General features: G+C 37.5%; 2 protein-coding genes and 1 non-coding gene across 7 annotated transcripts; 1 reads left to right on the top strand and 2 right to left on the bottom strand.

Moving 5' to 3' along the window:
• Positions 1-114,267: 114,267 nt before the first annotated feature.
• Positions 114,268-438,910, bottom strand: CNTN3 (contactin 3). 5 transcript variants are annotated; one of them, XM_070576766.1, is made up of 23 exons: positions 438,771-438,910; positions 358,974-359,108; positions 333,907-334,033; positions 320,365-320,540; positions 257,730-257,825; positions 209,578-209,781; positions 208,023-208,125; positions 207,326-207,510; positions 203,637-203,773; positions 202,562-202,691; positions 200,016-200,166; positions 177,369-177,496; positions 174,251-174,426; positions 151,178-151,295; positions 150,189-150,347; positions 149,940-150,089; positions 148,449-148,519; positions 147,238-147,472; positions 144,819-144,934; positions 132,289-132,475; positions 118,851-118,963; positions 118,055-118,223; positions 114,268-116,253 (listed from the first exon to the last, which is right to left on the bottom strand). In XM_070576766.1, the coding sequence occupies exons 2-23, from the start codon at positions 359,026-359,028 to the stop codon at positions 116,153-116,155; spliced, it is 3,087 nt and encodes a 1,028-aa protein (XP_070432867.1). In that variant the 5' UTR covers positions 359,029-359,108; positions 438,771-438,910; the 3' UTR covers positions 114,268-116,152. The 5 variants fall into 5 exon arrangements, with proteins under 5 accessions (XP_070432867.1, XP_070432868.1, XP_070432871.1 ...); XM_070576767.1 differs by lacking the exon at positions 438,771-438,910 and adding an exon at positions 437,712-438,202; XM_070576770.1 differs by lacking the exon at positions 149,940-150,089.
• Positions 419,081-549,265, top strand: LOC139076071 (uncharacterized). The gene is made up of 5 exons (XM_070576388.1): positions 419,081-419,148; positions 438,726-439,242; positions 445,552-445,666; positions 536,850-537,055; positions 549,137-549,265. Exons 1-5 carry the CDS (start codon positions 419,081-419,083, stop codon positions 549,263-549,265), a joined length of 1,035 nt encoding a protein of 344 aa, XP_070432489.1.
• On the bottom strand, positions 508,128-508,234 carry LOC139076276 (U6 spliceosomal RNA). Its single transcript, XR_011527688.1, has one exon. It is a non-coding gene; the product is annotated as a U6 spliceosomal RNA (small nuclear RNA).
• Positions 549,266-576,716: the final 27,451 nt, after the last annotated feature.

Genomic DNA, 576,716 nt, shown 5'->3' with positions numbered 1-576,716 from the left:
TGCCTTTGGTATACAGCCAGCTTAAATTTAAGTTTTTGGCATTTGACTAATATGTCTGACATTTAAACCTCATGAAGATTGTTGTTGTCATCAACTAGTTAGTATGAATAATGACACTTGACCCACTTGCATGAACATACAACTTCCAAATGCTGAAAAGAATGAACTGAAGATGCCAAGAAAAAGAGGGAAATTTTTAGGTTAGCTATGTAGGTAGGAACATCTATCCACAAAAACTCAAAAGAATGGATCTTATTTGAAGAGCTTTAACCTGTGACTGGAAAATGAAGATATTTCATTCACATTTTTCTTTTAGCTCACAGTTGCCATAGTTACCTTTCTCTATTAGCCGTTTTCATTCTCTACACTCATGTTTAATATGAGTGATTCAGGTTTGCAGTTGACATGTAGAGGTCACTGAATTGTTTGTTTAATTTCTTTTTTTTTGAGGAAGATTAGCCCTGAGCTAACTGCTGGCAATCCTCCTCTTTTTGCTGAGGAAGACTGGCCCTGAGCTAACATCCGTGCCCATCTTCCTCTACTTTCTATGCAGGACGCCTACCACAGCATGGCTTGACAAGCAGTGCCATGTCCGCACCCGGGATCCGAACCAGTGAACCCCGGGCTGCTGAGAAGCAGAACGTGTGCACTTAACTGCTGCGCCCCCGGCCGACCTCTGTTTGTTTTCTTTTATGAGCCTTCACAGACTTTCATTCCATTTTTTTTTCTTTCACTTTTTGCCTGTGTCTTAAGGGAGAGGAATTACTTTTGGAGCGCTCACTAAGGGTCACACACTTTATGTATGTCGTGTCACTTTGTACTCATAAAAAGCCTGAAAAGGTAAATTTATCCACTTTTTTTTTTTTTAAAGATTGGCACTTGAGCTAACAGTTGTTGCCAATCTTTTTTTTTCTGCTTTTTCTCCCCAAAGCCCCCAGAACATAGTTGTATATTTTAATTGTGGGTCCTTCTAGTTGTGGCATGTTAGACGCCACTTCAGTGTGGCCTGACAAATGGTGCCATGTCCAGGCCCAGGATCCGAACCATCAAAACCCTGGACCGCCGAAGTGGAGCACACGAACTTAACCACTCAGCTACAGGGCCAGCCTCAAATTTATCCACTTTTCAAAGCTTGCATAAGTGGAGACTGTGTCAAGTTTAAGCAACTTGCCCAAGGTCAAAGCACAGAAATATCGAAACGGAAATTGGAGCCCAGGTTTCCTGTGCTGGTAACTCATATTCATTTGCTAATAATAAAAATGATAATAAATAATAATAGAAACAGCAATTATAAAAACACTTAAACTTACTGTTTTAAGCACATGTTAGGTATGTAAACATAACCTAACAACCCTATGAGGTAGATACTATGTTTCTCTCTATTTTAAGGATGAGGCAACTATAGCACAGAGAGGTTAAGGCTCTTGCTCCAGATCACACAGTAAGTGATTCAGTTAGGAGTCCATTCCGGTCAGACGTCAGGAATTCTTTCTTTTAAATACTATGCTCTACTCCATGTAATTCAATGATTTTCCCGTTCTTCAGGCCAGGGCTGCGTTTCTCAAGCATACTTCAATTATCACCTCCCTAAGTTGCTCTTGGGGCTGGAATCCGTCCATTGAGAAGGCAAGCCCTAAAACATGTTTCTTTGGAGCACAGACTGTGTCTCCTTTGATGTGGATTAAGGCTGCCCCAGGTAGAGAAGCCCAAGGTGACCTGGGCCTACATGCCGATCTATATGACCCGGTGGATTATTATGGGATGAATTAGCGCTGCCCCAGGGAGAGAAGCCCAGGGCATCCTCTCCTACATGCCAATCTATATGACCAGATTCATGTCTAAAGTTATACAACTGCACAATAACCAGACCCCATCTGCTGTGAGATCATTTAATGACTTTTTACATCATCTTTCTTTTTCCAGTAAAAAAAAGTCACGTAATTTAGCCCTAACTCTCAACTCAGGGCAGCAGCAGGAGCTCTAACTGCCCATGGGTCCTGTCCCCATGCTATTCCACACTATTCTCTAAATAAAAGGGCACTACTGCCAGACCTTGAGAGTCCAAGAAATCTTTCTTTCGACTCTTCAGCTCGCCGTCCCCAAATCATCCTTCATCTCTGTCATTTCCACCGACCCAAATTAACCTCTTTTCTTCATGGCCTTCCTCTTCGTTCTGCGGAATTGTGTTTGGGGCCCTTGGATACGTTAATTGACTGGAATCAAGAGCATTCACCCCAAAGCAGAGTAAATTCCACAGCCTTCGGTCAAAAGCCCATTTTGAGCAGAGCTTGGATTAAAAACCTTCCCTCCGCTGGCCACTTTCCTTTCTGAAAGATGTAAGAAGACGGCATTTTGAATTCAGAGCTGCGATCTACAGAAAGATTTTCCAATGAAGACCTCTAAAAATTCCTTTTTGGGGACTTCTCATTCAATGATATTTTCTGAAAAATATATATATATTTCTATTTGTAACATTGAAATACTATCTAAAATCTAAAAATCTTCTAAAGAATTTGACATTTGGGCTTTCACAGATTGTGAGAGTGTTTTTTCCTCAGACTTGAGCAAATTGTCTTTTATTTCTCTAAGTAAAAGGAAACTGTTTGAGGGAAGAAGAAGAATTTTTTTCTTTTCGAGTTTTTTTCTACTGTGAAGTTACTTGAAACCCTATGCGAAAATAGCTGTTTCTGTCTTATTTCTACCTTTGCATCTTTTCTAAATTAATTTATGACCAATGCAGCCTTTGTTTTCTTTTATGACTACCATTAAAAGATGAATTATGAATTAATAGAGAATTTTTAATTTCAACTCAATCAATAACATCTTTAATAAGTGAGGATTGCCCATAAGGAACCAATAAATCCTTATGGTAAATATTAATAGCTTACACTAAACTCAATGTGACAAAAATATAAAAAATATGTTGGGAATTTATTACAAATATCTAGGAATCAACTTATGCTCACCTTAGATTTCAGTTATATTTGTTGACTTCAATCAATATGATAATGAAAGCTGTTTTGAAGGCCTTAGGAGCAGGTTTTTATGCCCAAGACCAGGGAGTAAATTTAATTGACATTCCCTGATATTCAGACTTGCCTCATCTGTATAGCCTCCACATGAATTTTCAATTCAATTTCAACCTCAAATGGGAGCTCCCACAAATCCAGACACCTTGTTGAAGCAGCAGAAAATGAATTATGTGGATAACAATATTTCATCAAGCTCAAAACTCAGCTGTGTTCTGTCCAAAGCAGTAAAACTGTGTAAATAAGTTGCTAAGTCACACTGAAATTGATGACTTGTATCTCATGTTTTAAAACCAGGATAACTAGTTAAAAAGAGAGAGAGACGAAAAATCATTCTTCTCACATGGCACACTTTATTGTTACTTTCAAGTTCAAATGAATGTTGAAGCAAAAAGCTACCCTATTAGGCTTAAATAACTTCAAACTGATATTAAGTTCTGTGACCGTTTGTATGTGTGCATGCGGATTCGGATTTTTTTTTTAAACTAAGATTTTACCACGCAAAGATTTTAAGAAAATCATTTTATGGTTGCAATTTCATTGTATTATAACGAGCACATAATTTTTAGCTGTAGAGGAGGAAAAAGTTTTCCTCGACCCCTCTTAAGTCCCTGGCTGGGTCTGAAAATTAAGGTGACAAAGATAGATTAGCAAGAGAGAAGCATACACATTTGGTTGAATTTTTACATGTCCATGGGAGCCTTCACAAACAGAATGAAGACCCCAAGAAGTGACTAGAGCAGGAAATTGTTTTTACCTTTTAGACAAGGAAACAATAAATTTGTGAAGAATTGACAAAACCAAGGGGTTTGGGCTAGGGGTAGAAAGTGGTGAGGAGGTAACTAGGAAGGTAAGGGTTAGATGCACAAGGTTGGTTTGTACAGATTTCTCAGCCCCAAATTCCCCATCTTTGTGTTAAGAACGTCTTCCTTCCTCCTGGTCTGGGGAGGGGAACTCTCACAAGGGAGTTTTACCACCTATTTCAGGGAAGAAGGACGAGGTGGAGGAGGTCACAGTGACCTTCCTGCATCTGCTGTTCTCTCAAACTCCTTCAGCTTAAGACATTGAATAGGCCAAGGTCCCATATTTTTGGGTAGCATGTCCTGAACCCCATTACAGCCAATTGTCAATAAAACTTTAAAAATTTTACGTGGCTAGAATATCCATTTGGGTACACAGGCTAACCCAGGCAAGTTAAGCTCTCTACCACCCGTCATACCTTCTTAAGCACCTCCCTGACCCACCCAAACTCGAATACCATGGTGAGGAGTTTCAAAAATGGCCAAAGCCAGAGACCCACTCACAGCTGCTGAAACAAACAAAAATAACGCTGAACAAGAGATAACAGCAGTCCTATCTCCTTCTTAAAGGACTGTTTCAAAATATTTCGGAACCCTGATCTGAGTCAGACCGATGAGAAGGGTCACCATTAGAAATGATCTACTCAGAAAAAACCACAATTCCTTAGGTAGATGGGAGCAGAAAAGAAAGAAAATGAACAGCTTGGAAATCACTGTAGAGGTAGGGAGAAACATAGTATTCGCCATCTATCTAGAATCCTCATTGAGTCTAGAGCTGTAAGGTTTGGGTCTCCATAATATCTCCCGCACCCAGAAACTAGATGAGTGCTGTTACGCACTGTAAAGTCTCATTAAGCTGCCCAAGGACTGCATTTTTAACGTTTCCCCTGCTACATTCAAACATTCCTAGAAAAGATAGTTTATCAAATACTCTCCCTTGAGGGCTACAAGGGGAGCTGGCCCGAGCGGGTAAGAGATTTCAGAAGGAATGCTGAGACCTGAAAGGTGTGGAAGAGTAACTTCTAGTGCAGAGAAGAGAAGGAGAAGCAGGCCTAGTGAGAGAGAAACAGCATAGAAATAATCATCATTTACTGAAAGGAGGCAAGACGAGCAACACCGGCAAGCTCCTTCTCTGAACTGGAGGGAGTTGTTTTCCATGTTGTTTTAGCAAATTCCATTGAAAGCAACATGACTGTTCTTGCTGGGAGGCTGGTCTTCATCTAGCCCAACATTCAGGGTGGGCTTCCTTGCCCTTAAGTAATGAGGAAGTGTTTCTACACTGGGTGGCGGGTGCTCGGTGTCTGATGCTTCCCACCAATTCTATGGACGACAACTACGCTAGCCCCTACACCTCTTATTTAGAGAGTGTCTCTGTAGTATTGCAATTGTATAGTCTTCCTTCTGGACACACTTTATTTAAAATGGATCAGCCCTTTCTTTGATGCTTTAACTTTGAGACAGGCCGTAAAACTGGAGGGATAGGCTGAAATCCCTTTACTTACTTTCTCTCGTCCTTTCTCTATTCTTTTAGCCCTTTCATTGAGAGCTTGAGATGGTGCCGAGAGAGAAAGAGTGGGTAGGAAAAGGTTTAAACTGCTGTGTTCATTTTACCATCTTTATCCAGAAATGCAGCTTATTTTGATTATTTGAAATTGATTCTGTTCTATTCATGTTTTATTCCTCTTTTAACTGTTAGACAGAAACTGGAAGGCAAGATAGTGTTTTCAGAGATTGTGAGCTGGTTCTACTTTCTTTGGGGATGTAATAATCATGGGTAATATTTATTGAGCGCTTATTTTGTGTCAGGCGTTGTTCCAAGGTCTATACCTGTGTTAGTGTAACTTAAAATAACTTTGTAAAGTAGGTATTATTATTATCCCAATTTTATAGCTGGAATACGCACCCAAGAAATTTGATTCTTGAGTCCTTGCTCTTGTCACTAAAATGTACTGCCTCCTATTATACTGGGGGAAGCCTAATCAGATCCTTTGTGCTAAAAATAAATTAATAATTCTTTGTTGTCTTTATTCTGTCCATTCGAATATCAAGTTAAATAAAAATAAAAGAAAAACTCCTCTAACCAATCTTCTCCCCAATGTTGCAGTTAAAGAGACTTCACGTTTCTGAATCATGCCTGCTGAGTGTCTTCTGCTTTGCACATCACAAGAATGAAATTTACAGTTGTGCATCATGAAATGAAACTTACAGATATGCAGTGCTTTGATATCTGCATATCAGTTATATTTAGGGAAGAGAAGGCTAGACCCAGGAGCTTTATCAGACAATATATAAAATTTCTACTCTAAAAATTAAATTTCTCATTTGGAGTGATTTCCCTTTCTTTAACCCAATAAAGAAATTCTCTTTCTTTAACTTCACTGGTTTAGAACCCAATAGTTTTCCTCTTCCAGAAAATCACAGCTAGCATCATAATGAGTGGAAATTGTCAGTCTTCGTGTTAAATTTCTTTTTAATACTTAGCAATTACGTGTACTGATTTTATATTTTAATTATATCCTTCTCCATGTGCTTATGCCTGGATTCCTTTCCCTGCCACGTGTGTGCTGTCAAAGTATTCAGTTCAAAGGGAAGAGAAAAGCATTTCATAAGTAGCTTAGTCAACATTCAAATCATAGAGACAAATCCTTAAATATCTTTTTGTTATTCCAGTTTGGTTCAATTGAAAGTATCTCTCTGTAAATTTATTTTCCCTGGTCTATAGAATGCTTCCAAAACCTTATCACTGCCACAGTTGTAACCATTTTAATGCATGTTGGCAACTCTTTGCTGCCACACGGCTGACATCCTATGTCATCTTTTGATGCCTTACTGATACTTTGTAGGATATTTTGTTGCTGTCATAAATCCCTTATTTTAAGAATCCTTTAGGTGATAATAGGATTGATAATCACATATTGCAAGAGTTTTTGCAGAGGATGCATTTTAAAGTCCTTTCACAATTCAAAACTCATATAATCCAAGTCACATTCGGACAACTGCTGGCTGGTTCTTGTGCCTCCCAGCTTAAGTGGTACTCCCACATGGCAATAACCCCGGTACAGTCAAGAGGTCGCTCAACATGGACATTCTGCAATTCCGAGAAATCTAAAAATGTTTAGCCTCACATTGATGGCATCATTTTTTAGAAGACGAACTTGATTAATGTTTTCATCTTGTACGCTTTTAAATTTTATAATCCAAATTAAAACAAATAAAACCATACTGTATTTTATTTTGTCACCTAAGTTTATGGAGACAAATAAATCTCAATAAAATCAAGTATAGTTCTTTGTTGTACTTACCACTACCGAGAAAGCAATAGTGAGGGGAGTGAGAAAACAAACTCGTTCCTAGCACAGGGCCTGGAATATAGCTGGGGCTAAATAAATACTTGTTGAAAAAAATGAATGAACGAATGAGCTCTTATTGTCCCACTAAACTATTTTCTTAACATGTAATCTCCCTGGCCATAGAACACATTTTTATATTTTTATCCTTTTAAACCTTCTATAGGCTTTTCTATTCATTTTCTTTGCATTGGTAATGCTTCACTGAGGACATGTTTCCTCCTTAGTATTATAGACTCCAAATGGAATGAGTGTGAGTTGACTGATGTGCATGCCAACAAGAACCCCCTTCCATCTGAGACTACACAGGGAAAACTACCATTTCCAGAACAAAGGGGGACAGCGCTGCTTTAGTTTTGCAGCACCCAGGCTGCCTCTGGCGGGCAGGGCTCCACAACCGCTGACTCACCCTTCCATGCCCCGTGCTAAGTGTGCTAAACACGTCGTCCACTTTATTCCCAGTGGCCCACATGGAATACCTTTCGTTAATATTATCCATTTTACATAGGGAGACACAGCCATTTAGAGAAGTTTATCCCAGGTTCACAGCTAATAAATACAGAGCTCAGACTGAAACCTGAGGTTAGACGGAGACCCCAGCTGCATCTTTAACCACCCTGCCTAGTGAGACAGTTTCCCAAAGAAATGATTGGGATGGGAGGGCAACCAAAACATCATTTTTGAGTAATCAATATTCCTCTGAGAAATTAGTTTGGATGATTAAAAACGTAAAAAGAAAGGATCACTATTTTCGACACTCTGAAAAGCTATCATGTAGTAAAAATTCCTTTAGATTTTTCTGTAGAACACCCAGTATTAGATGTTAGGATTAAGAATGGCAGTTTTAGGGTGAGCAATTCAATCTCAACATATGAGAAACACTGGTAATATCAAAACCGAATAGATTACAGGCTGTTTTTGCAGGAAATGAAAGCTTCAATCAGAGGCACAATGATTGCTTGCAAAGATGTAAAGAATAGATTTATAGGTGAATAGCAGCGCCAAATAGCATTAATGTACCTTTCAAACTAAAGATGTCACAATTCTCTGATTCAAGAGAAGCTGATAACAGAAGGAAGCAGAAGAAAGGGTGAGGAAACATTTATTGACCACCTACTTAAGTACACTATTTATGCATCATCTTACTTAATGCTCTCCATGAGGTCAAGGTTGTCCATGAGGTCAAAATCATTACTTCCATGTTACATACAAGAAAGAACTGAAATAATATGCCCATCTCACAGACATGAAAACTGAGGCTTAGAGTATATAAATAATATGTCCAACACCGCACAGCTCTATAATGACAAAGTCTGGATTGAACCTCTGATCTTTTTGATTCTAAGCAAATGTTCTGAGTAATTGAAAAAACAGTGAGCACAGAATTACTGGAAGAGAGACACAGAGACTGTTGGAGAAAAAATATAGTCAATGATATTTTTTACAGGTGGTAAAGCAGACTTTATTCAAGATCATTGTGATGGGTTTAGAGACCACTGCAGTGCGATCTTACAGTGGAGGAGAGAGATTGAGCTCAATACCGAATATAGCATGGGCAAGTGGGAATTTACAGCCAAGGAGCAAGTGTGGAGGTCAGTGGATGGAAACTTACTAAGAGGAAACACCAGGGGTAAAGGATCCCGGCTAAACTGACCTAAAAGGATCCGTGCTGATGACAGGCCAGGGTGATTAGACTGTGTCTGAGGATGGAGGACGAATGGTGGAGGATGAGGAACCTGATCAGATATCAAGTGTGGAGGGTTTTGATTAAACTGACTCATGAGGGTTATTCCTAAAACTGGATTTTATAAGAATTGCACAGATGGGCCTAAGAGAAAGTACAGGAATCTTACTAAAGTTAAGTCAAGCAAAGAATCTTTGTCAAGACCAAGTGTAGGACAAGTTCAAAGAAATAAGTAAAAGTCAGAACCCAGAGCAATCCTTGGCTGAGGAGACACTAGCTGCAAAGTGTGCCTTTGGGCAAGGGCTGGCAGTCAGTGGGAATGGGGGTTCAAGAGGGGGAGACATTAGGGAAGGTATTAACACAGCACAAACCCCTGCCAGGAGGGGTTCATGTTTGCTCTAAGGACTTAATGTTACTGCCTCAAGTATATCCAGTTTTAGGCTGGACTTCATCTTAGATGAATCAGACATCTAATTCGAGAAATTAGACGTCTCGAAAGAGATTAGAGCTGGAGTGGGGGGGTCACCGGGGAATAAGTCATGTATTTTCAATCAACTAAATTTGCTAGCCACTGGCCAGAAGCACTATGATGAGTAGTATCCAAATAATTTCATTGTGACTGACTTCTTATGGGCGACTTGGAAGTTTTAACGGGCATTTCTATATATCCATCTCTTCAATGAGTATGTTTTAGGTGCTGAATCCCCATCACTGAAAGAAAGACGTAAACCCCTATCCTCATGGAGCTTACACTTGGGAGTGGAGGAGAACAGTAATGTATAAATAAATTCTGCAGCATACTGAGAGAAATGCTATGGAAAAAAGAAACAGAGCGTGGCCAACAGGTTGGGAGGTTGTAAAGGAGCTTTCAACTTTAAATCTAGGGGCTGAGAAAGAGGCATTTGAGCAAAGGCTTGCAGCCTGAGGAGCAAGGAGCTGTGCAGCTATTTCAGGACAGATCATTCTAGAGAGAGAAATAGCCAAGGCAAAGACCACAAGGAAGGAAACATGGCCATATGTCCCAAGAACAGTGAGGTGTGGAAGGGAGGAAAAAGAGATGAGCTCAAGGAGAAGCAGGAAGCGAGCTCATGTAGAACCTTGTGGAGCGTTGTAAAGCCATTAGCTTTTACTCTGCATGCACTGGAGAACTACTAGAAACTTCTGAGTGTAGGAGTGGCATGATCTAACTACATTTTGAAATTATAAAATTGATACCAAAGAACCTCAATGCTGTCAACGAAAATAATCCATAACCAATCTATAAATGAAAATTTGGGTGAGTTCTGAGCTGAAATCTGAGGATTATAACCCAGGAGAGTCTTTCCACAAAGGAACAGAGCACCCCAAAGAAGTGGGGGTATACAGGGTGGTTATATACCCTCATAGAGGATGTTTCACATATGATTGAAATGTCCCTTTTACAATAGTCATGAGGTTGCTCTGTCGGTACAGCGATTGATGGAAACAGCAGATAGGTCTGCTGTCTCAGTGAACCCCGCAGGGTGGCAGGTCTGTTGCCTCGAGCTGGGCCGTCACAGATGAGCGCTGCAATCAGTTCCCAGCCTAAGGAAAGATGTTTAATCTTTAAGGAGATGCCAATGTTGGGAGGGGGAGGGAAGTTGCACCTTTATCTCAAAATGTCTAAGCAGATACACAATGCATGCTCAATGGCCACAGTCAGGCCTTTTTGAAAAAACAAAGTCAGGCCGAATTAGTTGTATACCAAATGGCTTCCTCATATACTCCAATATATCCTATTGCTTGCCATTTCAATTTGTCAACACGTTCATGAGAAATGGATAGTCTACTAGAGTTAGATTCCACAAGGAGACCATGAAGAGGATTCCTATTGTGTATCACGTTGAAGAAATGTATTAAAATTCCCTTCAGGTAGCTAATCTCCACTTGCCCTAAAAAAATTCTTCTCTCTGTTAGTAACACCATCTCTTGCCTGCCCCTCTTCCTGGCACAGCTGCCAAAACTCTTTTCTACTCTCCTCAGCTCATTTTCAATTTCTATAACTCACTTGGCAAAATAAATACTCTATTTAAGTCTAGAGCAAACTTCTATTTTTTTCTCAAGCATGCCCCTTGAAAGGCTCTACTCCTTACTCTACCCAAACTTATCAAAATATTCACTCAAGAAAACCAGGTCTTTCTTCAGGATAATTTTGCTGCTAAGAAAATTTTGTCCATAAGGTTACTCTTACACGAAGTGTTCTTTAAATACACTAAATGGGATTTGAAATTAGGCTTTTTGAAACTTAGAGATTGGGGTCTTTCTTGAAGATAGTTCCTTAGCACATGGACTATGATGTGTTTGCATTCATACTTTATTTCAGAAGAGGATGCCATTGTAGGAAGTGGTGAAATATCAGGAGGACACCGAACAGAAGGTGATGAAAAGGAGGTTTCATTTCCACTTCCAAAATGAAGATCATAACATTCCCGAATTATCCACAAACAGGCCTGCCAACCAAGGGTTAATTAGGAGGCTCACACTGGTGTGACTGGAAGGAGTAAGATGTTGAGACCCAATTTATTCAAAACTGTATTCTTCGTTAGTTAAAGCAAAGGCCACAGAAGTAAAGAGACAGCCTGTAAGGGGGAGGTTGGCTGGGCCAGCAGACCAGACCAGAAGGAGAGGGGAGGTGTTGAAAGAGTGGGTGGAGGTACAAAGTCAAGCTTTGCTATTTTGCCCAAGGCTTAATCATTTGAATAAAGCCAGAGGCTGTGAAAATCATCAGACTCAGTGGCACCCAGTTCTTCTTTCTCCCACTTTTTGCAGAGGTGGTACTCTCAGCAGGAATAACAAATCTCAACAAGGCTTTATTACAGTAGAATGTTCTCCACAGATCAAACTGGATCACCATAAACATCTACATTACAAGAGATTGCCAGTCTTAATTTGAGATGGCCAGTGGGTGACGCTAGAAAATTCTCTTATTTACATTTACTCCAAAAATACAATCAACACGTTAGAGCTCTGCTACTCAGTGTGGAATTCACGTAAGCAACATCAGCATCACCTGAAAAGTTCGAAGTACGGACTCTTGGCCTGCATCCCAAGCCTACTGACTCAGAATCTGATTTTAACACCATCCCCAGGTGACTTACATGAACATGATAATTATAGAAGTAGTGTCTTAGAGCAATTATTCTCAAACTTTGCACATTAGAATCATCTAGAGAAGTTTTCAAACATCCTTATGTGCAGGTGGTACCTAAATGTCACAAACTTCAATTATCAGTATTTTCTTTAAATGCCCGAGTGATTCCTATGTGCAGACGAGTTTGAGGATCAGTGCCTTAAAGATAACAGCACTTGTATTCAAATGGAAACGTGCCCCAAACTTTGTGTGACTGATTACCGCTTAGGTTTACTGGTGACTTGGATATTAAAAATATCAATACATCCTATCATATAAAATTAATCCTTAAATTTCCAAATTCTGATGATACGAAATTTCTAAAATTTTGCTAACGTTTATTTTAATTTGCAATAGATCCACAACTGACAAGTGGTCAGAGAGATCCAGAAAGACTGCTGAGTCTCTCCACCCAGAAATATTTACAATTCCTTGTTTTTAAATACTCTTTATAGTTTAAGGGTTTTTTTATTGGATGATTTCCTCTTCCTTATTTCTCAAATCATAACTTAGTAAAGAAGATAAAGAATCTTAACTATGAGCAATACTTCCAGACAAAATTATTACAAATGTTTTGCAAGTTAGCTTCAGGAGCTGAAAGATTTCTCAGTGACAGGTGACACTTTTGTTGAGTCAACAAGATTGACTGGTCTCACGGTTGGCATTTAGTGAGACAATCATTTTCACTACACAATGGATAACATTGAAAGATAACTTGCTCTCATTCATTGGAAGGCTATTTCGTGATATTAAGAACAAAGGAAATGAATTCTCCATGGAAACAAAGTCAATCTTCCAAAATGTAACACATCCATTAGGAGAATAAAGAGTGTTAGATGAGAAACAAATTGGCTAAATTGGTTGAAACATCTTTCTAAAATTAAGTTTAGATATTAAAGGGAAGATAAAAGGAATAAGTGCATCATTTTCTAAGATATAAATATTTTCTGATTTTCAGCTATTTCATATTTCAGTTTTTCTCCCTTCTTACGTTTTTAGCTCTCTTGGTTATGAGCAGCAGAAAATGAAATCAAATTAACTTAAAAAGAAAAGATGAATTTATTGGGGTATACAACAAAAATATTCAGGGGTATCAGGCTTCAGGCTGCTGGATCCAGGTGCTCAGATTATGCCAGAGTTGGTCTTCTTTTGCCTCCAGGCTGAGCTTTTTCTGTGTTGCCTTAATTTTTAACTAACTTTGCACTGTATACTGGACATTTATGTTCAATAAACTCCCAGTATATATTTCATTGGCTTGTCTTGTTTCAGTTGCCCATCACTGAATCTGATTCCTTGATGAAGGAGATACTTCTTGGCAATATCTAGATTCTGTGCTCATTCTATGGAGCTGAAGATAGGGCCAACCCTGTTTAAACTACATAAACTGAGAAGAGGGGAGTGGTAGCTCCCCAAAACATAATCAAAGGATTGATGTCAAAAAACGGAATATGGATGCCAGGGAGGCACAAATAACACTCTACAAAGGCTCCTACATTATTTGCCCTTAAAGCGGATGCATGATATAAGAATACCTTTGAGAAGTCAAGGAGAAATACGCTTAGAGAATAATCAGTTTATTCAGTTTTGTTTGTATCCTGTGGCATGGCTTTCAACACATAGATATTGTATGAACTCCATTTGAGGAAAGATATAGTGTCTTATGTTCCCAGTCAAGAATCCCAGAAGTACCACAGTCCACAGGGAGGGACAATCAGGCACACTGTGGCAAGCCTTACTGACTAGGTGTTTTGTTTAATTTTCTTCGGTGTGTTGCTGCCTTGTGAAATTCCTCTCTTCTGAGCATGTCCAAGTGCTACCATTTTACAGGTACTCTCTCCTTTATCCATCTGTTGTTGATATGAAAATGCTTACACTCAGGAATTTTAAGTAATTTGAACAAAGAAAATCAACTCTTCTGTGGACCAAGACTCTATCTTCCAAAATGCAATACATTCAGGAGTAGGCAGGCCAGGGTTCAAGGTGGATCCCTAAGAATTAACAGATATCTGCCCTTTATAAACATAAATACTAGATCCCAGAAATTCAAAGTGGATCCTAAGACAGTGAAACAGCAAAAAATCAGCCATTGATGATTAAGTAGCTAGGTACTAAAGTTTTTTCCTTTTTGCAATTACTGATTATAGCTTTTAGCTGTTTAACCCACCCGTTGTTAACCGTGCTGCTTAGCCAATATGCTATCTGACTCCCACTAGGTTCTATAGATAACAGCTCCCTGGAGCCTGGGTCACTATGGTAATGGGTGTGTGAGCTGTTTTTCAGGAATTAGAACTCCTTGTCCACTTCAGGCCAGTTGAGACCACCAAGTCATCAACCGGGCCGTGCAGATGTCTGATAAGCGACACTTTGAGATCAAGAAGCTAAAAACTCCACCCTCAGATCATGCTAAGGCTGCCATTTTGGGAACATGGGTCCTATGAAGGGGCCTGGAGTCTGACTACGCTTGCACAGATCATCAATTACCTTACCTCTCCTCACCTCCAATCACCTACTCTCCACATTTCAGACCACCTTGCCCCTATCCCATAAATATCCCTGAGCCCCTATTTTCTGGGAAGTGAATTTGAAGCTCATGCTCTTGCTTCCTCCCATGGCTGCCTTGTGAGTAAACTCTCTCTCTGCTGCAATCTACTCGTCTTGGTGTTTGGCTTTCTGGGCTGCGGGCAAAAACGAACCTGGTTCAGTAGCAACAGTTGTCCCATGACTGAAACTCAAATCTTATCTACTTCTCAGTCTTATATGGTGTGTGATTTTTTTTAAGACAGGCAAAGAAAGGAAAAGGTTTATAAGACTAAGTGAGTTATAGGAATAGGACTGATGAATTAAATAGTTAAGAAACACAGAAATATTTCTATGTGAAAACTAGGTCTGTCAATGATTTATGGGTGTACAGAGTAATATACTAGATAGATGTCTAAATATTTTGTCTTTCTTCTGCCCACTCCACACCAAGAATTAGAAGATCAGCCCTTATTAAGACTTGTCAAAGTGTCAACCTATGAGATTCACAGTCTAGTATCATTTTAAGGAACCACACTTGCTTTCAAGTAGGATCTCACAACCTCGGTACTGTCATCATTTTGAGCCAGGCAATTCCCTGTTATGGAGGATTCTTTTATGCACTGTAGGATGTTGAGTGATATTCCTAGTTTCTACCCACTAGATGCCAGTAGCAGCCCCCCATTTTTGCGAAAATCAAAAATGTCTCAGATATTGCCAAATGTCCCCTGGGGTGCGAGATTGTTTCGGGTTGAGAACCACTGCTTGAAAATCTAAAATGAAAACAGTGCAATACGTAGAGTACTTTTTATCAGTATAATGTGAAAGCTGTCATCCAGAATATAAATATCTTGTCTCTTTTTGCCCCTTAACTTCTGGCCTTGTTACAACTCTTTCTTTGGAATGAACCCTAAACCTATTTTTTAAAAGTTGTGAGAATAAAATCTGAAGCTGCAAAATCGGAGAGCTCCCTTTGCTCCATCAGCCTTCAAAGGTAAAAGAGACCCACTGCTTAAAGCCGTGCCAGATGGACGTGCTTGTTTAATTGAAGACTCCTCTTTCCACTTCCCTTCTGATTTCTGCTGGTCACTATGGCAACGAGAACAGGAAGGATTCAGAACCAGGACACATGCACTCCAGCACGATGACTTCAATTTAAATCTAGATCAGCAACACAACAAAAAAACCTCTGTGAAACCTAACAAGTACATGTACACCGTCAGAAGAACCACGTGCTTTGTGATCGCGTTCCAAAAGGGACACTCAGTTCAAAAAAACTCTTGGGATCGTCAAGAGAGGGAAAAATTCAAATATTTTCATTAAGGCATCACTTTGCCAATCCCTCCTGGGAATTTTGGATGTCTCGAATCTCAAGCAACTGAATATAGTGTCCTTTCTTAGCACTTGGAGATTTTTTCTGCCCATAAGGTAGAGTGATGAATGTCTCCAATGATCGTGAGCAGAATTTTGAATATTTAAATATAGGCTGGAATACTCATATGTTCCAAGTAAGCAATATACTTACTTCCAGCATAATATTACTGTTAAAAAAAAAAGAAAGAAAAAGGAAAAGATATCTGTATTCTCTAATGGGATATTTTTCTTTTTAACTTATCAAAGTTTTAAATATATAGTTAGAATTATGTTCCGAGCCAGAGATATATTTCAAAATTGAAATCACAAAGTACAAAACAGAAGCAACGAGTTGTTTCCTAGTGGGATTAAAAGTCATTATTTGGGATATATTATTTCCTGATTTTTATCATTGCAGACTATTAAAGAAAATGATGCCTACAGCTTTCTTTTCCTAGACTTTGCTATAGCTACACCTCAGTTTAAAGAGCTGGGGAATTGAATTTCTCACTTTCATAACTCAAAGGCCTAAAGGTGACTTCAATACATCTAACTATGGGTTAGTCTTTGTATAGGACCAAATTTAAGCTATTTTACACAAGTGACTCTACAATTTCAAAAATTCTTCTAGAAAAAAATAAGACAACATTTATAACTCACTCATTCCCTTCAAGAAGGAAGTTTATTTTTCTACCCAATTTAATCCCTCATAATGCATCTAAAGACCATTTTCACTTGAGCTCTTCCAAGCAAATGATGGAGTTTATAACTCTGACTGCCTGTGTGGTTACCCTTCAAACATTGCTGAGATATATTAGAGTTATATTTCTGTTTCCCCTTCTCCCGGTTAGTTCTTGTAATTCTAAGAGCATTACTTAGAATGGGTTTTAAGTTTTAATTTCTTAACCAATTTGAGATCTCTCTTTTGGTTCAGTGTAACTTTGTAAATGAGGATTACCAAAAATGAATACAGAGTTTAATAACATGCAAAGCAAATAGAACCTTTTAAATTCCTCTTCATGTAATCTTGATATTATGTTACTTAAAGATAAAAGATTAACCTGGGTCTAAGCAATGAGAGACCATGACTACTTCTTTAATGAGCTTAGATCCTCCGGAATCCTAACGTGTAATTTTACCCTAAACCGTCTCCATGTACACTCAGATAAATAGCAAGTTAGTTACCCTTTATATGTGATAAAAATGACAAGCCACTCTAGGCCCAAGACAAAAAATGAGGCAGGAAATTGGCTAGAGTCCAGATTCTTAGGTCTAAGTGTGATGATGAATAATTACATTGAACAATAAGATAGTAAAGAATGCTCTTTGATCGAAGAGTAACATAGCTTACGGCATGTACCACAGGACAGTGGATTTGAAGTTTTTCCCATGAGGGCCTTGTAAAGACAAATTTATAGGAATTTCAAATTAATTTCTCCCTTCATGTTCAGAATAAGAAAATTGAGAGAAATGGAAGAGTGCTTGAGTTTGCTAACATGTCCTCTTTTATATAAAATTCAGTCATGTGGACAATAAAAGTTTTGAACATTAAATTACATGGAAAATGATACTTTTTGTCAAATTACAGAGGACATATATTTAGATGAATTTTTAAAAATGTCTATTTGGGCCCCCATTAACTTTGGGTTAACTTTGGAAACTGCAATAAATCTAAAAGCTGACAACTGGCTTAGACGCATATCTCTGAAGGATTTAGCAGGTGTTCAACAGCTTAAAATGAAAAAGTAAGTAAATAAGTAAACCATAATAAAAAAAAAAATCCAGAGTCCTAAAAAGCATTTAAGGTTGAAACAAATTATTTTGAAAACAAGTGACATTAGTGTGCCAGTATATGCAGACAGACATTTATTTCATAAACAAAACTGAATGTCAGGCAAAAAAACCTCGTTGCAAAATTCCTGAGAGAAAACCATTGCATCATTTGTAGGAAAGATCTGTTTTCAACCAGAGATTAGCTAATTTATTTTCTCTGATAAAATGAAGAACCATTTTGATATTGATGTACAGGGTCTGGCATGATGCTCAGGTTGAAACTAATAGGCGAAAGGATATTTGATGTTTATCTGTAGATAAATGACTTTTGCTCATGGTGAAGTCAGGAAGTGTCCTCTTCTCTCCCACTCGTGGGGAGGCTAGTGAGGCGCTTACCTCAAGCAGAAAGTTTAAGGAGATGTCAAAATTATCAGTAATCAAGATAAATGAGGCTTTAATGCAATGTTTTTAAAAATCAAAATTAATACAAAAAATCCATGGCGGAGGCAATATCACATTTTTAAATAAAGCAAGAATCTGTATTGATTTCAGTTTATTGTTGGCAACAGCTGTTAACCATTTGCTACTTGAAAAGTTTTTAAATGATTTTTAGGGTCCACTCTTTTTCCACTCTATATTTTAAGAAAAGAAAAGACGAATGAGCATCACTTTTTTATTTGGTATTTGGATTATTGTTGCTGTGGTTAACTAAGAAATATTTCAATTTCAGTCTCATCATATAACAATATGTAATTGAGTGCATTGCCTTATAAATATATTGCTCCATGATAGTTCATTTTAGATGCCAGGAGTGGCAGTCCCCAGGAACAATATCCTGTTTGAAGATATGTTAAAGGAGAGTTAGGTTTTATTTTATTTATTTACTTATTTATTTTTTAAATGTATTCCCTTTTTTGGTGAGGAAGATTGGCCCTGAGCTAACATCTGTTGCCAATCTTCCTCTTTTTTATTTTTTTCTCCCCAAAGCCCCAGTATCTAGTTGTGTATCCCGGTTGTAAGTCCTTCTGGTTCGTCTATATGGGATGCCACCACAGCATGGCTTGATGAGTGGTGTGTAGGTCCATGCTCAGGATCCAAACTGGCAATCCCCAAGCCACTGAAGTGGAGCTTGAGAACACAAGCACTATACCACAGGGCCAGCCCTAGAGGGTTAGATTTTATTTTTTAATTTATTTTTTTTATTTTTGGAGGAAGATTAGCCCTGAGCTAACTACTGCCAGTCCTCTTTTTGCTGAGGAAGCCTGGCCCTGAGCTAACATCCGTGCCCACCTTCCTCTACTTTATATGTGGGACACCCACCACAGCATGGCGTGCCAAGCAGTGCCATGTCCGCGCCCTGGATCCGAACCGACCGAACCAGCGAACCCCGGGCTGCCGAGAAGCAGAACATGCGAACTTAACCACTGTGCCACCAGGCCGGCCCCAAGGGTTAGATTTTAAAAGCTCCTCTTATATTATGCTTCAATTATTTTTGTTTTTATATTAACATATAACATATGTTAGTACAATGGTTGTACATTAGTACAGTCTAGAAACCTTATTTAAATTTCACCAGTTTTTATATGCCCTTGTGTGTGTGTGTTTCTATGTTATTTTATCACAGGTATAGATCTGTGAACATCCTTGACTTTTCTTGCCCTCACCCTCATATTCTAAATTGTTACCAGTAATACCCATTTGACCTTTGGAAAAAAATTTTTTGTCACATCTGCCTTCTGTCTCTTCTCACTGCAGCCACTTCAAGTCTCCTCTCTGGTCTTTTTTTTCCCATCTTTCCCTGTTCCAGTCTATCCTCCCAGCTGTTAGACAGTGGTGTCTACGTTGGATGGCTCCTCTTGAAGCACATTCTATAGTTTCATACAGAATAGAACACAATTCCCCTATTGTTCACCTTCTATGAATTCTAGTCACCAGGCTTCTGGCTGCTCCTGCACCTTTGTCTCAGAGTTCTTAAAAAACATAGGTGACATTAGCATTTCTAAATATTCACAGCTGTCTCCTCAAGATTATAGTAAAATTGTACTTGCCCATCCTCTTGTATTAAGGTGAGCCCATGGGAGTTTTTGACCAATAAAATATCAGCAAAAGTGATGCATGGGATTTTGGGGAAAAGTCTTTAAGACCCAGGGCTGAATTTAGCATAAAGCCTTCTGCTGTTGCAGTGACAGGTTGTGTGTGTGGTGTGTAGACGTATTGACACACACATCACACTGTATTATAAATATTTGTTTACTTGACTATATCTCTTGCTAAATTGTGAGTGTGTGTTGAATTGACCTGGTTAAAAGAAAACTTTTCCATAAAGTTTGGTGACAATAACTCTAGACTCATGACAGTAATATAATACGGCTGGGCATTACATGAATGAGCATGGGTGTGTTTTTAATCCATATATGGTAAAATTTTAGAATTTGAGAAAGAATTCTTACCACCTACTCCTTGGAATATGCAGTTATTCAGTGCAAACAGGAGACAGGAAAGGACAAGTTCAAGTCCAAGCTCTACCCCTACTACCTATGTGTTTTGAATTGTCACAGGGATAGTCATTATCAACCTTTCTGGATTAGTGCCGGCGGAAGTGAGAGAACACAAAATACCTAACGAAAAGTAGGGGCTTCTTCAGAAGTCGCTGGAAACACTGTGGTTGTATTCAAGTTTGGCTGCTCTACCCCAAACAAGACAACAATCAAGTGTCATCACAGAAGTAATGGAGGGCTGCGGTGGGAGCTCTCTAGTGTTGAGGGTCCTATTGGCTTCTTTGTGTGCTGTCAGCCTCGACAGATGGCTTGTTTGTGCTCTGAAATGGCTGCCCCAGCTCCTATTGATTGCCATGTTCGCTTTTCCAGCAAGCAAAGAAGTGGTCATGTTTCTGTGCTTTAAGGTCATGACCCAGAAGTTGCACACATCACCTTCTGTCTTAGTCTATTCAGCCTGCTTTAACAAAATACCACAGACTGGGTAGCTTATAAACAATAGAAGTTTATTTCTCACAGTTCTGGAGGCTGGAAGTCCAAGATCCCTGAGCCAGTGTGGTTGTCTTCTGGTGAGAGCCCTCCTCCTGATTAAGAGCTGGATCCTTACATGGTGAAATGGATTTCTTCAGGGTCTCTTTCATGAGAGCACTAAGCTCATTCACGAAGCCTCCACCCTCGTGTTCTAATCACCTCCCAAAGGCTCTGCCTCCTAACACCATCATCTTTGGGTCTTAGGATTTCAACGTACACATTTTAGGGGCACACAAACATTCAGACCATAGCACTTTCCTTCGCACGCCATCACCAGCATTTCTTTGTACGGCTACATCTATTTGAAAGAGCAGCTAGCAAATATAATCTTTAACTGGGGGGCCATGTGTCCAACAACAATTTGGGAACACTATTTTAAAGAAGAAGGCAGAATGGATATGAGAGGTAACCAGCATTTTCTGCCACGAATATTAGCCTAAGTGAAAATGTGAATTTTGCACCAATTGACTGTTTGATATTTCTCCATTATCTTTCTTTCTAGATCACTGAGCCATAAAATTACATGCATATGCTGAGAACTGTATCACACATGAGATAGTTAAGATGTAAAATCCCCATGAGGACAGCCAAAGGCAGATGGACTCACCTTCTGAGGTATATGGCAAGGTTGCAATAAAAAAATTAACCATTGAATGGTTCCAATAGAAATTAGTGAATATGCAACAACTAAGCAGACGATTGTTGATTCAGGGAGTATGGGCAGAGTGAGCGAAACCCAGAATGAGAATATAGGATAGAGAATGTATACTCTTACAGTCACCCAGGGTGTGGAGCGCTGAAGAAGAAGGTAAGGGGGCATTCCCAAAAGAATGCCTTGAGCTGTGAGAACACAGCGCGGCCCTGGAAAACAGAGAAAACAGCAGATATTGGACGGACATCTTGGAAGATGCCAAGAAAAATATGTTTTCTGTTCTTAAAAAAATTACAGTCTCATTGGTGGTCACAGTGTTAATATAGGTGAAAGAATTAGACAATGTTGAGGGCACATGATTAAGTAATAAAATCAGCAATACTTATGAGATTTTTAAACAGTGCCTCTGGCTACTAGATTTTTTTAAAGTGTTCAGAGAAAACACCAATCAAATATATACTAATCCTTGTATTATGCACTGGATTAATGTGGTTATTTTAAAAGTCCATAACATTCTCCAAAATATGGATTCTGTGTTTCTGTCACAAAAGTCCTTAGTCTTACCTTTCACCAAAAATCAATTGGTGAAACATTTGCTGAATACTAAGTAATAAGATCTATTGTATAGTGTGACCAAGATAGAGCTGTGACATTTGAGATGTTTATGAAATAGGGTGGGAGGAGGAGCTAGGCTGGTACGCAGGTGACAATGCGACCCTGTAACATCATGCTCACACTGACAGGTAGCGAGAAGCGCAGCTCACTGGACTGACATCTTTCCAAATGAGAACGGATATCACGGGAAAGATGGCATTTAAAAAAATCTCTTGAAGGAAGCCAAGATTTTAAGAATCATTGTTGGTGGAAAGGAAAGGCAAGACTATGCGACAGCAACACTATATTTGAGAAAATATTGGGGAAACAGACACAGTTGTTGAGCTCTATACAAGGTCTGTCATATATTTATCCCACTAACAAATTCTGTTAATTATGCCCCCAAATTCTGTCTCTCTTCTGCCTCCTTCTCTATCGACAGTGCCAGCACCTCAAGCTAAGCATCCAAGACTGTCATCTTTTATCCAGTAACTGTCATGGCCTCCGGTTGGATTCCACTCTGATCCTTACAATCCATTTTCCACATGACAGCCAGACTTCGTTTTAAAATGCACACTCTATCTGATCTCTTTCTGGCTTAAAACCTTTCAACCGCTTCCTAACATGAATAGGAGAAAAATCTTCCATTTGTAACTCAACCTATGAGGCCTCCAAGACTTGGCCCTGTCTGTACTCCAATCAAATCCATCCCAATCTCACCTCTGCTCGTAATGCTCCATCTACACTGATCCACCTTCATTTCCTGCTGTAGAACCTCTGATCATTCTGTTCCCACCTCTAGAAACAATTTCATCGGGCAAATTCTCTCTCATCTGTTAGGTTCCATCTCAGGTGTCACTTCGTCAGAAAACAGTCCTCTCAAGTCTCGTTGGGTTACCTTGTTAAAACCTCTCACTCTTCCCTTACTCTTTCTTAAGATGTATCCAGTTTGTAACATGTGTGAGCATTGTCTAATGTTTGTGTCCAGTATGGCTGTTAAATTCCATGAGAGTAGAGATCACGCTAATCTTAAGTCCCTTGTCCTCAGTGACTGACACTCGAAAGATATTTATTGAATAAATGAATAAATACATGAATGAATGAGTAAATAATCAAGGACTTTCATCAAGCCTGCAACAGCGTTATTTTTAAAGCCTCCTGATGTTTTATCTTCACAATGTGTCAGAACACATTGAAACAACCACATTTGTGTTAACGGTTTATGAGGGAAAAAGTAAATGAAATTCAGAAAGGTAATTGAAAATGTGGATTTTTAAGATTGCCCTGCTGATAAAAAGATAAAAATATAATAATTATAGATAACAATCAAAGTACATATTTTAAGCATCGTCTAAATAAATTATATATTGACTAATTTATGCCCCACACAATGGTGACTATTACTATCCACATTTTGTAGACAGGGAGAGTGATGCACAGAGCCATGAGATGACTTCCTCCCGCTTGCCCAGCTGTTGAGATGGCAAAGACTGGAGTCCTCAGAGAGTGGTTCTTGGTCATACTGCTTCTTGGTTAGTTTGATTGCCCATTAACGTAATATGTTAAGTTGATAGCACTTCCTCTGAAATTTTAGATTTTTACTGCCGTAAGTAACGTTTCCTTTACTATAGTGAAAATATGATTAATTAATAGTAAGAAACAAAGTTATGGACTTTGAATAATATAAGAAATAAAATAAGGCCCACAAAGTATGGTTTACATGTAAAAACGTAAAATCTACCTATTGTGTTAATTCTTTGAGATCGCCAAGCATTGTTTTTTTTAAAAGCTCTCTTAGCGAATTTTGAACTTTTGAAAGCATTAATGTTTCTTGTAAAATTATATCATGTTTTTACCCTACGCAGCAGGATTGGGGACCCAAAACTGTGGCAGCACTTTAGAGGGGAAAATATCGATTGGTAGTTTAGTGACTACATCAGATGGATCTTGGTGTAAAATAAAGCTGCCTGAAATAGATTTAACTTTTTTTTAGTAAAGAGTATTACGGTAAGACACAATTTTATTTTTGATATAGTACCTTGGAATAACTTTTACTTTCTCAATTATGTTGATTTTTGCCAAATCTACGTAAACCTAGAATTTTGTAGATAGAATTACCCTCTACTAAATCTTCTTCTTACATTTATTTGGAGCAATACTTCCCATATTACTAGAGAATGAAGGCAAATATGTTTTTAGATTCAATTTGTGTCAAAATAATCTTAATTACTATCTTTTAGGTTTCTAAATAATAGTTAATTTTCAATAAAAGTACCTTGTCTCTCTTGAATGACATCATTTATACACCATTTTAAGTGACGTAAATGGCAATTAATTACTGTTTTGAACATTTCTCTAACTAATTATGCTTTTCAATAGATGCTAAGAGTGTCCCTAAGTTTGGTATATGTTCACACATACATACACATCTACGTGTGTAGATATGTATATGTATATTTCAATTAATGCAACATGTATTCCAACAAATATTCATTGGAAGTCATATAGCCTGATGATTAAGATCATGAGCTCTAAACGAAGATTATCTGTACTCCAATCCTGGTTCTACTACCTGTTAGCTATGTGGTTCTGTGATCTAGTAAATTCACTTGTGAAATGGGGATAATAAAATCACATATCTTACAAAGTTTCTGTAAAGGTTAAATGTGGTAAGACAAACTTTTAGCAGAGTATGTGCTTAATAAATATCAGCCGTTGCAATATAATCATAAAATATTTGGGCCTATTATCACAGAACTTTAGAAATAATTTTGATGAAAGGTGAAGATTTTCAACTCTGTTATTCTATAGCATTTGAAAAAATATTTATGTACTCATGAAGAGATTTTCTGATTCATACTGAGAGGTCCGTTTAAAGTGGCGCTATTTCCTGCATTCTACTGTATTTCTCATTCTGCTTCATTTTTATCTTGTGATGTAGAAGGAAAACAGTGGTAAATAACATTTCAACATTCAGTGAATCTGTCTAACTATGTAATCTCAATCCATCACTCACCACTCTTAGTTAAAAATCAAAAGCATTCTCAGAAAACAATACTTAACGATGAAGAGTGATACTTTAAGCCTTTAAGTAAGAAAGATTTAAGCAAAAATACAAATCAGTATGCAATGCAGGGTCTGAGGTTGGGTTTTACCAATTGGCACTCTTGAGCTGAGATTTTGGCATATGGAATTTTCATTTGAGCAACAAAATGCATCTAATTGTGTAATTTGCATTCCTTAATGAATGCATGTAGAAAGCAAAAGTAAATAGAGAACATTTTAATTTTTGATGTGAAAAATATGATTGGCTCTTGTGAGGTAATGTTTTCCAAGAATCTTCTTGGCTTAGAGTATATTAATGAGATTGTTAGGGGAAATGAGAAATTGGGGTCAATTGGCAACAGATTGTATAAGACAAACAACTCTGAGGTATTTATGCCTTCAATGAATATTTGTACATATGTTCTATAAAATAATGGGAGGCTGGCCCCATGGCATGGTGGTTAAGTTCAGCGCACTCTACTTTGGCAGCCCAGGTTCACAGGTTCGGATCCCGGGTGCAGACCTATGCCACTCATCAGCCATGCTGTAGCAGCATCCTACATACAAAAAATAGAGGAAGATTGGCACAAATGTTAGCTCAGAGCTACTCTCCCTCAAGCAAAAAAAGAGGAGATTGGCAACAGATATTAGCTCAGTGCAAATCTTCCTCAGCAAATAACCATAATAAGGACAAGGATTTTCAATTTTTATATCTAGCTTCCTCAAATTATCTTTTACTATTAGATTTAACTGTGTAATGTTGAATGAAAGAATAATGGGATCATAGAGCAATGCTAGAAGGTTTATTAATTTTTGCCACTCACTTAAATCAGGCAAACAATATTTACATTTGAAGAATGCAAATAATGTAAGAAGTTTGTTATTTTTTACCATCCCCCTTAAAGCAAAATGGAAAGTATATCTGAAAGCAACTTTCTGATATCTTCACTACAAGAATCTTTTGCAGATTCAGTCATTCATTTTGTTGCATATTTATTAAAATATTTATTGTATGTCAGGCATACGCAGAGACGTATTTAAGATATCAATATTTCCTCGCTTATTTTTCTGTGAAGCACAATGATGTAGAATAGATAGTTAGCTTTACAATACCAGTTTTTCCTTCTTCTTTGATTTAAGTGATATGCTCATCTTAAAAACTGCGTTGCCTTGCATCCATTGCACATAGGGGTGATCATGCAAATAGATTCTAGCCTATGACATGTACGTGGAAGTAATTGAATGGAGTTTCTAGAAAAGCTCTTTGTAAAGAGAGAAAGAATTCAGTAAGCAAGAGCCTTTGCCCCTTGTCCCACACAGTCTTGCTACCTACATTCCACAAGAATAACGAACACGGCTCTATCCTAAAGATACAGAACAGCAACTATCAAGAGCCTTGTCTCCTAATGCTTTGGTGGAACCACTGTATCAGACTTCAGCTTCTGGACTTTACACATAAGAAAAAATAAGCCTAAATCTTGTTTAAGCTATTCTTATTTGGGTTTTCTGTTATGAACACCTAAAGTCGTTCTATAACTGAGATTTGAGAACCTGCATTCACAACTTCACTTTATTAATTAATTGTACAAGTTATTTATGTTCTATAAATTCAGTAGGGAGTGTAAGATCTTAAAAACATGCTGCATATGTGAAAAATCCCAGAGCCAACATCATACTCGATAATGAAACACTAAAAGCTTTTCCCCTAAGATTAGGAACAGGACAAAGATGCTTGTTTTTGCCACTTCTATTCAACATAGTGTTGCAAGCTTTAGCTAGAGCATTTAGGCAAGAAGTAATAAAAGACATCTAAATTGAAAAGCAAAAGGTAAAATTATCTCTGTTCACAGATGGCATAATTTTGTTTGCAGAACACCCTAAAGACTATACACACACACATAATTAAACTCATAAACAAATTCAGCAAAGTAGCAGGGTAAAATATCAACACAAAAAAATCAGTTGCATTTTTATACACTAAAGGCGACCAATGCAAAAAGGAAATTAAGAAAATAACTCCATTTACATTAGCATCAAAAAGAATAAAAAGATTAGTAACAAATTTAACTACAGAGGTGAAAGACGTACAATGGAAACTATAAAACATTGCTAAAAGAAATTAAAGATACAAATAAATACAGATGTCTAGTGTTCATGAAGTAGAAGACTTAATATTGTTAAGATGGCTCTACAACCCCCCAAAATCTATAGATTCAATGCAATTCCTATCAAAATCCCAATCACACTTTTTTGCAGAAATAGAAAAAAAAATCCAAAAATTCTCATGGAAGCTTAAGAGATTGCATATAGCCAAATAGTCTTGGAAAGAAGCTGAAGGACTCACACTTCCTAACTTCAAAACTTACTACAAATCTACAGTAATCAAAACAGTGTGGTACTGGCATAAGGACAGACACATAAACCAAGGGACTAGAAAAGAGAGCCCAGAAATAAACTTCCACGTACATCGGCAATTTGATTTTCAACAACAGAGCCAAGAACATTCAATGGAAAAGACAGTCTTTTTTCAACAAATGGTACTGGGAAAAAATGAAGTTATATCCTTACCTTACACCATGCACAAAAACTAATTTAAAATGAATCAAGGACCTAAATTTAAGAGTTAAAACTATAGAACTCTTAGAAAAGCATATACGAGAAAGTGTTCATGAGATTGGATTGGCAATGATTGCTTGGATATGACACCAGAAGCACAGGCAACAAAAGAAAAAACTGATACATTGGACTTCATCAAAATTTAGAAACTTTTGCTCATCAAAGGAAACTATCAAGAGAGTGAAAAGACAACCCACAGAATTGGAGAAAATATTTGCAAATCATGTACCTGATAAGGGATTAATATCCAGAATATATATAGAACTCCTATATCTCAAGAACAGAAATAACCCAATTCAAAAATGGGCATAGGACTTGAATAGACATTTCTGCAAAGACATACAAATGACCAACAAGCACATGAAAAGATGCCTAATATCACTAGTCAGTAGAGAAACGTGAATCACGTGCACAATGAGGTACCACTTCACATCCATTAGGATAGTTATTATCACCAAAAGAGAAAACAGCAAATATTAGTGAGGATGTGGAGAAACTGGAACACTTGTAAGTTGCTGGCAGGGGTGTAAAATGGTGCAGCCTCTATGGAAACAGTTTGATGGTTCCCGAAACGGTTAAACAGAATTATCATATGATCTAGCAATTCCTCTTCTAGGTATATATCCTGAAACACTGAAACCAGGGACTCAAATTGATATTTGTATACCAGTGTCTAGCATCGTTCAAATAGTCAAAAGGTAGAAGTAACCCGAAAGTCTATCAACAGATGAATGAATAAACAAAATGCAAGATATGCATACAATGGAATATTATTCAACCTAAATGGAAAGGGAATTCTGACACATGCTACAATGTGGATGAACCTTGAAAATATGAAATAAACCAGACACAAAAGGACAAATATTATATGACTCCACCTATATTACGTATCTAGAAAAGGTAAATTCATAGAGACAGAAAGTAAAATAGAGGTTACTAGAGGCTGAGGGGGGAGAGAATGGGGAATTATAAAAATACAGTTTCTGTTTGGTATGATGAAAAAGTCCCAGAAATGAATAGTGGTGATGATTGCACAGAATTGTGAATATACTTAAGGCCTCTAATTTGTACACTTAAAAATCGTTAAAATGGTAAATTTTATGCTGTGTGTATTTTAACATAATTTTTAAAAAGGTACTGAAAGGATCCCATATATTACTTTTCATTGTGTAATTAATTTAAAATAAATTTAAAATAATTTTAAAAATTTAAATACATATTATTTCTTGTATTAATCAAGGAAAAGAAACTAAAATGTCATAAAATACTATAGTAATGTGTTACCAAGAATTAAAAAAGCAAGATTGTTATGAAAGAATATCAAATCTTATTATGTCATCTATCCTTATACATTTTTAATATGAAATAAAGACTCTAAAGCCGTAGATATTCTATAGTTAAACTAACTTGGGCAAATCTAATAATTGTAGATGAGAGATTTCAATCTAAAACAAATTAGTTTCTTGTCATCTGCCACAATTCCAAGTATGTAACACATAAAGATGGAAACATTAGATAAGAATTCTACATACCAATTATGATATTAGCCTTGTAATTGTGATTTAATACAAAATTTATTTTGAAAATAAAATAAAATAACCCATATCGGAATTTTTTTCTAAATTTAAAAGATTTGCTTGTTTTTGTTTATGAGTTTTACTTTACAAGAGAGAAAAAGCAGAGTAGCTTAGCTTAAAACACAAGCTTTAGCCACGTTATAAAGAATTCTAAAGAGCATTCGGTTTAATTCACTTTTTCTAATATTTGTAGGAGGAATATCAGTCATAGCATTTCCAGAACAAAGGAAGTGAAAATGTAGAGTGTGGCTAATTCTATGATGTGTATTGAAAATAATTCTTTTAAGATCAGGAATGCGCTCACTGTACTCTGACGCCTTTGAATGTTAAGCTTCTTTTGTTTAACGGAAATCCTGTAGTTTGTGAATATCAAAGCACATCTTGCTTTGGGACAAAAATGGATGACAAATGTTTTTAACAGTAACATATGATGAGACAGAAAATAAAACAAGACATTCAATCACAAAGTGCATAAAAATAAAAATAAGAATATACTCCCCAAATTATTTCAAGGTTCTAAATTCTCTTTATAATCGATATCAGTTCTGCCATTCTTAACACAAAGTTCCAAATATTAAAAACCGAGTCACTGGAAAATATATACAATGCTCCTTTCCCATCTGTCTCTTTATGACTGCAGCGCTCAAGACTAACCCATCTTAAGCAGCATCACCTTCAGCTGTTAGAGGACAAGTTAAAAGTGAAACTTTACATTTTACAAATTTGTGAACATAAAAACATGTCACTTTGGCCCTAGCATCTCTCTGCTTTTTGGATTAGAGAAAAATAGGAATCTTTTATTTTTTTATTTATTTATTTTTTAAGATTTTATTTTTTTTTTTGCTTTTTCTCCCCAAAGCCCCCTGGTACATAGCTGTATATTTTAGTTGTGGGTCCTTCTAGTTGTAGCATGTGGGATGCCGCCTCAGCGTGGCCTGACGAGCAGTGCCACGTCCCCGCCCAGGATTCGAACCAACGAAACACTGGGCCGCCTGCTGCGGAGCATGCGAACTTAACCACTCGGCCACAGGGCCGGCCCCAGGAATCTTTTATTTTTTGAAGAGTGTTGGACCACTGGCTTTGGGTACAATCAATATTTATCAGGGATTGTTTAGAATGCTCTGATAAAAACACATTTCATTCATTCTAGCTCTTGACTTTCAAAGGCAAGGCAATTACAAAAAAAGAAAGATTGGCAAAGAAATATTGCAACATTTTGGGATGGCTTATATTCTTTCAGTATGGATAGTCTTAAAATACACAATTACAAATTTTAAACTCCCAAACTACCACTGTATCCAATACATGCAATAGAAAGTTAAAAATGAATTCCCAGCACTAAGCCAATTGCGTTAGTCCCATATATTTGCTAATACAATGGATCAGACCAAATTTCTCAGCAAAGCAATTTCTTGGATGATAAGTAAATATCTTATACTGAAAATGTGTCCTATTGACTCACTCATCAATACTACCTTCAGAATTTCATCACTATATTTGAAGTTGAACCGTAGCTTCATGATTAGAGTATTAACATATCAGACACAATATAGTTCCCTGATTGACAACAAATATCTTAATATTTTGGCCAAAATATTTAGCTTATTGATATGAAAAATTGTTACCAATTGGAAATCCTGGGCTGACAGTTCACTCATTCACCATTTCAAAATCCTCTGAGGCTCCCACCTGGGAGAACTGGATGCCTAATTACCTGGAGTTAATGAAGCCATAATTGTTATGGCATAAGCTGGTCTGCTTAACTTTGCCAACTTTGGGACAATTAGGCAACATTAGTATTACCCACTGACTCACTGAACTATAAAATAAGATGTATCATTTCATTCTGAACAACCTTTAGGTATCCAAGAAGAAAATATGTCATGACTTATGACAACAATGACTTCTAGAAAAACTAAATAATGAGTAAATAAATAAGAATTCAGATGGCTTTTCAACTAAATAAAGCAATGTCCTGAATGTGAATTCTAAATAACATTAAATGATGTTAAGATTCAATAGTCAATAATCAATTTGCATGTGAAGACAATTTTTGTCAAAATTAAGACTAATTTTTTGGTCAAAATTAAGTAGCAGAATTAATAAGATGAATTATAGATTAGCGACTTCTACTCAAAAGTGGGATGGAATCATTGGCAGGATACCAGAGCTCCCACTGCAAACAACTAGAATCAGTAATGTCATAGAAGATCTGAACAACACGTTTAACCTAATCTGACATTTATAGACCCAACTGACATTCATAGAACACTGCACTCAGTGGCAAAAGAATATACGTTCTTTGTGAGTTCACAGAGAACATTGGCCAAAATAAACCACATGATAAGTCATCAAATAAACCTACACAAATTGCAAAGAATTTAATTTATTCAAATTATGGTTTTGGAACATGGGATAATTAATTAATTAGTCCAATAAAAAATAACTAGAATATTCCCCAACTTCTTGGAAATCAAACAATACATCTTTAAATAAAATGTGGGTCAAGAATTAAATCACAAAGAAACTTAGGAAATCTTTGAAACTAAATGATGATAAAGGTACAATTGATCAAATCTTCTAATATACTTTTGCTACAGTGCTTAAAGGCATTATCTGTAGCTTTAAAACGCATAAATTAGAAAATAACAAAGATTGAAAATGAACTAAGTATCCATCTTAAGAAATTAGAAAAAGTGCATATTAATCCCAAGAAAGTAAAGGAAGGAAATAAAAAAGAACAAAAGATGAATTTGACAATTTAGATGAAAAGTACATGTTTCTTGAAAACCACTGATTATCAAACGTGACACAAGAAACACTATGTCCAGATGGTTTCAGCAGTGAGCATTTCCAAACATTTTAGGAAGAAAATGTGAATTTCAGAAAAGAAGGGACACTTCTTCCCTTGTTTGATGAGACCAGCATAACCACGACACAAAACCTGATAAGGACATTACAAGAAAGAAAAATTATAGGCCAATCTTTTTCATCAAACTAGATGTAAAATCCCCAACAAAATATTCTGACATCAAATCCAGGGATATATAGAAAGGATAATACATCACAATTAAGTGAGTTTTATTCTGTGACTGCAAAGTTGGTTAACATTTGGAAGAAAACGTAATTTGACACACTAACCACAAAAAAAGAGGCAAATCATACCCATGGATGCAGATAAAGCTTGTCATAGAATTCAACACTCTTTACTAAAAAAACAAACAAACATGGGTCAGCCTTGTGGCGTAGTGGTTAAGTTTGGTATACTCCACCTCAGTGGTCCAGGTTCATGGGTTCAGATCCTGGGCACAGACCTACACTACTCCTCAGCAGCCATGCTGTGGCGGTGATCCACATACAAAATACGGGAAGATTGGCACAGATGTTAGCTCAGGGCAAATCTTCCTCAAGTGAAAAGAGGAAGATTGGCAATAGATGTCAGCTTAGGACAAATCTTCCTCAGCAAACAAAAGAATAAAAATTGTAAAAAGATAAAACAAAAATTCTCAGCCAAAGCAGAATAGACAGGAATTTTCTTAATCTGATAAAATCTTTTTCAAAATATAACAAAGATCATACATAATGATGAATTATTCAATGCTTTCCGCTTGAGATAGAGAATGAGACAAAGATGACTGCTATTACCATTTCTAGTCCACAGTGTTTTGGAAGTCCTAACCAATGCAATGAGGAAATAGGGAAAGAAGATAGACTGGAAAGGAAGAATACATCTTTATTCACAGACAACATGAGATCACCTGTGGACAATCTGAAAGAATCAATAGATGCAGCTCAAAATAAGCAAAATCCGTCTATGATGAAAGTAGATTAATGATTATTCATGAGTGGTGATGGGAATGGTTCCTGAAAGGAACATATAATAATGTCCCATTTCTTGATCTCAGCACTTTCTACACTGATGTGGTCACTTATTGAAAATTTACTGACTTATACGGTTAGGTTTTGTACACTTTTCTTTATGTATTTTAAACCACAAAAAATTTATATTATATATTATAGGCAATATTTATTGAGCTGCTGTGATAATCATCTTTCAAGGATTATGCCATTTAATATTGCAAACAATTTCAGGAGGCAGATCCTCTTTTTTAGCCTCCTTTTACAAGTAAAGAAATCAGTTCTTGAAGGTTGATTAACCTGTCCAAGTATATACAGCATAAAGAATCCAGAAGTTTGAACCAAGCTCCTTCTGATGTTAACTTCACATTCCCTATCACTAAATTTAATGTTTTCATTGCTTCGTAATTCAATGTTCTTTTCAAGCTCTCTTGACAGTTCTTTCTGTTCAAGATTTTGGGCAACAAGCACAGGTTAAACTATAATTCAAAATGACTGTGAATTCACAACAGCCATGACCTCAAATGATTACATGCCTGAAAAACTCACACTTAGGGAGATAATATTGAGGGCACACTGCATTTACTTACATTCATGCAAGATTGACTCAACCTGTCAAATGTTTAAAAATCAAAGCCAGACTTACGGCCCAAAGATATATTAAATCATGTGCACAAATGATTCATATCACAAGTCAGTCCACCTCCAGCCTGCTGGCAGCCATGAACCAATCACAGTGAGGGCTAATTCGGAAGAACTACTCTCCTCATAGATAGTTACCGATGAGATTACAAAAACAGCAAAGCACATGAGGTGAATGGGTGTCCATAAAACATAAGATGTATGCTCTAGTAAGACCCAAAGGAATTGAAAGAAATTAGATCGTGGTGCCACTTCTTTCTGTTCCATCTAGTTTTTCCCAACTCCCAGCAGAAGTTGATATGAGAAGAGAAAATATTTGCTGGTCAATACACAAGGCAGTGAAATCTTTCCACTTTTGTGCAGATGGAAGCTAACTTAATCTAGTTTGTATGTTCTAAGCACATCTTAAAATAAAAAGTGGAGGCTGATTTGCTCCCAGAAAAACTGTGCATAAAACTGCAGAAGTAGGCAGGCATTTTAAATTTCAAATATGTCATTGCAATTTTTCTTAGTTCCAAAGAGGTAATAATGCTACCATTTTCACTTCATCATTTGATGCCTTTTGAAACCCACACTTACATTTCGAATATTATGTCTAACCTAATTATTTCAAGAATGTTGAAGTTACTTCAAAAAATCAATTACAATACCCGGTATGTTTTGTTTCCACTTACAAATTCATTCCTGGAACTTGCTGTCAGAATTCATAGCAGTGGAGTTCCCAGTTATAATACATGTATGGCATCTCTTATTTTCTCTTGTGAGTGGAGTCGCGGAGTACTTTGGCAAACTTGGTTATGAAAATATACGGTAACCACTTTAGCATCATCTAACATAACTGGACAATGCTTATCTAGCAATTGCCTTTACATCTTTATTGAGTTTTAAAGTCACATGCTACCCTTAACAATATAATCAATTTTTTTTCCAGGGAAAACAGAAAGCCAAGTGCTGAATTTCAGTGAAGTGTTTTGTTAAAGGAGTGGCTCGTTTATTTACTGCTATATAACTAGTTGGCATGTTTTCCACATTAGCCAGACAAAAAAAGGCAAGGACATGCCAAAAATGTTTGTCTTTATCTTGGTCTATTATTTCAACCCCTGTTGAACCCAAGCTCAACGAAGACAAGTGCCATGTAGGTCTTATTCACAAATTTATTCCCAGATTCTAGCCCAGTGCTTATTGCATGATAGGTGCTCAGTAAATTTCCGTTGAATGGATGAATGAATTTGCCACACAATGCCATCTTTCAAAACTAGGAACAAAGAAATAGAAAATAATACTTAGGTCAAAGGTCCCCAAGCCCACCCCCAGTTTCAATGACTCACTAGGAGGACTTAAGGACTCAGCATACAGTCATACTGACAGCTATGATTTGTTGCAGTGAAAGGGTACAGAGAACAGCCAGCAAAGGGAAACACTCATGGGGTGAAGTCCTCAGGAAAGTGGGCACAAGCTTCTAAGAGCCTTCTCCCAGAGGAGCCCACACAGGACTTGCTTAGTTCCCCAGCAGCGAGCTGTGAGAACACATGTAAAAGGTTTCCACTAACGAAGCTCACCAGACTCACAGCCCAGAGTCTTTACTAGGGGCTGGTCACACAGGCCCCCTCTGCCTAGCATGTGCCCAAATTGTGGACTCCTTGAAGGGTAGTCAGTGTTCAGCATAAATCCCATTGTTTGCATAAAGAGTTTCGGCACGGTGAGACATTGTCATCAGCTCTAGGCAGGTGGGAACCCTTTCAATATCCCAGTCCTCAGATGCCGGCCAAGGGCCAACATTGCAAGCAGCCCTTTCTATGGAGAGTAGTCCCAGGACTGCCATGTTACTGTTTTCTACACAGAGCTCCTTTCAATTCATCAGGCAAATATAGCGCTTCTCAACTTTTTTATTGGATCCCCTCCTTCCATTTTAACAGAGTCCCGTGGGAAATCCCATATATATCTAATACCATTAATGGTTAGTAAATGTATTTTGACACTAAGTAACATAACTAGTAATATGCATCTCTCTTTGGTAGAATTTGCAATGAGAACCATATTAGATGGCGTAAAACAAATATAAAAAGTCCATTTCCTTATTGGACTTCTCTACTCTTATAAATTATTTTGGTGGAGGTCCTGGGAGGGGCCATTTTTCCAATTTTGACTCATTTTAAAAGGTAGAGACATTATCTTAATATTTTGTCCGTTGAAGCTTTTAGACTTTCTGTAAATTATCAATGCCCCAAATATTTTTTGAATGAATGAATAGATTTATGAACACATATTTACATACGCTCTTTGAAAGATAAATTTTGCCATTGGCTGAAATTTTAATACTCAAAATTCCTTTAAAAATATTGCTTTTCTGCCTTCTAGGTAACTTGTGATTAAAGACATAGATTTTTTTCTTAATGAAATAATAAAAATGAGTCAGCTTCAAATGGAAACTGTGTATGTTTAAGAAGGGAGCTTGAATTTGGGAATTACTGTCTTCTGATGGGAAGATAGGATGATTATGGTAAACTGCCTTAATGGTACAAATACTTCTCTTAGCCAAGGATATGACTTTGCCATGTAATTATGCCACTCTTCCCATCAAGAGGATGAATATATTGTTTCACCTCTGGAAACTAAGTTTGATCACATGACTTGCTTTGGTGAACAGGATGTCATCAGTCATGATGCAAGTAGAAGCTGGAAAATAATTTGTGAAATTGGGTTTATGCTCTCAGGCATCTGTCATTGCCAAGAGAAGGATGGGCCTGGACCAGCCTACTGCTCCCAGAAGGATGAGAGATATGTGGAGCAGAGCTGAGCATCCCCATCCAAGGCCTGTCTGGAGCAGCCGACCCCCTGCCAACTCCCACATGTCTGAGTGAGCCAAGCCAAGATTAGCAGGTCCTCCAAGCTGAGCCTGGCCTGGATCAGCTGAATTACACTGACACATGAGAAATAAATGTTTATTTTTGTATGCCACCTGACTGTTAATAAAAGTCGTGTAAAAGTCATGGAGGCAAATTATAGGGTACGTTTTGCCAAGTTGCAATGAGGAGAGTTTGTAATAATACTGAGCACTTACAGCTGACTGGAGGCAGACGCCAGGCATGTCCTGGAAACGGTACTTAGGTTTTAAAGGATTTTTATCAGATCAGTTAAAACTAAAACATACGAAATATTTTGCAAGGGCCATTTTAAGATAGGCCTTGCCATTCTATGTTGGGCATTTAAGTTAATTTGATGTCATTTTATATTCATACTTTACAGAAATCTTGACTTCCTGGTTATACTCTGTTCTTATCTTTAAATTTGTATTTAAATCTTGAACAAGTTTTAGTATACAAGACACCAGCATGGCAGAGTTAACAGAAACAGAAAGGGTGGTAAATAATGACATTACAGTGTGGTGAAGAATTCCCAAACTGGCCTTGAGTTTCACCAATAGGAGGGCAAGCAGTGGGAGCAGAAATAAAAGTGGAACGCCAGAATCCATACTTTCATCTCAGTTCATGTCTCTCTATCCAAGGGGAAGATGAAGGCAAGACATGGGAAAAAGGAAGCAAGAGCTTTCCTATTATGGCCATGCATTCTCAAATTCCCAAAAGGCTTGACCCCTCAGACATACCTACAGCTGAAAATAATAAGGCAACCTGCTGCAGTAGGCATTTGCTTATAGACTCTAAAGTCATGGAAGGCAAGTCCCATCTGACTCTTTTCGTTAGGAGTAGTATTGTCTACCATAACATAATAATCCCCAAATTTTAATGGCTTAAAACAGTAAATAGTTATTGTTTATATAACAGTCCAATGTGGGAAACTTTTGTCCTTGTCGTTCTTTAAGAATCCAGGCTTTATCCATCCTGTGATTCCACCCTTTCCTAGGTCCCGATGGCCCTCTGCAACCAGCCAATGCACAGGAAAGAAACAATGAAGAAAATACACTTGCTTCTTAGAAGGCCCAGCCCAGAAGTGCCACTTTCTCTGATATTCCATTGGCAAGAACTTGTCACACGGATGCATAGAGGTGCAAAGGAGGCTAGGATATGTAGTTCCAGGCCTACAGTAGCCTGTTAGTAACAACTTTGCTCAATGGAAGTAGGAGGATGAATTTTATGTGGATGACTAGCCATCCCTGCCATGCTGGTATAACTGTGCTTTGCCCAGGTTGACCTGCACTGATCTTTCATGTAGCAAGTGCTCAATGCATATATTAGTAGAATAATTGAAACAATGAACTATCTGGCCTCGTGTGCCCATCTTTGTCCTGAAGTGCTGATACAGCTATTATTATGTTTAATGGCTCTCATTGAATAATTGCTCCATGCCAATGGCTAAGCTCATTAACTAGTTCTGTGAGATAGGTACTAGTCTGTCTGACTCCACAACTGTTACTTTTAAAGGCATTTATGGCACCTTCACAGTTTTAGCCCAATTGCATGCTGATTTGCAACGTAAGATTCAACATGTATGGACTTCTCTTTGCTAGTTATTGCAAGTTAGTGGAGGAGATAATGTAAGTCTTTAATTATTTTTTCTTTCTTGCACTTCCCTCCTCCCTGAGAGCTAGCATAAATTTAGTCTTATAACAACCTATATTGAAACAGAAAAATAGAGTTGAACCATTCCTTCCATGTTACAAAATCAGTCTCTTTTAGTCTAACTGAAGTATATATAACAGTACAAATATGTATAACATATATATAAAATATATAACATATACATAATTTATGTATAACATATAACAGTATGTATGTATAATAGTATAAATAACAGTAAGTAAATTCTGTTAAAGCAAATCAAATTCTCACCCATTTTCCTGTTCTATAGTCTGGTTTCAAATTAGGGTTTAGAAAACAAAATAGAAAATGTAAATTGAGATAAGATTCCTGTTCTAATTTTCACAAAGAAACAGACCCAAGTGTTCCATGGCTCCAAGCTGAAAATGAACCATTAATATGGAGCAGGCTTAATTATAATCCGAAGATCTATCTTAAGCATCAAAACCCCAGGTACTGCTTGAATCCATCACCAATAAGCTGTGTGGGTAGTTCTGAGCCCCAGCAGTTGGTAGAGCAAACAGTGAGAGTTCAGCTACATCCTTAAGACATATATCTCTATATAAAAGGAAAATCTATGTGGTATTTTGATAAAAAAAGAAAAATAGTGCTAAGTTATTATCTGTATTGAGTTAAAAGCATTTATTACAAGCATCTAAATGCTTTCTATGTTGAAGGTAGCAATCGGATTTTCCCATCTTTCACCAAAAACTGAATAAATTGTGAAGGCCTCAAATTGTGGCTGGAGAAATCCAGAGTGAGTAACAAAATATTTATGAAAATGCAACGTTAAATTCTTTGTGAGATCAAGTTAGAGTAGATGTAATCCTTTAGCTATGACAGTTTAAATCAACTTATTCTACAGTTCTTGGGCTGGCAATTTAACATTCCGTTTTACCAGATATTTTCACAAGAATGATTGTGTTTTTGAGATAAAACAGGTAGTTTACCTTCATATAGAAATTGAATAAAAATAGAATCCATGATTTATGTTCACTGTATCAGTGGATAGTTAATGTTAGCTGCCACATCAGACAAAGACACCATAGTGGCTTCTAGATCCTTTCTCTCTTACATGAAGCCTAGTGAGCGTTGGGTGGCCCTCTTCCATCTTGTAGCTATGCTATCTGTGGCTTCTAAGGCTGCAAAGACGGAGAAAGAGAGATAGGCAGGAAGCACCTCCTCTTAACTGTCCTGGCCCCCAGCTGACACATCTCTTCTGCTTATAGTCCACTGGCCAGACTAGTCATGTGACCCCAACCTACCTACAAGGAAGACTGGAAAATGTAGGGGAGCACAGGACTATTTGATGAGCCCTGTTTCTGATTCATTCACAGCAAAAACAGGCAGCCAACTTTCCTGCGAGCTGGTCTAGAGACTTTTCCTTGGATCCTAATGCCCCTGCAAAGTGTACATATTGAACTTAAAATAAGTTATCTTTGGCCTTTCTCAGCTGTGTTCATCATGATTTTCACTGAAATAAAAAGACAATTCTGACAGCATTGTGGTGGCAGACATTATCATAACATCCTCAATCTCGTGACTCTGAGTTTGAATTTCTTGATGTTGACCCAGGAAATTTATTTTATAGGCTTCAAATGACTCACAGCTGAAACCGGGTTACCTGGAGCTTGTTGATTTAGTAGGCGTGTAGAGTGGTAGAAGTAGGCATGTATGTTAGGAGGAGCATGAATGATTTAGTAGGGTTCTTCTCATAAAGAATGATACTTTTTTCTCTTTGAATATGAATTCTGTTTCTCAGGTTCTACAACAAAACCAAAGCAGCTTGCCTCAAAAGCTTTCTGCCTGTATACACGGCAGGTTTGTTTTTTTTAAAACACTAACTGAAACCGATACACAACGAAAGTGATAACATAGCCACTTATTTTTCTTTTCTTTTCTTTGATAATATGGATCATAGAGAATGAATTATAATAAAATACCGAAGGGAAATTTTTCCATTTTTAAAAGTTTTTAAAATTAATAGCATGCAAGGTAGAATGGTATTTTCGGGTCATCTTCCTGAGAAAATTGAAATGGTATCCTATTTCATAATAATTCAGACTTATTATTCATCATTGATATCTAAATACTTTATAAGCAAATTACTATTTTTTTTTCTCCCAAGGCCCCCCAGTACATAGTTGTGTATTTTTAGTTGTGGGTCCTTCTAGTTGTGGCATGTGGGATGCCACTTCCGCATGGCCAGACCAGCAGTGCCATGTCTGCACCCAGGACTTGAACCAGCGAAACCCTGGGCCACCGAAGCAGAGCACGCGAACTCAGCCACTTGGCCACTGGGCCTGCCCGGCAAGTTACTATTTTTGCAAAGCAAATAGATTTCCTCAAACTCTGCTCGCATTGATGAGTAAAGATGTGCCTAAGGGAGTTTTGAAACTCTTCCAAATGCTCTCATACGTTAACCCCTTTTCATTACAATGAAATACAGTCTATTACTCATATGTACTAGCAGACAAGAGAAGTTATTTTAACTAGTCCTTGATCGTGGGTTCTGGAGAACCTATTGTAATCACTCACCTAGACCAAATTATTGCAAGCATTCCTTACTGTGAAATAATTTTATCAGGAATTTTATTAGAATGATTTTACCCTATGCCTTAACTAATGTTTGTTTTTCCTGACTTTCAAATACCAGATGATATTCACAGAATGATCTCAAAAATACTTCCATTTATATATTATTTGAAGACTGTATTCCCTAGAAACATTAAGGAGAGGTTTCAGGAATTTTTTTTTCTTGTGTTTTATTTACGTGTAAAGAGGACTCAGTCTGTTTGTTTGGAGCAAGCTAGAAAAATGAGCAGAATTCCACTGAAAAGATAAGTCTGTTCGAAGCAGTCCATGGCACGTAGCCTTTGGCATGGAAAACCCTCTCGACTTGAAGCCCTAAATGTTAGTAGGTAGACATTTAGTATTTATGGGCTGCAAAAATATATAATGGCAAATTTTTCAAATATGAAATATTATAAAAGAGAGTTGTCAGTAAAGTTGAATCCTAGGCACAGTTTACTAAGACAAATTGAAGAATTGAAAGCATGAGAAAGTAAAGGAGAAAAATAATTTTGCAGAATTGGCAATTCTTCTTGCTCTTCCCACTGAGTAAATCATGTCCCTAAATGATCCTGAGATTGAAGAAATGAAGATGCTCTTCCTTGGTCTCAGTTTCCAGTGGCCTCTCATAGTGTGAACATCGTGTCACCTCGACAATGATTCTAGCAAAGAAGGTTAAGTACTTACATACAACAAGTCTCCTGAGCACCTACCGACATCTTTCTCTCTTCCTCAACCAACACAAGAGCACTGGACCAAAAAACTCCCTCTGTTGGGCCTACTGAGGAATAACATGACCATACGCTAAACTTTATGGGAAATATAATGGATTTTCAAAGGTAATTTTATCGATGCATAATTTTCACTTTATTGTCTGATTTAAGAATTTTAGGATCTGAGAAGCTTTAGTTGATACCACGTAATTATCACAATAGGAACCGTATCCACATCGTTACTCACTCTCAGTGGGAAAAAGGGTGTGTGGACACCTTGCAGACCTTCTGAGAATTTCTCCGGAGGATGATGGCCAACAGTGTGAGAATTACTAATCTAGACATTAGCACTGAAAAGGCCCAAACCAACTGGCTGAGTGGGTTTAAACCCCATAATGGTCAAGATTCAGCCACCTTCCTAGCAAAGCAAGTCAGTAATCCACTTACAAGACACATTCCCCTCTACATGGACAGGGGTGCACAGATCAAAATGAGCATTATTCTTTGGTTCAGTCCATGTCAGCAAACAGCACACAGATTACCCACAACTAGTGTGCAAACCTCGGAATAAGAGGCATGGGGATCAAACACCTCACTTTATACTTACTTTTGAAAGTTAAATTTGACAAACTTTTTTTGTAGAGGGTCAGATAACCAGTATTTTAGGCTTTGCGGAGCAGATGTCTTCTGTTGCAACTCTGTTGTAGCACAAGGCGGCCACAGACAATGCGTAAATGGATTGCTGTGGCTGTATGCCAATAACACTTTAGTACAAAAATACAGCAGGCCAGATTTAGCCTGAGGGCTGCTGCTAGCCAACCCCTGGTAAAGGCAGGCTCTGGAAAGCATCTTCCACATCTCTGGAAAGCCACGCAAGTTCCCAGCAACTGCTGTCTCTGGGAAAGAGAAACTAGATGAGTGAAGGACAGGAGGCAGAGATTCACTTTTCATCATACACCTTTTTATAATCCTGATTTCTATACAGTGGACCACATTTAAATATTAAATGAAGTGACCTTTGAAAATAATGATCATTCCCATGTAGCAATTAACTTCCCGAGGCCTCCATTTTATCTTCTCTGCAAAGAGAATATAACATCTTCTCTCTTTCTTCCACTGGGCCATTGTGGAAACAAAATCAAGCAGAGGATATAAACGTGCTTTATGTAAACCTAAAGTACCAATTAAATGTGCACTGCTCTTTTCACTGTTTTCTAACTGTTGCTTTTGAGAAAGTATGACAGCTTAGCAACTAAGAGCACAGGCATCTGAGCCAGACGGTTGAAGTCCAACCAGAACATTTTCTGTCACCTTTCCTTCTTATCACCTGTGTGTTCAAATAGCAGCCAATTCCAAATCAATACTAGGCTCAATGTAATTTAGACAGCAAATCTGGCATATTGAACACTGGTAGGTAGAAATCAAAGTTCTAACTAGGATCCACACTTTTAATAATTCATAGCATTGTTTTCTTAAATCTATATAATTTACTAGAAAAAAACAAGTTAAGGAATGTGTTTTCCTTTTATCTTTTTTTTTACCTTTTAAGTCAATTCTGAAGTCCACTAACCTTCGACCCTGTCCTGTTGACATTTACAGTCTCTGTAAATGTTGTACAATTGGAATTGATCGGATCAGAACAATGACCTTAGGCAAGATGAAATCCTCAAACACTAAGTAAGATTTAATTAAATTATGTCAAATATGGTAAAGCAAGAAAATAGAAAAATGTATTTTAAAATCATTTTCAATAATAAATCTTAAAACTAAAAGAAATTTCAGGTTAAACGAATTAAACTAAACAATCTATTTTCATGAAACATGAATTTATTGAGATTTATTTCAGAGGCAAATATAAAAGATTTTTGGATTATATCGTCTCTAACCGTTGTCCACAATCACTGGAATGGATAAGTAAGAGATGCAAACATTTTAAAAGACATGAAGACAAATGAATCAACGTAATGAAATAAAGCACTCACTGTGTATAAAAAATAATAGTATAGCACTTTGGCAATGTGAAATATGAACAAACATTGATTAGAAATTGTTAAATTGCGTACTTTGTAATTACATTTGAACCATCTAGAAAGTATGAAAACATTCCTCACTCCGTTAAGGACACTTTAGTTATGGAATCCAAAAGTAATGAAAGCTGGAGATGAAATGGAGCCTTTTGGGTATTTTCGTCCAACAATGAATCCAATATTGAAGTGGAAGGTGCCATATATGTCATTGAGTCTTAGGCCCTGAGGTAAGCAGCTATGAGCAAAAATATAGGTATGTGCAATTCTCAACTTGAGAAATAATAAACTGGATGGGGAAATGGATTTTGAGTAGCAAATTCTCTGGGCAGCCAAAGATAAAAGACTTTTCCTGTTTACAAACAGAGGTACCATTGCAAAGAACTGCTTCACTGATGCGGGAGCTAATTAAATCTTTGGGAAATTGTTCCAAGGCATGGAAGATAGAGAGCAAATATCAAGGGGACTAGTTTAAGAGGAGTGCCCTAAGGAGGAAGGAAATAAACCAAAATGAAAACTTCTTGGGGAAAAAAAATGGAAAACAGCCATCACTGTGGGACGCATTGTTGCTGAAGTGAGTGGTGGTAGAAGTCGTGAGTAATGTGGGGCATTTCTGCTAATCACCAACGTAATGACTAAGCCATTTATACTCCAGAAATAAAATTTGTGAAACCAAATACAGTTACAAAACTTATCTCCTGAGGGACAGAGTCTGCTGAAGGGGTCTCACTAGTCCCAATTGTGGGGAAAGATGCAGCTAGTGCCTGAAGGTAGAATTGTAGGGCTCGAAGCACATACAGTGTGAAGCTTCTCACTAAGGAAAATTTTTAAAAAATTACGAATTCAAAACTAAGTATTAAGAGGGGATGCTTATTTGGAATGAGAAAAGAAATCACAACCAAATATAAGTGTTTAAAGGTGACAAATGACACAAACATCACACAATCCAGAAAAAAACTCACAATATTTAATTAATATTTTGACATAAGTCTGACTCTGCACCATTTTGTCAAGACGACAGGGAAATTGGCAGTAAAAAAAACCAGGGAGCCATTCCTAAGCCAAGATGGCTAGCCATAATTTCATAAGATGGATACACGGAAGTGACTTTGAGCCACATACACCCAAGCTAAGTGTAACCCCCAAATCTCCTTTAGCACATCCCACATACAGTCATGGCCAAAGTCACTCAACGAGGGAGAATGTGATAGAAGGCAAGTCAGACAGTGGTCTTAAATGATTAAAATCAAAATGTCTTATTTTTTCAAAGTTTTCAAAAATACGTTATGGCGGACACATTGTGAACACTTTGCTGAACTCCTCCCAGAAGCTCTCAAGGAGTCCACACAATCCAGGAGTCTTCCAGCTTAGCTCAGCTTCATCAGTTTCATAGCAAGTTTGCTTCTGCACATCCACTGGTCCTTCCACCGACAGGGGACAAAAATAGTGTGGACCAGTCTAGCGCAGGTGCCTGACCTAAAGCTTTCTCATTATAATGCAAATGAATGATATTAAGCTTTTGATTGCTGAGGCATCCATTTCAAAGCTATCCATCTTGAATGAATAAACGTATTGCCAGCTCTATGACACAGCTCCCAGTAAAACAACCAGACAAGGAACCAGGCCAGCCCCGCCCATGAAGTTCCCCAGGTAATCTAGATAGCTGACCACATGAGTGACCTGCTTTTTCCTTCCCATGCCCTCATTTCCTCTCTTTTGTTTTAAATTCACCAATAAAGAGTGAACCTGCAAAACCCTAGGGACCCCACCATTGGACCCCAATAAAGGCAGTTTCTTAGGTCTGCATTCCCTCTCTCTCTCTCGTCTGGGTGTGTGGCCCTCCTGCAGGCTGTGTATCCTCCAGGACCTGTGAGTAATAAATCTTGTTCCTCCAAGTTCCCTGATGGTTGTTGCTAGGTGAGTCTTGCACTCATAGTAAGAATCATAAGGGCCTGTCCAGCCACAACATTGGTTCTGGTGGAGGAAATATCTGTGGGGGGCTTTCACAAGTAGCATGGGCCCAGGTGAGTGTCTCAGGCATGCCTAGCCTACAGTGTCACTATCCATAGGCTGAGACTCACACAAAACAGCCAGACGACAGATTGTCATAAAAATTATTAGGAAGTTGCAATATAATTTACTTTCAACTACTCTGCTTCTACTTTATACCTGTAAAAACTTACCAAAAATGAGAAGAATAACAGATACTTAAAAATATTTAAGAGAAAATTTTGCTTGTTTATTTCTTTGAAGATCCCAGACTCTCTCATAGAAAGATTAATGGGACTTCACTTCCAAAGGATTTAGAATTTCTAGGCTCTCTGGTACCATCTGAAAGGTGATGTGGGAGGAGTCTCTGCTCAAGAAAAGTCTCCTCAGGAAGAGTATTAAACTTCTTTCCCAGGCACTCATCATTTTAGAATAAAAGATAATGATTCAAGGCCACTCCCCCATTAAAATTCAAATCCTTCTCTGGCAGAGACCAAGAAATTTGGCCACAGTATTATCAGTTAGAAAACTTGTGGAGAATCAACATATTAGATCAGAGAGTCACCAACCATATATCTGAGGGAATATCTGAGAAAGCTATGTTCTGAAGTTTTGAGGCAGAATAGAGGTAATGAATACAGATGGAAGAAAATGCTCTCTTCCAGGAAGGGGTTCTGCTTCTGGAGAACAAGCCACAACTGGTCTTTCAGTGAGGGTGGGCAAGTGAGGCACATGGACAGCTAGAATTCTGAAGAGATAAGAAAAATGAAGAAGGAGGAAGTAGAATGACACTACAGTTAAATAACTTTTTTATTGTATATTGTTGCCAAGGGCCTGCTTTGCCCTTAGCTCCTGACCATGACCAAAGCTGCGTCTATAATGCTAAGGGGTCAAAGCTGCGTGTGTAGCTGGAGAGGGGAATGGTAAATTCCAGTGAGTGAGCAGACGACCCTTTTCATGCCAGGCCCATCAGTTAGGGGACATTTGATAGTGTGGGGGACTGGTCTTGGCCACGCCAAGATATGTGTCTTTGGCATGAGGATTATTTGAGGCTGATTGTTTTTGATAAACTGGGACAGGGAAGGAGGCTCTGAGGGGTGGAACTTGCTTGCCCTTTGTTAGGAGACATTTACATTGTAAAGGAAATCTCTATCTGTAAAGGTGCCTCCCACTCTGTACCAGGAAGAAGAAAGGGGATGAACTTCTCTCTAGAAACTCTTAATCAATGCCAAAGCAAGGACTTAAATCTGCATAATAATCTTATTCCTGTTTCTGGTAATCTCCTGTAACTGACTCCCCCCACCCCCAACATCCTCCTTTGTCGTTAGCTGGATATGATTTAAGGTGGTGGTTTTGGCTATTTTGGCAAGTTGCTCAGCTTGTCTGAGCCTCTCCCATGTATACATGTTATAAAGCTTTGTTTAATTTTTCCTGCTATTCTGTCTCATGTGAATTTAATTCGTTCTCCAGCCAGACGAACCCAGAAAAGGTAGAGGAAATGTCTTCCTCCCCTACAATAGAATGCTCTTTCAGGTGACAATTTTATGCCTGTATTTCCCAAAAGGAAGTGCAAATACTACCACTGGTATGAGAGATGATATGAGTTGAGGGGCCATTTCTATTGAATGCTTTCATTTTGCATTTTATTTACCTTAATGCAGTAAAGAAGAAGTATATCTACTCAGTGAGTTTAGAGAAGCTACGCAGTTCCCTTTTAAAATTAATTACATAAAAAGAAAAGGTTGGGTCAATTTAGAAGAAAAGAATAATGAATATTATTTTGATTAGATAATACTTAGATGTGACAAGAATCATAAAGATGGAATGAGAATAATGAAGCCTGGAAAATAAAGTTATATATAAGCCTCTCCCTTCTTAGACTAGAGAAGAGGTCATTTTGCAAAAGATTACAAGAGATAGAACACATTTCACATCAGAGACCCATATCTCAAATTCCTAAAATATTATCAAATAGAAACGGAAATAGTTAGAAAACCCAAAAGGCAGATAAGTTCTTCACTTTTAAATTTGAGCAGGTGTCATGTCCCACTTTTACCTATGAGGAGCATGAGGTGTGGAGTAAGTGGTTAATTCCTCAGGAGGTGCAAGATGCCAAACTAAGATTTGAACAGAGGTCTAGCCTCTCCAAATTCCATGATAACCCTTACTCTAGCACTAGTTCAAGATGACGTTTTGGTAAAAATTGTTAAGGCAGAGAATCAGTATGGGCAGGAAGATGGTAAAAGTCTCAGGCACAACTGGAATATTTACTTTATTAGCTTTTCCTGGTTAGAACTTTACCAATTCCTAGAGGAGAGTTGTTAACAGCAAATCCATACAGTAGTCAGGATGTTCAACCAGAAAAATATGATAAGAATAATGCATGCAGAAATCATATATATACATATACATGTATACATTATGTATATGAATGCATACATACATAGGCTTTCATTATATGCATAAGTGACATGGGAGTTTGTCAATAAAAATCAATATTATATTATGCGGTAGTGGTTAAGGATGAGAAATCTGAAACTTCTGGATTCAAATCCCCTATCAGCTATGTGACTTTGGGCAAGTTTTTCAACTTCTTTAAGCTTCAGTTTACTCAAAACAGGAATAATAATTTCAGCTATCTTGTAGAGTTGCTGTGAGGATTAAATGAGGTAATATACAAAGCGTGCTAAAAGCTGCGCCTGAACATCATAAATAATAAATAACTATGACATTGTTATTAGTATCCATTTGATGGTACAATTTAAAATAAACACAGACACACAGAAGTTTCACTCTTATTTGACACAATAGTTAATCTGTTTCAATCATAGGTTTACATATTAAACAGAATACTAAAATTACTTTCACACCAGCATTTGATGCAAAAATTGAAATAGTTTTAATAATACAGGCACTTACTATCTAGAGGAGACCCTTGCCTGAAAACTTGCGGTGGTTAGAGGAGCTAAGGGAGTAAATGTTCTATTACGCTTGAGACCGCTCCAATATTTGCCCATGCTGATTCTCCAGTTCATTAACTTACACCAGGTTGGAAGCGCCACATAGGCATGAGGAGGGGGCACTGGATGTAGAAGGAAGGAGCGGCTAGCTCAGTCTTGGATGGAAGTGAGTCTGAATCCTAAAGGATGAGGAAGAGTCTACCAGGTGCAATGGCAAAGAGAGAGGCAGAGCTCGTCATGGCAGGTGCCCATTGTCTGAAAATGACCAGAGGTGAGAAAATGCTGCTCATTCGTGGAACTGCATATTGTCTAGTATGGTCTGAGCATAAGTACAAGATGGGGGAGCTTGAGAGACTGAACTCAATCAAGTTAGAATAGAGCCTGTGCGTCATGTTCAGGATTTCAGACTTTACCCTGAAGTTGGGAGCAAGAGGAGGGCTTTAAACTGGGGAATTACATGGTCCTCTCTGCTAAGAGGCTACCAGCATCTATGTGATAGGACTTCTTAATCTGGAGTCCATAGTTCAGTGAGTCTGTGAACTGGGACAGCAAAAGGAGAAAAAATAACATATTTACTTCTATTAAACAATGTAATGTGTTACTAAAGAAGCACATAATTCTATATCACAAATTTGTTTATAACATATTGAAACTTTCAATATAATTGGTTTTCTCTGTAATCATATGTATATTTTATTTTATTTTATTCTATGCTTTTAGAAACATTATTCTGAGAGGGGGTGCATAGGCTTCCTCAGACTGCCAAAGGGGTCTAGGGAACAGAAAAAGTTTAAGACCCCCAGAGGAAGGGTTACACACAGACATACACGGACTCTGCAAGGCTCTTCATGGCACGTGCAGGGGAATGGCCAAGAGCTCAAGAACAAATTTCAAATCCCAACAAGGTAATAATTAAACTGGCTTAATTAGAAGCTCCAAATACTGATAGCTCTGGTACTTTTCTTTACTGTGTTTTCCAGCAAGAAAGCTCAAAATATTAGATTCTCTCTTTCGACACCAGTCATCTGGCAACCTTGCAGGCACTAACCCTGACATTATTTCTGGTTGTTTCTGTAAGTACACAATATCATAGTGGATGTTTACTGGAGCTGTCTCCCCAGATCCATCCCCCCTTCTTCCGGGAAAAGCAAACAATGTCAACCAGTTGGGGGATGCACCCCTTACCCTCTCTCAGTAAGCATGGTCTTGGGGATTTTTACCCCCCAGCCCAATACATAGATCAAGGCTGAAGCAATCATCATACCACATTCTACCAATCACATCACCTAAGTCTGTCTAATCAGAGTAACTCTCAAGATTTTGCAGGAAGTCACTGACAAGATTCTAGTTGTTTCCACTGGATTTGAACAAGGGACTGAGACTAGAGCTCTTGCAATCACTTTTGCCACCAAAGTGGAGAGTCTGGCATCAGAAGAAGAAGTTAGCATGTAGACAGCAGAGACAAGAAATGGGAAGAAACAGTTCTGGTGACACCATTTGATCCCTGAAGATATAGCTAACACTGAACTTTAAATTCATAAGCCAAATGCTTTTCTTTTTTTATTAATAAAAATAAACTTACGGAGTGATTTAAAATTTTTATTACTAGAAAGAAAGGATCCTAACAAAAATACCCAATGCTCATGTACTTGTGAGAAAACTCTCTGTAGTTCACGGCATAAAGTGGATTCAATTTTTCTCAATTAATTTGTGATTGTACAAAGTTACAGCTGTTATGATCACATCTTTAGTGCCCATACTGTGCTGACGATATTCCTTAAGCAGAATTTTGTCAAGTGTACGCCACGAACCACATGCAGCAGGATCAAGGTGGGTGTAGGCTAACAGTAGCGATTTCTGGGTTCAAGGCCAAATGTATTAACTCCAAATCTGTATTTTGCTCAGACACCTGGTGATGTTCACGCACAGAGGGGTCTGAGAACCTTCTTCCTTGATGGTCACTAAGGTTGCAGAGAGTTATGTCATGAGGGTTTCTGGTACTGTACTGTGCTAATTCTTCACTAGATGATTTTGCACTTTTTACTTTAAAATTTTATATTAATGATTGGATGTTTTGCACTGTGACTTGTGTGCAAGCAGTACCATATGCCATAATTTCTGAAGACCTTGGTACAAAAATCCATCCCCAGGACTTATTCTGGACTCAGTTAAGAATGAATGGAGGGAGCCCTGAAAAAATCTGCCTTTTTTTTTAAAACCAAGTTTCCCAGGTAATTCTGATGCATCCTGTTGTTTAAGAACCATTGAACTGGGGAGATCAAGAAAAAGCTGAAGTCTAAGCAGAGTAGAAAGAATATTAAATCTGAAATCTTTGAATTCCCTTTTTTCTTGATCAATCCAGGAGACATCTTCAGTTTTCTCTAGTTGCTGTAGGCTTTTCCTCTTTTCAACACGCCACATCCTCACACCTATAGAGGTTTAGAATTCACTGTGCTCTTTATATAGAACAATTCAAGGCACTTGCAGGCATCAACCAGTTTTTCATTAGGAATATCCCTAAGGAAAAGACTCAGGTCCTCTTATGGGCACCGCTGTGCCCACATCTTGTCACTACCTAGCAGGGCTTAATGCTTGATGAATTTTAGGATATTTCTAAAGTAGGAAATTGAGCATACAATTGAAAATGCGAAAGTGCTACTGCATTCATCAAGTAAACTCACTGTGAGCTCCGAATGCCATGTGTGTCCCTCAGTCAAATTGAGTTTGAGTTATGCACACATTTCAGGAACAGGGAAACTATTATTTATCTCTTTTCAGATATGGGTTTTGGCATCTTTTTCAAACTAGCTGTAGAAATTGAGCTGCATGTGGGTGAGCAGAAATGTTGCAGTTTCTTATGAAATTTTTTACAATGGCTTCAGGTAGAAATGAGAACTTTTCCTACGTTGTAAACTGTCCGCTATTAGGAAGAGAGGGAACCGCACTTATGAAAAAATTTCATTCTACCAAATGGGCAGAATTGCCTTAAATTTGTTAATTCAAGGGCTTTCCCTTATTTTTCCCATGTAGAAGATACAGATGGATTAGAGAGTAGAGGGGAAGAGAGAGATTTGCTTAATCAGTTGCCTATATCTATTAGGAAACCATAAGAAAAATACACATTATATATTATAATGGTATCTATTTCTTTTAATGAATAAATCTGAAGAGAAAAATTTAATATAATGTTTCCATTTCTTTTCATGAAAGTTTTAAAAGTTACTACCTGTGCATTTCAAAAAAATTCTGACATGTAGCAACAAGACAAAAGGATTCGATCACTTTTTTCCCCAAAATAAAGTCATTTTATCTTAACACTACAAGGTACATACATTATCCTTAAAATGAATTTCCAAATCAGTCCTTGGAAATAGAGCTGCACAGAGCATTTCATTTCCACTTAATCCAATGAATAGCCACCCAGAACGTGTGAAGCGCAGTGTGGATATTTCCTGTTCCTAGCAACACAATAGTCATCTGCGTTAAGATTTGACTCAACATTTGACTGAAGCAAGAGCCTACAGAGGCCTTTGTGTTGCCTTAATGGTTTATTTGATGTACAAAACCATTACGTGTTTGTTCTCAATAAGGACTATTAGCAAATAGAAAATACTGTTCACTTTGTTCAACCTTTCACCTCTGTTCCCATCTCGTGCACAATTTTAATCAAGTTTATCAGTGAGGGTTTGATCAGAGTAGGACAACTGTGACTCATATATAAGGATAGGACTTTATGCAAATGTGGGAGCTGGGGGGAGGTCGATGCAAGGCTATGGTCTGCATCTGGTTTTGAGCCTCACTTGATGTAGGTCAGCCAGGCCCGCCTCTGGCAGGGAAAGCCGGATATAAAGTGGGGTGTCACGGGCAAACAGAAACCTGAAAGAACGAACTTAAAACCCACCAAGATGAATGACTCTTAATTTCATCAGGAATGTCTGCTATGTGACATGTGTATAACAAAGTGCAGGTCCTCTGTCAATGGTAGACAATGCTGATCATTGTACTTTTTTCCCAGTGATCATAGACTCTGCCTGAGAGTTCTTCTAAACACAAGATATCTAGGCAGTCATTTCCAATTAAATGGAGTTGGTTGAAGAGAAGCAAGCTATTTGCCATCTCTAGTGTCAACACAACATTTAAGAAAGGGGTACCCTTAAAATCTTAAAAAAAAAAAGTGGGAGGACTGGCCCCATGGCCGAGCAGTTAAGTTAGCATGCTCTGCCTCGGCAGCCCAGGGTTTCACCAGTTTGAATCCTGGGCACAGACATGGCACCACTCATCAAGCCATGCTGAGGCAGCATCCAACATGCCACAACTAAAAGGACCCACAACTGAAAATACGTACCTATATACCGGGGTGCTTTGGGAAAAAAAGGAAAAATAAAATCTTTAAAAAAGAAAGGGGTGCCCTTTCATAGGCCTCCCTTATTCTCCTGATCTCAATTGATTTCATGATTTAAAGAGGCTGTGGGGATAATTAATCAAGATTTAAGATATTGCTTTTTAAGGGAAAAATGAATTTCAAGGTTCACCAACCAACTTATGAATGCATGCTTGGTACATTCCCAAGAGAAAGTATTTTATTAGCAATAGTAATAATAAAACCTACTCTTTCACAGATTCTCTACCCTTATTTTTATTTGTTCTAAGCTTACATTCTTCAAGTCTATGTGAACTTGCTAAAAAAATATTAGCCATTTGATCTTGACAATGGGATAAATGTCAAAAGCGGCCATGCTTTCAAAAGAAAACAGACTGGGCGGGACCAGGACACTGCCTTCATCCAGCCTCCGTGGGAATTCTTCTATAGGGACTCAATTCATAAGTTTCACAAGTGCATGGACTTTATTTTCTTTCTGCTCATATTCACGTTTAGCTTAAATCTGCCTTTCTCTAGCTTTGCTCATTTGATCTGAATTCTGTGCAATTCCTCTCCTCCATGGGATCCTTCAGCTCTTATTTCTTCCTCAAATCTTCTCTGTGTCTCAGATCTAGAGTTTCTTCAAGAATTCCTCTTGCACCATATATTACTTTTCATACATTCACGTACTGATTGCTCTTCTCTAGAAGCATTCTTGCTTATTCATACTTTTTCCAGAGTTGTGACGCGTGATAGTATACTGAGTCAGAGAATCACGTCACTTGTTCTGGAATATATACTTCTACAGTAGCCTTAGAAGTAAAAAGAAATTGCGTCATTTTTTTTTGTATCCGTATCATACTATTTCCTCATATTTATCTTGTGGTCAGTTAGACTCCTTAAGACTCCCTACACAAGGTATTTTTAAGCCGCAGTGCTAGTCCTGTAACTGCACAGCTGGAATATTTAGACTTGAGAACAGGTTATTATATTTGTCAGTTTTATAGTTTACTGGCCTCAGAATATAACAGGAATGAGTTGAGGCTGCAGTGAAATTTTTTACTGAATCTACAGTCACTTTAAGCAATCACTATTACCGATTCTAGGTGCTTACAAGTCAACCTTAGACAGTATTATTTTGGATTTTACATGGCCTGATGGTGAGTTTACTTGGAGGCCCAGTGCTGTGGTTTCATGTTGTTAAGAGACTGGGAGCTGCACAAGAGTGGGAATTTCTGAGCTGCTGTGCTCTCTGATGTGTCTCTAGCATCAGCCACTCACCTGAACCTGTAGAATGACTGGATTAACGTGACAAGCACCTTCCATACACTAAAGTATTTAATCCGTTTAATAGCCCTAAGAGTTAAGTAACATTTTTCTTCTATTTTACAGATGGGGGAGTGATGCACTTGCTTTCAAACTACAGAGTGGATATCGACTGGTTACTAGAAATTAACTCTAACATATATATGGAAAACAAGAAACCATAGCCCAGGAAAGAGGGAGCCAAATTTCCTAAAACTGATTAGCTTTTCTTTATATACAAAGTGTAGCTCTTCATTTACTTAGATTTTGAGCACCTTTTGTGTACCAAGAACTGCGCTGGGAGCTGGGAGGAATTAAGAGATGAAGGACAGCCCCTGGCCTCAAACAGCTGTCAATCATGCTCAGAAGAACAGAAAAATTTGTAATAAAATAAGAAGAAACAGTACGGGGATGAAGGACCACTCATCTGCTCATGTAAGTGCCTTAGTGGACATGATCCAAAATTATAAACTGGCAATTATAAAAGAGAAAAGTGGGCCAAGGCCCAAATGGAGGTCACAATGTTGGAATCAGATTACAAAATGAAATGTGACAGACGCCCTTCTGAACTGCAGAACAGCTGAGAGGATGGCTGCCATTATGAGACCCAGATCAGGATTTATGAAAAAGACTTCATATTGATAAGACAACTATTGACGCTTTATTGCCTCATAAACAGAGTGTGGTTGACCATATATGTACAAAATGAAGGTTATTCCTCGCTCATGAGGATGGAATGAATTAATTCAAGTCAAGCAAGGTTTTCAATTGGTCTAGCTTGACTCATTGCAATTTACATTTATTCTCCATCCTTAACCTCAGAAAAGTTCTTTTGTCAAAGGACTTCCGAGGTTCTAAAGATCTTTTTTCCTTTTTTTTTTTTTTTGTGGTATTCAGGCTGTTCATTTTCTTTTGTCACTCATATCAACAATGTACTTGAACAAATTATCAATTAAAAGAATTTGGAGCCTGACAGTTCAATTACAAAACTTTATAGCTGTAATAATCTATAAAGCCTCTATCAAATGCTTAGTACACATATATTCCCACACAGTTGGCATCTGTCATTATATATTTGTAACCTATTTGTCTTAATTTGACTTGTTCCAGTAAGAGTAAGCATGTGATGTGAGAAATTAGGCTTAATTTCAATCTATAGAGACATGAAATGATAAAAGCCAGAAATGAAATATTCTCGTAGATCATTTTATTCTTTAGATGGTACATTAATCTCATTCTCATCGCTACTTGCAATTCCAATCAGAAGCTGATGGTGAAAGCCAATTCTTGTTCTCAATTTCAGCCAGAAACCTGACTTTACTCCCTTTTTATTTCCATACTTTTTAATGATAGAAGTTATTTTGGCTTCTTTGATTTCTGATGAGAAGTCCACTAGAAAACTTATTGAGAATTCCTTCTACTTCATGAGTCACTTCTCCTTGCTTTTGAAGACTCTCTCTTTGTTTTTTGTTTTGTTTTCTTTTAAAGACTATTTTTTAGAGCAGTTTTAGGTTCACAGCAGAATTAAGAGGAAGGTACAGAGATTTCCCATATATTTTTACACATGCATAGCCCCCCTCCTCCTTATCAACATCATCCCCCAGAGTGCTTTATTTGTTACAATTGATGAAACTACACTGACACATCATAATCACTGAAAGCCCATCGTTTACCTTAGCGTTCACTCTTGGTGTTGTACATTCGATGGATTTGGACAAGTGTATAATGACAGTACCTCTTATTACAATATCATCCAGAGTGTTTTCCCTGCCCTACATATCCTCTGTGCTCTGCATATTCAACCCTCCTCACACCCTCCACCCCTCACAGTCAGTGATCTTTTTACCATTGCCATAGTTTCCAGAATGTATTTTATAGTTAGAATCATACAGTGTGTAGCCTTTTCACATTGGCTCCTTTCACTTAGTTATGTGCACTGAAGGTTCCTTCATTTTTTTTATGGCTTGATAGCTCATTTCTCTTTTAGCGCTGAATAACAGTCCATTGTCTGGCTGTGCCACTGTTTATGTATCCATTCATCTACTGAAGGGCTTTTTGGTTGCTTACAATGTTGGCAATTATGAATAAAGCAGCTATAAACATTCATGTGTGGGTTTTTGCGTGGACTTTCTTTGCTTTTGACTTCTGACAGTTCAACTATGAAGTGTTTAGTTGTGGCTTTCTTTGAGTTTCTTCTACTTGGAATTTGTCGAGATTTACGTCTGAGTAGATTAATGTTTTTCATCAAATTTAGGATGTTTTGGCCATCATTTCTTCAAATATTTTTTCTGCTTCTTTCTCACTCTCTCATCTACTTCTGGAACTCCAATTACTCGTATGATGGACCACTTGGTGGTTTCCCACAGGTCTTTAAGACTCTGTTGATTTTTCTTCATTTCTGTTTCTTTTGTTTTCAGACTAGAGAATCTCAATTCATGTATCCTCAAGTTTGCTGATTCAGAACTTGCCAATTCAGATCTGCTGCTGAGCCTCTGCTGTGAATTTTTCATTTCAGTTATTGTAATTTTCAATTCTAGATATCCTATTTCTTTTTTTAATAATTTTAATCTCTTATTTGCTGAGACATTATACTTTGAAATCTTTACACATAGCTTCCTTTAGTTCTTTGAACATATTTGTAATAGCTGATTAATCTCTTTGACTAGTAAGGCCAATGTCTGCCCTTCCTTAGGGATATTTTCTATTGATGCTTTTTTTCCTGTTTATGGGGCATATTTTCCTGTTTATTTACATGGTTTGTAATATTTTATTGAACAATGGGCAATTTAAATAATTTAACGGGACACTCTGGAAATTATATCCAACTCTCCCTGTAGGGTTTCTTGTTGCTGTTACCATTACTGCAGGTCTTTTGTTCCCGTTGTTTAATGACTTCCCTGTACCAGGGATGTAAAGTCTGTATTCTTTATCATATGCCACTGAAGTGTCAGCTCAATTAGCTTTGTGATCAGCTAGTCATTAGACAGAGATTTTCTTAACTGCCTTACACAAATAAGTCTCCCATCCTCTGCTAAAGGACTCTGTGTGCTGGGACAAACCTTCCAAGCCTGTCAGTTCACAACTCTACCTTTGTGTTCACTTCCTCCCTGTGCAGAGCTTCAATGTCAGACAGAGGTGAGAGATCAGGGCCTTCTCTGGTTGTTCCTGGGCATGTGCACAGCCTTGCATCTGTGCATGGCCTGGATCATCCAGAATATGTCTGAGCTTTTCCAAGGCCCCTTTAACATCTCATTCCTCAGTTTTTCTTTTCTGGTTTTCTTAGCCAGCTTCTTATTTGCCCTAACTGGTATCACCGCCTCCAGAAGCTTTACAGTTAAACAATTCCTCCTGATTATTTTCAACAAACACCCTGCAGATAAGGATTTTCCCATTGAGTAAGCTCTGAGTCAGTTTAATAAAGACAGACACTGAAAATGGAGCTTTTCTATGGAGCTGTCAGACAGGTCAAATAGTGACAATTCTCTGGCTTTGTGATTTTGTGGAAAGCTCCAAACCCCATTCTGCCCCTCCAGTTACTGTTAAACCACTAATTTCTACATATGCTGTGTTTGTGAGGCTGCTGATTTTCAAGGCTACAACAGACCTGGGGAATGGGGGATATAAATAGAGCAGAAAGTGTGCTGCTCTTACCAAGCGTCAGTTATTTTTGTTGAATAAACATTTCTCCTATTGTTGCAAGGCTTTGATTAATTTCCTGATTCTGAAAAGGTCGGTCTTTACTATTTTTGCAAGTATTTTTATTGCACTTTTGGAGGAGCAGATTTTAGGAGGGCCTTACTGTGCCATTTCAAAGCACTTCTTCTGGTTTGCCTTTTCATTTTTGTATCAGATTAATCTTTTTCATTGCTTTCAGCATATGGCTTTCTTAAGCACCTTATTTAACTAATACTTTCACCATCACTAGATATAAAAGTTAATGAATTCAATCTAAAAAAAATTGCCTCGTATACGAATATCATGAGATTTTATACGACTCTAGTTGAGTTTATAATAAACAGATTTTTTACAGTGATGATACTAAAGATCCAAAAAAGAACTTCACAATAGAATAATGATAACAGGGTAAATAATTTGGAAATTTGCAAAATAAAGGTTAGGACATTCTGATCTATCCAAAATAGTAATATTCATTTTAATAGGAATATTTAGATACATAGAAAAATCACAAAAAGGTGAAATAATTACATGATTCATCATTTTTTCTTGGGGGAATACACATCAAATGCCATTTTAGTTAAATGGAATTAACCATGCGCCAAAGAGAGAGAAAAATAATAGTGCAGGCAATTCTGTTCTCATGCATGAGTTGGGGATATTAATGTGAGTTGGTTCAGGTCTTATAGCTACTAACAGTTTAAGTGTCTCATTATGCTACATCTGATTCTAGTGTTTAATGACAGTGCTGAAAACCTCCATTTTGCAAGATCATTTTTTTCTTTGTACACATTCTACATGTAACCATTCCTATTCCCATATAGAATTATATACATGATACCAGGTGTGGTGAGTTGAACAGGGTCCCCCCAAAAGTCATATCCATCAGAAACCTCAGAATGTGAACTTCTTCGGAAATAGAGTCTTTGCAGGTGTAATTAGTTAAGATGAAGTCATAGGAGATTAGGGTGGGCCCTACATCCAAGGACTGGTGGCCTCCTAGGAAGAGGAGAGCACTCACAGAGACACACACAGACGAGAAGGCCATATGAGGATGGAGGCAGATTTTGGAGTGCTGCAGCTACAAGCCAAGAAACGCCACAGATTGTTGGGAGCCACTAGAAATAAGTGAAAGGCAAGGAAAGATTCTACCCTGGAACATTCAGAGGGAACACGGTCCCAGAACATCTTGATTTTGGTCTTCTAGCCGCAGAACTCTGAAAAAATAAATTTATGGGGCCGGCTCCGTGGCCGAGTGGTTAAGTTCGCGCGCTCCTCTGCAGCGGCCCAGGGTTCGGATTCTGGGTGCGGACATGGCACCGCTCGTCAGGCCACGTTGAGGCGGCGTCCCACATCCCCCAACTAGACGGACCTGCAACTAAGATATACAACTATGTACAAGGAGGATATGGGGAGATAAAGCAGAAAAAAAAAGAAAAAGATTGGCAACAGTTGTTAGCCCAGGTGCCAATCTTTAAAAAAATTAAAAAAAAAAAAAAGAAAGAAAAATATAAATTTCTGTTGTTTTAAGCCAGCCAGTTTGTGGCACTTTGTTAAGCAGCCTTAAGGAAACTATGGCACCAAGTACCCCATGTTTTACGGGAAATATAAGAGTTTTCAAGGGTAAATTGAAGTAGACACAATTTGGCATTATTTTCACCTTAGACACCAACTTAAAACTACTCCTTCACAGCAGTTATAATATGACTCTACAATACAAAGAATTTCGTATTTCTACACGTACGATTTCTTTTAAAACTATTTAAAACGTAATACGTAAGTACTAAAATCTGATCTATATCATTGATGATATCATTCAAATGCTCCGGGATGTCATAGCCTAACTGGTTATAGCGATTTTTCTATATGTACACACAAGTTTATGCGAACTCCCCTTATGAAATTTATACTGTTGTTGAGTATGTAAAATCTTTAAGTCCAGGAAACTTATCTTATTATGTTTTATTTCACATAGAATAATATCTTTCCTTTGTTTCCCAAGCACCTCGACACTGCCAATATCATACTAGGCATTCAAAAATTTGTTGAAAGAATACTATCTTCTTAATACCAAAATAATTCAGTTTTAAAGCTGAAGGACTTACAAAGGCTAGTACAACTGGCAGAATCCAAATCTTTCCCCTTGAGAACTGAAGCTCAGAGAGATTATAATCACAGTGAAACTATAATCCAGATCCTCAGACTCCTCCTATGATAAGAATTGCTACTCTTGGGGCCAGCCCCGTGGCCGAGTGGTTAAGTTTGTGCGTTCCACTTCAGTGGCCCAGGGTTTCGCTGGTTCGGCTCCTGGCCGAGGACATGGTACCACTCCTCAGGCCACACTGAGGTGGCATCCCACATGCCACAACTAGAAGGACCCACAACTAAAATTACAACTATGTACTGGGGAGACTTGGGGAGAAAAAGCAGAAAAAGGTTGGCAACAGTTGTTAGCTCAGGTGCCAATCTTTAAAAAAAAATTGCTACTCTTATTAGAAGAGCTCCCAATAAGCTTTGCACAATTGGTATAATGGTTGGGACGGTAGGCTTTTGAGACTGATTTCCTGGGTTCAAATCCTAGCTCTACAACATGCTAACTTTGCAACTGCAGCAATTAGTACAATCTCCCTGGGATTCAGTTTCCTCATCTCTAGAATGGATCTAATAATCATACCCCCACATCATAGAGTTATACAGAGGATTAAGTGGGTTAAGACATATGGGCACATACTAAGGGCGCCAAGAACGTTAGTGGCTATGATGGTTACAAGCAAACATTGTACCTTTGTGGATAGCTGCTCTATAATGCACTTTGCAGCCTGATTCTGCAGATGTTTTCTTTATTGCTTCATTTGGCCGAGGGCTTCTCAACCTAGGCGCTATTGACATTTTGGGATGGATAATTTTCAGTTGTTGGGGACTGTCCTGTGCATTGTAGAATGTTTAGTGGCATCCCAAGTCACTATATGCCAGGAGCAGACATCCGCTCCCTCAGTGTGACAACCAAATGTCTCCAGCCATTGCCGAATACACCTCTGGAACATCACTTCAGATTAAGAACCACTGCCCTAGTCTTAAATTCTCTGAGGTCTGGGACTGGGTCTATGTCACTTTGTTAACTCCCAATTATCTGCCCTCATGCCCTTGTATAAAACTGTGTTTTATAATTTGCTATAGTATGCAATAATTGATGTACAGCCTAATTGGAATTAAAATATTAGAGTGTATAATAATGGAGAATATCCCACCACCACCATCCTGTCATGACTAATATCCGTGGGTGGCCTAAGAGAGATATTTCCTAAGTGATGGTTCAACGAATGAATGTTGGTGGGAGAAACTGTTCCCTTTATTGAGAAGGATGAAATGTCTCCTTTATGTATTAAATCTTTATCTCGTTCTAGGGCTGTGCTAGATGCCTTACATGTATTATAACAGTTAACCCTTAATTAACATATGGTGGCAGAATCCCATTTTGTAGATAAGAAGACTAAGATGCAGTTCAAAGTCGCACAACTGGTAACAGACAGAAGCAAGATTTCACTGCATATCTTCCTAAATCCTCACCTATACTTTCCCCCCCTTAGACATCATGGTGCTAAAATTAATAGCCTTAGAATGAATAGAATCATCTATTGCAGCACCAACCTTCTGTGTTTGTTCCCTAAGATTACACAGACACAGTAGAAAGCTTTTGATACAAATAAACGCAATAGAAATTAAGGAAAGCATCTGAGGATGGCTTTGAAAGACAATTTTACAGTGCAAGGTGGAAGGAAAGTAAGCAGATAACTTCCCCAAAGCTTTTATTTCATCAGTCATGAGCGCAGACCAACTTATCTTATTTGACATACATCTCATCACCTCTACTCATGCTTGTAGCTCTCATTTCAGGATGGTGTGTTTGCAGTGGAAAGTAAGTCTCAAAAAGATTTATGATGTCATTAATCAATACTCAGTGCCACAGAGCAAATAAACCACAAACACGCTGAATCTGCTAGTTCAGTTCAGTTGTCTTCAAAGGGACTGAGATCTGAGTGTGCTCATCCTAGGACTGAGTGTGTGTGTACAAATATGCATATGTCCATAGGGTCCAGTCTAGAAAAGTTAAATACTATTTAATAATAACTTACTGCTTTTCTCGGATATCTCAGATCACATCCTAACTTCAAGACACTAAAGTATATAAGTTTATTCTCCCAACTGCATTCAATTTAAGACTTTTTTCTATCAATTACAGTCAATTAGAACTTGCTTATAAATAAATTACATGCTAGATATTTGAAGTAAGACTATTATTTCTACATTAGAACATATTTCTTGCTTTATAGTTATAGGTCATTTCTGCAATTAATCTACACGACGTTATTTAACTCCATTTACCTAAAATATTATTATATTATTTAGTAGCATTATTTCAATTATAATCAACCACTAAATGTATCATTTTTATTGAAAAATACATTTTAAATTTCTGCAAAGCAGATTTCAGTTTCTTAGTGATGATGATTTAATGGCACTATTAAGACCAGGAATTCCACCAGTAATAATGTACAGCAAGATAATGCTACTGGATATTGGAAAGTTCTGTTATCTTTCTAATTCAATCCAAACTCATTAAATACCTATTCTATGTTAAACATATGGATCCTGCACTCTGAATGCTCATAGCTCAAAACAGGAAGCAAATACAATTATAAACAACTGCAATAAAATGAGATAAGAATAATAATCATAGATTCAGTGCAGTTAGAGAACATGTAGAGAGGAGGGAAGTAGGGCTGAGGGCAGGGGGTTTGAAAGGGCTCCACTGAGGAAGGGATCTCTCAGCAGCATATATGAGGTCACATCTGTAGGGCACGTTAAGGAGATTTGATCTAGGAAACAAAAGATGTGATTTTACTCACTGATAGGAAATTTGATTAACTTGCCTGTAATGCTAGCATTTCTCAAAGAATCTAGTAATTAGATAACATCACACCATAATTATGAGCTATAATATTATAACTAAATTCTCTTTGTTTTCTTTTGTTCCATTTGAGTCTGAAGGTCTGGGAAGTAATCTTTTGGAATTCACATTTATAACAGGAACGATGGCCAGCACTCGAGCACTTTCTATAGCCTGGGCATCACATGTGCATTATCTCATTCAATCCTCACAACATGCTTAGGAGTTGAACTCTATTGCCTCCATTTGGTAAATGAGGAAAACGAAGCACAGAGAGATTACTAACTGTCCTAAATTCACAGAGCCAAGATGTGAATCCAGTCTAATTCTAGATCTAGTTTTCACCACAATTCCATACTGTTTCCAGACAATTAAAATAATAATATAACTAACATCTAATTTGATGTCTTCCCCAGTTGTCATTTTATTTGAGCTCACACATCACATAGCCATTAAAGGGACTAAGCCCAGACACTTCTGTTAAAACTATCTCTACTTTTGTTCCTACCACCTAGCCCATGACCCAGCAATTCCACTTTTAGGACTGTATCCATTGTACTCACGTGCTGATACATTTAACAAAAGACACATACTTAAAGGTCCACAGCAGTGTTATTCGTGATACTCTCATACCGGAAAGGAGCAACATACCTTCCAAGGCTGGAATGGATATATAATCTGTGGTACACTCACATAATGGCATACTATACAGCAAGGGGAAGAAATGGTCTACAATCACGCACAACATGGATGAATCTCCCAACAGCGTTTGGGAAAATAAATCAGACACAAAATGAATGTACCATATGAATTCATGTATATAAAATAGAAAAAGAGACAAACCAATCTAAGCTAGTCAAAGTCAGAATAGGGGTTATCCTTGGTCTGTGGGGTGACTGGGACAGAGAATGGGAGGATTTCTAGGGACACTGATAGTCTACCTTTTTAAAGAAAACTATAGGTGCTGGTTACATGGATGTGTTTACTTGAGAAAACTCACTGTGTTCTTCATTTATGACACGTACTCTTGTCTGTATGTATATTATTCCTCAATAAACTTTTTAAAAAATCCGATGATATAATGCTTTGATCACTGAACAGAATAGCTATTCAACAAACATATCCTGAATGGAGGAAATACTACCAATTAAACATTGTCTTATTTCCTCAAAAACACTGCTTTGGATCTTATGTATTTAGCCTTCCAATCATGAGATTATTTAAGTAGACATTTTGTAATCTTTAAATGACCCGAGAATTTTACTTTTCTGGTTTTTATCTGGGCAGAGGACAGAAAGTATACATGAACCAGTCTCAGTGAAACTGGGCAAATGCTTTTGGGAAGGGAGCAGGGGGATGACCAGGAAACAAGAGCAGCAAATGAAAGTCTTTCAGAAAATTCTGGAGCCCATTGACTAATCGGGTTATATCATCAGAGTCTCTCTGGAAATAGAAAAGATGGCCTAGCCAGGCATGAGTCTATAAAGCAGTGAAGGAGGTTTTCTTTAGCTGTGACTGCAGGGTCAAATTTAAGTGTGAAGGGCAGGGATAAAAAGCGACAGTTGCAGTAAACAGTGGTTCCTGGCGCAAATCCACGGGAACCATCTTAAATTGTGCCCTGTTCCCCTGCTGGTCTTTTCAACTGCATAAACTATAATTGCCTTAAAGCCATTGCAAAATCTCCAAATATCAAAATTAGATATACAACTGTATCTAGAACCAAGCAGTTATACGGGCATTTACTTTGTTACTCTTCTGCACAAGAGCCTCAACAAAGTGAAAAAGCATATTAGTCCTTAGAATGTTAATGTAAAATATTTAGAGAGTTGGAATGTTTGCAACTTTTAAGCATGAAAATGTGAATACGTGTCTTGAAGCACATAAAACACATTACAAGTACGAAAATATTAATAAATTATTGGTTACTTAAATTATGCAGCCTCTCCTAGATGATGAGTCAAATGCCCCCCCCCTTTTTTTTTTTTGGTGAGGAAGATTGGCCCTGAACTAACATTCATTGCCAATCCTGCTTTTTTTGCTGGAGGAAGATTGTCATTGAGCTAACTCCTGTGCCAGTCTTCCTCTATTTTGTATGTGGGACACCACCACAGCATGGCTTGATGAGTGGTGTGTAGGTCTGTGCCCAGGATCGGACTCATGAACCCCGGGCCACTGAAGCACAGCACACAAACTTAACCACTACACCAGTGGGCTGGCCCCTCAAATCCTTTTTTTAAGTTTATTTTGGGATCTTCAGTCATCTACTCACTGGTAGAAGGTAAATAAGCGGATTCATCATTGTGTTAGTGCTATCTTATCTCTTTGTTAATCTGTAGTTAATTCAGGGAGCAGAACACATGATTTGGAGCTAGAATCAGCTTTATCTCCAACATTAGAATGGTAAATCCTTTCATCAGTAGAAACAGTACACAGAACAGTTATTAAACTTATTCTTATTGTGTTATATTGGATATTTGTTTCACATTGCAGTTATGCATGAATGGATATCATATGATGCTTTGATGACCTTTAGAAATTCTTCTGATTAAATGCTATTGTACTCTTCATTATGACATTTCTCTCCTTGTACTACCAGAGTTGATGTGTATGGCTTAATAATGCAAGTAGACACGAATGTTAATAACTTCACAATTCATTGCTTTGCTATTTTTTAATGCACATGAAATTTAGTACAAGTTTCGCTGGCTGGAGGCTTACATGAATCATATAAATTAGAGGGTAACAAAAGAACATATTAGCATTTGTTAGCCTAGATGCACGAATTTTGTACTAACCATTTTAATATGTACTACAACTTTTTCACCCTCAAGTTAAAAAGCCTTTCAATTTTTCAACCAACATCATAATTGAATTGGTTCTCTTTCTGCCTAGGGATAACAATTTTACACTAAAGGAATCTTTATTAGATTCTAAGGATTATACCGATGGTACTGGTTTTTAAAGTCAAACAACTCCACCCGGGAAAAGAGGTATTTCAACAAGATCATGAGCAAAAATAATGTTAAATCTGTCTTTCAGGGGGAAGGTGCTTGTTTAATTACTGCTGCAAAATAAGCTGAACAGGCATCTAATAATTGATTTTCAGGAGAAATGGTCACACACTGGGAAGGCTATAAAACCTAAAATTTCATAAAGCAAAACTGACCCCAAACCATCACTGTTTTTTCACACTAGGCAGTGTTTTGTTGATTTTCTGATGAATTAATTTTTTTTTTTTAGATTGGCACCTGAACTAACAACTGTTGCCAATCTTTTTTTTTTTTTTCTGCCTTTTCTTCCCCAAAGCCCCCTGGTACATAGTTGTGTATTTTTAGTTGTGGGTCCTTCTCGTTGTGGCATGTTGGATGCCACCCCTGGTACATAGTTGTGTATTGTTAGTTGTGGGTCCGTCCAGTTGTGGTATGTCGGATGCCGCCGCAGCGTGGCCTAATGAGCGATGCCATGTCCACGCCCAGGATCTGAACCGGTGAAACCCTGGGCTGCCGAAGCAGAGTGAGTGAACTTAACCACTCGGCCACGGAGCCAGCCCCCTGATGAATGCATTTTTCAGTTAGTGTTTGAAATCGAATTTTAGACGTTGTAAGACAAGACCTTTCTTTTTATAGCTGAGAATTTTGGTTTGTGTCACCTTATTTTTTTGAAATGAGATTTAAATCAACAACTTCTATCAAGTTTAAATTATGTCACACTTGACTTTCGAAGTCTGAATAGTATCCTGACAGTGGCCTAAAAGAAAAACTTCCCATCTAAAATTGAAAACTCTAAAGTTACACACAGGACCTTAGACATATGACAGCCCTTTGCATTTTTGAACAACGAAACTGCAATCTGGAAAAAAGGGCATATGTAGCACAATCAAGTAACTTTGGTTGGTTCTTGTGAATTTTACCAGATCTTTCTGTTGCCTTTGGTTTCTGGCTTAAATTTGGGAGAAGAGCAAAAGCAAGGGTTGTTGATCATAAAGGAAGAATTGAGGAATAAACAGACTATCTGGAGGGAAGCAAATCCATGTGACTTTCTTGACTGCAAGACAGAGAAAGAGACTCTAGCCAATAAGCGCATGCACATGTGCAAGTGTGCACAAATACTCATACACACACACACAAGTCAATTGGAAGGAAATAGGATAATTTGGAAAATTAAAAGAAAAATGACTTCCTCTCTAAACGGATGTGAATCAGAGCAACTCTGGGTTTCCAGGTAGCACTAATGGATATATGCTTTTCCTTTCCAGCATTAACCCAATTTTCTTCTGACTAGTGTACCTATATTTTTCTCCCAGTAACCAACTGTTTTCTCACTTAGCTCAAGAGGGAATTTGTGACCTTGGCCCCAGTCAATTACGTCATCACATTTTCTTAGCCTTGGCAATTGTCTAGGTACTCACATGTAATTCAATAAACAACATCATTCTGAGACTTCTGAGAAATACCTTTATACCTGCTACTCCAAATGTGAACCTTAGAGGTTGTATTTCGAGGTTATTATAATAATTTATTACCACTGAAAACAAATCCGTGAAAGTTAGTAAGGATTTTAGGGAAAAAAATATACACATACGGACAACGAAACTATTATGTGATAAAGTAACTAATGTAGCAAAACCAAGCCAGACACTTGCACATAAGTCTCATAACTAATGTAATTTTAATAGAGTGAATGCTCAGGAAATGATGCCTAACACTGTTCAGAGATTAAATGCACAAAAGGTCTTCACTTAAGACCAAACCCTAACCAGCTAACCGAAGGCCTCCACTTCTGTTAAGATCTTGGTGATTCTCTGGAGCTGGTCTCTACTAAGCCACTTAACTCTATCTTCTTAGCAAAATTGTTACGTTTAATTAAACGTAGGAACGATGAAATTAAACTAGAATCTAAGTAATCAGTTGAGTTCTAAAAGAGGAATTATTAAAGAAGATTTAGATCCCTAAATATCTACCAATAAAACATCCCAAAGTACCATTTTCTAAAGTTGAACTTTGACAGTGGGCCGGTCCCTGTACTAGGAATATTGCATCGTTTTCTCAGTCTCCACCATGACTTCCAGGTGTGCATAGTTAACCCTACTTTCAAGTCAAGAGACAGAGGCCGAGTGTTAACTTGCTGAGCCGGGATTCAAATCTGAGTGTATCTGCATTAAAATGACATCCTTTTTCTACTTCCAGCCCTTGTCCTATCTATAGATATTTTTTGATTATAGTCATGTTATCACAATTTTGATACTAAGTTTTTTTAAATCTTAAGCTCAAACTGAATCACCTTCACATATTTGGAGCTCAATTTATTACTGACCTCTCTCATGTGAGGCTCCCTCCCCAGCAAACAAAACTAATGCTGTTGGGATTGTGAATTACTACGTTTCTAAAGCATTTGGCAGCCAGTGGCAAAGGTTTAAAAGTCTTTGTACTGTTAGAATCAGTAAGGTTAATTCTAGGAATATTTCCTAAATGGTTGAATGCGATCAACTTGTTACATTTCAATGTAATTTAGAATAGTAAAAAGTTATAATGAGACTAAATGTCCAAAGGACAATTGAATAAATCAATTATTGCTTATTACACAATGGAATACTTTGAAGCCATTAAAAATGTTTTCATAGAATAATATATAATAACATGGAAAAATATTTGTGATATATGAAACAAATAAAGCAGGACACTAAACATGTGTGATATGACTCTGTAGTCCTATTTTCATACATACACATAGAGAAATCTTTTGAATAAAAGGATCCTGGAAATTCTTTGCAAAGACTGTTGTGATTGCAAGGAATAAAAGAAATCCACTGGAGCTAGCTTAAGCATATAAGGTAAATTTATCATAAGGATTCAGGGGTATCTCAATGAAGGCCAGGACAGAAGTCCAATAGAGCCTCAGGAGAGAAGGGAACTGGGCACTGGAAAGCTGTCGAGAAACAAGGCAGTTACATGCTCGAATCTCTCTCTTTCCTCGAGGCTCCCTAATCAGTCTCTACTGCTCCTCTGAACACCTGTTTTATTCTCCTTTCTAGACTGACTTTCTTTGCTCACATGTGCACGTGGCATAAGTTGAACACCCAACTATACCCAAGTTCACATATGCTCACTTATTCAGTTATGGAAGGCTGACGAGTATCTCTGAATTCAAAAACAATAGGAGTATCTCCTTAGTCTACCATGGGTCACAGGGTCACATATCAACCCTGGCTCAATAAATGGTGATGAAAGGGACCAGGTCACAGATTAGGAATCTGAGTGTCACTGCCAACTCTAGGGATTGGGAGCTGAAGGTCAGGAGGAAACCAGCCTAAAAGTTTTCTATAGGAGGAAAATTTTTTTTTGTTTTCACATTTTTATGCTTTTCTGAATTTCCAATGTGAATGCATGCCTCTTTTGTACTAATGGGAAAAAAATACAAAAAAGAAGATATCTACTAGGTTGAGAGGGGCAATGAACATACCAGGTCATCCTTCCCATGTGGTCATTCACACCCTGCTGAAGTTACCGTGAGGTGGGGGGTATAGTCTGGCTGGGAACTCGATACAAATCTCCCTTCATCTCTCTACTCTCTGCTCCTATAGGTGTCACTGAACACCCTGAAGTTCATAGTAAAATATCTAATGGCAGAGGAAAAGCTCAGAAGGGCGTTCAAGTGACCAAGAGGGTTGGAGGCCTCAGCTTCATTTGATGCCTAAGAGAAGATGGGTAAGGAAAACAGAAGGCACATGAAGTGATGTAATATTCCCTCCAGCTCAGGAGAGAGTTGTGTCGAGGGTGTGTCCCACCTTTAGGAAGTTACTCACACTCACTGATTTTTAATTTTGTAAAATGAATAGGCTAGAACCAGATAATTTATCGCTCTGAAAACAGGCAGTTCTAAATATTTGGTAAGAGTAATTCATAAAATAATGAGCTTCAGATATTCACTTGGTTGTTTATGACAGCTAAAGTATATCTTTAAGCTATTTTGGCCTGTATACTAGAAAGGAATTTTTGATATTTGGGGTCTTAGTCATTTATTACAGAATAAGCCTTGTCATTCAGGAATAATCAGGTATGCAAGGCACTGCTATATTAATGGATTTTTAAACCCTCCTTCATGGTTCATTAACATGGATGGACATAACTTCAGAGGTCATAAAGCACAATAGCTTTCCTAAACTTAGTTGATAAATAGGTCAATCAGCTTACTTCATAGAGTCAACAACATTCCTGGTAAGCACAAATTGAAACTCACACACAACTAATTGTATATGGGATGACCAAAGTGTCAACTCAAAAATAATGTCCATGCATTAAACTATTATCAGCTATATGAGACTGCCTTTCTTTCTTGGTTTACTCTGTCTATGTGCCACAATGCTCCCATTAAGAGAGCTTCAACACTTCTTTCATTTTGCGAGAGAGAAAGGGTAAGAAAACATAGTTTTGCATATCCAACAGGCTAAATCTTCACCCCCCAATTTTTTTTGTTATGGGAGCTAATTCTCAGTATGCAACACTCATTATTCTGTTCTGTTTTCCTACTGTCCACAATATTACTTTCCTTTCAGGTCAATATGGCTCTTTTCTTAAAAGATGTGCTACATACCATAAATGTACTTGAATTCCTTCCTTGATAATCAAAAGTCTGTCAAGAGGTTTGCTGGCATTCGATTCTGATACTATGCTGTTTGACATCATTCAATAACATGTTGCACACTGAACAAACAAGTGTTACTCTTTAGTCTCCAACATATGTCAAATAAATGGCTATTTCAGTTCCACTTTTCACTGAGTGACATTTCTGTGTGGTGTCATGCTTTTATCTATCGACCTTAGCTTCCTGGAATGATGAGCCTCCAGACCAAATATTAGCTCTATTGTTCCCCAGCCTATTTTTAACAAGTTGTCAAACTCAGAGATCCATTCCAAACAATCTCATGAAACAAATTGTCATGCCTCATCTACTAAATTGCTTTATAATCTTCTGCACCATTGGTACTAAGACCTGTCTTTAAGTTTCTGATTTCATCAACTTCAGCTTATATTTCTAGGTAACTTTTATTTCACCAGACCTACAGGCTTCTGGATTGTTAATGCACATTAACTAGATTATGTCTAGGGATCATTTTAAATAATTGGGATGATTTAAAAGTTATCTTTGTAAATTGCTTTACGGACATTGTGGAGGCTAACAAAGGAAGAGATTCAAAAACTGAATTAGATGGATCTATGCCAGGTACTGAACTTCAGTGCCAAAGTCTTGCAGTGGAAAATTCCAAACTGCTTCACCAATTTAGTCTGAATTTCTCTGTTCATTTGTTTCCTCTCAGTGCATTTTGTGATGGTTAATATGATGGATACTCAGTTATATCAATTTTTTCCCTTTTTCCCTTAAAGGTTTTATAGTCTCCCGTAGTAATGTGGAGTCTATTATATATTTCAAGTAATGTTTTTGCCTTCCTCATATTTCTTATGGAGTATTTTTGCAAGTGGGTTAAGGTGGTAAGAAGAGAAAAGGTGTATATTTGAATCCTGGAGAATGTTCTTAAACTAAAAAATAATGTCAAAACAACTCAGACTGTAAAGAAATCAGAGTACTAAAAATAAAGCAATCATGTCCAGCTCTATTGCAGTCCCCACTCTTTCTCCCATCTATGTAGAACAAACTGCTTTTAAATATTTTGATATTAGGTCTTTTAATGATTACTTCCAAATCCTAAATAGTGTACTTACACTGACATTCCTAGATTTATCGATGCTAGACAGTAGCAAATATCTAGTTAAAATACGAGGACTTAGCTCATGTATTCTGCCTTTCATCTCCTCACCAATATGTAATCAACACTGTAGTGGACATCTCTGAGCTCATCCTTATCATCAGTGCCCAATAAATTCATTGACTCATTCACAAGATAAACATGTATTGAATAACATCTATGTGACTAGATCTTTCGCAGGTGCTAGGAATATAGCAGTGTACACAACACAGAAAGCCCTGCCCTCACTGAACTTTCATTCTAACAGAAAGGAGGAGAAAAGAGACAATAGACAACAATATGCCAGGTGCTGATAATAGCAAAGAATAAAAAGTGAATGCAGTGTAAGGAGTTGAGAGAGAGTGAGACCTACTTAATATAGGATCATCCCAGAAGGCCTTTTTGACAACGTAACATTTCAGCAGAGACCAGAAGATAATGAAGTAAGCCATGTGAACATCAGAAAGAACATGAAGAACAATAGCGGAAGCGTAATTGTCTGAAAAGGACGGACGAGGAGCCCAGTGCGGATCAGGCACAGTGAGCACAAGGAGAGGAGCAGAAGATGAGAAGGTTTGGGACAGTCGTCAGGGAAGGGGGTGTGTTTCAGTTCACGGAGAACTTTGTCAGCACATGATAAAGAAATGTATGGTATAGGAGTACAATGGGGTCCCAGCAGCATCACGCATCATGATGAACAGAGACATATGGCATCTTCACCCACCATGTCGCAGGCCTAGGTGCCTCCATCACAAACTGTGTACAACATAAGCACCCCTAGATTCCTCTAATAACATAATACGATTCTTAACAATGTTATGGAAAACCCAATGGAGTAGAGGCAAAGCAATGGTAAGAATAAAAGATAATGAACTTGTGTAAATCTACGCAAGGTGGAACAAAGCCTTGAAGAGAGGCAGCAATATTAGGTACAGAGAACAGTGGACAGACTAAAAAGAAATTGGTGGCTATCTAAGTGTGAAGTTGAAAGGAGTAATAGAAGAGGAGACTGATTCCAAAGGGTCTATCTTAGGAAACACAGAGGTGTGGTTGAACAATTCAAGAGAGAAAGCAGGTTTGCTGAGGTTAAAAAAAATTTATTGCTGGACAATTTACGTTTTAAGCACCTGTTGGGTATTTGTCTTCACAACTATAATGTGAAAGGCATCATTTGAGAGAAGGTTTTTAAAATTCTTCTTCAGAATGTAGTGTGTACTCTTATTTGTTGGATTAAAAATTGTGATCCAGTCTTCCTGAATTAAGATTGCGTTGTGCATTTTGAAAAGGCGATAAGCTTAAAGCCAAAGGTTACACATCAGCGAGTGGATAGAAATCAGCAGGACTATTCTGGTCATTTAAAGACCTCTAACTAGTAGATAACTGATTGTAATTTTCCATATACTGTTGCTGCATCTCATTTTATTCAAAAAATTTTTGAGGGTCTACATTTTTCCAGATGCTACACCAGGTACTGGCACGAAAATGAATAAGATATAGTTTCTATCTCATTCTTTTATGGCAACATTTTTATTAATAAACTAAAATCACAGCTCTCCTGGCTGCTGAATAAGCGCTTTTTAAGGAGCATGAGGGAGAGCAACTTTAAAATCATCTCACTGAATATGCTTTCCTAAAAATTTTAAACAACCCCTCTATAGGAAGGTTTTAAAAAACTATCACTCTGTTTCTCTTCATTCTCTTTTATAATGATCCATATCAATTTTGGCAAATGCATAGCTTCTTCCCTCCCCCACCCATGGTAGAAATCACTAATTTATCATACACCTCTTTCCAAACGAACCCTGGTGTGATCTCAGAAATATTTTCTACAATAGGGCACAAGATAGTAGTAAACAATATTTTATTTTGAGTAGATGAGATGAAAACTCATTGCCATCCAAAACTTGAACGGACACTTCACAAAAAGATGGTATGAAAATAGCCTACAGACCTCTGCAAAAAGACTCAGCTCTATTAGTCATCAGGCAAATGCAGACTGAAACTACAATGAGAAACTAATGGCTAAAATAAAAATACTGACAATACCAAGGGCTGGTGAGGATGCAGAGCAACTGGATGTCTCACTGTAAATTGTTTAGTTGGGGAAACTGTTTGATAGCATCCATAAGAGCTGAACATATGCATTCCTTTCTACTTAGCAATCTGTCATTGTTAGTGCTGTTGACCCTGTGTACAGCAGAGTGGAACTTGGCCAGGTCTTTTTGCACCATTCTCTCACCTTCCAGCACTGTATCATACAATGCTCTACTATATTCATATGCTTTTCATGGCCATTTTTTTTCAGTGGGTGGCCAGGTCCTTCTTCCTAGTTTGTCTTAGTCTGGAAGCTCCACTGAAACCTGTCCACCATGGGTCACCATGCTGGTGTTTGAAATACTAGTGGCAGAGCTTTCAGCATCACAGCAACACACAGTCACCGTAGTATAACAACCGATGGATGGGTGACGTGGTTCCCTGACCAGCAAATAAACCTGGGCCATGGTCGTGAGAACACTGAATCTTAACCACTGGATCTTAACTAGGGCTGGCTAGTGACTGTATGTTCACCAAAAGGTATGTACAAGAATATTCATAGCAATACTACTCGAAACAGCCAAAAAACTGGAAATAACCCAAATGCCTCCCCATTGTTAAATGGATAAACAACATTTTTACACTATTATTATATATTATATTCATACAATACTATACAGTAATGAGAGCAAACTAAACTACTTGCAGCATGGATGAAACTCATGAACAGAATATTGAACAAAAGAAGCCAGAAATAAAGGAATATATAATATAAAATTTTGTCTGTGTAAAGTTCAAAATACAAATAAAGCTAAGCTGTGGTGTTAGAGTCTAAGATAGTAGTTGCTGTTGGGAGGTTGTGCCTGGAAGGGGTATCAAGGTCCCTGGGAGTTGATAACATTCTAGGTGATTGTTAGATGCTTGGGCTCATTTTGTAGAAAATGAATTGAGCTGTAGTCAGATCATTTGTACACTTTATCATGTGTATGTTACGGTACATAAAAAGTTCACTTAAAAAAATAAAAACTGTTGGTCATCCTTGAAATCCCAGCAATTTTGGAATTTCCACTACTTCCAATTTGAAAATCCACTAATTTTTGAATTTTCCCCACACACACACATCTATGCTACCATTATGAGACGTCACTATAATTAATTGCAATAAAGTTTAGAAATCTAATTTCAGCTCCTGAGAAATAACCTCAGGTTTCCTGTAAAATTAACTTCCTTTTTCCTCTAAATGGACTCTGTTTATACTTTTATTTCGCTTGATTTTATCTTTATGTCAAAAGTTTGCTGCAAATTTCTTTCAAAATAAGCTAAGTAAAATTTTGGAATAAAGCACTTTAAAAAAGAAAAAAATGTATTAAATTCTTAACATGTGAGTTTGAGCATTTATTAAAGCACTTTTTTCATGAATTGGGAAAAAAAGCAAACCAAAAAATAAAAAATATAGGATTCAAGTATATTTGTCTAGTACTTTTTATTCTTACTTCTTATATAACTGTTTCTTTTCCTACACTTTTCCTATGAGTCATCTGAAACAGTTGCTATTTTCTCTTGATCATTGTTTCTTTGGATGATAAATATAAACCATCTATTGCAAAATTTATTCTGTAAATTCTCAAATATTTTTCCATATGTAATTTTTTGTGTGTAATGCTGTCATTTCAATTCACGAGATTTATAACCACAAGTTAAAAGCTGCTAAAAAGAGAGAGTATGTCTGAGATGATTCGTTCAATGCGATTTTGGAAACTTCATTCTCTTTCTGACGGTTGATGTAGAGAAGGGTGTGTGATTCCACTCCTGATGGAGGTGACATGAGAGAAGGGGCTGTTGGGTCTTGGGGAAAGATGTTTTTCTTCTGAGAAAGAGACACTGAGAAAGGTGGAGTTTTTCTGCTTCTGCTACAGTCTCTGGGCAGCAGCAGCAAACATGAAATCAATCAATGAAAAGCCAAAACTCACAAGCTTAATCTTTATTTGACTGTGATAAATAAACTTATGACTGTCCGTGCTTTTGCAATAAAGCTAATCTGTATTACACAGCAGAATTTACAGAATTAGAATAATGAGCCATCGTGAAAGAAAAGAAAGATGAAACAACCTAGGACCTTGATGACGTTATTGATCTATTGAAATTTCCTGACCTGGAGCTGACATGTCACTGGACTTCTACAAGCAAGTGTGATAATAAACGTACTTATTTTTTAACCAATTTTTCATTCGCGTTATATAAGCAAAAATCAAAACATCCTAAGTACTTTAGGGGGATAGGTCTACTCTCTTTTAGACTTCCCCAGGTACTCAGCACAGTGCCCCAAACTTGACAGGTTCCTAACAAGTATTTCCTGAATTTGCAATTTGGGCTTTCAGTTCTTTATACCTATATAGGCCAAAGCAGTGTTTCTAAATCTTTTTTCACCATTGGCTCCCCCCATCTACTTCAGAAGAAAAGTTATATTTAAATTTATTTAAAATTGATTGATAAATTGATTCATTTAATTAATTTGACTTAAATTTAATTTTGCCCTAAGGAGAGTTTGCCTTTTTGAGTGCAATATCTCTACCCTCTCCATTAAGAAGACATATATTATTCCCCATGTTCACTGCAGCATTATTCAAAACAGCCAAGACATGGAAGCAACCTAAGTATCTATTGACAGATGAATGGATAAAGAGAATATCAGAAAAGGAATATTATTTGGCCATAAAAAGGAGGAAATCCTGCCATTTTCTACAGAAAGTAGAATAGGGGTTGCCAGGAGTGGGAGAGTAGGAGAAGTGGGGAAATGTCGGTCAGAGGTACAAACGACTGGTTTTAAGATGAATAAGTTCTGGGGATCTAACATATAGGACGGTGACTATGGTTAATGATACCATATTGCATACTCGAAAATTGCTAAGTAAACCTTAAATGTTCTCATCATACACATACAAAAAAATATGGTAATTATGTGAGGTGATGGAGATGTTAATTAAGCTTATTGTGGAAACCGTTTTGCAATACATACACGTATCAAATCATCATGCTGTTCACCTTAAACATTCACAATGTTACATGTCAATTATATCTCAACTAAGCCAGAAAAAGATAAATTAAGAAAAGAATATATGCGCTAAAGGATATGTAATTATGGCTAAATTTTTACTGAGCGCTGTGTGTGTGGTGGTAGTGGGATGTGTGTGTGTGTGACGTGGTGGAATATCTCATCTTAATTGCTAAGTAGCCTCCTGATACAAAAATGAGAATAAGGATGGCTCATCCTTCTATGTAAAGTACTCTTCTGCAATACATAGTAAATAAAAGTGCACAAATGCAAATATTTACAAGTTTATTTTATCATATACAAATAAATATTAAGCCCAGATTACAAGCTGTTTTTAAAAAATACTTTATTTGTGTGTTTAAAAGAACAAACATTTGTAGCATTCCTTCCTTGGATGAGTCATCTTTTCTGAAACTTGGTAGAAATGTTTTTATGAGACACATTCTACAATATATCAGCAACTAATGAAGAAGAAATAATGATGACTGGGCACTGTAAAATGTATTAGAACGCTAATTAGACTATCGCAGAAATGCTTACTGACATCTTTTAAACACCTGCTTGGTAATTTCTAAGCCCGGGTGTTACTTCATTTAACAATACACGCTTAATTAGGAGACAGAGGAAATATTAAATAATAAACCCAGGACAGCCCAGCATGCTCTATGCTTTTAGCTTTCCACCTCATCCACAAAATTTAAGGAATGATAATTTCATGTACAGGGGAGGCAATAGAATAGATTTATCTGTTCCCTCAAGGCAGATTCTAATCGCTATTATGAACTTCATTTCATAGCATGGCAGAGAAAATTTAGGGATGAGGGTGTGTATAGAGATATCGGGAAGATGTTAGATGGAGCTGAGAGCAAAAAACTGAAAATTTCAGCTGTGATTTCTCCAGAGGCCAGGTAGCCCTTTTCCCTGTGCTCAGTAGAAAGAAAATTTCCCAGGGGTTTTCATCTTGGGGTCCTGCCATGCGTACCTGTTGTTTTATGTGCTTGCCACCCAACTTGTACACATACGTTACTTCCTTCTATTTCCAGTAACATGAATACAACAGAAGCAACCATAACAAAAGTCACTCTTGAGTTGTTGTAACAAATACCTCCTTGCCCTTTGGCTAACCTCAGCGGGCTTCTTTTACTTGCTACTGGAAGACTCTAAATAGCCTCACTTTACCTATTCAATCAATTCTACCTTAAAAGAACATAAATTTTAATTTCCAAATAATTTCCTTCCCCAAAGTAGCATTAAAATAAATAAAGATTGAGGAATATTCACATTGGGGGACCTGAAATTAAGGGCTATTTGTTGTGGTGTAAAGGGTGATTCACGGCTCTTTAAGCACAGAATAACTACCCATATTCGATGGCTGAATTTACTTACCAGCAGGGCCTGTCACCATCTATAAAGGATGCTTTTAAGAATAATATTGTGCTGATAAACCGTAAGGAAAAAAAAAAAAGATGGGGAGAGGACCTATAGATTAAGAGAGACTTAAAAGATATTTCAGATTAAAATAGAGGGACAAGACCAAACTACAATGTCTAGAGATGCACATTTGGGTGACGAAAAAACACTAAAAAATGTTTACTATGGAGTCAAGACAATGGCTACTTATGGGAGAGGGAAGGGATTGTGACTGAGAAGGAGCACATGAAAGGGACTTTGGGGTAGGTGGCAAAGTTCTATTCCTTAGCCTGGTGGTGTTTACAGAACGTTTCCTGTGAAACAATTTATTAAAGTAAACAAGCATTCCTCAGAGATATTGTGGGTTAGGTTCCAGACCATCACAACAAAGCAAATATCACAATAAAGCAAATCACATGAGTTTTTGGTTTTCCAGTGCATATAAAAGTTATCTTTACACTGTACTGTAGTCTATTAAGTATGCAATAGCATTATGTCTGACAAAACAAAGTACATACCTTAATTAAAAAATACTTTATGCTAAAAAATGCTAACCATCGTGTGAACCTTCAGCAAGTTGTTATCTTTTTGCTGGTGGAGGATCCTGCCTCAATGTTGATGGCTGCTGACTGATCAGGGTGGTGGTTGCTGAAGGTTGGGGTGACTGGCAATTTCTTAAAACAAGACAAGAATGCAGTTTGCCCCATTGATCGACTCCTCCTTTCACAAACAATTTCTCTGTATCATGCGATGCCGTTTGATAGCATTTTACCCACAGTGGAACTTCTTTCTAAATTGGAGTCATTCCTCTCAAACCCTGCCGCTGCTTTCTCAACTAAGTTTATGTAATTCCAAGTCTTTTGTTGTCATTTCAACAATCTTCACAGCAACTTCACCAGGAGTAGATTCATCTCAAGAAACCACTTTGCTCATCCATAACAAGCAATCCCTCATCCGTGAAAGAATTATCATGAGATTGCAACAATTCAGTCACATCTTCAGGCTTCACTTTCAGTTCTAGTTCTCTTGCTATTTCCACTACATCTGCAGTTACTTGCTCCACTGAAGTCTTGAACCCCTCAATGTCATCCATGAGGGTTGGAATCAACTTCTTTCAAACTCCTGTTAATCTTGATATTTTGACCTCTTCCCATGAATCATGAATGTTCTTAATGGCATCTAGAGTGGTGAATCCTTTCCAGAAAGTTCTTAATTTTCTTTGCAAGTATCCATCAGAGGAATCACTGCCTATATCAGCCATAGCCTTACAAAATGTATTTCTTAAATAGTAAGACTTGAAAGTCTAAATGACTTCTTGATTCATGGGCTGCAGAATGTTAGCAGGCATGAAAACAACGTTAATCTCATTGTACATCTCCATCAGAGCTCTTGGGTGACCAGGTTCATTGTCAATGAGCAGTAATATTTTGAAAGGAATCTTTTTTTCTGAGCAGTAGGTCTCAACAGTGGGTTTAAAATATTCAGTTAACCATGTTATAAACAGATGTGCTATCATTCAGGCTTTGTTGTTCCATTTATAGAGCATAAGCAGAGTAGATTTAGCGTAATTCTTAAGGGACCTAGGGTTTTGGGAATGGTAAATGAGCATTGGCTTCAGGTTAAAGTCACCAGCTACGTTAGCCCCTAACAAGAGAGTCAGTCTTCCTCTGAAACTTGGAAGCCAGTCATTGACTTCTCCTCTCTTGCTATGAAAGTCCTAGATGGCATGTCCTTCCAACACAAGGTTGTTTCATCTTCATTACAAATCTGTTGTAGCCATCTTCATTAACTATCTTAGATCTTCTAGATAACTTGCTGCAGCTTCTACATCAGCACTTGTTGCTTTACTTGCACTTTCACGTTATGGAGAGGGCTTATTTCTTTAAACCTCATGAACCAACCTCTGCTAGCTTCAAACTTGGGTGCCCCAAAACAATTACAATAGTAGCATCAAAGATCACTGATCCCAGATCGCCATAACAAACGTAATAATAATGAAAATGTTTGAAATATTGCGAGAGTTACCCAAATGTGACACAGAGACACGAAGTGAGCAAATGCTGTTGGAAAAATGGTGCTGATAGATTTACTCAAATCAGGGTTACCACAAACCTTCAATTTTTTTAAAAAATGATATCTGTGAAATGCAATAAAACCAGGTATGCCTGTATTTGCTACCCACCCATTAGTCTCTTTGCCACGGTATGGCAGTGCCTGTGTTCAAGTAAACCTTATTTTACCTAACAGTGGCCCTGAAGCACAAGAATAGTGATGCTGGCAATTTGGTTATGCCAAAGAGAAGCCGTAAAGTGCTTCCTTTATGTGAAAAGGTGAAAGTTCCCTACTTAGTAAGGAAACAAAAAAACACTGTATGCTGAGGTTGCTAATATCTATGATAAGAATGAATCATCTGTTCACAAAATTCCAAAGAAGGAAAAAGGAATTCATGCTTGTTTTGCTGCCACACCTCAAATATGTGTGTACAGGAAAAAACAGAGAGTACATAGCGTTCAGTACTCTCTGAGGTTTCAGCATCCACTGTGGGTCTTAGAACATGTCTCCCATGGATAAGGGGGGGCTACTGTACATCATCTTTTTCTTTGGTTAAGCGCCAGATGAAAGAAAGGACTTGCCAATTCAATAGGTAAAAAATTGCATTTTTCTCTTTTAATTTGTATTTCTCCAAATACTAGTGAAGCTGGCCTTGTTACTTTTTACATTTATTAGTCCTTTGAATGTCTTCTATTCATATCTTTGGCTCATTTTTCCATAGGGCCATTCATCCTTTTATTATTACTCTCTAAGCATTCTTTATACATTACAGATACTAACTTTATTGTGTAATACATGTGCCAAAGTTTTCCTATTCTTGTCTAATTTTTTTATCATGTACAGAAGATATTAACTTTTATTCAGATGTCTATATATATAGTTTTTCCTTTATGCTTTCTTTCTTTGCCTTTCTACTTAAAAAAACTCTCCTTTTCCATGTATCTGTTACCTATTTACATAAATTTTTTTATTCTTATGATTCAATGAATTATACAACATTGAATATTGTAAATATTTTATGATTTAGTATTTTTCCACTTGGCGTATATTTAGATGCATTTTGTGAAGTAGGGATTCTAACTTAGTTTATCTCCTCAAGCAGCCAAGTATCATTTATCCTAAAAATCAATCCCTCTGTCCTAATGTACTTGAATTATTTCCTTCTTCATAGGCTAATAATCACAAAAACAGGATGCTTTGCGCATATGGAATCCCTTTGTCATAGGTGACCATTCAAAAGTTGACAACAGGCAGCTTTAAGTCTCCATAGCTGGAAATATTATACCTTTTTCAGAAAAAGATGTGCTTTGAGAAAATCAAAGAAAGAACATTTAAGGTCCCCATTTTTTTCACGGATGAGTAGGAAGGAGAGAGAAGCTAAGCTGTTCTATGGGCAATTCTCTTGGCCTTCTCTTGTGCCCAAAACATAAGTTTATGGCACTACCACAAAGTCAAAATAATGGTTTGTGTAATCTTGAAATAAGGTTGAAATTTTCATGAGAGGGGAAAAAAACTTTTTATTTTTTACTTTGAAGAGTTTACGTCTTGACCTCAGTGAGCATTAAGCATGACACTGGTAGGAGGCAACCCTGGGAACAGGTATTGACAGTTGATCAGGATCTTGTGCCTGATAACGCATGCTGGAGATGAAGAGAAGTAAAGAGAGAGTGTGAAAAATGGAGGCTTCCTTTTCACTAGTCTTGCTATATCCTCCATTTCTAAAAAGGCGATCATATCCTAAGTAGAACTAGCAATCGTTCTCTGGAAGATGGGTGAGTGAGTCCATCTAGAGAAAGCTAGGGAATTCGCTAGGTTGTACATTTCATTTGCCCCTTCTGTTGAAAATCGTAAATCATCGGTTGATGAGAAAGAGGAGATAAACAAGAAGAGTACTAACTCGAGATACAGCAAGGTACCACAAATACACATAAATCACACCTGTGCTCTATGGGAAGTAACCCAAATTCAAAAAGAGAAAAAGAAAAAGGAAAGGACTTGCATTATTCCTAGAATCAAAGTGGACAATGCTTATCATTTCAGGGAGGGCAGGGATGACATTTAGATGACTCGGGTGATAAGTTCTCCACCCCGAGGGATGCAGAGGTTCAGCACCCCAAGAACATTATAATTTTGCTGTGTATTGAGGAGCAGGAGATAAACCTTCCAAGGGACACATCGACGTGGACTGCTATAAGCTGAATCCGTCACTAATTTAACATACAGCAGAGGGGTTGAAACAACTTCAATGCAAAGAAATTATTTTATTGAAGGAAATACATGACAGTATGTTTATTCTTAAGCAACAGAATGGTCAAGGAAAGATGCTTTCTTTTACAAAAAGACAAAGAGTACTTCCTTTTCAATTCTATTTTTGCCCTCTTAATGAACTCCAAGCGTTCTCCATTGCAAAATATTCTCTCTTTTATAATAAGAAAGTGAAACACAGTCAGTCCAGAATGTAACCCCTTGCCTGTACTCCTCCCTATCTGATTGCGATTACTCCCAAATAAGATATTGTTTTCTCATTTATATTTCCTTCCATGGAAATTTACTCCCCTTTAGGTTATAACATCAAGTCAAATTTTCACACTGCTGAAAGCCAAAAACAGAAGTATATTTATGGTCTTAAACTAAGTACTGCTTTATAGGTTAAGTATTAGTGTGGAATTTCTACGAAATAGCATCTCTATGATATTCTCCATTATTATTAAATGAGACAGTCTTTTGCTTTTTATGTGAAGATTAAATTGGACTCCACATATATTTCCCTGTCAGTGATTTCATCTGTATTGTGTTTTTGTGGTTGTGGTTGTTTCATTGTGTGTATGTTTACCAATTTGATGATAATCATTATTTGGATGATTGTCCAAATGAACATCTCTGGACCTAGACTCTTCTTAATTTTTTTTTTCTTTTGAGGAAGATTAGCCTTGAGCTAACATCTGCAATCAATCCTTCCCTTTTTCTGAGGAAGACTGGCCCTGAGCTAACATCCGTGCCCATCTTCCTCCACTTTATTTTTTATTTTTTTTGAAGAAGATTAGCCCTGAGCTAACATCTGCTGCCAATCCTCCTCTTTTTGCTGAGGAAGACTGCCCCTGAGCTAACATCTGTGCCCATCTTCCTCCACTTTATATGTGGGATGCCTGCTACAGCATGGCTTGCCAAGTGGGGCCATGTCTGCACCCGGGATCTGAACCGGCGATCCCTGGGCCGCTGAAGCAGAATGTGCTCACTTAACCACTGTGCCACTGGGCCAGCTCCGTCTTCCTCTACTTCATATGTGGGACACCTGACACAGCATGGCTTGACAAGCAGTGTATGGGTCTGCACCTGGGATCTGAACCGGTGAACCCTGGGCCACCAAAGCAGAAGGTACAAACCTAAGTGCTGCACCACCAGTCCGGCCTCTCTCTTCTAAATTTTAATACACGCCTCCAACTGCCTGCTGGATATTTCCACTTCTCACCTTTTCCTAAAATTTAGCATGCTGAATGCCAGTCTCACAATCTCTATCTCCAGTCCACAAATGGCCTTCGTTTGCTCGTTTCCCTTTTGGACTATGCTAGACATAGCGACGATTGGCAGCAGAGTCAGAATTCAACGTTAACAGGATAAACACTTTCTAGTTAAAGATGAGGCTTGAAACCCTTCAGCATCTCTGCCTCCTTCCCCATCCCTTTTTCCCCTTACATCCAACTATCTACTTATTTGGTTTCCTTTCTGTAATTTCCCCCTTCATGTACAAAAGCGAGCAAGGACAATGGACAACGAAAGCCACGTCTTTGTCTTCTCCTTATGGCCAACACCATAAGGGGTTTCACCTCTTTCAGGGTCCTGAAGAAAGTTCTCATTCCCTCTCTGGGTTCCTAACTTACAGCACCGTTAATGACACATTTCTGTGTAGCTTAGTATTTCATATAGATTTCCTTTGCTTGCTCCTGGAATGTCAGGCACTTTTTTTTTTAATGGAAATCCTCTTTATTTAGGCCAAGAATTGTTTTCAGACCACACAATACAGGCCCAGCACTACCATAGAAATGGATGCCAACCTCCCACAGAGAGCCTGGAAAGAGCCTACCTCTCAAAAGGAAAGAGGAAAGGCAAGTTCCTGTGCTGGACACTGCAACACGACAGGTTTGTAGCGAGATTAATCTTACAAAACATCAGTGGTAGAGACCAGGAACATGACTAAGTACAGAAACCAACCAGATCAAAAAAGAGGTGATGTTTTGGGGCCAGCCCAGTGGCATAGTGGGTAAGTTTGCGCACTCCGCTTTGGTGGCCCAGGGTTCACGGGTTCAGATTCTGGGTGCAGACCTACACAACACTCATCAAGCCATGCTGTGGCAGCAAGCATTCTGCATACCAAATAGAGGAAGATTGGCACAGATGTTAGCTCAGGGCCAATCTTCCCCATCAAAAAAAAAGAGGTAATGTTTTGGTGATAATTGACAAACAAAAGCCATCCTCCCTTACTGAATGGTAAAGATTTCCTAAAGGGCAAATAAAATGAGGAAAAAAAATTAATTAAGGGGCTGGCCCAGTGGCAGACAGGTTAAGTTTGCACGTTCTGCTTCGGTGGCTTGGGGTTCACTGGTTTGGATACCAGGTGTAGACATGGCACCGCCTGGCAAACCATGCTGTGGTAGGCGTCCCACATATAGAGTAGAGGAAGATGAGCACGGATGTTAGCTCAGGGCCAGTCTTCCTCGACAAAAAGAGGAGGATTGTCAGCAGACGTTAGCTCAGGGCTGATCTTCCTCAAAAAAAAAAAAAAAAAGAAAAGAAAATTAATTAAGAAGAAAACTCACTAGGAAGTTGTACATCAGAGTACAGCTTTCAGTACATATGACTGAATGCTAAAGGGGAGGGAGAAGCTATAAGAAAACAAGGGTTAGTCAGGAGTCAGGCTCCTGGTTAAAGTCTTCTGTGTGATTCTTCAGGCCTGACCACAGGCAACGATTAAAAGTCTTCACCTGGCAGGCCTCAGGGAAGGCTGCCCTCCCCATACCAGACTTGGGGCACAGTCTGTGCATCACCATCTCTGAAGCAGGGTGCAGTCAAGGACTCAGATCCCCTGGCCATCATACTCTTCACATATTTACATTTCTAGCCCCAGAGTCTTCGTTCCTAGGTCTCTTCATCTGAGGCCTCCAGCAGAGGTCTTCCCAGGCGCCTCTGCTGAGGCCTCCTTATGCCGGGTGAGGGAGGGAGGGGGTAACCTTGAACATGCTTTGCTCTGCTCAGACTCAGGACCCAGCACTTTTCTACTCCTAGGCACCCCTTTCCCTTCCCCTCAACGTCAGGGTCCATAAAACTGCCAGAGCCTTCTGTTCTTGGCTCCCTCAGCAGTAAGACCACCCCTCTTTGCACTGACCCCCTGACCACATAGGGGTGTGAAGTCCCACGGAGAGAAATGAAGGGAGTGGTCAGGGCCTTCTCTGGTTCTAGACTCCTACTATTACCATCACAGAAAGTGATTAAAGGCTTACCTCTCATTTTTGGCTTGTCGCTTTAATTGGGAGCAAGGCTCTGCTAATTCCTTTGTGTAAATAATGAAAAGGCCCTCTCTATGGAACAGATAATTACAAGGAAGCATGTCCTCTGGGCAGATGCATTGAAAAGATTCCTCTTCCTCCAGGCCCGTAGGGCCAGGGCTTGGAGCAGGAGCTCAGCTTATATTTCACCCTTGTCTCTTCTCCAATCTACACAATCATGGGGGTTGGCTAGACCCTAGAGTGGACGTACTAGCAAAAATGTACTACGTGGAAGGAGGAAGTGTCAGTTTCCTACAGATAGTAAAACTCTCTGCAGACAACATACAGAGCCCACCTCAAGCACCGTGGGCTGAATGCAGCAGTGGCTGCAGGCAGAACTGGAATTGGGCCTTTAGTTATAAGCAAATAACGGAAGCAATGCAGAAGTGGAGAATGAAACACTCTGTTCCCTGTCAGAAGGCAAGGTGCAGATACAGGCACGGAGATAGAAATTCACCGAACCATAACACAACGGAGGTGGACATATTCCCCATAATTAAGAAGAAAATCACATAAAGGAACAAAGGCTCTTTAAACAAATACTCAAGAGTGTTCACATGCATCATGTAATTGGAACTGTGATGAATACCTCGAGGGGAGAATGTTTTTCTAGTACTATTTCAATGTTTGTGTTTCGTGAACCATGAAAGACTTGGATCTCTAGCCTTGAACTTGCTATTTCTATTGCTAAACTATGACTTCTATCCACAAACTAAAGAGCAGATGAAATATAATTAGAGTATACTTTTCAAGAAGAGAAGTGAATACATACTAAGAGCATTTCAAAACAAAATATGAGCTTGAACAAGGCTCAGTACCAAACACTCTGAACATTTCTCTGCTGCAGGTGGTGATGTTTGAATTGGGGGCCCTAATGGGATAGAGAGATGATTGAAGACTCACTGAATTCAAAAGTGACCTGAAAAACTATATTTTTCTTTGAAAAGGATTTGAAATCTAATCCCTCCCCTCTAAGTATAGCTTTTCAAGTAAGTGTTTTTTGAGGAAAATATAATGACCCTGGTTCTTTTTATAGATACTTCCTTCCTAGGTAGAATAATAATCTGATTTCTAAACTGCTTTTAAATAAACAGTACCATTTCACCTACTTAAAAAATTCAATATGGGGCCAGACTGGTGGCACAGCAGTTAAGTTCGCACGTCCCACTTCAGCAGCCCGAGAAGGTTCGCCAGTTCGAATCCCAGGTGCAGACCTATGCACCGCTTATTAAGCCATGCTGTGCCAGGCGTCCCACATATAAAGTAGAGGAATATGGGTACATGTGTTAGCCCAGGGCCAATCTTCCTCAGCAAAAAAGAAGAGGATTGGCGGTGGATGTTAGCTCAGGGCTAATCTTCCTCAAAAAAAAAAAAAATACAATATGAATGTAATCATAGATCCTATTAATTATTGCATCTTTCAAATCTATTTTTACCATCTTAAATTTAACACTTTTATAATGAATACAGTTGCCCACTGACATTCACAGGTTTATATTTTATGGTTTTGACAATTAGCAGCAACTATGAATGTTTATGACATGTAGTAATTTGTAATTTTCTGGAGACCTGAATTTGAATTGCCTGCTGGGAGGTGGATACTCAAGAATAAGCCACTTAGCTAATGATAAACGCCCTCATCATTCAGGAGCTGAATACCTCACAAAGACCTGTCTGTATTAATATAGGTCCAAACCAAGCTGCTTAAAATTGCTAGAGATGACTATGTTCTGACACACGTGGAGTGGGTTGATCAGCTAACAGAATGACTCTCAAACCTGAGGGTGCGTTAGAATCATCCAGAGGACTTTGTTAAAACACAAGTTGCTGGGCCCCACCACAATATGTCTGAATTAGAAATCGAAAATTTTCATTTCTAACACGTTCTATGAGTTCCAAGGTGATGCTTTGAGAACCAGTGATCTATATTATCCATTTGTCATTAAAAAAAATTTTCCAAGTAAAATTTCCTAAACAAATATCAGCAGTAGTTTTACCAATGCAATGTGACATATCAAACAATTACAAGGGATACTCTGGGTCAGAACTGATATTTTGCCAATAACACTATCTATTCTGGTTGGCAAAATATAAAAACACTTCTGTACAGGGTGTTAAATAGTCACTTCACTGAGACAGCTAAGTTCTTCCCCTCCAGAGTATCCATGTCACTCTCTTCAACCCACCCGTGAGCTTGGCAAGCAGATCTTAATATCCTGGCATAGTAGGAGACCTCCAGAACCTTTTCTATTGGTCATCACTTTTGGTTTTAGAAAGCAAAGCATAATAGAAACCAGAACCTTTCTTTTGTCCAAGACTAATCAGACCTCACCTTAGCAGGAGGTAGGTGGGGAAATGGGAGACACAATAAGGATTCTTTTTGATTAAAGAAAAGAGTTGGCAAGCCAGTAATGGCGACTTTCTACAATGGAGTAATTTCAAGTTTCCATAAATTCTTGAGGCTCTCAAATCAAATCCAGTCTTGTACATTTGGGTCAAAGATCAGAAAGGAATCTGAGAGGGAAACTTCACCATTAATTCGACTGTATCTGGTTCCGGGGTGCTCTCTGTACCTTTAGAGAGCTGGAGAGGTGACAGCCAGATTAGGCTTCTTAGATTTGGGAAGCAGCCATCTCAAAGATTCAACTACATAAAAATGTCAACAATATTTTGAAAGTTGTCTCATACATAAGCATACGACATAATAATGAATGCATAAGAATTTATCATCACCATATGTTTTTATATAGTCATGGGCTTTCAAGATGTTCTAAGGCAGCACTAATACAGATATCCAGGGGAATGTCTTAGTCAAGTCTTTGACAGATTTTCTTCCTGTCCCTGTTGGCTAAATTCTTCATGTGTAAATTAGTTTAAATTTAACCACTTTTCCCCATTTAGTCCTTAGAGAAACAATTGGTGTATGTCATAAAAAGCTCCCTAAATTTGAAGCTAACAATCTAAAAATCTCTAACACTTTCTCTTTCCTTTCTTTCTCATTTATTCAAATCATTAAACACCTATACGAGGTACTAGGCTAGGTACCAGGGCTATAGATGAACAAAATGGCACAAATAATATGAGGGAAAATTACAGGCTTCCAGGAGAGGGTAGAGGAGTGGGTCAAATTTGAATGGGGTAGTAATATAGGAAGAAGAAAAGTATGAGAGAAGGCTTTGACTTGGGAAGCTATTTCTTGTAGTGGAGAAAGAGGAGACCATGGCTGGAGCAGAGAGGGTAAGAGAGAGGGAGGAGGATAGAGGCCACAGCATTCATGACCTTGTTGAAGAATGGGACTTTATCTTAAGAAAAATAGAAAAGACTTGAAGAGTTGCAAGTTAGGTGTTGTATGAGCAGATGCAATGTTTAAAAAGATCTCTGGCCCCAGTGTGGAGGTTGGATCGGAGAGGACTGACATGGGACACAACCAACTATTGCAGCATTTCACGCCAGACGGGATGGTGGCTTGAACTAAAATGATGGCAGTCAACGTGGAAAAACAGGGGCAGTTTTGATATACATTCAGAAAGTAAAGTAATCAAGATAATTTTGTGGTGAAGTGAATGTGGGGAATTGAAGTAGAGGGAATTATCAAGGATAGAGTTGTGGTATCACTTCCTCCAAGTTCAGGGACAGGGGAGATCAAGAGTTCATTTTCTGTTGAGATACCTGTGAGCATTTACAAGGAGACCTCACAGGTGTGGAAGTCTCTCTGTACAAGTCTGGAGTCCAGAAAAAATGAACTTTTAATCATTTGGTCACTAATATCCATAGAAATGATATAGACTAGTGATTAATTTAGGCTTTAGATTCAAAGGCCTGAGTGTAGGGCCAAAGAGATCATGAATCCTCAGAGAAAGACTTTGATCCAGTCTAGGAACGGCTTTTATTTTTTTTAGTGGTTTTCTGGGGAAAGGGATCAATAATCAAAACAAACAGTAGCTCCATCTCGCTCTGAAGACTTCTTTATCTATACATGTATTATTTTTTTACTCTAATTGCTTGTCACTGTAGTTCATGATTTCTATGAGATTAAACCCTATGATAAATAGCTCTGATTCTAGCAGCAATCACCTCTGTAACAATGCCACGCCCTAAACACTTTGCTCAGATGTCAGCAGCCGAGCTAGTGAGTCCTGTGTATGATATCTGCATTTTCATTGCACTTTGAGGCAATAAGACAAATTCTCAGAATATTAACTCAGTAGCAAAAAGAATCTATTACATGCAAAAAAATCATTACATTTTTCATATTGCTACACAGACTTTGCTTTTCCCTGTACCAGCCTGGGAGATATTCTCTCCTTCAGCTGCAGTAGAGTACAACTTCATAGCAAAGTCACATTTGGAAAAAGAGTGTCTTAATGTAAATTACTAAACTGGCAATGATTAATAAAAGAATGTTTCTCTAACATAGAGGATAATTTTCCTTCTATTTTAAGATGATTGGAAGAACTCATTATGCCTTCTGCCTCTTCACACATAAGACCTATACTTTATTGAAAGTGTACTTTCAATACTTTATTGAAAAGCTACTATATAGTTACTATCCGTTATGGTAAATTCTTTGCAGTGCATTATAACTTAATCCTCAGCCACTTTAAGAGGCAAGATATACATAAGACTTTCATATTACATATAAATATATATTTTATGTTATAAATATAAATATATTCATTTACTTATTTTAACAGTCAAGGAAGTTGAAGCTTAATTTATGCTAAAGTGAAATGTCCCAGGTCATCCAGCTGGTAAGTAGCATTTCTAAGACTTCAACCTTAGAAGATGTGATCTTCAACCTGAGCTCTTGACTGCTAAAAACAGGATACTTTTGGAACCTTTCTTGCCTTTGTAAGATTTCACAATACTCATGGCATTGTTTGCCTCAATGAAATTAAAGATTCGAATGAAATACCAAAATTTGAAAGACCACCTTCATAAAGCTTTCATGTGTGATCTTTGGTATGTTGAGACAGATGTGGCTTGGTCTCCAAAGATGAATCATTTTCTCAGACTACATGCAACTACTGAGAATTACAGCAACTTGTTCAGCAGCAGCATCTACTTGCAGTGAAATACTTGTCTTTAAAAATGATCAGTTCTCCCAGATACTCAGTTGATTTTCCAACTGTAAATTATTTAGAACAGCTATCACCTATGCAGTTCAATAAATCCTATGGACTATTTCTCATGATATTATATTTATATGAGAATGTGAAAATCTCCATCTTTTCCATCAAAATGAAATGTAGCAAAGCTGCTGAAAACTTGTATTAAAGCACTGGAATTATGTTTCTCAAAATAATCAGGAAATAGTCAAATAGAGTCTCTTTGTATATGAATGAAACTGATTTAGAGTCTAACTTATATTTGCGAGCCACAAACCAACAGTATAACAGGTTACAAGATGTCTTCTTGTTTTAACGTGAAAACCATACCGCTCACTGTGTGCATGTTGTTTTAATGCACATCACTTCCTTAATGAGTTCTGAGTAATAAAAAGAGACTTATACTAGAAATTTCACATGGAATTATGCAATGTAATGAACAGAGTTTGCATAAGGTTTCTCTTCTATCCAGGAGATGAAGTGTGTAATTCACTAAAATCCTGGATATTAACAGCTCCTATATCTGGACTGAACAGACCTAGCTATAAATGAAAATTTCATATAGTCTAGTTTAAAACATTGTTCTCATAAGAACTTGGGAGAGGAAGAAGGTAATATTTTTACTTAGACTTGTGCTTTACCCTATGTAGACATGCTAAGGATGGTTGGACTTTTTCTTTTTTACATAAAACACAAGAAATAAGCCTAAAGGGCCTCGTTCATTTTACCTGACACACAGTGATTTGAGCCTCTTCTTAGGAGTCATCTCCCCCTTCGCTTAATCATGATCTTTATGTCCCAAAGCAAGCATGTTGAAATGTCTTAAAAGTCCTTCCTTATACCGCCTAAGAGAATATTGTCCAGTTAAGTTCTATAGAGCTTTGTCTTCGAAAGCACATTCTAGAAACACAGTTTAGCAAGGTCTTTATGAAGTACATAATCTTTAGATCTTTGGGTGTTTGACAAGCGAAGAAAGTTAAGAAGTAAATCATTTCTCAGATAAATCAGCCAGCAAATCTCAAATATCAGTTCCTGTTAAGTGAACCCTGTAATTCTATCTCATAGTTCTTGCTAATAAGAAATTGCATACATCATTGAAATGGAAATAACTTTTCAAAAATCTGGGGTTCTTTGAGATTGGTGTATATGTATGTTTTTGGAAATGAACTCTGTGCATTAATATTATATTCATTTTCTTAATTTCTGTTCTATACTAACACCCTTGAAGAGAAAGAAGACTTCAGTATTTGGGAGACTTAAACAAGTAGAAAATAGTATATTCTAGAACTCCAGATATAACGGTCCTTTCAGTTTGCTTCCAAGATCAACTAATTAGCCTCACTTTCCTGATGACTAAATTTACCATGGTATTCCCTTCTGAAACAACTCAGGCCTAAAGTCATCAGGTGGAGATGAGCAAGGTAGGTGTCCAGGTGGGGGTTCAGGGGCTGGGAAGCACAAGAGTGAGCAGAGATCAGATGATGAGAGATGAGGAGGAGTCTTCACGAGTATGGCACAGGGTGTCCAAGTCTAAGCAAGGTATGCAGGGCTACCTACTGTGGGGTGTGAGAGCCCAAGAGGGGTTGGGATAGTGTCCATGTGGGAGATGGTCTGTCACAGGGGTGTCTGAGCCGGAGCAGAGTGAAGTTGCCATCCACATGGGAAAGCAGCCTGGCTCAGGGTTTCAGGGCCTTTGGGGTGCGAGGAAGCCATCTGTGCAGGGATAGAATGTGGAGGGGTGGTGGTTGGGGGGTAGTGCTCAGTACAAGGTATGGGACGTAGACAGGAAGAGGAAATGTGGTGCGGGTGTTGGCAGGTGATGGTGGCAATTCTAACTTAGTCACACACAGGGAGATTGATTAAATAAGTAAACATCTTAAGGGACATGGGACATGGGTTTTTCATTGTCAGAGAAAGCAGTCACAAACCAAAATGCCGGAGACTAAGCAGGCATTCAGTGACCCTATTTTATGGAAGGGCAGTGCGGAGGCACTGGGATAGTTTTAATATCTGATTCCTCGAGTAAGTGAAACTATATTGCTGGCTGAGAGATGAGTCTCAGGTGAGTCCTTAGATTTTCTTGAGACCTGGTGCGTAATTATGCATCATAGGCTTGAAGACATGAATTAAAGGCCCAATTCACCCACATGGAGACTGAGAAGCCTTAAACCTATGAAGGGCTACTATGTGGGATAAACTGGACTAACTGATAATGGTGGGGACAGGGGATCCTTCTCCTCCATAAGACATAGATGACCAAGTTACCGTGCCTCATGGGACTAGCACCGGAAAAGGAAGAACGCGTGATACAGCTCACATGAACCCCAGATTATCAGATGTTGAACTATGATACATGCTTTACAAGTTTTGTCTCAGCTCTCACAGCAACCCATCACGGGTATTGGTAATAGGATATTATAAGACCGTTTTTCAAATAAGCAATGCAAAATTTAGAATTTAAGTACAGTACTAGTTGAGACCTTGGGCAAATATATTACAAGATTAAAGATCTTAGTCTGTCAGATTTTGAGCTCTTACTTTTAGCCTTTATACTCTCCCCCTAAAATGAAATAAAAGTAATCTAGATATGGTAGCTTCTCTGATGTTGCACCATTCCAAAACTTCAATGAGTATGTTACTATCTTATCAGTACACATTAGCATTGTCTCTTCTAAGAGAAAAATAGTGAGGAATTGCTTATGACTCTAAGATAACGAAGTGTTTTCTAAAGTGATGAGTTAGTCCTTTTATCCCAATGATGACAATTTATACATTTTATATGCAAAGTGAGTTTAATTCTTCTTTCTCTTGTTTCTGATAGCTTTTACTCATGGTGCCTTCTTCCCTTACGTGTTTATTGGTTTTTAATTGCCTGCTGCCATTTTGCTTGTAAACTTACATATGAAACTTCTTGAGGCATGGGATGAAATAGACATCTCTTGGGAGAATTTACCATCTGGTTCTGGCACAGATCTGGAATGTACTACTACATTGGAAACGCTTACATCTAAATTCCTGACTTGAAGTGTTTTTGGACTGGCCATATAGTGTGAATTTATGTTGCAAACTTGTGCAAATGTCAGCTTGTGCTTACATATTTTCAGGGGAGATATTTTACTCCTTCAGTCAGTAGCAAGATTGGAGATAGGCCATTTCCCTATTTTTACCTGGGTACACAGTTATTTCTAATTCATCCTTAAACATGAAGAGTATAGCACTTTTGAGTCCCAGCTATAAGAAGAAGATCTCTGCTTTGACTTTCCCATTTTGGCACAGCCTTAGGATTTTTTTCTTCTGTACCAGCACCCACTCCAGTCCTGTGAAATATCAAAAAATGATACACAGTAGAACTGTGATCCACACATGCCCTCAAGCTGAAGGCTGGCTTCAGTGTCCGATTACTCTAGGGTTCTTGCCTTCACTCAGCTATCGCTCTAAGTTCTTTATTTTCTTGCCAGACTACACGTGCATTTCTTTTCTTTTCCATTTTGTTTATTGTTTTCAGAAGAAAGGTCGGTCCTAGGTGCTCATCTGCCACATTGGTAGAAAGGGAACCTAGAGGATAAGTTCTTCATTATTCATTCAATTATTTAAACTTTAGAGTTTGGAGTTATGCATTGCTAAAATTCATTTGAGGGAAAAACTACTACAGATGACATGGATTATCTCATCACTTTAAATTTAAAGAGGAAATTGAACATAGTCTAATCTTTACCCATTAATGTATTTCTTTTCTTTTTATTGAGATCAATAATTTTCTTTCAGTATTTTAAGGGATAATGATTTACTGACAGGTCCACACGGAAATTTACATTCTATGCTAGTTTCAATACTAAAAAAGCTGTATCACCTGGTGAGTGACATAATCTCCCTGGACTACAGTTGCAAGAAGTTAGTGACCTCAAAAGGAAAGTTTTGTGTTTCTTATAACTACTTAATCATGGATAGGAACAATATATAGATGTAAAGATTAAGTCACAAAGAGGCTGTTCTGGGACTAAATCCCATTTGTAACCATAAGATCCTTGAGTGTGTTGATTTTAAATCAATGCATAATTTCATAGCAGACACTCTCTACTTGTAATTCTGGTGTCATTTAGTCTCACAAGACCTGATCTAAAGTTGATAATGCTTATTACATTAAAACTTACCAATGCCACTCGGAAAAATTAAACTATGTTAGTTAATTAAAATATGCAGCGTTTAATATGGTGCTTCAAATTATTACAGATACTTGACACGTATACACGGGATTCAACAACTTGTCTTTTGGAATTCAGTGAGTGGAGCGGCTTCTTCTAGTCTTATGTATCATCTTGAACTTCAGAAAGGAAATACATTGGAATGCAACCTGAGTAACCCCACAGTTTATTTTTACTTCTATTTATTTTGTATGAAATATAGGTTTTTAATAATCACAAAGTCAAATCCTCTCATTTTGGTCCTGATAAAAGCAGGAAACAAATTTCCTCTTGTTTAGCTAAGTCCTAATAAAAACTGGAAGGAGTGATGCTTAGCAAATGCACAAATATTTGCTTGTGAATTTTACATAAATGTTGCACTTGATTCAGTCAAGATCCTCCATTGATTGGTTATGACGAAGCTCACATATCCAGTAATCATATCAAAAAATTTGTTTTGAGATAATAGTGTTGCCTGGCACAGTGTCTAGCACGTAAGAGCATTAGCATTTAATCAAATATGTGTGGAATAAATCAATCACTGAATGAATAAACTGTATAAGGGGCTTATACATTTAAAATAGCTCAATAAATATCTAATAGCACATTATCGTTCATCCTATTAACTCATCAAAAATAGCTGGTGTAGGTCAGAGCTTTTACATCTGTGGATGGACTCAAGAGAGTTCTCATGCCCTGGGAAATTATGTGCAAAATTAGGATAGGGAAAGGATCATTGCTTCCAGAAGATTCTTAAATTGCCTGAGATGAATAAAGGTTAAATATCACTATCTTAAAAGTGGATTTATTATTTCAGATCAAGTTATTTCTCTAATCAACATGGTGGTCTTTTACTAGAACAACAAGAAAAAACACCCTGACATAGCCAAGATTTGGGATTTCAAGAGAACTAAAGCATTATTAGGCTCAGTCATTCACTTCCTAACGTAAGAAAACCTCACAAGAGCATAAACTCTACAAGGGCAGGAATTTCTTTTGCCTTGTTTACTGGCTATATTTCCTGGCACCTAGAGTGGCACCTGGCTTATAAAAGGTGGTCAACTTTGTTCAGTAAATGAGTTAAAATACCAATGAACATCACTTTAAAACAAAAAAAAGAAGAGGTAAACTGACTGGTTATATTATGACACTTCAGTGATCTATCATTACAAATACTTAATAAACTCAAAGTAAAGGATGCAAAATTCAATATCCTCAAAAATACCAAGTTATATATATTTTAAATTTTATGTGAGAGTTACTTTACAGCTCAGATTTTGGAGATGGCCTTAATAATTAACTTCAGAAATATCTGAAGCTATTTTTAAGATGGCCTATCATAATTTTTAAAGATCTTCTTGGTGTATGGTGAAAAATAGGACTTTCCCCAACTAAATCCCTATTTAGAATATCTCGGACGTTATATTCAGGTTTGAAATAAAAACTTGAGTCATTTTCTGGTTGCTCTATTGAATGGTCTCATGTGAGAGTCAAGCTAAGGGTCACACAATTTATTTTATTCATCCATCGAAAACCTAGTGTGCACTATGAGCACAATGTGTTAGTGAAAAAGACAGATACCAACAGAGCTTCCATTCTGCAAGGGAAAACAGAGAGATCCAGGCATTTCATTTGTGTTTCCTTCCAAAAGAATCAAATCACAAATTATTAGATAACGAGACAAAATGAACCAAAGCAAAAAAAAAAATCAACAACTAACAGTGAGTAATACATTACTCATTATATCTACATTTACGTGCTAATGAAAATTTAAACCTAAAAGAGCACTTAGGGATGATCTACTCCCACATTTATTTGACAGATGGGAAACCCAAGACCAAAGAAGTAAATTGGCTTGTCTTGAATAAAAGAGGTAAGCCAAAAAGTCAGACTTTAGGATGGACAGATATCCATGTTTTCTGACAACCATCTCAGAAGATATTTCTCAATAGAATGAGAACCCACTTGCTCCCCAACATAGTTAATGAATGAGTGCTTGTTGAATTCATTAATTAGCTCCATTTTATTTCACATATAAAGAAAAAGACATATCATAAGGCGCTAAAAATCTCAGAGTAGTTAAGAACTAAGATGTAGGTCCTGTGTGTACTGATAGGTGAATATTTGTTAGCCGGTATGCTAGTGGTTCTTTTATTAGAGAACTCCCTCAATAAAAATCAAACTGTAGGTAAATGGCTATCCCAGTAAAATGTTGATGGGAATATTTTTGTACATCATTTTGGAGGGTCATTTGACAATATCTATCTACATCAAATATGCTATATCTCTTGACCTTGCAATCTTATTTCTAGAACCCAAGCCTACAGATATGCACACAAATTGGCCAGGATACTTATAATAGAGATACTGTAATAGGGAGGAAAAAAGATAAATGGTTAACTTTACTCAATGTTTAGGATTATAGAAAAGTGATCATTTTAAAAGTTTCTGTATAAATTTTAGTTCCAGCATCTCGGATGCATATGATATATAGTAGGAACACAATAAAATTTAGTTTAATTTTCAAAAGCACAGAACCTGACATAACACTTTGTACATAGAATTTCAATACATGTTCTCAATCAATTCATTCTACCCTAAAAGTACTCAGTCAGCCTTTTGAGAGGCACCACAGTGTAATGGTTGAGGGCCAGTGTCAAACATTGGTGTCAAACATCTAGATACTTATCTAGGCTCTAACACTTAACCACTCAAAACCTGTCTTTCTTTTGTTTCTCTTTGTAAAGTTGGAATAATAGCACCAACCTCACTAGACTGGTTTCAGCCATTATCCTAACATCAGAGGCACATGGATGGCCATGACCACCATCATCTGTAGATGCACACAGGAGTTGTATACTCCAAGCATCATTTTTGTTGTCTAGGAAATAGTTAAAATACTGGCTCCATTTTATTGGGTTGTAATGGAGCTCAAGGGAAACATTGACTACAATAGTACTTTGGGTTTCATATATTATAAAGAAGTATTATTAAAAAACTGTATTTTAACAGAAATCCTGAAAATCCTTAATTGAAGTATATGTCTAATATGATAACTACAATGAATTGTGACAGGGCTATTGGAGAAAACAGTCTTTAGTAATAACAAATCTATTTAAAAGAAAAATATACTAATATATCATGTTCCTACTATAGAGAAATTCTAAAATTATAATAGTATGTAGAGTAAAAAGTCAACATTTCTTCCTTCCCTCGCCAAGTACAACCATTTATTATGTTTGGTGTAGTTTTTTAGGTAAATGCAAACATTGACTAATATTGGGCTTTATGTTTTAAAAAGGGACAATAGTTCGTGTTTTGCTTTGCAATTGTACCTTCTATAGCCCCTCAAATTACGTGACAAACATCTAGAATTTGACAATCTATAACGTGCCAACTAGTGTATATTCTTGTGACTGCACAGCTCCAAAAGGAAGCAGATTTAATTTTATTTAGACCAGGAATCAGCAGTTTTCTTTCCCTAAAGGGCCAGATAGTAAATGTTTTCGACTTTGAGGGCTGTGTGGTCTCTGCTGCAACTCCTCAACTCTGCCAGTGAAGCACGAAAGCCACCAAAGATAAGACGTAAACAAATAGGAATGGATGTGTTCCAATAAAACTTTATTTACAAAAACAGGCTGTGGGCCAGACTTCACCTAGGGGCCATCTTTGCAGAGCATTGCTTTAGATCACTTTTTAGCATCCAGCACCAGTGCTGTAGTCCTGTAAGCCAGACAGCATCTACAGGAATTTTATAGCCTTGTGTAAACTCACGCAAATGGGAGATTCCATGCGCGACCTTTAATTTTTAAAGGCACACAATTGTCAAATGGTGAGTTAACCACAGTCTCAGGGCAAATGAAAGGTATCTTGAATAAAACTGGTGTCCATGGATACAATCCTATCAGAGAAAGCGTTACTTTATAAAGAGAAAGTAGCACATTAGTTACTCCTCATTAAATGAAAAAAAAAAACCTACTCAGGAAATATTAAAAGTATGTGCAGACTGAGTGAAAAAGAGAAAGAGATGAGCTGTGGCAGCAAAAAGAACCATTTCAGTGCATTTTATTGATCATTAACCTTTTGCTTTAGGAGACATTTGAAAACAACAGAGAAGTGTGTTATTGGTTTGGCATGAAACCTCTAATGATGCATGAGAATACATGCTCCAAAATGTCAAAGGTCACTAGAGAAATCACGTATTGGTAACTAAAATGTTTTTGATATTGTGTTATACAGAAGTAAAAGGGCAATAAGCTGACTTCTCTTGTAATGCTGGCTTGGGGAACTTTTGTGATATTTAGTAAAGTTAAAACTGAATGTAGTTCAATATAATCTTGGCCTTCTCCTTGCTAGACACCATCAGGTAAAGCTGATTGATGAAATAGCAATGTCATGGACATATTTCTTATGTATGCATTAAAAATGTCAAGGATTAACCAAAATAGTTATATTAATGGTAGTTCAACAAGCTACCACTATGGACTGTCAAAAATTGGAGGACCCACTCATAGATACAGGCAATCTTAGATATATAAAGCATTCCCCGATTTTACTCATTCCGTAATTACAAACACCAAAAATATGTCCAGGAGTGGTATCTTGGCTACAAGAAATATTAGGATAAATTTGATTGAGCTTATTTTTTTTCCCAGAGCAAAAAAGTGTACAAATAAGCTTGAGAAGGATTTGAAAAATATGCAAAGTTTTGTAGGATTACTTACCTTTTATACATCACCAAATAAACATTGGTATGCTAAAAATATCCTACTACACTTAGAGCATTATACATTTAGGACCTCATCTTAATTTCTTAGGCTGCTGTATTTGGAAAATAATTCAACAATAGATTTTAAAATAAACTCAATTTGTAAAATTAAGCTCTGCAGGGGTATTAATTTGATGAAGATAAAAATGAACTTTAGATCAAAAATATTAACTTGTTATAAGGATAGATTTCTTGATTTTTATTGACAATGATATACAATCTACCTGAAGAGAAGACAACGTTTATAATGTGTGGTATAAATAAAAAGGCCAAATACACATTAGAAGAAGAAATCTTCATGCATTATCCCCAAGGGATAGTTGGAATGATCTAAAATGAGTTGGCCTGTGGTTTTAATTTAGGTGACCAAGCAAAAACAAAACAAAAACAAAGTAAGAAGTCATCCTTTGTTTCTAGTTTCCCAACTCCTCCCACATCGAATTCATCAATATGAATATTGATGCTACCTCCAAAATCTCAGGGGTGTTCCCATTCCTCTCTATCATACTTCCTCCACTCAGCCCACCCACTGGACATTCTCATTGGGACAATCAAACTAACCTCCAAACTGATCTCCCCACCTCAATTGATTTGACACACAGTGGCCATTAAATTGAAACAAACTGGTAATTCTTCTACTTAAACATTACATTGCTTCCCATTTTACTGCATATAAAATCAAACTTCCCTCTCACGACCTACAAGTCAACAAGATGTTGTCCACTTCATCTGATAACATTTTCTCTGATCCAGACTCTTCTTGCCTCAAAGCTTTTGATCTAATGATTTCTCTGTTTGGAAAGCTAGAGTCTTACCTACTTTTCTGGTTAGAAGTTCTCATCTTTTAACTCTTTGCTCAAATCTCCTACGTCCCCTAACTTTTCACTTGGTAAGTCTTCCTTTCCTCTCATTGTCATTATTAATCCACTCACTGTTTACTTCCTTCACAGTCTGTAGTTACTCAGTTCATTTTTTGATCACTTCCATTTTTTTTTTTTTTTGGAGGAAGATTAGCCCTGAGCTAACTGCTGCCAATCCTACTCTTTTTTGCTGAGGAAGACTGGCCCTGAGCTAACATCTGTGTCCATCTTCCTCTACTTTATATGTGGGACACCTATTACAGCATGGCTTGCCAAGCAGTGCCATGTCCACACCCGGGATCCAAACTGGCGAACTCCAGGCCACTGAAGTGGAACGTGCGAACTTAACTGCTGCGCCACCAGGCCGGCCCCTGATCACTTTCTTCTTTTTTTTTTGTAAGGATTGGCACCTGGCCTAACAACTGCTGCCAATCTTTTTTTTTTTTCTGCTTTATTTCCCAACCGCCCCCCCCCTGCCGGCAGGGAGATAGTTGTGTATCTTAGTTGCTGGTCCTTCTAGTTGTGGCATGATCACTTTCTTAATGCTTATTACTTCTTGTAGAATGGGAGATCCATGAGAAGACAGGTATTGCTTTTCTTGCTAACTGCTGTATTCCAGTGTGTAGCATGGAGATCCACCCAGAACAGATAATCAGATGTTAATTAATAAATGAGACATACATGAAGGATGAAAGTTCTGCAGATCAAGAATAAAATGACAACAATATAAGGTACACACCCAACTAGATGTTTTATAATTAAAGTCTCATGTCCTTTTAGGCATTTCTTGAAAATAACATAATTAGGAGGTTAAATATAGATATATGAGGTAGGGAAAATATTATAGTAATAAAAATTTGAAAAACCCCTTCTGTTTATGCTGAAAAAACACAAGACAGTTTAAGAACAGAATGACTTTATGTAACTGATTTCCTGTCCCCAAACTCAACAGGAGCCTGATCTGTAGCATTTCTCTATCAAATGTCAAGTCTCAGTTAACAACTATTTATTGAGCTCCTGTCTACACCAGACTATGCTATGTTCTTTCCATGTATTCTCTGTTAATCCTCACAACCATCTTGAGTTGCTAGACTATTACCCTCATTTTGAAGATTTGGGAATCTAGAATCTTTTATCTCAACAGGCCATAGAAATAAGATTATTTCAGCAAATCATCTGCTGGGCTGATGGAAAAAAGGCACTGCAGGTTTTACTGCTGTGCTTAATCATTTATGAATCTTAGTTTAACTTCTGTCTCTTGCTGGAGAACAGAGAGACTGTGGAGAGCTCCGTCAATTAAGAGGAAGGACATTTCACGTCTTTGCCCATGATTCATGCAGAAACGTCAGTTACTGGAGATGGGTATAGGAAGCAATAGGAATGAGAGGATTACATCTTACGGAAAGATGGGAGAGAATGATGCAGAACTCTCACTCATTAATTCATTTATTTATTCATTGCCTACCAATTACCAAGCAGGGTACCATATGCTAGAGATACAAAGATGAATAAAATGCCTTCCTTGCCTGAGACACAGTTACTGTCATTTGACTAGAGAGACAAGTAAACCAAAAAATATGCTCTGATATCTTCTTTAATAGATGGTATTTATAGAACATTTTTCAAGAGTTAAATATGCACCTAACTTCTGAGCAAATAGAACAGTGTGAAATAAATCAACATCAGATGCTTATATAAGACAGTGGAGAAACATTAAAAGCACAATTCATTAAACAAATAAGGACTACACATCTCAGTATATAGATATATAACAGAAAAAAATTTCAGAATGAAATAGAAAAATTCATGTTACTGTGAAACAAGAAAATGTATTTTCTTAAAGTTTGGCTGTTTTCAAACTTATCCCACACCCTCAAATCATATAATATTGTTATTTATTTTAGATATAAAGCTGTCAGATTAACGTGTGTTCTCATGTAAAACTTCATCTTTGATTGTCTGAAGTTAATTCCTAAGTGCCACTGCCTGACAGATGGTTTCAACTTTTACATCCTCACAATAAAGAGACAAGTCTACCCTTTTCAGGAAAACTAGGTAAATTAGATTTCCAATAATTCTCAACGATCAAATTAGCATCTAGACTAGATGGTTATCAAATGTCCAGCATATCTATGCAATATATCTGACAGTCATTTGTCTTGCAAATCAATTGACATTTTTACACTGACAAGTCAAATTTAAAGCATCTCTTCAAATTAACATTGCTGGGAGTATAAACATATAATTGTAAAGACAAATACATGACAAAAGCATTTCCATTGTGAAAATATTTTTTATTTAAGACTTTTACAGTCTATTTTTTATTACCCTTTATTCAAATAGATTGCTCTTCTTTGACTTTCGTATAACACCAATTATTATATACTCCCATACTTACGAACTTCATTTAAATTTCAGTATAATCTTTGTATTCAGTTTTCAATATTCTCCTTTCTTTTTCAGTTGTGTCTGTTTTTGTTATTCTAGATTTTCAGAGATTAAAGTTTAAAAAGTTAAAGATACATATATATTACACATATTAAATATAATTGTTTATAAATATATATTATTTATATATATTTATAAATATATATTAACACATAAATATAAATGTATATATAAAATATATATTAACAATGAAATATATTTTATATGTTATTTAAATATATAAAAGTTAAAGAATATATATGCATATATCCTTTAGAAAAAAGAAAAGGTAAATAGAACAGAAAGATATATACAACACTCAGATTTTGCATAACACAGCTTTCCCTCAGGTTCTATCTACTAACCTTAACTTGATTTCAGAGCCTCCTTGCAAGCAAGCATTTCAGAAACTCCCCTGGCCACTTCTGATTAATCTCCAAATGTCTCCATAAGGAACTCTTCCATTTAACCCCTTTACCTAGCAATGCAAATTCAGCTTGTGCTTTATTATTTTTCAGATTCTGAGCTCATCATTGTCCTATTTTATTTGGATCCAAAAATGATTTAATATTAGAAAAGGAAAACGTTCTGCTTACATCATCAAGCATTTGTCTGTGTGAATCAATGAGAAAAACCTGCATTTTAAATCTTAGCTTGGTTCACCTTGTTGCTCTAAGGACTGGGGAGGACAAAGTGATTTCTCCCTTAAGACTCTTGCCTGGATTAGCATTCTTTCACCCACTGCCCTGTGTAGGGGAGGAAGACATTTCCTCGACCTGCTGTGGGTTCTTCTGGCTGGAGAATGAATTAAATTCACACAAGACAGAGTAACAGGAGAAAATTAAACAAAGCTTTATAACATGTATACATGGGAGAGGCTCAGGCAACCTAAGCAACTTGCCAAAATGGCTGAAGCCACCACCTTAAATATCATCGTCAGCTAAAGACAGAGGAGGATGTTGGCAGAGGGGAAGTCAATCATGGGGGATTACCACACAAGTACAGTAAATAAGATGCAGATTTAAGTCCTTGCCTTTGGCATTGATTAAGAGTTTCTAGCAATAAGGTCAACCCCCTTCTTCCTGGTACAGAAAGGAAGACACCTTTACAGATGGGGATTTCCTTTACAAATGTAAACGTCTCTTAACAAAGGGTAAGTAAATTCCACTTTTCAGAGTCTCTTTCCTGTCTGCAGTTTTCAGAAGTAACCAGCCCAAAATAATCCTCATGCCAGAGACATATCTTGGGGTGGCCAATTCCAGTCCTCCACACATACCTACAGTCCCCAAACTGGAAACAGGCTCAAGCCACCCCTGGGAAGACAATGCTGTGGTAACAGAATCTGAAACATAAATCTGAGATGAGGCCTAAGGGATGCAGAGTCCACATTGTAGAGTGTGGAGCTCACCCACCAGATGAGACTTGCAAAGCAGAATGGGGCAAAACAAGTTTTGTGACACATGCTAAATAAGCATAAGAAGTTTAGGGGTGAGCAAATAGAGAAAGATTCTGGGGGAGGGTTTGGGGTCATAGCATTATAACCACTCACTCCCCTGAACTGGGAAGCAAATGGTTTCTTCCTCTATACCTCAATTTCAGAGAAAGGCTTCAAGGAGACCACTTTATTTGTCACCTGTATTTTGAGGACACAGTGGATTGGTATGTGTTTCCCACATGAAACTCTGGAGGACAAGTCACCCAGCCAGCCTTTCTGAGTTGGAATTAAAAGAGTTTGCTGCTGCACTGGGATAGCTTCTAAATCTAGAGTTTCTCAGGGCAATCAATGTCTAATGTTTTCAAATGTACTTGGATAAGTTGTGGACCATGTGAGAGAGCAGTTGGTGCCTTTAATTCTGTCCCCAAATGCCACCTGGGGAGCCAGCAAAGCTCAGTAAAAACAAGCTAGAAGAACAGATCCAAAATGCGTAGTGTGAGGAGAAGTATGAGACCATGGAGCTCCTTATTCAAGATATTCAGTAAGAATTCCCTAGGATGGGGTGCTAGGTGGGAAGAATGTCTCCAAAGAACCCATGAAAGTGACCTCAATGGCCCTCTCCTTGGACCTTGTAACCTCACAGCATTGAGGCTCTCAGGACAGTCATTTCTTACATGGCAGTTCAAAGGATGAGACTGTAAACTGGTCCAGCCACTATAGAAAACATTATAGGGCTTTCTCAAAAAAATTAAAAATAGAACTACCACATGACCCAGCAATGGCACTTTCAGGTATATATCCACAGAAAACTGACAAATAGAAATGGCAAGCAATAGGATATATTGTAGTATATGAGGAAGCTCTTTGGTGTAAACCTAATTCAGCCTGACTTTGTTTTTCCGAAAGGGGCTGACATGGCCATTGAGCATGCATTGTATATCTGCTTTAAACATTTACTATGGCAAGAACAAATGGCCTTAAGATAAAGGTGCAACTTCTCCCTACACTGGCATTTCCTTAAGGATAAACATCTTTCCTTAAGCTAGGAACCGATTGCTGTGCTCACCTTTGACCCCTCAGCTCACCAGTGACCACCTGGCTCGAGACAACAGACCTGCCACCCTGCTGTGTTCACTGAGACAGCCACCTACCTGCTGTGTCCATCAATTGCTGTGCCAACAGAGCAGTCTCAAGACTATTATAAAAGGGACATTTCAATCATATGTGAAGCATCCTCTTTGGGGGTATATAACCATTCTGTACATCCCACTTCTTTGGTGCCCTTTCTTCCTTCGGGAAGAAAAGCCCCAGGCCATGGTCCTCACATTTTAGCTCAGAATAAACTCACCCAAATTTTCATTTATAGACTGGTTATGGATTATTTTTGTCAACAAAACAAAAAGAGTATGTCGAAGAGATATCTGCAACCCCATGTTCATAGCAGAGTTATTTACAATAGCCAAGACATGGAAACAACCTAAGTATCCACTGATGGACAAATGGATAAAAATGTGGTGTTATATATATAATGGAATATTATTCAGTCATAAAAAACGAGGAAATCCTGCCATGGATGGACCTTGAGGGCATTGTGCTAAGTGAATTAAGTCAGGCAGAGAAAGACAAATACTGTATGATCTCACTTATATGTGGAATCTAAAACAAACAAACATCAAACAGAAAAAATGATCAGATTTGTAGGGGGTGGAGGGAGAGAAAATTAGATGAAGGTGGTCAAAAGGTACACATTTTGAGTTATAGATAAGTAAGTATTAGGGATGTAATGCACAACATGACAACTGTAGATAACACTGCTGTATGGTATATATGCAAGTTGTTTGGAGAGTAAATCTTAAGAGTTCTCATCACAAGGAAAAAGTATCTTTTTTCTTTTTCTTTTTTTTTCTGTGTATATGAGATGATGGATATTAACTAAACTTATTGTAGCAATCACTCCACAATATATTTAAGACAAATCATTATGCTGTAGACTTTAAACTTACACAGTGCTGTATGTAAATTATACCTCAATAAAGCTGGAAAAATTATAAAATAAAAGGATGATGGGACAAAAATAAGATGCTTTATAGTTATATCCCATGAGGCTTGCTTTTTCACCCTAACTTTATAACACAATTAACACCACTTTCTTTTTTATATATACCTAAGCAAATTATCAAGTCTACAATGCATTATTTTAATAAAGGCAAATATTTTAATAGAAATAGCATGGATAAGGCTAAATATATCCTTGACTACAGCCCCTATTCCCAGTACTACCATCTCATCCCAGAAGTAACCACTATTACTGATTTAATGCATTTTCTTCTAGATCTTTCTATGCTTTTATAAATGAATGTATACTTATGGGAAATATCACTTAGAGTTTTCACATACACAGAAAATCATTCCATTGTTCATCTTATATTTGCCTGTAACACCCAAAAACCTGTCTTACATATGTTTTTCCTTGAAGATTTCAACTACTGTATGCTAATCCACAGCACATATTTATCACACTGTATTTGATTTTTTCCCTTCTGGTGGACATTTAAATTGTTCTCAATATTTTTTTCTTTCACGGACAACAATGCAGTGAATATCCTCATCTTAGTTAGATGGTATTTTGATGTAAATCTCATGGTTTATAAATTCTTAAGTCTAAAAAGGAAGTGTTTTAATTAGATTCATTCTTTCATAGACCTTCATCATGATTTCTGAGTTTACTTTACACATTATTTGTCTTATTCAGAAACGTTTTTGTCCTGTCTCAGGTATTTTTTACTCATTTGTAATTTAGAATATTGGACACCAAATCTAACTGTTCATTTTAATCAGCTCATTAGAAAAAATCTATAGATTCCTTGCCTCATCCTGAGGGACTCTGAATCAAGACGGCTGGGGAGGAATCCAATTCTGATACTTGGGTTTGAAAAGGTCTAATACAGAGAGAAGACTTAAAAACAAACTCCTCCTTTTATTAAACTTCTCTTAAAGACACTTCTCAGGATAAGGTATTTCCATATACTCCAGTCTCTGCCATGGCAACAGCATCTACATGATAACCTCTGACAGCCTAATAGAGAAAGTTGTGGTGCATGCTGTTATTTCTAAACATTCTGTGATGTCAACATCATCTATATATCACAAACAGCTGTGCATAAGGTCTTTCTGTGGGCCTAGGAGACATGGGACGTTCAAAAAATAACCAAAAAAAGAATTTGTAGAAGATGCTGCTTGGAAGATCTTAAAGATTTTCTATCCCAAATTTTGTGGCTGAAAAGCTTCCTTGTTTTCTTCTGCTTGTGGGAAAGGGCTAATCTTTTAGGAAGTGACAAGGGTTCTGAAGGTTGTCCATGAAAAAGAAAAATATCCAGATCAATATGCTTAATTAAGGGACTTTTCTTCTTAAAATCACAACATCAAGATCAAACTCTCTTTATGGTTTTCAGGTTAGAGTTTAAGTCAAACTCTCAAAAGTATCCCACAAACATGAATGAGTCTGAAGATATGCCAAGATGTCATGCATGTTTCACTTACAAAAATGGGAAGATAGCTGAGTCAATTTTATCCTTTATCTGTACAGAAAAGCTTTAAAACAACTAAAACACTGAGATCTGAAAATGATATTAGAGATGGGGGAGAAAACTGTTTAATGTTTTTTGATGCAATTTTTTTCCTTTAAAACCATTTGTCTCAAGGAAGAATAATTGAAATCAAATGCTTAGGGACTCAGGGCCCTAAAATTAATTGCATATGACCATTTGGAGAAATTGTTCTGGACCAGCAAAGGGAAGAGGCTGTTCTTCCTTTCTGATCTCCCTTTTGAACTGGAGTAAAAACTGTGGGCATCTCCTTTCAATATGGCATTTGCTGTATCAGTTTCTACTCGAGCAGCAAGCAAGCGTACAAATGAGATCAATGAAACTGATATAAACTATGGAATAAAATGCACAAAGCATTTCAACTAGTAAGAAGTTAGCCCTAATCTCATTCCTACAATATTCTGGATGGGAGAAAAGCAGAAATCAGTTGTAAGTATGGAGTATTGAGGGCTTCCTTCCTCAGGTAGAGCGAATATCACAAATAACACGTTTTATGTATTATTTTAATTATCATACAATCAAGGCATGCCCTTCTCACCTCCATTACACAGGTGAGGAAAGGAAGTTACAGTGGTCAAAGAATTTGCTTGAAAGCACTAAGCAAGTGAGTGGCAGATTCAGGACTTTTAGGCTATCTGATTTCAAAGCACATAATGTTAATCGTTTCTCAAATCCTCCTCTGTCATCCTTTCTAAAATACAATTTAAGTGGACCTCCCAAGACGAGACAGCTCAGCTCACAGCTCCGCATAATTTCCTTCCCACCAGTGTGTTGTTCAGATCTGGAAACTTCCCCTGGGCAAGTTAGCATCTGCAGCAAGTCACTTCCAGTTGCTTAGGAGCATTCTCGTTCCCACATCTCTCTGGAGCAGCTGGGGCTCATCTACTGTCACAAACACCTGTAGCTGGCTAGCTGCCTTTTCAATGTCGTGGCTGCCGGAAGTAGAATGCTCTCCACAGGACTTCACAAGTCTCTGGGTAGAAGTATGGGTATGTGTGGTTTTAAAGAAAATTATCTTTCAAGGTATTGAATGACTTTTCAGTGAAAGGTGAATGTCTGTGAAAATAAGTGAAATATTTTCAATTATTATTATGTTGGAAAATATACCTCGCACTTATTCTCCCCTTTGCCTTTTCTTTAGATCTGAATTTTGACCTACGTCTGTTGTTCTCTCTTTCTCCAAGATTATTTCATTACTGTGAAATAAATTTCCTGAACGACATGTGGTATGAGGTAACTAGAAGTTTTTTTCACTGTTCTGCGTTCTTTAGCATCTTCTCTTACAGGAGTGGGGAAAGAGGAGACAATGGCTTTTTTTTCCTACAGAAAGGCCTGGGCAGGGGTTGCATAGAGACAAAATGATTAATTTCTGAAGCGAGAAAGCTTTTCTTTGTGTGATAACAGTAGCCACTCATCTCTCTTGGTGTTTCCAGTCCCAACAGGATTTATTTATTTACCTATTTTTCAATATATATACACACACCAAGGTAATCACAATAAACTATATTTTATACATTTTTAAATTATATTCATTATTTATGTAATATATATTACATATTTTACATATATAGTTTATTGTGGTCACAGTGGTTCATAAGACAAATTTCAGGTGTACATCATTGTATTTTGACTTCTGTATAGACTGCGTCATGTTCACCACCAAAAGTCTAGTTGCCATCTGACACATCATGCATGTGCCCCTTCACCCCTTTTGCCCCCTCCTCCCCCTTTCCCCTCTGGGAACCCAGTCCCAGTAGGATTTAGTCTGTCACTCATGGGTAGTGATCCTGGCAGTTGGAGGTAACTTCTCTAGAGAACGCAAAAATAGCACTGTTCTCAAAACGGGCTTCTCTCGGACACTCTTCACATGATTTCCTTTTACTCAACACATTCGTCTCTGCCAGGGCTCTCTAAAAAGTCTTCAGGCCCTCAGGCTTTTCCGACTGTTTAGAACTTTCTCTGCAGAGACAGAGACTGGATTGGTGGTTATGAGAGGGGAAGGAGGGAGGGAGGAGGGCAAAAGGGGTGATTAGGCACATGTGTGTAATGATGGATTGTAACTAGTCTTGGGCTAGTGAATGTGATGTAACCTATACAGAAATCGAAATATAAGGATGTACACCTGAAATTTAAATAACATTATAAACCAATGTTACCACAATTAAAAAAAGAAAGAAAAAGAACCTTGTCTGCAGTCCTGCCAGGTTAAGTGACTCTGGTTACCATAATTCATGAGGAACATGGCATGAGGTCATAAACAGGCCATATTTACTTAAAGGCAGAAGCAGTAAAGCTTTTAGTCTGAGATTTAACGTCTTTCTGAATAACATCCTCTGAAAAATACTACTGGCCTTGATTTGTGGCAACATTCTGAGCTATTTGCCATTTGGGTCCTATTTTGAGAGAATGAGGATTGCAGCCAGCAGAGGCTGAACCCCTAACACGTGCCCAGTTTTGTGCTGTGAGCTCTATAAACAGTATCTTAGTTCTCACAAGCACTTTGCATATAGTCTAAAGCATCTTTCTCATCCTCAGATTACTCTTGAATCCCTCCCCTGCTTTATTACTTGCACGTGAGCTCCCTGCGAGGAGGACTCGTGTCTCCTATCTCTCATCTCGAGACCAGCATCTGGAACTCTGCATGAATTAATGAACCAGCTTTGAGGTAGATACTGCTACTATGTGTATTTGACAAGTAAACCTTTAAGAATGATTCAGCATTTAAAACTCAACAATAACACCAATAATCTTACTAACTTATTAGACTCTGTTATTGCGCACTTATGAGCCAAACTAAGATAAAAGCTTTTTGTGATTAGATCATATCATCCACCAGCAGAATCCTCCAAGGCAAGTCCTTCCATTGGTGCCATTCTAGAGACAAGCATTTTGTCTAAGGGGATTAACCTGCTTGCCCAAGGTCACACAGTTATTTAGAGACATGGCTAGCATTCCAACCCAGCGCTATGACTGAGAACAAATGCTCGTAACCACTAGGCTTACTGCTTCTCCCTGCTTCCCAATTTGGTCAACTTTCCCAATACAGATGCTCTGCTGCTTATAATTATTTCAAATAAAATTTTGTAATACCTCTTCTCCTCCTAATTATCGTATCTTATTATGTCCAGGGGCAGCACAAGAGGAAAAATCAAGCATGCAAAACAGGAGAGGGTAAGATGAAATGGTGAAAATTCACTGATTTAACTCAATAAATATGTACTGAACAGATAAAGATGAGCCATGCACAATGAGGGTATTTACTGTGCTAGAGTTTATGATCCCAATGAGCATTTCAATGTGTGATCTTGAAATTTAGCTTTGAAAGGGCAGCCATTCTTGTCTGGATGCTTTGGAAAGGCCAAAACAACAATCACACTGAATGAGCATTTCACTTTCTCATTAGTCAGTCCAGACATACATTTTACATTAGCTTTATGTCTGTCACATGTTACTGTCTGATGACAAAATAAATCTGCTAATTTGCCATTCTTACCATTTGTCTCTGTTTTTTTTTTGAGTTTTCCTAGGTAACATCCAATTATACAGGATCTAATTCTTTCTCTTCCCCACAGGATTAACGATCAAAATAGAATCATCAGGCTCTAAGATAATTTCAATGGGCAGAGTTAAGAGCAAAGAATAAGAATGAAGACTGACAAATAACAGTAGCATCCTTCCTCACAAATTTAATTCTGTCTCAGTGTATTTATTTGGTGTACAAATTCAAGAGGTAATTATCACCTACATGGAAAGCAAGATATGTTAAATTAGGGCAGAGGGTTCAAATAAAAACAGTAGCAGAAAAGCCTAACAATTTAAATAACCATATTCCAGTCTGTTTACACATTTTCTTTCAAAAGAATGGTACAATTTACTAAATTGCTAATTTTGTAATTGCTGCTGTGGGTTGATTTTACCTCCAATATTTACCGAAGTGTATCCAAATTATAATGAATATCAGTACAATTTTCATTTTTAAAAAGGGTAAAATACTTCAGAAGAAAATAAACCCAATTAAGATTAATTTTAAATTTAAAAAATGATGGCATTCTAAGAATATGAAACAGCAGGGGGGATTTTAATTGGAAAAAAAGAACCTGTAATATCCTAATCATTTTGCATTTTCTTTATTTCATTGATTTCACTGTTAGGTTTTCATTGAAAATGGTAAAGTTATTGAAAATCAACAAGAACCACCTTCAAAAAGAATTAAAATGTATGGTGAAAATTAAACAGAAAGCCCAGAAAATGTTTTTAAAACAGACACCTATTTTTATAATTTTTACTTAAAGAATTCTGAGGTTGGGTCAGCTTTATCTTGGATAGCTCTCCATGTAAGAATTAGACAGTATCAAATTTACAAGAGTGAAAGCAAGGCTTCCCAAGTTTTCAGTTCCCCAATTTGAATTGTGATCAATAACAGAGGCAGAACAAAGTACACTACAAATGGGCCCTAGAGAAGCTTACTCAGAATCTCTAAATCTGATTTTTTTTTTTTTGCAGGGAAAGATTGGCCCTGAGCTAACATCTGTTGCCAATCTTCCTCTTTCTTTTTTCTTTCTTCCCCAAAACCCCAGTGCATGGTTATATATCCTGGTTGTAAGTCCTTTGAGTTCTCCTATGTGAGCTGCTGTCACAGCATGGCTACTGACTGACAAGTGGTGTGGTTCCATGACCAGGAAGCAAACTCGGGCCGCCAAAGCAGTGAGAGCGCTGAACTTTAACCACTAGGCCATCAGGGCTGGCTTGTGATGGATCTGATTTTGAGAGGGATTAAGAAACTGAGCATGCTTTAGAGTTCAGGGGTGGCAGCCAGATTTCCTGGGTTAGAATCCTATTTTACAATGCCCTTGCTGGGATGACCTTGTACAATTTACTTCATCTTTCTGAGCCTTGGTTTCTGTATCTGTAAAATGGGCTTGATAATAGTAACCAACTAACAAGACTGCTGTGAAGATTAACTTAGCAAAGGTAAAGTGCTTAACTCAGACTGGCACACAGAGAGTGAAAATAGGTTATTTAACATTATCAATGTTATATTCCTAAGCAAAAATAATCTGATCGGTTTCCCCTCTCTTCTAGGAACTCCGGGAATCACATACCTTTCTTTTCAGTAGAATGAGATCGAAGGAGAGCTTTAAACACATTAAAACAAGGCCACCTTCAAATGTTGTCTTTTGTCTTCCAGAGTCATACATTTCCCTACTGGTGGGAAGAATTATTAATGATAAGAGCAGACTCTAAGCTCTCACACACGTCACTTCATTTACCAACTCCCAGCCTTTTACGTGGGTAGCGCCAATAACCCCAATTCATAAAAGAGGAAATTTCAGCACAGAGGAGTTTCATATTCACTGAAGATCTGACAACTCTATGAGGACTCTACTATCATGGTCCCATTCTGCAGATAGAGATACTGAGGCTTTGGGAAGTTATGGAACTTGAGCAAGATCACATGGCTACTAATTGGTGAAGGCGTGGTTCAGATCAAGGCAGTGAGACTCAAAGCTGACCTCTGATTCTGCCAGGTCAAACAGCCATGGCTTCAGGAGAGAGGGCACTGGGACTGATTTTGGTCATAAAATCTGTTTCTGCATATTCCCCAGGTCTTTGCCCTTCATTAGGGTATGCTGATACACCTAGTACAACTGTACTTACATTTAAAATCACACCAACACACACACACTCACACCCTGGCACATCCCTCACACATACTTTTCCCACTTAATTCTCCTGCCTCTAAATATATCTTTGAATTTTCATCTAAGAAAATGATTGATATTATTTTAGTTGTAATTTTCCTTACCTCAAAAATAATATTTAAAACTATTTACTAATTAACAACTAATCTTTTTCTAGTATTTTTTTCAAATATTTAGAATATATTATACCATAAGGATTGTTTAAAAGCAAGTCTCTAACAAGGACAAAGTCTAGGGAGGACTTGATAAATTGCTATTAATCTTAAGAAAATACTTGCCAAAAATGTGGGAGTAGCCACCATCAACCAAATAAAGTCAGAAGAAACTAGATACCACAATTCTATAAAGTGAATTTTCAGCTTTTCCTTTCTTCCCTCTCTTCCCATAACTGAAATACCTATAATATAGAGGGCATGGTCTCAAACTGCCAATTTTACTCAGTCAGTGGGGTATAAAAATAATTTTTAAAATATCCCATTAAAAGATAGAAAGACTAAAAGTTGGCTGAAAAATATAAGAAATGACAGCATCAGCATAACTATTATGGTGCCCTCCTATTTCCCATCTTCAAATGTTCTTTTCGATCATACCACAATTAATCATGCATGGACATTCGATTGTTATAAATTTTATTAGAATAATAGAAAATAATACATACAGATAACCATAGGATACACACACAGGAATTTAAAGATAAATCTTATACTTTTCAATATGAAACAAAGTATACATCTCATGGAGATATATTGCTAGAAATGCCATGAAACAATAATCATCTTGAAAATGATAAGTATAGGAACATATTATAGGAATTACTAAATAATAAAAATGTACAACTCCATTACATGTAGCATAAAATACAGGTATTGGAGAAAGTGTTTCCCCACTTTTTGAGTGGAAATAACAATGTTCATATGAAATCTACTCATTATGCAGTTTTCTTCTAGATATATACAGTATATACAGACGTTGCAGAGAAAGTTACAAATAATTTTCTCCTTTGTTTATAATGACTTTATCTTAAATGTATCTCTAATTGTAAAGTAATTTATGGTGACAGCAGAATTTTGCTAATTTTTATTCTTTTTTTGATTATCTGAACTGTTGGTCTCAAATTCTGATATCTTTGCAAAGAAAAAAAGTTCCTGAAAAATGTGAAATTGGTAGGAAAGAGGTAAAAAATTGATTTTGCAATGTCTAACACTCAATCTGCTGATTTTCATATATTCTTTACATATTGCTAAGAAGTGACGTCTTCAACAACCCTTTGAAAACCACGTATTGAAAGATTGAGTCATACATATCAAAGTCAGCAGCACTGCCATGGTTCTATTACAAATTTATCTGAGGAACTAAAAAGCCTGCCAGACTTACTCAGACAGTCGAATTTCATCAAGAAACCAGCTCCCGCTTCCAAAAAAGAGAGAGTCCCTTAATGGACTCAGAAATTGGAAATGTAGGATCATGTGAATTTTGTTTAACATTTGGGTTGAGATTCAGGTCATTCCTTATATCCTCCACCATGTTTTAATAAAACCTAAAAGCTTGTTCATATGTGTGAAGGATACAATTGCTTTTTAATTTTTTCTTTTTAATGTTTGAGAACGGATAAGATGGGGTCATTTCAATTTCATAATATAAGTGAATGAAAAAGAAAGCATTACCTAGAATGGAATGCAAGCTTTAAAAATCTGGCTGGCCTCATGACTTTGATATGGTTAAATAAATTCATATGAACATTTCGCACCAGTCCAGCACGTTAGGGATAACAAAGCACATTCACATTTCCTTCTTTATCTTTTAAGAAGTACTTCATGGGGCAGAGGCAGATAAGATGGGTATTATTATCTCCACATTTTATAGGTGAGTAACTGAGAAGTAGAGAGAGCAAAGTGATTTGTAAAGAATCTCACAACCGTTTGTAGTATACCTGAACCAAACAGCACTCTGCCAACTTCTAGTGCAGCATTTTCCAACAACATGTTTTTTGAATCACATGCACCCTCTTTCAAACAAGGTAATTTTTAAAATGTGTCTTTCACCCTTGAGCATCTCAAATAAACACTTCAAAATAATACTGATTCAGTCTTCCAAACAATTCTGTTATGGTGGGAAAACAGCATTTGGATTCAATGAGTTTTTCTACATTAAAAAAAAACAAAGGGGTGTGTGTGTGTGTGTGTGTGTGTGTGCATGTGTACAAGAGGGAGCAGTGAGTATTTATCCATAGGCAGTGCTTAAAATCATAGCTTAAGAACATCTATATCAAAGTCTGAAGTATGTAATATGTAAATTCCTTTGGTTTATCAAGTAAATATTAAGGCATTTCAGATTCCTCTAGAAGGACTTACTGTTTTTCTTTATTAACTCATACTTTACCTATGTAGAAAGTTAAAAATACAGAGTTGAAAAAAAACATGCATAACCACCGCATTTCATGAAAGCACTTTTTTTGTAACCAATTAACTTTCCAGTAAATAATAAAAAAGAGTTAATATCACCACAGGGCATTTACAATAAAGAACAGTACTATAGGTATATAACTTGACACAGAGTGGACATTCGAGATGGCTGAAGTGGAACCTCTTGCATCCATATCTGTCAAAGGTGATAAAGAGCTCATTAATAAGGATTGTACCCATATAAGTAATCAGGGCAAAAGCAATGCCTCTTACCAAAACCAAATCATAGCATGAACTCAACCTAGGACCACAAGTTATTATCAGCCCTCATTTTATTTATCAATGTAGCATACAGGAGTTGCCAAGAGTATCTATAAAAACACTGATGTATGTTAAGTTTTCTTAAACAATTCTAGGCTTTGTTCATCTAGTATTATTTAACTTTAATTGGAATTGGAAAAACTACTTAATCATTTTGAAACAATTATACTTTATTACAGACAATTTTGAGATAATTCAATGGTTTAATTAAAGAAAGCTTCATTGGATAAGGGTTTGGAAAATCTGTTTCTATTTTATGCATTTCTAGATAAATTGTTATGCATAATATAAAACATCATCTAAAAAAAAGCAATCAATAAAACTTCCTTTTTCCTAGATATGGCCTTGTCTGCCCCAGTCTATGCAAGCTCAGCAAGACAGCAGATGTCAGATGAAAAGGCTACTCGACTCAGCAGCTCTAAAATGCTAAAATAGTGTCTGTTCCTGCAAAAGCATAGAACCTACTCCTTTTAGTTTCACTTTGGCCATACTGTAATGTTAACTCTATACCTTGTGCTAGTCTAGGAAAAAGAGAGCATGTCTTAGTTATTTTAAAACCCAAATAACAATAATAATAATTAGCTTAAACTAATTCCTGGTTTTGCTCTATTGAAGTGCATACAGTTTTAAAAATGTCTGCAGTTTTACAGATTTTTATGTTGCAGAACTCAGTTCTGAGATAAATATTACCTATTTTCTTAGTATAGTTTAGTTATTTGTTTTAGTCCAAGTATTGCAGTCTTTGTGATTTCATGAAAACATAAAATTCCTGTTTCCACATCTCCCTTTCTCTTTACTTGCTAATGATGTCACTCATTCTGTTTTCCAAGATTAAAGATAAAAGTTTTAATCTTGAATGCCCAATACTATAGACTAGGCCAAGCTCCAAGAAAGGAAACAGGGAACAAAGTTCTTTATGTCACTGAGAATTCGAGAATAGAAAATGAAGACAAGACGGCTTCCACAGTACTTCAACTGAGGCCTGAAAACTCCAGACTCGAGATTTAAAAGAAGAGACAAAATTTCTGCGACCATTGTCAGTGACAAAATACATATACAAGTCTGTTTCCCTTTACTCTAAAAGTGCAATTTCTATAATAAAGTAGGTTTCATTTGGATTTTAAAAGGAAAAGTTAATGTGAACCTCCTTTGAAATCAGAAACTAATTTTTTTTTAAAGATCTGTTTCGGTTTGGCCAAGTGGTTTCTGACTTTAACAATGTTAACTTTTTCTACTCTTCAAAGAATTGATAAGATTCATTTATAATTTCTAGGAGGCAAACAACTGGAATATTAAAACTCTTATAAACAAGTTTGTGGGTTCAACATTGCCCTTGAGAAATGCATGAGGAATTCTGTTTTTATAGGCAATCCAAAGGCAAATTTAGACATATCTCAGAAGAAGGGGAAAAAAAGTCAAATTAATAAAGTTTTGCTAAATATTTCTCGACATCTTTTCTGTCTTTCTGCTCTTCTCTTTTTCCTTATTTTGCACCACTTTCCTTATTTTGCACAGAATTCCCCCTGCCCTCATCTCTCATATCCCAAAACCTCAGCATTCAGATGAAAAACACGGTGGAAAAAAAGAAAGGACAGTGGGGCATGGACTGACTCCCTCTTGGGGGCTCATAACACTGACGAGGTAAATAAAAAAAGTGTGGACTTCGACCAACTTACTGGTTATTCTTGGAATCCTGATCTGTTCACTACTGGTGCCATCCCCTCCATCTGTTGTGGCCTTAACTTCAATAATGTAGTCCTCTTTAATGGGCAGCAAAAGTTCAGCAGAAGTTTTATTTGTGTTCAGCACTTGTACATTACTTTGACTGCTAGTCCTATAGAAAACCTAAAATGCATGAACAGAGCCGTTTACTTTTTATATTGCCTGCTTTTGTTTTTTTCATAGAACTTACAGTACTCTGTTACCTTATTTACTCTGTCCTTCTAGGCTCACTAGACTATAAGTTGCATTCACAGCTCTATCCACAGGTCTTAAACTAGGGCTAGGCACATGGTGGAATCATTAGGTTCTCAAAAACAAGGAGGTGGAGAAGAGTGAACTTCACCCACGGAAGAGCTGAGCTGGATGGGTATTTGTAAGGCCAGAGAGATGGGGCAAGGTCCTACAGTATTAATCTTGAATACCAGACCAAGCAATCATAGCCAATACTTTTTGCTTTTAAAGCAGCATACGAGTGAGATCAGAAGTAGCAAGCTAATTAACATAGCAAACAATTTAGAAATATTTTGTCCAAAATTCCCACATAAGCATAATTATTTCACTTTAATTTATATTAAAGACAGCAGACATTTTAGAAAAATACCATTTTTATAAAAAGCTTCATGTCTGCATGTCAAAATTCGATTAGAGAAACCATATCATCCACATTTAGCCAAATCATTTAAACCTAGCCTCCCTTGGAAAGTATTGCCAGAGGTAGAAAAAGAAAGCATTGCAAGTGATACAACTTACTTTATATCCTGTTACTTCTGATTCATTCTCCATTGCTTTAACTTGTTCCCAATTAAGTAACACTTTCGTGTCTGTAGCATTCCAAACAACATTTCCTGGAGGCTGACTGGGAGCTGGAAATGCAAAATGAGAAATTAAAACAGATCTGAGCATGGAGTGCTATTGTACGTAGAACAGATAAGTGACAGTCATAGGAGGCTGGCAGAAGCAGAGCAGAATCTCTTTGGTAATGCATAGTGCATAAGAAGAATCGGAGAAAATAGCTTAATTTCCTTTGAAAAAGACATTTTAATTAAATTGTAAGATACTTCACTTTATCATATTCATCATATACTTTAGGGCATTTCTCACTTGTTGCCATGCTCTCCTGGAAAACATGTTGAAAGCGGAGACAAGGAAGAGCCTCTCTCCACCACTAGATGGTTGCTAGTTGATGGCTCAGGAAAGGCAGGCAGTGTGACACATCTCAGAGGCTGAGAGAAATTGCCAATTGAGCAGATTAAAGTCGCAGGAAATGAAGTGTGGATGATTTTTAAGCCAGCCTTGTAGGATGAGATGGGCAAAATGGGAGGCAATCAAAAATAAGGATTACTTAGAGTTATTCCCATGAAGTAATAGCTACACACATGAAAAACTGCAGCAGAGTCTGTATTTTAGTCTTCATTTTCCAAGTTTAAATCAATTTTTGAGAAAAATAAGGCTAACCACTAAAACATTAATGAGAATTCCATTAGATAATTAATGAAACTCTCTGAGGTTTAAAAACTTATTTGTTCCTTCTCGTGAACACTAGAGAGTGAACTCATGCTGGGGCAGGGGGTTGAGCAGCATTGGCCAATAGCAACAGACAGGAGACTGAACACTCAGTTTCCGGTCAAATACGAAACAACAAACATAATATTATGCATTTGGCGACAGCATCAGAATTGCCCAGTGTTGAAATATGTTATACTTGTGGATGTAGCCACAGAATGTGATTTGGTTAACTGAGTTTGTAATGGGAAAATGATATAAAAGACTGGCTATGCTGAGAAATTTCTAAACATCATTGACTCATGCCACGAGGGAAAGATGGCTGGACTTACAGATGGGAAGATACATTTATGTGACTAATGACACTAAACAAGATTGTATTCCCTGCAGATTCTTTTGTTTATTGTCTGTTCTTTAACACTCTCCTATATTGCCTTTAAAATTTTGTGATCTGGAATTAACAATGAGTTTAGGTCAGCTCAGAGCATTCAAGTTGCAATGCTTTTATAACAAAAAACATATAACAAAACTTGCTTAGTGTTGAAATACTAACGACCGTGTTCTGGTAGCTCAATCTAAATGCTATGTATGCACAATTATTAGAACATCTTCCCAAAGTCTATGATTTCCTGTAGCTTGACAGCACTATAAAAGGACAGGTTCGATTTGACGCAGCTCAGATAACATACTTCAGCATGGTTTGTCCTGCCAAAAGATGGGCATTTGGAGACTATAGAAAATTTGAGTAATTTCGGTTGAATCATATATTCCAACACTAGTCTTGCAGAAGAAAAGACTGCAAGTATAACATTAGGGTTTATCTCATAGAAGTCCCAACATAGAGGAGTTGAATGTGTTCAGCCTGAATTGAATACTTTTCAAATGGACAAATAGAAAAAAAAAAGGAAAAGGAAACATGGAAGGTTTTTCCTGGGTCTGATTACTCTTATTTTGAATCACATTGGTGTTTCCTGAACAACATATAGTCATGTCCCATTTTCATCATTTTTGCTCTTTAAGAAAAACTGCATCAGTTTTTAAAAAGCATAAACATCTCTATTTTAGCCTTGCCTCAAACACTAATATTCACACAATCATGAGCTTAATATGCTAGGTACATTCTTAGGGTACTCTGTATAATAAAGGAAGCATTATTAAATTTTTAAAAATATTTGTGAACCACCCTAACGTCATCTCTCTTACCGCCACCAGTAAGAATAGCATCATCTGAGAAATTCTAGACCAGATAAACTTTCCTCCCATGTTCAAAATCCTATTATTGTTAGTAATAATGCTACTTAAACATCTATCATATGTTAGGCATGGTAGAATAGGCTTTCATATAATATAATTTACTTAATCTTCATTATGTTGCATTACAATAATGTTCATTTCAATATAGGGGTAATCTGGACTGAGAAAGTTGAAAAAAAAAGATTGTACACTCATGTTCATAGCAGCATTATTCACACCAGTCAAAAGGTGGAAGCACTCAAATTGTCCATCAACAGATGAATGGATAATCAAAATGTGTTATATACATAAAACGGATTATAAGTCAGTCTTAAATACAAAGGAAATTCTGACACACAGTACAACATGGATGAAGCTTGAGGACATAATGCAAAGAGAAATAAGCTAGTCACAAAAAGACAAGTTCTATAAGGTTCTACTTAGATGAGGTAGCTAGAGTATTCAAATTCATAAAGAGAATACAGAATGGTAGTTGCCAGAGGCTGGAGGAGAGGAAAATGGGGAGGTATTGTTTAATGGGTAAGAATTTCAGTTGTGTAAGATGAAGAGAGTTCTGGAGATCACGTGCACAATAACCAATCTTAACACTATTAAACTGTACGTTTAAGAACGCGTAAGATGGAAATTTTGTGTTATACATATTTTTACCACAATTAAAAATTAAAAGCAAAGAACTTGCTAAGAGGCACAACTGCTAAGAGGTATTATGTGGATTCAAACCAGCGCTGGTTAATTCCAAAGTCTATGCTTCCCATATTACATTTTACTAACTACCTGTGACCTTATTTAACTCCTGAAAGATTGACAATAGATTTGTAAATGATATAAAATGAATACTAAACATGTATGTCTCAAAAATATACTCAACTTTCACTTTCTTAGAAATGCTTTTCTGATTTCTCAGACTAAAGTAGGGCCTCCTTTCATATACTAGTTCCTCTTTCTTTATAATCTCATCAAAGGTACATTTTATATTTAATTGTGCTGTTATTTTTATTAATATCCAGATTTCCTGCTAACCCATATGTTCCTTGTGAGCAGAGACAACATCCAGTATGGTCTCTGACACAGATAAGCCCATATACTAGTTTTTATTCACCAGCCCAATGCCTTGCCAAAGGTAGACATCAAATTAGATTTTGTACCTAACTGATAGCTGTCTTAATGCAAGAAGCACAAACTCAAGGATTAAGGAAACACTTTTGTAGTGTTACCAAAAACAAGTTTGATTTACCCTCTAAGTGGCCTTAAGGAATGATTCATGCAATGACAGAGGAAGATTCTGAATAGGATAGAGATTGAGAACAAGTATTAGTGAAATGATTCACCATCATGGCAGTAGAGCAACATGTGGCTGGTCACATTTCTCAAACGTGGCATATCAGAATTCAGAATGAACTTTCTAGCTCCACGGTTGAAAGTTTTCCAAGACACATCCCAATAAATGCTGTAAATTTCAAAAAGACAAAACTGGGACATGTGACGCTGACCATCAGCCTTGAGAGCTGAGAGGGAATATGGCTGACCACATTGAGGTCAAGATGATAAGGAACATAACACAAGGGAAGAATAAGAAAAACAGCAAAACAATTGGCATATTAAATACTTAAATGCATTATTCAATAAATATCTGTGTGTTAAGGGTTACAGGAAAAATGAATAAGGAGGTGATAGCATCTAGAGTGGACTTTGAAAGATGAATATGAGTTTCACACATGTAGAGGCATGCAAAGGGGGTGGTATCCCAGGCAGAGGGGTAAAAACATGCCAAGGCACAAAGGCAGCAAATAGCATGGTGCAATGGGGAGCTCAGAAGTTCTGAGGGGTTATAAGGTAGGAGTGAGGGGAAGGGATCAGAGCAGATGCAGTTGGAGAGGCAGGTAGGAGCCAGATGCTAAAGGGTCTTGAAAAGGAATTTTTCTGCAGGCTCGGGAAGGCATTGAAGAAGCAAAAGGAGGAAAGTGATGGGATCAGATCAGTGATGCCATCAGGTCCATGTTTTCATAGACCTTTGTGGGAGCAGAGGGAGAAGGAGGAGAATCTTGGTGGGTGATCTGTAGGTAGTGTACTGTAGCACTTTGTGTTAAAGATTATAAAGAACCATATGAAGGTGATGGCAGTGGAGTTGGAGGGATGGAACAAATTAGAAATTTGTGTAAGGATCAACAGGTCATGATGATTGAGATCATATGGGTTGTGATAATAAGCAGCAAGGCTAATTCTGGCTTGACAGACTTGGCAAATGACATAGATGTTGGGGAACAATGCCTCTATCTGGAATTCCCTTCAGTCACTACATATTTAATAAGAATTTCTTACGTGTTAGGGATCCTCCTGAGTACAGGGAACACAAAGATAAACGTGTTCTCTGACTTCTAACCATAGGCCATATTAGTAGTTCCCAAAGATCAATCCTTGTACCACTAGAGATGACTTTAGGTGGATGACATTTTTAATTGTAAATATGTACATATTTTCATGTTAGGAAAATAACCATCACATCCAATTCTTGACTCATAGATAGACTTCTTTTGGATGAGGCCAATATTGATACATCTGTGGTAATCTACTTTACACAAAACACATAAATCATTAAAACTAGGGTCTGAATAATGACATAGACCAAAGGCCATCATGCAAACATGAATAACTTGGATGTTTTCAGTTGCACACAGATGTCTGGTAAGCACCCCAAAATACACAGTCATAAATCAAACTAACTCTGACCTAAGGAGATATGTACTACATATTACTCATCTTAAACTACGTGATCAAGAACAGAATATCACTCTATTAATAACAATCATAAACACTCTGATTAGCTCATTGCAAGACCTATTTTCAGGTATGCATTTCTGGCAAATCAATTAGGTTTGTTTACCTTTGCTTTTCACCGTATTTTTTAACTTTTACACTTTTCCTGTTTAAATAATTGCTTTGATTTCATTTTCATAGAAAAAAATTATGGCTACTATCTTGTTATGGAGAGTATTAGTGATTCTCTATAGCAATGATATAAAGTTGCCTTTAAAAGAAATATATTTATTAAAGTAAGTCTATTAGGAAAATAATAATACAGGTGTCGGAATATGTGGCTAAAATCATGCAAGGATCAGTGAAGGACTGGTGACTGCACAACACTGGGTAAGCTACGAATAAAGTCAAGTCTGTTATTGTATGCTGCAATCTTCTTTTCAGTGAATCTTCATCCCCACGTTTGGTTTCCATCCTCCCTGACATTTAGTTACCTGTATTAAGCCAGAAATGTCTTTCTTTTCCACCGTACTAGGGTCAAACCTCAAGTTTTAACCCCCTCCCTCCACAATCTCTAGAAAAGGCTACCTCCCTGTGTGTGCCAACAGAGAGTAATCTTGCAACACCACAGATAAGATCTACCTCATATACTTAAGACAAAGGCCTGGAAGCGATGTGGCCATCTACGAGTCACATGTCCTGAATTCACTCTCTTAACCTAACAGAAACCATAATATCTCAACTGTAAAAGAAGGAGAACAGCTGGCAGAGCTGTTGTTAGATTAAAAAACACAGGACAGTGAAACTGTTATTACCGTCAAGCTTCAAATCAGAGGTTGCAACCTGAAAGCATCAGCCAAATTCAGCTTGCATACGTTTTTTGTCTAAACCCAAACACTGTATTTTAATTTTGCTTCGTTGCCAACATTTAAAACTTGGGTGCTTTCATTTAAGTTCTTGATTTCTGGTCTTTTGTACAAACCAGAAGATCAGAAACATTGCTGCTAAACAGACAGACAGAGAGAGCTAAGAAGGGTTTGCTGCACCCATCCCCGCCCCCCCCCCCGCCCCCCCCCTCCCTGCTTATGTAAACCTGCTTGGTCACTGAAGGCATTTGACTTTTATCATTCCTCTTTTTGTTGAGGAAGACTGGCCCTGGGCTAACATCCATGCCCATCTTCCTGTCCTTTACATGTGGGACGCCTTCCACAGCGTAGTTGCCAAGCGGTGCCATGTCCGCACCCGGGATCTGAATCAGCCAACCCAGGGCCGAAGTGGCACATGCGAACTTCACCGCTGCGCCACCGGGCCGGCCCCTATCATTCCTCTTTTTAAATAAAGAGTAGTTTGGGGTAGTTTTTGTATATTTTGAGGATATTTTATTGACATATTTAGATAAGTAATCCATCTTGATGGAGTAAATTATCTTGTCATTTCTCTAAAGGCTTGAGGTTGTATATACTGAAGGAAGGAATATGAAGAAGGAAGGGTGCAGGCAGCGAAGGCAGATGAAAGGGCAATTTACGGATCTTTAGGGATTTCTCAGGTACCTGTGATTTATACTTAGATCCTCTAGAAACATTCTGTCTATATGGCAAAAGCTTTTATTATTATTCTTTAAGCACCTGTTATGATATCCTTTGTGTATATGATTATCAGACTCTTCAATATCAGCTTTAGAAATTTTACTGTGTTTGCAGGCACTTGCTCGCAAACAGGTGATTACTACAAGGTTGTTGACTGGATGAAGATGGGAATATAAGATATTTCTGCCAAGAGGAAAATGGCTAAATAAATCGTGGTACATTATGACAATGGAATATTATACATACACTAACATATTTATGAAAAATTATTAATGACGTGGGGAAATAGTTTTGATATTAGGTAACTAAATATATGGCATAACCTCCATAGTCTAAGAGATCATTCCACAGAACATGAGTCTGGAAAGAAAGACCAACAATATTAATGATGGTATCTCTGAGTGACAGGATTAAGGGTGATTTTCTTTTCTTCTCTATATTTTCTTGTTTCCAAAATTTTAACAATGAATATGTTTTCCTTTATATAATAAAAAGTAGAGGCTGTTAAAGAAATTACTGTCTAGAATTTTCAATGGTGCTATCTCCACAGTGGGAATAGTGAAGCTGGCATTTACTTTCAAAATATGGAATTTTAAGAACATATGCTTGCTGTGACTAATTATGTGAAACTCAGTAGATTCCTTAACATTTTCTTGACTACCTGACGGTAACGAGATGACTTGCACAATAAGCGGCTCTTGTCCCCAGAAACTTTAATGTATGCTTGCACATGGCCTTCACCTGAGTTGAACATCAGCAGTTGCCATTAAACTGCTTAAAAATGTGACATTGTGCAGAAATCAAGTCACCAAAGGCCACTTTCTCCCAAATAATGAGATATATTTGTCTTGGAATCATTGAAATCATTATAAATACACTAATGTCTTGTCATAGTATGCTGACTCAATTTTTAAAAACAGGACAAAAACATCTGGTTCTTAACTCACTTAAACTTAGAAAAGACTTTCCTTGGGTCTGATCTATAATGTCAGGAAAGAAGGTCTTTTTTTCTTTTAAATGACTGGGAACTTCCTTGACCAAAATCTCTCTTTCTTTGGATAATAAAAATATTAGAATTTGCAAATTATAAGCAGAACATTTACAATTTTCTAGAGAATTCATAGGCAAGTGGGACAGATTTTCAAAAAAGTGCCGAAGCTTCTACAAAGTGAAGTTCATAAGATTTATACATTTCGCCAGAGGAATTACTTGATTCTATATTAGCTGAAACTTCCTGATTGATTTCTGGCCAAGTTCAATATTGTATTGTTATCTGGCTTCAGAGCTTACAAATCAGGAATCACTTTGTTGAAGCCCATAGAACAGGAAAAAAACTCCTGAATGTGAGGAATGCACATTAATAAGCAGTGTATTCCACTGCTGTATGTGGGATTTGTGGTATATCACACACAAACATGAGTAGATCACATACATGTGTGGGATATGATACAGATAAGAGTCAACAAACAACATTCAGTCACCTAGAGAGAAATGCCCTTTTAGTCTTTCCATTAGTTTGAAGAGAGAGCTGGATTTGATGGCTAGGAGGTCTTTATACCCCTTAAGGCTAAAATCACAACCAAAGAGGGAGCAGGTTCAGATGTCTGAACAGGCAAGAGTATGTTGTTAGTATTTAAAATAGAGGGTGGCTTATTTTTTCATTATATTTATTATTATTGCCATTGCTACTGTTTAACTTATTACTTGGTTAACATGTATTTATGGCAATGGTACCCATTTTCCATACTCAGATAGAAGGTTCGTTTCTATTTTCTTTAAGTTTATTTAAGTAAAAATAGTAAGTTAATTTTTAAGAAAACATATTAGGTACATATCAGTAGAGGAGGCCCAGAGAAACGGCAAAAAATTAAGATGGCAAATCACATCTAGAATTTTTGAAACCTTGCACTGATATGTATTCTGAGTCATAACTTAGAGCGGATGATTATATAATTAAATTTTACACATGAAAACTCTAGAACTTCCAAATTACGTGTCTGAGGCAGGAATATTCATTTCATCAAAAACCTCTAAAATGTTCTGACTCATATTCTTTGTCTTATTCACATTTCCTTTTCATTTTCTGAGGACACACTTAAGCGGTTTCCTTAAAATCAGGCAATTGATTTCAGCTTAACTTACATGGATAAGCATCCCATTTGGAAAAGCAAAACTCAAGTGCAAAACTGATTGTACTGTTTAATATTATTATTTTCTCAAGTGGACACGCATGTATAATCATCAGGGAAGGCATGAGAAATAGGATCCCCTTGCTCCAGGGGAGGGTCCAGGCATGTGATTCAGGTCAGGCCAATCAAGGTTTTCCACCAACGGCCACAAAAATTGGTTCCGGATGAGCCAAGAAGCATGCTACTTAGCACTGAGTGGAATAATCAAGAAGGAGCTGCCCACTTTCCCCAGCATGTTTAATCGACAGAAATAGGACTTGAGGTGCAAATGACAATATTTCTACCCTGAAGAGGGAACCTGGTGAGACCGATGCCACCATGGAACAGAGTTAAGAGATGGAGAGAGTCTTGTTTGTTCAACAAATACTTATAGGGCACCAAGCATGATTACTTAGACACTGGAGCTAGAGCTCTAGGGATAGAGTAATGATCATGACAGGAAAAATCTCTGCCCTAAAGGAGTTTGCACTCTAGTAAAGGTAGGCTGGAAAGACAACAATCCAATAAATAAGTGCACGTTACAGCACGTGTGGTGACTCTAAGAGCAAAGCAGGGAAGGAGATAGTGGCAGGAGATGAGGGACCGCACTTTTAAAATGGTGGTCAGGTGGCCCTCAGATTACATTTTAGCAAAGATCTAAGGGATGGGGGAGCATGCCAGGTGGATATCTGGAGGAAGAGCTTTCCGGGCAGAGGAAACGACAAATGTAGAGGCCCTGAAGTGAAAGTGGAATGAGTGAGGCAGAAAATAGTAGGAAATGAGTTGGAGCAGGATTTGGAGGATGGATTGTACAAGGCCTTGTTGGGCATTTTAAGGATTTGGCATTTATCTGGAGTGGGATGGGAACTGACTGGAAAGTCCTGAGCAGGGAAGTGACATCATCAGCATCACTCTGGTCTAAGGGAGGAGAGGGTAAAAATGGGCCAACCAGTAAGGAGCCATTGCCTTGATCCATGTGAGAGATGCACCAGCTTGTACCAGGGTGACTGCAGTGAATACAATGAGAAGCGGTAGATTTGTACAGAAGTCAGATTCTGGATCCATTGTCAGGTATGAGAGAAAGAGAGCAGTTGAGGGCGACTCCATGATTTTGGGTCTGAGCAACTGAAATAATGGGATTGAATTTACTAAGATGGGAAATAACATAGAAGGGACAGGTTTTAAATGGGGTGGATGGGGCAATCAAGAACTTAGTTTTAGAAATATTCAGTTTGAGACATTATTAGATGATTCTTGAGCATGTCGTTTGAGTGCTAAATCCATCCATACTGAAAGCCAGAATTACCACTTGACTTTCCAGTTTTCTAAAGCAGAATATTTTCCCTACAAGATCCCTTGCAAGATCTCTTTCTTGCAATCTCCAGATATAAAACTCTCAATACGTTTTCTTTTAGAAGCTAACAAATTTCATCATTCATATGTCATATGCAATTTTTCATCAGTGCCTTTAGATAGAAGATGTTCTTAAGAGTTAGCTCTCTTTGGGTTGCAAGTAACAGAAATCCATCTTAAATTACTTAAAGAGGCTAATTAGTGTTTAATTTAGAAATGCTTTCCAAAAACACAAGTATTTAGATATCAAAAATTAAGTGTTTAATGGAAGCTACAGTGCCTAGCTTGAGAATCCTTGTATTATTTTACGTTAATCAAAAATATCACCCAAGATTTGTATCGATATAAAGCCTTGCATACAGAATTCCATGATTTTGAGTACATCAAACTTTTACATTTTAAGCAAGATGGTAAAGGACTATGGCAAGTGCTGTGAATTCACAATGCTCAGTCAAGAGGAAATACATTTGATTAATAATAGCACTTCAGGCTGGCCTGCTTCTTTAGATTTCATTCATCCATTTAGCCTTCCACTCAACATTTAATAAGTGGCTTCTGGTGCCGTGCTGGGCACTGGGCTGGGTGAAGAAGACACAGAAGGACTCTTTCTTCCACAAAGTTTACCCTCTAGAGGGGAAGACAGATAGCAAGCAAGTAATCCAAGACGCCATTTTACTTCTTCAAGCCCAAGGCATGACGACAATTCTCTTCATAATGATAATCACAAAAGCTTTACCGAAATTCTTAAATAGGATCTGAAGCTAAACCCACGTCAAAGGTTAGGATGAGTAGTAAGTGCGGCCAGTAACAATATTAGAAATAGCTTCAAAAGATTTTGTTTTACTTGTATTTTGGTACATTTGAAAAATTAACATAAAATTTAAAAATGAATGCATTTTTTTATATTCAATCTTAGGATGATTAGGGATTTTAGTTAACTGTATGAATTTCTCACCCAATGTAGGAAACATTTCCCCAATAACACCTACAGATCAACACACAGACTCCAGGTGAACTGCAGCAATAGGAGTGTATCACTCTCAGAGGGGCTTTATGCAGTTGTTGGAATTCCCAGCAGACCACAGCCTCATGAGCACAGGAGTCCTGTCTGTCATTGATCACCTTACCCAGTTCCTAAGCATGGAGTAAAATCCCAATAAATACTGCTGTTAAGTAAGACATGAACTGGCTAATTATATGGTGGAAAGAGAGGAGAGCACAGTGGTTAAGACTATGTCTGGATTTGCACACCTATCCTGCTGCTTGCCCTGTAACCGTAGGAAAGTTACTTGACCTCTATGTTCCTCAACATCCTCCTCTCTAAAGTGAGACTACTAATAGCTTCCACGTCATAGTGTCGGTGTGAGAATTAAGAATCAACACGTGGGGGCCAGCCCCATGACCGAGTGGTTAAGTTTGTGCGCTCGGCTTCAGTCGCCTGTGGTTTCACTAGTTTGGAACCTGGGTGTGGACATGGCACCGCTCATCAAGCCATGCTGAGGTGGCGTCCCAGAGGCACTCACAACTAGAATGTACAACTATGTATTGAGGGGCTTTGGGGAGAAGAAGAAATAAAAGAAGATTGGCAACAGTTGTTAGCTCAGGTGCCAATCCAAAAAAAAAAAGAATCAACATGTGAAATGTACTTAGAACAGTGACTGAAAATTGCTCAGTGTTAGTCATTAAAATCATAATCATCATCATTATTGTTGCAAATTTCTACTTTAGATTGGGTATTTATATGCTATCTTTAAATTACAAAGGGATTTTGCTACTTTTTAAATTGTATTTCACTTATTGTACATTATAATGGTATTCCTATTGATTCATAATCAGTTTCTTCCTTCTGCCTTACCAGTTCACTAACTTCTTCACTGATTCCATGATGATGTCACCCTGTCTTTTACAATCATAATTTCCTAGTGAGTAATCACATCAATTATTAAGCCAGAGGAAACAGCCAGATAAACTTATTTGCATATATTTTTGCAATCAGAATTTTTGATGGATACTGTGCTTTGAATATATAAATAATGATGTATATTTAAATCCTACTAATTCAGAATTGTTATTGGGAATACCAAACATATTTAGTGAGAAGTTCTAAATACAGAATATTTTCAGTTAAGTATTTCCAAACTGACATGCTCCTTGGTCTAACTTCAACTACACGTGTGTTATGAATAACACGTTGGGTCAGGTTTCTCTTAATAATTAGTAAAGGATAATATTTAATTATCATATTAGTTGGTCGCTTGTATGCTACTAAAGGGATTAAAATGGTTTGTTGCTAAAGTTTTGCTCTGCAATCTCATTATACTAGTAAGTTGGTAGCCAAACACCTTTTTCTATAGATAATGCTAAGATAAATATGTGAACTTCCTGGATCAAACTAATACTGCCTAATTAAAATCCAAAGTAGGAGAACTATGTTTTATATATAGGTTAACTGATGCACAACGTTAGCCAATGATATTCAATTTTATTTTACTGGTGTTAGCAATTTTAGTCAACAAATGTATCTTCTCATAAAAATTTGGGAATTACATATGGAAATAGAAATGCACTAATGAAATTTGCAATCCAGCAAAATAACTCATTCCCATATAAATCCAGTTAAACATTTTTACTGAAGTAATACATTTTGAAAATAAATTAAGAAGAAAAATAGTTTTCTGCAAATAAGCGTAATGTGTCATTGTGTTCAAGTTTCTAAATCCCTTCATGCTCCATTTTCCTCATCTTTAAAATGGAAATAGTCATGGTACCTACCTCATGTGGTAGTTATGAGGTTTAAATGTGGGACATTAAAATTTGCATAGAACATTCCAATCGCTATTAGCTGTGATGAGGACAATGACAATGGCAATTCAAATGGTTGCCTTGTGAGAAAGTAGCAATACAATGACTAAACATATACTTGTGCTATCAGTTTAACTGAAATACATGTGGGAGACTACAAAATTGCAAACCACTGATTTTCTTGTAAGCTAATTTAAAGCCAAGTTAGTGTATACCTTACAACTGGTGCTTATAAATTTACCTGTGAATACGTAACTAACAAAGACTCAGCTTTGAAGGCAACGCTGACGTCTCTGGTCAGATTTTTTAAAGACTCAATATATATTCACATGGACCAATATTCTCTAATGGTAACCTTTTATTGTACATTGCCATTTTTTGAATAACGTAGGAAAGAAAAGAAGAAAAAAAATCGCTCCCAATTCTTTGACGTGAACTTTAACTTATTCATGCTTATCGGAAATCCTCAAGCTTTGGGAAGCTAAAAATACATGAAAATAAACCAATTAAGTTGATTAAATTTTAAAAGCAAAGTGGATAGACTTGACTAAACCCATCACACTAAGAGTTTTCAAAAGGTGCACATTCATTTTCACGTGGGGTATCATGAAGACAATATGTGTGGCTATGAATTTACAAGGGTTTGGAGTTGGCTTTATGTCTTTCAGTGGGCTTACTGACTTGGGTTGTCCATTTCAAATGATAAAGAAGGCTACCATTTTAAACATAAATTATTTCCTTACTATTCAAAAATCAGAATATACGTACGAGTTTTCTTTGTGGTTGCATTAACTGTGTCGCTAAAAGGGCCTGCACCAGCACTGTTATAAGCCCGGACTGCAGTGTAATATGCCAGGTTGCTTTTCAAACCACGAAGTCTGGCTGATGTCTCATTTCCTGCCACTTTCACTTTGCTTGACAATTCCTCTTCTCCTCCATTATTCCAATACCGCACCTGGGGGACAGAAGACATAAAAGATGTAAAGGGATGACAAAATAGCATCCTTTACAGATAGTCATTCACTGCATAACGATGTTCTGGTTCAACCAGGAATTGCATACACAACAGACCACATATACTGTGGTAGTCCTATAAGATTATAAACAGAGATGAAAAATTCCTATCACCTAGTGACGTTGTAGTTGTTGTTACATTGTAGCACAATGCCTTACGCACATGTCTGTCGTGATGCTGGTGTAAACATACCTTCAGGTCCTTTAGAAGTATTCCAGAAGAAGGCATTGTTATCATAGGAGATGACAGCTCTATGCATGTCATTGCCCATGAAGACCTTCCAGTGGGCCAAGATGTGGAGGTGGAAACAGTGATATTAACGATCCTGGCCCTGTGTAGGCCTATACTAATGTGTGTGTTTGTGTCTTAGATTTTAACAAAAAAGTTTAAAAAGTAAAAAGAAAAACAAAAGATTTTAAAAATAGGCAAAGCTTACAGAATACAGATATAAAGAAAGAAAATATTTTTGTACAGTTGTACAATGTATGTTTTGACACACATTGTTAGTGTCATTACAGAACAGCCAAAAAATTAAAAAAATTTAAAATGTAAAAATGTTACGGTAAGCTAAGGGTAATTTATTATTGAAGAAAAATACTTTTTATAAATTTAGTGTAGCCTAAGTGTGCAACGTTTGTAATGTCCCAGGCCTTCACATTCACTCCCCACTCACTCAATGACTCACCAGAGCAACTTCCAGTCCTGCAAGCTTCATTCACGCTAAGTGCCCTAGACAGGGGTACCATTCTTTATCTTTTATGCCACATTTTTACTGTACCTTTTCTATGTTTAGATATGTTTAAATACACAAATACTTACCATTGTGTTACAATTGCCTACAGTTTTCAGTCCAGCAACGTGCTATACAGGTTTGTAGCCTAGGAGCAATAAGCTATACCATATGGCCTAGGTGTGTAACAGGCTACACCATCTAGATTTGCGTAAGTGCACGCTATGATGTTCACACAACAATGAAATCAACTGACAACGCATTTCTCAGGATGTATCCCCATTAAGTGATGCGTGACTGTACATTAAGTGATCTTCATTAAAATTGGCACTGCAATTTATTTATTTCATCATTTATTCAACAAATATTTATTAAGGCCCAACGATGGTGCAAGGTGCTGCATTAGGCTCTGTGCCACAGAGGTGAAAGAAAAGAGACTGTAGGAGGAGACAGATAATAAACAAGTACACAAATAAACCAGATAAATTCAAAGAGTAAGTGCTAAATACTATTAGACCATAGTCTTATACATGGGAAAATGAAGGACAAATCTGCATATCTAATAGAGTGCGCTGCTCCCCCTTCTCAGACCCTAATCAACCAGGCTGTGCTCAACTCCAGAATGCTAGCAGCCATGCGTAAGCTTCCTTGGATGGTGGAGATTCCTTCTGTGAAGAAAGTAAACTGTCAGGGAAAAGACCATCGAAAAGCCAGCTGGCCACTGGATTGGCCTACAGTGGTGGCCAAGTGTCAGTAAAGCCCACCTGTGCATGCAGAGCTGCCACAGAGAAAAGGAGGGCAGGCAACATAGTTAATAGAAGTATATATTAAAATGCTTCATTTGTATTTTACTACTGTCAATTGTGCAAATTGATCTGAGACTTCTTGCAAAGATATATCTGTATGCATAATATAAAAATATAAAAAGTTAATGAGAATATTTGATAAAAAAAGAAGCAAAGGTAGAAAAAATACCACAAAAAAATACTTGTTCCCTGACTACCTCCAATGTATGTTATAAAGGTCTGCTAAGCTTTGCTACAAAGTCTGGATTATTCATAAAGTAAAAACAGAAACCAGACCAACAATAGCAACAAAACAACCAAACAAATGGTTCATGAAAAGTACAACTATTCCTCGTGGTGAGACTGGATATTACCATTTGACCACTTAAAGAAGGGGCTGGACACTTAACATAAATAATTTGTAAAGCAGAGTACGTATTTTTTACTTTTGTAAAGACATATGTGCCCTCCTGTTTTTCTTATAATATGTGCCCTTTTTGTCTGACTTTTGCTTTTGTATTCTTGCCGTGATTGACTTGGGGAAGGTGGACCCAGTGTTTATAGGTCTGTTGGTTTTTTTAAAGAAAGCAGAAACCCTGATTTTAACGTGAAATACCCCAAATTTAGAGTTGGCTCCATTTCTTAAAGACAAAGTGTGGGCCAAACAAAATGTGCTTATGGGCTGCGTAGGGTAACCAGTCTCAGTCCTCTAAGACAAATACACTAGAAATTACTGTTTTCTTAAAAAAATGAGCAACTGTAATATTCTTTCTTTAAAAACTTAGTAGCAAAGTATAAAACTCAGGTTTTTCAATAATGATCACAAATTAGCACACTAATATTATATCACACCAGATCAACATTTTCCCTGTATATGTGCATGTATGTGTGTGTGTGTATATGTGGGAGAGTATTTATATATATATGTATATATGTGTGTGTGTGTACATATATTTATATTTATATATAGGCTCCCTTAAATTCACGTAAAATGCTGTGCTCATATATGTGAGTATGTGCATTTTTCTTGGAAAAGAGTTAACGGTTTTCATAAGAACCTCAAAAGGAGGAACCCAATGATGAACCCAAATGATCTGGACTAAATTGAACCCATAGCTTCTACAGCTTTAAAGCATTGAATTAACACTAAAACTTGATGGTGATATTTTAGCAAAAAAAAAAAAAAAAAAAAAAACCCAAATATCTGACTGGCTCCACTTACCATCGTAAAAGAAAACCACACAGGTTTTATTCATTAATTAAAGAAAACATGCCAAATTGTATTTTATATAGCCACGTAAATTGTTAATGGATACTAAAAGCTCGTATACATTCTAAATTCAGCAACTGTAAACACTGTAGGTATTGCTAAGTTTAGATGACTCCAAAATGATAAGACACTTTCCCTGCCCTTGAAAGCATTATTTCACTATTAACTAAGAATGACACATAATCAATAATTATAATAAAATGTTATAGACAGCCTGAAAACTTGTGGCCTTGGATATAGCATAGATTAGGAGGAAAATCACATAATTATGAGCTATAATAATCCTCACTTAACACATGGGAAAGCCGAGGCAGGGAGGAGTAAAGGAACTCAAGCAGGAGCATCCTGTTATGCAGGCTCATCTCTTCTTAGGTTTTAATCCATGGGCCATTCTTTTTCTATGTCAAATTACCTCAATATAAGTTGCCTAAGAAATTGTTGCTTAGGAGACTGATTTAAAGAATAAATAAAAATAATTTTCAATTTGCATAAGAAATATCTTTTATAAACCCATTTATAGAAAGTACTTGAAGGTTCTTGATAGCAGTATGTTACCAAAGTACTTTAACCAATCTCCATGTATCAGAATGAGAGATTTATTTTTAGATCTCAGTTGCTGACAGGTATTAGAAATACTTAAACATAAAGAAAATTTATGCCAGATTTGAACATATTAGAATTGATTCTATAATCTTCTTAAATAGCTTTACGTAAAAATTGAATAAATATGTATATAACTAAAGCATAAACAAAGCAGTGACATTAATATTCCCAATTTTCTATAAGTAGATAATCAATTTTGTTCTATAAAATTTAGCTCAAAAATATTTAAATAAGGATAATTTTTTTTTTTTAAAAAGAGAGAAAAGTCTCTTAAGAATGAAATAAAGACAAAGATCCCATTTTTCCTCTCTCTTGTGGCTTGGGTTTAAAGGTAAATGTTCCACACCTGAGAACAGAATATAACTCCATGCTAATCTGGATTTTATAGGCAAAACCACAATACAGGGATGAAGAAAGGAAAAGTGTCCAGGCTAAAGGAACAAACTCTGGAAGTATAATTGTGCAGAAGAGTATAACACTGACAGAACATGAAGGGAGCATCTACAAAAGATGAGCAGAGAGGCAAATAGTACAAAGCACATGAAGAACCCCGCCAACAAGAAAGTCAGTCAGCAGACTCGACCAGTGGGAGACTAGCTACAATACACTGATCTAAAGGGACCTTAAAATAAGCATGTTTAAAATGTCCAAATTTACCAAAGAAGGGGCTAAATTTATAACGCAATAATAGGAGATAAAGAAAAAAAGATTGGGCAAATCTGAAAAGTATCAAGGTGAAGTCCTACACCTGAAAAATACAATATTAAAAACTAAAATCAGTCATAGAATTAGCCTTCTACCTTCTGAAGACTAGAAAGTAGAAGAGAGAATTAATAAATCCAGAACATGGAGAAAGAAGTAAAAATTATGAAAGTGAAGTTAAAAGACACTGAGGACAGGGGCTGGCCCCGTGGCCGAGTGGTTAAGTTCACGCGCTCCGTTGCAGGGGGCCCAGTGTTTCGTTGGTTGGAATCCTGGGCGTAGACATGGCACTGCTCATCAAACCACGCTGAGGCAGTGTCCCACATGCCACAACTAGAAGGACCCACAATGAAGAATATACAACTATGTACTGGGGGGCTTTGGGGAGAAAGGAAAAAAATAAAAAATCTGAAAACAAAAAGACACTGAGGATAAAATGATGTTCCAACCAGATTTCCAGAAGGAGAGAGTAAGGAAAAGGCAACCAAAAAAGAGAAAATGTCTGAGAATTTTCCAGAAGTGAAGAAATATAGGAATTTTCACGCTGTAAATTTACTCAGAGTTTAGTGGGGTAAAATTAAAAGGCAAATCCACTCTAAAGGAGAGGGTGATTAAGACTGATTTTTTTGTTGTTTTTAGAGGAAGATTAGCTCCAAGCTAATGTCTGCTGCCAATCCTCCTCTTTTTTTGTTGAGGAAGATTGGTTTTGAGCTAACATCTGTGCCCATCTTCCTCTACTTTATATGTGGGATGCCTGCCACAGCATGGCTTGATAAGCAGTGTGTAGGTTTCCACCTGGGATCCAAACCAGTGAATCCTGGGCTGCCAAAGTGGAGTGTGCGAACTTAACCATGGACAATACCAAACCCTATATATGCTATGGTTTTTCCCATACATACATACCTATGAGAAAGTTTAATTTATAAATCAAGCATGGTAAGAAATTAACAATGATAACTAATAATAAAATAGAACAATTATAACAACATATTGTAATAAAAGTTATGGTAGATCTTAGCAACCAGAGAATACGGCTATTTTTCTTATTAACCGGAGAACTTTCACGTTTTCACTTAAAGAAAGCATGTTATGGCTTCTCCTGGGCAGGTCCTATTTGTCAGCATCACTACTCTTGGGCTTTGGGGCCATTATTAAGTAAAAGTGTGACTTGAACACAAGCACTGCCATACCGCAATCATTGATCTGATAACTAAGACAGCTACTAAGTGACTGATGGGGGTGCAGCTTATACAGCATGGATACACTGGACAAAGGGATGATTCACGTCCTGGGTGGGACTAAGTAGGACAGCATGAGATTTCATCATGCTACACAGAACTGTGTGCAATTTAACATTTATGAATTTTTTATTTCTGGGATTTTCCATGTAATATTTTCAGACCCCAGTTGACCTCCAGTAACTGAAATCTTGGAAAGCGAAACACTTAATAAGGGGGGACTACTGTATTTGGTCTCTGCCTCCTGTTTCCAGGCACACCGCTCCTAAAACCTTTGGAATCTCTTGAAGTAAGAAGTGTCTTTTTGTATGCTAATACGATTTCTGGTGGCTGCAGGCTCCCGGATAGCTTCAGGATGGGGGCTGATGGCTAGGGGAAGCAACCCTATGATTAGAGGGTTGGAACGTTCAGCACCACCTCCTGACAAGGGCTGGAGGGTGAGTTAGTTAGGTTAACTAAGGGCCAATGTTTAATCGACATGCCTATGCGATGAAGCCTCCATAAGAAACCATAACTGAAGGGATTAGGAGAGCTTCTGGGCTGGTGAACACAGAGAGGTGCCGGTAGGGTAAACTGCCTGGAAAGGGCAAGGAATCTCTGGGCCTCCTCCTGTATACTGGCCATGTGCATCTCTTCTATTGGACTATTCTTGAACTGTATGCTTTATAATAAATGGATAATAGTAAGCAAAGCGCTTTTCTGAGTTCTGTGAGCCATTCTAGCAAGTTGTTAAATCCGAGGAGGGGGTGGTGGGAACCACTGATTTATAACCAGTTGATCAGGAGTATGGGAGGCCAGGACTTGTGACTGGCATCTGAAGTGCGTGTGTGTGTGTGTGTGTGTGTGTGTGTGTGTGTGTGTGTGTATCGGGGAGGGGGGTGTTTCTCGTGGGACTGGGCCCTTAACTTCAGCTAACTCCAGATAGACAGTGTCAGAATTGAACTGAAGTGTAGGATACCCAGCAGGTGTTGGAGAATTGGGTGGTGTGGAGAAAAAACCCTACATATTTGGTGTCAGAAGTGTTCTGTGTATAGAGAGGAAGAAATTTTTTTCCCTTTTATTCACCAAGATAGGTACTTAAGTCCTGATATTCTGTGTCTATGAAACACCATAACTCCAATTTCTTGATGAGATAAGATAATTTTTTCTTTAGAACCATAAAAGCATTTCACAAGCAGAAATATTTTTATCTGGGTAAGTAAACAAAAACCAACTTGAGTAATGTCAGGATTTAAAATGCTAACTCTATTTCTACAAGTAATTTGGTTATTCCAAAAAGTAATGTCCCCGCTGTGAGGAGTCCTTAATATTACTGCATCAGAGATTTCACTTAATTTAAACTTGAAACTTAAAATGAAATGCAGCTTATAAAATTAATATATTGAAAAATGGCACCTTTCTTAGCCATTAAAGTACAGGTATTAAGCCAGAAATGCGATTTTAATAGACTAAAATAATTCTGTTTGTACGTATAGATTTTTAGAGAGACAAATATTTCAACTTAGCTGCTAGACCAAACACATTTCAATAAGGATGGGGCGGGCCAAACTGCATTCAGTGGTGTTTTTGAAACAAATCCAGATCTATCTTTAACTCTTCTTTACTCAGCTTTCAGTCTTGGGAGTGCTGACCCATATGAACTACATGGCAGGCTCCCTTGCCCTCTGGCTTCTCACTGAATTTGGTCAATAGGAGGCAGGAGATGGGAGGGTGGAAGGAGAAAGGCTGAGGTATTTACCCCCCGGATCCCTCAGTGCTGAGCCACAGTTTGGCAGGGACTATGTTTGCCTAATCAGGAACTCAGCTCCATTTGGGGAAACCTCACATACACAGTTACTGCTCTCTCCAGCATACCAAAACCTTCCACCAATTCCAAAAGTCTGCATTTTATTCACTCAAATTCATTTTTGCCTGCTCTCTATTTATTTAAATGTGTTTGACTTGTTTCTACCCAATTTTCCCGGTACATGCGACTCATTATAGAGTGAAGTTAATCCTTCGCCTGACAGTAGGGAATCAGACTCAGTGTATACGTCTGTTGTTCCAGGAAGAATTTTCAGATTCTCAAAAAAGTACTCAAATATTTGACATCTTTTTCCATTTTAATTAAAATGTTAGAAACTAAACACATTCTGTACAGCTGTTTAGAACAGGAGGCTAGAAGAAGATATCTGCGAAGTTTTAGTTGGGTATTCTGCACACATTTTTAGTTACATTCTTCTGCCAAAAATGTAAAAAAAATCTACTAAATTCCTCAAAAACATGCTACTCTGTATTATTTCACAAGAACAGACTTTTGTTTCAATCACTTATCAAGGTCAATCTCCAAGTTTTATTCTTTTAAGACACAAAATTACTTTAAAGAAATTGATTGTATATACCATGCTAGAACTTGGGAGCCGTTGTTCCTCAGGCACCCACTGCCCATGAACTTAAAGGCTTCTGCAACCTCTTATCATGTCTGCATCTCTTGTTCCTATCCAAAGGGTACAAGAAAAGATCTGAGCCCGGCTTAGCAGATGAAATAAATTGGAGCCCAGGGAAATGAGCTCCTCAACTGCTACTTGGTCAAATCAGAAAGAAAATTAGTCTAGATGCTAATGATGATGGGTGCTCAGCATGCCACATGGCACATGATCAACCCTTACTGAGATGAGAGGAAAGCAGGAGCTATTAACAATTTTCAAGCCATACTGGGAAAATTGCAACCCAGAAAGTTAGCCATATGACTGGTAATTGAATACTCTGCTAAGTCATTTATTTTTCCAGGTTAGTGTTTAAATTATGACTGAAACTATGAAAATACATATTTTCATCTTGGTATGATTATATAAATTATTTCTTAAAATTTCCCCAATTAGGACATCTTTCTCTTAGCTTGTTTTCTTTCTCTTCATATTACCAAGCAATCAGGAAAGAAATTTTCACTAGTTGTTTCCTTTCAATACTGTATTCGTGTTCCATCTGGATGGTAGGTTTGCTACTCTTTTTTTTTTTTTTTCCCGAGGAAGATTAGCCCTGAGCTAACTACTGCCAGTCCTCCTCTTTTTGCTGAGGAAGCCTGGCCCTGAGCTAACATCCGTGCCCATCTTCCTCTACGTTATATGTGGGATGGCTACCACAGCATGGCGTGCCAAGCAGTGCCATGTCCGCACCTGGAATCCAAACCAGCAAACCCCGGGCCGCTGAGAAGCGGAATGTGTGCATTTAACTGCTGTGCCACCGGGCTGGCCCCAGGTTTGCTACTCTTTACACAGATAGGCAAGATGCAATGCATTCCAACCTATAATCAATTTCAACAAAAGTCCCATTTGCTAATTGTCCCCTCATCTTTTTGCCTCGCACCCTAATGGCAACACCAGCAGCAACAGAAACAATAGCCATTGAGTTACACACTTGGATTGTCCTAAGTGTTTCTACACTACTCCACTGGTTTTAAAATTTTTCCTTCCAGTGAAATCTTATCCCAATGCCCAATATTCAAAACACAGAAAAGTGGAAGCCCTAAAAGTCTCTTTGGACCATTTTGACAATGGCTGCTTTATCTCATTTAATTCTCTAAAGATGCTGTGAGCTATTTACTGTTATCTTCATTGTAACTGAACCTTGGAGAGCTTCAGTAACTTGCCCAAGGCCACACATCAGTAAGACAGTGGAGCCAAAATTGCATTTATTCAATCAACACATATTTTTGCAGGCCTCTGGGGTGCCAGATAGGACTCTGGGCACTTGGCACACATCAGTGAACAAACGGGCAGGGTTCCCTGTCCCCTGTGAAGCTTATCTTCTATCCTAGAGGATCTGAATGCACGTTTGTCTAATTCTAAAATGGTGTGGACTTAACGAGGCACTCTGCTGCCTCTACTTGGATTCTTTGGTTTTCTCTCATTCAATCAACCTCTCTTTCCTGACATGGCCAATAGTGGCGTAATTCCACTTTCTGATGGAACAGCCTTATCTGGATGACTCCTTATCAGCTTAGATTTATATATTACAAAATCAACATCTACGTGCTCCCATGCTGTCAAACATTTGCCAGCGACTGCTAACATTCCTGTGGTGCTTGGAAGCCCACAAAGCCATTTATATATATTCTCCTGTTTATTTCTCTTAACTATTTCACAAGCTACAAGAGGTCAAGAATTATGATCCTGTCATGTGGTTGGTAAAGAGGAAAGTTATTACTGGGGATGTGCCTCTCCGTCTACTGTCTGAGGAATGCAAAATGTGTTCATTTATTTTCTTTAAGTAAATTTGATTTAATATTGAATTCCATATCCTGTTCAGCTAATGCAAAATTCAACCTCAGTCACTCCTGGGGCTCCCTTCCCAAAGCCTTGCCAAGATGGCTTACTATTATTACACTGATTTGATTTCTTTAGTCCAAGCATTTCTGGGCTATGCTTGGGGAATGGGAAATCATCGCTGAGTGTGGGAAACACACCTGTTCTCTTCTGTGGTCTTGCCACCAACCTGGGCACTGCCAGCTAGAAAGCTATGGGCCCCAAGAGCTTTTGTAAGCCTCAGACCTTTATTTCCTCCAAGGCCATCTTTTCTCCTGTATTTTTTTCTCAGTGACGTTTTTTCTCCGTTCACCCTCCAGAATACATGGAACCATCTCCTTAATGGCTTGGGCTTTGGAAACAAAGCTGGGAAGGAAAGGATCTTGCAGATAACTCCTCTTGATACCTGTCACAAACTCTCTTGAGGCAAAGGGGCTTAGAGCTGGGGAATTGCTTGAGAATATTTACTGGGCAGGAAACTATAAAGGCTCGCACTTAGTGATTGCTTATTAGGAGCCAGAAACTGTGAGAAGCACATTAAGTATCTAATCTCATTCAATCCTCTCAAAATCCTAATGACGTTAGGCCTATTACTGTCCCCATTCTGCAGGGGAGGAAAGGGGGCTCATAAAGTTTATGTAACTTTTCCAGGACACACAGTGAGTGGCAGACTTGAGATCTGGCACAGATTTGACCTCAGAGCTATGCTTCTTTAATCTCTGCTCCCCGTCCCACTTACCCTTCTAGTCAATGCCATTTCTCTAACCACTGGGGAGCTACTATTGGTTGCCCACTGTCTGTCTTTCATTGCTTACATTTACTGCCATGGAATTAAGAGAATTTTCCATCCAAATCTTGGGTTCTTTTGAGATGCTGATAAGTTGCTCTGCTGCATTTCTGTGGTGTTTTACTTCTTCAATCCTACTTTCTTTCCTTAAATCTTGACAGCTCTAGCTCTGATCAAGTCTCTGTGTGTCAAAACCAGTGTTTCCTATATTTAAGTGTGCAGGAAGATGTTTCTATACGGGTATTTACTGAAAATGTACATTAATAAGACCCACTCCTAGATATTTGGGTTCAGAGGGTCCAGGGAGGGTTCTGGTAATTCTGATGCAGGTGGTCCATGGCACATGCATCACCACTCTAGTTTATCCTTTCTCTACTTTATCATTAATATTTATTCACGAAAATGCTTGTTTGGTTACAAGGAACAGAAACTCTCTCAAGTTCAAATATAAAGAGAGTTTACTGAAAAGGAGGGCAAGGTGACAATCTGAGAAAGAATACAGCAAGGCCACTAGAAAACTGGACAGCTGTCAAAGAACTATTCTATTTTGTTCTCTTTAAGGCTCCATGGGTCGTTGTCGCCTCCATTCTTTAGGGTTGCATGGGAATATGTCTGCTCCATCTCATCTCTGCAGACCAGCTTTGTCCTGCTTGCCCAAGGCCTTAGCTTGAGAAGTCTGAACTGAGTCCTAAATGTGACATATCACTGCATTATACTCACGAATTATAATCTCTTTATGGTTTACTTCAGTATATCAAAGAACCTGACTAGCTCAGCTTAACTGTCCATGGGTCAGATGCCTTTGATCAAGTGGCCACGCTGCTGCACCTGAGATTATGCTGGGAAGTAGAGGGGTCCATGGCCCTGTTTTGCAAACATGTCCGTATAAGTCTACCGCTGAATCAGAAGTAATAAGCACGAGAGAAAAAGGTGCCGAAAAAGATAGCTGTGGTTGGGGATGAAATCACAACTATGACTACTACAAAATCATTGTCAGAGAATCTTCTTACGACTTACTTTTTATCTTGCAGTTCTAAGCTTAACTGCTCCCAGTCCTCACTAACTGCTCCCTACTAAATATGGGGCCCAGTCGGAATGGGTCTTTTTTAACATTCAAAGCGGTCTGAGACCTGGCCCTTCTGGACCTTTCTGCAGTCACCCCTCCTAAGGAACCTTCTTCTGCAGGTGGGCCTCTACTCCTTCTGCTCCTCCAAGGTGCCATGCTCACTCTGGAGTGTTTGCCACTTTTACTTACTTTTCCTTTAAAGTCTTGTTAAGCCTTACTACCCTTATGAAACCTCTCAAGAACGCTCATCCTTCTTAACCATTCAAACATTTTCTGTTTGACCTGTTCTGACCTTCATTACATTTAGTCTGATGTTATCCTCTGTTTCAGATCTTTCACCTGATTTTACCAGAGAGTTCTTTGAAGGCAAGAATTATATTACAGAAAGTTGTCTTCTCTAGAACCTAGAAGGGAATTACATAACGTAACAAGGCCACCAAGAAAGTACCAAAAGGGGTTGGAGGAAAGCAATTTCCTATTGGCATAAATATCCTAGTAACTTAAATACTGCAGTTCAATCTCACTCTTATTTTTTAGTCAATCCATCTAAAAGATTTGGCCCACAAGACACATGATTTCCTTTCAGATTATTATTTTTTCTTTTCTACACCAACTAAAGTTATTTTCATTCAACTTGTGGCATTAAATTCAATATCCATTGATAATCACATGGGACAAGGAGCTGGTGAAATTTCAACAAAAGTCACACTTGAGCTAAGATGTCACTGTTAAAATGAATTTAAAGGAAAGGAGACCAAGTACCATGGAAACATACATACATGAGCTATTTAATAACTAATTAATTTTACAAGAAATTACCTCATAGCCGAGTAAATGTCCATTGCTCAATTTCCAAGGAACGGCGTTCCATGACACTTCAATTTCTGAGGAAGACAGGCTATTTGCAGAAACCTGAGATGGAGCTACTGTAGGCTCTGTTTGGAAACAGAAAGTGAAATACAATTATCATTTTGGTAGTTAATTAAAAAACCTATTGAAGTTCTTATTTTAAAAAAGCACTTTAATGTATTTGAAAATATTATAAAATATTCTATAAAAATACTTGAAAACATGAAGCATGTTTTGGTCAGTTTCCATTTCTTAGGAATAGATGGCATCCACACGCTTTTCCTTGCTAAACAGCCACAGCAAACTGTCCTTTATTCCCTTGCACTTCTTCTTGGCATTTTACTTTTATTCCTTTCTTTCCCTTTGTTCTCTCTGCCTTTTCATTATTTCTCTCCTCTTCATCCCACAGCTCCTGTTTGGGAACTCCTATGCTCACAAATGCTATTTATTCATTTTTCTTGCCAAACAAAGTCAAGTTCTACAGAGTTCATTTATTCAATAAGCATTTATGAGTGCCTTTTCCAGCTCAGGCCCATTAAGAGGAGCACACTTAAATGAGACAGAGCAACTTTCAGGGGTCTACTCTTTTAAAGGAGCAGACAGACATGCACAAAGCTTATTACACAGTGAAAAGGTCCCTTTGTAACAGACAGCTCTTGGGGCTTTATGGGACTCACAGTGACTCTCCCTTCTCAGGGCGTAGTGCTGAGCTGGGACACCCCCTCCCCCAGTATCCATGTCTGTGTTCAGTGACCCTGCTCATGGCCATGGCTCACTGATACTGAGATAGAGTCTCAGTCCAAGGATAGACCTCTTAGATTTTCTCTCCTGAAAATCTGAAACTTGGTTTGGAAAGACGAGGAGTACTTGAGGCCAGTCTACCCAGCCCTGGTGCCCTAGAGAGGTAGACCAGTTTCTAAGGCCCCAGAGCTTCTCTGATTGAGGCTCTTCATGAGGTTTGCTGTTTAACCCTCCCTTGGATTCAAAGGGAGGTCCTAGAATATTTCCAATAAATCCTTTGCCTTCTTCATAGACGAGGTGAATCCATTCTGATGTTTGGAACAGAAGGATCTTTAATTAACTCATTAGCGGTGACAGAAATGGAAACAAGAGAAGGAAAGTGTAGGAGATAAGGAGGGTAAAAGGCTGTGGCTGTCCCTCCCTCCCAAAGGCCAGCTCTCCCGGTCCAAGATGCAGAGCGGTAGACAGTGCCCAAAAACTCCCTAGTTAATTGCCATCATTCCCCAGACCACTGACTTGCCCTTGTACTGAAAAGCCTTGGTATCTTGGAAATGGAGTCTGGCTAGGAATATTAAAAGCTCTTTCTTTTGCAAAGTCTTTTATAATACCTGTTTGGTTTTTTCTCAGAACTCAGTGAAAAAATAGAGGACAAGAATAGGAGATGAGGGTACCAAGAAAGATGGAGTCTATTTATTATTTTTAGGAATGACAACTGTGGGCCACCTTCTGCAATTTACTGCAAGGTCTGGGGGTAGAGGAGACGGTGTGAAGCCACATTTCACGAACTCAGAATGGTTAAGGGCAAAGGCCCTGGGTTAAAATACTAGCTCAGCATGGGTGTATGGATTTTGGCAAGTTTATTAATTTCTTTCATCAAACTTCCATTCTCTCATGTGTAAATGGGGAATAATAATATTACCTACATGTCATTCCTCCTTAGAAAATTCAAATTAGGTAATGTCTGGCAGCTAACAAGCATTTAGCACGTGTTGGCTCCTGTCATTCTTATTAGGAGGAACTATATAAGAAGCCAATAATTACCTGCTTTCAACCTATAAAACGGCAATTTCATATGATGCTCCTAACATTATTATTATTATTGTTTTCTAAAGAGGTGCGATATCTAGGGCAGGGAAAAAAGAAAGGCAGAGCAATGGAATGAATCCAGAGTGGAGTATGTCCGAATCTACAACTGGTGGAACATATCCTTCAAATCTGCACATGCCACACCTCTGGAATGTCATACTTCTGGTTCTCCTTCTCCACCTTGCTAATATCCTTTTCTCAGGCCATAAGACCATTCTAAAACTTGAGACTAGGGCACCTCCAGGAGAAGATCTTATTCTTACCCCAAGAAGAAGATAGCTATAGAAGGCTATGCTATTCCTGGCTTCACAAGCTATAACTTAGGATGTGTTCCTCATAAAAAGATTTTTAACCACTTGCTACACCCTCTAACTATCCTTGAGTCTCATACTTCAAGTAGGCATGGTTGATCTTTATTACCAGGACTGGGAATCCAACTACAACTTCAATCATTGTTCTTTAGAAGAAATATATCTGAAGTCACAAAGACCTTCCAAATCAGTCTTCGCAACACATTGGTTTATTAATTGGAACTGATACATAATCATAATGTTTTCCATACCTTCTTCTGCAGAGAACACTGTTGTCACTGGGCTAAATGGTCCTTCACCTTTGTTATTATAAACACCAACTTTAACTTCATACAGTGAAAATGGCATGATGCTTTCATTTCTAAAGACATATCTTGGGGTATCAGGAGATGTGACCACTGTCTGGATCCAGTTGGTAACTCCAAGAGGGCGGAAAGCGACAACATACCCAAAACCTTCACCATTCTGCAGTTCTTCAGGGACTGGCTACAAAGGAAAGACTTAGTAAATCACCTTTACACATAAAAGTAAGGCAAAAATAAATGGAGCTAAAATCCTTAATCTTTTATAAAAGCCATCAAATAATAATCTACATCATATTAAGCAGTCGGCTAAAAAAAGGAGAAAAAGGTCAGTGGGACAGTCAGCTACTTTTAAATAGACACATGCCACTCTTTCATAGCCATCCACACAATGAACTGGAATTTTCCGAAATTATTCCGACTTTTCAGCATCTCGTAGCCCCAATCTGAGTTTTGAATAATACGATATACTTTCAAGTTGAATATACCTCATCTCTTAAGTCAAATAAAAATCACCTAATCCCTAATGTTGACTTTATGGAAAGAAATTACACATTGATATGATAATTAAGTGCAAAGGAATAAAACTAAAAGAAACAAAAAGGAAGTAAAAACAACATTAAACTCAAAGCTGTATTTGGATCATGTCAAAAATTCCTATTGACACCCCATCAGATCTCTTGACTTTTTATTTTTTCATCAACATCTTCAAATAATAGATAATTCTAGCGCCTTCTGACTTTAAATGTGTTAATTAAAATTTTTCCTAATTATGACATAAAACAAGAGCTGAAAGAATGGCCAGGAAGCAAGTACTTGCTGGAATAAGTGATGTCATCAGTGGGTATGCAGCTGCAGGTAAAGCCCTGAGGGCAGCTTGACTGTAAACAGCCAGGACTTGACTCTCACTCCTATGCTTACCAGCCAGATGACCTTGGGCTAATTGTTTAATACCCCTATGCCTTAGTGTTTTTCTATAAAATGTTGCAAGGAGTAAACGAAAAAAATATGCAAAAATGCTAGGAACAGTGATTGGCACAGAGTGAGCATTCAAAAATATTAGCTCTTAGTACTACTACCACCACCAGCCCCACCCAGGAGACCATAAAGATGTGGGAATAGCATCACCCTGAGGGGAAAGCTGCTGCCCAGACACTTACATCCCAGGTTATCACCAGTTCAGACCGGCTTCCACCTCCTCCACTGACTTCTGAAGGAGGCACTTCTGGAACTGTGTAGGTCAGAGAGATAGAAATGAAACCCTATCTGCATTTGGCATATTAATCTGAAAGAAGACTCAATGTTGCTTATTTTTAATATTTGAAATAATTTGAGCATTGGCACATTATATGTATATGTGTGTGTTTGTGTGTGCATATATTGGGGAAATCATCAAATAATTTATATTTGCAAGAAATTATCAAAGATTCAAAATCTCTCAAACAGTAAGAAAAAAATGACTCAGTACAAAGATTAATAAAACGAGGAAAAGTGATTCACCAGGGATGACGGGAAATCAACCCAGCACGAGCATTTAACTTGTGACTATTCCAAGTGGAGATACAATTCTCAGAACGACACTGGTTTTACGTAAAAATGACCCAGACTCAAATTCTCTAATCCTGTTATGAGATATTCTTTCTAATCCTCACACAGGCATCAGATTGCTCACTTACGCTGAGAACTTTACGCTTAGTAAGTCGCATGACACAACTAAAATATAAGTTCCCTGAAGGCAGCTCTTTGTCTGTATCCACCATATCTAGAAAGTGCTTAGCACACAGTAGATACTCCAAAAATATATGTTGTGTGAATAAATGAACAGAGCACCAAGATAGACACAGTTCCTTGATTTCTCATAATACCTGGGATAAATATTATATGCATTGTTGAGTAAAATAGCATCATTAAAATTATTGAAACATATTCCATGACTCTTATCTCAGCCTAGCTCCTAAAATGATACGCTAGCTATATTTCAAACATCATTTTAGTAATATTAATTAACGTTATAGATTCTGAAAAGTCTTTAGATTCTCTCAGATGCCTGAATAATGTAATAGTATGTACACTTTCTAATTTTCAGTTTTAATGTTAGGATATTTTTAGAATTATGAAAATAGTCTTATGGTTAACATTAACTGTTGCCCCACATGGAAAATTTAACAATGATTCTCTCTTAATTTAATACTTGCGGAGCCAAAATATACCTATTTTTCAATCGCTTAAGCTCACTCACTGAGCTTGATGGCAGACGAGATTTCCTAGCAGCAGAACTCCCAAATGTCATTATCCTACCAATTTGTCAATGCTTGTTATAAATGAAAACAGCACTTCCCCTGTTAACAGGGTGTCTATGTCAGATAGTAATTATAACCTTAAGTGACAAAAACATATTCACTCTACATGCACTAATGAATGCTGACGATGGACTGAACTCTTAGAAAAGTCACACTACATCAGAGCCACTTAAACGTGTGTCTTTTGACAAATACCATATGGCCAGTCCTGCCATTAGATAGGTCAGATAATTGCAACAATGGATTATTGAGGCTGATCCCCTGCTGGCCTGGAGACCAAGCCAAGGGAAATGGAAATACACACCCAGGGCAAACCTATTAACCCATTACTCAGAAAACAAAAACACTAACCTGCCTCTTCAGTTCTTACTTTTTCTGAGGGTAAACTGGGTTCTCCACCTCCGATTTTGTTACTGGCTACAACCCGAAATTCATATTCCACCCACGGATTTAACTCGACTACAGTAGCTGTGTGTGTTTTCCCATCAATGACCTCAGGCACTACAAAGGAATATTTCAGAGAGGTAAGAGTCTGCACGTCTTAGCATTGACTTGAAATCCATTTATATGTACCAACGGTATTTGTCTCTCTTCCGTTACCTGTTGTGGCAGTTTGCCAACCCACGGAGAAAGGTGTCCTCGCCTGGACAGAATAGGATATAACTGGGCTATGGTTGTCTGTACCTTCTTTCCAAGAGAGTTGGGCTGTCGTATCTGTAATTTCATCTACCTTCACATTTTCTGGTGGTCCAGGTGAACCTAAGGTAGGCAATAATGCAAACAGTGGGCAGCAATTCCATAAATGTCATCCTCTTCTACCAAAGTGAAGAACATGTCACGTGACCACTTTAATACTTCCAAATGATCCCAATTTCAAAAGCACTTAGGGAAAAAGCCCATTTACCCTGCAATAAAACTGCCACTTTTTCCCCTCCACATTTCTGTTGTTAAAACTTAAATCTGGACAAGTATCAGTAACTCCAAAATCATAATAGTCCACGATTGCAAATGACACCGCTTTTTGATGCCTTTGTTCAGCAGGATTCCTGCACCTTTCCAGATTCAGCATCCTTTACTTTTTTGATGCCTTTTCCTTTAATCTCTTGGTACAGCTCTGTAGTTCCCAGTTTGTTATCTAGAGCTGTATTATTCTAACATGCACTCTGGTCATTTTTCAGCCCAGAAGCAAATCAGTACCTTGGACAGTAGCTCAGATTGGCATATTTTCTCAGGCATTGTGGATGATCCTGATTCTTTTAGAAGTAGTCACACACAGACACACACACAATCACTATTCTCTTTCCTATTAAACACTATCACTGAATTAATGACATGCTCAAAAACACATCAGCTTGGCAGAAGCTGTGGAATGCTTATTACAGTAAGAGCTATTTGAAGAGGAGACGAGATTTTTACTTCTTTGAATTAGCACCCATCCTTATTGTCACATCCTCTGGTCTATTGAGGGGGGATCAAATCAATATTATAACTCACAGGCTCATATACTATCTCATCATAATTTTTCCTCCTGTAAGGATTGCTCAGTTAAGATGTGGAATTATAAATCACACTGAGGCATTAATGTTTACCTCTTACTATGAGGTCAGCAGCAGATGAAACACTATCCACTCCTGTTTGTACCATGCACACATATTTTCCACTGTGTTTTAACTGAATGTTTCTGATCATTAAATCACCAGATGAACTCTGTTGGAAAAAACAGGTAATGAGCATATTGTTATTTTGAAAACACAAAGAATCTTGAAGGCTGTGGCCAACAACACCTTTGGGATGAAACCCGTATTTAGAGAGAAGACCAACGTGGTACAAGACCGAAGATTGCTACAGTGGAACCTATGGAAATAAAAACAAGTTAAAAACCATACATGACTGCAGACATAGATTTCTGTAGCTAAATAAACAATAAGCTTTCCCCTGGGCATTTATGGTTTCAAAAATAAATAAGAGCAGAGATTACAGTCTCAGAGTCTATTTATTTCCACTAGAATGACACCTCTTTTTATATCCACTGCTCAGCACCAGCTCAACTCATTTCTCTGGTTCCAACCTCTTTGCAATTATCTGCCTGAGAAGAAGAGGGAAGCATTTGGGTATCCGGTGGGAGATAAATGCAGCACGACAAGGGGATTACCATGGTTGAAACACTTTTCTGAACACACTGGAGCTTAAAAAGCCTAAAGCCTTTTAATTTCTTCACTACTGAATTTAAGGACAGTCAATACGAACCCCTCAATCAGAAGAAATTAAAACATTTTAAACCCTAAAAATAAAATAACAGTTGTCCCTAAAGACATTTGCTGACATCCCCCAGCACCAATTAATGGAGCAAATGTATTTCTAAAAGCTCAACTTCAAATGGGTCTCATTTTAAAAGAATGTAAAATCACGTTTATAAAATGACTAACTGCAGGCCAGTTTCACACATGAGTAAAAATACAGATTGAAATAAAATGATTTGGAAAGCAAAGCTCTTTGAAAATTATTACTTACTGAAAAATGTCTAAAATGATATAGAAGAAGAGGCAATAAGTGTTTATCTTATTAATTAAAAGGATAGTTTTACTCTTGGGGTTTCCTAGTATTTGTTGAAAGATGGATTCTACTATCCTGCTTTTAGGTAATTTCCTAAGATCTCTTACAGGGTAATTTCTTAAATATTGTTTGCCATCTGTAGGATTCCTAATGGGCTATTTTCTCTGTTGGTTGGATTGCATGGCTTCATCTTGAATTTCTTAAGTATTAGGAGAAGGCAGATGTGAGGTGATTGATGGCTGTAATTAAATGATAATCCAGAAACTGTTAAGTTTGCACATTTTACTTTCATCAAGTTGAACTTTTTTCTTTCTTTCCCTCTCTCTCTTTCTCCTCAGGGTTATTTAGAAATTTATCCCCAGGACAAAACCTTCAATGCTTGCTGACCTTTAGAAACTCTTCAGGTTTTATGAGGTTCATGTACTCACAGGAGGTTGATTATCATTTCTATAGAAATCCCTTATTTTCAGTGAAGTAAGAACTGTTACTGTTAAATTCCACCAAGGCATTGGCATGACTTCTTCTTCTTCTCTATGTTTATTTGCTTATTATTGAAAGCAGTTGGAAAAGAGAATTGGAACAGCACTTAATTTATGTCCTTAGACCCATGAACATAACTTCTAGCCACACTGGCTGGTTTTGATTCTTGAAGGAGTGAGGAAGAAATTGATGTTGGGCTTGTCATATCTGTTCACTTTTGGTACTGATCTGTTAAGAGAGAAATAACTTAGCTTGCTCATGTAAAAACCAAACCATCTTCCTGAAGAAATGGAGTTAGGGTCACCATCAGGTAAAATATAATTTTTAATTATCTTTATACACTGTAGATTGGAAAAAGGAAGCAATAAACTCAGGCATGTAGATAGTAGGAATCAGCTGGTTGTTTCAGGACCAACATGAAGTCGAGTAGATGAACACATAAATGGAAAATAAAATTTAATAAAAACTAAGAGGGATCCTCTCCGTAACTTTTGTCTCTTTCAATAATACACATTTCTATTGTTTCTCTTCTAGGGCTTTCTCTCTCTTGGACTATTTATTGTCTTTTAATGATGCAATATATAGAATCAAGATTCATCTTAACAAAAGTTCATTGTGAGTTTGCTGTATTAGATTCACTCAAGGGTAGGGAAGTATCTAAAGCATGGTCTCCGATCTTTAGGATATAAACCCAAGCCAAGGTAATATATATTCAAGTGAAACAAGTTTTGTTTTTCAACTTTAGAAAGTTTACTTAATTAAGGTTAAATCAAATCCCATGGCACATACTATGTGTAGACAGCTTCATTATAAAAGAGGTGATTTCAAATCCTACTGAGGATGTGGAGCAACTGGAACTACTATCACTAATGGGAGTGTAGACTGGTGCAACTACTCTGGAAAACTGTTTAGAAGTATCTACTAAGGCAGGACACATGCACAATCTACAACCCAGCAATTCCATTCCTAAGTATATACCCTACAGAGACGTGTGTGTATGTTTACTAAAGACATTCACAAGAATGTTTGTAGAAGCGCTATCCATAATGGCAAAAAAATGGTAATGACATAAAGTCTATTATAATAAAGTAGATAAATAAGTAGTAGAATGCCCATTTAAAGAAATACTATTAGGCTATGAAATAGATTGAATTATAACTACACAGATGAACACGGCTGAGACTCAACATAAAAGATATAAATAAAACAGATAAAAAAAGTACAGGATACTAATCTCTTGTATCACAAATCTAGATAGTGTTATCTTTGGAGTAGTTAGTACTATAATGAGGCACCCTGGGGACTTCTGGGTTGTGGGTTATGTTGTTTACTGATTTCAGTGCTCATTACTTGAGTGTGTTCATTTTGTGAAAATGCACTGGGCTATACATTTATGATTTGTGCATTTTTGGATAGAATATAATGGCTCTCAAATTGCAGTTTTTATTACATACAACTATCCCTCTAAATGCTCCACATTAAACAGCATCATAGAACATCCTATAATTTCTTATCAACACGCAGTTGAGTACTCCCAGAAATTAAAAAAAAAGATCAATAAGGAAAAGGAAATTCCAAAGGAAGTTTCATTTATATCAAACTAGTTCTTGTCCCCATCAATTTTTTACTGTTAATAGTTAGAATACAGTTAATTACTGATTAACTGTGATAAAGGGGATAGGAGAAGAATGTCCAGAAAAAATCACGTAAGATTAGTCAACTATATCTCAATAAATCTGAAAAAAAGTCAAAAGGTGGTAAAATAGTACTCAACAGATTATTTTTCAACATATTTATAAATAAAATGGCATCTAATATTTACATATATTTATAAACACGTTTGTCATTCTTTAGAGTATAAAAGTGATTCAAATAAAAAATTTAGGAACACCAATAATCTTTGAATACATTCTTAGGAACACTAAGAATTCTTTGAATAAAAAATAGCTTGTAGTTCATTTTCTGTTAAATTAGTCTTTGTATTGTTTTCCTAAACTCTACCTTTTCCCCTTCCCTCAATTAGAATGGACCAAAATTGGGAAGATGTAGAGTCAAAGTTTTTTTTCCCCTCCACATCCCTACTTCCTTTAAACCTTTCCCCTAAAATAGGCACAGTACTGTAATTCTCAGTCTTTCTAGAAGGCAAGTCGCTTTTCTACGCTGCTGACCACAGATTTACTTGGAAATGAAGCTTTGGGCAGTGGGAGACGCTTATTCCAATGGCTTACCTGGAGTTGAAGAAGTGGGAGACACTTCCCTAAGTCACACGAATTTTAGTTCTTTCTCAAATGCCCTATCTTTTTAAAATAAGATTATTCATTCAAAACTATTTATTAAGTAATTGCTGTACCTTAGTCACTGAGGATACGATAGTGAAAAACATACCACTCCTTATGTTCATGAAGCTTATAGTTGACAGTTACGAATCAAATGACAATAACAAATCAAAGTAAAACTACAATGTAATGCAAAGTACATAGAGGAATCTGTGATTTTCTGGAGTTTCAGTGAATTGATAGTTGAGCTGAGACTTGCAATATGAATACAAACTATGGTCTCCTCTAGGGCACTTAAACACACGCAGAGGCCTAAGGCAGGTGAGAACACAGTCTATTTGCGGGTGGGGGGAGTTGGCGATGTCAGGGGTATAGTTAATCCACAAATTGTTAATCTGTCCACAGAAACCTAAAACCTAAACCTAAAAGTTCACTGTAGCTGATTTCAGATTCATATTTGCACCTTAATGACAATAAACTTTTAATATTTTTATATTAAAATAAATTTTTAAGCTTTGCTAGAATTACTTGATTATCCAATTATTTGTTCCTCTAACCATGTAGATTTAGCCTAAAAAAGAAACTCATATTTCCAGAACATGTTACAGGTATAAACAGTCAATGGATTTGTAAGCCAAATCATCTTTGAAATAAATGCTAAGGGAAAATCCAGTGTGCATAAAATGAAATAGAAGAGGAGCTTATTAAGTTTTTCTTAGGTGATGACGCTAATGGAATTTTTGATGTAATTTAAAAACCTCTTTGCACTGAAAGAAAAACACTACATGATGTGATAACTCATGCCAGGTGAAAATGAATAAGCAGACAGATCATTACTAATTACAGGTGGGCTGAAAGTATATTGTGATATCTCCCATATGCTAAAAACCAGGGTATAAAATAAACCTCGGAGCTCGGGCAACTTCTTGAACAGTGCAAGTGTAGCATAAACTTTCAGTATACCAAATTATCAGCAAAAACTAATTCCCTAGTAAGCAATCTGCATGTAAATGCTGCTGTTGGACTGCCAAGAAGCATAATTTTCTAGTTTAAGGGGAACAAAACCCAAAACATTTGACTGCTGTTTGGAAGGCAAGGTTGAATAGGCGGTCCTCCTCCTTTCTATCACTTTACACAGCCTGTTATTGTATGGATTCCAACATTCATCATTCTTCCCATCACTGGATTGCCTTCCAAACCCTGACACTGCATGCAAATCATATCCAGGTGCCTTGAAAATACTAGAACCTGCTGGTTCCTTCTGGAACCTGGGTGCTGTTTTCCTCTGTGAAGGTCCGTGAAGGAACTGGTGGTACATAGGACTCGCCTCCGCATTTCTAACCAGCCAAATTAAACCTTGCCCCCCACCAAACCCAAATGGCTGCAACAAGGTGCCGTTCATTACAAATGTGTACTGCCCACCCAAGGAACGGAAATAATTAGCAGCCATTGAAACACGAAACAGGCTGACACTCTGAACAGTTTTAATTTTTCTGACTAATTAACAATTTCATCTGAGATTGTCTGAACAGGTGATATTTAAAGCAGGTCACATGCAATCAGTTAATATTAAAATTTGCTCGACTTTCTTTGGTACCAATAAACTGGAATAATCATCCCATTACAGGATTTAGAGTCCCAGCTTGTCCCATCATAACTGTTTTGAAAGAGTGACACATAACAGATAACAAAAACTCAGCCAAAGGTACTTCATTCATATCTTATCTTGTGTCAAATGCCCAAGTTGCTGTAAAAGTATCAGCTTTTCTATTTCAACATCAAGTTCACATTAACAAGTTAGGAAATTTATTTCCGGGTGGTGTGGCATGTTGACAGGATAACTAACTGGGCACTGGTGATTGCAGGATGCCTGGTGTTTGTTTCCACTCTGATTTTTAACTCAGTATTTTCTAAACTTCAGTCATTAGAGTTACACCTCCACAACTTTTTTCTTGCCATATCTAGTACCAAATGCCGTATTATTTACTTAGCTTTTTCTTAAACTGAATAATTTTCTTAAACTTAAACTTATATGGAAATCGATACGAAAAACGTATATTTTTATCTTAAATGGAACACTGCTGACTAAAATAATAGTTCACTGCCAAAATGCATACAGTGAGTAGAAAATACTGCAAATGGACACTGTCCAAAATAATGTACATGGACGCTAGCTGGACACTTTCAAAGTCTCTGAGACTGAGAACTTTGCTCTCTTAATTAAAAAGGGAGATTGGCAAGTATTAGAGAACCATTAGTGACAAACTTCACTCCATACTGAACCATTCTCCTTGATTTAACCTAAATGATTGGAATGAAATTGAAAATAGACCAGCCCTCTCATTCTATCTTATTTAATATTGCCTATTAGGCATTTTAACAACGGGGCTAGGTTTTGAGAAATGTGTCTTTAGGTGATTTCCTCATTGTGCAAACTTCATAGAGTGTACTCACACAAACCTAGATGGTGTAGCCTACCACACACCCATATGGTACTAATTTCATGGGATTACCGTCGTGTATGCAATCTGTTATTGACGAAACGTTGTTATGCAGCCCACAACTGTAGTTCTCAATGCTGGCTGTACAAGAAATTCACCTCAGAGTCTTTAAAAAAAATACCAGAGATGCCCCGGCCACATCCCAGAATAATTAAATCAGAATGGATTAGAAAGAGGAGACCCTCTAGCTGATTCTAACCAGCAGTTAGGGTCAAAAATCATCAAACCTGATGAGATTTTACATTCTTCATCTTCACTCTTCTTGGGAATAAAAAGGCTCAAGATAATCATTCAGGTCTTTCCTAACTCTAAAATTCTGCAATTAATAAACACATGAAGTAATCATTAAGTCAGGCTATTCACTGCTGGCTCCTAAGCTGAGAACAGCACCCCTATACAAATTTTCATCTTAGAAGATGAATGAGAAAACTAGTATTTGTGAAACAGGTACAGTGTGTCAAGCACAAGGCTCATTTCCTCAACATTAGACTGCCTTGATAAGCTCATTGTAATTTTTAAAACAATAGTTACTGAAATAATTCAACATGCTGATAGATTTCTATAGATTCATACAGACACTTGCTGTTAGTCAACCTGAATGACTCTAGGAGTACTCTGGATTGATGTGAAAATTCTCACGTACAATCAAAGTTATTTCAAGTCATGAGAGCCTACCCTGAACAACACTCTAACGCATGGATTAAATCTTGTTTTTTTGTTTTTGTTTTTACCCTCCTATCAGAGGTTTAAAATACAGTGAGAGTAGATTTGCCCCTTGTAGAATGATAATACTAGTATATAAGAAAAGGAATCCATTAATACAAAAGAATAAAAAGCAGTTGTTTCATGGAGCCTTGATCAAGTTGCATCAAATGTCATATTTACTTCTAGTTCCAATTACTATTGTTACACAATAAATTACCCAAAACTTAGTGCTTAAAAAGAAAACAGTGATCATCTATTCTGCTCAGGAATGTGTAATGTGAGCAGAGATCAGTGAGGACAGCTTATCTCCATTGTAAACCTCATCAGCTGGCATGGCTTGATTGGGGACTGGCAAGCCTATTTACATGACTGGCAAGTTGGTGTTGGCTGTTGGCTAGGAGTTCAGCCATACCTGTGGGCTCGGGACTTTAGTACCTCTTGAGGTAGACCTCTCCACAGTGTGCTTGGATTTCCTCATATTACAGCAGCTGAATTCCAAGAGAAATTGTGCCCATGGAAAATGCATGCATTTTTCTGGTCTAGCCCCAGCAATCACATAGCCTCACTCCTGCTGTTCTTTATTAGTCAAGACAGTCACAAAGGTCTACTCGGTTTCAAGGTGAGAGGCATAGATTTCACCACTTACTGGGGAAGAGTGTCGAAGTCATACTGAAAGAAGAGCACGTTGGACAAGAGATGTTATAGCCATCTTTGGAAAACACAATCTGTCACACCCCTCCAGATTCCTTCTGTATCTGCAGCACTGCCTCTTTTTTTGGCTGACCTATTTGCCTCTTTTTTTTTTGCTGACCTATTTGGCTTCTATATAAAATGGTTCCCTTACCCTCTGCCTTTTCCTTGGGTTTTTCCCATCAGGAGATCCGAGGGAGGGCAAATACTAAGTTTGGGGTATTTACTCACCAAAATTCATCCTGCATGGCTGTTTTGAGTGACTGTGCCAAGAACCCAAACTAGGTTTAAAAAAAACACAACAAACCCTGGTGTAGATACTTGTCCTTTCAAGTCAGTAGCCATGTGTGAGCCAGAGATAGGACTCCTAAGCGGTTAGAGAGAATAAAATTATACCCTCTGCCTGGAGAGTTGCTCCAAAAGAGGTCACACTATCAACAACAGAATGATGAATTCCAACAGTTTTCGTGATACTTCAGAAGTGTAGATTTTTCATCTCAAAGTCTTACTGAAGAAGATAAAGAAAGACTAGCTTTGATATCAAATATGACCATCCTTAGACATTTTCTAGTAGAGAGTATGATCTAAAATTTTAAAGCCAATGTAATAAAAACAATTTAAAAAATCAGTGTTTACTTTAATAAAAATACTCCACCTAAAATTTCTGAGTTTTGAGTCAAAAAACATTTAAATTGTCCCAAATTAGCCATTTGTTCTTCATCTTCTTATTCATGTTCAAATCAGTTAAATGGTATAATTAAATATTATGTCTTGCAAAGTAGAATGATTTTCTTTCTGAAATTGGAGCATAAAATCTAAGCCAGCATGAACAATTACCACTCAGTAATAAAAAGGCAAGTAACCTAATTAAAAAATGGGCCAGTCACCCTGACTTCCGGTTTTCGGTTAGCACATAAGCAGCCTAGCATCACCACTCCATCCTAACAGCAAGGAAAAAGCGAACAAAGTGAAAAATCAACAGCTCTTCTTAGATTTGGCAGAGAAGTGGAGTCACAGAGAAAACCACTGCCTTGAAAACTGGAGAAACCAACAGGTGAATAAAGAGAATCACAACTTACCAGAGCAGAAACCCACGAGCAAACACTTCCACAGGAGCCAGTATTGGGGTAGAGAAACCTGAACTGTGATTGATGAATTGCTGGAGGCTCCGTGTGGATAAGTCTGAGAGTTAAACTACAGGGAATTTTAGGTGGCTCCCCACTCTTTTATGAGTTTTGCCTCCAGGTCCTCACAGAGAACACAGAAGAAAAATGCCTGGTGTTTCTGGCAGGGTAAAGGAAAAGGAACCATTTTGAAATAAGCCAGAGGATTCTGTTCTTCTTCACAAAGTTTGTCTTCCGGAGAAGCTATTTTACCAGGGTCCAGTTGGCTGGGGTTTTATCAGCACCTAATACCTCATCCTGGGGGAAAGGAAATATCCAAATCCAGCTCGCTCTAGCCTTCCACAATGGGGAAGAGAAATACACAACTCCAGTCCCTCCAGCCATCTTGTCTCACCAAATGGGTGAGGAAAGACTAAGAAGCATTGGTGAAGTCCATAGTCCAGGGGCACAGGCTCACCGAAAGAACGAGATCTAATCATAGGACTACAGAATGCGTCCCCTCTCCACACACCCTACCACTGCCTTAGTAAAGGCCTATCTACTGCCGTTTCTTTCACCCAGCACACCACACCTGCCTTTCAGTGAAAAATAACAAGGCACATTAAAAGCCAAAAAATACAGTTTGAAGAGACTGAACAAGCATCAGAACAGGCATCAGATATGGCAGGAACGCTGGAATTCTCAGATCAGGAATTTAAAAGAACTATGATTAAGATGCTAAGGGATTTAATGGAAAAAGTAGACTATATGTAAAAATGGATGGATAATGTAAGCTGAGAGATGGAAATTCTAAGAAACAATGGAAAAGAAATACTAGAATTCAAAAACACTGTAACAGATATAAATAATGGCTTTGACGGGCTCGTTAATAGACTAGACTTGGCTGTGAAAACAATCTCTGAGCTTGAAGATGTAACAATCAAATCTTCTAAAACTGAAAAAGACTGAAGAAAAAAAGAGCCAAATGTTCAAGAACTATGGGACAATTGCAAAAGGTATAACATACATGTAATTGGGAATAGAAGTAATATTTGAAGCAATAATAATTGAGAATCACATCAAATTAACATCAGATACCAAACCACAGATCCAATAAACTCACAGAAAACCAAGCAGGATAAACACCATAGAAATTACACCTAGGCATATCATATTCAAACCTCAAAAAACAAAGATAAAATCTTGAAAGAAGCCAGAGGAAAACAACACTTTACCTACAAAGGAAGAAAGATAAGACTTACATCCTAACCTCCTTAGAAACCATGCAAGAAAGAAAAAAGTGGCATTAAATAATTAAAGTGTTGAGAAAAGAAATCCACCAAACTAGAATTCTGCAACTGAGAAATTATCCTTCAAAAGTGAAGGAGAAATATACTTTCTCGGACAAAAAAAATACTAAGGAAATTTGTTGCCAGTATACCTGCTTTGCAAGACATGTTAAAAGCAGTTCTCCAGAGAGAGGGAAATAAAACCTTAGATTTCTATAAAGAAAGGAATAGCATCAGAAAATAAATAAGTGAAAGCAAAATGAAACCTTTTATTTATCTTATTCTTAATTGATCCAATAGATAGTTTTTCCAAAATAATAATATCAACAATGAATTTGGTTATGCATATATTATACATAATATATATATACACTATATATATATATGCTTATATATGGATGTGTATAAGTAAAATGAAAGATAGCAATGATACAAGTGACAGGAGGAAGAAATTAGGAATTTTTTTTATTATAAGGTATTTTCTCTACCAGTAAAACAGTATAGGGTTACTTGAAAGTGAAACTTGATTAGTCGTGAAAGTATATTGCAAACTCTAGAGTAGCTACTAAACAAAAAGTAGTAAAAAATAAAGTATAATTGATATGCTAAGACAGGAAAGAATATGGAATCATATGAAATGCTCAAATAAAAGCACAGAAGACTGAAAAAATGTGGAAGACAAAAATAGGAACAACGAACAAGGGCAACAAATAGAAAACAAAAAATATGGGAGATATTAATCCAACTATAGCAGTAACCACCTTAATGTCAATGGCCTAATTACACCAATTAAAAGACAAAGATTGTCAGAGTGGATCAAAAACCAAGAACCAACTATACCTTGTCTATAAGAAATCTGCTTAAATATATAGACACATATAGATTAAAAGTAAATGGATAGAGAAAAATATACCATGCTAACATTAATCAAAAGAAAGTGGGAGTAGGTATATTAATTTCAAACAGAGTGACTTTAAGGAAAGTTATCAAGGATAAAGAGGGGAATTACATAACAACAAAGGGGCAATACTCCAAGAAGACATAACAATCCTTAATGTATATATGCCTAACAACAAAGCATCAAAATACACGAAGGAAAATCTAATAGAACTGCAAAGAGAAATAAATGAATCCATTATTTTAGTTGGAGAATTTAACACCCGTCTATCAAAATGGACAGATCCAACAGGTAAAAATACAGTAAAGACATAGTTGAATTGAACAGCATTATTCATCAACTGGATATACATTACTTCATCCAAAAACAGTAATGTATATCTAGTTGATTAATAATTAATAATATAAAATCAATAATCTAAGCTTGTACCTTAGGAAACTAGAAAAAAAAGAGCAAATTAAGTCAAAAGTAAGCAGATAAAAAGAAATAATAATAATAAGAGTAGAAATGAATGAAATTGAAAACAGAGAATCAATAGAGAAAATCAATGACACCAGAGTCTAGTTCTTTGAAAAGATCAATAAAATTGATCAGCCTGTAGTCAGGCTAATCAAGGAAAAAAGGAGAAAGAAAACACCAATTACTAATATCAGAAATGAAAAAAAGAAATCACTACAGATTTCACAGACGTTAGAAGGATAATAAAGGAATACTATGAACAATTCTATGCCCACAAATTTGATAACCTACATGAAGTGGACAAAATCCCTGAAAGTCAAAAACACATACAAGAAGAAAAAAGACAAGCTGAATAGACCTATACTATCAAAGATATTAAATCAATAATTAATAACTCTGCCAAACAGAAAGCAACAGGCCCAGATAGGTTCACTGGTGAATTCCACAAACCATTTAAGGAAGAAATTATAACAATTCTCTGCACTCTCTCACAGAGAATAGAAGTTAAGGGAATATGCCCTAACTCATTCTTTGAGGCCAGCGTTATCCTAACAATTGAAACCAGACAAAGACATTATAAGAATAAAAACCCTACAGACCAGTATCTCTCATGAACATACATGCAAAAATCCACAACAAAGTATTAGCAAATCGAATTCAATAATATATAAAAAATTATACAACACAAACATGTGGGATTTATCCCAGTTATGCAGGGATGGTTCAATATTTGAAAATAATTTAATGTAATCCATTATGTCAACAAGCTAAAAAAGAAAAATCACATTATCATATTAGTAGATGCAGAAAAGCATTTGACAAAAAACCCCCAACCTATTCATGATAAAAACTCTCAACAAACTAGGAATAGAGAAGAACTTCCACAATTTGATTAAAAACATCTACAAAATACCTACAGCTGACATCATTCTTCATGATAAGAAACTTGAAGCTTTGTTGCTAAGATCAGGAACAAGGCAAGAATGTCCATTCTCACCACTGCTTTTCAACATTGTACTGGAAATTCTAGTAACGCAATAAGACAAGACAAGAAAATAAAGGGTATACAGATTGGGAAGAAAGCAATAAAATTGTCTTTTTTTCTCTGATAATATGATGATCTATGTAGAAAATCTGAAAGAATAAACTAAAAACCCAAATCCCTGGAACTAATAAGCAACTATAGTAAGGTAGCAGGATAAAAATTAGTGTACAAAAGTCAACTACTCTCCTATATACCAGCAATGAACAAGTGAAATTTGAAATTAAGAACACATTACTATTTACATTAGCATCCAAAAAATGGAAATACTTAGGTATAAATCTAACAAAACACATACAAGAACTATATGAGGAAAACTCTAAAACTCTGATGAAAGATATCAAAGAAGAATTAAAAAAATGGACAGACATTCCATGTTCATGGATAGGAGGATTCAACATTGTCAAGATGTCAGCTTTTCCCAACTTGCTGTATAGAGTCAATGCAATCCCAATTAAAATCCCAGCCAATTAGTTTGTGGATATTAAACTGAATCTAAAGTTTACATGGAGAGAAAAAAGACCTAGACTAGCCAACTCAAAATTAAAAACATTGGGGCCAGCTCCATGGCCGAGTGGTTAAGTTAGCGTGCTCCGCTGTGGTGGCCCAGGATTTGGATCCTGGGCGCGAAAATGACACTGCTCATCAGGCCACATTGAGGCAGTGTCCCACATCCCACAACTAGAAGGACGTGCAACTAAGATATACAACTGTGTACAGGGGGGGTTTGGGGAGATAAAGCAGAAAAAAAAAAGATTGGCAACAGTTGTTAGCCCAGGTGCCAATCTTTGAAAAAAAAATTAAAAACATCTAGCTCCATGAAAAATAATGTCAAGAAAATAAGAACTCAAATCACAGGATAGGAGAAAATCTTATAGACACATCTGATAAAAGACAATCATCCAAAACATACAAAGAATTCTTAAAACTCAACAGTAAGAAAATAACCTGATTTAAAAATGAGCAAAATACCTGAACAGACACCTCATCAAAAAAATACACAGATGAAAAGTAAGCATATGAATATATATTCAATATCATATCCCATTAGGGAATTGCAAATTAAAATAATAATGAGATATTACCATACCTATTAGAAAGGCCAAAATCCAGAATACTGACAACACCAAGTATAAGGATGTGGATCATCAGGAATTCTCATTCATTGCTTGCGGGATTACAAAATGGTACAGCCACTTTGGAAGACAGTTTGGTGGTTTCTTACAAAACTAAACATACTCTTACCATATGATCCAGCAATCTTGCTCCTTGATATTTACCCAAAGGAACTGAAAACTTATGTCCACTCAAAAACCTGCACACAGATGTTTAGAGCAGCTTTATTCTTAATTGCCAAAACTTGGAAGTAACGAGGCTGTCCTTCAGTAGGTGAGGGGATAAACTGTATTCCACCCAGTCAATGGAATATTATTGAATGCCAAAAAGAAATAAGCTGTCAAGCCATTAAAAGACATTAAAGAAATGCAAATGTATATTACTAGGCGGAAGAAGCCAATCTGAAAAGGCTACCTACTATATAATTCCAACTATGGAACATTCTGGAAAAATATAAAACTACGGAGACAGTAAAAATCATTGGTTGCCAAGGGTTTGGAGGAGGGAGCAATGAATAGGTGGAGCACAGAGAATTTTTATGGCAGTGAAACTATTCTATATGATACTATAATGGTAGATACATGTCATTATACATTTGTCCGAACCCAAAGAAAGTACAATACCAAGAGTGAACTTTAACGTAAATTATGGGCTTTGGGTCATAATGATGTGTTAATGTAGGTTCACGGATTGTAACAAATATATCACCATGATACGGGATGTTGATAGTGGGGTAGACTGTGTCTGTGTGAGGACAGAGGCTATTGGGAACTCTGTACTTTGCACTCAATTTTGCTGTGAACCTAAAACTGCTCTAAAAAAATAACGGTTATTAATTTAAAAAATAGGCCAGTCATAAAGGACTACCTATTGTATGATGCAGTTATATGAAACGTCTAGAAGGGTAAATATATAGACAGAAAGTTGATTAGTGGTTGCCTAGTGCTGGTAGTGGGGAGGTGTGGGGGGGTTGGTTACAGTTAAGGTGCGTGAGGTCTCTTTTTAAAGTAATTAAAATATTCTAAAATTGATTTTGGGGATGGATGCACAACTCTGTGAATACACTAACAGCCATTCAATTGCAGACTTAAATGCTGGAATTGTATGATACGTGAATTATTTCTTAATACAGCTGTTAAAAATAACCTAAGCCAGCAAGAGTTAAAGATAATGCTATGATCAGCGGGCATCATTTTTCTTCTCAGTTTTATTTATTTGTTCATTTATTGGATTTATGAGAGTTATCCCTTTTTGTGACAAGTCCCCTTTCAAGATGTATTCATGAACTTTAGCCCCATCCCCTTTTGCAAACCAAACCAAAATTATAAACTGCTAGCTCTTTCCCCCAATAAACATTAGCTTCAGCTTCTAGAGATGAGATTTTTTTTAAATCTTCAAATCACAGATGCAGGTAAGTTATCTGTTACGGATATTTACAAGTTGATGGTTCTGAAGGAATTATAAGCAATATCAAATGAAGTATTACTGACTCTCTTAGAACTCCTAGAGATTTTTAAAAGTATTGTAGATAACTGTGCTTGGATTTTTACATGCTGGTGTATACACGATCATATTGACAGGTACACAAACAAACACATTAGTATTTCTTTGGTGGTAGTTTATGGTTTTCAATTGGCTAGTAGTAGAAGCGTTCCAATAGTGGAATCCCAGTATGTCCTAAGATCATCAACAAACAACTGATGCCTCTCCCGCCAGGAAAAAAGTCAACTCCTAAGAATTGGCAAGATGCAATTTTAGTGAAAGTTGTGGGGAATCAAGATGAAATTCACAGCAAAATCTCCCTGAAGTTTTCTTTAAATATCTGCATCTCCCCCACAGGTTCTCTCCCAGTGGCACTAGCCTCTCTAATATCCTCAAATTTTCTTCTGTAACCCTCTCTGAATGCTAGTTCTAAAATCTTCCCAGTATCCCTCTTCAAATTCCCACAGCTTATATATCCTATTCAACCCAAGGAAAGTTATGGAAATTCTTAGGAAAAGAAGAATATAGATTTTTTTTGACTGCACGAAAATGAAATCTTTTATTTTATGAATGACATAATAATAAACAAAGTTAAAAGAAAAGTGACATACTGAAAGAAATCTCCAGCAAATTAAACTAAGTTATAATTAGTAGCTTGAACACATAAGGACCTACTGCAAATCTGTAAAACAAAAGTTCTGATTCCAAGAGGAGAAATGAGCAAAAGAAATGAATTTGCAATTTATGGAAGAGGGAGCTTATATTGTGAGACAGGAAATGGCCAGTACATATTGTGAATTTGCATCTAAGTGAAGGATTTTCTGCTGTGATCTCAGGAGAACACAGTCTAATGGACACATGAAATAGATGATATGAAAATCTGATACATGCAAATGTCAGTTTCATTACTTTGTCTCTGGCAAAAATAAAATAGGTCTTATCTAGCTGATCATTGTCTTGAAACAGTTTGTATTTTGTTTTTGTAACTTCTGAAAGTCATTCTCTATTGCCAGATTAAAAAAAAAAAAAGTTTTTGAACATTCTTCCACATAGTGATCCAGGTAGCTGGGCTTTTGAGAATTTTTCTAGCTGGAAATAAAAAGGTAATTTTTTTCTCTCTCTTCTACAGAAGTAATCTTGTATTGCACAAGAGTCAGTATTAAGCCTGCAATTTCCCTGATTTGGAAGAGTCAGTTCTAATTCTAAATCTTTCTTTGGTACCCAAATTACTAATAAGCAAACGGAGAGATTCTCAATCTCATTATTAATCTTAGAAATGAGAAGTTGGTGATAATGAGGTATCACTTCTCAACCACCTGTTTGGCAGAAAATGTTTTAAAAATCAAGGGAAAAAAACATGTGTGTGGGGAAGGATTTGGGGCAATAGGCACCCGCATGTTCCGCTCATGGGAACATAAATTGCTGCAGCTTTCCTGGAAAACCATCTACAAACAATGCTACCTCCAGTGCTGATAGTAGTAAGAGTAATAATACTAACAACAACAAGATCTAACAAGTGTTGTTCTAAGTACTGTATACATACCTCTAAATAAGCTCATATTATCATCTCAGATGAGCAAACTGAGGCAAAGGAAGATAAAGATCGACAGTTCATAAGAGAATGAAATCGGTTTCAAAAGCCAGAATTCTGAGTTCAGACTATGTAATGATGAAACCATATGTTTATAATTCTAATTGGATCCAACAATTCCCTACCAGCAAACACCTTCAAAAAACTCTCTGGGAATTACTGACAAGGTGCCATTATTCTTCTTTCCAAATACTATTAACTACTCTTTTCCTTACCCGGTTTCTTACTCTAAACACTCTCAGAATTATTTAAACTGGAATCTGACTGTTAGTTATTTTTAAACCATGGAAAAATTTAAGAAAAATTACAAGCCTTACAATGCACGGCTGTTTTATTTCATCTAGAAGTCCTGACTTTTTATGATTCTTTCCCTTTCTCTATGTATCTATATATCCACCCACCCATCCATTCATCTACCATAAGAAAGTATCGTAGTTTTCTTTATTTAGTCCTTGCATGCTTCTGCAAATTATTAACACGTATTTTATCTTTTGAGGGAGTTTTCTGTCCCATTATGCTTTCTTATTGGTTATTGCTGATACATAAAAAAGCCATGACTTTTTGTAAATTTATTTTGTATCCAATTTTAGAGTTGATATTACTAGGTTTTGAGTACCTTGAATATCATTTTGTCCTCAAATAATGGTAATTTTATTTCCTGATTTCCAAAGTTAGACCATTTGTTCCTGTTCATATCTTATTGCTTTGGCTCAAAAATCTCCAAATATGGTCTTTTTCTTCTCCCCAAAACCCCCCAGTACATAGTAGTATATTGTAGTTGTGAGTGTCTCTGGTTGTGTCCAAACGTCCAAAAGTATAGTTGTCCCTCGGTATCCATGAGGGACTGGTTCCTGGAACGCCTGTGGATACCAAATCCGTGGATGCTCTAGTCCCTTATATAAAATGGTGTAGTATTTGCATATAACCTAGACACATCCTCCCATATACTTTAAATCATCTCCAGATTACTTATAATATCTAATACAATGTAAATTGTTGTTATACTGTCATGTTTAGGGAATGATGACAAGAAAAAGAGTCTGTGCATGTTCAGTACAGATGCAATCATCACAGACCTTTGGATCCATGGTTTGTTGACTCTGCAGATGCGGATCACACAGATATGGAGGGCCCACTCTAATGGTATTTGTGTGTATCCCTGCCTTGTTGCTGATTTAAATAAAATTATTCCTGGTATTTCCCTTTAAAGACATTTTTGGGATGGGGAGAAAGTATTTTACTGTTCCTATAATAGGTCATTAATTTTATTGAATGTCTTCTAAGTACCCATTGTGCACACTGTGGTCTATTTTATTAGATCTATTTATATGATACATGCACATTTGCTAGAATAGCCCCTAATAGTTTATGAAGGGCTTTTTTTAAATACAATGTTCAGTCTGGCTTGCTAAAATTTCATTTAGGTTTTCCTATCATATTCATGAAATTGATTTATATCTATTAATTATTTGCTATCTTGCCAGGTTTTGTTCTCAGGAATACGCTAGCCTTAAAAAATAAACTGAAAAGATTTTTAACTTTTCATGTTGTCAAATAGTTTGTATAATAGAATACTTCACTGTTTCTTGAAAACTTGAAAAAAATTTACCAGTAAAATAACCAACCCTGGAATCCTTTTTTTGGGGGGTGGGGGGAGGTTATTGATTTACATGTTTTCTTAATTATGGATCTAGTTAGGTTTTCTAATTCTTGTTAATTTTGATCATTTATATTTCCTCCCAAATTTTCCATTTAATTGGATTCCATTTACTATATATGACTCGAACATGGAATGCTCTGTTTTTTAATATTTCTTTCTTATCTGTTATATTCTTTCTCACTTCTGATCTTAGTCTTTTTATCTTTATTATTCATTGATATTGTCTAGAGTTTAACTGTTGCTTTTTGACATTCCATTCATTCCATTTGTTCTTCCCATCTCCTTTCTATGTACAGTCATACGTCATTTCACCACGGGGATGCGTTCTGAGAAATGCGTTGTTGGGTGATTTCATCCTTGTGCAAACATCCTAGAGTGTACTGACACAAACCTAGATGGCATAGCCTACTACACGCCTAGGCTGTATGGTACAAACCTTATGGGACCACTGCCATATATGCAGTCCATTGTTGACTAAAATGTTATTAACACATCAGTGTAATAGTTTTGTTATTTTTCTTTCCTAAATTTTACACGGGTGTGAAAAGAATGAAAAAGAATGTGTATTTTCTATTTGTAGGGTAAATTTTTTATATATATCTGGTACTTCTATTACAATATACAGTCATGTGCTGCATAAGGATGTTTGGTCAACTATGGACTTCATATAAAACTGTAGCCCCATAAGAATAGTATCACATAGGCTAGGTGTATAGCAGGTCATACCATCTAGGTTTGTGTAAGTACACTCTATATTTGCACAATTACAAAATTGCCTCACAACACATTTCTCAGAATGTATCCTTGTCGTTAAGTGACACATGACTATAGTATCAAAACTGTCTTTTTCTAATTTTTGGTAAATTGATCCATCAGTGGTTGAAAGAGAAGCTCTCAAAGACTACATGACAATTTTGTTTCTCATTCTCTTTGCTTTTGACTTGATATATTTTAATGGTACGTTATTTGGAGTATTATGATTTATGATTATTATACCTTCATAGCAGAGCAAAATTTTTCCAAAATAAATTTATCCTTTTTATTCTTAAGGTCTGCCTTGAATTGTTACTATTATTATTTTTTTTTTTTTTAAATGAACACTTGTCACTTTCTTTGTTTGTTACATTTGACTGGTAAATATTTGCATATCTTTTCATTCACATCCTTTTATTTATAGCCTTGTTTTTTGTTGTAACTGCTGTTTTTATGGCTTTTAGTTCAAATTATATGTTACTTGGTTTGACTTCTGCTAGTCTTCTTAGAAATTTAAATCTTACGGGGTTTCTACCAGAGGTGGATTTGGACCACTCATCTTAACAAACATTGTACTTGATAAGCAGCCCTGAGATACCAATAACACTTTAAGTAGGAACTGAGTCTCTACATGCCTGGGTGAGCAAATGAGGAGTTAGGGAATTAAACTCAACTTCAACTGTTTTGTGCATTTCCCTTTTTCCAACAGGCATAGGAGAATCTGTTTTTTCACCCCCAAATGGCACTGTGGGAGGAATGGGCTTCAGGGAAGTGTGTTCAAGATGAATAATAGTAATTCCTCTGGTCTAACCCACAATTTATGAGCTCATTACTGGGTATATTCTCTTGATTCTTCCACGACAGCTGATGTTTTGAATTTGGACAAGATATAAAATTTATAAGACATTCCAAGTGGGAGATGTTTAAAAACTCAGAATATCACCACAAGTAGTGTTTGGAATAAGTGCTTTGCCTCAGATTTGTATTTAAACTGCACATATAACCTTTTATATACTTTTATATTGTAAAAGAACTGTTATTTTCAGACTTTTAGTCATCATACCTAAATAATTCTATGAAACAAATCAAGTCAAAGGGACCATATTGTATTATTACACACAAAGGATTACTTTCAAAGATATTCTTTTCTACCTCCAAGAGCTGGGAAATACAGCAAGTCTCAGGCGCACAAGTAGCTGCTGTAACTAGAGTGAGATTGTGGCCCATGGGAGATAAATCATATTGAAGCCAGCCAGTTAAATGAATGGCAGATTGGTTGTCACTGCTAACCTTCTTATTGCTTCCAGTGACTTTTATCCACACACATTCTAATTCATCATAGATCCAATTCCACAAAATGCTTGTAAAGCTTACGGTGTGGCTCCATCTATTCTTCATTTCTCAAGTGCCTGCACCACGTCAAGTTTATCAAAGCATATTCATTTAAACATCCTTACAATACACAGTGAACTCTTGGTGTGTTTAGGTTCAAAAGTTTCTATCTACAGTGAACCCCTATCATATAATATTAGGTCTAAGTCCAAAAGTTAGCTTATGAGGCAAGTCAGAATTATCCTTGGATATTCTTCAAATCATACTTAAATTGCCAAGCTCTAGATCCTTAGGTAACAGCCAATAATGTTCTTTTGTTTATCTTGGACTTTGGACTATTATCTCCTTATTCCTGTCAGTGGAATCTAAGGTATATTTAAAAGTAGAGAAAGAAAAATATTATACTGGGGTGAATGATGGAATCTGTCTTCCTTTTCTCTCTCTCTCTCTTTTTTCAGCTGAGTTCATGGAGTGGAATTCTGTTGGTTAAATATGAGTATGACAGAATGCTACCGGGTTGGCTCTGTAGCTGAGTGGTCAAGTTCGAAGGCTTGGCTTCGGCGGCCCAGGGGTTTCACCAGTTCGGACCCTGGGCATGGACATGGTACCACTCATCAAGCCATGCTGAGGCAGCATCCCACATAGCACAACCAGAAGGACCTACAACTAGAATATACAACTATGTACTGCGGGGCTTTGGGGAGAAGAAGAAAAAGAAAGAAAAGAAGATTGGCAACAGATGTTAGCTCAGGTGACAATCTTTAAAAAAAAAAAAGAGTGCTACCGTATACATATTGCTGGCCTATGTCTCTTCTTATAACTACACATATGTGAAATAAAAAGTGTATACATGCGAGTACATACATTGTTACAACTATATGTACATACCCACAACTATATACAAAGATATCTACCCACAGGAAAAAGCAGAGAGAATAGTGTTCCAGGAAGAGAGACCAGTGTGTGCAAAATCTCGCAGCGGGAAGGAACATGGCAAATACTAAAAACTGATGTGCAAATAGACCAGAAAATAAAAAACAGAAAGTTAAGTGGCTCAATCACGGGCATCATATAGTAAGCAACAGAATCTAGAAATCATATGTATCTGAGCACAAATCCCCTCTTTTCTAATCACACCACACCATACCTAAAACTGAGATTTGCTTGGCAAACAGTGGACTTAAGTGGAATTCTTTTACTGCTGATTTATTTATGTGACTTTGATTTGTCCTATGGGCACAGACTGAAGCTTGTCTTGGGACTCACACTTTTCCTTTGTGATATGCCAATTTGCTTTAGACGCTTGGTTTAATATGCTTTTCTGAATATATAACTCTGTGCAGAAACCTGTGACCAGTGTCACCACACTCCTCTGGCATGATGTTCAAGTGTACACAATAGATCTGATTTAAGTTGTTGGCACTTTTTAAGCATACAGATTTTTCCCAAAAGGTGTGTGCGTGTTTTTTAAATAACAAATGAGTATTCAATACCCAGTATTGTCCCAATGACAATCAGCTGAATCAGTTGAAAGCTATGACTGGGATTTTCCATTTTCTAAACTAACCCTCCTCTTTTAAAAACATGGCTCTTACTATCCACCTTTCTAGGCAACTTTCCCATTTTCCAGCCTCCTTCCTCACATTTTTCTGCTTTTGAACACAGTTGCTACACCTATGAACATACTGGGATAAAATACAAGTAGACTTTATAGGTATTAATGGGAATGCTGCCATGAATACACAATCAGAGGAGAAGAGTTGTTATACGATTCCCTTCTCATGCAACAGAAAAGCAATTTACTTAATTGCCTGTGCTTAGGGTAATGTCGTCTTGTATGGCTTACTATTTTATACCGATGGGAGAATATTAAGTTACTAATGGCACAAGTCAATAAAAAAATTGATAGGCCATGAACTTGCATGTTAGAAGAAGAGAATTGGGAAGTGATAGGATTAACTTATGAATTTCATGTTTTACATATGTGACTCTTAGAGAGATGACTTTATACCTTCTGTAGAACCTATCAGTAAAGCAGTTACATTATACCTCACACATTCTTAACTCCAAGCCCCTCTTACAGAAAGCCGCAATCTAACTCAGTCTTAGTGAATGTTTCTTTGAGGATGTCCAACGCATATTAAAATCAAACTACTTTGTGTTTTTAGTCTTTCAACATACATTTCTTTAGCATTAGCTAAGACGAAGGGCATTATATTGGATAAATATTATCAACAATTTAGAGTCCAGCAAATAAATCACAAACACAATTATCTACATTAAGCAGCAAAGGTAACTAATGTTTCAAATCAAATTCTTTATCTAAGAATTAAAGTTGGGACCAGAGCTGGGTTAGAGAAGAAGCCTTTTCCAGAAGGAGTAAGGGGCTTTATGAAGGTAACCTAACCCTTTTCTCTTTTCCCTTGTCTTTTCTCCAAGGAAAATTTTCCCTTCTATGGGATATGAATGACAAAATTATCACAAATAACATTTAAAATTAATACAACAAATATCAATTTTAATTAAAATGAAAAGTTATAGGTTAAATTAAATGTGCTCACTTTCTGGTAATTACAAAAATAAAATCGGATCACAATAGAATAGAGAACCCAGATTCATTCATATAAGAAAGATTTGTCAAGCATCACCTATGTGCCAGATGTTAATCTTTAGGGACAGTGTGTCAGAGCCTCACATAATACAAAAAGCACGAGGAAAATGTCACAACTTACCCCACCGACTTTCTCAAAGTGAGATCCATCTTTCTTAAAATCTGTGAGGGCCCCATTGAAATACCACGTAAACATGATGTCTAACAGGGGGTCATGTTGCACCTGGCAGGGCAAAATGACACTTTCTCCAACCGAGACATCCATGTTGGAAGGTGCCAAAGTGATTCTCGTTGGTTCTATTTGAGAAATAATAAAGTTTTAAATAAAACTTTAGCATATTTACTTTGTTGAAAGCAATTTTCACAGCCAGATTGTTAATCTAACTTATAATGTGTATGTTTGTGTGCGTGTGCATGTATATATGTATACACCTATATTTAAATAATTAAAAGTCTTTAAGATTAAAGCAGACATTTTGATGCAGACCTATCAGGTATTTCATTAGATCTATAAATTCTTGTTAAAAGAATCAAGATATCTGAATTTATAGGATATATACGTTTAAAAAATTGAAGTCGCCTGTAAATAAGAGTTATACTACTACTACAAAATCAATTTCCACTTAGTTTTATTGCTTCATGAAATATAGGAGTAGAAATAGAAACCACTGTATTTTCACTAACTTTGAATGACTGGAAAGTACATTACTACCAAAATTTAGCTAGACAAAAACATTTGAAACACAAATGTTTAGAATACGTACAATGAGAGGGATACTCAGTTAAAATGTTAATTAATGTCTGTTTTTTCCCCAACGTAAATGTCCACATGTACATTGCTTTTTTTTTCTAAAGATTTTATTTGTTTCCTTTTTCTCCCCAAAGCCCCCCAGTACATAGTTGTATATTCTTCATTGTGGGTCCTTCTAGTTGTGGCATGTGGGATGCTGCCTCAGCGTGGTTTGATGAGCAGTGACATGTCCACGCCCAGGATTTGAACCAACGAAACACCGGGCCGCCTGCAGCGGAGCGCGCGAACTTAACCACTCGGCCATGGGGCCAGCCCCTCCACATGTACATTTCTTTCTCCCTGTCATCACCATAGTCCTTCTATCTGTTGTGAATTAAACTTCTCTTGACCCCATTTTCCCACTGCTACTCCCCATTTCTTTGCTCCATGTTGCAGCAAAAGTCTTTAAAAGAGTCATTTATATATGTTGTCTATAATTCCTCTGCCAAATTCTCTCTTTAACCCATTGTAGTCAGGAACCCATCTGCTTTCATCAAGGTCCTCAGTAATCACTGTGAAATCCAATGGTACATTTTTGTATCCACTCTTACTTGACCTGTTAGCAGCATCTGCTGCACTTGATCATTGTCTTCTCCTTGGTACACTTCCTTTGCTTGCTTTCTGGACACTGAACTCCTAGTTTTCTCCTACCATGCAGATCACTCCTTTTCTGAGCCTTTCATGGTCTCTCTTTTCCTAAATCTCTTCAGATTAGCCTGCCTCAACCTCAGTCCTTGGTTTTCCTATTCTCTGTCTTTACTCAATTTCTTGAGAATTTTACCTAGTCTCTTCTTTACAAGTATATATCTACAGGTTACCAACTCCAAAATGTATATCTCCATCCTAGATCTCAGATCTCTCTTCCTAACTCCAGGTTTATACATCCAACTACCTACTGGCATACCTACTTAGATGTTGTAATAGACATTATTGTTCACCCTTACTTCTTTCAGGGCACAGAGCAGAATTAAATTCTTAATGCCTTTGAATTCATGCATAGCTAAATGTATGGCACTGACAGACAGAAGCCTGGAAGAACTAATGGACAATTTTCCATGTCTTCTTTCCTCTTCCACCATGATGGGCAATGTGCCAGATGGGGACCCTTTTTTCTTGGATGAAGACTGCTTAGCTGACCCACCATGGACTTGCAGCATGAGCAAAAAGTAAACTGTTGCTATTTTAATCCACTGACATCTTGGATTTATTTGTTACTGCAGAATACTGTGATCTGCTTTACAGACAGAGAGCCTAATAAACATCTCATACTCAACATAGCCAAATTGAACTCCTGCTCTTCCTCCTCCTCAAACCTGTGTAATCTCAGCCTTTCCCATCTCAGTTGTTTTGACAGTCATTCTTTCTGCTGCTCCAAAGACCCTGTAGTCATCCTTGTCTCCTTTCTTTCTGTTGGACCTCACATTCAATTTGTCAGCAACTCCTACTGACTCTACATGCAGGCTATATGCAGAAGCAGATCCCTTCCCATCAACTCCTCTGCTGCTACCCACATTTGGGTCATTATCGGCTCCTGCCTAGATTGCAGCAATGGTCTCCTGAGCCCTCTCCTGCTTCCAGCCTTGATTTCTCCACAGTCTGTTCTCAACAGAGAAGCAAGAGTAACCCTTCAAAAATATATTTCACATCACGTCATTTCATCATGTCAACTTTGCACCAACTTCCACTTTTCACTCTAACTAACAGCTAAAATCCTAACAAGGTCTACAAAGCCCTCACATGACTGTCCCAAGGAATCTATTGGTTAACTGCCTTATCCAGGAAATCTTTGCCAAAATCTCTCCTTCTCAGTGAGACCTTCTCTGACCCCTCTCTTTCATTCTCCAGCTTACCTCTCCCATACATGCCTCTGTATTTTCTCAATTTTTTTTCCTCTAATAATTTCCTTGCTTTTTATTCCTAGTGCTTATTTTCTTTTTACCTTTGGTAGAAGGTAAGCTTCATGAGGGCAGCATCTTTGTCAGTTTGTTTATTGATATAACCCAAGCACCTGACACATGGTAGGTACTCAATTTGTTTCTTGAATGAATAAAAGAACTATATCCACAACTTGAAGCGACTCTTATTGATGTCAAGGATTATTCCGTGGACTTAAACATCTCCAGAAAATATCAAATATATTGAAAAAGAAAAAGTATAGCCAAAATATCTGACATAACCCAAGAATATAAAATAAAAGATCATTGGCACACACTATTTGTAATTCTATTGCCCATCATGCAAGTGCAGTAGTTAACGTGTTCCCTGATGCACAGTGTAATGTGTAAATAAATATTAAGAATTATTATCTTGATTTTCACTGGTTAAAATAACATAAGCTCTATATTCATAGTGCTCTGCAGATTGTGAAAAACATTTTTTTCTTTGATCTAAATAACATACCACACACAATGCATCCCTATGTAAAGGAATCTTTAAGAAATGCACCTACCTGTAACAACCAAGTATGTTGTGCCATTTGCTTTCCCAAACTGGTTTTCTGCTATGCAGGTGTAAGTTCCAACATCAGCTTTTGTTACATTGGCTATTTTGAGTCCTCCACCTTTTAAAAAAGAGATTCTAAAGGAAATACAAATTAGACAAATAAATGTATAATAGTCACTGTTTTCAAATAAATAGCAATGTTTTTACATAAGTATTGCCTTAAGCTAGTATTTTTAAGGCAAGATAAACCTGTGCTTAGCCTTTCTGGGAACAAGGAAAATTAAAAGAAAATTTATTCACACATATACAAGCAAAACAATGAGAAAAAATGCTCCACCAATTCAAGCTTTTCTTGATATTTTTACACAGTATTACTTATCAGTACACCTACTTTTGGGGATGTCTTCATCAAACAAGTGTGAAATGTTTAAAAAAAATATATGGTGTGGGGGGCCAGCCTGGTGGCGTAGGGGTTGAGTTCATGTGCTCTGCTTCGGCGGCCCAGGGTTTGGCCAGTTCAGATCCTGGGCGCAGACCTAGCACCACTCCTCAAGCCATGCTATGGCGGTATCCCACATAAAATAGAGGGAGATTGGTACAGATGTTAGCTCAGTGACAATCTTCCTCAAGCAAAAAGAGGAAGACTGGTAACAGACGTTAGCTCAGGGCCAATCTTCCTCACACACACATATATATATATATATGGTGTAGTAGATTACTCATGAGGTTAGCCTTATCAGTTCGGAGAAAATAAAAAGTAGACATGACACTATTTCCTTTAAATTTGAAACAGTACATAAGAAATAAGAAACTTGCTTGCCTTTCATTATGAACTTGGGAGAGTCACATTTACTCCAATATAAATCCAAATTTTGCAAAAGAACACCTGTGAGCTATTGCAAAGAATCTGGGTAATGCAAATGAACATTACATTAGAGTTTCTGAGAATAAGCTTAAAGCACTTAAAGCTTTTGCATGTAACTAAGGAAATATAAATGAGTCCCCTACGTGTGCTAGGCACTGTGAGAGTCTCTGGGATTACAGGGTGGGCAAGACAGAAATCCTCACCGTCATGGAAATAACAGTCTAGTGAAAGGCACAGACAAAATAATTAAATAAGCAAATATGATAAGTTCAGATTTTTGAGAAGTCCCCAGAAGGAGACTGACAGAGTGATACAATAGAGAGTAATTGATACAGGGAGTGTTTCCATAACAGGTTCTTAAGAAAAGCCTCTTAGAAAAGGTGTCATTTAAACTGAGAAAGAAGAAGGAGAAAGGGTTAACCTGTCATTAGTCCAATACATGAATCTTTATTGCCATCCTGTCTACCCATAATTATTTTCCCTTTCTTTGAATTCCTAAAATCTTTACTATCCATAGTGTGCATTTAATGTTTAGAATGCTTTTATGTTTTGTGGTTCATATCTTTGATATGAAAGTGTTGCATCTATCCAAAGGGATGGTAAACTTCTTTTTTTTTTAAAGATTTTATTTTTCCTATTTTTCCCAAAAGCTCCCCGGTACACAGCTGTATATTTTCAGTTGTGGGTCCTTCTAGTTGTGGCATGTGGGATGTCCCTTCAATGTGGCCTGATAAGCGGTGCCATGTCCGTGCCCAGGATCCGAACTGGCAAAACCCTGGGCTGCCGAAGTGGAGCGTGTGAATTTAACCACTCAGCCACGGGGCCAGCCCCTAGGATGGTAAACTTCTTAAAGAGGTTTCTAACCCCAGTGTCAGTGTGTCACAATATATGTAAACCATGGACAATAAATGCCTCCGACTTTGGGGCCATACAGTAGACAGGAAAGATGCTGAGGACATTACACTAGAGTGGGAAATCTCAACTCAATCTCTAAATATTATCTTGTTTGTTGAAAGATTTTTAGGTGTGTGTCAAAAATGTGGTAACTAGTATAAGTTTATGTATCAAAAATATACAAGATATGGGTTTTATGTTGTGTATATGTGTGTGTCTATGTACATATTCCTTTAATAGCCTGTTACTCACTTTCATTTGTATACTGGTTACATTTCCTTGTCTTTTCCTTTTACTTTATAAACTTTTTAATATTTTTTAATATATATATATTTTTTCTCATGAGGAAGATTTGCCTGGAGCTAACATCTGCTGCCAATCTTCCTCTTTTTTTTCACTTGAGGAAGATTAGCCCTGAGCTGATTTCTGTGCCAATCTTCCTCTACTTTGTATGTGGGTTGCTGCCACAGTGTGGCTGCCAAGAGGTGTAGGTCTGTGCCTGGGATCCAAACCGGTGAACCTGGTCGCCAAAGCAGACCATGTGGAACTTTAACCACTAGACCATGGGCCAGCTCCCAGTTACAATTTCTTGATTGAGAAAGTCATGGTAGAACGAGAGCTAGCACAACACAGTGACCTGTTTGATCCTGCATAGAGTTATCCACGAATGTTTGTTGCTCATGTGATTTTTTTTTTTAAATATGTCAAGTTATATTCAAAACCAAAGGGTTTGAGAATGGCCTAGAAAGCTAATCAGGGAACACACAGCATTGTATTTCAATTTAAGGAACTAAGTTGAAGGGTTAAAAATTCCAAGAATTTTCCTAGGAAGCTGTTAAAAAAGGTACTGTGTCTGATTACCCCATGGAACCCTGACCACTTTGTTGGGCATGATACATAAGCTCAACACTTTTCTCGGAGAGATGATCGAAGAAAAATCTCTTAATGTCTTAGCTTATCAGAGGACAAAGATTTTCTCAAATAGTGTTCAATATTAATGAGAAGAGGAAACGCTGCAGAAAGGTACAAATCAATGAAAACTTAGGACATGGAGACTGTTTTGAGAAACATAGGTAAATTTAAGGAAATATAAATTTGATCATGTAATCCTGCTATAGCCCCTCCTGCCCAGCCCTCGCTTAGACTCCTCCTCCGGCATCACGTTGCCTGTAGGAGAAAGGCTATAACCTAAGCCCAAGCCACAATCTCTCATCAAGATCCCGCCTCTCTCTGACTTCATAAGGGCTCTTGAATTCTACCTCAGTTGCCTTTCTCCAATCACAGAACTATTCCTGTACTTTCTTGTGCTTTTTCTTGTCTTGGGGCCTTTATAAAAATTGTTCCCGATGTCTCGTTAATGTGTATTCAAGCTTCAGATTTCAGTCACTTCCCTGATCCCACGGGTTTGGATTCAGTCTTCCTATAATTGATCATACATATTCTATGCTTTCTGAATAGCATTTGGGAACTGGCCAATTATTTATTTGCGTGCCTATTTGACTAATATTATTCTCCTATTGCCAACTGTAAACTCTCTGGAGGCAGGGATAGTATCTGGATTACTCACTGCTACGTTCCTAGTGCCTTTAACAGTTCCTGGCACAGAACTGATGCTCAAAAACAATACTTGTTGAATGAACAAATGACCGTATGCCTTTAGAGAGTCACTGTAGAAGAACTGGGACTGGTGAAGGCAGACTGCAAGGTGCTAAGGACTTTATGAATTATAAGGGAATAAATGCAGAAAGTGTGCAGACTATTATACGCACACATATATATATATTTATAGACATGTACGTCTATACATATACATATATATGGAACCATATACATGTATGTGCATAAATACATGGAACCCTATATATACGGAACCAAGAAAGACGAGGCAATAGAAGGCTGGATGGAAAGAATTATCTTCCTAGGATAAGAGGATTGAGCATATACTTGTACCACTAAGGAAGAAGTCAACAGAGAAGGAGAGACTGAAGGTGAGGGGAGGAGAGAGGGAAAGAGGAAAAGAAAGGGAGAGAGAGAACTGGTAGAGAAAAGTCCCAGAGGAGGAAGGACAGAGTACAAATGAGGGCATCCTCCCGACCCATTTTGATTGCTAAGCTCTTTTTCTAAAATTTTTCAGCCATGACTCCCAGAAAGACTGGTACTTGACCCACAGCATGGCTCAATAAATTTTACCTACCAATATCATTAATAAGAAAGTGAAGATTTGCTGGAGATTTTAATATGTGAAGAAAGCAAGCTGTAAGACGCTATCAGAAAATTTTGAAGACATTTAAATAGTGAGGCCAGCTCATCTGTCCTGAGGTAGAGGGAGAACTGGAATCTCCTGGAAGAAGTGGAAGCTCCTAGAAGAGCTGGAAGCTCCTGGAAGAACTGGAAGCTCCTGGAAGCTGGGCAGTCTACCGCTTCTGAGGTTAGTAAGCACTAAAACAAAGTAAAACGTCTCCTGTGGACTGAACAAATATTCAGCGTAAGCTTACTAGAGCTTCTGATTTGGGTATCACAGAACAGAGACAGGCAATTTCAGATCTCTGCCAATGCTATGAATTAGTGCCACGGCCAACTTTTCGGTACAAACACAGAACTGTTAGGAGTGTTGGAAGAACCAGACATCCTTTAGTGCGTAAGGTTTAAGAACTCTAAATGAGCAAAGCTATCCTTAGGACTACGTTGAGAGGAGGAGCAGTTTCAAAGGCAAAGCTAACACCTCAGGAATCACACAAAGACTCCAAAACAAACAAATTGACGCTCAAAGAATGCAAACTCTGTACATCGTAAAATTTTGAGCTAATTGGATATTTTATTCCTAAATTGGTTCTTCCAGTAAGTTTTAAGAGGCCCTCAGGGCATTTCACACAACACAAAAATAAACAATATTCAGTAAATGGATGGAGTAATTGTTTCTCAACTGAAAACCTTCAATAACCCAAGCTTCCCTACAGAGATCCGAAGTGAAAATTTTATACCACTTTGCTACAAATGAAATTGCTTTCTGAGCTTTCTGGGAACACGTTTTGCTGCAAATGGGTAGAGCTGAAAGGGTAGATAATAATGAGTGACTCTAGTCTTGGCACAAAAGTTAAATGAAGACTTATGAGATTAACATTCAGAAATATGGTATTCCCCTTTGCTTTGAGAAAAGCGCAATTTCAATCACTGTGGCATTTTAACTCCTTGATCAGTTTTATAATATACCTTTATATGTAGCCTTTTATTGGTCTTTCCTTTTGTAGTAAAAGAGGTTAATTATTTCACTTAACTTTGTGCAGTCTATGGTTAGTTTGGGATAAGTAAACTTAATTGCTCTAAGCTGCTCTAATGGTCCATGCTGTAATTCAGTGATGGCACTGAATTTATGACTGTTAACAAACCCTGTTTGTTCCGAAAGTAGACTGTTGTCTAGGCAACACTGACCTGTACTTTATGCTGACATTTAAGCATCTATAATAATACAGTATGTTTTTAGAATGGGCAAACTGAGGAGTATTATGCATGCCAGGCAGGATTTCTGAAAATACTGTTTTTCCCCTGCCTATGTTCTGAATATTACGGTAATTTATGCAACTTGAATTTTAACAAACACGCTGCAACTCTACATTTTCTCAGGAAGCACATCTCAGTGGAGATGAGATCACATGAGATGGTAATGATTAAACTGCTGTATAGAAAATAACAAGGCTATTTTGGATTTCACTTTCTGAGTATATACTCTAAGAGATGGATGCTTACAATTAGCCTTAAGAGAAAAGTACTCACAATGCATATATTACAGGATAAATTATGACAGTTAAGGAAAGCAAATATAAATTGATGAAAATGCATGAGAAAATAAATGTCAGAGAAAAAGAGCATATAGTGTATGTTTTCATTTACAACTCCTCTCATCCCCATACACTTGGTGAAATAACTTCTCCCTGTTGAGTTCACTGATAACCTACAAACAGAATTTAGGAAAATAACATTAGAATTCTCATTCTTTTAGCTATACCATTTTGGGCTTTCATCTTATAAATCCAACAGCATTAGTTTAGTGCTTTATCGGTTAGAAAATCTCCAAGGAAGAGAGGCAGAGCCAAGAAAATTCAGCAGTTAATTATCCTATCTTTGAGTAAACACAAGGCTAATAACATGCAGCTTTGTTATTTCATTGGCCGTACACATTACATGGAACAGGCACCGGAGCTCCTAGAGAAACAGAGCACGGCTCCACTCTACAGCCATGAGAAACGCACTTTTTTCATCTCAAGTAACATTTTTTCATATTCATAAGAAGAGAATCAACAATAAAGGAACATTTTCATTACTTTTACAAAAGCTTCCCCAATGCTTATCTATCATAACAAATATATTTGGAGCTAAATTGATCGTTACGACACTGACTCAGTAGGTTTTCCGTCTAAAATGGACCCAAATCTATAGAACAAAAGGCCCCAAAAGGAAATTTCTAGTTTGAATGATTATATAAAACTATTCATCTAAGTAATCATGAGGCCCAGGCAGTAATCCATTTGAAACATTTAAATCCTTATAGAATAGAGTATCTGCAAAAACAATAAACACTCAGATGTCTGAGATAGTAAAACAAACAAACACGACAAACAATTTGGCTCAAGAAGTCAAAGCAAACTTCGAATGGAATACTTATTAAGGTTCCAAGGGGCCCCATACTTGACACTATTCTTTGCTACCTGAGAGAGAGATTCATGAGCCAAATCAGTGAAAATCAGAATGTCAGCTTTATTACTTACCTTAGAGATAAAGCTGTTGCAAAACTGCTGAGGTGAGCAACAATGGTTTTCTGACACTTCATCCCAGAGTTAGACAGACCTAAGCTCCCTAGCACAGGTGGACCACCACAGGATCTCCCTGTACGGGCCAACTCCGTTACTGCATGGTACAGAGAACAGCAGAATATATTCATTCTCTATAGGCAGGCAGACACCAAAGAGAAAGAAGGCAGAGGGCTGAGCTACGACGTCAAGGTCTCCTACTCAAAATCAGGAGTCACGTACTTTCTCCGTGGAAGGGGTGAAGAGAGGCCCAAGTGTTACTCCAATGGGTGGCCTTCATCTTAGAGACTGGCAGCCCTGGAATGGACCTCACTTCCAACAGCAATGCTAAAGTACAAGATACTTACGTTGCATGCACAAGAGAAATTTCACCAACAAGGGATGTAGAAGGTGCTACAGGATATGTAGAAGGATATCTTTTGGCTGCTCAGGATCAATTCTCCTTTCTTTGGTAAACAACACTGAACTTCCTTTGGGGAATTCTCTTCCCCTATTGTATGCAGTCTTGGTAGAGCTGTAAATCAGGGTCCCCTGTGTGATCCTAGCTGAGGGGTAGATATGTGACACACTGGTAGTGTTTCTCAAACTTTACTGTGCACCAATCACCTGGAGGACTCCTTAATATGCCCAGTGCTGAGCTCACCACTAGATTAGGTCTGGGCTGGGGCCCAAAGATTTGCATTTCTAACAAGTTCTCAGGATTCTGGTGATGCTAATGTGGGCACCACACCTTGAGAAACAGTATTCTAAGCTATGTCCTTTGGACACTCCCTCCTCAAACTTTGATTTGTGACACAAAGAGAAAAATAATGGTTAGTTCATTCATTCCAGCACTTGCTGTGATAAGATGGTGCAACCCCTGCTGCCAGGATTCCGGGAGCCATCCACTTTCCTGTCCATTTCTAAGTCAGTTTCTGCAACTTACCTAATAATTCTGTGTAATATCCTTGAATTACTTCTCAGCTAATAGAAACTTCTAGAGTTCCTAAATCCCTAAAGGATACAAGTTATCAAAAGTTGGTGCCATGCACATAGTAGTTTTTCAACAAATATTTGTTGTCACAACCAGTATGAAGAGTTCAGAGACAATATTCGATATAGAGAGTATAAGGTTTTATCACATCTCAAGAGTATAATGTTTTATCATGTATCAAGACTGGCCCAAAATACATCAGTCCTCATGTTGAGTTCTTACAAGAGAGAATGGCTTTGGAATTGGTAGATTCCAATTCCCAGGTCATCTCTTTTATAGATAGCCATCAATATTTAAGTGGCTCATTTACAATATTATGCAGTATTCCTAACCTTTCTGGGACACAAAGTTCTTTGCTTATTTGAAAAGTCTGAGGATCCTCTCTACAGAACAAATGCATGTACATACACAACAATAACAACAAGAACAGATTTGATAACAATTCAAGATGAATTGTCTAAGGTTCTGTGGACATCAGGTTAGCAACTCCTGTTAGCAATTCAACTCATCCAACGACAGGAGTATGTCTGGAACCTCTTTGTCTTGGAGGCTTCAGTCTTAGCCTTTCTAGATACACCTTATTGAGCTAGTCTTTTATGACGACCATCTGCATTTGGTGGTTGGTTCCTTAAAAATTATCTCACACAAAAATAAAGTGGCAATGTTGTATAGCTCAAGAATGTAAGGTATTGGGTCACACATTCCTCCACACACTGGAGTGGGTCTCAAATTGTTTTTGGAGAAAAATTTCAGCCCTAATAACCTGAATTTTCTTGTCCTTCCTCCATGCAGAGTGGTGATCATTGTCTGTTCAGACACAGGTTCTGGTGAGCCACCACATCTTTAACAAGATGATACAAACTTTAATACCAGTTCAATTGATTCTTTCAGCATTTGACTCTTCATTTTCACAACGGCACCTTCTCTGTACCCCAGATACCTGATACTGAACAAAACCTTTAAATAATTTTTTGTTCAAGCTTATTAAAAACTTACTACATGCTTATTACATGTGAGAAGTCATATTCATGGATGATTGGCTAAAAGAAATGTGGTCTATCTATTCTTTGAGTCTTGATACTCAAAGTTACCCCTGGATTGTGAGAAAGAAAAAAACCCTTTAAAACTCATCATATTTTATTTTAAGGATGCTGACTCTTAATACTACATTACTCGGTGTTCTCTCCTTGACAATCCATTGGATTTGGACATACACATTTGCATGTTTTTGCCTACAAAGAATTGTCTATCTCCTTTTCAAACGGTTTCATTTCATCTTATGGACACTGTGTATTGTGCAATTAGCAGTATTTTTCTCTGCTCATTTGTTAGCAGAAAGCTCTGAGCCAAAACTGGATCTCAACTAAGCAAATGGATCTGTTGGCATGTTTTGTAAAACTAACCTCATTCATCCATTCTACAAGTATTTATTGAACATGTACTATCGACCAAGCTCTGTAATAAGCAATAAGGATTCACTGGGAAGAATATATGCTGACCTAATATAAGTTACATTTTAGGCAACTGGAACCCTGGCATATTTTTTTCTCCTCAATGTTCACGTTGTGTGTATTTTGAGACAAACTGTCTCAAGTTCTTTTCGGAATGAGACATGATGTAAGCAAATGAAATAAACTAGAAGACATAAAGTTATTAACATGAGGCTAGAGTAATAAAGAAATAAGAAATAATACAGTGAGGTGTAAAGTTTTCTAAGTACCTAAACTAGAAAAACACATGAACTTACATCAAGCTTTAAAATACTCTGATTTTCCCAATTAAGTTAATTAATAAATACTGTGGAAAATTAAGTGCTTAATAAAATCTTTAACAAGTTAAAGGTGCCTCTTTCTTTAGCATTTTAATGTAAAAGGTTAGAAAAGATTTATTTTTCCAAAATAAGGTAGATTTTTATGTTCAACCTCCATTATAGATTTTTTTCAGGATTATAGACTCACAAAGGGTCAAACACTCTTATCTTTCCAGAGAAACTGCTCTAGCAATAAAATCTGCATTAAGATAGAATTACAAAATATTACAAATAAGATCAGGAAGTGGAAAACAGGTGACGGTACAAAATGATTTTTTTTTAGTTTGTTAGGCAGTAAGAAATTTAACTTAGTGTACCTACTCATTAGAACTTATATAACAGATCATAAATTATGAATAACTCTTTTCTGGCATCAGAATGTGGGAGGCAGCAACCATCAGGACTGATCGGCGTATTTCTTCCTTTTTCATGGAAATGCAATGGCACCACACCTAATCATCCATTCAACCATCCACCCATCCCTCCACCCTTATTGTGGTTAAAGGCCTCAGGGAGGAGGAAGAATATACTGAAATATAGCACTTTTCATATTTTTAATGGGAAGCCTCAAATAGAAATCTATAAAAAAATCAGTTTTGCACATTTTTAAGAAGTAATTACAATAAATAAAATAAGAAAATTATAGCTACTTTTAAGACATGAGAAATCCAAAAAAGAATGAAATTCACTTCAACAAATATTTGTTGAGTACTCAGAAAGCACCAAGGGCTTTGGAAAATAAAAATATGAATGAGGGGGCTGGCCAGGTGGCACTGCGGGTAAGTTCGCACATTCTGCTTTGGTGGCCTGGGGTTCGCTGGTTCAGATCCCAGGTGTGGACCTACACACTGCTTATCAAGCCATGCCGTGGCAGGTGTCCCACATAGAAAGTAGAGGAAGATGGGCATGGATGTTAGCTCAGGGCCAGTCTTCCTCAGCAAAAAGAGGAGGATTGGTGGCAGATGTTAGCTCAGGGCTAATCTTCCTTGAAAAAAAAAGGAAAGAATAAGAACCAGCCCCATCCTTTAGAGACTTACAGTCTAACAGCCAATGGGGATACACATAGTTCAGGCACAACTAACCATAAAATGTGATCATTTGGTATGAAATTTTACATCTGAAGTACAAATTCATCCAGCTCAACCTCTAAAAGTACAGTAACCCTTTCTCCTTTCCCTCCACCGTTACTTTAAATCAAGCCTCCACTAAATCTTACCCTGCCAACTCCAAGTTGTCTCTCCTAACCCGATTCATTGCCTCTCTCCTTTCTCTCTTCGACCCACTCTCCACACTACAGCCAGAGCTATCTCTTAACCGGATCATGTCACACCCCTAGGTTAAAATCTCTAATGGCTTCTCATTCCATTGAAAATAAAATCCAACTTTTTTTCTTTTGGAGGGAGATTAGCCCTGAGCTAACATCTGCCACCAATCCTCCTCTTTTTGCTGAGGAAGACTGGCCCTGAGCTAACATCGGTGCCCATTTGCCTCTACTTTATATGTGGGATGCCTGCCACAGCATGGCTTGCCAAGCGGTGCATAGTCCACACCCGGGATCTGAACTGGTGAACCCCAGGCCACCGAAGTGAAACATACAAACTTAACCACTGCACCACGGGGGCAGCCCAAGTAACATTTTTATCACAGTCTTCAAGGACCCCATTTCTGGAGTCTGTCCATCTCTGGGACCTCATATTTTATTATTCTCCCCCTCCACGCATAACACTTCAGTCACACCGGCTTTCCTCTTGATTCTCAAGTAAGTCAATCTCCTTCCCATCTCCGGGCCTGTGTTCCTATTGGGGCCTATTCCTGGAAGGCACTTCTTCTAATTCTTGGGAAGACCCATTGCTTCTTACCATTTAGTTCTCTTTCCAAAACTTACTTCCTTAATGAAGCCTTTCTTAAAATACCCTATATAAGTATCTTTACTTTTTCCTTTATGGCAAGAGAAATTATGTTTTCAGTTTATTTGTGTTCTGTTCTCCTTTCTGCAAGTTCCACAAAGAAGGGACTGTATCTGTCTGGGTCACCATGGTTTCCTCAGAGGCCAGCCCAATGCATGGCACACGGTAGACGTGCCAGACTGCATTTCCCAAAGGTGGCCACAACAAGATTTCCCATCCCACGTGCTTTCCTAGAATCTTGCCACTCTCCCATTAAGAGGTAGAGTCAAACTGCCCTCCCTTTGAATCTGGTTAGCTTAGTGATTTCCCGGTAACCAATGGAAGGCAAGGAAAGTGAGGTTTTGTATCTTCCAGGCTAGGTGATTTCAGCTTCCACCCTGCTAGCTCGAATGTTCCCTCTTGAAGCTTCTAACTGTCACATAAGCATTTCGACTCTGCTGAGGCCACCATGTTTTGAGGAAACCCAAACTAGCTGACTGGAGATGTGCAGAGACCACACGGAAAGGCCTTGGACTGCCAAAGAGAAAGTACTATACAGCCGGCTCCCAGCGGCTCTAGTCCAGCCACGATCTGACTGCAGCCACGTGAGACACCCCGAAGAAACACTGCCTAGTCAAGCCTTTCCCCAATATCTGACCCACGGAAACTGTGGGAAATAAGAGAATGATTGTTGTCTAACACTATTAAGTTTTAGGGTGATTTGTTATGCAGCAATAGTTAATGGGAACAGTAGGTACTGAATAAATAGCTGATGCATAAACGGATGTTGAAATGAACAAAAATGTATGGAGCAGAGATCAAGGCAGCAGAGACAGATAAGGAAAAGGCTCTGTGAGAACTGAGTGAAACGGTCTTCTGCACAGTCAATACCCTGCGCTATGTGATACCATTGGACATAGAGAAACCATGAGAGCAAAAAAACCCGCAAATTAGTCTTGCCTGTTGGGCTTGGAGAAGTCTTTCCAGGGTGAGTAACAATACTTGGACCTTCAGTGATAAGTAGGGGTTTTCTAGGTTAAGAAAAAAAGATTCCAGCAAGAGGAAATCACAAGAGCAAAAATGCAGAATGCCATGAGAATTCCATTTCTTTCTCCTTTCTTTTAAAAATTATTCAAAAGGCAACAGTATACACTCTTGGACTCTATCTTGATAGTGTTAAAAACAGTCAATATTCATATTTTGAGAGAAAGCTCTTGTTTTTTTCTATCTTAAACATCTTAGCAGAAAAAGTAGTAGGTAGTAGGTAGTGATGGCACAGTTGTTCAGAATAGCAGTAATATTTTTTCTTTGAATTTTCAGGAAGAGCAAGGGATACAGAACACTGAGTGGGGCGGTAGGCAAAGGCATGTGGGACTTTCAGGCTTGAGTGAGAAATGCTATATGACCAGACGAAGATGGTACAGTTAGACACATCAGTAAATAAAGTGTTTATGCTGAGCATGGATATGAATTAATTTACCCAATTCTAACGAGAACTGGTTTGAAGTGGATTCCAATGCCCCATACCTTCAGCTTCATTAACCAGCTTTTCCTTACCAAAATCATAACACGGACAAAATATTTTTTAAAGTGGCCTTAACTTTTAAAATCCATAAAAATCAAATTTGAAATGTGGATTTAAGAACTGCATGGTCATCTGCGAAATTTAGTTGATACGAATTTAGAAACCATTGGAAAGTAGCAATTTCTTTAATAATATTTGGGTGAAATTTATTCATTTAAGAAGTTTTAAATAACATAAAACTCAATTGATTGTCATAAAAAAGAAAGGTCTTTTCTCACCTTTCTTTTTACTCCAGTCTTGTTACCCTTAAGTATCTGAGGAACAGGATGGAAAAAAGCTAATATTAAAAACAATATCAACGGGGGGCTGGCCCGGTGGCGCAGCAGTTAAGTTCACACGTTCCGTTTCAGCGGCCCGGGGTTCACTGGTTCGGATCCCAGGTGCGGAGATGGCACCGCTCATCAAGCCATGCTGTGGTAGGCGTCCCGCAGATAAAGCAGAGGAAGATGGGCACGGATGTTAGCTCAGGACCAGTCTTCCTCAGCAAAACAAGGAGGATTGGCAGATGTTAGCTCAGGGCTGAGCTTCTTCAAAAAAACCCCCAAAAACTCCACCAATATCAACGGTAGCGGGTGCCTATTTCTGAGAAGCTATATAGAAGCCACTATAGTAATGCTTTGCACACATTATTCTATTTTTATCTTTGCAACTAGAGTCCACTGAGATAAAGAAAGAAGTGCCCCAGAGTGTGAGAGAAATGGGGTAGGGAGAGAGTTGGAAGTAATTTGTCCCAAGGAAACCTTGTCCTTTCTCTACCTATCAGGGAAGACCAGTTTATCTAGCCAACCTCTTGCTAAGAGTGTGTGCCAAGCAAATACCACCTAATCGACTGACTAAGCTTGCAAGGTAAGAATTCTGATGCCATTTCACAAATAAGGAAACCAAGACTCAGGGGTTAAGTAACTTGTCTAACACCCGCTAGGTGGTCAGAGCCACGATTTGACCCATGTCTTTTTGACTTCAATGCTTTGCTCTTTCCACGTGCTACAATTAAATCAAGAAGCAAATAAAACTTACATTTAACTTCATCTACACAGCGAATAATGTGCCTAGTAATTAGTATACTGCATACCAATTAGGCATAAATAATTCATGTAAATAATGATACAAATACACATGCAGAAACTTAAGCTGTCTGTGGTTAATTGGGGAAGATCTGTAGGTCGGCGTTGATGGTTGGGGGGTGGGGTATGGAGGAGAGGAACTGATTGTGATGCTTTCTCACGAGCCCCATTCCAACCCAAAGTCGTGGATTGTGTTCACTCTTCTCTTGCTTATCTTCACGCTTCTCTTAAATACTAGCTTAATCTTCTCATAGGGTATGGGGCAAATGTATCCTTCCTCTTCTCTTTCCAGTTGGAATTATGAAAGAAATGGAGGTTCGGGTTGGGGAACCCAGATGTGGAAGGAGGTGTTCTCTATTCTCTGAAACTCTCGCATATTTACCCAGGTATCTCAAGCCCCTCTTTAAGAAAAATGCTCTTCCTCCAATGTTCACCTCCTTTGAGGGAGAGAAATGGTTGTCTATCTGGGAAAGAACTCAGGCCAGGCTTTCTGATTTTCCAGATCATATGTGAACTTCACCATGGGCACAATTGTAATGAATATCCAATTCTACCTTGTCATGCAGTCATTTTGTTCTGATGGCATTTTCCCCCCTCTTTTGCTTTGCTCGATTTTACAGAGCCTTCAAAACACCTCCAGTGTCACTTCCTTTGAGACACCTGTCCTTATGGAGCTGCTCTCCCACTCCCCAGGGCTGAGGCAGCCTCTCTTCTCTGTGCATCTTGCTGGCTTATATACTCCCCCATTACAGAGAGGGGGGCAATGCCCAGTTTCCTCAGGCCAGTCCAGGTTATGCATGTTGTCTTGGAGGTAATTACTAACAATGCCCTTTTTCTCTTTCAAAATATCCCAGTTTATAGAATTATATGGTCACCTTAATCATATAGTCTCTCAGTGTAGCTGATAGCTACGTTTTCCACAATCTAAAGAGACTGTGTGCAAGCTCCTTGAGGGCTCTATTTCTTATTCGTCTGTGTACTCCCAGTGCTAGCACAGTCCTCAGTGCAAAATAAAGATATGACAAACTAGCGGACAGCATGAGCACCTTCCTTGCATACAGGAAGCAGGGGCATCAGACTCTGTTCAACTAATATCCAGGTCCTGAAAGTGGCACCATGACATATATTAAACAAAATTCTCCCTTGTTCTTGAAAGTTCAACGGTTAGAGATTAATTGGAGTAAAGTGTACAGGAGTAAAGCATTAGCTGAAATCTCAGCTGCATGCCTCAGGGTAGATTAATTGAAACTCATTGAGCTTCCACATCTATCTGATCATTGTGAGGGGACAGCTGTTTAGGTGGGCAGACTGAGGATGAAGGAGACGGTAATGGAGTCCAGCTCTTTGGGTGAAAGGGGGCAATGGGAGGCAGACAGAGAAGGGAGCAGCACTTTGAACAGTATGAAGAAAAATAGACTCTACTGTGATAAGGGAAAGAGGAGCCAAGAAATGTGAGGGAATGGGAAAGGGAGGGCGACAGAAACTACTTGGCAGAGGAATCCTTGTTCTTCATCTAAGAGCTTGAGCCAAGGCGAAGTACTACCTAACAGATTTGCTGGATAGTAACGGAGTTCCCAGACACCTCTTTATAAAGCACAACTCTGGCTATGAGTCGTAGCAATGGTGGAAATGCCACGTTGTTCTTGCTCTGGCAGAATTATTGTGGTTCCTGCCAAACGTTTAGATTCTGCTCCTAAGTATTGTCATTGAATTACTCTATGTCACACCAAAGGTAAAAGAGACCTGTTGGGAGCATTTCTTGAGGTTTTAAACTCCTATATGAAGCTATTCATGAAATCAGGATGAGATGAATGTAAAATTGCATGTAAAATTTTGTTTAAAAAATTAAGGTATAATTTATATACAGTATAAATGCATCCTTTTTGAAAGATGCGCAGATTTGTGAATTTTAACAAATGATGTAGTTATGTAACCACTGTCACAATCAAGATCTAGAACAATTCCCTCTCCCCAAAAACTCCCCCAGGCCCTAAATAGTCAATCTCTCCACCCACTGCCAGCCTCCAGCAAGCAGTGATGACTTTTCTGTTTTGCCGTCCCTAAAGCTGTGCCTTTTTCTGGAATGTCATATAAATGGAATCATACAGCATATAATGCTTACTGCATTTTAAAAGCCAGTTTCTAACTATATGCAAAAAATACATTAAGAATTGGTTAATATATTTTAAAAACATTGTCTGGATTATGGCTATTAATATTTGGAGAAAATCTTTACTATTTCTTTAAAAAGCATTTAAATTTCTATAGTATTAAATGCTGCATAGAACATCTGAAACAATTTTAATGTGTTTAATTAGAAGTAATGGGCCATCCTTTGACTCTCTTCTGAACTGAGGTTATTGCAATAAAATATTTACTATTATAAGCAATAGCATTCAAGTGAAAGCCCCATTTTTTAAAATAATTGGCTAATGCGTTTTAAGCACTACTAAGTGATACAGAAAAGCTAAACATTCTTTAAAATATGCCAACTGGCTATTTCTTCTTGCATACCATGCCTGTTCGCATTCTCTAGGGTCTTTTTCAATTTTACTTTGCTTAAAGGAGACAAAACCTCTCAATTCAAGTCTTTTGAAAACATGTGGGCTTAAGTGAATGAATGAATGAATTCAACAGCACTAAAACATTGACACCTGGTGAAACTGGACGCTCAAAAGGGTAGAGCATTTGTTTGTTTGGAAAACCTGATTCTTGCAGGGGGAAAAAGCACAATAACTTTTCTCAATACTGCGATATAAACACAGAACAAGAAAAGCAAAAAAATAAAACTACCTTTACCCACTACTGATGCTAGTAATTTCAAAGTTTAGTATATTTGCGTACCAGGTGACTTAAGTTGACCTTTACTTAACATATCAATTACTTACAAATTGTGATTGTTAGTTATTTAAATGGAATTGTAAAAACAGGCATCCTCTACTCATAATTTGTTTCTATCAGCTTCAGTGGTCAGATGTAGACCCTCTGCCATTTAATACACATGTTCCCAGACAATTTTATCCACTGCCATGGTTTCAGTTACAATCTACATGCTTGTGACATCTAAATTTCTATTTGTAGCTCAGGCCTTTCTCCTGAGTTCCAGATTCATATAGTCAACCCCTACATGCCCATAGATATACCCAGTTGGTTTTTCAACTAGCACTTCAAACTCAACCAATCTCAAATTGAACTTATCATATTTGCCCTCACTCTTGCTCCTTCCATAATGTTTCCCATCTCACTGAATGGGTCTACCAGTCTCCCTGATGCCTAAGCTGGAAATTTAGGATTCATCCTTGACTGGTATCTTCTCCCCAAATCTTTAATCTGATCAACTCCTAGGTGGTGCTGACATACCATCTTTTCAACCCCCTCCACACTTCTCTCCATGCTCACTGCCATTTCTTGAGTTCAGGCAGCAATCCTCTCTTGTTTAGATGGGTGAATTGCTGCTAACTGGGGTTCTTGCTTCAAGTTTTCCCACCACTCCAATCCACGCTCTCCACTCCCACCACTGTGATTGTTTTTAAAAGTTGATTTCTTCTTACTCTGCTACCTTGACTTTATTCTGTTGCTTCTCAGTGCTTGTGGAATAAAGCCCAAACTCTTTAATTGAGCCTACCATGGCATTCACCATATTATCCCTGCTTACCTCTACAGCCTGACCCTCTCTGTATCTCCCTCTCCTAAGGCACTTTACACTTGAGGTGCACTGAACATTTAGTTACTTAAATACCTATGCTGTCCTTGTCTCTGTGCTTTTGCACAGGCTGTTCCTCCTGCCTTGAGCAGTCTTCTCCGGTGAACCCTAGTCATCTTTCAAGTCTTGGTGCAGACATTACATTCTCCAGAAAGCCGGCTCTGCTCCCTGCCTTGGAGATGGGGCCTTCTCAGGTAGTCACTGAATATCCTGTACTTTGCCAGTTCAGTTTTATTTTAACTGCCCTGTGTTACCTGTCCGCATGCCCTGAAAAGCTACAAATGATGGGAAGGACTTCTCTGATAAAAATTAAATACCTAGTGCCTAGCACATAGTAGGTTTTCAAAATATTTTCAAACAAATGAATGCGCACTTAATTTTAAGAGCTCAAGAATCACTACTTGCGTTATAACCCCTTATTATCTGTTGGAACAGCTTTTCTCAGACCTCTGTTGGGTCTCTATTGGGATGGAATCCCTTTATTACTTTAGCTTGAAATGCTCTCTCTACTTGAAAGCAACACACTGATTTCTCCAAAACTATTCTGTAATTTAGGTCTCGCACTGACTTAGATCCACATTACTATGGGTGGTGCATGATTACAAAGCTGCTATTGTACTGATATAAAAACTTACAAACCAGGTAGATTATAATTATTCAAATGTACTGTGTGATTTACATAGGGGACATAGTTATCAGTTTAAACAATTTTTAAAGACACATATTTAATCCTTGGATTTGTTTTTCTGATTTAGGCTTTGAATGATATACACATACACACACACATATATATTTACATATACATACATATATACATATACATACACATATATATATATACAAATATATAGTGATATATATATACCTACACATACATGTATATATATGCTTAATCTAAAGTATATTTGGCACCAAAAGCCTCTCCGCTAGGCTGGAGAGAGCTTTCCTATTTATCCTAAGTTTCATATTCACTGACAAACCCAAGTTCACCTACTAAAAAATAACTAACTAAAAAACGAATGGACTTAAAATCTTGCCATAAATACCCCATCAAAAATTTTTACCTTCTATTTTCAAATGCACCAATGAATGCACTTCTCCCCAAACTGAGATTTCAATCTGCATGTCTTAAGTTGGAACAGCCCATGACTGACCAACCACAATAAATGAATCATTTAAAGTGCTTCCCCGATTTGGCTGATTCCTGCAGACCACGTTGTCAAGAGGGAGAGACATGGGGCTTTTGTTGCCAATGGATGGCTCAGGTCCACTGTGATTTCACATGAACTTGGAGAAAATTCAAATCTGCAACTTGTTCAATAATTGCTTCTAGCAGCCTTTTCCCTAAGCAACAAGGCCCTGGCTCATCAGTGCTTTCTGCTGTCCAAACAGATGAAAGCAAAACCAGAACGGCCAGAGGTGGTGCTGGGTACTGAAGGGTTGAGCCCCCCCAGGGCACATGTGAAATCCTAATCCCTGATGTGATGGTATTTGAAGGTGGGCCTTTACCAGGTGATTAGGTCATGAGGGTGGAGCATTCCTGAATGGGATCAGAGTCCTTAAAAGAGACCCGGAGAGCTCTCTTGCTCTCTTTCTGCCATGGGAGGATACAAGAAGGTGGCTGCCTGCAACTGACAAGAAGGCCCTCACCAAAACTCAACCTTGCTGATACCCTGATCTTGGACTTCCACCCCACAGAACTCTGAGAAATAAATTTCTGTTTGTTCAGCCATCCAATTTATGGTATTTTGTTACAGAAACTAGAACTGACTGAGATACCTGGGAAGGATTATGGCACTACAGACCCTCTCCTTAAACATGTTTCTCTTTTTAACTTTATTTTTATACCCGAAAAGTTTCCTTATTCATAGGGAGATGTTAGAAACACTGATACGAAGCAGAGGGTCAGTAGGCTTGAAAGGGACAGAGAAGTAACACTTACGAAAGTGAGACATTGCTGGAGTAACAACCATTTTCCCCTTTCTTCTTAAAACATAATCCCAATTTCTCATTGGGCACATTCCCACCCAGGAAAAAAAAAAAAATCCATATTTCCTAGCCTCCATTGCAGCTAAGTCTAGCTAGGGAACTAATTTCTGATCAGTAAGATATAAAGGAAATTACTGTTTGGGACTTTTAGAAAGTTTATTTATTTTTTTTAAAGACTTTATTTTTCCTTTTTCTCCCAAAGCCCCCAGGTACATAGTTGTGTATTTTCAGTCGTGGGTCCTTCTAGTTGTGGTATGTGGGATGCCGCCTCAGCGTGGCCTGATGACCAACGCCATGTCCGCGCCCAGGATTCGAACCCTGGGCTGCAGAAGCAGAGCGCACAAACTTAACCACTTGGCCATGAGGCCAGCCCCTAGAAAGTTTCTTAAAAGGAAGGAAATGTACCCTGATTTCTACCTTCCTCCTTCCTGTCATTGGGAGCTGACAGTGGGATGACATTGGGAAGGATGTCATGGGGAGGCTGAAGCCCTAGCAGCCATTTTGGCTCATGACATGAAGACGGTAGAGCAGCAAGATAAAAGGGGCCTGCGTCCCTGATGACTGTGGACTCCAGGTAGCTTGACTGCCTGCCTTCAGAGATACCAACCCGCCAAGGAGCCACTCAACCAACAAACAAAAAGCTTCTATTTCTTTCAGCCACTTTACTTTCAACACTTTATTTGTAATATAACCTCATTCTTACTAATCAGTATATCTACAAATAGCAGACATTATGCTAAATGCTTATTTTATAGCAACTATGTAAGGGAAGCATTAGTCTATTTCATGGATGAGGAAATTAAGCTTCAGAGGTGTTACATAATTGACAATGACACCAAGGTAGAAGTGACCAACCAGAAATCCCAGGTGAGATTCTGAAATTTATATCCTTTTTTCTCTCATTATCCCATCACTCTATAATGTGGGAGTAAACTTCTAGTCATGTGCCTTTAGCTAAATCCCTTAATCTTTTTATTCCTTTTAAAAATTAAGATTAAAGACCTCTGCTTACAATAGGCACTACTGTGAGGACAAGTGGGTTTACTATATACAAGCATATACTTGTTATATACAAGCACTTGTTATATACAAGCATATACTTGTTTATAACGGCTTACAGATTTAAACTCCAAATCACTAAATTACTTCCTGTTCCAGAAATCTATTCTGTGCAGCCTAGCATTTGGCTGGATTGTGTTTAACCACTCTGCTCACAACTTTGCCCTGTCATCCTGCTGTGGTTGCCTTTTAATGGAGGTGTCTCCCATTAAATACTTGGAGCAATTGCAGATTGTGTCATCACAACCCACTCATAAAAATACCTTTTCATCTAAAAGCAGTTCAACCTGGTTATCCGCAACACATCTTGTAATTTTTGAAAAGTAAATCCACATTTCTTGGCCTAAGGTTTTATTGTCCCCACCACCCCATCTCCAAAAAGAATAATTTGGACTCCACGCCTTCAAAGGCTGAGATCACCTCTAAGATTCTCCCTTCACAAAATGTGGCATTGAAAAAGCTCAGTGGTTATGCCCTAGAGTCAAACAGACATGGATTCAAATCTTGGCTATGTGACTTTAGGAAAACTATATAATACCTCTAAGCCGTAGGTTTCTTACTAGTAAAATGGAGATAATAATATGATCTACACACCATAGAGTTGCAGAGATATTTAAAGGAGATAATGCGTGTAGAGCTTTGTATTATTTTCTTCTTTCTTCTATAATAAGTTACTATAAACTGAGTGGCCTAAAACAAGACACATTTATTGTCATACTCCTTGAGGTCAGAAGTCCAGTATGGGTCTCCCTGGGCTAAAATCAAAGTGTTGTAGGGCTGTGTTCCTTTGGAAGGCTCTAGAATCATTCTTGCTCCTTCAGGTTGTGGGTAAAATTCAGTTCATTGTGGTTAGGGGACAGATTTCCTTGCTGACTATCAGCTGAGGGCTATTCCTATCTTACATAGTAGTCTGAAATTCCTTTGCTCATTGGCCACCTTCCACCATCTTCAAAGTCAGCGATCCCAATGAGGGTCCCTCTCCTGCTCGGAATCTCTCCCGCCTCTTCTCTGATTATCATACATCTCTTTCAAATCCTTTTGCTTTCCTCTTCCCCTTTTAAATGCTCAGATGATTACTTGAGCCCATCCAGATAATCTAAGACAATCATCTTATTTTAAAGTCAACTAGTTAGCAATCTTAATTCCATCCTCAACTTCAATTATCTTTTGTCATATAATGTAACGTAATCATAGGATTCCAGGATAAGGACATGGACTTCTTTGGGGCCATTATTCTGCTTATCACAATCTCTGAGCATAGTACCTGGCATGCAGGAAATGCTCAATAAATAATAATAGTCAATACTTATATTTACTCTCTGCTAGGTATTTACCTAAGTGCTTTATGGATATTTATGTGTTTCATCCACATACTAACCCTCATAACGTGAAGTATGTAATAATATCACCATCCTCACTAACAAACGAGGACATGAGACACAGAGAGAGTCAGTCACTTCATTAAGCTAGTAAAAGACAGAATGAAGATTTGGACTCAGGCAGTCTGGCTCCGGAATCTGTGCTTTTAACTTGGCCCTGTTCTGTCTCTTCATTTTAAATGTTATTATAATAACCAGGAAACCAAGAAAGGCTTTGCTTAAACTAATATCAGTAATGCTAAGTTATTTCAATATAGCAATATTGGTATTTATTTGACATATGCTGTCATTACTTTTTGTCCTGGGATGTGGGGCCACCGGGATGCTGAGTGAGGGCCTGGGTCCAGGGCTGACATTCCTTTATCATTCCAGTTTGAGTGTCACCAGGCAATTGAGGAAGACATTCCTTTCTAAAATAAAGTACTCTTTGTGGGAAGAGGTGAGAAATCTCTCTATTTTTAGATTTCAAAAACTTATCACTATCATTGTGACAGTATTACAGAACAAAAATACTACCATCACGGTTCTTAAACATTTCACGTTTTATTGAAATGCTACAGCATTTCATTTCATATGGAAAACCTACTTTGGCATCACTAAGGAAAGTGAGAAGAAATCGGCACCTTTTGGACCACAGAATACCTTTCATTCTCCTGTACGATGGCATCTCCTTTCTTCCAGGAGGAGAGTGCCCTGGGGGAGGCTCTGGGTTTACAATCCAAGCTGACCACGCTGCCCACCTGCACCTGAATCAACTTTTTCATTGGAGTCTTTGAAAAATCTGGAGCAGCAGCTGAAAAGGAAAGAGGAAGAAAGAGAATGAGAATTTGAGGTTTGATTTACTGTTTTTTAATTCTCATACATTTCAAAGGTTGACTTTATAACCATTTTTAAAGTTTCTTGAACACAAGATCTCAAGACTTGATTTACCTGATTCACTGGGCGTGACATGTAGAATTTCAAACCTCAAAAATTAATTCTTACTATTGTGTTTCTGGCAAGTTCTAATTCTTGAGGTAATTTCTTTATATGAGAATTTTAAGTTTACTCTGAAGTTTTAAAATAGCTCAATCATGAGTTTATTAAAATTAAACACATTTTTCATAGAATGCTCTTGAAAGTTAGTTCCATGAAGACAACAAAGGGTTGGTTTCTCTTGTGACTTCTAGGACATAGACCTTGGCACCATCCCTGGCACTCAGTTAGTGTTCAGTAAACATTCTTAGAATGAAGACTTAGTATTGAATTATTATTCTCCTGCATAAAAATTATCAAGATCTTTTATAAAATTTTCATATGGTTAAACTTCCAAGTTGGAGAAATATAATATGCATTACTATATTAAGTTACAATATTACATTAAATATAATATGTAGAAAAGATTATGTTTGCTAACAATGCAAGAGATGCTGATGGTGGAACAACAGTTGAACATTCAAGATATGTAATAATATACCATTTGAATGAAATCATATTTAATCAGAAAACATTCTTCCTTTTACTGCAAATGTGGAAAAAAGTTAAGGACTAAAGTATTTCCCAAGTATCTAATGCTGTGTCTTATGGCAAATTCCAGTGAATGTAATTTTTTTTAGAAGTGGAGATGATACAGTGAATTATATTATATAGGGTTGTGGATAAAGAAGACACGTTGTCCAGAGGTTTTTGGCCTTGAAAATTAAGATTGTAAGAAAATAATTTTTACTAAAACAACCCCCTAAAAACTTCATATTTGAATAAAATCTTTTTTTAAAAACATATCTCATATTTTTTCACATACAAAAATGCCTTGCAGCATGTTGTTAGGGACCCATCCGTTTTAAAGATGAACCAATTATGGCTCATAAGGTTAATTTAAAGCAAAAGGATAGCAGTGCTTCAGCTGAAGACTTGTATGCCAATTCCACTCCCTTTTTGTCATAAAACCCTACTTCTCTGCCATGGATAAGAGGAGCCAGATTTTCAGTTGATGATCGGCCCTTCCCAGGCCTCAGTCTTCCTGATGCAGATGTGTTTCTAACCTCCAGGCACTAGGGATGAGAGATCTGCTTTTTTTAAACTAGGGTTTCTCAACATGACACGACATTTGGGGCTGGATAATTTTTTGTTGTGAGAGTCTGTCTTGTGCATTGTAGGATATTTAGCAGCTTCTCTGGCCTCTGCCCACAAGATGCCAGCAGCACTCCCTCCCCAAAAATTGTGACAACCAAAAATGTCTCCAGATATTTCCTAAGATGCCCTGGGGCAAAACTGTTCCCAGCTGAGGATCACTGAGTTAGATCAATCAGAACCTTCCAACCTTTTGGCCATATGGATTGGGCCAGCCATGGGTATGTGACCCAAATCAGGCTACATGGGGCCAATGACATGCAGGACTGTGACTTCCATTTGAGCAGTTAAGAAAGCCATCTTTCTTCCACTGGATTGACAGTGGTAATAGAAACTGAACATGTCGGGGATCATCATACAAAATCTGATAACAGTGATGATGTTCGAGCCCTGGATCAAGTTATGCTGAAATTCAAATCTATATTTTAATTACATGATCCCTCCCTTCCTTCCTTCTTTCTTATTTCTGCCATACTGTGCTATGTTCTCAGCTGTGGTTGGATTTTCAGTCAATTGCAATTTAAACTGTTTTTCTGGACAATTGCCCTAAAGATGATACAACAGACTCTTTCTTCTTCTTACCTAAAATACAAGAAGAAAGTAATTTAGAATTTCAAGTAGTTGCGTCTTGGTTAATTAAAGCTTCAGTATGCCTAATGACTGATGCTTCTATCAGGGTTACTAAAGACAAAGGCAACTACTTTCAGATCCATAAATGACTGATTTGAATTTGGTATTTACTTTTACGGGCCAGCCACAGAGAACACCAAAGTTATGTGTTCTCTTAAAAACCATTGCTTAGTTCGTAATATTGGAGGTGGATAAGGATGTCTTAGGTGAGCATCATCTCCCTACTATTGCTTTACTTCAGCCTTTGGTCCAACTCTGGCCATGAGTGCTGCTTTTCCTTCGAAATCACTAAAATGTATGCTTTGATTAGAAACCCTGAATGATTCTGCTGTAACACTGTAGCATGGTATTAAATATAGGAATCTACTATGAAAAGTAAATATTTCTGCTGCTGCCAAAAATGCAGGATTTAAGGAAAAAATAATATGACAAGAAAAAATTAGCCTTACCAACAACCTTGAGTTCAGCACTGGAATAGACGAGACCATGTTTGTTTTCTGCTATGCATTGGAACATGCCAGAATCAGTCACATTTAGGTTTGATATTGTAAGGGCACCGTTTTCTATCTGTATTCTCTCCTAGGTGATAACAAAAGTTTATCTTACATATAAACGTATATACCCTCTTGGAAGAAAAATGAAAACCACAGACTACTATTTCAATCATACACAAGTCTAGCTCATTTTCCTCAGAGGATGACGCAATCTGATCTGAAATTTAAACTTTTCCTTATTTGAAAATGTGAGACTGATTTAACAGAACCACCACACGTAGTAAGTGCTAATAAACATCCTTCAGTCCGAAAGTATATCAGTAAAATAAACAACAAAGCAAGAGGTAAAATATTGCAGCCACTTTATTTTCCCCTTTCTTTAAAGTTGCAGACTTCTAAAAATGCACCATGCTTTCCACCCCACCAACTGGAAAAGTTTTCACCATTTTTTTAAATCATGAAAATTAAAGACATTATAAATTCTGTGCATTAAAAAGGGTTCTGGGAAACACACATTTATTAAAGGTTTTTAGGTAGTATGAAAGGTTATGTATAGAAATTTGAAGGAACATAATTGACCTTGTACACAATTTTTAAAAAGAGCAAAAATTACATGGGTTCAGAAGAAAACTGATTGAGAAAATAAGTACTCATGTTACAAGGCAACCAAGCAATAGACACATTTATTCTCCAGAGGCCATGCCAAGTTGTCAAACAGGAAAAAGGAAATTACATTCTATATTTGATTAAGTAAGGCCTTCTCTAATTTCAAAATCAAAAAAATAGTATATCATTTTATAGATGAAATTCACAAAATCACCTTTTCCCAGTGAAATTCAACATTGAAAATACTCCTGCCCCGGTGGATTGGGTACTTGATTTTATGTATATTTTTTCCATCCTGTACTACTCCTTAGATGCAAAGGAACGTGTGCAAACTCAACAGTTTACTTTGGCACTAGGTCCTGGAGAAAGCATTTACTGAACACACAGCTGGGAGAGGGAGGAGTCGCCAGGCACATGACCTTACCTCGAGCACAAGGGCTTCTCCATTTTTCAACCATCGGTAGGAGGGTTTGGGCTTACCACTCGCCCGGCATTCCCAATAAAGATTATCCTCCACAGCGATTTCCACATCTTTTATGAGCTGAACCCAATGAGGCTTCGCTGCAGTGAAAAAAACAAAATTCAAACCACCCAGTAGATAAAACTTAAATACTTTATCCATGTAAATATAAATGGATTTAAGACTGTAAGCAATGGATTAATGTGAGCACGGCACCTACAGTTATATTTAACTCCCTAAGTTCTTAAAGTAGATATATGAAACATTTCTAGATTTGAGGATAGATTTTGCAATCTGTCATTTCCTAAGCCAAACTCATTATGCTTTCGCTGTTTTCAAAATTCTTGGATCTGTATTTTAGTTTTCAGATGTCTATTAGTTGATAATAATGCAGGTGCACAAAATAGAATTTTTTTTACAAGTGTATTTTTGATCATGAGATCACAATTGATGACAACTTAATATGTGGACAGCAGATACTAGTCTTAATTATACACAAAAATTAACATCCATAGAAGAGAAACTTCTAGATCTGAGGAAAAAAATATTTCCTTCAAGTTAGAAATAACTCAATTAAATACAAACCAGTGAGCATCTTATGAGCTTCTGTGTGTGAATTAAAATGAAAGCAGGGAAAGATGGATACATTAGTTCAATATGAATCATACGATTTTTTATGAAAAAGAAGTAATTCATGCAACTTTAAATTATGTATGTAAATCAGTTGCATCAAGTGGATTTACCACTTCCACTTACGTTTTAGAAGATATTTGGAAATACTCTTTACAGATAAAAGCAACATACCACTTACAATGAAAGTGACTCCATACACACAGTATATTCAGCCAAGTCTTAGCTTGCGTTTTAGATCCAAAACTGGGAGGTGAGATGTCTTACTGGTTTCACATTGCATTATGCATGCGATGTGTACTGTGGGACTCACATTTTCATCCTCCATATGGAGAAACAGTTTATCCATTTCTATTTAATCGCAACCCTGGGAAGATCTGTCTCTCCATTTCTATCTCATAAAATTGTTTTTTTAATAAATGAAATTGAAATGAAAGTACAGTTGTTTAGATTTCAGAGAAAACGTACTGGTCTAAGTTTTACCTTATTATTATTATTTTTACATAAAATGTTTGCCCAGTTTGAAGGGTAGTTCAGTCCAAAATCACTTCTCCCTACTCTATATTAAAACACATTTTCTTCTTTCAGGAATTACCAGCCTAGATGGAATGAGACTGCAAACAGACTCACACATGAGCCTGTGACTGAAACTCAAGTTTCCAGCAAAAATTTCCACTGCCTTCTCATACTACTATTTTTCTTCTCCAAGTGGGAGGATAATTTGCTGGATTAAGCCAATCCTGAGATTCCAGCTGCCATGTTAATTGTGATTTCCCCCCTTATTCATCACATGAGATCCAAATATTCTATCAGCTCATTTTTTTACATGAAATATTAAAGCAGATAATCAAAGAACTGCATGGCATTTATTGAATATACTAGGCTCAAGCCAGAATTATAGAGTAACTTTCATGAAATTCTTTATCTCATTAATTTCTAATTTATTTCTTAGGTACATATCATATTACCTACATAATGGACTAAAGCAACAGTCTATCTCCTTTACTAAGTAAGTGGATGATGTTGGTTGTCTACTGTGCATCCATTTCCTCTCTTCTTTACTCCTAAAATAACCCCAGATTTTCACTGAGCTATCCTCTCTTCCATCCCCTCATACTGTCCACAAAACCCAGGGAAACCTGACCTTACTCCCTGTTCCAAGCAGAGGCCCTTAAGTTGTCTAAACCAATTTTTCTTGCTAGTGATTAGTTTAGGAATAAACATGCAGCCAATGAGATTTGAGAAGGGAAATGCAAGATGTTTTGGAGAACGGAAGGATGAACAAGAATTAATGTGCTGGTCACTCTGGCAGCCATTCTGTGACCACAATGGAAACTAACATGCAGAGAAAGGGAAAAGATAGATAAGGGCCGAAAAAAAAAATCTGATTATAAGGCACTTGAACGCCAGCTTAGCTTTGGATTTCTTGTCATGCCATTATTTATCATTTATGCAGGGCTGCTGTTCCATACAGCTAAAAACATTCTTACTGAAACATCAGACAGTTGGAATATCTGTTTTCTTTTAATGGTCACTTCTTATACTAGGTCAGGCAATGGCTGCTTAGAAAGGAGGAACTAAGCTGGGGATGTGAGAAAATGTGACTTGCTTTAGGGTGGCCTTAGAGCTGTACAGACACATTGGTTAAGTGTTCCCAACCCATCTCTGTATCATCCAACCAAGAAGTAGACCTTGACACTTGGGTAACTCCAACTTGGTGCTGTGTATTCTAACCAAATCAAGCAACGAGATGGGAGAGTTGCAACAGAGAATGACTCATGCTATTAATCCATGCCTGCATTTTGTCCCTGACATCCTAAAATTGTACAATAACAAGGGTCAGTCTAATCACAGGTAAAGCACCTGCAGACTTCAAATTTTTTTGAGGGGAGTCATAATAAGCCCCACAACTTTAATATTAGTCTTTGCAAACGTTTCCCTCCCTGCAACATTTATGTATGATATATAAGTTTGTATTGCAAACTGATTCAATTTCCAGTTTCTAAAACAAATAGAATATAATGCAATTTGCCTTTCACAAAAATGGTCAATTCCCAGTAGTCTTACAATGTTTCCAAAGATTAACCTGCAAATATATATTCATTGAGCTTACATCTTCATGTATTTTAAGTTTTGTAAAATCATATATTTATACTTTCTAAATTATGCTCTCATCAAAAAACCTAGTATTTTTTAATAAAAGGGATTTGAAAACAAATTTTAAAAAAAAAGACAATTTAATTTTCCAACAAATAGACTCTAAATAAAGGTAACATTATTATCCTTTCCTTACCCAAATTGAACAATACACCAAATAATGTGATTACAAATTAAAAGCAGCCAACATGGTACAATTACATTATTAGAAGGTATAGAATAACACTGAAAAACTCGACAGAAGCTGACTTTACGTGGTTTGCCTAATGCAATAATTGCAAGTCTTGTCAGTAGACAATGTCTTTCTGCTTAGTGAAGAGAACAAAGAAAGATATAAACCACGTTTTCTTTCTTTTCTGTTTTTGAGGAAGATTAGCCCTGAGCTAACATCCATGCCCATCTTCCTCTACTTTATATGTGGGACAGCTGCCACAACATGGCTTGATGAGCCGTGCGTAGGTCTGTGCCCAGGATCCAATCCGGGGAACACTGGGCCGCTGAAGCAGAGTGTGTGAACTTAACTGCTATGGCACCGGGCTGGCCCCCTAAAAACACATTTTCTAAAGGAGAGGGGACTGAAAAGAGATCTCTCTTCGATATGGTTAAATGTGTAAAAGGTACTTCTTAGAAAAAAAGTTAAATACTTCATTATCATATGGATCATTTTAAAATATGCCTCCAACTTCATTGCAGAATTCTCTTTCTTTTTAATTCCTCCTATGATAAATATTTATCCTCATTTAACAACATTTAGAACAGAACAAGCTGACATTGGAATTCTGCCATAACCTTCCACCTCCCCAACAACAACATTTTATACAGAGAACAAAAGCTAAAAATCCAATTTGCCTCAAGTGGATGCTCACCATAGTAAGTGAGACGCCCTCTGGCGACATTTTTTCCTCGTGAATTCTCAGCAAGGCATTCATAGGAACCTGCATCTTCCTGCTGGAAGTTGGGGATTTCAAGCACACCATTGAATTTCCTCGACTTAATTTTACTGGAAAAAGGCAGTCCGTCACTTCTTCTCCAATTAATCTGAGGTATGGGACTAGGAAGAAAATTGTCAGGTTATTAGCTATTTTATACTGATGTCTGGAAGCCATTGACAAAATAAAGCTTTCATTAGGACAGAGCAAAAAGGCACAGGTTTTCAAATGCAGAACAACACCTCCAACTGTCAATTACATAAACATGATGCAAAGATTTACCCAAGTCATATTGTAATAAAATAAACTGTGCATTTTCTTGAGTTAATTCATGATTTAGAGAAAAGAGTCTAACACATACCCACTATTATAATACAACAAATGAACAAGCAAAAGAAAAATAGTACCAATTTAGTTTATGAAATTAGGCAGGCACAGTCATTTTCTGCAAATTGCCTTTAAAGCTTCAAACTAAATTATATATGTGCATTTTCCCTGTATTTTATTTTTCCCTTGCTTCTAAATGACAGAAAATTTTAGAAAATAAGGAAAAGAAGAGTCTGTCAAAAACTATCTTGCTCTCTTACAGCAACCTAATATTTCAGCACATCGGAGTCAATGTTATAAAACTTACTTTCCAAGGGCAAAACATTCCAGTTTCACAGTTGAACCTTTAGCTGCTGGAAGAGTTTCTGGAAACTGAACTTCTATTTTCGGTTCATATTCACCCATCACACCTGTAAATCCACAAAGTTAATAGTTTCAACGTTTCCTTTGGAATTGTCCCATTTTTCTTAAATAAAAATTTTCTTTTGCTTCATTTTGAATGGGTTTCTCCTAATGATTTACTCACTAGCCGTCTATGAAGCACTTTTAGAAGCAGTGCTAACTTGAGCCAAGCATGCAACACTAACAAACATTCAGGAGCTTTGGATTCCCTGACTTGTAAATGACTGCTTACAGAGCAGTTCCAAGAAAACTGCTATGCCTTTTACATTATATAAAATGGGAGGCTTTTTTATTCTGTATTCAATTTGGACATTTCTAGTCAACTGAAATATGCAATATATTATGACTGCTTGAAATATCCTAAAGAGCAAAAATTATGGGAGGGAATCTACTTAATGGTACCCTGGTAGCATCGACACCAATCTTAAATGTATTAAATGGCTCCTTGGAGAAAAGAAACAGTAACTTAATAAATGGGAAAGGTCAAACTCAGTTATAACTGATGGAAAGAAGCGCTTAGATAACTTGTGGTCATGGCATTGCCCTGTATCTGACATGGTTTTGTGTAAGTGGGACAATTACTCAGGTTTACAAGTCTGTTTCCTCTGCAGCTCATGGGCTCCCCTGAAACTACCATGAAGGGGTTGATGAAACAGATTTTTTTCTTTTTTTCTCAGCTTTATTGAGATATGATTGACAAATAAAAACCTGTATATTTAGGTTGTACAATGTGATTTCTTATGGTGTATAACGCAATGATTTAATATACAAATACACTGCAAAAAAATTACCTCAAACAAGTTAACACATCTAGCATCTCACATAGATAATCACTTATATTTTTTAAAATTTTTAAAGTTTTATGGTGAGAACACTTAAGATCCACTCTCTTAGCAAGTTTCAAGTATAAGCTACAGTATTATTAACTATAACCACCATACTGCTGGGAGTGGGGAAAATGCAGAGATGCTGGTCAAAAGGTACAAACTTTCAATTATAAGATGAATAAGTTGTGGGGATCTAATGGACACTTTTCTTAATTTAATTATTTTTTAGAAATACTTTTTTGCCTATAACAAAAATATCCAGAGCTTTAAGAATCTCAAGCTGGCAAAAGTCAGGACAGAGAACTTCATAGGAATGCTCCCTGGGCCCCAGGCTCAGAAGGGCCTCGTGCTTGTTTTAATGGTCTGTTGTCACCATCTTGAAATTCTTAATAGTTTTTGAACAAAGGGCTCCTCATTTTCATTTTTCCCTGGTCCTTGCAAATTGTGAAGATGGTCTTGGGTAAACACTACATATGGTGTCCTATGATTTACGGAATCATTTTAGTCATTGTACTCCTAAGTATTTTTCATTCTGAAAAAAATGAAATAATTCTTCAAGATATACTTTTCCCTTTTGTTTTTGCTTGTATTCACAATATTTCACTTAGAATTGCACCTTGAAACATTTCATACCATCAGAACGTAGCACCAAAGGAGTTGGAGATCCCAGCACTCTGGCATTCGTCACCGTACTTGTCACCACACATGTGTAATTTCCCACATCGGATGGCTCCACCTTGGCTATGTAGAGGTGGCCTGTCTCTTGAGAGACAAATCTCCGACTATCTTCTTCAACAAACGATGGATATTCATTGAAGATCCAAGCATATGACAGTTCTAATAAAAATTTTGGAGAGAAGTTCCATTATTAAGGAAAGTTTTCCATCATATATTAAAAATATATGAAACTACCTTTAATACAAGGTACTGCTGAGTGTTTCGGCTGCAGGTCATGAAGAGAAACAGTTATGTGAAATGATTCTGCATTCATTCTGTGTTATTACGGAGGATACTGCTGATTGGCATTTTTGTGGGAGCATTATTAGTACTGTCATCATCATCGATACTCCAGATACCTCCTAACAAGTCTCTCTGGCTTCCGTCTTGCTCCCTTTAATTTCTATCTCCATACTACCTGTTCTATGATCTTTCAAAATTACCAGTCTCATCATGTCAATTCCTGATGTAACACTTGTTGAAATTCTTTGGTATTCTCGGGAATAATGTGAAATTGCTTAACTTGAATATGAGACCCTGCATGGAGAAGGCCCTGCTCAAAGCCTCAGCACCTAAGAAGCCCCATACTCTCTCTTGCCCCTAGGTCTTTGTACATGCTGCTCTAGGAGGCTGCAATATCCTTTTTCTCTGTCTACTCTTTTGCTTTCTCCCCTTTCAACACCAAACGCTACTCTGCTGCAATATTTCCAGGTGGTTTTCAAAGCTTGGTTCCAACATCAGGAATCACCATCTCTGAGAAGTCTTCCTTACTCCTAGTCCTCTGGGTAGGTGCTTTTATATAGAGCAACTTTAAAGTTATTTCAATTAAAGCGCTTATCATTCTGTATGTAATGATCTTCTTACTTAATCATCCTCCACCACGTGGTAAACAAGTGATGTCAATTTTTGTCCTGCCTGTCCCTACTCTCCAATTAGCAAAATTCAAAAATATTCAAAATATTCAAAAATATTTAGTAGACCTCAATAAGCATTCATTAATTAAGGGTAAAATTATGCTTACTAATTATCTCCTATGTAAAGTCTAATACGAGAGTTTTCTTAAACTTGAGGGTCAAGGTAAACCAACTTTCTCCAAAGAGACTATTGTTCTTCTCCTCTGTGATAATGAAGAATAAATACTGTTATGCTGCTTTGTTCTAGATGCCCATATTTGTTAGAGCCAAGTTGATATTTAAGCACAGTTACTGTGGTTGGCTTATTTGATTCCTTCTTTCCATTGCCCTATTTTCTTTTACAATTTTATTAACCTTACTGTATTGGTTCATTACTGTAATGCTTTTCCAAAAGAATATTTGGAAAACATATGTAATCAAAATAAATTTAATGAATAATAAGTTCAAAAATATATTTAAGGCACAATTCCACTGGTGAAGGGTCTTTCCCTTTGGTAGAGGGGGACAGTGAGTGAGTACGCCAACAACAATGAGACTGTGTAAGGGCTGGGTGAGAGTGGCTATGGGTTTCAGAGGAAGGAGAGGTGACATTCTTTCATGATGGCAGAACGGGTGTTAAAGGACAGGAGAACATTGTGAAGGGCAGGGATAAAAACACTCCAGGTGGAGTGAAGGGCATGTGAGAAAAGCAAGTAGAGAAGAGAGGCTGGTAAGTCCCTGGAAGAAATGAAACCTGATGACAGACTCCCTTCTACCTTCAACGTAAATGTGAATGCTTGATTCACAGCACATTGTACAGATGTTCAGAAACACTGATTTTTAACCTTGAACTCACCTTTACATCATGTTATCTTATCAGTAGAGCATTTCATGAAATTCCAATTAGTCATGTGATAGGTTGTGAAATCTAAAGTTGTTTGTCAGATTGTTTGAAAAAAAGGTGTCTCAAACACCTACTCCACAGTTGGCCTCATGCTTACCCCAATGGTGTTTTTCTCTTACAATTGTACTAAATAACCCGCAGAGGAAAAGAATGCTGGTAAGGTATGCTGCATTTGTTCTGCAGTTGTTAAAACTGACAGCCGTTATAGCAATAGTCCTTTGGTGTCTTCCTGCTGCTCTAAGCAAATAGTCCCACCCCCAACGTTCCCCAACCCCCACAACCTCACCTTGCTTTAAAGGGGGAAGAGCAATCTTACCCTGCTTTCCAAAGTGTTCTATTCATGAGATTAATAAGAGTGTCCCTCCTCCTTTTATCCAACCAGAGTAAAACTTCCACTGCTATCCAATATAATAGATCTTAGTGAGGCATTAAGAATAAGAAGTCTATCTTACCAAACCACTTCACACTAAAATGAGAATGGCTGATGGAAAGAACTCAGATTCAGAGTCAGAAAACCTAAAATCTAATAAATTCATGTAAGAAAACATTACACAGCAAGGAGAATGTGCGAACAATAACAAATGTAACAGCTTGGGATAAATATTACACATGAAATTTTGATTGAAAATGTTCAACACAAAAATGTTATAAGACTCCATTTGTAGTATTTCTCTTAATCCTAAATTGATATTGTTAATACTTAAGTATTATACTATTATTACATTGTTATAGAGATATTGTGGTGGCTTTGCCTATGTTACCCAGTAACGACTGACTGTTAGAAGTGAGGGAAGGAAGTCAAAATTAAAATCATTTTAAGGCTGTTCCCAAGCATGAACATGAAGTGAATATGTATAAATAAAAAAGTGGACTGTGGTAGACATGGAAGTGTCCCACTTAGGTCTCGCTTCAAGAGAACCTACTGCATAGAATGAGGTTAACTGATGGCCTCCACCTGCTAGCCCTGTGGCCGCACTTTCCCGGGCTGCTCCTAGCTAACTAAACCCCACGGGGGTATTAATGTTGGCCATTCCTGCAGGAGTCCTCTCATGGGCAACTTCGGCTTAGAGACTCCCCATCATAACATCACAATATTCTCAGAACTGTGCTGCAGTCTGGCATTCTTCTTGTCTAAGTTTTCCTCCCCTCTGGTTGTTCACAGATGTCAGACCTGAATCTCAGTCTGAGGCTCCGTCTACCTATTTCTGCTCCCCCACAGGCACTTCATCCGGTAATTTTTTTATTTTTATTCTGATCCTCTAATCCCATCTTGAGGTCTGGTTCTCCGAGGACCTGAATTGACATAGGGTTGCTGAAACTGAGGAACAGATTCTCCTCTGTATTTAAAACTTCCCCTTCCCTCGGACCTGGAGGAAATGTCCTTTTTCACTGACTTCCTTTCAGATAACTATCCTTCTCCTCAACTTCCATCAAGATAATCCCCTCCCCTCACCCCTAGGATCTTCAAATATGCAAACTGATTCCTGATTGATTCTTAGTACCTGCCTTGCAGACAAGCCCAGACAAGTTAGTGTCCCAGAGCAAAACAGCATAAGCCTATCCTGAGACCCCAACCAACCAAAGAAGAAAAAATTTCACCATTTATGGAAACCTCATTTCCTTGGGCTAAGTTACTGAGCAGAACTCCTAAACCACCATACATAATTTCAAAACCAAACGGAGGGAAGCTGCTGTTTTATGGGTCAGGACTGCGTATTCTTCTTTTAAGAATTAGTGTAATCAGGCAGATTTAGAAGTCTATCTTAGACTAGTATACTGATACCCCTTGAATTACAAAGCGCTAACCTTCTTAAACAGTCACCCAAGGCAAAATTGCATATGTGTTCCTCACAAAATTACACAGAAAATACACATCCTGTATATTATATCTTAGTATAGAAAGACAGTTTATAGAGTTTCCATAAACGCTCTCTTTCTCTTCACATCTTCACAGTACAGTGTATAGTAATATTTTAAATTAAAAGCATAATAATATGGCCTGTGACCAGGGAACCAAGTAAATGAAAGGTTACTGAGGATCTGATCAACAACTAACATGGTCTGTCAAAGGTGTTCCAGACAAGAAATTATGCCTTCTATTTTGCAGAAATTGATGTCTCCATTTTGCCGATGTTGCTATCTTGCAGAGAAACTTACATGTTTGCAGCAAGAACCCTGAAAAACCTTCCAGCTCCAAGCACCTTAAAGTTACCTTAAAGTCATTAGTATCTTAAATTCTCCTCCTCTGGGAGGGTGCAAGCAGCCATTTTCAGATGATGCAATGTACGTAATAGCATGTTTGCCTGCTATGCATGCACCCAAAATGAAACAGTTGTTAAAAACAAACCTGTTATCTTCTGCTCTCTTGTCTACAGTTTCCACTGGCACCAAGCTCTCGGAGACACTGCATTGGGAGCTATCCCCAGTGTTCTCCATTGCATGTGAAGCAATAAACCTTTTCTTTACCTACTTCTGCCCTGGTTGTGCTTTCTGGTTCCCCAATCACCGAGAGATGAACCCATTGAGTTTGGTTACATAACTATCCAAATACGATGTAACTAGAATCATACAATGGTCTTCCTCCACTGCTTCTCCTAAATGCATCCTCAGAAAATCAGAATGAAGATCTTTGACTAACAACACAAAAAAATGAACTCTAAGGTTTTGAGCTGGGAAACCCAGAAGAAACAGGAAAAGCAGGAAGAAGAACCACTCTGGGCATGGAACAGGTTGTACTGAAATAGATTTTGTGACTTAGGCAGGTAATCTATAAATAGAGAATTTTAATTAGTTTTCTGGTGGTGAACATGATGTAATCTACACAAAATTTGAAATATATTATGATGTACATCTGAAAATAAACAAATAAATGAAAAAAAAGAAATTTAAATATAAGCTTAAGAGAGAGTTTGGGCTTAATAATAGCATGATAGGCAGAATAATGGCCCCCAAATGAAGTCTATACCCTAATCCTTGAAATCTGTGAATACTTACCTGTCATGACCAGACGGACTTTCCAGATGTGATTAAATTAATGATGTTGAGTTGAGAAGATGATCCTGGATTATCTGGGTGGGCCTAATGTAATCACAAGGGTCCTTATAAGAGGGAAGTAGGAGGGTCAGAGTCAGAAGAAAGAAAATGTGATGACAGAAGCAGAGGCCATAGTCAGAAAAAGATATGCCAAGATGCTATGCTCTTGGTTTGAAGATGGAGGAAGAAGCCATGAGTGGAGGGATGCGGGTGGCTTCTAGAATCTGGAAAAGGCAAGGAAACAGATTCTCCCCCTTTGAGCTTCCAGAATGAACGCAGGCCTGCCACCATCTTGATTTTTAGCCAAGTGAAATTGATTTTGGACTTTGGACCTCCAGAACTACAAAAGAATAAATTTGTGTGTTTAAAGCCACTAAATTTATGGTAATTTTTTACAGCAGCAATAGGGAAATAATATACATGGCAAAGGGACTTTGCAGGTGTGATTAAATTAAGGATCTTGCCATGGGAGGGTAAAATGTCATCACAAGGGTCCTTACAAGCAAAAAGGGGAGACAGGAGGGTCACAGAAGATGTAACTATGAAAGCAGAGATCTGAGTGATGTGATTGCTGGCTAGAGGCCAACAGCCAAGGTATGAGGGAAGCATCTAGAAGCCATAAAAGCAAAAGAATGGATTCTGTCCCAGAGCCTTCAGAAGGAACGCAGCCCTGCCCACAACTGGCACCTTGATTTTAGCCCAGTGAGACCTGTGTTGGACTTCTGACCTACAGAACTGTGAGATAATAAATTTGTGCTGTTTTAAGCCACTTAGTTTGTGGTAATTTGTCACAGCAGCAATAAGAAACTAATATAAATGATGGTAACAGCTAACAATCAGGTGTTGACTACGCCAGGTGCAGAGCTAAGCGCTGTAGATAAGATTTCCACAGAGAAAGAAATGACCAGAGACAAGAAAGTGGAGAAAGCTTAAGAAAGAATCGGATTTTATATAATAGGATTATGAGATCAATAGAACAGGGGCGGGGGTATTCCAAAAGAGACAGCAAAGTACAACTGGAAAGCAGATGAATTAGCGATTGATTGTTTTGTACAAACATTCAGTCTCTTAAAGACTTATGGAAAGAACTTGTATTTAACATGCTGTACACTGTCATGAGAGGTACACAGAAATTTGTAGCACCTACCTACTTTTCTTTACAGACCTTCTCATTGAAATGGAATGAGTCATAATTTTTATGTCTCAGAGAGAAGATCTGTACTATTTCATTTATTGCCTGAATGACTGTGTTAAAATATTACGCATCATTCTGATTGAAAACATTAGAGAATTATGTGATTTACTGCATTCTGAATAAAGCACAAAATACCTGCTGTAATACTATCAGAATTTACTTATCATAAAAATCTGCATTTGCAATAAATGTTAATTGTATTCTGCAATGTAAAATATATATCAAATCAGCATTCTTTGGAGATTTTTTTCAACATCATTTTATGTATGATGATAAATACAAAGCTATAATAAAAATGATAATTTTATATACTCAAACAAGCTAGACTTTACGAAATCTTTCACAACCTCTTGTGTAAATCACAAACACATTATACCAAAACTACTTGGCCACAGGGCTTTCTACGAACAATGCTATGTGAATATTAGAGATGTGAAATATTTTTTATTAGAGAGTAAAGAGGTTTTACCAATCAAAGCCATAAATTAAGAAAATGAAGTACTGAAATTCTGCTTTCTAAAAAGTACTTATGTGTAGAATGACATCACTCTTCCATCCACATTCCTGCCCGGGTCACTTAAGCATAAGGTCAGTCAATTTAACATGAAATATGTCACTCTGGTGTTTACCTGGAGATACATTAATACACACACTACTGACATTTAAGGGTTTATTTCCAGTTCCATTATAAAATTCTATTATGAGGGAGATTTAATCCTCCATATAGGCATTTTCTAGAAGAAATTCTGTCAAACAAAATTGCAGTTGGGCAAATTGTAAAAGTAACTTTGGCCATTTTCTGTGCTGCCAACTGGGAAGTTTGACCTACTTTAAAATAAGGTATATTTACAAGGGTGTGAGAGCTTGCTTGATGTTACTGCAGATTTTTATGACTGATTCACACAATTGGGAAGAGATTTTTGCTATGGAGACTACAGATGATACCACATTGGTAGAGGGTCTGGGACACAGGACATATTTAAAAATCTAAAACATTGTAGAAAGTTGAAAAGAATTTAAGGTTTCAAAGAACCAATGATCAATGGTTAGGATTGAGAAGTCTGTACTGCAAAGTAGAAGGCATCTATGGACACTTCTAACATTTCAGTGTGTTGTCTTTTAAAAGCTGTTTGTAAGTTGCTGCTTTGGGGCAGCATTACGACAGTTATGTGCTGCATAAGGATGTTTTGGTCAATGATGGGCGGTCCCAGAAGATTAGTACCATACAGCCTAGGTGTGCAGCAGGCTCGACCATCTAGATTTGCATGAGTACACTCTTCAATGTTGGCACAACGATGAAATTGCCTAATGATGCATTTCTCAGAACTTCTCCCAGTCGTTAAGTACCACATGACTGTATATATACTAGGTTTCCTTGTTTAGCCTATAAATGTCTACGTAATCCATTTTGATTTAGAGTACTAACAAATCTGACATTTGAGGGTCCTGAGACAAGGAGAACAATTACCAGGGAGGAAAAAAAACTGGAAATGACATTTCCTTCCTCTTTTCATACTTGAGGACTGATTCTAGGCCAGAGGTCAGCCAAGTATACCAGAGGGTCAAGCCCAGCCTGCTGCCTGCTTTATAAACTAAATATTTGGGAACATACTCACACTCATTCAATTGCTATTATCTGTGGCTGCTTTCACGCTACCCGAGCAGAGCTGAGTAGCTGCAAGAAAGACTAAATGGCCAGGAAAGCCTAAAACATTTATCTGATCTTTTAAGAAAAAGTTTGCTGAGCCTTGTTCTAAGTCAGTATTATCTGTAGATCAAGTAATGAGGTTGGCAGTCCCTTGCCTTTTTTTTTTCTTTTGAGGAAGATTAGCCCTAAGCTAACTGCTGCCAATCTCCCTCTTTTTTGCTGAGGAAGACTGGCCCTGAGCTAACAACCATGCCCATCTTCCTTTACTTTATATGTGGGATGCCTACCACAGCATGACCCACCAAGCGGTGCCATGTCCGCACCCAGTATCTGAACCAGCAAACCCCCGGGCCGCCAAAGTGTAACATGCGCACTTAACTGCTGTGCCACCGGGCCAGCCTCATCCCTTGCCTGTCTTACTTTACTTCTACTCCTACTCATCTCTTCTTTACAGGGCTGTCATGTTGTCTTAACCCCACATGAAGTGTCACAAAGCTGAGGCTAGTCCCCAAGCCTTCTGCACTCTACATTTCCTTGTTTCTCTCTCTTGCTTTAGTCGCTGCCTTTAGGGAGCACATATGAGCCATTTCCATTGTCTAATAAAAGCTTCCAAGAGATAATACAGTTTTCCGATATGCCCTGTGACCACCATTTTTGGTTCTACCATTTTCTTTTAGGAACCGGAGTATTTTCAGTGGGTACCTGCATCTTCCATCATATTCTGACTCAACAAGGACCTGCCATTCCTTGCCTTCATTTTTAATGCTTCTGCCAGGGAAGCTCCTTTCCTCTCAAGTGCCCTTATCTCTTTCCTGGTGCCATGGCTCCTAAAAGTGATGTGGTGCTGAAGCAAAGCTCATTCCTCCATATTTGTGGGGGCAGAAACGTGGAGAACCCTCTAAAGGCTAGTTTATGTTTTGGCTTGTGTACATGCACTCTTCCTTTTCCTCATTAAAAACATTTTTTTTCCAACGAACCTCCTCTCTCCCATCCTTAGTTGAAGTTGTTTTGGTGGGACTGAGCCCCACCATCATCCCCTTGCTCCAAGGGGATCTCAAGACGAGGAAGTGCAAGTGGCAGCCAAATTCAATGACACTCAAAACCCAGTGTCCAGCAATGATTTGGGGTAACTGAGGGGGAGGACTAGCAAAAACAAGGCAAGGCACGTACTGACATAATTCCTTTGGCAAGGGTACTAAAGAAGCATGAGACTGCTAACGAGAGTAGTTTAAATTTTCATAAAGGAAAATGAGACCTAACAAGGACTGGACAGAGTTACTGCGATGCTTTACAAAGACATGACAATTCCCGCATGCCACAGACCCAACTTGTAGTTACTGCAACCCCCAGCTTGTGTGTGGACTTGCTGGATAGTGATGAGACTCAGGAAGAGAATATAATGCTCTTCTTCTCTGCTTCCTTATTTTTACTATAAAAACATACTTTTCAAAGATATCAGAGACATTGAAAGCAATTTTAAGATTAGCTCAAAACCCAAACACTGCAGTGACTAGAAATTTCACTGCCAAGACCTGCTTGTGCAGCTAAAAGAAAGTGCTTTGTAAGAGCACATTTTGCACACTGCCACGCTTGGTACAACGTGCATTTTGGTGTGCAGCTCTTAAATAGATGGCAAATCCCTCTTGCCAGGTTTGCACTTTCCTCATCACTTAAACTGAATGGACATTTTTATGACTTCAGTGACAGTAAATAACATTTTCTTTTTAAGTGCAGTCCAGGAGAAAGTAAAGAATCTTACAGCTCATGGGAGTGCTAATTGGAGCCAATTATAATTTGATTGACCTGCCTTGCTATTCAAATGATATGCAAAATTTACACTGCCCTTGCAAAATGGAAATTTTCTTTAGTACAAGCTAACTACAGGAAGCCCATCCTTTAATGAATCCAAAGGTGGTGCTTTTGGGTTGTAATTCCCACATCAACTCTCAGAAGCTAATTCCAGTGAGGGGCTTCATAGGGTTGAAAGTGATACAAAAGAACTCTATAGATGGGGAAAATGTGCGATAAAATAAATAGAATAATTAAGGGCTAGTGAATAAAGGAGCAGCATCACAATAATTCCGTCCATTCCTCATTAGGTCTCATTTTCTTTTATAAAAATTAAAACTCCTTTCTTAAGGAATGTCAAGGGGATTTGATATTTCTCTTCTTGCCACATGGGTGATTTTTTTTTAAAGCAAAATAAAACGTCCATTTTCACTGGTAAATAGAAATGAGGTTATTAGCAGAAGATGAAGTCACCCTGCCAAATCACAAGGACCTTCTTACTAGGGACAATTAATGAGTTCCCAGGAAGCTGGAGAAATTAATGCTTTTCTCCGTCTCTCACACACACACACACGAAAAGTACAACTACTTACCATTAGCAGTACATCAAACCATCCACCAAAATAGAGTTAAATACCTCATAAAACTTATTCTAAAATGGTCTTTACCCTTTCTGATCTGTCTAACATTTTTGGATGATAGATTAAAAAAAAAAGTGGTGGCTTTAATATAAATTATACCATTAAAATAGTACAAAGCCACTTGATTTTTTAAATATGGCTATTTAAATATCTCATTATGCCAGGATATGCAATTATGCCTGAATATCTGAAATAAACATGATAACAAAAAGCGGTGCCTTAAGAAATCAATCATCAAAAGCAATTCCTATCCTTCGAATCTGTATGGCTCTATAAATGCCAATTTCTTTAGGTACTGAAGGATATGCTCTGGCGATTTCACAGCAGCCTCAGGTTCACATCAAATATAGATAAGAGTTTGCAGGCTTTGAGAAAAGTGATAGGACAGAGTCAGAAAAAGAGCATTTGCACTACCTCACGTTTCCTTGCTTGTTACACTAAATAACAAATATACATGTTTCCACATACATTTCTTCTCTGTCTCCATTATCTTTCTAGTCCTTGTCTACTTGGCTATGCAGACATGTCCAGGGAAGCAGCGACTACTCTATTACTCTGTAGAAATGTCTTTTAAACCCTGAAAAATAATTTCTATAGTCTTTTCTGTAATTTTAATAATCTAGCTAAAAAAAAATCCTGCTGATGTCAGAGAGAAATATACACAAAGAAATACAAGGTTACTACTCAAATGCAGGTTTCAGTTAAAATTTTGTTCATTTGATGTTTGTTGTTTGTAGAAATCGTCTACATTTCTGATCTCTCTCTCTCTTTTTTTTTTTAAGATTTAATTTTTTTCCTTTTTCTCCCCAAAGCCCCCCGGTACATAGTTGTATATTCTTCGGTGTGGGTCCTTCTAGTTGTGGCATGTGGGACGCTGCCTCAGCGTGGTTTGATGAGCAGTGCCATGTCTGCGCCCAGGATTTGAACCAACGAAATACTGGGCCGCCTGCAGCGGAGCGCGCGAACTTAACCACTCGGCCACGGGGCCAGCCCCTACGTTTCTGATCTTTGATTGTAAACATTTAATTGGCTTATTTATCATATCCTCCATAATGCTGTTACTTTATACTTGATCCCTCTCTCTTAATTGCTCTCTCTTTACAGAATATCCTAGTCAGTGCAAGGAATAACTTCTGGTCACTGAAAGATTCAGACTTAAGAAGTATCTGAATGTCCCCAATTCAGTGACTCTTTCACAACTTCTACTACCCAGGGATAACAAACAGTAAGAGGTAAAAGTTAGCAAGAAAATAATATATTGCTCTTATTCTATGCATATTCTGTCCTTATGAGCCGCTCAAAACAATGGCTGTTTATATCAAGTGAGAGTCTCTAAATTTTATAAAGAACTTTGGATCTAATATCAGTTTCTAATAGCTTTGTAGAACTTTGTAGAAGTAGCTTTGTTCTTGCTACGTAAGCGGGTTCTCCTTACCCCCTTATTTTTCAACATCCCAGCTATCTTTTTACCAACATACCATACTTAACTAATAGATGTGTCTTGTCTTGGTCAATAAAGGTAGATATGTAAGAACGAATGAAAAGCATCCTGATGTGCAGTATATCTAAGGCAGCATTTTCACCACGAAATCTGCAATATTTTATTTCAGTACTATGCAGCTGTCACAGTTGTGTATCTGGCTAACGGATTAATGACCCTTCTATTCATTCTTAAGGAGACCACTGTTCTAATCTGAATCTGGCTCTGACATAAAAACGTTGAATGAATATTGCCTTCACTGTGATTTTCAAAATTGTAGAAAAGGAGTCCAATGAGGCAGATGGAGTTAAAGAAAAAATAACTCACCCCAATTAAACTTCAAATCTGTAACTGAGCACTGATCGTGCAGAAAGATTTCTAAGCTCATGCCATAATCCTCAATTGGTAAAAGGGCATAGGCCTTTTAACTCAACTCAAACATTTAATATAATACAAGTCTGATGATTCTAAGTTGTCCTTAAAATGTAGTAAAGTCTATATTTACTACTTCAATTAATTTCTTTCCTTTTACATTCGTCAAATAAGAAACAGCTTACAATAGAAGTTATAATATAATATAATATAATATAATATAATACAATAGCACTGGCTCTTTCATTTTTTGTGTTTTTTGGCTTCAAATATATTTACCTGAAACAGTACAAAGAAATGCAAAGCAATCACCTGCTCCCTCTTTCAAACATTTCTGCACAAAGGTACTGCTAATAAAAGAGACAGGTTTCCTTGTGAAAAGAAAAAACAGCAATCATGTGAGTATTCTTCAGGCAACATGAAGCTTTTCTTTCCAAGAAGCAAATATGCAGATCTGTAGTATAAGAGCATTAGATTCTGCCTTGATCAAAGTCAAGAATAAACTTACCTAGGAATTTTAATCTATTTGGCATAAATGTTCATTGATCCTCTTTCAACTGGAGGGATACTGAACTTTATTCCTTCGACTTCTAACTCACCACTACATCTCCCATTTATTCTCCCTAACAATACCGTCCTTTTATTTTCCACATAAATTCATATTAAACAAGTCATCCTGCTGATTTACCCCGCTTGAGTCGTTTTCCATCATACTAACTGAGGTGATATAAAGATCTTCTTTTCTGTCAACTGCATTTCAGCAGTTAATATTCTGTGATAAGTGAAAGCAGTGTATCTATTTTAGTTACCCTGTGGGACGCTAATATCTGCTTCTAGATCCTTTTTCTGCCTTTTTGAGACCATATGTTGTATAAGGCTCTGGGAATTACTGAAACTGCTCATATTTGTTTTATACCACATTTTATTTCAACAACATAGCTTCTGGGAAATTTCTGAGCATGTTTATTTCTTTCATCCCTTTATTTTATGAATTCAATTAGTTGACCTTCAGCTGGTACGCAGTGAAGGACTTTTCCAGCTTCCGATCTGAATGTGTTAAATCAGAGTATTTAGTGTACCACATTGTTTGTAGATCAAGCAACTGCATAGCTATATTTCATTTCTGTAGCTCAAAGATACTTATATTTGGGCTCTAAGAAAAATAAGAAATTTTATCATTTCTCTTTAGAGAAAGATTTTCAAATTCTAGTTAGAGAATCTGTTTTTGCCCCATTTGTTCACCAGAGGAAATGTAAGAAGGTAATGAGATCAGTCTTAGCAATAAGGATTTGATCATCACCCCTAGAAAGCCAGACAACTTGTAATGGTGGCAGGTAGACAGAACATGGAACCTGTTCTGTCGCCTCTCCAAACTTCCTTTCGGCTTCTGACATATGAAGATACGAAGGGAAGCTTCGCTATTGCTTAGCAAGGAGAAACAGCAGATAACGTGGACAACAGAAATTCAGAAAGAATAAAGTACTGTTTCAGGACACAACAGTGTTTGATCAAGCTCTCTCTCTGATTATAAAAACAACCTGAAATAAGCTTTTTGGGGCGTCTTTGGAACAAAGAAGGATTTCTGTGTTGGAGTCATGGGAATTGAGGTTTAGACTTGACTTTGTCCCAGTCTAGGTATGTGCATTGGGAGATTCACTTAAACTCTCTGGTCTCAACTTCTCCTCTTATATGAAAAATGGGAGGGTTGCATAAGATCGCCCTGGTTGCCAACCTGGGGTTTATGAATTCTTGTGGGATTGTGGAATTCCCATAAGATTAGAGAATCCATACTCATGCTGTACTTGATGGAGAAACTGAACAAATTATATATTACTATATATCTATATATATATAGATATATATACAGGTCCTGCTATTTAAAACGTGTGAGCTATACTGGGATTAACAAAAATACGTATTCATTAAAAAGTGTTACTGAATTCATTGTGAATTTTTGGTATCGTGTATACATGTATCTAAAAATATAAAGCAATAAAAGAGGCTAAGTTGGGTACTTATTGTGAGCCAGATACTGATCTTAGCAACTTATACATACTAACTTATTTAATCCTCAAAAAGTTTATGAGGAAAGTACTATTATTCTCCTGTTTTACACAGATAAGGCATCTAAGACAATTAAGTTCTAAGAAATAAGTAAAGTTAGAGGGATTTGAATCCAGACAATGTGGAACAGACTTAAACCTCTACACAGGGCTGTCTTCTCTATGGAGCTTCTCAATTATATGAGTGATGGTAAAATTTTGACAGTTAAAATGAACTTACGAATTCAAAAGAGTTGGGGACCACTGGTGTTTAAGATCCTTTCTCTTCCTTAAAATACTGAATCTCCTTTACAGGTTTCACTTAACAAAAGACAGTCTAGGGGAGTTGTAAAAAACAAGAGTTATTGGCAAAAAACTAAAAAACAACCAACAATAACAAAAAACCATGACTAGGATCCCTCCCTGGTTCTGTTACCTATAGCTATGTAACTTGGGCAAGTTACTCTCCTCTCTTTGCCTCAGTTATCTTGTTTGAAAAACAAAATAATAACAGTACCTAGCCAATAGGTTTGGTGTGTGGATTAAATAAGAAAATACATGTGAAGTATTTACAGGCATGCATGACAAATCGTGAGTGTTCAGTAAACGTCCGGTTGTTGCTGTTGTTTCTGCTGTTGTTTTGGTCTTGTTTTTTTATCCTCCATGGGGATCCTATAAAGAAGTTACATGTGCAAAATGCAGGTTTTATTGGAGGACGCAGAGAGGTAGGATGCATAACACAGATGCTGCAGTGAACCAGCCCACCTTGATTCAAGTAGTTAAGACAGAATTTTCACTGGCAGATCACAGACAAAACCAACTGGAGGAGCTTAAGATGCCAGGAGGGCAAGGCAAACAGGTGCCAAACAAGTCTTCTATGCTGTGTTGAGAGTAAGAAGCTCTAAAAGGATGATGTGCATAGAGACATTTGACCCTTATAACCAACTTCGTTGAGAGGTGGGAGTTGCTTTTTAACATAGTTTTGGTGCACTTTTAGGAGACTCTGAGATATACCCTACTGGCTATATAATTACTATTACAAATAAAAAACAGAAGGGGAATATGGCAAGAAAAAACTTCCATTAAAACAACAGACAGAACTGAACAGTGCAGAATAAAATAATTAAAGTACAATCAGGATTAAAATTTTACTCTTAAGAGAAAATGTAAGCCAATGTAAATTTTCTGAAAAAAAAATCATCTGGTCTCACTTAAATAGAAAGTTACTAGGACTGAACTTTGATTCTGAGAAATAGTCAAAATTCAGGCATGACAAAATGTAACTTTTTTTTTTTTTGGCGAGGAAGACTGGCCCTGAGCTAAAATCTGTTGCCAATCTTTTTCTTTTTGCTTGAGGAACATTGTCCCTGAACTAACATCCATGCCAATCCACCTCTATTTTGTATATGGGATGCTGCCACAGCATGGTTTGATGAGCAGTGTGTAGATCCCTGCCCAGGATCCGAACCCGAGAATCCCAGGCCACCGAAGCAGACTGTGGGAACTTAACTGCTGTCCACTGGGCCAGTCTGTATCCTTTTTGCTAGATTAGTCAGACGAGCTAAGTCTGCAGCAAAAGCAGGGGTCCACAGTGTAGGTGGGGCTGAATGATCTGGGGAGTGCGTACGCTGCTCGGCATAGTGCTGAAAGCTAGCAATGATTTGGAGATCTATTTACAACTTGCTTTTGGAAATATTTCCAAATGGGAACACTCATTTCTAAATGTCAGCTGACTGTCTCTAATCTTAAGTCATGGAAATACCTCATGACATCCCTATGAGGATACTAAGAGCTGGCTTTGCCTTCCAAATCAGAAGAGCTGCTCATCTCCAACCACTGTTTTGGGTGTTATGCAGATATTAAATGAAAATGAGAAAAGGTTCCCATTCCACTTAACTTTTGAAACTTAATGATGACATAATGACACAGGTAGGAAAAGAAACAGTTAATATTTAACATTCTAACATCACACATATAAAATGGGACCCTGCTAATTAAAAATGTCCTCTCACTTTGTTTAGTTGATGAATTCCCATCCTAAACTTAAAGGGAGAATGTTTAAAGGTGAATGGTCGGTCCATAGTAGCTCTCCTGGCTGACAGGTGAGTGAGGATAGTCTACTGCAGGCTCTGAACAACCAGACACTAGCCCATCCCAGGGCCAGGATGGTTTCTGATAAAAATCCATTTCACTGAATTAAAATTAGTCGAGTGTTTCTCAAAAGATGGGCACCCAGCAGACAGTAAAAAACAAATAAGCTAATATTGACAAATTAAAAAGGGACACGAATTTAAATAAAAGCCTACACTGTAAATATTTATAAGAACCCAATATGTTAGAAGTTTATTGAGTATATAAAGCCTCTGGGAAATATAAATTACACAATTCTTATGATCAGATATACTCAAATTGTGTGGCTCTCAAATCACTGATTTTAGAATTTCAACTATTTTAAATATGACTCGATCTCAGTACAAGAAAAAGTATAACATATGAATACTTGGAGGTTTTTAAACTGTTTAAAAAAGAAAAGAAACAAAGATAGATAAAAAACAGCTTTTAAAATCCAATAATATATTTATTTTTATTAAAAACTTTCCTACAAAAAAAGTTGTAAAATTCACCCTAATAATTATATTTATTTTAACAAGTATTTCTTGATAAGTTATATTCTGAGGGGCAGTTAAAATAGTCTTTGAATACAATAGTCTTTGGATATTTTACCCATTTTTCTTCACAGGATATCTCACAAAATTGCCTCCAGGCACACAGGCAAGAGAAAATTGACTGGCCTTTGCAACCGCAACAAAGAAAGTACTCTTGTAGTCCACTTGGCAGGAAGTTGTAGATAAAATCAGGGAAATCAGATTTTATAAGGATTCAGCCTTTTCTTATACTTACTTAAGCACAAAGGACAGCTAGTCCACCAGACTTTCTTTTTTCATCTCTTATGTTAGTTACTAAGTTTTAATGTGATTATCGAAGCTAATTCCCACACTTTTCCATATTAGAGATCAATATGAGAACTCCTGGCATTTGTCCTACACAATTGATTAATTTTTCAGTTGGGATTCACAGTGTCAATATGCAGCTTCAACTGACTGTATGCAAGTTACTGACAGGAGAAATTAAGGCATTTAAAATATAATTGTAATTATTAACATTACTGACCCTTATCGCTCAAATATTGTATAATAGACCAGATATTTATAGATAAATGTTATGGAATTACTTTGGCTTTTATATTTGCAGAAAGACCAGATTAAATCAAATCATCCTGATATTGTCACTGAATTAATGAGTTGGATTAATTTGGGAAGTTACCTTAACACACTGCTTAATAAGTAAGAGAGTTCCAGTTACAGGAGAGAACACAGGTACCCTCCCTTTCTCATGGGAAGAATATGTCTGACTATGATAAATTCTATTTAAAATCCACTTTATACAAACAAACATGAAAAATAAAAATAATTCACAAGAGAACCATAACATTATTTTTGTGTCTTATTCTATGCTTCGCAAAGTGTCACATAGATGAGAAGAGTACCTTCTAATAATAAAAACAAAAATAATAATACCAGTTATAATTGTAAGAGCAACAGCTAATACTTAATGAGAACTGATTTCGTGCCACATATTTAGTTACTGCACAATGACATCTCCTTTAGTCTTCACACCATCCCATGAGGGCGGAGGTATGATTCCCCTTTTACTGATGGGGTTACTGAGGCCCATCAAGGTTAAATGAGATCTCTCCTATATTAAGGGAGGGAAGCAAAGTGTGAACCCACCCTGATTTTAAGTCCTTGCTCTGAATTTCTAAGCAGTTCTGCACCCACTAACTCAGACATGCCATCATTATCCTTTCTTCCTCTTTAATCCAAGCTCTCTTCCATATGCCAAGATAAAAGAGAGAAAGTGAGGGCCTAAAATTTAGATCCCAAGCCTAACGACTTGGAAGGGAGCCTTATTATTCTCTCCGAAATAAATAATGAGCTCCTGAAAGACATAATTAAGATTCTTGGGAAGAAGCCTGATAAAAACTTGTAGGAGTCAACGCTACACTTGCGCCTTCCTTCAGATCTCTGCCTTTAAACGGGCGCCCCAGTCCATGTCTCCTTCGTCTCTCGCTGCAGTTAGATGGTACAGGAATCATACACAACGATCTTCAAAAAGCACTCTATGATCTAAGGAGAACAAACATGTCATTTATTAGCCACGCCATCTCATTAAGGAGCATTACTTCAACAGCCGACTTCAAGCTCTACCAGAGCTGAATTCTCAAATCCCGTGGGATTTGACCTGGGTGGAACTGAGGCTCAGAGTGCCAGTTTTGTTAAAGGGTTTGACTAAACAGAAGAAAAATGTTAAACAGCCCTATGAGTTTGCCTTTCTATGCTTTATCTTTCTGCTGAGAGTGTGCTCTTTTTGCAAAGGCCATTTCGTGATGAATAATTGGCTCTGATTCCAGTGCTCTATGTTCTTCCTTCCATGAGACCCTAGGAAGCTTCAAGCTACATTAGGGGAAAAACATTTAAGAAACTGACTCAACCCATTTGGAAGCTCCACAACACAGTCTGAAAGTTAGGCACCAGAAAGCAACACAGAAGTCACAAAAGGAAAAGTGCCCTTCCTCAGAGAATTGCACACTGTCATTGTCATGGGCAAACCAGCCACAGCTTGCCAGGCAAACCGGGTCAGCCCGACACCTCTCCTAGTTAACAGTATCCACCCACCCACATGTTCTTCAAATGCCTACTTAACACCTAGCAGATGCTTTCCCAGCACAGATTACACCATTATGAAGGTGCTAGTGGAATAACAATAAAAGTCAGATCTAGCATTGTTCAGACAAATGGGTGAATGTAACTGGGCAATCAGTTACATCACACACTCTGCAAGTATTTTCCTTTACATTTATTAGTTTCTCCGCCACTACTGTTATTTATCAGGGTATAATAAGAACCCATTTGTGGTCATGAATTACTGGAGATGTGTCTTACCAGAGGAATTAAACACGTAACAGCCTGTAATATGAATGAAGGTGTTTTAATAACTTTGAATTTGGCAGCCCAATAAAACATTATGATCATCTTGAGATTTACGCTAAAGTTAGCAGCCTTGCTTAATGGAAACAGGCTCCACCTGAATAATCGATGACTTGCCCAACTACATGCTTCCTCCTTAAGATGATATGCTTTCAGATTAAAGAAGACATGAAGTACTATACTATCATAAAGACATAAAATTGCTAAGAGTGTGGACATTCTGTAAACAGGAAATATTTGGTTCCTGAGTTGGGAGATAGTATTAAGTAGCGCTTAAGGGCATGAATTCTGATCTGACTTTACCGCCAACCAACTTTGTGGCCTTAAGGAAGTTACTTAATAACTCTGAGCTTCAATGTCCCCATCTGCAAAATGGAGAAAATAATATCTTTGACCTCTATGTGGTTCTTGTGAAGATTAAATAACTTCAGACATCTCAGTGGCACATATTAAATGCTCAATAAATGTTAGCTTTTATCATATTTTATTATTATTATTTTGCACTCTCATACTTAGATTCTTAAGTAAAACATGGCCTTTTAATTTTTTGTTTTTTAAAGATTGGCACCTGAGCTGACATCTGTTGCCAATCTTCTTTTTTTTTTTCCTTCTTCTCCCCAAAGCCCCCAGTACATAGTTGTATATTTTAGTTGTGGGTGCTCTGGTTGTGCTATGTGGCACGCTGCCTCAACGTGGCCTGGTGAGCAGTGCCATGTCCGCACCCAGGATCCAAACTGGCAAAACCCCGGGCCGCCAAAGTGGAGCGCGTGACACACTTAACCACTTGGTCACGGGCCAGCCCCATTGCCTTTTAACTTTGATGAGAATTGTTATGTGCCTTTACTCATGTAAGAGGTAGACATAGGCCCTGGAATGACGAAGAAGGTAGAAGGAATGAAAACAAGAAGGAAGAGGGAAAAGAGGGAGAAAAAAAGGAAAGAGAAAAGGAAAGTCTACACCAGGGGCTAGGAATGCTGAGTATTTAATTCAGAGCATTAATTAAAGAGCATTCCTCCAACAGGGAGGGGCTGTGCTTAGGCAAAGGAGGGTTATTAATGGCGTAAATTAAAGGCAAGGGGAGAATGCCCTTGGCTCTACTTATACTTCCTCCCCCACTCCTCTCTCTTTCTCCTCCCCCTTCCCTCCTTCTTCCTTCCTTCCTTCCATTCACCCAACAAACACCTATTCAGCAATCACTAAACCCTCTGAACATCATAAAAGTGCATTCTACAAAAACCTCAATAACAAAAGCCACAAGATTAGATATTAGGTAGAGAAGATAACTGCATAGCTGAACAAGACCGAGAGAATTCAGTGCCAATACATGTGTGAGTATTTAGGAATGAACAAGCTAGAGGGGTTCTCTGTTCTCAAGGAGCTTACGTTCCAGTAGTGGGAGACAGTGCTTGAATAAACAGATACATAAATCTCTATCAGAAAAATACCAAAGGATGATAGTAGCCACGAAGAGAACGTTAGAAAGTGGATGCGACAAAAATGGACGTGGGAAAACTACTTTGGGCAGGGCAGGCAGGAACAGGGCTTATTTTTCTAATTTTTGAATTGAAGTTTAACATTCATGCATAGAGTGCACCATTTTAAGTGTACAGCTTGGTAAGTTTTTATTTATTTTTTTTTGAGGAAGATTAGCCCTGAGCTTACTACTGCCAATCCTCATCTTTTTGCTGAGGAAGACTGGCCCTGAGCTAACATCTGAGCCCATCCTCCTCTACTTTATATGTGGGATCCCTGCCACAGCATGGCTTTTGCCAAGTGATGCCATGTCCGCACCCGGGATCCTGGCCAGCGAACCCTGGGCCGCAGAAGTGGAACGTGCACACTTAACCACTGCGCAACCAGGCGGACCCCGGGTAAGTTTTTACCCATGTATATACCTTTGTGACTATCACCTAGATCAAAATTCAGAACATTCCCAGAGATCTGGTTCACATATTTTGGTTTTTCATGAATTATATTGTTACATCTCTTTCTCTTGATTTTATTCACCAGGTACTATTTTAAGATCTATCCATAACATCCCTTTCACCTGTGGTTTCTAACCTCTGTACATACTCCATGATGTACATTAACCACATTTTCAGTTATCCTCTATCCCAGTCATGGACTCCCAAGGTTGCTTCCAACACTCCAGCAGTCTGAATAATACTGAAAGGAGCATCCTTAAACATGAATCCTGATTAAGCTATATGAGAATTTTTTTTTAACATGAGTAGCAGCAGAAAGTCAGTGTCTGAAGTCTATGAGAAGAATAATTTGCCTGACCAAGGCGAGACTGCTTTCCAGACCATGCATTACTCTGTACTCCCACCAGCACTGCACAGCTGATCACTGTTTAAATTCACATGCTCTGACTTCTCATCGTTTTGATAATCTTTTCATACAATTCTAAAACATCTGAATTTCCTTCTCTTAAATTCACTGTTTCTTCCCTTGGCACATTTTTCAAAGTGTGTGGCTGGCCCTTTCTTCATGATTTCCGAGGAGAGTATTCTTAAGGAGGTAATAGTTAAGGTGAGACGTGATTAACAGGGAGAAGCAGACCTTGAAGAGGTCAGGGAGTACAAGGCAGAGGGAACACCCAAGACAATGGCCCTCAGGCAGGACTGAGGCTGCCTTGTAGAAGGAACAGGCAAGACTGGCACCAGTGTGGCTGGAACCCAGTGGGAATGGAGAGAAGGAGTATGGATGAGGTCAGAGAGTGAGGAAGGACCAGAAGCAGTCCCGTGATTCGAATCTGCCAGACAGTGCAGAGCTTTCCTGTTCCATTCACAGAATTTTTACTGTTGTACCTGACCTTTTACCAGCCATCAATGAATGGAGAGTGACAAGAACCATTGTAGCTGATGTACCTCTGAGAGTTTAATAGTAATAAAAGCAGATCAACAACTGTGATTCAAGCACTTAAAACATCATAAAAGCACATTCTACAAAAATCTCAATAACAAAAAGGCAAAGGATTACATATTAGGTAGAGGAGAATTTGTATAGCAGAATAACACACACCACTGAGAGAACTCAGAAAATTGCTTACTCCTCATGGGAAAAGCCAAAAAGAAGAAGAATAATACATTTATTTCATTAGACTAGTCTGTGAAGATGTTCATCTCAAATTAATGTAGAAATGAGTCTATACAAGGTAAGCGATTTTGAGATTTAAATTTAAGGACAAACTGTTCTTCTCACTTACTGAGTCAAAAACTCAAAGGGTAGTCAGTTAATAGCTGTAAAATAGAAAAATAGAAAAAAAAGCCTGCATCTGATTAGTTGGAACAATATATAGAGTCTCAATCAAATACGTAAACCTTCCAGATGTTAATTAAGCATACAGCAACAGAAAAATGTGATTTTGAAGCAATGTATTATAAGGCTCTTAGAGAAGAGAAATAGAAGATTCATTTTCAAATCCAGTATAGAGTAAAATGGCAAAGGATCTGTCATTTGAGTGACATCAAGTGACATTTTATTGGGACATATGACACCCAACCTAAATTTGTCTTCTGGCCAACAGTAAAAAGTCATTATGAAGATGATGGTAAATTTCCCATGATAAGAAGCAAAGAGCAGTAAACACTGAGGAAAGCGTGTTTATGTTTATCTAGAGATAAATGAAATTTTTCAAATGTTAAAAGGAAAGCTAATCTCTCTTTTTAAGTCTTTTGAATTGAAAAGATGGTGTGAAACTAACAAAGCTAGTTTCTAAGTGCTGTGATAAAGATAAAACGACCATCACACACAAGAAAATCTCTGGTTTCTTTCTGTTCTTTATCAGTGGCTTCTAATTTTAAAAGAAAATATGAATTTCATCACTCCTTGTTACTCTGCTGTGATGCTGTGATAAGTAATTTGATATGCATGGAAGTGCTTTGAACTCATAACAAAAAGAGTCAATAAATATAGAACTCTCATTATTTCAAACAAATATATGAAAATGTTTAATGTGGAATGAAAATGAAATATATGTTACCAAAGAAGATAAAATGCAAATAATATAAATTGATACAAGATCAAAACTACTGTAATTAACTGAGTAGGCTGAGAAGTTTAGATTAGATACTTGCTTGCACACACCTATGATGTTGATTCTGTTTCCCTGCAAACTGTTTATGTCTTTTTCTGTTTCTTCTACTAGACTCTAAGCATCTCAGAGCAGGAACATCATCCTCATCTCTGTGTCCCGAGTATGGGATGCTGGAAGAGGTCAGGAAATGTATGAATGCATGCAACTGAACCAAGTACTCCATGGGCAACTGAGTGCTACACATACGCTTTGGAGAACAAAATCAAGATTGGCTCAATTCAGCTAGTCTATAATCATCAGCATGCTAAGCATTCACCATTGCCTGCTATATGCTTACACACACACACACACATATTAATTGGAAAGACCCTGAAATTAGAGTAGGACAGTCTTGAGTCTGACTCCCAATAAATATATATTTGTAAAACATTTATGAAAAGTGCCTGGCATTTAGTAAGGGTTATATAAGTGCTTGATGAAAAGAAAAACAACAAAAAAATCAATCCAGGCCATGCCCATGCTGGCAATTACCTGGTCTACCCTTGGCAAGTTATTTCACTGCTCTGAGCCTGGGTTTTCTTTATCTGCAAAGTGGCATAATACTTCTTACTTCACAGGGTTTTTGTCAGGAGTAAAATGTGAAAACGAACAGAAAAGGATTTAGCATGCAGGTGTTCAAAAAACATTGCTTGTTTTTCCTTGCTGCTTTTGTCTACATTTTAAAAACTGATTTAGCTCAAGTGTTTTAATATGGGTCTCAAACTCTGATCTTAAATAATTTACTTTTGGTATAGTGAGTTTCAGAGATGAAGTCATACAGTAAGAAAGGTACTACAGATTGTTAGCTAAGGGTGAAACTTCAGTACTTTCCTTAACCTGTAGTTCCCACCTGTTTACCCCCAGGGCGATTTGAATAAGCCTCCATTTATTCCTTATCATATGGCTTATACGTGTCTTTATTATATGCCTCTCCCCCATTAGACGATGAGCCCGGTGAAGGCAACAATGACGTCTTATTTATTTTTGTATCCTTTGAGTCCAGCAGAGTGGGTGTAAAATAGATGCTTGCTGAATTAAATGAACTAGTTACATTGGAGGAATCTCAGAAACTCAGAATTAGTCTGCCTATGACTGGCTGTATCATATAAATAAAAAAGTTAGATTGTTTTGGATGGAGATTTATAACTGGCTCTTAAAATACATGAAAATAAGTTTCTAAATGATCCAGCTAATTAAAATTTGTCAGTAAATTTTCTACAAAGAAAAGATTCTCCAAATTAACATAAGGCTCTTTTTTTTTCCCTCCTTCAAAGATTCCATTACTTTTTCTTTTAACTTTCCTGTTTATCTTCAAACAGGAGGTGTCCTCAATAATCTCCATTTAACAGATGGGAACACTGAAGTTCAGAGCTGCTGTTAAATTGCTTTTTCAAACAAGAGCACCATCCCAGTCGGGGTCATGACAGAAGTCTTGTATCTTCCATTACTCTTTCAATTAGAATCTACTTCCTAGTAATTAACACATTTTCTTTAGCATGCAAAATAATCATTCTTTGTAGAGCTCCAGGGTGGAAAATTCCTATTTGAGAAAGACTTATTTTGGAAAGTTTTAGTGGGACTTGCAATTGCAGGCCATTGTGAAAATCATTGAGCCATTTTAGGTTTAAAAGTGTAATTGTCAATTCTCTGCAACCATGGCAACACAATGTGCCCCTTTCTAGGTGTTTACTCTTAAGGAATTAGAGGACTATTTAAGGATTAAGATTCTCACACGTGCTATACAAGGTGAACTTTACAAAGGGTAAAGTAAAAGCTCAGGGTACTCAGCTTTATAAATCAGCGTTGGTGATTACCATGGGCTTCACATGTATACGTGAACATTTCAGCTCTTGGGAACCATTTGTAAGAATCCAGCAATAACGATGATATTTTAAGGACTGATTTGCACACCAAAGGAAACTTTAATATAGTATTTATGTTTGCATAAATTTGTGGATCAGTGTTTAATATCAGTTATGAGATCAAAGCAAAGGATTCCTATATCTTGGATTTCCAAATGAGAAGACATTCATGATTTTCACTACTTCTATTAAAGACACATTAACATAAGAAGAGAAGGGAAGAAAAACTCAAGAGAGATAACCTTGTGACCCTGTAATAGAAAAATGCTTCTTAACTGACAGGTTATATACGGCTGGCTACTATAAGACCAACTCAGTTATTAATGAAAATATTGAAAAGAAGGCTTAATGTATTCTGGTTCCACTACTTAATAAGATCAGATTTAATTTACTCTTGAAGCTCAATCACTATACAAGATGAGTTTTTCTTTAGCCACAACGTTTTAACTGTTTATACTATAAAAGAGATTCAAACTGTCCTTATTGTAAGCAAATTAGTTTTCATAAAAACACATACTCAAGATAAAAAAGAGAATAGGAAGATAGAACTTACAGAAACATTTTTCACCAACTTAGCTCTAAACCACAGGTTTTTAATGCCTCTAGTTGAATGTGAACACTCTACTCATATTCTCATTCATTCTCTCTCCTCTCTTCACACAGTTATCTGAAACAAGCTGATTTAAGGGACCTAAGTAAACACTAAAAAACAGTATTTGTAAGAATGATACACTTCTTTCTCTTAGTAAATTGAGTCCGGGGAAGATAATTTAACTCTTAACGGCATAAGCATTAGGCAACATAACAGTAACGTGGTGTAATGAACTGATGCTAAGAGATGCTAAAGGGAGTCATGGTGATAAAGAGTTGAAAACACTTTAACAACTGCTCCCAAGTCCTCTCATTTCCCTCATTCTCTCACCTCCACACACCCTAGTTCTCTGCTACTCAGTGAGTCATTTTTCCAGAATAGCCCATTCTTCTAACCACTCTCATTTTTTTCCAATAAGTAAGCTTTTATATCAGCAAGCACGTTATATCTACTTTTAAGCAACAGGCTTTGGTTGGGAAGCGTTTATGAATAAAGCCCATCTTCTAAGAATAAACTTGGCAAAAGATACAGGTCTTTTATGTTCCTTAGACTGGAGGGTATGCTCCCCAGGAGCAGAAGCCTGGTTGCTGGGGATATGTGAGCCCCTGGGGTTCACACTGCGCATCTTCCTAGGGCATCAATTTTACCATATGGATGTATTATGGAGTAGAATGCAAAAACTGCATGAATTTTCAAAGTAAGATACGAGACTTCAAGGGATTCTTGGGCTGACGGTTGCTCTCACATGGCTGTGTCCCAGAACCCCTAAGGTCTGTGTTTTTTTTCTCTTCTTCCCAGTAACAAAATACAGAAGCACTGCTTAAGGTATAGGTAAGGAATTATGCCATGAACAGACGGGATTTCTAATAATCTAGCTGGCATACTTAATGATGGGTCTTTTTTTTTCCCCCTAATAACAGCTCACCAAATGAAACTTCATCTGAGCTCATAAAACTTCAAATCTTCAGTGGTCACCATTTTCTACTTTGTCTTATTTAGAGCCATGCCATTTTCACTTCTGTATCACAAACTATACCTGATAAATCGTTATGACAGAAACTTCCAACAGCATATTACCTTGAATAAAGCAGGCAGTAAACAACATTTTTAGCATTCCAGCAGGTACTGACACCTGTTTATTGAGTGTGTGCTATACACTAAGCATTATTCTTGGCTGTAAGGATACAAAGCTGAAAAATTTAGCAAAGTCCTAACTCATGCAGAGGTAGATTCTGTGTTAAGAAAATGATAAATGCTGTAAAGAAAATAAACCCGGATAATGGGATACAGAGTGACTAGGAGAGGAGGTTGCTTGATGCAATGGTCAGGAAAAAGGCCATCTCAGCTGAGCCCTCAATGGCAAGAAGTCAGCCATGCAGAGATTTGGGGACTGAACGTTTGAGGCAGATGCAACAGCCAGGGCAAAGGCTCCAAGTCCTGGGAGTTCTGGAAGGAGCAAGAGGACAGTGAGTCTGGGTAGAATGAAAGATTGGAAAAGTGAATGAGAGGATGTCCTGAAGAGGACTGAGACCAGGTGTTTCGGGCCTTGTGGGCAGGGTAAGGACCTTGGACTTGACTTTACCTGTGATAAGCAGCTGCTGAAGTGCTTTAAGCAAAGGAGTAATATGATTGACTTTACATTTCAAAGCCATAAGTGGCTATTGTGTGGACAACGATTATAGGGGTAGACTAGAGTGGAAACCGGAAATACAGAAGACTCATCCAGTGACAGAGGCTGGCAGTTCCAAGTGGACTTAGTGAACTGCAAAAAAATGCGCAAGATTTTGTTGAGTAGAATTTCTCATAGAGCGTAAGGTGTAAGGGAAAGAGAAGAATACGGCTCATATGTGATATTTACTGGCTATTTACTATGTGTCAAAGTGCTTCATATGCGTTCTCTCAGGAACTCCTCCTAACACCTTGTGAAGTTAGGAGGACAATTATGAACCCTTGTGCAAGGTCACAAGGTGCTTGGTGGCTCAGTCAGGATTGAAACCAGAATTTGGACTCTATCCACAAACTTTACGATGCAAACTTGTCAGTTCAGAAACTCTAGTTCTTCAGTCGGAAGGAAGGTGGAACAGTCAGAAAGAGGCTGAAGGTGTAATCCAATCACGGCTTCTGCAACATCCCCAATCTTTTAAAATTTTAGTTTTTTATTTTCAAAAGTATATACTCATAAAAATACTATAGAAAATAGGAGCCTGTTCAAGGTGATAATGAAACCAAAATGAACTTCCTGGACTTTTAGAAATATTCTGACCCCCTCATTCTTCTTGCTAGTCATTAAACTCACTGATACAGGGAGTGGAGTTAATTCTCCTGGTTCTCTTTCCTCTCCTCTCTCTAGGTTTATGGATACTTTGTGCCCTGCCTCCTTGGCGCTTCCTTTACCAGGAAACTCCTTCTTATCATGTAAAACAATCTTTCATAAGCCACCTTCTCCTTGATGACTTCCCTCTTTCAAGCTTATAATACCTTCATCCATTTGGCTCTTATGGGACTCACCATTCTCTGTCTTTTATTATTTAGACCCACGTCTATTCCTTCCTCTTACATCACAAACTCTTTCTGAGGGTTTTTTTTTGGTGAGGAAGATTTGCCCCGAGCTTACATCCCTTGCCAATCTTCCTCTTCTTTTTCACTTGAGGAGGATTAACCCTGAGCTAACATCTGTGCCAGTCTTCCTCTATTTTGTATGTGGGATGCCTCCACAGCATGGCTGATGAGTGGAATAGGTCCGCACTTGGGATAGGAACCTTCGAACCTGGGCAGCTGAAGTGGAGCACACGGAACTTTAACCATTCGGTCACAGTGCCAGCTCCTGACCTATTTTTTTGATAGACCCCCCCTCCCCTAGTACAGTACTTTGAAAACAATAAGCACAAAATGAATATATGAAAAATAAACAATTATCTAAACTGCTAGGCTAAATTTATCTCTATGAGGAGTCCATTCTATTTTAGAGAAGATACCAAAGGATTAGGAATTTTGTCTTACTTTAATTTGAGTGAAAATGAACTCACAAATATTTGTTAATTTAACAACTGTTTATTAAGCGCTTCCAATATGCTCGGGATGTTGTACACATTGGACAAATAAAAGAAAAGGAAGATGGCTATTAAGTCTTCTGAATGTCCATTACTCTGGTTTATCTAATTGTGGGACCATCAACATGATAAATCATTTCCACACATTTCTCTTTTTGACCACAACTCCCTTTCCTCCCAACCTAACCAGAAGTCTGTTTCCTTTTAAGCAAAACTTAAAAGAGAATTTTCCTTGTAGAACTCAACAGATTGTTAAATTAACCCGGGAGATAGCATGCCATAGTGGAAAGAAGGATTAGTTATCAGGGAACCTGAGTTCCAGCATGGCGCTGCCACATGCCAGGGGATTTCGATCAAATCAGTCAACCTATAGAGGTCTCAGTTTCCTCATCTGTAAATAAAGAAATTAAACTAGCTTTTTCTACTGTGTGTTTCATGCCTAGCACACTACTGCAAAATACCAAAGTGAATATAAAACAACGTAGTTTGCTCCCCAGCTATTGTTTTTTGGTTTTCCTTTGGTCTGTAGGGACATTTTTAGAGTAGAGAAAAAAAGTGAAAAAAAGCTGGATTAGACAAGAATGGTTCATATTCCAAATACAGAAATTGTATTACCAGTCCTCACTACTTGCGCTCTTGAAGGAGAAATCACACACACACACAAAATCTCTCAGAATAACCCAAAGTACAGACTGAACTTTACACTCAAAGACACTCATCATAGCATTATAACAGCAAAAGTCCAAACAATCTAAGTGACCAACAGCACAGTGAGGAATGAAGGGCTACTTCCTTAACATGATAAAGGGTATCTATCAGAACAAGAGAAAGCAGTATCTTTAGCCAAATAAGAGCAATGGAATGCTCCTCAGTATATTTCAAAAACGGCTCTTAGTGTATCTTCTGGGAACACATGAGCATCATTCAAGAATCCACTGACATTAATACAGTGTCCAGAAAATCTGCAAATAAATATGGAAAACTAGGCAGTCTTCTTATATACTAGTCACAATCTTGAGAAAAACAGTGCATAAATGGCTAGATAGACACATTTTTAAAAGATACGTGGTTTATTTTTGCAAAAAGAAACAGATTTACTGAAAAAAATTGTTATTTTAGTGCTGCAGCTACATACTATATTCATGAATGTGAAATCTCAATATTGTAAAGATATCAATTTTCCCAAAATAATATACAAATACCAGATAATTCCATTTAAATGTTAAAAAATTTTTTTTAGTGTTGTGATTCTGATGTTCATTTAGAAGAATGAATGTATTTGAAAGGCAACGTTTTTTTCTCTTTTGGCAAAGTAAGTCATATAACATGGGGATTTACCCCACAAATTATTAAATATTATGGAATTAAAATAGGTATAGCATTTAAAATATTATGGTTACGTTGTAAGAATAGAACAATAACACAGAATAAAGAGTTCAAAAACTGATCCATGCACATCTACAGTCATGTGTCACTTAATGATGGGCATACTTACTCAGAAAAGTATTGCTAGGTGATTTCATCACTGTGCAAACATCATAGAGTGTACTTCCACAAAGCCTCGATGGTATTGCCTACTACACAACTAGGCTACATGGTACTATTCTTATGGGATCACTGTCGCATATGCAGTCCATCATTAACCAAAACATCATATGTGGTGCATGACTGTAAATATATATATATACACATATATCAATCTATCTATATGATTTTTTTTATGATTGAGGTGGCATTTCAAAGAAGCAGGGAGAAAAGTAGATTATGCATTGAAGAGCGTTGGGATAGCTAGCTATCCATTTGACAAAAATGTTGTCAAATCCCGTTCTCACATATTACACCAAACAAACTCAAGATGGATTAAAATTAAAATTTTAAAATGTCATAAATTATTAAAAGAAAAATATGGATGAACATACTTATAATATGGGGACTTTATCAAGAATGACACCAAAGGCACAAGACCATATACAAAGAAGAGGCTTAACTATATAAAATTTTAATAATTTAATAAGGCAAAATAGTAAACAAAACTAAAGTCCACTAAATACAATGACCAAAGATGACAAATTAGAAAAAAGTGTGCCATAAATGACAAACAAAATGTTAATCATCCTAAAAGACAAGGAATGATTTAAAGGTGTTCTTTTTATAGTTACTTTTTACAAAAGAAGATTATTTCTAAGGTGTTTATACTAACATAGGAAAATGCTGAAGCTATAATATTAAGAGAAAAAAATACAAATTTGTCCATATATTAGTTCTCAATTATGGAGAAAAATATGTGTAAGAAAAAAATAAGAGGGTAAATAGACCAAAATGATGGCTATTTTGGCATTGTGCGAATATGGGTGATTGCACCTTTGTGATTTAAACCTGCTAAATTTTCTAAATGTTTTATAATAAGCATCATTGCTTTTATCACCTGAAAAAAAAACACCATGAACTATTTTTCTTAAAGTGTCTTGAAGAGAAGGGTTCACTTTGAAATTTTACTTTTTATATATTTTTTACTTTGCATGCAGCAGAAACTCTATGCCAGTAAATACCTCCTTTCTCCATGTGTGCAATTTTCCTTCATCCAGACAGTTTTCTTCCTTAGCAAATCTATAATTTGCCAAAAGGAAAAGAAACAACGTGTGCACACGTGTGCATGCTCAAAGGAAATAAACAGCTAAAATATAACAGCTACATTATTTCTCATTGCTAGTAATTATTTTGTTTCTGCCAGAGGAAGAAAGCAATAATGAAAAGATACATAGGAGAACTTCGGCAGTGAACAAGTACTTATTAATTCTTTTCAGGGCTAAAACGACAACTCCATTTTGTTTGTTACATGGTGTCTTGAAAATTATACAAAGAAATAAAATGAAAATAAAAGTTTTGGTGCTAAGCAGCATGTTCTCAGACCTGAGGAGTTACAGAATGATGTGGCAGAATTGACAGGGTCCCTCAGTCTCCCTTGCAATCAAACATTGAACTCTTCTATAAGTACTAACATATCTTTCTATGTAATGTTATATTTTTCTATGTAATGCCCAAGATAAAGCAACATGGATCTTCTGAAAAACAATGAACAGAAGAATAGATATACCCTGTGGGTAGCAGGAGAATCGTAACTGAGAAAATACGAAGGTGTGGATAAATACAGCCATACCAAATGTTCTTAGCAGAAGACCCTGAATTTTTTTCCCTACAGAAGCTTGTTAAATAGCAAGTTTGGAAAATAATGGTAAATAAATACTTGACAGTAAAATATAACATCACATTGCATGCATTCAAAGCTATCTCATTTTGATACGGTATAACATTGTTGACATTTAAAGGAATCGTATTTTCTCTCTGCCTGGAATAGGAAACACATCATAGAGGTCACATATATAGACAACAGGTTCTCCAGTGGTGGGTTGGTGGTTGTGAACAACATGATGAGTCGCTAGTTAACTTTTCTTTGACCTGATATTTTTCAACTTAGCCAGAATGGCCCAGGCAATCATTGGCCTCCTGCAGTCAGCTTATAACTTGGGGTGGGAACGGCCTAAGAGGTCATCAACAATGCTTGAACAAATTCTGCTCCACTGTGGGAGGCAGAAAACTTCAAACTTACGTGCTTCAGAGGAAATTAATTTCCCACTGGTCTTGCAACTTTGTGTTACATAAATCCCTGGATTTAAGACTAGGAATATTTCTGATGTGCTGTTGAAAATCTGATCTAACTAGTGTTTAAGGAAAGGGAAACAAAAATTCTCTAGAACACAATATAGGCCTTTAATAAAAGGTTTGCTTTGAATAAATCTTATCCCTGGATTATCTCCCTAGTACAGTAACAGTGGTTGGTTTTTAACAGGTGTCCCAGAAATAAGAAAGGCAAGTATAGGGCACGCTCAGGATGCAGTGCATGTTTTAATTCTTTCAACTGCACCTGGATTGGGAAGTTGTCCCTGTCCTTTGAGGGGACATGACTGAGGCCTGAAACTGACTTGCCATTTGGATCTCTCTTGATGCATTTCCAAATCAGGCCAGATTGCTGGAATCATCCTCAAACATATGCACTCAAACTCCATCCCCCAATTCTTGGCACGATGGTGCTGAAACTTTGTAAATTGACTTGGAATTCTCTGGAAAATGACCTCCATTTTCCATGGGGAATATCGTACGCAGCTTTGTTAAAGGATTTCTTTCCCTTTCCTAGGGCAATTATCCTGCAATGGAGACTCTTAGATCCTCTGATTCCAAAAGAATTTTCATAGAATTCATGTCAGCTTTTGTCTTCTAATGAAGTCTCCTCATTGTTCCAGAGAGACCATCTCAAGGTTGTCGTTTCCCTAAGTCTCAGTATTCTACTAGGTCTAAGATAGAGTATGATTGTACACTTACCAACTCTATTATATTTTTTCTATTCCAACTGTATTATATTTTTTCAATCCCAATTGCCAAAACACTACACATGGCTTAGAAGAAGCAATTTTCCATGACACAAATTGATCAAGCATTTTGGATATATATAAGTATGTTACGTCCCCTATCAGGATGTCTTATCACAGTCTTAATAAAACCATTGTTAGTTTTCCCAATTCCTATTAAAATTGATTCAAGAAATTTGTCCCTAATCACGTGCATAAGACCTTGGAAGTTGACAAATGTAACAAAACATATACACAGATACTATTTTTGGGTAGAATATTCTCATGTTTTTGGTTATAAATTTTCTCTACGTAACGCTTCCAACTGAAATTTCCAGGCTATCTGTTTAATGCTTGCTTCCTTTGACAAGGAAGTCAATTTTTGGCTTGTTTTCAAGTTCCCTCAATTCGGAGATATCTGGAAATCTACTGAGTTTTGGATTTCATCCACTCCTTTTACTTCTTGGAGAATTCCTTTGATCATAGTGACTTGGTTTTAGTAAACCAGCATTTCTCTCAGTTTAGTTGAGAATTCTTACTGATGCCTCATAGCTTGGAATTCATACCTCCAGTGTACTTCACCAAGAATCAGAAAGAAATTGGGGATGCTTTGATACCTCCCAATGCCCACTGGAGATAGGAAATTTTGCTTCTAAGCTACTTCACATATAAAGATTAATAATGCCTTCATTTTTCCTTCTGGATGTTACAATTTTCCTTATGTGTCTGTATCTTGCTCTAAGAGTCCTTTAACTCCCCTTATTCTGTACTCCAGCATCATAGAAAACAAAATCCTCTCATTGCATGGTGCAGGACTGTTTAACCTCTGCCTCCCACCTAATCTATGGTAATGAAGCCAAGACTCAGAAGCAGAGCTATGGAAAACCAAAAAATAACTTTCACTTTTAACTTCCAGCACTGGATTAAGAAAACTCATACCAACTTCATGTTTTAGCCACAGGAAAAACAAAACAGATCACATGAGTGTCTGTAAGAGGTTGGCAATATTACGTATGTGCCAAGAATTAACATTTCCTGTTTATACCAGATGTCAGGTATACCACTTCTCTCTCAGCTGTCAAAAGGCATAATACAGAGAGAAAAGGTCAAAGAATCCTGAGGGATGTTAGTGGTGTTTAAAGGTTATAATGATTGAAAAAGATTGCCTTAAGTCTACATATATCACCACTTCAGATGTCATTTCATATCTCAAGTGGAAAGAGAATAGGCCTTCTTAAGAGATTTGTGGAATACAATATGTTTTGGTGGTAATGTTGAAAACACAATACGGTTACTGTAAGCCAGCCAGAATGGGTCCCCTTATCTGAAGATCAATGATTATGGGTGATTGATGGACTAGCTTCCCCACCAGAAAATACCAGCCTGTTATTATTACTATAACAGATGCAATGTGATCCACACATAATTAACTGAATTTACGAAATGCCAGAAGTACATTAAGTAGTCAAAGTACTCCTTATGTTTCCGCCCCAGATTTCATAATGATAGAATGAAGAAAACCTGCCACTTACATATCAAGAATTCTACAGCCAACATGCATCTGAACAAATTCAGGCAACTGACTCCACTCGCTCACTGATAAAATAAGATATACACTACCTTTATTCCTCTTTCCCTTCCTCCCTCTCTTCCTTCCTCTTTCTTCATCATTGTCAGTACAGAATCCTATCTTCATAGACTATTCATATGGAACTGTAACATTTAAAATCAGCAAAAACAGAATTGTTCTATTTCAAGAGGAAGTTGGGGAAATTAGAGGTCTATACTTTCACAAACTTTAAGTATTTTCCCAAACCCTTAGAGCACTTGGCAGAAGATATTCGAAAATTCCTGGTGTGCACGATCCTCTGGCTAGGTGAGCACTTTCTGAAGTGTGCTCCTCAGAACATCTGGTCCTACAAGATGCTGCATAAACAAAGGGTTCTCTTGTCAAGAAACTTTGGGAAAAAGCTGTACATTAGAGGCTTCCTCTAGGATATGTAAAATTCATATTGTCCTCTTAAAAGCTCTGAGAAATAAAAGAAAAATGCTTTCTTTTGCTTTTCCCAGCACTTTTGAAAAAGTTATTTTTTAAAATTAAACTGTGTCACGCTTTTGCATGATACCTATTACTGTTCTACAGGCACACTGGAGAAAATGCTGCTCAATGTTTCACAGTCTCTGAAGATAACATATGCTGATAAAAGTATAAAACCACAAAGGAAACAAAGGAGTCTATGGTGGGAACACAGAATTTACCTTTACCAATTGTATTTAATATATCAACCCATTAATCAGATGGCCTTGTCAGGGAAGCAATGCATAGTAAGATTCTCCATCTGTGGAAGGTGATCAATAAAAGGAAGTACAGAGAGTATGTGGCATGTTGTATAAAAATCAAAGGGAGATTAAAAGCAGTAACAGGAATGAGTTGCACAATGAAGAATACTTCCAAATATAATAATGTCACTGAAAACATTGTTAGGAAAATGAGAAAAAAATTCTAAAATTTCTAGATTTACATAAAAGTTTAGATTAGAAAAAACAATTTACTGATAGCTACAAATAGAAGAATTAGTTATGTTTCTGCTTAGTCATTGTATTTATTCTTGGGAACATGACATGCTGCTTCACGGGAATGGGGCTTTAGCTGACATCAATCACTGATCTTCCCAATACACCTCTTTCCAGATAAAATCAAATTCAGACTAAAAAATTACAGAATTTGGGGGGCCAGCCCCGTGGCCAAGTGGTTAAAGTTGTGCATCAGCAGCCTGGGGTTTGCGGGTTCAGATCCTGGGTGCCGACCTACTCCACTCATCAGCCATGCTGTGGAGGCATCCCACATACAAAGTAGAGGAAGATTGGCACAGATGTTAGTTCAGGGCAAATCTTCCTCATACACACAGACACAAATACAGAATTTGTACTCATGTATAATAAAATCTCACACGTTAGATGACTTTGACAACACTGTTGTGTTTAGTTTGACTAATTTATTCTCACTTTGGGAGCATAAAACATTCACTAATAGGGTGGAAATTAATAAAAGAAACCTTAACTAAATTGGAGTTGGGAAAGCCTGTAGGGGGAGCTCTCATACCCACTCACACATCATCGGTTACATCAAACAGGAAGAGAGGAACACTTGCACCTTCAAAAGGAAGTAAAACTACTTTACTACTGAAGGAAAATTTCTCTCCCCAGCTGGCAAGAGCCCAGCCAATGCGAAATGCTGCAGCTCAGCCAATGAGAAGCCATTGTCACCCTGAACTGTTACTTTCTCCCAGTGGATTTTCCCTTAAGAACAGCCCCTCCCTCCTCGTCCTTTTTCTCTATAAAAGCAGCTCCCTTCCTTTGTTTTCTGGATTTGCCTATGGTTCACCACAGCATGCACATCCCAAACTCTTCGCTATTCCTGAATAACTCGTTTTAAGATAAAATAACAGGCGAATTTGCTTTTTAAGTTGACAAAAGTAATGACGTAAACTAGACTAGAAGGGGAGAACACATAATTACTTCAGCAAAAAGTATGTAAAACAATTTGCAAAAGGATTGACATGCTACTTTAAAATACTGCAGGCCTCCAAGAGCCCATAATTAGCTGTTTTAATTAGCCTTGTTCGGAATTATTTTATGTACTCTTGAATCTAATAAAACTGAATTTTTAAGGGCTATAAACCATACCCTTAACTGTCTCGCAGATCTGTATTCCCTCAGACTGTCAAATGAATGAGGCTTATTCTTTCTTAAAAATTAGCATTAATCGAGTGTCCTTGAGGAAGAGACTTCCAACTGTAGCCCACAAGCTGAAGGCATCTTCAAACCATGTATTGTTTGACCCACATTGTTTAAAACATTTTGGAAGATTTTGCCAACATACAGTTTCTAGATTTATTGAAAAATAGAAAGATCTACTTTCACCATGACATTAATCAGTTGGTGCTGAGCAGCATGTGAAACCTTTGGGTGGAGAATGTTCTCTTCAATTGACCACTCTCTCCCATACTGAGGTTGACGCCACTTTTCACCATGATATATTGTTGTTCTTATGTTTTCTTGTTGGTAGAGTTAGAATAACATAAACTGGTTATTCTATCTAGATCTCTATCAAATGTAGGGATATTGAAAGAAAGACTACAAAGGCCAAATAGCTAAAGTAAAAAATCAGAGAGCATTTGGTCGATTACATTATTATTAAGAATTATTTGCTGCTCCTCACTGTGACAGGGTAGTTTCTCACTCTTTCAATCAGCACTGACCATAGACTTGCTTTAGAAAATAAAACGAGAGCAGAAATGATGCGGATATCACTTGTATACAGACTAAATGGTTCTGATAATTTTCTCCGCTTTCTGACATTAAAATGCTGTATCTCAGATTGGGGCTGATTTTTCCCCAAATAAAGAAGTTACATGGGATGTAGCTGCAGCCAACCCACAGCCTAGAGCCTAAATAAACAGGAAATAAATTCATTATTATAAGGCACTGAGATTTTAGAGTTCTTTGTTAGTGCAACAGAACCTGACTGATACAGAGCAAATTTCATATAAACAGTGAAATATATCTCTATGTGTTTAACAGGCAAATTGTGTCTATGTCTAATGAATTTAACTCAAAGAGGACATTAAGAAAAAAGCCATGATAAGAACTGTCACCAGCATATGGAAAATACATATGACAAAAAAATTAATGAACTCATATAAGAACTGTACTTCCTACATTTTAAAAAATGCAAATAAAATAAATGATGCTGTTAAGAGATGTAGCTTTCTTACTGGAAAAAAATTGTCTGAGCCTCACAGCCTGGCCCTGCGCATCCATTTGAATCACTTGGCAGCCCCTGCAGACCTTGGAGAATACGGGAAGGTGAACGCTGTGGCGTTTCTACGAAGGAGTTTAGAAACCGACTCTTGTAATCTGACTAAAAACATCACACATGATTCATTTCACAATTTCTTAGTTTTAAATCCTGGTATAACTTCAAAGTTCAATTTGCTAAATTTAATAGGGAAAAATAGGTTTTAAACAAGAGCTAGGCCTAAAAGGGAAAGTGATCAATTTTGAAATTTCTTTCCTACAAGATCAATGTCGGTTTTACTCTAGACAGACAAAGCCATGAGATGAAACACTCACTCTCACTCACACACACACACACACACACCAATAACAATAAACAAATCAAACTACTCAGAGGTGAGATGCCAAGCAGGGCTCATAAGGATCAAAAGTGATGCAGTCTTAACCAATGCAGTCTTAACCAATTCCTGTGACCAGCAACAAGCACAGTTGACTGCTGGGTACCTACCAGCTACTCCACACCTGGGAAGGTGGAAGAAAGCCAGGGAATAGTCAGTTACACAACTAGGCACACCAGCAACCACTCTTTAAGGCAGCTAATGTCAATGAAGAAAAAATGCACCTGAGATAGCAACTGTCTAGCCTGTAAATCAATGAACATTAATGCTCTAAGCCAAGAATTCTGCTTCCTTTTTAGAGTTCAGAATGCCCTATTCAACAAAATTCAACCACTGAAATGCTCCAACTCTTGCACTTGCTCCATCATAAATGACACTTCTCTATTCCTTGAAACATTTCTTTAAAATACTTAAATTTGTATGACTTAAAGATGGTACGTCTCAAAGTGTGGCTCAAGGACTATCTGAATTAAAAAAAATCCCCTGGGTCATTTATAAAGAGTGCAGATGCCCAGGAAAGACCCACACTATGGGGTCAGAATCTCTGAGAGTGGGACTGTGGAATCCACATTTTAAACAGGCCCTCCAAATGAGCTTCTGTGCAGCCACTAGAGTTTGCAAAACACTGCCCTTAAAGCATAGGACTGTTTCCTCTGTGTCTTTGGTCCTAATGTGCTTATTTTCAAAAGCACAGGTCTACGGAAATGTGGCAGAGACTGGCTAGCTATACTCCCAACCCATTCCCACTTCTCCCTCAACACAGAGGGGACTACATTTTCTCACCTCCTTTGCTCCTGGTGTGGCCATGTGACTGGGGATCAGTCAACAGAATGTACACCTGGGTGACATGCGTCGTCCAGGCCTAGTCCATAAAAACCACCCACATGGCTTCTCTTGCCCTTTTCTCTCTGCCAATTTGATGGAGAGAGAAGCAGTGACCACGGATTTTAGATACCGAAATGAAGGGGCGTAAATGGATGAAGCCAGAGACATGATCAAAAACACCTGATTTGGACTTTATTTGAGCAAGAAATACAGTTCAGTTTGAGCTAATATCTTTTCACCTTTCTTTATTAAAGTAGCTCATGTAATCCTAATTAAAACACTAAATACATATAAATGCATTTTCATGGCAAAGTAACCAACATTTAGCTCTCTCTTTTGCTTGTGCACAGATTAATTCTTAGGTCTCACCTAGTGCTACTGTGGTGTTTTCTTTCTGACAAAAAGCACCAACTAATGATCATCCTCAATTTCTGCTTGGGATGTTGGGAAACAAAGCATTTACCATCCTTGATTTGCACTAAATTAATCTAATTTCTACTTAAAACAGAAAATATCAGTCAGAACTCTGCACCTTTTATGTAAGTTCTTGTTGAAGTGCTCTCTCTGTAACAGGGGATTTCAACTTCCAGTTTACACATGCAATTTTTTTGATGGGCTTAAGGCTCCTTCTGACTTCTGTCTGCAGGTGGATAGAACCAGAGCGAGGAGAACCCGACCATCTTTAGAGTGGGAGAAAATGACTTTCTCATCGTACCATGGCAGACCATTTAGGGTATCTGAGAATGGAAAGGGAGGGAAAGCATGAAGCCATGCTGCTGTAATAAAACAGATGAGGAATGGTCAGTGGCATCCCTGAAATTTGAGGAAACTCACAACTGAAAATGCAAGTAGTAATGAACGTAGTTTCTCCAAATTGTCTTCCTTGACCCTGTCCCTTCCAGGGCTATTGGTGATGGATTCAGTGCTGACTTCAATCATAAAAGGATGCTGGAAAAACCCAAGGACACTTGTTGAGACATGTAATTGCTGTTTATTTTTTATGTTCAATTTCCTATTTTCCTTGCATCAGTTTCATTACTCCCCTGCCCCTTCCACACACACACTAGTGTGGCCCTAACAACAATGTCCTTTGCATTAGCTATGAGCCTTTGGTTGTAAGGAATAGAAACCCACCAGAGTTGGCTTAAGTAAGAAAGGAGATGCAATCTATATCTCTATAGTGGGGCTGTTGCATGGCACCCAAGGAAAGACAGTAGCTGCCAAGGGGAGGAGGGCTGGAGACCTGTAGCCACGTAGTCCTTAGTCTTTACTCTCTGTCCCTTGTCTCTGTTTTTAGTCTCTGTGGGGCTGCATCTTCGCCCAGTGTGCATCAGCTTTCTTGGCTGCCTAATGTACATGATAGAAAGGGTCTGCCTCAAACTCCCAAATTCGAAATTGTAGCCCATCAGGTCAAATCCCAGATTTCCAGAAGAGGGAATGTGATTGGCCCAGCTTATATGTCAGGTGTCTTCCTCTGGGCCAATCAGCTGAGGCCAACTGGAACATGCTAGCTGTGGGTCCAGCCTGTGGAAGCTCTGGGAGGAATTCCCAGAGGGGAGAGGCAGTCTTTAATGCTTGTACAGGAGAGGTATCTCAAAGGCATCCCAATTCCTCCATGTCTAAGTGTAATTGTGTTGTTCAACAAAAGACAGTCAAATCTTCCATCCTCAACCACAGATAATCCAACCAGGAGGAAAACCCAAACATTTTCGAGAACCATGTTTCCCAAAGTGGGGTACAAATATTCCAGGCAAGACAATCCCCTCGGATATGGGAAGAAAATTTAATAAAACCCTCTTTATAGATTTACTTTTATTTAGATATTTTAAATTTTTGTATTTTCTCACATAGGAAACACATTAGGACTACAGTATATTTTTTGCCTATATAAATAAATGAGATATTTCAAGCAATTCACGGGTATCACCTTCTTAAATCCTCACAACCACCCTCTAATGATAAGTTCTGTGATTATACCCTTTTACAGGTAAAAAAAAAATAGAGATTTGGAGATTAGGCAACTTGCCCAAAGTTTGTAGTAATGTCAGAGTTAGAACTACAACTCAAGCAACCTACCCCATAGAAGCTGGCTTGTACCCATGATGCCGCGTGAGTACATCCAAGTGTGTGCATGTGTGTGTGTGGGGGGGGGTTGCTTAAACATTTTAATTATATCTTCTAATTACACCAGTGTATCAATCAAAAGGGTGTGACTGATCTATCAATCAATCAATCATTATCCTAGAATGCAGAAAATGCATAAATCAAAAAGTTGAAGCCAATAATTTTTGTGAGCATAGGACATTTTCCCTCCAGAAGCAATAAATCTAAGTCTGAAGCCCAAGTCTATTGCTGTGTGGCTTTGGACAAATCACCTAACTTCTCTAAGCCTCAGATTGTCAGTGTAGAATGGGAATGACTCTCCCTTCCTTGAAGCCCTGTTATCAGCAATAAACACAGTGTCTGGCTGAATAAAGGCCCCTATTATTGTCATTACAGGGTTAACCAGTCACCAGCAAACCCAGCTTTCTCACTTCCTGTGGGACCATAAACCTCAGAGGACAGGGGAATTTCTATTTATCTGTCTATTTCCTGCATACTGATCTTAGTGCTTTTCATTTGGTGAGTGGTTTGAGGTGGAATTCAACAAATATTCATTTGGATACATTCCTACTAAGTTTACCAGCAATGCTCTCAGTTTTTTCGCTATTTAATACTAAGCTTATTCAAGTAAAAGGCCTTATTTATTAGGATAAAATGGCATTGTAAGACATAAAACCTCTACACATCAAGTTATATTTGATGGATGCATGAATAAGTCAATGAAAGAATAAAGTGGATGGATGGATGGATGGAAGGAAAAAAGAAAGGAAAGAAGGAAGACTCAATGAATATTTCTAATTTACAGTTTCCACATTCAAGCACTTTGGAGAAACTCAGGATTTTTCATCTCCATTTCCAACTACAAAATGGATGTTCAGCAATTAAGACTATTCACTACAACAGATATTCTCTTTAGAGATCAAAATATACTGCCGTTATCCTTATAACAGCAGCTGAGGTTTATGTGTCATTTGATTCAGAACATACTTGTCTGAATGCTACTACGAATTTGTTGATATTTTGGATTCCTGTAAATGTCAACAGTCACATCAGCATTGACATGTATTCAAAAAATTGTTTCGCACTTGTGATATACTATTCATTTAGTCTACGGATGGATTCTCTAACTCTTTGCCATGACATGTTTATTTACTCCTCCTATCAGGGTTAGGAGCGAGAAATTAGGAGAGATATTCTATGGTGCAGATGCTAATTCCTCACTAACCCACCAATCATCTGCTTTATCTTGATTTCACAATTTGTGATTGAATAAATGCCAGCTACGCAGCAACTTTCAGATACACTGCTTTAGGGAAAGAGAAACCACTGGGTTCTCAGAGAAACATTTTACAGCATGACCAGTGACGCGAATGTGATGGGAGCCAGAAACATATTACATATTCTTTACTTCAAAGTTTTGTAAAAAGCTACTGTTTAAAGTTTGACTAAATTACAAACACAAACAGGAGAGAAGTATATTTCACGGAAAAACGAGCACCGAAGACAAGATGGCGTTAAGATTACAGATTAAGTTACTTTGAGTCATATGACATCCTGAAACACTAAGTATTGTCTTATCGCCTTGATGAAGGGTCTAGCAACTAGGCAAGTCTTTCCAGAAAATTTCTCCTTGGCATCTTTTCTTCAGGTTCCCCCATCTAAGCTACCTGAGACAACGGTTGTTTTTTGGTCTGTCCATCTCGGGGAAAGAAAATAAGACAAAGATGTTGACACAGAAGGTACAAATCCCATGCCGTCTGGTTATGTTGCTAAGAGTTCTCGCCTCTATCCCACCAGGATTTACAAAGCAGTTTTTAGCATAAAGTCACTTCAGCCTCTACTACCTGCTGTTTGCTATCTCACTTTCTCCTTTTTCCATCCCAAAGGCTGTGTTGTTGTCAGTGGATGACAGTGTGCAGGGCTGTCATTTCAAGAAGAAGAGGCACTGAGCACAGACAAAGGAAGCCGGATTAGAGACCAAAGCTATTTGCTGATGAAACACTGGGGCAGACTGAAGCCTATTCTCTACTCTGAATAAATCTGATCAGCCACCTTTTGACAAAAATCCACTCTTTATTAATGTGTGTACGCAATAACTTGATTCACCTATGAATTCCTGTCTAATTACTAATGATCATGAAGTGCTCATGGACTAGTCTTGTAACTTTATTTATATTAATTTTTCTTGTCCATTTGAATTCTTAATGATCTTGTAGTGACATCAGCAATTTTGTGGTAATTACACTAATCCCAGCTTTTCACACTATTGGTAACTAGAAGAATAATTAAGCTACAGATAATCCATATCCAGTACTTTATTTTTGGCTTGTCAGTTGTTAGTTTTCCAACTAACTTTCAAGAGGATCCTAATTCCTCTTGCCTTGGAGAGGTGCTGGATTGCTGTGCAGAGAAGACGAACAGGAAGTGGCAGAAAATGTCACAGATGAGTGGGAGATACAACCCCTCTCGAATGACAGCAATCTGTGCTGCTTAGAAGTTATAGGACTCCTAGTCCCTACATATATTCCTAATTGTCACTGACCATGAAACAATTTTTCCTTCTTATGGCATCAGATAAATGGTGACTCCTCTTAAGCAAAGCAGCCCCAGGGTGCTGCCACATTCCTATAAATTATCTGCATAGATGAATTAAGGGAGTATGAATAATATATGCAGTTTCCATACTTCAGGACCCTTACTTAGGCTCTTTCCACGTGTATCTCCCTAGTCTATTTGGGGAGAACATTTCTGATTTTTATCCCAAATAGACAAAAGAAAGTTAAAATTTACTTCACCAAGAGAGGAGATTTTAATACAGTTTTACTAGAGGCTAATAATTGAAGAACTGGAACCCAGGAAATTAAAAAAAAAGTGATATACACCTGAAATTTATATAATGTTATAAACCAATGTTACAGCAATAAAAATAAACAAATAAGTAAATAAATAAAAAGGTAAGAACAGCAAGTGTAACTCTTAATAAATAGCTGTGCAATAGTTCTTACAGGTCATGTTGCTGGCTACAGGAAAAAATAAAACCCAAACCCAAACCCAACACCTTTGGTATTAGTCCCAACTCCACAACCTCCCAATTACCAAATGAGGAATGCCTGTCTAGTGAAGGACTCTGTAGATTTCTGAATGATACCGCTGCAAGGAGAAGGCAGAAAGCAGTCTGGGAAAGAAACAGCTGTATGGGGGCTCATCACATCTGTCAATGATTAAACGGTGCAAGACATACTGTAACTTTGTGTCTTGCCTCATCCGCCATTTATAAACAAGAAGTTTGGGCTCAAGGCACTCAGGTATTAGCCAGCTGAGAGCTCAGCCTCTTGGAATCTCTGGGACCGAGCTTCCAGACTCTACCTTAGACTGTCACTCATTCAGTTCCTCTCTACACTTTTAATCAAAAGAATCTCCTAGCAGATGATTCCCACAAAGAGCCAGCACACTGCTTATCACTGAAGCAGCACTCAATAAATAGAGGTTTCTATTATTATTATCATTTGATTATTTTGCCTTTTGTGTCTACTCCATTAGGCTGTTACCCTGATAGGGAACATGATGGATGAATAAAATATGATAGTGTCTTCAGTAATCAGAAAATAACGACAGAATTAAACACTTCTGACTACTGAGAAGGGACCAGGTGGAAATGAAGAAAAGTGAAGTGAATAAAAGTCATATACAGTGGTGAATACAGAGAAGGGCAAGTGCATGTCCTGCAGGGACTGTGGGATTTTGTGGGAAGAGGACCAAACGGATCACAGCGTGGGCTGTGAGCGCCACACATCACATGTACTGATAAACCCAGGAGCCACAGCTTCAGCTGCTCTGTGACCAGCCTCACATCATCCACTGAATTAAAAGTCCCTAAGTCAAGAAGGAATGAAGCAGAGCTGATACCAGCTGCTGTGGTCAGAGTTCACTTTGATCTGTCAGAGCCTGCACTGTCTGCTTGGCATATTGGTTGTTAAATGCTTACACCTCTAGAAACAAAGTTTCCATTGAATTCTCAAAAAGCATTTATAACTGGCCAAATCTAAAAAAGGATTCCTTTATTCATTTCATGAATGTGTTCATTTGTTCAACCAATACTTAGTGACTGCCTGTTAGAAACCAACCTTGTGCTGTGCACTTGGGTGCAGAGCAAACACTGAAGTAGGTTCTGTCTTCCAGAGCTCACAAATCAATGCATCAGGACAGTGGATGTGAACTGTGAATATCTTAGCATTAGGTAGACTTGGACCAATGTGAATCATGTTTTCAGCAGCTAAGTCTGATGCTCTGGTCCTGAGCATTTTCCTCCACAATCTAGCACAGAGGAAGGTATGCTCTTGTTCAGTTATTTGCTCTCCCACAGATGCTCCAGGTTCTTAAGGGCTAATGTGCCATATCTGGGGCCATTTCTTTCCTTGTTCACCTACAATCCTAGTTGACTTCCAGAGTCACCCCAATTTATATGCTTTAAAAATGAAAGAGAACTATATGAAGTCACCAAAGGCAGAAGTAAATCAGGATCATTTACTTAGGATATTAGGTCATTACTTAGGTTAGCTGCGACTGGCCAACAGTTCTTCAATTTCATGACATTAGAAAAGATTCATCTTTTGGAACATGTTTCATCCAAAAGCTTATTAAGACATTCCCACCGTGTGCATGCCTAGTCAACTAAAAGGTAGCTCCTTTGTTATCAGCAAATATATCCAATCATAAAAACACTGAAAAAAGATCACTCAGTCAGAATCTTAAATTGGGTCAACATTTCTAACACTCATCACAGACAGGACTATCCAGCTATTATTTTATGTTGATTTATAAAATAAACTTTATTTTGACATCTCCTTACTAGATGTTCATTCTAGCCATTATTAATTTCTATCTAATATATCTCCTTCTTTTATCTCATAATAAAACCCTCCTTTTCTTTTGGAAACTACATCTTTCTCGTCCTTGTGCTTGTCAGTGGACGGAGCTGACTGCGGCCCTCTGCTGCAGGGATAATCTCATCAGCAAGCTTGATCCAAGTCAAATCAGGAGCCACTGAGCAACAGGTTGTCCGGTCCATTAAGATCTTTAGCATTAAGGACCATAAGAGCTTAGCGTTGCCAGGATCCACCTCTGCCACCACAATGAGTCTACGTGACAATGGAATCAATGGGAAGGGAAGCAGAGTCAAGAAACATAAAGAAAGACCAATTGTTTATAAAATTGGTTGTACTCCTGGGTCCAGCAGATTGGGTTTTCACGGAGCAGATGCTGAGATAGAGTTTGGGATAAAAGATTTTCATCAATGATCAAAACCTGTGAAAGCAAGGAGGCAGAAGCAGGATTAGGAAGAGAAAGAAGGCGAACTGTGATATGGTCCAACAAAGCCTTGGTCCCCTGGCAGGAAGCCCTGGAATGAGCACTGTCCATCAGAACCATCCAGTGTTGGGCAGAAATGGCTGATCCTTTATATCCTACCTTGTTCAGTCACCAGATGTGGGCAGCCCCTGGAAGAGTGAGACCGTGAGCAAGTGGCTCTTTACCGCCAAGGCAGATGGAGAAGGAGCTGAGAGCTACAGGCCATCTGCAGACCCCCACTACCCATAGCAAGGCAGAGAGTCCTTCTGGGTGGTACGTCTCTGTGTCAATCATACAGCTGTACTAGAAGCCACTTGATCATGCCAGTTATGTGAGCCCATAAACTTTCCTATTTTCTTCAATCCTGTTTGAGCTCAGTTACTTTTATTTCCAATCAAGAGACTCTATGATTCCCTTCATAGTTCAAGATCTTCTGGAACTTAAAGATTCCAGCAAAATATACAGCATTGGAGTAGAATGGTGAATCCAATTTAAACCCATACCAGCCAACATGATGGCAATCATATTTGCCAATCAAGCCTCAAATCTGGAGTCTCCAGATGCCTCAGACATTTTCAGCAATCAGATACTGAAGATGGAAACGCTTGTTTTATTGACAAGTCATTGAGGGTAAAGGACTTGAGTTTGTGTGTCACAGAACAAATAAAGTCCAGCATGTTTTCATTTGAATAAGCTTTACTATGATGGGAAGACACCTCAGTTTCGCCTCTGGTCAGAAAGATCCTCTCTAACCTGTTTATCTCTCAGTAATTCTCATCCTCTCAACAGCGGAATGTGTTTGTTTCTCTGAGAACAGTGATTTATACACTAATAATGCCCTCTTTGCTCCCACAAGTGACCAAGTTTGCAATAGTGAGCATGAGAGGAAAATCAAACCAGCACTCCAGGCTCATACTAGGGAGCAGTGCTTACGAAATTATTTTCATATGTGTTGAAGTTCCTCTTCACTCTGGATAGCTATTTTGTTAAGCTTCTGAATTTTTAGCAATATTTCAATTTATACCAATGTAGCATAAAATTTGCAATTCCAACAGCCCAATGAAAATGATGTGAATATACACACATATCATTTTCATGTATATATTATACATATATCAAGAGGTCCAACAGCATATATTAATAAGCATGTGTAAGTGTGCGTGTATGAGGGAGAAAGAGGCAGGGAGAGAGAGAGAGGAGGAGAGAGGCAGGGAGAGAAAAAGAAACCACAAAGACTCCAACGTATGTCATGGTCTAAAACTAAATAACAAATGATAATGGTGTAAGGATAAAGCATTGTTCGGCACCATTAAGTAACTGAAATGAACTTGATCTCATTTGCCTTCAGAACCCTTCTTGTTGGAATGAGTAAATTATGTTTATAAACTTCTCTGGATGAACTATCAGTTGTAGAGTTTCTCTTTTCCAACTCAGCTGACAGAATCTAATGCTTGGGTTATCAAGTTTCTCAGGGTAATTTACAAAAGCAATAATGGTACATACGCTGTGGGTCTTGCCCTGAAACTTATTCAATAAGTATAAAAAGAAAAAACAGAGCACGTCATACCTCCAGAGTGTGGCGGGGGGCCGCAGAGCAGGACAACTCCCTGGCCTTCACGCACTGACACTGTACTTCTCATTTTGGTTTTAAAATTTTCAAGATCTGATTTGAAAACAAAACAAAACAGAACTTCAGAAAGGACAACAAGTGTAAAATGTCGACACAGAGACATTCCTTTCTTTTGCAGGGTAATTTTAAAAATATCTTCTTAGGAACCTCAGGAGGAGAACATTTGCTTTGAGAAGGGAAAGCAGAATTCTGATTTCCTTATTAAGGCTTCTGGAAATTCGGCAATACAATAAAAATATATACCCAGTAACCCTGTGTTACTGCAATAGTGTCAAAAATGGCCTGGGCTATCCAAAAAGGCAAAGCATGTATTAGAATTAAATAACCAGACAACATGACTCAAAGGAGGAAATGAAATATCTTGAACCAGAAATATACATAACTGATATCCACATTTGCCACCGTGATTCACCAAATCATGAAGACTTTTAGCTTCATCTTATAATGGAAGCCAACTATTCACAAATTTCTCTCCTACAATATTTTATTGTAAGTACCCTAAATAAATTTTATTCTATCTATAATTATTGTTATTTACAAAAAGAGTTGAAAATATTCAGTTTCTGATTACAAGTCCTATTTGTTCCATGTCTTGAAGGGTTCTGTAGAAGATAAATATGACTGGAAATGACCAAGCAGGTAGAATTCAAAGGACAACAGTAAATTAAATGGCATATTCCTTTTTATTTGTAGCTGTGAAAAAAATACAAATTGTTTTTATTGCCCGAAGAATTCTTTTCAAGTGTTTAATAAAGCAATGAAGGCAAATACTAATTGATCACCAGTGGTTATTTAAAAAAAAAATTAATTCCTTCCAATAACAATCCAGGATAGCAAATTCCATTCATACTCTCTTTTTTTTGTTTAAATTACAGCATGGAGAAATTTCTGTTGGCTTCATTTTGAACAAAGCTTAAGCCTATGGGGGAAAAGGGACGAAAAATCTACTGTTTCTCTAAACTCTGATTAAAAAAAACAACAACAACTTGTGAATTCCACAATAATATACTCAATGGTGTTGCTTTCTGTATCAGAACAATTGCACTGTCAATTTGTAAAGGAATATACTCATTTCACAGCTATTAAGGATTGATGTAAATTGCCTATGTGGTGACTATACAAAACGAGGCAGGGTAGGTAATTTAGAAAACAACATGGAAAATTTCAACTCTATCTTGAAAAACGCAAAAATCAAAATAATTATCTTCAAATTGATAAAACTACAAACTGTAGACACTTATGAATATCCTAAGCACCATGAATCAGCACATTGGAGGGAAATAAGAAAGTCTATGTGCTTCATTTTATTGTTACTTGAAAACAGTAATAAATTGCTAGGTTATAAGCGCGGAGTAAAGCAATTCAGCAGAACTCACAAATATGTGTCTATAAAAGAAAAAAAAACTATGTTTATGGTCTTATTTTAGCCAGAGGTTCCTCTACAAAAATGATATGATAACATAGCATTATATCATCTTAAATGTGTAACTAAAATGCAACATTATCAAAACATTAAGGCTCTGGAAGTGTAACAGAGTTGGAATTGCAAAACCGTATCATCCAAACATTTCCCAGTGACTACATGGTGGAGTATATCATATCACAATGTACCCTATACATGGAAAATAGCTTCAAAAGATTATTTTTTAACAACCCAATATGTATCATCATTGCAGATTTCAACCCAATTCCTTGTTTTCTTCGGTTACATAACTTCACAGCATGGAAGTCGTTCAGCACTAATTTTACCTAGAATATGCAAAAAAGGATCAAATAGTTCTATGGAAACTAATAATGTCTCCTCTCCCTGAAAGGCAAAAATCTCTTTTGCCTAAGCACTAATCCTGCCTGGCACAGATTTGTCCATCGCTCCAGACACTTGCATTGATACATCTCCACAGTAGACCAGGGCAAGGAACATTATGTTGGGATACTTGATGTGGCCAGTTCAGGGAGCATATGCATCAGGGATAGCAAAGGAAAATAACTGTAGTGGTCTTGACAGGTTTTTCCAGGGCTTTGCTGTTGGCAGAGCACTGTAATTATAATGGACCTTTTTTTCCCTAAAAAGCAGAATCTCCTGAGAGCTTAGCTTATGTTACTCAAAGTGCAGTCCAGGACCACAAGCATCATTATCACCTAAGATTCTTATTCCAAATGCAGATCTCTGGGAATTACTTAAAACTACTGAGTTAGAATTAGATCTGCATTTTTAACAGGCTCACTAGATGAAGCTTATGCATGCCAAATAGAATTTTGTGGTTTTTCCATTAAGATGTATAAAGTTCAAGTTCAATCCAGATTAAGTATATTACAATACATCTCAAACTTTCTGGAAATTGAAAGCGTCTACGAGATAAAGAATCTATTAAATATCCATTTAGTACCAAGGATGGAAAAGGGAGCAGTCACTTACTAAACAAGTATTCACTGAGAGCCTACAGAACTTCAGCCTACTGTGTGCTAGGTTCTGAAGCCACTAATCACTTGGGGGGCCTCCTTTTGAGGGGAGCCCTGTCTGGTTAGAGTCAGACTCGAGATCAAAAGTGGAATTTAAATGGCCTTGCTCTAATGGTGGAAAGTGTGTAGAGGAAGGAAACTTAACCTAGAGACGTAAAAGATGCTTTGAAAGACCAGGGAAATAGAGAGCAGCGTACATGTGTGTGGGGATTCTTTGTAGACAGAGGGAGTAACAAAGGTAAAGCACGCATCACATTCAAGGTATAGCAAGATTCCCCTGACAAAAAGCACACACTTTTTTTTAATACTTGGGACTAGAGAGAGAAAAGCAGTATAAATATCTAAAAAGTTTCAGATTACTAAAATATCTTGGCAGATTATATATGTAACCCAAATCCAAGTCAAGGCTGCATGGGATGCAATCTTGGCAAGAACTGTATTAGAACAAGCCCTAGTTAGGAGTCAAAATGAATAAAAAGTAATTCCAGAAATTATTGGGTAGAAATTTCTCAGACTTTTCTCTTTGTCTCCTATCCAATTCTTGAAAACTCTGACATTATTCTGGAGCCTCTAATTACTCAGACTTTAAAAATAAACCAACGTGATAAAAAGCATCTACAAAGAACTACAACCGGCATTGTATTTGATGGTGAAAGACTGAATGCTTTACCCCTAACATCGGGACTACGACAAGGATGTTCATTCTCACCACTGGCAGCCAACATCATACTAGAAATTCTAACCGCTGCAATAATGAAAGGAAAAAATGAAAAACTTTCAGTTTGGAAAGGAAGAAACAAAACTACCCCTTTTGCAGATGATAGGACTGTCTAAATAGAAAATCAGAAGGCATCTACAAAACCAAAAAAACAAAACAAAACAAAACAAAACTCCCAGTTCAAAGTGAGTTAAATAGGTCAGAGGAAACAAGTTCTAAATACTAACAATGAACATGCAGAAACCAAAATTAAAAACACAAAACCACAGTCATTTCAAAGAAAAGGAAATACTTAGGTCTAGAGATAATAAAACACGCAAAGCTGAAAATTACAAGACACTGATAAAAAAAGAATCAAAACCTAAATAAATGGAGACACATACTATGTTCATGGATTGCAAGACTGATAGTGTCAATTCTCCCCAAATTGATACATAGGTTTAATGCAGCTCCTATCAAAATCTCAGCAAGGTTTTTGATTGTTCTCTTTTTATTTTTCGAAGTCACAAACAAGCTTATTCTAAAATTTCAATGTACTAGTACAGGCCCTGGAATAGCTCAGAGAATCTTGACTAAGAAGAATAAAGAGGGAAGAATCACTCTATTTAACATTAAGGCTTATTATATAGCTACAATGATGAAACAATGTGATATTGGCAGAGGAATAGACAGATCAATGAAAGAAAATACATAACCCAGAACTAGACTTAGTAAATATGCTCAATTGATTTTTGACAAAAGTGCAAAAGCAATTCAGAGGAAGAAGGATAACCTTTCAACAAATGGTGTTGGAACAACTGGACAACCATAGGCAAAAAAATGAACTTTGACTTCAACCTCATTCACATATAAAAATTAACTCAAAATGGGCCATGAATTTAAAGGTAAAACATTAAACTAGAAATTTTATAGAACTTTTAGAGAAAAACATAGGAGAATATCTTTGGGATCTAAGGTTAGCCAAAGAGTTTTTGAACTTGACAACAATAAACTGGACTTGACCAAATTAAAAACTTTTAGCTGGTGAAAATTAAAAACTTGGTATGCACTCTGCATCAGCAGCCCAGGTTCCATTCCTGGGCGCAGACCTATACAACTCATCTGTCAGTGGCCATGCTGTGGTGGCAGCTCACATACAAAAAGAGGAAGATTGGCAGTGGATGTGAGCTCAGGGCGAACCTTCCTCAGGGAAAAAAAGAAGCCATTCCCCCACCCTCTGAAAAAAAAACCATAAAAAAAAACTTTTGCCTCATGAAAGCCCATGTGAGGAGGATGAAAAGACAAGCTACAGACTGGGAAAAAATATTTGCAAACCACTTATCCTGTAAAGGAATAGTCTCGAGGATAACTCCTCTTAAACTCAATAGTGAAAAACAAAACTATCCAATCAGAAAATGGGAAAAAAACAGGAACAGCCATTTCATTGAAGAGGATACATAGATAGTAAACAGGGACATGAAAAGATCTTCAACACCATTAGCCATCAAGGAAATACAAATGAAAACCAAAATGACGTATCATTGTAAACCTATCAGAATGGCTAAGATAAAAAACAGTGATACCACCAACCTTGGAAAGGACGTGGAGAAACAGGATCACGTATACATTGCTGGTGGGAATGTAAAATGGTACAGCCACTCTGGAAAAGAGTGTGGCAATTTCTTATAAAACTAAACACACAACTACCGTATGCCTCAGTAACTGCACACTTTGGCATTTATCCCATAGAAATAAAAATGTACGTTCACACAAAAACCTGTACACAAAAGTTTACACAGCTTTATTTGTACTATCCCTGAACTGGAAACAACCCAGGTTTTCTTCAACGGATGAATGGTTAAACAAACAGTGGTACATATATATCGTGAAATACTATGCAGCAATAAAAAGCAAAGAACTATTGATATACCCCACAACTTGGAGCAATCCTGGAAAGTTATATGCTGTATGATTCCACTTAGGTAATATTTTAAAATTACAAAACTTTAGAAATAGAGGACAGATTAGTAGTTGCCAGTGTTTAGGGAAGGTAGGAGCAGAGATATGGGTGTGGTTACAAAAGGCACTGTGTGGGATTGTGACTGTGGTGGTGAATACACAAACTACATGCGACAAAATTGTATAAGATTAAATACACACACAGAAATGAGTATATATAAAACTGGGCAAATCTGAATTAAAAAACAAAGATAAAATCAGCTGTCCATATTTTTTTACTTTTTTTCGTCTTCCTCCACACCACGTACAGCCTGGAAGTGGTTCCCCTTGATTCCTCTTCTGTCCGTTAGCTGTGCTGCTCTAAGATATCCCAAAACCCCAGTCACCCCTTGGGGCCAGTATCTCCCTAGTCACCATCAAAGGGAGGGGTGTAGAGCCAGGAGAGAAGTACACTTTTTATTCTGACTGCTTTCCTTGTGAACATTCACATGGATCATTCCTGGTGTATGAAACACTCTACCCTGACATCTGTCTGTTAAGTTTCTATATTGGGCTGGGTTTTCTATTGGCTGCTCAAGCACTTCACTCTCAGGATGCTCTCCCCATCCCATGGAGAGGAAGACAAGACCACAAGAAATCAGCAATGCAAACGGAGAAAAGAGACTGGGGTAACAGATTTTCTATGACACTCACGTGCTCAGCTAGGAACCTGATTCCACTTGCTACATATTGCTGGTGTTGGTTTCTCCATGTGGATTAGTCCAGGTAGGCTATCAGGCAGAGTATGGGGAATGTCACTCCGTATAACTGCAGGGCTACAGTACACAAGTCTACCTCTGTAAGACTCAAAATCAGCCACAGAATGACTATCATTTCCCAAGTCAGTTTGAGAAACGCTGTATTACACCAAGTTAAATGAGTTTCTTTATGCAGAACAAGTCAGAGACCTTAATAGAAAATATGCACTGATAAAGTCTATGAAGGTGGGATGGATATTACAGAGTGTCCTGAACACGTTTGACCAAAGAATCTTGTGTAGAACATTTTATGAGAAATGCTGTGGAAATGGCCATATGTTGAATTGGGTACACAAATGTGCTATTGAGTATGTCATAAATTAAAAAAGATGACAATAAGAGACTGCAAAGTAAAACAAACCATTTTCCCCCTAAGAAGATTAAAATGGAAGGTAGAAATGGCAATAAGTCTGAAATTGTGGTCAGCTGATTAAATGGTCCTACAGTTTGAAAATTTAGAGCTCTGCCTCAAAAAAAACCTGTGATCACTTGCAATTAGAGCGTGAGGAGCTGATAAAAGTATCATCAGCGAAGATTGCATGTGAGCTTACTACTTGTGTAATACAATCCTATTTGATGCTATGAGGTGAAGTGCTACCTTTTCAATTAAAATGCGAAATATTACCCAGTAGTGATAGTTAAATAAATTGTAAAAGGAACACAGATACACGCAATGTAATAGTCTTCCACGCACAATGTCTTAAATGTCTTTAATGTTTAATGTTGAAATGCTTAGTGATTTGTAGTTACCAGATTAAATCATTATCAGAACAGTGTAAATGACAAGACTGCCTTTGAAAGAATCAGAGAGTTTTCAGTAAAAGAAAGTTGTCCAATTCTATACAAAAGCTAAGAAAAAACTCAGTGGACACACCTGAAAAGGCAACAAAAATCAAGACTGCACTTCGGTTAAAGTCTTCAGCTGCATCTCCACTGTCCAGGATGTTATAAAGAAAGCGGAATTCCATGCAATGATCCAGCTTCCATGATCAAGTGGTAAAATTTCAATCAGTTGAAAAATCTCATTAAAGCACTCCCCACTATGAAAAGATAACAAACCATGGCTCAGTGGATGACCATGACTTTTCTTCCTTTTTCCTGATGCATGCAGAAGCTTCTGGAAGATCTCCCAAATTTGAATATGAGACATAGCCAACTGACTCTTAATCATCTTCATTATCAGCAAGACCAAAACTTAATCATTATTTCCTGCTCTATATCCCAACTCCCCAATTCAAAGTGTCTCCTCTTGTTTTGTTACCTTACTTAACACATCAGTCAAATTCTCAAAACATTTAATCCATTGCAAAGTCCCTAAGGGAAAATTCTACCATGGCAGGAGATAGGTATATCTCAGGAAAATAAAAAATGCTTCCCTTTTGTAAAAACAGTGGCTTGGAGGGAAAAGGGGGGTGGGGGGAGGGCACAAAGGGGGAAAGGGTGTACCCACAACATGACTAACAATAATGTACAAGTGAAATCTCACAAGGTTGTAATCTATCATAATCTTAATAAAAAAATAAAGATATCTAGCTCAGAGGTGAACCATGATTAAACCCCCCACCAAAAAAAAAAATGGAGTTGGGAGGACAGAAGGCGGAGCTATCATGCCCTATGACCACTGCAGAGCCCAAGACGGAGAAGAAAGACGTTCTCTTCTTGCTCAGCAGCAGCTCAGCCAATGAGAGACTGTCACAACTCAGCCAATGAAAAGCCACTACACTTTGAACTCCCAGTCTCCTCTAATGGGCATTTTGTTTACAATTGCCCTCTCAACTTCCTCTTTCCCTCTATGAAAGAGTTTCTCATCCCCTTCTTGCTCCTCAGGAGTGCACATGGCTTGCCATAATTTTAGACCCTGGATTGCAATTCTTTGCTGATTCCAAATAAACCCATTTTTGCTGGAGGAAAAAAAAAAAACAGTGGCTTGGGCCAGCCCCACTGGCCTAGTGGTTAAGTTCAGCATGTTCCGCTTCAGTGGCCTGGGTTCAGATCCTTGGTGCGGACCCACCCGACTCATCTGTTAGCAGCCATGCTGTGGTGATAGCTCACATAAAAAAGAAAAAAGAGGAAGATTGGCAATGGATGTTAGCTCAGGGTGAATCTTCCTCAGGAAAAAAATCCACAAAAACCAAATCAAAACAAAAAAATGGTTTGCTCAACAAAGTTTGTAGTCTTATTTTTGTTTCCCCAAAAACAGAGCCTCAGAAAGGACTTGGGTGGCCTAGTTTACATGGGAGATGATCTCTAGAGGGAGGAGGAGGGAGTGGGGAGGGTGAAAGAAGGATTGAAGAGAAGCCACCATTTGGGTGCATTATAGACGCTACTACTGTAGTCAATGAGGGCTTGATTCTGCATGAATTTCTGACAAGTGTACAAGAATGCCTTCCAGAGCCATCACTTTGAAACATGGAGTTTGGGGCATTTATACACAGGTTCCCAACCCCAAGAGTGGAGGGTTTTCCCTGGAGGCAATAATTTCCCCATACCAGTCAGAGCTTTCACTGTGAACTTTCACCGAACTGTCTTAACTCCTGTTGCAAATGAATCAGAGGTGGGCAGACGGGATGTAATACCAGGTACTAAAAATGTCCAATGCAAACAGATTTCTTACTTAAAGTTCAGCCCATTTTAGGGGTTTAAAACAGGTCTGTCCTTTCAGTTTCCCAGCAGACTTAAGTATTTACTATTTTCTAAGCCTACTTAGGAAGCAGGGAAGCACTTAAGAAGATCTTAACATCTTCAGGAACTGTTTTTTGCTTTTTCTAAGAAAACACACTTGGCAAATGTTAGCATAAAGGGTGAACTCTAAGCACCTAAGCATACTCTACAAGACCCTTCCACATAGGAATTCCACAGCTCAGCTTCCTCTCTGTCTTCCATCACCCTACTGTTCAGGCACCCCCAACTCTCAGCCACATACACTGAAGCAATAACAAACTATTTGGATTTCCCCAAGCACAAAATGCTGGTCTAAGCATGAAAATGGTGTTTTCATACATTCACTGACATAGCACACTTTTATCCATCTTCAAAACAAGCTTCAGCCACATCCCTTTCCTGAAACTCTTAAAATTACCTCCATCCTTTTACCTCTGTATTTTCTATACTTTTATATTTTCCATTTATTCTCCTATTCTGGGAGCTCCACCAAGATTAGAGCTACAACATTTTCATCTTTACATCTCTAGACTATAGCATATTTCCTGGCATTGTGTGGGTCATCAATAGATGTTAGAAATGAGTTAAATTCTCTTTGTATCCATCATATCATTTTCCTTGACATCTCCATGGGGGGTCTCCCCACCAAAGTTAAATCCTTTGTGTCTGCTTTGCAGATTTTCTAACTTTCTACCAGCAAGATTTAGAAAAAGAACACACGAATGGGAACATTAGGAGTGTTGTCTTTGTTTTATCATAATCCAGATCCCCATGATTGGGGGAGTGGCACTTGATTGCACTGTGCCTCCAAGATTTTCATTTGTAAAGTGGGGACACCTGCCCTTTGAACCTCTCAGGGTTGTTTGAGAGAAGATCTCTAGCATCGCAGATCTGCAAGCCCTTTGAAAAATGAAAACCATTATAAAAGTGCAAAGTTTCATTATTCCTTTTGAGTCTCTGGTTTTACCACTATCTTTATTTCAGTCTCTCTCATCTCTCCTTTATGGTTAGAAACATGCACAGATCACCTCATCTAAAAAGCAAAACACATCTTCCAGTGACTCTCATGCCCGACTTTTCTTAAACAACACTCTCTCTCTGTCCAATGACCATCTTTCTGTTTCCTCTACTTTTTAACTTGCACCAAGTCCTTGTCCTCTGGAGTCAGACAAACCCAGGCACAAGTCCCTTTTCTGACACTAACTGTTTGATCTGGGGCAGATTACTTCACTTGTTAATAATACACAGTTTCATCATTTATAAACTGAGGATACTAATAGCAATTATCTCTTCTATTTTTGTGAGGAAGAAATAAGATAACTCACACCGATTACTTAAAAGAGTGTCTAGTTTACGTGTTCACTAAATGGCAGCTACCATTTTTCTTTACATTCTTTCAGAAACCTTGCCAAGTCTGAAGTGTACCACTATGTCTATATCAATGGTGTGTCCATCAAAAGTTTGATTTAAGACATGCATTTTCTGCATGCTTTCCAGACATATTTTGGAGGTCCACTTGGCATCTCATATTTGACACTTCATTTTCCTACGCTCATAGTACCCCCTAAAAAAACCAGTTTCTCTTCCAATTCCCGTCTTTCTGTTATTTGCTAAGACCTCATGTCCAATTTGTCACTTCTCTTTCTTACATTTTCTCAACGTATTCAATTTTATCATATTAATTGTTCTGCAAAGTGCAGCCTCTCCCCATTTCTCTTTAATTTCTTACTACCATCATTATAATTTTACTGGAACTATTTTATGGTGCAAATTCAGCTGGCATGTATTCAGCATATGGCCCCAGTATGCCTGTCTGTCTTTTATGCCTCAGCATCTTCTATGTCATAAGAATATACTTTATCAACACTGAATAAACTGATACAAGAAGAAATTAATGGATGAACAGATTTGCTAGTCTCTTTAAAAGAAATTTTCTCCTTTAATTTTCACAAAGCTCTATTATAAAAGTATTATTTTTCCATTTTCCAAAAAACACTGTAGTTCAAAGCAATTACGGACTCTGACAAAGTTAATGCAGTAAGTGGTAAAGCCAGTTCCATTGATTTTAAGTCCAGTTCTTTTTATCTTTATACTCTCAGTAATTCCATCCAAGATTTGTGCTGGTCTCTCCACCTGTGATCTCTTCCCTCCCATCCAATCCATTTACCCTGTACCCAACGAGTTGAATTCAGTTTTCTTCATAAAACACATCTACAGTTTTCAATACCTGCTCAAAAATCTACATGCATTTCTCACTTCCTACATGATAAAGTCTACATTCCTTGCCCTAACATTCATTCATTCATCAACAGATATGTACGTACTTGTACATGTATATGTATACATATGTGAAGTATGTACCCATGTTCCAGGTATTGGGGCAAGAGAGCATGGTCTGTCACTTTGAGTAATTCTGTTTCTAAAACTTTACTATGCCCCACCCTTCTCTTTTCAAGTTATATTAAGTTTAAATATCTCAAGGTCTAGTTAAAAATGTTCATCCTCTGTGATGGAAGCATTCTCTGCTAATTTCTGAACTATTAGGGTAATTGTGTTTTAGATTCATTGTCCCACAAGACTAACGCTGAGGGTGGGGTCCCCCTCCATCTCCTCTTTTTGCACCTACTCATTACAAATGGTTTCAACTTCAGCAGTGTGATCCATTTCTTCTATAAAAGATACTGTCAGCCTCCAGAGCACATGCAATGTTTGTGCCTAGTAACTACTTTCCAGTACATCCTTCTGCTTCATCAGTTGAATTAGTTGTATTTGTTAACAAAACTGATCACATTGGTCATATTGTTTTGCTGAGATTAAGTTAGTAGAGAAATACCAAAAAAGTTGATGAATAATGTGTATTAAAAGAAAGAGAGATGTTTATATAAAAATAAATTTAAAGACTTCTGAAAAACTCAATAAAGGAAATTCACCCTTTCCCAAAAATTGATGCCAAAATATGTGGAATACACAGGGTAAGATAACCATAAAAGCTTGCAAATACAAAATACAAGTCTTTAGACTATATCTGCATCCAAGTTGCTTCAGAAATATTTTTTAAATTATTACTCAAATTCAAAGAAAAACAACTGGAAATATCAGAAGATTCATAATGGGTGTGGTTTATACAAATAATATAATGAACTGCTAGCTCCAACCTTTAATCAAAGAAGAGTCCTTGGCACTAATTAAAAAACAAACAGAAACAAAACCCCCAAAATTAAACAGTTACATATTTGAAGCAAAACAAAATTTTTATGATATATATACCTTTGTTTAATGTTTACATGTTTTTAAAAAATTTTTTGATTTAACAGTCCAACTACTGGTCCCAATTATATCAAACGAGAGAGCCCTTTCTTTTTTAAGAAAAAAGTAAATATTGAACAATTAAAACAAACAGGGAAAATTAAGAACACTTCATTGTTTCTGCTATTGACAGTTTTGTTCTCTTAGTTTATTAAATCTTGGCAAAAGAAAGAAACAAACAAAAAAAACAAATCTCCCCATTTGATTATGGATGTTAATTTCACCTGTAACACTAAAGTTCAAAACAGTTAACGTAAAATGAGGAGTAAATCTTTACTTTCTGAAAAGTCTTTTCTTCTTACACTTTATGTACCTTAAAAAAAAACCTAACTTTGGGGCTGGCCCCGTGGCCGAGTGGTTAAGTTCGTGCGCTCCGCTGCAGGCGGCCCAGTGTTTCGTTGGTTCGAATCCTGGGCGCGGACATGGCACTGCTCATCAGACCACGCTGAGGCAGCGTCCCACATGCCACAACTAGAGGGATCCACAACGGAGAATATACAACTATGTACTGGGGGGCTTTGGGGAGAAAGAGGAAAAAATAAAATCTTTAAAAAAAAAAAAAAAAACCTAACTTTGTCATCAAAACTACATTGGTTTTTTAATTTATGTGGCAATACTATGAATCATTTTCTTTTTCTTTGAAACAAAGATCTTCAGGTATACCAGAGGTTTGAGATAATTCAGAAAATCTGTGAAAACCATAATTTAAAAGTCAATTTGATTTTAATAGGGACAGAGAAAAAGCCAGTGTTCTAATACAAAACATTACCAAATAAAGAAAAATGGATCTTCAAGTTTATTAAAGAATGTTATATTTCGGGGCCAGCTCCGTGGCTGAATGGTTAAGTTCGGTTTGGATCCTGGGTGCGGACATGGCACTGCTCGTCAGGCCACGTTGAGGCGGCGTCCCACATCCCACAACTAGAAGGACCTGCAACTAAGATATACAACTGTGTACTGGGGGGTTTGGGGAGATAAAGCAGAAAAAAAAAAAAAAAAGATTGGCAACAGTTGTTAGCCCAGGTGCCATCCTTAAAAAAACATAAAATAAAATAAAATAAAATAAAATAAAAAAGGGTTAAGCAAAAAAAAAAAAAGTATGTTATATTTCAAAAACTGACCACTGTGTTGGGTGTGCCACAGAGGAGTTCTAACAATCAGTTATACAACCATGTTCTTGGTCCTTTCACATAAAAACGTCTACTTGCCACGATAAAATGACAACATTCTGAGTATGGAAAAAAATCATACCACTTCAATGTAATTATCTTAACTCTGTTCCCAAACATTTTTTAAATCTTTTCAACAGTCTACACTAAAATGTCTCGGTGTCTTCTTCAGCAAAGAATTCAAAGTCAGACTTCAGCTGGAGTATTTGGTGCTAATACTGGCTTTGTGATTTGGTACAAATTTCTCAGACTCTTTGATATGCAGATTCTTCTGAAAAATGCGGAATATCTGGAAAATGCAGATAATATGGCCTGTGTTAGAAAACTGCTGAGAGTAACTGGTGAGAGAAGAGATCCAAAATTCTCGGAAGGCATGAGGTGCTCAATTAAGTACTAGCCTGCTGCTTCCTCTCCAGGCAAGGACAAGCTCCCTGTGTCCTTCTACCCTCTTCCATCCAGACCCATGCCATTCAAGCCCAGCTGAAATGTTTCCTTCTCCTTTGAAGCCTTCAGCAGCTACTCCAGTTAATCTCCATTTAGCTTCTTCTTTTTTTATATGCGTGTCTTTCTCCCCAGGAATGACATAATTTCTATTGTTTTCCCCCTGCCATAGTAGAGTAGTCACTAAGTAACATTTGCTGAATTCAACACATGAAATGAGTTTTAAAAGCTCCTGATATTTGCTATCTGTGGTTGGCTGAGTATATCAGTCCTGAGACTGTTTATAAATTTCATGGAATGGTTGCCTTTAAGAGACATGTGATTTTAGCAATGAATATATGGTGTTACTTTATATGCTTACTTCTATCCATTTCAGGAATGAGGAAAAACAAAAATAAATTAGCATAATACGGTAACTCTCCTAACTCTACAAGAAAAAATACCATATATGGAATCTTTACCCTTATTTAGAAATGGTTTTTTTTTTATTTTTATTTTTTGAGCTCACATCTGTGCCCATCTTCCTCTACTTTATATGTGGGACCTGCCACAACATGGCTTAATAAGTGGTGTGTAGGTCCATGCCCAGGATCTGAACCAGCGAACTCTGGGCTGCGAAAGCAGAGCACGAGAACTTAATCTCTATGCTACCAGGCCGACCCCACAAATAGACAGTTTATTTTTTAATGATTCACACAGCAGCACATTTCCAGACTAACAGCATGGCTCACAGGTGACGAGAACTCCTATGGTCTGGCATTCAAAAAGCAGCCTTGTTACACAGAAAGAAGATAATGAGGTTTATTTTTTCTTTAATTATATGATCGCTTCATATTGAAAATTTTCATCAAAATTGGAGAGAGACATCCAAGATTACTTAAAGATTGCCTGAAAAAAGATACTTACCTAATTCAAGTTAATGGAGATTACTTTTGAAAAGACTGCAACGACTCAAATGTGCACAAATCTCGAGAGCCCCAAGGATTTTATCTCACATGACTCTCAAAAAAAAAATATGTGAGAAGGGCAGTATATATTATCATTCCCTATTTTGACATGAGCAAACCAAGGCCATGAGAGGTTAGATTTTGCCCAAAGTCACACTGCTAATTAAGTGTCAGAGCCAGGCTGATGGCATATCCTCTGATTTCTAATTTGGGGAAAAAGGAGGAACATCACATCCAAATTAAAGTTTAAACTTCTGACTCCTTTTCAATCTTTCAAAGCTCTACCTTAGAAAATTGCAGTGAATAATACTTGTCCAATTTGAAAGTCATATTTAAAGTATGTCCATTCTTTCAATCATTCATTCAATTATTCAACAAATCTTATGACATGGCTATAAGTCTGAGTCAAAGAGGATGTGTTTGTCCTTCTGAAGCTCACCAACTGGTTCCTTGACCACAGGGCCTTGGTTTCTTCTTTCTCAACAAGGAGGTATATAACACCTGCCCAGGAATCCCTTGGAGTTTAATATGATGATCAAAGGCAATAATCAATGAAACAGAGCTTTCAAAATGTAAAGTACAACACCATATGTAGGTGTAAATGCTCCCCTTAGTCATCATTCTCTATAATTTTATGTAGCTTTATGTTTCTTCAAAGTCACCATATAATATTGTAGGGTGTATCTACTGTTCGTTTATTTAGTACCTACCTAACCCCATCCTGGCTCAAAAGTAAGCTTCACAAGACTAGAGACTTTTTTCTGCTTCATTCTTATATTCTGGGCACACAGTGTTTTGCATATATTATGTATTAGGTATATAAATAGATGTTATCAGATGATTTCAACAAGAGATCTCACTCTCTTAGACACCTACATTAACCCACACAAACAACTAATTTATATCCGTTAGTGGGAGATTGGTAATATCTTAGATCACTACCTTGCATAGATGATTTCTGTTCATTTGCTGCAGATCTCTGGAATTATTAATTTAAAGTTTACAAAGCAAATGGCTAGAAAGAAAATCTCCCACAAAATGTAATTGTAAAATTGAAAGAAGTGTGTGTATTTCCCTCTAACTTGAACACTGGGTCAGAATTACTGAGCTATGTACATCACTTTCAAATCATTTATGAACAAGCAAATGTATGCAATTTACAACTAGCAGGGAATAATAGAATGTTACATTTGTAATAATGACTTCTTGTTAATTTTTATGAGGTCTTTAAAAACATTTAACTCAGAAAAAAATCAACGTAATATAAAGTTATTTAAGAAAATAAAGACGCATATTACCTTGTCATTTTAACACCATACCCTAAAATAATCTAAAGTATAATAGAGCGATATAAATATTATGATATCCTGCTTATTGCCACGGAAACATCACTATCAGTATAGCTCTGAATACGCATTTGCCTGTTTCTCTAGTAGGCAAACAAAAACAAACTCTTACTACTTATTTTCCTTATAAGTTAATCCTGAAATCCAGAATAGGCAAAGAACAAGAGTGCAATTTTGTGCTACAGAAATGCATTACGCTTGATACTAGATGACACATGGATCCATTAGTCTAGTAGACTCCCCCCCTTTCGTACTTAAAAAGCCCTTTAAAAAGGTTTCTCAGTTTAAATTTTTAAAGGACAAAAATGTATACAAATTAGAAAGCAATTAGGGTAAATGTGCTGATACAGAGGATAAAGTAAAGTGAAAATAGGACAAATGTAAACATATTATTGCTAGAATAAATGTGGCAACTTATTAAATGGGTTCTATATTGTCCTCTGGACCGGTTTATTGAAAGTGCCAGAAATCATGAAGCTGATAGAAGAAATACACGCCATCAATCCTATGTATGATGTTCCTCCGTAACTAAATTCTCTTTTGCATTTAGCCAACACAATAAACTAGGCTACCATTCTCATACAAAGTATTTCCCCACAAGTATATATTCTGTAAGCTTGACTTTTTAAACCATGGGGTCTCTACGTGCCTGTTCTACTCAATTTCATTTTTGGTTTAATTATTACATAATCACATAGGAGGCTTTTACAGTAAGACAGATTAATGGGAAATGGGTCCAAATTAAGATTGTGGGAATAGGATAGAGCGGAAGAGAGGTATTTTAGGAATACCTCTGAGAGATGAAATTAGGTGATCAGGATTGTGTGGAAATATCAGTAAGGAAGAAAAGTGCTAGAGGAAAATCTAAATTCTTCTGCATGGCTTATGTGGTCCAGCGGGATCTGAAGCCTTTCCATCTCTTCTGTACCATCCCTCCATTGCTGTGGCCACTCTCCATTTCAGTCAGATGGAATTCCTTTCTCTCAACTGCATCCAGCACAACTTCGTCCCGTGTCTCAGGCCTTCCTTCTTCTACTCCTTCCACTTGGCTAACTACCTTTAACCCATCCAGTCCCAGCTTAGGTACTGCTCTCCACAGGAGGGCTTTGTTCGTAGGTTCCTTCCCATAGCATAGTGGTTTCATGTACTACCTGAGCTTCATGAGGGCAGGCATCTCTTGGTCAAGACTTGGCACTTAGTAGGTGCTGTACAAGTTTCCTAGGGCTGCTGTAACAAAGAACTAGAAACTGGGTGGCTTAAAACAACAGAAATTTATTGTGTCTCAGTTCTGGAGGCTGGGAGTCTGAAACCAAGGCGTCCAGAGGGCCATGCTCCCTCTGAGACCTGCAAGGAAATCCTTCCTTGCCTCTTCTTAGCTCGAGTGGCTGCTGGCCATCTTTGGCGTTCCTTGGCTTGTAGATGCTTCATGCCAATCTCTGCCTTCGTAGTAACATGCATTCTCCCTGTGTGTCTCTGTCTTTACATGGACATCTTCTTATAAGGATGCCAGTCACATTGCATTAGGGACTCACGCTACTCTAGCGTAACCTCATCTTAACAACTTACATCTCCAATGGCCCTATTTCCAAATAAGGGCACATTCCGAGTTAAAGGGTCAGGACCTTAACATATCTTTTTTGGGGAGACACAATTCAACCCATAACAGGTGGTGAACAATATCATGAATAAACATTAAAGCAAGTAAAAATGTTACATCTAGGGCAGAAGGGGCATTCAAGAATAGAGACTTGAGCACTTCTCCCACTACCTGTGCATGTTTCAGGATGCTGAGCAGCAGATACCCTACCGAAAGCCAGGCTTCCAGGTCTCATCTCAGAAGCTTTCACCTACCAGACAATGGACCATGTTTCACCACAAGCTTCAAGATTGTGACATATTCCTTAGACTCTTCTGTCCAACAGAGCCAACTTTCTGGTTTACAGCAAATCTTCTTTTTCTTGGTGTCCTCTACTCCCAACCAACTGGCATTTTAAACTAAATGTAGCATCGCTTCACTTAAAAACAAATTTTTTTAAATTATCACTTTAACAAAATTTTGATATACTTCTAAGAAAACCATTTTAATTGGGGCACTTTTAGCAAAAATGTGGTTCCTCAATTATAAACCTGCCAGAAACTAGCTGAATATGACCTGTTCCTTTACTGCTCAATTAAGGGACATTATCAACCATAAAGTTAATCTTAATTAAAATCCACAAATGGTTAATATTAGGTAATGTTAAACATAAATAATTCTGAGTTTTCTTTTGTTTTTGTGAGGAAGATTAGCCCTAAGCTAACATCGGCTGCCAATCTTCCTCTTTTTGCTGAGGAAGACTGGTCCTGAGCTAACATCCATGCCCATCTTCCTCTACTTTATATGTGGGATGCCTGCCACAGCATGGCTTGAGGAGTGGTGCCTAGGTCCGGGCCTTGGATCTGAACCGGTGAACCCCAGGCCACCAAAGCGGAGCGTGCCAAGTTAACCACTACACCACCGGGCCAGACCCTGATTCTGAGTATTTTTACACACCACCAAAATCTCTTTCTCATGCTAAGCTCACACCTGCTAATATAGAGAGATGAGAAAAAACCATACACTAGAAGGAACTAAATACCGCTAGGTTTCCTGAAGACAGCAAACAGACTAGCTTCAATAAAGTACACAGTGTCTACATGGCTATTGAATTATTACTCCATGATGAATAGTGCCTTTCAGTAGGCTTGATGCCACTAACGGTATTCATAATATCTAATGCACTAATGATATATTTTAGTTAGGAGGTTAACTGATGTTTGCAATGCAACACTTTCTAGAATGTCACAGTCTTCTGACAATAACATATGGAAACATTAAAAACTACTCTTGTTTTATGAATGCTTTCTACTAGAATCAATGAAATTAAAGAGAAATGCTTTAATAAGACATGTATTTAACTATGACAGTAAGCAAAAGTAGCGTGACTAAAGCATGAATTTGGAAAGCAACACATTTTATTCAGCTACTTAACGTGTATTGCCAAAGCAAGGATAACAAAAATGAAGAATGCTGCAGTAATGCTAGTAGAGAAAGATGTGCTCTATCAATAAGAATCATAGGCCAAGACAGGGCCTCTGCAACAGCATCAGCAAATACTCTTCATTTGTGTTTGAGAAAAACACAGGAAGACGGGAAAGTTTAGTAATTTGCCTATAATTACTAGTTCTGGGTACAAATGAACCTGAAGTCAGGGTTGCCACCTATGGTTGCACAGGTTGTGCACTGCATAACTCAAGCAGGCATCTTTCACATGGACTATGATGTGAATAGTGCCCTCAGGATTCGTGTAGTGCTCAATTGTCACAATCATACAAAGAAGTTTGGCTTAAATGCCCAGTCAGTCTTCACAGTCCCGGTCTTTACACTGTATCTCACTAACTCAGAATATTGTTGCCCAGGGTAAAGGCAAGTAAATGCCAGATCTGAATTTCTCTCACTCTCCCACTGTCAACCCCTGTTGGTCACATCTACCTGCCTCTAGTTGCATCTGTGGGACTCATACCTCTGACTTCTAGGGCAGTGGTTTTAGAGTCAGAAGAAGTGGGTATGAGTCCATGATCTGTTGCTTAATAGCCCTGCAACTCTGGGCTAGCCGCTATTCTCTTTGTGACTCACTTCCCTCATCTGTAGAATAAGAGTAATACTTATCTGGATTATCTTAGGAAGTTTTTAACAACAATAAACCACAAAAATAACATATGTGAAATTGTACCATGCACCAGGCACAGCTCTAAGTATTTGCAAGCATTACCTGCTGCAGAAAAGAAATTTACTCAGATTTGCAAATAGACAAGCCTTTTGAGGGTTTATATAAATTGGCAGGGGAATATCTTACTACTGTAAGGGGATCCTGTAAGAGTTGCTGTACATATGTGTGTATGTCTATAAATATATGTATATATAAATAAATACAAATATACATATATATACACATTAAGAGAGAGACTCTACACTAAATGTTGATATCATAAGCCTTAGAGCTGCACTGTCCAATATAGTAGCCACTAGCCACACGTGGTTATTGAGCCCCTGAAACATGACTGGTCTGGACAGAAATGTGCTGTAACTGGATTTCAAAGACTTAGTGTAAAATATCTCATTAATAATTTTTTATATTGAATACATGTTGAAATAAAATTTAGGATATATTTTGTTAAATAAAATATATTGTTAAAATTAATTTCGGGGCCGGCCTGGTGGCGCAGTGGTTAAGTGCGCACATTCCACTTTGGTGGCCCGGGGTTTGCAGGTTCAGATCCCGGGTGCGGACATGGCACTGCTTGGCAAACCATGCTGTGGCAGGTGTCCCACATATAAAGTAGAGGAAGATGGGCATGGACGTTAGCTCAGGGCCAATCTTCCTCAGCAAACAGGAGGATTGGGAGCAGATGTTAGCTCAGGGCTAATCTTCGTAAAAAAAAACAAAACATTAATTTCACCAATTTCTTTTTGCTTTTTAAAATGTGACTATTGGAAAATTTTAAATTACGTATGCGACTTGCATTATATTTTGATTGGACAGTGCTGCCTTACAGTATTTTGCTTCTGGAAGCCAAAATACTCACACATACATTTCCAGCAATTAGGGTCAGATGGTATGGTTTTGACTTTTAGACAGACAGATTTGCATGCCAGGGGAAGCCAAGAAATTTCACTCTAGTATCTTCCACACAAATATTCCATACTAGTTCTGATTATATGTGAACATAATACAAGTAGATTGAAAGTTCCAAAGGCATTTTTTCCTTTATTTATTCCATTTACAATTATTTCACAGATGTATATTCACCAACACTTAGGCCTGAAGGGTGAGAGGAAGGAAGGTTTCCAGAACCCAGAGAGAGCAGCTGTATGGATAGGGGCACTGTCAGGAGCCGTGGCCTCCAGTACTAGGACTTCTAGACAACAGACAGAGGCGATCTAACAGGGAGAGAGCTGGGTTAATAGATACCCTGACCTTTCCTCTTCCCACTCTCCACCTTCCTACCACTGCCTCCCACTAGCCAGAACCACCCAAAAGCCAGACGGCAAGGGAACCCTGTGATGTAGTCCATATGGCTCTCCCAGGGCATACAACAGGGTGGAAGGTGGATCTGGAAGGGGAGATGGAAAACAACTAGCACAACATGTATTTTTTTTTTTTTTTTTTTTTTATTAATGTTATGATAGATTACAACCTTGTGAGATTTCAGTTGTACATTTTTGTTAGTCATGTTGTGGGTACACCACTTCCCCCTCCGTACCCTCCCCCCACCCCCCCTTTTCCCTGGTAACCACCAATCAGATCTCCTTCTCAATATACTAATTTCCACCTATGAGTGGAGTCATGTAGAGTTCGTCTTTCTCTGACTGACTTATTTCGCTTAACATAATACCCTCGAGGTCCATCCACATTGTTGTGAATGGGCCAATTTCGTCTTTTTTTATGGCTGAGTAGTATTCCATTGTGTATATATACCACATCTTCTTTATCCAATCATTAGTTTCTGGGCATGTAGGCTGGTTCCACGTCTTGGCTATTGTAAATAATGCTGCAATGAACATAGGGGTGCAACGGACTCTTGAGATATCTGATATCAGGTTCTTAGGATAGATACCCAGTAATGGGATGGCTGGGTCATAGGGTATTTCTATTTTTAACTTTTTGAGAAATCTCCATACTGTTTTCCATAGTGGCTGTACCAGTTTGCATTCCCACCAACAGTGTATGAGGGTTCCTCTTTCTCCACAACCTCTCCAACATTTGTCGTTCTTGGTTTTGGATGTTTTTGCCAATCTAACGGGGGTAAGGTGATATCTTAGTGTAGTTTTGATTTGCATTTCCCTGATGATTAGCGATGATGAACATCTTTTCATGTGTCTATTGGCCATATTCATATCTTCTTTTGAGAAATGTCTGTTCATGTCCTCTGCCCATTTTTTGATCGGGTTGTTTGTTTTTTTGTTGTTAAGCAGTGTGAGTTCTTTGTATATTATGGAGATTAACCCTTTGTCGGATAAGTGGCTTGTAAATATTTTTTCCCAATTAGTGAGCTGTTTTTTTGTTTCAATCCTGTTTTCCCTTGCCTTGAAGAAGCTCTTTAGTCTGATGAAGTCCCATTTGTTTATTCTTTCTATTGTTTCCCTCAACTGAGGAGTTGCAGTGTCCGAAAAGATTCTTTTGAAACTGATGTCAAAGAGTGTACTGCCTATATTCTCTTCCAAAAGACTTATTGTCTCAGGCCTAATCTTTAGGTCTTTGATCCATTTTGAGTTTATTTTGGTGTGTGGTGAAAAAGAATGGTCAATTTTCAATCTTTTGCATGTGGCTGTCCAGTTTTCCCAGCACCATTTGTTGAAGAGACTTTCTTTTCTCCATTGTAGGCCCTCTGCTCCTTTGTCGAAGATTAGCTGTCCATAGATGTGTGGTTTTATCTCTGGGCTTTCAATTCTGTTCCATTGATCTGTGGACCTGTTTTTGTACCAGTACCATGCTGTTTTGATCACTGTAGCTTTGTAGTATGCTTTGAAATCGGGGATTGTGATTCCGCCGGCTTTGTTTTTCTTGCTCAGGATTGCTTTAGCAATTCGCGGTCTTTTGTTGCCCCATATGAATTTTAGGATTGTTTGTTCAATTTCTGTGAAAAATGTTCTTGGGATTCTGATTGGGATAGCATTGAATCTGTATATTGCTTTAGGTAGTATGGACATTTTAACTATGTTTATTCTTCCAATCCATGTGCAAGGGATGTCTTTCCATCTCTTTATGTCATCGCCTATTTCTTTCAAGAAAGTCTTGTAGTTTTCATTGTATAGATCCTTCACTTCCTTGGTTAAGTTTATCCCAAGGTATTTTATTCTTTTCGTTGCGATTGTGAATGGGATAGAGTTCTTGAGTTCTTTTTCTGTTAGTTTATTGTTAGTGTATAGAAATGCTACTGATTTATGCACGTTAATTTTATACCCTGCTACTTTGCTGTAGTTGTTGATTATTTCTAATAGTTTTTCTGTGGATTCTTTGGGGTTTTCTATGTATAAGATCATGTCGTCTGCAAACAACGAGAGTTTTACTTCTTCGTTACCTATTTGGATTCCTTTTATTTCTTTTTCCTGCCGAATTGCTCTGGCCAGCACCTCCAGAACTATGTTGAATAGGAGTGGTGAAAGTGGGCACCCTTGTCTTGTTCCTGTCCTCAGAGGGATGGCTTTCAGCTTTTGTCCATTGAGTATGATGTTGGCTGTGGGTCTATCATATATGGCCTTTATTATGTTGAGGTACTTTCCTTCTATACCCATTTTACTGAGGGTTTTTATCATAAATGGGTGTTGGATCTTGTCGAATGCTTTCTCTGCATCTATTGAGATGATCATGTGGTTTTTGGTTTTCGTTTTGTTAATGTAGTGTATCACGTTGATTGACTTGCGGATGTTGAACCATCCCTGTGTCCCTGGTATAAATCCCACTTGATCATGGTGTATAATCTTTTTGATGTATTGCTGTAATCGGTTTGCCAAAATTTTGTTGAGGATTTTTGCATCTATGTTCATCAGTGATATCGGCCTGTAGTTCTCCTTCTTTGTGTTGTCCTTGTCAGGTTTGGGGATCAGAGTGATGTTGGCTTCATAGAATGTGTTAGGGAGTTCTCCATCTTTCTCAATTTTCTGGAACAGTTTGAGGAGAATAGGTATTAAGTCTTCTTTGAATGTTTGGTAGAATTCTCCAGAGAAGCCGTCTGGTCCTGGACTCTTGTTTTTGGGGAGGTTTTTGATTACCGTTTCTATTTCCTTACTTGTGATTGGTCTATTCAGATTCTCCATTTCTTCCTGATTCAGTTTGGGGAGATTGTAGGAGTCTAGGAATTTGTCCATTTCTTCCAGGTTGTTCAATTTGTTGGCATATAGTTTTTCATAGTATTCTCTTATGATCTCTTGTATTTCATTGGTATCTGTTGTGATTTCTCCTCTGTCATTCCTGATTTTATTAATTTGCGATTTCTCTCTTCTTTTCTTGGTGAGTCTGGCTAGGGGTTTGTCAATTTTGTTAATTCTTTCGAAGAACCAACTCTTTGTTTCATTGATCCTTTCTATTGTCTTTTTTGTTTCAATATCGTTTATTTCTGCTCTTATTTTTATTATTTCCCTCCTTCTACTGACTCTGGGCCTTGTTTGTTCTTCTTTTTCTAGTTCTGTTAGGTGTCGTTTGAGGTTGCTTATGTGAGCTTTTTCTTGTTTAGTGAGGTGAGCCTGTATTGCGATGAATTTCCCTCTTAGGACTGCTTTTGCTGCATCCCAAATGATTTGGTATGTCGTGTTCTCATTTTCATTTGTCTCCAGATAATATTTGATTTCTTCTTTAATTTCTTCAATGATCCATTGTTTGTTGAGAAGCGTGTTGTTTAGTCTCCACATTTTTGCACCTTTCTCTGCTTTTTTCTTGTAGTTGATTTCTAGTTTAATAGCGTTATGATCAGAAAAGATGCTTGATATTATTTCAACTCTCTTGTATTTATTGATGTTTGCTTTGGTTCCCAAAATATGGTCAATCCTTGAGAATGTTCCATGTGCACTTGAGAATAATGTGTAACCTGCTGTTTTTGGATGAAGTGTTCTATATATATCTATTAAGTCCATCTGGTCTAATTTTTCATTTAATTCTATTATTTCCTTGTTGATTTTCTGTCTGGATGTTCTGTCCATTGGTGTTAATGGTGTGTTGAGGTCCCCTACTATTATTGTATTGTTGTTGATGTCTTCTTTTAGTTCTATTAAGAGTTGCTTTACAAATTTTGGTGCTCCTGTGTTGGGTGCGTATATATTTATAAGTGTTATGTCTTCTTGGTGGAGAGTCCCTTTTATCATTATATACTGTCCCTCTTTGTCTTTCTTTATCTGTTTTGCTTTGAAATCTACCTTGTCTGATATTAGTATAGCGACACCTGCTTTCTTTTGTTCATTATTAGCTTGGAGTATTGTTCTCCATCCCTTCACTCTGAGTCTGTGTTTGTCTTTGGGGCTGAGGTGTGTTTCCTGGAGGCAGCATATTGTTGGATCTTGTTCTTTGATCCATCCTGCCACTCTGTGTCTTTTGATTGGGGAGTTCAATCCGTTTACATTTAGAGTGATTATTGAAACGTGGGGGCCTACCACTACCATTTTGTGTCTTGTTTTCCGGTTTTCTTCAGTTTCCTTTGTTTCTCGTCCCATGGTTTAATCTGTTCTGATGTAGAGCTGCTACTCTCTGTTGTTGTCCTTCTACTTATCTCCTCTGCTCTTGGTTTTGTAGCCCCTTTCCTTTTTTGGATTTTTCAGGAATGAGGGTTTTCCTGAGGATTTCCTGAAGAGGAGGTTTTGTGGCAATGAACTCCCTTAATTTTTGTTTATCTGGGAAAGTTTTTATTTCTCCATCATATTTGAAGGATATTTTCGCTGGGTAGAGAATTCTCGGCTGTAGGTTTTTGTCCTTCAGATTTTTGAATATATCATTCCACTCTCTTCTAGCCTGTAAAGTTTCTGCTGAGAAATCTGCTGATAGCCTGATGGGGGTTCCTTTGTAGGTTAGTTTCTTTTGCCTGGCTGTCCTTAATATTTTCTCCTTGTCGTTGACTTTTGCTAGCTTCACTACTATATGCCGTGGAGTTGGTCTTCTTGCATTGATAAAGTTTGGAGATCTATTGGCTTCTGTCACCTGAAGATCCATCTCCCTCACCAGATTTGGGAAGTTCTCAGCCATTATTTCTTTGAATAGGTTTTCTGCCCCTTTCTCCTTCTCTTCTCCCTCTGGTATACCTATAATCCTTACGTTGCATCTCCTAATTGTGTCTGATAATTCTCGGAGAGTTTCTTCATTTCTTTTAAGTCTTGCTTCTCTCTCCTCCTCTGCCTGCAACAATTCTATATTGCCATCTTCCAAATTGCTAATTCTTTCCTCCATATTATCGGCCCTACTGTTCAGAGCATCTAGATTTTTCTTAATCTCCTCTATTGTGTTCTTCATTTCCAGTATTTCTGTTTGGTTCTTCTTTATCGTATCAAACTCTTTTGTGACATAGCTCCTGAACTCGTTGAGTTGTCGGTCAGAATTCTCTCTTAACTCAGTGAGTATTTTAATGATGGCTGTTTTGAAGTCATCATCATTTAGGTTATATATCTCATTTTCTTTGGGATTGATTTCTGTGTATTTGTTACTTTCTTTCTGTTCTGGAGATTTAATGTATTTTTTCATATTGCTTGATGATGTTGATTTGTGCCTCCGCATGGAGATAGAGTTTAGTTGCTCCTTTCACTTGTTTCAGCTGCTGCGGTGGGGGGAGCAGCTGTTTATACTTCACCAACCAGGAACCCTGTCCATAGTTGCTAACTGGGCCTGGGCCCCTCTTCGTAGCCACAGTGGCCCTTTGGATTCCCTCCTCTGCCGTGGGGGCCGTCACGGGGGGCTTCAGGCTGCAGGTGCCTACTGTTGTTGCCCACCTAGATGCGCTCTCTCCTTGGGGTCTGCAACGGTGTTATGGGCTTTTCCAGTGGCCAGGGGTGGGATCACTTTTATTTGTCGCTCGGTTGCTGTCGGCACCCACCAAATCTCACTTGTCCTCTATGGGTCGCAGGAGAGCTATTGGCATCTTCTACAGTCTGTGGTTAGTACACCTAGCTATGCTGCTTTTGCCCTGGGGTCTTCCAGCCTTGTGGCTGGCGGCTGGGTGCCTTCTACTGATGCTGTGCAGAGGCTTTCCCTAAGGCTTCTGTGAGCCTGTAGGGTTTCCCCCTAGGCTACTAAGCTGGGTCTCTGGAACTCTCTCCAGCCCCAGTCCTCTCTGAGATCTCCGGCAATCCCTAGCCTCACCGGGTGGGCAACGGCAGCTGGGGGTCGCCCCGCCCTCTGGGCTTCTCTCCGGGCCTCTGCCGGGAGCTCTGAATGCTCAGCGTGGCCCCTCTGCTACCGGCAGACAGAGAGTTTTGTCTGCTGCCTGGCGGAGCTCCGGCGCTTCCCCTCCGGGTCGCCGGACCCGCCTTTGAAAGTTCCCCCGCCCCGGTCCTCTCCAAGATCTCCGACAATCCCTAGTCCCACGGGGCGGGCAACGGCAGCTGGGGGTCGCCCCGCCCTCTGGGCTTCTCTCCGGGCCTCTGCCGGGAGCCCTGAGTGCTCAGCGTGGCCCCTCTGCTACCGGGAGACAGAGAGTTTTGTCTGCTGCCTGGGGGAGCTCCGGCACTTCCCCTCCGGGTCGCCGATCCGGCCTTTGAAAGTTCCCCCGCCCCGGTCCTCTCCGAGATCTCCGGCAATCCCTAGTCCCACGGGGCGGGCAACGGCAGCTGGGGGTCGCCCCGCCCTCTGGGCTTCTCTCCGGGCCTCTGCCGGGAGCCCTGAGTGCTCAGCGTGGCCCCTCTGCTACCGGCAGACAGAGAGTTTTGTCTGCTGCCTGGCGGAGCTCCGGCGCTTCCCCTCCGGGTCGCCGATCCGGCCTTTGAAAGTTCCCCCGCCCCGGTCCTCTCCGAGATCTCCGGCAATCCCTAGTCCCCCGGGGCGGGCAACGGCAGCTGGGGGACGCCCCGCCCTCTGGGCTTCTCTCCGGGCCTCTGCCGGGAGCCCTGAGTGCTCAGCGTGGCCCCTCTGCTACCGGCAGACAGAGAGTTTTGTCTGCTGCCCGGGCGGAGCTCCGGCGCTTCCCCACCGGGTCGCCGGACCCGCCTTTGAAAGTTCCCCCGCCCCGGTCCTCTCCGAGATCTCCGGCAATCCCTAGTCCCCCGGGGCGGGCGTCTCTCTGGGACCCTCCTGGCGCCCCGAGCACCAGGCCGGGTCTCCCCGCCAATGGCGGGGAGAGACTCTCCCCGCGGGCTCAGGTGTGCAACTCCAAAGTTTCCCTCTGCGTTTAGGAGTAATTGCGGGGGGTTTAAGTAGGGTTCTGGTCACCTGTTTCCACCGTCGCTCCTCTGTTGTGTTCTCGCTCCTGCCCTAGATGTGTGTGGATCCTCTGGGGGCGTCCGTTGGAAGAAAGCCGCTTGCGGGTACTAGGCTGCCCGTCGGGGTCGGAGAGTTTTCACCTATTTCCACATCCTCCCGGAGGAAAGTCCGTCCGCCTTCCGATGTATAGTCGCGTGGGTGTCTCAGACGTCCTGAGATGCTGTCTGGATATCCTTTGTCAAGCGATAAGTGTCCAAATAATTGTAGACTCGAAGGGCGAGAGACAAAGAGGACTACTCACGGCGCCATCTTGTAACTTGTCTAGCACAACATGTATTTTTCATTGTTCTGAAAAACCATTCTGGTCAATTAATTGAATAAAGGGGACCAACAATTACACAGAAAAGAAGACATACCAAGATGCTCCCCAAAACACATTGAATTGAATTTAGTTGAAGGATCTGGCATTTTTGTTTCCAGTAATGTCACAATAACACTCTCACCACCTGTCATATTTTCAAGTTCAAGATTTATCATCAATTTTCTGTCGGGATGAATGACCGAGTTTGCAGATGTTATAATCCCTTAGGTGAAGAGTTCATAAGGAGTTCCATTGCCCCAAGTTACTAACAGTAGGAGAAGGAATCTTCTGGACCCCAAATTAAGCTACTTTATTTGAAAAATATGAATCATTTTATAATGAAGAGATAAAAGCAATCTCAATAGGTCATTTTATTTTCAGCTACTTGGGGAATAACTCATTCTGGCAGACCCATCAGGATGCAGCGCAGCTTAAAATTGGATGATCCATGTAGCCCACTGCTTGATGTCATTTTATGGATGAGGCACTCAGCTGGGAACATCTGCTTTAAGATTTTCTAGGTTAAAGCTTTGTCTTCTATGCCACATGGGGAAGAACTCTAGGGTTTTTAACCAATTACTTACACACATACTCAACGTGATTCATGGATCTTCTGTGAACAGAGAACCTATTCATTCTACCTTCAGGAATTCCATAATTCACATCCACACTGAAGTGGGTAAGCCCTGTGTCTAGGTGAGAATAAGAAGGCAATTTCATCTTTCTTCCCTGTTGTTTATATTCATTCTAGACACATAGTTTATGCCGTGTACATTGCAAAATAAGACACATAAGTGGACAGGCTTCTTTGAACCAACAACACAGAACAACAACAAAACCACTAGATACTAGTTTCATCTCAGGGCACTAGAAAAAAAGACATTTGACTAAAAAAAAGACATTTGTTTTGGCCTAGAAAATGAAAGAGATCGTGATAATGTAAATACTAATTCTTATTTTCCAACGTGTGTTAATTATTTTATGGCATCAGGAACCAAACCACTTGGATGAATCTGACAAGCATGCAAAGCGTAGTGTAATCACAGTCTCTGAAATCAAGGCCACTTGGTAACCTGAGCAACTCATTACTTGGCCTCCCTATACAAGCCGAATATTTTCCAGCTCTACAGCAGGGAGAACAATATTACATACGTTTCTGGGGTTGTTGTGAATAGTGAATGAGGTATCATGGATAGGGACAGGATAAACGGTAAATATTAGCTATTATGATAAGGTACCAGTCCAACCAGAAATGTCTTTCATGGCTATATTTAATGAAAGACCCTCAGAGTCTTCCAAAACGGTGCCTTTCACAACTCTCTTTCTATGTCTTTTGCAAAACATTCCTTGTTTTCTCTGTTATACAATATCTATCAGTATATATCCCACATTCATCCTTGCTTAGTTCTATGAAAAAGTTAGACTCTTTTGACTATCGTATGTTTTCTATATCAAAAATGAAAAATTTACAGACCAATCCATTTCATTTTGGTTGGAGCTATCAGGATACTTCCCAGCTGTTAGAATTATCATCTCCCAGGTGTCTCTAAGTCTTTTAAATGGTCTCCTATTTTCATTCGTGCTTGTCCTATTTTATATTAATTTCCTTCTGTAAGCCAACTCGAGTCTTTTCAGAAGCCACTGAGTATAAATCATAAAGAAATATCTATGTATTACATAACAAAAACTAACATAGATTCTTTGTGGCTTCTTAATGTGCCTGCTCTGGGGCCATTTGATTGCCAACCCACATCCTGCCACAAGAAAGACAAAGTAAGAGAAAGGACTGAAAATTAAATTAATCATTTTTAGATGAGGTTCTGAGTCTTAAGTAAATCACACCATTGCAGTAAAGAGTTTAAATCTGAATTATTTATATACTCTTTTAGAACACTAATCACTTTAGTCATCTTTGCTCAATTAAAAAGGAAAGCAGCCATCATTTTTAATAGAGGGAAGAATAAAATCCATTTTGGTTTATAACAACCATCAGGAAAGCAAGTTCAAAGTGAAAATCCCCAGGCCCTGCCGCTAAAGGTTCTGATTCTGTGGGGGAGAACTTTGGCTTTATTAAATAGAAAATATATACAATATTAATATAAACATAAAAACATGTCTGGCTAGTGATCTGAGGGCCACACATTTTAAAATCTTGCATAAAGGGCAGTCTACCTGATAGGCAGAAAAACCCTCTGACATACTTTATCCTTCATCAAAATGTAAGCCTGGGTTGACTGAAGTCATTTCGATTCTGACATTTACCATTTGGCATTAATGGGTCTTCTTCCAAACATTCAGGAGAATAGCTAAAGATTCCATTACACAGTAAGCCAAAAACATGTACCCAGAATCCTAACATTCAGAAGAACATTCTTAGAACATCATCATTAAGCAAGAGAAGTGTTTGAAAATTCTGGACACATAAGAGGATTTAATCATACCTTTCTCAAAAAGAGCATTTAACATATATATCTTATTTTGACATACGATCATATGTACTCATACAACCATTTAATAGCAAGAGAATGAACCACATTGAGCCTGTCCCCCTCACCCCTTATCTAAAAAATGAAAACAGTGCTTTGCTTGCATGCTTATGGAAATTAAATGACTTAAGTTTCTAAAACATTGTAGGCTTTCAGTAAATGGTAGCTATAAGCATTTATTACTTTGGTAGAGAAGTTTTTATATTCTGTCTTGTAACTATTTGAAATACATTTTAAACATGTACAGTTTTTTTGATATACAATTTTAAAAAGTCTGAATCTTTCAGTTTTAAGAACATAGACACATACCAACTACCAAACTCCTGAGCACACCAGAGACTCAACATTTCAGACTAATTACACATCTGTGCAGTCTACAAATTATCCTCAATTTAAGGACTTGCTTGTTCCAAAAGTTCAGTTCCAAGGTGGTTGGACTGGAGAACTCAGAATACAAAGTACTTAAATGTGAGCCTATCACTCTACGTCCAACCACTGTAAGAGCAGGAGAAGCCTATTAGGTCATGGTGTAGATAAGAAGCTGATCAGCTCCTGTTCCAGTTATCTCTTGTTGCATACCAGCCACGTCAATAAATTAGTTGCTTAAAATAACAATAATCATTATTTTCTTCAGAAATCTGCCATTAAAATAACAATAATCATTATTTTCTTCACAAATCTGCCGCTCAGCGGGGGAATCTAGTCTCTGCTTCATGTTGGATCAGCTGGGGCAGCTCAACTTGAGGTTTGAAGATCTACTTCCAAGACAACAAGCTGCTATCAATGGAGTTCAGCCAGAGCTGAAAGCCAAGGGCCTTTTTTCTTTCAATGGGCTGCTTGGGCTTTCTCTCAGCACAGTTGCTGGGTTCCAAAAGGGATTATCAAATGAGTCCCAGGAGAATCGCCTTTTATGACCTAACCTTGGAAATCACACAGCATCACTTCTAGCCTAGTTAAAGGCCCGCCCAGATTCCAGAAGGGAGTATAGACCCCACCCTCTCTATAGGAGTGTCACCCTCATATGGAAGGATGGCAGCTCTTGCAGCCATCCTGCAAAATACAAGCTTTCACAGGCCTCTTTTTAATTTTCTCCTCCTGTTATCTCCTACCTATCTCTAGGATCACTTTTTCTCAGTCTCCTTTGAAGGCTTTTTCTCCCTGACAGATGCTCAGTCTAGTCCTCTTCTCAGTCCACTTATTACCAACACTAATTTTAAAAGGCTACAAAAAAAAAAAAAGAATATAGAAGAAAATCTCAAGAAAGACTGCCTCAGAAATACTAAAAAAAACCTCATACGTTATTGGTGAGAATGTAAATTGGTACAACTTCAGAAAGTAGTTTGATAAATTTCTATCTTCATAAAAGGTCCATATACAAAGATCTTCATTACAGTACTAGTTACAAAAGTCTAGAAAAAACCTAAATGATTCTTAATAGAAACCATTATAAAGAAAGTGGTTCATCTGAAGCCCTGGTTCTCAAGCTTTAGTGGGCATCAGAATCACCTTAGGTCTTAAAACACTGGTTCCTGGGTTCCATCCAAGAGTGTCTGATGCAGGGGCTCTGAAGTAGGGCCCGAGAATTTGCATTTGTAAGAAGTTCCCAGGTGAAGCTGATGTTGCTGGTCTGGGTAACCACACTTTGAACCTATTGGTCTACGCCATGGGCTATTACACAGCTGTGGGGGGGAAAAATCAGAGCCATATGTTCTGACATGGAACAATCTCCAGTATAGGTTGAATGAGAATTGTAAGGTGCTGGACAGCCTGTTTGGACTCACTACTTTAAAGGATCTATACCTATATATGCTTGAACAGGCATATAGGAGTTGTTGCCTGGTAACCAAGGATATGGGGTTCGGGAGGAGACATCTTGTTCATTGCATATCTTTCAATGTTGTACATATGCATATACTATTTTTTAAATACAGATCTATCTACTGAAAAAGATATTTAAAAAGTAATTTAAGACTATTCAACTTTAAGTACTTTTCAACTGTAACAAAACCTGTATGATCTTCTGGCTCACAAGTATCTGACATCAAAGATATTGTGGTAGCATAAAATTTGAAATCTGGAGAATCCTAAAGCTAGCTCCACTTATGCATATTCTTGGCAACATGTTAGGATCATGTTGCATTAATGGGCTCAGAATGGGGGGGATAGATATGAAAAATGACATGTTTCTTTTAGAGCAGTGAAGCATAGTACTGAAATAGTAACAATGTCAGCATGTAGGAACAGATGAAAACACAGGAGATAATCCGCTCATTTACCATTAGGTGGTAGGAGTTGGTGAAAGCACCTGATGTTCATACAGGTTTCAGAGGTGGAAAGTAAATTGTCTAAACCAGTGGGTTGTTGAGCATTTCCTTAAATACGAAGCCAACAACTGGTACGATGTTTCATTGTAGCTAATTCCCATTTTCAACTAAAAAAACACGAAACTTTATCAATTTTCCTAGTTATGACTTAGGTTCGAACTTTTTTGGCAGATGAACATGTGGTGTTCTTTTTATCTAGCTGAGAGTTTGAAATGTTCCTTTTATGTTGAAATAGCAAATTAGTAAGAATACACTCAAAGGAAAAATAAAATCTAATTACCAAGAAGTTTTTTTATATACACTCCACATACTATGAAAATAAAGCAAATAAAATAATTCTAAAGGCCAATAAACACAAGGGTTATAAACCTCCTTCCACAAATATGCTAATCTGTTAATAGCAGAGTTTATTTTAATATTTAAGACACTATTTTATAAGTTCTATGATAAAATTAATATTCCAGTAGTTAATAGTCTGTTTCATTTTACTATTAAAACTTGATATTTTATAGAATCCTGGGATAAACAAGATTATATAATTGATAAAAAAGTCATCATTTAGCATGAGTGTGAAAAATTAAAAAGCGTTTTGTTTGCAAAAGTTTAGTGTACTCCAAATGGCTAACAGTTTTCAGAAAATAACTTTGCATCAAGACAAAATTTCAGAAGACACACAGGCATAGCTGTTAACAGCCTTTGATTTACAGTCACGTGGCCAAGGTTTATGTTTACACCCTGTCATCAACCACGTGCCTAGGGCAAATTACCTCAACTCTCTGAGACTCACTGTTCTCATCACTAAAACAAGAATAACAGAATAATAATAATATCATTTACTTCAATCAGGATAAACAGCACCCCCCCCAAACTCTCTCCACCAAAACCCCACTATTGAAATTCAAAATACTATTTACAGTATAGCGGGAAGGAGAAGGAGATGTTATGGAACCATTCCTACCACCCTTTTAAAATAATCAGGGCAATAAAAAAATGTTCACTTCGATTCTTTATGTGTGTGCCATATGCACACTCACTCTTCAAAATAAGAAATCTTTCACATTTAACTTTTATAAAGATAGTCTGATAGAAGGCAAAATTCATTAAATTTTTAATGCCTTGCCTTGCTTAAGAAAAAAATTCACATGGCTCAGAATAGATAAATTAATGCATGACAACAAAAAAATTAGAAGGATCTAGGAAATTAAATTAAAAGCAGGGATATAAAATATATAGAGTCAGGAACTGTCAATAAAGTCCCATCTACTTATATACAGGTCACAAATTTCATTCTGAGTCTTTTTTTTTTTTTTCAATGCCACAGGTAAAACACAACCAACCTAATACCAAGATCAGATAAAAGGAGTCCTACAGGTTCCCATAAAGAGGATCCTGTTGGTATAAAGAGCAGCATCCTCCCCTGCATCTGTCCAGCGCACCCAATGGTGAGTATTTTAGGGCTGCTCCTCACAGCATCTTCCATGTTGGCTGATTAGCTTACTCTGGGTTGACCATATAACTTAACATCTACACAAAGACAATTGCGAGCATGGAAATAGGCATTAACTAGGCACGAAGCAGGGAAAACACATGTAAACTGAAAACAACCCAGGCAAATCGGGACAAATGGTCACCTTTGCTGAATCTATCAGCAAAAGTAATTCCATGGAGACTGGGGGAGGGAGTAGCTAGTAATTTGATGAAGTTCAGATACACAGCTCTCTCCTGGAGTAATACACTCTTTATCAATTTCTAATTAGCAATAGAAATTCGTAAAACTTATATAGTCATTAATAATAAACAGCAGCTTACATTTTTCAGGACTTACTGCGTGTTTTGGGCTAATAGTTTCAGGAGTTGGCACACTACGGCCTGAGGGCCAAATCCAGCCTCCATCCGATTTTGTTCAGCCTGCGAGCTAAGAATGAGTTTTATATTTAGTTGCAAATAATCAAAAGAAGAATATTATGTTATGACGTGAAAATTATATGAAATGAAAATTTTAGTGCCCAGGAATAACGTCTTTTTGGAACACAGCCACATCATTCATCCACAGATTGTCTAGGGCTGCTCTCGTACTACAAAGGGAGAACAGAGCAGTGGTGACAGAGACCACATGGCCCACAGAGAAGCCAGATTCAAAAGGCTATGCACTGTATGATCCTATGTATATGATCTTCCGGAAAAGGCATAACTATAGACACAGAGGAGAGATCAGTGGTTCCCAAAGGTGAGGGACTACAAAGGGGCAGATGAAAATATTCCTGATTTTGTCACTGGTGCAACTGTCAGCACCCATAGATTTAGACACCAAACGGTGAGGTTTTCATTGTATATAATTAAGAAAAATAGACAATCCTGATCTGTTTGGTTCCAAACCCCATTAGCCATACAGACTCAATAGAATGCAACTTTCTCTTTTCCCGGTTCTGTTCTCTTCTAGCTGGAAGCTACAGACCAAGTGTAAATCCCCAGTCTCAATTCACGTATCTTTAAATACAAGGCTATATTTTATTCAATTAAAGAATGCTAAACTATCTGCCTCCTGTGAAGATCAGAGAAAGCCTTTCTTCACTTGACTGACCAAGTGGTTCCACAACCACCCCACACTGACTGGACTCCTCAGGGCTTCTCGAATCCTCATCTCTCTGCCTTGTATTAGGGTGTTTCTGCAAAGTTTTCTCCATGGAGCTTGCTCTCTTTTCTCCATGTTGTCTCTGAATTCATAACCTGTATATCCTCCCAGATCCAGATGAATCTCGCTGTAATTCTTCATTCATTCTTGTTCCTAACACAGTCTATCAGCAAGTTCTGTTACTTATCTCTGCTATCCCATTTCTGATTACCTCTTGAACTCTTCCTCTTCATTTCCAGGACTAAGACCCTTATCCAGGCCAACATGATCAATCTATTCTATCAAACAGCCCCAACCATCTTGCAAGTATAAATCTCACTCTTCTACTGGCGTGTGTAAGCCCCGACCAATGGCTTCCCACTGACCTGACTTCTTAACATGGCTGGCAAGACCTCTGTCCTGCCTATTTCCTCTGCCTCATCTCTCTCTGCTAATCTCTGTAAATTCTAGGGTCCAACTTTCAAACTACTCTCAGGTCCTTGAATGTCCTTTACTTGCTGCTTTTTCCACCATTAAACCTTCACACATGCTGTTCTCTCTGCTAAGACTCTTCCTCTTCTACCTGCTGCTCATCTGTTAGTTATCAGTTAAAACCTGTCTTTAACCTTGAAGGGAGCTTGTCTAAATGCTCCCAAACAAGATCACGCCCTTCCTTTATTACCTCCCATCACACATTCAGTTAGATTTTATTAATTCTGGCTTTTATATTTTTCCTGGAGTACTTTAAAGCAAATCCAAACAGCTCATTATTTTACTTTAAATACTGTAGTATTATTTCTAACTACTATGACTTTTTTGCTTCAATTAACATAACAGCTTTGCCATTATCACGCATAGTGTTTACTACAGTTTCTCCCAGTCTGTAGGATATTTTGTTATCCTCTTCCCATGGTCTTTTGCAGAGCAAAGTTGTTTTAAAAATATTTTGATGGGGTCTAATTTATAAATTTTTCCTTTTATGGATTATTATGCTTCTGGTGTCGAGTCTAAGAACTCTTTAATCAGCCCTAGATCTCAAAGATTTTTATTTATTTTCTAAGTTTTACAGTTTCACATTTACATTTCAGTTCATAATTCATTTTGAGTCAATTTTTGTATAAAGTGTGAGGTTTAGGTGAAGGTTAATTGCTTTGCCTATGCATATCCAATTGCTCCAGTACTGTTTGTTGAAAGGACTATCCATCTTCCACTGAATCGTCTCTGCACCTTTGTGAAAAATCAGTTGAGATTATACATGTGGGTCTATTTTGAGATTCTATTCTGTTCCCTACTCTATGTGTCTAACCATCCACCAGTACAACACAGTCTTCATTACTATAGCTAAATAGTAATCCTCAATATCAGGTGGAGTGACTCCCCACACTTTATTCTTATATGCCAAGATTACTTTAACTATTTAAGGTCTGTGTTTTAGAATAACCTTTTCTATATCTACCAACAAAACAAAACAATCAAAAAAATTTTGCTGGGATTTTGATAGGAATTGCCTTAAACCTCCAGATCAATTTAGGGAGAACTGACATCTTCATGACGTTGAGTTTTCCAATTTATGAACAAGGTATGTCCCTCCATTTATTCAGGTATAGTTTGATTTCTTTCATCAGTATTATATAACTTTTAGCATAAAGAAGCTGTATATGTTTTGTACAGTGTACACATAGGTATTTCATTGTCTTTGGAGTAAGTGTAATTATTATTGTGTTTGTAATTTTGGTTTTGATCAGTTCAATCGTTATCAGGTAAAAACGCGATTTTCTTTTGTGTTGAACTTTATATACTTTGACCTTGCCAAACTCTCTTAGCTCTAGGAGATTTTTGTAGATTATTTGGGATTTTAGATGCATCATCTGTAAACAGAGAGAATTTTACTTCTTACTTTCCAATGTGTATGCCTTTTATTTCTTTTTCTTGCCTTGTTGCAGTGGCTACAATTTCTAGCACTGTGTTGAATAAGAGATGGGGGGAATGGACATCCTTGCCTTTTTTCTGATCTTATGGAGAAAACCACTCAGTCTTTCACCATTAAATATGATGTCAGCTGTAGGTTGGAAATGTGATTCAGCAAGTGGAAGTAACTACCTTATATTCCTAACTTGGTGAGAGATTTTATTGTGTATAGATGCTGAACTTGTTAAATGCTTTTTCTGTCAACTGACATAATCATATGATTTTTCTTCTGTAGCTTGTTGATATGGTGTAGTACACTGACTGATTTTCATCCCTTCCACTAGATGAGGATACAATGATAAGTCTGCAACGAGGAAGAGGCCCCTCATCTGACCATGCTGGCACTCTGATCTCAGACTTCCAGACTCCAGAACTGTGAGAAATAAATTTCTGTTGTTATAAGCTACCCAGTCTGTGGTATCTGCCACAGCAGCTTAAATGGACTAAGACAACAAGCTTTTTGTTTCATTGATTTTTCCTCCTCCTTTCTTTTTCTTTTTGCTTATGCCATTTATTTGTTGAAGAAAATCAGTCATTTTTGCTGTTGAATTGATTACAATATGGATTAGGTCAATTGCATCTATGTATTTCTTTTAACTTGAACTTGTATCCCCTAAACTGGTAGTTTGACTTGAAGGCTTGATTAGAATCAAATTATTATTTGTTAGTTTATTTTGGCCAACCATTATTCATAGGTGGTGCTGTGCACTTTCTATAGTATTCAATCAAGACACACCTAATTCTAGAGGCTCCTTTTTGGGGGATGTTAAAATTGACCAGTAGGTTCAGGTGTTATGTGTTTCCCAACCTAGATGCATTAGGCTCCATTCATCTGGACTCTTTGGTAAAACTTCAATTTCACTTTTCAATCTATTTGCATCTAATTTGAATCATATTGTTGGATACTTAAATTATCAGACAGTTCCTAAGATGGGTTGACAAAATAAACTTGAGGAGCGGGCATGGTAGATACTAGTGTTAAATAGTGAGGGACATTTCAATATGGAGGGAATTTATAAGTGGTCAATTCATCAATAAATATTTTCTTGTTAAAATCACTTTTTCTACTCAATTTTACTTCAAAACTATGAGGAATCAGACAATAACTACTTGTATATTAAGAAAGCATCCTATCCCTCAAATGAGCTGTAGCCTTCCACTATGATTTATCTTTCTAAATTAGAATATACAGGGGGAGAACAACAACAATGTGGCCTTCCCTTATATTACATATAAACTTGGAAGTCTCTCTTCTAAGTGCATATGACAACTAAAATATTGGGTGTTGAATACTATAATAAATATCTCAAAGAACAAAACCTTAGGGGCTTGCCCAATAGCCTTGTGGTTAAGTTCGGCATGCTCTGCTTCGGTAGCTGGGGTTCAGTTCCCAGGTATGGACCTACACTGCTTGTCAGCAGCCATGTTGTGGCAGCAACCCAGATACAAAAAATAGAGAAAGATTGGTGACAGTTGTTAGCTCACAGCAAACCTTCCTCAGCAAAAGAAAAAAAAGAAACAACTCCATGCCCCAAAAAACAAGACCCTATCTCACCCAGTCTTCTCCAGCTATCACAGCACTCTTCAATCTTCCTTTTATATGAACCCAAAAGCTAAGAATCATCCTCAGAGGCATCTTGCTTCTTTATTCCTTACCCAAGTCAGATCAAGTCTATCATGGACATGTTTATCACAGAAATAAACTTCACCTCTTTTCTTATTGCCTCTACCTATACTTCCTAATTAGCCTTTCTTCTTCTAACCTCTTGACCTCCAAACCATTGTATGATTCTGCCAGATTAAACATCCTAAAGCACAAATCTGGTCTTGTCAACTCTGACATTCAACATTCTCCGTTACCTAGAAATTAAGTCTCAAACTCCATACACTGGCAAACAAGACCTACGTCATCTAATCTTATTTCTCATTATTCTCCTTTGTGTACAATTTACTCAGAAAAAAATGATTCCCCTGTGTCCATATAGCCATATGTCTATACCTTTGTTTATAAAAGGACTACTGCCTAGAATACCACCTCCAAAAATCTAATGTAGTGTCAGTATTCAAAGTTTTTAATGACTTGTGTGACATGGGCACCAACAAATTAGATAGACTATCAGCCAGTAAATCCCACTGGTGGGTACCAGCTTTAGAGCAGTCCTGTGACAAAGCCTCCACGTTCTTTAGGAAACTATGTACTGGGCCACTTCTTCTACAATATCTCTGTTGATTCCCCCAGATTCTCATAGTCCTTTATAGACATAAAGTGAAGATCACATCATTTCCCTTCAATAGTTACACCATACATAATTTCTCCTTCTAGTCTGTAAACTTACTGACGTTAAGAGCTCTCTGACTCATCTTTGATTCCCTTATTATCCCTAGGATAAAGCCTGTCCTCTATTTATTTAAGAAAGACCTACAAGTTTTTGACGTCCAAGAAGAATTGGCATCTGAAAAGTACAACTTCTCATAATCTTCCTGTCCTTGTTAATCTCTCCCTAGTCAGTCATTCAATAACTTCTTCAAATTGTTACCTGTATATCAGTCTGTATTTCCTGTTAAGCGAGGGGTCATTAAGAACATGGGAGCATATCCTTATATCTGTCATTTTTAGCATAGTAACTGCCACGTACAACTTGTTCAATAAAGGATTACTAATTTAAATAAAGCATCAAATGAGCTCAGTGAGCTCAGTAATCACTGGTTCAATGAAGATCTGTAACAACTCCAATCCATTAAGTATTTGATTTTTACAATGTTTACACTTAGCTAATTTGCATTTTGTGTGTCTTTTCTGCAATAAGACTGGAAACATCATGAGTCTGTGCCATATCCCTTTTGTCTCTCCCAGACAGCTCAATATCTATAAATATCTGAAAATGATTGATAGATAACATCAATATGAACAGACATGAATTGAAATTAGTAAGCAAATGTGGAAGATTAAAAGCTGGCTATGTAGGTAACAGGCTTCTGGGCAGCTGGGAAAAGGAGTGAGGCATACCTGCCTGAGACTCCTGCTGGTAGAATCCATGGTTCTTTCTCTCATAATGAAGCCGACTCCCTTCGTGAATGCCACTATAAGCAACTAATTGGTTTTCTGGATTCTAGATTTCCTACACAAGATGTCAAATGAGTTTGCACCTCATGCAGACATATCTCACAGCAGGGACAAGACTATCTTAGAAACGTTACATGTTTCTAGCTTAACACTGCTCTGCCTGGTTTCATGGTCAGTCATTTAAGGAATCCTGGAAAACATGTCTTACGTTGTTGTTGTTTTGTTCTCAGGTCAACATCTCCTGGAGAGCCAGCATGTCTTATTCACACCCTTCACTTTCTCTCTAATGAAAAGATGCTGTTGTCTAAATAATCTTCTGTCTTGTATACTAGTATCTTTAAATCAAGCCATATCACACAACTATTGAATTTGAAAACAAGAATTCACAGGAAAATGAAATGGTGGTCTCTAGCCAAGAGTATATGAACATGGTTTTATTATTTTTATTACATTTGATCTAGCTGAGATTTGTAAAGGACATTCCGTAAAAACCCCTTGACAATGTCAGTTTCCTATTAAACCTAGCTGGGACTTTAATGCTTTCCATAGTTCTTTTTCCCTAGAGTCAAAATCTATGTAGCGGTTAAAGTATGGACTTTGGACGAAAAATACTAGGCTTCAGAATATGGCTTTCCTCTTGCTAGCTGTGTGACCTCACAGAGTTATGAGGATTAAATGAGATGACCATGTAAATGACTTTGTTAGCACTGTCAGTGGTCCATAAGAAATGCTCAACAGACATTATTTATCATTAGTTTATCTCAAATATACACATATGCAAAAAAATCACAAAATCTGTGCTTTTATAAGCAGCTCTTAAAATTCTCAATTGAATGTATTATTTATTAGCCCCCGAATAAAGTTGGTTATGAGACCCAAGCTAATGTATTCTGATTTCTTCTTTGCTGAAATACTTAATGATATATACAGATGTAAGAGCAGGAATGTAGCAAAATAGTGCTAAGGCATCACATAAGGAGAGGGGTTTACACGAAAGAACGACAGTGGAAGAACATGCTGACAGCTTAAAACCCAGCTGCCAAGGCACCTACACCTCAGGCCAGCAGGGGCCAATCAAAAACATTTACTGAAGAGCTACTGGACCCAGAGGACGGTATGTGAAAAGTGCTTACTCTGGAAAAAAAAAAAAATCCCCTTTATATAGTAAATATATTATCACACAACTGTTGAATTTGAAAACAAAAATCCACAGGGAAAAGAAATGGTGGTTTCCAGACAAGGGTATATGTACCACATTTTACTGTTTCTATTACATTTGATGCTGGGGAAATTTGTAAATAGACATTTCCTAAGAACCCTCTGACAACCTCAGTTTCCTAGCAAACCTAGCTGAGCCTTACATGCTTCCCACAGTACTTAGGAAAGTGGTTTGTCCACAGCAGGCCCTCAGTAACCGTTAGCTAGCTTCCAAAATTATTCACCCCACCACCACCCACCAGGCACTGTGCACCATCTGGGGATAGGAAGTATATAAAATGATATCAGAGTACTAAGTACTGCATATAGCCAGGAGGAACAAAAAATAAATAAAAGTCCTTAACATTACCGTTACATTCACACGTCAGTTGAGGAGTGTGGGGTTAGGTACATTATTTAAGGAAAAAAAACAGTAAAAATTCATAAAAGAAAAAAAAAGTGAACGATTGGACTACAGCCTCAATTAACCAAACACCTCTGAAACAGTTTTTCCTTGCTGCTCTAAAAGTAAGAATCTGGAAAGCACTGCAAAGTGATGATTGTTTCCAAGGGCATTAAGTTCCTTCTCATTCCTGTCCAGAAGCCATCTTTGCACACAAAAAAAGTACATTTCTCCATCCGAGAAAAAGGTGATAGTGGAATACTCATCTTTGCCTATGCAGCATCCATCGCTCTGTCTGGTAACAGCACCTCTAATTTCCTTTCAGGATACTCCTCCCCTTCCCCTAGTGAGGCTTGACCATTTGGTGTATTCCACCCACCTGGTCAGAGAGCTGGGTCAGGATGGGCAAATCTCCTCCTCCAGGTGGGTAAGGCTTACCCCTGGCATTCATGTGTGAACCCTGAAGGAGATGCAAGTTCCCTTCTCCTGACATGGCTAAACGCGGTTTGCTGGCAGCGATCCTGACATGGAGTAGAGAGATAGAGGCTGCCCCAGAATGAGGCCAACAGAGAGCAAAGTACAGATCAAAGGCATCAAGGCCTGAAGGCATCATCGGAACCCTGGGATCCATCCAGGACTACAGCCAATTTACCCAGACTTTTCAGCCGCAGGAGCCAAAAATTCCCTTTGTGGCTTAAGCCAGTTCTGATTTGAGTTTCTATCACTTGTCACAAAAACAGTACAAACTAAAACAAGGGAGGCATGAACAGACACAGAGAGACACTGCCAAAAAAAGAAAAAAAGATGGAGAAAACAAGCGAGCCTGGCGAGAGGGCAAGTGAGTCACAGCAGGAACAGGAAAGTTAGGAGGCAGTAACAGACGAAGGGAGAAGATAAACATGTTAAGCAGCATAAGATGAGTCTTACTAGACACTAAATTCCTTACAGAGGGACTCAGGGCCTACTTGAGACAAAAGGATTTTGAATTGCTGACACCACTGACACATGGTGTTAGAAAAATCATGATTAAAATATTAATAACAAAGATAGTGACAGTCAAGAGAGGCTGTAAAGAGGGGCTGGCCCCGTGGCCGAGTGGTTATGTTCATGCACTCTGCTTTGGTGGCCTGGGGTTTGCAAGTTTGGATCCTGGGCGCAGACCTACATACCACTCATCAAGCCATGCTGTGGGGGTGTCCCACAGAGAAGAACTAGAACAACTTACAACTAGGATATATAACTATGCACTGGGGCTTTGGGGAGAAAAAAAAGAAAAAGAGGAAGATTGGAAATAGACGTTAGCTCAGGGCCCATCTTCCTCACCAAAAACAGCATACCTTAAAAAAAAATACAGTAAAATATAAAAACAGAAAGAAAGATAAATATGATAATGAACTTGAGATCAACTTTCAAAATTTATGTAGAAACTATCATTGTGCATTAGGACACATAAATATTTTGATGGGAAAAATCAGAATATGTATAGTTTTCCGTCTTATCATTAATATCTATTCTAATAGGAGCTTGACGCCTAGCTGAGTTGTCACAGAGAAAAATTTATCTAAAGATCATGGGTTGATGAGACATTTTATTAACAAGTTGTCTACTGGACAACCTGGAGCTAAACAGAGCTTTTTAGGAAATATTTTCAGCGTAAGCATTAAAACAAATTTAATAATTTGAGAAGGTAATTATCATAAAAAATTTGAACCTGATAATCAAGAAGCCATAATCAAGATATTAGATATTAGGAAGATATTAGGAAGAAAAAATGTAAAATAAATGAATATATCCATTGACTTTAACTCATTATATATTAGTGTTCTTGAGTAGAAAGGAATAAAAATTTAGTGGGAATGTGACAGACAGCATTGTTAATCATAGTCTGCCCATATAGGAAAGAAAAATTGATTACTGTTCACAGTAGGAAATTTTTATCAATAACTTTACCAAATCAAATAAGTGAAGTGATGAAATATTCTATTTTATAAAACACTATCCTCTGAGATTTTGAAATTAAAGTTCTGAAGTATAATTTATAGCAAACAGAATTTTTTTAAAAGATGTACAATACTCTTGCGTGGCATATTCTTTGCTTTATGACAGAAGAATGAGGGCAGACATTTCACAAAAGAGAAAAAAACAAAACAAGTGATATTAGTATGTCTTTTGCAAATCAAATCACTCTAAAACTGACAAACGAGATGCTTTACCAAAAGTAGAATTATGAAAAGATGTACAGTGAAATATTATATGCTTATAAAAGCTATTCTGATTTTTAAAGACCTAACCCCAACAAACGCAACAAAAATAAGGGAGAGGGAGGAGAAGAGAAAGAAAAAGAAATCCTTCAAAAGAGACCATTACTCTGAAAATCACAGGATTTCAGGTATGATTTTAAAAATATTTTCCAACAACTGCAAAACAGAATCACAGCTGTATAATGGATAAGCATTAAACCAGTACTCAATTAAATAAATGCTCCCATAGAAGAAGAAATGCCTGAATATTTTTAGCATGCTACAGCAGAACACAAGAGCCTAAAAATTCTGGTACATGATACGCTACAAAACACCATACACATATAATAGTGCCTTATCTGAACTTAAAGGGTTGAGTTCAATTCTAGCCTTTTCACAAGGCATTTGGTTTTAAGTTTAAATATATCACCCAAGCAGCTGGTACCTTCACCAGGCAACACTTTCTTTCACAGACAAACCATAACAGTTCTGCTATGGACAAGAAATTGCTTTCAGAGTTCTTAAGAAGTGATAAAAAAAAAAAAAAAAATCCCAATAGAGCAGCAATAAATGAACATTCCTACAGAGACCAAAGAGGGAAAGGAAAACAAAACAACAGGCAGATGATTTCTAAGCAAGAACTTATCTGAGGTTCGAGGAAATAAAACTGATCTGTCCTGAGACGCATTCAATCTATTTCTACTGTAATGGCATTATATTGGAACAGAAGAAAACCCATATGGAAGAACGCCAGTTAATCAAAGGACCAAATGAGCTGATGATGCTGCCAGCCTTGAGAAATTTACAAGTCTCTGGGATACTGGACTTTACTAAGACAAGATTTCATGAGAATCACTTCTTATATAATTGCAATCAATTTGAAAGGAATCAAAATCAGCTCCATAGAAAGCTAAGCAGCACTTTTTCTTTGATCTCTACAATGATACATACAACATGTTATGTATTCAAAAATATTTATAAGAAGTTAAAATAAAGTGCTATTGATATCTCAAGCAAAATCTTGACTCTACAAGTTTTCCATGACTGGTAACTGATAGAAAAGGGAAGGGAGCTGAAATCTAGCCAAGGCTTAATATCAAAGAAGATCTAAATTTTTTTGCAATGAAATGAAATAAACACTAAAATGTATGTCATTAAAAGATCAGAAATCATTTAGAAGCTCAAACCTGAGACCAAAGAGTCCAATAATGAATTTCATATAATATTCAGCTCAGTGATTAGCCCATATTGATGGAGACGGCTCCATTCTAATACGAACACCTCTGAGATAAACGCCCTATTCGAATTCTTACAATTAATTGATCAAATTTTTAATGATGACATCAGCTAAAACCAATTGGATAAGGAAAAACTATAGCTCGGAAAAAAAACAAAAAAACACATTAAAAGATCAACTGGATTTCCATGAATGCTATCACACTTCAACATAAGAATAGAGAGGTTTCTAGACTCTCTGGAGTAACAACCCTGTGGTTAGAGCAAACAAGGGCCACTTCCAATGATCAACATCCAAAGACACATGATAGATGAGTCTCCTTCAGATGACAGATTTTTGAAGCGTTTAAACGTTACTTTCCAAACTGTGAATTACATCGTCTTACAGCAACAGTTTTCAAACCTTTCATTTAGTTGTTAGTTTCAACAAGTACTCCTTGGAAGGGAAAAAGGCAAGAGGATTCTAAAGGCCATTTTTAGACTGATATTTTGAAAATTCTCAATAAAAAAGAAGGAAAAAAAAGGTATTTCATCCAAGGCTCTCAGTTATCACAAAACATAGAAGTTAGTATCTTTGCCTTGAAAGGAAAACTAGCTTCATTCTCAGTTTAACTTCTAATCTTAGAAGCATATGATGGCAGAACAGGAGAGTATTTTAGGTACCCAATTCTTCCTCACAAATAAAGCAATGGAGGCCAAGGGAGGCAAAGTGTCTCCCATTTATTGACTGAGCCAGGGCCAGAACCAAGGTCTTCAACATCTAACCTTGGATTCATTTCACTCCATCACATTGACGTGATTAGTACAGTATCTATAGTATTTTATTTTAACCTGGTTGGATGACTCTCAAATTGAAGGTACTCCTTTTCAACCTGGTAATCCAAGAAGATTGCTACAACTGACCCCAGAGATTTAAAGAAGTGACTCAAAAACTCAGGTGACCCACAGAGTGGTAGGTAACATTTGTATTTATCTAACAAAGGACATGTACATAGAATGCATAAAGAATTCTTACAGCTCAATAAGACAAATAACCCAATTAAAAGATGGGCAAGGGATATGAATAGATGTTTCTCCAAAGCAGATATACAAATGAACAACAAACACATAAAAATATGTTCAACGTCACTAGTCCTCAGAGAGATGCAAATCAAAACTACAATGAAATACCACTTCACACTCACTAGGATGGTTACAATCAAAAAGACAAATAATAACAAATGTTAGCTAAGATGGGAGAAACTGGAACGCTCATACACTGCTGGTTGGACTGTAAACTGGAGCAGTGACTTTGTAAAATAGTATGGCCCTTCCTCAAAAGGTTAAGTATAGACATCATATAATCCAGCAATCCCAGTCTTGCGTATAAACCCAAGAGAAATGAAAACTTACGTCTACACAAACTCTTGTATCAAATATTTACAGCAGCATTATTCATAATAGTCAAAAAGTGATAACGACCATCAACTAATAAACAGATAAACAGTATGCAGTATATCCATACAATGGAATATTATTCAGCAATAAAAACAAATGAAATACTGATATATAATATGGATGAATCTCCAAACCATTATGCTAAGTGAAAGAAGCCAATCAAAAAAAGACCACATACTGTGTGATCAAATTTATATGAAATGTCCAGAATAGGCAAATCCATAGAGATAGAAAGTAGATTAGTGATTTCCAGGAGGGAAATGAAATGGCGGGAACACTTGGAAGGAAATAGAGAGTGACTGCTAATGGGGTGCAGAGTTTCTTTTGGGGATGAAGAAAATGTTCTAAAATTGATTGTGGTGATGGTGAACTTGTATATTGTACACAATATTGCACACATATTGTACACAACCCTGTGAATATACTATAAATCACTCAATTATACACTTAAAATGGGGAATTATATGGCAGGCGAATTATAACTCAATCAAGCTGTTAGAAAAAAATATCATCTTTATCTGCCCAGAAAAAAATATCATCTTTATCTGCCCCCTATCCTGACTCACCACTCCCCCAGCTATTGGCAGGACTATTGTTAGCACATACAGTGCCTGTGAAAGAACTATAAAAAGCTGCCTTCTCTGGACAAGACAGTTAAAAAGTCCCCTTCCTCCACGATGACGCAGCCAGACCTGGGACAGGCTGCCTCACTGGAAAGAGAAGCCTTAGGTGGACTTCATTCACGGGCAGCGCATGGCCTACATAAACATACATGGCAATGCCGGTTGTTATTACTACCAAACCAGGTGGAAGAGATACTTTGTAGATTACTTAGAGATGATGGTATCAAATCAGTATGCTTAATAACAAACACATCATCTTCATGGAGCAGTCACACCTCCTCATCCCACCACCTAAACCCCTAAAATGTCCTTGTCTCCTAGTGTTGTCTATCTTCGGTGAACTGTGCCACCATCCATTCAAATCTAAAATAAAAATTTCCCGCACATCCAATCTGTTACCAAGTTATCTCATTTTTATCTTAAGCTTCCTAAATGCCAGCTCCCCTTCAACAATCATCTGCTGTGCAAACACAGGCACTCATTTCCTATTGGTCTCCTTATTTGCATTCTTGATTCCCTTAGATCTAATTGCTACAGAGCAGCCAGTCATTTGATCTTTATAAATCAAAACATGTCCTCCTGTTTTTTGGCCTCTAAAATGCTTGGAATAAGATGGCTTTTGTGAACTTAAATGATGAATATTTCTGCCAAACCATCTCATGCCATTCTTCCCTTCAGTGGCTTCACTGAATGGACTTTCATGCAGGTCTAGATCATACTGAGTTCTTTCTTACCTCACTTAAGACTAAAGAATGAAGACTGAACTGGAGAATTGCAGGTGTCAAAGACAGATTATGGGAAAAAGTGAGGCTGTTGTTTTCCTTTATAGTATCTGCCACAGTTTGTTTATATTTTTGTACTAATTTAATGAAATCCTATTCTCCACTAGACCCTCAGGTCCATGAAACTAAGATCCTTCTCAGAATGCCCAGCTTTCTGTAAAATGCCTAATAATAGCAAATAATCAATAAACACTGATTGAATAAATAAATGAATGCTAGTCACGGAGTCTCAGGAGCCTCTCTTGGTGACTCACTCTCACCACTGTAGCTCCACAGTGAAAATGCTTTCCTTACTTAGATGTGCTGTCATGACTGGGCCACTTGACTGAATCATGAACCATGTTATGGACATGTCATGAGGATCTCAGTGATTATGAGGCCAAGTCCAACTCAACCTCACTGGTGCAGATAATGTTCTACTGTTCAACATTTCAACACATGAGTGTCCTTGGATGGAAATTCATATCAATAAGCTTTTAAGAGAAAATGGATTGGGAAAGAATCTGATTAATTTGGGGATGTTGGCCATAGGTGGTATGCCTACTCCATCCCACTCATTCACATATATGAACCTCAAAGACATGAGAATTAGGGGCTAAGCTCAGCAAACCCAGTGGCAATTTAGATTAAGATATTTGTCAATGGAATCTTTTCAATCAGCTTTTCCCCCAAAATGTAGATCCTGAAATAATATTGCATATAACGAATATCCTAAGATATCTGCAGTTATTTCACAAACTAAAACATTTTTATGATTCAAAAGGCAAACAAAAAATAAATTCCATTTATACGGAAAAGCATAAAACACATAGACTGATAAGTTACTGAAAAGATGTTGACTTCTACAGAATTTAAATTTTAAAAATCACAGTGTTCCTAGGAATTCACTTTCCTAGAAAAGTGAATTTTCTTTTCAACTTGGGTGGAAAAGTATTGTGTTTGATTAGAAAGTTTTCTTTTGTTTTTTAAATTAATAGAGCATGTATGGCATACTAATAAAGTTATAGCCTTGTTTTAAATTTAACTTGCTTTTAGACCATCAGAGCAAAGCAGCTTTGAACTTCATCAAAGTCATTATGTTCAAAGATGAAACTTGTGTTGTTAGTTGCACTATTTAATTCTGAGAAATAGCACTGTCTGTAACTCACAGCAAACGAGGCTTCTACTAATTATAACACAACAATTTTAGCTAATTAGTCTTTGGTAATTTTTCTTCTCAGATACAGCCAACTACTCTGGGATTTATACTTAAAATTTCCTGCATTTCTTTAATCTTTCTTCAAACTTGTTTTTTCCAAGTCTCAATGTTCTTTTAAAGATTATAATCTAAGAAAAGTGAATCATGTGGTATCCCCCTGCTGGTAGAGGGAGGCCTAACCTTTGTCAGGGCAATATGCTCAATTTCTGTTTTACACAAAAAGATTGTGTGGGGGATTAGAATTGGCCACCCCAAGATATGCTTCTTTGGCATGAGGATTATTTTGGGCTGCTTACTTTAAAAACTGCAAACATGAGCAAAACTCTGAAAAGTAGAAGTTAAACTTTGTAAGAGACATTTACATTTGTAAGGGAAACCTCCATCTGAAAAGATGTCTCCCTCTCTGTACCAGGAAGAAGGGAGGATGACCTTATCTCTAGAAACTCTTATCAGTGCAGAAGGCAAAGACTTAAATCTGCATAATGACCTTACTCTTGTTTACTGTGCTTTTCTGGTAATCTCCCACATCTGACTCCCCACACCCCCCAACATTCTCCTTTGTAACCAAAGATGGTATTTAAGATGAGAACCTCTGCCATTTTGGTGAGCTACTCAGTTTTTCTGGGTCTCTCCCATGTATACATGTTATAAAGCTTTGTTTAATTTTCTCCTGTTATTCTGTCTCATGTGAATTTAATTTGTAGTCCAGCCAGAAGGACCTAGAGTGGGTAGAGGAAACAACTTCCTCCCCCATAATTGAAAAATGGACAGCAGCAAAAAAGGAAGGGAAAAAAAGGTAAAAGCAACTCTGGGCTTAGTAGACACTGTGTTACTTATCTTTTGAAGAGAAAGGGATAGGATATTCATAATCCAGTATAATCCTTTTCATTTCACAGTGTATCTGCTCTCAACATCTAGGTCAGAGGTTACTAACTGGTGCCCCCTGGGCTGTATCTGGCCTTCAGATTTGTTTTGTTTGATGCAGACAGTGTTGGCCCGGGCAGTGTTCCCATAAAAATTAAATTTGATCTCTAATGTTTAAAAAGTCAAGAAATTTCATGTAAAGAATGGATTCTGGCTTATCTTGAAAAGGATTAGCTTTGGTAACACTGTTCCTCATTTTCTCATTCATTATTTCATTCATTGAACAAATATTGAATGAACATCTACTAAATTTCAGGCACTCTACCAGGCTCTTGATATGGCAGCGAACAACATAACCTTTCAATGTAGTAAGGGATACAAAAACAAACAAATAAAAAGACGTAAAACGTCAGGTAAGGATCAAGGCTATGATGAAAATAGAGAGAAGAGAAAGTGATTTGCTTCTCACTTGTCTTTTTAGGAAGTGATGTTGAAGTAGTGACCTGGATGAAGTGAGCAAGCCTTACAGATCTGGGGGAGGGCATTCTCAGCACATTAAGGAAAGGGAGGATTAGAGGGGTTGGCTGCACAGAAAGAGTGAGGGGAAGTGGTAGGAGATCACGTATGGGAAGCAGGACATGGCCTTGGGAGCCAAGGTAATGAGTGAGATTTATTCTTATTCTTATGGGAAACCATTGGAAGATTTGACCAGGAAGGGACTGACTTGACAAGTGTGAAATTAAAGGAATCACTGTGGTTGTTGGGTGGAGAGCAGAACATTGTGGGCAGTGGGGAAGGGGAGTAGTACTAGAAAGAGGTATGAATTAGAAAGCTAGGTAGAAGGATATTGACGAACATAAGTTTGAGAAGGAAGCTGGACTCCCACTCAAGTGGCATCAGTGGAGGGAGTGAGAAGTGCTAAGGTTCTGAGTATATTTTGAAGGTAGAACCAATGGGATTTATTGATGAATAGATGTGAAGTGAGAGTATAAGAGAAAGACAGCTCAAGGATAACTCAGCTTTGGGGCCTGAACAACGCAACAAATGTGGCTTTTACCAGGGCAGAGAACACTGGAGAGGAGCAGGGTTCTGGGGAAAATCAAGATTATGGTTTGGAAATCTAAGTGTGAGGTGTCTACTGATACCCAGAGTAGAACTGACAGATGGTTATTCGAGCCTGAAGTTCAAAGGAGAGGTCACAGCCAGAAGTATGAACTTAGGAGTAATTAACTGACAAAAATTGGGCAGCTGAGTAATGAGTGCCCCTTTATAAAGAGCAGAGCATGCCATCATCTCTGGTCAATGCCAGACCTTACTACTCCTTATTGCTTACACAAAGTTTGCTTCTCTAACTAACATTATCTTCTATGTAACCAAATTGAATAGAAATAGAAAAAAGCTCAAGAAACCGTAGGAAACTTCCAGTTCCATAAACTGCCTTGCAGTGTTGCTTAAAATACAACAAATTTAAGCTGAATCCATAGCTGAGCAAAAAATTAAGCTGCAAAGCCGAGTAATTAATTCTAGAGTTTATGCTGTGGTTGCTGGGGTAGTGGAATAAGGGTATGGAAAATTAGAGTATCAGTTTTGAAAATCTGGTAGTTTAGGCTCAACTGCCTATGAAGAAATTGGAGATGAGGTCTTGGGCCTAGGAAATGGCCATTTGGAAATAAGCCCTTTGGCACAGAGCTGCCAGCTTGAAGGGCTGCACTCATGGTTAAACTCACCCATGGACCCAGAGAGAGGACTAGGGAGTTGATTTGTCCATCTCTTTCTTGTTGGAGTGAGGTTGTAGCAAGGGTGACAGGTTGAAGAGGGGGTAAACATTTCAATGAAGAATTCACTATGTTGGGCTTATACCCCACATGGTTTGGGGTTTCATATGTATTTACCATACTGTCAACCCTCATCATTTGCGGATTTTCTATTTGTAAATTGACCTACTCCCTAAAATTTATTTGTAAATCCCAAATCAATATTTGCGGCACTTTCACGGTCACTTGTGGAAAGAGTGCACAAAGGAAATAGTAAACATATGGGTAAATCTAAAAAAGACCATTGATTATGTGAAATGACAATAAGACTTCTGGGGAAACACACACATCTAAGTTCTCCCTTCCCGCTGAGATAAACTACGACTAACTTGCAGTAAAGAGATACATTTTGAAGACACAAACCCACAAAGACAGGAAAATACAGGAGCAAAGTATAAGACAATTTTGGAACCTAGAAAACAGAAGTGATGGCTTTTATTGGTTTGGCATTATGGAGAAAGACGACTTTTAAGCTCATAGTGAAGAAAGTCTAGAAATGAGTAGATCTATGGGCAGAATCCTTAAAATGCTTAGGATTGGAGGTAGCAGGCACATCTGGAAAAGGAAATGAAGTGGAGGAGGTGGCAAAGCAAGAATTTTAAGCAGCAGTTGGATACCAGATCCCGTATCCAGTTCATATAAGCGAAGGAGAGCCTCTCCATACCAGAACAGAAGAGGCTTATTCTCTGAGGAGGGTAAAACACAGGATGTCGGGACTCGAGGTTACCAGGCAGATTTTGTGAAGGGTCTTGTGAGAAAACAGGTGGATTAAATAAATATATGCACACCGGATGCTGTACTCCCTTGGGCTTCTTCTCCCTTCAGGCTCCCAGAATGCTAGTGGCAGCTTTTGCCATCCTGGAAGAAGAATGGATTCTTTTCCCCACTGGAGAATCTGACCTATCCCAAAGGAAAGAACTGAAAATACGGGTATCAAGGAACCCCCAAGGGGATGAGCTACAACGTAAGGAACCTCCTGGTGACAAGCTTGACAATGTAAATGAAGATTTCAATTAGGTTGTTCGTTCCCCACTCTTACATCTGTGCCAACAACGAGGGAGTACCAGATATGCGCAAAAAAATTCTCATTTGAAAAATAGAAATCAAGCAGCATAAAATAGACATGAAGCTACTTGGAAAAAACAGGTTGTATGGGGGAATAAAATGACGTAAAGGAAAAACACCCATGATTCCTATCTTCATGTGGTATGAAAAGATATTGCAACTATTTAGAATACGATATAAAGAGGAAATATAGAGTACAAAAGTCTCCTAAATTATAAAAACACAACAGAAGTGTTCAAAGAAAGGGCTGAAGTAATTTACCCAGTGAAAGAGATAAAAATCAAAAGATGGAAATTTGGATAGAATGCATGTGTGTGGGCGGGTGGGGGGTGAGGATCACCAATTGAGGTAATCTACAATGCAAATAATGATTTACGTGAAACAGAAAATAGAGAAAACTAAGGAGAGGAAATCATAAAATCTCTCATAACGGAAGGACTCATGTTCTGAAACATTAAGAACACAGAGTATCTAGGATGTTAGACAAAATTTGACTCATGCCAAATCAAATCACTGTCAAACTTCAGAACACTGAGGACAAAGAGAAAATCCCCCAGCCTTCCTCTAGAGAAAAACATGTCTCTCTATAGAAGGAATCAATGGCATCGGACTTCTCAACAGCAACACTGGATGCCAGATAACAAGGAGAAATATCTTCAGATTTCTGAAAGAGAATGATTTCTAACATCGTATTCGTACAAGGCCAAGTCTCTCCATGAAGTATGCCCGCAGAGTAACTTTTAGAACACGTGGTCTAGAACGATCATAGATATCATTCATGCTTTCTTAGGACATTTGAGGACATGAGGCTCTAAAACAACGAGCACCAAGAAAAAGGAACACGTGGACTATAGTTGAAGATCTATATTCTTCAGAGATCCCAGGAAGACAGTTCTACCCCTGATGTGCAGGGAAACCAGATTAAAGGAGCACTCTCAAAACTCTAGAACAGATTTCTCCAAGAATATAAAACTGATTATCTGATGCACCTTAATATCTGAGAAGATATGCAGAAAACCAGCCAAAATTTTGATTGACATAAGACCATAGAAAACTCAGAAATTTAAAAAACCCAAGATTACTAATTTGAGGGAAAAGAAAAATTATACTTGAAAGGGAAAATAATCATAATTAAAGTTTGCTACAAAACTCATCTCTGAATGTCAATTACAAAGTTATTATAAAGTAAACACTGAATATTAACCTAATTCAAATTATGACCCAATAAAATCTTGTAATAACATGCCCTGAGATAATGCAAATTCAAATAGTAATCAGCAACAACTGACAACGGGCATCTCCCCAGCACCCCCAGTCTCAAACAGAGGTAGGTGAACATGTTTATCCTCTGGGGAGTTTGGATGGGGGCTGGGTTGGGAAACTGACTGGCTTGTGATCATTTGGGACTCTATCCAGGCAGAGTTCAGTAAGTGGAATATAGTGTGGATTCACCTATTTTGAATTCTGTGCTTTTGTAAGAGTTATGATTTAAAAAATGCTGTTTCTTCATAGACCTCATGAAAAGGCAGTATCACACTGCTGTGGTGGCAAGGTGACGGTATGAGAGTGTTATAGTATCTGTTGCCAGATTTAATGGTCAATAGCAATGCTTAAAACTAAAAAATCAAGGGGCAGGCCTGGTGGCTTAGTGGTTAAGTTTGCGTGCTCTGATCCCAGGCACAGACCTACACACCACTCATCAATCCATACTGTGGTGGTGTCCCACATACAGAACGGAGAAGAGTGGCACAGATGTTAGCTCAGGGCCAATCTTCCTCAAGCAAAAACAGGAAAATTGGCAACAGATGTTAGCTCAGGGACAGTCTTCTTCACACACACACAAAAAAAACCCCCAAAAACCAAAAAAGTCACGAAGTAGTAATATAAGCAAGTTATTCAGAAAAATTGAAGTAAACATCAAAAGAGTCAGTTGAAAAGTTGAAAGTAGTTTCCCTCAGGAAAGGAGGATATGTGCAGAAGCCTGAATGTTTTACCTAAGTAATAATAAAAAAAAAACTACACAGAAGTTTGTACATACTTACATTATTTCTGATATAAAGGAAAAACTAGAAAATAAAAGAAACAGTAGCAATACTGTCTAATTCACAGCATTAAAAATTTTAACAAAAATACTGAACAACAATGGTACAGTATTGAGGAGGGCAATACAGTTTAAAATATTGCAAAGTCCTCTATTCTTGGAAATATTAACTTTAGAGTTTGTCAAATATGCATACTAATATTTCTAGGGCAATTGCTATAATAAAGTAAATAGAGTTTATGACTTCTGATATTACTGAGGCAGAAAGAAGTTCTCAATTCAAACAAAGAGAAGAACATGAAAAATCAGAATATATTAAAAGAGCAATATTAATACATTAACATCTAAACTATAAGGCGAAATGATTTATTAAGAGGGTCACCTCAAGTTGACCAAAAATACGTCCATTCTAAATTTTTATACATCGATAACTTAATAAATAAAGCAAAAATGGACAGAAATACAAAGATAAACTGAGAAATCCAGCATCACTGTGAGAGAAATATAAAGAATCAGTAAGGATATATACGATATGAGCAACACGATTAACAAGTTTACTCTGGTCAACAGGCCACTAGGTTAGAAACTAGTAACAAAAGAGCAATAGGAAAACACCATATGTTTGGAAATTTAAAAACACATGTCTGATAACCCATGGATCCAAGAGAAAATCATAATAAAATTATAACGTTTATAGAACTGAGCCCTAATAAATATGCTATATGTCAAAACCTTGGTATATAGCTAAAACTGTACACTTTCAGGGAAATTTAAAGCCATATATATTTACATTAGAACAGAAGAAAGGTGGGAAAGTAATGAGTTAACCATACACAACTTAAGTGATTAGAAAAAGAACAATAAAATGATCCAGGAACTTGGAAAGAACAATAAAGAGCAGAGTAAAATGAATGAAATAGAATATAAAGATTTAAAAGTGAGAAGCAATAACATCAAATTCTGACTAGTTGGATTAAAAAGAGTACTAAAATAATATTTAGAATGAAATAGGGACTGTACTTACAGATAAAACACACATAAGAACAATAATAAAAGAAAATGTTTTGAAACAACTTTTTGCCAAAGCATAAGAAAACATAAACAAAATGGACAAAATTCCTAGAAAAAACACAACTTATCACCAAGAAATAGTATGATTAGTTTTATTACTATTTAAGATATTCAATCAATAGTTAAAATATTTTCTCAATGAAAACTCCAGGCCCAGATGGTTTTATTTGCAACTTATACCTCTTAAAAATGAACAGATAATTCCAATATTTCTTAAAATGTTCTAGGGAATATAAAAACAAGGAGTACTCTCCAGCTTACTTTAGAAGTGAATATAACTTTGATACGAAAGCCGAAAAAGGATAGTAGAAGAGAAAATAAAAAGAAAATCTCCTACATGATTAGGTACACAAAAACAGTAAACAAAATATTAGGAAATAGATAACATCCAAGTATTAAAAAGAATTTACATAAAAGCCAAGTTGAAACTAACCTTCTAGGACTAGAAGGTTGGTTAATACTAAAATAATTGTTCATTATATTACAAGGTTAAAGGAGAAAAATAAGCATGAATATCCCAGTAAAATGAAGACAAGCATTTAAAAGAATAAAGCATCCATGATAAAAACAAACCTAGAGAGAAATGGCCTTAATTTTATGAAGAACATCTATAAAACTATAGTTAACATCATATCAAATGGTGAAATGTCACTGGTATTAATATTTGATAATGGTATTAATGGTACTAATTCTCTTTAAGATCAGGAACAAGACAGGGATATCCACAATCAAAACATCTATTCAACATTATATTTAGGCCAGAGAAAGTGCAGTCATATAAAAAGATATAAAAGGAGGAAGGGTGGATAAGGTACCAAAAACTCTCCTTATTTGCAGATAATATGACTTTCCAAACACAAAAGCCCAAAGAAACCAGAGACAATGACCACACATCACATTTTGGTTGGTTAAGAATGGACTCCTCAACCAGCTGGCTGGTGAAGATGACTTGCCACATTGGAATAACATAAATGGGTAGCTCAACCTCACATGATATACAAAAACAATTCCAGATTATTAAAGACTTAAACGTACAAAGCAGAACATTAAAATTTTGTAAGTACATTTAGGTGACTGTCTTTACCAGTTCAAGATAAAGAAGAAAATTTTTAAAAGTTCAGAAGAGAACATAAGCTATATAAAGAAAAAGATTGATACTTTAAACAAATTTAAAATTAGGTACATCTGTTCATCTTTCGACAGCACCAAGGGAAAAAAACAGTAACATGTAAAGAGGAGAAGATATTTGCAGCATACATAACTGACAAAGGATTAACCCAGAGCATACAAAGAATACTTGTAGTTAAAGAAAAAGACTACCATCTAGTGAAGAAGTATCTAGATAACAGAAACATAAACGGTTAACATATATAGGAAAAGGAGCTTACTTTGTAATTATAGAAATGCAAATTAAAAACAGTGAAATCCAATTTTATATTCACCATATTTACAAAAATTAAAAAATAGAACACTAACAAGTGTTGGCAAGGTTGCAGATCAACAGATACGAACATAATGTTGAAGAAGAAAATGTTTTAGATGTATGTATAATTGTATGATGTCACTATATAAAAACTTAAGAAATTAAAAATGTAAAACAATTTTACATGTTGTTTAGAAGCACATATATATGTATTCAAATAATTTTAAAAACACATGTAATTAAAAATAGTGAATAACTTTTGAAAGGAGGAAGGGAGAGATGGAGATGTCATCGAGGTGAATTACCAGGTAGGTTTAATTGTACTTCAAATGCTTCAAGTCTTAAGTGGTGGCTACACAGACATTCTTTACGCTTTTCTCCATACCATCTGTAAATCTACTATAATTCATTATTAAAAAGACAATACATCTCAAAAATGGTTAAAATAAAAACATTTTAATCAAGACATAAGAGATTCAACAATAAGACAATTAAAAGTAATTATTAACAAAGCAAAGATACTTGGGGTTTTGGAGGTACCTTTCTAACTTTCTACGGTTGAAATTAAAGACGACAACAACATCTCCGAATATATTAAGCAAGCACCCAAATTACACACATGTAACATAACAGCAAATAATTGAGAAAATATCTACAATTCAAACACTCCATCATTTTACTTATTTATTCCTCCATAGATTTTGTTACTGTTCCACAAAGAATCCATTAGAAGGGATAGAGAATGCCTATAGAAAGCAGGCTTCCTAAAATATGAATGGCCTTCCTCATTCATTTTATTTCAAATACCATTTTCAAGCAACCTGAAACTTAAGATAAAATTTCTTTTCATTTTCACATGTTAAAAGTGGTGCATTAACTGTACTTTTATTTCCTCATTTATCCATGAAGCGCATTTTAAGTACTTTCTCCATGGCCAACAGAAACAATTATTACTAAGCATGCAAACATATAATACAGTCAAGAGAGGTGACATCGTTATAGTGAACAATTAGAACACTTCTCAGTGGCAACATTTTATCATCCATTTGCCTGCAGCAAAAATACTCGAGTCCTCTCAACTGGAGTCATGAGCATGGTACTAATACAAAGGTCTCCATCTGAATCCCTTCTTTCAGTTAATGTATTACATCCTTTCAACGTTGCTCAGTTAAAGCAATGCTCTCTTATAACTGGTAATTTGTAATCTCTGATGCTTCCACTCCCTTTGCCAACTTCTTTGATTTCTTTACCAGAAACTATAACCCAACCATATGAATTCAAACATTTTTTACCTTTCCAGTCCAATGTGGCATCGGGCTTAGAATACCCAGTGTTGCTTCTTGTAACTTGCAAAAAATATTTAGGAAGACATCAAAAAAAAGCACAAAACAAAAGAATCTCACTATACACCAAGTCTGCTAAGCAATCTAACACCAAGCATAGGAGTAAACACAACTTGTGAAACAGATGAGGATAGACTGTGGGGAAACTCAAGGGACTAAATGGTACATCCTGGATTGGCATTTTCAAAGAGGGAATTCATAACAAACGTCAGAAGATACTTTGTACATTACTGACAACACATATCCTGACAGGATGCACCCCAACTCAGAAATTCAAGGACAGTACCAAACAAAGAAAATGAACTTTTGTTGGGAGAGGCAATGCACTATATGCTCTTAGCTTCTCAGCAAGTTTTTGCAAAGGATGCCAAAAATCAAAGTCCGAATCACTCTTGCCCAGGCCCCCATCTCAGGGATTTGTTCGCAGAGAGCAATCTGGAGGGAGAAGGTAATGTTTCTGTCTAGGACGAAGAGCAGGCTTGCTTTAAGAGAGCTGGATTCTCTAACCTCATTGTTCCTCATCTGTGGGTGCAGCATCTCTCCTAGCCATATCATATCACTTCCATGGGACTTGGGGACAAGGGTAACTGAAGGATGTTGCTGGTTGTGCTGTGATTAATGGTTGTTTGTCATGGACCCAGGAATATCATGTCTTCTGTTAGCATCCACAAAACAGCAGCAGGGTGGCTTATTAGTGTTAAGTAGGATAAAATAAGATGCCAGACTCAATAACTTTATCCCACTCTGCCCACTAAGTACTGGCCAGGAACTAGGGGCAAACGGGGAGAGGCACAATGTAATTTTAGAGATATTTCCCAACAAGTCATCCTCTTCAGGAGGGACTGACTGAGGAAAAACATGTAAGTTGATTATACTTCACATATTACAGGGTATCAAGAATCTACAGTAGAAAAATATCACTACATAAGAGGAATAATGTACTTGGTAAAAGAGTCTGAGAAACAGGGAACTAGATGGGAATTGCACATTCTACTATAGATCAGGGAAGAGAACAGTGATCTGCGCGCGTGGACAAGGAGGCAGAGCCATGGCGGTCCATCGACACCATCTGTTGGCAAAGGCTGAGTTTGGACAAAATTTGCTTTAGAACTTTTTGAAAATACTGAAACATAAAAATGGAAACACCAAATGGAGATAGTGGAGGAATGCCTGCCTCTAGATCTAAAACAACATTTCAGAAAATTGACTGTATCTTCAAAACAATACAAACAAATAGATGTGGCTTCAATAAATCAGGAACAGAAATTCATAAGAAATAACAGCCTGAGAGAAAAGCATTTCAAGAAATGGGCCAAAAAAAAATCCAAATTATAGACTATCAGTTCCTTTTTAAAATATAAATAAATCAAACATGAAGCTACAAGATATATAAGAAGGAAAATTTTGTGAACTGTGTACAAAATGCCTATGTATGATAGAAGAATTTTTCAACTTCTAAGCCAAGTAAGTTAAAAGATCTAAACCTAGCCATATGCTGGAAATATACATGTTTTCAACTAAAAGGAGGAAGAAAAAATAATCCCATATTCAGCCAACTCAAAGAAGTAATAAAAAAAAAAGGAGGTCGTGGTGAGCTCCCAAGAAACAGAAATTAGTCTGATCCCAAATTTCTGTTAACACTAATTCCAGAAGACAAACGGAGCAACATACTTGAAATTCTTTGATAAACAGTTCTGGGATCCAACATTTGCACAAACCAAAAGGTATCTTCACATTTAAGGCAAAATAATGACAATGTTTAAAATGCAAGAGGACGAAACATAGCTATATTTTTAAATGTAACTTATTAAATGTTACAAATATTTAAAAATTGAGAAATTAAAAAAAGAAAGAATGTAAGAATGGGAAGAAGTCTTGTGGCTGACATTACAGCCAGGTAAAACAAGGATACAGCATTGATTTTGGCAAAATTCTGATTAAAAACAATATGCACATATAAAATTATTCATGAGGAGATTATATAAATACATATTTACTATATATATACACACACATGCATATATACATAGTACCTAATAAATATACATGTACACATAATATATATAGTAAAATGACATAGTAACAATTTTAATCAATAACTGTGGAAATCATCAAGACTGCAAAGTATACAGTAAGGGGAAAAAGGAACTAAACTTCTGTTTAAAATAGAGAGATTCAAAAAATAATTTAGATTAAAAATTCTGGCTACTAGAGAAATAAACCTTTAGTAAACTTAAAGGTTACCACTTGTATAATATAAACATGACAGACTGCTTTCAAAATACCCAGGAAAGATAAAAGTTAAAAAAACAAAACACTGTCCACAGAGCAGGAAAAAGAGAAAATAAAAGAAAGAGCAAGTATGAAAAACAAAACACACAGAATACAATAGCAGGAGCGAAACCAACCATCGTCATTACAAAAACGGAAAGCAATAGAATAAGCTATGCGTTAAATGACACATCATCAATTTATTAATGGCTTATGGCGGTGGGGGGAGAATACCAGCACATTATAAGAACACAGGCTTTCAAATTTCAGAATTATTGAGGTGTAAAGAACTAAAAGAAATCCTAGAACCAAGGCAATCCTGCTATACATTATATACAAAATATACAACCAAAACCAAGGAAGAGAGACTAGTGAGAAGAAATAAAAAGCAGAAGATAGTCAAAAGAGATACTGGGAAGATAAAAACTAAATTGGGTCCCTGGTCCCAATTCTCAACTCCCTGGAGAAAGAATGTGATTTTCAAAGGTTGGGCCATGTGCGCACCCAGGTCCAATTAACATGGCACAAACTCGGCTGCCAAAGCCAGGCCTCAATAGGGGCTGTGCTGGAGGTCACTGTCAGCTGGGCAAAACCGCAAAGGAGGTCAACAACATGTCACATTCTTTTCTTTCGTCTCACTGTCTTTGTGCCTTAATATTTTCAGATTAGTTGAATATAATTCTGTAATTTAAATGTTCTTCCAGAGCCATGATTACATCTGACAATTCTTTCATTCTTTTCGTTCTAGCTCAGTACAAAGCATCTGCTCAATAACACATATCCTTAACTGGATTCTTTTTCCTCCTAAACAGAACCCTTACAAAATAGTAAAACAAAATATACACACACACACACACACACATACACAAACATACATACTTTAAACTCTGATTTGTACGGAGAATAGAGATCCAAAAACTCATATTGTGTTGTTTTCTCAACCTATTTATTGAATTAATAAAATCCATGTAGTTTCTGAAATCCAAAATGAGCAAACAAATTCAGCTACATATTCTTAAATGTTGGACTTGCTAGATGTGTGAATGTAAACTTACAGGCAAACTGGAGTTTGGCTTCTCTGCTGACAATTGTTCCAAGCGAATTTGTTGCAAAACATTGGTAACTTCCTGTGTCCCAATTTCTGTTGGGGTTAAGTACCACGAGATTTCCTCCATTCAATTTATAACGATATTCCATACTCAGATTAATGTCACTTCCATTCAGCTGCCATCTGTAAAACAAACGTCAAGATTTTTTCCCCTCTTAGTATATATTTTTTAAAAGTCTACATTATAAAATCTACTTTAAACGTCATCTCTCTTATAATGAAAGGCACTGAATACATTACACAATTGTTACATAACTGAAGATTAAATATGCCTCAGTCATTTATCAGAAATAAAAGGTAAAGTAGAGTAGAAAGTACAACAGAGTAGCATCTAGAAGTTAAAGATTTTTCAAGACTTTCTGAAGAGGTGAGAATAATTTAGTTTGTTCACTAGGGGAAAGATTAGGCTACGTCTATATAGGCAAAGATGAAGTAGAAAGTTGAGATAATTATCTCATACTCTTCAGGCCAACCTCATGCTGCCCATGAAGGAGGAAAAGAGCACATTTCTTTGATTTATCCAGACTGACTGAGCACATTTAGCAAATTAATTGGGTAAGTGCTCAACTATCCATTTCAATTTGTCTGGGTAAATACCTGTCCCCGAGGCCCTCTCCACTCTCCTAAGCCATCACAGTGCTATTTACTAAATGGTACACTGTGGTAAGAGACCCTAAATGTCACCTAGGGGCTCTGAAACAGTAAAGGCTCTAACCCAAGAGCCATAATTATCAATGAGAAGCCAAAAGAAAAAAAGAAAAAAAGCTAGTTTTTAAAGAAGCTTTCAACAGAAAAAAAACAAGTTTTTAAACAGTAAGTATACTTGACACATCAAAATAGATTTCAACTTTAAAACCTCATTCATATCCCACAATTTCAAGACTACATTCATTGTATAACTTGCACCATCCACCTCCTAGAAGCCTTAATTCTTATAATAAAATTGCACTGCTATCAGTTCTATAAGTTTTAGCGTACTATAACAATCATCTCGATTGCTCTTTATAATAATTTTGAGAAAATGTGTAATATGATGCCTGTTTTACAGATGAGGATTTCAACAAAACAGCTGAGTGAACTGTCAACTGTCCCCAAACTCTTAACTGGCTGGTTCAGGAGTAGGACCCATTTGAATTCTAGCCCAGAGTTCTTCAATCATGTTATGGGCCATCTAAAAATTGTATTAATATATAAAATATTTAACCTGGACATATTATACACATATTATATACTGTGAAAGCATATAAAGAGATAAAATGTGAACATTATCACAATTGAAAGTACATAAAATTTAATGAAATATTATGCTGTGAAAATGGATGAACTTTTATAAACATGGAAAAGTTTCACCAACAATGGTGTAAAATGAATTTTAAAATGCAGCTTGATACCATTTTCATAAAATCTTAAAAACACATAATGTAATATTAGGAATTAATATATTTTAAAATGTATAAAATTATAAATCTCAACTCTAACGTATTTTAGAGCTCTCATGAAGAGAAAGTGGGATGTATTTTGGGTACAAGCACTAGGAAATTTAGTTTTGGTTTTATTTCTTAAACTGAGTAATGGTTATATGGATGTTGATCAATATATCTGATTGCATGTCTATATCATTTTCTATATCTGAAATATAATGCATAATAAAATTTTAATAATAGAGGTATAGGAAATGGGTAAGTTTATAAATTTGGTCCCTACTGCTCAAAGTAATATTTTATCACTTGCTCATTTTTTAAATCAAGACTTTCTTGATTTTTCTTTCTTTATTCTCACAAAAGTCTCCCAAGTTTAAAGCAGTATTTCTCCTGAGAGACCAAAATGAAATTAAGAGGAAAAACTGGAGACCCCAACTTTTCTCTTTGGAACTTAAAAAGAACAAAATTAGAAAGAAATAGAAAAAGCTGTCATCTCTTTCTCCTTTGTGGCAGATTTCTGCCAGTGGTTTTTGTTTTGCTTTGTTTGTAGATTAACTCTCCTATGATCTTTCCCAGAGTAAGTCCATATTTACATGTACATTTCGAGTCTCTTTCTTCTATTTTCACTTTAATTCTGCCTTTAGAGTTTTCCATTCGAACCATAAACACTGATTAACTCTCCCTCATCTTATTCCTCCCCAAATCCTAGAACTACAGAAACTCAGAAAAGGAAATGAAATAAAGGAAAATTGTCCATCCATGTTCTGAATACTCTGTACTCCTGCACACAATGTGGTGTGCAGACCAGCATCATCATCATCCTCATCATCATCTGAGAGTTTGTTGGAAACACAGAACCTTGGGCTCTATCCTAGATCTACTGAATCAGAATCAGCATCTTAATGAGACCTCCAAGTGTTTAACAAAGACATTCACGTGTCAGAAGAACTGGTCTACACTATCCCCAGGAAGCAACCATGGAATGCCCATGGGGGACAGAACCAGATAAGAACTCCTCACTCTTGAGTTAGCCTATTTCATACTCAAGAACTATAATCAGAAAGCCGACCCGCCATCCTTTCGTTTCTTCTTACCTTCCTTCCTTCCTCCCTGCCACCCACCCTTGTGAAAAGACATTTACTGATGCATATATGTCAGGCGGTTTTCTAAGTTCTGAGGATGTGGTGAAGAATGCCCTGGCCTTCACAGAGCTCACAATTTCATGGAGATTTTTTTCCTGTTTCCTAGTTTCTGCCCCCACACCCTGTCTAGTCCCCAAGCCTTAGCTATTCCTATCATGTAACAGCATAATGAAAAGAAATGGGACTCAGAACCAAGTGTACCTTAGTTTACAGGTTGGATGCACCCCTCACCAGCTGTGTGACCATGGAAATTAACTCCCTGTGAGGAAACAGAAAATTTATACTGGTCTCTGCCCCCAGCTTCTGACACAGGGCTCCTGAAACCCTTGTAATTTCCTGGCTGAGAAGAGCAGGAGGAGCATCTTTGGTTCTAATATTTGGTCTTTGACACTGCTTCTGACACAGGGCTCCTGAAACCCTTGTGATTCCCTGGGTGATAGGAGCATCTTTTGTTCTAATGAGGTGACTCTGGGTGGGCTCCTAGATGGCTCCTGGATGAGGACTGGTGACAAGAAAGATCAAGCCATGATTAGGAGCTTGAGATTTTCAGCTTTCCTCCTGTTCTCTTGAGAAGGGAGAAAGGCTGGAAATGGAGTTAATGATGGATTATGCCTATGTGACGAACCCTTCATAAAACCCCAAACGACTGTGTTTGGAGAGCTTCCAGGTTGGTGAACACGTAGAGGTGCTGGGAGGGTGGCGCCTGGGACAGAGCACGGGAGCTCTGAGCCCCTTCTCACATATCTTGCCCTAGGCATCACTTCCATCTGGATGTTCATCTGTATCTTTCATCATATCCTTTTATAATAAACTAGTGATTGTAAGGAAATGTTTCCCTGAATTCTACGAGCAGCTCTAGCAAATTCATCAAACTTGATGAGAGGGTCCTGGGAGCCCCCGATTTGCAGCCAGGTTGGACAGCAGTTGTGAGTAACCTGGGTCTTACTACCAGCGGTTGGCATCTGAAGTGGTGGTGGAAGCAGTCTTACAGGACTGAGCCTTAACCTCTGGGATCTGACACTGTCTCCAGCTAAAGTGTCAGAATTGAGTCAAATTGTAGGACACCTAGCTGGTGTCACAGAGATTTTCTTGACATGGGGAAGAAAAGCCACACGTTTGGTGACTAGAAGTGAAATGTTTTGTCTGAGCAGTAAACGAGACTCACAGGGAAGAAACACACAGCAGGGACGAACTGGGCTTTTCCCTACAAACAAGATGGAAAACTAAGGTTTTTCATTTATACTCACCTAAACCTAAGTTTTTAACATGTAACATGAAGAGAAAGCCATCTTTCACATAGGGTTGTCCTATAAATTTATGTAGACAATATATGCAAAGCTTGTAGCTCAAGGTAGTCACTCAGAATGGGTGGGCACCACTGCTAATGTGGGAGGAGGCTCTGCCAAAGGCTGCAAACCTGTCTGCTCATTTTGTTTTTCTTTTATTCCATCCCCATTGAGTACATGTCGATTATATGTAACCTGATAGATTCAATGCTTTTGGTCATCTCCTCTCATGTGGAACAAACTGCCTTCTATATATGGTTTGTCTGCATTTATACCTGCCTGAGAAGTCAGCAAAAGACGGGACGAGACACATGCTGTGCTTGACCTTCATAGAATAAATCTGACAGTAAATCCTAAACGGATGGGTTGAATTTTTAAGCTGTAAACGGTCTGTTAGTTACTAAGTAACTTAATGCTTGCAGTGGGGAAAATTCCTCTAAACTCAAATTGGGAAAGATGTAGTTAATTTCACACACTTTTGAATGGAAGACTCTTATGACAAAGGGTCATTGTGTTTTGTTTATCTACAAAGTACAGTCTGTATGGGGGAAAAAAAGATTTTGGCTGTAGAGTTAAAATGTTTGCGGCCTGACTAAGCATGCTTGATGGCTTCATTTGAAAATTGTGTTTTTGTGTTTAGCCGATAAATAATAAAGGTGCAGTGGCTATGTGGAAAACTGTAAAGATATTAAAATATGGAGAAGCACTTCTTCTTTCCTATTTAATAGTGGAAAGATTTAAGAGATCATATAGTATGTGGGAAAATACTTTATTTCAGTAAGCACCTAAGATCTAAAAGTAAGCTATCATCCTAAAGTTTTGACTAAAGAACCCAAATGGAAAAGATTTGTTCTATCATGCATAAATGTTTCTTAATTCCTTTAGCTCAGTCTTACTCACACAGGCACACTCCCTAGATTATCTCACTTTGTGAAAAGGCAAAAACTACTCTTTTAAATGTTTCTGTTATACTAAAAGTGCATTTGTTTTAGCAAACTCCTCAGAGCTAAGATATACTTGAGATACCCAGGGGAATGTTAATTTTCTTTTAACAAAGCAATATATTTTTCTCCTTTCTAAGACTATTTATCATTAAATGGAACTCACCCCAGATGATATAAAATTTCTCAATGTTATTAAACATTGTTTTTCCTCTTGCTGAAAATACATGAATTCAAAAGGGTAGTCTTTATTTCCATTCTAAAATGTGTAAGCAACCTCTGGGGCCTGGGAGTCCAAACATTAATTTATCCTGAGAAAAGAGTGCACTTAAGTTCCTAATGCAAAATATTCATATTTCAGCCTGCTTTCTAAATACTCCTGATATTTTCATCTGTATAAGAAACATTCAGAAAAACGGAAGGCATACACACATACTCCTTCTTTCACAAAGTATGTATCCAATAAATCTATAAATTAGGCTAGTTTGCTTTGCAGTACATTATAATCCAACTACTCAGAGTTCATACCTCACCTGGTAGTAAAGTGCGACAGGTAAATGGCACATTCAGGACACAAATTTGGGAGGCTTTAGAGGTAGATATTGCCTTTTAGTTTTGCACATTTGCAATCCAATGTCTACTTTTATGAAGGAATTTTCAAGTTGCTGATTAACTCAAAGTCTCAGAAGGAAATTTTTTTTGAAACATGGAAATTGTTTAAAACTTGAGAAAAGTAATATTTGCATACCCAAATTCTCTTCCAAAAGGCTTAATGCAGTGATCTGGAGCAAAAGAAGACAGCCCCACAGCTCTTCAGGCTACATACACCAGCATTTCAATCATATAACATTTACATTGTGCTCCAGTAACAGACTAACCTTGTAGCTTTAGCGTGGTGGTAAATGTCACAAGATTAAGCACCTCTGCATAATCATCACGTTGTTAACACTCTTGAATGATCTCATAAGTTCACTGTCAACCTTCAGTGTTCAAAGACTCATTCTACATGAATTAAGGTTTGCTTTTCAAATCCACAAGTGAGGAACAGTTTATTATTCATGTTCCACACATCTACTGGTTCTCAGTCAATGAGCTCTCATCCTATTTATCTGCTTAGTGTGCAAATTTTATGTGAATTTGATTCTGGGCCAATAGCTGGAGGTGAATACTTGCAGTGCTGGAATGAGAAGTCCTGGGCTGCTTACTGTGCCAGTCTACCTGAGCCAGCATGCATTGGATCAATCCACTTCTTCTAAATCTCAGTTAAATCCTTTATACAACAGGACCCTGGAAGTATTGACCTCACTGGCCAAAGGCTTGACAGGTAAAGTGAGCCAGAAAACTGGGCCAAGCCCACTACAACCGAATGGTGGAGTCTATAGCAAATCCCCTGCCCCCTACCACACAAAAAATTCTAACACAACTTCTTTAAAACATTGTGCACGCCCATGGGCCAACAGTTTTGGAATCTTGATTTTAAAGCATAAGGTGTCTAACACAGGAGATATTTCAAAACTGGTAGTTATTACTTTGAAATGATGAAAACTGTAATTGTTACTTCCAGGAAAAAAAACTAAAACAACAATGGCTGAGAGTATATGAATCACTGACTTCCAATACAAAGAACAAACTACGTATAAAAGTGTGTGTGAGTATGTGTGTGTGTGCAAACACAAATCAATATAATAATGACTTAAATCAGTATAAAAAGTCTAAATTCTTAAGATTAAAAGGTGCTTTTCAGAGTGTATAAGCTCCATTGGATGACGACTATTTCAGACACAGTTGAATTCCCACCATCAGTTATAATAGGAGGTACATGGTAGGTACTCAAAGACATTTCCTTAATGGAGTAATCTAATTGTACCCTCTAACCATAACGTAGCCATAACTAGCCTCCATATAGTCATCCCTAACAGTAGTCATCCATATTATCAATAAACATCTGGAAGATGGGGAATTAATACATAATTATTTCTATTTTCTTTACTAGTTGGTATTTATTTACCATACTAGTTATTATTGGATATGGCAACCTTTTACAGAAAACCACACTAGTATGGAATAACAATAATGAATATAAACATGGATATGTATTCTTGTTAGTATAATTTAAGGCACCAAGCCCTGAATTGGGTTTTCCGCTAGAATCTGATAACAAGCTTAGGGTATGTCACCCTTTGAAACTGAACGTAACAAAACTGAAAACAAATTGAATGACTTCAGGTAGTTTCAGAATAATTCAAGGATATAATTCACCTCACAGCTGATTGTATCAAGTTATTGTCCTTCAGGATATCTACACTACCACACAAAATCTGCTTAGGACAATGGAAATATAAGGAATGTTCTGGCGAGAAAGAAAAAGAAATGTCATATGTTAGACTTCAGCAGAAAACAAAGCTAAAAGAACAAAATAATTTACTAAAATTTTTAGGGTGCTGGGGTTGGGCTTGGGAAATATGACCACACTAAACACTTGTTAAATCAACAGGCAATACTTTATTTGGGGTTTGACAGGAAAATTAGGAATTTAATCACAGAAGCAATTTGTGGTTTTAGATGCGGCTCTCAAGTTAATAAGCAAATGCATTTGTGTTCAAATGCAATGTTTGTTAATATGTTTACTGAAGTGATGAGAATAATTGCAGCCCTTGAAAGAATGAATATCTGAATTTGCATATTCAATACTTTATCCAAAAATAACTAGTTAGGCTTCAGCAATAATTGCTGAAGATATAAATGAGTTAAATTGCAATGCTATATTTTCAAAAATTGAGTTTTTAAAATGTGTTTTATGACACAGATTCCCATTTCTCATTCACTGATACATTTTAAACATATACATTAAAGAAAACAAACTGAGTAGAGTTACACTGCGATTAAAAACAATTGTTCAGTTTACATAGTTATAGCCTAGTTCAAATTGATCAGTGATTGTCTTAAAATTATTCTGAGGAGAACTGTAGATGTTTGCTATTTCTGCCTTCGCTGCAACCATTTTAGCTTTTCTGGCAGCAGCTCTCTCGTTCTCCTTTGAAAAGGCCACACCTCACATGACCCAGGCCTGGCCACTCAGAACACTCCATGTCTTGGACCCCAGAGTGTGAATGTGACCCAACTGATTTAACTTGTGTTTGATCAGCACGTGTTAGCTTTCCTCCTCAATCCTCAACCCACTGCAAAAGCATAAGAAAGAAGAACAAAAAAGATGTAAATTAGTTTTTTATACTGCCACCTTTAATATCTAAAATCTAACCTCTACATTCCTCCTGGGTATTGACTGCTGACAGTATTAGCTATGTTTTTATTCTCATGTTTTTCTGACACCATTTGGAGCGTTTGATGACACTAACAGGAAAGCTGCCCTTTTCTTCCAGTTGACACTATGGGGAGGATATAAGTAAATCTGGAATTTCAGGCAGCCATCTTTGAGACCTCAAGAGCAGTCTGTCTTAAAAAGGAGCCAAAAAGGGGGGATCAATCCAAACGTAAGAATATTCTGTGGAATAAACTATTGACCGCTTCTGATGCTGCAACCCTTCATGACATTCTTGACTTCTGAGAAGTGTTCTAATCCCAAATTCCTCTTGTTTGTTTTCCCCTCACTAAATCATTCCTTTTTTTTTCTTCATGCCACCCATGGAGCATTCACTATCTGCCAGGCATTTGGAATGTAAGGATGAAGGACACAGTGTGTTCACCTTTAAGGGAGTTACATCCTACCAAAGCAATCACATTTTATTTTGATAAGCTTGATAATAAAGGCAGGCACTGGGTGCCACGGGCAGTGCATTGGCGGAGCACGGAATCCAGTGCTGGGAGAGATGGCAGGACAGCCAAGTTTCAAACGTCCTGTAAGAGATGCAGTCTATCTCTCTTTGCCTCAGGTACTATAGATATTCTTTATTTTTTACGGTTTTCAACCATTCCAACCATATGAACATTTCATTGCTCTTAGTGGCTGATTGTGGGTATGGGGACCACAGCTCATCTTTGAAGACAGGATGCTAAAAGGAGTTGAGTTTGAGGATAAATATAGAGAACTGGGTCTAGTGATGTAGCAGAAAAGATTATATTTCCTTAGGGGCCAAGAGAATTTAGAGAAACAATAACTCTTATTTGCTTTGGGGCATAAAAGTAAAATAACTGTCACATTGGATCTTACATGGTGACAGGATATATGTAAGGGACAAATTGCATATAATCAGAATTATGCTTAAAATGTGTCATATGTTATTATATGTAATATACAGTATATTATATATAGCACATATATGCTATATTCTATACATAGAATATATATGACACATATATAAAATTTATAGCACATATATAGGACATACATTCAGCAAAATATAGTACTCTACGTCATACCATGTATAGCATTATGCAGTGTGTATGTTTGTGTGTGTGTGTGCGTGTAGAGACAACAAACAAACTTAAATTTCTCTTCCTTACAATCACTCCTTGAATAAACGGTGAGCAGAAATTAGTCTATTACTTTATTTTCCTTTCCTTTCTTATACTGAATGCATTTAGTTGACTTTCAGTAAATTAAGTATGTGTCAAATGTGACTCCATTATGAGGAACCTAACAGGGTGAAACTGTGGCCAGGGAAGACCTGCACTTTGCAATGGTATTTAGTCGTTACAATGTGTATATCCAAGATTCCTTACACTGCACTTTATTAAAACAGTTTGCTTGTTTCATAGAGCTGGAAGAGAATGACGTTCTGGTCGCTTCTTTGTGAAGAGAAAAAAATGGAAGAGAATTTACAGAAAAGAGCTGTGGATCCAAGGGTCGGTCTAGAGCAGTGTCATCCAACAGAACTTTGTGCAAGCAAAGAAATGTTCCTCTGTTCTAACCAACACAGTAGCTATTAGCTACATGTGGCTGCTGAGCACTTGAAATGGGGCTGCTTTGACTGAGGAACTGAATTTTTAATTTAAATGATTTAAATTTACAGGGCCACATTTGGCTACTGGCTACCATACTGAACAGCACAGCTCTTAAGTCTTGAGCTAGACTAAACATTGAAAATGCAAAGTCTATGTGACCCACATTTAGCTTTAAGACTTATTTTCTTTGGCTTACATTATGTTTAAAAAGAAAAGCAGAGGAGTTAACACTACAAGTAGAGAGATTCCAAAAAAGAAAATATCTGAATTTTAAACATCTCTTGAAAAGCTTTTGTAATATTACACCAAGATTCTCCAATAGTAACAAGTGGCCAGTGCTGAGAAGCAGTCATGGCCACGTGCTGGGCTTGTGGCTGAGTGGTAGATAGTTTCCAGTCATTATTCAATGTGTCTATATATTCTTAAGGCAGACTCATCTCTTTTAGTTTTGTTATTTGCCTGGTCCCTACTGGCACTGTTATATTTTACCCGAGTCTGGCCCAAACATGTGGTCCTTTTAAATGCTAAATGGCATCAGTACAAGTGACCAAAGATCCTTCTACTTGAGTTCTTTCATATTAGCAAATTGTGGGCATTTCTAACCCTATGAAAAGTCAGAGAAAATCCTTCCTATCTAAAAAAGGTATTAATACTTCCTCAGGGTAACCTCTTTCAGCATCATCAGCAATTACAATGAGACTGAATACTAATTAACCTTTAAATGCAGGCTTTGGGGCTCAGGCGGGGAGATGCAAAAGAAAGAAGAAAATTCTCAATTAAACCCTAAGACAAGTAATTTCTCTTGAGAATTTCTGAACTTTTGGATTTCTAATATGGCCAATTAAGAATTCTTTTTACCCAATGGGATAATAACACAGACAAAATCTCTCATTAGATGATTTTGCTTCAGTCTCCAAGACAGGCTCTGGGCTTTCAAAGGACATTCATTTATAAGATGCTTAAACTTTATTCTGAATTTGGGGAACATGTTTGTATTCTCTTTAACTTGTGGTTTCACATGGGCCCCTAATTTTCCTCCTTAGCTGACCATCCATCTGTCCATCCGTCCATCCATCCACCTATCTATGTACCTACCTATCTACCTTCCCTCCTACCTATCTACCTACCTTCTTATCTATTTGCTTATATTTATAAATACTTACAAAAACATATCCTTTCTCTGACTTCATGTAAAGAAATCCTCATATCCTTTCTTTATGTCCTCAATGTTATTACATATTCATACTATTTATCTGTAATTTTTAAAGGATAGTAAAAAAAAAAAAGAATAAGCAAACATATTTTCTTCTGAATCATTTAAAGAATAACATAGAATAGTACCTGGTTAACTGTTAAAGTTAAAAGCTATGGGAAAAAAAAAATCAGGCCATAAATGAAGGTGCTCTCTAAGTAGATAAAGTTATAATTAGAACCCACATTATTTTATATTCCTATTTACTCCATTGGCACAACTTATTTCTTATGCAGATAACATGAGTAACAGGGAGCTATTGCTTGTTATAGGAAAGCCTAACATTTTCACAATGAAACGAGGTTCCTTGTGCTTTTTTAAGATCTTGATTTCTAGGGACTATAAACCTTCAATTTAAGTGAAATTTTATATTGGTTCAAAGTCTTAACTTCAGACAATCTTTACAGTTATCATGAAAGTGTCTGCTTTTTTTGGCTACAAAAAAATATTTTAAAACAATACCTAGCATGCTAAATGTCTTTATTCATCAGACTTAAAACTGATAAATCAATTTAAGTCACACATCTCCTAGTCTCAGTTACAGATTTTGTTTAAATTTTAAAATATAACATCCCGGGACATATAGTAAGACATAAGAAGTACTGTGCAAATGACAGCACTTTTTCATCAACATTTCATACATGTTATCAATATGTTTAAATACAGGCTCTTTGGCATTACAATAAATACCTGGTATACAACGAAATAATTACGACAAAAGGCTATTTCTGGATTTCTAAACTCAATACTTCTTGATATTTGATGAAACTTTACAAACATAATTAATCTATTCACTTAGAAGTACACGTTAGTATGACTAAATCTTGTATCTTGACAATTTTTCAGCTGAACACATTTATCATCAAATTATTCCTAAGATAAATGCCAGGAAATACAACTTTACTGACAACAGAAAAACAGCCCACACATGAGTCATTCACATGGATTCTTTATGATATTTACAGTCATGTCTAAAGGATAATCTTCCATTTCAGGGAGAAACAAACAGATGCTAATTTAAAAAGTATTAGAATGTCCTAAGAAAATGCTGGAAAAAAATATTTCCAAGATAATGTCTTGTTAAGTTGATCTGCTCATCTTTCCCCAAAAGAAGAAAATATTTCCAGATGTTACATGTGCTTAAGTCTGATTAATTGAATATATGATTGAAAATACAAAAAGTGGAATTTTATGAGCTAGTTCATAAAGTACTCATAAAATATAGTTCATAAAATACAGGTTTTTGTATTTTCAATCATATATTATACTTTTCTAATTTCTGTAGGGAGAGGAAGAGGCAGAGAAAACTTTTTATCGTCTCTGCCGATTCTGAGCAGTAATCTGGAATCATGTTTATTTTGCTGAAAGTACACCATACGTGCTCAAAACACATGCTGACGAATATTGCTGAAAGAGACTGACCTTGATTACTTCCAGATGCAAAAATACAAAGGTCTACCTTCAAACCCAATGCTGACCCAATTTAACAACGACTGTTGGCCTCTATTATTTACATGGGTTAAGAGAACAATACAAGTTGAAAAAGATCTACATTACTATTGCAAACATTTAGAATTTTATTAATATAGGCTAAAGTCTGCTTGCTCTGCAGGTTATAAAAAAGGTTTTACCAAGCAAACCAATATTGTAAACAGTTTTTGAGACAAATGTTCACAGTACTTAAAAGAACACGTTGTTTTCAAGGTGCCTCCAGCACCTTCTCACAGCCACTTTTATGAAAGTAGGATACGCTATTCATAAATAATTCATTTCTTCGTTAAAGTGTGTCTCCTAACACACACAAGAATAAAAACTGTTAATTTTGTGTTATTTAATAAAACTGTTAATTTTGTGTTTTAATAAATATCCATCTCATCCAAACAATCCACCATCATCCCCAAAATAGTAATATCTTTATCCTAAGGTGACGAGAGTTTAGATTTTTTTTCTATTTCTTTATACCTTTCTGTGATGTTTGAAGGTTTTCAGGGAACAAATATTATTCATATAATCTGGAAAATATACACTGTTACATGAAAAAATCTAATAAATATATTTTTCTTTTCAAGAAAAATTAAAATGACTTTAGACAGAAAGTATTTTATTCTTCTATCTTTAATGAACCTTCAAACTCACACCCAGTAAAAACAGGAAAGGAAGTGTAATAGATGCTGAAACATCTTCTTTAAAACTATGATTTGTAAATACCTTTAGAACACATTTAATTTTATCCCCCCATGAGTACATGTTTATATATTAAAAGCCAAGTTATAAATTAAATCGCACTATAAATCAATGAAAGACATTGCTTAAGAGATTCTACTGTGTTTATCTTTAATCATGAAATCTTACTGTAAAGTAAATAATCAAGCCAATATATATGGTCTGGATCCAAATGTTTATGTATTGGATCTGCTGAATATAGCATAGGACTATAGATTCATGAATTATTTCTTACTGCTGGCATAACTATATTGAAGAAAAAAAAATTCACAATTGTCTCATCGTTTTTTCTTCATTTGGATTTTCAGACTTTCCACTGTACCTGTAATGAGGTGAAGGGTTGCCTCTTGCTTCACAATTTAAAGTTACTTTTTTATCCTCTGAGCCAACAGGAAAAATGCTGTTGCTGGGCTCTCTGATAAACACAGGGCCTTGTAAGAGAAGCTCACCTATATGGGTGGGAGACATCCAAAAAATAATCATAATAAGTAAAAGGTACTGTAAAGGCTGCATTCTAGAATCAAGGAAGAAAAACAAGCAACTAGTATCTGCTCTTTAAAAAAAAGGAAGAAAAACCAGGCATTGCTTCCCTTGTCCACAAAGCAGAACGCTCTGTAGGCACTGCTTTGTTTATGAGCATCAGTTAAACTGTTCTTAACAGCTACTATCACTTCTAAGAGAATGTAAGTTGGTATAAAAAGCATTTGCATGTTAATAAGATTACTTAAAACTACAAATAAGGCTGCTGTAATTACTTTCTATAACATATACCAGACTTAAGTTTTCATGGGTGAATAATCTATTACAGGAAATCTTTCTGTCAGAAGCCTCTTTGCAAAACTAAGGCTGAATACAAGACCAGATGAATACCTGAGTATTACCTTTTTCATAAAACCTGCCAGCCATGCAAATCTGAAGGTTGGCAATGTAATTTTGCCATTTTGAACTAAAAACATTTACTACGTGGTGAGACGTCTATTTCATTACTAGCAAATTGAAGAGAAGAATACAGCATTGAACAAGTGTCCTTTAAAAAGTGTTTTTACTTTGGTTAAGAGAACTTGAACATTCTCTGAGAAGAATTTCCATATACACACAAAAAACCCCCCAAATCTCTCTCTTTGTACTATGAATTCAAAAGGGAATGAGATAATGTCATCACCAAATGTTTATGCTACCGCGGTTGCATAATCACTGCCAGAGCATTTCTAAAAACAAACAAAAACATAGGGGGAAAAAAGCTCTTTACTCTTGGAATTCTCAGTAAAATTGCAGAGGAGTTCCTATGGAAGCGGAGAAAGAAGAAACAGACTAAGTGACGAAGAGAGTCCATGAATAGTCAGACAAAGCAAACGAGATGGGAAAGTACCCAAAAAGGCCCAGAAACCATGAACTTACACCTTGGCTACTTCAAGTAGTGATAACATTAATAAAAATACTTACCATAACAAGAATAATAACACAATATTGAAAATAATCCTTGAAATGATGAAAACAGCAGCAGCTAAAGCTACCATGGGAATCCTACGTGCCCCTATCTTTTAATCTTCAGAAAGCTCGTTGAGACAATACTGTAATTATTCCCAGCGTACACAAGAGAAGTGCTGAGTCTAAGAGGGGTTAGGTGACGTGAGCAAGTTCACGCGGCAACACCCTCTAGAATATCTGATTCCAGAATCTATGCAGTGACACCCTCTTCTCTTTTGCACTAAGAATTTGGCCTTGTCCTTGATCTGGCTTTTGCCCTCAGCCTCTGCGTGGTAATCTGTCACACTGCTAGAATATCTTTGTTTAGGGTGGGGACTGGCCATACTGGACCAGCCACAACTAATAGTCTTGGACGGGAGCTGGCCATATCAGAAAGACCAACCATGTGACTGAAAGTGAGAGATTTGGGTCACATGATATCAGTTGACATGGAGATGGAGCTCAACCTGGTGTGCAATCAGTCACTCATGACCAGGTAATGAAGCCTCAATAAAAACTCTGGACACTGAGGCTTAGCAAGCTTCCCTGGTTGGCAGTACTCCTGGTGTATGGCTACACCTCAAAGCCAAGAAGGTAACACATCCTGAGGACACAAAAAGCTTAGCATTTTGGACCTCTCCAGATTGTGCCCTATGTGTCTCTTCCTTTGGCTGATTTTAGCAGATATCTTTTCCCTATAATAAACCACAAACATGAGTATAATAGCTTTCAGGGACTCCTGTCAGTTCTTCTAGCAAATTATCAAGCCAGAATTTGCAAATGGTGTTAGAAATGCAGGGAGTCTGGGAACTGTGTGCTCAAACCATGAAGTCTAGGGAATTCCAGGCATCTTACCACTGCAACATCATCAAACAGCCAACCCTTACTATTGCCTACCAGGTTTTAAGAAAGCAGCTTGCTATTCTCCCTTGTCTTTTATTTACCTCTAAGAAGAAAATGCCACAAGAAAAAGACTTCTCCTTCCTTTGTGGAAAAAGGACAACCTCAAGCAGAAACGGATTTTGAAGTAGCGACTAACACCCTTAATCAAAAAGAAACAATGTTGTCACTTGTTGATGTTTTTCTCCCTCAATAAAATTTTTTAAAAAACAATAGTAAGTTTCACTAATTTGAATTTATTATCTGACAAGGTTGAAAATACTTCTGATGTCTGTTTGTAAATATTTGCAAATATGGTGGATTTTTCATAGCATTTTTCTAGTATAATAGCTTTTAATTTACTTTGGGTGACGTATATTTTAATGACAGATGAGATGGTATAGTATCATTTTTCTGAAAAACTCTGATGTATATAAAGCTTCAAAGCAATAGTATATTAACACAATGTATACATGTGAAAATGACAGATACATTGGGGAGGGAAATGGATAGAAGGAAAATTAGGTCAAGAAAAGAAGGGGGTGATTCTAATGAAAGGGACCAAAGAGATGTTTTTAGAAATCTCTTACAAGTGACCACAATGAAAACTCAAATATCCATTGCATCATAATCTAACGAAAGTCAAATCCCAAATGATGCTCTTCTCTAGGGACCGCTATTAATTTTACATAAAGGTGTTCAAGAACTAGCAGCATTTTTTTCGTGAGACCCTTTTGAGAGAACAATAATAATAGCTAATTTGCTAACATTTATGTGCAGGCACCATATTAAGCCATTCACATCCCTCACCTTTATTCCCAGGCTTCCTTCAACCCCATCCCCTAATCTCTGACATCCAGCCATGCCACTGTCCTTGTCTTTGCCCCTCTGAAGAGCTGAACTTCTTGTCACCTTTGGGCTCACCTCCTTATTCTTGCACTCCAGTTTCTTTTTGTCATTCAGAATGCAGCATAAATGTTATCTGCTCAGCTTAAATGTGCCTGCCCTTTCCACCCTCTAAGTTATTACTCACCCCTCACTTCCATCAGTCACAGACATACCAAAGCACATCTCACTGTATCTCACTATATATAAACATTATACATGTTTATATGTGTTTGTTATTTATTTGTTTCTAATTCATTGCTGTATTCCCAACTCCTAGAATGTGGGAGAAAATCAATATTTGTCTGGTGAATGAATGATTAAGAGGAATGAAGGAATTCTCACCATAACTCTGTATAAGGCAGATACTATTATACAGCTGGTGATTGATAAAGCTAAGACTTTCACTCCAGAGCTTATGTTCTCACCTTGTACACTGTTTGGCCTCCCCAGCAGAAATGAAGCACAGATAGGTTAAATAACCGAACCATGGAAACACAGCATTTTGGTGAGAGACCTGGGATCAGACCCCAGGGCTCACATTCTTGGTTTGTTTCCCTTTCCATTAAACTACACTGTTCTAAATACGGTCAAAGGCGAAAATTCACCATCAGCTTGCTTTTTCAACTTCAATATTTCCTGATGACACTGGAGTTAACAGCCTGTGAGGCATATACCCACCATTTCTGAAATTTAGGGCTCCTAAAGGCTTTTCAGACCCACAGCAGCCATTCGGGAGCCTCCAATGACTCTTAAAATGTAAGTACAAATTAATAATCAAACATGACAGGTCGATCCAAGCTTCACACTCAGAAAAGAGACAAAGGCCACTCAATCTTGCTTCACCAGAATGAAACAGGTGATGAGAGGTGCTGGGGTATAATGTTCTAGTCTCTTGCTAGCAATATAAACTTAAAAGGAATAGATTCGGAAGTCTTTGCTAATCTAAAAGAAATTATCCAACATTTTCTTCAAAACAAAGTTTGGTCCTCAGAAACACAGAACCTTAACTATTCACACAGACATTCATAAACAGCAAAAAGTAGCTTGACTGAAATGAAAAGGAGACCTCTGGCCTAACTAAATGGATTCAATGTAACATTTAGATTGATGCTAAACTTTACTTTTTGTGACAGGGGCATTTTTTCGATATGCTAGCCCAGTTCCAAAGCTCCGTTTTAAGTTTACAACCTAAAATAAAGGGCATATAACATTTCCGAAGAGAACTAATAAGTCCAAACCTCCAATCCTGAGGTGGTGTTTTTCTCCCCCCTGAACACCCACAGGCTACTAGGAATAACTGCCTTTGGATGTAAGTACAAGCTTTATGAGCTCCTAAGGTAATGTCACGCAAAAGATCAAACCGTGGCCAATCAATTCTAACAGTCATACTATTTACAACCTTTATGAAGACGGACAAAGAGAAATAGACAAAGGATTCCAGGCAGCTGCATTACTTTTACTAAAAGAAATGAAATTCCTAAAAGACTAGGATGTTCTCTCTGAAATTCCTACAGAGGAGAAAAGCATACCCTATTTTCCCTTGCTGATTTACATGGCATAAAACTGGAGGATATTCTGAAATGAGGAGGGTAAATCCAAAAAGGGAGCTGGGGTGGGAAGCGCTATTTAAGGCAGAGTTTAAGAGCAGGGGGACCTAGAAAGGAAGAGTCAACATTCTTATAAGGTGTCATGCTCAAACAGAAGGAGCTCTACCCTGGGTCAGAGAAAGTAAGAGAATATGCCACCGATGAGATCTTTTTCTAGGTCCTACTATTCTACAGGGAGAACAAAAAATTAAAGATGAAAACATTTTGTAGCAGTGGGGTATCATCGTTTTTTTTTTGGCATTGGTGGTTTAAAGCTAAAAAATGCAAAAACACAATAAGGAATGACCAAAACAAAATTCCATTTATACTTTTCCAAAGTCAAGGAAGGATAAAGAATTCAATTTTAAGATAATGCATTTATTTAACAAATATTTGAATGCCAGACCCATGCAGCATGTGAAAGACAAGCTGTGGCACACATTGTCAGCTGTCTATCCACCAGCGCATGCCCATTCTTCTTCTTGCCTTCAGAGTCTGTCTTTCACCAGAGATACAGAAATCACCAGATATATTACCTTCCCCGAACTCTTTGTAGTTCTTGACTGAGGAGCAGGGGAGACTGGGTTATGAGACCAGTAACAGCCAAAGAGGGGTGTGTTAGTTCGTTAGGTTTGCCATAACATAACAACTGGGTTGTTTAATCAACAGAGTTATTGTCTCACAGTTCTGGAGGCTGGAAGTCTCAAATCAAGGTGTGGGTAGGGTTGGTTTCTTCCGAGAGTTGTGAGGTGAAGGATCTGCTCCAGGCCTGTCTCCTTGGCCATCTTCTCCCTGTGTCTCTTCACGTCATCTTACTTTTATGCATGTCTCTGTGTCCAAATTTCCCCGTTTTAGAAGGATACCGGTCATAAAGGACTGGGTCCCACCTTAATAACGTCATCTTAACTACTCACATCTGCAAGGACCCTATGGCCAAATAAGGTCACATTCTGAGGTCCTGGGGATTAGGACATCAACACACAAATTTTGAGGGGACACAATTCAACCCATAACAAGAGGTAAGGGGAAATCTGCTAGGAGCTTGTAGGAAAGAGTCTCTACCTTGATTTGAAAAGAAAAAAAGAAGACGAAAATGCTGACATTGCTTCTCTTCCTTTTTGACATGGAAATTGTCAGGTGAGGAAGAATGAATGCTGGGAGCTATGTGGCTGTCTACACACCATGAGGTAGTGTCTCATAAGTTACAGACATAACTCAAAACATCATGTGTTAGAAAATAAACCTCTACTGCATTTTTGCCACCTGCAGGGGAATGTACTATAACCAACATGCTGGAAAAAAGGGAAAAGACAATATAGCTTACTTAAGATGAGAAAGGAAAATAAAACGCTTACCAGGAATAACTAATTTATCTGTTCCACACATCTGGAAAGGTCATAAAACAATTTGCTTAAAGGAAAAAGTGCTGAGGTGTGGCACACACCTGCAGTGTGATGGTTAGCATAAGAGAGACCTATATGATGAGATAAAAATCCTTTAAATTGTGAAATTAATAGTTTACTACATGATTTGTTCAATTTTTATTTCATGTTTTGTCCATAAACAGAAATAGAGAAACTGCATGGGAAGCAGTATTCAATAATTAGGAAATAAGGATTGAAAGGGGCTGTTTAAGCTTTACAGGTGTGAGAAATAAATGTTCGAGTAAAAAAATACTCCTCCCCTGGGGTGGCAGAGTCTTTTCAAAGCATGACAATTTTTTACCAAGAATTTCATTTTTCCTTTCATTGCAACCTGACTGAAGGAAGACAAAAATGCTCACACCCATACGCAGAGATGGACATGATGCTCACGCTTAATGTTAAATATCTTAATGTCAGCACTTTACTGTAGTAAACTAATCACAAATTTTGATGCAAGCTATGATCTATGTGTACTATAGTTGAGTAAGAGCAGGGAACTCGGAAGTACTTATGAGGATGCCCAATATTTTATCTTGACACTTTCAATCCAATGGCTGTATTTCTGATTTTTGAAATATTCTTTACAATTGAATGAAACGGTTAACCAATTTACAGTTATATTGCAGGAAACAATGTGTTTTGGGGGAAAAAATGCTTAGAGGAGATGAGTTGAAGTCTTTGTAGATTAAAATGTTTTCATAATACTTTATGGCCTTATTTATTTTAATTTGTGTTATTGTCTTTCTATGAATGTGAGTTCTAGTATTTTGAACCTCCCTGACATCTTTCCATTATTCTCAGTCCATAATTATACCTTTCTTGCTAGATAGTTTAATAGCAATTCCGCATGATAAAAAGAAGTTACAATGCTATTGTTAGAGGCAGTGTGCAATGTGTACAATACACCCAGGAGTACACAATCCATGGCTCATTTATTTGAAAAGAAAAAACACTTACATCTCCACATTCTATTATACCAACTTTCATTGAACATCTTTGAAATGTGCAAATCTGCAAGGTTCTCACAAATCATATTGAATTGAAAACACTTCATTAATCAAGTCTTTTAAAAACATTTCTTCAGCACACTTCTTGCAAAGGATTTAATAGAGATTATTATATTTGTGGTTTCTATTTTTTAACAAGGAGATTGGGTCAAGGCTTTTTAGGGCCCAGGCATGATTCCCTTCATGTATTTCAGAAAGAATGTTTCGTATCAAACTCTAGTTCAAGGCCATTGTTTCTATGAAAAAAATAATTATACAATAAAGAATCTGTATTTTAAATTCGTTGTAATGGAGAAGCTATTAAGAAGTCACACTAGCTGGTGACTGCATTTTGTAGTATTTTTGCAGCTGTAATTGCATAAAGTAGAAAAGGGCATAATCTTCTCCTGCCCACACCTCAATAAGCAGAAGCAAGCATTGTGTTTGTAAATGTCCCAGGACATAAAATACCATCTCATGGGGGCTGGCCCCGTGGCCGAGTGGTTAAGTTCGCGCGCTCCGCTGCAGGCAGCCCAGTGTTTCGTCGGTTCGAATCCTGGGCGCGGACATGGCACTGCTCGTCAGACCACGCTGAGGCAGCGTCCCACATGCCACAACTACAGGAACCCACAACGAAGAATACACAACTATGTACTGGGGGGCTTTGGGGAGAAAAAGGAAAAAATAAAAATCTTTAAAATACCATCTCATTCCCTCTTCCCACTTCTTTCTGCAGTCAAAGATCCTGCTTCTATGTTTCTAGACCACTGAGGGGAATGAAGCTGGGTTGTGGGGTAGGTTCGGAGACCCAGGGAGGCAGGACAGAGGATGACCATTCCCAAAACTGTGTCTGGAACTATGGCATGGGAGTGGGGGGAGCCTCAGAGTTGCCTAAACTGAATAATTAAATAATTTCTCAAATTATTTTTCATTTGACTCAAGATTAGAAATTCATGTTTTACCATGATTTACCGTAGACACAGTGTGTGCATGTACACATTCACATACAACTGATAAAAAGTTTCGTGAAATAATATTAATCCTTATACAGGCTGAATCATAATATTCTTTTCTATTCTAGTCTACTCCATCCAATTCGCTTTATCCTCTTCTATTTTTTAAATGCTAGATATAAACTACTATATTAATATCATCACCCATCAATGAATTCCTATCCCCGATTTGATAATCACTGTGCTAGCAGCATGCCTCTCTTGCCTGCAATGTCCTAGATTATGATTTTGGGGGGAACCTGTGATGACTGCAAGGTATTTCTTTAATTTCCTTCACTTAGGAATAAAACCAAACTTGGCGATGAAGGAAAAGAGCCAACCACTTTCAAATGGATGAGTTTGTGGTCCCAAAACATAGTAATGACAAGAAGACTTTCCCCAAATCTGATGAAATGCTATCTCCTCTGTAGTCTTGGGGAGGACAGCAAATAATACTGTGCACTGCTGGCAACCTTGGCAAATAAGGAAACATATTTCATCTTGAGAAACATTGTTTCTTAGTTTTGTATAATATGCAGCAAAATCCCTCATTATATATACCTAGTTCTAAACACATGCACAGTCTCAAATGTCAACATATGAAGGGAAAGTAGACATTGCTTATCAGGCCGCGTACTAGACACGTCATATCTAAAGTCACCTAATTCTAAGTGAATATTAGACACTCTGAATAAAAAATGGTACTCATTTTAACGGTACTGCTTTCCTTAATATTGGCACAGATTACAAATAAGTAATCCTCAGGGCTGTTGAAGATGAGTTAAATTGGATGGTCTATATACATTTTTGATATAACCATTCTGGTCAACCATTTGGTGGTACATATGAGAAGCTACGGTCATGTAGGAGGTCTAAAGAAACTCTGCTCTCAATTCTTCCATTAATCTTTCCTCAGTATCAGCACTTAGTAATAATCTTTCCCCATTCTAAACTCTTAGGAAAATTTTTGTGTATTTTTTTCATCACAACATCCTTCTCCTATTATATATTACCTTTATTGTTCACTCATATCTTCTTCACCCCTAGTCTTTAAACTTTTGGAAGATAGTGACTAAATTTAACACACATTTCTACTCCCTAAGCATTACTAACATATTGTATATATTGGAAAACTTGATAAACTAGTGTTAGAATGGAAATTGTTGTGTGTGGTTTCTGCTTCACTGCAAACAGTTTTAATTCACAAAATGTTATACTTGATCAAAAGAAAGAATTTGGCCATTCTCAGGATAACCCAAAGTGAATAGCCTATCTCCAACTGGAATATGTGTGTCCAACTACAAAATAATTAATTATATGAAAACATGAACTTGTACAAGCTAACTGAATGTCTGCAGCTATGACTCTTAAAAAATAGCCCTGCGGTCTTCTTACAGGCATCTACTATCGTTAGGTGGCTATTTCTGTTTGGGCAACTGGCAGGATCTTGGTCATCTACATCTCACCCACTCCCTTCTGAGTACTAAAAGTACAAGTACTCCACAGGAGCAGCTTTACTAAAACCATATATAAATAGCACTTTTAAAAGCACTCTACTAGTCACCTCGTATAACTTCTGAGTGCTGAAGCAAAGCTCCATTTCAGGATTTTAATGACGCGTTTGAGTGTAACAGCTGTCCTAGCCATTAAAAATATTAAAAATTGAGCTTTTGGTGGTCTGTTTCATTATTCACATCTCTGAGAAAGTTGACTGGGCCTAAAGTTACTTTCAAGAGGGCATAGCATTTACACAGGTTTCACTGTCCCAGGGATGGATCTCTGCAAAATATGCCCAACTTCATGATAAACCATTTATGTGAACCATGAATTTAGTTAACACATAAATAACATGCAATTCTTACCTGAGTCTAAATCTTCCAAGGTTAGGATGTAATGTTAGGATTCAAATCAATCACCTCCTGGCTACCTGAACACACTCCACATTTCTGTCTCTTCATCTCAGAATTTGAACCTTACTTAAAAAGCCATGTTTGCTTTTCAGATAGGACCTGAGCTAGACTGCCTTTTCACATTTTTGCAAATCTGAGATTCTTTAATGACGTGAAATGTATACGATGTGGCCCATCATGCATATTTGGAAATTTTAGTTTGCAAGGCTGCACACTGGTGGCTCCTGGGCCAAATCTATCTTGCAGCATTGTTAGATTTGGATCAGAAAATGTTTCGGGGGAAAAAACACTTCTCTTAAATTAAATGGCCACATTTAAAAATCCAATAGTTTCAGGCATGAAGCAAAATTTCACCTTATTTTTAAAAAAACAAAGGTCTAGCCGTTCTGGGCCCTCTGTCTCCCATGGCAATCCTCAATTGGGCACTGTCATAAGGATAGAGCACATTTGCTGTTTTCCCAAAGGCATCCTACAGGCAGTAAGACATCCAGGGCTGTTAGCAAGAAATTCACTTATAATTACGTGCGAAATAACTTTGTTTACAAAACAACTATCTTGAATTGACTTATGCCATTCTTCTTCCTGGAAAGCTTTCCCCCTCTATCCTTCCAGACATCAAGCCTCTTGATAGGCCAGTGAAAATTAATCCCACTTTATCAGAAATTTGATTTACTACATTGGATTATACCTCTCCCCAAGCATCTGTATTTTAGCAATTTGTGTGCAGGTTGCCTCCTTTTTCCTCAATTTATTTCCTTTTTTATTCTTTCACAGCACATTGCGAAATATCATACACATGATAACATAAGTGCTTGATAAGAAATGATGTCGATGTTAAAAAACCTACATTTATGCTTTAGAACAGGGGTTGGAAAACTATGGTCCATGGGCCAAAGTCAAGCGTCATCTGCTTTTGTATGATCATGAATCAAAAAAATAATATTTCATGACACACGAAAATTACATGAAATTCAAACTTCAGTGTCCATAAATAAAGTTTTATTGGAACACAGCCATGCTCACTGCTTATGTATTGTCTACGGCTGCTTTCCCATGACAATGGCAGAGTTGAGTAGTTACGACAGAGACCAAATGGCCTGCAAAGCCAAAAATATTTACTATCAGAACACTTTATGAAAAGTTTGCTGACTGCTTTAGGACATGCCCCTGCTTTAGGAAAGAGCATGTCTACTAGGAGGAACGAGGACTTTGTGTTGAGATAGACATGATTTTTTTTCCCGATACTAACATCTAACTTTAGGCAAATCATTTAAGCTCTCTGAGCCGCTGAGTTCTCTATTTTTTATGGGAATAATATCAATATTACAAGGTTTTTGATACAAGGATAAGCAATATTTTTTAATGGAGCAACAATGCAATAAACAGTATTTGATATTATTATTGCACATTTTTGCTAAGCCCTTGCATCAAACTTTTAATTACATCTGACTGGGGGATAGTAATTTATGAGAAGGTAGTCTAATAAATGACTTCATTCATTAGAGCCCCATATCTACATGGCATGAAAAATAGGATGGGATTGTCCTTATCTTCACGGTGGTTGTGAACACTGGCACCTGTGTTCAGTTATCTGGTTGAACAAATAATTGCAAGTATTATGTCTAAGACAAAAGGATCCTATTAATCTGTGGAGGGTGGTAACTTCAAAAAAAGAAAAACCTTTATAATGCCCACTGCATCAGTTCTCATTGAGAGACAATTCTCCTACAAGTATTTACTTTTCACTGTCTTCAAATAATTACTCACCAAAGTTGTATCAATGGGAAATTCAAAAAAATAAGCAGCAAAGAGCTTTCAAAAACTCCATGAGGCAGAAAAAAAGCATTGGATTGTTTTATATTGTTGTTAACTGAGTGTTATTTTATCTATTCTCCCATGATAGGAATAGTGGCCACAGCACTGAGTATTCTCAATTTCCTTTGCTGTGTAATCAAGCAAAAAAGAAAAAAAGGCATCTGTGGCATTGTATATGCTGCAGTAAATATTATTCCTTCACTAACAAATAGATGGTGACTCAGAAACCCACGAAGTACATTGTTCAACAGCCAATAACTCCTAATTATCCACAGAATTAAGATCCGCATATGACTACTTCTCTTTAATTTTTTGTACCTATGTTTGAGCTTAAATATTACTCGCATGTGTGTATGCACACACTCACATACACACTTAGGGGATCAGAATAAAAAGCTCTGTTATTCTATACAGTCAAAAAGCCAGACAAGATAGTTTAAAATCCTATAACACTTAGTAATGAAAAACTTAATTGGAGACTAAACAGGAGCTCTGCTTCAAAGTCTTAAGGCTAATCGAAAAAGACACACAAATTGCCATCTGCCTTTAAAATTCTGTGGGTGGTGCATCAGACTGCCCCTTGTATTGCACAAGTTCTCAGAACAAGAGTGTGTGATACCATTACGAACAATGCAAAACAGGGAAATACTATCCCCAGTATTCATGTGTTCTTTGAATAACAGTTGAAACTCACTAATGCCCCATGTCCACAGGCAACACCAATCAACGTCACAATGGCAGCAATGGATCCCAGAGTTGCCTGGATGTATTAAGTCCAGCCAATAGTAGTCTTCATGACCCTCCTTGCTTATAGCATTGGAGGAGCAAATAATGTTCACACTCTTGGAATAAACAGTGAATAATTCACCAGAGCCATTCAAAATGGCAGCCTACACACTTCACTCAGTGTCTCAGGAAACTATAAAGCTGGCCAGTGAAGAAAATGAATAGAGTCACAAGTTCAGAGAACACAGGTTCATGAGTCACCACTCTATCACACACCATCATATACCTCTGCAACCAGCCCTTGAGTTTTTCTTGACTTCCTTCCACAAATAGATGCTGGGCCTTTGACAATTATGCATTAAGTCCAAGAAAAGAGCAGCTTCTTCCTTGAAACAGTCTCCCAAGGTCACTCATCACGAGCTGAGGTTCAGGTCCACCTGAGTGATTAGACAGTACTCCTTTTTTTTTAAAAAAAGAAACTGATCTTTTAGTTAAAAGGAACAAATTGCCTCCTGTATAATTGACAGTTGGGAATAATACCTTTGTCTCCAGCAGTCCCATAAATAAGAAAAGTAAACCCAGATGGTATAAAGAGAAAGTAATGAGTCAAATACCAAGGGAAGAGCTTAATTCCTCAGCTGCCAGGCAGAAGCTGGAAGAGGAAGCACACTAGAAAATCTAATGCCTAGGGAGGGTGGCAGTAGTATTTTGTCTTTTCTTTTTTTTTTTGCCAACATCGTTTGTTGTTGTCCTTCTTTTTAAGCAATAAGTACTAACAATGTAGTAAGACCAAAAAGCACAGTGTTTTACATTCAATAGATGCTTTGAAAAATGAATAGAACACTGAGAAAACATTTCATTATCACCAATATTTTAATATTAACCATCTAACATGGAATTTTATGAGTAGTAGCATCTCAATGATGCCAAATTGCACAATTGGATTTTTAATCTGAAGGCAGTTATTTTAGGCTTCAATTATTATGTCAATGATTTGACAGACCAAAAATTTAATAAATAAAAAGGATGTCAAATAATTTTTACTTATATATTTATCTACTGATGGAAAAATGAATTCTAACATTTTGTCCATTTCTAGAAGTCATTTGCTTTCTCATTTTCACTGACATTCTTCAAAGAAATTAATATGGTGTTCCTTATCGGCATTATTAGTTGGACTTACATAAAAACAAAAGAAAATTGGTAATCACTGAACAATTAGCAACCATCCTAAAATATCTGAGCTAAACCTCTCCTTGTCACACTTGGCAAATAAAAACTCCAAGTTGTTTAATAATGTAATACTGCTTTAAAACTATGGAAAGTCATATCACAAAAGATAAAATGACTATGTTCTCTCACAGTTTCTTCAAATTATACACAGAGATACTTATATATGTAAAGATGCATACATAATTTAATTGTTCCCTACTGTATATTGTTCTCATAAAATAATTTTAAATTTAAAATATCTCTATCTGAAATAGCATCCAGTGTTGCATATCTAATCACAGAGTTCTGTCACTTGACATTGTCTCAAACTTCAAGTGTTGGTTGATGTTCAAAGGAAGCAACATGCAGAAGTGAACATAAATTGCATCTGCATATCGCAGTCATGGGGAACAAAAGACACATGGCAACTTAGTGCTAACAAAACAAAATGTGCCACTTGTCAAAATACGTTGCAGTTTTTGAGTTAGAGTTTTGCTTTGGAAGTAATACGGATGCAGAAGTGGTTCCTATGAACGGACACTTTCTTATGTCCAAGCTCTGAATTTACAGAATTGTGGGGGGCGTTGGGATGTGGGTGAGGCTTGAAAGGGATGATGAAAGGCCAATGGCAGGTCAGCCTGGGAAGCGGGGAAAGAGATCCTTAAGGAATACACCCACAGGCGTCTTTACTGCCAGAGGGTCTGAATGGTAAGCAAAAAGAAAAGTTTTACAACTCAGAGGAAACAGAAGATAGAAAGTATGTGGGAGTGACACTACACAGTTAACATGAGGATGACAGAAAAACAGATGTAAAACACTCTGCACAGTGCCTACCACAGAGGACAGCCAAACGATGGTGGGCATTATTTTTATACAAGCTTAGAGACACTGAGTGGCAACTGATAATAGTGAGGAAATGGCCTATTTCCAAACTAGTGAGCATTTTCATAAAGTCAAACTCATGTAATGATTAGCAAGATGGCACAGACATAGTATAAAGGAAACACACACAATATTTAAGGATCTAATCTCCCAAACATTCAGCAGTGGGTAAGATGAATCAGCAAGACTTACTTAAGCAATAAACATTAGGATGTTTTCAATACACGACTCCTTCCACTGCAGACCTAGGCTGTCATGTACATACACACTTGTCTCCCAAACTCTGGTAAGTATCAACACTCTCCCTTGACCAGCAACAAGGAAGAACAATTTGGTTCTTTTCTGTAAAAGGATCTAAACACACCACGCGCAGAAAAGGCTTTAGTGCAAATTCAGACAATCTAGACCAAGTCCCCACTGGGCCCATAACTAGCCATGTGACAGTGAGCAAGTCCCCCTAACGCTCTAAACCGTACTGTTCTCATTTACAACACAGACAAGGCCTGAAATACACAAGCATAGGTAGAAAAATATGTGTGTATGTGTGTAAATATACACATACAATTCAGTTTTATCAAAGATTACTGTTATCAATGCATCTTCTTCCTTTGTTACCAAATATTTCTTCATTAAATGTTTGCACTCTAATTCAGGGCTTCCTGTTCAAAGTCTCAGCAGCTTTTTCTCATATTTGAGCTTCTTCCAACTTTCCTTTTTCCTGAAACAGTTCTTCAACTTCCACCTTATCCTGCAGACTCAGAGATCCTTCCACATCTCTGCTCTGTCTTTACCTCTCACTCCCCACGCCTGGGTTCTGATCTGCCTCCTTTCATTGAACTCTCCATACATCATCCTTAAACACTTATCAGTTGCTATCAGTAGGAAAGCACCTCCCCATCTTGATCTCCTGGAGTGATACCCCACCCCCTCCCAGACACACACACTGGCTTCTAATCTTCTGGTCTCAACAGACTTGCAGCTCATACCAATACCACCCAGGTAGTCTTCAAGCAGCTCAAAATTCAGTATGCCCAGAACACACCCAAATCCCTCCCTCCTTCTGTGTTTCTTATTTCTGTTAATTGCCTCACTATCTTCCCACTCAATTTCAAAACCTGATAAGTCCCGTTCAACCATCTTTTCTTCCTTATCAGGCACAATCACCCAATTGTTTGTCATATCCTTTCAAGTCTGACTCTCTAATTTCTCTTATTTCCAATCTTATCTTTTTGACTTCAACTGCCCTAGTTTGGGCATAAGTTATCCCTCACTGGATATGTTACACTAACCCCCAAGCAGGTCTTCTTTTAGTTTTTCTTCCTTCTAATTTATCTTACAAACATCCTGTTGGGGCTATGGTTTTACAGCAAAGCTAAGATACTAACATTCCTTGCTTAACAATCTCTAGGCCCCACTTTTTTTTTTTTTTCTAACCTTCTCTCCAACACTGTCCTTCAAGTGTACTAAGAGCATAGAGTCTATACCTGTAATTTCCAATGGAAATATAATAACAGTTGATAACACTGGATTATATAATTGAAATTTGCTAAGAGAGTAGAACTATAATGTTTTCACCAAAAAAAAAGGCATATGATACATGACACACCTATAAGTTTACATTCTGTACTAATAAAAAGGAAAAGTGAAACAAGTGAAATTAATTTTAATCATAAATTGTATATAATCCAATATGTCAAAATATTATCATTTCAATATGCAATCAATATAATTATTAATGGGACATTTTCTGACCTTTTTCACAATACGTCTTTGAAATTCACTTTGTATTTTACACTTATAACAAATCCCAAGTTGAATTAGCCACACTTCAAATGCTCAATAGCCTGTGCAAATAGCTAGCATATTGGACAGAGCAGATCAAGAGAAATACAGGCTGGGTTTGAAATCTGGTTCCACTTACTAATTGCACGTGACTTAAGTAAGGTACAAATCTCTTTGTACCTCAGTTTCCTCATGTAAAGTAATGATAATACCTATCCAATAGAGTCACTGTGAAAATTAAATAAATTAACACAAATTGCTTAAGGTTGAGTTGACATGCGATAAAGTTTCAGTATATATTACCTGTCATTATCAAAGCTACTCCATACTTGCCATACAGGAGTAGGAGCGAACTCTATATTATATCTTTCTCTAAACTAAATGATCTTTCCTGCCTGTTACGGACTGAATATTTGTGTCCTCTCCGGCCCTAATAAAAATTCATATGTTGAAGCCCTGTCTCGCAATGTGATAGTATTAGGAGGTGGAGACTCTGGGAGGTAATTAGGCTTAAATGAAATCATGAGGGTGGGGTCCTCACAATGGGATTAGTGACCTTACAAGAGGAGATCAGAGAGCTTGCTCTCTCCCCACCACATGAAGACACAGCAAGAAGCCAGCCTTCTGCAAACCATGAACAATGTCCTCACCAGGAATGGAATCAGCCAGCATCTTGACCTTGGACCTCCCAGTCTCCAAAATTATGAGAAAGAGATGTCCGTTGTTTAAGCCACCAGTCTATGGTACTCTTTTACAGCAGTCTGAGCAGACAAAGACATTGCTCCATCTCTTAAGATTATGTCCAAGGGCTGTGGAGTAAGGCTATCTTATGGATTTATTTCTGAATTCTAGCTCAAATCCTTATTAGCTACATGAATTTTAGGAAATTTCTTAACTTGTCAGAGCCTCAGGCCCTCATTTGTAAAATAAGAATAACAATAATGAAGGCTCAGAAAATTGCCAAAGGAATTAAATGATATAATTCAGGAAAGGCCCTTAGCTCAGTGGTTGGTTCAAAGCAAGCACTCAATACACGTTGACTACAATTATTATTTTAAGATCCAGCTCAAATGTTGTTTTCTGCATGAATATTTTTCTATCTTCATTTCTCTAAGTTCTCTTTTCTTAGAACTTCCATGTCAGTCTTTTTTGTATTTTTCTTAAATAGGATCTGAAATCTTAACATTTTTCTCCTCTCGTTGCTTACGTGTGCTTTCTTTCCTTCCTAGACCGACAGCAACCTGATTTTCATCCATCGTGGATTCCTCTATACCCCTTATCACAATGCCTCACACAAACCACACAGTAGATGCCTGCCGAATGGATCTTCAAAGAGATAAACTTTAAGTGAGAGATAAAGACATAAGCTGCCTATGGAAAGGTGTCCTGGAAGTGGGAACAGGGATGGGGTAAGGTAGGAGAGAATGATAAGGAGTATAATTTAGGGGCACTCTCTAACACAGCATAAACACTGTCTTTTCTTCACTTACAGGCATATTAGTAAGATATGTTTTACTGACCAGAATCAAGATTCCTTTTGTTGTGACTCATATAGACGCATGCATGCATATGTATGTGTGTGTGTTTATCTTATTCTCAAAGTTCACCGCTAGTCATGAGTTAATGCTTAAGACTGAGCCCTTACATAGCGGGAATCCAATCCATTAAGCTCTAATACAATTCATGGAAAGACATAATATGCACAGGGGTACTTCCAAACACTTTCATGTGATGAGTACTTTAAGTCAGCTGAACACTTAAGCAATAGTCAATTAAATTGGTTTGAATGAACACTTTATTTGCAGGAGTCAGTGAACTAATAAACAGATACTTTCGAGACAATGGCTACTTTAAGAGCCAAATAAAACTATTTAACTTTACGTGCTTGTATAACTCTAATAGTATTTCCAATACACATTATTTGTAAGTCCCCCAAACACCTTCTTAGTCACCATAAGGCTTACAGAAATCCAATACGTGGAGCTGTCAATGATCAAGGTTATACAAACAAAATACACCAACAATGCTTGCTTTTTTTCCCCCGATTTTCACATGCATACTCTAATAAACTGTCAAGATTTAAATGGGATACATGAAAAGCAATTCCAGATTTAGGGTGCTACAATTGAGGGGATGATTTGAAATAAGTTTATTGGTAAAAACATGGAGGATGTCAAGATTTATAAGCAGAGATCAGTGACATCTCCATTTCACCAGTATCTATGCTATTGAATCATATTATACTGCACACAAATACCACAGAATAAATGACAGTCATTTGAGTTCATGGCAACAGTTTACTTGAAGTGACACATTAATGCCACAAAGTCATTTTCTCAATAATTACAAGGATGGTGGTATTGAAACCAATTGAAAAATATTCCTCCATTATTTCAGGGGGAACTTGAAAAGCTTATTTTGCTTTCAAAGCTTTCTTTAATCACTATTTGGATGAAAGACTAACCCAGAAAGTTATTCACATTAAAATCATAAAGAGGGGCTGGCCCCGTGGCCGAGTGGTTAAGTTCGTGCACTCTGCTGCAGGTGGCCCAGTGTTTCATTGGTTCGAATCCTGGGCGCGGACATGGCACTGCTCATCAAACTATGCTGAGGCAGCGTCCCACATGCCACAACTAGAAGGACCCACAACGAAGAATATACAACTATGTACCGGGGGGCTTTGGGGAGAAAAAGGAAAAAAGAAAATCTTTAAAAAAAATTTTTTAAAAATTACAAAGAGCAGGACGGAATCTATGATTGAGGGTCCTCAAAGGTGTGTGTCAGGAGGCTTGGTTGGTATTTGCATTCAAACTACTGGCTCTAAAACAAGCAGAGGTTATGATTTTCAAGTGCAGCCCAAACATGTGAATGTTGTTTGTACATGTTGCCCTTTACTAAATCTACACTGTTAAAGGAAGCCAAGGCTCATGTTTGGTGACCATGCATTTTATCCTTAATGACAATATCAACAATTTATTTAAAATTATTTAATCAAGGTGATCTAAGTCATCTCATAAAGCTGATCTATGGTCTCAGTTATAACAGATTTAGGGACACGTATGAATGGACATAGGCCTTCATGCCTTTGTAACTCCCGAAAGGAAAAGTTCATGGGTCAATGCAGCTCTGCAGATCAAGGATTATGACAGGTCATGGGGGTGGGGCTGGGGGAGCACTTACTGCTTTTTATGCTATTTAAGTCACATAGTGTCTTGGAGGAGCTGGTTTTTTCTGAACTCTCTCATCTGAATGCACAGAATCAGCTTCTCCCCTAGGCTGGCTTCCATGGTGACTGCAGGCTGACCACCTGCAGCAACCAGGGTTTCAGGATTCCTCCTTCAGATACACTGAGAGAGACACGGCACTTTCCACAAAGTTTGTACAGAAAGACCTTGAACCAATCAAACCTAGTGGCCAAAAAATGCAATGAGCTCTCTGGCTTAGGCCAATCACTGGGGCAAATGAGACAGGTCGATCACTAGCATTCTGCATGGGTCAGTCTCTTCCCAATCCTTCACGATTGCAGAAGAGGGCAGATGATGGAGATGCTACCACAATAGCCACGAAAACAATGTAAATGACAACTGAAAATCATCTTCCTTTCTAGGATTACTCCCTTCTAGAATTAATGGCTTACTTTTTTTTTTCTTTTTTTTGAGGAAGATTAGCCCTGAGCTAACTACTGCCAGTCCTCCTCTTTTTGCTGAGGAAGCCTGGCCCTCAGCTAACATCCGTGCCCATCTTCCACTACTTTACATGTGGGATGCCTACCACAGCAGGGCATGCCAAGCGGTGCCATGTCCGCACCCGGGATTCAAACCAGCAAACCCCAGGCCACCAGAAGAGGTATGTGTGAACTGAACCACTGAGCTACCAGGCCGGCCCCAATGACTACTTACTTTGACAAGTAATTTCCAGGTACTACCAAAATATTAGTAGATTTCAACATGTTGATTGTTCACTACAATATTTAAGACAGGAATGTGATGAAATAATTCTTTTTTAAATTTTGATGAAATAAGAGTACTTTAGAACTTTTACAGAAATATGGTATTTTCCATAATGGTGTTTTTAACTAGGCATCAACAATAACTTTAGCTATCCGAGGAAATTTCTCATTCCAAAAGACTTATATTTATCTAAGCTAGTCCCACTGTAAGATTAAAACAAAACAAATATACTCTGTGAAGTGTAGAATTTCTGCATACACTGATTAAGGACTTGTTTACATTCATCAAACAGTGACGACAACTGAAATCTGAACTCATCTGACAAAGGTTTCAGTATTTGCAGGTAATGGACACTCAGGAACTATTTACAACTTTCCATGTGAAATCAAAAAGTCCCCATTATCTTACTTCATATGGGCTCCCTTTGGGCTAGGAGGTATTATAAAACCTTTGCAAAATGGGCAGGTTTCTATTTTATAGATGTCTAAAGCACTGCTGTCCAATAGAAATATAATACAAGCCACATACATATTTTAAATTTTCTAGAAGCCACATTAAAAAAAGGTTAAAGGAAACAGGTGAAATTAATTTTAATAATATTTTTACTTAACCAAACATATCTAAAATATCAGTTTAACACTTAATCAATATAAAGTAATTGAGATATTTTATTTAATTATTAATATTTTTGGTAGCAAGTCTTTGAAATTGTGTGGGCATTTTACACTTACAGCATATCTCAATTTGAACTAGCCTCACTTCAAAAGCTCTACAGCCACATGTGGCTAGTGGCTCCCATTCTGGATAGTGAACATCTGGAGTATCCAATATGGTCATGCAATTAACTAATAGGTAATTAAGTAGTAAGACAGTAGTCTTCTTGGGTCCTTGATGATTCTTAGCCCATGACCTATCCCCCTGACTTTATTTCAGAAAACAAACTATTCAAATAGTAAGTACTGGTGATTAGGGGGACATACTTTGATTTCAAAGACAAATAGAAATCTTGATACAACCACACAGACTGGGAAAGTTACCTAAATTCCTAGAGACTATTTTCCTTATCTCTAAAACAGAAATAATATTCTCTACCTCACTGTGTTTTTGCAGATTACATGAGCTAAGCAAGGCATCTGCACAGTGCCTGGCATGCAGTGAGTGGGCTCTCATTCATTAATAAGGTTAGTATTCCTAATTTTGCTGTCATTACTATTGTTTTCCTCATCTAAGAGTTCCTTCCTTTTCTGGCTTCTTCTCGGAATGCTGGAGGGTTCTCATCTCCATCTGTGTTTTCCATCCAGGTCTCCGGTTCTTAAACTTTTCTGAGAGCAGCTCAACTCAGTATGAAATATATGTAACATGAGGACTCAATACACATATAATAAAACAACAGTTCCATGAGGCCTGGCATACTGTCCATTTTGTTCATGTCATATCCCAAATTCCTAGAAGTGCCCAGCAGACAATATTTACTAAGTGAGCAGTGTGTGCTAATGTATTCTACTTCATCATTTTTTAAATTCTAATTAATTTATTCTAATAAAAATTACTGGTCATGATCCACTAAATTGATATTTTTTTTTACCCATTATTTGGTAGTGACCTCAAGTTTAGACAACTCGCATCCCTGTTTGTGCTGGGTCTTCATGTCACCCAGGAGGCACACCTCTTAATGTGGACAGAGGTAATGTGCTCTAGACTCAAGGTGACATGGAGCCTTGAAGTCATCCTCGACCCTTCCTTTTCTCTCCTACCCCACATACATTCCATCCACAAATCCTTACGATTCTACCTTCAAAATAGATCTAAATTTGATGGCCAACTCCGCTGCCACCCTGGAGTCAGCCACCATCATCCCTTGCCTGATCCCTGCATTAACTTCTAATTGGTGCCTGGACTTGCTCACCTGTCCCTCTACAATCAATCTGCAACACAGCATCCAGCGAGACCCTTTTAAAAAATAAGTCAGAACATATCACTTCTCTGCTCAAACCATACCATGGCTCCTGAGGGCATTCAGAGTAAAACCTCTAAACATTTTCAGTGATTAACAAGGTCTTTCATTTTCTGCTGTATCCATCTCCACATTACCTTTTGGCTCTCTCTCATCTACTATTTCTCTCCATAACTACTCCTGGGCCAATCATGTTAGCTTTCTTGCTGTGTCTAGAACACTCAGCATGTCATATATTAGAACCTTTATTATGGACTGTTGACTCTGCCTGGAGCTCTCTTCCCTAAATATCCACAAGGACAACTCATTTACCTCTAAGTCTTTGCTCAAATGTCATCTTCTCATTGAGGACTGACACGATGCCCTTATTTAACGTGGCGACTCACATTCCAACCCCCCACACTCTCATCCTATTCTGCTTGGTTTTTCCCTCGTAGCACTATCATCTTCTAACTCAATGTCAATCTCTATCCTAATGTAAGAGAACGTAAACCCCACAGTGACAGAGGTCTCTATCCATCTTCTTCACTGAACACAATGTGTGGCACACAATAGATGCTTCATAGATATTTACTTAAGAATGAACGAAACCTAGCATTTTTGAAGGAAAATACAGTCAAGTTCATCTTAGAAAAAATTCTTGGCCAGAAATTCCTATTTGCCTCTTTGTTGCAGGAAGAAATCACCAGCAAAACAACAGAAGAAAATAGAAGAAAAACATGCACAAAATGATGGATAACGAAAGCTGAAATGCGGAAAGACAGAAAACAGAAATTAGCAAGTATTTGCTGCATTGAGTTTATATCTTTAGCTAAACATTACTCTAAGTGATTTTACACAATATGTTTTTACTTGCCATTCATTATGAAATTTCCCTATATCAGGAACAGATTTATAACTTTAATACACAAAAAATGGACCAACATTGGGTAATAGAATATCACACTCACAAGCTTGCCTTTTAACATAAATTTTTCATAAATTCAAACGGAGTACCAACATTCAGAATATAAAGTACTGCATGAAATCAATACTCTTTAGAAAACTGGTAAGAGCCAAATTATTTTCCATATATTATAAAGATTACCAATTCTCTAAGTAATACCCTACATATAATTTATCATAACCAATTAATTCAATTCTCCCTTACAAGCCCTTAAAGCTTTTTTATCAACATATCAAAAAAATCAAGTTTAATCTTTAAATTTGTTTATTAGGTCTTAATATTTTAATCAAACGGACATTTTTTTCTGTAAATTTGTTCATAAATATATAAAATATTTCTCAAAAATGCTGAAATACAACCAATGCAATTTGCACATGGTTTAAATTTACAACTTAAAATGTTAACCATTTGAAAAAATCATCTCATTTTCTTCAGCTACACTTCCACTTGCGGAGTATATCTTCTTTTCAATTAATTGTAAAATTTCAAGGTTACTTCCATAAAAGTTGATATCGTGAACAACAATATTGTTATGGTATATTTCCTTTCATTTTGTCCCTTCTACAACAGCAGAACTCAAATTTGAAAACTTGTAAAGAAAAAAAGAATCCAAGAAAAAGAATATTTTAGTTTTGATATCTGTACTGGTATTTCTCCAGAGACCATTTGAAATGGCAGAATTTGTAAATCATTACTCTTTCTTCCTTAGATGAGTAGCAAAGAAAATGTTTTAGAACAAAATTGGGACATCACAGGGGAAACTTTGTTAAAAAAAACAACTTTATTTTGAAAGTTGGAGGTTTTAATTAATAACCTATTATTGATTATAGATTTTTTGCCACATATTACTGTTTAAATATTTGAAGTTTGACATAAAGGGGCTCAGAAATCGATTCCAATATACGCATGTCTTCAAGTAACCTGTGTTTTATCTGACGGTGCATTTGGCCTCATGCCACACCAATTTCCTCCTCTTAGAAAAGAGACATGATAGGCTACTTTTTTAAATTAGTTTCCTTCGGTATCATAAAGGAATTGTGTTTATGTAGAAAACTGGTCTTCTAAGGTGATGGGGGCTGAATTGTTTAGGAGTGAGAGGTGATGACTTCTGTAACTTACTTTCAAATGGGTTAGCCAAGCAATCAATCAATCAATCAATGGAAAAAAACATACGGACATATGTATATAGATAGTAAAAATAAACAAAAATGGTACAATAACTAAATCTAAATAGTGCATATGTGGGTATTTTTTGTACTATTCTTTCACCTTTTTAGGTGCTGGATTTTTATAATAAAAAAATTTTTTTATAATAAAAAAAGGAAGACAATAAAATAAAATAAACCCCAAAACTAATTGTTGTATATATACAATTTCATTTTTAAAAATTTTTCTCTTATTCATCTACTCCAGAAAACAAAATAAAACAAAGAAAAAGGAAATACATCAAAGGATTTTTAACAGTTGCTTTTGTATAGTGAATATATGAGAATTATTCCTTTCTCATTCTTCAAATTTTAAATTTCAAATTTTCCAAAATTAAAAAGGAAAATAGCCTATCTTCATTGAGGTCTCTTAACTAACTTATTTGTTCAAAGAAAAATAGTATCGTTTTTAAAATTAGATATGAAAATACCAGCATTCTTTAAAATTTATATTCTCCCTTGTAGAGTTACAACTTTGAGCTCCTTTTAGAAACAAAAGTCATGAATCAACATTTTCAAATTCTAAATGATTGTTATAGTCATAATACTACAACAGATCTGTAATATTAGGTGTCATTATGTTTGCTATGGAAATAAAATGGCTTACAAAGAGATGAAATGAGAATCCAGTTATCAGAAGAGAAAATTAGAATTTTCTTTCTTGGGAAAAAAAGGTTTGTTTTTCTTTGCTACTGCTGGAGTACTATTTCAACATTTAAAAATTATTTAACATATGACTTGAGTAGAGTTCTGACCCCAAGTTAGAAAATACAGCTTATGGTTACCTCCTAGGCAGCCAATGAATGAAAGCAGGATCAACTGTTTCCATGACAACATCATCTTTAATTGCCAAAAGCAAGAGTAACTCTTGTCCAGTCTCTGATGAATAGAATGCTTTGTCTTCAGGTAAATCCTTTAATCTGTAAAATATATGTACAAAGAAGTTAGACTTGAAAAAATGGAATTGCTTTAAAAAAACAGATTTTCTTCTTTTCATAAAACTGTATCATTCACAGCTGCTCAAAATCCTCAAATGAAATGAATCTTTTCTGACACAAAAGAGAAAATATATGGAATGTAAATACCTAAAAATCACTTTATACACCTGATATACAATGGAAGCTTCTTCATAGAATTAGAAATGTTCAACAATACTGAAATGGTAAATATTAATATATTAAATATTAAAACTTTTGCTGGATAATAATTACAACAAATAAAGTATTATCCTGAAATTCTAACTTTTCTCATTTTCTCTAATGACAGCATTTTGCTAAAACTAAGAGTCAAATAAGCAGATATCTTGAAGAACTGATTTTTGTAGTTTCTGAATCCCTCATAGGGCATATAAATTATAAAGAGCAATATCACTTCATCTTAATCCTACTTTTTTTCAGTGCTAACTTCAGAAAGCCCCCAATTATGTATGCTTCATAAAACAGACCAAAGTTGCTAATAGTGAAAACTGTTCAATCTGAGAATCTTGCAAATGAAACTATTTTTTGTTTTCCTGAATTTTCATAAACTTGAATGTGCTGGTTGAGAGGAAATAATTATGTGAATATCTTGTGTTATTTTCAGTGGCAATTTGAAACAAAATTGCAAGGTTAATGATCAAGTAGGTTAGATATACACACCTAAAATCAGAGAATCTTTTCTCGATTGCTGAAACTCAGCTGGTTTCACACAGGGGTAATGAATGATGTTAACTCAGCCACTTTAGCAGAGAAGGTGTGCAACTCATTCAGCAGCTGCTACTGATTGGGCTGTATTAGTTGTTGCTGAGCAAAGGAGAGAAATCTCAGCTTTCTTAAGACTGTGGCTCTTAACCATGGGATCCTGTTGTCTGATGTATTCAATCAGAATGAAGTGTGTCCCAAATAAAAATAATGTCAAGAATTAAAATATGACAACTTGCAAGTTATGTACTTAAAATAATACATTAAATCAGTCATTCCTATAATAACGTTGTTCTTGTTCACTTGCAATCTAACATATATTCATGGATGGGAGGCAAGACGTGGAATTGTAGCTAGAATGCCAAGATTTAGGCATAACTCTGAATTGGCCCATGGGAATCTGGAACAGGTGAAAATGCCATTGAGAACTACTGTTCTAAGAACTGCAGGTTAGCACCTTACACCATCATGGGATCTGTGACCATCTCTCACTCTTCTCATTGCTACAAATTGCACATGTACTTGTTTGGGTTCCCCGTAATGCAACCACTGCAAAATGAATTCAAGTGCAAACAGTTTACTTGGGAGGTAAAGGACAAAAAACAGCGAGGGCATGGGGAAGTAAGACAGGGAAAGGAAGGCAGCCAACAAAAGGTAAGATATAAAACCACCAACCCAAGAGTGTGACTAGAGCTTATTTTCAGTGGAAATGCAACATGTGTAGAACCTGTACCTCAGAGTCATCCAAGAATTATCCTTGAGTTGCCCAGAGCTATCTTTTGCCAAGAGGCAAGGAGGCTGGGGTATTTATATACCAACTCCATTAGTCATTTTTGGAGCCTGTTCTTGGGGACTATTAATGACCCAACATGCCCAGCCTCTCATCGGGGCAGTAAAATGACTGCAGAGGCCAAAAAATGCCTTCAGGTAAAGAAATGCATATTGTGGCAACTGGAAGTGGTGTGTCCACTGAAGTGATAAAGGCAAGAGGATATGAGCGGGGCACACATAGTGACTGTTACACTAGGGATAGGAAACTGAGAATTTTTGAAGCTATTTTCAATAGCATCAGGTCCCAGGATACTGATGGCCAAAATTATTGAATGATTTAAGTATGCAAGGGAGAGGCACACATTCTCCCTCAATCAATCATTATATTTCTCAAACCTTTCCAGTGGCTGATTTCCCCTACTTAGACCGAAGGCCTTCAGATACCTAGACTGCCTGCCTTTATTTCTGCTCAAACAGTGACACATTTTGTGTCAATAATTATTTTCAACTACTAACCTGAATGATAACTGAAATCATTCTAGATTATATTTAATTTGTAACTGACAGCTATAAACACTGTAACATCCTCTAATTATACCTGTGAGGAAACTGTAGTCCTGAAATCAAGAGAAGGGTGTCACACACACACACACAGATACACATATAAAGTAGAAAAGCTAAGAAATTTTTTTTTAAACTTTCAAATAAAAAACAATGGCAATTGGTCATAAAAGGCATGGGAACATAAAATGCAATAACAAGACACATGATGTGTCAAACAATCATGAGAAGTAGGGGAGTGAGTGCAAAGTATATTAAAGACTGGGGACAATGGGTAAGTCTCGACCACTGGAAAGGCTTGAGGAGTAAAATATTGATTGAACTGGTATTTCCTCCCTTCAGGAGTTAAGCTTTTCCAGTTTATACACTAGATTTAACCTAGAAACAATTTGGTAATAACAAAGTAACAGACTTAAAAAGAATAAGTAGTTGGGATTTTAAGGAAAAAAAGGACAAGCTTTAGCAAAGGATACGGTAGTAACATCATCATCGCCATTATTATCATTATTAAAATGTTACCTATGGCCCAGCCCTGTGGCCGAGTGGTTAAGTTCGTGTGCTCTGCTTCAGCGGCCCAGGGTTTCGCCAGTTTGAATCCTGGGCGCGGACATGGCACCACGCGTTAAGCCTGCTGAGGCAGCGTCCCACATGCCACAACTAGAAGGACCCACAACTAAAAGTACACAACTATGTACTGGGGGGCTTTGGGAGAAAAAGAAAAAATAAAATCTTAAAAAAAAATAAAAGTTACCTAAATATGTTTAGGTACTTTTTCTTAAGGTAGGGATGGGCAAAGTCAGGGAGATCAAAAGGTACAGATTTCCAGTTAAAAGTGTGGGGATGTAATGTACAACATGGTGACCATGGTTAATAATACTGTACTGCATATCTGAAAGTTGCTTAGAGAGTAGATCTTAAAAGTTCTCATCACATGAAAAAAAAATTTTAACTATATATGGTGACAGATGTTAATTAGACTTACTGTGGTGATCATTTCCCAATATATACAAATACTAAACTATTATGTTGTACACCTGAAACTAATATAATGTTATGTGTCAATTATACCTAAATTCAAAAAGTACCTAAATAAATATGTGAAGCTTTGCTCAATGTCATACAGAGAACAAAAGATATGGTCTATGTTCCACTACTGCAATGGAGAAACCTGTGTTGCAGGCTGAGGCAAGGAAGAATGCTATAAACGCTTATAAATAGGATAAGGAGAAAATTACTAGACTGACACATCTCTGAAGGTCGGCCAGTTCTTATCCATCACTGGCTGCTCCAATGTCCTAAAAACCCTTGTACATACTAGGCTTTAAAATAATGTTTCTTCTTGAGCTTGAAGAAGAATCAATAAGTCATCGCGAGAGATTAAATTTTTACATGGACATCAAGTGAGTGAGAAGCATTTCTACTGGAATGAAAGAATACTTCACGCCATTTGAAAATTATTTCAGGAAAATGTATAAGAAGGCATTAAAAAGACAAACAAAAAGTTATCTTCCCAACAAAGCATCCCCAAGGTAACATGCATATGTTACATTTAAAAAGTATAAAGATAACTCATGATCCCTGCCCTCATGGAGGATACAAACTAGTGGAAGTCATATGATTCAAATAATTACAAACTATTTGTAACTTGGCCACTGTGAAAGGTATAATGAAGGGGTAGAAGTTTCTATGAAAGCCTCAATGAGAAGAGAACTCATCAGGAAGGTCAGGGAAAGCTCTTCTGAGAACGTGGAGTTATCAAGGAAGAAAAGAAGAGCTGCTATAATCAGATGTGTGGATGTGTTGCACGTTGAGGCAAGGAAGAAATTTTCCAGATATAGACAAAGACTTAGTATGGCCTAGAGTATGGTAAATAGTCTGGTGAGTACCACTGTCTGGACCCTCTCCTATCATCACCACCTCATCTCCCAGGCTACCCCAGAACCCTACTCCACCTCCCCAGATCCACCACATAAAGGGTCAATGCCCGGCTCAGCAGTGGGCTTCCAGAACCCTGCTCTAGCCCATGTCCCTTCTGATCGGTCAGTGCCCATGCCCTACTGCTGGTTAAATATTTTGGCCATCACTTCTCGGCATGAGGAATAGAATACGTAAAGGCCCTGTGGCTTAAGAACAGAAAGAAGACTAATGACATGGAATACAGATGGCCAAGTTGAGTGGTCTGAAATGAGACTGCAGATGTATAATGGGTGTCAACCTTATATGCCCGGCTAAGAATATTAGTCTCAGTAAAGGCCTTTGAAAAGTCATTGTAATTTTAACCAGGAGTTGATATAATCAGATTTGCAATGAACACTCAAATCAGACATATTATAATCTTCATCAAGTTTAAAAAGATGAAAACAAATTTTGCAACACACCAATTTCATTCTTGCCTTCAAATTCATAGAAATCAAAGGCTAGACAATATCTGATTTAAGAGAAGAAATATGTATATTCTTATATTCTTATATGTGCATACACACAGACATATACAGTGTAAAGTCTGAAGATAAAAAGAAACTTCATTCAGAAATATTATTTTTAAAAATTATGCTCCTCATTTTTGATCAGTGCTAAAGTAGGGCATTGACTTTATAAATAATGAAGGTAATTAATACAATCACAACCTGACTTCTCAGCATTGCCAAGTATTGTCATGGAGAGAAGTGACATATAAAAGCTCGTCCCACTTCTGAAATCACCAAGCTAAAATAAATACAAAAGAAGCTACTAAAGCAAAACAAATACAAATCAAAATGTCATCTGCTACAATAAGAATATTCTGCTACTTACAAGAATGTTTCAAATCAAAGAAAAAATAGATACCCTTCAGAATTTTCTCTGCTAATAGGCATTTGTATCTGGGGGCTAAAGCTTAATATATTCACAGCACGTTTCTCATGGCAGTCTTTAAATAGCCCTAAATTTAGTGCATATTGACAACTGTACCATCTATTCTTAATGTCAGCAGAGCTAAAAGATGCTAGACTTTGGACTCAAAACCAAAAATGCTCTAAATAGTTGTTCCTGGTTGCTCTAAAAGAAGAGACCATTTGTGGCTTTTGTGATACACTTTACCAAATTGCTACTAAGATTGCGGATCATGAAATATTGACATGTATTTTATAATAATAAATGTGTGTAGGAAACTTTGAATCAGTCTTGGCAAATGCTCAGAGTTAAGTTTCTTTGCATGGTGGAAAGTTTAGGTGTGAGAATGACTTGGCCTCATTTCTATCAGAGTAACAAGTACCTAACGAGCATTCTCTTTTTCAGAGACAAACCCTACAGCAATTTTGTTTAGAAGGAGTACTTAACACCTTTCTCACATCCACAAGACATCACCTCTAACTTTGACATCTGAGAAACAAATTCTATTCATGAATATTCATTGTTCCCAACCCCCATCTAAAAAAGAAAAAAAACTTTTGAGCCGATCAGAGACTTTCAGTATAGCAAAATATTCAGTTGTTAATGAATAAAAGTTTGATGCTTATGGGGGTTGTATTATGAGTCTTCTACAACTTGCATTAACTCATTTCCAGGGTAGGCAACCATAACACCATGGCAGTCAACCAATAAATGACTTTAATGACTTCATGAGACTGCACATCCTGCCAGATCAGAAATAAGCGTCATATACCCACTTTGTTTTCACTCACGATCATAACCATTCATTCATTCACAATGCGCACATCTTCCAGAAATGTGGTTCATCCACTCTGCACACTAAACCTGTCTCTTTCCTGCCAGAACTCGCCTGGCAGGGGATGAAATTTACATGAACACTGGGCTTCAAGTCCAAGATTTTGACAACTCCAGACACATCCTCACTACAGTTCACAAGTGTTCAGCAGCCAAGGAGAGGGAAGAATATAATGTGCCTAGTTTGATGTTCTCTTCGCACCAGTAGTTCTCTGTATACAGTAGCACAATCAGCAAATAACACAAATGCCAGCAGGAAGTCATCTCATGCTCCTGTGGACACATATAGCACTTTATCTTCCCTCCTTTGACCCTAGGCACTTTCAGCACCTTCCATTATAGTTATTTAGACCACAGCTCCTCTCTCCAAGTAGACTACAATCTGCAAAAAAACAGTGATTCACAACTTTTTGTAGGTTAAGGTCCTTTTTGAGACTCAGCCAAATCTATAGACCCACCTACCTCCCTACTCCAAATACACAAAGACGGACATAAGCCAACTTTGGCTTTGTACAAAATTTGTTTTATTGTACTGAAAAATAATCTTTTATACAGACATAATATCTACATATGCATATGTGTGTACCTATGTAAACGTGTGTGTGTGTATTTGGAGATTTATTTCTTGCTTCTTTTTTCACACATAAACTAACAAAAACATTATCAAAATGGAATTAAATATAAATTATGCAGATTGGAAAGAAAAAAATCTGTTAAAAAAAATGCTCCTGAGAAGACTACTGTTGAAAAGCTTGACAAGAAGTTGAAATTATGCAGCTGTTTTTGGTATGGCGAATCATGTCATGTCTGACATCAGTTAATTTTTTCTTTCGGTCTTTAAGCAATCAGTGCATATACGGCAGTAGCAAAGGGAATCACAGCTTTCATTTTGCATACACTGCAGTTGGTGAGTCAGCCATAGAAAAATATTGCCAGAACACTCTGAGATGCCTTACACTGATTTCAGAGCCTCTTTTACTCCACCCTCAACTCAAAGAGATCTTCTCTGGTAATTCAAAGAGATCTCTCTGTCCTCAATTCAAGGAGACTTTCACTGATGCTGCGTCAGAAGAAAATTACAAATCCATTTTTCAGTTGGTTCCACTAGTTTCATCCAAGTGCAAGCTGAAGGGAAAAGATACAGCTACCAACTCATGTCAACCCATTTCCTGCTTCAAAATACTAGACAAAATGGCCACATTTCTTAAGTACGCTTGACAGAGGGGTTACTTCAATTTTCTTGCTTTACATTAAGCCTGAAACTCACGTGACCATTTCCAGGGCACAATGCTTTACACACATCTCTCCAATCAGGGCTGACTCCTTCGACTTGACACCCAGTAACGACCTTTGTAGCATGTCTCAGGACAAGACTTTTGTTTTGGAGCAAGTCTCAGTTTCAATAAAGTTGCAGGATTTTCTAATGGAATCTTCAGCTCTGAGAAAGACTGGCACTGTCTGATGTTTTTCCAAGGCGGTCAGACCTAAGGTGCTCTTTTGGGATTTTTTTTTAAATTAACGTTTCCATTGAAAAGACCTTGACCCTAAATAAAGGACTTAGACTTTTGGGTCTTACCACATTTAATGATGATAGGAAAACTAAACGATAAGCAAATTCTGTGATATACTCTTATCCTTGACATTTTCTAAATTAAACAAGGAACAAAATAAAGACAAATTTCCATAATTATAAAGGGTGCATGGGTTTTCTTTCCTTCTTATGAAATGGGAAATTACCACAGACCTCATGACATGGTGATGAGGAGCAAAGTACCATTCATGAGTCTGCATAAGAACATTACTTGCCACCATATATTTACTTAGAATTTTAAAATAGCTTAATAAAAATATGATGTGAATGTTGTTCTACAAAGACAATTTCTAAAATATCAGGAAGGAAACTGAATAGTAACATAATTATCACTACCTTTTATTGAGTGTTTGTTATTTTCCAGGCAGTTTCCTAGATTAACCCAGTTCACACTCACCACAATCCATGAGGCTCATTCTATTACCACTCTCATGTTTCAGATAAAGAAACAGAGATACAGATGGGTTATGACATTTATCCAGGAGAAATGAAGACAGAAGCTATGTATTTCCAGTTTTTTTCCCCACACAATAGGAATCAAAAGGAATGCTTAAACAATCAGATAGTTAGGGCACCATTAGGTACAACCTGACACTTTCTATATTTTTAAGGGTTTGTATTAATAATTGACAATTGAAACTAGTTACATAAGTGATAATGCATTAAATTTCTTTTTTTTTTTTTTTTGAGAAAGATTAGCCCCGAGCTAACATTGCACCACCAACCCTCCTCTTTTTGCTGAGGAAGATTGGCCCTGAGCTAACATTCATGCCCATCTTCCTCTACTTTATATGTGGGATGCCTGCAACCGCATGGCTTGATAAGCAGTGCGTAGGTCTGCATCTGGGATCCAAACCAGTGAACCCCGGGCCACAGAAGCGGAGTGCGCGAACTTAACCACTACACCAGGGGAACCAGCCCCATAATGCATTAAATTTCATTAAATTTTTAAGAAACTAAATTTCCTCTATAAAGGAAAGGGACTGGACTATTTAAATAAACAACTCTTCTTCTTGATTTCAAGCAAACACACTGTGATAATGCACCATCCCTATGGTAGGTATGAACTAAGAAGAATGTAGCAACCCTATTCGGGATTAAATCAAGATATATCAAAGACACATTAAACCACAAACATAAGGTGCAAAACAGTGTGTGAAAAGTATGAGATCTTTTGTATGGGGACAAATAATATACGCCTATATACATTTATAAGTGCACAGAATAGTTTGCAAGCATACAGGAGAAACGGAGGAAGCAGTTGTCTCTGGGGAGAACCATGCACTTAGGAACAGGGACTAGAAAGAGAAAATACTTCTCATTCTACATTCCTTTATATATTTTAAATTTTCTGCAATGTACACATATTGATTTCTTAAAACAGGAGCAACCATTTTTAAAAAAGAAAAAAATCCCACTTCATTTCTAACATGATAATAGGTAAAAAATATGTAAATAATTTTGTTGTGAGAATCAAGGAGAAATGGGTAAGGGGTTGAAAAGTGCTAGAAAGGACTTTTCGGCTGAGACATAAGCAGTTCCAACGGGGGCTCTAGCTGTGCACACTACGCAAGGCCATTCTGTTCCTTGCCTTGTAATTTTGGATGAAGGAGGTGATCTTGCTGAGAAAACCCATGTTCACTGAGTACCTACAGCTTGTCAGGTACAGGCACAGAGAGAACATTTTCAAATAAATCATCTTCTTTGCCCTCAAGGCACTCCCACTCTCAAGCAGCACACTGACCCAGAAACATTTTAATAAAAGATTCTGGACTGAAGGAGAGGGGTCTGTAACAGGATGTTAATGTGAAGTTCCTTGAGTCACCAAGACACAGCAGGTATTACAACCCAAAGGTAAAGGAGGTGCCAGAACAGAACAAGGGGCAAATTTTCAAAGGAGATTCTGCAAAACCATCTGTCCTGCTCTGAAGCCCTCACTCACATCAGAGGTGCTGGGAGACTGAGTAAAGGATTTGAGAAAGGTCTCTTTGGAGAGAATTCTGGTGAGTTCCACTCCCTGGAGGGAAGTAAGGACAGTAGTCCCTTTAACTCCCTGGGGGTTACGCTTTAAGGAAACCAGAGAGAGTTGCATTTTGAGGGATTCAGTGGTCTATGACAACACTCATAAGAGGAGGCTGACGCACAATAGAAGACTGCAATTTATGAAGGAAATGGGTCCTCAGAGACATTAGGGGCACAGAGTGCACAGTGCTTCCTGTGAGCCAGACACACACCCGAGAGCACCTGGGGGAATGTGGTTGTCATACCTCCAGAGCAGGAGAACCACCCGACAGGGAAGGAGAACTTCCACAGTGAAGCTAGGCTATCTCTGGACTTCTGGTGGCGGAGAAAGGAGTAAGTGACTAGCTGAGGGGGGAGTGTATCACCACATTAAGAGAACTGAGGCAGAAATGTACCCAAAGTTTGGGGATCTCTAATGAACCCATGAAAGGACCACTGAAAGAAAATAACAGTTGTCCACTCCTGGCAAGTCCAAAGGGCCATGATCCTAAATCACTACAATGGAATCAACCAAGTAAAACTTGTAGGCTCCTGTCTTCTCTTCCACTGCAAAACACTAAGGAGAACTGGAATTAGCCAGTAGGGGGAAGAAGTGTAGACGTGCTAGGTGAAAAAAAAAGTCAAAACCTTCTTTCTCTGACTGCAGACTTCCCCCTCTGCAGCAGCTTACCCTGGGGAGGAAGACTAGTGTTTTATCTTTAAATCAAGTTCTAAATATGATACAGCACAGGGCATATTAACTTTTTTTTTTCTTCGAGGAAGATTAGCGCTGAGCTACCATCTGCTGCCAATCCTCCTCGTTTTGCTGAGGACGACTAGCCCTGAGTTAATATCCATGCCCATCTTCCTCTACTTTATACGTGGGACACCTGCCACAGCATGACTTGCCAAGCGGTGCCATGTCCGCACCCAGGATCCGAACTGGTGAACCCCAGGCCTCCGAAGTGGAAAGTGTGCAGTTAACCGCTGTACCACCAGGCCAGCCCCAACTTTTTGATTGAAATATGTCCAATATCTAAGCATTATCAAAAGTAGAGCAGGTAAGGCTATTTGGGTTTTCATCCAGGAGCAGGAGAGGAACTCCTCCTCAGAATCTAAGAGGAAAGAGAGAGACAACAAAGTTAACTTAGGTTCCCAGCTCATGAGCTGCATCTCTCCAACACACAGCCAAAGATAAGAAGAAAGACCAAGGATTAGAAAATGGGGAGACGCCATAGGACATCGTAGAAGAGGGCACATCTGACGAAACTGTTAAAGAAAAAGGAGGGCTTACCTAAGGAGAGAAAGAAAGAGACAGCTACTGGGAGGGACCTAACATCAGCAAAATCTAGCACAGTAGGGGACACCTGGGAGTCAGCGAAATGACTCAGGGAAAATCTAGAAAGCACTGGGCTGGGAGAGAAGTGTGAAAAAGCTCAATGTTTAAAGTGTGAGCAGAAAAAGATGAACTCCCTGAAGAAGACAGAAAAGAACATCGAGAGAAGCCCACTGCAACTCACAGATGGACTGTGTTATGACAGCTAAGGGTGCACACAGAGCACTTAGTTTTGCAAGGGAGTGATGGAGACCATCAAAAGAAAGAGACTGCCTGGGACCAGGGGTGGGTATACAGAGTGATTGCAAATGGGCAGGAGAAATGGAAGTATTCTAAAATTGGGCTGTGATGATGGTTGCACAACTCCATAACTTACTAAAATTTCTTGAATTGTACACTAATATGAGTGAATTTTGTGGTATGTAAATCTTACCTCACTAAATCTACTTTTTTAAAGGCAGAAATAGAGCATCAGAGCAAGAAAGTACAAGAAGGAGAGAGAGGGAGAAAGAAACCATAAATTAAGGCCTTCAAAATGCCTTTGGTGATGTTCTCATACTTAGTTTGAGTGGAGTCCTTGAAAAGCATCAGCCACATTGTGGTGGGTAGAAGTGTGAATAGAGGGAGAGGAAGTGGAATCAGTGAGAATCAGCTACTCTTTCAATAATTTAGAATGAGGGATGGGAGAGCGGTTAGAGATGAGTGGAGAGTCGATAGAGAGTCAATGAAGGATATTTTTAAGTTGGAAAATTCTTGAGCATTATTTATAAACTGAGGGGAAGAATTCAAAATGGAGGAAGGCAAAGATCTATTTTTCTAGAAGAGAGAATCTTCCTGGAGTTAACTTGCACGGTAACGATTCTGCCTCAGCCAAAATCACATGAGCAAGATTAAAAGTAAATGATGACAGGGAAAAAGAAGTGATTCCCTACTGTTCAACAGGTAAACGAGAAAAGATGGGCTCTGGGAAGGAGTCATCTCTTCCTGAAGTATTTCAGGCTGGTCTCTGTGGCTCCTTATTAGCATCCCCAAAGGATCATAGAGACATAGATACCTGGCCAGGGTCCAGATGCTCAGCATGTCCTGTCTGTCTGTGGTTGTATTTTTATTTCCATAGGTAAATTAATTTAGAAACCATGGTTTGTTCTTATGGAGTCACTCCATTTTGAGGGGCATTAGAAACCAAGCGCGCTGTACCACGTTTCCCTCTTCCAAATCTGACACTACTCAGGCAGCACACGTAGACGGCACATTCTAAGTAAACATCTCAAAGCACTCAGACACATTTAGCAGCATGAATCACTAAATAGGATACTAGCACAGCACTGCAGAGAATCCCTTTATCCCCTAGATGTCTAAACCACAATTCCAGCACAGTGGATTCCAGGTGGATAATAAAGGCAAATACTAAGTACCTAATGTGCGCCAGGCAAGATTCTAAGTGCTTTAGAAATATAAACGTAGGGCATGTCCCAGAGATGATACTGTCACCTTCCCATTTTACAGATAAGGTAACTAAGACAGAGGAAGGTGAACCGACATGCCCAATTTCACACACACGATCCTGCCTGAGTCTGGTACTTCTAAGTCTATCCCTAGTTGCTGTTATTCTGCCTCATCTATTGTTGGTTTCCCTGAAAACACGGGCAGAATGTGGCCCAAGGCAGTGGCTCTCAACCGGGGATGATTTTGCCTCGCAGTGGACATTTGCTGATGTCTGAGCAGGTTTTTGGTTGACACAATTGGGGATGGGAGGGGTGTGGATGTCCTAGTGGCTTCTAGAGCATAGAGGCCGGGGGGCCACTAAACATTTTATAATGCACAGGACAGTCTCCCATGACAAAGAATTATCTGCCCCAAATGTCAATCGTGTCGAGGTGAGAAACCCAACCTCCGAGCAGTTTGGCATCAGAAGACCCTAAAACCAGCTTCTGTCCAGCCTAGCTAGTTACTGTTCACAACTTTACAGAAAAAAGGCCACAATTCATCCTTTGCGTGTGCTGCTCCCATACAACTGTGAGTCATGTGGGAAAACAGAATATAAGAGCGCGATGGCCCTACTTTTAGAAAATAGCTTTGTATTACGAAAAATTTCAATCACATACACAGTAAACAGAATAGGATAATGAACTCCCACATACCCATCACCCAGCTCCAACAAATATCAATAATCTCCCATTCTTGCTTTGCCTATAGCCCCACTCACCCCACCTCCCACTCTCCCACTTGATTATTATTTTTTTGTTATTTTGGGTATAATTTGCATACATTAAAATACAGAAATCTTAGCTGTACAACCTTTTAATAGAAAATCTCAAAGAAGTATTCTTTTTGTAAAGTAAAACAAAGATCTCCCTATTGTCAGGTAAAACATGAATACAAGAGGATGGCTCCATGAATTATCATAAGGCAAATCCCCTTGTATGGTGGCCTCATGTGAACACGTCTCTCTACTCCCCAGTCTCTCTCACACACTCCACGAGGAATGGCTTCCCAGCTATCTAGCATCTAAGTCCATGTCTTTCAAACTTCAGATTACATCCCATTTAGGGGGCTATCCATAGGTTTTTGTTTGTGTGTGTGTATGTACTGATGCAAATGGGAAAGCAGAATAGAATCTATCAAAAGGTACTGAATTAAATAAGGGTTCGTACTGGTTTGTACAATGATATCATGGAAGTGCAATGTATTAAATATTGAGCCCTGAAGTATTTCTTACTGAGTGGTGGTAAAAAATACTTTAAAATACATGAGAGACAGAATGAACTGTGGCTAAACACGGTATACAAATATATGTGTGTTGTGTGTGTGTGTGTATATGTGTACACATATATGACCTGTGGTATAAATATATATGTATACACACATACACATCCACACAAGATTGTATAACCTTGAGTGAGTTATTACTTAAACCTCTTTTACCCTCATATTTTACATCTGCAAAATGGGGGTAGTAAGTATGTACACAACTGGTTTATTGTAAGAAGTAAGATTGTGATTATATGCTGAGCCAACTCCCTGGTCTTCAAGATGGCATGGTTACTGCTATAATTGCAAGAAATTAAATATAATAGGCAGCTTGACTGGAGATAAATCAAAGATTTAAACAAAGTACTAACTTGAACATAGGTCTCTAACTCATTTTAAAGAGACAGTAACTGCTCTTGGACTGCTTAAACCTTTTTTTAAAACATTTTTTGCGCTTAACTGTGTTTTTTAAGTTGCTTTATCACAATGAATAGAGTGATTTTGACACCTTTTGGAAATGATAATCGTGGCTATGAATAGTTATATGCTTAGAATTCACACCTATTAGAGGCTGTATCTAGGTGAATAAAACATCCACTCTATCAACACAGAAGTGTAAATCTAAATTGAGGCAAACTGTGATGGCAGCTTGAATTTATACCCACTGTATCAATTTCAGCTGAGGATGACAGAGAGGAAAGTACCCCAGTCCCCTCCCCCAATGCAACAAGCCTCTATCTGTTTTCATAGAAATAAGTAATGGTTCAGATGAAGCCCGTAAACTACAATGGGGGTGGGGGGACTTCAAACTAACTGTATGTTATAACCTGGAATGTATAGATACAAAACCATAAGGAGGGATGAAGGCTGAGGACAGGAGCATGCATGCCCATCTAACTCAGCCTCGGGGCTGTCCACACGGTGCAATGTGAGCCCAAGGCTGACAGACACTCCGATTTTTCAGAAGAGTTTTATATGACAGCTCCCAGTTTTCAAACGTTAGCAAGCAACTAATTAAAACTACTTCAAAACATTTGTGTTGACCAAACAAAAACTACGTCTACAGACATAGCAGACATACATTCAACCCATCTTAAAACCTTTGACCAAAATGCATTTTCCCACCTAAAATTCTGAAAAGCATAATTGATCACTCTTGCTGCTGGAGAAACATACAACACTGCATATTAGAAAGACTTGAATATCTCTTCCAATCAGGAATACAGATTTTTTTATTTTATTTTATTTTGATGAGGAAGATTGTTGCTGAGCTAACATCTATGCCAATCTTCCTCTATTTTGCATGTGGGATGCCGCCACGGCATGGCTTGATGATCGGGTGTAGGTCCATCCCGGGATCCAAACCTGCAAACCCTGGGAGGCTGAATCAGAGCACTCAAATTTAACCACTACTCCACTGGGCCAGCCCCAGGAATACAGATTTTTAAAAGAATTTTATTTTATCTTTTCACTAAGGGAAGTGTGACAATGGGGGAGAGGATGTATCCCACCCACTTTTCAAAGGAGAAAAATCTCTGTTATGCAGAAAGTATTCCATTTTGTTCAATGAGATGGTTCTCATTCATCTGCTAATGAATTCATGTCTAAGAACCAAAACTTTGAGGCCAGCCTGGTGGTGCAGTGGTTAAGTGCGCATGTTCCACTTCAGTGGCTTGGGGTTCACCAGTTTGGATCCCGGGTGCAGACACACACTGCTTGTCAAGTCACGCTGTGGTAGGCATCCCACATATAAAGTAGAGGAAGATGGGCACAGACGTTAGCTGAGGGCTAGTTTTCCTCAGCAAAAAGAGGAGGATTGGCAGCAGATGTTAGCTCAGGACTAATCTTCCTCAAAAAAAAAATCCGAAACTTTGCAATCTAAGTTCAGAGGGTCCTGAAGATTGTTCCCAGATTGGAGATTTCCTCTGCTCTATGTACACAGGCTGCCAGAGGCCACAAGGAGCCTCCTCTCTCTACCCCAGTGTGCCATACTGATAGTAACTTGTTCTATGCATGCCACATGGGAGATATTAGGAAAGCATTTGTAGCTACTGGCAGAAAAAGTTTGAAGACTTTAATGAAGTCTTTTAGGTGCAACTAAGAGTTGACACATTTCAGTTCACACAACAGTAATCAATGTGGTTTCATGTCCCCACACAGTTAGACTTACGTGGGGAATGAACCTGAATTTACCAAAAGCTACATGCAGATTTGGAGGTAAAGGTCCAACTGTGAATACCAGTGCTGCTTCTTCAGCACCTAGAATTCTGCTTGGATGAATACACTTATGATAAACACGTTTCTGGGAGTGGACTTTCTGATTCCTGGTTTGTCCAGAGCACAGATTCTGCTAAAGTCCTGCTTCTCTAGACCCTCCAGACAAGGTACCCCTATGTGGACATTTGAAGACATATCTCATTTTGTAGAACCAGATCAAGCTTCCTTCACCAGGCCTTCAAATTTCGGAATAACAAACACAAGTGACAGGGGCCTGCCCCATGGCCGAGTGGTTAAGTTCGCGTGCTCTGCTTTGGCGGTCCAGGGTTTTGCTGGTTTGGATCCTGGGCGCAGACATGGCACTGCTCATCAAGCCATACTGAGGTGCTGTCCCACATAGCACAACTAGAAGGTCCTGCAGCTAGAATATACAACTATGTACTTGGGGGCTTTGGGGAGGAGAAGGAAAAAGAAGATTGGCAACAGCTGTTAGCTCAGGTGCCAAAAAAAAAAGACCACACAAGTGACAGTTTTCACAAATACATACTCCAATTTTCCTAATATTGTATACTCAGACTATGAGAACATTAAAGAACCAGGAAGACATTAAAGTTAGTAAAGAGTGTCAGGTGGGGACAGCATGAAGCTGCCCAATGCCTACCCAGTACAAAGTGACAGCTGTTTCTCAGTTTTAGACAATAGGTGATAACCTGTCATCTTTTTGTTTTTCCGTTGACAAGTACTTGGTTTTTTCAAGAGAGGGCTGGTCTAACACAACTGGCCTGTAGACAAGATGGGGCCTGCACATCTGGACTTTGAGGCCTCTGACTATAGAGGTACAGGGGAGAAAAAAACAGAACAACAAGAACAAAAAACCTCTTAAGAGATTCTTCTTCAAATAGAGATAAGCTCTGCTATGGCTCAGTTTCTGCCTAGCCATTTCCATGAGCATCCCCACTGTATGCCCAAAAGCCTATCATGGTGCCCAGCCCACAGCAGATGCTCAAGACAATATGTGTTGAATTAAAGAACATCAGATTTAGGGCAGTAGTTGCTACACTTGGCTCCACATCAGACCATCTGGGGGAGCTACGCAAAAACGCTGATCCCCTGGTTACCGGTGCATCATAATTTCCAGGCACCAAGCCCAGAATTTCGGGTTTTTTTCCTAAACTTCCCCAAGTAATTCTGCTGCAGGGTCGTCGATGCATTCAGAAACAACTGGCTAGGATGCAGCGAGCTTCCAAAATTCTAGCCCTAGCTGTCAGTGACAAGACTGAAAGACTGTGGCTGTTTTAACATTTTTAACTTGGGTTGATTTTCCCTGACTCTCCTGGAGACAGAATGGAAAGTTCAAGTTGTTCCCCAAAGAGTTGCTTCCAGAAGCACAAGTTGTTTTCAAAAAAAAAACACTGAGAAGATTCAAGAAGGCCTCAGCTGGAAACACATTAACAGAGGAGGAAGAATTTCCTTCAAGACTAAATAGATAAAAGATATTTCCCAGCTATGGAGGTATGGAGGTCTGGAAGTCCACACGGGAGTGGCAACACTGGAGAAAAGAATGGTTATCCAGAGTTCCCAGGGGGATGGACTTGGAAAAGATTCCAAGACACAGAAGCCGGGAAAGGCATCCTGACAGGAAGGGTCATGGATAGAGTCAACGCGGATGGACGAATGATCTGTGATCCACCCTTCCAAGCCTTGCTAATTATCACCCATTTCATGATTCATAGGACCTGGGAAGACTCTGAGAAATATAGGACACCTGGCCAGGTAGAAGGGTTTGTCATTAAAAAAATAAAACAAACACCTAAGTTGAGTTATAAAAGTATAAGAAGCAGGATTTCTTGTGCCATTTTAGCTTGGAGGTTGCAATTCCAACCACTAACATCTTTCCACAGCAAGGCTTTTTATATAAACTTGGGGGTGATGCTTAGTTGAAAGGATTTTGTACAGATTAATTAGTAACTGTTTGTGAAACACTTTGGTGGGTGCAATAAGAATGCTCCTTATTTTGGTTACATAACCTACTAATTTTACAGTTTGAAAGCAGAGTGATTAAGGTTTTATCACAAGCTAAGAAAGCCAAGAAGGCTGAACCTCAGTTAAAATTCTTTCCCTTTGTGTTCCTCCTGAGCTCAATTAGTTGCAGTCAGGCATCTATTATTTTATTTAGCAATCTTGGTGCTCTGAAACATTTTTTCAAGAAAACAACAAAAAAGATTCTGATTTATCATAATAAAAATCTTGCTATTTAATGTCCATTTCGGAGATGCTCCACTTTATCGGAGCATGTGTATCTGAACAGATAATGTTTATTATCATTGGGCCTTTTGAAAATTTAAGAGTTTTACCATATAAAGGATATAAAGAAGTGTGGACATTCAGGTCCTTCGTAGGTGGTGTGTTTTTCTGTGAAATGCATTTCCCTGAGGCAGGAATGGAGGAAAGAAACCAAAAACAAAGCTGCTGGCTCTACAGGGACTAGTAACTAAAAGTCAGGAAGTTGCTGAAGATTTGCAGCCACACCCAACCCCTCTCTTCACTGCCTTCTACGTTGGTGCTTGATTCAGGAGTACACAACACAGCTACAGCAATTATGCACAGCTCTTCCCCATTCTGACCGGACAGTACCACACTCCTCCATAAATCCTTTGAATATCACCTTTGGTACATTAAAAAATAGTTTAGTGGATTTTTCACATTAGACAGGAGTCTATAAATGGCCTTTTTCTCATATTTTAAACAGAAAGCCCCTCATTAAGTTCAACGTGTGCTGAGATGTTTTCCTCCCAGCATACGGTCTCTGATGGACACAGGCCTGACAGAAATAAGCACAAATCTAGCACAGGATAGATGATGACAATGAGTCCCAACTGTTAAAGGTAGCCTTTTGGGCAGGATTATCACTTTGAAATTTCAGGATTCGATTTATTCTAAGTATTTACTACCAAATGTTGGTGCTAAGAAACGTTTCTCAAAGTATTAATAGGCAAATGCTAATAGCAATTCCTGTTGTTTATTGACTATTTTGTGCATGGTACTGAGCTCATTTACTCCTCCCAACAGCCCTATGAGGGAAGTACTATAACTATTCCCATTTATAGAAAAGGAAACTATGGCTTAGAGAAGCGAAGTAATATGCCCATCATCATGCAGCTACAGAAGAGTGGTCTGGACTCCACTCCAGTGGACTCTTAAGACGCGAACTGCTATAGTTCCATATTCCTCTAAATAGCTACATTCCTCCTAGAATATCCATGTGCCCCTTTCATAAGTTTAAAACATCAGTTCCTTCTGGAATGGAACAACAATAAAAAATAATTGAACAGAACATCGTCCAGGCAGTCCCTACAGAGATATTTCCCCCACGGAATTCTGGCGCTGCTTTTCTGTTAGGTACTGGTTATCATTTCTTCTTACTTTCACATTTGAGTTCACTGACATGGTTGTACTTTCCTTGCTCCTTTGAGACTCTGAGGAGGGGATGGAGTGGGTGGGTGAAGAACTAGCATTGGAAGTGAGAAGGAAAAAAGGAGGTGTAGGTACAAGGAAAAGTCCCTGACTACAGTTTAACCAGAAAGGCATTATCTCCCATTGCCACATTGTATTTGTTCAGAAAGTAGGCTCCGTTTGCTACAAAGAGGTGACAGACTGAGCTGGCAGAAAGCCTTCCAGAATGGCTCACATAAATTCCAGACCTGCATGACCTGTCATGCAGCACATTCTCTTAGGGAAGCTCAGCTTCCACAAGGTTACCACTCCAGGGGACAAGGTTTCTAAGAACTAAGGAAAGTGCATAGTTAGCAAAACGCTTCCCTCTTTGAGGGCTGGCAGCCATCCATGTTCGAAGAAGTATATACTTGAAATAGAAAGCCAGCCTGTGAGCATTTGACTACCCCTCTGGTTTCTACTTCTGTTTACATTTTTTCCCGAGATTTTCTTCATTGATTCCTCTGATGTGTCTTTCAATAAAAGGGGTGGAGGAATGTGGAAAAGTATGAATAGACAAATAATAAGGGACAGTTTTAGAATCTCAACTTTGGGGGATTTTCTCTGTGTACTGCTTACCAGTTAATATTTCTACCCTTTCCATATGAGTTCGTATGAACATTGACTTGGTTATAAATGATGCATCGGCCTGACTTCGGCACTTAGCACATGCTCCCTGTACTGTTATTTTCTTTATGTACAGCCGGTGTCTCCGGGCAGATGGTCACTCAAGTTTGCTGAGCATGTACTGCATGCCCTGTTCTACACAAAGTGCCTCACATGGATTCTATCAATGAATCTTCGCACAGACAGACAGAGTAGGCACTGCTCTTACATTAGTGAATTTAAGTTTTGAGCATTTTGAATTTGAGAGATTAAGCAATTTGCACATGGCTACTTAAGCATCACAGCTGGTAGAACATTCCAAAACTTCTACCTCTTTACTTCTCCACACCGCCTCCTACCTGCTAAAGACTTCTGCTTCTCTCTACCCAAACTACATAATTCACCCCAAATCAACAAGTATGCAAAGAATAAATGATACAGCCAAGTGGTATCACTGAACCAAGCAATATTAATTAAACAATCATTCTTTTATTTTATATGTGAGTATATATACACACACATATACACATACATATATATATATATATACATACACACACACAGCTAGTATATTTTCTTTATATTTTTGCAATCATAATCTACAGATTGTTCCATAGCCTATCTTTTCCATTTAAAATATTATAAACTTTTGGTTTTAATAAGTAATACAAATCCATTGTGTAAAACAAAAAGTCAAAACGAAGAATATCAAACATTACTAAAAATCTTACAATCTAGATAAAACCACTAGCAGAGAGAATATCAAGTGTTGGTGAGTCAGTGAAACAAAACGAACGTGTATCCCCTGACGGTAGGAGTGTAGGTTCATACTAACCATTGTGGACAAGACTGTGCCATCATTTGGTGAAACTGAAGGCAGAGAAGTTCCTTTCCTGGATATACACAGTAGAGAAGCTCCTACACATTTACACTATCCAGAAGGTACAGATACGATCCCAGAAGCATTATAATAGCAAAGACATAAAACAGACCAATGTCCTTCAACACATGAGTACATGAATGAACTGTGGTAGATTCAGTCAATGGAATACTACAGAGAAGAAAGAATGAATGAAGTACAGTTTTATACATCCACATAACTGAACCTCAAATATATACTGAATGAAAAAGCACACTGAAGAACAACAGAGTAAATACTACTTATGTGAAATCCAAAAAATATAAAACTTAACAGTTGTACAGAGTTACATGTATACATAGTAAAACTAAAACAAAAAGCAAGAAAATGATAAATGTAAAATTCAAACGGTGCCAACCCCTAGGGTAAGGAGAGAGATGGGAATAGAGAGAAACATAATATAGCCTTCAAAGCCACTGATAAAGTTTTATCTCTTAAGTTGTGGAGTGGGCTCATGAGAGTATAGTTTATTGCTCTTTATAAATTATGTACTTGCAACATATATTCTTTTGAATGCATGAAATGTTTCACTATAAAAGCACATATTACAGATTTTTTTCAAAACTCTATAAAGCTGGACTTGGAACAAAGAGTTCAGGTAGAGGACGATGCAAACTTATTTTATCTTACACGTCAACTCTCACTGCTAGGTTGTAGCTTTCTGAACTATGTTAAGAAGGGTGCTTAGACCAGCTCTGAGTTCAGCTGGAAAGAGTGCCACGATCGACTGCCTAGGTCTGCCATGGGTGTAGAAGGAAGCCGTGGTGACTCGAATGCCATGGGTTTTACCATTTCTGGTGCATGACATGTTATAATTAAGGCTGTAAACGTACTATGTTCCAGCCTACTCAAGGGTGAGAAGGGGCTAAATGAAACACTAAAATGCATGAATTTCATCTTATAAATATGAGGAACGACCAAGGCTTTCGAACAAAAATGTACTTAAAGAAATGATTTAGCAAAATTAGCATGGTACCAACTTGCAAAATCATAAGAAGATAAATTAATCTATTACAAGAGTGGATTACCACTAGGGAGAGTTTTCAAAATCCACATATCTTTGCTCTACACATGCAAAATCTGAGGCTTGGGAATGTATATATTTGAAAAAGTTCTTAAGGCAATTCTGATCCACACAGCTATCTGAGAATCACGAAGTCACTTATCATTAACTGTTCAGCTAAGATGCACTAAGTAGTATTAGAGAACATGATGAATCAGAAACAATGAACATTCCAATTTGACATGACTTGGCAGTAATCAGTCTTGACTATAGCTAACTGTAAATTTGTCAATCAGACACATTGTTTAAATAGTGTCCAAAAGAGTCAATAATTTTGATCCTATTTATTTATTTCAACATTTATAACTGAAAAGTTCTCTTATGACTTTATATATATACATATATATATAACATTACTACTGATTTAAAGAATGAATTTCCAGTTTTTCTTTTTTTTATTTTAAAACATTTTTATTAGAGATGTTACATTAATCTTATTTTTTCAAACTAAAACTTTTTAATTAACTTTATTATTTTTTAAATTGCAGTAACATTAGATTATAACATTTTATAGCTTTCAGATGTACATCATAATATATTTCAAATTCTGTGTAGATTCCATAATGCTCACCACCCAACAAGTAATTATAGTCCATCCCCTCACATGTGATCTTAATCACCCATTTTGCCCTCCCCCCTTCCCCTGTGGTAACCACCAATCCAATCTCCATTGCTATGTGTGTGTTTGTCATTGTTTTTATCTTCTACTTATGAGTGAGATCATATGGTATTTGACTTTCTCTCTCTGACTAGTTTCACTTAGCATAATATCCTCAAGGACCATCTATGTTGTCACAAATGGCAGGATTTCATCATTTCTTATGGCTGAGTAGTATTCCATTGCATATAAATACCACATCTTCTTTATCCATTAGCCCCTTGATGGGCATATTTGAAAACCATATATCAGATAAGGGGTTAATATCCAAAATATACAAAGAACTCATACAGCTCAACAACAACAAAAAAACCAATAACCCAAGTAAAAAATGGGCAAAAGATCTGAACAGAGATTTCTCCAAAGAAGACATATGGATGGCCAACAGGCATATAAAACGATGCTCAACATCATTAGCTATCAGGAAAATGTAAATCAAAACTACAATGAGGTATCACCTCACTCCGGTCAGAACGGCTAGAATTAACAAGACAGGAAACAACAAATGTTGGAGAGGATGTGGAGAGATGGGAAACCTTGTACACTGCTGGTGGGAGTGCAAACTGGTGCAGCCACTATGGAAAGCAGTATGGAGACTCCTCAGGAAATTGAGAATAGATCTACCATATGCTCCAGCTATCCCACTGGGTATTTATCCAAAGAACTTGAAAACACAAAGGCATAAAGACACATGCACCCCTATGTTCAGTGCAGCATTATACACAATAGCCCAGACTTGGAAGCAACCCAGTTTTTTTTCTTTAAAGAATAAGAAAGACTGCTACCCAGGTTTGCCTAAAGTTAAAAACATAGCCTGTTAAATTTCAAAGTATTCAACAGGCAGAAAATATACGGAACGTGTGGAAAAGCAGGACGCAAGTTATCAAGATAAAACAGGATACATGGGCAGCAGACGGCAATGTGACCAGAAAAATAAGGTTTAAAACTATTTATATAACATATTGCTTGGGAATGATAATCTCTGGTCGCAACAGATCTGAGACCATTTCACAAATGGTGTAGCCAAACTAAGGCTTTTGGATTTAACGCCCCAGGCAAAGTGATGGTTATGACACTTGTTTTTCCACAAAGAGAGTGTTAAAATGAAAATATTCTGAGATCTAAAATGGAAAAGAGATGACCGTATGCATTTATTGAAAATATAAATTAATATGAATAAGCTAAAATATTTTCCAGGTAAAATGATATAACTAAGTGGAAGATCACAAGAAGTATCACACATTAAACCTTCAATATTGTTTTCTAATTTTACCTAGAGGATATTAACATTCATATTTTATGTACAGATATTAATTTGCATATTCTCCCCCAAAAATAACACCTAATGGACACTTTCATCACAGCAATTGCACAAGCATGAGCAATACATAGTCAAACATGTAAGTGGACCATGGTTTACTTAACAAAGACTTCACAGCCGCACTTTTCCAATCTGAGAAGATCACAGAAATGCCGCAGCTGGGCAGAAAAACTGAGACAGTATGGGAAATGAAAGTGGACAGACAGCAATTTGGTGACCTTCTAGCCAAGTCCTCAAATTGAGAGTTTTTCCAGTGGAAAAGAAGATCAACTACAAAGACGGCTAAAAGAACACTTAAGAAAATCATTCCTTCTTTGCGAATGGTTTTTAATCATATTTGACTGAGAAGTTCAAGTTGAACTTTCAATTTGCAGTGGTGGGGTTTGTAGAGTCATGGAGGATAAATTAACCAGAAACTCTAGGAATGCAAGAGTCAGAAGGAACACAAACTGATTTTTCTATATTGATCACAGACCACAAGGCAGAAAATAAATTGAGGGAACCGACACAGAGGTCAAGCTGGCATTGAAAGGGGAAAGGCATTATTAGAATTTCTTCTTACTAAATTATGATATGAACTCACAACCTTATGATATAACAATATACATTGACCAGTTCAAGAATGTAACACGCCTGACTTTCAGAAACTTTAAAGTTCAAAGGAAGCGTTATCCATTCTCAGATCATATTCTCGAGTTCTTCACTGAACAATGTCAGAAAGTTTTGCTTTTAATGTAGTGTTTACAATATAGTTTTATGAACATTAAAAGTTATTTAATGATGTGTAGATATCTTTGTTTTATCCAAGAACTGCTATTAATGAATACATAAACATTCTAAGGTTTAGAGCACCAAATATAGACAATCTTCTACTCTAAAATAAAGACTGTATGAGTGCTTCTAGAAAGGTATGGCTTGAATCACCTCCTTTAGAATCCCTTGGGCTGGTTATTTAAAAAAATAGTTACAGAGCCACCCTGCCCTTGGATTAACTGATTGACAACGTTGGTATGAAATCAGGGAATGTATATTTTATACATATAGCCTAGGGATTCTCTGATAGAATGAGGCTGAGAATAATGGAAAAATCTTTAAAAAAAGTTGAGGCAAAGAACAAGTAAAATTTACATTGTTTCCTCTTCAACTTGCTACTCTTACTCAGCAACATCCAATGAAAATTTCTCCAAGTCGACTGGGATAGCTCTGACACATCATTTTTAATAGTTTTTAATATACTATGAGTAGATGTAACGAAATGTGTTCAACCCTAACACTTTGATAGCTGTCAATAACAGACACACACTCACACACTTTCACTAATATAGAATAGATTCCCAGAAAAAAAAATACAAGTAATACGTAAATTTAAAAATTTTAATACACAATACCAGATTGCTTTACTAAAAGGGTAAAACAATTCATATTTCTAACTGGCAAGCAAACGTGATCACTTTTTCCCTTTTGCCATGACTCTCATGAATTTAAGCATCTTTTTATATATCTGCTAGCTCCTTGCTTTTACTTCTTCATGAATTGCCTCTTTGTTTCTTTGTTCACTTTTCTATTGAACTGTCTATATAGACACATAATTTACAAATGTCAACTTGTACGAACACTTTGTGCATTATGGATTTAACCCTTTGCCTGTCATCTACTTTGCAAATTTTCCTTAACATAGCTTCTACTGATTCTTTTGATGCTAATATTTTTTATACGATGGTTTTTGAGTATTACATAGAAAATATGTCTATATTTTCTGGCTTGCTGTCTTGATTAAGGATAGTTTTCCCATCACTAAACTAAACACGTAGCCTCTTAAATGCCCTTCTAAGATTTTATTTAATTCACGTTTCAATCCTCAATCCAAGTAAGGGCCCCATCTTAATTTTCCTCTAGATGGATAGCTATTTGTGCCAGCACCACTTCTTAAATACATCATGCATTTACCATTAAACTGAAATGCCATCTTCAGTATACATTAAATTCTCACACATACTAGGATCTATTTCTAGATTCTATATTCTAGTCCACCAATCTATTTGGCTATTCTTACGCCAAATCATGTAGATTTGGTTGTAGAAAGTTTTTGGAAATAATGGTGATCAAAGGCATCCTTGCCTATTTCTTGATTTTAATCTTAGTGGTTGGCCATTTAGACTAAAACATTTGGGTTTTCAGAGTTTCTGCTACATAGCATTTACCATATCTAAACACTTTCTATTTTATCTAAGAATTAAATGAGGAATAGCAACTGAAACTTACCAGGTGGTTTTTCAGTATGCCTTTACTACGGTCACGTGATTTTTTCCAAACTAACTTGTTGACTCTTAAGACTAGTGAAATATTCTTACATTCCTGGAATAAACCTTCTTTGGTCAGAGTTATTATCCTTAATACACTGCTGAATTCCAACTGTTAATATTTTAGTTAGAATTTTTACATTTTAGTTAAAATTCTTTTTCCTAAAATCACATGTATACTGGTCATTTCCTTCTTATATACCATATCAGCTTTTGACATTAAAATTCTATAGGCTTCATAATATGAACTGCTAAGCTTTCTATATTTTTCTAGGATACTCACTTGGGAGAGATAACAGTATATACTTATGGTCTCGTGCCAAGGATATGGTAACTCTTCCACTCATTGACATAATATAGTCTCAAGGGACAATGCGGACATTCTGCAGAACATGACGTTATGGGTAAAACAATCAGACCAAATGAGCAAGATATGGCAAAAACATTAGAAGCCTTGATACATGTGTTCCAGAAGGTGGGAGGAAAACCCTACCAACATCCAATGGTCTGCCTCAAAGCTGAATTTTTTTTTTTTTTTTTAATTTTTATGGGTCTAATGATCTGGGGCATGTGGGGACATTTTCACCAAAGTAGAAATTATTGCATGTCAAACCACCCACCACTAGTTAGGCCTCTTTCTCTTCTAAGCACTTCTCTGCGCTGTTCACTAGGTGATACAAAGGCTGCCAGTATCCGGTGGGCCCAAAGCAGGAAATGACTCAGCAAGAGACCAGGGCAGTAGTACAAGTGGCCCTTCTCCTAGGGCCACATGACCAAGCAGATGCTACTGTTTTAGAGGTATCAGTGGTGGGCAAATGCATTGTAAAGTTCCTGGCAAGTCCCAATAAGAGAATCAGAGTACACCCCTCAGGGCCCTGGAGCAAGAACATGCCATCTGCAGTGAATTACACACAATCTGAAAAACAGCTCCTGGAGTGCTACTGAGCTCTGGTAAAGAGAGATGTCTGATATTATATGGGACATTATATGACCACTCCAACAGGACTGCCCTTCATAACCTCGGTTCAGTCAGACCCACCAAGTCATACGGTCAGGCAAGCACAGCAGGAATCCATCATAACACAGAAGTGGTATTTCCGGGATCACATATGAGCAGGGCCAGACTGGCCAGCTGGGTATGTGGGTGCGAGTCAAAAATAAACTGCTACACCACATCTTCAATCACAGGAGACCCTGAGAGAGAGCAGTGAAGGGAAATCTTCACAACGAGCAGAGCATTCACTTTTTTGTTAATAGAGAAGTATCTCAAGGTAAGAATATATACGGACTGATAGGCAGTCGTAAATAGCTTGGCTAGTTGGTCAGGAGTCTAAAATAAGAAAGATTGGTAGATCAGGGATAGGGTGACCTGGAAAACAGGCACGTGAATAGAAACATAGGCATGGGCACAAAATGTGAAGATCTTAGTATTACAAGTTAACACGCACGAGAGAGGCATCAAACAACCAAGTAATGCAGAATAGCCTGACCAGATGCTATCAGCCAGCTTTTGTCATCAGCCACCATAGGGCTGCCACAATGGATGCATAAATGGAGTAGCAGCACAGATGGTGGCTACGGATGGGCCCCAAAGCATGGATTCTGTGGTCACCAAAGCTAGACCAAGCTGTCATTAAGAGATCAATGTTGAGCCCCCAATACGGCACTATCCCACAAGGAAACAACAAGCCACTTGGCAATAAATTGATTTCATCAGACTCCTTCTATCCTGGAAGGTAATTCATCTTGACAGAAATTGATGTATAGTCCACGTACAGGTTTGCCTTTTGTGCCCACGGGTCTTAGCTAGCATCACTACATAAGGGCTTACAGAGTATCTGAATCATCCAAAATGAGATCACATACATCAATCACATCAGATCAAAAAACCTACTTTATAGCAATGGAGATGCAGAAGTGGGCATAAGCAACACATGGACCACTTGTCTTAACACACTCCACACTACCAAGAAGCTGTTGGCCTGATAATGTGATATAATGGCCACTTTTCTAAAAATAGACTTTATTTTTTAGAGTGGTTTTAGATTCACAGCAAAACTGAGTAGAAAATACAGAGATTTCTCATATAGCCCCTGCTTCCACACATCCACAGCCTCACCAACTATCGACATCCCACACCAGAGTAGTACATTGTTACAAATGATGAACCTACACTCACACATGATCATCATCTAAAGTCCATAGTTTGCCTCAGGGTTCAGTCTTGGTCATGTACATTCTATGGGTTTTGACAAATGTATAATGACACGTATCCACCATTATAGTATCAGACAGAGTATTTTCACCATCCCCAAAATTCTCTGTGCTCTGCCTATTCAGCCCTCCCTTTCCTTAATCCCTGGCAACCACTGATCTTTTTACTGTCTCCATAGTTTTTCCTTTTCCATAATGTCATACAGTCTGTAGCCTTTTCAGATTAGCTTCTTTCACTTAGTAATATGCATTTAAGTTTCCTCCATCGTGTCTTTTTCTTTTTCCCTTTTTTTCCCCCATGAGGAAGATTAGTCCTGAGCTAACATCTGTGCCAATCTTCCTCCACTTTATGTGGGGGTCACCACCACAGCATGGCTGAAGAGTGCTGTAGGTCAGCGCCCAAGATCTGAACCTGTGAATCCAGGCCGCTGAAGTGAAGCATGCCAAATTTACCCATTACGCCAAGGGGCCAGCCCCCCTCCATGTCTTTTGACTTGATAGCTCATTTCTTTTTAGTATTGAATAATAAGTCCATTGTCTGTATGTATCACAGTTTATTCAGCCATTCATCTACTGAAGGACATCTTGTTTACTTCCATGTTTTGGTGATTATGAATAAAGTTGCTATAAACATCTGTGTTCAGGTCTTCATGTGGACATAAGTTTTCAGCTCCTTTGGGTAAATACCAAGGAACACAATTGCTGGATTCTATGGTAAGAGTGTTTATTTTTGTAATAAACCACTGACCTGTCTTCCAAAGTAGTAATACCATTTTGCATTCCCACCAGGAATAAATGAGAGTTGCTGTTTTCCACATCCTTGCCAGTATTTACTGTTGTTGGCATTCCTGATTTTGGCTATTCTAATAGATGAATAGTGGTATTGTATGGTTTTCATTTGCATGTCCCTAATGACATATACTGTGGAGTATCTTTTTATATACTTGTCATCTGTATATCTTCTTTTATGAGGTGTCTATTAAGGTCTTTGGCCCACTTTTAATTGGGTTGTTCGTTTTCTTATTGTTGAGTCCTAAGAATTCTTTGTATATTTTTTTCTCCCAGTCTGTGGCTTGTCTTCTAATTCTCTTGAGTGTGTTTTCCTGTGCTTACTGGCCATCTGTATATTTTCTCTGGAGAAATATTCATTGAATTCCTTTGCCCATCTTTTAATCAGGTTATTTGTCTTTTTATTGTTTATTGTAAGAGTTCTTTATGCATTCTGGATACAAGTCTCTTATCAGGTATATGGTTTACTAATATTTTATCCCATTCTATCAGTTGTCTTTTCACTTTCTTAATGGGGTCCTTTAAAGCACAAAAGCTTATAATTTTGACAAAGTTCAATTTATGTCTCTTTTTTGTCACTTAGATGTCATATGTAAGAAACCATTGCCTAATCCAAAGTCATGAATATTTACACTTATTTTCTTCTAAGAATTTTATAGTTTTAGCTTTTATAGTTAAGCCTATGATCTATTTTGAAATAATCTGGTGTATAGTGCGAGGCAGTGATCTAACTTCTTTGCACATGGATACTTAGTTGTCCCACCACTGTAATGACATTTCAAATGTACAAGTGAGACATCAGCTTGTAGAGGATTTCCCCCTAGAGGCATAATCCTCCAGGAAACAGAATATACCTGAAATCAATAACCATTATATGGTGCTGTGTCCTTAATAGATAGAACACAGACACTTAGGAATCAAGGCATAGAAGCAGAAGTGGCCTCACTTATGACTTTTCACCCACATAGGAAATTTCTTTTTTCCACTTGCTGATACTCTGAGGATTTAAGAATTCTTGTTCCCAGAGAGAGAACATTTCCACCAGGGGACAAAACCAGAGTCCCACTGAACTTTAAGCAATAGTTCCCATCTTGTCACCTCAAGGTCTTCATGCCAGAAGATCAAGAGACAAAGAAAGAAAGAAAGAAAAATGCCAGCCAAAGAGAATCTAGAATGGGTAGGAAAGGAGAGAAACAATAAGTGTCTCTACAAACACTAATTTATACAGTATTTTTAATATATTATCTATACCTAATTAATATAATATATACAGTATAATTTAATATATTAAATAAGTTTAATGTATTGTATATCTATAACAATATAGAGTTCGCACCTGGAGGCCAGTTGCAGAGGTAAAGAGTATACTTTGTCCTATTAGCTGTCCCATAGTAAGTTCCTCCAAGAAAAGAGACCAAAAAGGATCTTGGAGAAGATGTTTCCAAAACTTATTATACAAAGTAAGTGTATGCATTCAACACAACGGGTGGACTGCAGTAGTTCCTTTCAGAATGAAGCATTCATGACCCCAGCTGCTAGGATTACAGGTGACCGAGTCCCTCTGCAGGAAGTGCCTTCAACTAAAGAGAGTCACCTTACTCAGAGTTGCAACTCCCTCCTTAGGGACAGCCTGCATGCAGTTACTACTTATTGTATGGTATATAATGGTGCTGTCCTCTACCTTTAAGAGCCATCCCAGCCCAGAGCTCCCCATAGGATGGGCTGAGGCCTTTGATGTAAGTGCATCACAGTTCACCTCCTTCCTCAGCCCAATCCTGTTTCCTTTACTCTCTCACAGGGGTTGATCCTGAGAGCACTCTCAAATAAACTTCCTATACACAGATCTCTGTCCCAGAGTTGGTCTCCCAAAGAATCCAATCTAAGATATCTTCTAATTTTAGGAGTAAGTTTTTGCAACATTCTCCTTAATGGTTAGTGACATATCTATGTATTGCCATGCCATATACTTAAAATGGTGATCTGTGGCATGCAAAGCCCTCCTGCGGAATATTTTTTTAATCATATATATATCATTTTAAGAATCAAATGGGAAAAAGAACAGCATGGAGATGATTGCATAGTATTTGGTATAACGGACTTAGATTTGAGTCCTTGATCTGCTATTTACTGTCTCTGACCTTGGGTAAATTACTTAACATCTTACATCCTATTTTCTTCATCTGTAACATGGGGTTAACAGTAGTAACTGTGTTCAGAGGGTCACCTTAAGAACTACAGAACCTAAGGCATAGAAAAGTCCTAAGCGTAGAGCTCAATAAACACTAGCTATTATTATTTTCATAATTAAAATTATTATTAGGAAAAATCGCACACACAAATGGGTTTAAACCCCCATTCTGACATTGGTAAAACTTTACCAAGTTTACTTGTCTACCTTGGACCTCAGCTTTCTTAGCAGCAGAATGAAGATAGCAGGTGAAAAGTCGGTATGGTATCTTTCCGCTCAAAAAAACTGTGATTCTTTAGATGCAGGGACTCAAATGATTTGCATCAGTGGGTTTTTCACTACTAACAACCCCTGAGAGATAGATGATTCCTCTGCAGCAAAGGAGAAGCACTGGCCACCCCTGCTCCTTTGGGGCCTCATTAGAGCCTTGCTCCCCAGCAGCTTGGAGGACTCCTGGTTATCAGAGAGCTTTGGCGTGCGGCAGTCACTGCGTACCCTGTGACTTACACAGCCTACCTCTACCAGCAGGGAGCTTTGTGGCTGGCAGTCACTCCAGACAGCACAGAAGGATAAATACATAAGATTAAAATAAACTAAGGCACACACAACCAACCTAGACCGAAAAAGAAAAAAAAAATAGCAACGTTGAGCAATATTTTAGCACTTGTGCAGTGCGCAAAGGAGAAAAAGAGGAAATAAAGAAAAAAAATTCCATCTCCTTAGAAGAAACGAAGGTGCAGCCATCCTATTTCATTTTGATTTTTTTCCTCTCTTTAGATAGCTTCCTGATCACAGTATGCAATTGCTTAATATAATAATATGCCGATTCTGTGGCTCCCCAAAGTGTATTTCAGTGACCCATAACCAGAACCATGGAGGCAATTCTCTCTGTTATGATGAAATTTACTGTCTGAGACACTGGGGCACTAGAATTATCTGTAAGTCCAAAATAGTTCTCCTAGTTCAAAACATGCATCTCCAAGGAAAGTAAGATCTTGTAACATTCATTCAAAGAGTGGCAACTCAATAGACATATAATTTTTCCTGTCACCCATATGAATTGGATACCGTAGATGATGTCATTATACAGTGTCAACATCACTCAGGCTCTGCAGCCAGACAACCATGGGTGCACATCCCAGCCATGCGCTCACCAGCTAGATACCATCCCTGTACCTTTCCAAGCATCAGTTCCTCATCTAAAACAGGAATAAGAAGGGTACCTACCTCCTGAGGACCAGCTGACCTATTATCTATAAAGCACTGAATGCAGGGCCTGGTACAGAGTGGTTGCCTGAGAAGGCTTATTGCTTATTATGGATAATATTATTATTGACGGTAACCTCAACAGAAGGCAAATGTTATTTATGCATGTCTTAGATGCCTTATTTGCCTATAAATGCCTTATAATTTTTAGTTTTATATATGAAAATTAATATATAACGAAATCTGTGTGCACACACATATACACATTTATGGGTATACACACATGCATGCACATATTTATAGAAATTTAGAAATAATCTATCCATGCCTCTCCATCTCCAGGCTATCACCTTACTCCAAACTATCCTAATCTCTTAACAGGATTATTGAAACTGACATTTAACTAGTCTGTCTGCTTTTACCCTTTTCCTTTCCTTCTCCTCCCAGTAGCCAATTTTCAACAGAACTTCAGTTAGTCACCTGCTTAAAACTCTCCAATGGCTTCCCATTGCCTATGGAATAAAGTCCAGACTCCTGATCATGGGCTACAAGAGCCTACACATTCCAGTCCGGCTCTCCCTCTAACCGCCTCTTTTTTCACCCTCAGGTTGGCTCCTTTACTATATCCCAGCCACAGTGGTCTTGTTTCTGGGCTTCAAGTAAGTCAAGTTTATTCCCTCCTCAGGGCATTTGCACTTACTAAAGGGAGTTGGCAAATCTTCCTTCTGCCTTGCTATCACATGGATCGCTTTTCATCTCAACCTTCTGGTCTCTGCTCAGGAGAAGCCTCTTTTTAAAACAGTCCTTAGCACTTCATTACAAAAGCCTAGTATTGTCCTCATGCCCATTATCACTCCCTGGATTTACTATGCTCATTTATGCTTACATTAGTGTTTCTCTCCTTTCAACTAGCATGGAAGCTCCAGGAGAGAAGGATTGGGTACCACTATCATATCCTCCCTCGGCACCCTCTACAATACTTACGTGTAGTTAGAACTTACTGGGTATCTTGTAAATGAACGAATTCTTGAAATCATTTTTTAAAGAGGAAATACCTTCTCGTACACCAAAACAACATATAATCATACTTTTTTACAGAAATATATTTTATTGCTATTTCTACTGACCACATATTTTACAAATAAGAAAGGTTGGCCTGAATTTAACATTCAAAATGCAGGTCCACAGGATCTTTAGAAAATGCTTCCAGGAGATATGAAGTGAGCTATTTTCACAAACCTGACTCATCAAGGACAGTAATTCACCCAAACCTTTGGGACTGAGCTCTTATAAGCCTCTTGGCATTTTCCCCGTATTTCCACCAACCACATCATTTTTATTCTCATTCCCAGTAGAAATGACTGACAAAACAAAACACAAAATTGTTGACATGTTTGCAGGTAATGGATTCTGGCATATATAACTAGCTGTGAAAATAAATATATTCAGAGTTTTACACAGTCAGATCCAAGTAAAAGTAAATTAAGACCAGCTTTCATTGCATCTGGTGTTATTTTCATAATTTCCCCAAATATACTGTTTTCCTCACTTTCGGAATTTTTCGCTTTGCGTTGTTTTCTTCCCTTTTCAAATCTTTCCTTTGGTGTCTGAAGAAAAAGCACACACGTCATCGTTACTTCCCCTCTGTTTGCCAAAGAATTAGATGCTATGGCAACAGCATCCAAAAACTGATTATTGAAAATAATTAGAGCTTAGGCATGGACACAAATTATATCCAGGTAATAAACTCAAAAGGGAAAATGAGGGGCTAATGATGGGCCTAGGAAGGTAAATCCTTTTGCTCAAAAATGAGTTCATGGTAGGCCTGGGAAGGTTTCTATCCTCTTGGAAACAGTGGCCACACGCGGTTTTTCCGCCTCTGCTTCTCCCTTCACTACCACAGCTCAGCACTGAACTCCATCCGTCTGGTTGCTTTATTTTAACACAATTCCAGAGTGCTTTCACTCAAGTCATCAGGAGCGCCTCTCCCTCCTGGGAAGGTCAACTATTCCAATCCTTTCTTTCAAAGCAGTTCAGACAAAAGAAAGAAAGAAAGAAGAAACTACTGTATTTGACCTCAAAGCTGATCGCTTGAATTTCAGTGCAATTAAAAGCAGTGGAAATGTAAACCCCACATGAGCTTCTATCAGAAAGGCTAAGAGACACTGAGGCCTCCCCAGCATGCAAAGAGATAATGCCCATTGGAGAATAATGATAAAGCAGCTGCAGATGTTCAGTCAATTAGACTGCCTGATTAGCTCAACATTCCAATGCATCACACAACTCGATAACGGATTGTCCCACTGTTCCTTTTCTGGGGGAATGGCTTTAACCAGCATACCCACCACAGCTGCTGGGTTCCATCTATGTGTCTCTACACATTCCGCTACTCAACCTGCCTCTCCTTAGTGCGTCTTTTGGTTTCCAAGTCGCAGATGTTTCTGCTTTCTCTCTTCCCCTCTTCAGAATACCTTTTTCATTTGAAACCAAACAAACCCAATGGGAAAAAAAATCCATATTAGCTCTTCAAATTGTGGGAGCTAAAAACAGACATATCACTGCATATGACTGCCTACTGAAAAGGTTACATTTGCAAGTGCCAAGTTCCCCAATGTTACTGATAAGCAATAATGGAATCCAATTTACAGTTCCTCTAATGTTCCTATTACAGGTGGAGTGGACCTTTGCCATTCTGTCTGGGGAGAGAGCATCCTCATCTCCTACAAATGGGAACTCCTCCAAGGTTCTGAGGCAGAATCCCCCAGAACAGAACTCCAATTGCCAGAAGCATATTTTCTCAGGCTCCTTTGCAGCTATAATGTAGCACATGTCCTAGGCTCTGACAAGTAAATGTACCCACCCAAGACTATGAATGGGAAGCTTATGGCACAAAGTCACAGGGACCGACAGCATTCATCTTAGCGGACAGTGATGGCAATGGTGGTAGCACCATTCATTTTCTGGAAAACACACACAGCAGCAGTTCTAGTACCTGGATCTCATGTTGGTCATGGTATTTATGATACAAGCTGTGAGGTCCGTGGTGTTCTTTATATTCTTGGCTGTGTAAACTCTTGGCTTGGCTCTCTGGCCCTCATAGATATTTTCTCCTTGATTTATTAAACAACCTTTAAATAAATTCCCTCTCTGTTTACACTGCCAGAGTGAGTTTCTATTGCTTGCAAATTAAGAATCATAACAAATACAGCCAGGGTAGAACAATGATATGTGATTGTTAGAGTGGTACAAAGAAACATATACAGTAACCCAAATAGGAAACTTATTTTTTTCTTATTTAAATTAGACTTCAGTAGCTCTGTGCCATGAGGTCACCTGGGGATCTAAGATCCTTCTAACTTCTTCCACCATCCTCCTCTACATGGTCAAATTTAGCTTCCACCATTTTCACATTTCAACCCAGAGGAAAAAGAAAAGAGTTGACTGGGGACCAGCCCCAAGGAATAGTGGTTAAGTTTGTACATTCTTGGCAGCCCAGGGTTCGCAGGTTCAGATTCTGGGCATGGACCTACACCACTCATCAAGCTATGTTGTGGCAGTGTCCCACATACAAAATAGAGGAAGACTGGCACAGATGTTAGCTCAGGGCCATTCTTCCACAAGCAAAAAGAGGAAGATTGGCAACAGGTGTTAGATCAGGGCTAATCCTCCTTACCGAAAAAAAAAAAGAGTTGACTGGAGTACAAGTAGTTTTTTTTTTTTTCCATACTGCTGCTGTAAAAAAAAATTCCACAAACTTTATGGCTTAAAACAACACAAATTTATTATCTTGCAGTTCTGGAGATGAGAAGTCTAAAATGAATTTCATGCACTAAAATCAAGGTGTCAGTAGAGCTGCATTCCTTCTGGAGGCTCTGGGGAGAATTTGTTTCCTTGCTTTTTCCAGTTGCTAGAGGCTGTCTGCATTCCTTGGCTTGTGGCCCCTTCCTCCGTCTTTAAAGCCATCGCTCCAATCTCTGCTTCAACCAATGCATCTCAATAACCATGATCCTTCTGCCTCTTTCTTATAAGAACCTTTGTGATTACATGGGGCCCACCCTAATAATCCAGGATACCATCTAAAGATCCTTAAGTTAAACACACAAAGAAAGTCCCTTTTGCCACAGAAGGTAACACACATATTCACAGGTTTCAGTGATTAAGACATGGACATACTTGAGGGACCATCATTCAAGAAACCAAAGAATAGAACTCACAAGAGAACTTCTCATTTTCACTCATATCTCACCAACCTGAAATTAAGCCACATAGCCACACCTAGCTGTAAGGGAACCTAGAAATTTCAGTCAACCTTGTGAACATGTCCCCTGCCAAAACTCAATGACAATGGTAAAGGGCAAGGGTTTCTGCAATTGAAAGGAAGATGAGAATGGAAACTGGTGTATCAGTTCAAGGTCGTCCAAGCAGGAATGAGATGGTACACTCAAATAGTATAATCGAGGAGAGTTTAATAAAGGGACTATTTGCAAATATATGAACAAAGATAAAGGAATCATCATGAGACATACCCTAAAATTAGCGACAGCTGAGAGCTCTTACCACTCATAGACCTAACAGGGCAAAGGAAAGTATACTAGTTTCCTGGGGCTGCCATAACAAATTACCACAAACCAGGTAACTTAAAACAACAGAAATTTATCTTCTCAGTGTTTTGGAGGAGAGAGGCCTAAAATGATGGTGTTGGCAGGACCAGCTCCCTCCAAAGGCTCCGGGGAAGACTGCTCCCTTGCCTCTTCTAGTTTCTGGTTGTTGCTGGCAATTCTTGGCCTTCTTCAGCTTTGGCAGCATAACTTCAATCCTTGCCTCTGTTTTTACTTGGTCCTCTTCCCTGTGCCTCTTCTGGTCTTCAAATCTCTCTCTGTGTCCTTGTAAGGACACTGGACACCAGCCACCCTTGGGTTTAGGGCCCACTCTAATCCAGTATGACCTAATCTTAAATTGATTACACTTGCAAAGATCCTATTTCCAAATAAGGCCACATTCACAGGTACAGGGGGTGAGGACTTTAACATATCTTTTGGGGGAACACAACACAATCCACAATAAGAAGAGAGGTTACCAGAACTCAAGAGGGCATTCTAGCTTAAGAAAGGGCTGCTTAAGAGAAGCTGTGGCCTCCAGTAGAGGAACACAGCCAATTTATGGCCACTCCACATGGAAGCAGCTGACATAATAACTACTCTGGTTGCATTCTCCTCTCACCCTCCGACCTCCTGCCATCCATTGGTTGAACTCAACTAGAACAGGGAGGAGGGTAGCAAGAAAGTCCATAATAGCAATCCATAGAAGCTAGCCTCTTGGGACATAGAGCAGGTTGGAGAGGGTTGTAGAAGTGATGTGGAAACGCAGAGTCAACACTAGGGGGCACTTAACATCTCTGCCACAGGGATCCTCATGAATGTAACACCTAAAGTGTCTTCTGAATTGTTGATACATGAATATTAGACTGTTGAAATCAACTCAACGTCTGAGTTCCTGCTGTGTGACACATACCACCTTAAGCACTGAAGTGACTACAAAATCTGAAATATGGCACCTACTTAGCTACCAGGGTGGGGGTGGGGGAAAGGGGGGAGGAGGCTTTTTTGAATCTTGAGAAGATAAAAGGTGGAGCCTTTTTCAAATGATCATTTCCTCTGGTGACAACCGGATGATTGCTTCTGGGTATCTGTTTTCAAGATGCTCAGAGCTGCATGGAGGAGATGCAGAGCTAAACAAAAACAATTTGCTGGGAGTTTTAAGAGTATGTAGAAGAGCTAAGAGAATACAAATGAGGGAGCAATTAGCTGAGTTCAATACACTGTTGGTTATAATGTACTGGATTCCCTCTCCTTGAAAAATTGGTAATCTATGAAAAATAAACACAAAAAAAATCTGTGTTAGCAAATTTAAACAGATCTCAGTCATTTTCTATAAACTGAGAGTTACTAATTGGTGATTGTTCTCAAAAACATTCCTAAACAGTCCCTAAACTTCCTAAACCAAAATAGAAAGATTCCTAAACACTTTCAGAGTCACTGATGTCAATTTTCTACTTTTGAAAGGCTGTGAATATTACACTAGTGCTGTCCAATATAGAAACTCATTCATTTAATAACTTTTTAAAACATTTATGTGACATTTGAGTAGGATTCGTAAGTGATTTAATGAAGGCAAATGGGAACGTTCCATCTGTATTTAAACAAAGCTTAACGTACAGTCTAAATATATCTGTGTACTTTGTCTCTAGGTTATGCACACGAATGTGAGAACATGTACATGTGTTCAGGGAAAACAATTTCCTTCACTCCTTCCACGTGGACCAAATCCCATTAACTTTATACTACAGCTTCTTATTCCCTTGCTCCAGGGGATGTGGAGAGGCTTAACTGCCTGGTACAGTTGGAAACAATAAACTGAACACACACAGCTCACTCCACGCTTCTTTCCCTTAGTTCCACGTTTGCTCTGCTGCTCTTCTGGAGCAGGTTCTGCGCAGGGAGGCCTGCCCCAGTCCATCTTTGCCGATAAGAGGGTAGATACATCTGCTAATTCCAGGCTTCAGCCTTAACAATCCCACTCAGCCAACAGAAGTCTGCCCTCTAACTTGGCGTCTACCAGTAACAAAGGTGATAGGTTTCCACAGCCTCTTCATTTGTCATTGTTTTTCAGATCATGAATGGGCAAAGGGGCTCTATTTCTCGAGGTCCCTCTCAAAGGCTTCAACTTTTGGTAAGCTGTCTTGGGGAGCTATGAAACACACATCAAAGCGCCAAAGTTAGTGAACCAATGGAGCTTTCATGGCACCAAGACCTGTGGTTTTGAGTCTTGGACATCAGTGTGTGAGCAAAGGAAATGAACGCTGATGGTAGAATAAAGCTTATACGAGGCTGGGAGGGTTAAACAGCCGTGTCCTAGGAAAGAGGACACAGTCTGGGGCTATATGACACCTTGAACTTGGATACTCTTGTTATTCCACCAAGATCCATTTGGATCCATTTGACAGGTTCTGTGTACCTAGCTCCCAGTTTCTGTATGCTTTGTGTCTAAGGACTCATATCTGTCACCTGTAACCTCCTTTAAAGGCCTGCCCTTGTATGAGTGGAGCTGCATCACCTTTTAAGCAGAGAACACAAAATGCCAGAGCATTACATCCCTTGGTGTAACCCAAAGCCGATGGCTGAACAAGGTGGGAGGATGAAAACCCAGCGCCCTTAACTTAGAACGGGAAAGATCTGGGGGTGTAATTTATACTCCAGAGCTTCTTGTAGGATCAAGATCCTGCAGGATTTGGCCTGAACCTACCCACCGCTTGGCTTCTTCCCCTCTCCTATCCTGCTCCCTGCTTCCCTTCCCTGCCAGTTTCCCCTGGAAGTGTTTCCTCAAAACATCACTAGTACAATTTTCCTCACCTGGGGGTCAGCTTGGGGGACTCCAATCTAAGAAAGAGACCCCAGAGCTTTGTCCCAAGTAGAGTAGCTGTTTCCACAGAGGCAGGAACTAAAGTACAACCTAGGCCTTAAGCAAAAGTGCTGGGGCCTCTGCAGAGGCAGGGCAGCTCAAGCCCGATGGCAACAAGTGAGAAGATGCCGGATAGGTCTCCAACAAGGTTGGGTGGGTGGGTTCGAACTTCAACTGTTGGCTGCCACAGTTGACTAAGGAGACACCACTGTTTCTGGCAGGCAAGACTGAGGCCAAGATTTCCTTGCAGAGAAAGAGCACATAAAGGCGTTTAGGCTTCGGTAGGTGCGGCAATTTTTGCTGCTTTTAACAGCATTTCTCCACCTGCCACACAAGGCGGGCCCAAGGTAAGAGGCACTAAGTCAAGGGCCTAGAAGTCATTCTGTATTCTGGGCCAAAGGCAGGAAACCATGGTGAGACTAATACTGAAGTCATTTTGCTTGTCAGGAGTTCAAGAATGGAAAGTTCACAAACGATTAGTGAGTGACTTTAAAGTAAGACCTTACAGCTGAGTACCCAGGTAATGTCTGGGCCCTGAGGAACATGGCAGAGAAATAAATAGAATTTGGAAGAGTCATAAGCAGAAGTATTGGCTCTCAATAGTTCCCGATGCAGAAGCTTCAGCAGCGTCAACCGCAGCCTCAAGTCCAGGGATCAGCTAAGAGTGAGTCTGCAGCTGAAACAAAGGAGCGGGTAGGGAGAAATCTTCGCAGAGACACGGGGCAGCAGGACAGCTTCTGAGGAGTGGGACTGAAAATGCCCCATATCAAGAGAGAGAAAGCCCACAGTCAACTCAGTGCTGGACTTAGTGAAAATGAGGAGACACTACTGGATAACAAAGAAAAATACCTTAAATAAGACCTGCTGATTAGGGCTACCATCATTGCAAATTGTTTTTAACTTTGCATATTAATTTTCTATTGCTGCATAAGAAATTACCACACACTCAGTGGTTTAAAACAGCACAAATTTGTGATCTTGCAGTTTCCATGGGTCAGGAGTCTTGGGGGCATTTTTAGCTGCGTCCTCTGCCGGGGATGCAATCTCACTTGAGACTCAGGCTGGTCTTTCAACCGGGCTCAGGTTACCGGCAGAATTCAATTCCTTGAAATTGTAGGACTGGATTCCCAATATCTTGCTGGCTGTCGACTAAGGACCACTCAGCTCCTAGAGTCGGGTCCTTGCCACACAGGGGCTCAAGGCAGTTCCCATCATGGATGTTTGCTTTCTTCTAAGACAACAGAAGCTCATCTCTCTAACTTCCCCTTCTACAACCAGCCAGAGTAAATGCTCTGCAATTTAGAGGGCTCACCTGATTAAGTCAGGCACGCCTGAATAATCTCTCTTTCAGCATAAAATGTACCAATATCACCAGAGGGCTATCTCATTACATTCATGGAGTTACACTCATATTCAAGCAGATAATACAAGATGTACACCCGGGAGATGGGAATATTGGGGCCACCTTAGAATTCTGCTTACTACACTTTGCAAAGCAACAGTAATGTCTAAAAGTACTATTCTCTGAGTTGCGACACAGTATGCAAAGGTGGATTTCTCTACCAGGTATGGCAAATGAATATGTCAAACTTAACCTCATACAAAGAGAGAGTTTCCATTCATGTAAAGGGTTCTGCAAGTGAAGTTGAAATCAAGATACTATCTACCAGCTCTTGTCGGTCTTAGAGCACTGGGTCTCTGTGGCAACATTAAATGCTGGGTTTTGCAAACACAGTGCTGCCTGGGATAACTGCCCTGCAGTCTAGAGAATGGCTTTTTTTTTTTAAACTCAGATTATGTTGTAGCGGAGCCAATGTTGTATGATAATCTTGCGTGTTATATTAACTCTTTGGCTCTTTAAAAGCAAAAGACATCAGGGGCTTGGCCTCAATTTCTGAGGTTTTTCTTCCTCAGACTGAAGGGGCTCAAAGATCACCAATTTTCTGAGGCATCATTTAGAAGAAATTGGAGGAAATTGATTTTGGGTTCTATTGTTACTTAAGATTTTGAAATTGTAACTGAAAGACAAGAAATTTGATTGTAGTCTTTAATTCATCTGAACCTGAATGTGTTTGCTATTTAACTTCTAAGGGGATTTAAGCTTTAGACTTCACTTTTTCCTTGAGAATATGATAATGGAGCAATTATTCATATTTGAATTTAAGGCATCTCTAAGATAAAAAGAAAAGAATACAATAGAATAGAAATACCATAATGTGTCACATTTGCATAGATAAGTGCTTTTACATGAAACTATAACTTCTGAATTACATACATGTGCATATTTGTGCTTGGTTATGATATGAAATATATTCTTACTGTAGGTTGCAGTAGAAGTAGTTTAAAGCTATTTAATACATATAAAGTGTTTAAAACGGTCTCTAGCCCATAATAAGCATCATTGTAGTTTAGACAGTGTTCCTATCTGCTGGGGATGCTTGTATCCACGCACCTCACCTTCAGATTCTGATGTGATTTGCCTGGGATGCTGCCTGGGCTTGTAGGAAGATGCTGATTCAGCCTCAAGGGACATATCTAAGATGGCCTTTCATTGGTTGTATAACCCTGGACCAGCTAATTAACTTCTCAGGACTTCAGCTCCATCATCTGTCATATGGGAATTATTCTCTTGCCTGCCTGTATAGGGTTATTAGGAGGATTAAATGCATAATATATGTAAAGAATTTAGCAAAGTGCCCGTCGTAGATGTTCTCAAAATGGTACCTATTATTCAGACATATTAAAAACCTACAATAGGAAATGTGGAATTCATATGTTTACTGATGCTTTTTGTCAACATAATCTTGTCTTCATTTAGATAATTCACACTAGAAACCATTATTTGACACTCAGAAACTAGGAAACAAAAGTTACAGAACTTGGGGTCTCTCATTCACTGATACCAATTATGGACCCTTCTTAACATATTTTGTCGCTTTCTTCTTGTTCAACTACTAGTTGCCCAAGTTCACCTTTATTCTTTCTGGGTTCATAGTCTTTGCAGCTATTCCCATCTCCCAATTAGGGTACGATATTAAACACAGCTTGAGGTCATCTACTGACCTCTGTCTTAACTACCCCACAATCTGCCCTCCACCGCCACTGGCTCCAAGCCTTTGCAGCTCTTCTCATCAACTTCTTTAGTGTTTCTGAGCTACTTCTAAATACAATAAATGGGTCTGCCTTGCTTTCCTACCTTCTTCACTAAGAACTGCTACATTCAAAGGTCATCAACTTGTGTACATATAGTTATGCACCATATAACAATGTTTTGGTCAACAACAGACTGCAGAAATGACAGTGGTCCCATAAAATGAGTACGATACAGCCTAGGTGTGGAGTAGGATATACCATCTAGGGTTGTGTGAGTACACTCTACGATGTTGACACAATGACAAAATTACTTTATGATGCATTTCTCAGAACACAGTCTCATCCTTGAGTGACACATGACTGTAACGCATTTCAGTGACCTGGGTCTCTGAGGTGAGGTAAGTTAAGAAAACACCATCTTCCATGCATCAGGTAAAGAAACATTGAAAAATTCACTAATATTAAACACTGGTAAAGAGGAGGCAAACGAGAACTCTCCTATACTGTTAGAGGGAGTGAAAATAGTGCTACTACTTTGGAAGGCAATTGGAAATTATCAAAATTTTTAAAGTACTTATTCTTTCAGAATACACTTACCGATGAACCAAAAATTTTACTTCTGAATATCTAATGTAAAAGACATCTTGCCATATTTGAAGAAGGAGGCATAGCCCCACAATATTCACTGGAGCCCTGTCTATAGTAACAAAAATCTGAGACCAATGTAAACGTTTATCAGAGGGGCAATAGCTAATTAAACTATCATATATTCCACTATAGTACAGTACAGAAATGAAAAGGGAAGGGTTTGATCTATTTATAAAAAAACATAATGTTAAGTGATAAAAGGAAGATGGAAAATGACACAGGATGATATTATTTATGTAAAACAGTATACAACTATATTTTACATTTTCTATGTGCATGCGTGGTATAAAAAGGGCCCACAACACATAAATGAAACTCTTAAATTTGATTGTCTCTGGAATGGTGGGGAATCTAATCTGCACTATTAGATTTTATTAAAGAATATATTTACTAATTATTTGTATATTTCAATATTGTTTATAAAATTCCACTTACTAAAAGAAGAACAGGCCTCTATTTTGCTCCTTCCACTACAGTAGACAAGCTGATGATGGGTGATGACCTTTAGGAGAAGCCAGGGGAAGCCCAGGGCAAGAAGTAACTGCCCGCATGCACGGGAGGATACCCGTGATCCAGAAAATGAGGAAGATCTAAGGTTTCATCTGGCTTTCATGGAGGTCTATTTGAGTGCCTGAAGGAACTGCAAGTTCCATCTCTAAATTACCCCATTAGGATACAGTTAGTGCTTAGACTGGGTTGGGGAGAGTGGATGTTCTTTGCTTTAACTCCATAGACAGTGCATCTGAGACAAGCGGAGACAGCAGTTTCCCGCAGAGAACAAGCGTTCCTGGCTGAATGCCTGCAGCCTAGAGCTGCATGCCTTCTACCCAAACTAATGGAAGGGACCAAAGGGACCCCAGGGTGTCAGGAAGGACCTACTCGACCTGACTGTATGAGCATACTCCAGGCCCAACATTCTGGGATACGCGGAGCCTAAGGGGAAGGGATGGAAGGGACTGACACAGCAGCTATGTCTGAGGGTGGCAGGAGATGGAGGCGGAGGCTGGGCAGGCTAAAGAAAGGGAAGACTTCAACTGTGCATCATAAGCACCAGCTTTAAATCACCAGGCCGCCACAGAGTGGGCTCAATGCATTTTATCAGCATTGATATTTCAGAATCTATATAAGTCACAATCACCACTGGTATTCTGATTATGAAAGATGAAAGTTTAGGGTAGTCAACACCTAAGCCAAACCAAATGAAAAAGTCCAACAGTCATGGTTCTCTCTGTATATGAATACGTTTTCAAAGGTCCAGGACACATTAAAATTATATCCAACCCAAATATCCAATAGTAAGGGACTGATTAATAAATTATGGTATACTCGCTTCTGGAATACTACAGTCCTATTAATGGTGTAGTACAGAAATACTTTGTTGAACACAGAAAATTGCTCAAAAGATGCAAGGAGCAGTGAAGGTCAACAGAGGTATCCTGGAGCCAACAGCCTGGGCCTGAGCCTAGGATGTGTCATTATTCATCTGGGGAAACTTTAGCAAGATTCCTACCAAGACTCTTAGCTAAGACTTTAACAAGACTCTTGAGCTGTGTCTCAGTACAATAAAGCATCTTACAGGGTTGTTGTGAGGATTAAATTAATATACACAGAAAGACTTCAGAAGAGTGTCTATTACTTAGTAAATGCTCAATAAATATCAGCTATTATTATTAATATTATTATTCAAGAATTGCAGTTAAGTGAAAAAAGTTCACAAGCCTATGAAACATTTTCCCATTTTGAAAAACTATATAGATTTATATATAATTTATATTTATATAGAAATAACTCAAACACACACAGACATATGTGTATGTATCAAAATTCAATGATATAGAAGTAATTTAAAAGATACAACCAACTATTGTTATTGGGTATGCTAGGAAATATTTATTTCCTCTCTTTGCTTATTTGAATAGCACAGTTGTTAGGAGCCTGGACTCTGAGGCCAGACTGTTCATCTTCAATCTCTGGCTCAGCCACTTATTAGCTGTGTGACCTTGAGAAAGTCATTTAAATTCTCTGTGCCTCATAGTGTTCCTCTTCTGTCCTAAATATGGTAATATTAGATATTCCTAAATATGGTATTTAGGTCATTATGGTATTCCTAAATATGGTAATAATATTTATAGCTACATTAAATTAGAATGAAATATATATTTTATTTTAAAACGTTATTTACCAGGCCACATGGAATGCTAAAAATCAAATGATTTAAATATATGTGAGAGATATGAAAGAATCATACCAATTTTTAATATTTTATCACAAACCTAAAATAATGGTTAGAATTTTCAGATGAAACGATTTTACATACAGAAAATCCCAAAGAATCCACAAAATAACTATTAGAGCTATACACATACAATGGAATATTATTCAGCCCTAAAAAGGAATAAAGTACTGATACACATTGCAAAGGCAACCTTGAAAACATGATGCTAAGTAGAGGCAGTCAGACACGAAAGGCCACCTACTGTATGATTCCATTTATATAAAATTTCCAGACTAGGGAAATCCATAAAGACAGAAAGTAGATTAGCCATCGGCAGGAGTTGGGGGGAGGGGAAAATGGGAAGTGACTGCTAATGGGTACAGGGTTCTTTCAGAATGATTAAAATGTTCTGGAATTAGATAGTAGTTTTAGTTACACAACCTTGTGAATATGCTAAAACTCACTAAACTGTACACTTTAAAATGGTGACTTAAATGGTATGTGATTTGTATTTCAAGAAAAAACACTGCTTAGAACATTTTGAAAAACTAAAATCTCACTTCTAAAATTCCCAGTTTATGTTTCACTGTGACTAAAACAAAGCCACTTAGGTTCGCTTTCAAAAGTAAAGATACGCCCATGGAATTCATGTTATTTTCCTCTAACAACCTGTTCCTTTTTCCCAGTGTCGCATTCGTGTTTTCAATCATTCCAATGGCACCAAGCACCTTTGGAATCAGATGTTACTAAACTGAATTAACCTCAAGTTCCATTTTGGAAGATTCTTGGAAAAGTCAGAAGTTACAGCTTCTACCAGGCATTTCCTGAAGGATCCATATTACCTCCATATACTTAGTCATACCACCGAAAAACTTAACACTGCTCATGAGAAAATGAATGTGATGTCAGAGAGCAAAATGCTCATTGTGTTGAAAATACATGCTTTTCTCAGAATCATTTTCTATCCATTAAAAATAAATTAGATAATTTTTGAGATATCCAGTTGTGATCCACCGCCTATATAGCCAGGCCTTTTGTGGCCCCTTGATTTAGGGGAGGATATCTCAATTCCTGGCTTTTTCTCCCTCAACCTCCTTCATTTTCTGGTGTCCATGTCTTAAACCATGTGAAATCTTTCTGGGAGGCTTCTCAGCCCACTATTATGGAGACACCAACTATTCCAGGCCACAGTGTTCCTGGGAATCCAGCACCTCAACTTTTTCAGAGTCAGTCCCAGGTGGGTAAACTTTTCCTAGGTTGGTCATCCTGGTACCCAGTGCGCAACTTCCCTGGGTTCATCACACATACTCCTGCCCCAGCCAAACCTTCTCACCCTGGAAGATTCCACCACCTGTGGAGTATTGGCCACAGGCACTGCTCCTTCCAACACCCCAGATCTCTGCCTCCTTCTAACGTTAAGAGTCTTTCTCCTGCTTCTTATCACTTCATTTGCCTCCTTCCTCATTCCTCTCCTCTTTTCTTCTTCTCTCAAACCTAGAGTCTCAAATTTTTCCTGGGAGCAAGTGCAAAGAAATATAGTAGGAAAATCACACAGATTTATATCTTCAGAAATTATCCAGTCATTCATATATGTGAAAACAAACAGAGTACTCTGATCTGAGCATATCTAATAAACTTCCAACATTCTCATCAATAAAACACAAAAACTTGCACAGCTAACCTCTCTAACGTCTTCCCATTTAAAAAGAAAAAATATTCAATATTATACATAATATGTCTAGTTAAAATAGAACAAGAGGAATTCATTCCCCAAACCAGACAAGACTGCACACAATTTCTTGAGTGTGGGAAAAAATAATTCTTAACCTAGCCACAAGCAAGGAGGAAAGAATTTCATAAATCGATAAAAATTGAAATTACATTAATCATTTATATGTAAACCAGAAATGAACTTCTTTTTATGGCTGAGATAAAAATCAGTGATTATACATTATTCTATTAAAAATGCTCTAAAATTCTATCTATTCTTTAGCAAGGTTTCTATACTTCTCTCATCATAATATTGAATTTATACTAAAGAAAAGAAAATGGGGAAAAAACACATACCTTGATGCTTAATGATTTTTTTCCTACTTAGAAAATAAAAAAGTATTTCTACATAACTTTTTTAAACAAGTGTATGTTTTTTAAAAATACCAAATTCAAATTCAAATAGTGCCTTAAATCCTACTTCCCCCCTGGAAACATATAGTGTTTATTTTCTGGGTTCAAACTCCCACTTTTAAGCGTATTTTACTTACTTCTCAGATTAACCACTGATTCCTGTAGAATCTTAGTGACCCTCCTTGGCTTTCTAAGGAGAGGCTGCTATGAGTTTGTAAGCAGCGTTCGTACCATCCTGAGAGTAACGTAAATAATACACACCTCCCTGGAGTTGACTGTGTCAGTGCTTCATTCAGGAAGGAAACAAAACACACACCTCTCCCTGGAGAAAGATCCGGTTACCACACCCAGAACAGAAAGTCAAGCCCTCATGACCTAACGTTAGGGAAAACGCCATTCAGGGAGCCATGCCACAGATGTTTTAGATGAATGGATAAACTAATATCAAATGCGTATCAAATGCTTCCACATGCTATAAAAATGAAGAGATACTTCACTAAAACAGATCGTTAATCCAAACGCTATCAGCAGTTTCTTCCTTGGAAGCTGTGATTTCTAACTGTTCAAACTTCCCAACTGATTGCATTAAAATGCTTCTGGCTTCACTCCTCAATTGGCTTCACAGCATTACTTATTCTATTATACATTTTCAAGAGTGGGGAGGAAAAGAAAGAATTATAGTACGTGTATGTTACTGAAATGACCTCAAACTCAAATAGCATAGTTCTCTCTCATTTAACCAATGCATATTTCATTTTTACTACCACACAAGATCTCAAGTTATTCTAAATTATTCATGATCACTCCTTCCCAGTAACATCCATATGTTCTCACTCACCCAAAGAGAAAAGTCATTTCCATTCTTGATTAGTAGCATTTGCAACCACCTTTCTTTAAAATGAAAGAAGGTTGAATACTTCAAAAAATAATCATCATACTATTGGTAAAAGCTAAAGACTTAGGTCACATACTAGCATTAATGCTAGCTAAAAGTTTTATCCCAAACCAATGATGGATGTTACTGACAGAAATCTATGATTAGATATTTTAATATTAATTATGTTACCAAACATACGCAGTTTGCAGAATCTTGAAACGCACCTGGCACAAGGCAGGCATTCACACATATTAGTTGAATGAACAAATGAATGTCTCACTGATGGAAGTTTCATTTTAAATGTTAAAAAAGATATATTTATTTTAAATGTTCCATATTTTCATTACAGTAAATTTCTGATAAATCTTTACCAATTTGCAAATTAAACATTGCAAATATCAACTTCCTTATAAGGTAAAGTTAATGTTGTTTATTAACTCTTGATTGAAGAGAGCCTAAATGTTTGTATACTTAAAATTTACATTTCTATTCAGCAACTGATGAACAGATGTGGAATATTAAATAACCCCTTAACCAGACTCTGCTCACAAAATGTAAAAGAGAAAGGTGAAACTATAAAAACACTTCAATAAAGAGTCATAGGGGTCGGCCCCGTGGCCTAGTGGTTAAGTTCGCGTGTTCTGCTGCAGTGGCCCAGGGTTTCGCTGGTTCGGATCCTGGGCGCGGACATGGCACCACTTATCAGGCCACACTGAAGCAGCGTCCCACATGCCACAACTAGAAGGACCCACAACTAGAAAATATACAACTATGTACTGGGGGGATTTGGGGAGGAAAAGCAGAAAGAAAAAAAAAAAGGAGTACCTAAATAAAATAAAATCCAGGAACGTATTACCAGATGCCACAGTCCAAGGTTTCTCCACTGTTGGAAATTAATTGCAAAAAATTACAAATAGTACACCACTTAAGGAGCTTCTTATATGATACATCACTTCTTTAGTAAATTATTGTGAAATGAAGTTCTGTGAAACACTGGCAGGTCATCTAGAGTTAAGCGAGAGGACTGTTCCTCCACACAGCAGAATATGGACATCTGTTCTCTACAAACCCATTCTGCAAGTTCATTTACGAGAACACTCATTAACCCTCAGAGAAGTTCCACCATGAAGTGAGGAATCATTAGCAATATATAGTTGGCCAAAGTGGTATGTTCAGAAAGGCTAAAGTGACATTAGGGTCGAATGACTTATTACATTTTTCCATGTATTCTGGAAAGGAACTGGGCAAGAGGACAAAAATCACAGTTTTAAGCACTAGTTGCAAAAGACTTAAAAGTCTTAACCAGCTTTGACTGAAAAGTCCTGTGTTTGTTGATTATACCTCAATAAAACTAAAAAAATTTGAACAAATTAAATAAAAATAAAAACTCTGTGAGTTTGTCCTCTTCCTCAACAGGAGTCAAGAGTGAACCCACATGGACCAATATGTGACACCTGTACTTAAACACACCAACCACTGAATTAAATGTAAACAGACTGCTTGCTACAATTGCGACAGACTATTAGACTGAATAAAAAAGAAGCAACTATATGTTCTTTACAAGAAATACACTTCAAAAATGTGTAATGGACAGGTTGACAGTAAAGAAGTAAAAATTACCATGCAAGCTCCAAGCATAAGAAAGCTAGTGTTATATACCAATGTCAGACAAAGTAGACTTTCAGACAAAGAATATTAATAAAAATAAAAAGGGCATTCCATAATTATAAAAGGATCATATCATCAGGAAGAGACAACAATACTAAATGTGTAAGCATTTAACAGTGCTTCAAGAAGTGAATATGCACATACAGGAAGTGCAAATTGACAAATCAAAGAAAGAAATGGAAAACTCCACCATTGCACTTGAAGATTTTAAAAGCACCTTCTCAGTTATGAATAGAACGAGTAGATCCTGCCTCCTCCTCCCGAAAAAAATCGGTAGAGACACAGAAAATATGACAAATAGAATCAGTCAGTTGGACCTAGTTGGCATTTATACAACACTAACCTAACAACCACGGAACAGGCATTCTTTCCAACTGCACTTGGAACATTTATGGAGACATTACATGTTGCTCTATAAAATAGGTTTCAAAAACATCAAAGAATTGAAATAATAAATAGCATATTTTCTGACAACAAAAGTCTTAAATTAGAAAATAAAGGACAAATGGAGAAATCCACAAATACTAGGAAAAATAAAAACAATATACCTCAAATAACCCATGGGTTAAAGAAGAAATTAAATCGAAAATAGAATATTTTGAAATGAATAATGAAAACACACCATATCAAAATTGTAGAACACAGAGAAAGCAGCTCTTATAAGTTTATAATGTTAAATCTCAATACAGAAGAAAGGTTTAAAATTAACAATCTGAGATCCTACTTCAAGAAGCAAAAATAGAGGAGGAAATTAAGCTCAAAATAAATGTAACAAAGAAAATATTTAAAAATAAGAGCATAAATAAAAAATTTAAAGGACAAAAATAAACAAGGTAAAATATTATTTCTTTGAATATATTAGCCAAATTGATAAATCACTAGCAGTACTACACAGGAAAAAAAAAAGAGAAAACACAAAATTCAAGATCAAGAAATGAAAAGGACAGCATCACAACAGATCCTACAAACATTAAAATAATAAGAAAAGATAATGTAAATAACTTTATGGCAATAAATTCAGTAAGTTTGATGAAAAGGACAAATTCCTTCAAAAATACAAATTACCACAGTTGATGTAAGGTACAGCAGAAAATGAAAGTAACCTCACATCTATTAAAGAAATTGGATCTGAAATGAAAACCCTTCCCAGAAAGAAAGCTTTAGGCCAAAGGACTTCATTGATGAATTCCAGTATCAGGAAAATAATACCAATCTTATACAAATTGTTCCAGAATACTGAGGAAGAAGGCTTATGAGGCCAGTATTAACATGATACCAAAAAAAATGACAAATATTACAAGAAAACTAGAGACCAATATTTTCTCATTAAAAAATACAAAAATCTCTCAAAATTCTAAAAAATGTAAAAATCCTTAAAAGTATTAGCAAATCAAACACACCAGTATATAAAAAGGGTAATATATCATGAAGAAAAGGGGGTTTATTCCAAAATATAGCTTAACATTCATGCTACTTAACAAAATAAAAAAGAAACATAATCATTCTCAATAGATGAAGAAAATACATATGAAAAAAGTCATCATCTTTATGAGAAAACTCTTGGCAAAGTAGAAACAGAAAAGAACTACCTTAATATGATAAAGAGTATGAACCAAAAACCTTCAGCTAACATCAATCTTATTGGTAAAAATTAAACCCTTTCCGACCACCATCAGGAAGAAGTCAAGGATGTCCTCTCTGACCATTTGTATTCACCAATGTACTGGAGATCCTAGACAGTGTAATAAGGGAAGCAAAGAAAATAAAAGGCATTCAGATGGGGAAAAAAAAGTAAAGCTCATTATTCACAGACATATATGACTGTGTTAGAAAACTCCTGCCATAAAAAGCGATGAAATCTGGCCATTTGTGACAACATGGATGGATCTCCAGGGTATTATGCTAAGTGAAATAAGTCAGAGGTAGAAAGTCAAATACCATATGATCTCACTCATAAATAGAAGATAAAAACAGCAACAAACAAACACATAGAGGCAGAAATTGGATTGGTGGTTACCAGAGGTGACCGGGGAGGGGGTGAGGGCGAAAGGGGTGATTAGGCGTATGTGTGTGGTGATGGATTGTAATTAGTCTTTGGGTGGTGAACATGATGTAATCTACACAGAAATCGAAATATAATGATGTACACCCAAAACTTATATAATGTTATCATAATAAAAAAACAAAAATTAAAGAAATAAAACCCCAAAAAATCTACAAAAGAAAACAACTACTTAGATTATGTGAATTAGCATTGCTGCAGAATACAAGGTCAAACACTCAAATCAGTTGTATTTCTAAATATAACAATAAAAATTGGAAAATAAAGTTTAAAAATCATACTTATAAAAGTTTAAAAATCATACTTATAATGGCATAGAAAAACATCAACTATCCAGTAGAAATCTAACAAGTATGTGCAATACTCCTACAGTGAAAACCACAAATATTACTGAGCTAAATTAAAGATGACCTAAATAAAAGGAGAGATAAGCAATGCTCATTGATTGAAAGATTCAATAATGTTAAGAGGCCCATTCTCCCTAAATTGCCTTATAGATTCAAGGCAATTCCCTTCAAAATTCCAACGCGTCCATTTGAAAAAATAGATAAGATGATTCTAAAATTTACATAGAACTGAAAAGGGTCCAGAAGAGCCAAATTTGAAAGAAAAATAAATGTTAAAGACTTATACTAACTGATTTCAACTGACAACAATTAAGACAGTGTTGAAGTTGCACAGATAAACAAATAGATGAATTAAAGAGGATATTGACTGTATTCAGACATACATCCCAAATATTAGGTCAATGTTTTTGTTTTTTGTTTTTTAACCAAGGCAGTTCATGGGGGGAAAGTGTTTTCAATAAATGTTACTCCAAAAACAAATATCTATATAAAAAATCTCCTCAATGCCTAAGTCACTCCATCCACAAACATTTATTTGACATGGATCACAGATCTAAATGTAAAACAGTCAACCAGAAAGCTTCCACAAGAACACATAGGAGAATATTTTCATGACCGTGGCAGGAGACACAAAACGTTAATAATTTCAAAACATGATAAACTGGTTTTCTTCAAAATTAACAATGTCTTGTCATAAACAGTATCATTAAGAAAATTAATAAGCAAGCCAGTCTAGGAAAAAGATTAGCAGCACTGATGCTGAATATATAAGTAAATGATGAAAAGATAAAAAGCCCTATAAAAATGGGCAATAGACTTGAACAAACACTTCCCAGAAGAAGATACATAAATGATACATTAGCATCTGAAAAGATGCTTAACAGCATTAGTCATGCAAATTAAAACCACAGTACTACACACTTTCTCATTTACTAGAATGGCTAAAATAAAAAAGACTGACAAATGTTGGCAAAGAAGGTAGTCACATGGATTCCCAAACCTTGCTAAGAGAAACGTAAAATAGTACAACCACTGTAGATAACTACTAAGTGTGTGCGTGCTGTGTGTGTGTCTGCATGTGTGTGTATGACCCAGGATACAGAAAAAAATCACGTTCACAAAATGAATGGTCCACAAATGTTTATATAATCTCTATTTACAGCTGTCTCATTTGTACTCATGGGATGTTAATTTATGGGATTACTGAGTGATGACACAGAGAGGTTAATGCCATTGAAAGAAGATGTATTACTTACGTTTCTCAAGAGAAGGGGGCATGCCATGCCACACAGGGCCACACGGGGAAGCACCAGTTCAGGAGAGGAATTGGAAGCATGAGCCAGGGGAAAGCACGGGCTGCAGCCTTTACTGGAGGAAAGGCAAGGCAGGGCAGCGTAAACAGCTTAGGACTGGCTCGTTTCAATAATTATGGAGGGCTCTGGGGCCTAGGGGCTATTCCCAGTTGTCTGGTACCTGATTCGGGGTTGATTTAGGGCAGTGGAAATATGGGCTTGGTGTGTGAGAGGCACATGAAGGAGGTGGTTCAGAGTATGGGCTCTGGACCACAGGAAAGATGTGAACAACCTTGGCCAGTAGTTTGGCCCTATAATTAACAGATGCCAAATAGACAAATATAGAATCTCATAAAATACAGTGAGATCAATAATATCCCAAGAGTGAAAACAACCCCAAAAGTCCATCAGCAGACAAATGAATCAACAATCTGTGATCTATCCCTACAATAGAGTACTTCCTAGCAATTAAAAAAATTACTGACAGATGCAACACAACCTAAATAAATGTGAAAAACATGATACTGAGAAAATAGCCAGACTGTGAAGAATATGTACATTACATTTCCAGTTATGTGAAGTCTGCGAACAGCAAAACTCTATTAAGCAGGAATTAGCAGTGGCTACCATGCAGCTGGGAGGCCTGGGATTGACTGCAAAGGGTCATGGAGGAAAACTTCTGGGGGAATGGAAGCGTTCTGTATCTTGGTGTGGGTGCCTGTTTGTGGCTACCTGGGTGTAATTCATTATCAAAACGTGTGAGACTGAACACACAACTTCTGTGCATTTAGCTGCATATTAATTACACTTTAATTTTTTTAAATAAAAATATCTGTGAGAGATTATACATTTGAAGCAGAGAAGTGCTTTGTCTGCCTTTACTGCTTGCTTCTCATAGCTATCCTCTATTTAGCGTCCAATAGTGGACAATTAATTGAAGTCCCTCCGAGCACAGGCTTTGCAGACAGACAGTCCTAGCTTCTAGTCCTGGCTCTTGTCCCTGGTTCTTATGCCAAAATCTTTCTAACATTTTTACCAAGGTACTTATTCTTTCCAAGCCTCAGCTTTTTTACCCGAAAAAAAAACGGGGATAACAGTATCTACTTTTTACCTTCATAAACACTCTGGCAACATCACAATATAGGTGAGCCACATATTGATATTAGCAATCACAGCAAAGCTAATATGAATGATAATATTATTAAAACCTACATCAAACATGTCTCTAGGATGGATAATTATACGTAATATGCATTTTCTTCATTTGTATTTTTTATATCATGATCAGTTTTGTATTTTAATTTTTACAAAAAACCCTGACAGGGGCCAGTCCGGTGGTGCAGCGATTAAGTGCGCACATTCTGCTTTGGCGGCCCGGGGTCCGCTAGTTTGGATCCCGGGTGCAGACATGGCACCACTCATCAAGCCATGCTGTGGTAGGCATCCCTCACATAAAGCAGAGGAAGATGGGCACGGATGTTAGCTCAGGGCCAGTCTTCATCAGCAAAAAGAGGAGGATTGGCAGATGTTAGCTCAGGGCTGATCTTCCACAAAATAAAATAAAATAAAAAATAATAAAATAAAACCTGACACCTTATATAGCTGACACTGAAATAATATATGGGAAAATGGCATGTCGATTATAATCTTGTTTCTCAACAGGTATGAACTGAGGCATTGTGCTTACAACGTGCTCTTCACGTATTACTGCATATGATCCACACAGCATGCCTATTAAATAGATACTATTATTACTCCCATTTGATGAGCTGAGGAAACCGAGGCTCAGAGAAGCCAAAGCCTTGCTCAAAGATGGTAAACGGATAAGTGGTAGAGCTAGGATTTCAACCTTAACATTAAGAACTCGGGTTATTTCCATCTTTCCATCCTGACAGCCTTAGCAAATCGGCTAATCCCCTCATGACTGCAAGATGGTTGTCCTCGATGAGGCACCACATCTTTACACAGTACCCAAAGTCCAGAAGAAAGAGTCCTTCCTCTTTGTCCCTTTTTAATCCAACCAGTCAAATAACTAATACAAGGAGTGTTTTCCCCGTTATATAATTCCTTTCAAAGGAAGAAAGTAGGAAGGGGCACATCTAGCTTTAAAAGAGTGTGTCTATGATTTTTACATGCATGGAGAGTCATTTGATTAAGGATTCTGATGGTCAATATCCACAAGTCACAAGCGAAGACTTGAGCAAATGAAGCCAAGCTAGAGTGACTGGGAGAACCACAAATTAAGCTGTACACTCTGTACTGCTTTTATGTACGATCGCAACAGAATTTGGAGCATCTAATTCGTATTAAATGTTAAAGGATAACTGTACATCAGCCCACACTCTATGGATTTTCTACACAAGAACTGTAGGAATCGAGTCCTTGCAAACTACAGAATTAGTCACTTACTGACATTTGTGGGCTTAAATTGCACTAGATTTCTTATGTTGAAATCAGGTTTTAAACAAGTAAAACACTCCAAATAACTGACCTTCCTTTATAGTAAAATAAACTGAATTAAATTTTGTATTTGTATTTGACCCAAAATCTCTTATAGAGTAATACTGTAGGACATATAAAAAAATTACATGCTAATCTGATCATTAAATATTAAGTATATGTACATTTTAAGGAACACTGTAAAATGAAAACTCTTACTTAACTTTGCAAAACCTTTATATCCATCATCTTGACACATTAAATGGCTGTCATAACAAAATCTAATGATTTTACTATTTCATATAAACAAAAATAAAATTGCAATTTTAATGTCAGATAAATACAGATTAAAAAGAGATCTCTATTCATGCCCATTTAAGAGTTTTCTCAGCTGTCAAAATGAGCTACAGAAGAACAAATGGGAATTGCATTCTATTTTATTTCACCTTTCTGCAGAGGCACAGTAGGAAATTCTTTTCTTGTAACTTCCTTGTTAAAATTACAATGTATCAAGTAGAATACCGACCCACTGGGATAATGGTAAAATTACTGTCTTGGTACTCAGACTTCATTTCCTCAAAGATTTTGGAAGTTGTGACAAGCTGCTAGATGTCTTCAAACTACAAAGAAAGGCAAAATATCCTTATCTTAGCTGGCACAGGACAAGACAGAAAACAAAGCTGAGTGTTAGCCTCGGGCAATGATTGCTCTATAGAGATTCCAGATCTGAGAAAACCACTTATCAAAATATTTGTTCCTCTATAGTGATAGAGGAGGTTTCCGACCAAACATGTAATGGATATTTCATCAAGAAAATAGATAAAAGTCATTAATAAAGTGGGAGAGTGGAGGGAGAATGCTAAAATATATCCACCCCATTAACTTCCTAACCTGGATTGACTACCAGAAATACTCCCCTTGATCTTGTGAATTAACACCCCTTCTCTGTCTTTTAACATGCATTAATGATGAGGAATATACTGTGCAGTGTAAAGCAAATGTATTAAGAATATATATCCAGTGACTAATAAATAATTATAATGATGAGCACAGGGCTGGACTGGCTGGTAACAGACTGTGTAGCTCTGAGAAGTTGACTGAGTTCTTCACCTCTCCAAGCCTCATCTTTCCCATCTGATCAAATGGGTTAATAATAATAGTACCTACTTCATGAGGTGTTTACAGGATTCAATTAATTCATATGCATAAGGCACTTAGAAAGTACTTGATATATACAGTAATTAATATCATATACAGGTTACCTAATAATAATATAATTATATTATTAATGAATGAATGAATAAAGCAACAACTCAAGCAAGACACTATCTTAAACACGACCCAGGACATAGGAAACGTAGGAAAACAGTACAAAGTCTCTTTTCTCAAGTAAAGTTTAATCTAATTAGGGAGCACAGGACTATCGGTGGTGCTTGCTAGCCTTTCCTAGCATCTGTTCTGCTTTTTTTTCCTTTTTTTTTTTTTGAGCAAGATTAGCCCTGAGCTAACATCTGCCACCAATCCCCCTCTTTTTGCTGAGGAAGATTGGCCCTGAGCTCACATCCGTGCCCATCTTCCTCTACTTTATATGTGGGACACCTGCCACAGTGTGGCATGAAAAGCAGTGCATAGGTCTGCACCCAGGATCCAAACCAGTGAACCCCGGGCTGCCGAAGCGGAATGTGAATTTAACCGCTGAGTCACTAGGGCCAGCCCGACATCTGTTCTGCTTTGATTTTACTTTGATGAGCTGCCCCTCCCGGCTACTCTCACTCCATACATAGTCAGCCTCCGTATCAGCGAAACTTCCACCTGCAGATGGTTGAATCCACGAATGCGAAACCCTCGGATTTAGAGGGCAAACTATATTCGTTGTCCTATGCCATCTTACTATCCTAAAAGGGACTTGAGCATCCGCGGATTTTGGTATCTGAGGGGGTTCCTGGAATCAGCTCCCCAGACACTGAAGGATGACTATAATTCAAGCAGGACATTTCCCACTTCTCCTTATTCTTTCAAAGATCCAAGGATAGGCACATGGTGCAGATCTGGCCAAAAGGGATCAATTTCAGAACTTGGCATCTATTCGTAAAAAAATAAGGAGTAAAAAGAATTAAAAACATAAGACTAGAGTCAGGTAAAGCTGAGGGTGGGGTGCCGGAGACAGTGCAGGCCGATAATGACACAAAGGAAATCCAACTGAGTTCAACAACAGGGCTTATTTGTTCACAAATGTCATGGTTTTCCTTTCCATTCAGGAACAGAGGAGGGCTGCACTCCCCTTTGAATTCAGGCATGGCCATTTGACTGTTTTTAGTCAAGGAGATATGAATAGAAGTGACTTGTATCTGCTCTGGGCAGAAGCATGAAGACAACTGTGCAATTTGCATGTTCTCTTTTCCAAATCATTGCAAGAGTAGAAGCACATGTCACAAATGTGTTTCCATCAAGCTGGGTCCCAAGTAACTACAATGAGCAGATTCCACATGCCACTTATGTTGGATATGTAGCACAACAAAGAAATAAACTTTAATAGTATTAAGGTATAAAGATTTTGAAGACTTAGCCTGCCTGACTATACATAAGAAGAAAGAGAAGGAAATGAGGCAGATACAGGCACCGCTATGCAATAACCATTGTCAACCTCCAGGATCTCACTCCACCTAGGGACACCCGACCTGCACTTTTCAATAAAGAGAGCCAATACTTTTAGGGGGAGCGGAGGATAGAGGCTTGAACCAAGTTAAGTTGGTTATCTGATATTTGCAACCAAAACTACACCTTCTAATACAGGAAGCGGCAATATTCATGTGCAAAAGATAAACATATACCACTATAATACAGATGCTACATTACAGATGAGGGATCAGAACATAAGCTTTCGGCACAGCTTCAACTTTGAGGAGGAGATGAGTGCAGATCTTCCCCAGGAGAAGAAGGGCACACAGAGGGAAAGGTGAGTGCACAGCAGAGGCAGTGCGCCTGTGCAGCACTCAGAGCAGTGGCTCTTGGACCCGTCCCCCGCCCCACTCTGTGGATACTTTTGAAAACATACGAGGATATTTTAGTTGGCTCATTGGGGAACACCAGGGCCTTAGAGGGCAGAGGCCTTGGAGCTAGATACAATGCAATTCCTACATCGTTTCAAATGGGAAGGTTATGTGAGAGAAAAACCTATTTTTCATTATCTGAGCTTAGAAAGAATTATTTGCATGGTCTTCCTATATAAGGATACAACTCCTATGCAAAACAAAGGAAGACTGAAGTTGTAATGTTCATATGTCACCCAGAGTTGTCCACCATGTCAGAAAATCGCCTCACCAGTGGCAACACCCCTAATGGGAGTCCAGTCAACAACCTGACTCACTGGTAAGTGGTCTGCAGCTGTAGCCACCACACTCACATTGATTCTATCAATACATTAACATATACATACTTAGCTATCATTTTAACTGTCAAATAGCAAAAAAAATGATTCTAATGTTTAGTTGACTACTGTCTTATTTCTCTTCAATCTAAGCTTCATTATTACAAGCACATGCAAGCACAGGCAACGTCATCTTATCTTCTGGGGTGGTCATAGCCAAGCATTTACAGATTAAAATAGATTATATTATGACTTAATTATAATTCTCCTTTTATTATATGTAGGGTCTTATGTTGGCTTTTTTGAAATCATGTGAGTAATTTTGTTGTAATATGTATGAATTTCACGTCAGTATATAAAGGGGATGTTATAAAATATTAGTTATATACATGATGTTTGAAAACCAGTGACTCTAAGAAGGGCAAATGAAAGAATAATACTGTTGTCAGAATGTAAGAGGCCTTGAGTGCCAGGTTAACAATTTTTTTTTTACATTTTCCTGCAAGATGCAAGAAGGTATTAAGTTATGCAATGAGAAAGTGGTGTGAAGACAGCTGTGTTTGAAGATAATTGGTATGGTACCACGCAGGATGATGGGGAAGAGGAAAAACCAGGAAGGCTACAGTTGTCGTCATGGCAATGTGATAAGAAAAGCCTGAACTGAGGAAATGGCTGGGGAGATGGATCTGAGGAACAATGCAAAGAAGACTGCAGCATGATAAGTGACTGAGTTTGGGAGGAGAGGAAAGAATCAACGGTAACTCCAAAGTTCTGCTTTCTCCAAGGTTCATACTGATGGTCCTGAGACAGAAATAGGGAGTGTGAGACGAGAAGCCCCATCTGGAGAGAAAGATGAGTTCAAGTTCAGGCACACTCGAGGTTAAATCAACAGCAAGACATTCAGAATGGAAATGGTGGACAGAGGCTGCCAATTTGGGACTCAGCACTAGGAAGAATCAAAGGCTGACAATACCTAATCAGGACACAGGAGTAACAGTTATGGAGAGGATGGACTCTCTAATGGAAGAAAGAGGGGGAGAAAAAAGAAAAGGCAGTACAGGGCCGAAGCTCAGAAAACACCTACAATCAAGCAGGAGAAGGAGGATGAAAGCAGCCAGACAGAGCATCAGTTGGACATGCAGAGAAGAACCCCAAAAGTTCAGTGGTATGAAAGTCAAAAGAAGTAAAGTGACAGTGGAGAGCAGCAAGAGCACTGAGAGCTTAGGAACAACAAGGACTGAGACACAGCCACTGAACCTGACACTGAGAAGCTGCTTGTGATCTCAGGAACGCCACTTCCATGGTGGCAAGATCAGAAGGCAGACGGGAAGGCAATCAAAACCAAGAGAGGACAAGAAATCAAGGGCACAGGGGGAGGGCCCCTGTTGTAGAAGCTGAGTCGTGTAAGAGAGGGCAACAGGAAGGAACTTCAGGTCACTGATTACTGATTTCCATACAGGATACTAAAAGATATGTTGATTTACACAGACAGGGATGTTAACCTAGAACTGAGTATTGGGGAAAAAAATACATCTACTCCAAAATAGCACTTGGGAAAGAGAAAAACAAAATGAAATATATATACATAAACTGTATCCAATGATTCTTACTTTAAGAAATTAAATAAAGTAACACAAACACTTTCTCCAAGCCCTCAGTCTTCAGGATGTGGCTGTCCCATGTGGCTATGAGGCTGATATTCTGGGTCACTGTTTTCCTGAAGGAAAATGAGGGTAAAGCACAGATGCTTCACAGAAATTTCCTTCATAGTAAAAGACTGTGGGTCACATCTAACTGAAGATTAACCTCTAGTGTTCTTAATAAACTTATTTTTAAAGAGCTTAAGCAAAGCTCTGTATCTCGATGAATCACTGATCATAAATTCTCCCTAGAAAATCTCTTTTCTGGTAGGGTTACAGAAGAAAAATATGTGTAGTGTACTCAGTCAACAACTGTTGCCTTTAATTACTTCATAAAAGCAGCAGCTATTGAGTGACTAGTATGTTTTAGGCACACATATAGCTTTAAAATAAACTGAGCTTCCTAAAATGCAAATGAATATGCAAACTGACTCGATATTCTAACATAGACTATTAGATATTTTTGTTTTTGTTTTTTTATTTAGAAGATGTCACACAAATTCTGACTAGCAAATTAACTGAAAGTTTTAGAGCTTGGCAAATTTGTTTTCACTTTAGAACAATTTATGACCAGGAGTCTAAAATGCATTGTGGCTAATTAATGACTTTTCTGTGGTTTGACATACATAATACATTTGCTTTGCAATAGTTTCACCTCAGATCCTACTGAATCATCTCTTTCCAAAATTTCAACACATGTAAGTGGTTGAAAGAACAGAAACTCCATTTTCTCTTCTGTCTCATAACAATTTCTGGTGCAAAGGTGATTTGCTATTGAACATCAAAGAACAATGGACAGACATGGAAGGTTGAAAGAAGATTATTACATGTGACTCCAAATTTCCAGAAAATATAAAATACTAGTCTAGAATTCCTAATGGTGTCATAAAGTCTAAGTGCTCACAAGAAGGGAAAATATTTTCATTAATGCCAAGAAAATACTACTCCTACTTGAGCAGAATAATTACAACTACTAATGATTGAGTGTTTCTGCGCCAGAAACTGTTATTTTTAATTTTGACAAGTTGAATTTACAGATGATGAAAATGAAGCTCAGTCAGTTTAACTTTCCAAGACTATACATATATATATAACTATATATATATAACTAAGTATATAAGTGTATATATATATGTGTGTGTGTGTGTGTGTGTATATATATATATAAAACTAAGCGTATATATATATAGTCACATGGGTGAAGCTGTGTAAAGACCTTGCCCTGGCCCTGTTCACTGGTTGGGATTGTTTTAAGAATGGGATCAATACTAGCTGCTGCTTCTATTATTTTAGCATCTGCTAAAAGGAAGCCCACCTTGACAGTAAGAGACGTATAACTGGCTTGAAAATTCTTATAGAAAAGAAATATCAAACAGGGGCCGGCCCCATGGCCGAGTGGTTAGGTTCTCACACTCCACTTTGGCAGCCCAGGGTTTCGCCGATTCGGATCCTGGGCGGGGACATGGCACCACTCACTGGGCCACGCCAAGGTGGCGTCCCACATGCCAAAACCAGAAGGACCCACAACTAAAATATACAACTGTGTAGTGGGGGGATTTGGGGAGAAAAAGCAAAAAAAGAAATATCAAACATATATCTCTTCTCCCAACCCCCCCTCGCTGCCAAGCCAGAGTAGAGTAACTTGGAACAGAGTAACTGACGATTCACTCTCTAGAAGTGGAGAAGGAGAGTTGGCACTTTGAATGGGGGACACAGAGCAGACACAGGGAACATGGAAGAGAAGAGATGAAACTCCAAAGGGAATGTTTTCTTCTCCTAGCTACATGCCCAGTGAGAGAAGAGGACGAGCTGAGAAGTGTAGGCAGACTCTGAATAGGCTATAAGCCTCCTGTCTGTAGTAACTTCCTAGCGCACTCCATGTGGGCATGCTAGGCTACAGGGCTGCTTGCTAGTGGACAATTCCATCCATTCTCACACTTATATTTAAACACACAGGCCTGTAGTTACATATTGCAAACAGTATTCCCTATTTCAGAAAAGTATTAAGCAATGCATAAAAAATCTTCACAATGTATTACCAATGTTGAAGTCAATGGATCCCGTTCCTGAGCAAATCAATAAATGTAAAATAAGAGTGCAATGGACTTGAGCACCAAGGGGCCTTCCAGTTGGAAATGGTCTAATTCTGTCATTAGAGGCTATTACTGGTTAAGAGGCAAAGTTCCAATGTCTTCAACATGGCACTGGTATGCGCCTTAAGGACAGCAATTTACCTAGGACTAATCCATTTACGTTCAAGTGAAGTATGACCAAGTAACCTCTGGAATTCAGGTCCCCTCACTCTCCTAACTACAGTGGCAAGAGAAGCAGGCAATTTAAATACACCAGCCAGTTCATTTACATAGAATTCCAAGGCAGCAAAGTAATGAGAAGGAGGGGGGGCCCCATTCACTACCCCATCAGTTCAGAGGTCTGACATAGGGAACATGTCAATGCATACTGATTGTACAAGGTTTGCTAAATCAGACTTATTCTACGTTTGGCCCTGAACCAGAACACCACTCTTTATAGCCATTTCAGGAAGAGTTTATCCTTATCCTTGGAATAATTATTTCATTAGATAAATAAACCTCTTCACATGATTTAACCCTATATGTGAAAAATCTCTAGACTCTAAGCAAAAACCTTTCTAGAACTACATTTCGTCAGGCAGATTTTTTTTTAATGAGTAAGGAGTAACCCAGACTTTGTTCCTCCTAGCTACTGAGCTGTGGCTTTGTGAAATGGAATTTACAATTACTAAAAAGAAAACAGCCCCAAATCCCACAACTCCTTTCACTTAATTATTCATGACATTGATCAGCACATTTATTTTTAAAACCAGATAAAGTTAGAGCAGCACTCATATAGAAAGAAAACTTCTTGCTAACTTGCATTACTGTGGACTGGGGAGTTTCTTTTTCAGGGATTTGTAGTTGGCATATGTAAATTTTAAAACCAATCAAATATCATCACAACACATTTAAAACAAGCTTACAGTGTTAAAAGCCATCTTTGTAGGTGACACTTTTCATCCTAATTCACTCATCAAGATTAATTTCTGCTTATTGTTCTTAAGGATAAAAATCAGATAATTCTAGCAATACTAAAAATAAATGTGGTAATGATGAGGAAAATAGGATGGGTAAGTCATTTAGGAGTCTTAGAAATTACTTCAGGTTTTACAAATCATGTTAACTTTTAGTAACTCGCAAGACATCAGATTTAACAGAACAGACTTTCTAGTCACCATACCAATTAAGGGCATCTTGGACATTTCTAGAAGAAAATTTCGAAGACATGCATGTTCCCTTGAGTGGAAGATTGTCTGTATATATGGCAGCCAACAATTCTTCTCAATGCTGTCCACCATACTGCTTCTACCATTAAGAGGTAGAGTCTGTTTCCCCTACTCTTGATTGTGGACTGGCCTTACGACATGCTTTACCTTACAGAATGCAGGATGAGCCTGCCAATCCCAGGCTCAGATCTTAAGAGGCCTTGCAGCTTCCACTTTTACTCTCTTGAAATGTAAGAGAAAGAAAAGCAAGCCTGGATTACCAAATGATGACAAGTGAGAGCGAGCAACCCATCCAGGTCCCAGTCATTCCAGTTAGCTCAATGAGGGACCAAACTTGTGAGTGACGTCATCTTAGATCACCCAGGCCCAGTCAAGCCACCCAAGCCAATACCCCATGGCTCAAAGATGTGCTGTCCCTGAAGAGCCCTGTTCAAATTCCAATAATACTCTCAATATTATTATATCATTAAGCTGAATGTTTTAAACTACTAAATTTTGGGATGGTTTGTTACCCAACAATAAATACCTGATACATTCAAGGTTGAATTCAATACAATGTGACTTCCATAGTTATACCATCTTTCTTAATAAAGTAAGCCACTCATACTAATTCTATAAATGATTCAATGAACAAATACTTCCAGAGGCACCAACTAGATGTAAGGCACAGAGATAAAATTAATAATAGAAATATCAACTGCTTAATGTGAGCTTAAGCATGATTATTTATTCACCAAACAAGTATGGAATGCCTACTAAGTTTTAGGGAGTGTGCCAGGCACAGGTGACCAGCACTCAGAGAAATTTCACAGTTTAGAGGGGTATACAGGCAAGTAAAGGCAATCAGAATATAGTATAATAACTGCCATGAAAGCAAAGAGTTAAAATCTAGATGTGGAGATGTTTTTAAAATCTAGAAATAATTATGTTGAAGCAATGTAATAAGCACCCTAAGAAGGGTAGCTATACTACTTACTCGTTGTAAGGATTAAACAAAGTGGTTAGGGGGTTGGCCCCGTGGCCGAGTGGTTTAAGTTCGCGCACTCTGCTGCAGGCAGCCCAGTGTTTCGTTGGTTCGAATCCTGGGCGCAGACATGGCACTGCTCATCAAACCACACTGAGGCAGCATCCCACATGCCACAACTAGAAGGACCCACAACAAAGAATATACAACTATGTACTGGGGGGCTTTGGGGAGAAAAAGGAAAAAAATAAAATCTTTAAAAAAAAATAAAGTGGTTAGCATAGTGCTTAGCACATAATTAATCCACATTAAACGGTGGTGAAAAATCTAAACTATACAAAGAGTTACAAGCATTCAAACAGGGGAGCATCATGAGTGGTGTGCAGGTTATTTGTGGATTGTATCTAATTGGTTCAATATTTTTGAGAGCCTGTTCTCTGCCAGGCCCTAGGGTAGCCAAGAATGATAAGTTTCCTACCCTCAGACTATTCAACCTAGAAAACAGACATTAGATAAGGATGATGAGAGATAGAGAAAAGTAGAGCAGAAGATTGTCATCTGGTCAGAAAGTGTGATTTGATTTGAAACTTGTAAGAGGAGTAGGAGTGAGCCAGGCACTGGCTCCTGGGTGAGTGTGCATGTATGAATGAATGTGGTGGGGGGGGGCGGGGGGGGGCGGAAGCAAAGAGGGCGGGGAAGTGTACTATAGCCAGTGGTCACAGCATATGCAAAGGCCTGCTAAAGAAACTGAAGATGTCCACCATCACTAAGAACCAGGGAACACAGGTAGGGGTTGCCCATAATAAGGCCAGAGAAGGCAGCAGGAGTGAGATTACAGAGGCCTTATGAGCCCCGTCAAGTAATCTGGACCCTACCCTAAGATCAACTCAAATTCCCTCAAGTTTTCTAAGGAGTAAGGATTTAAATAGAACTTCATATTTAAAACAAAACACTGACTACAGTGTGGAAATAGAATTGAAATAGTTAAGAATGGATATCGGAGACAAGAGAAACCACACTGGATGCTTTCATAGTAATTGAGACAAATGATGATGGTGGTTTAATTGAAAATGTTGAAACTAAAGGTGGAGAGAACCAGGCAGTTTCAGCAGATATTGCAGATATAGGGAAGACGAATTTGCTTGCTAATTCAATATGGGCTTCAAAAATAGGAAGAAGTCAAGAAGAAATCCTAGGTTTCTGGTCTGAGCAATTGATTTGATGCTAATGTTGCTTTCTTGTGGGGAAAATGGAGAACACTGGTAGAAAAGTAATTTGGCAAGAACATTGATGAGGTCAGTTCTGTACATATTGAGGCTGACAGGCTGTGAAACATCCAAGTAGAAGTGGTATGTTGATCAGCATAAGCCAGGCTATGGTGTACTAACCGGCAACTTGAAAATCTTCATGGCTGGAGACAACGAAGGCTGTGTGACGTCTACTGAAGGTCAACAAAGGGTTCTTCTCATTGCAGTCACTCAGGTCCCAGGCTCACGAAAGCTACAACTCAACATGGGCTTCCATGCCCACAGAAGCTGATGAGAACAGAGGAAGCCATGTATTGGCTCCCAAAGCCCCTGCAGGAAGTGACTAAATGTGAAATGTCCACATTTCATGGGCCAAAGTAAGTCACCTGATCAAGCCTGCTATCATCATTGGGACAAGGAAGAATCATCCTCTCCCAGGGGCGGTAAATGATTCTCAATAGTTTCTGAACAGTAACAAAGCAAAGAGTCAGATAAATAGGTTTAGATCTTTTGCTAAAGCTGACCAGAGCAAAGAGACAGAAGAGAGACATAAGTTGAAATTTAAAAAAGATGGGTATGATGTTGACGGAAGTAAAGAAAACCATTGAGAGGATTCCAGCTATCAATGTGGGGCAATGGAAGGGAAAGCACCACCAGTAGATGAAAGTTTTTAGTTAGTTTCTATGTCCCTCGCTTTACAAATGAAGAAGAAAAGAGGAAACGAATGATTCATATGAGGGAGAAGGAAAATGAGCCACCCAAAGACTCTATGACCAATAGGACCAAGGAGGGAAAGCTAAATAGGGAAGCTGAAGAAGGTCTTGAAAAGTAAACTCAATTCCAGTCCTAGAGATGAAATCCTACAGAGAGAGAAAAGTGGGTCCACTTGGGGTCTGAGATGAAGAGACAAGTTCACTCAGAATCACTATGGAGGACAAGACAATAGTTCCCATTTACAGTTACACAAATGTTTCTTCTAAGAGGAGGTTATTCCGGAGTGAAAAATGCACTGATTCCAGTCATGGGAAATAAGGATTCCATTTCTGGTTAGGAGAGTGACCTGGTATTTGACCTGAGTCATCCTATGAATCTTTTTGGCCTCACTGGTAAAATGGATTCTAAGATGGTATATCTTATAAGGATTTTTGGACAAAAAATAAAAGCTATTTAAAGATATTTTACCTACATCCACCTCCTCACCAGTCTCCTATTGTTTGATTCATGACAGGGCATGGCCTCCGATCTACCTCCATGCTCCAATAATATCTGACACCCTGATCAAACCAAGGCCTTCCACTGTTAGAACTTACAGCTCGCCAAGTATCCCCTTACACAGTCTCTCAACTACAGCAAGCACGGAAATGACGCACTGGTTCAAGAACTTGCCAGGCCAGCTTTTAGCAACCAGACAGCCTGTGCTTTGACTTCCAGCCCTCCACACCTTAAGGATTCAGCTCAGTCCTAGATTCACGTAAAGCTTTCTCTGATCATTCCACTTGAAAGTCACTTCAGCTTCCTTTACTTCTTCCCAATTCTCTTGTCTTTTAACATACACTATATCTCCTTTACTCTATGAGTATACACAAAACACGTATATTGAATAATAAGGACACCAACACCAATAAAACCACAAACATCAACAGGCAATAAAACTAATGAGTTTTCCTACGGGTAGGCCTTACCTTATGTATTTATCACAAAAAATCTCTGCAGTAGGAACTAATATTCCAACCCTACAGACGAAGAAACTGAAGATTAGGAGAGTCAATTAATGTGCCCAAAGTCACACGCTATTAAGCGGCAGACAGAGTTTGCCTGGATTAAGAAGCATACACATTACCATTAGGCAGAAGTTCCTGATTTTGTTCGCTTGATTCCAAACACATGTTAGTTCCTCTAGTTGCACTGTACATTCTCCGAGAGCTTTCATTCTATTTTCCACCTCTGTGTATTACTGAGCCTCACACGGGACTCCTTCACTTAGGCAGCAATCAGAGAGTCATAATTCATTCAAAGGCAATAAAGTGACATTTTACATTTCCTGTTTCTAATTTGAAAGGCAACTAGGATCAGGAGGGCATTTACAATGCTTAATGGATATGAGGTTTGCTGGTATGGCAGATTGCATTACTGGCCCAAATTCTTCACTCATTCCTGTATCTATGCCCTTGGACATGTGACTCTGCAGTTCCTCCCATTAAAGGGGCAGAGGAAAGTTCTCCACCCACGACTTTGAGTTTGGCCATGTTTCTCCTTATGGCCTACAGTGTATGGCAGAAGTGATAATATTCCAGTTGCAGGCCAAGATCTTAATAGACTTTGTATGATTCCACTTGTCCTTCTGCACTTCTATATTTGGCATGAGAACAGTTTCAACAAGGGAGCTTCTCCTTCAGCCTGCATGCCAGAATAAGATGTGGAAACACCTGAGCCAGCCAGACCTGAAGCTTGAGCAGAGCAATCTAGCTGAGGTCAGCCAAAATCTGCGAACTCCCAGCTGACCCATAAAAATATAAGCAAGCCCAACTGAGTTCAGCAGAGCTACCCCAGCCAAACTGTGAGAGTGAAAGCTATATACATTCCTCTTGTTTTAAGCCACTGAAATTTTCTGGTTGCTTTCTATATAGAATTATTGTGGAAATAGCTAATTCAAATAAGTAAATTTTGTTCTTGTTCACAAAAATTCCTTCTGTACCCCTAGACCTATACGTGGAATATATGTCTCTTCTCCTCGTCTTGGGCATGTAATTTCTCAAAAGCACGCCAACATTTAAAACATATGCCAGGACCTGGCAGAAGCTATAATGTGCTAGTAATGCTTTGCTTCAGCTTTTTGTACTTCTGCTATAAGATGTAGAGACTATAATAAAATCTTAGACTTTCAGACCTGAGATGATTAGACAAGACCCTTGGGAGTATAGTTATTGTGGAGGGGGTTAGTATAATTTGTGTATATGTGACTAAAAGCGTATTTTGTGTGCAGGAGACTAAGGGAAGCAGATTATGGTAGATTATATTATTATTCATAAACATTCACTTCTCCTTCTCCTCCTTTATTGGCCATACTTGACTTCTGGCCAATGAAATGTGAGAAAACTCGATATATGATCAGTCCTAGGCAAATCTTTGAATGCAGCTGCATGGTTCAACTAAGCCTCTTGGGTTCCTGCCCTTGGCCGTGAGAATGTGTCCCAGATAAGGGCCTTTCTCAACGTGGGTTCCCTAGAAACAAAATCTGAGATGAGGAAGGTTTACTGAGGAATGCTCTTAAAAGAAAAAGCTTTAAGGAAGTATAAGAAAGCATGAACAGACAGAGGGGTACCCTGAAATTTAAAGTTGCTGCAACTGAGGCCTCATTGGTCCTAATGGGCTTTCTGGGGCTGAGATGGCTCTTCAGGGTCATCCTAAATTAAGGGAAGGGGACTAGGTTTTTGTGGCCAGGCATCAGTCAGTCACGAGGAGGCGGGATAACCTTACCCGCGACAGTTCCCTATGAAAAGGGAAATTCTCAGTGAGGGATAAAGCTGTGAGCCACCAGCACTGACATTCCAAGTAGACATGGGTAGGTATGTTGGCCCTAAATTGGTAGACCTGGATGGAGCATCACGGTACCCACTACATAGCTGTACCTTCAACTTGGATCTCAGAATGAAAAGCCACCTAGAGCAGGCACACAGTCAATCCACAGCATGGAAGACAGCCATATGACCCACCACCCACCCACAGCTCTCAGGTAATGCAGGTGAGTAATAACTGTCCTTAGAAGCCACTGCGATTTTCAGATGGTCTGTCACCAAAGAAAAGCTGACTGATACATTTACAAAATAATAAAAAGAGAAAAGACCTCACATTTTAAAAATATTTAGTTACCTTTCTTAATTGTGTTTTTAAAATTATAATATGTGTTTGTGTGTTACTGCTGCATAAACTATCCCAAAACTTAATAACTTAAACACAATTTATTTGCTAATGATTCTAAATTTGACCGGAGCTCAGCTGGGGAGTTTGTTTGCTAGTTTTGTCTGGGGTCACTCATGCAATGTCAGTCATCTGATGGCTTAACTGGGACTAGACAGCTTCAGTCACATCACTGACTACAATTCCGGCTATTGGCTAGCTATTGGCTCTTCGCTCTGTCTTTATGAGGCCTTTCAATCTCAAAAAGCCTGGCCTGGGCTTCTTTACATGACAGTCTCAAAGCAGGAAGAGAGCAAGAATGTAAGGTCCCAGCCCCTTAAGGCTGAGGCTCCACATTCACAGTAACACCACCTGGGCCACACTTTATTGCTCAAAGTTAACAGGCCAGCCCAGATTCAGGGGAAAGGGAAATAGAGTCATTGCTCAAAGGGAAGAGCAAGTCACCACTCAAAGTGCCAAGGAAGGTATTTTGCAGCCATCTTTCCAGACAGTCTCCCAAAGGGTTAATGTGTGCTTTATCCTTCTTTAAAGTTATTTTTCTCTGAGGATCAAAGAGAAATTTTATAGTCGCCTTCCCTGACCCTGAAAATAACCCTGCAAACAAATATATATAGTAATCTTCTCAATTAGAGACAATTCAAAACATTTACCCACTAGGGGTCAGTACAGAAGAGTCAATTCAAAAATATGACCCTAAAGCAAGAAAGAAAACTTCTTTAAGGTAAAAAAAGGAGAGCAAGAGGAAAAGAAAAAGGAAGAGGAGGAAGAAATTGACTAACTTGAAATAACACGGGCATATTGATCCTATATACAATCCAAAACGCCTCCCTTATTTGATTTTCTCTTCTGCTTGAATGCTCAGGAAATGTCTGCATTTCTTACATTATGAATTTTATGTTTTGGTGCTAATTCTGTAACCTACTCTCATCTATGTCTTGAGTATTGTGTGTGCATGTGTGTGTGTGTGTCTGTGCACGCACGCACATGAATGTGTATGGGAGGTCAAAGTGGGGTGAGAAGAAGAATGACAAAGAAATAATCAGGTTAGTAACAATGAGATGGAAGAATAAAAAAATTAAGATTCAGGAGGAAAGCCCCATAAGTAATTTCCAGAAAAATGACAAAAGATATTTCCAAGCGAGTCATAATGCAAAATCATTTACAGCAACAGACAATTATGGCACTATTAGATTAAAAGAAGATAATGCCTATATTCTAGAATTTCCCTTTATGTGGAAATATGTCCTCCACTTATAAGCATCTTCACAGAATATGTAGTTTGTTTTATGACATAACAAAATCCATATATTGAGACCCTTTTGTTCTTTTTAAAAACTAGTATTGCCGCTAAGTACTGCAGAACCAACTCCATAGCAGTAATTACTATTTAATATTGGTGAAATAACAGTTTGATAAATTAGTAATAAACATGTATATCTTTCCACTGCATATGAGAAAAAAATTTATTGAATGGTATGAAAAGTGAGAAAGAGAGAAAACCTTTGACTTACAAGGCTCAAATTTGAAAAGTTACAGCCAACAGACACAGTTCCCAGTTGGGTTTACTTAACAAAATAAAAAGAACTCCTAGTAAAGCTTCACTAAGAATAGTTGAGAAAAGTGACAAATTGTCGAGTACATACAAATGTAAATGCCTTTGTAGGCAAAAGGAACAGGTATGGGTAAGCCGGGTACTGTCTACCAGCTCGTGCACTCGACTTTAGTACAAATGTGCCTTATCTATATTCCAGAGCCTTCAGAATATTCACTAGAATTAGTAACGATGACTGGTAATCAGCAACTTTTTGCTGCTTTACATTCACAGAGGCGGCCAGCCTGAGTGAGCAGCAGCCATCAGATTAGATCACTAGCTATATTGTTCGGGTTGATTTTAATTGCCTGAAAAGGGTCATTACCATCTTCTGCAACGTGTTAAGTTATTTTAAAGAGTGAATATTTCTATGTAAGAAATAAAAATAGACTGTGATTCAGTTAGAAAGTACAAGGAAGTATTCAGTTGGGTCTTTGCCCTGGTGGCGTAAAAATCCTCTCCAAGTCCGATTACATTGATAAACAAACACAGTTACCTGCACAACTTTTTAAACAGAGCATGGAAAGTCAACACAGATTCCCATACTGATGACCACGGAGAACCACCCAAATGTCACATTCTGGTTTATAAAATGCCAAGACTTCCATTTCCATAGTAACTTTTACATACAGCCATCTCCAAGGAGAAGGAGTTCATGATATTTAAGAATAACAAGACAAATCTTTGCATGGAAAAACGTCTGTGGAAGTGGAATTTTTGAAACCAGGAAGACATCTGCAAAAACAGGCCATTAGTGTATGCTTACATGGAAAGTGCATGTCTTGGGATATTTGTTCTTTAAATTAAAATCCTAGATATGCGACTCTATACAGGGGATAAAACTGCATAAAGACATGTACATAGTCATGCAAAAAACAGTGACAACTGAATAAGTTCTATTGTCTAGTTAACAGTAATACACCAATGTCAATATCCTGGTTCTGGTATTATACTACAGCTATATACAATGTGACCATCGGGGGAAGCTGCAGGAAGGATATACAGGACTCTCTGTACTCTTTTTGCAACTTTTTGTGAGTATAATTATTTTAAAATAAAAAGTTTAAGACTGTAAGTTACAAGTCTCACCTCCACAGATAACTCAGAAAATCCTGTAAGGGCCAAGGAATTTCCATGATTTCAACAGAGCAGTTAAAGTTTCTAGAAAGATCATAAACTGGGAAGCAGTGAAAGAGAGAGTATTTTCAGCTCTATAAGAGGGCCTTTCTAATTGAAAGATGATTGGTGAGACCTATTAATGCCCACAAGGGTTTCCCCTATTTATAAGTAATTATTCATGTTTTAGGAAGAAGTGCTTTTGATTTGTTGTGATGCGGTCATTTAGTTCTTTCTGTCATATGCCAATGTTTTACTCTAATAAAATAATGAATTTGGAGAATTCCAAATTACCCCCTTGCACTAAAATAAGCCAATTACATCAAGGACCAGCCTTCAGTAGTGACAACTGTTAGCTTATGCTTCCTTTAGGGCATATGTTTGTCATAGAATTTTCTGAATTCAGACCATATCACCATATTCATCTGTTGTCAAGTAATGATTTGTCACCCAGAGACTGTAAAATACAATAAAATCTTTAGATTATACACTAAAATAATTTTAAGTCCAATAAAAAAGAAGCCCTGATACAACTACAGTAGAATTTCACGTGAATAAAAGAGATCAAACTATCATTCTTTCATTCCACACCCAAATCCTAATACGTGTGTGCCATTCCACCCACAGACTATCAGGAAAGGCAGATATTAAACAACTGTGCAATAATAACTACATCCTGATCCATTCTCCGTCTAAAGAAGAAAATTTTAAAGAAGCAGGGAGCTCAAGACTAGTCTAGGAGGACAGTAAAAGCTTCCCAGAGGAACAAATAGGCGGGTTATCACCCGGAAAAATGGTAGGATGGGAAGTAAAGAGCGTTCCTAGCAAAATAACACTGAATTTGAGGGTGGAACTGAGTTGAGATGGGAATGAGGGGCTCTCGATGGAAGTCATGAATGCAAGGATCCTGAAGCTAAAAGTGTTATATTGAGTTTTCAAGGAAGTTAAAGAAAGCCCCTATGGTTGGAACTTTAAGCACAGGGGAGAAGTAGAGGGAAGAAGTCTCATGCAGACAGGCTGCATCAGTAGCATTTTTCCTCTAGGCAGTGGGTATCCAATGACATAAGGTGTCTGGCTCATGGATTCACACAGTACCGTGTGTTGGAAAGACTGGAGCAAGAAAGGGAGTAGGGTAGGATGGCTGTTTCTTAATCTGCTGCATTGGGGTAAGAGGTGTCAAGGGAGTAAAGTGCTTGGCTAGCACATAATAACCCCAGTAATGTTCTTTATTTTCAATCAGTTGACTGGTTACAGGGACAAAGGGAGAGGATGGTGCCAAAGACCAGTAGAGCAACGTGTCTTGAGGACCATGATTCGGTAAAAGAAAGAAGAGATCACTTAAGCTGAAACCAGCTTGGGAGGAAAAATGATGAATCCCATTTTGACCCAATGGGTTTGAAGCAGCAGCTATCCAAGAGAGCTAAGAGATCATGGGCAACATGACAGAAAGAACACTCTGTGAAGGTCAGTAGTAGACTTCTGAAGAATATGGACAGTCTTGACAGGGTCTTTAGTCACAGGGCTGCTCCGGTCACAGACTGTGAACTCAGCACCCCCCAAAAGCATAGTTCTTATTGGTTTATCAAACTCTGCTGCAAGCCAGGTACTGTGATAAGAGCGACTTTGCAAGAGTAAGTAAAACAGATGCACTAACCGCTTAGAAGATGCTTACAGAATAGTAAACAAGGAATCAGATAAGGAAATAGTTCCAAGTTATAATGAGTGCTATGGGAGATACGAGGTGCCCTAATTTAGAGGAGGACAGAAATTAGAGAGCCCTCTCTTAGTAAATGATACTTAAATTGTGACTGATGGCATGAGCAGCAGTCAAAATCTGTAAGTGTGTGTTTGTGTGTATGCACGTGCGTTTGGGGGTAAAGGCTAGAGGGGGCTACCAGGCAAAGGGACAGAATAAGCCCTGAGGTAGGAAAGAGGTCAACCAAACCAGACAAGAAAGCAAGCTTCTGCAGCTCTGTCTCCCAAAAGCCTAGCATGAGATGATGCTGGCGGGACAGGCAGTGCTTAAATCCTACATGGCTTGGTAGGCAATATTTAATAGTTCTTGAATGCAACAGAAAGCCATTTAAGCACTTTGAGGAGGAGTACTAATTTAACTCACATTAAAAAAATATATATATACTGCCCCAACTGCTGTGCAGATAATGATTTGGGGAAGGAAGCAAGAAAGGAGGCAGGAAGCCAGTGCAATTGTCCCAAGAGAGAAGATGGTGACTTGGAAAAGGACAATGTGAGTGGAGATGAAGTGGGCAAATTTTAGAAATATTTCAGTTAGAATCAAAAGGAGACATGCCATCTGAGTTGTACTATTTCCCCAAAATAAGAGTATTTAAAGTATCGTAATGGTCCCAAGAATTCTTTATCCTATTAAAAATAGGATATTGACAGGCTCATTTATTAGCAATGTAATCAAAGTGGTTTTAGAATTACAGATCTCATCTCTCAACCTTTGAAAGGCAATTAAAGTCAAGGGACTTAGGAAAACAAATGGGACAAATCTGTTCTACTGTTTTAGAACATAGACAATCTCCAATGTGAGTTATAAAGGCACCTAAGAGAGTGCTATGGAATTGCTATAAGATATATAATCTATTTCTTAAAATAGTATGTCCGCAATAAGGAATATGCATATCTTCTGAATTATTTTATCCTATTTAATAGTTATTTTTTCTCACTTTTTGCAAGACAGCTTCTTGCACAGTTAAGATTCTACAAATATTTACATTCCAAGTAGCAGAGCTGTTTGAGATGCTATAAAGTTCTGCCAGCACTTCTATTACAAACCCTTATTTCTTGTTTATAACATGTACATAAAAGGGGGGAAATAAAAACACACTATGGATTGAAACCTGGCATACAAAGTTTCAACCAGGGAGTGCATTTCTCCTGCAGCATATTTTCAAAAGAAATGTTCCACTGTGTTTAGGAAATAGATGGGGGCGGGGGGGGGGTACAACTCCAGAAATAATAAACCATTTATCACATTTGAGCCATTTCTGAAATTTGTATACAAATTAGATTTGAGACTGAGACCTGTTACCCATCAATTTCAAAGAAATGTTCTATCTTAAACTATTCTGTGGCTCAACATGGTAATTATTGCCAAACATCTCTGCAAAAAGATAATATCTTTTTGGCAAAGGAAAGAAAGGAATATCCTGTTTGCAAGAAAGGAAATGGTCCACCAGCATTAAGTGACGAATAAATGCATATTTAAATCATGGGGACACCTCAGAGATGCTCACCTTCAAAAACACAAAGTAACTGCCTAAGATCAGAAGGCTTAAAGGCGGACTGGTGGTGATGACTACATCAGAGATGGTAAGCAAACACGCACAGCATCAATAAATCCTCCTGCCATCTGAATATCTTCCAATGTATAAAATTAACATTATTTTACTGCTGATAACTTACTAAATGGTAATTGGAAAACACAGAACACAGAATCAGTAATATGCTTCTCTGTTTGGCGGCACTGCCACAATACAGTGACATATACATCTGGCAGTCTGAAAGGGGCAATTATATCTATATACAATTTCAGCACAAAACATATTAAGAGGTAATGAGAACTTCAAGCTGGACACTTAAATTACACTGTAAAAACAAAGCAGGAAGATGTGTACTGAATGTGGGAGAAGGAGTTAGGAATTTATAAAAGAAAAAGACATATTTTGCTAGCAGAGCGAAGAGGCTATTAGTTTGTAATAACTAGACATATATGAAAAGTGACAGTGATAAAATTGAACATAAATCGCAACAGAAAGGCTACAGCTACTGTCCACAGCTAATCTCTGCTTCAGTTGAAATTGCTCAGCACTTTGGTCCCATTAAATGTTTTGTTGCCATTTTAAGGAACACTTGAGCTATCTGGTTGTGTTGTGAAGGATACTTAAAAGAGTTCTCCTGGAGAAATGAACTTAATGCCTTCATGTCTTCAGGCTGACATTAATGACATCCAGACAGTGAGTAGGACATGGGGCTGAATGTTATTGTCTGCCTGAATCTATTATCCTGCAAATCAATTAGCCACTCAGTGTCTCAGTTATCCCATCTTTAGACAGGAGGGTTACTCACTGCATTCGACCTCGCCATCCATCTAAAAAAATGTGCAAGAATTTGCTCTATTTCCCTGGTGGATACTGATCCTTTTGGGGGTCCTTAACCACATGTTGACTCTCAACTGACTTCAAGTAATCATTCAAAAACCAGTTAATTCCTGAAGCCGCGATTTTTACAATTTGCAAGGCAGCATCTTTCCACTAGCATGGATGAACCCTAACAAATTTCTTTTATGAACGTTTACAAGAACCTGTCTCATTGCAACCAGTGCCTGGTACGTATTAGGCATTTTGCAAGTGTTGCTTAAATGGATGTCAATATGAACCTGCAGACAACTTCCTCCCTAATACGACGGCCCACAAAGAGTTAACACCACAAACTCAGATGCCAGGTTACTGCAGCCAAAGTCAAGTTACTGTTAGTAAACACAGCTAGCAAAGCAAAAGTAACACATTTGACTTGGATATTGAGACATAATAGCTCTTTCAAAGGCAATTACTCCTTTCAATCTCTGAAGGGCTCTGACTCATTGTTCTGATTAATTCCAGTTTTTAATCTATTTACAGATCAGGATTCTTTTTCAGCTAGTGTGATATTCATCTCTGTGGGGGTAGACAGAAACCACAGCACATACAGCCTTCCTACTATTCTTTTTGGAGTTATTCTTGCTTAATCATCTTTAAATTATTTCTGGATTTACCTACTCACCATATGAGCCGGGTTTCTCACCTCCCTCCTGCACATCACATATCTCCCGTCTGTTGCTTTCTCTAGCTGTTTCCCCACATCTTGGTTTGAGGTGAACAGACTGGCCACTCCTTTCTCAGAGCTCTGTCTGTTCCCTTCCCTTTGGCTCAGAACGGAGATTTGCTCTCCTCACCGTAGCAGGCACCGTTTGTTATTAAATCATTTCTCTGGGCGCATCTCCTTGTTGTAAATCAATAAGCAAATGCAATACAAGGAAGGACACAAGGATTGGTGAGCCGTGCGGAGCTTTGCACAAGCAGAGACCAGAGCTGTTCATTCATTTCAGGCAATCAAAATATTCTTGATGATGCCGTGACTTGGGCTGCCCGGTTGGCACTTCCTGGTTTTCCGTTCCTGATATTCCGTTACCTGCTTGGTTAGCTTTGCAGGGCTCCTTAGCCCTGAACGGAGAAGCAGCCAAGACCAGGGTCCGAGCTCAAGACACCTGGACTATAGCCCATCAGAGATAACCTGGCAAACAAACGCGACAGGGGATTCCGTCCATGGCTGCAGATTTGAAAGTGGAAAGAAAATGCAGCTTGGAAAACTTGATCGCTAATGGAGAAATCCTGCACCCAGGTTTCCTCAGAGCTGGGAGCCAGGAAGGGGATTTCTGGCAAAAAGCTATCACATTCCACTCCCTGCACCATGTACCTGGGATCCTTCCTCTGCGCCACTACGGTTCACAACTTTTTTTTTTTTTCCAACTTTCACTGGCCAAATCTGCTACGCTAAAGGCAAACCAGAGGGACCCACCTCGCGTTTCCCCAAGCTCAAGCGGGGATGCGGAGTTTTCCCATTCCAAAACCAATCCTCGCCCTAGAAGGGGAAAAATAATCTCCCCAAAGCAAATCAGCTGGGAGAAGCATCTCTTCTTCCCGACCCGTCGGGTGCATTTCCCGGCAAACAAACTTGAAGGCTGAGGAGTCGTGAAGCCAGCGCGTAAAGTTTGCCCCGGCAAGTGGCTCCTCTCAGCACCCCCGGCCGGGGGCAGCGAGGAGCCGGGCATCCCCGACCTACCTGGTCTTTGCAGCTCACCGGGTGCCCGGCCCGCCGGCCCGCCAGCCGCCCTTGGCCCGGGCCCGGTGGGCAGCCGTGCGCGCCCGCGCGAGCCGCCGCCGCAGCGCCCCAGTCCGCGCCGTTCCCGGCCGAGCCCGCGGCGCCCGCCGCCGCCGCGCGCCAGGCTGCTGTGGCTGCTGCCGGCGCCGCCGCCGCTCCAGCGCGGGCACGGGAGGGAGGGAGGACGGCGCGGGCGGGAGGGGCGGGGAGCGCGGCCGAGCAGCCAACGGGGGCCCGCGCCTCGCGCCGCCAGCGCCCCCCGCGGCCCCGCGCCCGCCCGACCCGCGGCGCCCCGCGCCCGGCCGCGTGGGCACACGTGCGTCCGGCCTCCGCAGGGCCCTGGGCGGCGGCTGGGAGGGCACGGAGGGCAGCGTGTCGCCGCTGGGTGGCCTCGTGCGCGCCCAGCTGGGGCCCAGGGAGCACGGGGTTAAAGGTAGGAATGCCACTTGTAGGAAAGCCTCATGTGGCTGCGATCCTGCAAGAGCGCAAATATTGCCGATTTTAATATTAAAGCGCATAATTATTAAAGGTTCGCTGTGTACCAGGTAGTGGAGGGCACAGTTTAAAGTGAACGAGTTCTTGGAGTCCCCAGAGCAACCCTAGAACTGTTACTCCCTGAGTTAGTGGCGAGGAAATTAATTTGCCTAAGGCTTCAGTGAGTCAGAAGAATCACAATTGTATTCTTGCAAGGACCCTTTGAGGCAGGTGTTATCACCTTTATTGCCTAAATACATACAGTGAGTGGTCGGTTGGAGGACCTGGACTTGCATGAAAGCCTGTTGGAAAGTCTTTGGACGGCTAGGCTAGACTGACTTCCATTACCTGTGCAAAGGTTACCAGTGCAGCTTTACTTGTAATTGAAAAGCTGTTGGAAACAACCTACCTGTCCATTCTTAGGAGAATGGCTAATTAAAATACAGTGGAGACATACAGTGGAATACAATGCCGCAGCCACAAAGAGGGAGGTACATCTGCTACTACTGGCGGGAGATGACCTTGAAGAGGTACAGTAGTACCCCCTGATCTAAGATTTCGCTTTCCCAGTTTCAGTTACCTGCACTCCGAAAATATTAAATGAAAATTCGATAAACAATTCTTGAATTTTAAGTTGTGCACTGCTTGGTCCCCCACCATGTTACCAGGCCATGACTCATCCCTTTGTCCAGGTGTCCGTGCTGAATATGCTGTCCGTCCATTATTCACTTTGTAGGCCTGTCTGTTATCAGATCAACTGTCAGGGTATCACAGTGCTTGTGATCAAGTAACCCTTATTTCACTCTATAATGGCCCCAAAGTGCAGTGATGCTAGCAGTTCAGATATGCCAAAGAGAAGCCATAAAGCGCTTCCTTTAACTGGAAAGGTGAAAGTTCTGATTTAAGAAGGAAAGAAAAAAATTGTATGTTGAGGTTGCTGAGATCTTGTGTAACTTTTATTACAGTATATTGTTATAATTGTTCTACTTTATTATTAATGTTGTTAATCTCTTACTGTGCTTAATTTATAAATTAAACCTTATCATAGGTATGTGTGTATAGAAAAAACGTAGTATATATAGGGTTCGGTACTATCCATGGTTTCGGGCATCCACTGAGGGTCTTGAAAGATCCACTGAGGGTCTTGGAGAAAGAAGTTAATTCAGGAAAAGTATTGACAGTTTTGTGCTTATATACATGTGTGTATGCATATTTATGCATTCGCAATTTCTAGAGGGATATCATAGGATACTGTTAATACTCATTGGAAGACTGAAATGGGGACTGAATTTTATAATTGACTTTGTTTTTAAAATTTATCTTATTTACTTTTCTTTTATAGTAAAAAAATCTAGTCACGTTAGTTGAATTAGAAATAAACAAGAGTGTACAGCCCTGTTCCCTCTTTTCTCCTTTCCTCTCTGTGCTTCCTGTTGTCAGAGGGACACAACCCCTCCTCACGGGCAGCAACCTGGGCAAAGGAGCCTCGAGAAGGGGTTTAAGGGAAAGGCTGTTTTGACTGCTCTTTCACATTCTTGCTCACTTCCCCCAGAAATAAGTGCTCCTGCCTCATCGGCTGCAATTCAGAATGGAATGTAAACTGCTGGAAAAACTCTCCTTAGGGGGGTTTTAAAGCCAAGAGGCAGAAACCAAGTCAGTAAGATTCGGGGCGCTGCTCCCTACAATAAACCCTGCATGCAGGGCCCCAGCCCTTCCAGTTGGCAGAAAGAAACTGCTTTAAAGGCTTGAGCAAGGCACCCCAGAAATATTTTAACAGTGGTGATGCTGTGTTTTCCCATGAGCATGCAGCAGGGTCCTGGGATACACCGGGTAGCTTTCTCCGATGTTGGCCACTTTTGTCCAATCTCTCACTTTATTAGGAAACTCTTCTTCCCTCTAAAAGTAATGGGTGGACTTTAAAAAAAAAAAAAAAGCTGGGGTTATTTATGTTTTGAAAGGGGGGAGGCAAGGATAGATAGAGCTCACTACTATAAATAAAAATAATGTGCTTTTCCCCATCAGAATTAAATTGCAGTAAATTTGCGCTCCTTAAGGCCTCTCTACTTAGCAAAAGAAAAAATAGAACAGGTACGGAAAGGTTGTTTATGGTCGTTTCAGTTGTTATTGGTTACTGTAAATAATCTTTTTGCTTGCAATCTGGGAACATGTTGGCAAACCCCCTGAGTGTGACAAAATGTTTTATTGGGTAGAGCTGGTGTATTCTGGAAGGAACTGAGGTAACATTACATGCAAATTATGCTCATGCCTTGCACCTAGCAGGTGCAATTACTGCCATGCCCACATCCATCACAGGAGTGCCTCTTCTCTTAATATTTTCAAGTTGGTGTCTCATAATGCATTTTCCTTGTAATATATACATACACGCCCTGTCTAATGGGAAGGGAAAGAGCGTTTTCATCAAGGAGGGGAGTGGCCCCCAGCCAGCAAGTGACTGGGGTAAGACAAGAGAGAAGTTTCTTTCAATTAGAGAAAAATCTAAAAATCTAAACCTGAACCCCTCACCGCCCTCTCCAAATAATTAGTCATTTCCAACCTCAGATTACATTGCCTGTGCTGGTGAAAGCTGATTAGTTCTAGAAAGGGATTTAATAGAATTTTGAGTCTATTGTTGCAGCAGAGGCGGGGGACAGCCTAAATTTGTAGGAGTAATGATGAACATTGACTGTGAGCCTCCGTTTCATGGTCAGAACACGTAAGAGGTATATAAATATAGTATAGAAAGAGATATGCATCATTTTACTTCCTCCGTTTGCTCAAAATGTAAAGCATAATGTGAGTCAACTGAAAACCTGATATTTACCAAAAGTTGATACACAAGAGCAGGTTTAAATAAAATTTCCATCCAATTTCTGGGCCGAAAGCCCAGGAAATTAAAAACAAAAAAATTAAAGGCACATGTGGGTCTTCTCAGTGTGAATGCCGGATGGAGTTTTTATTGAATTTGGCCTCGACTGATTGTAGCATTATAAGCAATTCTGCAGTTAAGTTTCAGTAGCCATTTAGATGGCAAATCCTTTTTTTAGGGTATTATAACTAAGAATAATAACTTCCTTTTTATATGGCACCTTTTATATCAAAGCACTTTAAAATGTGAGATCATCTTCCCATTATTAAGCTACCCTGACTGTGTTGGAATATAGAAGCTATTTCATGCCACTGACACCACATAACAGTTATTTGTTTGCCTGTTTATTGTGTAGCAAAAGGAAATGAAGAAAAATATCTGCTAAACCCACAGACTGACATTCTTAGGTAAAAGTATAAATTGGAATGTAGCCAAGTTGCTAAGTTAAACACATCTATTTCTGTAAAAAGAGTCTTTTCGTTTCTATGGGTGGAAAGACAAGTCCTTTGGACATCGCCATGTTACTGTCCCAAAGTTTTAGTTCATATCTGGATGTAGAGATCGTAGGTCAAACTAGAAGATTCTGGAAGCATGGATGCATATAAAATGCTTAGCATTGTGCCTGGAACTTAGCTCTGGGTATTAATCAAATATAACTAATACAGATTTCTGCTTATTTGTTTCTTTCCTCTGAAGATGTTTCCTGAACTTCCTAATCATAGCTCTGCTGTCATTCTTTTTACTTCACAGAGCATATCCCTATGTGACATTTTCTTACATATTTTTTTATTGCCAGTATCCCTCACCAGAATGGAAGCTCTGGCAAGTGGGAACTTTGTCTTGTTTACTGCTGCACTCACAGCTGCCAGCACCTGTCTGACACACTCATGATAGGTGTGCCATAAATGTTTGTTTAATGATGGAAAGAGCTTCTGGCATGCCAGGCACTATATTAATTGCTTATATGCGGCGCTTTGCAACCCTTACAACACCCCATGAGGTAACTACCTTTTTACAGATGAAGGAACTAAGGCACGGGAAAGCGACCTCATATCTTTGGAAGCTCTCTCTTCCAAGATTACACAAACTGTAAGTCACAGAGCTTGGCCTTGAATCCAGGGGTCTGATTCCAGACTCTCTGCTGTGTGCTGTACATGCCTGCAGGTTGAAGTGGATTTTGTCAACCATCTAGTCCAGCACTTCAAAAACCTTCCTGTGTCTGCAGACAGCTGGGGGTCTGGTTAGAATGCAGATTCTGACTCAGCAGGTCTGGGAGTGGGCCTGAGACTCTGCATTTCTACCAAGCTTCTAGATGATGCTGGTGCTTCTGGTCCACAGACCAAACTTTGAAGAGCTAGGATATAGTCCAAACCTTCCATGCTAACATATAGGCCAGCTGACATATCCCAAACTTTAGGGATGTGAATTAGTGGAAGTTAAAAAACAATATTGGAATTACTTAAATAGTCATGACATCATAAAATTCAATTTAGGATTATTTCTTCCAGGTTTACAATGACTAGTCCAGAGTGAAATCTCAATGAATATTAGTTTCCTATACAGAAGACGACGAGATTATGTAACTTTCCCCAGTTTGTGGGCGGTAGAGCTAGGATAGAAACCACCCAACGTTTGTCCTTTTCTTTTTTTTGATCAAAACAGGCTAGATCCTCTCAGTCAGTCTTTTAAGGTACATTTCATGAAAATTTGAAATGGCAACAGAATGAGAAGGTTAAGAGAGTTGGTAAAGAGGATGTGTACAAATGTAATTAGCAGTTGCCCTTTGGTGGGGATGAGGTTGTAAACTGAGGAAGAAATGAGGCCATTTGAAGTTCACAGCTCTTGAATTGAAAATCTGTTACACAGCAGGCTAAAGATTACTGCATAAAAAGACCCTTCACCCTAATGTAAGTGGCTATACAGCAGCAATGTAGGTTTCCAATTTAGTAACTCTATTTATATTCTTTGTTTTGCCCAAGTATTAATGGGAATAACACTGTCTTTCCCAGTTAGATATGATGTTTTAAAAAAGAGGTTATTATGTACATATTTACTTCATTGAAAATATGAGCTTTTGCGCAGTGACATACTTTTTAATTAACTTACCTCATCAGCTTTTACTGTGGGTTTACAATAAAATAAGTATCTATTTTATTGGTCTACCTAAAATATTCTCCTCCAGACCACCAAAATTTCTTGGAATAAAGATAAAGACTTTTTCATCTACTAAATTGTAGAAAGCACTCCTTACATGTGTGTATTTTAATTCTGCTCGTATTGTTATTATGATGCTAATTTTTTGACACTAGTAAATTTATTGATGTTAAAAGTGGGCTTCTGCTCTATGTGTATGTTTGAAATGCTTTCTATAAATAAATCTTAGCTCATATGTTGAAATAAAGGATGTTTTCTAAACTCAAAGTAAAAGTAAGTTTTTCACGGGGAATTAGAGAATGACAAAAACTTTTTTTTAATGAATGGAGGATGGCTGGTATTAGCTGAAAAAGTATCTTGGATGGAGTGTAAAGAATAAAAATAATGATTGTTTTAGTCAGCGCTGGGTGTTGTAACAAATTACCGTAGACTGGTTGGCTTACACAACAAACATTTCTCACACTTCGGGAGGCTAGAAATCTGAGATCAGCGTGCCAGCGTGCTTGGGTTCTGGTGAGGGCCCTTTTCCTGGTTTACAGATGGCCACCTTCTTGTTGTATCTTCACATGGCAGACAGCAGAGAGACAGAGAGAGAGCGAGCGCAAGCTCTCTGGTCTCTTCTTCTAAGGACACTAATCCCATTCGTGAGGGCTCCACTCTCAAGACATAAGCACCTCCCAAAGTTCCCATCTCTTAGTACCATCACATTGGGAGTGAGGATTTCAACATATGAATTTTGGGGGAATGTAAACATTCAGTCCACAACAATGATACACAGTAAATTGAGGTAAAATAAGATGCTAGATAAAAAACATTGTATAGAAAAGCAAGAGACAAGCAAGGAAAACAAGTTTATGTTGATTTAGTTGCCATGATAGGATCCTAATGAGCCTATGTGGTAGTGTGATAAATAATATTTTGACATTTCTAGACATCTGTATCAAATGACTTTTTTTGGCTCTGAAAAAGGAAATATAAGAAAGAGTTTTACGTTTCAGCCAGTTTACCCCATGGAAATGCTTTTTCTTTAATAACTTGATACAGCATTAACCTGAGTAGCCATAGGTATAAAACAACACAAAGTAATCAATTCTGTTATAATTGTGGAACATCTCACCACTTGATGTATAAAAATAAAAAGATCTGTTTCCATTATTTTCTAGTAACTGAGTAGTGTCTTTGGGAAGGAATAATTTTCATACCTAGTAACAACTAGCCAAAACACAATGAACTCTTTCCTACCTCCAGAGAGTGGTGGAAAAGCAGCTGATTTCTAAGGTTCTACTGATCACCTGTGGACCTCTCACATGGCCCAACACACGGCACATATTAAAATGCTCATTGAGTGGGCATGCGTCAAGTGGTAAGTTTCTAAAATTCTTTTTGATCACATGCTATTCATTTTGATCACCTACTTCTGAATTTTCTTCATTTTGGTCAAAATGATTAAAGGAGAAGAGATTTTTCTCATTGGAACACTCACTTCACTATTCAAAAATATCCTTTTGAGGATATTTTAACTGGAATCCTTTAGTCTAGTGCTTCTGAGACTTTGCTACACATTAGAATCACTTGAGGGACTTCAAAAATCTAGATGCCCTGTCTTCACCTCATCCTGATGAGTTTGTAATCTCTGGGGTGCCATACCCACGCATTGGTTTGTTTTTTAACTGCCCATGGGATTCACCCGTGCAGCCAAGTTTGAGAAGCGCTGCAGGTTGAATTCTATCCCCCAAAAAGATATGTTGAAGAACCTAAGCCCGTGTACCTATGAATGTGACATTATTTGGAAATAGGGACTTTGCAGATGTAATTAGTTAAATTAAGACAAGGTGTTACTAGATTATGGCGGGTCCTAATCCAATGACTGGTATCCATTTATGAGGAGGAGAGTTCGGACACAGACATGCAGAGAGAGGAGAATGCCGTGTGAAGACATAGAGACAGACACACAGAGGGAAGATGTCCATATGAAGGTGGAGGCTGAGATTGGCATTGTGCAACTGCAAGCCAAGAAAACACCAAGCGTTTCCATAAACCACCAGAAGTTAGAAGAGAAGGACGGAACAGATTTTCCCTCTGAGCCACCAAGAAGGAACCAACCCTGCTGACACCTTAATTTTGGACATTTGGCCTCCTGAACCACGAGAGAATAAATTTCTATTGTTTTAAGCTACTGAATTTGTAGTAATTTGTTAGGGCAGCTCTAGTGAGCAAACGTAGTACTTCTTAGTCAATCCAAGGACAAGGTTGATGGCAGTATGTGATTCCTCCTTTTCCTCTCTTTTAGCCATCTAGAAGAATTGGTGAGTGGGTTCTAAATTAATAGCCATTTTCACTGACTATGCCAGAGTAAATATTCTGCCTCCTCCCATTACTCTCTCATGCCCCACCACTGCCATTAAGCCAGGCAGAAAAATTCAAAGCGCTTATTTTGATGAAACATTTCTTGGGTCATTATAGTTTTAGGGATTAGACTTTGCTGCTTGATATTCCAAGCATTTGTTTGCTTACACACTTTCTATCATGGTCCATAAAATACTGTGTGAGTCTCATCACTCGAATATTTTCTCTTTTAACGAAGTCCAATTGCTGTGGGTTACAATCAATAAAATCAAAACGTTTTTAAAGTTGAAAACAATGAAAAAGAGGTATCTTTCTTTTCCTTGAATCTTTTGGCCAAGGTGATAGGTTCCCAAATATATTTTCCCATGAAAAAACCTCTTCCATTGTTTCTTTAGTAATTATAAAATGATCCTACACTACAAACTATTTTAAAGATGAGATTCAAGAGACTTTAGGTGACCCTTAATCATCTTCAAGCTGTTATCACAATCACTGGGAAGATAAGTATAGGCATGATTTGGACATGGATGCAGACAACCTAGTAATCAAAAGCTGATAAAGCAACCCATTCCCAATCAGCCATTTTAGATGACTAAATAAGTAACTGTAAGAGTGACCCTAATTGATGAGGTGACATTCTGGTTATAGCATGAATGTCTGCAAAACTGCAGAGCAGGTCTAGAAGTTTGTAAACTGTAACCCCCAATATGATTGTTAGGTACCTCATACCCCAGCTAACAGAAACTACAACTGCAAGTGCAGATACGCAATTATAAAAGCATCGGAAGAGTTATTAAGTAAGATGTTATTTAACAGTTAAAAACACGAAATAGGGGACCAGCCTGGTGGTGCAGCAGGGAAGTTCACATGTTCCACTTCGAGGGCCTGGGGTTTGCCAGTTGGAATCCTGGGTGTGGACATGGCGCCGCTCAGCAAGCCATGCTGTGGCAGGCATCCCACATATAAAGTAGAGGAAGATGGGCACGGATGTTAGCTCAGGGCCAGTCTTCCTCAGCAAAAAGAGGAGGATTGGCAGCAGATGTTGGCTCAGGGCTAATCTTCCTCAAATAAAAAAAAAAACACAGAATAGAGACAATTTACAATTAAGCATTAGTGAGTCACGTAAATAGATATACCGCTAGTAGAGAAAGAGAGCTTCTAACTTCTCGTGTCAGAGATTGCTAGTCCCTTGAAATAAGCCTTATGTGGAGGATTGGAATTGGCCACCCCAAGGTATGTCTCTTTGGCATGAGGATTATTTTGGGCTGGTTACTTTAAAAACTACAGACAGGAGAGAAACTCTGAAAAGCAGAAGTTGTCCTTTGTAAGAGACATTTACATTTGTAAAGAAAATCTCCATCTGTAAAGGTGTCTCCCTCTTTGTACCAGGAAGAGGGGGGATGACCTTGCCTCTAGAAACTCTTATCAATGCAGAAGGCAAAGACTTAAATCTGCATAATAACCTTACTCTTGTTTACTGTGCTTTTCTGGTAATCTCCCATAACTGACTCCCCCACCCCCAACATCCTCCTTTGCCTTTAGCTGAGGAGGGTATTTAACATAAGAACCTCCACCATTTTGGCGAGTTACTCAGTTTTCCTGAGTCTCTCCCATGCATACATGTTATAAAGCTTTGTTTGATTTTTCTCCTGTTATTCTGTCTTATGTGAATTTAATTCGTTGTCTGGCCAAAAGGACCTAGAGTGGGTAGAGGAAATGTCTTCCTCCGCTACAGTTACTAGTATTTTGGCTAATCCTATTTTGATCGTTCTGCCAACTTTGTTGGGGCCATTTCTGGCTTTTACATCCTCAGGATCCTTAGTGAGGAAAATGCACATAATAAGAGGAATTATTAGAAGAAGATTAGAATAATATTAGTCAGATGATTGCAGAGGAAAAATCTCTTCCCCTATAAGAGCCAATGTATTTTATACATAGCTAGTGGCTTAGGATGTAATTTGTGGCACCCAGTGTGAAACAAAAATGTGGCACCTCTTGTTTAAAACATAGGAAAAAAGTGTTATATATAAACAAAGCTTTTTCCTTTCTTCCAGTCTCTCTCTTTTGAGTTGTCATGATGGCTTTTTTTGCTGTTTAATGTTATTCTGTGTAAAGGAGAATTTAAAATGTTAATTATTAGCATGAATTTGACCTTGCATCTTTATGTTCTGTGATGCCAGTGTTAAATGCAAATAGAAGAGCATTTAACTCATATGTGGAATCACTGAAATTGCACGATTTGTATTTTGTAGCTTCTACATGCATATGCATTTTGTTCTTCCCAGAACAATGGAAGTGTCGGACAATGCTAACTCAGCTGTTGTTATTTAATGCGACATGCATGCATTCTCCTAATACTCTATTTTTGGCTTATTGATGAATAAGAAAGGGCTGAAGCGAAAAGGAAGTATAGGTTGCTCTTTCTTTCACTTTTGTTCTATGTCATAATTTTCACATTTGCGGTTGGCTACTACAGGGAAGTAGTGACAAATAAGAAAGGATGCAATAGGGTTCTTGGGTCATTAGTATTTCTCAGAATGCCATTGCTGTTTCTGTATTTGAAGCAAAATTCTGATCCCAATGGAAAGTGTGGCCTCTCAGGGCTATTAGCACCTCACTTACTCAGCTGTAACCAGTTTACTTTTTACTCAGTTTGAGTCTTGCTGAAGCCCCACACAGAGTGGGTGCCCAGAAGTCTGTGCTTGTGGGGCTTTGAGAACACTATTTGTGCATGGTGCAACAAGGAATGTCAGACATGTAGATTGCACATCCCTCCTCTGCTCGAGCACGTGCTCTGTTGTCCACTGGATTCCACTTGCAAAACACCAGTTCAAAGAGAAAATTATTAAGAATTTCAAGACAGCCACAGCATAGCATTGAACAGGAGCAGAGCCACGGCACGGGTCATACCACCATGAAGCTGCCCTGGGCAAAGCCATTATAAGCCTATAATTATTACTTTGAAATTTAACTCTGCTTTTTCCACTAGCATACAGTGTTCTGGATTTATATGTAAGTTTTGATGTGATAGTCAAAGATGGTCAACCTAATAGGTTACTTGAGGTGTATTAAAAAAACAGTGCTTTCATTTTTTAGCTATTTTACCCACATTTTGACTCAGTAAAAATCCAATTTTTTCTTATATGAAAAAGGTAAGGACAATGTCCCTGAGTATATTTCCATATCTTTCATTTGGCATTTTCCTCCATTGATGCATGCTGTAAATTTGCTATTGGGAACTACTCACAATCTATATTCTGGATCTCCAAAGTTATCTAACAAGCCACGGGCAATTAATATTTACTAGAGAACAATATAATTTCACAAGCAGTCACACCTTCCATCTTCTGCACACGTTTATATGCTTTTAGTTATTTAAAAAAAATCAGTGTAGTCATTTATTTTGGTGTCTTTTTCTTAGAGAACAACTTTCGTACCACACGTTTAAAAAGTGGGGAAAGGGTTCTTAGACACATGGCTTTGTGATTCATTGATAGATGCTTCGAGGCTAGATCTACCCCTTCCACATTGTTCCTCTACTTTTCCCACCACTCTTTTTTAGAGAGTTCTTGCATTTAAAATTAGATCATCAACTTTCAGCAAGAAATGGCAGAATCTCAAAACTGACTTACGTTACAAGAAAGCAGCCTGGGGCCTACACATACTCTTCCAAGTTTTAATACTCCCAGGTGTGGCTTTCGTTGAAAACACTCCAGCTCTGCCCTTCATTTGGTATGCTGCCCTGCTTACCAAGAGTGCAAATCTCGGGTAAACCTTATTCTTAATAAGGCTACCAGGATCAGAGCCAATCAAAAAAGGAACAGCTTTCATAAATATTCACACCTCACCAGAGACTTAGCTGTAACAAGTAATGAATAGTCATAGGGAATCTCATCATTGACTGAGACCCATCAATGCCAAAACAAAACCCCATTTCCAAAAGCAAAATAAAGGAAGCATGTCTGTAAAGTACAGGCTAAGATTAGAATTATGAGAACGTTGTTTCAATTTAGAGATGTTTTTGTTACGTTCTGTGTATCATTTATTTTCTCTCCTCTCAGATTAAATATAGATTCTTAAATATAAATATCTGTTTTAAAGACCTGTTTTTCCCAATATACCATTTTTTTTCCTTCTGCTTGGATAATTGTGTGTTCGTATTGCCACAGACAGCAGTAAAACACATGCATTTTCTCTATATAGCACATCTGTTTGCTTACAAGACTCGTGGGAAGGCAGTAGGTGATTTTTCCAATGGTTTCTGGCTTGTGGTCGAACATTTCATCCCGCAAACTGGAAAACCACTTGGTTTGACTACCCTCAATATGAGGATGAAATATTTGGGCTTAAAACATAAAGTGGGTAGAGGCATATGGGCTGCAATGAGTCAGGAAGTATTCTGGACATTAAATCTGGGAAAGCGGGGGAAAATGTGTCTGTCCTTCCTTATTTCTCCCTTTACTGCTTGCTAAATAGAATTGTCAAAGCCTCAACCTCCTGCATCTGTTGCAATGTTTTGTAGATTAGATATTTGGAAAGCGCTGTTGTCTTTCTGAATGTCTTAAATGTGTTCAGCTGTCTGTTCTGAAAGCCATGCAATTAAAACTGATTCCGTAGGTATGTGCTGTGAACAGGACATCACTGGTTGGATGATATACTTTCCCTCTTGACACTCTCCACTCGTCTGCATGGTTAAACTAGAACAGAGACTCAGAGGACCTCTAAGTATTTTAATGCATACACGAAGTCAGGCCAAAAAGAATTTCCTTATTTATCTGTTTAACATTCTTATTCTCTACCCGTCTTTCTATCATTCTCTCTCTCTTTTTTTAAGTAAATTGTAGTTGACTTACAGAAAATTCATTTCACAGCCTGTCACCTCTCCCTCACCCCTCCCACCTTCAATTTAAGGAACTTAAAACTGCCTACTAAATTAAACACCAATTTCCTCAACTTTACTTTCTACTTCTTTTCATTAGGACATTATCAGAGTCAGGATGCTTTGGGTACCAAACAATAAATACCCAAACAAAAAGGAAAATGTATTTGTTCATAGAAGTGAATAATCCAGAGCTAGCATTAGCTTAGACACAGCTAGATCCAGAGGCTCAAATCGTCTCATCAGCACTCAGTCAGTCTCTTCCCACTTGCCTCTATTATCCTTTGCATTGATTTCAGTATCAAACATGTTGTCACCGTTTGGTGGCCCCTGGCAGCTCTAGGCTTATATCATCTCAGCTTCAAGTCTATCTGAATGAGACTGCTCTTAACCCAAGCTCTTCCAACAAAAGTTCGAGAATGAAGTCTCATTGTACTCATTAACCCAGCTTAGGTTACTTCTTATCCTTGAGCCAGTCTCTGGAACCAAGGGAGATGACACTGTGATTGACAGACTTGAATCATATTCCTACGCTTGGAACTAGCCTAGAGTCATCCCCCACTGGACCACATAGACTGTGATATTTGTGGGAAAAGTAAAGTCCTATATACAGATGAGTAGAGGATTATTGTGGCTGGGCAGGAAATACCGATAGGCATCCATCAGAAGCCACAGCCTACATTTCTTTTCTTATCTTCTCTTATTTCCCTAAAACAACTTCTTGTCAAGACCTCCCTGGTTTTATCAGCCACCACACAGAAGGATAGCAGTGGAGATTTTGTGCCTAATTGGAGGTCATGAGTTTCGGTCATCCTTTAGGGAGCTATAGTCCTCTTCCCAAGAGACTGCAGTCAGCCACATAAGATATTCAGGAAATCTTCTTACCAGCTTTTAGTCCAAAATCTGGTCTTAAAGTCTCATTCCCAAACAGTTGTCTCTGGGGAGACTGGACCTCAGATAGGATAAAGGCTTAAATTTGGCCTCAGAGGTTTAGTGGCTGTAGCTTCTCTGAGGTAATTACATATTCGGTGTAGGTTTAATCATATATTGAACATCACAAAGCACAGATGGTAAGCTAATTGTTCCGACACCTGGGACATCCCATTTGAATTGAGCCTCTAAGACCCTCCCTGCAGTGTAGTGGTCAAATAAGCATCTCAGTACAGTTCTCTGCTTGCCTATCCCATTGACCTATTCAAAGGCCGTTTCTTAAAGGTATACTTCTGCTAATCAGTGAATCCCCCAATAGAAAATAGGGTGCAAAGACAAGTTCTTGACTTAGAAGAATCCTTGAAGTGTAGCCTGTGCCTCTTTCCTATTAGTCATGATCTCAGGAAAGACTTGAATAAGCAGTTTAGTCATTATCTGGTGTTTTCTAGACCCTTACTCCACAAACTCTAGTCTAAGGGCCAGTAGCATTAGCATCACCAGGGAGCTTGTTGGAAATGCAAAACCATAGGTTCTTCCTCAGAGAGCCTTCCTAGCATCTCAGATTTATAGTTTTGCTGCAGTAGATTGCAGTAGTTAAGAACCAGGCTCTAGAGCAAGACCATAGATCCTTTATCTTTCTGTGCCTCGATTTCCTTAGCTTTACAGTGGGAATAGTCATAGTACCCACTTCCCTCTCTGCTATGAGGATGACATGTCTTAATGCATATAAGTGTCTAGAGTAATGTCTGGGACATAGTGATTCCTCAGTCAATATGAGTTTTTATAATATAATAATAATTATTACTATCATCTTGTTCTTGAAATCAGAGATGAGAAAAAGCCATGGTCAACTCTTCACCCAAAGGACATGCAAAGATGGAGAAACGGGCTGGCCCCGTGGCTGAGTGGTTAATAAGTTCTCACGCTCCGCTTTGGCAGCCCAATGTTTCACCAGTTCGGATCCTGGGCACGGACATGGCATCACTCATCAGGCCATGCTGAGGTGGCGTCCCACATGCCACAACTAGAAGGACCCACAACTAAAAATATACAACTATGTACCTGGGCCTTTGGGGAGAAAAAGGAAAAATAAAATCTTTAAAAAAAAAAAAGATGGAGAAACACTTTCGTACCCTGAGGTAAATGTATAGTCTTTCTTGCCCCAACACTTTTGAATCATCTTTCGTGAGTTGTGTTGTTCGTCTGAGATCATTTTGTTCATTTGGCAATGATTTGGTATTTTTTTCCCACTTTTCATGCAATGTACCTGACAGAAGTGCTTGTACCTTTATCGTATTTGTTCACCTTGGACATTGGATTGCTTTTGTTGTCTGTCCTATGCACCGTCACCAGCCATACAGCAATCTAAGCCTTTCCATCTCACATCTCCATTTAGCCTTTTAGTATGATTGCCAAAGAAGTTTGTCAAGTTTTACTTTAGTCTTTGCTTTCATCAGTTTATTTAATTGGCGTTAGTTTGGTAAAAATAAAACATTAAAAATATACTACAGATTTTTTCTAATCTACTTTTGGCATTAAAGTTTTTTTTAGTATTCTGGAAGCCTCACAAGAGGGAAGCAGCCTCTCGCCCTCTGTTCAAACACCTTTAAAATTGTATCTTTCTTTATTGAAACTTTCCAGATGCCATCTTCCTCTAAACCCACATAGTAAGCTCTGAACTTCTCACTGAGTCTTCATTATTTTCTGCCTTGAATTAGAGTCGTTGTGTGTAAGCCTTAGATAATAACATTTGGAGTCCAAGGACTATTTATACCTTGCCTATGCAATGTTTATATTTTTTGTCATGTACTTGTTTAAACCTTCCAATAGTGTCACAATCACCTGGAATACAGGACTTATGTTTTACTCATTTGTGTATCTGGTAAGAGCCTGGCACAGGACTCTGTGCACAAAGTTGGCACACAATTCATATTTGTTAAATGGAATGAATCTTTTAGTCTACATTTGTATTAGAAATGCCTGTGTCTTGTGTGCGTGTCTCGATGGTCTAGATTGTAATTTGTAGTGAAATCCGCATTTTGCCTTTGCTCCTGTGAATTTATAAAGGGTTGCTCCTCTAAGAAGAGTCCTTACCATCACTTCTCTCTCAGTCAGATAGAACTGACCACATTATCTTTGGCTCATTTCACGTATCTTTTACTCCATCATATATATGCTTCCATCATGTTGCATTTCTTAGTTTATATGCCTGCCACATTTTGTTATTCTGTGAGCCCTTCAAAAGACAAAGCAATTATTTTTCATTTTTATATCCTCAGTGCCTAGATCATAAATTTCAGTCCCTAATTATTTTTTATGTTAAGTAAACAGGAAGATGAATTCTGGTGTATTATTTAACCATCACCATGATAATGCTTCGGAACAAACTGCCCCAAGACTGAGTGGCTTAAAATAACAATCATTTATTTGTGCTCCCCTGTAAGTGATGTGACTGATCTAGCAGTGCTTGACTGGACAGCTGTGCTTCCAAGTGTGGGTCCGGCTGGGCTTGGCTCTCACCACAGATTGGGCTGGTCTGTACCACATATGTTGACTCGGGGGGACCCCACTGAAGATGCAGCAATTACTCAAGGAAACTCTTTTCATGGTGATGGCAGAAGTGCAAGAGAGCATGCCCTACCACGGTAAAGACATTTCAAGCCTTTGTTTGCGTCATGATAGTAACATCAAGTTGGACAAAAAAAAAAAAAAGCCAAATGGCTAAGCCTAAAGTCAGTGAGTGGGTGAGTACACTTTGAGTCTATGAGAAGAACTGAAAAATCTTGGGGCAAAGGGCATAGATACAGGCAGGGGCGAAGAATTGTGGCCAACATTTGAATCTGCCACATCAGCTTATAAAGAAGATTCATGAAAGAGATAACGGTCCTAGAATTGGATAGTTTAATTGAGCCATTGCTGTTCTAGGATTTATTTGTGGTCGACATCCAAGAGATCTAAGCATGATTCTACTTTAAATCATATTTGACGATCTCCTGAGTTGATGCTTATAGAGTTGTCTTTTTACTACATTTAAAATATAGATTGTATACATTTATGGATATCAAAAAGTTGCTTGCGCTGCTTACTAAATCTGAGGTTAGTTTCTTTCATGGCTAGATTGTCCTTCTTATGACCTTGGTTTTGCAAATCCCCCTAGTGAAGTTGCTTCCTTAATAATTACTAACCATTATGACTCTCTGTTCAAAGAGGCAATGTTGTTTAACTGGCTTTCTTCCTCGTAATCAAGTCAGACTCTGTGAACAGCTAAGGATAGGTTTTTCTTTTGAATTTGTAAATGAGCATAATTTTAATACAAGTTTATGCAGTTGTTCCAAGCTTTAATATTTTGCACCCTCTGCTGGGGGAAAAACAAAGAGAATTACAGCATATGTGGAGAAGTGAGTGAATTGGGATATGAAATGAAAGCCTTAGATTAGAAGAGCACTTGGCTCCTAAAAGTCTTTCATTGCACAATTATTTTGAGAATATGTTCTGTAACTCCCCTTGCATACACAATATATTATGAAATTCAAATTCATGAACATTAACCTAATAATATCCAAGCTTACAATGTGTGGGATGCAGAGATCTGAAAAATTCCTTTCAAGCCTTCCCTATGGGTGGATTTTAGAATGTGTTTAGGTTAAATCCCATTGATAAGAACTCAAAATATCAAGAAAAGGAAATATTAAATATCTGAGGAACTGAGACATAAATGGTACTTTCCATTAAGAGAGCCACAAGCTAGTAATTTTCTGTTCTGCATTCCACAAAAGAGGTTCTCAGCTTATGCAGTACTTGAATTATAAGGAAACAACTATCTTTTTGTTTAAAAAGTAAATATAAATGCTATAACCTCTTACAGTGAATTACTAAGAATGCTAATGGCCTTATCCACTGGCATACAGTTTCATTTAAAGGTCTCCATATAATGGCAAAGACAACCTAAAATTACTTCAAGTTAGGTTCAAGCATGACATAAATCTGAATTCCATGATGCTTTTCATAAGACAGAAGAAAGTAGCTATCTTTAAAATATTCTCCACCTCTTATTCATAACACGTGAACATTCCCATCACAGTGAAATGATGACTTAGAATGACAAATTTTTTAAATGGAAGAATATTAGATTCAAACTGATCTTCCTGTTTCATAAGGCTTTAAAAACATCTGTGTGACTATCCTAGTTTATGTGGAATGTCCTAATATGTTGTTGTAAGTGGTCAGACTTATCTATTTCCCACACTTTTATAATCCACTGTTGAAAGAATGTCTTAGCAGACATGGCTGTCGCAGTAGCCTCTGGAGCAACAGAGACCTGATAGTTTCTAATCCGAGGTTATTTTTCAGGTCCTCAATGCTATTTCCAAACATCTGACAGACCCTGGTGTTCTTAATTAGAATGGTGGCCCATGTATTGATCAATATCTTTATGACTTCAATTTTCTCCTCAACTTGTAACAAGTTTGGGAGCAGGTTTTCACAGACCTTGTCTGTTGCTCTCTGAATCACATCTACTAGCACTTACTAAGCCAGTCTGCCATCATTTGATAAGTAAAATAAAAAATAGAATGGTTTACCTCCAGGGACGGGACCTTGAGGGCAAAATAGTAGCTTCTGCTCTCTCTCTCTCTCTCTGTTTCTCTGTTTCTCTCACTCCCTTTTTCATAAAGCCGTGCACCTACAAAATTTATCAAAATCATATGTCAAAATATGAAGTATGAATATGAATAAAATTACACGTCAATATTTTGTTGCTAGTCTTTAAACGGTATAGGAAAAACACATATGTGACTTTTGTAAATACAGCCCTTCTAAACAGTGCTATGGATGGGAGTACAGGGGAAAGAACCACACTGTTTACTTAGCTGTGTTTTCCTCAGGTTGATGCTATAAGAAGATTTCATATACTCTGGCCTCTCCTCTCCTGCTTTCTCTTCCGTGTTTCTATGCTGTTTTAGTAGGCTCTGTTCCTTTAAGGGCTTTTCAAAATGCTGTACTTGTCCATTTATTCATGTGTTATAACCTGTCCAGAGTATCTTTCCTTCTCATTTCTATTTCTTCACATCAGATTATCTCCAGCTCGTGTACAGTAATTAACCATGAAACTTCTTTTTCAGAAATGTCAGTGTAAAGTGATAATTTTTTTCCTAAGAGTAAGACTAATCTAATTAATTATTTAATTCATTTCAATTAATTGGCTAATTAATTATGTCACATACTTGTCTTTTTAACACAAATTTGGATTGAGTTGATTAACCTTTATACTTCCAGACCCACAGCCCCATTGCAATTTTCTCCCAAGGAAAAAAAAGAAAAACGTTCTGTCCAAGGACACCCATGATGTTGATTGTCCCAATCCATTTTCTTATCACTTAGAGAAAGATCTTAAAATAGAGTTTGTCTCATCTTCATCTTTGTACTCGTCCCGTTTTTCCGGAACATTTCCACCCCTGTATTAGGACATTTACAGTTACCAGTAACAGAAAACACCATCAAACTAGCTCAAGGTGAAAAAAGGGAATTTATTTATTCATGATGTAGCAGGAAATAATACAGGGTAGTTCTCAGAATGAAAGGAAGAGCTCTAAGGCATAGGTAGTGAAAATGAAGACTCGGTGCTTCCCAGATACTGTCTGTCTGTATCTGTCTTCCCTCTCTGTATTTCTCCTCATGGGGCTCTTTCTCCAGCTCAGCAAAGCTCTTTCCATGTAGTGAGGATCTTGGCTGCTGGAAACACCAATTTCAAAACCAGAAAAGAACCATTCTCTTTGTCTGGTCATTTGGGGAAGGCATCTGATTGACTCTGCTTTGACTCGCATATTCGTCTCGGACCAGTCACACTTGGGTTAGAGGCTGGGTTGGGTTAAAAGACTATTAGTGTGAACCATATGTAATTCCTGTTTTTATAGGTTCAACATGGTCAAATATAGGCCGTTTCATGTAGTTCAACCGAATGAGGATCAGGCCTGGGTCATATGCTACCCTTGGGTCCAGATGGTCTTTTACTGTGACCTGAAGGAGGTGAGAAAACTGCCAGACGGCTAAAAAATTAGTTATTATCATTCCAATAAAAATATTTTATATATTTCAATAACTGAAGGCCAATAATATAAGTATTACAAGAGGACTTTATTATGTGAGGACTTAAACCATGAAAATATACCTGGAGCAACACAAACCTGATCTTTTCAAATCTGAAGTTATTTTGCAGGTCATCAGTTCTATTTCCAAGCATCTCAAAGATTCTGGTACTCCTAATTAGAATGGTAGAGGCAGTTCTATATATTTCTTTCTTTTTACTAAAGTGGATTTTACTCTTATCATGTTTCATATGCGAAATTTCATAACATATATAGCATTTAATACCCAATTCTCAAGTAACTGAGAACCATATTCTGAAATGTTTCCTATCTTCTTCTACAAAGCCATTATTGTGTATTAGAAGATGAGTGCTTATTTATGTAGGATCCTATAATAGGAGATATTTCCAAAGCCTTTGAAATAGCCCATAGGTGTGAGACTGCTGTTATTCCTCTGGGCTTTATAAGTTTAAAGAGTACAGGTCAATAATAACTCTGTTCTACTTGAATACAATTATTTATGATTGAGCCTCCTGAAGTGCCAATATCCAACCATTTTTGATTGACTGACGTGGCAATTTCATATGGTTCAACCTATTAATCTATGAGAGAAGTCTATGCCAGATCCTGCAAATTGACTTCATACAATATGAAATTTGATGTCATTCTTGGTCTAGGTCAAAAGATGTATAGGACAATCTCCCTCAGATGTCGCTTAACTCACTTGTTTTCACAGCTATTAAAAACAGTGGCTTGTTGCAATGGTATCATCTACCCAAAGACAACTGTAAGTGGACAAAGGATAATTTTCCAGTGCCGTCTAGATGTGGATGTGAGATCATACTGGAATTCACACATCTCCTTAAGAGAGCAGAGGCCATGCCAGTTTTGCTCATTGCGTTTGTCCTTAACACCTAAGACGGAACCTGGTGCAAAATAGGCAGTTAATACAGTAATATTAAGAGAATGAAAATAAATACATGTAAATGTTTGAATGTGCTTTGAAGTAATTCTCTTGAGGAAAAAAAATTATGCCCTTTGTATATGAAAAATTAAATTAGTTAGGTATCTGCCATTTCACTGATGGCTTTGGTGAACAAATTGTGAGATACATTAGAAATGGAATGCTATATGTGAAGAAAATAACAAAATGTTAAAGTTAATGAAGGACTAATGATATCTACCCGTGCATTTTAAAAGGTGAAGAGACTGAGAATTAAAGGGGTAAAATAACTTGCTTAAGATCACACAACCAGCTAATTAGGAAGAAGGGACTAAAACCCAGAACTCATGAATCCTATGCCAGCACTTGTCCCATGTTTTAATTCGAAGAGAAAAATTGAATCCGTTTTGGCCTAATTTGGTGTTAAAATTAGTAACTCTTTAAGTGGATTTCACTGAACTAAATGCAACAGACTAAGTCAGCATGTACCCCAGAACAGTATTAATATTCATTTGAGAAGGAACCTCAGACTTTTCATTACTTCTCTACATCAAACATTGAAGAGGGCAGAGTGTGTTTTACCTTGATTAATTTTTATGAGTTTAATTTATTCGTTTAATTTTTATTTCTAAATGTGCACATGGATTAAAACCTTGTGTTAATGTTTTTGTTTATTCAGTAAGTATTTACTGAGAAACTACTGTGTTACCAGACACTAGTGTTGGAGATACAAAGGTGAAAAAGACATCATAATGCTTTCCAATTTGAAACTTTCAGCATAGTGAAGGAGACGGAGCAAAAGGATATCAAAGACCAATGAACATACCTATTGCATATTGTTTTTTTAAATTTTTTTTTGAGTAAGATTAGCCCTGAACTAACATTTGCCGCCAATCCTCCTCTTTTTGCTGAGGAAGACTGACCCTGAGCTAACATCCATGACCATCTTCCTCTACTTTATATATGGGACGCCTGCCACAGCATGGCTTGACAAGTGGTAAACAGGTCCACACCCAGAATCTGAACTGGTGAACCCCAGGCTGCCAAAGCAGAATGTGTGAATTTAACCACTGTGCCACCGGCCCGGCCCCACATACCTATTGCATATTATGAAAAGGCTTCTTAGGAAAATTAAGTGGTTGCAAAGGTAGAGAATAATGAGGGATGATAGGGTATAATAGAGCAACCAACTTAAACACAGAGGTCAGGAATGTGTCCTCTGAGGAGGTTACAAATAGACTGAGGCCTGAATGATGAAAAGGAGATGTTAGAGAGTGAAGAGAAGAGCATTCTACACAGAAAAAAAAACCAAAAAAACCAAGACTGTATTTGCAAAGGCCCTGAGATGGTAAAGTTGTTTTAGAAAAATCAAGAAATAGTGAAAAGAGACCAGAGTGTCTGGAATGCAGTGAGCAGGGAGAGAGGGGAAGAAACTTACTTGTTGAGATTAGGGCTTAGTCGTATTATTACCAAGAAGTTCTTTCTCTTCCTTGGTTCTTGTTTATTATCTGACCTGATTTTAAAGAGGTACTTGGTAGAGACAGTCCTCCTTGGGCCTCTTGCCCTCTTACATGTCTTGCTGGCTGTGCTAAAGCTACAAGCTTTATAGCCCTTCTCAAGTATTTCTCAGGGTTATTTATTCAGCCAGTAACCTTGAGAGATGAGGTTACATCTTATCTGGACAAAGAGCAGGCTTGCTTACCATTCACCGTAAAAACAATGGATTTCCCCAGGCTCAGTGTTCTCAGCTGCAATACAAACCCACTGTATGTAGCACCCAACACCTTGCCCCCATAGGTCTCGGGACCAAGGATAACTGATACAGATATGCTGATGTTCATGCTGCATGCTGCGCTATGAGTAATAAAGTCATTTGTCTCTGACCCAGGAGTCTGTGTCTTAGCCAGTAACCATGAACAGTAAGAGAGTCACATTAGCTTGGAAGTACAGTCACCTGTCGCTTAACAACAGGAAGACGTTCTGAGAAATGGGTCCTTAGGTGATTTTGTCATTTTGTAAACATCACAGAGTATACTTACACAAACCTAGATGGTATAATCTACTACACACCTAGGCTATACAGTACTGGTCTTATGGCACCACTGTCAGATATGCGGTCTGACAATATGTTTGTTAACTTCTCAACAATTTAAGGGAAATAATAGAAAGATAGGACTTTAGCTTTTAAAGAGTTTTGCTAGAGATTTGACTGAACACAGTCACATTTCGTATGGTTTTTAATGAGGAAGAACATATGCGAATATTATTAATGTTTCGTTACCATCTGTGAAGAGGTGCAAAAATATCATTTGATTGCTTTCATAGGGATAATAATATATTACTTTTAGAAAAAGCATTTCTATTCTATGTGAGTGGATTTTCACCTTGAATTCATAACATTGAAATACAAATAAACACTTTAGTTTTGTTAGATACTACTGGGGACTTTTTCTCTATTTTGCTTAAGTATCTGTACCATAAATACATTTGCCTAAGATGTTTTTCTTTCTATAGTTTTTATTTTTAATGATATATTAAGATACGTACATATCTAAGGACTCTTTCATTAATGTGAAAGATTGGAGATTATGATGTTGTATCTCTTCTAAAGTTGTCATTTTTTTAACTTGAACTCTGAAAAATTCTCTGAGACGCAAACTGCAAGGAAGTGAGTCTTTTGTTCAGGTCATTGCAACAGGAAAAACTCTCAAAGGGCATTTCTCCTCAAACCTGAGGGATAAGAGAGATTTTGCAGGGGAAGAAAGCAAAAACAGCAGCACGCGTGCTGCTAGTTTGGTGGACCCTGGAGAGGCAAGTGCTCCAAGTGTACAGAGAGGAGCAGTTGGTTTTTGCGGTTTGGCTAATATCAGTCCTTCACATCCTGTTCTTGGAATTTTCGCCGTAAAGAATGAATTCAGAAAGAGGCAGTTCATCTGTTAACATAAAGTCATGGTAATTGAGCTAATTTTTTCCAAAATGTTCACTTCTGTTTAAGATTGTTTTGAAGGTTGACTAAGGGACCAACATCCTTTTTCTTAAATGTATCCCTTAATATTACAGGTGCTGTGGCCAGATTGTCAATAGTTATTTTTAAAATAAACTAAACTTCTAGATAAGTGTGGTTATTTAATATTCTACAAGAGAGGTTTCAAACCTCCTCTTGTGAAATCTTACATGAATGCACATTTCACTGATTAACTGCGGAACTGATTTATTCTACCTCAAACTTATAGTCTAAATATAATCATTTCATTACTGGTAACAAATCACCTTAAGAGCGATTACAGCTAGAATATTTCCTCACAATCTGGAGTGAAATGTTGAAGATAACTTTCAGTTCTTTCTTTATCATGCTGCAATGAACCTGAAGGTTAATTTACTTCCCATCTGCCTTTATTTTTATTGTGTCGATCTTATGCTTTTTTTCCCCATGAGAATATATTCTATTTCAACTCCCCCCCCCTTTTTTTCCACTTGTAGAATTGAGTAGTTGATTTTCAGTAAGATATCCCACTAAAGGATCAGCCTTTCATTAACATAATGTAAACTCTCTTTTCCAATTAATCAGCTGATTTTGTAATTTGAATTTTTGTTTTGAAGCAACTTTTTTCTTTTTTCTCCTGCTATAGAAGAACAGCACTTTGAAAGTTGTAAAAAGCAAATACTGCTAGACCTATCTGAGTTAGTCATTCTAAATGATATTCACGTAACCGAGGCATATTTTTTCGATAATGGAACTATTATAACTTTTTCTCTCTTTAGACTTTGTCAATACTAACTGGCAAATGACATGATAATATCTACATCTGAATCTATTCAAGGAGACAGGCGATTTCATAACAGCATTTTTTAATTTCAATTGGAGTTATGATCAATTTGAAGAAAAACTTGGATAGTCTGATGGGACGCGAGCTGCGTTTCTATTTCAGTTCGGTCATCATCTGTCAAATTGTAGGCAGTATAGTATAATGGTGAAGGACATGGGTTTGTATTCAGTCTCACCTGGTAACTCTAATCTTAACTCTTTAATTCGTGGATCTGTGAGCTTGAGCAAATATCTAAGCCTTATTTTCTCATCTTTAAAATGGGAACCGTACTACCTGGACCAGAGAGTTGTAATGATACATAATAATTGCTTAATAAACTCTATTGCTCTATTATCACTATTACTGTTACTAATGCAAAGCCACTGTAAAGTGAACATTCATTGGCCAATCTCAGATGCCTGTGTTGAAATGGCAGGAGAATTAGTGTCTACATATCACACACACATTGCCTTAGTTATCCTATTTAACCCAAAAGAATAAAACTCAACAGATATGTTATTTTGGCCTCAGTTTAGATTGCTGGAGCATATGGATTATGAACTTTGACATTTTTAATTCATTCATCTTAGTTCATCAAATACTTCCAACTTTTTTTTTACTCTTGTATTGTGTGTCTGTTGTTATTGTTGTTTTACGTTGCTTTAAACTTGACATCAGTACCTGACAATAATATGTCAGTTTTTGATATTTTGTTATCACACGTACGAGGGAAAGAGTTCATATTCTTACTTTTTTCACAGTTTATGTTTCTTCTGCCTGCTTTCAAGTATTGCATTGATATAAAATGTTTCCTTTATGTTTTAAAGCCAGAATACATCATGAAGGTGGCAACCTGAGTCATGGAAAAAGACTGTAAATTGCAGTTGGAATCTTGGAATCACATTCTAGTTTCTCTGCTCATTGGTCACTAGGTCTTGGCATGAGATATGTACACTGGAGCAGTGTCAGCTCCTCATTTGTAACCCGAAGATGGCAATACACCCATAGGTTTATAGTGAAGATTCAAGGAAGAAAAAAAATAATAATATTGCAAATAATAGAAAATATATAAGTGTAAATTGTTGCTATGAAAGTGACTCAAATCCCAGCAACTTAAACTAATTTGCTGCTAAAAATGTGACATAGTTTTGAGACTTTTGTTTGCTTTAAAGTAAATAATTTGTGTTACTGTATTTGTTGTTAACTCTATTTGTTAAATTTTAAATGTTAGCTTATATTAATATTAATTTTTAAAATGCAAATTTGGTATCTCACACACATTGGATGGTGACTTTAAAAAAAACCACAAAATGACAAGTATTGGTGAGGATGTGGAGAAATTAGAACCTTTCTCTACTGTTGGTGAGAAGGTAAAATGGTACCGCTGCTGTGGAAAATAGTATAGTAGTTCCTCAAGGAATTAAAAATGGAATTACTATATGATCCGGCAATTCCACTTCTGGGTACATACTCAAAATAGTTAAAGTCAGAGTCTCAAAGAGATATTTGTACCTCCGTGTTCATAGCAGCATTATCCACAATAGTCAAAAAGTGGGAGCAACTCAAGTGTCCGTTGACAAGTTAATGGATAAACAAAATGCAGTCTGTACATACAATGAGATATTATTCTGCCTTAGAAAGGAAAGAAATTCTGACGCATGCTACAACGTAGATGAACCTTGAGGACATTATGCTAAGTGAGATAAACCAGTCACAAATAGATAAATAATGTTTGATTCAACTCCTATGAGGTGCCTAAAGTAGTCAAATTTATATGGACAGAAAGCAGGATAGAGGTCGCCTAGGACTTGGGGGAGGGGAGAATTGTGCTTTAATGGGTATAGCGTTTCAATTTTTCAAGATGCACAGAGTTTTGGAGGTGGATTGGATAACAATGTAAATGCACTTGATGCTACTGAACCGTACGCTTAGAAACGGTTCAGATGGCCACTTTTACGTTATGTGTATTTTACCACAGTTTTCTTAAAAAACCCAAATTAGTGTTTATTTGACCACCCAAAAGCTCTATAAAGTCAAATAGCATAGCGTAGTAGTTTAGAGTGCTGATGGGGGTGTGAGACAAACCTTGCTCCGTTACCTGCCCAAGGAGTTCCTAACTCTGGAGTAAGTAACTCTAAACTTGAATTACTGCACCTACAAACTAGGTGGGATTAATTCATCTACTTCAGTAGTGGTGTTATGATTAAAAGAGATGTTGTTCTTAAAGCACAGTGGGGCATCTGGATTCGTTTGCTAGGACTGTCACAACAAAATACTACAGACTGCGTGGCTTACAAAACAGAAATTTGTTTTCTCAGATTTCTAGAGGCTAGAAGTTCAAGATCAAGGTGTTGACAGATTTGATTTCTCCTCAGGCCTCTCTCCTTGGCTTGTAGATGGCCACCTTCTCACTATGTGCTCACATGGCCTTTTTTCTGCGTGCACAGGTCTGTGTCCAGTTTTCCTCTTTTTATAAAGACACTAGTCATATTGAATTAAGGCCCACCCTGAATAACTCATTTTAACTTAATTACCTCTTTAAAGACCTTATCTCCAAATATGGTTACATTCTGAGGTACTGAGGGCCTCCACATATGAATTTTGGGGGGAACATAGTTCAGCCTGTAACAGTATCTTGTACACCTTAAGTGTGGAATAAATGTAAACTGGTATGTATTTATTGTTTTCATAGGTGCTTTTAGTGTGCATGTAAAATATGATATTCTTCTCATAATTCACGTATTTTGAAAATGAAATGTGATATGGATAAGGTCATTCATTCAACAAAATGCGACTCATCAACCAATTGAATAGACAAAGTCCTTCCATGAAAAAATAGGGAATTAAAACATGGTTCATGTTTTCTAGAAAGTGAAAATGAATGTTATTATTTTAATCATAATATTTACGTAACTCTGTATTTTATACCATTCTTTTATACATTGCGCTATTTAATGCTCGTAAGAAACTTAGGAGGAAAATGTGGGGCTATGTTTTATATGTTTTAAGGTTATGTATTTATTTCTGTTGCATCTGGTTCTGAAAATGAATTGTGATGGTTTCTAAAAATGTACTCACTGTATCATTTTAAAATAAAAGTAAGCAAGGCAATCTTAGCAATGATCCCGGGGTGAAACATTCACAAAATACTGATAAATATGGATTCAGAGGACAAAATGACCCCGTGTCTCTAATATCCACTTCTGTTCCAAATCCCTTAAACTAAGAGAGGGAGAGAGAGAATATGTATGTAGGTATATACATATGTGTGTATACATATACATAGCATACATATATGTATATATTCATAAAAGTTTTATACGTAAGTGAAACATAAGAGGACAGATACAAATTGACAGAGAAACAAGGACAAAGGAAAATAGGGCAAAATTCACAGTAGTCCTTGCTAAGGACTGAAGGCCTGTTATTTGGGGTGCTTCAGGTTCAGAGACAATAGACTAGGAGGGAAAATGGAGGCTTTATCTGAGTGTTTAAATGGGCAGTGACCTTTGCGATGGTTGGGTTAGGGCCTCTGAGCGTTCCTCAGCCTGAGCTGTCCTCCACAGACAAAGGAACCCCAAGAAGAATCCTAACAAATGGGCCTTGCTAAGTTTCCCCCAGTTTACCACACTTACCTCACACTCCTTAGCCATCACATTCCTCTACGACTGTCCACCCTTCATCAAACCTGGCATAAAACACTCAGGTCTAACTGTCTCTTTGGGTCTTCATTTTCTTATGAAGGCTCCTGTGCCATATAAAACTTATATTAAACACATTTGTATGCGTTGTCTCCACTTTACCTGTATTTTTCAATTTAATATTCAGACCTAGCCAGGGTCCCTAAGAAAGTCGATGAAAGCTTTTTCTTTCCCTACGTATACATGACCATAACCCAAGGACCTCCGGCTGCCACCCCCTCAAAACCTGCTCCAAATTACTTTGGAGATCTGATAGTGGAGGAGGGACCTTTTACTCATAAAATGGACACATATTTAAAAGGTTAATATTAGAAAGGAAAGCACTGATAATGTGCAACTGAAAAGAGGTCAAATGCATTTGAAAACTTGAGGAATCAGAAATTATTTAGAAGTCAGAGAGGAGTTTTACATTGAAAATCTGTAAAGGAGCCTTGATGTTCAAGGGAGTAAATCACTGAGATTTGTTTTTGTTCTTTACATTTTTAACTCATAGGACATGAAGTTCTCTTAAATGTCAAGTTCTTTTAATTATGAGGAGGACAGGTCTCATCAAAATACATTTTCTTGGGGCTGGCCCCATTGCTGAGTGGTTAAGTTCATGTGTTCTGCTTCAGCGGCCCAGGGTTTCGCCGGTTCGGATCCTGGGCATGGACCTAGCACTGCTCCTCAGGCCATGCTGAGGCGGCATCCCATATAGCACAACCAGAGACACTCACAACTAGAATATACAACTATGTACTGGGGGGCTTTGGGGAAAAGAAGAAGAAGGAAAAAAGAAAAAAAAAGATTGGCAACTGATGTTAGCTCAGGTGCCAGTCTTTAAAAGAATATATATGGGGCCGGCCTGGTGGAGCAGCAGTTAACACATTCCGCTTCCCGGCAGCCCGGGGTTCACCGGTTCGGATCCCAGGTGTGGACATGGCACTGCTTGGCACACCGTGCTGTGGTAGGCGTCCCACATATAAAGTAGAGGAAGATGGGCACGGATGTTAGCTCAGGGCCCGTATTCCTCAGCAAAAAGAGGAGGACTGGCAGTAGTTAGCTCAGGGCTAATCTTCCTCAATATGTATATATATGTATTTTTTTTTCTTAATTGATTCAAGTAATACCAAGCCTATACAAATGACTTTCTGAAGAATAAATGGAAAAGTCATTCACAAATTTTCCCCTAAACTATGCCTAGGCTAAAGTAAATTAAATACTATGAATGATTAATAAAACAGATATTTATTACATTATATAAATGATTCCAGAGCATAGAAACAACTAGATGTACAACAGTGAGATAACTGTATAAATTTCCATGCACCCATACCATAAAGTAATATGCAGACATTTTATGAGATAGAGCTCTATATGCTGACATAGAGGAATGTCCAAGACATAATGTTTAGATTAAAAAGTCACAGAAAAAAATATAGAGCATTTTCAATTTACATTTTAAATTAACTGTATAGATATACTCAAAAATGCATATAAAGTTAAATTCATACATGTTAATAGTGATTACCTCAGAGCAGGCAAAGAGATGGGGGGCAAGTGTGTGTGTGTGTGTGTGTGTGTGTGTGTGTGTGTGTGTGTTGAGGGAGTGGGTTAGAAGATTGGGGAGAATTGAGACATTCACATCAACATCTATATATTTCTGTATTTTATTAATATTTTAGAATCAGAATGTTTTATGTCTTATTTTTTAATGAAAACATACTTGATAAGATAAAATAGAAATCATGCCAAGGTATTTCATTTTCACAGAAAGATGAAGACACTGAGTTTTGGACTTACCAAGCTCTTTGCTAAGTCAGAAAGTTGGAATATCACCTGAACTCAAGCCCAGGTTTTTTGGAACTCCCTGTCTCCCCACTTTAAAGTGATAGATTTATTTCTAACTTTTATATTATTTTTATTTAATTATATACATATTATAAATTACATGTGGGGAGATTCTGATTACAAAGCTACCCTGCACACATACTTCATTCTAAATTGCCAAAAAAAAAAAAAAATAGAAGGGCACAAATAAAGCTCACTCACTCTTGCATCACTTTAAGATAACTAATGTTAAAATCATATGATATAAGGGCTGGCCCCGTGGCCAAGTGGTTAAGTCACGCGCTCCGCTGCAGGCGGCCCAGTGCTTCGTTAGTTCGAATCCTGGGCGCGGAGGTGGCACTCCTCATCAGACCACGCTGAGGCAGCGTCCCACATGCCACAACTAGAAGAATACACAACTATGTACCGGGGGGGCTTTGGGGAGGAAAAGGAAAAAATAAAATCTTTAAAAAAAAAAAATCATATAATATATGCTTCTAGTCTTTCATACTTGCTCATATGTACTATAAATATGTTTAAAATTAAGGTTATATGTACACATTTATATATTTCTAGTTTCTACATATGTCCATATATATACATATATACACATTTACAAATTAAAAGTCATAGTATACATTAGGGTTTTTTAAGCATACTATGTAAAATTTTTTCTTAGGCCCTTAAAAAGTCTTGTAAAGGCTGCCTAAATATCTGTGGATTACTTTATCTTTTGTATGGATGTGGCAGGACTTAGTTAACCAATTCATTATCATAGGAATTTTTGCAGTATGTATCTCTGAGCATTTCTTTACAGTAAATCTCTAGAAATGAGATTTCTTGCTCAACGCTCATACTCTTAGGGCTTTTTGATAGATCTTCTGGAATTGCCACCCAGAAAGTTTTTATCATGGCCAGTTTGTAAGAAGGCTCTTTTCTCTGACTCCAGACAGCACTAGCTAATTAAAATAAATTTTAGTACGATTAAAAGTTCCCAATGTGAGAGGTGCAAAATGATATCCTTCTGTCCTTCAGACTCCACCATTTAGTGCCAGTTGCATTGTCTGGCAGAATGGTTAATACTCTGGGCAAACCTTTCCTGTAAAGCGCAAGTAGGTTTTCAGACTTTCAAAGTATCCACTTAGAAGTGGGTCATTCGGGAAGAACTCCTGAGTGCCCATTATGTTCTAGGTATAACCCAGATAATGACTGAAGTCACACTCTGTCCTTTGAGATGCAAATAAAATTAGTTCAAACCTATCGTGCTGTCCTTAGAAAGTATAATAATCCCTCTAAGATGTCTGAATCCCGAGGAGCATGTGCTTTCACGGTAGCCGTGTACTCTGATTTCTTGCTCCATCTGCACTTTGCCGTCTCTTGCAGCGCACCTCTGGAATTGTACTCCCCTCCCTGCGCTCTCGCTGGAACATGGACCACTCTCCTAAATCACTCATGCAGTTCAGTGGTGTGTGTAATGGGTACATTGTAGGTGAGAATTAGAGCGTTTACACACCAATTCTATCGAGCAAATGGCATTCATAAATTATGAACTTATGAAAGGAATAGAAATTAAATATTAACCTTCCCCATTCTTAAACGTCATTCAGCTGGCACAAGAGGCATGTCTCGTGGCTCTGCTTCCTCCTAAGGCCAGCACCTGCCGATGCGCATGTGAGTCCCTCAGTCCTTCTCCATCCTGCAGTCTCCTTCTGCATCTCCTCACTCACCCCTGCCCCACCCAAACCATGTTAATTGCTTGTGTAGAACAGTTTAAGGATCACTCCTCTGTCACAGCCAGAACCCAGGAAACTTCACCTTCCTAAGTAATTGTGCCCATTCAGGAATGTTCCTGGACAAACACAGTTTTCTCCTGGATAGGAATATTATCATTAACACTTAAAAGAACACGTTCTACCCCATCATTATTTCAAAGATACAGTGCTCGGAAGGCTTGGTCATACCAAGGGGAACAAAATCTGATTCCTGCTCTCCAAGCTGTCCAAAGATAGCATTTCTTTTCTAGTCTTATTCAGGACTCAGATATTCTTGCAAGGCCTTTGACCACCTGCTGACTTCGATCACCATCTGTGATCCTGAGCTCCCCATATCTAGGAGGAAATTTAAAAGATGGACACAGAGGGAATATGCCTCACTTAAGAACCATGGATTAAATCTGGCACACTTTCTTTCTGGATCTGTGAACTCCTACATTTTGTTGTCCTATATGAAGGGTCCTTGCCACTACTATGTCCTCTTGCCATTCTTAACTCATTTTGATGCCAGAGAACTTACAAGCCAAGCCAATATATATTGAGTTCATCCCACTTGAGTCCTGTCTTTGTCCTACTTAGTATTCAGAATAAGAATATATATATTTAGGATGCTTCCTTTGGTGACAGAAACCCAACTCAAATTACCTTAAGAAAAAAGAGAATCTATTTATTTTAATTTTTTTAAATATTTTTTTTGAGGAAGATTAGCCCTGAGCTAACTACTGCCAATCCTCCTCTTTTTGCTGAGGAAGACTGGCCCTGAGCTAACATCCATGCCCATCTTCCTCTGCTTTATATGTGGGATGCCTACCACAGCATGGCTTTTGCCAAGCGGTGCCATGTCCGCACCCGGGATCCAAATCGGCGTACCCTGGGCCGCCAAGAAGCAGACCATGCGAACTTAACCACTGTGCCACCGGGCCAGGCCTGAAAAAAGAGAATTTTTTGATTAATGTCTTGGGAAGCCCAGTGGTAGAACTGACTTCAGGGAGTCCAGAGATTAAAACTGTACTGCCTGTTTCTCCTTCGCTCTCTTTCTTTCTCTTATCCAATCTCCCTCTTCTCTCTCTCTCTCTGTGTCTGCCTGTCTGTCTGTCTCTCTCACTCTTTCTGGAAAATGAAGTCCTGTAGACGGGGTAAGAGCAGCTGCTCTTAGAAATACCATTACATAGATTCAAGAGGTATGGTATCATAGAAAGAGTTCCTATTTGGCAATTAAAACACTGAGTTTTAATTCTAGCTTTGGCTCAAGCTACCTGTAGGTCCTCAAAAAACTTTGTTAATTCCTAGATCTTTCCAGGACTTGGATTTTTCATCATTCCGGTAGTTCACAATATAGTTTATTAGAATTACCTAAGGAGCTTATGAAAAGCAGGTGCTTGAGCTGCCCAGCAAATCCATTAAATCACAATCTCAGAGGAAAGAGTTCCAGACTCTGTGAATCCGCAGATGCTGATGTGCTACCAGACTTGAGAAACACAGAAATGGTCCATCTTTTTTGGAAGTTTGCTCCCAGATATAAAATTTATGACACTGGGGAGTTGTAAGAGGACCAGATCCAGCTACATACTACATAATATTTTGTAGGTTCATCATAAAAAAAAAAGACAGTATTATTATAAACAGTTACAGAAGAATCATATGTTCTAATTAGTCTTTCCATGAATCTGTGATGAAATAACAGGGAAATTCTAAAAAGAGCACAGAAAAACCTTTTCAGACATGCAGGAAACATGGCATGCATGCACCATTCATATGTAACTAACAAAAAGATGAATCAGGACCTTGTGGGAAAAGAACAAGTAGTGATGACTAAATTAACTAAGTTAGCTATAGATCTCATGGTAAACCGCCATGGGAATTTTGGTGAGAAAACACAAGATAAATACAAAAATAATAATATGACTTACTAGGTAAGCAAGGAGGAACAGTATAGTTCTCAGTACTTAGAATAGTGGTCATGACACTTCTCAGTGCAGCAGCATTCTTGGTGCCTTTTGTACCCAGCTTAACAGTCATAATTTAAAGATAAACACATTGTAACCACTGTGGGATACTTCTTGGTTCTAAATGACTCCGTTAATGGAAACTTCTCCTCCTTCATTGACTTAAGGGAAAATTTGGAATAATTTTATGCCTAGGCTATCTGTTTAGGCAGGGAATCCTAACATACCTTTTATCATGAATTAGTTAATCCATTTTAGGAGGGGCAGAAAAAACCCTTATCCTATGTGAATATTTACACTTTGTATTCGTCATGGCTCTTTCAATTACAGGTAAGAAACATACAACTCAAATGAGCTTACAAAGAAAAAAAGAAGAAAAAAAGGACAAAGTGTATTTTGTTGGTTCATGTAATTGGAAGACTGAGGACCTGCTTCAAGTCAGCAGTTTCTAGGATTCAAATGTTGTCAATAAGACTTTGTTTTCCTGTCTTGGCTCCACTTGCCTAATCTTGGCTTCATTATTATACAAGCTTTCTCTGCTTGGCAGCCAGATGATGGCTGGCAACTCAAATAATTATTATTATCAAAGTAATAATAGAATAGTTTATTAAGCACCTAATATGTTTTAAGTACTCTACACATATGAACTCCTTGATCCTCACAATAGCTCTGTGTGATAGGTCCTATTAGTTCCCCATTTTAGAGATGTGAAGACTAAGTCACAGAGAATTTAATTAGTTTACCCAAGCTAGTGAGTAGTGGAACTGGGATTCTCATCTAAACTGTCTGACACCAGAGCCCTGGTCAGACCTGGCTCACTTGCCCTTGGTTTAGGGGGAGAAGATTGGGTCCACCTTAATCTTATGACGGAGCATGATTATTATGAAATAGGAAGTGAGGGCATGGTTTCCCCAGAGGAAGGGATGACCCCAAAAGACTAAGACCTATTTTTTTCTTCCCATCATTGAAAATACATCTAAATAGGAAAATTGCATTTGGTTGAAGGACCAATATAAGAATTAATTAGAATTAATCTAAAAGTTAGAGAGGTCTGTGAGACAGCTTAATTTTGGTGGGATCAAGTGTAGTAGTTAATGAGAGTGTTGGAATAAAGGAATCAATAAAAATGGGAAGTGAAACGAATCCGCCTGAGGAAGGACATTTGTTTTTTCCACCTCCTAGTAATTCAGATCAGTTTTTGGAAGACACTTTGATTTAAAAGCGTAGAATAAATACAAATATGTTGAGGTCTTCAGCAAGATAGGCTATTGCTGAAAGATAAAGAAAGTGAGAAATAATTTGAACATATTAGTTTGAAACATCTTAAATTTGCTTGCTTTGTTGTTTATGCACACACAATCAGTTCTTATAGGCACACACACTTTTTTTGGTGAAAGCATCAGAAGTGAATGTTTCTTTGTATCAGAATCAAGACTGATGGCGTCTTTTAGATGATTAATTCTTTTTCCTCCTGCAAAGCCAATCTTTCTTTATTCTCTGCGCCCCACTGTTTTTTAAAAAATAGATTCCAAATCACAACAAAATTCACCTGAAAACAATGAGAGGATAAAAAGCAAACCAAATAAAACGAGGGTCAAGCTACACAATTCAGCTTCAGAAAAGTGGTAAAACACCTTTCCTCAATGTGTTTTACCGCACTTAGCTGGTTCCATAGCAAAGGCCAACCTGTCATTGTTATGGTAGTAAAATTTTATGTGGGGCCTATACGACAAGAGCAATCATTTTTACTTTCACCGTAAGCAATATTTTAGAATAAGATTTAGAGAATGGCCATAAAGAAAAATGTAAACCCTTCTCTTTCCAACAACATATTGCAACTTACTAGTGCAATATACTAGATGGGGGATTTTTATTTTCTGGAAATGTTTTCATATATTTTTCCATTACTTTTTGGGCTGGTCCCCTTCTGCATGTTATGAGTATGATTTAATGAGAGAGTACAGTGGCAATGAGTAGGGAGGCTAAAAGCATAGAATTTTTTGCTGGTGTGTTTGAAGAATGTCGGAAATTCATCATCCTTTTGAACTGGACTGGACTACTGTACATATTGAATGAGTATTTTAGAAAATGAATATATATTCATCTAATAAGGCATATTTTATTTGATATATTCTATAGGAAGATATATCAATGTGGTTAGTCCCCCCGTGACTGATATTTTTCTCAATGAATTTTACCTAAATGAGATCGATCACATTTTAACCAGGTTCCTATTCCGTTACAGAGTTTATACCTCTCTCTGGGGGTCTTTCTTTATCATTGCAATGTGATAAGAGATGAGATACTTGGAAGAGATTAAAAACAGTGTTTAAGATTAGGCGGCATCTTCTTAAAGCAAAATAAAATCTGATTAATGTATGAGCAATATTGAAGTGTTTTTGAAGCTAGGTAAGATTTCAAATAAATTAGTGAATTTGATAGAATGAAAATATATTGAATTCATTGAATGTATTTATAGTTATTGAGATACAAAGTTTAACAGTAGAAAATGATATAATACATTGTCTTTTACGATTTTAAAAGAAACTAGTTTTTTCAATTTTTTCCATTTAATTATATCGAATTCTTATAGTGTTTTCTGAAAAACTTTTCAAATTTAAACATGTTTCCATATGTACCTACAATCATCAGAATAATATGGAAATTAATTTCGTTTCCCTATTTACTCATGAAAAGTGTAATTTTCTTCAAATGTATTTATTGATTCTAAATTTATCTTTGAGAAGATGGCATGGTGCACTATTAGTGGCACTATACTTCATTGCAGTTAAAAGGTATTTTTTTTTCAAGTAACATTTCTATATTTGCTTCACCAGATAGAATATTTTTTGTGTAATTAGTAACATCTTCCAGGTTTTGATTAGCTGTCAGGAATGTGGGCAAATTAATTTCTGCCATATTATAATTTTTCCACTTTGTAATCGTCACGATTGATTGTGTATTTATTATTTTCTAAAGGATGATTTTTATAGTAAGTTTTCATAAAGATTGTTAATTATTTTCCCTAATGTTTAATATAACACTGTGCTGATCATCTATAAAAGAAGGCAGAGATTGACACTATTTACTGTCATTGAGCTAGAATTTTTATGTTTCTGTGTGTGACACATTTTATAGTACTTACCCCCTGGAATTTTATTTTTAACTATTTAAAGTTAACTTACTGAGCTGATACTCGTACCATATAGAAAGCTGAATGTCATATGCTTTGAGTGTGTTTTAAAAACAAGCATATACTTTGGAGACTGTAGTGGTTGTTTATTTCCCATTCTGCCCAAAACTCTTCACTGCGAGTATAGCCACTGAAGTAATTTAGTTTTCAAATATTGATTCTAGATCAATCCCTGGTTTCAGTGAAAATGCCGAGCAAGAGGACTGATTTTTGTAAAACTTTTGTGTTTACCAACCTTAAAAACACATCAATGTGTTGGAGTACATCAATTACAGAGTCAGTAGGGAAAAATGGAAAAATTTTATTTCAAAAAGTTTAAAACATCCCATATACCAGAAATCGGAGGTCTGTGTGGTTACTCTTTGATCATTGAACCTTTCTTTTTTAGAGGGGAGGCAGTGATTAGAAACAGACCTTTTGACATCAGATATAATTAAGTTTGAGTCCTGGTTCCACCTCCTACTTACCTTGCATCAGTTTCCTGATTTATAGAATGGAGACAGTAATACAGTAGTCTGCCCTTATCCATGGTTTCACTTTCTGTAGCTTCAGTTATCTGTGGTCAACTATTGTCCAAAAATGTTAAATCGAAAATTCCAGAAATAAACAATTCATGAATTTTAAATTGCTCACTGATCTGAGTAGTGTGATGAAATCTCCTGCTGCCCTGCTCCACCCGACCCGGGACATGAATCCTCCCTTGGTATCCATGCTGTGTACACTATCCACCCATTAGTCACTTAGTAGCTGTCTCAGTGATCAGGTCGACTCTGGAGATATCACAGTGCTTGTGTTCAAGTAACCCTTATTTTACTTAATATGGCCCTAGAGTGCGAAAGTAGTGATGCTGGCTATTTGGATATGTGAAAGAGAAACCATAAACTGCTTCCTTTAAGTGAAAAGGTGAAAGTTCTTGACTTATGGAAAGAAAAAATATCATATGCTGAGGTTTCTAAGATCTACCGTAAGAATGAATCTTCTATCCATGAAATTGCGAAGAAGCAAAAAGAAAGTTCTGCTAGTTTTGCTGTTGCACCTTAAAATATGTATGTATAGGAAAAAACATAATATATACAGGGTTTGGTACTGTCCCCATTTCCACGCATCCACTAGGGGTCTTGGAATAAGGGAGACTACTGTACCTACTTGATAAGGTGGTTGTAAGGATTAATTGACAAATGTATACAAGCCCTTAGCATACTGCTTGGCTAAATGTCAGGGAACAATTAATGGTGTTGCTCTTACAGTGTTGCGCTTGTTATTATTGTTGTCTACTGCTAGTGAGATGGTTTGTTAATCAGAGAATCACACCAGTTTGATCTCATCTGTGAATGACTGGGGACAGCTAGAAAGGATAAAGTATGTTAGCAGATTTTCATTTTTGTAGCCAAATCCTAAATCCCCTGAACTTGTGGGATTTTCTTAAATACAGAATATGGGGGGAGGGGGCAACATGCTCTTATCTCAGCTACCTGGACTCTGGTAGAGTGGCTCCCAAGCCATCAGTGGTACTCCACACACATACTTTGGAAGTGAAAGACATTTGACTCCATTGGAGTACTCAAACCTATTTGTATTCTATCCATGCCACACAGACTTGGACCAAATCTGTTTTGTTTTCCACTGAATCCTCAGTATCTAACATAGAGTCCAGAATATAACAAACACTAAATACATATTTGTTGAATAATTTGTCAGAGAGGACATTAAATCACAATACCATTGAGAAGTGTCTACCCCCCCTTCTTTCTTAACATTCTGAGAAATACCAGCAAATCTATTTTCTTACCAAGTTTTCAAGTGATTGTTTTCCTCATTGCATCCATGTAAATGTATATTCCTTGATATTAATTATTATTCTTGGGGTAGCGAAAGAAGAGTCTATTAGAAAGATACTGGCTTACCTCATTGAATCCAAAGAAGAAACTGAAAAAGAAGGACAAGAATGAGAGCAAATTCAAGTTTCCTCATAATGATTTAACACTCAATAGCTCCCAGTCTTTGTATCTATAAAATTTCAGGATAGAAAATCTAAATACTCAGCTTGGATGAATTGTCTGTCTTTGAGCCAGTCAGCTATAGCCAGGGGTAGTATCACTCATTAGTAACATGTTTGCTCAGACTCTATCCCTGTGGGTAGGACAGCTGGTTTACGGAAACTAAAAGAGCTGGAAGACAACCCGCGTCTATCGTAAGGAGCTAAGCTATACTGTGGTAACAAATAACCCCAAAGTCTCAGTGACTTAAATAAGTTTTATTTCTTACTTTGAGCACATTTCCATTGCTGATGGCCTGAGGGCTCTGGTATGCATCGTCCTCACTCCTGGACCCAGGTTGAGAGAGTAGTTAGTAACTAGAAATATGCTGTCCAGGATAGTAACCTCTAACCATACGTGGCTGTTTAAATGTAGCTTTAAATTAGTGAAAATAAAATAAAAATGTAACTCCTCAGTCACATTAGCCATGTTTCAAGTGCTCAGTAGTCTGGTGTCTTGTGGCTAGTAGCTATATCTTGGACAATGCAGAGAACATTTCTATCTTTGCAGAAAATTCTATTGGACAGTGCTGATGTATTGCTGATCACTGTGGAAAAGTAAAGAGTGCTCTGGGGGGTCCTGAGCTGGCAATTAAATGCTCTAGCTGAGAAGAAATATATATCACTTCTGCTCACAATAGTAGCCCCATCAAATTTCATGTCCCCACCTAGCATCAAGAAAGTCAGGTTATGTGATGCAACTATCATGGTTAATTTTATATATCAGCTTGACTGGGCCACAGGATGCCCAGATATCTATCTAAACATTTTTTCTGGGTATCTGTGAGGGTGTTTCTGGAAGAGACTAGCTTTTGAATTGGTGGACTGAGTAAACTATATGGCTCTCCCCAGTGTGAGAGGGCATCATCCGATCCATTGAGGGCCTTAATAAAACAAGAGGGCAGAGGGAGGTTGAATTTGCCCTCTGTCTGACTGCATGAGCTGCGACACTGATCTTCTCTTGTTCTTGGTGCTCCTGGTTCTCAGACATTCAGGTCTTGGACTGGAATCTACACCATCGGCTGACTGGTCCTCAGGCCTTGAACTACATCTCAGGCCTTCCCGGGTCTCCAACTTGCGGGTGGCAGATTTGGGGACTTCTCTGTTTCCATAATCATAAGTCAATACTTTACAATAAATCTTTTTCTTTACATTTATATATCTTATTGGTTATGTTTCTCTGGAGAACACTGACTAATAAACTCACATGTGATTAGAAGTAGAAACCAAGAAATGTTTGGTGAACTAGCAGTGATAACCTCACTAACCAGGAGGTCTTTACTACAACAGCAAAAGTAGGAACGATGTAATACTTAAAACATTTTTTTTCCTCAGTGTAATATTTGTAACTTCTTCTTTCCTTAGGAGAATAGTGTTGGACATAAAAATATTCATTTTGGATCTGGAATGGTCACACCATCCAAGAGGCTACCAGACCTTCTGTGTGTGTTTGTATGTGTGTGTTTGTGTGTGTATAAGGAAGAAAGAGAAAGAAGTGGGGGTGAGATGACAAAAATCTGGTGGGTTTTGTTACTGTTTTATATAATTCTACTTGAGGGCAGTATCCAAATGAGTTGTTTCTGCTCTTAGAATATCGATTTCATATGATAATATTTGTTTGATAAGCTAAATGAAAAAAGTATCTGGTCTTAGGAGAGCAAGAACAGGTATGCTATTGAGGAACGTCACTTTACTCTCAAACTCTGCCAGTAGCTATAGTAACAAGAGGTGAAAACATTCACTATGTGCCAGGTATTACGCTAAATCTGTTACATGGTTAAATTATTTAATCCTCATCACCTCAGATTTTTACAAATAAAGACTTGTTAAATTGCTGCCTCAAGAGCATAAGACTAAAAGATGGTAGCCATGAGGCTGAAATCATGTCTGTCTGACCATTCCGGATTCCAAGTCCACATACTTGGTGCCTTCAGAATACTGATCTTCATTGCTTCCTTATGTTTCCCTTCTCGGCACTAAGATGACGGCTGTAATTAAAGAGCAAATTTTAGAAAGTCAGATTTGCTGAAGACCTTTAATCTCTTTTTGAAAACTTATCTTACAGATGAAACAAGAAGGCTACCTGGGGTTAAGACTGTTGATTAAGGTCACAGAGGTAGCTATTAGCAGGAGTAGGCTGGAGACGGAGGCCTGCTGAGTACGGTGGCTGTTTATTTACATTTACAGGAGCAGAGGAAAGGATGAGGATTCTACAGCTGCCTGATGTATTTTCATTCATTTATTCACACATTAATTCACTCAGCAGATATTGGGGAATAGTCTACATTCCTAGCCCTCAGGTAGGTCATAAGGACACAATTCTAATCAGACATGGTCTCTACACTTATGGGGAGTGTTATTAATCGTGGCATAAATTTAGTTACTTATTTAAAACTCTGAGGTATTTTCTATCTTTCAAGCTTTTGAGTATTTAAAATAAGTGCTAGTTGATATTAGCACCTTTCTACTCTAAAATCAGTTTTATTCTCTTTGCTTAGAAGAGCATAACTGCTTCTTTAGAATGGACAATGTCACTCTGGTTTTGTTAGGCTGCTTAACATTTTACTCTCTGCAAGATTTCTGGGACTCTCTGCCCATCGCTGTGATGTAGGGTTTTCTGGATTTGAACCAGTAATCCAGAAGCGATAGAATTTATATTCTGTATCTGACCCAGTTACAATCTCTGACACCTCCTGTTTTCTCCAAAGTGTTGATTTATTATTGCACAACAGATCTTTCTACATTTCTTCAGTCACAAGATATGCACTGCTGGCTGCTCATGCACTTGTTGTTTGAAGGCCTTGGTTTCTGAATTCTTTTAATGCTTAGCCATCTATCTTGAATGCTCAGTTTAAGCAAACTTGACTCCCTTTTGTTTTCAGATCCCATATTTATAAGGGTGATTTCATGCCATTTACACAGGAAAAGCATGGCATTTGCTTTTCACATAAAGAATTATGTTTTGTTCTTAGTGCTCTAGAGATTGTGAAAATGTACCCTATTGCTTTGGAGAATTGTCCTCTGGAAATTGTTAAATCTTAATCTACTTTCTAAAATTTTATCGTATTATTTTGACCATATCCATTCGAAATAGATTTCTGCCTATTTTCTGCAAGGGAAAGAACAAATCATCCTCCAAACTAAAATCTATATTTCACGAAAAAATAGACAAAGGAAGGGAAGGCTGTTATTTATGTGTAGTATATCATGCATATCTCTTCTGAGTTTTGAAACCACACATCAGTTACATAAAAGCATGTGCATGATAGCTATTATAGTAACTTCTACATAGACCGTAATTTATTCTCCATAAATATTTGGTCATTTGGATTGAGAGGTAAGGCGTACAACGTAGTGGACACTGCTGGTTCCGCACCTAAATCCTGCTTTTCCAGCCCAGTACCCCCACTCATCAGCTGGTGTGAAGGATGGCAGCTAATAACTTGCTACTACGAAGAATTGGCCTCCCTCCTACAAAGAGTTAGCCTCAGCTGATAGGAGCCATGTCACCCAGGAGGTCACACTGTGAATCACTGATCTGGAGGTACCAAAGGCCACCACCTTCCCTCAAGGTGATTCACCTCTGTGTTGCAATTTATGTTCCAGATTCCCCAAATGGATCAGCCAAGGCTAGACTTAACAGAGAGCACATCCTTGCTTATCGCCTTTCGCTGCCCTATTCTTGCTTCCTCCTTCTTTAGACATCTTACCTTATCAGGGATGTAAGCCTTTTTAAAAAGTTTTCTTTTAAGATTGATTTTAGAAGGTAATAAATGATGTGGCTGAGGGGGGGATGATGGGCTTTCTTTCCCCCAGATTCTTGGGGACAGAGAGCTATGAGTGGAAAATCTGCTTGATGACTATATCATGGAAAAGGCCACTTCAGTAGCAAAGTCAGATTTCCAGATTGACCCTAGTGATGGATCAGATTTGTAGACTCATCGCTAATAATGGTTTCCTCTTTATTTCTTGATTTCTCTCATTATCTTTTCAGATGTAAATGAGGCATCCTTTAAAAAGGACAAATCTTTCTTGTAGCAGCATTTTAAATAATGTATGTAGATGCTGTCCCTTCCAGGAAGGGGAAATTAATTCTCCTCCACTTGAGTATGGGCTAGAGTTGGTATCTCACTTCCAAAGAATAGGGCATGGAGAGGAAAAAAGCGTAACTTTACAGCGGAGAAACCTGGCGAACACTACTTTAATCAAGTGATCAAGGTTAACATCCTCCATGATAACTCATGTTGATATCATGTACCCTCTGATATGATGTCAAAAGTAGGGCACTTTACTTCTCTGGTATTCTTCCTCCAAACCCATAACCCTAGTCCAGTCCTAAGAAAACATCAGACAAACTAAACCGAGGGACATTCTCCAAAACACCTCATGCGTGTTCTTCAAAAATGTCAAGGCCATGGGAAGCAAGAAATGATTGACAAACTGTCACATCAGAGAAGACTAAAGGCAATGCAGTATCCTGGATCAAATCCTAGTACACAAAGAGGCCGTTAGTGAAAAAAACGCATGAAATCCAAATAATGTATGTAATTAAGTTAATAGTGTTGAACCAATGTTAATTTCTTAGTTTTGACAAGTGTACCACAGTTATGTAGGATAACATTAGGGGAAAGGATAGGAAGGGTGTTCGGGAACTCTCTGTGCTATCTTTGCAATTTTTTGTAAATCTAAAATTATTTCCATGTAAAAAGTTTTATCAAGTCAAGAGAAAGAGAGAACCACTGCCTCAGTGCAGACACTTTTCTATCCAAAAGTCAGGGATTAACTGAAAATAGCAGAACCGTTGTAAGGGAGTAATCCTAGATATAATTGGCTACTTTTAATCTAGATGCCCCAAAGTGAGCAATGCTAAATTAATTTGGAAAAAAATTAATCTCTTAAGTCTTTTAAAATCTTTTAATCATCCAAAATAAATTTTGAGATCTCACTGTGTGCCAGGCACTGGAAATAAACCGCCATGTGCCTACATTATCTAGTATGTGCTCTAGAGACTGGCTATCTGAGCCCAAATCTTCAGTTTGTTTTCAATAATTTAACTACTTTCTGTCTCAGTTTATTTCAATGTAAAATGGGATGATAAGAATGGTGCTTACTTTAGAGAGTCCTGAAGATTAATGAGACAATGCACATACAGCAGTTGATACAGAGCCATGAGCCACGTGTTAGGTATTATATCATTATTATGAGGATCAGGTGCACCAATTTGGTATTATTAGCACTACTATTATCAATTACTCAGGTATTAATTTTATCAACTGTAAAATTTTAATATATCTATGTCTATATATATAAAATTAACTTGAGTCTCATAACCTTGATATTTCTAAATAAATACATTCAATTTGTCTTTCAATTTCTGAGGTGAATATTTGGGGGCATTTGAAGGAAAAATGTTGCATAGTTCTGCCAATACAAGAATCAGTTAATAGTATGAATATCATTTACTAGAATTTAAATCATTAAGAACAGTAATACATTTTGGATCTCTAAATGATACGATTTAAAGTTCCATCATAGTCATTTATAATACAATACCAGTTTGGGGCTGTTTATTATGATCATTCAAAGAAGACATTGAGGCCATGTGTGAAAACTACATTTAAATATATTGAGATAGATGGATAAACTGAGTTATGAGATTATATAAACAGATAACATTTAAGCTAAGGAGCTGAGACCACACTGGCACATGATCAAAGTCCTTCTCTCTTGCTGGCTGCAATACAGAAAAGATTGTTTTCCCAATCTTGTCTCTTGCATTTCACCCTTTACAGCCAGAACCAGATAAAACTACTTTGGGCCATTTGTTTACTGACATTAAAGTAGATTTACTGAGACTGAAAGCCTTTCTACTGTCCCTTCTGGGCTGAATCAACTTATTTAAATGGTAATTCACTCACATGTTTCTAATCCCCTTCAAATGCTTCCTTTGTTTATAACAACCAAAGATATTGAGGATTTAGAAAACAGTTTGCGAATATTATTGAACATATTGGATGATAGAAGCCTCACACTGATAAACTTAGTAAATTAGACATTCCTAAAGAAGATGGAGTATTTCCATTTTCAAACTGAAGATTTAATATGTTAGACAAAGGATTTAAACATAATCCTATATGTATAATTAATCACTAATTCTGGTAGATAGTTAATAAGTACTCTACGAAAATAGAGCCTGTTATCGTAACGTCCCAAAAGTCGTTTCTATTGTGTTACCCCAACCATTGCCTTTTCCTCTTAGTTAAAAATTTTCCCCCAGCAAGAACTTAAATTTCCTTCTCTTCCTTTGGGTCTTTTATCTTTTGATTTATAATTTCCTTAAAATTTCTCTCTCTTTTTTTAAAGGATACTTTTAGAACAAAATCCTTGGAGTTTAGTTTGACAACAGTATCCATTCATTTGGATTACAAACTTTGCAGTTTTGTAATGTTTTGTAAATGCTGTCTGTTTCTCCTCTTTTAAAAAATGTGTGGTTTGAAGGTTTTGTATGCCTGTACTTCATAACAAAACCTATGAAACCATAAGGCAGAAATCAACAATAATTCGGGCGTACATATTAATGTTGTCCTCTTAACCACCTGATTGTCAGGAAGGCTAAGTTGACATGTCAACATGATCAGAAAAGGTGGAGAATATACAAACAACTGGATGTGGTCTTGGCATATTTTTATGTATTTATCAAAGTTTGATTACAGGGACCTCATTTTTAAAAATTTTGTTTGGTTCAAAAATGTTATGCTCTAACGTTCCAATTAAAAATCAGAGATTCTGTGACTAGATGAAAAAGCAAGTCCAATTGTGTGCTGTTTATAAGAAAAAGACTTTAAATGTGACATAAAAGAAGACTTGAACACTATCTGCCAACATCATGGACTAATACTAAAAGCATTATGTTGAGTGCAGGAAGCCAGACCCCACCAAATTATATATGAATGATTCTATTTATAGAATCTGCCACTAATCACCTACGTGAACTAGAAAGAGTCATGGAAGGACTCTTGTAATACCTGTATTAATTCACTCATAGGATAAGAATAAAAGGAAACAATATGTTAATAGAGTTTATAAAAATAAAGTGCTCTACACATGTAGTTTGTCTCTGTAAAATTCCATTTCTGTTAGACTATGAATAAATAAATTGAAAGTCAAATAACCTCTCTTAGGTGCATGCCAGCATATAAATAGATTCCCCATTAGCATCATAGAAAACCAGGTTTAGAAGGAACCTTAAATTATTTTAGTCCAGCCACCCCACTGTTGCTTAGATACATTCAGCAATAAGTAGAAATTACATAACTAATGAAGGTGTTTGACCTTATATCCAGACATAGCATTCTAAGGTGAGTCTATTTAATTTTTATACATAGTAGAGATATATTAAAATGGAAGTTTTGGAATCATGGAAAATATGAATATATGTACAATGGAGTTGTAGCTTACTTAGGGATTAAGTTAGAAGGTTGGCACTAAATTGTTCATAATGGCTTGGACCAGGGCTGTCAAGGTTTAAGAACCATTAACTAGCTTGTTTGGTTTCTCTGCATTTATCTTGTGGGTTATTGGAAGCTAAGGTTTACCTCGGAGAGGAGGTTGAAGGTGGTGGGTGCAGATGGCAAATAAAGGAATGGTTCCTTCTTTTTACTGACTCCTTCAGGTTTAATTTGCTTATGTTGAATGTGTGTATTCTGGGACTCAGTTGGACCTAAATTTATTTCTAATGTTTTTAAAAAGCACTAACTATAACACTGTAAACTGTCGCTCACAGCCGTGGTCACACACCATCCATGCTTCTCTGAATTTTCTTTTATCTTGATCATTTTTGTAAAGCTTCAGCACTTCATTTTAGTATAGCATGACTGAACATTCTAACATCTTATACTTGGTCTTGAAATTCTTCCAAATTAGGACTAGCTCCCTTTCCTTCTTTCTTGGTTGACATCCACCTTCAATTCTCCAGAACTGAGAATTGGTAGAAATAATAGAACTGGTGCTGTATATATAAAGTCGCAGGGCAGTCTGAACAGGAGAAAACCAGCCCTTTTACTTACAGAGTCATGGTGCCTGAAGGTTTAAATAGTGATGTGGTATTTTTGACAGGATCAGGTACTCTGTGGGTACATGATCTGTGGGTTCATGTTTTCTAACTCATTTTCTATTTAACTGCTCCAAAATCTCAGACTTGGATTTTGGCAGGCAAAGGTAATTGATTTCTTGGACATCCATTCAGGAATTTTGGATAGATAATTCCCATATTATTAATTCCTAGAGATCAAAATCTCAAGTTATTTGTATATATAAACATATATTAGTATACTGTATATGCATCTATAGGAAAAACTCAGTTATTTTCCTTTACTCTCACACTCATAACACTTCTGACACCAGATGTGTGGGTTCCCCACACCAAGCAATTCTGACAGTAACTGCTTGGAGTTAGAGCAGATCCCACAGGTTAAGAGTTCAGTCCCACGAGGCTGTCCCCCACTTCAGTCCACAATTGTAAGTAGTGGGTCCCCAGATCACTCTGACTTGGCTACAAATGGGAGGTTCCCAAGACCCCCTTCTTGAATTTGATAATTTGCTAGAGCAGCTCACAGAACCCAGGAAACAGTTATTGTTGCTGATTTATTACAAAGGATATTTTAAAGGACACAAATGAACAGCCAGATGACGAAGTACACAGGGTGAGGTCTGGAAGGGTCCCAGTCGCTGGAGTCTCTGTGTCTGTGGAGTTGTGGCGAGCCACCCTCCAACACGTGGATGTGTTCTCCAATATGGAAGCTCTCTGAACTCCCTAGTTCAGGGATTTTTTGCATATAAGCATTATTGATTATTAACAAAATCTCCAGCCCCTCTATTCTTCCCACAGGATAGGGGATGAAGCTGAAAATTCCAAGCTTCTAATCACGGCTTGGTCATTCTGGTGACAAGCTCCCATCCAGGAGCCCAGCAAGAGTTGCCTCATTAGAACAAAAGATGCTCCTCTCACCCAGGAAGTTCCAAGGGATTTAGGAGCTCTGACTTCAGGAATTGAAGTCAAAAACCAAATATTAGAACAGAAGATGCTCTTAGAACCTTTTTGCTTAGGAAATTACAAAGGTTTCAGGTGCTCTGGACAGGAGCTGGGATGAACACCAAAATATATGTATTTCTTCTTATATCACAGTGCATGTATGTAATTTTTTTAATGAAGCTTTTTATGTCCCTACCCCCCTAACTGGACATTCATTAGCTCATACTCTCTGTTCTCTATTGAATTTGTGCTACTTTTGTTAGTATCAAGATGGCCCTGGTGTCTGAGTGCCCGGGCTTGTATCACAAAACTGCTCTTCTCTAGTTGTGTGGCTTAGGACAAATAACATAACCTTCTAAAACCTCAGCCTTCCTGTCTGTAAAATGGGAATGGCAATCACATTGATCTCATAGGATTCATAGGATTGTTGAGGAATGTTGAGTGCCTAGTATAGGACAGCCATCATATAGACAGTCATTAAATATTAGTTCTTCAAGAAAATGTGATCTGTATCTATATATCTATATCTAAAACTCTATGTATGTCTGTATCTCTCTATATATCGAATGGCAATTATTCAACCTTAAAAAAGGAAATCCTGCCATTTGCGACAACATGAATGGACCTTGATTGTGCTAAGTGAGATAAGTCAGAAGAGAAAGACAAATACTGTATGATTTCAGTTTTACGTGGAATCTAAAAACATTGAACTCAGAAACAGGGAGTAGAATGGGAGTTGCCAGGGGCTGAGGAGTGGGGGAAATAGGGGGATGCTGCTATAAGAGGAATAAGTTCCGGAGATCTAATGTACAGCATGGTGACTACAGGTAACAGTACTGTATTATATGTTTCAAAGTTGCCGTGAAAGTAGAGCTCTAATGTTATCACCACCACCACCACCACCACGACAAGACAGTGGTAAGTATGTGAGGTAGAGGATGTGTTAACTAACCTTATTTTGCAATATAAATGTGTATCAAGTCATCATAAGTTGATTACACAATGTCGTATGTCAATTATATCTAAATAAAGCTGGAAAAAATAAATATTAGTTCATATTATTCTCCTTATATTCTTTTATCACTTGTGTGCTTGTCTGATTTCCTCATCTAAATTATAAGCTTCTAAAGAATAAGGATTTTATCTCACCTAACATTATTTTCTAATACCTATTATCTTATACAATGAGAAACTGTGTAGTACTTAGAAATGATTGTGGGCTTCGTGGTCAGAAAGATATGCGTTCATATATAAATTCAAATCTAGGTTCTGATACTTAAGAGCAAGCCTCCTTTTTTCATATGTAAATTTAGAACAATAAAAATACCAAGATCGTAGGTATTACTGGGTTTCTATAACATAAATATATGAATAACTTAGCTCAAGACTTGGCACACGGTACAATATCTGTTAGTGTAGTAATTCTCTTATTGTCCTCATCTGAAAAAAACAACTCATGTAAGTTTGAAAATCATCAAAATTCTTAGGGAATTTACATTCATGTGAGCTGATTACACATAATCTATTAAAATCTTTTCTCATGCCTACGGTAAAATTAGTTGCACTTTTTTAAATGGGCAGAATCATATTCTAGAACTGTAGTATTTTAGAGACAGCATATTTTCCCCTTGATGAAGCTGATCAGAAAATGGAGATGTAGGAAGCGGAATTAGTTTGTAAAAGAGGACACAAATCTTTAATGATGCTTCTTTGCTGACTTCTTTTAATATTCTTTGGCCTTCATTTCCTCCAGTGGTAATCTCTAGCCAACATAAACGTAGGAATTTGGAAAAGATTCCTAACTTACTTTATCTACTCTCTCATACTTTTTGTTCTGTTTCTTTCTTTCAAATCTGGGACAGGAGATGCAGCTCATTATTAAATTAGAGCTTCAAAATATCCCTGTGTGGAATATAGGGCAGGTATAATTATAGTCCATTTTAAAATGAGAACTAGCCCCAGATAGATTAACTGTCCAAGGTCACACAGCTGCAGTCATCAGCAGGCAGGCTATGAACCATGTCTTTGGACTCCAGGTTCAGTGCTCTTCCTAGCACATCAGGCTGGTTGTCACTTTCAAGACTGCTTGGACCAGCCCATTGTTCAGTGGGTCTTTTTTAACTTTGGGATGAAAGGTATGCCTCTTGCCATCAAATCATCGGTCAGTTAACAAGCATCAACTTTGTTGTAAGCATAGTATGTGTTATAACACTAGGAGACAAGAACAATTCAAACTCCAAACCAAATATGGCAAGAGAAGAAAAATGTTTATATATAGGAAACATATTAGCAAAATAATATGCTTTGCTGATATAGCTAAAATGAAAGTCTGTGCATCGTAAGTATCATTTCTACTTGGTTGCTCCTTGGAATTCCTAACACGGTGCTGAATTTTGCTTAGGAAAACTGTGTTTTCAACAATAAACCCAATTTTAAAAATACAAATCTTCTGTTATGGGTTAGTCTATAGACACACCATTCATTTGTATGAGATACAGAGGTGGTGATGTCCAATTACACTTTGAGCTCATTCCCGGGAAAATAAACATCTGAGTTTTTGTTTTGATGTTTATTTTTGACCTCTCCCCAAGATGCTGAATATGAGTTCTTATACACAAAAAACGCTGAGAAAATATTGTTCACTGACTTACTGAAGGTAAACCTTATTGAGCAAAATCCCAGTTTCTTAGAGGGGCTGGAGTCAATAATTCATCTCCTCGTAGACACAAGTGAAAAGCAACTCTCAGCACAGCTGCCTGCTCTTGGTCTGTGTGGTGATTGATGGGGCAGGAAGTAGGCAGCGAGTGCCCTTAAGGATTTCTTGCAGGCAGGGTTCTTAACCTGAAGTTCATGTATAACTTGAGGCTTCAGTGATAAACTTAACAGGGTCTGCAAACCACCGCTAACAGTGTGCAAATATTCCTATACACCTTTTTGTATACACCCTAACTGAAACATACAAAAACTTAGTCCCTCGTTAATAATCCCTGACATGAACCACCAATGTGGCTAACTCAAGGAATCACATATCACAAGTCCCAAGAGAGTTGTGTAGCCCACTGCTTCTGTTATGGAATCCAAAGGAGTAGGTGAAATGTTGAAGCATTGCTGTTGTAACTTCACTTCCCAATCTTTGGGGACTATGGGTAGGATGGAGTATTGAGATAACGTGCCTCAGCCATAAATTTCAAGTGGAAGGTGTAAAGACATAGAAGGTTATATTGCCTACTTCTGTTATGTGTCCAAAAATATCCCATTAGATTGACCATAAGTGATACCCATGAAAAATGTGGAATGAACAGCTATATAAGGAATAGTAAAGTGTTGGAAGAGCTGAGGATTTTAGGCTAAAATAAACTAGGTATGTCAGGAGCAGAGTATGTGTCCAGAGAAGGAAATGGGGTGGATAATTGTATTGTGGTCATTAGGCTAGTCATTTATTAAATGTTCGGCTTTAAATGTTCCAGAAGATCTTGTTTTATTTCCAAAAGTTCTACTGTTTTGTACTCTTTAGTAGATTCAAGATTTGATATCTGCCTCCATTGCACGCCCTTCTCTTCTTTCCTCACCATTGGATTATCTTTTCATTTTCCTGAATTCTCTTACATTGCAAGCTCCACAAAACATATTTATGTTGTCATCTCATATATATATGTATGGAATTTTTCTGTATACAAACATCTGTGTTGAAAAGATGATAAGAGAAGGTATCAACTTCTGTGCTGAATGTCACTAGATATCTCTTTTATGCAGATATTTCAAGTTTACCAATCTCTTTTGTGTTTTTTCGCAGTCCCTATTAAATGCATATGATTTATAGTGAAATTTGCAAAGGTAAATCAGTATCACAGAATAGAATGTACTGTAAATGCCATGGTTGTATGATAAATAAGGTAAGTGATGTTTTCTGTTTTTGCAAAAATTTCTTCATTTCTATTCTGGAAAGGTAATTGTTGTCACTTTTTGGAATACTTTTTTTGGTTAGAGGATTTTACCTATGATTTACATTGAATTTCTGAAGAGGAAAATGGAGGTTTCACTTGGCCGAGACTAAGAATGTAGCAAAATTACGGAAGTGCCGACTCTAGACAACTGTCAACTCAGGGACGCCACCTCTGTTGACTATTGTTTTTCTAGATTTGACACCATCTATTCCTAAAGATGAGATTTTCTAGGCCACAGAGTTTGCTGTAAAAGGCGATCACTCCTTTATTGTAGACACTAAAAGGAAGAGAGTTATCTCAGTTATCAAGCTGCGAATAGTCTGTAAAACAACTGTATTAATTTATGCACACACTTCCCATTGCTGTAATTAGAGGTGAGAATCATTTTCCTAGCAACCCTTCCTGTTCAACCCTGTAATTACCAGTGTCCTTAAAGGGTAATATTTATTGCAATTAAAAAAAAAATGTAATAATGCGTGGTTAGAGTAATGGATTTTGTGAACTTCTCGTGTTGTGGAGTTACCGGCATGAGAATTAAACTTTATGCAGGAGGCCAAAGCAGAGTTCAAGCTTAGTTAATATATAAACATTTTCTTCTTTGACAGGTTTAAAAATAAGTACAGGTAAACAGATTTTATAGGTAAAATAAAAATACCTTATTTATATGATAGAGAACTTGAGCTGTTATGGATAATCAGACAGGTTTTGTGGTTTTATTACACTCAACAAAAATAGTTGATTTTAATTTGATGTATGTTTCTAATTAGTAATGAAGGAATTTAATTAGTATAAAGGTTTCAACTGTTTGGCTTCAAACTTCAGTTTCAATTATATTCGAGTCTGTTGATGCTTTTCAAATAATAGAACCGTTTGTTAAGATCTGGAGAGTTATGAAATTTTTAATATCAAGTAAGTAGACTTCTTCCTAGACCTGATGAAAGAGAATTAACAATTATTTAACTCCCAAATGATACTAAACTGGGTAAGCTTAGCTCTTTATAAAGTATATTGATGTTTATGGTAGGAAACGAATAGACGATTGTGTCATTTCTGCATTGGAAAATAGAAGGTTTTAGTTTGAATCATCTAGGTTCAATGTGTTGTACTTTTTAAATGTATCACCAATTAAAATGCCCTCTATCACCTCAAAACTGCCAGAGGCATTTCATCTTTAATGTCCATATAATTTCTAGTATACTGTGACCATTTAGTCAAACTATGGGAGAAGCAAATGCGTTTTTCCAGTTGCTTATTTCATAATATTTTCCCAATAGATGTTTTCCACATTGAAATGGTGCACATGACGTGTCCAAATTTTAGACCATGTTTTGTTTTGCATCTGGCTTGTTCAACCATCACATAGGCTTCCTGTCACACCTCTTCTCTCATCCTCCCTCTTTCCTGGTTTCCCTCCTTTCTTTTCAGTAGAAATCATAGGAAAATGCCTGATGCGTTCTTTCTTTCTATGATGATTTGTAATGTCAGTGCTGGGGCTTGGCTTTCTGATCCATCTTTTGGTAACATTTTCTCAATTATAAAACTCTAAGACACTGATTCACTCTCTGGAGCCTTCTTAGCCAGGGCATCAGTCTACCTGAATAATAGTCAAAATGGGAGGATTGCTGCAGATAGATGTCTTTTTTCCCCCCCAAATAGGGACAGAACATATGTAATTCATTGCTTTTTCATGATGCAATCTTACCCAATTCTATTTTGTTAAAAATAATTCAGAGTAATCTAAATATTTAATTATAATATTTATAAAAGATTGATGGAGAATTTTTTAAAAGCTAAGGTTTTGAAAATCACATGGACCTAAAGCTCATGAAATTAGGGGAATCTTTATGCACAGCAATCAAGCCCCCTCTCCAGCACTTGAACACCCTCCAGGACTTGCTCTTCTCTTTCTTGCTTTTTCCCGTTAAATTGTATGACTCCTTTTCCCTTCCTCAAGCATTCCTTAGGATCTTCCTCCACTACCCCTCTGCCTGGAATGCTTCTCCCCAGAAGCTACATGGCTAACCCCCTCACCACCTTCGGCCCTGTCCTCAATGACTAACCCTGACTGTCTATTTAATCTTGAAACATGTGCTCCCACCCCGCCACGAACTTCTCGCTCTTGTTAACTTTTCCTTTTATCTATAGTACTCAGCATCTTATACCCTACATAATTTGCTTGTTTATTATATTTCTGATATATTTCTTCAACTCCCATGCTAGAATGGCACCTCCATATAGACAGGAATATTTGTCTGTTTTGCTCATAGATATATTTTCATTACCCAGGACAATGCTTTGGGAGTAGTAAGAGTTCATTAAATATTTGTTGAATGAGTGAATCACTTTATATAACCTATTTGATCTTTTAGGTTTGTCTCCATTGCAAAGCAAGACCATAAAAGATACCAAAATATTCTTACTTATCCTTAAAAGTTAGGATGTAAAGCATAGACTTTGGCAAGTAGAATAAAATAATTACTGAGGATGGCCAAGATTAGTTACCACCAATGGGGTCTGGTAGTTCAGTTTGTATTGTTAGCCCAGAATCATAAGAATATTCAAAACACCTGCTTTGTTCTTTAGAAGTAATACTATTAGAGAATTGTATTTATTGCAGTAAAAAATATTCTAACATTTTTAACACAATAAAATGGTAGATCATCAAATTTCTGAGCAGAAGCAGATATGTTGTGAAAGTTTTGCAATGATACACATCTGAAATAAATAGCAGATTGTGATTCCTTAAAGAATAGTTGGACTGTTTTCAACCAGAGTAGCAAATAACTTTTGTTTTCTATGTTAAAGTATTTTGTCCAAATTACTGATACTATTGAAAAATGAATTTTGCATCTTTTTTAAGAACTTACAGCTGTGAAACTATTTTAGATAAAAACTGAGAGAGAACTTTATAATTGTACTGTAGCTTATATTCAAATAAAATCTAAGTAAATGTAAACTTTTAACCTGAAAATAAATTGTTTATAGACTGATATATTTTGAGACACAGTCGTTTTCACTGTAAACACACAATTAATAAACATTCACCCAGTAAACGCAGCTTTATTAGGCATTATATTTGCTGATTGAGAATATTATAGAGCTATTGACTGAGAAGGAATGTTCAATTGCAATCTCAAGTTTACCTCATGGAGAAAAATGTGGTTTTCTTTGAAGAGTGGGAGAGATTTAATTAAACATAACATAAAGAAAAGGTTACTTTCTATTAAAATTTCAAAGGTTAGGAAAGTAAGTACAAAGAAGTCCATGACACCATTTTTTCCAAATTCTCACTTCATTTGCATCATACAAAGCAGGTAAGTCGTGCAGCTTAGTAGTGGGTGAGTAAAAGTGGGTAACGGAGGTATGTGTATAACATAAAAGAACATCTGTTAGTAGGTCTCTCCTGAAAAAATGGGAAGGGCGAACGCTTACTTCTTTCAGAATTAATTTGATAATGAGAGCTCTCTCTGAAACCTCAGAAGGCTCAACACAGAATGGCGCAGCATGGCAAGGCGTAGAGGGGATTTCCAATGTAAATTAATAGGCTGATGGTAATAAATAGATGCCGTGCTCATTCCTCCTTTACTAATTGCTAATGTAATCATAATAAAGTAAGACAATGTGGGAACACATGAAAGTAAACAAAAAGGACAGGTCTGTTTATTATTAGTTATGTCAGTATAAGATACAGCAGTACATTCAAGGATGAGAGAAAACTCAGTTGTTTTATTAATCATCCTTCCATGAGGGAATTGCTCTATTTTCAAAAATGAGTTCCTAAAAAAGAAAACTGCAGCCTGTACTTTGAAACCAGGTGCAATTATCCTGTTAGCAATTGAAACCATCTCCATATTAGGAGAGGCTTAATTTAAACTTTTTAGGTCTAAGATAATTGGATTGACTATTCACTAGTAACTACACTGGATTTACTGGGATGGCCAATTCTCCATTCCAGTGAATGTTAGCTCCAATTCAGGATCATCAGGTCACATCTATGGAAAATTTCTGTCTTACCATTATTTTTATGCCTATTAAATAAGACCAAAAGAGATCTAAAAATTGCTCTGAGTTTCCTAGCATGGTGATTGAAATTAAGGTAGTTCTGTTGATAGAAATATCTTTTTCATAAAGACTTTTTATTGTCATACATAATTATCTCAAATAAAATAGACAGGTAATTCATGTTATTTGAGGATAATGGCAGGCATTAAGTAGAGGGAGTGGAAACATTATGCTTTCGCCTATTGAGTTGTTATTTATTCGTAAGTTGCTCAATGCCTCACTTTTCAACTAAGTATAAAGAAGAAAGAACCCGTAAATTAAGTCATACTAAGATATCAGTGACTAATATTTTATTAAAATTTTTGTATTACTCCTTTCCAAGACTGTTTGCTTCTTCAAACAGAAATGTCTAGAGATGGAGATGTTTTAATTTAAGCAAGTACCTCTAGATAATAGTAGAAGTGGGAGACATATTTAGATCAATGCTGCCTTTCAAATCAAATACCATCAGACAATTTCTGTAATGTTTATAATGAGTGTCCTGCTAGTATATTAAAATGAAATTAGTGAGTTGTTATTCTGGATAATATAGAGTAAGTACACCTCACTCTGTCTTTCCCACCAAAAGCAATTATAACTTGGACAGCAAGCTTGAATAAGTTATTTGAAGACTCTTAAAAGTCAATATATTCATCATAGCCAAAACGTGAAAACAACCCAAAATTCATCTATGGATGAATGGATAAACAAATATGTGGCACATACATGCAATGGAATACTACTGAGCGTTAAAATGGAAGGAAATTCTGACACATGCTATGTTAAAACGTGGATGAAGCTTGAGGACATTATACTAAGTGAAATTAGCCAGTCACAAAAAGGACAAAAACTGTATGATTCCACTTATCTGAATTATGTAGAGTAATCAAATTCATAGAGACAGAAAATAGAATGGTGGTTGCCAGGAGCTGAGGGGAGAGGAGAATAGGGAGTTATTATTTAATGGGTTCAGAACATCAGTTTCGCAAGATGAAAAGTGTTCTGGAAATGGATGGTGATGATGATTTTACAATAACTTGAATGTGCTTCATACTGTGGAACTGTATATTTACAATTGTTTATGATGGTATTATAGGCTGAATTGTGTCCTCCCTGCCAAATTCTTACGTTGAGGTTGTAATTGTAATTGTAACAGTACCCTACAATACGACTGTATTTGGTGATAGGGCCTTTAAAAAAGGAATTAAAGTTGAGGTCATGAGAGTGGGGCCCTAACCCAACAGGACTGGTGTTTTTTATAAGAAGAGACACGAGGGATGTATATGTCCAGAGAAAAGGCCATGTGAGGCCACAGCAAGAAGTCTACAAGACAAGAAAAAGGCCTTGGGAGAAGCCAAACCTGCTATCATCTTGATCTTAGACTTCCAGCCTCCAAAACAGTGAGAAAATAAATTTCTGATGTTTAAGCCATGCAGTCTGTGGTCTTTTGTCATGGCAGCCCTAGCAGATTAATGCAGATGATGTAATATGTATATCACAATTTTTTTGAAAGTAAATAGTACCAGATGGATTGAGGAAGAAGACTAGGAAGGTGTGGTAAGATTGCCATTTTTCCTCCATCTAGTATCCTTCCCATCTGAAGTCCATGAGGCTCAACTCAAAATGGGCATCGATAGAGTCAGAGAGAGCTCTAGAAGAAGTCCTCTGCTTCTGGTTTGAGGGAGAAGAAAAGGGAATTCCTTACACTCAGACAGAGTTGGGAAGATCTCCATGTTTTTTTGTCTCTGTCCTCTGTGCTCAGCCTCCAAGCAATTCTATGACTATGACCCCACTACAGCAATAGCAACAGTGGCAACAGGAGCCTGCAGGAGTCAAAACTTTGAAGGATGAGAATTATTCCTCTCTGATATAAGGAGATGGTGCCTCAAGGGGTGGGGAGGCCTCTGTTGCTTCTCTCTCTCTTTTGTTTTTTTCTCTCATTGGCTTCTGATTGCTTGGTCCTGATGCAAGTGTACTCAACACATAGCAGAGTAGGATAACTGAAAGCCCCAGATTTTTGGTGGGAAGACCCAAAGGGACTCATGGAACCTGAAAGTACTGGAGAGTGAATGAAGAAAGAAGAATTTGGGAAGGCAACGTCTTAAACATGTTTATAGACTTGTATTCATCCCATGCTGCACAGTCCTGGATTTGACCCTAAATAGCATACACAGACTTTGAGATCTTATCTATGTCATACCCAGGGCCCAGACTGAGTGCTTGGTAGAGCACATGTGGGCAGATCCAAATTGTATAACAAAGGCTGATTGGAACTTGTGGACTGAACCCAGCCAGGTAGAGTACCTGCCAAAATATAAATATTCACCATAGGATCGATTCAACACTCAGAGTCTCATATTATAATATTAGAAGTGTCCAGGATACAATCCAATGTGACATAGGAAGAATGAGAAAAATTTCAACTCATTTGGGAAAAGAAAATCAATAAACACTAATGGCAACATGACATGGATGTTGGAATTATCTGACAGAGATTTAAAATCAGCTATTATAAAAATATTCCAAGTGGTAACGGTGAATGCTTTTAAAACAAATGGAAAGATAGAAAGTTTCAGCAAGGAAACAGAAGATATGAAGGAACCAAAGTGAAATTTTAGAACTCAAAAATGTAGCAGAAATTTTTTAAGTTACTGGATAGGCTCAAAATCAGAATACAGATGACAGAGAAATAATCACTGAACTTTAAGATAGATCGATAGAAATGATCCAATTTGAACAACAGAGAGAAAAGAAAAACATAAGTATTATCATAAATTGAACCAAGCCTCTGGGAACCGTGAGACAATATCAAAGAGACTAATGTATACATGTCATTAGAAAGAGTGTGACGTACAAAAAAAGATTTGAACTAATAATATCTAAAAAAATTCCAAAATTTGGTGACACAATCCTACAGAAGCTCAAACACACAAACAGGATAAGCCCAAAGAAATCTTCTTCCAAACACATCATAATCAAACTGTTTAAAACTAAATATAAAAAATATGTATATATTTGAAGGCAAACAGAGATAAATGACACATTACCTACAGCATAACAACAATTTGAGTGACTGCTGATTTCTCATCAAAAACTATGGAGGCACAACTTTTCTTTTTTTTGAGGAAGATTAGCCCCGAGCTAACATCCACTGCCAATCCTCCTCTTTTTGCTGAGGAAGACTGGCCCTGAGCTCACATCTGTGCCCACCTTCCTTACTTTGTATGTGGGACACCTGCCACAGCATGGCATGACAAGTGGTGCGTAGGTCTGTACCCGGGATCTGAACTGGCAAACCCTGGGCCACCAGGCCAGCCCCAGGCACAACAGTTTTAAGGTAATTAAAGGAAAGAACTGTCAAGACAGAATTCTATATCCAGCAAAAAATATCCTTCAGGAATGAAGGTGAAATAAAGACATTCTCAGATGAAGGAAAAAAAAGATCTAGTTGCCAGCAGATCTGCTCCAAGAAAAATTGTTAAAGAAATTTCATTAGACAGGGGGAAATAATACAAGACTGAAGAAAGAGCAACGGAAATGGTCAGTATCTGAGTAATTATAGACAATTATTCTCTTATCATGTTCTTTAAAATATATTCGATGGTTGAAAGAAAAAATTATAACGTTTTCTGATGAAATTTTTAATGTTTGTAGATAAAATATGTAATAACATAAAGGGGAAAAGGATAAAGAAAACTATATGATGTAAGGTTTCTCTCTTCACTGGAAGTGGCAAAATATTGATTGGAAGGGGACCAGCCTGGTGGCATAGCGGTTAAGTTCGCATGTTCTGCTTTGGCGGCCTGGGGTTCACCGGTTCGGATCCCAGGCATGGACCAACACACCGCTTGTCACACCATGCTGTGGCAGGCGTCCCACACAAAATAGAGGAAGATGGGCATGGATGTTAGCTCAGGGCTAATCTTCCTCAAAAATATATATATATATTTATTGATTGGAAGGAAACTACGAGAAGTTAAGCAACCACTGTATGGTCAAAAACAAAGTAGATACATTAAGAAGGCATACCAAAATATGTTCAAACAACACAGAAGATGGCAGAAAACGGAAAAGGGAAGCAAAAACAGAGAACCATCAACAACAAATAATGGTAACAATATTGTAATAACTTTGTATGATGACAGATTGTAACTAGTCTCATCAGAGTGATCATTTTGTAGTGTAAGTAAATATCAACACTATGTTGTGCACATGAAAGAAAAAAAGCCAATTTTGTGGTATATAAATTACATGTACATTACACATAAAGCTGTCTAAAAAGTACTGGTAGACCTAGATCCAAACGTATCAATAATTACTTAATATGTAGATTCCTAAACCAACAAATAAAAGAATCTCAGAGTGTAGAAAACACATGATCTAAGGATATGCTACCCACAAGAAATTCGCTTTAAATATAGTCATAGAGGTTAATTAAAAGTAAGATGGAAAAACATACAGCCTGCAAACAATAACGAGAGAAAGCTCAAGTGACTAATTAGAGTGCTCTGAAGAGACTTTAGAGCAAAAATAATTTACAGGGATGATGATAAAGTTCAAATCACCAAGAAGACCTAACACCCTCAATATGTGTGCACTGAACAATGGAATATTAAAACATATGAAGCAAAAACTGACAGAAATGAAAGGAGGGACAGACACATACACAAATCCATTTGGAGATTTCAATACTTCTCTATTAGTAATCAATAAAGCTAGTAGGCAGAAAATTACAAAGATAGAGAACAACTGAAAAGTATCGTCAACGAACTGGATCTAACTGATATGTATGATTGATATCATCAGCAGAATACCGTGCTTTTGAAGTATACATGGGACATTAATCAAGATAGAGCAAACTATGGATCATAAGACAAATTTATAAGAATTTAAATCATACAAAGTGTGTGCTCTAATCATAGTGGAATTAGACTAGAAATCGTTAACAGAAAGAAAACAGGAAAATCTTAAAGCACTAGAAAATTAAATAATACATTTCCTAATACTCCACGGGTCAAACAGGAAGTCTCAAGGGAATTTAGAATATATTTTTGACTGAATGGAAATTAAAGTACACGATAGGAAAATTTTGTGTGATGCAGCTACTACAGTGCTTAGTGGGAAATTTATAGGATTAAATGTTTATATTAAAAAGGAGAAAGGTTTCAGCTCAGCACTCGAAGCTTCCACCATAAGAAACTAGAAAAGAAAAAGTAAAATAAATTAAAGCAACAGAAGTAAATGAAATTTAAAATAAACAATAGAGACTAATCGATGAAACAAAATATGAATCTTTGAGACGATCATTGGCATTGGCAAAGCTCTGGCAAGACATAAATTATCACTATGAGGAGAGAGAGGATATCCCTACAGACATAAAGCATGATAATAAGGGAATAGTACAAATAGCTCTATGAACATAAATTTTCCAACTTAGACTAAATGGACTCATTCCTTAAAAACCATAAACTACCAAAGTTTACCCAAGGTGAAATAGATGATCTAAATACTGCTATATGTATTAGAGAAATTAAATTTGTTGCCTTCAACAATAACCTTCAAAAACAGAAATACCCAGTCCCAAACGATTTCACTAGTGAATTCTACCACACATTTCAAGAAGAAATAATGCTAATTCTTTGAAATGTCTTTCAGAAAATAGAATACATCTAATTTTTTGTTTTGAGGCTGGCATTACCCTGATTCCAAAGCCAGACAAAGACATGATGAAGGAAGAAAACTACAGATCAATATTCCTCATGAGCTCAGATGTAAAATCCTCAATAAACATTAGCAAATACAATCCAACAACACATAAAATGAATAATACACCAGGACAAAATGAGGCTTATCCTAGAATTTCAAGGCTTTAAAATATTAGGACATCAATCAATAAACTTAATCATATTTTAACAGTCAAAATAAGAAAAGCTACATGATCATCTCAAATGATATAGAAAAAGCAATTGACGAAATTCAACTTGCATTCATAATAAGAACTCTCAGCAACTAGGAATATAAGAAAGCTTCTGTTGTGTAAGACCTAAAATTAAGGTCCAACATTATGTGCTGCTTTGTCATCTGGTGAGACTGGAGGGCCTTGAATGGCCTAAGGACAAGTTTCATTCTCTCTTCTATTCCTGAGGACAAGGTCCCCTAGCCAGACAACCCTCCTTATCAAGGGGATTGGGCACAGATCCTGCTTATCCTTGAGTAGTGGGTTTCAGTTTCTTGCCAACTCTTGTAATTATTCAAACAAGCCAATCATATCTTCACATGGAGACCATTCCCCTGTCACCAGACCCTCTTGTTACTAAAACCCTGCCTCCCACAGCCCTTGTTTGATTACACTGTTCCCAGGTGCAACACCCAGTGGCCCTGCATTGTATATTCCCCATGCAGTGAATATAAGTGGTTAATAAACCACTGCTATTGATCTCACCTGTTCAGTGTTGGATGTCCTGTGTTTGAACATCCCATAGCCCTAGGGCAGGAATCCCTCCCTCACCAACAAGGTGAATAGAATGCAATTTAAACAATATCCTCAACTTCATAAAAGAAATTTCAGGGGCCAGCTCCGTGGCCGAGTGGTTAAGTTCACGCACTCCTCTGTGGCGCCCCAGGGTTCGGATCCTGGGCGCAGACGTGGCACCGCTCGTCAGGCCACGTTGAGGCGGCATCCCACATCCCACAACTAGAAGGACATGCAACTAAGATATACAGCTGTGTACGGGGGGGGGTTTGGGGAGATAAAGCAGAAAAAAATAATTTCAACAAAATGTACAGCAAACCTCATACATATTGTTGAAAAGCTGAATGCTTTCCCTCTAAGATTGAGAACAAGACAAGGATTTTGTGGCAGGCAGAATTTAGAGATGGCCCCAACATTGCCACCCCATAGTCCATTGAGTGTGGGCAGGACTTGCAAACATGTTGGGGTAGTCACTCTCTTGATTAGGTTATTGTTGAGTGATAAAGGTTATTAGTATCGTAACTTTCAAGATGATAGTAGGTTATATAAGACTCTGTCTTAGAAGACTGGAGAGGGATCCTCCTGTTGGCTTTGATGAAGTAAGCTGCCATGCTATGAGAAAGCCACATGACCAGGACCTGAGGGTGGCCTCTAATTTCTGAGAGCAGCTTTGGCCATCAGCTAGCAAGAAATGGGGACCCCAATCCTACAACTGCAAGGAACTAAATTTTGTGGTTGTAAAATTCAGGTTGTGGTAAAACCTGAATGAACTTGGAAGAGGGCTCCCAAATCTACAGAGGAGAGCACAGCTGACACCCTGATTTCAGACTTGTGAGACCCTGAACAGAAAACTTGCTAAACCATGCTAGACTCCTGACCCAAAGAAACTTAGCAGGAGAAATATGTCTTATTTTAAGCAGTAAGGTTTCTAGTAATTTGTTATGCAGCAATATTCTACTAATATAGATGTCCTCTCCTTGCCCCTGTTCAAGATTGTACTGGAAGTCCTAGCCAGTGAAAAGATATGCTGGGAAAGAACATTTATAAATGGAGACAAAAGACTTATATGTAAAATGTGTAAACAACTCTCAAAACTTAACGGTTAGAACCCAACTCAATTTAAAAAAATGGGCAAAATATTGAATAGTCACTTCTCCAAAAATGGCAATGAATGCATGAAAAGATGTCCAACATCATTAGCCATTAGAGAAATGCAAGTTAAAGCTACGAGATACCTCTACAACCTAGTAGAGTGGCTGAAATAAACAATACTAACAGTATCAGGTGTAGAGGAAAATGTGGAACAACTGGAATTCTCATACATTACTAATAAGGATCAAAAATACTACAGCCACTCTAGAAAATACTCTAGAAAACTCTTGGCACTTTCTTATAAAGTTACACGTATGATGCAGGAGTCCCATTCCTTGGTATGTACACTAGAGAAATAAAAAATGGATACACACAAAAATCTATGTAGGAATGTTTATGTTGGTTTTAATCATAATTTCTCTAAAGTGAAACAACTCGAATACCCTTTAACTGGTGAATGGATAAATAAACTGTATTAATCTGGACAATAGAATATTGCTTATCGATAAAAGGAGGAACTGTTGAGATACGCAAGAACTTGGATGAATCTCAAAGGCATTTTGCTGAAAGAAGCCGTCTCAAAAGCTTGAAGTAGTACTTGGCATAATGGCCCCCCTCAAGGATGTCTATGTCCTAATTCCTGTTAACCTGTTAATGCATTTTACCTTACGTGGCAAAAAGAACTTTGTAGATGTAATTAAGTTAAGGATCTTGAGATGGGGAAAGGATCTTGAATTATCCTGTTGGGTCCAGTGGAATCATGGGGTCCTTACAAGAGGGAAGCAGGAGGGTCAGAAGGCGGAAAAGGTGATGTAAGGATGAAAAAGCAGAAGGAGAAAAAGCAATCTGATATTGGGCACAGGCCAAGAAATGAGGACAGCCTGTAGAAACTGGAAAAGGCAAAGGAATGGATTCTCCATTAGTGTCTCCAAAAGGAACGCAGCTCTGCTAACATCTTGATTTTAACCCACCGAGACTGAATTTGGACTTTTAACTTCCCAAAATGTAAGATAATAAATTTGAATTGTTTTAAGCCCCGAAGTTTGTGGTAATTTTTATAGTGTCTGCTGTTGTTATACCAATCAGAATCTAATACAGTTGCATATTATGTGATTCTATTTATGTGACATTTTCCAAATGACAAAACTATAGTGATAGAGAGTAGATCCAGTGGTTGCCAGAAGTTGGGAGGAGTATGTAATTGCAAAGGAATGATGCCAGGGAGTTTTGAGGGTGTTGGAACTATTCTGTATATTCAGAGTGGTGGTAGTTACAAGTATGTGCCTACATTAAAATTCATAAAACTGTATATACACAAAAGTCATTTTACTGAATGTTGATTTTATAAGCTAAAAGGAAGAACAAAGAAAACAACTAATTCAACATGCTACTCTTTGAAGAAAAAAAGAAACTTCCTTCTGAAATTTTTATACGTATATAAGAACTTTATACATATGTAAGTAATAAAGAATCTAAATGACCATTTTGTTCTTCTATATGTAACTTGACTTTTCAGCCATGAAAAATTGTGATCCTATTATAAGCTAGTTAATTGGATTGTTTTCAAACTGAGTCTCTTGTGAGAGGAGTTTGGTTTTGTAAAAGGAAAGTGGTGTAGGGTGTAATGGTGCTCAACAAAAAATGTGAGGCACTGAAGGCCTTTTACTTATAAGTCTCTTATTTTAAGCAAATAAAGTGGGGCAGAAAAAACTAGCTAGGTAGCTCATGAGTCTTTTTCATTAATATGAAAGTAAAAAAGAAATTAAAGATTTAAAATTGAAAATTTACTGCAGGCAAAAACATTTACTATGAAAGATAAGGCAGAAATCTGATAATGTTGAGCAAAATTATCCATCTCTCTCTCTCCTGCATTTGAGAACCAACCAGACTTCATGTTTTCTAATGACTATAAAAGACTGAGTGGATGTTGGTGCAGAGCAGACAACAATGCCTGGTTCGTTTTACCTCAAGATTCAGTAACTCATGCAATATGAGCCTAGTGTCCACCGATTTCCTTTACTTCACATTGCTTTACTTGATGCTATTAGGTAAAATTTAGCACTTCTAGAATAGTCTAGGTTATTCACAACTCTATTAATAAAAGATTATAATTCTGGATACTAAATGGGGATGCGAGGATAGAGTGGACGTTTGTCGGTTGTTGCCTTCAATCCATCCCTCCTATTCCTTTTTCTCTTTTTTCTATCCTTTCTGTTGCTGATATGAAGGGAGAAATTTTTATCTCTGACGTCTTTTGATAATCATCATCAAATCATAAGGGTGGATGACATCAATGCTGAAAAAAGCCAAGCCGAGAGATTGACAGAAACCAGTCCTTTGAAGATATCAAGCCTATGCTAAATCCAGTTTTTCTTCTGCACTTTTCAGGTACATAAACCAAACAATTTCCTTAATTGCTATGCCAGCATGAATTGGTTTTCTGCAATAAATAACAGTTTCATACCTGATATAGATGGAAAACTAAGCTCTTTTGTGGTAGGCAGAATAATAGCCAATCAAAGATGTCCACATCCTAATCCCTGGAATCTGTGAGTAGGTTGTTACCTGGCGAAGGAAAATTGAGATTCTAGATGGAATTAAGGCTGCTAATCATCTGGTCTTTAAATATAGGGATTATCTTGGATTATCGGGTGTTGGGGTGGGGGGAGAGACCAGCGTGATCACAAGCATCCTTAAAAGTGGAAGAGGGAGGCAAAAGATATGTTAGTGTCCGAGTGGTACAGCTTTAAGATTCAACCAGCCATTGCGGGCTTTGAAAATGGAAGTCTGGAGCAAAGTGCCAAGGAGAGTGGGCAATCACCGGGAATTGGAAATGCGAGGAAATGGATTCTCCCATAAAGCCTCCGGAAGGAACACAATCTTGACATCTTGATTTTAGTCCTATTTTGGACTTCTGATCTCCAATACTTAAGATAATAAATTTGGGTTGTTTTGAGCCACCAAGTTTGTGGTAATTTGTTATAATCGAAGCAGGAAATTAAAATGCCGTTAGTTATCAGTTCTTACTGAAGGCTCTCCCTCTCAAATTTGGTTAGATGTCCCTCAAATATGCTTCTGCAGCACCCTGTCCACAGCACTTTTATGATCTCTAAATACTTCAGCACATGTTTGTTAAAAACAAGGACGTTTTCTTACATGATCACAGACAATTATGAAAATCTGGAAATTAATGTTAACACAATATTTCAATCTATGGTCCTTATCCAAGTTTTCTTGTCTCATTAATGACCTTTATATCAAAACTTTTTTTCTTTTTTTGCTGGTAAAGTATTGAATCCGGCATAACATATTACATTAGTTGTCATAGCTTTTTGTCTCCTTTTTCTGCGGTATTTCCTCAGTCCTTTGTCATTTATGTCAATGACATTTTTCATGAGTATAGGCCAATTATTTTGCACAAAATTCCTCAATGTCTTTGTCTGATGTTTCCTCTTGATTAAATTCAGGTCTTGCATTTTGGCAGTCAATACCACAGAAGTATACTTCTCAGTGAATCGTATCTCAGTGATGATGTCAGTTTGTCCAATTACTGGTGGTATTAACTTTGATCACTTGGTTAAGGTGGCAGCTAGCAGTTTTCTTACTATAAAGCTATTAGTTCCTTCTTTATAATTAATAAGTATCTTGTAATGAGATACTTTTAGGCTTTTTCCCACTAGTTTTAGCATCTATTTATGGTCCTTGCCTGAAAAATGATTACTATAATGGTTGACAAATAGTGATTTTCTAATTCTCTCATTACTTTTGTATTTATTATTGGAATTCTATTCTAAGAAAGGATTTTTCCTTCTCTTCTATTTGTTTAGTCTTCTTACATTTATTTATATCAGTATGGACTTATAGATTCTTATTTTATTCTGTGGGTTATCATTAGTTACCATAATGATTTCTTTTGCTCAGTTGTCCCAGATGTGGCTAGTGGTAGTCCTTTCAAGCTGACTCCAGTGTTGTTTTGATATGTCCCCATGATTCTTTCAATACTTCCTTACAGTCTGGCACAAAATTCTCTTAAGTTCATCTTATACTTTCCATGTCCCAGCCCTGGAATCAGTCATTTCTTCAGGGAGCACTGGTTCTTTTTATTGGAAATGGTATTTAGAAACCAAGATATGGATGCTAGGTGTGCTTTTTGCTACTGGGGTTTCATTCCTCCCAGGTCTTTTCAGCAAACAGACCTATCAAATAGAGGAATTAAGTCTTCAATTATTATTTTGATTTTTTCTGCTTTTCCTTTCATTTGTCTATCAGTTTTTGTTTCATGTATTTTGAAACTCGCTTGTTGAGTGCAAACCCATTTAGGATGGCTATGTTTTCTTGGTAATTTGCTCCATTTGTTATGATGTAATGTCTCTATCTTTGGTAATGTTTTTGTTCTGAAGTCAACTTTGTCTGATATTAATATAGTCACCCCAAATTTCTTTTTACTTTCTGTTTTACAAACAGCATTATTGAGATATAATTCATAAACCATACAACTCACCCATTTAAAGTGCTTTGTAGTATATTCACGGAATTGTGGAACTATCACCATTACTTAAATTTAGAACACTTTGTTCCCCAAAAGAAATCACATACCTATTAGCAGTTAATCTCATTCTACCCGCTCTCAGCTTTAAGCATCTTTTCTAATCTACGTTCTGTTTTTATAAATTTGCTTATTCTAGACATTTCCTATAAGTGGAGTCATACAATATGCGGTCTTTGTGACTGGCTTCTTTCACTTAGCATGATGTTGTCAAGGTTCATTCATGTAGTAGCGTATATCAATACTCATTTGTTTTCGTAGGTGAATAATATTTCATTGTATGATATATTTATTTTCTAGTGCTTATATAACAAATTACCACAAATGTAGTGGCTTGAAACAACATATCCTATAGTTCTATGGACTAGAAGTCCAATACAGGTCTCACTTGGTTAAAATCAAGGTGTTGGCAGGGCTGCATTCATTTCTGGAGGCTAGGGGAAAATTCATCATCCATTTCCTTGTTTTTCCCATCTTCTGGAGGCTGCCCACATTCGTTGGCTTATGGCCCTCTTCCTCCATCTTCAAAGCCAACAAAAGCAGGTAGAGTTCTCACATTGAATTACTGCGACTAATTCTTTGCCTACTTCTTCCAATTTCACGGACCTTTGTGATTACATTGGGCCCCCCTGACCTTTCAGGATAATTTCCCCATCTCAATATCCTTAACTTACATCTAGAAAGTCCCCTTTGCCACATTAGGTAACATATTCATAGGTTCCAGGCGTTAAGACTTGGACATATTTGGGGGGCCATTTGGATACACCACATTGATTTGTGCATTTATTAATTGATGGACATTTGGGCTGTTTCCACTTTTTGGTTATTATGAATAACGCACTTGTGGACTTCACATATGTATGTTTCCATTTCTCTTTGGTATATACTTATGGATGCAATTACTGGGTCATATGGTAACTATATTTAACTTTATGAGAAACTGCTTTGTAAAGTAGCTGCACCATTTTACAGTCTCTCCAGCAACGTAAGAGGGTTCCAGTTTCTCCACATCCTCATCAATACTTGTTATTTCCTGTTTTTTTATTATAGCCATCCCTACATTTTACTTTCTGATTAATATCTGGATGGTAAATTTATTTTCATCATTTCATCTTTAACCTATGTATTTATATTAAAGTGATTTTCTTGTGAACAGCATAAAAATGCATCTTGCATACTGTATTATATATGTATATATACTATAGCACTTTTAATCTTCACCTGTATAATACTTTTGTTTGAGAGCCAAGTTTTAAAAAATGTGGAACACTTCATGAATTTGGATGCCATCCCTGCACAAGGCCCATGCTAATCTTCTCTGTTTCATTCCAATTTTAGTATAAGTGCTGCCGAACTGAGCATTCTCATAATGTTTTTACTTGCTTATATCCTTACTAGATTGTAGGCCTTGTGAGGGCAGAGATAATGTTTAATCTGCTTATAATTTTCTTTCCTAACTTTATACATTTAAATATTTGTTGAATGAATAGATGAAGCTTTAGAGAATTTCACTGTGCAAATTTTATTCAGAAAGCTTAACACATGGTTGGTTCTTCATTGGTTCTCAATCATTTTGTGTTGGGAGCAGCACACCTGAGTGTCTTGGTTTGCACTTAAAGGGATACTAAACTGAATCCCTTTTTTTGGTACAAAATGCTTGTTAACCTGTTGATTCCATCTGTTTCCAACTGTTTGCCAATCTAACAATTACTGTCTTCTTTCTACTAAGTCTCTTAAGTTCTTTTTGTTCTAACAATTATATGGTCATTTCTAGGGCTGATTGGATATAATGCTCATTTAATATACTATTCCACTCCACATGATATTCCACATTTTGATCAAAAACATTCCATCTAACAGATGTGTCATGAGAGGATAGCTCTTCAGTTGTAGCAGAAATAAATTTGGCACCTGATTGAAATTGTTGGCACAGTAATGAAGAGGTATCGGGTTAACTGATATGCCATGGCATGATAATGCAAAACAGCAAAGTATTTATTGAACGAATACATTAAAAAAATTTGAGATATGACAATATCTGAAGAGGTCTAAAGAACATTTTGTAAATGTGAAATCTCCTACATCTTTGTCACTTTGATGTTTTCAAGTCTGCTAAAGGATTTGTCAGAATTAATTTACAGATAGAGAATCTGTTTTTACATTACTAAGAAAGGAAACGTAATTTAGTTTTAAAAACAAAATTGTAAACAAAGCATAGACTCTTCATCATTGGTGATTAGAGAAGACTTAAATGGAAATGACCAATGGCTTTTAATTATAGGAGAATAGATATTGCAAGGTTTAGTATCATCTCGTAATATAAAAATCTGTTTTTAATACCCTAGATTAAATGGAATAGATGGTGCTTTTAAAAAATATGTATAGATTGGTTTTTTATGAGAGAGAAATTACTTTGAATTGTTTTCTAATTCTTTTCTGTTTCTCACACTTCTCCCCTGGCTCAAGTTAAAACTCCTTGGCGGTAGGAACTGTGTGTTTTAGTTGCTACTTTCACAGCAGTGAGAAAGTGTAACGAGCATACATAGTAGCTGTTGATAAATATTTGAAAGCGTGCTGCCCTTCTGACAACTTCTATTCTGCCCTCACCTGGATGCCTCTTCCAATACCCTTCTTCCTGTGTGGCTCTATAGCTTCCTTCAGTCCCTGTTCCAATGTCACCTTGTCACAGAGGCTTTACTTTACCATGTTACATAAAATCTCAGTTACTTTCTCCCTGGTTGATTGCCCTACTTAATTTTTCTTCATTTAAGAAATAAAACTATGAATTTTCTATAGACAGAATAAGAAAGTGTGTGGGAAATTCTAGCAGATTTTTAAACATAAGCTTAATTTTTATGGTGACAGTGATATATGCTTTTTGTGAAAGATTAGAAACTGTTTTTCTAATTTTTCAAAAAAAGTTAATTTTATCATGCAATGACATAAACAAGCTTAGCATTTAAATTTAGCACTTTCCAGGATTTTCTTTGTAAATATTAACTTATTTTCTGCTCTCATTTCTAAAGTTTAGAACACAAATAAAACATAGATTATTAAATTTTGAATTTAAATTACAATGGAACATATATACCAATAATTTTAATTATTTGGAGATGGAAAATTTGGAAAGCTATGTGACGTGAAAAAAGAATTCAAAATGCTATATTAACTGTGTCATCAGTATAAATTTGTTTTTTTAAAAGAGTAAAAGTAGCATCACATTTTCAAATAGTATATTATTAAGAATTGGAGATTTTAATAGTTACTTAAATGATATTGATGCTTAGATGTATCTATTTTAATTTTATTTTCAGTTAACTAGATAAATAATGGTAAAGCATTTTAAATAAAATTGAATTTTGCCATAGGTTTGCTTCTGTCTTCCATAAGGTATGGATTATATAATATCAATTTAAAAAGTTTATAGAGTAAAATTAAACCTGTGCAAGTTGACATCCTTAAAGTCAACAGAGATGCAGAGATCGAAAGATTCTCTGACATGTTTAATCAACAAAGCTGAACATAGTAACCTTCTGATTAAAGGATTATTTCTGTCTTGGCGTTGGTTTTGGAAGAATGCATGAGAGAATAGTTAGGATAATGTTTCGACTATGTGGTGCCAATGGACACTGAGACTTTCCTACTCGAACTTCCTTTTTGTCTGATACTAGTGTGAGTATCTAATATTGATGCCAACACCTACCTTGCAAAGTTGTTATGAAGACCGGAAATACATAATCAGTCAAGAATTAAGCACAAGAAATATAGTAGAAAATTCAGCACACAGGAACTTATTATCTAATGCATTCATTTGCAAGTTAAGTTTTACTGTTTGCTCATACACTGAGCTAAATTTGACTCTTTTTTCCCTAAGTATGTCTCACCAACACAACGTCTCAGCAATGGCTTATTCTTTAGAGGAAGCTGGAATACTGGCTCTTATGCCTAGATTTTCTAACTAGCCATGTGACATAGATTGTTCTTCATCCATTTTCCTATCCTGTATTATCTGTTTACCTGTAGCAATATAGGTAGGTGGTAAATCTAGAAGACAATACTTGCAAATAGCTTTCAAAATATATAAAATATTTAAAACTATTTTTTATATTTAAACTGTCTTTTCAGAGGTTACAAATTGATGGCGCTTGAACTAGTTGGGCCTTAAGACATTTTATCTGGCAAATTTATGGAATTTCCTTTAGAAAGAGCCTGAGTTCTCTGGTTTCCCATATTCTTCGCAACTCCTGTGCTCCTATTGACCCATTTTATTAATTTGCCTGTCCTGTAGATATTTGAACTGCTACCACAGCTCTTAAGTGTTGAATAATGAAAACTTATTTTGTGGCAACATCGAAAACTGCCAGTCGTTTCTTCGTTAAAACAAGTTTGGGTTAGCAGATCCTAACGCCTCTTTTAGCGTATCAAGCAGTATCATATTGTTACTTCCAGACAGGAATTCTTCTCAAGTGGCTCCTGATGGAGCTTAGGGGGTTTGTGCATTTGAGTGATAAAATATACAAAATTACATCTTTATTCTCAGCCTGTCCTTGAATTAGAATGTAGGCAGCAAACCACAATAGTATTAGCAGTACCTATGACTCTGTCACAAAGAGAAGTTACAGATATTTTGTTTCACCTTACACATTTTGCAGATATCTTGAAATAGTGTTCATCTTTATTTTGAAATTATGGTCATTGTTAGAACCACTGCTAGGTCGTGTTATTAAATATGTTATTAAAGTGCATATATTGCTGTGTCACAAATATGTTTTATTAATGTTTTGATAATCGTATTTCAGAATAATTTGCTTTCTTTGTATCCTTTGTAATTCAACGTGTTTTAGTTCATGCACTTAACAGCATTATTCTGAGAAGTACCTAGGTGAGAGAAAAATAAAACAAGAAAGAAAAAACACACTCTTGCTCTAAAACAATGTTCCTTTATCTAAAGAAACCACTTATTAGTTCAAAACAACTTACATATCAATTTTGTGCTGCCATATAATCTTTTATTTTCAGTGGAAGAAAATATATTAGAAATATTTATCTCCCAATTGCAAAATTATCCCTTTAGTCAATGTTTCTTTACTTAAAAACACCCTTCTTGCAAACACAATTATGTGCACATTTCATCTTTTAATACACTTAGCTCAAAGGAGCACAAAATGGTTTAAATTATGTATTAAGAGTTTATTACACCCACCACTGTATTTACATAGACTTGAAAATAGCAAAATAGCACTGTATAAATCACATACAATGGGTTTTTGAACCCATACAGGGTTTTGAAAACCTGTATAAAACATCCAATTGTAAACTTTTAAACAGCAGACCTGGACTTTGAGAGTCTGTTACTTCAATAAAATACAGCTGTTATTTGGTGCAACTGCCCAATTTCTGTTTTCTACATGTTGGAGGACCAGGCAGCATTTTAATCTTAATGTCAGCTGTGAGTTTGTGCAGAAACACAATCACTCCAAGTGCTTCTCTGTCTTTGGAACTATCAATGTGATGAGATTCCGTGCCAATGTAGCTTTCATCGAATCAGAGTGTGAATAAGAAGGATTATCCTCCCGCTGAACAAATTATGTTTTTTCTTACATGCTTCCCTGAGAACTTATTATGAGAATTCTGACTTTGAAGAGAACAGTATGGCATTAAAAAGTCTCCAACGTATTAAAAGACAGCTCGAAATACCAAAGTATTTTATTTAATACTATTGTAATATTACCCTTCCCCACCCTTACTCTCCCCAAAAAGGAAAAGAAAATGAAAGTCAATATGGAGAAAATATGTATATATATTATAATTTTATATCTCCAGCCCGGTTTTCTCCCTTTAACTCCAGGCCCTATGTAGTGTTGAAGAGAATAGTAATATTCTATACATTATATAATATATAATATAATAATTTCCAGTGTTCATGCTAGATTGTAAACTCCACAAAATGGTGGTCTTTCTTTTAGCCCATCATTTCAAAGCAGTATGCATTGGGATGCTTTATTGGTGAAGTGATCCTAGATGGTATCATAGGGACATGAGGAGTTGAGAGCAGAAAGGAAGGAAGCCAATAAATAGGTTACACAGCCACTCAATACCTCTGGAAAACTGTGGAAGGGAGTGTGGGAAACCTGTCAGAAGCTGGGATGGTTATTCTCCAGCTCTCATCCATTATTGGCTGCCAGTTACCCTGGAGGCATTAATGCTGCTACACTTTCTATTTTTTGTGGGTCCCATGCACGGGACAAGAGGAAGTCTAATGCTGCTACACTTTCTATTTTTTGTGGGTCCCATGCATAGGACAAGAGGAAGTCCTCAGGTAGAGTGTCAGGTGATCACAGCATAAGGCATTCCACAGCTGCAGGACTCATGAGCACAAAGAGATATCAACTGTCATATCAGGACATGGTGAAGACAATTTTTATATGATTCATAGAGAAGAAGCTACATGAGATTAGGAGGGAAAATCTCATAGAAATTCTCAGAAAACTGGACTAAAAATAAAGAAAAAACACCTCCCAATGCTTTTTAAAGTTTTGCTATTATCATAATCATTTAAATTTGTTCAACAGAAGCATGCATGCTCTTAAAAAAACTTTCAGGGAGAAGGTAGGCAGAAGGTATGAACAAAGTGTGTGCAACGAAGAAAGAAAAAGAACAAAATTGCTGTAATGAAAGCAAGCAGAATGTGCTCAGTCTCCCACAGTATTTCAGCAGCACAGAAGGCATGAAGCAAGAACCAAGGGCAAATATCTCACCCTTTATTCCCACGAGGCAGAACTTCTACTGCGAAAATTAACAGTCTTTTGCTTCATCAGAATTAAAATCATACACAATTTGCAGTCATACGCTCACACTTCTGAAATAGTTATATATAGTTTCTTTTTTGGAAAGAAAATATTCATTCTGCAGCCTCCTTTGGAAAATGCCTCAGAATTATGGACAGTTTCCCACTTTGAGGTAATAGTTTGTTTTACTTATTTTCCTCTGACTAGAATATGAACTCCGTGAGATCAGGAACTGTGTGTGTGTGTGTGTGTGTTTTATAATTTACTAACACAGTGCCTGGTACATAGCCTTCATTCTATACATCATAGATGAATGAGTGAATTTAATTGGATGTGTTATATGAAATCCTTTCTATAATCTTGTGGTTCATAAAGGGGGTAACGGGAGATGATTTTGTCCCCCACCTCCCCAGACATTCGTCCGTGTCTAGAGAGATTTTTGGTTGTCACAACAGGAGGGAGGACACTACTGGCAACTAGTGGGTAGAGGCCAGGGATGCTGCTAAACATCCTACAATGCACAAGGCAGTCTCCACAACAAAGAATTATCCATCCCCCTATGTCAACAGTGGCAAGTCTGAAAAACCTTTCTATAATACATCTCAGTATTTGGTCATTTGCTTATTCTATTCACAGTTTATAAAATGTCCTATTATTCAATAACCAGCAAGTTTCTTTGTTGTCCAGCGTTAATCAGTCTCACTTAACTAATCATGTATAAAGTTATTTGATTAATTCTAGAATTAATATGTCTGCCTGGAGTTTGAATTCTCCCAGAAGCCAACCCAGATACAAGTATTCCTATGCAAGTAGTTTATTTGAGAAGTGATCTCTGGGAATGCCCATAGGAAGTGGGGAACTGAGGTAGGGGGAGAAAGGAAGCCAATCAGTGGTGTAGCATTGTCAAGATATTTACTACTGTGGGTAACTGGAGCTAAGTCCCACTAGAGAACCCTGGGAGACCAGGTAGATTTTGGCTCAAAGTTATTCCAATGGAGGAGCGAGGACGCTATGCTATATAGCCACCGACTCCCTTTCATCACTGGCTGAAAGCCGCTTTCAGAGGCTTTAACTCTTAGGCACTACTGGCTTGCCCTCCACGCAGGTTGAGTATACGCCACAGCCGGATAAAGACTTCCGGCAGAGAGTCATGGATGTTCATTTTAAGCAGCCTTTGGTGTGGCAAAATAAGTGCCGAGAGGATGTGGCAGGCACGAACAGCAGCTACTCCACCGTGATATGGCAAGCTTATGACAAAACATGAGTTCACAGTGAGAATTATTTAACAAAAATTATTTGCTGTGAGTTTTTACTAAACTCTTCCTTTTCTTTTTGAAGACTCAGTACTCTTTCATCCTTCTTCTTCTTAATCTTTGTGATATTTTAGAATCATAGAATCATGAAGCCTTTCAGTGTATCTAAGCCAACCTCCTCTGTACCTTGGACAAATGGATATTTAGCCTCTGTTTCAGAATTTTTGTCCTGCTGCTGTCTAACTATTTGATTAATCAAATTGATGGCAAGCAAGAAAGAATCTGTTTTTCTTTGTGTTTTCACTTTTCACTATGGATTAATGAATGTCAGACTGTCCTTGACATCTAGATCTATTGCTGTTGGAAATGCCTTGACATTAATACTTGATTTATTCTTGGAGAAGGATATTAGACTCAAAAGAATTGGCAAAATTTTAGGTAGAAAATGGTGAATCTTTGAAAGTCTCCGTATTTTGTGTACATTTATAGTTTAAATATTAATGAAAGTTTTCCATTAAACACTCATTCCAGATAAGTATGTGGTACTAATTTATAAGGAAACACAGAATTAGTTTTATAGAAACTTCTCAAACTAGTATAAATCAACCCCCAATGCAATATTCATCTCTGTCCACACATTATATTAAAGTGTGCTAAAATGTGTAAATTTAGCCCTGATACATAGGGGCTGAAGGCTCTTTTACATGATTTATGGGATCCCTGAAGGATTTATTTCTCCTCCCCAGTCGTTTTTCTACTATCGTCTCAAGATTTATATTATCCAATCAGGTAAAGACCACTTTCAACCCTATTTGAATAACTGCTGATAGGTCATAACTTTTCTAGAAAGGTATATCAGATCTTTTAGTGATGTTCTTTGATTTGACAAATCTTGAAAAGCTAAGTTTGGCTGCTGAGATTTTCAGCATCAATCCACTCTTCGTGTTCTTACAGGTCTTTTTTAAGTCTTGAAACACAAGAATGAACTGTCTACATCAACTTCTCAAAAACTGTTACCAAAAAAAAAAAAAAACCTGTTACCAAAACAACTCTTCAACTTACTTTGAATTTAATTTCAGGAAAGAATATCAATGATTTTATGATAGTTACAACAATTTACTGCCATGCTGTACAATTCATTTTCTTTTGCTTAAGTTTATTTTTTTCTTCCAAGTTTGATTAGGTACAATATAATATGTGTGCGTTTATCTCACGTTTTATTCACTGCTATTACTTAAAGGTTTTATTTTTCCTTTCTCTCCCCCAAACCCCCCAGTACATAGGTATATATTTTTAGTTGTGAGTCCTTCTAGTTGTGGCGTGTGGGATTCTGCCTCAGCATGGCCTGATGAGCGGTGCCATGTCTGCGCCCAGGATCTGAAACAGTGAAACCCTGAGCCGCCAAAACGGAGTGCACGAACTTAACCACTCGGCCACGGGGCAGGCCCCTCACTGCTATTACTTATATCACTCTATAGAGCATTAACAAAGGGCAAGGACACTAGGTAAAGACTTTTTACGCGTTTTACATGGTATTTTATAAATATTTTATAGAAAGTTGATCTAAGATGAAGTTTGGTGCAATTAAAAACATAGAAAATGTTATTTAAAACATTTAGATGATGCCAATAGAACTATATTCAATAGTTTATGCCAATTATGTTACAGAAGAGATTCTAAGACTATGAAAGGCACCAGTTTTAATGGTGTTTTACGGGAAGATATTTCTTGAAGAATGAATTTATATATTTCGACAGTGAATCTGGCGTGAGTTTGCCCTAGTTCCATTTGTGATATATGGATTCTGTTTGGTATCTTTGACAAAGTGCTATAGCAATCAACCTGCTTTTTATTTAGCATTTGAAAGGAGAATCAGCCAAATTCTAATCTCAGATGCATGAACTTATCACATATTTCATGAAATATACTACTTGGCAGTACCAGAACTGGATTTGAGAAATTTGTGGCAAAGCGAAAGGCACGTGGGGGTGGATGAATTCATTTTCAAGGAGTGAACTTGGGGCTTTACTTGTGCCTTCAAGAACATATGACTTTTGTTTTTCTCTTCAAATTCCAGTCAGTTCAGGAAACTCCTTGTCATTTATCAGTGGGCAGAATAGAGAGACTAACCATTTGTGTGGGGAGAAAGGAGGGCCGCAAAATTTGGAGTCAGAGATCACCTGAGACCTACTCAGTGCACAAGATGGTTTTGTTTTCCTTCAGTGCTCCCTGATTGAACTAGTTATTGATCATTTACATTCTCCCACATGAATTACACTTATGTTTACTTTTACAGTGTATATACACTGCCAAATATGACCACTATTTTTTAATATAGGCTTTCTTGATTTGATTCTTTCCTCTCACTTTCTGCACCTCACAATGAGTAAAGCTATAACAGTATTAGAAGGTGGCAGAGAACTTTTAATATTTATACAGTTCAAACTTTTAAACTTCTGCTCACCCATGAAAGGCAATGCAAAATGTTTCATCCTGTGAGCCTTCTCCATTGAGTCTCAGAGTGCAACTTAATTGTATCATTAAGAGAAATATTTACTGCAGGAACTCATATTTTGTACATTTTAAGTTTTATATTTTGTGACTTGATCATCTGTTCTATACACCGTATTTCTACTCTGTTATATATGATTATGTTTAGTTGATTGTAGTTTTTTGACAAGTTCTAATGAAATATCCAATTGTCAGTCTTTAGTTTTCTTTACTGGAGCTATGGCTCTTAAACATTATTATTTAATATGACTAATAATACCCTTTTTGGATGTAGGCTACCTTCTGATAGACGCTTAACTATTCTGAAGGAGGTAGCTTTATTTTTAAACATGCAATTCAATTGAAACTGACATTATGCAGTTCAAAATATATATATTTAATCTCCTTTCACTTTGAAGAATTACAATCCCAAAATGCACTTCTTTCTGTTATTAATAACAACTATACCTGAAGATCAAGGCCTATAGGGAAACCATATGCACCACACACTACCTATTTTAAGTGGAGAATTTAAAACATACACACTCAAATGTAGTATCTTTCTTCCCTCTTAGATACTGTTTGAATATCTCATCTGCAAAAGAGTCTCAAGCATAAATATTTGGGGTGTTTTATTGTAACTAGCCCTTTTCACTCTGCAAAAAACATACAGTTTGCATCATGTAGTAAAGACTCTTTGCAAATCAGAATGGATGGTATGAGTGAGAGAGATCAACATTACCTTCTAAGTGGCTATGAAGAATATTGGGATTCTTGAGTCTTAGTTTTGACTCTCCCATTGATTTAATATGTGATAGGGAAAATGACTAATTCAAACATTTTACAATGGGGTCTTACATCTTTTAGAAATATTTAGACTTACCATGTAGTAATTTCTACATTCCCTTGAGTAATGTTGCCTTTAAACATTAAACATTGAAAAAACTTAATGTACTGGCTAGACCAAACTCATCTATGGAGGTGTTGTTACGGTTAGTTTTTATTATTATTCTTGAAGGAGGTTCAGTGCATAGCTGCCATATCCTCTTTTAAATTGAATTTGCATCCTTGTCATTTAACATCATCCAAAATGAATGTCTGATTATGAAACATAGTTACCTGAGTTTATAATATAAAAATCTGATGTACACTAAGTTAATTAATAGCAATGGCAATTTGATGATTTAGTGACCAATAAAGACTCATGAAATATTTCAAAATCTAGTATAGATATTGAATTTTGGGGGAGATTTACGTATTTAATATCTTGGTTTCATTGATGAATCCTACCTTCTCTAATCCAACTCTTAATTTGGCTGACTTTCTTTTAGTTTTTATTTAGCATAACATTTTACTAAACTGTGATAATTAGCTAAACGCTCAAAATTCTACAAATGCTTATTGAGCCCCCACTGTGCCTGATACCACAATAGGCACTGAGCAAATGCGTTACTCATAAAGATACCAGTAAGACATCTTTCCTGACCTCAGAACTTCACAGTTTATTCAAACACAATCTACGATATGACAAGAGTGATGATAAAGGAATAAAAAAGGGAAGTACTAATGGCACAACTAAGAATTCTAATAAACAATAAATCATCAAAATCCTTTGTGACCCATTTTTTTCAACAAATATTTATTAAGTACTTACTATGTACCAGGTCTTATTCTAAGCACTGGGAATAGATCAGTGAACAAAACAGACAAGATCCCCATTCTGAGGCTAACATGCTAGTGTGGGGAGATGGCAAATAAATCATAAGTTATCATAAATAAGTAAATTATGTAGCATGCAATATTTGATTGACCATTTTCCCCTTTCGGTGCAAATAAACTTATATCCTGATAAAGGGACATATGTGAGGCAATTTTAGGAAACTATTTAACTCACATTATTCATGTTAAATATTCAAGTATATTTGAAAAATATGAAATAAGTTCTAGGTTGACCTCCCCAAATTTCATGTTTTTTTGCTGCTATGATGCACATATCTTCCCTTATTTAGTGGCTCTGAGAACAGAGTATGTCAATTAATCAATAGGATGTAACAATCATTGTCAACAGGGCAGCAGGTGCAATGCCAGTTTTCACCAGCTGTGCACGCACAAACTCGAATTTAAGGCGTGGTGTGATGGGACAACCACTACCTCTCAACCTTTCAGTTAACACACCATTTACGAACTCATTAAAGAAAGAGTATGAGTCCTGATTGTGATCTGAAACCATCCATTAATTCTTTGTGTAAGTTCAAGAAAGCACTGAATCAAAAGTGTGTTGGCCGCTTAGAAGAAAAAACTGAAGACATCGAGGAGCAATCTTTTGACAAATACTGTACCGCCAGTGCTGTCCGTGGCACAGGGGATGATACTGTGTGGGGAAAACATGGACATAGATGACTGAGTAGAAAAGGGATTCAGGAAAATTGTACTCTGAGTGTGAAAATGTTTTGAAAATCCATACTCTACCCAATTTATTTGGCTTATATTTCTCTTTTTATGTGTACACAAGAGTGATATGTTAAAGAAGTTAGCTGAGTCTGAAAAAGCTCTGCAATATTTTAAAATAAAAATTTCAGGTAGTATGAATGTATAATCAGTCAAATTGGCAACTTCTTTCTTCTTTTCAGTGGAATGTAAGTTATTGGTTTGTGTTCTAATTAATGGTGTCTTAGGTTTTATGAAATACAGTAATTTTATGAGCAATAACTGTATTTTCACTTTTATTCATGAAAATAATTATTTTCAAGCAAGGGAAATATTTTTTCTATGTTTGAAAACTATCACAAAAAAGATCATCTCTTTGGATTTTTACACATGAACCTTCCATGGTCAGCAGGTGGAAAAGAACGAGACCATCTGCTGCAATTAAACAAGGAAAGTTTCATGCAAATGATTAAACCATCCCATAAGCTATCAGCCAGAAAATGAAAAAAGCGTTAGCTCTTTTTGTCATTCAGAATAGTTCAGTCAGGTTTTGGAAGACCAGGATATCTTTTTTTTAAAGATAAGTTTTAGCATGACTTAGAGTTTTTCATCTTTACCACTCTTATTTATTTATTTTTTCAATGTATTCAAGAGACAGCCCTGATGGCCCAGTGGTTAAAGTTTGGTGAGCTCTGCTTCAGCGGCCTGGGTTTGGTTCCCAGGCACAGAACCACATCACTTGTCTATCATTAGCCATGTTGTGGCAGCAGCTCACACAGAAGAACTGGGGAGAAGGCTTTGGGGAGGAAATTAAAAAAAGAGAGAGAGGAAGTTTGGCAACAGATGTTAGCTCAGGATAACTCTTTCCCAGCAAAAAAAGAAAAAATATATATTCAAGTTGATTTATAACAATGATGTAGTTTTCTCTGTAAATTCAGTTATATTTGTATAGCTGTTGCTCTCTTGTACATGCTTAGCAGGTAGACTTAAGACTTTCAACCACTATGATTATGACAGTTAAGCACAATTGATTGTCCAACAGTATGATTGGAGATAAATGGCAGGGTGGTCAAGAATTAAGCATTTGCTTCAACTCCTGTTTAATATCACAATTTAAGTCTTTCTTCAACCTTTGGGTTCCTGATCTTCAGTTATTACCCTTCTTCCTCCCTTCTCTGCTCCATGCCAAATCACACACATAAGGAGTAATATTTTATCTTAAAAAGGTATGGGACAGAGACGTTTTTACTGTACATATTTGGTGTGTTGGGGAAGGAAAGAATTCTTTCTCATGCTCCTCAATTAATGCCCAGCAGCTACTATCTTTAGAGTTTTTTGATCAATTCTGATGAAAAAGAAAGTACAGCTATGGATGGATGATAAGTCATTTTAAGAATCAGATAAAATCTGGGCTTTCAATTACTGTTTTTGATTTAAGAATGTAGTACTTTTCTACTTTTATGAGCAAATGTCATTTTAAAAAATGTATGAGACTTTATTATTTATGTGTTTTTTATTTGCATTAAAACTATCCTTAATAAAATAAATGGTCTATATACCATATGGTAAAAATACTGTTAACATTTCTACTAAAATTTCTTTCTAAGTTTATTGGTAGACTTTTCTCACTTTAAGTTACGTATTTTCCTTTTGTAGTTGAGGGTATTGGTGAAATTATAGAAAATCTAAATGACACATTATGAGATCCATATCTCAGCAACAGGGTTATACTGGGATGTATTAGTTCTATGATGTGCCAAGTAAATGAGCATTTTCTTTTTAATTTGCATAACTTTAAATTTTATCTACTTGGATCCAATTTTTTCTTTAAATATATTGTATTCTGTTCTGCCTTAAGAAGCAGAACACACTTGATTTTACTTGAGAGAACCCAAAAATCCGAGTCATCTTTATGAATATTGATTCTTCAATGGAAATCATAAAAAAAAGATTTTGGGGAGGGAGTTTTAAGGGGCAATTAATTATTATATGAAAATACTTTCATGACTGGTATTTTCTGCCCTAGGGACATCTCTTTCACCTACTTTTTGTTCAGGTCATTTTTCCCAGCCTCTCTACACCTCCAATGGCCATGAATACCAGCTATCTTTTTTACATTCATTGTTTTCTTTCCGTTTTTCTCCTTTATTTCCCCTCAGTTTTCTTTTATCTTTTCATTTTCTTTTTCAGACTCTTTGGCCTTCATCCTTTTCAGGTTTGGCTAATAGTTATCAGACAGCAAGAGCAAATCCCTGCTTTGTTTAACATCCTTTGTTTAGTTCTTCTTGGCTGGACTTATTGGTAAGGTTTTGTATTCCTTCTCTTTTTGGAACCATTTCAGAACATACGCCATGCCTGCTCTCCAAGTGCGGAATATACACAGTTTCCCTGTAATAAAAATGAGAGCCTTTGGATACCAATTTTATTAGCTTAGCAAAATGTGACTTCTGTACGCCAATTTTATGTAACGTGGCATTTGGATACATAGCAATATTTTATGAAGGACGCTACGTGTTGTTGCCAGAATTTGTATCTGATCTAATGTCTGTGACTGCTGTGCCAACAATATGGCTAATGAGTAGATTAAAAAAACCAAATCTGACAATTATCTGAAAAAAGTGTTTGCTTATTACAGATTATAATTTATATGATTCCATGAGATAAGAAGTTGGTATTGAAAGCTCTTTCTTAAATATTTGAAATTTATCTTCTGTGTAATTGACATATCTCCATGTCTCTGTATCATTCCAAACTACTTGAATGAAGTCATCAAAATAGTCACAAAGCTCATAACTTAGAGTTTTCACCATTACTGTCTGATACAACAAGGACCCAAGTATCGTGATGAAGCATACTCTGGTGAAATAACGTAACCAGGGCCATGCATCTTTTATTTAAGCCTTCTCTGTTGTGTAATCGCTAATGTTTGCCTTTTAATTACAGCTCCCCCTTGACTTGCAATGGGGTTATGTCCTGATAAACCCATCATTAAGTTGAAAATATTGTAAGTTAAAAATGCAATTAATACACGTAACCTGTCAAACATCATAGCTTGGCCTCGCCTACCCAAACGTGCTCAGAACACTTCCATTAGCCTACAGTTGAGCAAAATCATCAAACACAAAGCCTACTTTATAACAAAGTGTTGAATATCTCATGTAGTTTATTGAATACTGTACTGAAAGTGAAAACAGATGGTTGTGTGGACACACAATAGTTGTAAGTGTATGAGTTGTTTCCCGTCATGATTGTGTGGCTGACTGGGAGCTTTGGCTCCCTGCTGCTGCCCGGCATCACGAGAGAGTATCCTATGGCATATCCCCAGCCTGGGAAAAGATCAAAATTCAATATTCCAGGATGATTTCCACTGAATGCTATCGCGGTAAAGTCGAAAAATTGTTAGACAAACCATTGTTCATCAGGGACCGGCTGCATATGTATTTCTCAGTTAAAACATAATTTTTTGGAATTTCTTCCCAATTTCTACATATGAAAATAAGTAAAAAGACTTTGTGAATCAAACCTATGTCTCTCTTTTGCTATGGCTTCACAACTCCTACTCAATTCCAAAGCAGTTATGTTTTTAAAGGAAGAGATAATGTGGTGGGATATATGAGCTCTTTCAAAAGAATAATGTATGGAAAGGCTAAGAGGCTGGCTCTGGCGTCACATTAACAAGCCTCAGTGTCATTATTTTTAATGATGAGCAAGCTGAACTTTTAATTCCTGGGCTTTACTTTCCTCATCTATAAAATGGGTGGAGTTGGGGAGATGTTAAGAGTACTTATTTTATAGGGCTGCAGAGAGGATTAAATGAGAAAATACATTTAAAGCGCTTACATATTCCTGGCCTACAGTAAATGTTTGATAAATGTTTGATTTTATAAATGTATTTTCAGAGTAACTGTGTTATATTTAGAGATGAAACGCAGGAACGAACAAGAATTTACAGATATATTTATTGGAGAAGCCATGATTACATATGAGAGTCACAAGTAAAAGGATGGCATGATCTTTCCTTATATATATTTCATTGAATAATCCATCTTCCACAGTATACAATCTAATTTAGTCCCGCGTGGAAAAACCTTCAGAATGTAGCCCAGAGGTTCAGGTTTTCCTTCTCTGAATATTGCCACTGTGCTGGAGAGAAAACAGGTAATGATACTGAATGGATTTGATTTTTTACTATCAAGAAATTTACTGCCTAAAAGTTACTGTATAAACAGAAGTTGATCTAGAATTTATGACGCAAAGAAGATGATTTGGTTAGATGCATGGTAATCTCCATTACTTCTGATGAATGTAAGATACAAGTAACACACTTTAATTTTAACATAATATTTTCAAATCTGTTACCAGCCCTGATGTGTGGTGCCTAATATTGAAGATAATAGAGACGACATTTTGAAAGCCAAGAAGTAATAAAAATTATGGTGTCTGTTGATATTTCTGTGCACAAAAATAAAAAGCAGTTTGGCTTTGAGTCTTAATTTTCCAGAAATGTCTGTTTTAAGTTGTTAATGGTTCAATTGTCAAATCTAGAACATTTTTCACATGCTTCAACCATTTTCTCTCTCCCTTAAAAGTGAATTTAAGTGTTTTATGAGTTTGAGTTGCACAATATTTTAATAATTAATAATTCATTTTGTAGTAGTGCATTATTCTAGTACAATAGGATAATGACCCATTTCGTCAATGGGATACTAAAACATATGTACTTTGATCTGTGTCTCAATTAATCAGTCATCCAAAACTTTATCGAGGGATTCTAGAAATAATGAGGAATGCTTGGCATGGTATTAAATGTTTTCAAGGAGTTTAAGCCCAAATGGAGGACAATAGTAATGCATATGTCACAAGTAAAAGCCTAATTAACTGGACCTCCTAGAGTACAAAGGAGATTTTTCAAAATCTCTAAAATAACAGATAAATCTACAGAGCTGTCAGCATTTCATGTGAGTCATGCCACTTTACACTGCAATGCAGCCCCGGAAGAGCTATGGGAGCTGGCTTCAGAGCTGAGTTTGTTCACTGCACCAGCCAGGTCAATGCCATGCCATGCCATCGCAGCTCACAGTTATCATCCCCACCTGAGGAGACCGTGCTTCACTAGTGAATGTAGCAATACCCTATTTTGGAAGGCTTCATGGGATAATACTGTACTTCTCATATCCTATGCAATCTCTGCATAAAGTTGTAAATTTGCCCAGGGAAATGTGAAAGCAGTGTCGAGCATAGTAGCTCCTATAAAATAGAATGGAGAAATGACAGTCATTAGTGGATCGTCTTCTATTGCAAAATGCTGAGGATGTGCACAGGGCTGTCACATGTGGTTGTTTAGGCTGTGTACTGCACAACTCTAAGGAACATTGTTTACATTATCATCTATGGAGAACGTTGGGCACATGAAGACCTCCACTATCATATGCAGTGGCCCTGTAGGTGCTAGTAATTACCATTTGCTTACTTAACCCAAGGACCATTTTTTCCCTACAAATGTTTGGTAACAGAGAGGAGTCCTCAGACTAAAGTGCTGATTCCGTACGAAGTAAATGGGTAGGCTTTTCACAACAGGTACGACTAAGTCAGCATAAGTGGCGGTGATGATGTATGAGTACTATCAGTTGCTTACATATCCTTTACGGATCCATATGGCAAGATTCCGACAGAATTCTTTGAAGGGGTAAGAAAATATTTTATTTCAGTTTCTGTTGTTTGTCTAAGTTCTGTATCAGTTGCTTTTGAAAACTGAATTGGTGAAAAGAGCCTTATGTTTTTGTGTGTTGAAGGATCTTCAGTGAAGCTGCAAGCAAATCTCTCTGCACAAAATGTAACAGTTAAATATTAGCTTAACTCTGCTATCACCTCCTAAGTCTTTACCAACCTCCCTCAAACTAACTCAACAGGATTAAGAATATTTCTAATGACTGGAGACGAAAGAGCTTATTTTCTTTGTACGTTCTGGGTAAATGCGTGTACATTTATGGTCAATGGCATATTTGGATACAACATCATAGGCTGAAGAACTGTGAACAGAGAAAGGAGTGTCAAATGTACTAACATATGCTGTATTCAGATTCAGCTGCCATCGTTTTCTTTCAGCACATTTCTGCACAGAGGAGGGATGCATGGATGTGATTGCCGTCTTGTAAAGATGAAATAGAAGAAACTGAATTACATACCTCTTACCTCTTCTGAGTTGAAATCATATAACATGGTTAAAATGGAGAAAGAGATACCTAATGTTTTATGGACATTGCAGGCTCAGCTGCCTGGTCTATAGTGACAAAAACCAAGAGTGATCTCCTGTTAAAATGGCCATAGTCACTAAGACTAAAAACAACAAGTGTTGGAGAAGATGTGGAGAAAAGGGAACCCTCATACTCTGCTGGTGGGAATTCAAACTGATGCAGTCACTATGGAAAAAAGTATGGAGATTCCTCAAAAAACTAAAAATAGACCTACCATATGACCCACCTATCCCACTACTGGGTATCTACCCAAACAACTTGAAATCAACAATTCAAAGTGACCTGTGTACCCCTATGTTCATTGCAGCATTATTCACAATAGCAAAGACATAGAAGCAATCCAAGAGCCCATCGACCAACAATTGGATAAGGAACATATATGTACAATGGAATACTACTCAGCCATAAAAAAGACAAAAACATCCCATTTGCAACAACATGGATGGACCTGGAGGGTTTTATGTTAAGTGAAATAAGCAAGACTGAGAAAGACAAACACCAGATGATTTCACTCATATGTGGAATATAAGCAAACACATGGACAAAGAGAACAGTTCAGTGGTTACCAGGGGAAGGGGGTTGGGGGTGGGTACAGGGGGTGAAGGGGAGTACTTATATGGGGACAGAGAAGCAATAATGTACAACTGAAACTTCACAGTGTTGTAAATAATTATGAACTCAATAGAAAAGAGGAAATATTCGTAGTCTTAAAAGATAAACTGAGACACAATAAAAAGTTTGAGTTAAAAAAAAACGAGTGATCGAATAGGGCTGGATGTTAGATTGGGCGTTGATTGGGAAGCAATAGACAAGACTCTCTGAGGTGATGGACGTGCTATATCTTGAAAGCGATGGGAGTTACATGAGTGCGTCCACTTACTTATAATGGGTGCAATTTAGTACGTAATTTATACTTCAATAAAAGTGATTTTGAAATACTAACTGCCTATATCTTAAAGGAACATTCAGGTAGAAAATACTTTTTTTCCTGTATTCTGAAGGGACAGTAGTACATTGTGTATATTTAAAAACAAAGGAACAAATCTTGTTGAGAATTAATTCCTGAAGAACTGTGAATTTAACTAAAAATAAAAAATGAAAACATCGTTTAAAAATTTTCCCTGTCATTATCTCTATGAGTGTGTGTGAGTGTGTATGTGTGTTTTCGAAGAAATAGTTATCCTATTGCTAAGTAACCTAAAAATGTATTATTTGTGCTATAAACATTAAAAATTTTCTTGAAAATTGTAATACCGATAGAAATCAGTACATTTGTTTGAAATATTTGAGCAATATGAAATACCCCCTCTCATCCTTCTTTGTCCCCTGATACCCACTGCTCAAGTGGGACTTCACGGATGGGAGGTCACACTTGTACTTTGATGTGCAGTGTTTCAGATTTTACCCACTCATTCATTAAAGGGTTTTGGTATGAGTGAGTGGATTTTAAAAGGAGATACACACACATTAATTCTGCAACTTGATCTTTGCTTATGTATTTTAAAAATATTTCAAACATTACGAAGTAAGACCATATCCAGATCCAAATTCAGTTGGTCAGTTTAAAGTATATGTTTTCTCCAAAGTTTATTCCAGAGGGATTTTTAAAATTTTAAGTAATTAACATGTTAAAGCTGTTGACTCTAAGGGATGTTATAGCAAATGTTTTAAACATTTTAAAATTATGTATAAATTACAAAGCATATATCTTAAGTTCGGCAAGTCTTGGCAAATGCATACAAGTGTAATCCAGAACCCTATATAGACAAACTTTCCCACCTTCACAGAAACTTCTCTCATGAGCTTTCTCAGTCAAGACCTGTTCCAACTCACCGCACAGCCAGCCATGTCAACTGTTTTTCTTTCATTAGTTTTGTCTTTTCTAGGACTTCATATAAATACAATCAAACTGTTGTTGCACTCTGTATCTAATCTCTATGGCTTACCAACATGTTTTTGAGCTTCATTCACATGTCAGTAATCTATTCCTTTTTATTGCTGAATAGTATTCAACTGTAGGACTCTCTTGCAATTTGTTTATCAATTCTCCCTTTGTTGGATATTTGGGTTACTTCTTATTTGGGGCTATTATGAAGAAGTGTTTATGACCATTTTTATTCAAGTTTTATGCATATATGCTTTACTTTTTGGGATAAATCCTTAGAAATGGAATACACTTGGTCTTAGAGCTAGTATATGGTTAACTTTTTGAGGACCCGCTAAACTCGCTTCTGAAGTGGTTGTTTCATTGTAGACACCCACCAGCGGTGCATGCAAATTCTGGTTAATAGCCAATATTTTAAAGCTATTAACTTCAAAGAGAGTTTGGTACCCACTATTCTAAGAGAACCATGAGTCTACATGGACAATTTGGCCACTGCCATCAGGGAGCTGCTTTCAGCTCTAAGAGGTCATTTTGTAGGGCAAGAGTTAAATGTCAGAAATCAAAGAACAGTTTAAACTTCTGCTAATTGTCAGGTGTATTAAGAAAAAGTCCTTGACTTTTCAGCTGTCCTTGGCAGATTTTACAATTACTACACATACTCCAGTATTAGATATATTTGGAAATATTATAGGAATTTGTAGTTGCTTAAAACAGAACATAATTTCCTGTTTTCCTTCTCAAAAGCTTGTACACACCACCATTTCTCACTGACTTCATTGTCAAGTGCATGACCCAGCACAGAACTAAACACATGCCTCAATATCGTCCCAAGTCTTCGAGGTCTCGCTAACCTTGACATTTCTGTATGTCTCTTAAGTCTTCCAATGGGGGCTTTCGGGTGCTTTAGACATCAGATTATCGCTCTACCCTTTACTTGCTTTAGGATTTGGGCAAGTTAGTTAACAAAGAAGGGGACAAATGGGGGCCATAAAAACTACATGAAGTGATGAAAATAAGCTCTTAATTAATAGATAATGGCAGAAATTTGTAGCTTTCAGATATTGCAGCAGTAGGAATCCCTTTCCTGAACACCATGCCATAGACGAAGTGCGATACTTAAAGAGTTCTAAATGTATCCTGTTTTCTCTGTGCAGTGTCTTTGTCCAGTCTTCCTACCCTCTGGACTGGCCTCTCTTCCCTTTTTTAGAAACCTACATCCTCCCACAACTAGAAGGACCTGCAACTAAGATATACAACTGTGTCCGGGGGGGTTTGGGGAGATAAAGCAGAAAAAAAAAAAAAAGTTGGCAACAGTTGTTAGCCCAGGTGCCAATCTTTAAAAAAAAAAAAAAAATCTACATCCTCATTGTAGTGTTCAACACAAAGGCCACCACTTTATCTGAATCTCTCCAAACTTCCTCCCCAGGAAACAAGGAAACATTCATTTGAAGACTAACTGTCCTTTAAGAACAAACAAAACGATTTCGTTTTCATTGTAACTTGCCACCATGTTTTATACTATTAAAGAACAGTTATAATGAAAACAAAAGTTGAATATGAAAACATGAATGCGAAAGATACATGCACCCTATGTTCACTGCAGCAGTATTCACAATAGCCAAGACTTGGAAGCAACCTATGTGCCTATCAAGGGACAAACAGATAAAGAAGATGTGGTATATATACACAATGGAATACTGCTCAGCCATAAGAAATGATGAAATCCAGCCATTTGTAGCAACATGGATGGAACTTGTGGGTAAAATGCTAAGCGAAATAAGTCAGAGGGAGAAAGTCAAATACTGTATGATCTCACTCATAAATAGAAGAAAACAACAACAACAAACAAACATATAGAAATGGAGATCGGATTGGTGGTTACCAGAGGGGAAGCTGGGAGGGAGGAGGGTGAAAGGGGTGATTAGGCACATGTGTATAGTGATGGATTGTAATTAGTCTTTGGATGGTGAACATGATGTAATCTACACAAAAATTGAAATATGATGATGTACACCTGAAATTTATGCAGTGTTATAAACCAACATTACTGCAATTAGAAAAATAAATTAAAAAAAAGAAACCAAAAGATGTTTTGTCTCATTATTTATTTATATATCTTACTCTTTGAGAGGTAGGAAGAGTACCACACTATGTCGTTTTCCCATCTTTATCATCACCAAGAGACGTAACATTTATTAAGTGCTTCCGATGTGCCAGACTCAATGCAAAGCCTTGACATTATTAAACGTATGAGTCAAATGCACTTGGGAATTTTTTTAGTTTCACACACATTAGTTTCCACCCTCCAAACTTTCTTTGAATATGCTAATTTCCTCTAATCTATTATTGAGAGTCAAGGTGGACATTGCATGAGAAATTAGTACAGAGAATGCTACATTCACTTAGAGTTGTGACAGAGAATAAAACTCACTGTATATTACTAATGTCTAATTTCCACTACTTTTTAAGATGTTCTTTCTCCCTCCCTCACTCCTTTCCTCTCTTTTAATCCTAGGCCATATATGAATTTCAGCATAAACATTCATGAATTGGACTATGATGTGGATGAATCACTGAAATACTAGATAGCTTTTTAAAATATGTACCTGCAATAAAAGATTTAACGTTTCTAGCTACTGGAAAGGGCCTCAGCCTTTGGCATTGGACATTTGAAGTTCATCTGAGAATGCAAGGTAATTTTTCAGGCATTGAAGAGATAGACCTATATCCAAAAAAGCTTTCCTCCATATCCTTGAAACTTTCTCTGACTTAAGCAAAAGTTGTGTTGTCTGTATAATAAGAACTTGTGATTGAAATGTGGTTTGTTTATTAACTTTATTGTAATTTTAGGCACAATGCTATTTTTAAGTAAATTTACTAGGTACAATTTATATACAATAAAATGAACCTATTTAACTGTACAGCTTAATGAGTTTTGACAAATGTGTGCCCTGTTCAATCACTGTGAATCAAGATATAAACTATTTTCATCACCTTACAAAGTTCCTTGGTACCCATTTCTAGCCAATTCCTCTCGGGTCCACCTCCAGGCAGCCACTTTTTGCTTCCTGACCCTAGATCAGTATCGCCTGTTTTACAACTTCACATAAATGGAATCATACAGTCTGTACTCTTGTGTGTCTGGCTTATTTAGCTCTCCATAATATTTTTGAGATTCATCCAAATTTATTTTTTTTCACATGATCTAAGAGCTATCATAAATTATTTTTTGGGTGTAAAGGATATGAAATAGAATATCAGTTGATGTTCTTTTTTCCATATATGGATATTCAGTTATTCCAGCACCATTTGTTAAAAATGTTTTTCCCTTTCCACACTCAATTGACTTGGAATCTTTGTCAAAATTTTAATTGGCCGTATATAGTCTTTATTCTGTTCTCCTGTTCAAATTGTCTACCCTTGTGCCAATAGCCATTACAACACTGTCTTGATTACCATCGCTTTATAGAAGATTTTAAAATCAGGTGTGAATTTTGCTGTTCTTTTGAAGTTGACTTTATTTTTTTCAAGATTGTTTGACTCTTCTAGATCTTTGGTATTTCCATGTAAATTTTAGCATCAGTTTATCAATTTCTATCAAAAACGATGGGGGAGTTTTGACAATGATTGCATTGAAATATATTCAATTTGGGAAGAATTGATATCTTAACACTCTTGAGTCTTCCAAAACATGAACAGTGTATAACTATATACCTATTTAGGTCTTTAATTTCTTTAAATGTTGTAGGTTTCATTGTAGAGACATTGGTCAATTTTCATTGTATTCATTCTGAGGAATTTGATTTTTTAATGCAAATATAAATGATACTTAAAAATTATTTTCTAATTGTTCCTTGATAAAATATTGAAGTGCAATTGATTTTTCTGAATACTGATCTTATACCTTGTAGCCTTACTGAATTCACTTATTATTTCCAGTAGTTTAATTTTTTTGTGTATTCTTTCAGGTTTTCTATGCACACAGTCACACTCTTGTGTCTTCCAAAACATGAAGAGTGTAGCTTGAAGCGTGAACACTAAGTCCTGAAGTTTGGGTATGTCAGTCCTCTGAATTTGTTCTTTTTCAGCATTGTGTGGGCCGTGCTGGGGATTTTTCCTTTCCATATAAACTTTAGAATCAATTTGTCAATATTCCCAAAATAGTTTGCTAGGATTTTCTTTGATATTGCATTGAATGTAAAGAGTGTGGAGAAACTGCCATCTTAATATTGAGTCTCCCTATCCATTAATATGGAAGTAATGTACCTTCTTCTGTATTGTGTCGGGTAATGTGTGTCTTTTGCATTTCCATATAAATATTAAAATCATAAATCCATAAAATGTTTTCTTTTCCATTCTCTATCCTCTTTACATTTCAGTTTGATTAGTTTCTATTGTCCTGTCTTCAAACTTACTGATTCTTTCCTTGACTGTGGCCAGTATACTGATGGAACCATCAAAAGCATTTCTCATTTCTTTTCTTTTTTTTTTTTTCTGGTGAGGAAGATTGGCCCTGACCTAGCATCTGTTGCCAATCTTCCTCTCTTTGCCCCAGGAAGATTGTCGCTGAGCTAACATCTCGGCCAATCTTCCTCTGTTCTGTGTGTGGGATGTTGCCACAACATGAGTTGATGAGTAGTGTGGCCACAGCATGGCTTGATGAGCAATGTGTAGGTCTGTGTTGGGGATCGGAAGCTGCGAACCCCTGGCTGCTGAAACAGAGCACACAAACTTAACCACTATGCCAGTGGTCTGACCCCCATTTCTCATTTCCGTTACAGTGTTTTTTATTTCTGGCATTACTTTTTTGATCTTTTTTAGAGTTTTCATCTCTACCCTTGTGTTACCTGTCTGTTTTTTTAAATTTGTTGAGATATAATTAATCTAACATAAAATTCACCATTTTAATCATTTTGAAGTGTATAAATCAGTGGTTTTAAAAAAGTATATTCACAATATTGTGCATCAGGTATCTAACTCCAGAATATTTCCATCACCCAAAAATAAACACTGTACCTCCCAATCTCCCTCTCCCTGGCAACCGATAATCTACTTTTTGTCTTTTTGTATTTTCCTCTTCTGGATATTTCATATAAATGGAATCACACTGTATGTAGCCTTTTACATCTGGCTTCATTCATTTAGCATAATGTTTTCAAGGTTCTTCAGTGTTGTAGTATTGATCAGTAATTCATCCCCTTTTTTGGGCAGAATAATGATCCATTATATGGATATACCACGATTTCTTTGTGCATTCATCAGTTAAAGAAAATTGGGGCTGTTTCGTTTTTGACGATTATGAATAGTACTGCTATGAGCATTTCTGTACAAGCTTTTATGTGAACATATGTTTTCATTTATCTTAGATATATACCTAGGAGTGGAATTGCTTTCTCACTTCTTTCACTATTAAAGTATTAGTTATTTTGTAGTATATTATTTTAATTGTATTATCATTTCTTATACTGTACATTTTTGAGTTATTATCTTAATGGCTGCCTGAGGATTATAATTAACATATTAATTTATAACAATCTAGTTCAGATAAATACCAACTTAATTTCCATAATATGGAAAAATATTGCTCCTATGTGATCCAAACCGGGGAACTGCAGGCCACTGAAGCAGAGCGTGCGCACATAACCGCTGAGCCACCGGGCCAGCCCCCTCATTGTAGTTTTGATATACATTTTCTAATTACTAATGATGTTCATCATCGTTTCATGTGCTTATTGGACATTCATATACCTTCTCTGGAGAATGTTTGTTTAAATCTTTGCCCAGTTTTAAATTGAGTTATTTGTCTTTTCATTGTTGAATGATAAGTATTCTTTATATATTCTGAGTACTAGAACCACACCCAATTTGTGACTCTGTTCCTCACCTTTTTTATGCTGTTATTGTTACAAATTTTATCTTTATACATTGTCTGCTCATCAATGTAGATTTGTATTTATTTATGCAGTTATCTTTTTAAATCAAATAGGAAAAAAGATGAGTTACAGACAAAATACGTTAATATTACGTTTTATCTATATTTATATAATTATATACATGGTCATGGTCTGTGATGGTTTCTGGTGAGATGGCAGTTATTAATCTTATTGAGGATCTTTTTTATGGATAAATTGCTTCTTTCTTGCTGTTTTCAAGATTCTATCTTTGCCTTTGATTTCTGACAGCTTGATTATAATGTATCTCAGTGTGTATCTCTTTGAGTTTATCCTACTTGGGGTTTATTGAATCTGTTCATATATAGATGAATATTTTCATGAAATTTGGGAATTTGGGGCCATTATTTTTTCCAGGATTCTTTCTTTTCCCTTCTCTTCTCTCCTGTCACTCCTGTTATGTGTTAGTTGGAATACTCAATTGTATCCCACTGGTCTCTTTGGCTCTGTTCGTTTATCTTCAAACTTTTTCTGTTTTGTTCCTCAAACAGAAGAATTTCAGTTCAGCTTTCCTAAAGTTTGCTGATTCTTTTGTCTACTCAGATCTGCTATTGAGCCCCTAAAGTTATTTTTTTATTTTAATTATTATACTTTTCAACCCCAGAATTGCTGTTTGTTTCCTTTTTATAATTTTGATTTCCTTATTGATAGTCTATATGGTGAGATATAATACTCATGCTTTCTTTCAGTTTTTTTTAACATGGTTTCCTTAGCTCTTTGAACATATTTAAAATAACTAATTTAAATTCTTTATCTTAAAAGTACAACGTCTAGATTTTCTCAGGGACAGTTTCTATTGATTGCTTTTTTCCCTGTATATGGGTCATGCTTTCTGGGTTCTTTAGAAGCCTCGCAATTTTTTGTTGAAAACTGAACACTGTGGATATTATAATGTGGTACCTCTGGAAATTAGATTTTTTCCCCTCCCCAGGACTTTTTATCATTGTTGTTCTTGTTGTTTGTTTGTTTTAGTGACTTTTCTGAACTAATTTTTTTAAAGTCTGTGTTCTTTGCTGTTTTGTGACCATCAAAGTCTCTGTTTGGTTATCTTAATCAGCAAATGATTGGAGAGAGATTTCTTTAATTTCCTGGATTGAAAAATCTTCCAGTCTTTGCAGATCTGCTCCATGCATGTAGAGGTACGTGAATACTTAGCCAGGCTGTTTCCAGCTCTGTCTTAGCTTTCCCTTCCTGCTTGTGCAGATCCTGAAAGCTATCCAGACGTGAGACCCTAGGACCTTCTTAGGTCTTCTCTGATCGTGCACCTGCCCCTGAACATGTATTTGGTTTCCATATTCCCAGAAATGTGTCAGAACTTTTCAAGGCCCTTCTTCCCCAAAGCATCTTATCTCCCAGCCTTTCCTCACAAGCTATTTTGGTAACCTATTGTTTATCTTCCCCACTGTTACCTTTGCTTTAGGCAGCAAAGTCTAAAATATTTCCCTGAAATTTTTTTCCACAAATATTCTCTGGATGGCTTTAGCACTGGGCAAGTTCTGAGTTAGACAAGATAAAATAGGCCTTTTGAGCCAGTCTTCTATGAAGCCACCAGACAGATCAACCAAAGACAAATCTTTGCAAATGAAGTCAGCTGTACTCCCTTGGACACTGGTACCCAGAATGCAAGATGTTATTTTCAAGGCCACTACTGAGCTTGGATGGAGGTTGGGAGTAGGTGTGCAGTGGGAGGTGGAAAAAAGTTGGATATGTTAAAACATCACAAAGCTTACTGTTCTTATTGAGATTCACTGAGTTAAATAAGCACTCCCTGAATTGCTGCAGGCTTTTCGTTCATTTTCAGAGTTCTGAAAAAAAGTTGATTCTGACAGGTTTTGTCCATTTTTTAGTTGCTTTTATGTAGGGGAAAACTTTTGGAGTTCTTTACTTCTCCACTTTTTCTGCCGTTACCCCAGATCATTACATGTCTATTCTTGCATGTTGTTCATTTTTTCCATGACAGCACTTGACTATTAATCATAGTTATTTTACATTTATTATCTGATAATTTTAACATTTGTGTCATATCTGAGTCTGGTTCTGTTGCTTGATTTGTCTATTTAGACTGTGTGTTTTCTTGCATTTTGGTATACCTGTAGTTTTTGGTTGAAAGCTGGATAGTTCTATCACATGGTAAGAACTGAGATAAACAGGTTTTTGTTTTCATTTATTTATTTTTTTATGTACAACTATTTTTTTCTTTCAGTTTTATTGAGACATAATTGGCATATAGCACTGTAAAGTTGTGCAGCATAATGACTTGACTTACATGTATTGCAAAATGATTGCAAAATAAGTTTAGTTAACATCCATCACCTCGTATAGATACAGAAAAAGTAAAAAGATAAAGGGACTTTTAATGTGAGGATTTATTCTAATCCGGCTAGGACTTGGGCTGTTTTTGCATTTTGGGGTTTTGTTTTGTTTTGTTTTTGCTGAGGAAGATTTACCCCGAGCTAACATTTGTGGTGATCTTCCTCTGCTTTTACTATGTGGGCTGCCAGCACAACATGCTGCTAACAGAGCAGGGTAGGTCCGCACCCAGGAACCAAACTCAGGCCGCTGAAGCAGAGTATGCAGAACTTAACCACCAGGCCGCTGGGGATGACCCAGGACTTAGGCTGTTTTTAATGTTTGCTATAGCTATACATGACAGAGGCTTCAAATTCTTTTAGTGTTAGTTTTGGCTTCTCTTGTTGCCTTTCAGCTTCCGTAAGTACTCCTCCTCAGAGACATTGTGGCTTTCTGCTCTTTTGGCTGTAATCCACTTTTATTCTGTGGAGCCCTATTGGTGTGGTTGCAATGTAGGGGTCAGGGGAAGCATTGCATAATCCTATGATTAATCTGTCTTTTAGTGGGCCTGTATTTCTGGGTTGGACTTTGACCTTCACATGTGTTTCTCCAGTGATATAGCTTTTTTCTTCCTTTACAGGGAGACAGGAAGACTTGGAAGGGGCCAGAATGACCTTCCACCAGCTGGGAGAATCTGGTACAGCCTTTTCCCTCGAGGACTATGCCTTTGTTATAGAGAATGCTCTGAGCACATTTCACAGTGATTCTTCTTTCCTTCTCCTTTCCAGAACCATGAGAGGATCTTTTTCTGGTCTTCACCATGAGACCCCAGTTGGGTTCCTGGAGGTAAAGCCCACTAAAGTGTCAAGGATCTTGAGTGAGGCCACAGGAGTTTCTTACTTTCACATTAGTCCACACTCAGCCTCCAGCAGTTCTTTAAAATTACCGCTTAAGTATTCCAATCAGTTTATGTGTTCTGCCCCAAGTAAGTAAATCTTGGCTGTCATTCATTTTATTCCCCTTTCTCTCCAGATATAGGAGGAGTGGTTTGTCCTCAAACTTGGTCAACTGATGGGTCCAAGAAAAGTCATTGATTTTTCAATTTGTTTAGCTTTTTCTAGTTATTAGGGCAAGAGTGATGGCTTCCAAGATCTTTAAGTCTGTACATTTATTTTTGAGTCCTTTGTGTTTTCTGTACTCGTATTTGGACAATTTCTATTGTTTTAACTTCAAGTCCACTGATCTTCTCTTCTTCAGTATCTCATACGATGTGAAGCCATCCTATGAATTTTAAATACGCAATATTGTGTTTTTCACCTCTAGAATTTCCATTTGGTTCTTTTCTGTATCTTTTATTTCCCCCCTCAGTATGTTAAGGCTTTTATTTAAATCTGTAAGCCTATTTATGATACTTATAATTGCTGTTTTAAATTCCTTCTGTGCTATTTCCATTATCTATGTCATTTCTTGGTTTATTTTTGTGGACTGATTTTCCTTGTGATTATGGGTCATAATGTCTGCTACTCCTTTGCACATCTACTGTAGGAGCTTCTTTAGTCAAGCAGTTCACTTATTTGCTGATCAGGTTATCCTTTTTCTTTTGCTTCTTCTTAAAGCCTTCTTTTTAAGCTTTGTTAGAGCATATTTATAGTAACCTTTACACTAAGGCTAGTTTAGTCTTCATATTAAGGTGTGACACTCTGGTGTCTCTTCTGATTGCCTCATTGTTCAACAAGGTCTCACTACTCTGAGTGAGTTCTGGAAGGTTCTGCTTATAGATCTCCAGCTGTTTTATTTTGTTTTGCTTCAGTTGATGAAATATTTCCCTTTCAAAGTGATGATTAGTATTTAGCTGAAGATTCCATAAACCTCCTATGAAGACCACTAGAGCCCTTTTGCTCTAAAGCTTCCCCTCATTTAGTACTTTGTTCCACAAATTACATCTGATTTAGCTTCCCCAAACTTCAGTCAGTGTCTCTTCCACTTATCAAGATCTCCATTCTTTGCTTGGGCTCCTCCTTCCCGTGCCCATGTTCTGAAATTGGCTTCAGGTAGGAAGCTGTGAATATTGTAAGGTCCACCATTTCTTTCACTTCCTTCAGGGATCCCAGTCCTGCACTGCTTCTTATTCAAATCTACGAAAACAATTGTTTCCAATATTCAGTCAAGTTTTCTAATTGTTTATTGCAGAAGGGCAAGTTTGTTTGTTTGTTTTTAAAGATTGGCACTTGGGCTAACAACTGTTGCCAATCTTCTTTTTTTTTTCCTGCTTTATCTCCCCAAACCCCCCCTGTACACAGTTATATATCTTAGTTGCAGGTCCTTCTAGTTGTGGGATGTGGGATGCCGCCTCAACATGACCTGACAAGTGGTGCCATGTCCGTGCCCAGGATCCAACCCTGGGCCACCGCAGTGGAACTTAACCACTCAGCCACGGAGCTGGCCCCAAGGGCAAGTTTCATACCAGTTACTCCTGCATAGTCAGAAGCAAAAGTTCCAAATTATACTTTCATATCATTGAATTTCCGTAATATAAACTGCCATAAATTATTGGAGACTACGGGATCACAAAATGACCTTAACTTTACACAGATTTGTTGGATAAGTTGTAAGGAATTTTAGTTTCCTTATTCTCAGCCAATTTTATTCTTAAAAGTAACTTCTTAATTTTGTGGGTTTTGGAATTCTATGCACATTCACATAATAATACCATTTTTTTATTATTAAATTACCTGGCAGTGGATAGATTGCAGTCCCCCAATTTTCTCAGCATGTATTCAAAATGAACAAAAATAGATCGAAGCTAACTAAGATAATAATAACAACATTAGCTAATATTTATGGAGCCTAATTATGTACCAGGCACTGAACTAGATTCTTTTTTTTGTTTTTTTTTAAGATTGGTTCTGAGCTAGCATTTGTTGCCAATCTTCCCCCCCTTTTTTTTTCTTCTCCCCAAAGCCCCCCTGTACATAGCTGTATATTCTAGTTGTAGGTCCTTCTAGTTGAGCTGAACTAGATTCTTTACATAGTTTATTTCATTGAAATTCTACACTGTCTTTAACCTCTCAGTTGTTATTATTGTACTGATATTACAGATGAGAAAACAAATACAGTAGGTAGGATTATTATACCCACTTTATATATAAAGAACTAAATGCTTAGAAAGATTAAATGTTCACTAGGATATGAACTTAGGTTATCTCAGAAAGGTACTAACAAATGCTATTTTCTCTTTAAAAAAGAAAACAATGTATATTTAATATATTTGATTTAGGATATTCCTGAAAGAGTAACCTTAAAAGCAAACGCTACAGGCTTATTTAGGTGTGTGAAAAACATTTCTCTGTTAAAATTGCAGCATTCATTTGAGATTTCAAAGGCTCATATTACAAACAGGTAGTTTGTCTCACAGTTGTTTATTTATTTTCACTTTATAGTTATTGACATCATTATTTTGTGAGGACAAATATTTTCCCCATTTCTAATTCCTTTATCTATAAATATTTGTTTTTAATCAAGCTCACCACCGTTTGTTTCTCCAAAGATCTTCCTGCTGTTACAGTCTGTTCTGTTTTACTCTAGACATGGATTTATTTATATTCCAGCACCTCCCAATGCACTTTGCACACACTGTAGTGGTATTCATTATGCATTTGTTGAATAAATGAGTAAATGCAATAAATAAGTAATGAAAGCCTGAAATCCCACATCTGCTCTCCAAGTTCGCTGTAGCAACTGCTCACTCCTTTTGCTCACCACAGAATTCCACATCTCTAAATCACTTACACCGTGAGCGAGTTATTATTCTTCCGAAGAGAATCTAAATTCTAACATTTTATTCATTCTTTCCTCCCTTCTTCTCTTTACCCTGGCCTCTCTAAATTGTAGATGTACACACATATACACCACACAGACATGTACAACAGACATACACTCACACAGTTACAATTGGGTGTTAAAAGTTTTCGTTCAGTCTTTCACTAATGGAAAACTTGAAGACAGGAACCATAATTTTCCTCCTTCCAACACTTCATTCCTCAGTTGCAATGAATAGAATCAATGTGTTCATCAAAGATTCCCCACTCCCAAGGAAAATGCTATCTAGTATGATTTCTTGGTTGTTTAGCAGAGCACCTTATGCCACCAAATTTGTTTATATTTAAGGATTTTTGCTGCTCTCTTGTTGCAAATGTATGTGTGTGTGTGTATATATATATATATATATATATCTCACAAAATGCTGTCTGTGCATAGCATTTTACTATATACTCATTTTGTTTTATAATACAAATAAGCAGACACATTCTAATTTGTAGAAATATGCATCATAATTGAAAGAGAATTTTTAAAATTTTAACCTAGGCATAATGATAGGATATATAGAGAGGACATCAAAATACTATTCATACAGTGCAGAGTAGGTTGGTCGAAATGAAATTATCTTCTTAATGATACATATATTTATATATTTGGGAGAAGTATAATACCGGAATTGTAGCAGAGGGTATAACATAAGATTAGGGGCATGGATTTGGGTATCTGCTCTGGGTTTAAAAGTTAGTTGTGGACATAAGAGCTGTAGGGTCTTGGGGAAATTACAGAAAGTCTCTGATCTTCGGAGATAATACCTGTTTTATGGCAGTGTTTTGATGATTGATAGGAAGCACTTTCTCCCAAATAGTAGTTTCCCATATATACTTGCACAATCGTTGCCATATTTACATATCATCTATTATTTACCTAATATTTCTATAAATGTACTCATATTTTAACCTTTGTGTTTAAAAACAACTATAAATGGAAGCAGTATTTTTGTAATTCACATGGAAACAAATGCATACATATTAGTATAAGAAATGTCAGTGTATCTTCGATGATACATATACTATGTACATGGGTTAACTCTGGGATAGTAGAAAATTGAGATGACTTGGAAAAGAATGTGGTACCTAACTACTGTTCAGTAAATTATGACTGTAATTACTGCTTATAATTAAAATGGTATAATAATGATAAAATAAGTTCTTTATTATTAGCATTTCTTTTTAGGGAGAAGATGAAATTTCACTGTGGTAGCTAAGTAGAGAAATTTGGTAAAATGGGTGTCAAAGTTTCAGGGAGCATTCTGATTTCATTTAGTCAAACCCTGTTGTGACTCTGTGTCCTGTTTTTGCTTTCAAATATATAAGAAGGGAAATAGGTTTGGTGCCTGAGTTCTAGGGAGGTGAGCAGAGACTGCATTGTTAATAAGTTTCCAAGTAAGACTGATGCTACTGGTTCTTGGTTCACTGAACTTTGAGAACCACAGCTCTAAGCCATTTAGTCCATCTTTCTCTGTTGGTCATTTGCCTGTTTATTTCTGTCCTTCATGTGGGAATAAATCGACACCTACAGGGAATCAATCCACACAAAATAATGGGAGACTACTTTATGGGAAGGGACTCCCTAAATTATCTACATTAGGTGAGTCCTTTTTCTCTTGACTTTGACAATCCAATTCACCCACCTAGCTCACCAACCCTCATGACCTTAAATCTTAAGACAAATCTCCTTCTACATCTACTTCTACCTATAGGACTTGTAAAACTACACATCTCTTATCATTTGGAAAGACCAGATAGCATCAAATTTATGAATGGATAGAAAGTTTCTGTGCTCTGAATGGTTCAGGCTTTGACAAGTCTCTTTTACTGAATAACTTGCCCATTGACATAAAAAGGTCTGAAGGGGCCAGCCTGATGTTAGTGGTTAAGTTCGCAAACTCTGCTTCCACAGCCCAGGGTTCGCAGGTTCAGATCCTTGGTGTGGACCTATACCAGTCATCAAGCCGTGCTGTGGTGGTGTCCCACATACAAAAATGGAGGAAGATTGGCACAGATGTTAGCTCAGGGACAATCTTTCTCAAGCAAAAAGAGCAAGACTGGCAACAGATGTTAGATCAGGGCCAAGCTTCCTCACCAAATAAAAAGAAGAGAGAAGGAGGGATCTGAACCTGTCTGTGCCCTCTTCACTACTCTTGTCTCAAACAAGAGACCATTGCAACCCATAATTAAACAATGTTTCTGCATTTTTACTGTATTTTCAGTCTTTCAAGGGCCTTGGAAGGATGATGTTGACTCCTGGCCTGAGCCCTACACTCAAACCCAGCCCTGCCTCACCTTCCTGGTCCTCACTACTGGTCCTACAGAAAAAGATCCTATTTGAAACTCAGATTACAGATTCCTCAGTATCTGGTAATGACTTTCAGAGTGTTTTAAAATCCATTTCTCCTTCATCTGTTCTTTTGATCTCTGGCTCTTGGGATGTTATTGCCGTACAAACCCTGTCAACTGTTTTTCCAGCTTGTCTTTCCCTGATCTTTTTCTAATGTTTTTCTGTCTTATAATATCAATAGTCACTTCTTTAGCAAGCTATCACTTTTCTAGTTTTATCTTCCCTAGTCGCGACCTAGAGTGAAATTTTCCTGTTGATTCTCTCAAACCAGGTCTATATTTGATTGCTATATTTGATTATTGGCTTATATAATGTTTGATAAATTTGTAACTAGTTTTTCACATGATTTCTAAAATTCCAGTTAATTATTGCTCGTGTTATCATTCATCTTTTTTTAAAATAATTTTCTCATCTGGATTCACTTTAATTGGCCATCTGAATTAACTTATTTACCTTATATTATAGCTTTTGTATTTCTGACCATCTGAATATCTTCCTTTTAAGTTTTTTTAAATTTGCAGCTATATCTTTCTTTATGTTGATTATATAATTGTATTTTTGTTTATAATTTAGTGGATACTATCCTATATGCTTAAATAGTCAGATCTTCAGTTTTGCCAAAAGAGACGAACAGCTGTATGATGGTCAACAACTGAAAACGTTACTAACTTATGAGTCTCAAGCATGCTTTTTGTATAACCACCACTGGTTTAGTGGTAAAAAACAGTAACTGTGTTCTTTGTTGAGGGCTTTTACTACGAAAAACTGCTCCTAGTTTCAATCTCTGTTCCTCTCTTCTAGTCCTTCTTCCTTTTCTTAACTCTCAATGCCTTCACATAATCCCCTGCTATTAAGGTTCCTAAATCCTTCCCCAAACCCTACTCTCTCTCTCTCACAGAGTTACATCCAAGCAGAATCTGCTTTTAGGACCTCTTTCTGAACTCCACTGATGCTTCCTTCAAAATCTACCTGCCTTCGCCTTTCCTCTTGGCTCTTCCAGGTTATCGGACAAACTAGCTTACATTATGTCTGATAACATATCTTTTCATAAACCCAGATGGATGCTTTATCATTTGGACTTAGGGATGTCTTATAGGACCCAGGGGCAGGGACTTCCCAAAGACTGGCTAGAACCAGGAACTGAGGAGCCATCAGGAAATCAAGCGATCATTCAGTTATTTTCTCCCCTTTGGAAAACATGGTCTCTTATCTGTTGCATTCATCTTTATAGGCAGTTTTCTGTTTCTCCACATATGTGTCCATACAAGAGCCCTCAAATTCATGTTGTATTAGCAAACCAGATGATCAATCTCTTTGTTATAAATCAATGGGACACAGAAGTTGGCCCAGTTGTTATCACATCATCCAGCCCTTTATGAATGAACCATTTCCAGGGGAGAAGTGTATATAATACAATTGTAACTGTTGAGGCTGACCCCTGGGGGAGAGAACAACTCAGAGATGAATGTAGATTTCTCGATCATGGAAAAATTGATATTTATATGTAAAATATATTTATTTATATGTATAAAACATATAAAAATTTTTATATATAAAAATAAAATTTGTATATGAGAAAACAAATCACGTTCAGGTAGGTTAGAACACCAAATGAAAATAAAATATACCATCTTGAGGTAGCCACTTTTAAAATCTTTTAATTCGAGTGAATATTTTCTTTGTAAATATTTTTTAAAACTTACATAAAATAATTGCTTAATATGCAGCTTAACTATTTTCAAAGAATGAACACATCCATATTATCAGTATCCAAATCAAGAAATAGAACATTACCAGCGCCGCAAAAGTCTCCCTTCTACTTTTTCTCTGTCATCCCCCTCCCCTCAAAATATAACCACTACCTATCTTCCAATATCCAAGATTAGTTTTGCCTGTTTTCAAATTTTTTTGTAAGTGGAGCAATGCCTGTTTGATTTTTTTGTCTGGTTCTTTTGCTCAACATTATGCCTCAGGGGTTTATCTGTGTTATTGTATGTCATTGTAGTTTACTTATTCTCATTGCTGTAAAGTATGCAATTGTTTGATAATACCATAGTTTATTTATCTATTCTAATGTGGATGAACATTTGCATTTCCAGGTAATTGAAAATCCAGACATATCGCTAAGTAATAGAGTATGCATATAATAAGTAGTGGGAAATAGCTTTCCAAAATAGTATACCAGTTTACACCCATACCCTCATCATATGAGAATTCTAGGTTTTCTACATACTAAACAACATAGGACATTGTTAGTCTTTTCTGTTTTAGCCTTTGGTTGTATAATCGTATTCCATTGTGGTTTTAATTTACATTTCCCTGATGACTATTATGGTTGAACAGCTTTTCACTTGAATATACACATACACACACATACATTTTATGAACTGACAGGTCAAGTATTCTTCTGATTTTTTTATTTGCTTTTCTGTACTTTTCTTATTGAAGATACATATATCTCTAAGATAAGATACCTATAAGATAGATCAATATATCTATTATACAGTCTATATACAAGTTCTGTGTCAGATAGATGTATAGCAAATACCATTTCCAAATTTGTGGCTTGCTTTTTCACCATTCAATTTATCTATCTTTAAATTTATAAAATTAGACATTTAATTAAGTCCAATTTATTGATCTTTGATTTCATAGTAGGTTCTTTTAGTGTCTTGTTAAGGAAACTTTGACTACCTGAGATCTTGAAGATATACTCCTATGTTATTTTCTAGATGGGTTTCCATTTTAGCTTTCATATTTAGATCTGCAGTTATTTTTGTGTAAGTTGTGGAGTGTTACAAGATTTGTTTTTTCCATATGAATACCCTTAGACCCAGAAACACTTTTGAAAAAGGCAATTATTTTACGCTGCATTGAACTATCACCTTTGTTACCAATAAAGTGAGCATGTATGTGTGGATCTGATTATCAAATCTGTTCTGTTCTATTGGTCTATTGTCTATCCTAGCATCAATACCACATTGTCTTAATTATAATAAGTATATTGCCATCTGGTACCATAAATCCTTAATCTTTCTTCTTCAACCATAGCCTTGGCTATTCTTGGCTTTGCATTATGATAATATTGTGGAGTAAATGGTCAATTTCCACACAAAACTGCTGAGACGTTGAGAGATTGCATTAGTACTGTATATAAATTTTGAGGAAGACAGATTTTATAATACTGAATCTTGCTATCCATGAATATGGGATATTCTTCATTTATTCATGCCTTCTTCAATGGATGATAGTATTTAATCCACTTACTATCTAAGAAAATATTAATATTTGAGTGTTAATGCTGGCTTTAAACACCTTAATCCAAAGGAGATCATAAAGTATGGATTTCAAATATCTAGTTTAGCTCCAATGGAGTGGAGTTGGAAGTGATGGTAAGAAGAAGGGGACAAGATGTCCACATTTTTTAATATTGTAACAAATAACTAATTTCCCCATCTGCTTTAATTTTGATAATGTCTTTAACTTGATATTTGAGGTGGCTTTTGGTATTTGCCTAACTCTAAGGCAAATTTATTTTCACTCTCTATCCTACATCTGGGATGAAGAAACATATTTTTAATGTCTAATCACAAAAATTCATGTTGGAATGAAATATGGAACTTTAATGTCTAATCACAAAACTTCATGTTGGAATGAAAGATGAACAACAAAGGGGAGGAAAACTCAATTTTTCACCAAATACTCATGCTGCTCTATGTATTAAGTATATGGTTGGTGGAAAAGTTATTTTCAGGCTTCCAAAGAGGAATGATTTCTTTGATAGACCTAGTCTCTAAGTGACAGATTTCAGGAAAGGGAAAAATGATTTTGTCATGAAAAGAAAGCATTGCATACTAGTTTGCTGGATTTGATTTTCAAGTGAAGATTTTTACGTGAAGAAAAATAAGATGTATCTATCTATATGTCATCATCTTCATCATCCTCATCATCATCTCTCCATCGTCATTTCTTTTTAATTTTGAGTGAGGACATGTACAATATATTTCTATCCCATTATCTTCAATTCAGTATAAAATTAGATGTATTTCACAGCTGACATATCTTGGATAAAAGACTAGTGATTTGGGAACTAGAATACATCTGAAAATATATTCCAAGAGAACATTGATTCTGTTTTATAATAGAATCACAAAGTTATAAGAGAAAATAAGATATTCATTGACAAAGAATTCTTTATTGGCTCACATTTAGCAATTTGGGGAAATCTCTGTGGATAAGAGTTTAAGTAGCTTTAGATCTGAGTGTTTTATTTAATAAAGAAGTATTCTGACTTTTGGCTTATATAGTGTTTTGATCAAGCGAAATATCTACCTTCACAAGTCTTATACAACCTCAAATTGTTTCATGATGATGGAAATGGTGTAATAAATACATTACCAGGAACCATTCAGATATAAAGACAACAACAGCAACTATAATAACAACTAATATTCATGTTCATGCTGGCTATGCACTTTGTTTGTCCTGTAACAAGCTATGAGGTAGGTGCTAAGAGTATTCCCATTTAACAAATGAGGAAACTCAAGTTCTGAGACTTTAACTGAGCAGGCCAGGGTCCCCCAGTCAGTAAAGAGCATAGTTACAGGTTCAAGTCCAAGTTTATCCCACTCAGTAGCTGTGCTTTGTAACACTCTGTTGCATTCTATAGGCTCTAACACAAAAGACTAGTTTAGAATCAGCTTGTCAAGTTCTACAAAAAATCCTGTAGGGATTTTGATTGATTTAATTGTTGAATCTGTAGACTATATTGGAAAGAATCGACATCTTAACGATATTTAGTCTTCTGACCCATCAACATGGTTTAATTCTCCATTTATTTAGGCCTTCTATAATTATTCTAAAGCAATATTTTGTAGTTTCAGTGTACATATCTTGAACGTATTTTGTCAAATTTATTTATAAGCATTCTAAGTTGTAGAGTCCTCAATAAATAGTGTTTTTAAAATATATATTTGAAGTTTGAATTGGTTTCTGCTAGTGCACAGAAACACAACTGACTTTTTCATATTGACCTTGTTGTGTGTTTTGTTCTGTTTTGTTGCTGAGGAAGATTTTTCTTGACCTAATTTCTGTTGCCAATTCTCTTCTTTTTGCTGGAGGGAGATTTGTCCTGAGCTAACATCTGTGCCAATCTTCCTCTGTTTTGTATGTGGGTTGCCACCACAGCATGGCTGCTGATGAGTGGTGTAGGTCCGTGCCTGGGAACCAAACCCAGGCCACTGGAGTAGAGCATGCTGAACTACAACCATAGGCCACAGGGCCAGCCCCTTGACCTTGTAGATTGAGCCCTTGCTAAACTCACATTATTTTTCTTAGCTCTGTTTTAGATTCCTTAGGATTTTGTGCATGGATAAATGTATTTTGTATAGAGTTAAATAAAGGTGGATCCCATTCTCCTGAACCATTACACAGTTGAGCAGGCATTTGTGCTTAGGTAGCTGAGTTGCATGGAATATCAGGTGAGTTTTTCTGGCCAATGTTGTGGTTGGACATGCAGACTGAAGATAAAGAAGTGATTCAGAAGCCAGCCCTGATGGCCTAGGGGTTAAAGTTCAGCACTCTCACTGCTTTGGCAGCCTGGGTTCACTTCCTGGATGCAGAACCACACCACTCATCTGTCAGTTGCCTTGCTGTGGTGGTGGCTCATGTAGAAGAACTAGAAAGACTTACAATTAGCACATACAACCATGCACTGGGGCTTTGGGGAGAAAAGAAAAAGAGGATGATTGGCAACAGATGTTAACTTAAGGCAAATCTTTCCCTGCAAAAAAAAAAAAAAAGAAGTGATTTGCTCCCCTTCTATTTCTCAAACTACTAAATAACTTAGCTGTAGCTCAGCTGAGCATTCTTTTCCCTCTTTATCTAAAATGCCATATATCAACTGCTGTGTTATAGAATGTAATTGTTAAGTAGACTGAGACCAGGAATACTCTACTTGTACAGCAATGTTATATATATACACACACACACACATATATATAAAAAGTGCAAAGCCCTGCTCTTATTATGAATCCTGTACAGAAGCACTGTAATGTGATAGGCTATTTTTAGTTTCTTCTATTAAATAGGATTTATTAACACTGTAACTTACTTGATAAATGTCTATTTTACACTGAACTTTTACCACTACAAGCAGATTTTCAGCAATTTGATAAGCATATATATTTATATTTACATTTATATGTGTATACTAAGTTTACAGAGGTACATGCTGTTGTAATTTTATAGGTTCACAATGATAAGATATTGTAATGATTAACTCAACCAAAGTATAGGATTCTACTTGTGTGATTTCAGAGATTTTGTTCATTCTATAATAATAATAGTTATATTTACTGATTTTTTTGTCATGTGCCAAGCTCTGTTCTAAGCTGTTTTCTTTGACATGTGTCTTCTCTCTTACTCTTAACAGAAATGTTATTAATAGGTACTGTTATTATCTTTATTTTCTGTGTGAGAATTCCCAGTGCAGAGAATTCTGGTAGTTTGTCTGTGATCACACAGCTAAACACTCAAGTAAGATACCATACTCTGGAAACATGCCCTCTTCAATTCTACACTATGTTTTAATTGGCTAGACCTGATTATAGGCAGAATTCATGTGCAAATGGCTCATGGTAGCTTTATAAAGTGTCAGCGTGGCTAGGCTAAACTTCATCTCTCAGAATTCCTTTTCTTGTATGTTTCCAGTTCGCGTGCACCATGAGAGAGGTTCTTGTGGGCGATCTGAGGGGCAGAAGCGAAGCAGCAGCCATTTCGGAATATTGTCACTTATCTTCTGGCTCACCTCTTGGTATGAGGCAGCAGATGGGCCTATAGCTGCTCAGTCTTCCCCGGGATCCTCCTTCACCTCCTCTGACTTTGGGCCAGGTGCATGTTTTTAGCACCATGATGAAAGGTCCTGGCTTCTGCTGGACACTCACAGCATCAAGATCAAAGACAACAAGAATTGGTGCAGATTTTTGCCAGTCCTCCTGGGCTCCTGCTCACACTTGTGGGTCTCAGCTTGTTAGATCTCCCCAGTTTTACAATCTTCTTTTCCAAATTGCCTGCATCAGACATCAAGACAACAGCCTTATAGAGATTGCATACCCGGCTCCCACAGTTGAGTAAGGGCAAATCCCCAGAGATATTATCATTGCTGTCAGAATATATTATTTTTATTTTGTAAAATTGTTATTATATAAAATTGTCATATATTGTATAATTATTAGTAGATGCATATATAATTTTATTAATATAATTTTATATTTTATAATTGCTATATGCACATATAGTAGTGTGTGTGTGTCCGTGTGTGTGTGTGTGTGTATAGAGAGAGAGAGAGAGAGAGTGCTAGTTTTATTTCTAATTAAACCCTGACTGGTAACAATTGGTTGAACTAAACAATCTGTAATAATTTAAGAATATCAATAAAAGTTCTTTATATTGAAGAAGTGATGTCAAGTTAGTCCAATTAAGTGACAGTGTTGTATACCAGACAGAGTAATGGCTGTGCAATTAGATCTGTCTTCAAAAATAGGCTGGAATTATACACCATGAGCATTGGGCAAGTTACGTAACTGCTCTGAGCCTTATTTTCTTCACTGGCAAAATGAGGCTGTTGTGAGGAGTACCTGAGACAACACATCAAGTGCCTAATACTTCCCCAAGCCGTTAAAGAAGTGATAGATACAATTACTTGCATTGTTGTGGCTGTCAGAATTAGTACTAAAGACACGGGTAATTTAGGCTCCATAAAATCATCTATCCATATAATAACATGTAATGGGACACAATGATAACATTATTTTCTATCTGGCAGAATCATACCAGCACTTTGTTCCAGACAGGGCATTTTGTTAAGTACCAGAAATGCTTTTTAAGAAGAAAATTAATTTGTATGTATAAATAAAATTAATAATAGAACATTAAAAATAACTTCTTGAACATTTGTGAAAGGATCCCATTCACATTTTAAAATTGAGTTATAGTTCACATGCAATAAAAGGCACAGATGTCAGATGTTCATTTGGATGCATTTTAACAGTTGTGTCCACCCAAAACTGGGCAAAGAACTTTTTGAGTACCCTCCTGCCTCTTTCTGGTCAATCTCCTCACTGAAGTCACACATTCTAATTTCTATCACCAAAGATTACTTGTGCCAGTGCCTTGACTTCGTAGAAATGGCTCTTAGAGTATATTCTTTTGTGTCTGGCTTCTTTCACACAACAAAACGGTGAGATTCTTCCATATTGTTGCATATATGAATAGTTTGTTTCTTTTTATTGTCAACTAGTATTCCATTGTATGAATATGCTACAAGTTATTTATACCATTCTCCTGAAGATAGACATTTGGATCTTTTCTAGTTTTGGGCTATCATATATAAGTCTGCTAAGAACATTCTTAGACAAGTCAGTTTTGGATATGTCTTCGTGTCTCCTGAGTGAAGATCTAAGTGTGAAATTTCTGTGTCATGGGGTTGTCATAGGGTGCTGATATGTTTAATTTTATAAGAAACTGCCAAGCATATGTTCTAAGTTGTTGTAATGTTTTATGTTCCCATCAGCAATGTATGAAAGCTTCTGTTACTCTACCTGCTTGCCAACATTTGTTATTGTCAGTCTTTTGAAATTTAACCATTTACGTGTATATAAAATGGAATCTAATTCTGCACTCAGTTTGTGTTTGCTAATGACTGATGGTGTTGAACATCTTTTCATTTCTTATTGACCCATTGTACATCTTTTATTGTGAGGTGTCTATTCAGACATTCAGACATTTGCACTTTTTTTGGGGTTGTTTTTCTTTTTATTATTGATTTGCAGCAGTTTAAATTATACACATTGTGGATATAAGTCCTCTGTGAGATTTATACATTACAAATATTTTCTCCAAGTCTGTAGCTTGCGTTTTCATTTTCTTAATTGTGTATTTTGATGCAGACCAATTTATCCATTTTAAAAAAACTTTTATGGTTATTGTTTTATGTGTCCTGAGAGATCATAAAGAAACTTCCAAGAGGCTTCATGACTGTCAATTTTACAATTAAGTCAATGATTCTTCTTAAATTAATTTTTTTGTAGGGTGTAAGGTAGTGGTTGATGTTCATTTTTTTTCCTTACAGATATTCATCTTTTCCAAAAGCACTCATTAAAAGGTTGTCCTTTCTTCATGAAAAGGATTTGAAGCTCTGTCAATAATTAATTGGCAAAATATGTGTGGGTATCTGTACTCTCTAATCTGTTCCATTGATCTATCTACCCATACTTATACCAATAGAACACTGTCTTTATTCCTATAGCTTCCTCCACAGTCTTGAAATTAGGTAGAAAGAGTTTTTCAACACTGTTCTTCTCTTTCAAGATTTCTTTGGGTATATCAGATTGCTGGCATTTCATTATAAATTTTAGAACCAGTTTGTCAGTTTCTTTAAAAATCCTGCTATGATTTTGATTGGGATTTAGTTCAACCAGTTGTTGAGAAAAGACATTGATGTCTTCTAATCTATATCATGGTACATTTCTCCATTTATTTAGATCATCTTTGGTTTCCCTCAACAATGGTCTGTAGTTTTCAGTATAGGGATCTTACTCAATTTATTCCTAGGTATTTGATGTTTTGATGTGCAAGTGATTTTGTCAAAATTTTATTTTCCAATTGCTCACTAATAAAGATAGAACTATGATTGAATTTAGATTAACTTTATATCCTTTGCCTTGCTGGATTCACTAATTCTAGTATTTTTGGAAATTCTTGGTGTTTTGTATGTACAAAATTATGTCATGTAGAGATAATAAAGTTTTAGGGGCCAGCCTGGTGGTGCAGTGGTTAAGTGTGCACGTTCCGCTTCTCAGCGGCCCGGGGTTCACCGGTTCAGATCCCAGGTGCAGACATGGCACCACTTGGCATGCCATGCCGTAGTAGGGGTCCTACATATAAAGTAGAGAAAGATGAGCACAGATGTTAGCTCAAGGCCAGGCTTCCTCAGCAAAAAGAGGAGGACTGGCAGTAGTTAGCTCAGGGCTAATCTTCCTCAGAGAAAAAAAAAGAAATAATAAAGTTTTAATTTTTCCTTTTCATTCCACATGCTTTTTATTTCTTTTTCTTGTTTTATTTTAGTGGCTAGGACTTCTAGTACAATGTTGAATAGAAGTGGTGGGAGAAGGTGTCCTTGTCTTGTTTGTTGTTTTAGGGGCAAAGCCTTTAATCTTTCCCCATTACGTACAGGTTTAGGTGCTTTTTGTCAGATTGAGGAAGTTTCTATTTCCAGTTTGCTAAAAAGCTTTTATCATTCGAATTATTATAAGGATGTTTTGTTTTTCTTCCTTCTTTTGTCTGTTAACATTTACATTGATTGATGTTCTAATGTTAAATTAACCTTGTATTCCTGGGATAAACTCTAAATGTTTATGATGTATTATCTTTTCATATATTGTTCGATGCTATTTGCTAGTATTGCTTGAAGCATTTTGTGTTTATGATCATGAGTGATAACTGGTCTACTTTTATTTTCTTTGTCAGGTTTTAATGTCAGGATTCGTTTATCTCGTAAATCAAATTGGGTTGTGTTCCTTCTTACTTTTAATTTGAAAGAGTCACGTAAGATTGGTGTTATTTCTTTCCTAAGTGCTTCAGAGAATTCATAAGTGAAAGCATCTAGAGCCAGAGTTTTTTGTGGGATGGTTTTTGATTATGAACTCAACTTTGTCTAGAGCTATTCAGATTTTCGGTATCTTTTTGTGACAGTTTTTGTAATTTTTATTTTTCAAGGCATTTATTTCATCTAGATTTCTGAATTTATTAGCACAATATTGTTCATAGTATTCTCTTATTGTCCTTTTCATATTTGCAGGATCTGTTCTGATGCCACCTCTTCCATTCCTCACTTGAGTCATTTGTGTTTTCTATTTCTTGGTCCATCATGCTAGGAGTTTATCAATTTTATTAGTCTTTTCAAAGTTTCAGTTTCTGACTATTAATTTATCTATTATTTGTTTAATTAATTCATTAATTTTCTATTTTTATTGTTTCTTTTTAAAATTTTCTTTGATTTTAAACTCAATCTTCTTACATTTATTTTAAATAAGTTGAAACATTTTTTATGATCCAAATCACAGTAAATCTTAGTGAATGCTCCATGAGAACGTGAAGAAAAAATTGTATTTTGTGCATGATGACTGTAATAATGTTCTATACAAATTAATTCAAATCGATTGACAGTATTGTTTGAATATTCTGTATTTTTACTGAATTTTTGTCTACTTTTTCCTACATATATTTGTTCACTTGTTTCTATATTCTGATTTTTATTGTTTACTTATTCTTGCTCATTTTCCCAAATATATTAGTTTTCCATTGATTTGTAAAAGTTACCAGAAATTTATCAGCTTAAGAGAGCACCAATTTATTGTCTCATAGTTTCTGTGGGCCAAGAGTATAGATACGTGCCACCTGGGTCTTGTGCTCGGGGTCTCACTTGGCTGAAATTCAGATGTTGGCTGGGGCTGCGATTTCATCTGAGGTTTGGACTCCTCTTTCAAGATCACTCTCGTTTGGGGCAGAATTAGGTCCTTGAGGTTGAAGGCTCAAAGTCCTTGCTGACTTGGTTGGGCTTCACTCTCAGCTCATAGAGGCTGTCCTCAAAGCCTAGCCATGTGTTGCTCTCACAACGTAGCTGGTTACCTCTTCAAAATCAGCACGAGGAGCTCTCATTAATATCCAGTGGCAGAGTCTTCTGTAACATAGGATAATCATGGGAGCGATTATCACATCATATCTGTTGTATGGTATAACCTAATCAAGGGAAAGACTATCCTATGGTATTCACAGGTCTCACCTACATTCAAGGGGAGGAAATTATTCAGAGTGTGTACAACAAGGGTCAAGAAGCTTGGGAACTATCTTAGAATTTGTCTACCACAAGTAAGAAATCAAAATGAACCAATAGAATTGCTCTGTTGTATATTAAAAGTCTCCAAGGGCATAAGACTACTGTAATAAATTTATAGTTAACTGGTGGCTCCCTGCAGTGGCCAGCTTGGGCATGGAAACATGGCGGTAGGACCTGGGCCATGTTTGAAGAGCTATGCTTTATAATGAGGAGAGAGATTTTAATTACCTAAGGAGTATCCCAGAGTAGAAGCTTGTATAAGAATGCCCTTCTGGGACATGGATTTTTATCCTATAGCCAAGTGGTTAAGTTCACGCTCTCTGCTGTGGAGGCCCAGGGTTTCGCTGGTTCGGATCCTGGGTGTGGACATGGCACCACTCGTTAGGCCACTCTGAGGCAGCGTCCCACATGCCACAACTAGAAGGAACCACAACTAAAATATACAACTATGTACTGGGGGGATTTGGGGAGAAAAAGCAGAACAGAAAAAAAAAAGATTGGCAACAGTTGTTAGCTCAGGTGCCAATCTTTAAAGAAGAATCCACTGCCAAAAGCACCGAAGGAAGGAACTTTAAAGAGAAGAAAAGTTGAGGTGATGTCTTTCAAGTTAAATATGTTGCAATGTAATTTGAGTACATCTAGTAACCCCCAAATCTTAGTAAAGGCCATAAAATTTATGAAAAGAAATTGGTATTTTCAGATTTCTTTTGGAAACCAGTGAAGGGGCTGGATTCCGTGTCTTAGCTCATGTGAAGGTAAAGCAGAATCAGTCTGGACAGATGAGAAAACTGACGTCTCTCTGACATTAAAATTGCTGCTTAAAACATGTACAACCCAGGCCTTAATCAATTTTGTGATGAAAAAGTTGGGAAAACAATGTCTTTAACTCCTTTTCTTTCTCCTAAGCGCTTTTCTAGCTTTTTAGGTTAGCTTACTGACTCTTAGCGCTATATATTTGTAAATATTTGGCTGTCTCTTGAGCTTCTTGGAAGCGTAATTGTAAGAAGAATTTTCTGCTGAAAGCAGAATTTCAAAAATATTGATTTTGTTAAAAAACTACTTCTGAATATTTATAAAATTCAGAAAAGTGTGTATAATAAAATAATGCTCATCCATGTTTTCTATGGCTGTGGAAATCTTAGCCTATTTGTTTGCTTTCTTTACCTCCTTCCCCCCCCTTCCCCTCTTTCTTCTTCTTTCTCTGTCTCTGTTAACTTATTCGATTATTTTGTTAAAATCATACCTGCTCAATATAGAGAATAAAATAATCCAACGATTATAAAGTGATTGTAAGATCAAAATAAAAATAATGACAATAGAATAAACTATAAACCCTATCCACACTGTGAACATTAGGTGACTATCATTTCATATTTTACATGTAGTAGAAGGGTAAATAGAATGATAGATAGATAGATAGACAGATAGATAGTCAGAGATTTAAAAGAAATCATATAATTACTGCTATTTGTTTTTGAGGAAGATTAGCCCTGAGCTAACATCTGCGGCCATCTTCCTCTATTTAGTATGTGGGGTGCCTGCCATAGCATGGCTTGATAAGTGGTGCATAGGTCTCCTCCCAGAATCTGAACTGGTGAACCCTGGGCTGCCAAAGTGGTGCATGTGAACTTAAGCACTACGCCAATGAGCTGGCCCCTGCTAGTTTTAATTGAGAAGTATTAAGTTTAATTTTTAAATTTAATAAAAGAAAGACTCAAAATTGAGTAAACAAATGAAATTCAGATAAATGTTTCTTCATTACAAGAAGTACATCATAAATGATCCTTTGGGTTTAAAAAGGAGACGATAAAATGCATTAGGTGGTCAGGTTCATGTTCTTTATCCTGTATTTCCCTATCATGAACAGTTAGGATGTGGGTCTTCTCACAGGTCTCCCCACTCACAACTGTGCTTTTTCAAATAACTGAATGACATTTTCAGTGTAGATAATATTCTTGGTTTATGTTTGCTTTCTCTCAGACATTTATAGATGTGGCTCTATTGCCTTCTGGCATTGAATCTTGCCACAGGGGTATCGACAGCCAGCCTGCCTGATTTTTCTCCCTTAGAGGTTGGTTGGTATTTTTTCTTTCTCAGTGCTCAAAGAATTCTTTCTTTATCTTTATGGTACTAACTGGGCTGTTTCCAATGTGAAATGTCTACATCAACTTTCTCTGAAACGTGATGGGTTATTTCAATATGTAGTTTTTCTTCATTTAAAGAAAAATTCCTTATATAGTTGCATCTCCTTTGCTGGCTTCTTTAGTTTTCTGCCAAATAATGTCTCTCTAATGTTAATCCCTTTGACTTTTTCATTTTATTCACTTTGCTGAAGTCTTCCTTTTATGTCAACAATTCAATTTTCAGTGTGGCTTGTGGTTGGCTCCTTCCTGTTTTTAATTTATTTATTAGCTCTATGAGGATGATGCCATTTTGCCCTTCAGTGTTTCTGTGTAGGGAGTCCACAATCTGATTTTCATCTCATACTGTCATTTATTTTATTGCTGTGTGTTGTTTTATTGAATGCATGTTCTTATTAATTTGTCCTCTATTGTGAAGCAATTATGAGGAGTTTTATTTTTTCTTTGAGGTTTTAATTTTTCTGAATTGGATTACTTGCTTTCCTATTACGTCCCACTTCTCCTCCTTTTTATTTCTCCCTTCCTTCCTCCCTCCCTCCCCTCCTTTGTGGTCTATGTACATTGTTGCCGTAATTGTTTCTCTCATCTTGGTTATGCTTAGGCTTTTCTGCCCATACGTTCTTTTGCTGTTACACAGAATGAATGAATCTTGACTCTCCTCCTCTAATATCTGACACTAGTTTGTTTTCTCTCCGAGCTAGAGATGGGGGTTGAGGATTGTGTATCTTAACCCTGTTCCCGCAGTTTGCGAGGGGATGATAGGATAAGGGTCGTGAAGGTGAGGTGAGGGGGAGAATTCAGTGGAGGGTGTATGCTCTGCTTTTGAGATTTCAGTTCACGTCCTGAAGCAGATGTCACTGTCTAACTGGAAAGCTGATACTTTTCTCGTGGAAGGACTACCCTTGGGCTCTGGAATTTTTTCCTCAATCTAACAGGTAACCCTGGAACCTTTAGTTGACTGAGTCATTCCCTTTGTTATCTTCCTTATGTTCACTTTCAGATTCCATTACTCCTCAGAACAGGAAGGAAAAATAAAATGGATGCCCATTCATGTGTTTCATTCCAGATTTAGGGAAGCATTTATAGTGAGAAATCATGGGATTCTGTTAACTCATTAGTTCTAAAAGGTGAGATCAGTGTTAGGAATCAAGTAACTTATCTCCTATTGTCACTATTATCTGCTAAAGGATCTTCTGTTGTTTTTTTTTTCTTTTCTACAAGTTCTTCAAGCTTATTCTAAAGTTCTCCCCTTTTCCTTGTTTGTATTTTCATTTTGTTTTGTTTTTGCTCTTTATTTAATTAATTTATTTATTTGGAGCAGGTGGCAGCTTATTTTAGGGCATTAGAGAATGGCAACTTTGTGTTATTCTTGCAGTCCTCCACCTCAACCCTGTACCCAGAACTTCTTCACCAGTTGTTAAAAAATATAGATTAATTTCTTATTTTTTCATTTTAAAAAGTAGTGCAGAAGTTTCTTCATCTTCTGCCTCTGATTTCTGATAATCATTTTCAGAAAAGTGAAAGAAACTGTATAGTTTCAGGTGAAAACTGGAATAAAATAGAAGTTTTAAAAATCATTAACTTAAGATACAAATATGTTGCTTCGTTCCTACTTGCCCAACCAGGCTAATTTTATTTATACTTTTAATATGTGAAGCAATTAAAGTCTGTTTCCATGTTACATGGTGTGTTAATTTGGTCTCCTGCAAGAGCAGAAATTGAGACAAGAATTTGAGTGTAGGTAGTTTCCTTGGGAGGTAACAGAGAAGTATTATACAACATTCATCATCTGAGTTAGAGCCCTGGAAAGAGAGTTAGCAAAATAAAGAAGAGAAAACCATCGAAGAAATTACACAAGAAAATCTTCCACAATGGAAGGGATCTATGAGTCTTTAAAATGAAAGGGTTCATTGATGAATGTGAAAAGAGCTACACCTAATCACATTTATGTGATGTCCTGAATGGTGAGAAGATCCTAAAACAATTAAGTAGAAAAATAAAAAAAACAAGATAGGATATATACAAAGTAAAGAAAAGTAGGCAAGTAGCAGTAACTTGGAATGATACAAGTTAATGAAGCAATGCCTTTCAAGTTCTGAGGAAAAAAACTATATTAAATCAAGAATTCTCTACCCATGTGAAATATTAATCAATTAGGAACATTTAAAATGTCCAAGACTCTTAACATTTACCACTTGTGTATCTTTTCTTAGGATTTTCATAAATACTCCAGCAAAATGAGGAAGAAAACAAAGCTCATGAGATCCAGGAAAGTATGAATATAGCCTAGGAGAGAAGAGGAGTTCTAGATTAATAGCTTTGGGCCGGCCAGGGGACCCTAATCTTAGATTGGAGCAGATTATAACACTTTGGAATTTCTATATTTGGGAAAAAAATACCTTATATAATATGTGATATTTTTGTCAATAGATATATGATAAACTGGATCTATGGTGAGGCTTTTTATTGTTTTGGCTTTTGGTCAAGAAGAAAAAGGAAAGGCAATTAGATTGTCCAGGAAAAATCAAATTTTGTTTGGCAAAATCATGATCCAAATGTGAAGCAAACTAATACATGGAATGGTTTGAAGTAAAAGGGTTTCTGTTTAAACTGGAAATATTCTCCTCAGAGCTACTCAACATCATAATATTGGCCCAGGAAAGTAAAAAGTTCCCCATCTGGCAAAGACTTAAATGACCTTAAGACCTTCATAATGTTGATACAGCTTATTGACTTTCACCTCTATTAATGAATCTATACAAAAGCTCAGGCAAAAATTATGAATATAGAATATGTTAATTTTCACCTTAAAATATGCAAAGAGATATTTGAGAAAAGGTAGAAGATGAAAAGTAGTGGGAGAGGATGGAGTAGAGGGGCGAGGGTGGTCACGCCATCCTCCTGGACGGAACTGCTGCAGTCACTGAGGTTGACGGCACAAGAAATAGACAGTGAAACTGTTACTCAACGGTACAAAGAAAATTGGTATAAATAGTGGAATTGGGAGGATGATTGCTTTTCATTGTACATTTTTATGTACTCCAAATTTTTATTAAATGCCTATATTACTACAATAAATATATTAATTTGTGTACAATATGGAGAAGGAATTGCTTTTTAGGTTACTTTATCTCTTCTGTGACACTTTATTCAAAAGCAATATTTTCTAGGCATAATTACTTTGTAGTAAGTGAAGGATGATTCCATTTATAATTGCTCAGAATTTTTAATCCATTTCATTACCAAAAAAATAAAATAAACAAATGATAGGTAAAAACCAGTGCAGATTTAAACTCTCAAACTGATTTTGAAAAAGATTTAAGAACAAGGGAAAATGGTTGAATATATGACAAATGTGAATTCCCAAACAATCAATAAATCTGCTAATTCTTAGATAATTCACTGTAAAATATTTAACTTATATCAAAGAAAAGGAAAATTGCAACAATTAATAACAGATAGTTTTCACTGTGTAATTACAAATGTTATTTCTTTGTCGCTGTTTTATCTATGATCTCTTTTCAAAAGTACTGTTTTGACTATTTCCTAATAAAAGATTATCTGAAAAGTCTATACCTCCTAATACATAGTTTACAAAGTCAACTGTGGTTGTATTAAGACAGAACTTTTTACATATCTGTAAGAAAATTTATAGTCTTGTTCAGATAGTAATATCGCACACATTCGTAACATTTAGGCACACTTATTTTAGGGATGTACTGTGAAAAACTGCAGGAATCTAACCTACTGTGTTTTATTTCAGTACGCTGTCATTAGGTACTATGTGACATGCTTTGAGCTCTACAGCTTAACAAAGATATGGGAAAACGGGAGAGTCAATGAAAAGGATTAAAGGATTGACAAGATAATGGTCAGATATAGAAATTGGGATTTAGTTTGGCAAAAATTGTTTTCTGAGAAATAACTAGTCACTTGTGCCATTTCAACTGGGTGACCTTGTATAAATCACATTGGGGTGGGGGTTTAGTTTTTCTATCCTTAATATTAAAGGACCGTTTTAGACTATCTTTAAGTTCTCTTCCACAACTAAATTGTATAATTCTAGGAAAGATCAGCACGGAAAAGGTATTATCTTAAAATAGCTTAAATTGAAGCAAGAGAAAGTCAGGCTACATGTTGCAAAGGAAGAAAATGTTAACTCAGTTATATTCTTCTGAAAGAATTCTTTCTTTAGGAATATTTTTGTTAACAATAGGAAGCTAATTTGCATGGAAAAAAATGTCTGTCTACTTATATGTTGGGAGAAAATAGAGTAAGTCTATTTTGAAAAATTAACACCTAATCATACAAATCTAAGTTTTGAAAAAACCAAAGCTAGCCCCACCTTTGGTCATGGTACCCTTTGCTCTGACTAGCCCAGGCTCACAACCCTTCTCATAGTCTTACATATTCTTCATAGACCCTCCCCCTTCACAGGATCTTTGCACCTGCTGTTGCCTCAGTTTGAATACTTTTCCATCCCCCTTGAAGCTTTGCTCATCTTGAAGATCTCAGTTTACGTCTTATTACCCCCATGGACCTTCCTTTACTCTCCTCATTACATCAAATTGCCCTGTTATGAACTCTTTTAGCACCAAATATCTCCCCTACATCGTATATGTCAGAGTTGAAATTTTCATGTCGTTTGTGTACGTACCTGCACGTGTTCCTCTCCTTCTTCTGTCTGTAACTCCATGAGGGCAGGAACCAGTTAGGGTCTGATCACAGTTACATACCCAGAGTTCTGACCCAGGCCCTGGCACAGAGGAAGCACAAAACGCATATATGTTGAATGAAGGAATGGATGTTTTTAAACCTTTATCCTCATTCTTGCAGGTCCTGGCTCTCTTTTCAATATCATTATTTTCTAGATTTCTAATTTTGAGGATTGATTAAGTTCTTCATAAACTCATATTTTCTTCCTCCACTTTTACTCCACATGGTAGGTAATCCTTATTAATATTCAGGAAATAAATTGTTAGGATGATGAGATAGTTGAAGGACAATGTCATGCAATATAAAAAAAATACCAAAAGGGGGCCGGCCAGGTGGCATAGTGGTTAAGTTCACACGCTTCACCTTGGCGGCCCAGGGTTCGCAGGTTTGGATCCTGGGCACAGACCTAGCCCTGCTTGGCAAGTCATGCTGTGGCAGCATCCCACATAAAATGGAGGAATATTGACACGGATGTTATCTCAGTGACAATCTTCCTCAAGGAAAAAGAGGAAGATTGGTAACAGATGTTAGTTTATGGCCAATCTTCCTCACCAAAAGGAAAAGAAAGAAGGACCAATGTTAACAGGGTACAGGTTCCAGTTCAAAATATGACTTTTTAACTTTGTCCCTTGTTTCCAGGTTTGCTTATCTGTAAAATAGGATGAATAGTATTTTCCTTGCCTGCCATGCTGGGAGAGTTTTCTGTATAAAAATGAAGTATTTCCCAATTTTGTTGTCTTTCTGTTATCTGCTAAACTGTATATATCTATCTAAATATAGCCAAGAAAAAATAATCAGCAAAGTATGAACAGTTATGTATTATTAGAGCTCTTCCAGCTGTAAGTAATGCAAACAAAATTCAAGCAGGCTTAAGAAAAAACAGCTGTCTATTTGCTGTGACTGCTCACCCAAACTGAGAAATTCAAAAGAGATTCAGGTACAACTGGATAGAAAGGCTTAAATGTCATGAGTTCTAAGGCTTCACCTCAACTCTGCTTTTATATGTGTTAGCTTTCCTCTTAGGCAGGCCCACCACACGTTGGGGCAAAGATGGCCATACGCAAACCCATTTTCTACCACGTTAGCATCCACAGCTGGAAAGGAAATGAAACAGTACATCTTTCCCAATTGCTGTTTCAGATGTCCCAGTGTTCATTGGCCTGTATTGCTTCATGTCAGTCGTTTGGGGATTTGATTAGTTAGGCCTGAGACAAATACTCTTTTTTGAGTAAAGAGTAGGGTAAGTCATATCCACACTGGGACTGAATTGGGGGAGGAGGGGTTGGAGGTTCCTAGAGGAAAATAGTGTGCTTTTTCGAAGGAAAGGCTACTAGGAAGGCAAAAGGAAATATGTCTCCTGCAACATTTATCATCATACTAGGATTACCTATAGGCTACCTGCTCTTTGCTTTTCAGTATTTTTCCATAATTCTACAATAATCATGTACTACATGGGTAATAAAAATAGAAATGAGATACTGTGTACAATAGTGTAGTCTAAACTCTAGGGAGCTCTATAATGAAAGGGATTATTAAGAATGACTGGAATTTTTTCCAAATGGTAGAAATAGGATAAGCAAAAACCTCAACCAAAACACCTTTAATCCTCAGCATTTTAGAGTGATTGAGAGTGTTCATCTGATTTTTTTTTTTTTAATGTACTTGACCTAAGGAAAGAATTTGAGATGATTCTTCCAGCATAAACATGTCCTTGCCTCTAAAGAAAGATTTGGTCTATTTGCTGTGAATGCCAGTGAATAGCTGTGGCTTTTATGATAACTCAGCTCCTAGTTCTGTATGCACTTTATGGCTTATGAGAGCATTTTCTCATTTCTTTGTTTTCTAAGAGTGTTCTATTATTTTATCTTTGGCACTACAAAGCGGCAGTGATGCATGTCCCCATACATGGATCTTTGAGATGGTGGAATCTAGACAGAAAGCAGATCTCAACACTATCCCTTGCCTTGCAACAGGAGTCCACCCATGAGTGTGTTTTCTTTAGCCAGTCCTACTGAGAAAAACAATCGAAATAAACGTCTTCAACTGAAAGTTTCTGTGATGTCTGTTCTTTGCTCACCCCCTCATCTTTCACAGGTTTTTTCAAAGGACTCAGCTTAAGAGGGGTTCTGTGTATGATAAATTCTCTCAGGTCGGGTTACCCAGGTAACAAACCAGGAGACGGAGATTTCCATGTACAAGTTTTGTGGGGAGCTCTCTTTAGAAGAATGCCTACAAGGGAATGATGAAATGAGATCACGCAGAGAGAAAAGTTGCTCTGTGATGTGGTTACAACAAAGGCTATCTGCTGATTCTGCGGGGACTTGTGGAGCTGCAGGGACCCTTCAGACTCCCCAATTGAGGCCAGGCAGTTGGGCTTTTGTACCGCAACACAGAGCAGTCATTGAGTGTGGATGACCCTGGGAGAGAGGCACAATGTGGGTAGGGCAACTCCTTTTGAATGAGGGCAATTTTTTAGCATGTCTCACCTGTGAGCCTTTAGCAGCCAACAAGTCCTGGCTGCTGGGGAATGAGTACTTTTGCCCTAAAAGGAAGCATCTGGATGGCACAATGCAGCTTCCACTACATACATCTAGTGAATTGATGGTTTCATTTATAAATTGAAAGTAAAATAACATTTGAGCAATCTCAATAGATAGGGGCAAAAATCTAATTTAAGGCTTTCATATTTGTATCTAGTTATCAAAATCTGTGTTTGATTTTTTTTAAGATGTATTTTCTTACCATTTTCCCAATCTCTTCATTTATTCCTGAAGATTTCATTTTTTCTCTAGTATCATTTTCCTTCAGCCTGAAGAACTTCCTTACATTTTGCCTTTTGGTTTAGATTGGCTGGCAACAAATTGTCTTTGTTTTCCCTTGATTTGAAAATGTCTTTATTTCTCTTTCATTCCTAAAGGATATTTTTATTGGATATATAATCCGGGTTGAAGGTTTTTATGTTTTTGTTTTTCCTGTCAGCATTTCAAAGATGTTGTTTCACTGACTTCTGTTCTTGATGAATTTTGATGAGAAATTCAAATTGTTAACCCCTTTCTATGTAATGTGTTTAGGTTTATTTGTAATATCTTAGGCTTTTTTACAGCTTGATTATTATGTATCTATGCATGATTTTCTTAGAACTTAGCCTGTTTGCAATTTACTGAGTTTCTAGATTCTATAAATTTATGTATCCCACCAAATTTAGGATATTTTCAAATGTTATTTCTTCAAGTACATTTCTGCCCTAATCTCTTTATCGTCTACTTTTGAGATAACAATAAAACTTACTTTAGACGTTTTACTGTTGTTCCACAGGTCCCTACGTCTTGTTCAATTTTTTTATCAATCTTTTATTTTCTTTTTTCTGTTCTTAAGCTTGAGTAATTTCTGTTGATCTATCTTCAAGTTTATCGACACTTCCCTCTGTTATTTATATTCTGTTATTGAGCCAATCCAGTGAACTTTTTACATAAGATATTATACTTTTCAGTTTTAAAATTTTCATTCAGTTATTTTTTTTTTCTTTTGAGGAAGATTAGCCCTGAGCTAACATCCACCACCAATCCTCCTCTTTTTGCTGAGTAAGATTGGCCCTGAGCTAACATCTGTGTGCATCTTCTTCCATTTTATATGTAGGATGCCTGCCACAGCATGGCTTGATAAGAGGTGCATAGACCTGTGCCTAGGATCTGTACTGGAGAACCCCAGGCCGCCAGAGCAGAGAGTACAAACTTAACTGCTATGCCACTGGGCTGGCCCCTTCAGTTAATTTTTATAGTTTTACTTTTCTGCTGATATTTGCTATCTCTGTATTCATTTCAGGTGTATTTGTTATAAAAGTTATGGCAAACAGTAATAGTCATAACAGCTGCTGTGAAGTCTTTGATAATTTCAAAATCTGGGTCGTCTTGGGCTAGGCATCTGTTGATTGTCTTTTCCCTCAAAAATGAGTCACCTTTGGGGCTTTTCCTCCTCCTCCTCAAAAAAAAAAATGAGTCACGTTTTCCTAGATCTTTCCATGTCAATTAATTTTGGATTGTATTCTGGTCATTGTTAACGTTATGTTGTATAGATTGTAATTTCTATTATAATCCTTTTGGGAATATGGATGGTTTTGTTTTGGGAGGCAGTCTGTCTGGTTACATTCAGACTGTAAGATATGTCTTGTCTTTTGTGGGTGGTAGTTTAAATTTCAGTTCAGTTTTTTCAGTTTTCGCTATGCTGGTTTGGGTATGCTTTGTGCATACCTGTTTCAGACGTAAAGCTGAGCATCATTTAATTGAGCACCCTTCTTTATTCTCAGTAAGTTAGACTCATGAGTTGCATTTTTCCTTATCATCAACCAACGTCCATAATTACAAATTAAAAATTGACATATCCCAACTAATGATTTCAGACATCAGTGAACTGAATCTATATTAGGAAAACCTTGCTTTTTCTAGGTCTATCAGAGAAGATGACATTTTAATATGTTGGAAAACTGGTTCAGTAACTTGTATAAAAATTCACTTTTTAAGAGATGATAAAGAAATTCTGCTTCTACCTGTGACTAGGTAGGAGACTTCAGAAAACCTTTTTGCTGAGAACAACTAAATAAGCTAGGAAAATATTTAGAAAAATATCTGCTTTAAGGCATAAAAGAAGATACCAATGCATTGCGAAGTTAAAGAACCAAGAGCCAGAAAATGAGGAATGCCAAGGGCGGTTATTTCAGTATCTAGAGCTACCTTTTCCATTAAAATTAATGCCAAATGCTAAAGCAGTGGTTGAGAAGCTAAAACAAAACAAAACAAAACATTGACTGAGGGAATGTAGCTGGGGGAAAATGTGGAATTAAAGGGCCTGGTAAGTACCCCAACCTTTCAGTTGGTATCTAAAGGTGTTATATTCTACATGTGATAGTGAATGTGAACTAGACCGTCTCTCATAACAACTGAAGCCCAGTTTAAAATCATCTGAATTCCTAATTGGATTACAGTGATACACTCAGCTGCTTGATAATAATAGAAATAATTCCTCTCTGGAGAAAGATGACATTAGCCAAAGCTTCAAATGATTGATATAAATTTCCTATACGACATTGGCAAACAGTAAAAAATAATCAGGCACAAAAACTCAAGAACTGGCCAAAAAAAAAACAAGAGAAAAAGCTAACAACTGAGATTGACCAAGAGAATAACCACATGTTAGAGTTATTACACATAACTTTTAAATATCATTAATTAATATCTTCAGACATTAAATGATGAGATGGAGGATTTTAGCAGAGAACTGGAAATTAAACAATTGTAAATTCTAGGCCTTAAAAATAACTGAAGATCTCAATAGTCATGATTTTATTAAACTGAGTGGTTGAGTTTATCAGCAGATTAGATACGGCTGAAGAAAGAATAAGTTGGAAGATAGTCAAAAGAAAATATCCAAACTGAAGGAAGAAGCTCCAAAAGGGTGGAGAATATAGAGAAGAACATAATGTTTACCAAATATGTGATTTGAGAAGTGGAGGAAAGAGTGAATCGGGCAGAAGCAATAGTTGAAAAGATTGTGACTAAGAATTTTTAAAAACTAGTTAGAGAATTCACAGCAGAGACTCAAGAAATGCTGTCAAACCCCTGTAGCATAAATACAAAGAAAAATATACTGAGGTATGCCATAGTTGCTGAAAACAAAAGATAAATAATAAATCTTAAAGCAGTCAGAGTTCAATAGAACTATAAATATAGTTATATTTATATAGATTTGGCTTAGTTCCTATCAAAATCCCAGCAGGATTTCTTGAAGAAATTCATGAACTGATTCTAAAATCAAAATAGAATTGCAAAGAAATTAAAAATGTTTTATAAATGAACAAAGTTGAAAGACATACATTATCTGCTTTTGAGAACCCGTGTAAGCTACATTAATTAAGCTTATATTAATTAGTTAAGTAAGCTGCCTGTGGAACTCTACATTAAGACTGTAGTATTAATATAAGGAATGACAAACAGATCATGGAACCAAATAATGATTCCAGATGTAGACCTATATACGCAGTCAGCTATTTCAACCAAGGTGCTAAATTAAATCCATGGGAAAGGAAGGTCTTTTTTAACAAATAATGCTGGATCAAGTCCATGCACCACTCCATAAACCAAAATTAAATTAATTCAAGATAGATCAAAAGTCTACATATAAAATCTACAACCAAGGGGCTGGCCCCGTGGCCGAGTGGTTAAGTTCGCGCACTCCGCTGCAGGCGGCCCAGTGTTTCATTGGTTCGAATCCTGGGCATGGACATGGCACTGCTCATCAAACCACGCTGAGGCAGCGTCCCACATACCACAACTAGAAGAATCCAACGAAGAATATACAACTATGTACCGGGGGGCCGGTTGGGGAGAAAAAGGAAATAATAAAATCTTTAAAAAAAAAAAAAATCTACAACCAAAAATCTCTATAGGTAAACATAGAAAAATGTCTTTGTCATCTTGAGTAGGCAAAGATTTATTGGGCAAAACACAAAACCACTAGTCATTACAAAACTTGATGATTTGTACTTTATCAATATTAAAAAGAAAACTTCTGTTTATCAAAAGAAACCACTAAGAAAATGAATAGGGAAGTCATAGACTGAAACAAACTGTTTACAATGCATAAATCTGACAAAGGACTTTTATCTAGAATATATAAAGAACTTCTACAAATCAATGTTATAAAGACAAACAAATCAATAAAAAGGATAAAACTTTGGAAAGCTACTTCCCAAAAGAATGACCAAAAAGCAGAAGCATGTAAAAAAATGCTCAATATCATTAATCATCAGAAAAATCCAAATTAAAACCACAATGATATGTCATTTTACACCGACTAGAATGGATAAAATTGAATGACAACGCTAATTGTTGGCTAGGTTAAGGAGCTACTATAACTCTCATAATTGCTAATGGGAATGTAGAATTGTACAAATACTTCGAATAACTGTTTGGCAGTTTCTTATAAAGTTAAACATACAATCAATCTATCCCATAACCGGGGAATTCCATTCTAGGTATTCACCTAAGATAAATAAAAATATATGTCCATGAAAAGATTTATAAAAATCTTCATCACAACCTCATCAAAATATACCCTAATTTGAAACAATTCAAATATGCTCATCAACAGAAGAATGGAATAAACAATCTGTGGTATATTCATGCAATGGAAACTGCTTGACCGTAAAAAGGAAATGAATAGTGATCATACATGCCATATCATGACAAATCTTATAAATACAATGTTAAACACACAATGTTGAGCAAAAGAAGACATAAATGATTAAGTGACTGTAGGATTTCACTTATTTGAAGTCCAAAAAGAGGTCTATAGTGATAGAAATCAGGACAGTAATACCTCAGGTGGGAGTGTGAAATTGAATGGAAAAAGACAAAAGAATAGTTTCTGGGATGACGGAAATGTTTGATATTGTATTTTGCTTTGGATAATGGGAACATGGGTGAATAAATTTGTCAAAACTCATTGAACTGAACCCTTAAGATCTTGTGCATTTTATTGCATGTATATTAGGGCTCAATAAAAAAGGAACCCAATGAGATGTCACTACATATAAGAGTGGCTAAAATTAAAAATGAAACAAACATGATAAATCCTAAGTAGGGAGGGAGTTATGGACCCATGGAAACCTCCAAGCAGTTCTTGTAGTAGAGTAAGTTGGCACAACCGGGTTGGAATCCTAAAGGCGGAGATGCGCAGAGCTTTCACCCAGCAATCCCATTCCTAGATATATTCCAAAAAGAAATGAGTAGAAAAGACTGGTCCAGGCTGTTTATAACAGTGTTATTTTAATACCAAAATTTGAGGTCTATACATATACAGCAATCACAACTACTACTACATGTAACAACATGGAAAAAATCTCATAACCACAATATTTGGTGAAAGTAACCCAAAAGAAAGAATAGATATTCTGTGAGTCCATGTATATAAGCTTCAAAAATAATTGTAAGTTTCTCTGCATTTTTCTGTTTGTATGTTTTATTTCAACTTCAGAAAGTGCATTATAAAAACGAGAAGGTAGAGACTGTGCTGTGGGTGGGTTTCGGGGTAAGAGGAAGAGGACACATGGACAAGAAGCAAGATCTTTATATTTAGTCTCATTATCAGAAAAACATAGTGTCTCTTTTATGCCTTTGTTCAATTTTTTTCTTCATTGATTTTTACTATATTCATCCCAGAATAAAGTCACAAATCTTCAGCCCACTGAAATATCTTTTGTTCTTCTCTTCCATATGCACTCTGCAGAACACTTTTTCCAGTTCACCAGTGTCATATTGCCTTATTATCTTACTGAATATTTTATGCATAGGCACTTCTTTCTGTGTTTGCTTTCACAGCTTCGCAGGTTTTCCATTGACTCCCAAATGCTAGCTTTCAGGTGAGGCTAATACCTTTTGCAAATCTTTTCAACCTCTTTCAGCTTTTATAAAAGTACACTGACCTTTATGATTGCATTGTTAAATAGCGTGATTGACATATACATTTTTGAAATTAGGACATAAACAGGCTCTAAAGGAATTCATAATTTAAGTAGATTATTAATATATCTCATGTATGCATATTATTTACTCAAAAAACCACTATAGCCTAAATTACTGCTCAAATCCAATTTTGTTTTACTGTGGCGTCCACTAATTTCAATGTGAATAATTGCTATAAATTAATTACCTGATTAGGAGGATGGGTTAATTAGATGTCTACATGATTCCAAGTATTTTTCTTTTGAAACTCCAGTGTTTAAACAGTGACAACAACATAGGATTCTGAAAAATCAAAGCTTTTCTTTTTATAGGTTCTTTCATGTATATGTTTTGTTGGGGAAAAATAATTTCAGTCTGAAAGATGTGTACTTACAGACAAATGCAAATATAATTGGCAAACAAAGTAAAATTTGTTTAGAGAAAATATAGCAGCTATAATTTAATTCTTACCTACTATATTATGGCACCACACAGTAAAGCTTCATGTTATTTTTTCTTGATTGTAATTTTCACTACGAATCTCTATAGTGTATAAACTCCATATTCTATTCTCTTTTGCAGATGAGGAAACTAAGTCTTAGGGAGGTAAAAATGACTTGAACAAAACACACTTGAGGGTAGTGATTCCCACTGGTGCTGTTCCTGGCTTTTCTTGGTTGACAGTGACTTGCCCAGGGGTTTGGTTGCGCCAGGACCTACTTGTTCATCCAGAGGGCATGAGGCCATCAGTAGCTCAGCAAAGTGGTTGGGAAGCTCTGATCTGATAAGTGGTAGAGATGTTTATTAAAAAGGTAAAAAATATGTAATAAATATTAACATATTGGCTCATGTCAGAGGTAATATCAGTGGAGAAATAGTTTTGCTGGAGTATTTTAGCTTTAGTGCTACATAAAACTGTAGATCTCGCATTTTGCTAAATCATTCCTAACTCCAAATGTGGTGGTGAAGTAGATGAAAGTATGTCTACCACCTCCACTCACTTCACTTTTTTTTTTTTTTTTGAGGAAGATTAGCCCTGAGCTAACATCTGCTGCCAATCCTCCACTTTTTGCTGAGGAAGACTGGCCCTGAGCTAACATCTGTGCCCATCTGCCTCTACTTTATATGTGGGAGGCCTGCCACAGCATGGCTTGACAAGCAAAGCACAGGTCCGCATCCAGGATCCGAACCTGTGAGCCCCGGGCCACCGAGGCAGAATGTGCGAACTTAACTGCTGTGACACCAGGCCAGCCCCCACTTCACTTTTTTAATGCTCCTCCCATCACCAGCCCACCACCCTCTCTTTCCGGGTGCCTGACTATTCTGCATTCCATTCAGAGCTTATGGATTCTGCTTACTCGTCTAGATTCTTTCTCCTTCCTCCTCACATATCAAAATGTTCCTGTCAAGTATCACATATCTTCAAAATTTTGATGTCTGATAAACATATCATAATAGAGTTTGCTATGTTTTGATCATTTGTAAAAATGTCTTGTATTTGTGACTATCCTTTTGCAAGTGACAGTAACCCATCTTCAAGTGGCTTAGGCAAAAAGTGAATTTATTACAACTAACTTAAAAGGTACAATGATTCTTCCATTAGGTAGTGCTTCCCCACTCAAACGATGCCATTTGGGATTTGTCTTTCTGAGTCTCCTAGCTCTGCTCTCTGTGCTGAGTCCATTCTCAGACCGACTCTCCCTTTTTGGTACGAGTATACCTGCAGCTCCAGGCCTACCATGAGCAGCTGGGCATCCTCAGTGGAAAGACGATTCATCTTTCCTAATGGTTATAGAGAAAGACCTGCCGTTCTTGGTTCCAGCTGGTTTGTTAGTGACACGCTGACGTTAGAACAGATCATCCCCTCATGGTAACATGGTCTTCTCCTTGGATGGATGCTTGGTAGGGAAAAACCGGTATCGAACACACTTGGTGTATTTGCAAGCAAGCCTTAAGGCAGTTGTATCAAGATATATGTAACCACAGGATTGGTGCAAGCATTTCTTTTTGCATTTTAGCAGTTTCAGTACCAGAGAATTGACATTCCAGGAGGGGAATTTACAGATATAAGGGTTGACGCCAGTGCTCTTTTGGAGGGGACAGACTTTAGAGAGGGAGGTTAATTTCCCCCTGGAAGTGGAGCAGCAGACAACAATGAATGAATTGTTCTTAGTAAGATCTGAACTCAGAGTTGTGGTCTTCTCACCCACCCTGCAATCTTGTTTTCCTTGTCAACAGCTTTCTCATGATAATGTAAACATGTTCTAGGAGTTGTTGTTTGTTTTGCTTTTCTGGTAACCATTTGGTCTTTTTACAACCAAAAATGTGTTCCTCCTTTGTGGAGGGTATATTCTATTCTGGCTTGGGGTGAACTCCTCTTGTATATTTTTAAATTCACGTCTTTGCTCTTGAATTTGTTGAAAATATGAAAATTCTAAGATTTGTGTGGCCAACAGTGAGATATTATGGTGCACAATGGGACATGACTAGTTTATTTAAATAGCACAAGTGAAATCTCTCCAGCAACTTGCAAACCATTAGAGAGACTTCTCAGTGGTATACCCTAACGCCTAATACATTGACATGTAACTGCTGGAAATTTGATCAGGGATTCCCTATGCAGTCTAGAGTTGAGGATGAAGGATCAGGCCTTGAATTTTGCATCCAGAATATCCTCTTTCCATCCAGTCAGGGAAGGTTGGAGTATTCAGTCTGTGTGTAAAAACCGGAGGCATTATTCCTAGAGTTTAATTCAGAATCAGGGGGAGATACAATATGCTCTACTGTCAAGCAAATACCTTCTTTATCGAAAGCCCAGGCTGCTTAAGGAAAACAGATGAAATACAATAATTCCAAGTACAGACCAATAAAGGCCAAGTGCCCAGTTAATCTTTCAAAGGACAAGTGGATAAGCAAAGTCCCTCCGTAGCCACACGGTGTTGTGAATGCCTGTTAAGGGTTGACTGTGTCTAATTTATATACGACTGCAGGGTCAACGTGATTTAGTGGGAAGGAAACAAGATATGCTTAGTAAAAACCAATGAAAGGGAACCCGTTTAGGAAGGTTTTAAGGTTTAAAAGGTCTTAAGTAAACTTTTAAAGAAAAAAGTTCATGTTATAGCTCCTAAATGTCAGTTGACCCAGAGAGCAGAAATGAAAAGATTCCAGCTCATTAACTCCTCTTTTAAAGGCCTAAGTAGAAAGAGAATATAAAGTTGTAAAATGCCCCAAAGCAGGAGAGCACACTCCTGGCATCCGGATGACCTCTCAATTGTTCTGGAGCAGTGGGCCTGGTAAACACTGCAGTACTGCATTTCCAAAGGTCAGTTTGAGGTATGATGTGATCTTCTTTTTATAGCATTAGAAATTCCATCTTTATTCATAAAATATTAGCTTCCTTCCCTATTATTTACAAAATAGGAGAAAAATTTCTGGGTCTTTGGAATTTCCCTTTAAAAATTCAAATTCCCCTTGTAGTGTGTATGCCATATTCTAGAACAGAGGCTGACACCCTTTTTCTGTCAAAGACTGCATACTAGATATTTTCCACCTCTGGGGGCAGATGGTCCCTGTAGCAGCTGTCTCTGCCATTGTAATGCGAAAGCGGCAATAGGCAGTATGTAAGTGAATGTGCCTGGCTATGTTCAAATTAAAATTTTATTTACGAAAACAGGCAGCAGCTAGATTTGACCCACAGGCCATCATTTGCCAATCCCTATTATAGAAAATTGTTTAGCTAGTCATGCCGTTGTGGTAACTTAATCACTGGCTGCAGAAGTTGGTGGGTTATAGTCTTATGAACAACCAAGTTTCAAATGATTGGTTAAGGATGTCACAGTATCCCAAGCTGCATGACTTAGAATAATTCTATCACTAGTAACTGATATAACTAGTAATTCTGATATAATTAGTATGAGTTGTGGATGGCTCTCACAGATTTACACGTTCTGAGTGTTAATAACTCTTTTGGAAACATTGAATTCTAATTATGTGTATGTATACACACACATGTACATACATATACGTATATATCCTGAAAATTAGTTTTTGGATCACCATGGTACTTTGGAAGTAAGGTAACTGAATTATTTAAAACATTGTGATACTCATTATGTAACAGATCCATTCTGGCCTTTATCAGTAAACCATGTTCTATTGTACTCTTGTTGCTGCAAACCACCTTTGGTTTTTGAAGCCATGTTGTGAAATTATTTTACTTTGCAGCTTCTATTTTCCTGTGCTCTCTGAAAATAAGATATCAAGTTTGTTCTTATAGAAGCAGCATAGTGGTTAAGACTTTTCAGAACATGAGCTGGGAAGTCAGATAAATCCATGTTGTATTTTAGCCCTGCCTCTTATGAGCTTTCGGGATTCCGTGTAAGTGACATAACTTCTTTGAGCCTCTTTCATCTGTATGTAAGATAAAGTAGATAATGTGTGTAAAGCATTTAGCACAATCCTGAGCCTGTAGGAAATGCTCGATAATTTATAGCTATTATTATATTATCTTTATGAAGATGGGGAAACCAGTCAGTCACTTACCATTATCTTGCTAACATCAATATCTTGCTTGATAAGGTGGATGACGACTGTTTTTTGCTTCCCAACTATCCATTCTCCATTCTTCTGGTACCTGAATTTTCCTTGTGGTTTCTACGTGGCTAAGAGTGAGGTGCCCTCATCTCTGGTTCACAGCATAGGCATAAAACCTATCGTGGCCATAGGACTAATTCGCATATGGGCGTGTGACCCTCTTCTGGCTAATGGGATTTAATTCTGGGACTTTTTATTTGGAACGAGAAGCTGAGAGTTTGTAAGCCTGGAGCTGCTGGCAGAGATATTTGCCTGAAGCCATACCCGCCCATGAACTTTTCATTTGTGTCAATCAATAAATATATTTTGTTCTTTTTTGCTTTATCCATTTTGAGATAGATTTCTGTCACTTGTAATTGAATGAGTCCTGACCCGTACAACCTACTTATTTTACATTTGTCAGCACCACAGATTCTATCAGCTGATCGATGTCTGGATTTTTAAAAATTTTTAGCTCATTGTTAGAATAGTACATGTGATTGATCTTTCTTTCTTTCTTTCTTTCTTTTTCTTATTCTTTTACATTTTGACCCTAGGGATCAAAATTCAAAGTAATCCTGTGGCAAGACCTAAACCTGTTATAAAAATTAAACATTTTAGGGGCCCAGCATTTAAGTTCACACGTTCCACTTCAGTGGCCTGTGGCTTGCTGGTTCGGATCCTGGGTGTGGACCTAGGTACTGCTTGGCAGGCCATGCTGTGGCAGTCATCCTGCATATAAAGTAGAAGAAGATGGGCACGGATATTAGCTCAGGACCAGTCTTCCTCAGCAAAAAGAGGAGGATTGGTGGCAGATGTTAGCTCAGGGCTAATCTTCCTCAAAAAAGAAAAAAAATTAAGCAGTCAGCTGAGATACTGGAGTTCTCGATAAGGCTTTCTTTGAGAACACAAAATCAGAGTGTTAACTCTGAGGTGAATGTTAAAAATTAGCCTTTTTTCCCCACAAGAGAACACTTTGTCTTAAGAGAGAAAGTGACCTGCCCAAGGTCACAGAATTAGTTACAAAAAAGGACTCAAATTCAGATTTCCTATCCATACAGGAGTTCCCTTATGAAGCGCATTTATGGTTAGCAGGCCATCCTGTCTGTGCTACGTCAATCCAAATAAGTAAGATTTTGTGGATAAAAACAGGAAATAGCCACAGATGTGTTTGTTTTGTACACACAGCCTAATTATTCCTGTAAAAGTAATAGCATCTGTTTAAATGCAGGTAATAGTTTAACATAGCTGTCAAAACTTGTTAGCACTGTTTTCAAGAACATGGAATGCTTTAGATGGTACCACAGCTGCTGCTAGTTTACATATGTATTGCTTGAAGCTTTACATGGGGTTTCCTTGGACTTGGATTAAAAGTAAATGTGAGATGACCTTGGAATAATTACAGGTTACCTTGGGAAACTACTTAACCTCTGTGAGCCTCAGTTTCCTCATTTGTAAAGGGTTTACAATGTTAGTAATTTATTTTTTTCTTAAAGATTGGCACCTGAGCTAACAACTGTTGCCAATTGTCTTTTTTTTTCTGCTTTTTCTCCCCAAATCCCCTCAGTACATAGCTGTATATTTTAGTTGTGGGTCCTTCTAGTTGTGGCATGTGGGATGTCACCTCAACATGGTCTGACGAGCGATGCCATGTCCGTGCCCAGGATCCGAACCAATGAAACCCTGGGCTGCTGAGGCAGAGTGTGCAAACTTAACCACTTGGCCATGGGGCCAGCCCCCCTAATGTTAGTGATTTTAGCTTAGTAACGTAAGCAAAGATCAAATGAGACAATATCTATGGGGTGTGTAGTGTTGGGCCTGGCACATAGTGTCTTAGTCTGCTTGGGCCACCATAACAGAAGTCCACAGACTGGGTGGCTTACACAACAGAAATGTGTTTCTCACAGTTCAGGAGGCTGAAAAGTCCAAGATTAAGGTGCCAGTCAGTTCGGTTTCTGGTGAGCTCTCTTCCTGGCTTACAGATGGCCACCTTCTCACTGCGTCCTCAGGTGGCCTTTCTTTGATGATTCTGCAGAAAGAGAGAGAGAGATCTCTTTCTCTTCTTATCACACCACTAATCCCATTGTGAGGGTACCCCCTGTTAAAGAAAAAATTATCATGACACTTGTTAAAACCATAAGGTGTTATTTATTCAGGACTATTGGGATAGCTGTAGGGACCACTGTAATGGGGTTTTGCAGTAGGGAGAGAGATTGGGTGCAACTCCAAATACAACAAGGGGTGGTGAGCATTTATAGCCAAGGAGCAGGGTGGGGGTGTGGGTGGAAAATTACTAAGAGGAAACATTGGAGGTAAGGAAGGATTCTGGCTAAGTTGATCTGACAGGATTCTTGCTGAGGGCAGGCCAAGGAGATCAGATATCACCTGGGAGGTAGAGGGCGATGAGGAATCCAATCAGATATTGAGTGTGATCAGATATCAAGGGTGGAGAATTCTGGCTAAACTGACTC

This window comes from Equus przewalskii, chromosome 15 (genome assembly GCF_037783145.1).
Source record: "Equus przewalskii isolate Varuska chromosome 15, EquPr2, whole genome shotgun sequence".
In the NCBI taxonomy this organism is placed as follows: Eukaryota; Metazoa; Chordata; class Mammalia; order Perissodactyla; family Equidae; genus Equus; species Equus przewalskii.
The sequence above is the reverse complement of the archived record's forward strand: the minus strand, read 5'-3'. Positions and strand labels throughout refer to the sequence as shown.

Bases quoted from the DNA above. Each gene is read 5' to 3' on its own strand.
- CNTN3 (XM_070576766.1), bottom strand. From the start codon at position 359,028: ATGATGTTGTCATGGAAACAGTTGATCCTGCTTTCATTCATTGGCTGC. The intron at 177,497-200,015 runs GTATTCTGTGGT...TATTTCCTTTAG, and splicing joins ATCGTACAGGAGAATGAAAG to AATCTCTTTTTTAAAAGGTG. The intron at 144,935-147,237 runs GTATGGAAAACA...GTTTCCAAACAG, and splicing joins AGTGTTCTCTGCAGAAGAAG to AGCCTACAGTAGCTCCATCT.
- LOC139076071 (XM_070576388.1), top strand. From the start codon at position 419,081: ATGTCAGAAAATCGCCTCACCAGTGGCAACACCCCTAATGGGAGTCCA. The intron at 445,667-536,849 runs GTAAGTTTCTAA...CTTCCTTTACAG, and splicing joins GAGTGGGCATGCGTCAAGTG to GGAGACAGGAAGACTTGGAA. The intron at 537,056-549,136 runs GTAAAGCCCACT...GTATGTTTCCAG, and splicing joins CCCCAGTTGGGTTCCTGGAG to TTCGCGTGCACCATGAGAGA.